The 440,768-nt window shown below is 59.5% G+C and overlaps 21 protein-coding genes and 1 long non-coding RNA gene across 61 annotated transcripts; 9 read left to right on the top strand and 13 right to left on the bottom strand.

The window, feature by feature from the left end:
• Positions 1–5,747: 5,747 nt before the first annotated feature.
• Positions 5,748–13,169, bottom strand: HOXC13 (homeobox C13). Its single transcript, XM_064401154.1, is given in 4 exon segments — positions 5,748–5,819; positions 5,821–5,983; positions 6,711–6,732; positions 12,538–13,169. Coding segments are annotated over 4 exon segments (882 nt in total). The 5' UTR covers positions 13,163–13,169.
• An 18,488-nt stretch (positions 13,170–31,657) lies between these two features.
• Positions 31,658–49,581, top strand: ATP5MC2 (ATP synthase membrane subunit c locus 2). Of its 4 annotated transcripts, none has more exons than XM_064401192.1 (5): positions 31,658–31,727; positions 47,389–47,469; positions 47,805–47,879; positions 48,391–48,536; positions 49,428–49,581. In XM_064401192.1, the coding sequence occupies exons 1-5, from the start codon at positions 31,686–31,688 to the stop codon at positions 49,540–49,542; spliced, it is 459 nt and encodes a 152-aa protein (XP_064257262.1). In that variant the 5' UTR covers positions 31,658–31,685; the 3' UTR covers positions 49,543–49,581. The 4 variants fall into 4 exon arrangements, with proteins under 4 accessions (XP_064257262.1, XP_064257261.1, XP_064257263.1 ...); XM_064401191.1 differs by having other exon boundaries at positions 47,784–47,879; XM_064401194.1 differs by lacking the exon at positions 31,658–31,727 and adding an exon at positions 46,851–46,926.
• Positions 49,582–50,644: 1,063 nt separating this feature from the next.
• Positions 50,645–98,132, top strand: LOC135287923 (cyclic AMP-dependent transcription factor ATF-7). 2 transcript variants are annotated; one of them, XM_064401164.1, is made up of 12 exons: positions 50,645–50,749; positions 62,735–62,793; positions 82,927–83,023; positions 85,453–85,571; positions 89,685–89,819; positions 90,729–90,886; positions 92,026–92,125; positions 92,740–92,853; positions 93,251–93,397; positions 94,113–94,310; positions 95,078–95,186; positions 97,770–98,132. In XM_064401164.1, exons 2-12 carry the CDS (start codon positions 62,746–62,748, stop codon positions 97,988–97,990), a joined length of 1,446 nt encoding a protein of 481 aa, XP_064257234.1. In that variant the 5' UTR covers positions 50,645–50,749; positions 62,735–62,745; the 3' UTR covers positions 97,991–98,132. The 2 variants fall into 2 exon arrangements, with proteins under 2 accessions (XP_064257234.1, XP_064257235.1); XM_064401165.1 differs by lacking the exon at positions 50,645–50,749 and adding an exon at positions 60,151–60,265.
• On the bottom strand, positions 85,972–89,176 carry LOC135287765 (collagen alpha-3(V) chain-like; the record flags this gene model as incomplete). The annotated part of the gene is given in 3 exon segments (XM_064400982.1): positions 85,972–86,043; positions 88,591–88,974; positions 88,976–89,176. Coding segments are annotated over 3 exon segments (657 nt in total), but the record flags the coding sequence as incomplete, so codon positions are not given.
• An 81-nt stretch (positions 98,133–98,213) lies between the features above and the next one.
• NPFF (neuropeptide FF-amide peptide precursor) lies at positions 98,214–102,465 on the top strand. Its single transcript, XM_064401185.1, has 2 exons — positions 98,214–102,057; positions 102,319–102,465. Exons 1-2 carry the CDS (start codon positions 101,786–101,788, stop codon positions 102,434–102,436), a joined length of 390 nt encoding a protein of 129 aa, XP_064257255.1. The 5' UTR covers positions 98,214–101,785; the 3' UTR covers positions 102,437–102,465.
• Positions 102,466–102,597: 132 nt separating this feature from the next.
• Positions 102,598–107,797, bottom strand: TARBP2 (TARBP2 subunit of RISC loading complex). 3 transcript variants are annotated; one of them, XM_064401182.1, is made up of 9 exons: positions 107,516–107,797; positions 106,341–106,510; positions 105,831–105,925; positions 105,222–105,307; positions 105,047–105,120; positions 104,064–104,181; positions 103,835–103,962; positions 103,209–103,398; positions 102,598–103,125 (listed from the first exon to the last, which is right to left on the bottom strand). In XM_064401182.1, exons 1-9 carry the CDS (start codon positions 107,566–107,568, stop codon positions 102,615–102,617), a joined length of 1,425 nt encoding a protein of 474 aa, XP_064257252.1. In that variant the 5' UTR covers positions 107,569–107,797; the 3' UTR covers positions 102,598–102,614. The 3 variants fall into 3 exon arrangements, 2 of the variants coding, with proteins under 2 accessions (XP_064257252.1, XP_064257253.1); XM_064401183.1 differs by lacking the exons at positions 105,222–105,307; positions 105,831–105,925; positions 106,341–106,510; positions 107,516–107,797 and having other exon boundaries at positions 102,851–102,910; positions 102,970–103,125; XR_010351361.1 differs by lacking the exons at positions 102,598–103,125; positions 103,209–103,398; positions 103,835–103,962 and having other exon boundaries at positions 105,831–105,930.
• A 175-nt stretch (positions 107,798–107,972) lies between these two features.
• MAP3K12 (mitogen-activated protein kinase kinase kinase 12) lies at positions 107,973–117,119 on the top strand. Of its 2 annotated transcripts, XM_064401161.1 has the most exons (14): positions 107,973–108,648; positions 109,779–110,112; positions 110,893–111,076; positions 111,664–111,855; positions 112,610–112,768; positions 113,011–113,169; positions 113,484–113,592; positions 113,919–114,028; positions 114,183–114,299; positions 114,608–114,745; positions 115,187–115,625; positions 115,826–115,896; positions 115,978–116,230; positions 116,948–117,119. In XM_064401161.1, exons 2-14 carry the CDS (start codon positions 109,785–109,787, stop codon positions 117,038–117,040), a joined length of 2,352 nt encoding a protein of 783 aa, XP_064257231.1. In that variant the 5' UTR covers positions 107,973–108,648; positions 109,779–109,784; the 3' UTR covers positions 117,041–117,119. The 2 variants fall into 2 exon arrangements, with proteins under 2 accessions (XP_064257231.1, XP_064257232.1); XM_064401162.1 differs by lacking the exon at positions 107,973–108,648 and having other exon boundaries at positions 109,110–110,112.
• A 470-nt stretch (positions 117,120–117,589) lies between these two features.
• On the bottom strand, positions 117,590–131,531 carry PCBP2 (poly(rC) binding protein 2). 16 transcript variants are annotated; one of them, XM_064401176.1, is made up of 16 exons: positions 131,373–131,530; positions 129,255–129,372; positions 128,888–128,911; positions 128,739–128,771; positions 128,378–128,494; positions 127,030–127,161; positions 126,336–126,464; positions 125,884–125,958; positions 124,459–124,545; positions 124,219–124,284; positions 123,336–123,377; positions 122,305–122,377; positions 121,818–121,856; positions 120,878–120,930; positions 120,184–120,353; positions 117,590–118,140 (listed from the first exon to the last, which is right to left on the bottom strand). In XM_064401176.1, exons 2-16 carry the CDS (start codon positions 129,321–129,323, stop codon positions 118,104–118,106), a joined length of 1,146 nt encoding a protein of 381 aa, XP_064257246.1. In that variant the 5' UTR covers positions 129,324–129,372; positions 131,373–131,530; the 3' UTR covers positions 117,590–118,103. The 16 variants fall into 16 exon arrangements, with proteins under 16 accessions (XP_064257246.1, XP_064257247.1, XP_064257248.1 ...); XM_064401166.1 differs by lacking the exon at positions 117,590–118,140 and adding an exon at positions 118,692–119,483 and having other exon boundaries at positions 131,373–131,531; XM_064401177.1 differs by lacking the exon at positions 121,818–121,856.
• Positions 131,532–131,936: 405 nt separating this feature from the next.
• LOC135287801 (anti-Muellerian hormone type-2 receptor-like) lies at positions 131,937–138,255 on the bottom strand. Of its 2 annotated transcripts, XM_064401014.1 has the most exons (14): positions 138,012–138,255; positions 137,779–137,925; positions 137,021–137,203; positions 136,840–136,929; positions 136,354–136,463; positions 135,766–135,990; positions 135,095–135,209; positions 134,854–135,014; positions 134,267–134,414; positions 134,061–134,197; positions 133,401–133,556; positions 132,717–132,753; positions 132,299–132,627; positions 131,937–132,218 (listed from the first exon to the last, which is right to left on the bottom strand). In XM_064401014.1, exons 1-14 carry the CDS (start codon positions 138,022–138,024, stop codon positions 132,177–132,179), a joined length of 1,893 nt encoding a protein of 630 aa, XP_064257084.1. In that variant the 5' UTR covers positions 138,025–138,255; the 3' UTR covers positions 131,937–132,176. The 2 variants fall into 2 exon arrangements, with proteins under 2 accessions (XP_064257084.1, XP_064257083.1); XM_064401013.1 differs by having other exon boundaries at positions 132,299–132,753; positions 136,354–136,929.
• Positions 138,256–138,370: 115 nt separating this feature from the next.
• On the bottom strand, positions 138,371–154,342 carry SP1 (Sp1 transcription factor). Of its 2 annotated transcripts, none has more exons than XM_064401015.1 (6): positions 154,221–154,342; positions 153,143–153,237; positions 151,048–152,548; positions 143,524–143,692; positions 142,367–142,566; positions 138,371–141,624 (listed from the first exon to the last, which is right to left on the bottom strand). In XM_064401015.1, the coding sequence occupies exons 1-6, from the start codon at positions 154,225–154,227 to the stop codon at positions 141,308–141,310; spliced, it is 2,289 nt and encodes a 762-aa protein (XP_064257085.1). In that variant the 5' UTR covers positions 154,228–154,342; the 3' UTR covers positions 138,371–141,307. The 2 variants fall into 2 exon arrangements, with proteins under 2 accessions (XP_064257085.1, XP_064257086.1); XM_064401016.1 differs by lacking the exon at positions 154,221–154,342 and adding an exon at positions 153,654–153,895.
• A 6,732-nt stretch (positions 154,343–161,074) lies between these two features.
• Positions 161,075–164,853, top strand: SP7 (Sp7 transcription factor). Its single transcript, XM_064401097.1, has 2 exons — positions 161,075–161,178; positions 163,397–164,853. Exon 2 carries the CDS (start codon positions 163,472–163,474, stop codon positions 164,450–164,452), a length of 981 nt encoding a protein of 326 aa, XP_064257167.1. The 5' UTR covers positions 161,075–161,178; positions 163,397–163,471; the 3' UTR covers positions 164,453–164,853.
• Positions 164,854–166,652: 1,799 nt separating this feature from the next.
• AAAS (aladin WD repeat nucleoporin) lies at positions 166,653–174,453 on the top strand. 3 transcript variants are annotated; one of them, XM_064401078.1, is made up of 17 exons: positions 166,653–166,792; positions 167,133–167,268; positions 167,572–167,699; positions 168,304–168,359; positions 168,482–168,573; positions 168,835–168,881; positions 169,272–169,370; positions 169,936–170,079; positions 170,198–170,318; positions 170,482–170,606; positions 170,798–170,858; positions 171,993–172,083; positions 172,438–172,531; positions 172,648–172,715; positions 172,817–172,898; positions 173,381–173,465; positions 174,211–174,453. In XM_064401078.1, exons 2-17 carry the CDS (start codon positions 167,146–167,148, stop codon positions 174,343–174,345), a joined length of 1,551 nt encoding a protein of 516 aa, XP_064257148.1. In that variant the 5' UTR covers positions 166,653–166,792; positions 167,133–167,145; the 3' UTR covers positions 174,346–174,453. The 3 variants fall into 3 exon arrangements, with proteins under 3 accessions (XP_064257148.1, XP_064257147.1, XP_064257146.1); XM_064401077.1 differs by lacking the exon at positions 166,653–166,792 and adding an exon at positions 166,860–166,911; XM_064401076.1 differs by lacking the exon at positions 166,653–166,792 and adding an exon at positions 166,918–166,959.
• A 1,242-nt stretch (positions 174,454–175,695) lies between these two features.
• Positions 175,696–178,597, bottom strand: MYG1 (MYG1 exonuclease). The gene is made up of 7 exons (XM_064401082.1): positions 178,403–178,597; positions 177,802–177,914; positions 177,569–177,728; positions 177,259–177,408; positions 176,621–176,743; positions 176,228–176,409; positions 175,696–176,151 (listed from the first exon to the last, which is right to left on the bottom strand). Exons 1-7 carry the CDS (start codon positions 178,580–178,582, stop codon positions 175,971–175,973), a joined length of 1,089 nt encoding a protein of 362 aa, XP_064257152.1. The 5' UTR covers positions 178,583–178,597; the 3' UTR covers positions 175,696–175,970.
• A 137-nt stretch (positions 178,598–178,734) lies between these two features.
• Positions 178,735–194,279, bottom strand: VDR (vitamin D receptor). Of its 3 annotated transcripts, none has more exons than XM_064401080.1 (10): positions 194,247–194,279; positions 193,269–193,322; positions 188,432–188,582; positions 186,173–186,303; positions 183,345–183,529; positions 183,114–183,237; positions 182,133–182,304; positions 181,381–181,532; positions 180,981–181,097; positions 178,735–180,190 (listed from the first exon to the last, which is right to left on the bottom strand). In XM_064401080.1, the coding sequence occupies exons 3-10, from the start codon at positions 188,578–188,580 to the stop codon at positions 179,931–179,933; spliced, it is 1,290 nt and encodes a 429-aa protein (XP_064257150.1). In that variant the 5' UTR covers positions 188,581–188,582; positions 193,269–193,322; positions 194,247–194,279; the 3' UTR covers positions 178,735–179,930. The 3 variants fall into 3 exon arrangements, with proteins under 3 accessions (XP_064257150.1, XP_064257149.1, XP_064257151.1); XM_064401079.1 differs by lacking the exon at positions 194,247–194,279 and adding an exon at positions 194,173–194,240; XM_064401081.1 differs by lacking the exon at positions 194,247–194,279 and adding an exon at positions 194,173–194,205 and having other exon boundaries at positions 193,227–193,322.
• Positions 194,280–197,913: 3,634 nt separating this feature from the next.
• Positions 197,914–201,488, top strand: LOC135287916 (transmembrane protein 106C-like). The gene is given in 9 exon segments (XM_064401159.1): positions 197,914–198,044; positions 198,567–198,820; positions 198,917–198,980; positions 199,330–199,399; positions 199,401–199,490; positions 199,571–199,711; positions 199,856–199,905; positions 200,152–200,205; positions 200,549–201,488. Coding segments are annotated over 8 exon segments (774 nt in total). The 5' UTR covers positions 197,914–198,044; positions 198,567–198,627; the 3' UTR covers positions 200,661–201,488.
• A 1,714-nt stretch (positions 201,489–203,202) lies between these two features.
• LOC135287891 (collagen alpha-1(II) chain-like) lies at positions 203,203–224,216 on the bottom strand. The gene is given in 54 exon segments (XM_064401125.1): positions 203,203–203,895; positions 204,769–205,011; positions 205,685–205,872; positions 206,031–206,319; positions 207,394–207,501; positions 207,621–207,674; positions 207,898–208,005; positions 208,119–208,613; positions 208,720–208,773; positions 208,951–209,058; positions 209,473–209,580; positions 209,660–209,821; positions 210,277–210,330; positions 210,410–210,463; positions 210,582–210,689; positions 210,759–210,812; positions 210,896–210,949; positions 211,069–211,122; positions 211,538–211,591; positions 211,680–211,787; positions 211,873–211,971; positions 212,517–212,561; positions 212,650–212,703; positions 212,830–212,883; positions 213,089–213,142; positions 213,292–213,345; positions 213,428–213,526; positions 214,515–214,568; positions 215,119–215,217; positions 215,328–215,381; positions 215,545–215,652; positions 216,384–216,437; positions 216,815–216,913; positions 217,271–217,315; positions 217,465–217,563; positions 217,644–217,697; positions 217,816–217,860; positions 218,423–218,476; positions 218,569–218,613; positions 218,923–218,976; positions 219,072–219,133; positions 219,217–219,262; positions 219,370–219,423; positions 219,513–219,566; positions 219,639–219,662; positions 219,664–219,684; positions 219,911–219,988; positions 220,359–220,460; positions 220,670–220,723; positions 220,852–220,884; positions 221,018–221,050; positions 221,258–221,274; positions 221,949–222,149; positions 224,059–224,216. Coding segments are annotated over 54 exon segments (4,851 nt in total). The 5' UTR covers positions 224,204–224,216; the 3' UTR covers positions 203,203–203,748.
• A 6,005-nt stretch (positions 224,217–230,221) lies between these two features.
• On the bottom strand, positions 230,222–241,857 carry SENP1 (SUMO specific peptidase 1). 4 transcript variants are annotated; one of them, XM_064400955.1, is made up of 16 exons: positions 241,512–241,855; positions 240,838–240,910; positions 240,639–240,735; positions 240,017–240,152; positions 239,343–239,446; positions 238,820–239,055; positions 238,440–238,494; positions 238,235–238,273; positions 238,042–238,126; positions 237,271–237,423; positions 234,952–235,083; positions 234,283–234,486; positions 233,482–233,561; positions 232,960–233,044; positions 232,045–232,137; positions 230,222–231,436 (listed from the first exon to the last, which is right to left on the bottom strand). In XM_064400955.1, the coding sequence occupies exons 1-16, from the start codon at positions 241,584–241,586 to the stop codon at positions 231,374–231,376; spliced, it is 1,710 nt and encodes a 569-aa protein (XP_064257025.1). In that variant the 5' UTR covers positions 241,587–241,855; the 3' UTR covers positions 230,222–231,373. The 4 variants fall into 4 exon arrangements, with proteins under 4 accessions (XP_064257025.1, XP_064257024.1, XP_064257022.1 ...); XM_064400954.1 differs by having other exon boundaries at positions 232,045–232,140; positions 241,512–241,854; XM_064400952.1 differs by lacking the exons at positions 230,222–231,436; positions 232,045–232,137 and adding an exon at positions 232,150–232,435 and having other exon boundaries at positions 241,512–241,857.
• On the top strand, positions 241,811–252,943 carry PFKM (phosphofructokinase, muscle). 4 transcript variants are annotated; one of them, XM_064400951.1, is made up of 23 exons: positions 241,811–241,859; positions 244,625–244,723; positions 245,492–245,565; positions 245,659–245,736; positions 246,390–246,579; positions 247,237–247,402; positions 247,480–247,524; positions 247,605–247,713; positions 248,045–248,140; positions 248,221–248,313; positions 248,409–248,534; positions 248,792–248,856; positions 248,939–249,002; positions 249,097–249,243; positions 249,910–249,980; positions 250,069–250,156; positions 250,345–250,497; positions 251,151–251,315; positions 251,419–251,480; positions 251,682–251,793; positions 251,917–252,016; positions 252,400–252,505; positions 252,598–252,943. In XM_064400951.1, the coding sequence occupies exons 2-23, from the start codon at positions 244,633–244,635 to the stop codon at positions 252,743–252,745; spliced, it is 2,349 nt and encodes a 782-aa protein (XP_064257021.1). In that variant the 5' UTR covers positions 241,811–241,859; positions 244,625–244,632; the 3' UTR covers positions 252,746–252,943. The 4 variants fall into 4 exon arrangements, with proteins under 4 accessions (XP_064257021.1, XP_064257018.1, XP_064257020.1 ...); XM_064400948.1 differs by lacking the exon at positions 241,811–241,859 and adding an exon at positions 243,069–243,339; XM_064400950.1 differs by lacking the exon at positions 241,811–241,859 and adding an exon at positions 243,427–243,566.
• Positions 246,708–247,803, bottom strand: LOC135287734 (uncharacterized). The gene is made up of 3 exons (XR_010351278.1): positions 247,609–247,803; positions 247,275–247,531; positions 246,708–247,106 (listed from the first exon to the last, which is right to left on the bottom strand). It is a non-coding gene; the product is annotated as an uncharacterized LOC135287734 (long non-coding RNA).
• Positions 252,944–253,537: 594 nt separating the features above from the next.
• ASB8 (ankyrin repeat and SOCS box containing 8) lies at positions 253,538–255,974 on the bottom strand. 2 transcript variants are annotated; one of them, XM_064400958.1, is made up of 3 exons: positions 255,695–255,974; positions 255,167–255,310; positions 253,538–254,486 (listed from the first exon to the last, which is right to left on the bottom strand). In XM_064400958.1, the coding sequence occupies exons 1-3, from the start codon at positions 255,836–255,838 to the stop codon at positions 253,854–253,856; spliced, it is 921 nt and encodes a 306-aa protein (XP_064257028.1). In that variant the 5' UTR covers positions 255,839–255,974; the 3' UTR covers positions 253,538–253,853. The 2 variants fall into 2 exon arrangements, with proteins under 2 accessions (XP_064257028.1, XP_064257027.1); XM_064400957.1 differs by having other exon boundaries at positions 255,167–255,271; positions 255,700–255,859.
• A 438-nt stretch (positions 255,975–256,412) lies between these two features.
• On the bottom strand, positions 256,413–261,979 carry RNF212B (ring finger protein 212B). 5 transcript variants are annotated; one of them, XM_064401140.1, is made up of 13 exons: positions 261,224–261,564; positions 260,743–260,763; positions 259,187–259,335; positions 258,751–258,803; positions 258,576–258,650; positions 258,369–258,484; positions 258,022–258,070; positions 257,793–257,856; positions 257,650–257,692; positions 257,508–257,559; positions 257,386–257,434; positions 257,076–257,107; positions 256,413–256,588 (listed from the first exon to the last, which is right to left on the bottom strand). In XM_064401140.1, exons 1-13 carry the CDS (start codon positions 261,361–261,363, stop codon positions 256,526–256,528), a joined length of 906 nt encoding a protein of 301 aa, XP_064257210.1. In that variant the 5' UTR covers positions 261,364–261,564; the 3' UTR covers positions 256,413–256,525. The 5 variants fall into 5 exon arrangements, with proteins under 5 accessions (XP_064257210.1, XP_064257208.1, XP_064257211.1 ...); XM_064401138.1 differs by lacking the exon at positions 257,076–257,107; XM_064401141.1 differs by lacking the exons at positions 257,076–257,107; positions 260,743–260,763; positions 261,224–261,564 and adding an exon at positions 261,941–261,979.
• Positions 261,980–262,016: 37 nt separating this feature from the next.
• Positions 262,017–266,268, top strand: LOC135287903 (zinc finger protein 787-like). The gene is made up of 3 exons (XM_064401145.1): positions 262,017–262,157; positions 263,948–264,040; positions 264,889–266,268. Exons 2-3 carry the CDS (start codon positions 263,965–263,967, stop codon positions 265,602–265,604), a joined length of 792 nt encoding a protein of 263 aa, XP_064257215.1. The 5' UTR covers positions 262,017–262,157; positions 263,948–263,964; the 3' UTR covers positions 265,605–266,268.
• The last annotated feature ends 174,500 nt before the right edge of the window (positions 266,269–440,768 follow it).

Below are 440,768 nucleotides of genomic sequence, written 5' to 3'. Positions count from 1 at the left end.
CCCCCAAAAACCCAACCCGAGGGGGAAAAATGAAGGAATTTCTCGGTTTGCTCATTTTTAGGTTTTTTCCGGATTTTGGAGCCTCAAGGATGAAGAATTCCGGGAGAAGGAAAAGGAGGAAAAATCAGCCGGAAAGTGACAAAAAATGAACCCGAAATGGCCAAAAATGGGCCCAGAAGTGACAAAAATCGACCCAAAACTGCCCCAAAAATTAAACCAGAATTGATAAAAAATCAACCCAAAAGTGACGGAAAATTAAATCAGAATTGACCAAAAATCAGCCCAAAACTGACCCAAAAATTAAACCAGAATTGATTAAAAAATCAACCCAAAACTGCCCCAAAAATTAAACCAGAACTGACCAAAAATCAACCCAAAACTGCCCCAAAAATTAAACCAGAACTGACCAAAAAACAGCCCAAAAGTGACCGAAAATTAAATCAGGATTGTCCAAAAATGGACCCGAAAAGGACAAAAATCGAACCCGAAAAAGCCCAAAATGCCCCAAAATCCCCAATTCCCCCAAATCCCTCCCGGGAGTCGCTTTCCCCCCATATTTTCATTGATTTTATATTAATTAATATCAAAATATTAATGAATTTAATTAATTTCTCGGGGTTTCTGCCCCAGACCGAGGAAATCCCACCCGGAATTTGGGATTTGGGCGTTCCCGGAGCTGCTGCTGGAAATTCCCTTTTATTTTTTGGGAAATTCCCTTTTTTTTTTTTTTGGGATCGGAGCCTTTTTCCAGCCCCAATCCCGAATTTTCCTGGCTGGGATGAATTTGGGAATTTCCCCAATTTTGGGGCGATTTTGGGATTTTTTTCCCCCAGGAATTCCCTCTCCCATCCCAAAAAATTCAGATTTTTCCGGTGGAACAGCTCCAGAAAGGAACCAAATCGGGAAAATTCGGGACCCAAATCACTGAAATTCCCCAAAAATCCCGGAAAACTTTTGGGATCAACACCTGCGTTGTGGTTTTGTATCAAAAAAACCCAAAATTTTCACTTTTCCCCCCAAAATCGGGGTTTGGGGATTTATTTTGGGGATTATTTCGGGTTAATTTGGATTTTTTGGGTTTTATTTGGGGATTTGGGGGTTAATTTGGGATTTATTTTGGGGATTATTTTGGGTTAATTTGAATTTTTTTTTTTTTTTTTTGGGTTTTATTCGGGGATTTTGGGTTATTTGGGGATTTATTTTGGGGATTATTTTGGTTTAATTTGGATTTTTTGGGGTGTATTTGGGGATTTTGGGGTTTTTGGGATTTATTTTGGGGATTATTTCAGGTTAATTTGGATTTTTTTGGGTTTTATTTGGGGATTTGGGATTTAATTTAGTTTATTTTGGGATTTCAGGGCTCGTTTGGGATTTTTGGGTTGATTTTGGGATTTTTGGGGTTGATTTTGGGATTTTTGGATGATTTTGGGATTTTTGGGTTGATTTTGGGATTTTTGGGGTTGATTTTGGGATTTTTGGGGTTGATTTTGGCATTTTGGCTGCGGATTCCTCCCTCCCTCATTCCAGGCACCCTAAATGGGATTTTCCTCCTTTTAAAACCCGGGAATATTGAAGATTTCTCCTCCCTGTATCGACAAATCTCAGTAAAATTAATTTTTTCATCATCTACTTCCAGAAATTAATCCATTTCTCTCCCTTCTCAATAAATTTCTCCATTTACCCCAAATATTTCCAGAAGTTTTCTACCAAACACTGATGGAAATTCCCATTTAGGACGAGATTTAAGAGAAAAAACCCCCAAACAAAAACCCCGAATTATTGAAACCCCGCCCAAATCCGAGCATCGAGAGCCCAAAATCCCCAAAAAATTGAAATATCCGCCCTGAAATCCTAAAAAAAATTGGAATATTCGGGGTGAGATCCACGCGCCTGGGAGAATACCAAATAAATATTAACTGCACATCAAATCTGCTTTAGTGGATAGAAATCCATAAGAAATGGAATATTTTTGCCACCCTCAGGAGCCCCTAAAATTCCCTTTTTTCTCCCATTTCTGTCCCGATTCTCCCCTCGAGTTTTGCCGCATTTTGGGCAAATTAAAGCCAAAAAAAAATCGGGATTTTGGAGCCATTTTTTGGCCTTTTTTTCCCCTCCCCTCGGGCGGGTTTAGGGAGGGAAAATAAATAGAGGGAGAAAAAAATCCAATAAAATTTAAATTGAGTAAGAATGCCATGAAATAAAAACATGAAATAAAAACGTGAAATAAAAACGTGAAATAAAAACATGAAATAAAAACATGAAATAAAAACATGAAATAAAAACATTTAAAGACCATGAAACCAAAAGGCACGAATTGAAAATGCGGTCAAACACAAATATATGGAATTAAAAGATCTTAATGAAATTAAATTCAGTGGAAAGATCTTGCCTAGAAAGAGACCCAATTAAAAATGCAACAAAGACAGACCCAAAAAAAGAGACTAAAGCAAAATGAATAAAATCCCTCGAATAAAAAAGGAAATAAACACAAATTAATTGCAACAAAAATCCCGTTTTAGGGCGCTCACTTCAACCCGCTCCCGTTCCTTTTCTCCCTTTCCCATTTTCCCTTTTTCCCTCCTCAATTCTCCTGATTTTTTTCCCATTTTCCTGATTTTTTCCCCATTTTTCCCAATTTTCCTGATTTTTCCTGATTTTTTCCTGATTTTTCCCATTTTCCCCCATTTTCCTGATTTTTCCTGATTTTCCCCCATTTTTCCTGATTTTTCCCCATTTTTTCCCCCATTTTCCTGATTTTTCCCCATTTTTTCCCCATTTTTTTCCTCATTTTCCCCATTTCCCCAGGAATTCCCACTGGGAGCTGAAAAATCCGCACAAAGAGAATTTTTTTTGTTGTTTTTTTTTTTTTTGTCCTCCAGGCAAAACAACGACAAAAAAGCGATTTATTTCCAAGGGACGGTACAAGGCGGACACCGCGAGCCGACAGCGGAGCACAACCCAAATCCGGAGAAAAAACCCCAAAAATCGCTCGGGGAACCCCGCGAGCAGCGCGAGAAAACCCCAAAAAACCGGGCGGAAATTCCCATTTTCCTCAGCCAAAAATCATGGGAGAGAAATCCCAAAAAATCCCAAAAAATCCCAAAAAACCACCAAAAATCCGGCCGGAAATTCTGATTTTCCTCAGCCAAAACCCACGGGAGAAAAATCCCAAAAAATCCCAAAAATTCCCCAAAAAAACCGGCCGGAAATTCCGATTTTCCTCAGCCAAAACCCCACGGGAGAAAAATCCCAAAAAATCCCAAAAATTCCCAAAAAAACGGGCGGAAATTCCGATTTTCCTCAGCCAAACTCGTGGGAGAGAAATCCCAAAAAATCCCAAAAAAACCCCAAAAACCCGGCCGGAAATTCCGATTTTCCTCAGCCAGACCCACGGGAGAGAAACCCCAAAAAACCCCAAAAATTCCCCAAAAATCCAGCTGGAAAATCCGATTTTCCCCTGCCAAACTCGTGAGAGAGAATTCCCAAAAATCCCCCAAAAAATCCCAAAAATCCCCCAAATTCCCCCAAATCCCCCAGGGATTTTTTCCCCCATTCCCGATTTTTCCATCCTTAAAAAACCCGGGAGCCGACGCCGCCCGGGGCGAATTTTTGGGATTTTTGGAGATTTTTTTGCTGCTTTTCCACGATTTTTTCCACCGGGATCACGGAAAAATCGGGAATTTCCACCTCCCAGCCCCAAATTCCAATTTTTTCCCCCAAAATCCCCAAATCCCCGCGCTGGATTTCGGAGCTCCGGGGTGGGAATTTTCCCTTTTTTGGGATTTTTCTCCCGGAAAACACAAATACCCCATTTTGGCTCTTCTGCCTCCGATTTTTTGGCTTTTTTCGGGCTTTTCTCCGCCCAAAGTCCGGCCGGCGCGAGGGGAAAAATGGAATTTTTTTCCTTTGGCTTCGGGGTTTTTTTTCCTTTTTTTCGGGGTTTTCTCCACCCCAAAGTCCCGCTGGCACGAGGAAAAATACCGAATTTTTTTACTCCTTTTTTTTCCTTTTTTCGGGGATTTTCTCCACCCCCAAAGTCCCACCGGCATGAGGATAAATACTGAATTTTTTTTACTCTTTTTTTTTCCTTTTTTTCGGGGTTGTTCTCCATCCCAAAGTCCCACTGGCACGAGGATAAATACTGAATTTTTTATACTTTTTTTTCCCTTTTTTTCGGGGTTTTCTCCACCCCAAAGTCCCGCCGGCACGAGGAAAAATACCGAATTTTTTTACTCTTTTTTTTCCCTTTTTCGGGGATTTTCTCGACCAGCACGAGGACAAATATTGAATTTTTTCCCTTCCTTCCATCTTTGATTTTTTTTCCTTTTTGGCGATCCTGGCTTGCCCCAAAGTCCAAGCAGTAAGAGGAGAAATTCCCAATTTTTACACTTCTGGGTTGGGTTTTTTTTTTTGCTTTTTTCGGGATTTTCTCCACCCCAAAGTCCCACCAGCAAAAGGATAAATATTGAAGTTTTCAGTTCCGTCCTTGATTTTTTTCTTTTATTTTTGGTGATTCTGTCCGCCCCAAAGTCCCGCCAGCACGATGATAAATATGGAATTTTTTCTTTCTTTCTTTGATTTTTTTGTTTCTTGGGGATTTTGGCACCTCAGAGTCCCACCAGCACGATGATAAATATGGAATTTTTCCTTTTTGTCTTTGATTCTTTTGGTTTTTGGTGATTCTGTCCGCCCCAAACTCCCACCAACACGATGATAAATATGGATTTTTTTTCCTTTTTGTCTCTGATTTTTGGGGATTTTGGCACCTCAAAGTCCAACCAGCACGATGATAAATATGGAATTTTTTCCTTTTTGTCTCTGATTTTTGGGGATTTTGGCCAGCTCCGAGTCCAACCAGCACGATGATAAATATGGAATTTTTTCCTTTTTGTCTTTGATTCTTTTGTTTTTTGGTGATTCTGTCCGCCCCAAAGTCCAACCAGCACGATGATAAATATGGAATTTTTTCCTTTCTGTCTTGGATTTTTTTGTTTTTCGGACGTTTTGGCCACCTCAAAGTCCAACCAGCACGATGATAAACACTGAATGTTTTTCCTTTTTGTCTCTGATTTTGGGGATTTTGGCACCTCAAAGTCCAACCAGCACAATGATAAATATGGATTTTTTTCCTTTTTTTCGTTGATTTTTTTGTTTCTTGGGATTTTGGCATCTCAAAGTCCCACCAGCACAATGATAAATATGGAATTTTTTCCTTTTTGTCTCTGATTTTGGGATTTTGGCACCTCATATCCAACCAGCACGATGATAAACACTGAATGTTTTTCCTTTTTTGTCTCTGATTTTTGGGGATTTTGGCCACCTCAGAGTTCCAACCAGCACGATGATAAATATGGAATTGTTTCCTTTTTGTCTCTGATTTTTGGGGATTTTGGCACCTCAAAGTCCAACCAGCACGATGATAAACACTGAATGTTTTTCCTTTTTGTCTCTGATTTGGGGATTTTGGCCAGCTCCGAGTCCACCAGCACGATGATAAATATGGGAATTTTTTCCTTTTTGTCTTTGATTCTTTTGTTTTTTGGTGATTCTGTCCGCCCCAAAGTCCAACCAGCACGATGATAAACATGGAATTTTTTTCCTTTTTGTCTCTGATTTGGGGATTTTGGCCAGCTCCGAGTCCCGCCATCCCGATTGCCAAACTCCGAACCCCCTCCCTTCCCCGCCTCCCGGCCCCCTGGCCGCTCCGAGTCCCTCCATCCCGCTCCCCGGCTCCGGGCTCGCGGCGCTCAGGAGTCGCGCAGGAGCGGGGCGCGGGCCTTGGCGCCCACCTTCTTCTCCTTGACGCGGCGGTTCTGGAACCCAGATGGTGACCTGGCGCTCGCTCAGGCTGGTGGCGCCCGCGATGCGCCGCCGCTTCTCCTTGGTGATGAAGCGGCTGGCGGCGAACTCGCGCTCCAGCTCCTTCAGCTGCGGCTTCGTGTAGGGCACGCGCTTCTTGCGGCCGCGCCGGAACGGGCTGGGGCTCGGCCTGCAGCGGCACCACGTCTGCAATGGGGGAAAATGGGGGAAAAACGGTAAAAATGGGGAAAAATGGGGTAAAAATGGGAGTTATGGGGTTAATAAAGGGGTTAATAAAGGGGTAAAAGGGGTTAAAGGGGTTTTGGGGTAGGGCACGCGCTTCTTGCGGCCGCGCCGGAACGGGCTGGGCTCGGCCTGCAGCGGCACCACGTCTGGGGAGTGAAAAATGGGGGAAAAACGGTAAAAATGGGGTAAATGGGAGTTATGGGGTTAATAAAGGGGTTAATGAAGGGGTTAAAGGGGTTTGGGGTAGGGCACGCGCTTCTTGCGGCCGCGCCGGAACGGGCTGGGCTCGGCCTGCAGCGGCACCACGTCTGGAATGGGGGAAAATGGGGGAAAAAACGGTAAAAATGGGGAAAAATGGGGTAAAAATGGGAGTTATGGGGTTAATAAAGGGGTTAATAAAGGGGTAAAAGGGGTTAAAGGGTTTTGGGGTAGGGCACGCGCTTCTTGCGGCCGCGCCGGAACGGGCTGGGCTCGGCCTGCAGCGGCACCACGTCTGGAATGGAGGGAAAATGGGGGGAAAAATGGTAAAAATGGGGAAAAATGGGAGTTATGGGGGTTAGAATGAGAATTATGGGGTTAATAAAGGGGTCAATAAAGGGGTAAAGGGTTAAAGGGGTTTGGGGTAGGGCACACGCTTCTTGTGGCCCCGCCGGATCGGGCTGGGCTCGGCCTGCAGCGGGACCACGTCTGCAATGGGGAAAATGGGGTTAGAAATGGGGAAATTGGGGAAAAACGGGATTGGAATGGGGGGGGAAATGGATAAAAATGGGAATTACGGGATAAAGGGTTAACAGCGAAGAGGGCTGAGGTGAAAATGAGTCAATAAATGGGGTTGGGATGAGGGGAAATGGATAAAAATGGATTGGAATGGGGGAAATGGGTGAAAATGGGGTTGGAATTGGGAGAAATTGGTAAAAACGGGGTTAGAATGGGGGGAAATGGGTAAAAATTGGGTTGGAATTCGGGGATGGGGTAAAAATGGTGATAAAGGGGTTAAAGGTGAAGCGGGTGAAGTGGAAATGGGTAAAAATGGGGTTAGAACGGGGGGGAAATGGGTAAAAAATGGGTTAGAATGAGGGGCAATGGGTAAAAAATGGGAATTACGGGATAAAGGGGTTAAAAGCGAAGCGGGGTGAATGGAAATGGGTAAAAAATGAGAATAATGTGAATAAATTGGATTTAGAGAGAAGCGGGGGGATTGGAAATGGGTAAAAAATCGGGATGTGGGGAAACGAAAGGAGGGAAAAGGGGAATTGCGGTCGGGGGCGCTGGGGGAGATTTTTGGGGAGGGAGAGGAAAAATGGGGGTGGGAAAGGGGAAAAAGGGAGAAAAAAGCAGGAAAAAGAGGGCAAAAAAGGGAAAAAACCATGGAAATGAGGGGGAAAGAGGGGAAGAAGGAGGAGGGAAAATGGGGTAAAGAGGGGGAAAAAGGGGGAAAATGGGGGGGAAATTTGGGAAAAGGGGGGAGAAGGGGGAGAAAAGGGGAAAGAAATGGAGGGAAAAGGTGGAAAAAAAGGGAGGAAAAGCCGCCAGAGGAGGGATAATGGCTGAGGATGTTGCGGATAATGGAATGAAAACACTCCGGGGATAATTCCCTGTTTGCCTTGGCCGCGGATGAAGGAGCAGCGCCCGCGCTCCGAGCCGAGCGGCGCCTCCAACGCCACTTTTTGGGGCGATTTTCGGAGGGTTTTGGGCAATATTCGGAGTTTTTGGGGCGATATTCGGAGTTTCTGGGCAATATTCGGAGGTTTTGGGGCAATATTCGGATTTTTTTTGGGCAATATTCGGAGTTTCCCCTTTTCCCTCCTTCCTCTTTCTCCTCCCACCCCCTTTTTCCTTTTCCCGCAGAGGAAAATCTGCCACGAGCAGCCCCCAAAACCCCGCCCGGAGCCCCCGAACCCCAAAAATCCCCCCTCGGAGGGGGAAAAATAACCCAATTTTCCCCTCTCAGCGGCTTCTTTGGGGGCGCTGGGGAGCTCCGGGAGGGGGGGGATTTGGGGACCCCCAGCCCGCGCCGGCGCTGCCGGAGGGGGGGCGAAGCTCCCCGAGGATTTTGGGGTCCCTCGCGGGGATTTGGGGGAGCCGAGCCCCCAAATCCGGCGCCCCAAAAAGGGGCAGGAAGATGGAGGCGAGCGCTGCTCGGAGCGCCGCCCTAATTACGGCCCAGGCGTTAATTGGGGGAGGGTCTGGGGGGCAGCGGCTCCTTTTTGGGGTCACAGAGGCGGAGCGGGGTCCCCCAAAACACAAAACCCCGCACGCGGCGAGTTCCCCTTCCCGCCGTCCCCAGAATCCCGGAAAAGCCGATTTTGGGGTTTTTTTGTGCCGATAAAAGGGGAGATGAAGGGATGCGCCCCCCCAGCCCCGGGTAACGCCCCCACCCCACACCCGGGCTCCCCCCGGTTCATTTGGGGGCTCCCAAGGAGCAGCTCCCGCGGATTTTGTGGTTTCCGAGCGTCTCCAGAAGGGGAATTTTGGGGCCTTTTCCCTTTTCGGGCTCTCCCAAACAGCTCCGTCTGTCACTTGACACCTCTGTCGTTAATTGCGCTAATTGGGAGCTGATTGAGCGCCCAGCCCCCAGCCCCCCGAGCCGCTCCGGGCTTCGCTTTTAGCGGCATTTTCGCTTTTTTTCCCTTTTTTTTGAGCTCGCCGCCCCGCGGGGGAGCGGGAAGGGCAGAATTCGGGAATAATGGGGAATTTTGGAGGTTGGATTGGCCCGGGAGAAAGGGCAGATTTGGGAATTTTGGAGGTTGGATTGGCCCGGGAGAAAGGGCAGATTTGGGAATTTTGGGGATTGGATTGGCCCGGGAAAAAGGGCGGAATTGGGAATTTTGGGGATTGGATTGGCCCGCGAGAAAGGGCCTGAATTGGGAATTTTGGGGATTGGATTGGCCCGCGAGAAAGGGCAGAATTCGGGAATTACCGCGGAATTTTGGAGATTGGATTACTCAGGAAAAAGAGCAAAATCAGGGAATTAGCGCCGGGTTTGGGGCCGGGATGGCTCCGAAGGAAGTGGCGGGGATTCGGGAATTAACTCCGGGTTTTGGGGGCCGCGAGAAAAGGCAGATTTCAGAATTAACTCCAGGTTTTGGGACCGGGATTGGCTTCGGAGGAAGGGCCAATTCAGGGAATTAGCAGCGGGTTTGGGGGCCGGGAGAAAAGGCAGATTTCAGGATTAACTCCCAGTTTGTGGAGTCGGGATTGGCTCTGAAGGGAAGGGCAGGATCAGGAATTAACTCCGGGTTTTGGGTCCGGGAGAAAAGGCAGAATTATGGAATTAACTCCGGTTTGGAGCGGGATTGGCTCTGAAGGAAGGGCAGAATTATGGAATTAACTCCGGGTTTTGGGGCCAGGAGAAGAGGCAGAATTATGGAATTAACTCCGGTTTTGGGGCCCGGATTGGCTCTGAAGGAAGGGCAGAATTATGGAATTAACTCCGGGTTTTGGGGCCGGGATCGGCTCCCGAGCAAGGGCAGAATTATGGAATTAACTCCGGGTTTGGAGCAGGGATTGGCTCCCAAGGAAGGGCAGGTTCAGGAATTAGCGCGGGTTGGAGCTGGGGAGAAAAGGCAGAATTATGGAATTAACTCCCGGGTTTTGGAGCGGGGATTGGCTCCCAAGGAAAGGCAGAATTATGGAATTAACTCCGGGTTTTGGGGCCGGGAGAAGAGGCAGATTTCAGGGATTAACTCGGGTTTTTGGGGCCGGGAGAAGAGGCAGATTTCAGGGATTAACTCCCGGTTTTGGGGCCCGGATCGGCTCTGAAGGAAGGGCAGAATTATGGAATTAACTCCGGGTTTTGGGGCCGGGAGAAGAGGCAGAATTATGGAATTAACTCCGGGTTTTGGGGCCGGGAGAAGAGGCAGATTTCAGGGATTAAGTCCCGGTTTTGGGGCCGGGATCGGCTCTGAAGGAAGGGCAGGATCAGGGAATTAACTCCGGGTTTTGGGGCCGGGAGAAGAGGCAGATTTCAGGGATTAAGTCCCGGTTTTGGGGCCGGGATCGGCTCTGAAGGAAGGGCAGGATCAGGGAATTAACTCCGCGTTTTGGGGCCGGGAGAAGAGGCAGATTTCAGGGATTAACTCCGGGTTTTGGGGCCGGGATCGGCTCTGAAGGAAGGGCAGGATCAGGGAATTAGCCGGGCTGGGGCCGCGCTGGCCTCGCCCCGCCGAGCGTGCCCGTGCACATTGCCCGCTCCGAGCATTCCTGAGCCGCATCCCTCTAATTAGCCAGCCCGAGCGCGGGCACATGGAATACACGGACGGGCGGAATTCCCGGGAAACGCGGAGCACGCCCGGATACCGGGGCACGGGCAGCGAGTGCGCCCGGATACACGGAGTACATGCAGCCGGATACGTGGGGGAAATGTGCCCTGATGTGCGGAATAAACACACCCTGATATATGGAATATATGGAATTAATACACCCGGATATATGGAATAAATGCACCATGATATATGGAATATATGGAATTAATACACCCGGATATATGGAATAAATGCACCATGATATATGGAATATATGGAATTAATACACCCGGATATATGGAATAAATGCACCATGATATATGGAATATATGGAATTAATACATCCGGATATATGGAATAAATTGAATTAATACATCCGGATATATGGAATAAACATACTCTGATATATGGAATAAATACATCCTGATATATGGAATTAACACATCCGGATATATGGAATAAATTACACCCTGATATATGGAATTAATACATCCGGATATATGGAATAAATACACCCTGATATATGGAATTAATACATCCGGATATATGGAATAAATACACCATGATATATGGAATTAATACATCCGGATATATGGAATAAATACACCATGATATATGGAATATATGGAATTAATCCATACAGATATATGGAATAAATACACCCTGATATATGGAATTAATACATCCGGATATATGGAATTAATATACATGGATACATGGAATATATGGAATTAATATATATGGAATAAATGGAATAAATACACCCTTATATATGCGATATATGGAATTAATATACCGGGATATATGGGATACATAATGAATATATCCGGATATAGGGAATAGATGGAATCATATACGGAATATATCCGGATATATGGAATAAATATACCCGGGATACAGGGAATTAATATACCGGAATATATGGAATAAATACACCCGGATACATGGAATAAATATATGGGGATATATGGAATAGATGGGATATACGGGTATGGGATAAATGGAATATCTGGGATATATCCGGATGTAGGAGCATGTGGAATAAACAGATGTGGATATAGGGGAATATATGGGATAAAGAGATCGGGATATAGGGAATATATGGGATAAATAGATGGGGATACAGGGACTGGATGGGATCTATGGAATATATCCGGAGAGATGGGACAGACCTGGATGGCTGGGGTAGATCCGGATACACGGGATGGGTGGGGAAAAATACATCCGGAGAGTGGGGGGACACGGAATATGATGGGATAGATGGGATACAAGGAATATATGGGGTAGGTGGGGGTAAATGGGATAGGTGGGATACACGGAATATGCAGAATGTGTGGGATAAATGGGATACGCAGAATATATGGGATAGGTGGGATAAGTGGGATACATGGAATACACGGAATATATGGGATAAATGGGATAGGTGGGATAAATATACCGGGATATATGAAATATGTGGGATAGATGGGATACAGGGATGAAATATGTGGGATAAGATGGGATACAGGGAACATATGGATATATGGGGATAAATGGATAAACGGAATATATGGAATATGTGGATAGATGGGATACACGGAATATAGGGGATAGATCGGGATATATGGGATAGATGGGATAAATATATTGGATAGATGGGATATAAGGGATAAATGGATAGATGGATAAATGGGATAGGGGGATAGATGGAATATATGGCATAGATGGGATAGATGGGAAATGTTGGGATACGCGGGGTACACGGAATATATGGGATAGATGAGATAAATATATCGGGATAGATGGGGTATAAGGGATAAATGGGGATAGATGGATAGATGGGATATAAAGGGATAAATGGGATAGATGGGGTATAAGGGATAAATGGGATAGATGGGGTATAAGGGATAAATGGGATAGATGGGATATATGGGATAAATGGGATAGATGGGATATAAGGGATAAATGGGATATAAGGGATAAATGGGATAGATGGGATATAAGGGATACGCGGGGTACACGGAATATATGGGATAGATGGGATAAATATATCGGGATACACGGAATAAATCCGGATAGACGGGAGAGGTGGGAGAGGTGGGATACAGGGGATAGGTGGGACAGACGGGATGGGTGGGGCTACACGGCATTTCTGGGCTCCGTGCGATCGCCGCGCTCAGCCCCTGCGGCCGGAGCCGCGCGGATCGCGGGCACCGCTCCGCTCCCGGTGCCGCTCCCGGTGCCGCTCCCGCTCCGCTCCGCTCCCTACCTGGGAACGGCGACTTCCAGAGGTGCGCGGGCAGCGGCTGCTCCTTGGAGCAGTAAACCTGCCCGTCCCAGCCGTTGGCCAGCGCCCAGGGCTGGTAGCCTTCCATGGGAAGCAAAGCCTCGTGCCGCGGCTCGGGCAGCGCCGGCACCACCGACACGTCCAAGTAGCCCGGCACGGCCTGGTAGGAGCCCGGGAAGCCGGGGTAGAACGAGAACTCCTTGGCCCGCGCCGGCAGCTCCTCGGCGGCCAGCGGCCCGCCGGCCTCGGCGAACTTGTCGGGCGGGTGGTAGCCGCAGGGCTTCTGCGGCAGGTTGACGCCGGCCAGGCGGCAGCCGTAGTAGCCCGGCGCGAAGGGGTAGCCGCCGTAGCCCAGCGAGCCCGAGGGGCACTGCCGCGCCGGCTCCGCGCCCGCCAGCTCCGCGAACGCGGCTCCGTCCGCGCCGCCGCCGCCGCCGCCCGGCGCGGGCAGCATCTCCCGGCAGTGGCCCAGGCTCTCCCGGCAGTGGCCCAGGCTCTCCCGGCAGTGGCCCAGGCTCTCCATGCGCGGCTTCTCCCGCGGGGCGTCCTCGCAGCGGCAGCCGAGCGCGTCGGGCCAGCGCGGGGGAGCCGCGAGCGGCGCCGTCATGTCATGCCGCGCTGCCGCCGCCTCCTCCGCCGCCCTTCCTCTGCCTCCTCTCCTCCTGCTGCTGCTGCTGCTGCTGCTGCCGGCCTGGCCGCCGCCGGGCTCGCCGCTCCTCCCGCTCCGGTGCTGGCGGCGGGGGCAGCTCCGCGCCGCGCCCCGGGACCCCCCCGCCATCGCCGCGCCGAGCGCGCATGCGCCGCGCGCCCGCCGCCGCCGCTCCATTAAGAAATCCGCCCGGGCCACGCCCCTTTTCCCACACCGGCCGCCACGCCCCCCGCGGATGCCGCCCGCTGATTGGCCCCCGCGCGGCGCGGACACGCCCACACCCCCCCCCCGCGTGCCCCCCCTTGGTGCCCCCCCCCCCCCATTCCCGATTTTCCGCGAGATTCCAACGGGATAAAACCCCCCCCCGCCTTTATCTTTAATTAGTTACAAGCGCCAGTAATTATTTTTAATTTTTTGAAATGAAGGAAAAATATTTTTTTCTCATTTTTTGGACCTTTCGAGGGATTTTTTGAGGGTTTTTTTTTTCCCTCTCCCAGGCGCTCCCCCCCTTCCCGAAAATCCGTAAAAAAATCACAAAAAATTCACCCCGTGCGCCCCCCCCCCCGCCCCGTTTTCCTGCCGGACTCCCCAGGAATTGGGGGTTTCCCCGAAATAACCCGATTTTCCCCAAAAAAATTCGGGTTTTCCCCCGTTCCGCCCCCAAAATTTCGGGGGGGTGCAGCTGCAGGGGTGAAGAGGGAGGGGCGAAAAATCGGGGGGAAAATGGGAAAATTGTGATTTTTTGGGGATTTTTTTTCCCAGCGTGTCCCTATTTCAGACCCCTCCCACGCTTCGTGTGTCCCTAAAATGCCAAAAATTCCCCCAAATCCCCCAAAATTCCAAAATTCCCAAAATCCCGCCGGTCTGGGGTCACCCCCTTCCCCTGCTCCACCCCCAGCGCATCCTGAGGGGGAAAAGGCTGGAAAAGGGGAAAAAAAACCCGAAAAAACCCCAAAATTGCGGGAGAAATTCGGGGAATGCCAAGTTCAAGGGGAAAGGGAAAATTCCCGGGGTTGGGAAAAAAAAGGATGGGAATGGCGTGGGGGGAGGGAGCGGGAAAATGGGGGAAAACGGGAATGAAATGGGATAAAACGGGAGGGAAAGGGAAAAAAATGGAATTAAATGGGGAAAAGCGGCGATGGACGGGGTGAAATGGGGGGAAAATGGAATTAAATGGGGAGAAAAAATGGAATTAAACGGGAAAAAATGGAATTAAATGGGGAAAATGGAATTAAATGGGGGAAAAATGGAATTAAACGGGAAAAAAATTGAATTAAATGGGGAAAATATAATTAAATGGGGGAAAAAAAATGGAATTAAATGGGGAAAATATAATTAAATGGGGAAAAATGGAATTAAATGGGGGAAAAAATGGAATTAAACGGGAAAAAATGGAATTAAATGGGGGAAAATGGAATTAAATGGGGAAAATATAATTAAATGGGGGAAAAATGGAATTAAATGGAGGAAAAAATGGAATTAAACGGGAAAAGCAGGCTTGGAATGGAAGGCAGCGGAATGAAAGGAAGGGATAAAGAAGATAAAAACCGACGGGGGATAAAATCCCTCAATAAACGAGACAAAACCCAGGGAAAATACTCAAAAAGCGCGCCAGGAAAAGCCGGGAATTCGCCCCCTTTGTGCTCGCAGCGCCCGCAGGAAGAAAATTCCCGAATTAAAGCCAAACGCGGCCTCCCCCGCCCGCCGCTTTGGGCTTTATTTTGATTTTTTTTTTTTTCGCTTTTAATTTTTATGAAGTGCTGAACATCGCGCGGCACGTCCGGGAGCGGACCCTAAAACCGCCGAGATTTATGGGACCGAGCGGGCAGGGCCCGGCCGGGCGGGGACGGCCGAAAATGCCCCAAAAATTCGGATTCAAGGCGGTTTTGGGGGGTTTGGGAACGGGGGGGGATGCGCCCGGAATTCCCGGGGAATTTCAGGGGAAAAATTGGGGGTTGGGAATTGTGGGGTCGGGGGCCGGGAAGGGGCGAAAAAGAGGAAAAAAAGGGGGGAAAATGAGGGAAAAAAGGGAAAAATGAGGGAAAAAAGGGAGAAAAAAGGGAGAAAACCGAAGGGAAATGGGGGGAAAGGAGAGGAAAAGGAGGAAAAATTCGGGGGAAGGAAAAGAAAAGGAAAAAAATCTCATTTTGTGGAGGTGAAGGAGGAAAATGGCATTTGGGGCCGGGAGTTGCCGGGGGAGCCTCGGGAGCCGAACAAAGGAACCGGGGGGAGGAAAAAACCGAGAATTCCCTACAAAAAAATCGGCATTTCCAGAATTTTTGGGCTTTTCGGGGCTCCGGGGGCTGGGAGGGATCCCAAAAACAACTCGGGAAAGTGAAACCCCAAAAATCGGGACCCGGGGACAATTCCCTTTTTTTTTGCTCAGATCCCTCCTGAAAAAATTTGGTTTTATTATTATTATTATTTTTTTTTAATGGATATTTCTCCTTCCACCACAAGCGAGCAGGAAAAATGGGAATTTCCCCCTCCCGAATCCCAGGTTCTTTCCCTTTCCCCTTTTTTTCTGAAGGCAGATCCCGCGGAAAATTCACATTTTTAAATTTCTTGTGCCGCTTTATATCCCTGCCAGCAAAAAAGGTTTCAAAAAATCAGATTTGTGTCCCAATCCCCGAGGAAAATTCCCATTTTCCCTCGTGGTTTCGGCTCCGTTCCCGTTTCTCCAATATTTTCCCTGCAGCGTTTCACCCGTGGGGATTTAAGGGATTTTCCCATTTTTTCCCTTTATTTCAGGCGTTTATTCCCGGTTTTTCCTTCAAAAAACCCCAAAAATTCAGGATTGAGCCCAATTTTCGCAGGTGGAGCGGCCGCGGGCGGGATTTGAGGTTTTCCACCAATTCCCGGTGGGAAAAGAGGAATTGGCCGGGAAACGTTCCAGGGCCAGCGGCCAAAAAAAAGGGAATTCTGCCGAAAAAAGGGGAATTCTGCCCCCAAAAAGGGAATTCTGCCCAAAAAAAGGGAATTTTGAACCCCAAAAAAGGGAATTCTGCCCCAAAAAAAGGGAATTCTGCCCGAAAAAAGGGGATTCTGCCCCAAAAAAAGGGAATTCTGCCACCAAAAAAGGGAATTCGGCCCAAAAACAGGGAATTTTGAACCCCAAAAAAGGGAATTCTGCCCGAAAAAAGGGGATTCTGCCCGAAAAAAGGGGATTCTGCCCCAAAAAAAGGGAATTCGGCCCCCAAAAAAAGGGAATTCTGCCCGAAAAAAGAGGGATTCTGCCCCAAAAAAGGGAATTCTGCCCCCAAAAAAAGGGAATTCTGCCCGAAAAAAGGGAATTCTGCACCAAAAAAGGGAATTTTGAACCCCAAAAAAGGGAATTCTGCCCCCCCAAAAAGGGGAATTCTGCCCCAAAATCGCGGCGCGGGAGCTGCGGTTTTTTCCAGGCCGGAATTCCCATCCCGAAAGGAATTCCTGGGAAAGCGGCGTTTTTGGGGAAAAAAAAGAAATAAAAACGGCGGCGAGAGAACAAAGGGGGAAAGGGATTTTCAATTTCCATGAAAACATTCCCGGCTCGTTCCCTGGATCCTTCTCCCTTTGTTTCCCTCTTTTGTTTTTGCCCTAAATTGAAGGAAATAACCCCAAACTCCTGGATTTTCCCGAGGGGAAAACCGGGAATTTCTGCCTCTCCAGGGAAAATCACCGCAATTGGAATTTTTCGGGAAGGGAAATCGGCTCCAGCGCCGCGAAATTCCCCCGAAATCGGGGGAAAAAAAGGAGAATTTTCTATTATTTTAATTTTTTTGGAAGGGGGGGAGGGAAACAAACCCGGGATTTTAATTTCCTTTTTTCTTTTTTGAGGGAAATTCAAATCCGAGCGGATTTCCCCCCGCAATCCCAATTTCCGAGGGGATTTTCCGCCCGTTCCTGGCTGGGTTTTCCCAGGCTTTGCCCCAGATGTTGGGATAAATAAAATCCCCAAACTCACCTTTCCCCCCCCCCCAGTTTTCCGCTGTAATTTGGATTTTTTGGGGATAAAAAAGCGGCTCCGAGCTGGATCCATTCCTCCGGCCGAGCCCGAGCTCGGTGTGGCCTCAGACATTGCAGGAAAAAGCAGAATAAATCCCAGTTTTCCTTCCTCATCCCCAAAAACCCCTCAAATCCCACCAAAAACCCGATTCGATTTCCCCTCAATTCCTGCTTTTCCTCACTCCCCCTCCCAGCGCGTCAGATTCCCGCAGCCCTTTTGCCCCAGATCCCCCAAATTCCTTTTTTTTTTTTTCTGTCTTTTCCCAATTTTTTAGTTTTGAATTCCCAGCCCTGTCCGGGGAGGGGTTGATCCCTAAATTTGGGGGATTTTGGGGGAGTTTTCCTTGGATTCCCCCGCATTTTTCTGCCCCTAAAGGTGGCAAATAAAGACACAAAAATAGAAATATATTCCTAAATAAATAGGAAGCGTTGCTCCATAAACGCCAGGATTTTACCCAGATAAACTCGGACCGAGCAGAAATAAATTAAAATAAATAGAAATATTATTTTAGAAATGAGAATAAATAAACCCAGAATTATTCCAAAATAAATGGAAATAAACAAACTCCGCTTTTCCAACCTTCATTCCCTTTTCCCCCGATTTAATCCCCTCCTAAAGCCGAAAATCGGGATCAAAACCCCCCCGAAAATCGGGATCAATCCCCCCCGAAGGAGATTCCCCGCAATTCCCAAACCCCGCACCTTCCTCTTCCTCTTCTCGCACCGGCTCCGCTTTTTGAGGCCAAAATTGACTTTTTATTCCCCTTTATTCCCTTTTATTCCCTTTTATTCCCTTTTATTCCCTTTTCATTCCCTTTTCCCCGCTTTTTCCTCCCTCTTTCCCCCCTTCTTATCCTCTTTTTATTCCCTTTTTTACTCTTTTTATTCCCTTTTTTACTCTTTTTATTCCCTTTTTAATCTCTTTTCCCCTCATTTTTATTCACTTCCCCCCACTTTTATTCAATTTTTCCCATTTTTATCTCCTTTTCCCCCATCTCTATTCCCTTTTTTTCCCATTTTTATTCCCTTCTCCCCCTTTTTTATTCCTTTTTTTTTCTTTTTTTTCCCCTTCCCCCAATTTTATCTCTTTTTCCCCAATTTTTATTCAATTTTTTCCCCCTTTTTTTTTCATTTTTCCCTTTTCCCCCCATTTCTATTCCCTTTTCCCCATTTTATTCCCTTTCCCCCCATTTTTTCCCTTCCCCCCATTTTTATTCCCTTTTTCTCCATTTTTATTCCCTTTTTTCATTTTTTCTCTCCCCCCCCATTTTTACTCCCATTCCCCCATTTTTATTCCTTTTTAAAATTTTTTCCCCTTTCCCCCCATTTTTATTCCCTTTTTCTCCATTTTTATTCCCTTCTCCCCCCCATTTTTACTCCTTTTTTTGCTTTTTCCCCCCTTTTCCCAATTTTTATTCCCTTTTTTCCCATTTTTATCCCTTTCCCCCATTTTTATTCCTTTTTTTCTCTTCTTTCCCTTCCCCCCCCCCATTTTTATTCTCTTTTTTTTTCCCATTTTCCTCCCTTTTCCCCATTTTAATTCCCTTTTCCCCTTTCCGCAGCTCCCACCATTCCCCGCTGGTTTTTTTTTGCCTTTCCCGGATTTTCGGGGCCGAGCTCCAGACAAAGAAATTCCGGCGGCGCCGCTCGAGTCCAAGTTCAAATCCAAGGTAACCCCGGGCGGGCTCCGGCAGCCGCGGGGGCCCTGGAGCTGCGTTTATTGCTGCTTTGAACGGATCAAAAATACATATTTACATTGAATTTCATCCTGATTTACATTGAATTTCATCCTGATTTAAATAGAATTTCATCCTGATTTAAATTGAATTTAATTCTGATTTAAATTGAATTTATTTTAATTTAAATTGAATTGATTTCTGATTTAAATTGAATTTATTTTTAATTTAAATTGAATTGATTTCTGATTTAAATTGAATTTATTTTTAATTTAAATTGAATTGATTTCTGATTTAAATTGAATTTATTTTTAATTTAAATTGGATTGATTTCTGATTTAAATTGAATGTATTTCTGCTTTAAATTGAATTTATTTTTAATTTAAGTTGAATTTATTTCTTATTTAAATTGGGTTTGTTTTTAATTTAAGTTGAATTTATTTCTTATTTAAATTGGGTTTGTTTCTGGTTTAAACTGATTCTTTTTAATTTAAATTTCATTTAATTCTCATTTAACTTGAATTTATTTATTGTTCAAATTGAATGGATTTCTGATTTTAAATTGAATTTCTCTCTTGATTTTAAATTGAATTTATTTCTAATTTTAAACCTAATTTTTATTTTATTTTTTATTTAAACCGAATTGATTTCTGATTTAAACCGAGCATAATCTCTGATTGAAAGGGAATTTATTTGTCCATTCAATTACATTCATTTGTTAATTAATTGGGATTTATTCCCCGCCCGTTTTTTGGGACGGCTCCACCCCGGCAATGTTTTCTCCTCCCAGCCCAGCGGCCAAAAATTCCATTTTTCCCCCTGGATCCCAAATATTTCAGCCCTGGGAGGGATTTTCCCAATTTATTCCCATTTTTAGAGGAAAAACGCCGAAAATTGGAATTTCCAGAGGCCCGAGATGATCCCGAATCGCCAAATTTGGGGTTTTTAAATAAAAAATAAATATAAATTCTGAACGGGCGGAACCGAGGAGGAAAAGAGCAAAAATCTGAATTTCCAGGGGAATTTTCCATGGGATTTCCCAGGGAGAAGCGGGAATTTTCAGGCATTACCAGAAAATAAAGAATGAAACAGAACCCGCAACCCAAACCTCGATGTTTATCACCAAAAAATCCCATTTTTAATCACGGAAAAAAATCCCAAATTTATTCCCAGGGCTGGAATTTTGGAGGAAGAAAAGCCGGGAATGATCCCAGCCCGGCAAAGAGGAAAAAATTGGGATTTTCCTCCCAAATCGGGGCCGTTTTGTTGGGTTTTTATGGGAATAAATTCAATTTTCAGGCGGTTTTGGGGCTCTCAGGCGGGGATGTTCACCCCTAATTAATCACCGATGATTAATTGATATTTAGATTTTATCCGAAATGCCGAAATTCCCAGGAAATTCCCTTTTCCCAGAGGTTTTTTTTGGGAAAAATTGGGATTGAGGCTCCTCCACCCCCCCGAAATCCCCCAGAGCCCCGCCGGGATTTTGGAATTCCGCGGTTGGGGAAAAAAAAGGGTGAAAAAAGCGAATTTGGCTCCATTTTTATCCCAAAAAATTGAGATTTTTTTTCCCCCCTGAGCTGCGGGGTTTGGGGTCCGGGATCCGCGCGGGCCTCGGGGCTTTTCCCGCCCCAAAAATGGGGAAAAACCCCAAATTCCGGGATTTTTGGGCTGCTTTGGGGGTTTTGGGGTTTTTTTTGGAAGGGGGTTTAGTGGTTTTATTCGGGATTGGGGGTTTTATGGGGTTTGGGTGGGTTTTTTTGGGGTTTTTTTTGGGGTATTCTTTGGGGTTTTAGGATTTTGGGAGGGATTTATGGGGATTTCTGGGGGGTTTTTGGGGGCTTTTATTGATTTTTTTTTTTGGGGGGGGGGAGGTTTATGGGGGTTTGTTGATTTTTGGGGTTTTTGGGTTTTTTTTTTGTGGGGGTTTATGTCCATCAGAACGTGTTGGGAATAAAAAAAAAGGGGGGAAAATTGGGATTTGAGTGACGATTTTTGGGGTCAGGGTGGCGATTTTGGGGTCAGGGCAGGGAATTTGGGGACGGGGATTTTGGGGAGAGGAAATTTGGGGACAGGGACAAGGACAAGGCCACCCCCCCTCCCCAAATTTCCCTGGAGAATCCTCAAATCCCGGGAATTCCCCCCAGAACCGCCGGGGAGCGGAGGGAATTCATTCATTAATCCTTGCAATTAACGATTCCCGCTAATGAATTTCCGCTCCCCGGGAAGGCGCGCGGCTTTTTGGGTCAATTCCGCGATTTTCGGTTCAGTCCCCGAGCGGCTCCCGGGCTCGGGATCATCCCCGGCACCGCAAAAACGGCTTTTTTGGGGGAAAAAAGGAACTTTTGGGCTCTCCCGGAGCCGCTCCGGGCGGGAAATTCCACCCTGTTCCCACTGGGGTCCGGGTTTGTCCCATTTTTTCAGGATTTTTTCCCCCATTTCTGGCACCAGCACCTGGAAAACTGCGGGGAAATCCGGGATTTGGGGGGAAATCCGCGATTTTGGGGGAAAATCCACCCCAAAAATCGAATTTCACCCCCTGAAAGCAGCAAAATTTGGGAATTAAAAGCACTCCCAAAAACCGGGATCGCGCTCCCGAGTGTCCGAGTAAAACCGAGCGGGAATTCCGCGGATAAAAGAGATTTTTCCATGGAAAAAGAAGGGATTTTCCATGGAAAACCCGGGATTTTCCATGGAAAACCCGGGATTTTCCCCGCGTGTCGTTTGGCGCCTTTAACCCCTCCCTAAATTAATTATTCCCGTTGTTAATTCCGCCCTCGGATCCCGCTTTTCCCTCCCTTTCCTTGGGAGAAGGCGGCCAAAAATCCCCGGAAAAATTCATTATTTCCGTGGACATTATTCATGTTAATTGCTTTAACACCTCAATTCTTATTTCTAATTAATTTTAATCCCTTCTTTATTCCTTTTATTAATTGTTTAATAATTCCCAGCACCCCATGAGCAGCGGCCTGGCTCGGTCCCTTTTCCCACTCCAAGTTTTTCCCGCTAAAATCCCTTTTTTCCCATTCAAAAATTCCATTTTTTTTAAAAATCCCTCCCCAGATCCCACCCCAAGAATTCCCGGGATTTCCCCGCCCCGCTCGGGGATCAGCGGGAATTCCCAGGCTGCTCCAAAGGGATTTTTCCTCAAGGAAAAGCGCCTGGAATGGGAAAATTTGGTTTTTTTTCCATGGAAAAATGGACCAAAAATGGAGATTTTGGACCCAAATTCCCCCCCAAAATCCCGAGCTCCCCATTCCCACCGGGAACTGTTCCCGTCCTGGGAATTCCAGGGGGATTTTTTCCTCTTTTTCTGCTTTTCTGGGTCTGGCCGGGTGATTTTGGGGATAAAAAATGGATTTTTTCCCTCCTGGAATTGGGGCTCAGTTGTCGGGTTTGGGTTTTTTCCTTTTTTTCCCCCTGTTTTTTCCTGTTTTTCCTGTTCTTTTCCTTTTTTCCCCTGGTTTTTCCTGGTTTTTCCTGAATTTTCCTTTTTTTCCCCTGGTTTTTCCTGTTTTTTCCTGGTTTTTCCTTTTTTTCCCCCTGTTTTTTCCTTTTTTCCCCTGGTTTTTCCTGGTTTTTCCTGGTTTTTCCTTTTTTTTCCCTGTTTTTTCCTTTTTTCCTCTGGTTTTTCCTGGTTTTTCCTTTTTTTCCCCCTGTTTTTTCCTTTTTTCCCCTGGTTTTTCCTGGTTTTTCCTTTTTTCCCCCTGTTTTTTCCTGGTTTTTCCAGGTTTTTCCTGCATTTGGGAATTCTGGGGAAGGTTTTGAGGGCGGAGGGCAGGGACGGGGAAAAACAAAAATCTCATTTTTTTCCCCGACAAAAATCAATGGAAAAGCATCGGGAGGAGGGTGGAAAAAACCCCAAAAATGAGAAATTCCGCCGGAAAAACCCCCGGGAAAGGCGAAAATCGCGGATTTTCCGTGAGCAGGGGCTCATTCCCAGCTCTCTGAAATCCCAATGAATTCCAGGAATTTCTTTCCTTCTCAGCTCGGAGCAGGCACCGTTTATTTGGGGATAATCCAATTTCTTTGGGGATAATCCAATTTATTTGGGAATAATCCAATTTATTTGGGGATAATCCAATTTATTTGGGGTTAATCCAATTTATTTGAGCAGAAACCAATTTATTTCGGGATTATCCAATTTATTTCGGGCTCATGGAGTTTTTTAGGGATGTTTTCTCCAGGGAAGGTTTCTTTTAGGGGTAATTTAATTGCTGTGGGGATGGTGTGCTCAGGGATGGTTCATTCAGGGACAACTTTCGGGATGATTTCTTTAGGGAAGGGAATTTTTCCCTCCAGGCTTCACTCTGATTTTCCATCCCAGCTTCTCCCTTTCACTTTCCCAGGCTTTTTTTAATCTTCCTTTTTAATTATTTTTGGGCAAAGCCGATCCCGGCTCCTCCCGGCGCTTCCCTAGGAGGGAAAACGAGGGCGAGAATCCGAAAATGAAGGAAAAATTCGGGATATGGGGGCAGGAAAGGACCAGGAACGGGAGGAGTTCTCCAGGATAATTCCAGGGCCAGCAGTCAGGGCATTCCCGAGCCCGGAATTCCTCTTTTTCCTGGGAAAAATCCTCCTTTTTCCTGGAAAATTTCCTCCTTTTTCCTGGAAAATTTCCTCCTTTTTCCTGGAAAATTTCCTCCTTTTTCCTGGGAAAATTTCCTCCTTTTTCCTGGGAAAATTCCTCCTTTTTCCTGGGAAAATTCCTCCTTTTTCCTGGAAAATTTCCTCCTTTTTCCTGGAAAATTTCCTCCTTTTTCCTGGGAAATTTCCTCCTTTTTCTTGGAAAATTTCCTCCTTTTTCCCAGGAAATCCCAGCGCTTTGGGCTCGTCCTTCGCTCCCTCCCTCCCCAATTCCCACTTTTCCCCTTCCCGGTTTTTCCCTCTCCACCTGAAACGGGAAAATTCAGCAGGAAACGAAATTTTTTTCCTTAAAAAATCAGGAAAAATCCCAAAGTCCCTCTGAGATCCCCACCCGGGGATTTTTTTGGGGTTTTTTTGGGTTTTTTGCTCTGTCTCGGTGTTCAGGGATTTTTAAACTCCACAGTTCTGTTTGATCCGGGCGCGGCTTTTCCCAAAATTCCCAAAAATTCCATCCCCGATTCCCGCGGCCCAGGAATCGTCCCAGCCCCTCCCATTCCTGCCGAAGTTTTGGGATTGGCGCATTCCCGGGGGATGTTTTGGGGATAAATATTCAATTTTCCTTTTCCTCTTCCCTTTTCCTTTTCCTTTTCCTTTTCCTTTTCCTCTTCCCTTTTCCTTTTCCTTTCCCTTTTCCTTTCCCTTTTCCTTTTCCTTTTCCTTTTCCTTTTCCTTTTCCTTTTCCTTTTCCTTTTCCTTTTCCTTTTCCTTTTCCTTTTCCTTTCCCTTTTCCTTTCCCTTTTCCTTTCCCTTTCCCTTTCCCTTTTCCCTCCCCAGTCCCCTCCAGGACCCTCCAGGAATTCCAAACTCGGGAATTCTGGGACTGGGCTGGAGGAAAAGGAGGATCCTGGAGGAGCTGGATCCATTCCCCAATCCCAAATTTCCCCCTCTGGGAAATCCCAAAGCTTCCTCTGGGAAAATTCCCCTTCCTGCTGTTCCAGGGATGGGTTCGGGATTTGGGATTTGGGATGGGTTTGGGATGGGTTTGGGATTTGGGATTTGGGATGGGGCTTGGGATGGATTTGGGATTTGGGATGGGGTTTGGGATGGGTTTGGGATGGATTTGGGATTTGGGATGGGTTTGGGATGGGTTTGGATGGATTTGGGATGGGTTGGGGATTTGGGATTTGGGATGGGGTTTGGGATGGATTTGGGATTTGGGATGGGTTTGGGATGGGTTTGGGATGGATTTGGGATTTGGGATGGGTTTGGGATGGGTTTGGGATTTGGGATTTGGGATGGGTTTGGGATGGATTTGGGATTTGGGATTTGGGATTTGGGATGGGTTTGGGATTTGGGATTTGGGATGGATTTGGGATTTGGGATTTGGGATGGGTTTGGGATGGATTTGGGATTTGGGATTTGGGATTTGGGATGGGTTTGGGATGGATTTGGGATGGGTTTGGGATTTGGGATGGGTTTGGATGGATTTGGGATGGGGTTTGGGATGGGTTTGGGATGGATTTGGGATGGGTTTGGATGGATTTGGGATGGGTTTGGGATTTGGGATGGGTTTGGATGGATTTGGGATGGGTTTCAGATGGGGTATGGGATTCCGGATGGGGCTGGGATCCGTCCCTCATTCCCAGCCTTCCCAGAACCGGTCCGGCCGCTCCCGGGATTTGGGCCACGCTTGGCTTCGGGATTCCCGGAGCCGCCCCGGAGCGTCGGGAGCGTGGAATTCCGGGGTGACGAATCCAGGGATTTCTTCTCCTCTTCCCCTTCATCCACGCTCAGCTCCGGCCTGGGGCCTGGAAAGGGAGGGAAAACGGGAATTCCGGATGGGAACTGGGATTCCTGGGTGGAAAAAATGGGATTTGTGGGCAGAAATTTGGATTCCTGGGTGGAAAAAATGGGATTTCTGGGTGGAAAAATGGGATTCCTTGGCGGGAATTGGGATTTCTGCATGGAAGAATGGGATTTGTGGGTGGGGAATTGGGATTCCCGGGCAGGAATTTGGGATTCCCGGGCAGGAATCGGGATCCCTGGGCGCTGCAGCAGCTCTGGGAAGACGAGCCCGGCTGATCCCGAATTTTCCGTGAGGGCGCGGCCCCGGCCCCGTGACTCAGCCCGGGCTGAGCCCTTCCCTGTTCCCGAATTTTCCCGCTGCCAAATCCCGGGATCGCCCCCAAGGCGTCCCACAAAGCTTCAGCTCAGTCCCAAAACCTCCCCAAATTCCCGAGGAATTCCGGAGCCCCCCGGGCGGGACAGGCCCAGCTGCTTTTCCAGGGATTTTTCCCCTTTCCCTACAAATTCCAGCCCCAGGAGCGGCCCGGAGACCTGGAGCCTTTGCCAGGGATTTCTCCAGGATTTCCCCCAAATCCGGGTTCTCCAGTCCGGGTTTTCCAGGCCCATCCCGGGATTTTTAGGGTTTTTGGTTCAGGGTGTTCCCTTTCCCCAAGAGGCCGCGTTCGATCCCAGATTTTGGGGTTTTCTCCTGATCAAAACAGAGGGAAAGGCTCTGGCTTCCCTGGAAAAACCTCGGGAAACTCCAGCGGGGTCTTTGTCCAAGGGCAGATTTGGGAATTCCAGGATTTGGGAATCCCAGGAGGATTTGGGAATTCCAGGCCTCCCCAGATGGGGAAAAGCAAATCCAGGAAATCTGGGAATGGGGAGGGGATTGCTCAGCGCCGGACTCGCTGCCACCAGGGATCCCAAAAACTATCCCGGAGTCATCCCAAAAATTACCCCAGAGAGATCCCAAAATTATCCCAGAGAGATCCCAAAGCGTTCCTAAACTGCTCCCAAAGCAATCCCCAAAGTTAGGCCCAAAACGATCCCAAAACGATCCCAAAACGATCCCAAAACGATCCCAAAAGGATCCCAGAGCGATGCCCAGCGGGATTTCCCACTCCTCAGCAGATCCCAGGAAGTTTCTCCCGGGGTGATTCGGGATTTGGGTTCCCTTGGAGCCTTGGGGTCAGGACATGGAAATCCTGGGAAAGCGGGAATTGTGGGAATTGTGGGAATTGTGGGAATCCCTGGGAATTGTGGGAATCCCTGGGAAATCCTGGGAAAGCGGGAATTGTGGGAATTGTGGGAATTGTGGGAATTGTGGGAATCCCTGGGAAATCCTGGGAAAGTGGGAATTGTGGGAATTCCTGGGAATTGTGGGAATTGTGGGAATCCCTGGGAACTGTGGGAATCCCTGGGAAATCCTGGAAATGTGGGAATTGTGGGAATCCCTGGGAATTGTGGGAATCCCTGGGAATTGTGGGGATTCCGGCCTCCTGCAGCGCCAGGAAAATCCCTCTGGTCAATCCAGCCCCATTGTGGGGTCCGTGGGAATTCTGGGGGCGAATCCCGGGAAAACGGGGATGGAGAACGAGAGCAAAACCCCGCAGGGGGGAGCAGCGGCTCCGCACCCCGAAACAGCAGCAAATTCCCAAATCCAGACGGGCTTTTCCTAATTTCCCCCATTTTCCCAAAGTCCTGGGGAAAGGGGGCGACGTGCCTGGATTTTCCCTATAAAGCAGATTTTCCCCTATAAATCAGATTTTTTCCCCCTGTAAAGCAGATTTTTCCCCCCTATAAAGCAGATTTTCCCCCTGTAAAGCAGATTTTTTTCCCCCATATAAACCAGGTTTTCCCCCCTATAAAGCAGATTTTTTCCCCCTTTAAAGCAAACTTTTCCCCCATATAAAGCAGATTTTTTCCCCCCTATAAAGCAGATTTTTTCCCCCTTTAATGCAAACTTTTCCCCCATATAAAGCAGATTTCCCCCCCCCATATAAAACAGGTTTTTTTCCCCTATAAAGCATTTTTTCCCCATAAAGCAGCTTTTCCCTGGCTCTGCAGGATTTCTGGAAGGTTCTGCTGGACGCGCACCCCGCTGATTATGGGGTGGGTAATTACAGCCGCAGCTCCGCGCTCCGGGGAGGAAAATCCCTTTTTTTGTTGTTGCTTTTATTTTGTTTTTCCCAATTTCTTTTTTTGAGCCTGTCTGGGAGCGAATCTTAAAACTTTCAACAGGCGAGGGGCGGGGGAGATTGTGGGGAATAAATCATTCCCAGGGATCGTAAATCCGTCCTTTCCAGCCCGGAGCGCCCCGGAAATCATCCCGAAAATAAAAAAGAAAAAAGAAAAAGAATCGGGAAAGGAGTTTGGAGTTCGGAGGGGGCCCGGGGGGGGCTGGGAAGGTCGGGGTGGGATTTGGGATTTGGGGGATCCGGGTGGGAGCTTTGTCCCCAAATCCAGGCCCTGAAATCCCGAGGATTTGGGATTTGGGGGATCCAGGTGGGAGCTTTGTCCCCAAATCTGGGAACTGAAATCCCGAGGATTTGGGATCTGGGGGATCCAGGTGGGAGCTTTGTCCCCAAATCCGGGAACTGAAATCCCGAGGATTTGGGATCTGGGGGATCCAGGTGGGAGCTTTGTCCCCAAATCCGGGAACTGAAATCCCGAGGATTTGGGATTTGGGGGAGCTCGGAGTGCCGGGATGGAGGGGGATTGTGAGGTTTGGAATTCTGCGTGGAAACCCCAATTCCCAACGGGATTTGGGATTCGCCCGCCTGGGACCAGCAGCAGCTCCGGGAGGCTTTTAGGGGAAAATGGGAATTCTCCAGGAGGGTTTTAGGGGAAAACCGGGAATTTTCTGGGGGGATTTTAATAGAAAATGATGAATTCTCCAGGAGGCCTTTAGGGGAAAACTGGGAATTTTTTCTGGAAGGCTTTTAGGGGAAAACTGGGAATTTTTCAGAGAGGATTTTGAGGGAAAACTGGGAATTCTCTGGGAGGCTTTTAGGGGGAAACTGGGAATTGTCTGGGAGGATTTTAAGGGAAAACTGAATTCGGGGGGAAGCTTTTAGGGGAAAACTGGGAATTCTCCAGGAGGCTTTTAGGGGAAAACTGGGAATTTTTCAGAGAGGATTTTAGGGGAAAACTGGGATTTCTCCAGGAGGATTTTAAGGGAAAACTGTGAATTTTTCAGAGAGGTTTTTAAGAGAAAACCAGGAGCTCTCCGGGGGAATCGCGGCCGCTCCCGGGCAGGCCGGGCCGTAAATCCGCTCCGCTGGAGCCGGGAAGCTCCGGCCTCATTCCCGGCGGGAATTGCGGGCTCCAGGTGAGGCCACCCCCCCGCAGGTGCCACCTGTCCCCTGTCCCCGAGGCCGCCACCCCGTGAGCTCACGGCCCTGGGGAGCCGTGACTCAGCCCGGCCCCAAAAGGAGCAAAAACGCGGCTGGGAAATGGAAAAAAAGGGAAAAAAACGGGATCGGGAGGTGCCGGAGCCGCTGACGCCATCGGGGTCTGGTGCTCCACATTCCCGTGGGAATGATCCCCCTTTCCTGCCGTGCCTCAGTTTCCCTGGGCTTCAACTGGCACAACCCCGGCTCGGGGGGATTTTCTGGGAATTCTGGGATCAAACCTGGCTGGGCTCGGCCAGCTGCTCCAGGGACATTCCAGCCGGGATCAGATTCCCAAATAAAGGCTGGGATTCCCACATAAATAAAATTCTGAGATTCCCAAGGAAAAGGCTGGCATTTTCACAATACACTGCGAGATTCCCAGATAAATTCCCGCATTCCCACAGTGAAATCTGAGATTCCCACAGTGAATTCTGAGAGTCCTGCAGTGAATTCCGAGATTCCCCGATAAATTCCCGCAGTGAATTCCAGGATTCCCAGATAAATTCCCGCATTCCCACAGTGCATTCCGAGATTCCCCGATAAATCCCCGCATTCCCGAGGCCCGTTAGGCCCCGGGGGGGTGGGAAGGCTCCACCTGCTCCCGCCGGGAATGATTCACGATGGCCGAGATAAGGCCGGGATCCTCCCCGCTCGCTCCGGTTCCTGCGGAGCCGCTGGAAGTGTCCGGAATTCCGGGGCTCGGTGTCCCTTTCCCGTGGGGTCCCTGTGTCCCCTCGTTTGTCCCACTGCAGGAATTCCTGTGGGAATTCTGGATCCGGCTCCTCCTGCACACTTTGGATTCTGTTCCTGATTTCTCTTTGCTCTCCCCTTTCCCTTTTTTCCCTTTTTCTTTCCATTTCTTTCCCTTATTTTCCCCTTTATTTCCCTTTTTTCAATTTCTTCCCCTTCCTTCCCCTTTTTCTGCCCATTTCCCCTTTTCCTAATTTTTAATTTTATTTTTCACCATTTTTGTTGGATTCCAGGCCATTCCCAAGCTCCCTCCAGGGCCAGGGCAGGAGGAGCAGCCCCGGCTCCAATTTGGGATGGCTGGGATCGGATCCCGGGGATTTGGGGTGACTCAGGCGGGAGCTGCCCGGGCAGGCAGGGCGGGATCCGGGCTGAGAATTCCCTGCTGGGCCGGGAATGGCCTCTGGAAGCGCCTGGAATGGGGAGGATGCTCCCGAGGCCGGGATCGTCACCTCGGGTGTCACCGGGCGTCACCTCAGCCAGGGACAGGGACAGAGCTCCGGCCCCTCCCCGCTGTGCCAACCCTCGGGGAGACCCAAACATCCCGGAAAATTCCAGCTCCTGAGAGCCCCAAACATCCCGGAAATATCCCAGAAAATCCCAGATTTGGGGCTCCTCTGAGAGCCCCAAACATCCCAGAAATATCCCCACAAATATCCCAGAAAATCCCAGATTTGGGGCTCCTCTGAGAGCCCCAAACATCCCAGAAATATCCCCACAAATATCCCAGAAAATCCCAGATTTGGGGCTCCTCTGAGAGCCCCAAACATCCCAGAAATATCCCCACAAATATCCCAGAAAATCCCGGCTCTGGGATTCCAGGATTCCCGGGGCAGAGGGAGCTCGGGGCTCTCGGGGTCCCCAGGGTGCCCTTGGGGACTTTGGGGACTTTGGGTCCCTCCCAGAAGGGTTTGGGGTCAAAGCAGGCCGGGATCTGGGGATTCCTGGGAAACCTCTCCTGGTCCTTTTGGGGTTGTCCAGATTTGGGGATTCCTGGGAAACCTCTCCTGGTCCTTTTGGGTCATCTGGATTTGGGGGAAACATCCCAGACCTCCAGGCCAGGGCCAGCCTTTCCCTCAAACCCATTTTTTGGGAAGGACGGAGGGTTGGGATCATGGATTAGGATTTGGGGGATTTGGGGGAATGCTCCTGGCAAGGGGCACCACCCTGGTGCCATTCCCAGCTGGAATTCTCCTGGCAAGGGGCACCAACCCAGAGCCATTCCCGGCTGGAATTCTCTGGCAAGGGGCACCAACCCGGTGCCATTCCCAGCTGGAATTCTCCTGGCAAGGGGCACCAACCGAGAGCCATTCCCGGCTGGAATTCTCCTGGCAAGGGCACCACCCTGGTGCCATTCCCAGCTGGAATTCTCCTGGCAAGGGGCACCACCCCGGTGCCATTCCCAGCTGGAATTCTCCTGGCAAGGGGCACCACCCTGGTGCCATTCCCGGCTGGAATTCTCCTGGCAAGGGCCCGCAGCCCGGGCGCGGCCCTGCCCTCGCCGCCAGCGCCGCGCGGGCGATGCCGGGCAGGGAGCGGGGAGGGAACGGAGCCAGAATGTGCCGGCAGCGGCGGCGGCTCCGCCAAAGCCGCGCTCGGGCGGTGCCGGGCGTGGGGCGGGCACCGAGGGCGCGCCCGGGGCCGCGCTGGCACCGCTCGCACGCCAGCGGCACCCCAGAAGCGCCCACAGAGCTCCCAGAGAGCTCCTGAACAGCTCCCAGAAAGATCCCAAGGGCTCCCAATAAGATCCCAAAAAGCTCCTGAAGAGCTCCCAGAAAAATCCCAGAGAGCTCCCAAAAATATCCCAAAAAGATCCCAAAGAGCACCCGAGGGGCTCCCAAAGAGTGCCTGAAACGGCCCAAAAGCTCCCAAAGAGCTCCCAGAAAGGTCCCCAAAAGATCTCAAAGAGCTCCCAAGGAGCTCCCAAAAGGTCCCAAAGAGCTCGCAAAAGGTCCCAAAGAATTCCCCAAAACTCCCCAAAACTCCCAAAGAGCTCCCAGAAGGTCCCAAAAAATCCCAAAAACTCCCAAAAAACTCCCAAAGAGCTCCCAAAAGGTCCCAAAAAACTCCCAAGAAGCTCCCAAAACCTCCCCAAAACCTCCCCAAAAGCTCCCACGCGCCCCAGCTCAGCCCAAGCCATGAAACCAGCGGGGCCGGGGCCGGGGCCGGGGCCGGGGTGTTCCCCCCCGGGGCCATCAGGAGCAGGAGGAGGAGAGGAGGAGGAGGAGGAGGAGGAGGAGGAGGAGAGGAGGAGGAGGAGGAGGAGGAAGCCGAGCGAGAAGCGCGGCGGGCGCCGCTCCCCAAATGGCAGGGTGCAGAGCGTCAGCGGCCGCGGCGCTAATTACGGTAATTAACGTCCCGGGCTGGCGGCGCGGGGGGGCCCTGACAAAGGAGCCTTGTCTGGCTCGGGTGATGAAAGAGAAAACCCGCTCGAGCCCCGGCCTGCCGGGACGGAGCGGGACCGGGCCGAGCCGGGCCGAGCCGGGCCGAACCGGGCCGGGACACGGCCGGGACCCCAAATCCAGGGGGAGATCTGGGATTGACCCCAAAGCCAGGAGGGATTTGTGGGAATGACCCCAAAGCCAGCGGGATTCCTGGGAATGACCCCAAAGCCAGCGGGATTCCTGGGAATGACGGGGATTTGGGGATTTGGGGATTTGGGGATCCCGAGGGGAGGGGCCCGAGGGGGGTCCCCGGGCAGGGGTTGGGGTCAGCGGGGGGGACACGGGGGCTTCATCCCTGAACCCTTGAGGGGTCACTCACGGGGTCACTGATGGGGTCATTCATACACCCCCATCCCATCCCATCCCATCCCATCCCATCCCATCCCATCCCATCCCATCCCATCCCATCCCATCCCATCCCATCCCATCCCATCCCATTCCCCATTTCCATCCCATCCCCAATTCCCATCCCATCCCATCCCCGTTCCCGTTCCCATTCCCATTCCCCATCCCCAATCCCATTCCCATCCCATCCCATCCCATCCCATCCCATCCCATCCCATTCCCCATTCCCATCCCATCCACAATTCCCATCCCATCCCATCCCATCCCATCCCATCCCATTCCCCATTCCCATCCCATCCACAATTCCCATCCCATCCCATCCCCATTCCCGTTCCCGTTCCCATTCCCATTCCCCATCCCCAATCCCATTCCCATCCCATCCCATCCCATCCCATCCCATCCCATCCCGTTCCCATCCCGTTCCCAATCCCGCAGCCCCTCAGCCAATCCCGCTCTGCCAGCTCTTCTCCCGACCAATCCCGCGCTGCCACCTCACGGCTCTGCCCACCAATCCCACAAATCCCTGCATCCCATCAATCCCTGTATCCCATAAATCCCACCAATCCCAAATCCCTGCATCCCATAAATCCCACAAATCCCACAAATCGCCCCCCTTCATCCCACTAATCCTACAAATCCCTGCATCCCAGAAATCCCCCGAATCCCCCAAATCCCTGCATCCCACCAATCCCACCGATCCCAAATCCCTGCATCCCATAAATCCCCCCAATCCCAAATCCCTGCATCCCATAAATCCCCCCGATCCCACCATCCCACCCCACAATTCCCACCGGCCCCACAAACGGGGATTTTGGGTCAGAATTGGGGATTTTGCTCAGTGCCCGCTCCCTGCCCGGCTCATTAGGGCCTGGCGCTAATGAACCTCTCCGGGCACGGGGGGTGCCGCTGCCCCCCAATTAACCCCCGCAATTAGGCCGCAGCTCATTTGCATACGAGCTCTCCCCGCGCCGTTCCCATCCCGGTTTTCCCCCTTTATTTCTCCCCGTTTCGGGTTTTTGTGGGATCCGCTCGGGAGGCGCCTCCCAGCGCCATTCCCGGCCCGCATCCCGCGGGAATGCGACATCCCCGTCGCCATGGCAACGCGCCATCCCCGTCGCCATGGCAACGCGCCGGGATGCCCTCAGGTGCGCGCGGGAACAAAGAGGGCTCGGCGCAAAATCCCCGAATTCCCGAATTTTCCTCTCCAGGGCCGCGGGATCAACCCGGGGGGGGAGCGCCGGGTTTGGGGCGCCGCTGCTGCGCTGGGGGAACCCCAAAAACCCCAAAAAACCCCAAAAAACCCCCCAAAAAAACCCCCAAAAAACCCCAAAACCGCCCCAAAAAAACCCAAAAAACCCCCAAAACCGCCCCAAAAAACCCCAAAAAACCCCCCAAAACCGCCCCAAAAAAAGCCTCAAAAAACCCCAAAACCGCCCAAAAAAACCCCAAAAAAACCCCCAAAACCGCCCCCAAAAACCCCAAAAAAACCCCCAAAACCGCCCCAAAAAAGCCTCAAAAAACCCCAAAACCGCCCCAAAAAAAACCCAAAAAAACCCCAAAACCGCCCCAAAAAACGCCTCAAAAAAACCCAAAACCGCCCCAAAAAACCCCCCAAAACCGCCCCAAAAAAAGCCTCAAAAAACCCCAAAACCGCCCCAAAAAACCCCAAAACCGCCCCAAAAATACAAAAAAAACCCCAAAACTGCCGCAGGGGGGGGCCGCGGCTGCCCGAGCCCCCCCGAATTCCAGCGCGGGTTTGAGGTCGGGAAAGGGGGAAACCCCAAAAATTGGATCCCCCCTGGAAGCGGCGCGAGACCCCGGCGCTAATTAGGGGATTAATGAAATTAATGAGGAGCCGGGAGCCGCAGCTGCTCCGGGATGGGCGGCGAGGAAAACCCGGAGCTGAGCAGGGAATGGAAATAAATCTTCCTCCCCTCCCTCCTCTTCCCCCGGGCTGAACGTGGCCGGGAAAAAGAAATAAAAAAAAATTAAAAAAAAAACCCAAAAAACCCCAAAAAAACCGGGATCGGGCGCAGAGAAAGGAATTCGAAACAATTCCAAATTCAGCCTTGGCTCCGTTGGGGTTTTGGGTTTGGGGTGCTTCGGCCGGGTTTTGGCACATCCTGAGGCCGGGCTGGAAATTTTGGGGTGGTTTGGGTCCTTTCCAGCCCATTTTTGGCGTCTGGGGGAAAATTTGGGATGGAGGGGCCGGGGGAGGCAATGAAACCCCCTGGATTTTGGGGAGGGGGATTTTGGGGTGGGAATTTGGGGATGGGAATTTGGGGATGGGAATTTGGGGATTGGGGATTTGGGGATTGGGGATTTTGGGGATTGGGGATTTTGGGGATGGGATTTTGGGGAGGGGGATTTGGGGAGGGGATTTTGGGGATGGGGATTTTGGGGATGGGGATTTTGGGGATGAGAATTTGGGGAGGGGAATTTTGGGGCTGGGATTTGGGGATGGGAATGTGGGGAGGGGAATTTGGGGCTGGGAATTTGGGGATGGGATTTTGGGGAGGGGGATTTTGGGGCTGGGATTTGGGGATGGGAATGTGGGGAGGGGGATTTTGGGGAGGGGAATTTGGGGCTGGGAATTTGGGGATGGGATTTTGGGGAGGGGGATTTTGGGGGTGGGATTTGGGGATGGGAATTTGGGGAGGGGGATTTTGGGGATGAGAATTTGGGGATGGGATTTTGGTGAGGGGGATTTGGGGGATGGGGATTTGAGGATGAGAATTTGGGGAGGGGGATTTGGGGCTGGGAATTTGGGGATGGGAATTTGGGGATTGGGGATTTTGGGGAGGGGATTTTGGGGATGGGGATTTGGTGAGGGGGATTTTGGGGAGGGGAATTTGGGGAGGGGATTTTGGGGATGGGAATTTGGGGAGGGGATTTGGGGCTGGGAATTTGGGGATGGGAATTTGGGGAGGGGATTCTGGGGATTGGGATTTGGGGAGGGGATTCTGGGGATGTGCAGGCCGAGGCAGGGGAAGCTGGGGCTGACCCAGCCCCCGGCAGCCCCCGGCGCTGCATTCCCCAGGATTTTGGGCCATTTTCCCATTTTTAAGCCACAGCCCCGAGGAGGATTTTGGGGCTATTTCCGTTGATTTCCCGATTTTCACCGCGGTTCATCCCCGGCCCCCGTTTCTCCACCAATTATCATTCAGCGCCTTCGTTTACATGGAGCGACCGGGGGTCAATTTATTCCCAAATCCCCTTTTTTTTATGGCTCTATTGAACTATTTGCCACATTATTTATACGTTAATGCGCCGAGTCCCCGTGGAGATCGCTGTGCCTAATAAATAACGGGACAAATCATTAAGCAGGGTGATAAAATCAAGCCATTTAAAAATACATCAACCTGTGTTGCTTCCGTGTAAAGAGAAGCTCCAGGGGCCCATCAGGAGCGGAGAGAAACACATGGAAAAAAAAAAATAAACCAGGGAAAAACACCTGCTTTTGGTGAATTCCCGGCAAACGAGGGATGGGGGGCTGTGGGAGCGGTGAAGGAGGAAAGGGTGAAATTCGGGAGGGCTGGGGGGGCTGCGGGCAGGAAAAGGGGATTTGGCCCAAATCCCACCAGACCCCAGCCCGGGGGTGGAAAAGGCCGAGGGCTCCCCAGCCCCCGGGTTTGGGATGGGATTTGGGATGGGATTCAGGGTTTGGGATGGGATTTGGGATGGGATTCTGGGTTTGGGATGGGATTTGGGACGGGATTCCAGGTCTGGGATGAGATTTGGGATGGGATTCCAGGTTTGGGATGAGATTTGGGAGGAGATTCCATGTTTGGGATGAGATTTGGGACGGGATTCCGGGTCTGGGATGAGATTTGGGATGGGATTCTGGGTTTGGGGTGAGATTTGGGATGGGATTCTGGGTTTGGGATGAGATTTGGGATGGGATTCCGGGTTTGGGATGAGATTTGGGATGGGATTCCAGGTTTGGGATGAGATTTGGGATGAAATTCCAGGTTTGGGATGAGATTTGGGACAGGACTCTGCTGGGAAAGGTCCCGCAGCCCCAGCCCAGGCTGGGATTCCCCAGGATCCCAATCCCAAATCCCAAATCCCAAACAGGAGCACAGGTGGGTGGGATGGGATTGGGTTTTTTTGGGAATTGCACCCAAAATCCCTCCAGGGGCGAGGAGGTGACCCGGGGGGGGCTCCCCTCCCCCGCCTCCACCCCCAGCTCCACCAAATCCCAAAATCCCCAAAATTCGGGTCGCGGGCACCTCCTGCCCCTTCCCGGTGACGTCACCCCGCTTTATTTGCGTGACAGCAGAGCGCTTATTACAGTCATCAGCATAATTAGCAGCAGCCAATTACCGTAATAACACCATGCCGGTCCGGGGACTTCGGGAAAAACTGGTTTATTTGGGATTTTGGAGAGACAAGTGGGAAACGGTTTGGAGAGACAAGTGGGAAACGGCGCCAGACGCGGCCCCGGGGAACGCGGAGCTCCAAAAAAACCTCATCCCAAAAAAAAAAAAAAAATCCTAAAAAACCTCATCCCAAAAAAACCTGATCCCAAAAATCCTGCGGGATGCCCTGGAAAAGCCGTCCCAGCTCCAGCCCCCAAAAACCAATTCTGGAACATTCCCAAGACACGATCCCGAGAAATTGTTCTGGAAACGTTCCTGAAAAACAATTCCCTAAAACATTCCCGAGAAACGATTCTGGAAAGATTCCCGAAAAGCAATTCTGGAAAACATTAAAAAAAATCCCAAATTCTGGAGCACATTCCTGAAAAGAGATTCAAAGAAAATGTTCCCAAAAAACGATCCCAGAAAACATTCACAAAAAACAATTCCGAAATGTTCCCGAGAAGGAATTCTGGAAACGTTTCCGAGCAGGAATTCCAGAAAGGCTCCCGGGAAGCCGCCGGGGTTTCGGGATTTTGGGGTTTTGGGATTTCAGGATTTTGGGATTTTGGGGTTTTGGGATTTCAGGATTTCAGGATTTTGGGGTTTTAGGGTTTCCAGATTTTGGGCTTTCAGGATTTTGGGGTTTTAGGGTTTCCAGATTTTGGGCTTTCAGGATTTTGGGGTTTCGGGATTTTGGCGTTTCGGGATTTCAGGATTTCGGGATTCTGGGGTTTCAGGATTTTGGGGTTTCGGGGTTCCCGCCGGGATAACGGCAGCGCTCGAGCCTCGCCTTTGTTTCCTTTCCTTCCCTTCCCGGAGCTGCAGGGCCCGGCCCCGCCTCCCTTTAGGCCGGGTTTAAACCCGGGTTAGGCCCGGGAGCAGCTCTGGGCCCGCGCGGGGTGGCAGCGACACCGGCCCCGCGTCCCCGACCCCTCGGGAGCCGCCCCGGCCCCATCGGGCACCCCAAAACCCTCCTGGCTCTGCCCCAGGCCCAGCCCAGCCCCGGGGGCTGCGGGACACCCCTCACGTCCCTAAATCCCAAAATCTCCAACCCCAGCTCTGTGGGGTCTGTGACACCCCTGACATCCCCTAAATCCCAAAATCTCCAATCCCAGCTCTGTGGGCTCTGTGACACCCCTGACGTCCCCTAAATCCCAAAATCTCCAACCCCAGCCCCAGGGTCTGTGACACCCCTCACGTCCCCTAAATCCCAAAATCTCCAACCCCAGCTCTGTGGGGTCTGTGACACCCCTGACGTCCCCTAAATCCCAAAATCTGCAATCCCAGCCCCAGGGTCTGTGACACCCTGACGTTCCCTAAATCCCAAAATCTCCAGGCCCAGCTCTGTGGGGTCTGTGACACCCCTCACGTCCCTAAATCCCAAAATCTCCAACCCCAGCTCTGTGGGGTCTGTGACACCCCTGACGTTCCCTAAATCCCAAAATCTCCAGGCCCAGCCCCAGCCCGGAGCCTTTTCCCCTCCCAGCCGGGGATTTTGGAAAGAATCCTTGGAAAACCCCAAAATGGCAGCGTTTTGCCCCGGATTTATCATTTCCAGCTGGGGAAGGAGCTCCTGGGCGGAACCCCAGCCCCGATCCGGCCGGGAACGGCCCCAGGACGTCCCCACGGGGAATTCCTCCCCAATTCTTCCCTTCCCAAGCCCCGGGTTTGTGGCTGGAGAGGGGAAAATGAAAATAAAACGGGAGCTGGGAAGGGGAAAATGAAAATAAAACGGGAGCTGGAACGGGGAAAATGAAAATAAAATGGGAGCTGGAAAGGGGAAAATGATCCCTGCGATCCCTCTAATTTGCTGAATGGGATTTTTTTCTCCTTTTTTTCCCCTCTCCTTCTCCCTCCCAGGGGCACCCCCAGGGAAAACCCACCCCCAAAATCCACCTTTAATCCTTGTGAAGGGGAGAAAAACCCCAACCCCAACCCCGAGGCCCTTCCCAGCCCCATCCCAGTCCCATCCCAGTAACCTCCCAGTCCCATCCCAGTCCCTTCCCAGTCCCATCCCAGTCCCATCCCAGTGCCCCCAGTTCGGGTGGGCTGCCCAGGGCAGGGGGGAAGCACCAAAATTTGGATTTTTAAGGGGAAAAACCTGAATTTCTGCCACTCCGGGGCTGTTTTGTGATGTGAAGGAATTTGCAGGGGAAAAGCGTCGGGAAGGGAAAGGGGGGGGATGGGGGGCTGGAATTGGGGTGGGGGTGTGGGGGACCCCCGGGAGGCCCCGAGCTGCAGCGCCGGGAGCGTTTCCCGTTCTCCTGGCAGAACAAACACCGGGATCCAGCCCCGCTGGGCAGGGGGAGGGAAAAAGCCCCATTTTCTGTCCGGCCGTAATTCCTGCCTGTCAGCCCCGCCAGGAGCCGCATTCCAGCGCCGCACGCCTGCCCAGAATCATTCCCTTCCCAAATCATTCCTTCCCCAAATAATTCCCTTCCCAAAACCCCCTTCCCCCCAAAAAAATCCCTTCCCCAATAATTTTCTTCCCCAATAATCCGCTTCCCAAAACCCCCTTCCCCAAATAATTCCCTTTCCCAAAATCCCCTTCCCCAAATAATCCCCTTCCCAAAAAAATTCCCTTCCCAAATAATCTCCTTCCCAAAACCCCCTTCCCCAAATAATCCCCTTCCCAAAACCCCCTTCCCCAAATAATTCTCTTCCCCAAATAATTCCCTTTCCCAAAATCCCCTTCCCCAAATAATCCCCTTCCCAAAAAAATCCCCTTCCCAAAACCCCCTTCCCAAAGAAATTTCTTTCCCAAAAAATCCCCCTCCCAAAATAATTCCCTTCCCAAAAAAAAATTCCCTTCCCCAAATAATCCCCTTCCCCAAATAATCCTCTTCCTAAAATAATCCCCTTCCCAAAACGCCCTTCCCCAAATAATCACCTTCCAGAAAAAATCCGCTTCCCAAAGAAATCCCCTTCCCCAATAATCCCCTCCCCAAAAATCCCCTCCCCAAAATCCCCTCCCCAGGTCCTTCCCTGGGGCCCTGCGGGCTCCAGGCCGTCCCCTCCCGAGCAGAGGGACCCAAACCCGCCGGGTTTTGCCCCATTTTGCTGCCACGAGCGGCGAGCGCGGCCCCGCTGCGGCAGCGGCTGGGGCAGCTTTGGAAACCGGCCCCGATTCCCTTTTTTTGTGATTTTTTTTTTTCCTTTAAGGGATTCTGGAAGAGCAGCAGGAGGGGGGGGAAGAGGTTTGGAGTTTTTATTTATTTTTTTTTATATTTTTTAAAATTTATTTTTTAAAGGGGCGTTTCTGATGTCGTTCATTTTAAAGGGGGGGAAATGGGGAGACAAAGGGGCGGAAAATGGGGTTTTGAACAGGATTTTTTTAATGGTTTCACCCAAAACCATCCAAGCTGGAGGCCTGGGCCCGGAATGAGGCCCAAAGCTCCAACATTTCCCGGATTCAGGGAGAAAAAGGACGGGAAGAGCACAGAAGGAGCCTGGGCGGGGCAGGATGTGCCCCCCGAGCCCTCCGAGCCCCCCGGGCTCTCCCTGGCCCCATTCCCGCGGGATTAACCCCAAACCCGCGTCACCGTGACGGGGCCGCCAGCGCCGCCAATTAACGCTCACGCGCTGCTAATTAAACCTTGCGCAAGGCGATGAAATCCCAGCGCAGAGAGGGAATCACCCGCGCTAATTGGGCCGGGCCGGGCCGCGGGTTAATCCCGGACTCCTGGATTTGGGGTTTCCTGCTTTTGGGGTTTTTCAGCCCCGCTCCGGCTCTGCGGGCAGGGCCAGGGAGGGGAACTGTGGGAGATGAATTGTGGCTGATGGAGAACAGAATTATTTAATCACGCGGGGCTTTATCACCCCGGGCCAGCCCTTATCACGGAGCCTTATCAGGATCCCTGTCACTGATCCCTGTCACTGAGCCTTGTCATTGATCCTTATCGTTGATCCTTATCATTGATCCTTGTCATTGATCCTTGTCACTGATCCTTATCAGGATCCCTGTCATTGATCCTTATCATTGATCCTTGTCATTGATCCTTGTCACTGATCCTTATCGAGATCCCTGTCATTGATCCCTGTCATTGATCCCTGTCACTGAGCCTTGTCATTGATCCTTATCATTGATCCTTGTCATTGATCCTTGTCATTGATCCTTAACATTGATCCTTATCTCTGAGCCTTATCAGGATCCCTGTCATTGATCCTTATCTCTGAGCCTTGTCATTGATCCTTGTCATTGATCCCTGTCATTGATCCCTGTCATTGATCCTTATCTCTGAGCCTTGTCACTGATCCCTGTCACTGAGCCTTGTCATTGATCCCTGTCATTGATCCTTATCATTGATCCTTGTCATTGATCCTTGTCATTGATCCCTGTCATTGATCCTTATCATTGATTCCTGTCACTAAGCCTTGTCATTGATCCTTATCTCTGAGCCTTATCAGGATCCCTGTCACTGATCCCTGTCACTGATCCCTGTCATTGATCCCTGTCATTGATCCTTATCAGCCAGCCCAAGCTCAGTTTTATCCCCTTAGGGCTCTGGTTTATCCTTTAGAGCTCGGCTTTACCCTTCAGGGCTCGGTTTTACCCTTTCAAGGCTCAATTTTCCCCTTTAGGCCTCAGTTTTATCCCCTTAGGGTTCGGTTTTACCCTTGAGGGATCAGTTTTATCCTTTAGGGCTCAGTTTTATCCCCTTTAGGGCCTGGTTTTATCTCCTTTAGGGCTCATTTTTCCCCTTTAGGGCTCAGTTTTACCCTTTCAAGGTTCAGTTTTATCCTTTAGGGCTCAGTTTTACCATTTAGGGTTCAGTTTTCCCCTTTAGGGCTCGGTTTTAGCCCCTAAACCCCCCTGCAATGCCCAACTCCCCAAATTTTGGGCCATTGTGGGCCGTTTTGGGCCGTTTTGGGCCATTCTGGGCCATTCTGGGCCGTTTTGGGCCATTCTGGGCCGTTCTGAGCCATTTTGGGCCATTCTGGGCCGTTCTGAGCCATTTTGGGCCATTCCGGGCCATTCTGGGCCATTTTGGGCCATTTTGGGCCATTCCGGGCCATTCTGTGCTGTTTTGGGCCATTCTGAGCCATTCTGGGCCGTTCTGAGCCATTCTGGGCCATTCTGTGCTGTTTTTGGGCCATTTTGGGCCATTTTGGGCCGTTTGGGGCCATTCTGAGCCATTTTGGGCCATTCTGGGCCATTCTGAGCCATTTTGGGCCATTCTGGGCCGTTCTGAGCCATTTTGGGCCATTCCGGGCCATTCTGGGCCGTTCTGGGCCGTTCTGGGCCATTCTGAGCCATTTTGGGCCATTTTGGGCCATTTTGGGCCTTTTCGCCGCAGCCGCTCGGCGCTGCCATTGCGCCCCCTGGCGGCCGCGCCGCGCCTTGCACCCGAACCCCCCCGAACCTTCCCGAACCGTGCCGGACTCTGCCGAGCCCTGCCGAACTCTGCCGGACTCTGCCGAACCCTCCCGGGCCAGATCGGCCGGGCGGGCGGAGAAATCCCACAAAAATCCCGTAAAAATCCCACAAAAATCCCATAAAACCCCATAAAAATCCCACTAAATCCTATAAAAATCCCCTAAAAAATCCCACAAAATCTCATAAAAATCCCATAAAATCCCACAAAATCCCATAAAATCCCATAAAAATCCCCTAAAAATCCCACAAAAATCCCACAAAATCCCACAAAAATCCCCAAAAAAATCCCATAAAATCCCACAAAATCCCATAAAATCCCATAAAAATCCCCTAAAAATCCCACAAAAATCCCACAAAATCCCACAAAAATCCCCAAAAAAATCCCATAAAAATCCCACAAAAATCCCAAAAAAATCCCCTAAGAATCCCACAAAATCCCATAAAAATCCCACAAAATCTCATAAAAATCCCATAAAATCCCACAAAATCTCATAAAATCCCCTAGAAATCCCACAAAATCCCCTAAAAATCCCACAAAATTCCATGAAAATCCCCATAAAATCCCACAAAATCCCACAGAATTTGGGGGAGCAGGGAGGGGAAAGCCCCCCTGAGAGCAGGGATGGGGGAACGGGGATTTTTGTCCTTGTCCCTCGGGGATTTGGGGTTTCAGGCTGGAAAATGAGGGGTTTCCCCCAAAAATGGGCCCGAGGGTCCGGGGGGCTCCTGGGGCCACTGAGAGCGGAGATTTGGCCACCAAAATGTTCCTCCCTGCAGCGTCCCACCCCAAAAGGGCCAATTTTCACTCCAAAGGGTGAATTTTCCCCCCAAAAAATGTGAATTTCCCTCCAAAAAGGAAAATTCTGCCCAAAAAGGAGAGTTTCCCCCACAAAAAAGTGATTTTCCCCCCAAAAAATGCAAATTTCCCCCCCCAAAAAAACTGTTTCCCCCACAAAAAATGCAGATTTCCCCCCAAAAAAGCGAATTTCCCCCCAAAAAGGTGAATTTCCCCCAAAAGGACGCCTCAGTGAGTGGAGGCCGAGCCCACGCCGGGAATGACCCCAAAAAGGGGCAGAAAATGGGGCAAAACCCCCGGATTTGGGGCAAAACCCCCGGATTTGGGGCAAAAGGAGCCGGAGCAGTGCGGGGAGCCGCGGGGAATTTCAGAGCAGGGAAAAAAGGGAGGAAAATCCGATTTTTTTCCCCCATTTCTTTTGAGTTTTATTGATTTTTTCCCCTCAAAGCAGCGATTTCCAGCAGGCAGCGCCGGCTCCTCCCGGGAGGAATAAATAAAGGAAAAACCTGGGGGAAGGAACATTTCCTGACCTTTTCAAAGACAATTAAAATCGCGCTGGAAACGGGGATTTCAGGAGAAAATCCCAAGCTCTGCACGGGAAAAATGGAGAAAAAATCCGATTTTTATTAAAAATGACAATTTCCCCCTTTTTCCAGAGCCGTTTTAGGGGGAATTCAAGGGGTTTTGGGGGTATCTGCACCTGCCGGGGTAGGCAGAATCCTCCCCCGGCGATTTTGAGGCAATAAACGGGGTTTTGGGGTGGGGGAAATTGGGTTTATGGAGCCTCTCTGCGGTGCTCATTACCAGCACGGCAGCTTTTGCCTTGTTTTAACTGGGATTTTTTATTTCATTGTTGGCTTTTATGACTTTTTTTCCCCCCCTCCCTCTCTTCTCTTTCCGAGGTAGAAGAAAAAAAAAAATTAAAAAATAAAAAAGGGGAAAAAAATAAAAAGGAAAAAAAAAAAATCCCATCCGCAGCCCCCCCCCCCCTCGTGCCTGGAGGGATCCGATATAAAATACGGAACAATTTGTCAGTTACAACGGGAAATAAAAATGATGGATTGGAGGGCCAGGGCTTCACCTCCTGCGCGGGAGTGGGGAAAGGAGGGAGAGAAATCGCGGCTTTGGGGGGAAAATGGGATTTGGGGGGGGAATTTGGGATTTGGGGGCAGGAAAATGGGATTTTGGGGGTGAAAATTGGGATTTTGGAGGATGAAATTGGTATTTTGGGGGGAAAAATGGGATTTTGGGGGGGGAATTTGGGATTTGGGGGGGAAATTGGGATTTTGGGGGAGGGAAATGGGATTTTGGGGGAAAAAATGGGATTTTTTGGGGGGAAATTTGGGATTGGGGGGGTAGCTGGGATTTTGGGTGGGAAAATTTGGGATTTGGGGGGGGGAAATTGGGATTTGGGGGGGTTAATTGGGATTTTGTATGGGAAAATTGGGAGTTTTGGGGGGAAATGGGATTTTTGGGGGTAAATTGGATTTTTTGGGGGAAATATGGGATTTTGGGGGGGAATATCTGGGATTTGGGGGATTTGGGGGGGATTTTTTTGGGTTTGAGGGGTGGGAAGGTGTTTGGGATGGGGCCAAGGAAAGAAGGAAGGAAAGAAAAAGAAAGAAAAAGGAGAAAAAAAGGAGGAAAAAGGGGGGAAAAGGGGAAAGAGAGGGAGGAAAAAAAGGGAAAATGAGAGAAATAGGAGGGAAAAAAGGCAAAAAAAGGGATTTCTGCCTCTTTGGTCACGTCCTTCCTCCCGGGCCTCCCTGCCCTTCCCCTCTCCGGTGTCCCCGTCCTTGTCCCCCCCCCCCCGGAGGGTCCCCACCGCGCTCCCCTCCCCCTCCCTCCCCTCCCCCTCTCTCCGATTTTCCGCATTTCGGGTTTTCTCTCTCTCTGCATACAAATGGCCCCGAGCCGCTCGCGCCGCCCCAGACGCGCCTGGGTTTGTTGGGTTTTTATTTTTTTATTTTTTTTTCCCCCCCATATTTCTGATTTTTATTATTTTTATTTTTTTTTCCCGCCCGTTGCCATGGAAACCTCCCCCGGCTGCGCTCCCCCCTCCCCCACCCCGCGGGGACAAACGGGACACGGGGGGGACACGGGGGGATTTGGGGGCGTTTGGGGGTACAGGGAGATTTGGGAATGCAGGGGGGGATTTGGGGACACAGCGGGCTTTGGGGACATTGGGGGAATTTGGGGGCACAGCAGGGTTTGGGGGCACTGAGGGGATTTGGGGTATTGGGGGGATTTGGGGGCACAGCAGGGTTTGGGGGCACTAGGGGGATTTGGGGTATTGGGGGGGATTGGGGACACTGACGGGGTTTGGGGACACTGAGGGGATTTGGGGACATTGGGGGGATTTGGGGATACAGGGGGGATTTTGGGACATTGCGGGGATTTGGGGGCACAGCGGGGTTTGGGGGCACTGGGGGGATTTGGGGGCACTGGGGGGATTTTGGGACATTAGGGGGATTTGGGGGCATTGGGGGATGAGGGTTGGGGATTTGGGGTTGGGGATTGGGAGTCAGGAATGGTCTGGGAGTCAGCTTTGGGGCTGCAGGGTGGCGGTGGCAGCAGGGCCCCCCGTCCCCGTCCCTGTCCCCAAGGCTCCCGTGACCTTTCCCGCTGTCCCCGCGCCGTTCCCGGCTTTTATTCCCGTTTCTTTTTAATCTTTCCGTGCTCGCGCTGCGGGGATTTGATTTTCCCATCTCGGGGGGGGCACCGAGCCCCTGCTCCTGTCCCCAAACCCCCGTCCCTGTCCCTGTCCCCAAACCCTGGGAGCTGTCCCCAAACCCCTGTCCCTTGTCCCAGCTGACAGCAGGAGAGGCTGCAGGGTGACAAAAACCCCCAAAAATCTCATTTTCGACCCCAAAACCCCCGCAGAGAGCGGCGGGGACCCGCCGGGACTTTGTCCCCTCGGTGCCAGCCCTGCCGGGGGACAGAGCCGATCCAGAATTCCCAAATAAACGTCCCCGTTTCCCCGCCCTCCCCTATAAATATCCCCGTTTCCCTGTCCTGGAGGGGAGATCTGATCAGCCTTTAAATGTCAGGCGTAAAGTTTGTCATAAAAGAGCGTGTGAAAAAATAAAAACGCGGAAAATAATCCGGGAAAAGCACAGCCCACCCCAAAAGGGCTCCACAGAGCCCAGGCCTGGGGGAGGAACCCAAATCCTGGGGGAGGAACCCCAAATCCTGGGGGAAAAACCCCAAATCCTGGGGGAGGAACCCCAAATCCTGGGGGAGAAACCCCCAATTTCTGCAGTGAAACCCCTATTCCCGGATCAGAACCCCAATTCCCGGATCAGAACCCCCATTTTGGGATCAGAACCCCAATTCCCGGATCAGAACCCCCATTTTGGGATCAGAACCCCCATTTTGGGATCAGAACCCCAATTCCCGGGAGTTCTGCCTCCTTTTTGGGGCCGTTTCTGGCCATTTTCACAGCCCGCTTCTGCCGCTCCTCCCCGCACCCCCCCGAACCCAAAACCCCCGAAACCCCCCCAAAACCCCCGGAACCCCCCCAAAACCCCCGGAACCCCCCCAAAACCCCCCAGACCCCGCGGCTCCCCCCCCCCGGGGCCGGTGTCGCCTGTCGCTGTCCCGCGGGGACCCCAAGGGGCCGGGTCGGGGTTTGGGGTCGGAGTTTGGGGTCCCCCCCCTGCCGGAGCCCCCCCAGTCCCGGCTCCTCGTCATTGATTTCCCGTTAATGGCCGTTAATTATCGCCCTGCTTTAATTAATGGCCGTGACGGCAGCGGCGCCGCCAGAGAGCCGCGGGCGGGGGGGGGGGGCGGTGTCCCCAAGGGGGGGGTGGCGGTGTCCCCAAGGGGGGGGACACTGGGACCTCCGTGCGCCGCCGGGGACGCGGTGGGACACTGACAGACAGACAGACAGACAGACAGAGAGACACACGGACAGACGCACACACAGACAGACGCACGGACAGACAGACACACGGACGGACAGACACACGGACAGAAGGACAGACAGACGCAGGTGCCGCTCCGTGTCACGTGCTCGCCCCAGGTGCGCTCACCTGCGCTCCCCCGTCTTCCCGCCAGAGGGCGCGCTGGCTTTAGCCCCGCCCACCCCCGCTCAGGCCCCGCCCCCCCGAGCCGCTCTGAGTCCTCCCGCCCGGCAGGGGGCGCCGCGAGCGGCCGCGCCGCCTCCCCGGCCGCGCATGCGCACACGGAGAGCCCGCGACCTGCCCGGCGGAGCCCGGTGAGAGCGGGGACAGAGCGGGGGGACAGGGCCGGGGACACCGAGAGCCCGGGGACACCGAGAGCCCCAGGCCCTGCCCGAGAGCCACGGGGCCCGTCTCGGCCCGGGGGCCTCGGGAGCTCCTGTCCCCACCGGGGTGACACCTGCAGCAGCCCCTCCGTCCCTGTCCCCAAAGCGCCACCGCGGTGCCACTGCCGGGAGGGGCCACAGGGTGACAGCCACACGCCTGTCCCCCCCGTGTGTGCCCGTGTCCCCTGCGTGACCCCCAGAGCCGGGGCCACCCGTGGGGCCAGACCCCAGCGCCTCAGCCCCTCCCGTGTGTGCCCGTGTCCCCGGGGTGCCACCCGTGTCCCCTGGGTGCCACCCGTGTCCCCTGAGTGCCCTGTGTCCCCTGGATGCCCTCGGTGCCACTGTGTCCCCTGAGTGCCCTGAGTGCCACTGTGTCCCCCCGTGTCCCCCCAGCCGTGTCCCTCGGCCGTGTCCCCGTGTCCCTCCGTCCTCGCCATGCTCACCTGTGCCAGGTTCATCTCGGCTCCTGCTCTGGTGAGTAGTGCCAGCCCCGTCCCTGTCCCTGTCCCATCCCTGTCCCTGTCCCTGTCCCATCCCTGTCCCTGTCCCTGTCCCCGCGGGACGGGCTGGGGGTGGCGTGTGACCCTCGGGGACACGGTGGGGGGCTCTGGGGACACTCTGGGCGGGTTGGAGGGGAGCGGTGACAGGGCTCGGTGACAAAGCCACGGGTCACCGCTCACCTGGAGGGGACAGCGCTGGCAGTGCCACCGGGCTGGGGTGGCCCTGGGGGTGGCAGGGGCGGTTCTGGGCAGCGCAGGGTGGGTGTCCCCGTGTCCCCGTGTCCCCAGGTGAGCCGGCTGTGCCCGCAGGTGCGGAGGAGCCCGCGGGCGGGGCTGGGGCAGCCCCTGGCAGCGCTGAGCGGCCCCGAGGCGCGGCCGGAGCAGGTAACGGGGCAGGCCGGGGGTGACAGGGACCCTGGGGGTGACAGTGACACCCTGGGCAGTGACAGGGACCCTGGGGAGTGACTGTGACACCCTGGGCAGTGACAGGGACCCTGGGGAGTGACTGTGACCCTGGGGGTGACAGCAACCCTGGGCAGTGACAGGGACCCTGGGGGTGAGAGGGACCCTGGGGAGTGACAGTGACCGTGTCCCCTGGGGCAGTGACAGTGACCCCTCCTGGGGCCAGTGACCGTGTCCCCTGAGGTTAGTGACCCGGGGAGGGACCATGTCCCCCGGGGTCAGTGACCGAGCCCTGGGGCCAGTGTCCTGGCAGTGGCTGTGTCCCGGGGTCAGTGTCCCCGGGGGTCAGTGTCCCGGGGTCAGTGTCCCGTGCCCCCCGGTGACCCCGGCTGTCCCCTGGGCCAGTGTCCTGGCAGTGGCCGTGTCCCAGGGTCAGTGTCCCGGGTCAGTGCCCCGTGCCCCCCGGTGACCCCGGCTGTCCCCTCCTGGCCAGGTGCGGGCGCTGCGCACCAGCGCTGCCCTCGGGGACATCGACACGGCCGCCAAGTTCATCGGGGCCGGCGCCGCCACCGTGGGGGTGGCGGGGTCCGGGGCGGGGATCGGCACCGTGTTCGGGAGCCTCATCATCGGCTACGCCAGGTGCGGGCACGGGACAGCTCGGGGGGACAGGGGACAGTCTGGGGGGACAGGGGACAGTCTGGGGGGACAGGGGACAGTCTGGGGGACACAGGGACACGGGGACAGCTCGGGGGGACAGGGGACAGTCTGGGGGGGACAGGGGACAGTCTGGGGGACAGGGGACAGTCTGGGGGACAGGGGACATGGGGACAGTCTGGGGGGGACAGGGGACAGTCTGGGGGACAGGGGACATGGGGACAGTCTAGGGGGGACAGGGGACAGTCTGGGGGACATGGGGACAGTCTGGGGGACAGGGGACATGGGGACAGTCTGGGGGGGACAGGGGACAGTCTGGGGGACAGGGGACATGGGGACAGTCTGGGGGACAGGGGACAGTCTGGGGGACACAGGGACAGCTCTGGGGGACAGGGGACATGGGGACAGTCTGGGGGGGACAGGGGACAGTCTGGGGGACAGGGGACATGGGGACAGTCTGGGGGGGACAGGGGACAGTCTGGGGGACAGGGGACATGGGGACAGTCTGGGGGGGACAGGGGACAGTCTGGGGGACAGCTCTGGGGGACAGGGGACAGGGGGACAGTCTGGGGGACAGGGGACATGGGGACAGTCTGGGGGACAGGGGACAGCTCTGGGGGACAGGGGACAGGGGGACAGTCTGGGGGGGACAGGGGACAGTCTCGGGGACAGGGGACATGGGGACAGTCTGGGGGACAGCTCTGGGGGACAGGGGACAGGGGGACAGGGGGACATGGGAGATGGGGCTGGGAAGGGACAGGGGGCTTTGGGGGGAACAGGGGACTGGGGGTGGCAGGGCTCTGGGAGGGGACAGGAGGGACAGGGGGCCCTGGGAGGGGACAGGGCGCGAGTGGCCGTGCCGCCCCGCTGCCGCAGGAACCCGTCGCTGAAGCAGCAGCTCTTCTCCTACGCCATCCTGGGCTTCGCACTCTCCGAGGCCATGGGGCTCTTCTGCCTCATGGTGGCCTTCCTCATCCTCTTCGCCATGTGACCGCGGGCGGTGGCAGCCAATAAAGACGGTTGGGTGACAGCCTGAGCTGCTCGTGTCTGCTTGGTGGCCCCGGCCAGTGTCACCTGCCTGCGGCTGGCTTTGTCCCCGCGGGGTCACCCCGGGGAGGTGGCGGGGTCCCCTCTCGGGCTGAGTCCCCCAAGGGGCTGATCCCCGGGGGCTCCTGGGCTGTCACCCCGGTGTCACCGTGACTATCTGTCCCTGCGGGACACCGGGGCCGGAGCCGGGACCGCGGTGTCGCCGGTGCTGGGGGGACAGTGCCAGCCGTGCCCAGAGCCCGAGCCCGGCCATGCTGGGGTTCGGGGGGTGCCTTGAGCAGGAGGTGTCCCGGGGTGTCCCACGGCTGTTCCGGGGTTGTATCCCGCCTGTCCCGGGGGTATCCCGGGGCTGTCCCGGGCTGTCCCAGGCTGTCCTGGCCGTATCCCGGGGGTGTCCCGGGGCTGTCCCGGGCTGTCCCGGGGCTATCCCGGGGCTGTCCCGGGCTGTCCCGGGCTGTCCCGGGCTGTCCTGGCCGTATCCCGGGGGTATCCCGGGGGTATCCCGGGCTGTCCCGGGGGTGTCCCGGGCTGTCCCGGGCTGTCCCGGGGGTATCCCGGGCTATCCCGGGCTGTCCCGGGGCTGTCCCGGGGGTGTCCCGGGGCTGTCCCGGGCTGTCCCGGGCTGTCCTGGCCGTATCCCGGGGGTATCCCGGGGGTATCCCGGGCTGTCCCGGGGGTGTCCCGGGCTGTCCCGGGCTGTCCCGGGGCTGTCCCGGGCTGTCCCGGGGGTATCCCGGGCTATCCCGGGCTGTCCCGGGGCTGTCCCGGGCTGTCCCGGGGGTGTCCCGGGCTGTCCCGGGCTGTCCCGGGCTATCCCGGGCTGTCCCGGGGGTATCCCGGGCTGTCCCAGGCTGTCCTGGCCGTATCCCGGGGCTGTCCCGGGCTGTCCCGGGCTGTCCCGGGCTGTCCCCTCTCCCCACGTGTCGCGGTCCCCGCGGGGCCTCCCGGGCGGGGCCTATCGCTGGCCCCGCCCACTGTATGCGGTGACCACGCCCCTTCACCGCCCAGGCCCCGCCCCCAGGGTGTCCCATTGGCCGCCGCGCCGTTACCTCCCCGCGGGTCTCGCGAGAGCCTGGCGCGCGGGGCCGGGGGGGCGGCGGGAGCCCCAGCGCGAGCGGCGCCAGCGCGAGGAGCCGGCCCGGCTCCCTCAGGTAACGGCGGCGCCGGCACGGCGGCAGCGGCGCGGCCCCGAGCGGCCCCGCGGCGGCGGCGGCGGCGGCGGCGGCGGGGCGGCTCCGGGGGCGGCGGGAGCCCCGGCCGGCCCCTCCCCCCACAACTCTCCCCGAGTTTTCGTGCGGCGGCGGCTCCGCCCGCCCCGCCCCCGCGATGAGGGACAGCGCGCCGCGGCCAATCGCATCGCGCGCCGCCCCTGAGCGGCGGGCGCGGCGGCCAATGGCGGGCGAGGGGGCGCCGCTGTGTGGCCAAGCCCCGCCCCCGGGGCGGGGCCGAGGAGCAGCGAGGGGCCCGGGCGGTGCCGGGGGGAGCCCGGAATGGGGCTGGGGGCACGAGAGAGCCCCGGAATGGGGCTGGGGGCACGAGAGAGCCCCGGGATGGGGCTGGGGGCACGAGAGAGCCCAGGAATGGGGCTGGGGGCTGTGAGGGGCACAGGGGAGCCCGGGATGGGGCTGGGGGCACGAGAGAGCCCCGGGATGGGGCTGGGGGCTGTGAGGGGCACAGGGGAGCCCGGGATGGGGCTGGGGGCACGAGAGAGCCCCGGAATGGGGCTGGGGGCCGTGAGGGGCTGAGGAGAGCCCCGGAATGGGGCTGGGGGCCGTGAGGGGCTGAGGAGAGCCCCGGAATGGGGCTGGGGGCTGTGAGGGGCACAGGGCACCCCCGGAATGGGGCTGGGGGCATAAGAGAGCCCCGGAATGGGGTTGGGGGATGTGAGGGGCTGAGAAGAACCCCAGAATGGGGCTGGGGGCTGTGTGAGGGGCACAGGGGAGCCCCAGAATGGGGGACCCCAAAGCTGGACTCTGCTCTGGAGTGGGGAAGGATCCGCACCCCTGGATGTGCTGGGGGTCCAGGGGGTGTGGGGGGCTGTCAGGGGGTGTGGGGGGCCGGGGATCGCTGCCTGCCCTGGCGCTGGGGCGGGAGCAGCAGGAGGGGCTCACGTGAGGAACTGGAGCTGGAGTTTGTTCTCCATCAGGGGAACTGAGGCTGGGGGCTCCCTGCACCTGCACCTGCCCTGGCACGGTGGGATCCCGGCCTGGGGAGGGCACAGAGTGCCTGGCTCAGTGTGAGCACGCACACACACACACACATACACACACACACACACACACACACACTGTTAGTGTGAGCACTCACACACACTGCTGGTGTGAGCACACACACTCCTGGCTCAGTGTGAGCACACACACAGCGCTTGTGCCTAGCTCAGTGTGAGCACACAAACTCCTGGCTCAGGTGTGAGCACACACACACACACACACTGTTGGTGTGAGCACTCACACACACACACACACACACACACTGTTAGTGTGAGCACACGCTGCTGTTCCTGCTCCGCTCTCCCCTCCTGCCCCTTTCCCTGCCGCCCTTCCCTCACTGCCGCGTCCCCTCCGAGGTGTCCCCGTGTCCCCGTCCGGCTCCCTGTGAGCGTTGTCCCTGTGGGAGTGGCACGGAGTGCAGCAATTCCCGTTTATCCCCAGGGCAGAGTGCTCCCCAGGAGCTGTCCCTACAACAGCTCTGGGCAGGGTCCAGCGGGGCTGGGGGCTTTCTGTGCTGGGGGTCTCTCGGCAGAGCCCGGGAGCAGCTGCAGAGGCCAGGCTGGGCAGAGGGGCTCAGAGCAGCAGGGTCCTCGGGGCAGGGCAGGGGCACAGCCCTGCCCCTGAGGGGGGATCAGGGGGTCCCAGCCCTGCTCCCTAAAGTGAGGGCTGGGGGTCCCATCCCTGCTCCCTGAGGGGGTTCCCATCCCTGCTCCCTGCTCATTTCAGCTCCTGGGCCCATCCCTGCTCCCTGAGGGGAGATCAGGGGGTCCCATCCCTGAGGGGGATCAGGGGGTCCCATCCCTGCTCCCTGAAGTGAGGGTTAGGGGTCCCACCCCTGCTCCCTGAGGGGGATCAGGAGGTCCCATCCCTGCTCCCTGAGGGGGATCAGGGGGTCCCATCCCTAAAGGGGGATCAGGGGGTCCCATCCCTGCTCCCTGAGGGGGATCAGGGGGTCCCATCCCTAAAGGGGGATCAGGGGGTCCCATCCCTGCTCCCTGAGGGGGATCAGGGGGTCCCATCCCTAAAGGGGGATCAGGGGGTCCCATCCCTGCTCCCTGAGGGGGATCAGGGGGTCCCATCCCTAAAGGGGGATCAGGGGGTCCCATCCCTGCTCCCTGAGGGGGATCAGGGGGTCCCATCCCTGCTCCCTGCTGGTTTCAGCTCCTGGCCCAGCCCTGCTCTGTCCCCGTCCCCGGAGGGCTCAGCCCCGCTCAGGAGAGGGTTTTGCTCCTGCTGCTGTGGGTTGCTCGGGGTTGCAGTGGGCAGGCGCTCTCCCACTGCCTGCTTTGGGAACCCCAGCCCAGCCCCGTTCCTGTGGAAAAGCTCCTGGGTTTGGGTGCCCTGCTGGTCTGAGCTGCGGGACACCGGGCACTTCCCCGGTGGGTTGTGTCCCCCAGGAATTTCAGCCTTTTCCCGGGGCTCATCCGTGTTTTCCTGCATGCCTGGGCTGTGCAGCAGAGCCCTGGGATCTCGGAGCAGGCTGCACACAAACTCTGGGAATGCCAAAGCTCCCTCTGCGATTCCTCTTTCTCTCTGCGCGGGGCCGGTCTCTGACGTGCGTTTCTGTTTTATTTCTGCTTTCTGGAGGTTCCTTGTTCCCAGGGCTCCCCCCGTTTCCCAGCAGCTCCCTTCAGCTGCAGGTGCTGGGTGCTCCCAGAGGCGCTGAGCCCACCTGGGCAGGTGCAGGAGCTCCTCTCGGGGCAGGTCTGGCGCTGCCGTGGCATCCCTGGAGGGACAAAGCCAAACCCAACTCCAGCTCCTGATTGGTGTCCTTATTCCCATTTCCTCCGAAATCCCCCTGAGCCGGGCCGGAGGGTACATTCCAGGGGGATCTGGGGTGGGAACCCCCCTGGCGCTGGGAAATGGGGAACTTGGAGAGAGGAAGCACCAGCGGGGGTGGGGGACGGCCAGGGCTGCGGGGTGGGGTCCAGCTGAGCTTGGTGCCCCCCCTGAGGAGGGGAATGCCCTGGGAGAGCAGCCCTGGGAGCTGCTGGCAGCGTCCCGGGAGGGGCTGGGAGGGCTGGGGCTGCTCTGGCCTGGGGCTGGAAGGGCTGGGGCTGCTCTGGGCTAGGGCTGGAAGGGCTGGGGCTGCTCTGGGCTGGAAGGGCTGGAAGGGCTGGGGCTGCTCTGGGCTGGAAGGGCTGGAAGGGCTGGGGCTGCTCTGGGCTGGAAGGGCTGGAAGGGCTGGAGCTGCTCTGGGCTGGGGCTGGAAGGGCTGGGGCTGCTCTGGGCTGGGGCTGCTCTGGGCTGGGGCTGCTCTGGGCTGGGGCTGGAAGGGCTGGGGCTGGAAGGGCTGGGGCTGCTCTGGCCTGGGGCTGCTCTGGCCTGGGGCTGCTCTGGCCTGGGGCTGCTCTGGCCTGGGGCTGCTCTGGGCTGGGGCTGGAAGGGCTGGGGCTGGAAGGGCTGGGGCTGGAAGGGCTGGGGCTGCTCTGGCCTGGGGTTGCTCTGGGCTGCTCGGGCTGCGGCTGCTGGGGCTCCCCGGGCCAGGCCCGTGCCCACAGCCTGGTTCTGTGTGTCAGGGAAGGAGCTCTGCCTTGCCTTTGGCTTTGGACCCGTTTTCTGCTGCGTCCCACGTGATGCTGCTGCGCCTCTGTTTGGATTTATTTATCCTCGGACTTTCTTGAGGCCTTCTTTTTCTTTCCCTTTTTTTTTTTTTTTCCTATTCCCATTCCTGGCACTGCGAATCAAGGCCAGATTCCCCAAACTGCTCTTCCTCCCTCGTTCAGCACCGAGCTGTGCTGCAGCCAGGGAGGAAGGGTTGGAGGTGGTGAGGAATTCCCAAGGGATGCTCTCCCCCTCCCTGGGCTTGTGCCTCACCTTTCCTTTGTTTTCCTTTTTTTTTGGCATCTCTCTGTCCCCAAAACCCACAGGACTCCTTTAGGGTGCTGGTGCTCCATCCCATAAAGCTTCACTTGGAGTTCTGGGAGCTCCTGAGGGGGAATGGGGGCTTTGCTGCCCACCAAGCACAGCTCAAGCCATGGCTGCAGACCCTTCTCAGACCCCTTTCTGCAGTCCCTTCTGCCTGGAGCATTTCTCTCTCCCCTCGGATTTTTAGGGCTCATGCATCAAACAGTGGCACCCTAAAAGCCTCTGAAAGCTGAATAAGGGAAGTGCCCAGGTGGGATGGGATAATTACAGGTGGGACAGAGTGTTTGTATGGCAGTGTGGGGCTCCCTGTGTGCCCTGGCTCTGTTATTTGGGTTCACGTGTGGGTTTTTATCGAGGTGCTCGGTCTCACCCCCGGCTCTCCCGCTCCTCGCAGCCCCGACTTTGCTCTTCCCTTCAAACCATCCACACACGTCGGCAGGGAAAATATGTTCCAGCTCAGCTCAGGGCTCTCATGCCTCGTTTGCAGCAGCTTTCATTGAAACAAGGGCTCTGAAGTGGTGAAATAATTTCAGGAAATGGGACTCCAGTTTCTGGGTCACTCAGGCATTTCCGAGGTAAAATACGGCGCTCTGCGAGGCCGCGGCGCTCTCGTGTAATTACCCGGGCCGGGTGAGGAGCAGTGGCTCTCCGAGGCCTTCCCTTCCTCCCGTAAAGCTGAATTATTTCCCTGCGCTGCCGTAGATCTCGGCAGTGCCGAGATGGATCGCCCTGGCGCCGAGGCCACCCCGGATCCTGCCCGGGAAATCGCTGCTCGGGGAGGAAAGATTTTCCTGCTCAATTTGGGCTTCGGGCTGAGCTTTGTGCCGGGGTCAGGCACAGGTCGTGCCCTGGGGACAGGCAGAGCTCTGGCTCTAACAGGGCTGGGAGCTCTGGAGGTGGCTCAGAGCTCCTGGGGGCTGCTCAGAGCTCCTGGGGGTGCTCAGAGCTCCTGGGGGCTGCTCAGAGCTCCTGGGGGCTGCTTGGAGCTCCTGGGGGCTGCTCAGAGCTCCTGGGGGTGCTCAGAGCTCCTGGGGGTGCTCAGAGCTCCTGGGGGCTGCTTGGAGCTCCCGGAGGTGGCTCAGAGCTCCTGGGGGCTGCTCAGAGCTCCTGGGGGTGCTCAGAGCTCCCAGAGGTGGCTCAGAGCTCCCAGAGGTGGCTCAGAGCTCCCGGAGGTGGCTCAGAGCTCCTGGGGGCTGCTCAGAGCTCCTGGGGGCTGCTCAGAGCTCCCGGAGGTGGCTCAGAGCTCCTGGGGGCTGCTCGGAGCTCCTGGGGGCTGCTTGGAGCTCCTGGGGGCTGCTCGGAGCTCCTGGGGGCTGCTCGGAGCTCCCAGAGGTTGCTCGGAGCTCCCAGAGGTGGCTCAGAACTCCCAGAGGTGCCTCGGAGCTCTGGAGGCAGCTCTGGGCTCCTGGAGGCTGCTGAGAGCTCTGGAGGTGGCTCAGATCTTTAGAAGCTGCCACGAGCTCCTGGAGGTGCCTCGGAGCTCCCAGAAGCTGCTCCAGCCTCAGGGACGTCCCTGCAGCTCCGGAGGTCCCAGGGCCACCAGGTGCCATCAAGCAGGGCCCAGACACTCCCGAATCTCTGTGCAGGGCTGCGGCCGAGGCCAGGGTCAGTGCTGGCTGTGCTTTGCGGGGACAGGACGGGGACAATGCCCTGTCCCCTTCCCCACAGCCCCACTGCGAGCTCACCTGAGGGCCAGGTGAGGGGCTCTGACGGGACCGGGCCACCCCAGGGCACTTCCCAGCAAGAAGTGAGGGTTTTTCACACTCCAGCACCCTGGGGCGATGAGGTTTTGGCTTTTTTGGGATCCTCTCAGAGCCCGAACACCCAGAAAGGCCCAGCCCGAGGGAGCTGCTGGGCCTTGGCTGAGGTTTCTCGTTAAACACCCTGTGGCTGGGGGGGATTTGTTTCCAGCGAATTCCCTGCCAATATTCCAGTTTATACAGTTGGGTTTGCTTTGCTTTGTCAAGCCCACGAAGCGTGAGGCTGTTGTGCCTCCGAAGCAGGTTTTATAGCCCGGGCTCTTGGCCTCCTTTCCCACACGACAATTTTAAGCTCTCGCAGCTTTTTGGTTACAAAGCAAACACTCTCCCTCCTTCCCTCACACCCCAAAATAACTTGAAAGTCGGAGTTTGGGCCCAAGAGCCGCCCTGGGGGGGCCTCTCCCTGCAAAACTGAAAGTCTTTTGCAATTTCCATGGGTGGATCCGGGCGAGGAGGGGCAGGGAGAGCTGTGGGCACCCCGAGGGGCAGGAGCAGCCCTGGGAGCAGCCCTGGCATGGTGTGTGGAGCTGGGGATCGCTCTGAGGGGCAGGAGCAGTCCTGACCCCGATGTGTGGAGCTCGGGATTGCTCTGAGGGGCAGGAGCAGCCCTGGCATGGTGTGTGTGGATGGCTCTGAGGGGCAGGAGCAGCCCTGGCATGGTGTGTGGAGCTGGGGATCGCTCTGAGGGGCAGGAGCAGCCCTAGGGGCAGCCCTGGCCCGGTGCCCACAGCTCCAGATCACCCCGAGGTCCCACAGCAGCGGGGATGAGGATGAGGATGAGGATGAGGTTGAGGATGAGGATGAGGATGAGGATGAGGATGAGGATGAGGATGAGGTTGAGGATGAGGATGAGGATGAGGATGAGGATGAGGATGAGGATGAGGATGAGGATGAGGATGAGGATGACGTGCCAACCTGGCTCCTCAAAGCAGGTGGGACCCCACTCCAGCTTTTCCCTTGGTGTTTTGAAGGAACAGCTCGAGTCTGTTGCTCCCTCCTGTGAGGGTGGGTCACGGTGCTCACTGGCACCCGGAGGGGACAGCGAGCCCTGGCCAGGCCAGGGCTGTGTCCCTGCCCTCCCCGGGTGGCCCTGCTGACCCCAGCCCGTCCCGAGGCTCGGGAAGCTCCGGGCTGGCCACCACTGCCCTCAGGAAAACCACGGGAGCCTTTCCTGGCCAGCCTCGAGCACTCGGCTTCCTTCCTCGAGCTTTCAGGGGAAACCTCCGAGGTTCTGGAGAGCCCGGGGGACAGTGCAGGGGCACAGCTTGGGGGGACAGTGCAGGGGCACAGCTTGGGGCACAGCTTGGGGGACAGTGCAGGGGCACAGCTTGGGGGGCACAGCCTGGGGGCACAGCCTGGGGGACAGCCTGGGGGGGCACAGCTTGGGGGACAGTGCAGGGGCACAGCTTGGGGGACAGTGCAGGGGCACAGCTTGGGGCACACAGCCTGGGGAACAGCTTGGGGGACAGTGCAGGGGCACAGCTTGGGGGACAGTGCAGGGGCACAGCTTGGGGGACAGTGCAGGGGCACAGCTTGGGGCACACAGCCTGGGGAACAGCTTGGGGGACAGTGCAGGGGCACAGCTTGGGGGCACAGCCCGGGGCACAGCCCGGGGGACAGTTTGGGACACAGCCCGGGGCACAGCCCTGTGCTTCCTTCTCCCGGGCTGGAAATGGCAGTCGGGGCTGCCTCCCGTCCCTGCCGCTCCCCCGGAGCGACTCGGGGCTGGCTCTGGGGTTTGTGTGTTCTCCTGGAAGCCAGAGGCTGCTCCAGCCCCGATCTGCAGCCATCCATAATAATCTCGTTTATTGTGGCTCTCCCCCTGCCCGTGCTGGGGCTGGGCCGGTGCCTGGAGCGCCGTTTGTGTTTGAATGGGTTTGTTTGTGCTCCTGGCACGGCTCCCGGGCTGGCAGAGCCGCCCGGAGGAGCGCCGGGCTGGCCAAGAGTTAACCCCACCGAGCCGGGCCGGGCCGGGCTGGCCAAGAGTTAACCCCACCGAGCCGGGCCGGGCTGGGCTGGGCAAGAGTTAACCCCACTGAGCCGGGCTGGGCTGGGCTGGGCTGGCCAAGAGTTAACCCCACAGAGCTGGACTGGCCAAGAGTTAACCCCACAGAGCTGGACTGGCCACTGCTGGGCTCAAAATTAACCCCACCGAGCCGGGCTGGCCACTGCTGGGCTCAGAATTAACCCACGGAGCTGGCCTGGCCTGGCCTGGCACTCGCTGGGCTCTGAGAATCAGCCCCATAATGGGGTTTTATCCCCAAACTGCCCCCAAAAGCACACAGCCTTCGTGTCAGCTCGTTCTGTCCCCCTCCATCATTGCTCTCCTGCTCTCCACACCAGCTCAGGGCACGGGCTCAGCCCAGGCAGGAGTCACTGAGGATGGGCTCAGGGAGCCTTGCCTGGCCCCTGCCCAGCCCCAGGGGTCTGAGGATGGGCTGAGGGAGCCTTGCCTGGCTCCTGCCCAGCCCCAGGGGTCTGAGGATGGGCTCAGGGAGCCTCGGGAGCCTTGCCAGCCCCAGGAGCTCCTGGCCGGAGCCTCAGTGGGCCCTGCCTGCCCCCTGCCCCCTGCCTGGGCCCAGCCTGCCCCTCTCCTGCAGCTCCTCCTGGCCCAGCCCGTGCCAGCAGCCTGCTTTTGTGCCTCTTCAGGCCCAGCCTATTTTTAGGAGGCGGCTCTCGCAGCCCTGCTGGTTTTGGTTCTTGGTTGGTGCAGCCCTCAGCTGTAATTTTGTGGTCGCATTAATGTGAGGTTTATCCTCATGGTTTACGGGCATAACCCAGAATTGTGGTGTGGTGGTAGGGGAGAGAGTGCTGGAAAAGGGATCCCTGCTGGAAAAGGGATCCCTGCTGGAGAGGGATCTGTCCTGGAGAGAGATCCCAGCCAGCACAGAACAGTGTCTGCAAACCCCTCAGTGTTTTTCAGGGCCTGCAGCATTCCCAGTGCATTCCCAGTGCATTCCCAGTGCAGTTCCAGTGCAATCCCATTGCAATCCCAGTGCAATCCCAGTGCAATCCCAGTGCAATCCCAGTGCATTCCCAGTGCAATCCCAGTACAATCCCAGTGCAATCCCAGTGCATTCCCAGTGCAATCCCAGTGCAATCCCAGTGCATTCCCAGTGCATTCCCAGTGCAATCCCAGTGCATTCCCAGTGCAGTTCCAGTACAATCCCAGTGCAATCCCAGTGCAATTCTGTTGCATTCCCGGTGCATTCCCAGTGCAATCCCAGTGCAATCCCAGTGCAATCCCAATGCAATCCCAGTGCATTCCCAGTGCAATCCCGGTGCAATCCCAGTGCAATCCCAGTGCAATCCCAGTGCATTCCCAGTGCAATCCCGGTGCAATCCCAGTGCAATCCCAGTGCATTCCCGGTGCATTCCCAGTGCAATCCCAGTGCAATCCCAGTGCAATCCCAGTGCAATCCCAGTGCATTCCCAGTGCAATCCCAGTGCAATCCCAGTGCAATCCCAGTGCATTCCCAGTGCAATCCCAGTGCATTCCCGGTGCATTCCCAGTGCAATCCCAGTGCAATCCCAGTGCAATCCCAGTGCAATCCCAGTGCAATCCCAGTGCATTCCCAGTGCAATCCCAGTGCAGTCCCAGTGCATTCCCAGTGCAATCCCAGTACAATCCCAGTACAATCCCAGTGCATTCCTGCCCACCCTGCAGTGCCCAGATGCAAGCTTGGGCACCAGCATTCCTGCAGCAGAGTCACGTGCCAGGACAACAATAGAACCTTATTTTTAGAGCATTTCCAGCTCTGTGCCCAGCATTCAGCAGGGCTGAGGTCCAGGGAGTTCCTTCCGTCTTCACGCTGAGGTTTAAGGAAAGGTGATTTTTTGTTGTTTTTGGTGTTTTCACGGGGTTTGAGGTGCTGCAGAAGCCCAGGCGGTCGGCACTGAGGGAGCAGCTGGCCACAGGGACGAGGGGCCAGGTTCTCCTGACTTCGGCAGGTCACGAGAGACTCAGGTTGCCAAATCCTGGCTCCCAGCCTCAGCTCCTGCCCTGGCACAGCTGGAGCAGCCCCGTGGGAGCGTCCCCCTCCCAGGACGTGCGAGGGCAGGCCGGGTGGGATGGCTGCGGTGGCAGAGCCAAGGCCAGCCCAGCTCTGGGTGTGACCCTGTGCCACCCACACGCCCGTCCTGTGGGGAGCAGAGCCACAGGGCTCTGGGCAGCCACTGCCAGCCAGCCCACTGATCCCAGCCTGGTTCGGGTGACAATCCCCCCGAGCTCCCCGGACCAGGCTGTGTGTGCCTTCCCCCTTCCCAGAGCACTCCAAAGCCATCCCAGCAGTGACATGTCACCCGGGGCTGCCAGAGAGGGACAGAGCGAGCTCCCAGCACCCAGTCTGCTCCTGCCTCGGCCTCTTCCCGGGGACAGGATTTATGGGGGAATTTATCCCAGCTAAACGTGACATAAATCTGAGCACATGTGTGCGTGCAGCCCGGGGAGGCTGCTCCTGCTCTGGGAACGGGGGGATCAGCTGGATCCTGCTTTGGGAATGGGGAGATCCTTCAGGATCAGCTGGATCCTGCTCTGGGAACGGGGGGATCCTCCAGGATCAGTTGGATCCTGCTCTGGGAATGGGGAGATCCTTCAGGATCAGCTGGATCCTGCTCTGGGAACGGGGGAATCCTCCAGGATCAGCTGGATCCTTCCTTGAGAATGGGGGGATCAACTGGATCCTGCTTTGGGAACGGGAGGGATCACCTGGATCCTGCTATGGGAATGGGGGGATCAGCTGGATCCTGCCTTGGGAATGGGAGGATCCGCTGGATCCTGCCTTGGGAATGGGGGCATCCTCCAGGATCAGCTGGATCCTGCTCTGGGAAGGGTTGGATCCTGCTCTGGGAACAGGAGGATCCTCCTGGGGCAGCCAGGAGCAGCTGGACCCATCCCGAGTTCCAGTGTCACCTCAAGGCCTTTTGGATTTGTCCTTGAGCTGCTGCTGTCCCCTGCTCTGCCCCCCCCCGTGTCACTTTTGGGATTTCTGGGGCCGATCCTGATGTTTGGGTGCCTTTGTTCCCCCTGGGCCGGGCAGGGCTTTGGCTGCCAGCCCGTGCCACTGGTGACAGGGACATTTATCCCCATCCCCGTGGGTGACAGGGACATTTATCCCCATCCCTGTCGGTGACAGGGACATTTATCCCCATTCCTGTGTGCACAGCCCCCGGAGTCTGGCTCCATAAATCCAGCCCCACGTCCAGCCCAGCTCTGCCTCCTGCCCTGTGGGAGCACAGCTCCTCTCTCCTCAGCCTGTGGGCCTCGCTGCCTGCCTGGGGGCAGGAATTCCCCTCCTGCAGCAGAAAATCGCCCGTTTTGTTCATTTTCAGCAGCTCATTGATTCCTTCCCGGGGAGCAGAAGCTCCTGCCGCTCTCCCTGCCGCATTCTTGGAGCTCTTTCTCACACAGCTCCTAAAAATACCAGGCACAGCCCTGGGGGCTGCGAGTGCACCCCCTGCTCCCCCAGCCCACCCTCGTGGCATTCCAGCCCAGCCCAGGGGGTCTGGGAGCCCCCCGGAGCAGCCCCCCGAGGAGCCAGCGTTTGCTTTATCCCAGCTTGGTGAAATCCTGCTGGAAAAACATCAGTGCGTGGAGGAGGGAACCGCTGTTTCGCGAGTTTGAGACTGGGGGGAGGGTTTTACTTTATTTACTCTTATTTTTTATTAATGAGAACAGCTTCACTTGTAGCATAATAGGAGTGAGTGTTTTGTTATCCTTGGCTGTAATCCGTGATAAACTGCCCCTGCCATCAGCCTTGTAGTTTACCCACTGGGGAGCCCGATTATTGCCTTGTAAAACGGAGCACCACTCCTATAATCCCTTAATTAATTAAATGACAAATTTTAGTTCTCTCCCATTGAAAATATAACCGGTGCAGAGAGAGGCCGTGGATTTATTTGATGGCTGCTCGCTCGCACTCTGTTTTCTGTGGATTGCCACTGTCCCTGCTGATTTGTTTGTGTGTGGGGGGATTCCAGGGCTGGCTCTGAGGGTCCCCGGGGGTCCCGGGATGTTCCCTGACCCCATAAACACCCAGAGGGGCCGTGCTGGGGGGGCTGTGCCCTGTCCCCACCTCAGGAGGTGACAGAGCTGCAGGACACCTCTGGGTGATGCTGGAGCCCAGGGAAGCTCCCACACCTTTCCAGGTTCCCTTCCAGCTGGAAGAACCCACCCAGTGCCTCCCAAATCCCAAACCCGGGCCGGGATAATTCCATCCCGGCGGAGGGGCGGCTCGCGCGGGTGCTTGGGGGGATTTTTGGGGCTGTTTAAGGATTTCTCTCCCTGCTCTCTCGCCAGGCTGCTGCAGGATGGGTGACGACAGGCCCTTCGTGTGCGGCGCCCCGGGCTGCGGACAGGTACTGCCTGCTGGGCTGGGTGGGCTTCGGCTGCTCTGGCTTTGGGGTCAGGGTCTGGTGGGATTTTGGCTGCTCTGGCTTTGGGGTCAGGGTCTGATGGGATTTTGGCTGCTCTGGCTTTGGGGTTTGGCTGCTCTGGCTTCAGGGTCAGGGTTTGGTTTAACGGGATTTTGGCTGCTTTGGCTTTGGGGTTTAATGGGATTTTGACTGCTTGGACTTTGGGGTTTTGACTGCTTTGGGGTCAGGGTCTGATGGGGTTTTGGCTGCTCTGGCTTTGGGGTTTAATGGGATTTTGCTCTAACGGGACTGGGGCTGGTTCCCGTGCCATGGCCTCCCCTGGGCCGTGCCCCCGGTCCGGATAAACCCAAGGAGGCTCCGAGTTCCTCCTCTGGAGCAGCTGGGAATGTGACAGGTGACGGGAGATGGTCCCCAAAATGCTATTTTGGGATGGGCTTCTTCCCGTGCCCTGCGGGAATTCCTCCTCCCTGAGCTGCTGCTGGGATAGGAGAGGTGGGGGAGGCTCGTTCTTCCCAGGACCTTCCCATCCCCTTTTCCTGCCCTTTCCAGGGAAAATGGTGCTGTCCCAAAGCTGAGCTCGGGGGCTCCCTGCCCTTGGTACTGGGAGGAACTGGGGTGTGCTGGAATTGCTGCTGGGGCTGATGTAGTGGGATCTGCTGGGCACTGGGGATCATGGAATTCCTGCTGGTTTAGTGGGAACTGGGGGATCGTGGAATTCCTGCTGGTTTAGTGGGATCTGGGTGATCGTGGAATTCCTGCTGGTTTAGTGGGATCTGCTGGGCACTGGGGATCGTGGAATTCCTGCTGGTTTAGTGGGATCTGCTGGGCACTGGGGACTGTGGAATTCCTGCTGGTTTAGTGGGATCTGCTGGGCACTGGGGATCGTGGAATTCCTGCTGGTTTAGTGAGATCTGAACACTGGGGATCGTGGAATTCCTGCTGGTTTAGTGGGATCTGCTGGGCACTGGGGCATCATGGAACTCCTGCTGATTTAAAAACACATATTTAGGGTTTCCCAGCTTTCTGGTCATTGTGGCACGAGCCTCACCCAGATCCTTCCCTCACCCCTTGCAGGTGAACTTCCTCCTTTTGCCTTTTCTTTTTTTTTTCCTTTTTTTTTTCCCTTTTTTTTTTCCTTTTTTTTTTTGGGAGGCTGCTTTTTATCTGAAACTTCTTTGCCTGTGAAATTGTGCAGGCCATTTATAAAATGTATTAGCTGTGTTTGAGCACTTAATGGTGTGAGCCCTTCAATCACACAGCCCTAAAATCGGCTTCAAACAAGCAATTAAGGCAAACAACAATGTATTTAAATTTAATCTCCCACAATCTCCCACAAATGACATATAAAGGTGGCTGCTTCCTCCTCTGGCTGTTCCAGCCTGCTGCTTATGGGTAATTCCGACAATTCCTCATGTTAATATGGAAATGCTGGAATCCTGGTAATTCCGAGCGGGGTGATTCATGGGGATCCAGCCTGACCTCAGCCTGCTTTTCCCAGAACGACCTTCAGAGCAGGGCAGGGCTGGGATGGGGATCCAGGCTGGGATGGGGATCCAGGCTGGGATGGGGATCCAGGCTGGGATGGGGATCCGGGCTGGGATGGGATCCAGGCTGGGATGGGGATCCAGGCTGGGATGGAATCCAGGCTGGGATGGGGATCCAGGCTGGGATGGGATCCAGGCTGGGATGGGGATCCAGGCTGGGATGGGATCCAGGCTGGGATGGGGATCCAGGCTGGGATGGGATCCAGGCTGGGATGGGGATCCAGGCTGGGATGGGATCCAGGCTGGGATGGGGATCAGGGCTGGGATGGGGATCCAGGCTGGGATGGGATCCAGGCTGGGATGGGATCCAGGCTGGGATGGGATCCAGGCTGGGATGGGATCCAGGCTGGGATGGGATCCAGGCTGGGATGGGGATCCGGGCTGCTGTGGGATCCAGGGCTGGGATGGGGATCCGGGCTGGGATGGGGATCCGGGCTGGGATGGGGATCCGGGCTGGGATGGGGATCCAGGCTGGGATGGGATCCAGGCTGGGATGGAATCCAGGCTGGGATGGGGATCCAGGGCTGCTGTAGGATCCAGGCTGGGATGGGGATCCAGGCTGGGATGGGGATCCAGGCTGGGATGGGGATCCAGGCTGGGATGGGGATCCAGGCTGGGATGGGGATCCGGGCTGGGATGGGGATCCAGGGCAGGGATGGGGATCCAGGGCTGGGATGGGGATCCAGGGCTGGGATGGGATGGATGGGATGGGGATCCAGGGCAGGGATGGGGGAATGTCCTGGGATGACTTTACGATTTGCCCCAGCAGCTGCTTCCTTCCCTCTGGTTTATGCCCTAAACCCCTTTTCTCCTACTTTTTCCTCCTTTTTTCTTCCATTTTCCCCTCCTTTTTTCCCTCCTTTGTTCTTCCCTTTTCCCTCCCTTTTCCCCCTCCTTTTTTCCTACTTTTTTCCTCCTTTCCCCTCCTTTCCCCTCCTTTCCCCTCCTTTCCCCTCCTTTTCCCCCTCCTTTTCCCCCTCCTTTTCCCCCTCCTTTTTCCCTGCTTTTTCCCCTCCCTTTTTTCCTTCTCCCCTCCCTTTTCCCTCCTTTTTCCCCTCCTTTTTCCCCCTTTCCCCCCTTTCCCCTCCTTTCCCCTCATTTTCCCTCCTTTTTCCCTGCCTTGTTCCCCTCCTTTCCCCCTCCTTTTCCCCCCTTTCCCCCCTTTCCCCCCTTTCCTGTTTCCAGGCAGGAAGAGCTGCAGGGGCAGCGAGGAGGGCAGGGGGTGCAGGGCTGTAAACATGTTTGGGGTTGCCAGGGCTGCAGGGCTTATTTTGGGACTCTGGGAGCCCAGCTGCCCCGCGGCGTGCCGCAGATCAGATCTGCCCAGCTCGGGTGTCTGCGCCTCCCCGGGACAGCTGGAGCTTCCCCGTCCCCCTGTCCCTCTGTCCCCCTGTCCCTCTGTCCCTCTGTCCCTCTCCCTGCCCGGGAGGGCCGGGGAGCTGCAGCAGCCCCTGCCCCCAGCGTGGCACGGGGGAGCTGGTGACATCGAGCTGGGTGCTGACCACCCCAGAGCTCTCAAATCCTGGTGCTGGGTGCTGCTGATCACCCCAGAGCTCTGAATTCTGGTGCTGGGTGCTGCTGATCACCCCAGAGCTCTGAATTCTGGGTGCTGCTGACCACCCCAGAGATCTGAATTCTGGTGCTGGGTGCTGCTGATCACCCTAAACTTCTCAATTCTGGGTGCTGCTGATCACCCCAAACCTCTCCATTCTGGGTGCTGGGTGCTGCTGAACACCCCCAAACCTCTCAATTCCAGCCACTCCGGGGGCTGAGAGCTGGGACTGGGGGTGTTCCACCAGCTCCTCATTAATTAGGGAATTAAACCTTCAGGTTCGGGGGGATTTGGGAATTAAACCTTCAGGTTTGGGGGAATTGGGGAATGAAACCCTCAGGTTTGTGGGAATTTGGGAATTAAGTCTTCAGGTTTGTGGGGATTGGGGAATTAGACCTTCAGGTTTGGGGGATTTGAGAATTAAGTCTTCATGTTTGGGGGGGATTGGGGAATTAGACCTTCAGGTTTGGGGGGAATTGGGCACTGCTGTTGGAACTGGGAGCTGTTCCCAAGCTCTGTGCAGTGGGACAGCTCCACCTCATTAATTAGGAAATTAAACCTTCATCTGGCTCATTAAGGCACCCAGAGCACAGCTCTGGGGCTGGGGGGTTCAGCTGCTGCCTCGGGAGGTTCCCCCACATCTGGCTCCATCGCCCCCCTCAGAAAAGGGCCCCAAAGCCCCTCAGGGACCCCACAGGTGCCACCCTGGGGTGCTCCAGGCTCTCCTGAGCACCCTCAGGAGGAATCTTCCCGTTAATGAACCTGTTTGGCCACTCCTGCCCAGGGCAGAATGTACTGAATATACTGAATATACTGAACATATTGAATGCATTGAATGTATTGAATGCATTGAATGCATTGAATATCCTGCACATATTGAATATATTGAATGCATTGAATGTATTGAATATCCTGAACATACTGAATATCCCGAATATCCTGAGCAGGGAGCACGGCTTCCCCAGCCCTGCCCTCCGCAGCATTTCCCCTTACAGGGCACACAAATCATCCCTCCAGCCCTAATTCCAGAGCTCCAGTTATCCAGGCCATTTCCTCAGACAATCGTTTGCTTTATAAACCCCCCCTTAATTTACCAATTTATTCCCCCTAAACCCTTGCTCGGGGGTGCTGCTTTGTGCAGCCTCCAGGAAACGCCGAGCCCAGAACTTTTCATGAGGCCAGAAAATGATTTTTTTTTTTTTTTCCCCTCTCTCTTCTTGCTGGTTTATTGTATCCTCTTATCTTGTCATATAATAGAAATAATGTTTATGGCGTCGAGCCTCAGCATCACTTGGCATTTAACCAAGCTCAAAAGCAGTTTATTGCTGTGTACACTCCGCTGCCATGGCCATTATCCCTTAAATCTCTATTGCCCGGTAATGGCCGAGGCCAGGCTGCTCCTGCACGGCCCAGCCGGGGTTGGGGCCTGCCCAGCCCGGCCTGAGGGGTCCTGCCTTGGTGGGGAGGGGGACAACGGCCTTTGCCCTCGCCAGGCACGGGGGCTGGCCTGGCACGGCTGGGGGTGGCACCGTGCCCCGTGCCCGTGGCTGCTGCGGGGCGTCCAGTGTGGGTGTCCAGTGTGGGGCGTCCAGTGTGGGGTGTCCAGTGTGGGGTGTCCAGTGTGGGTGTCCAGTGCGGGGTGTCCAGTGCGGGGTGTCCAGTGCGGGGCGTCCAGTGTGGGTGTCCAGTGTGGGGCGTCCAGTGTGGGGTGTCCAGTGTGGGGTGTCCAGTGTGGGGTGTCCGGTGTGGGGTGTCCAGTGTGGGGTGTCCGGTGTGGGGTGTCCAGTGTGGGGTGTCCAGTGTGGGTGTCCGGTGTGGGGTGTCCAGTGTGGGGTGTCCATTTCGGGGTGTCCAGTGTGGGGTGTCCAGTGTGGGGTGTCCGGTGTGGGGTGTCCAGTGCGGGGTGTCCAGTGTGGGGTGTCCATTTCGGGGTGTCCATTTCAGAGTGTCCAGTGTGGGGTGTCCAGTGCGGGTGTCCAGTGTGGGTGTCCGGTGTGGGGTGTCCAGTGTGGGGTGTCCAGTGTGGGTGTCCAGTGCGGGGTGTCCAGTGTGGGGTTCCCATTTCAGGGTGTCCAGTGTGGGGTGTCCAGTTTGGGATTTCCAGTTTGGGATTCGCAGTTTGGGGTTTCCAGTTTGGTGTTTGGGGTTTCCAGTTTGGGACTTCCAGTTTGGGATTTCCAGTGTGGGGTTCCCATTTTGGGTTCCCAGTTTGGGTTCCCAGTTTGGGGTTCCCATTTTGGGTTCCCAGTTTGGGTTCCCAGTGTGGGTTCCCAGTTTGAGTTCCCAGCTGTGGCCCTGAGCTGTGCCTGCTCCTGTCCAGTTTCATCCAGCAAGGGACCAGTTCCCCCAGTGCCAGCCTGATCCAGGGAGCAGCTCCTGTGGTGGCAGCTGCAGGCCCTGCAGGGCTGGGAGCTGCAGGAACTGCAGGGCTGGGAGCTGCAGGGTGGGAGCTGCAGGGTGGGAGCTGCAGGGTGGGAGCTGCAGGGTGGGAGCTGCAGGGTGGGAGCTGCAAGAACTGCATTGGTGGGAGGGCTGCGGGGGCAGCGGGCTGGCTCAGGAGCTCCAGGGCTCTTGGCAGCAGAAGGAGGGAATTGGATTAATTTGGGCCGTAACTCCTGGGCTGTCAGCAGAGCCCAGCCATCTCCCCCACCTCCCGCCAAAGGTATTTTTGGAGGTGGGGAGGGGGAAGGCTAATTTTGAATAATAATAAGCTTGAGAAGGCATCTGAAACCAGTAAACGTTTATTTTTTACACTCCTATAACTTAAAAACGGCCAAACCAATTTAAACCAAATTGGATAATAAAAAATATTGCTCCTAGGCTGAGCCCCTGTTTGCCAAGTTCCAGCCTAGAATGAATTTTTATGGCCAAATTATAAACCCCCTAGAAATGAAGGTTTAAAATGGAAATGTTGACAGACCTTTAACTACAAAAGCACCGTAATAGAACTTCTTTTTTTCTAAAATGGCCGGTTTAAAATATAATTAAGACTTAAATATTATTTAATAGCAGCATTTCCTGTAAGTTCAAATCTTTATCATTCCTCTGGCCGGGATTCCTTGGCAGTTCTTGGAAGGGTTCTGTGGCGGGAGCGCGCGCGGGCCACGGCCTCGTCTGTCACACGGGGCTGGGGCCAGCAGGGTCCTGAGTGCTGGCTGGACACTGGGGCTGGACACTGGGGCTGGGCAGGGTCCTGAATGTTCAATGGGCAGGTCCTGAATTCTGGATGGACACTGGGGCCGAGCAGGGTCCTGAATGTTCAATGGGCAGTGTCCTGAATGCTGGGTGGACACTGGGGCTGGACACTGGGGCTGGGCAGGGTCCTGAATGTTCAATGGGCAGGTCCTGAGTGCTGGGTGGACACTGGGGCTGGGCAGGGTCCTGAATGTTCAATGGGCAGTGTCCTGAATGCTGGGTGGACACTGGGGCTGGACACTGGGGCTGGACAGTGTCCTGAATGCTGGCTGGGCAGCAGGGCTGGGCAGTGGGGCCGAGCAGGGTCCTGAATTCTGGAATGGACCCTGGGGCCGGGCAGTGTCCCGAATTCCAGCCGGGAGCCGAGGCCAGCCTGGGTTTCCCGAGGCTCTGCGGGGCACCGGCCCCGGATCGTGCCCCGGGGAGAGCGAGCGGCTCCGAGCCCCGGGCTGGTCCCTCGGGTGTTCCCAGCGCTGCCCCAGCCCTGCCGGCCTCCGGGGGACGCCGGGCTGAGCCGGGAAGGAGCCGGGAGTGAGCCGGGCTGAGGCTGGAGGAGCTGGGAATGAGCTGGGAAGGAGCCGGGAGTGAGCCGGGCTGAGGCTGGAGGAGCTGGGAATGAGCCGGGAAGGAGCCGGGAGTGAGCCGGGCTGAGGCTGGGGGAGCTGGGAATGAGCTGGGAAGGAGCCGGGAGTGAGCCGGGCTGAGGCTGGAAGCTCGGTGCCGCAGTGTCCTTGCAGGGAAGGATCTCTGCTGCAGAGCCCTGCTCAGGCTTCTCCTGCTCCCTTCCCGAGGGGTGCACGGCTCATCCTGGCCCCGTGCTGCCTCCAGCCACGGCAGCGTGGCACTGGCCCCGGGTGGCACTGGGTCCAGGGTGGCACAGGTCCAGGCTGGCACTGGCCCCGGGTGGCAGTGGGTTCAGGGTGGCACTGGCCCCGGGTGGCACTGGCCCCAGGGTGGCACTGGCCCAGGGTGGCAGTGGGTTCAGGGTGGCACTGGCCCCGGGTGGCACTGGGTCCAGGGTGGCACAGGTCTGGGGTGGCACTGGCCCCGGGTGGCACTGGCCCCGGGTGGCACTGGGTTCAGGGTGGCTCTGGGTTCAGGGTGTCACAGGTCCGGGGTGGCTCTGGGTTCAGGGTGGCACTGGCCCCGGGTGGCACTGGGTTCAGGGTGGCTCTGGGTTCAGGGTGGCACAGGTCTGGGGTGGCAGTGGGTTCAGGGTGTCACAGGTCTGGGGTGGCACAGGTCCGGGGTGCACTCCGCAGAGCATCCCAGCCCCTGGATTCATGGGCGTTCCTCAGGGCTTTACTCAGGGTTTACTACTCGTCCTCATGCCCCTCGAGCAGGTTTGGAGCTCCTCAGGTTTCTCATGAGTTGAATTTCTGATTTATTTGGGTTTGTGTTTTTGTGCTGAGCCCCGGCGCTGCCTCCACTCGCAGCAGCAGCAGCAGCAGGGAATGAGGGTTCCTCTCTCTTGGGAGCAGGATCAGGGAGGGTTCCTCTCTTTTGGGAACACCATCAGGGAGGGTTCCTCTTTTGGGAACACCATCAGGGAGGGTTCCTCTCTTCAGGGCTGCCGAAATCCCCTACAGGAGCTGGGCCGTGCCCTCACAGGGGTGGCTCCTTGTCGCTTGGATTTGGAGCCTTTCACACCCACGGAGCTGCTGCTTTAGGCAGAGGGAGCTGAGCCAGGTCCTCACCTGGAGCTCTGCTGTGTCCCAGAAATGCAAATTGTGCTGCCAGGGGCTGAGCCAGGCTCGGGCTGAGCCAGGTTTGGGCTGAGCCAGGTTTGGGCTGAGCCAGGCTCGGGCAGGCTCGGGCTGAGCCAGGTTTGGGCTGAGCCAGGTTTGGGCTGAGCCAGGCTCGGGCAGGCTCAGGCTGAGCCCAGTTTAGGCTGAGCCAGGTTTGGGCTGAGCCAGGCTTGGGCTGAGCCAGGCTCGGGCTGAGCCAGGTTTGGGCTGAGCCAGGCTCGGGTGTTTCTGTGCTCGTGGGCTCAGGGGCAGCAGAAAGCGGCTCTGAACCAAAGCTGGAGCCTGAGCCCGGCTCAGAGCTGGGCCTGGCCTGGGTTTCTCTCGGGAACTGCAAATCCTGCGTGTCGTTTGTCCCTAAATCCCACAGAAATGGGGCTGTGGCTGTGGGGGCTGCTTGGCCGGGGAGGGAGGGGTCTCAAAGTGCAGCCAAAGCTGCCAAAGCCTCCGGGTCTGAGTTTTCCTCCCTCCCCGAGCTCTGGGTGTTTTCTTGGCAAGTGCAATATTTCCCGGTGTTAAACCCAGCATTTTAAAGTCAAGGCTGTTTGGTTTTGAAGCCTCGCTCGCTCCCTGCCTGCTGCTCTGAGACAACTGTAAATCCTTTTTATTTTACTGTGAGAACAAATCACTTATTCCTCGGAGCAGCAGCTCTGACAAAGACCTCGTTATCAGCAGCGTGGATATCCCAGCATCAGCACCGCAGCGGGGACGGGGCTGCGAGGGAAAAGGATTTATCCAGCCCTCAAAAAGGTGCCTGAGTTCGCAGGATTTTCTGTAAACTTGTTGTCTAAAACCCAGCCAAGCTGTCACTCCACGATTTAAAAACCGCAGGCAGGAGGAGGAGGAGGGGGAGCGTGCCGGGGTCGGTCCCTTCCCCGCCGGTGCCGGGGCTCCGGGGGCTGGGGAGGACTGGCAGCGTTCCCTGTGCCCTGCTTTTATTTCAACACCCAAGCCAGCGGGGTTTGCCTCCCGAGCCGCTCCCCCGCTCGCTCCCAGCCCCAAATCCGCCCTTTTTCTCCCAAGGATGCTTTGTTGGCTGCGGAGGCCGCTCCGCCCCTCTGCGGCAGCCGCGGGATCCATGCGGCTGTGGCAGCGGAGCGCTGGGAACACCGGGAACACCGGGAATACCGGGAACACCGGGATACTGGGGACACTGGAGCACGGGCAAACAGGACACAGCGTGTCCTGAGCTCCAGGGCTCCAGAGCTGCCGGCAGCAGCGTGAAAAACCCCTTGAATTCCTGTATTTCTAGAGAAATATGTGCGATTTTCAGTAGGGTGTTTTGTACTTTCAGGGGTTTTTTTTGCTGACGTTTTCGCCCTCAGTTTCTCGCTGCTGTGTGTGAGAGCCTTTCTTGGGGTCGGGTTTAGGGTCAATAAAGGGGGTTCGGGGTCCATAAAGGGGGTTTGGGGTTGGTAAAGGGGGTTTAGGGTCCATAAAGGGGGTTTGGGGTCGGTAAAGGGGGTTCGGATCCATAATGGGGTTCAGGTCCATAAAGGGGGTCGGGTCCATAAGGGGGTTCGGGTCCATAAAGGGGGTTTGGGGTCCATAAAGGGGGTTCGGGTCCATAAAAGGGGTTTGGGGTCCATAAAGAAGGTTTGGGGTCCGTAAGGGGGTTCGGGTCCATAAGGGGGTTCGGGGTCGGTAAAGGGGGTTCAGGTCCATAAGGGGGCTCGGGTCCATAAAGAAGGTTTGGGGTCCATAAGGGGTCAGGTCCATAAAGAAGGTTTGGGGTCCATAAGGGGTCGGGTCCCCACTGCCGGGGGCCGGCAGTGCCGGCAGGGGCGGGCTGCGCGCTCCGGGCTGGCTCCGCGTCCTCCTGCACAAAGGGCTGGGGATGGAGGGGCTCAGCAGAGGTAAAAAACCCACATTTGGGGTTTTTCCTAAGGACCAGAGCCCGGGCCAGGCTGCAGCCTGCCCGCGGGTGCCGGGCCGGCGCTGCCCGGGCTGCGGGCGGTTTCGGCCGGAGCGCGCTCGCGGTGCGCGGCGCGACAGCGAAAGTCGGGCCGGGAGAGGCCGAGCGCGGCCCGGGCTCCTCCCGCCCCTCGGTCCTCCCCAAACCTCGGAGCCCCAGCGCCTCTCGAGCACCTGCTTAAGCACCGCGGCTCCTGCGCTCGGCCCAGCTGCCGCGCTCAAGTGGTTTTTTTTTTTTAATTTTTATATGCCGGATTAAAACAGTAAAAACATTAAAGTCCTAAAATCCCCGCAGGGAATAGAGATGCAGACAATAAAGATTTGTGCGAGGGGGGCTGGGCCGGGCTGGGGGGGCTTTGCGGCAGCGCACAAGGAGCTGCGAGCCGGGGGCGCCCCGGGGAGGGTTTGGGGTGTTTGTCTGGGGATGTTTGTGGTGTCTGGGGAGGCTTGGTGGTCACCGGGACCATGGCCGGGGGCTCAGAGCATCGCCCTGCCTGCAGACCAGGCGGCAGAGTGGTGTCTGGAATAAAGCCCCGCCGGCAGGAGCGGATGGAGGGCAGCGCGGCTGCGGTGGTTCGTGCGGGCTCTTCCCTCCCCTTCCCTTTTGTTGTGGGGCTCCGGCACCTGCGGGGTCACCCGAGGCGATCCCGGTGCCCCGCGGTGCCGGGAATTCGGGAATGAGCCTTTCCCGGTGCCCCGCGGTGCCGGGAATTCGGGAATGAGCCCTTCCCGGTGCCCCGCAGTGCTGGGAATTCGGGAATGAGCCCTTCCCGGTGCCCTGCAGTGCCCAGGGCTCAGCTCTGAGCCCTTCCCGGTGCCCCGCAGTGCTGGGAATTCGGGAATGAGCCTTTCCCGGTGCCCCGCGGTGCCGGGAATTCGGGAATGAGGTTTTCCTGGTGCCCTGCAGTGCCAGGAATTCGGGAATGAGGTTTTCCTGGTGCCCTGCAGTGCCAGGAATTCAGGAACCAGCCCTTCCCGGTGCCCTGCAGTGCCAGGAATTCAGGAACCAGCCCTTCCCGGTGCCCTGCAGTGCCCAGGGCTCAGCTCTGAGCCCTTCCCGGTGCCCTGCAGTGCCAGGAATTCAGGAACCAGCCCTTCCCGGTGCCCTGCAGTGCCCAGGGCTCAGCTCTGAGCCCTTCCCGGTGCCCTGCAGTGCCAGGAATTCAGGAACCAGCCCTTCCCGGTGCCCTGCAATGCCCAGGGCTCGGCCGTGAGCTCTCCCTGCCCCGCAGCAGCCCTGCAGTTCCCTCCTGCCCTGCTCCCTGCCCGCTCTGGAGCAGGGCTCAGCCCCAGCTGGTGCCTCCGGGGCCGGGCAGGCGATTGCCAGCCCTGGTTTGCTGCTGAACCCCCGTGCCAGCGCCGGGCTGGCGCTGCCGCAGAGCCCCGGCCTCTGCAGAGCTCCGGAGCAGAATTCCAACGCCTTCTGCTCCCCGCGAGCTTTTACTGCCTGCAGCTGGGCAGGAGGAGCGGCTCAGGCTCCTCAAGGATGGGTTTTGGTGACCTTGGCTTTGTGTTTCCACATCACTGCGCCAGCACCTCGCCGTGGACGTGGGGGGAGCTGCTGGAAGGTTCTCGGGGCTGTGTCTGCTCAGGGGCTGCAGGTGGGAGGCTTTGGGGCTCTCAGGACGTGATTTGGGAGCCAAGTGCAGCCGGGAGGCTCCGGCTTTTGCTGGGAATTGTGTCGGGATCGTGTCGGTGTTTGCTCCCCGAGCCTGAGCCCGTCTGGGCTCAAACCTCCCCGTGTGAGCCCTGCTGGGAAAACGGGAGAAAGGCACAAACCCTGACCCCTGGCTGGGAAAACCAGCACCCTTGGAAAACCGACCGCAGACGATTTTGGGGGAAGAAAGAGGGATCTGGGAGCTGCAGGATGGAGTCAGGATGGGAGTGTGCTGGGAGAAACCATAAATCTCCGGGGAGAAGAGGGTCACTGAGAACCTCATCAGGGTGGGAGCAGCAGCTCCACGTTAATGTGCCCATAAATCCCCGTTCCGATAAAACAGGTGGCTCTTCCGAGAGGCAAAAAGAGGCAAACGCCGATTTTTTTCTGCTGCTGCTGCTGCTCTCCTTTTTTAAAAGCTTTAATTACCGCAGTGCTGACGGCTCGGCGCAGGCAGGAGCCGGGAATGCGGCTGGATGTGGGAAGCAGGGGCAGGGAAGGAGGGAAGGGAGCTGCAGGTCGGCCAAAATCTCCAGGGCAAGGCGCAAAAAATGAGTTTTTATGCAGGAATTGAAGCACAAAAATGAGTTTTCATGCAGGGATCGAGGGTGGCACGGATGGAGGATTTCTGGTGCTTTGGTTCTGGGGATGGGGAAGATGAGGGGACCTGCAGGGTGGGAAGGGGAGCTCTGGGGAGGTCTGGGAGCTCCATGGACAGGGAGGGGTGCAGGGACAGGATTGCACTGCCCCAGCCTGGCCTGGGACCCCTCAGGGGTGAAACACCCACGGCTGCCCTGGGGGCACGGCCAGACCCCGGGATTCCTGCAGCTCCTTCCCAGATCTCCCCAGATCTGTTTGCCCCCGTTTTGTGCCTCTCCCACCCCTCAGTAATTCCCTCTCCCCGGTTTTGGGTTGTTTTTAACCCCAGGCACCTCTGGATCCCTGTGTCCCTGCAGCTTTTCCCTCCATGCCACCCTTACAGGGGACAATCCCCAAACCTCGGAGTGCCTCGAGTTCTCTTTGTGTGTGACCTGCTGCCCTTCCCAGGCAGCTGCTGCTGCTGCTGCAGCTTCCCCAGGAGATAAATCCACACAAAAACCCCTTTTCCAGGCGATAAAGCCATCAGCAGAGGCTCCACTCCGTGAATGGGTGGGCACATTCCCAATATTGCGCTGAATTGAAGGAAATCACCATTCCAGGGCCTTAAAAAGCTGAATGGGGCCGGGGCATCCTCCGAGTGATTGTGGTGAGTCCCAAGGTCAAGGCTGAGTCAGGCGGCGCTTCCAGCCCGGCCGGGCACAGGCGGCTCCCTGGAGCCTGGCTGCTCAGGGCTGCTTTTGGGGTCCTGGAGTTTGGGCTAGGGCTGGTTTGGGCTAGGGCTGCTTTTGGGGTCCTGGAGTTTGGGCTAGGGCTGGTTTGGGCTAGGGCTGCTTTTGGGGTCCTGGAGTTTGGGCTAGGGTTGGTTTTGGGGTCCTGGAGTTTGAGTTAGGGCTTGTTTGGGCTAGGGCTTGTTTTGGGGTCCTGGACTTGACATTTGGGTTAGGGCTTGTTTGGGTTAGGGTTTGTTTGGGTTAGGATTTGTTTTGGGGTCGTGGCGTTTGGGTTAAGGTTTGTTTTGGGGTCATGGAACTGACATTTTGGTTAGGATTAGGGTTAGGGTTTGATTTTGGGGTCGTGGAGCCGACATTTGGGGCCATAGCTGCATTTGGGAAGGGGCTGTGAGTGCATTGGGGAAGGGGCTGTGACTGTTCTGGGGAAGGGGCTGTGACTGTTCTGGGGAGGGGGCTGTGGCTGTTTTGGGAAGGGGCTGTGAGTGCATTGGGGAAGGGGCTGTGGCTGTTTAGGGAAGGGGCTGTGGCTGTTCTGGGGAAGGGGCTGTGAGTGCATTGGGGAAGGGGCTGTGGCTGTGTTGGGGAAGGGGCTGTGACTGTTCTGGGAAGGGGCTGTGGCTGTGTTGGGAAGGGGCTGTGGCTGTTCTGGGGAAGGGGCTGTGGCTGTTCTGGGGAAGGGGCTGTGACTGTTTTGGGAAGGGGCTGTGACTGTTCTGGGGAAGGGGCTGTGGCTGCATTGGGAAGGGGCTGTGACTGTTCTGGGGAAGGGGCTGTGGCTGTGTTGGGGAAGGGGCTGTGACTGTTTCGGGGAAGGGGCTGTGGCTGTTTTGGGAAGGGGCTGTGGCTGTTTTGGGGAAGGGGCTGTGGCTGTTTCGGGGAAGGGGCTGTGGCTGTTTTGGGGAAGGGGCTGTGGCTGTTCTGGGGAAGGGGCTGTGGCTGTTTTGGGGAAGGGGCTGTGGCTGTTTCGGGGAAGGGGCTGTGGCTGTTTTGGGAAGGGGCTGTGGCTGTTCTGGGGAAGGGGCTGTGGCTGCATTGGGGAAGGGGCTGTGGCTGCATTGGGGAAGGGGCTGTGGCTGTTTTGGGGAAGGGGCTGTGGCTGTTTCGGGGAAGGGGCTGTGACTGTTGGGGAAGGGGCTGTGGCTGTTCTGGGGAAGGGGCTGTGACTGTTTTGGGGAAGGGGCTGTGGCTGTTCTGGGGAAGGGGCTGTGGCTGCTCTGGGGAAGGCCCCGTGCCTGCCTTTGTTGCCGGCCTGGCTCGGCGCGGCCCCGGAGCCTGGCCGCCCCCGGCGCTGTCTCCCGGCCGGGATTGATGGCTGGCCCAAGGTCACCCAGCCAAGGAGGGGCTGTGGCGCTGCCGGGGCCGGGGCTGGCAGCGTGATTCACGCCCGAGCGGCATCCCGGGGGATGCGGGCCCGGCTCCGCTGACGCTCCCGCGGCGGCTCCACCCCGGCTCGCCCCGGCGATCCCCTCGCCTCCCGCGGCAGCGGCAATTAACACCCGGCTGTTAATCACCCGCGCTCGGATGGAGAGGAAAGCGGCATTTCGGAGCGCTCCGCCGTGCTCGGGCATCGCGGCGTGCCCGCGGCGTTTTGGGGGTCCAAAAAAACCCCATCAGCGGGGTTTTGGGGATCCAAAAAACCCATCCCGTGAGGTTTTGGGGATCCAAAAACCCCATCAGCGGGGTTTTGGGCATTTAAAAAACCCATCCCGTGAGGTTTTGGGGATCCAAAAAACCTATCCCGTGAGGTTTTGGGCATTTAAAAAACCCATCAGGGGGGTTTTGGGCATTTAAAAAACCCATCCCGCGGGATTTTGGGGATTTAAAAAACCCATCAGGGGGGTTTTGGGGATCCGCTCCGTGGGGCCAGCTGTGCCCAGCTGTGCAAACCACGGCGCTGCTCCGGCCCAGGTGCTCCGTAACCCAACTCGTCCATCTGCTCCTTCCCGAAGCCCAGAGCTCGGGAGGGTCCCGGCTTTGGTGGCGAGGAATCCCACGGGATCGCCCCGTGCCCGGCGCTCCTGTCCCAGCTCCGCCGCCGGCTCTTCCGGGGAGATTCCCCCGAAATTCACGGGAAATGAGAAAGGGCCGCGGAGCGCGGGAGGATTCTGCCCCGGACGTCCTTGGCTCCTCACGTACCGAGCCAGATGCTTCCTCCCCCTGCCCAACACCTGCATTCCAGGAGGGGCTGTGCCTCAAAGCCCTTTGGGATAAGCGAAGCCATAGAAATGTAAATTGGATTATTTACCTACTCCCAGTTAAACGCTCTGCCCTTCTGGCCAAGGAGGATCGCGGTGGGATGGGGCGGGCTCCAGAGCCCGCTCAGCTCTTTGTGTAAAATGGCAGGGAGCTGTGGGGAGCATCCTACAAAACAAAATTATCTCGGCAAACAAGGGAGAAGGGGGAAAAAAATTCTCACTTTTGGTGCTTTGCACAATGTTCCGTGGGGCTGCTGGGCCGGGGATTCCTCACCCTGGCGCTGCCCAGTTTGATTATTATTCTTATTCCTCCTTTTTTTTTTCACACAAGGAAGGGCCCGGAATCAATCACGGGGCAGGAGGGAGCAGCATTTTAAAGGGAAAGGCAGAGACACAGCGTCCTTGCAGTCGCCAGAGCCGAAAATACCATTTCAGGGTTTAAATCTCGCTGCAGTTTTACCTTCGGGGGGTCGGGATTCGGTGCCGCTGTGGAGCGGCTCCGGCGGGGCCGGGCCGGGCCGGGCCGGGCCGGGCCGGGCAGGGCAGGGCAGGGCAGGGGGTCACCTCTCCCGGCTCTTCCTCCCCTCCAGCTTTCCCCTGGACTGTGGGACGCGGCCCCGCCGTGGAGCCCGAGCTCTCCCAGCTCCTTTCCCGGTCTGGTTTTCCTTCCTGATCTGCTCCTTCCAAACCTTCCCCGCTCCTCCTCTTCCTCCTCCACCCGGGACAGCCACCGGGGTCCCCCTGCCCCCGGGGTCACCCCGACCCCGCCCGGGCCACCCTGCACCGCCGAGCAGGGAGTGGAGACGAGCTGGGAGTGTCTCTGCAGCCTGGAAACCCAAAGCCGAAGGGTTTGGCAGCTTTTAAAGGCGGTGACTTTGAGCTCAGCTCCTGCTCGCCCTGCATCGTTTCCCTCCCGCACCGCAGTGCAGCCTCCCGCTGCTCCTTTGTGTCCCCTCCGTGTTCAGGTGTGTCGGGGCAGTGTCCCCGCGGGCACGGAGGCTCCAGCGCTGTCCCCAGGGTCACTCCAGCGCTGTCCCCAGGGTCACTCCAGCGCTGTCCCCAGGGTCACTCCAGCCCTGTGACCACCGTGGCTCCAGCCCTGTCACCAAGGTGTTTCCAGCCCTGTCACCAGGGTGGCTCCAGCCCTGTCCCCAGGGTCGCTCCAGTGCCAAGTCACGGTCGGAGCAGGGCTCAGCCTCCCCGCGATGCTGACAGCTCGTTAATTAATTCCGTTAATTGCGCCGTGAGCGGCTCCGCAGCCCCCCGGCCCTCCTGTCGGTGCTGCCGCCGGCACAGCCCGGAGTTCCCCCGGGAATTCCGGCCGGGGCCGCTCGGTGCTGGGCTGTGGGTGAGGTTAAACCCTCCCTAAATACCCCAGGTCCCCATCCGGGGGGCTCCCGCCTGACCCCCCTGCAGCAAACCCAGGCTCTCCAAACAGCAGGAAAAGCCCCGAGCAGCCAAGCAAGCGCTTGTTCCTCGTGTCGTGCTCGTTAAACTGCCGCAGAAATCCCCCAGCGAGGCTGCCGCGGCAGCTGGCAGCGCCGTGTGCCATTGCCGTGTGCCATTGCCGTGTGCCATTGCCGGCAGCACCGTGTGCCATTGCCATGTGCCATTGCCGTGTGCCATTGCCGTGTGCCATTGCCGTGTGCCATTGCCGGCAGCACCGTGTGCCATTGCCGTGTGCCATTGCCGTGTGCCATTGCCGTGTGCCATTGCCGTGTGCCATTGCCGTGTGCCATTGCCGTGTGCCATGCCGGCAGCACCGTGTGCCATTGCCGTGTGCCATTGCCGTGTGCCATTGCCGGCAGCGCCGTGTGCCGTTACCACCAGCACCGTGTGCCGTTACTGGCAGCACCGTGTGCCATTTCTGGCCATTACAGCCCACTCCGAACGAGTGCATCCACCGCGGAGCTGTCACAGCCGCGGCACCGAGCGAGCGCCGGGGCCGTGCTCCGTCCCACCCGGCTCGGCCCGGCCCGGCTCCGCAAAACGCCAAATCTGGGGCTGCAGGCGGCAGCTCCAGCCCGGGAAACCCCCGGGGCCGGCTGGCAGCGCTCACCCTGCTCCTGTCCCTCGCCCCAAAGACTTTACAGCCAACATCTTCTTTTTAATTCCGACACCCGCAAAATAGCAGCTGAAATAACCCTGCTGTATGTCAGCTGCTGATGGAAGGAGATTAAATATTAAAGCCAGCGCTGTGGCTTTAACTCATTCCATTTTTTTCCCTACTCTTCCCCCCTCCTCTCCCCCTCTGCTTCCCCTCTCTGTGTAAAATGACATGATTTAGAACCCAAGTGCCAGACTCAGCCTCTGGGTTTCGGCGTTTGGAAATGTGTGCAGAAAGATATATTGTGTCTGTGAGCATTTCTGCGCAGGGAAGGAGAGAGCTCCCGAGCTGTGAGCCCACATAAAGATGTTAAATAGAGCTGTAACGCGCGCCCGGCGCACGGAAAGTGCCGGGGAAAAAAAAAAAATTAGGGAAAAAAAAATCCGGCAATGAAGGAAAATGAAAGATTAAAATAAACCTGGCGTTGGCGAGGCCGGGCTGGGGCTGGTGGGAGAGACACGACCCTGCTCTGCACCTCCCGCTCTTCCCTCCCTGACCTAAAAATCACATTTGTTTAGCACAAAGCGGAGCGGCAGAATTGGGAATTTTCTTCTTGTTCATTTTCCCCCACCCCCGTCTCTCAGGTGCTCAGATTTCCGACGCCGCCCGCCTGCTAAATATTCATCCCAACCCCGCACAAAAACCGCGTTTATTCCCCCGGTTCACCCCATCCCAGCGGGGTCCCACCGCGGGCAGCCGAATTCCGTAAAACCCGGGAATTTTGGGGCCAAAACCATGGAAAACTGTGGGTGTCCCTTCCCCTGCAGGGCCCCTCGGCCGGCGCGTTCCGGGGCGCTGCAGAACTGCCGAATTCCCGAATTCCCGAATTCCCGAATTCCCGAATTGCCTCGCTCCTGCTCCTTTGTTCTGAGGGTTCGGGGTCGCGGGGCCCGGGAAAGCTCCGCGCACAAAAAAGGTTCAAAAAGGAGCAGAGCAGCAGGGAGGGAAAAAAGCCCAGCTCAGGCAGATTTTGGCCGAGCTGTCGAGAAGTTTTATTTCGGGTTTATTTAGGGTTTGGTTACGGAGCGGGGCCGGGGGAGACGGGGTTCAGGCTGCTCCTGGAGTTCCACAGGCACAAAGCTCTTGGCTCTTCTCCCGCCAGCTCCGATTTCCCTGAATTTGAGCCCAAATCACGAGCCACCAGCACAGCACCTTGTGAGCCCCCAAGGACGCTCTGTGTGACCCCCTGTCCTTGAGCCCAGGGAGCCGGGGCTGCGTGGGCCCAGGTCGTGGTGTCCCCTGCCACCAAGGGGGGGATTGTCCCCTGCAACTGTGGGATTGTCCCCTGAAACTGTGGGATTGTCCCCTGCCATCGTGGGATTGTCCCTGCCATTGTGGGATTGTGTCCTGCAACTGTGGGATTGTCCCCTGCCACCGAGGAGGGGATTGTCCCCTGCAACTGTGGGATTGTCCCCTGCCATTGTGGGATTGTCCCCTGCCACTGTGGGATTGTCCCTGCCACCACGGGATTGTCCCCTGCCATTGTGGGATTGTCCCTGCCACTGCGGGATTGTGTCCTGCAACTGTGGGATTGTCCCCTGCCACCGAGGAGGGGATTGTCCCCTGCAACTGTGGGATTGTCCCTGCCATCGTGGGATTGTCCCCTGCCACCGCGGGATTGTCCCCTGCCATCGTGGGATTGTCCCTGCCACTGTGGGATTGTCCCCTGAAACTGTGGGATTGTCCCCTGCCATTGTGGGATTATCCCTGCCACTGTGGGATTGTCCCTGCCACCGCGGGATTGTGTCCTGCAACTGTGGGATTGTCCCCTGATACCGAGGGGGGGATTGTCCCTGCCACTGTGGGATTGTCCCCTGCCATCGTGGGATTGTCCCTGCCACTGTGGGATTGTCCCCTGCCATCGTGGGATTGTCCCTGCCACTGTGGGATTGTCCCCTGCCATCGTGGGATTGTCCCTGCCACTGTGGGATTGTCCCTGCCACCGCGGGCCTGTCCCCGCTGCGCTCAGCTGGGGAAGGCAGATTTATTTGCTGCAGCAGCCGAGCCGTAAATAACGGCGTGGGAAGGGCCCGGGGGGTGTCCCGCTGCAGCAGCCCCACAGGAACAGGTGGCTCCGGGTGGCTTTGGGCTGCCATGCCCCAGAGAGGGAGGGCAGGAAGGGGAAGGGGCAGGAATGCACCGCTGCTGCTCTGCTGCTGCTCTGCTGCTGCAGCGCGTTCCTGCCCCGAGCGAGCGCTGCGGAGCCCGGCCCGTTTGTCGCAGTCTATTAGGAGAGACGCAATCCATCCTGAGCTTTATGGGGCTGTGCTTTAACCCCGTCCCTGCCTCGCTCCCCCTCTCCTCAGCCCTCCCTGCTGCCTTTGTCTGCCTTTCCCGGCCCCAAAGCCCTCCCGTGGGATTTCCACCCTGCCCAAGCCCTGCCTCAGGGATGGGGTCGATCCTGCAGCTCTCCCTGCAGGTGGGATTTTGGTGGGGGGAGATGCTCCCCCTCCCTCGCTCCATAAAAGCTCAGGAGCTGAATCTCCAGGCAGGGGCTGCCTCTGCCTCACCCCACGCAGGAAAAGTTGCCCCAGTTGAACCAAATTCCCCTGTTCCTCAGCCAGCGATAGAGTGGGAATTTTGGGATTCAGAATTTCCGTGCATTTCCATCAGCTGCAGCCGCCGCCTCGCTCCATCACCTAAAAATCAGATTCTTAAAAATCCTTGCCCCCCACCCTGCAGAGCCCCTGACAGAGGCTTTTCCCTCTGTCCCCCGTGATCCCACAGCCCTGCCCCACATCCCTGTCCCTGTCCCACAGCCCCGGATCCCCCCAGCCGTGGGCTCCCTCCTCCTCCTCCCCCCACACCCAGCGCAGGACGGCCCGTAAAACACAGAACGCATTTATTCCCCATTTTGCAAATTGTTTCATTTCAGAGGTTCACAAACGAGGACCACCTGGCGGTTCATAAACACAAGCACGAGATGACATTGAAATTCGGCCCCGCTCGCACCGACTCCGTCATCATCGCAGGTACGAGCCCGGCCAGCGCCCGCCAAGATTGATGCCAGGGACCAGATGCACTGCAAAACCCATAAAACCTCCTGTGATCTGCATTTAATCAGGGGGAAAGGAAAGCCAGAGGCTTCCAAGTTTTTTCTTTTTTTTATGGTAGTATCAGGTTTTGTGGGGTTTCGGGTTTTTTTTTTTTTTTTTTTTTTTTTTTTTTTTTTAAGCTCTCGCCCTTTTTTATTAAAGGCTGGAGGATTTATGGCCAGAAGGGCTTTCACGTCTCTGCGTGTGCTTTGAGGACGATGAAGCAAACCTGACAGAGCAGCTTCCCCTCTCAGCCCAGGTGTCAGCTTTCCCGAGCTTTTGGGAAGCTGCAGTTCATAAATTAGAGCCCCGTGAGCTCTGCAGAGCCCAGCGAGGAGCTCCCACAGCACCTGGGCAGTGCAGCCTCTGCAGCGTGGGGGGAACCCCAACCCCACAGGTCTCAGAGCAGAGAGACCCCCGAGTCCCTCCTGTCCCTGCTGGGTGAGCAGGCTGCCCTGGCAGCGAGGAGAGGGGACACCCCTCCTGCTTCCTGCAGGGATCTTAGGGAAAACAAAGCTGCTGCAGGAGCCTGGCACCTCCTTCCCCGTTCATCTCCAGCCCCAGCCCGGGGCTGAGGCAGGGACTGGGAATTCAGCTGGGCTCTGAAGGATTTGGGGTTTGGAAGCTGCTCCCAGGGGCAGAATTCATTCCCAGTGGGAATTTCAGAATTTCTCTCCCTGGCAAGGATGAAACACTTCAGGAACGCAAGGAGCAAGGGCAGCCCTGACACTCAGGGGGCTGCTCTGGGGTAAAACACAAAAAAAACCCCAAACAAACCAAATTTATCCATGGCCAGTCCAGAACCAGCTGAACCCCCCCAAACCAGAGCGTGTCTGGCACAGACAGGGGGTGTGAGGGCTGGAAAACGCTGCTGGCTGTGAGCAGTGAGATCTGGGCCCTTTTTGCCAGAAATTCCATTTATCCCAGGTTTTTCTGAGCCACCATTTTGTCTCTGGGATTTTTGGGACCATTTTGTCTCTGGGTTTTTTTTTGGGCCCATTTTTTCGCTGGGATTTTTGGGACCATTTTGTCTCTGGGATTTTTGGGACCATTTTTTCTCTGGGATTTTTGGGACCATTTTGTCTCTGGGAATTTTGGGACCATTTTTTTCTCTGGGATTTTTGGGACCATTTTGTCTCTGGGGTTTTTTTTTTGGGACCATATTTTCTCTGGGATTTTTGGGACCATTTCCTCTCTGGGATTTGTTGCTCCCTCCCGAGGCCATGTGGCAGGAGCAGGACCTGGCCCAGGTGGATCATAAAGATCCCTTCTCCTGGGAGGGAGAGGGATTTTTATGGGAACAGGCACCTGTGGGGCGAGGCAGGAGCTGCTCAGAGGGGCAGGAGGTTCCAGGCTGTGTTTTACACGCTGGAGATGTCTGCAGCAGCTCGGGAGGGCAGTGCTGAGCAGGAAGGATCCCAGGAGCCCTGGGAGCTGTTAAACCCAGCACAAGCAGCCCCTGCCGAGGGGTTGCGATGGTGGAGCTCTGGATTTTACGGGCTGGGAGCTGGGGCCAGCTAAGCCTGCCCAGAGGGGCTTCTGCTGCAGTGGCAAACCGGGCACAGGGAGGGTTTGGGGCCGGGCTGGACCATCCCGGGATGCTCTTTGTGCTGGAAAATCCCGGTGTTCTCTGCGGGATGGAGCCCTGGGGGTGATTCCCCGAGCTGGGGCTGGCTGCAGCAGGGAGGGGTGATGGCCAGAGGGGCCCGGAGCTGTCCGTGGGGTGGGGACGGTCCCACAGGCAGGGCTGGGGACAGCGGGGCTGGAGCCAGCCCAGGAATCGCTGTGGGACTGGGGGCTGGAACAGGGAGGGGAGAATTCCCAGGGAATCACTCTGGGGTTCAGAGCTGGCACAAGGAAAGGAGAATTCCCAGGGAATCGCTCTGGGATTGGGGGCTGGCACAAGGAAAGGAGAATTCCCAGGGAATCACTTTGGGGTTCAGAGCTGCCACAAGGAGGATTCCCAGGGAATCCCTCTGGGGTTCAGAGCTGGCACAGGGAGGGGAGAGGCTCTGCCCGGCCCTGGGGCTGCTCTCCCCTCCCATCACTCCCTGTGTTGACAATTTCAGGGAGATCCCACTCCCGATTTTCCCTCCTTGTCCAGCTGAGGACGGGGCAGACCCGGGGTGGGAGGGACGGGAATCCCACAGCCAGGAATTCACAGAAATCCTCTCCCTCCAGCGATTGTTCCTGTAAACACCAGAGAAACAAAACCAGCACGAAATGATTGTCCCGTTCCAAAGTGTCACTGGCTGGCCCCGGGGTGACACCCACATTCCCCCGGGCTCCCCGGTGAAGGACTGGGCTGGTAAAATGGGTTTTTTTTACTCCCCCTGACCAATTCTCGGTGTTCCAACCCGAACCAGATCAGACCCCGACCCCGACGCGGTTCCTGAAGAACTGTGAGGAGGTGGGACTCTTCAACGAGCTGGCCAGCTCCTTCGAGCACGAGTTCAAGAAAGCTGCTGAGGATGATGAGAAAAAGGCAAGAGCTGTGGCTGCACTGGGAGGGCTGGGAGGGACTGGGGACCGCTCCTGTGAGAGGCCCTGGGGTAGAATTTGCTGCCGTGTGGGGTCTTGTTTTTGTAACTCGGGTGACTTTGGCTGCTTTTCCCACTGATCCTGGCCTGCAGAGAGCAGGTTTCATGGTTTATTATTCCTTCAGCTTTGCACTTGGAAAAAGGGGGAGAAAGTAGAGAGGGGGAGTACCCAAAACACCCGACAGCTCAGGAGGGATCTGCAGTACCTGGGAGCGCCCGGGGTGGGAGCAGAACCCCCTCGGGGCCGAGGTCCGGTGGGATCGTGCCTTGGGGGGCAGGCACGGGGTGGGGGGCACCGGAGCGTTCATCCCAGCGCGTCTGCTCGGTGGAAAAGAGCAGCTTCTGCTAACAAAGAGCTCCTCGCTCCGCCAGCGCCATCGATCCAGGCTGCCCCCGCAGCCCGGCGAGCGCCAGGGGCTGAAGGACAAGGGGATCTCATCAGAAAGCAGCTAATTAAGGACATTTGCAGCCCCCGCCCCTCCCGCTCGCCGGGCGGGAGCAGCAGCAGATGCGTGCCGGGCGCGCAGCCTGGCACATACATTTACTAAATTGATCTATGGCCGTGCATACGCTCGCAGTCAGCGGCGCTGCTCGGAAATAAACTGCGGGAGCCGAGCCGCGTAAATCTTCCCGAGATGGGGAACGGAGGAATTCAGAATTAAAACTGAAACCTGCCTTCCCAGCCGCTCCCCCCCTCGCCAATAACAGGCTCTTTAAACCGAAATTGATCTCTCTCATTGGTATGCGGCTGCGGCAAAGGCTCCTGCCCTTTGTTCTGGAGCGGGGAAGGGAGGCAGGAGCAGCCGGGGATGGGGGCAGGAATAACCGGGGATGGGGGCAGGAATAGCCGGGGATGGGGGCAGGAATAGCTGGGAATGGGGGCAGGAATAGCCGGGAATGGGGAGCAGGAATAGCCGGGAATGGGGAGCAGGAATAGCCAGGAATGGGGAGCAGGAATAGCCGGGGATGGGGAGCAGGAATAGCCGGGGATGGGGGCAGGAATAGCCGGGGATGGGGGCAGGAATAACCAGGAATGGGAGCAGGAATAGCCGGGAATGGGGGCAGGAATAACCAGGAATGGGAGCAGGAATAGCCGGGGATGGGGGCAGGAATAGCCGGGGATGGGGGTAGGAATAGCCGGGAATGGGGGTAGGAATAGCCGGGAATGGGGAGCAGGAATAGCCAGGAATGGGGGCAGGAATAGCTGGGAATGGGGAGCAGGAATAGCCGGGAATGGGGGTAGGAATAGCCGGGAATGGGGGTAGGAATAGCCGGGAATGGGGAGCAGGAATAGCCAGGAATGGGGAGCAGGAATAGCCGGGGATGGGGGCAGGAATAGCCGGGGATGGGGAGCAGGAATAGCCGGGGATGGGGAGCAGGAATAGCCGGGAATGGGAGCAGGAATAGCCAGGGGTGTTCACCCACAGAACCACCGAGCAGCCCCGGGCAGCCCACCCAGCCCCGCGGCCCCGGGCTGTGCTGCCAGGACCGGCTTTAGCGCGGCTCGGCCTAATTAGTGCCAAGAAATGAGATTCTGAACCATTCCTGGCGCGGGGAGCTCTGGTTTTAGGGAAGGGATTGTCCTGCTCAGCCCCGCTGTCCGGGCGAGGCCAGCCGGTCACTCCGTGGCCGGGCTGAGCTCCCAGCCTCCAGTTCAGTGTTTGTCCTCCCTTTTGCGGGGGTGGTCTCGCTCCAGCGCCGTTAATTAAAACCGCGGGCGCAGCGGGAGCTTCCCCGGAGGCGCTTTAAGCGTTCCGAGCGCTGCTGCATGTTAATCCCGGCTCCTTTGTGATCCCGCGGCAGCGGCTGAGCTCTGAAAGGGCAGGTAAATGGTTATTGCTGCACCTACCGCGGGCACAGCCGCCCGCAGAGCTGCCGAGGGGGGCTGGAGCCGTGTGCCTTCTGAAACACCCCAAAGCGAGGGGCTGGAGCTGTGAAATACCCCAAACCGAGGAGATGGAGGTGTAAAATACCCCAAACCGAGGGGCTGGAGCTGTAAAATACCCCAAACCAAGGGGCTGGAGCTGTAAAATACCCCAAACCGAGGAGATGGAGGTGTAAAATACCCCAAACCGAGGGGCTGGAGCTCTAAAATACCCCAAAATGAGGGGATGGAGCTCTAAAATACCCCAAACCAAGGGGCTGGAGCTGTGTCCTTTCTAAAATACCCCAAACCAAGGAGCTGGAGCCATGTGCTTTCTGAAATACCCAAAAGCGAGGGGATGGATGGATGGATAGAGGATGGATGGATGGATGGATGGATGGATGGATGGATGGATGATGGATGGATGGATGGATGGATGGATGGATGGATGGATGGATGGATGGACGGACAGGGAGCAGGGAGGGATGGAGAGCAGGCTGGACAAGCAGCTCTCAGGGCTGGTTTGGGGGCAGTTCCCCTGCCTGGACAGGGTCTGGAGCAGCAGCCTTGCCTCAGCTGTCCCCTGGCCCGCTGTCCCCTGCCCTTGCCCGTCCCCTGCACGTCACTAGCTGGTGCCACTGGGCCACGTGGCTCTGCTGGATCCCAGGGTGGTGGCAAGTGGCCAAGTCCAGGCATATGGTTGGGTTTTATTTTAATGGGGCGCTCATAGATATTTAATAACTTGCATGGCTCTTTGTTTGCTTTTGATAATCGGGTAATAAAATAATTCAGGCTGATTTATACAATGTTTTACAGCTCTTCTGTGAATGAAAGTGCCTCCTGTAACTCGCAGGCATTTGGCTTGGGTACCTGTTCTCCTTAGCAGGGCCCTTTTTATACCAAAAATCCCAATAACAACCCGTGGAGAAGTCATGTGTGTTACTGAGATCCCACAAACTGCTGCCATCTGGGGCTGCCTGTTGTTGCTGGGCCTCCACCTCCGTTTGGCCAGGGCTGGAGCAGCCTCGGGCTCCCAGATGCTGCTTCAGTGCAAACAAATAAGAATAATTCGGCAAGAGCTGGGAGCCCGAGCCTCTGACTCGGGGAGCAGGGAATGTTTCGCAGACAGTGCGAGATGGGGGTCCCTCCTGAGCTGTCTGTCCCTCCTGACCTGTCTGTCCTCCCTGAGCTGTCTGTCCCTCCTGAGCTGTCTGTCCCTCCTGAGCTGTCTGTCCTTCCAGACCTGTCTGTCCCTCCCAGAGCTGTCTGTCCCTCCCAGAGCTGTCTGTCCTCCCTGAGCTGTCAGTCCTCCCAGAGCTGTCTGTCCCTCCTGAGCTGTCTGTCCCTCCTGAGCTGTCTGTCCTTCCAGACCTGTCTGTCCCTCCCAGAGCTGTCTGTCCTCCCTGAGCTGTCTGTCCTCCCTGAGCTGTCAGTCCTCCCAGAGCTGTCTGTCCTCCCAGAGCTGTCTGTCCCTCCCAGAGCTGTCTGTCCCTCCTGAGCTGTCTGTCCTTCCAGAGCCATCTGTCCCTCCTGAGCTGTCTGTCCTTCCAGAGCTGTCTGTCCCTCCCAGAGCTGTCTGTCCTCCCTGAGCTGTCTGTCCTTCCAGAGCTGTCTGTCCCTCCCAGAGCTGTCTGTCCTCCCTGAGCTGTCTGTCCCTCCTGAGCTGTCTGTCCCTCCCAGAGCTGTCTGTCCTCCCTGAGCTGTCTGTCCCTCCCAGAGCTGTCTGTCCTCCCTGAGCTGTCTGTCCTCCCTGAGCTGTCTGTCCCTCCCTGAGCTGTCTGTCCCTCCCTGAGCTGTCTGTCCTTCCAGAGCTGTCTGTCCTCCCTGAGCTGTCTGTCCCTCCCGAGCTGTCTGTCCTCCCAGAGCTGTCTGTCCCTCCCAGAGCTGTCTGTCCCTCCCAGAGCCGTCTGTCCCTCCTGAGCTGTCTGTCCTTCCAGACCTGTCTGTCCTCCAGAGCTGTCTGTCCTTCCTGAGCTGTCTGTCCTTCCTGAGCTGTCTGTCCTCCCAGAGCTGTCTGTCCTCCCTGAGCTGTCTGTCCTTCCAGACCTGTCTGTCCCTCCTGAGCTGTCTGTCCTTCCAGACCTGTCTGTCCTCCCTGAGCTGTCTGTCCCTCCTGAGCTGTCTGTCCTCCCAGAGCTGTCTGTCCTCCCAGAGCCGTCTGTCCCTCCCGGGCTGACTGTCCCCTCCCCTGCAGGGCGCGGGGGCCCTGGACATGTCCCTGCCCTCCACGCCGGAGATGAAGATCAAGGAGGAGGAGCCGCTGGAGGTGGACTCGTCCCCCCCGGACAGCCCCGCGTCCCGGCCCCGCTCGCCCCCGCGCCACGACAAGGTGGGGCTGTGCCCAGGCTGCGGGGTGCCTCTGCCCGCTGGGGCCCAGCTGGGCTCCTCAGGGCCGAGCTGGGCTCTTCTGAGCCTGCTTTGGGCTGAAGGGACAGGCAGAGGGGCTGGAGATTCACCCCTTTCTAAAGCGCCCTGAATGGAGGGGCTGGAGCTCCTAAAACATCCTAAATGGAGGAGCTGGAGCTTCTAAAACATCCTAAATGGAGGGGCTGGAGCTTCAGCTCCCTCTCAAACACCCCAAGTGGAGGGGCTGGAGCTTCAGCTCCTCTCAAACACCCCAGGCTGAGGGGCTGGAGCTTCTAAAACACCCCAAATGGAAGGGCTGGAGCTTCAGCTCCAACTCAAACACCCTGAATGGAGGGGCTGGAGCAACTAAAATACCCCAAATGGAGGGGCTGGAGCTTCTAAAACACCCTGAATGGAAGGGCTGGAGCTTCAGCTCCCTCTCAAACACCCCAGGCTGAGGGGCTGGAGCTTCAGCTCCCTCTCAAACACCCCAAATGGAAGGGCTGGAGCTTCAGCTCCCTCTCAAACACCCCAAATGGAAGGGCTGGAGCTTCAGCTCCCTCTCAAACACCCCAAATGGAGGGGCTGGAGCTTCAGCTCCCTCTCAAACACCCCAAATGGAAGGGCTGGAGCTTCAGCTCCCTCTCAAACACCCCAAATGGAAGGGCTGGAGCTTCAGCTCCCTCTCAAACACCCCAAATGGAGGGGCTGGAGCTTCAGCTCCCTCTCAAACACCCCAGGCTGAGGGGCTGGAGCCAGTCCCCCCTGCCCGTGAGCCATGGCTGATGTGCTCCCCTCAGTTTCTGAACTTCTGGAGGCTGCAGGAGGGAGAGCCGTGGCGGTGGTGAGGAGCTGGCAGTCAGCAGCCCCTGTTGTGTGCTCTGCCCCGCAGGAGGGCCCCTCCAAGCCCGTGATCCTCTCCACGCCCACGCCCACCATCGTGCGGCCGGGCTCGCTGCCGCTGCACCTGGGCTACGACCCCCTGCACCCCACGCTGCCGTCCCCCACCTCCGTCATCACCCAGGCGCCCCCCTCCAACAGACAGCTGGGGTGAGTACAGCACGGAGCAGGAATTCCATCCCAGGAATTGCCTGGAGGGGCTGCCACGCCGGGGCTGTCACGGCTGTCACGCTCCGGCTGCGGCAGCACGGCGCGGTGGCGTGCAGGGAGCAGGAACTGATTGTCCTGGAGCTGGGGAGCGAGGCAAAACTCGGTGAAACGAGGCAAAACTCACCGTGGGGAGAGATGAAAGAGCTCCCTGGGCTCGGCACGGCGCCGGCTGGTGGGGAATGTGTCTGGAGCTGGGATGGCTTGGGGTTGTGTCAGGTATTGTGTCAGGGAATGTGTCTGGAGCTGGGATGGCTCAGGGATTGTGTCTGGGATTGTGTCAGGTATTGTGCCAGGGATTGTCTCAGGGGTTGTCTCAGGGATTGTGTCTGGAGCTGGGATGGCTCAGGATTGTGTCAGGGAATGTGTCTGGGATTGTCTCAGGGATTGTGCCAGGGATTGTCTCAGGGGTTGTCTCAGGGATTGTGTCTGGAGCTGGGGTGGCTCAGGGATTGTGTCAGGGATTGTGCCAGGGATTGTCTCAGGGATTGTCTCTGGGGTTGTCTCAGGGATTGTCTCGGGAGCTGGGATGGCTCAGGGATTGTGTCAGGGAATGTGTCTGGGATTGTCTCAGGGGTTGTCTCAGGGATTGTGTCTGGAGCTGGGATGGCTCAGGATTGTGTCAGGGATTGTGTCAGGGAATGTGTCAGGGAATGTGTCTGGGATAGTCTCTGGGGTTGTCTCAGGGATTGTCTCGGGAGCTGGGATGGCTCAGGGATTGTGTCAGGGATTGTGCCAGGGATTGTCTCAGGGATTGTCTCTGGGGTTGTCTCAGGGATTGTCTCGGGAGCTGGGATGGCTCAGGGATTGTCTCAGGGGTTGTCTCAGGCCGTGTTTGGTGCCTCTGCAGTGTGACCTCCGAGCTGCTGGCCCTGCCTCGGGGGCTGTTTGCCCTGGCACGGCTCAGGACCTGCTCCTGGTTGCCCGTGGAGCTCCTGGGGGCTGCGGCCCAGAGCGTGGCAGGCCCTGCACGGGAAGGAAGGGGGCTGCCTTCAGGGGCCACGCCGAGCCCTCGGGAGGTGCAGGCGTGGCCCTGTGGCCCTGGCATGCCCGGGCAGTGGTGCAGAGCCGTTGCCTTGCAGGTCTCCCAGCGGCTCCCTCCCGCTCGTCGTGCAGCTCGCCAACGGCCAGACCATGCCCGTGCTGCCCGGGCCCCCCGTGCAGATGCCTTCTGTCATCTCGGTGAGAGAAGCTTCCAGACTGCCTGCCCTGCCCTGCCCTGCCCTGCCCTGCCCTGCCCTGCCCTGCCCACACTCTCCATGTCTCCATCTCCCCTCGGAGCCAGGGGGGCTGCAGGAGGGGCAGGGGCAGCAGTAACAGCACCGCACCAGAGGGCAATCAGCCCCTTTGGAAAGATCCAAACCCGTGCCCCGACAGATGGCTGGCACTGCCAGGCCGGGGCTGGCAGCCACAGCGTCCCCAGGAGCTGCTTCCATTTGGAACAGCCTGCTCCCAGGGCAGCTGGGCTGGCAGGGAGCACGGCCGGCCATGCTGGACACTGCGGCCACTGCGGCCACTGCGGCCACTGGGGCAGGGAACGGCCCCGGGAAGGGAAGGGAAGGGAAGGGAAGGGAAGGGAAGGGAAGGGAAGGGAAGGGAAGGGAAGGGAAGGGAAGGAGCTGCCTGTTCCCTGTGCTCCATGCTGGGCGATTCTGACGCGGGCACCGTGGCCACGGCCGTGGGTGACAGCACGTCACGGGTGGCAGGAGTTTGTCAGGGTTGGCAGAGCTGCTGTGTCAGGGGGCTCCTGCAGAGCTGCTCCACGTGCCAACGCTGCTGTCCTGCTCCCCTGGCAGCTGGCCCGGCCCGTGGCCATGGTGCCCAACATCCCTGGCATTCCCGGGCCCCCCATCAACAGCAGCGGGTCCCTCTCGCCCTCAGGCCTCCCGGTGCACTCCGAAGCCAAAATGGTGAGTGGCAGGGAGGGGGTCACGGGGGTCCCTCAGCCTCCAGCAGCTCCTGCCTGGGGGCTTTTCTCCTTCCCAAAGAGCCAGGGAAGGGATTTATTACCAGGGTCCCTCTCCACCCCCCAGATCCCGCTGTGGGCACTTGGGGACACTTGGGCTCTGCAGCCTGCTCAGTGCCTGGGGCTGCCAGCTGGGCAGGGAATTGCTGCCAGTGCCAGCAGCAGGTGTGGGCTGGGCACTGCCCACTGGTGTAGGCTGGACACTGCCCACTGGGCTGGGCTGGGCACTGCCCACTGACCTGGGCACTGCTGGTGCCCGTTGCCAGCGGGGTGGCTCAGGGTGGCAGGGGCTGCTGGGGGCGCTGGCAGCTCCTCTGATGTCCCTTTTGCTCCCCTGGCAGAGGCTGAAGGCCAGCCTGGCGGCGTCGTCCTCGCTGAACGGCAGCAGCCTGGTGGTGGGCTCGGCCAGCACCATGGTGACCGCGCGGCCGGAGCAGAGCCAGGTGCTGGGCCAGCACCCCGACGCCCCCTCCCCAGCCCAGCCACAGGTCTGTGCTGCTGCTGCTGCTGCTGCTGCTGCTGCTGCTGCTCCCCGGGGGCTGGGCCGGGCACGCGGGGGCTGCCAGGGCTTGGCAAGGAGCAGGAAACCTCCCAGCGTGCTCCCTGCGCTGCAGAATGGGTTAAAACCTGTTCTTTCAGTGCTGCTCCAGCGCTGGGGCGCTCCCAGCCCACCAGGCAGGAGCTGCAGCCCGCGTTCCTCTGCCTGGAGCTGGGAAGGAACATCTCCCCTCTCTCCTCCCCGCCCAATTCGGGGTTAAACGCTTCCCTCTCAGGCAGTCAGCTGGGCTGGCTGCTGCAGCCAGCCAAATGCCAGCCTTCCATCAGCGTGGCCACCTGCTCCGGGCTCGGGTGGCCTTGCAGTTCCATCTCCATGTGCTGCAGTGGGGCTGGGCTGGCCCGCGGTCTGCGGGGCCGGGGCTGCTCCGCCGCCAGCCCTGGCTGCTCTCCCTTTGTTCTCCCGGATAAAACCGGGGCTCTGCACAACCTCCCGTTCCCCACTGCCTCCAGGGGCTGGTTTGGCTGCAGGTTTTGAGGGGAAAATTCATTTTTAAAGCCAATCACCTGCTTAAAAGCCGGGATTATCTGCCGCCCCGAGAGCGGCACCGAGCTCTGCTCGGCGGTGCCAGCGCCGCGTCCTGCCTGTCCCCAGAGCTGCTGCTGAGGCTGCCCCTGTCCCCTGTCCCCTGTCCCCTGTCCCGGCAGGTGTCCCCTGCCCAGCCCACGCCCAGCACGGGCGGGCGGCGGCGGCGGGCGGCCGACGAGGACCCGGACGAGCGGCGGCAGCGCTTCCTGGAGCGGAACCGCGCGGCCGCCTCGCGCTGCCGGCAGAAGCGCAAGCTCTGGGTGTCCTCCCTGGAGAAGAAGGCCGAGGAGCTCACCAGCCAGAACATCCAGCTGAGCGTGAGTATGTAACGGGGCTGAGCACAGCCCTGGCGCGCCGCTGGCACGGTGCCGGCACGGCCCTGGTACAGCCCTGGTGCAGCCTTGGCATGGCCCTGGTACAGCCTTAGTGCGGCCCTGGCATAGCCCTGGTATGGCCGTGGTGCAGCCTTGGCATGGCCCTGGTACAGCCTTAGTACGGCCCTGGCATGGCCCTGGTATGGCCGTGGTGCAGCCCTGGTATAGCCCTGGCACAGGGCTGGCACAGCACTGGTACAGCCTTGGCACAGCCCTGGCACAGCGCTGGTATGGCCTTGGCAGACACAGCCCTGGCACAGCCCTGGCACAGCGCTGGTATGGCCCTGGCACAGCCCTGGCTTTGTTCCCTCCCAGGACATCTAGAGCAGCTCTTCCCCTGGGCACTTTTGGGGTTTCAGCTGCTCCCCCCCACGTCTCAGGGGGACGCTCTGAGGAGGGTTTGGAGGCAGAGCTGTCACTGCCCGTGTCCCACAGCAGCACTCCAGGTGTGCCTGGCACGGGTGGCACTGGCAGGAGGGCTCAGGAGGAGCTCAGTGACCCCAGCCAGGGACAGGAAACCCCCTTGGCCACTGTCCCCAGAGTGCTGCTGGCCCTTGGCCACTGTCCCCAGAGTGCTGCTGCCCCTTGGCCACTGTCCCCAGCAGGAACTCCCCTCCCGAGCCAGGGCACCTCGGATCAGAGCAGGGGAGGCTGGCAGGGCCTGGGCTGCTGAGGGTGACACAGGGGTGTGTGTGTGTGTGTCCCCTCAGAACGAGGTGACGCTGCTCAGGAACGAGGTGGCTCAGCTGAAGCAGCTGCTGCTGGCCCACAAGGACTGTCCCGTCACCGCCCTGCAGAAGAAGACCCAGGGCTACCTGGGTGAGTGATGGCTGGGCTGGGCTGGCTCTGCTGCCAGGGAGGGGGGGACTGTCCCCAGGCTGTGCCTGCCACCCCCTGCCACCCCCTGTCACTCAGGGTCACTGCACAGGACACAGCAGGGAGTGCAGAACACCTGGGCTGGGCACAGGACACCCCAAAGACCCCTCAGAGCCCCCCCAGGACATTTCTGCCCACCTCCTGCTGAGGAGGGTCCCCAGGCTGTCCCTTTGACCTTGGGGTGGCACTTGCTGCCAGGGCAGTGCCCCGGGCAGGGTTTGTGTCCCTGTCCCTCCCCGGGGGGTGCCTGGTGTGGCTGCAGCCCCCCCTGCTCTGGCGGCCAGCCAAGCCTTGATCATCCCCCTGAAGTGCCAAATTTGCTGCTCCACAGCAAAGGCCGAGTCAGGAGAGGCCAGACTCTCTCCATGACATCATGGAGCTCCATTGCTCATTCTCTGCCATTCCCACCGAGCTGGCTCGGCTTGGGAGTTAAAAAAAAAAAGAAAAAGGCTCTTTTTTATCTCCTTTTCTTCCCATAATTTTTTTTTTAATGCTGCCTGTTTCATTATAACCAACCCGGGAGCTAAACACGATCTGGGTCCTGCTGCCCTCCCTGCAATACCAATTCCAGCTGCTGAGAGGCTTTGGGAGGACGCTGGAGTCCTCTAGTGTTCCTTGGAAAAATGGGAGGATGAGCTGAGAGAATGGAAACTGCAGAAAACCAGGGAGAAAAACAAAAAAAAAAAAAATCTAAAAATTTCAAATTCAGTGTCCTTGGGGGCTGTGCCTTGCCCCCGCCTGGGTCTGTGGGATTCTGCCCTGCCTGGTGAGGCACAGGGATGTGCTGGAGGGGTCTGGCACAGCCACTGCCACCCCTGGGTGGCTCAGATGTCCCCACGTCCCAGCCCTGCAGAGCCTGGGGGCTCCCTGCTTCTCCCTGCTCATCCCCAGGCTCCCAATTCCCCTCCCTGTTCCCCACAGCAGCAGGAATTCATCACACATCTGAAGGCTAAAAAGGAGACTGCCCCCTCCCCTCTGCCCTTTTTTATGGCCGAGATTTGTGGCCAGGCAGGTCCTGGACAAAGCCCCGGGTCCCTGATGGAACTGGGAGCTTTATTGTGGATCTCCAGGGTGGGGTGCCAGGGGGGGAGATGGAGGAGATTGCTCTGCTCGACCTCCCCCAGCCCAGGGCAAGGTTAAACCCCACACCTGATCTTCCCCAGCCCCGGGTTTCACATCCCAGCTCCTGCCTTTGTTTGCTCTCGCAAAGGGAGGTGGAATTCCCTGCTGGCAGCTCTGGGGCATCCCAGAGCTCCCAGGTGATCCCCTGGCCCCGGAGCTCTGCCCCCCAAAATTCTGGAAGGCCCTGAACAAAGGGAAGGAGGGCTCTGCCTTTGTCTGGGGTGCTGCAAATTCCCAGACAAAGGGAGCAGGCAGAGCCCTGTGATGGGCTCTGATTGATTTTAACGTCTTGGGGAGCAATAAAGAGCAAAGCAGGTGATTTAGGTAAAAACCAGCCCCGAAAGCCCAGCTCCTGGCCCTGCTGAGGGATCCTGCTCCCCCTGGCAGGTGGGGAAGGGGCTGCTCAGCCTCGGCTCCAAAACCTGAGGGGAAATTAACTCCTGTTAACGAGGAGTGGATGGTGGGATGAAGGCTGTGCCAGTGCTGCCCTCCTCGGGAAGCTGTGCTGCTTCCTGCCTGGAATTCGGGAGGATCAGCCTGCTTCTCCTTGGGATGGGGAGGGCGGGGAGCATCCTTGTGTCCAGCTCCTGCTCCTGTCCCAGCCCTGCCCAAAAGGAGGGGGTTCCACATTCCGTGGGGCTGGATTCTCTCTGCTCCAGGCTGGAGTGTCCAGCCCGTTCCTGCTGGTCCCTGATCCCCCTCTGGGCCAGCGCCATTCCCAAATCCAAACCAGCACCATTCCCAAATCCAAACCAGCACCATTCCCAAATCCAGACCAGCACCATTCCCAAATCCAGACCAGCACCATTCCCAAATCCAGACCAGCACCATTCCCAAATCCAGGCCAGCACCATTCCCAAATCCAATCCAGCACCATTCCCAAATCCAGACCAGCACCATTCCCAAATCCAGGCCAGCACCATTCCCAAATCCAATCCAGCACCATTCCCAAATCCAGGCCAGCACCATTCCCAAATCCAGGCCAGCACCATTCCCAAATCCAGACCAGCACCATTCCCAAATCCAGACCAGCACCATTCCCAAATCCAGACCAGCACCATTCCCAAATCCAGACCAGCACCATTCCCAAATCCAGGCCAGCACCATTCCCAAATCCAATCCAGCGCCATTCCCAAATCCAGACCAGCACCATTCCCACCCCAATCCCTCACCATTCCCACCCCAATCCCTCACCATTCCCACCCCAATCCCTCACCATTCCCACCCCAATCCCTCACCATTCCCACCCCCATCCCTCACCATTCCCACCCCAATCCCTCACCATTCCCACCCCCATCCCTCACCGTCCCCCCCATCCCTCACCGTCCCCCCCAGTCCCTCCCTGTCCCCTCCTGCTGTCCCCCGTCGCTGACCCCTCTCTCTGGGTTGCCGTTCTCCCTGCAGAGAGCCCCAAGGAGAGCTCGGAGCCCACGGGCTCGCCCGCGCCCGTCATCCAGCACAGCTCGGCCTCGGCCGCGCCCAACGGGCTCAGCGCCGCGCGCTCGGCCGCCGAGGCCGTGGCCACCTCGGTGCTGGCGCAGATGGCCGGGCAAAGGACAGAGCTGGCCGTGCCCGTGGCCTCGCACGTCATCATGGCCCCACAGTCGCAGTCTGCCGGCAGATGATGGCCCCGGGCCACGGACTGAGCGCGGCCCCGGGCCGCGGGACCTTCCCTTTCCTTTCGGGGTTTTATCCCTTCTGTTCTGTTCTGTTCTGTTCTGAGGTAAGGGCAGCTCTGGCGCTTTCCCCCGGCGCAGCCCCCGCGAAGGGCGGGCTCCGGGGCTCCGTGGCCAACACTAAACTGCGGGCGAGCCCCCGGCGCTGGCCCCGTGCCCCGGGCAGGGGGCTGTGACACTCCGTGCTGGCCCCGTGCCCCGGGCAGGGGGCTGTGACACTCCGTGCTGGCCCCGTGCTGCTCCCAGGCTTGTCCCCACACCCCACATCGTTGCACCTTCACCAGGAGCCTCCCGGAGCTCTGAGCTGACGGGCATGCAGGGCTCCTCCCTGCCCCAGCCGAGCCGTGGATTTTGGGAAGCAGGACTGCTCTGGGTTGAGCCCCAGCAGCTGGGACAAGGGGACAGGGACGGGCTGGCAGGGCTGCTCCCGCGTTCCCAGGAAACGGGGCTCGGGTGCCACCGGGACTGGGACGCGGGGAGGGCCCAGCTGGCAGTGACAGAGCAGCCCCAGCCCCCACCCGCATCAGCTCCCGCTCACGGACCTCGGTGACCTCGGCAATGGTGGCCTTAAATCATGGATTGTCGGGAGGGAACGGGAGCGGGGCGAGGTGGTGACGGAGCCGCCGGAGCGGCTTCCAGCCGGAGCAGACAAAGGATCCCCGAGCCTGGGCAGGGTCAGATCCCACCCTGCGCGCTGAGGAACGGGAGGGGTCCCCTGTCCTGCTGGGTGCACACCGGGCTCTGTCCCCTGTGTCCCTGCCTGGCTCCAGAGCTTCCCCAGGCACTGCAGCCAGAGCTGGGAATGGGAATGGGAACGGGAATGGGGAGTGGGGAATGGGAATGGGAGTGGGAATGGGGAATGGGAATGGGAATGGGGAATGGGAACGGGAATGGGGAGTGGGGAATGGGAATGGGGGAATGGGAATGGGAGTGGGAATGGGAATGGGAATGGGAACGGGAATGGGAACGGGAATGGGAATGGGAATGGGAAGGGCTGCTGTGTGTTTTTGGGATGGGGAAGGAATCTTGTCCCGGTCTGTGGAACTGCTGCAGCCCCTGGAATTCCTGCCCCTCCCAGGTCCATCCTCAGCCAAGCCCCCCTCAGGTCGCACTCGCCACTTTGGAGCCAGGTTGGTTTGTCCAGGTGATTTTGGTTGGTTCCTCCACACTTGGAAGGTTCCCAGGGACACCAAAACCCAAAGCCAAGGCTGAGCAGAGACTGGGATCTCAGCACTGATGGGAAAGTCCTGAGCTTTGGGCTTTTCCCAGGGACGGAATCCAGCTTCTCCCCCTCCCTGTTGTGCAGCTTTTCCTCAGCTGGGATCGGGATCAGGATTGGGATCAGGGTCGGGGTCAGGGTGGGTTTGTGCTGCTGCTCCACACTCCCCTTTGTCCTCGTGCTCCTCCCAGCTCCTCTCCGTGCTCCAGCCTCGGGAATCCCTTGTTGGGGTCTCCTACATCCCCCAGACCCCCTTTTCCCCTTGGGGCTGTTCCAGAGCCCAACCCGGGGCTCCCAGCTGCTCCCAGCCCTCCCTGTCCCCTCGGGATGTTTCTGTGCAGGGCCAGGAGGGCCCAGGTGGGGCGCAGGGAGGGCTCAGAGCTGTTTTGGGGGATCCCCTGTTTTGGGGGGTGTGCAGGACCCAGCAGCTCCTCCCGAGGTGTCCGTGGGGGAGGAGGAGCTGAGCTCTGGGTCCCCGTTTGCCGTGGGGGCCTCGCTGGCAGAACCAGGGTGAGCAAAGGCTGGAAATTCCAGGTGGTGTTTGGCTGGAAGGCAGCAGCTTGCCAGCCCCTCGTTTTGCCCTCGGGGCACTGAGAGAGGCTGGGTTTTCTGACGGGGTTGTCCTGCCTCGCTGCTCTTCCCGGGAATCCTCGTGGCCCCCTCGGGATGGGGGTGCAGGAGCAGCTTCCTCCCCATCCCCGCATCCCCCATCGCCAGTGCCTTGAAAATTGTGCAAATCCCGGCACAGGAAAGCTCCAGAGGCGGTCAGGGACGAGCAGGCACCGAGCTGACTCCGGGCTCTGCTATCGCTTCACTCCCAGGGCTGGAGCTCCCCGTGCCCATTCCACGCGTGTTCCACCCCAAAAGCAGCCACTCCTCGCTTTGTGACCAGTTCGGGGCAAAGCCCTCCCCTGATTGTGCTCCGTGCTGATTCCTCTCGCTTTGCCGGGGGTGGCAGCCCCCAGCCCCGCTCGGCAGCGCCGGGCACCTGCACTTTGCTCTGCCAGCCCCGGCTCCGGGAACCCCGGGCATCCCGGGGCCGAGCCTTCCTCCTGTCCCCGCTCCTGTCCCCTCCTGCCCCCCGGGGGACACCGGGGGCTCCTCGCGGCGCCGCTGGGGCCGGGCTGGGGGAGCCCGGGCTGCGGGGATTTGGGGTTGGTGGATTTTATGGGAATCATTGAATAGGAACGAATGGCTGCAGAGCAGGCCCCGGAACCCCCCGGGGGGAGCTGCTCCCTCCTCCTCTTCCTCCCTTTTCAGCCTCCAAATCCCGCGGATCGGGCGGGGTGGGGAGAGTCGGTGCCCATTTCCCCCCCCACTGGAGTTTTGTCCGGGATTCTTGGCTCAGGTGGGAGTTGTGTCATTTCGGGGCTCCTGGACCCGTTCCTGCTCTGTTCACCCCGGTCCCGCCCCAAAACGAGCCCGGGAGGTGCCGAAGGGACGCGGGAGGAGGGTCCCGGGCGCGCCCCCCGCCCCCCAGCCGCTTTGTGCCACGAGCTTTGACGATCAATAATGGAAGAAGCCAAAAAGGACCCCCGAGTACCTGTGTAGTATCTATCAGTCCATATCGACGCCTATACGCACCCATGTATCGTAGATCGGCCGCGCGGGTCTGACCCCCCCCGCAGCCCCCCAGGGACCCCCGCCCGCCCGGGCTCCTGTGAGCGGGTCCTCACAGCCCCCGCGGGGCCCGGGGCCGGGGGGGACCCGGGGGACCCGTCCCAGCCCCCCCAGCCCTCGGCCGTGTCATACCAAACATGTAACGTGCCTTTTATTTATGCTGCAAATATAACATTAAAATATTACCCAGGAGCCGCCGGCTGCTGCCCTTTGTGGGGGTGCGGGCCGGGGACGCCCCCGGTGTCACTGTGTGCCACCGACACCCCCGGCTGTCCCCGGCGCTTCCCAAGGGTGGCACCGGGACTGTCACCCGTCAGCGGGGCAGCTGCTTGTGGGGACACCGCAGCGTCCCAGCCCTCGCTGCGTGTTTTGGGGCCGTTTCGGCTGCTTTGGGGTCGGGGGAGCCGCGGCCGCGCCGTCGGGGCTGCAGGAGCGCGCAGCGGCCACCGGGGGGCGGCAGCGACACCGGGGAGGGGGCGCGGGGGGACCGGGGGGGTCCCGGTGTGGGGGGGATGGGCTGGGGGCGATGGGCTGGTCGGGGGACAGGGGAGGGGGGTGACGGGCTGGTTGGGGTCCCCGTCTGGGGCTCCTGAGCTGGTTGGGGGACAGGGGAGGGGTCCCCGTCTCAGGGGGCCGTGGCCTCGTGAAGTCCCGGGGCAGGACGGGGGTCCCGGGGGTCTCGCTCCGCGGTGCCGGTTCGGGGCCCGGGCGGTGCGGGGCTTCCCCGTCCGCCCATCCGTCCGCCCATCCGTCCGTCCGTCCGTCTGTCCCCGGGGGCGGCTGTCGCGGCTGCTAAATGTGTTTCATTAACGGCGGCGGGGCCGGGGCCGCTCCCGCCGCTCCCCCGGGACCCCCGGCCCGGCCCGGCTATAAGAGGCGGCGGCGGCGGGGCGGGGGCGCTGGCGATGGCGGGGCGCCCGGTGCTGCTGCTGCTGCTGCTGCTGGCGGGGACCCCGCGCTCCGCCCGCGCCTGTCCCGGGACCCCCGGCCCGGGGGCTCCGCGTGGTGGGGGGATGCTCGGGGTTGGGGGGTCTCTCTCCGGTTCCAGGACCGCTGTGAGCCCCGGTTCTCCCCCGCCTCAGGCCGCCGCCCCCCCGGGGCCGCCCCCCGGGGCCGCCGCGCTGGCAGCGCTGCTCCGCTCCCTGCAGCGCCCCGGGGTCCCCCCGCCGCCGCGCAGGTGAGCGGGGATGGGGGCCCGGGGGGCTCGGGGGGTCTGGGGACAGCGCGGGGACGCAGGAGGTGGGGAGGGACCGGGGGGTTTGGGGGTGCCTGAGAAGGGTCGGTGGTCGGGGCTGGGGGTCCCCATTAAGTGTCCGTGTTCAGCCCATTCCCATCCGTCCGTCCGTCCATCTGTCCGTCACTCCCATCCACCCCTGTCCCTCTGTCTGTCCCCATCGCGTCCCCGGTGCGGATCGACGGTGCCGTGTTCCCCCGGCAGGTCGGGCTGGGGGCCGCAGGGGGGGCCCCGGGCCCGGCTCAGCCCCCGCAGCTGGGACCCCCCTGCGGCCCCGTTCTGGACCATGGCGACCCCGCAGCGCTTCGGCCGCCGCCGCTGAGCCCGGCCGAGCCCGGCCGAGCCCCGGGGGCTCCAACACCCCCAATAAAGCGATCCCACCCCCACCCCGAGCCCTCGCTCTGCTTCCCCCCGGGGCGGGTGGGGGGACGCGGCTCCCGCCCCTTTCCCCCCCCGGCCCCAAGCAGACACGGACACGGGGAGTACAAACCCCCCCAGCTTTATTCTGGGGGGCCGATGGCACCGGGGACCCTCCTGATGGGGGGCCAGGCCGGAGGGGGGTCCCGGGCCCTGAGGTCCGTCTGTCTGTCTGTCCACCCGCAGCGGGGGCGGCGCGGGGGCCGCGGGTGGGGGCCGTGCCCGGAGGTCCGAGCGCTGCCCGGGGGGCGAGGGGCAGTGCCCGTGCCCGGCGGGGCTGGCTTGTCCTGGGCAGGGCTGGCTTGTCCTGGGCAGGGCTCCCTTGCCCCGGCAGGGCTCCCTTGCCCCGGCACGGCTCCCTTGCCCCCCGGCAGGGCTCCCTTGCCCCCGGCAGGGCTGGCTTGCCCCGGGCACGGCTCCCTTGCCCCCGCAGGGCTCACTTGCCCCCGGCCATGATGCGCAGGTACTGCAGCGCGTTGCGGGCGGCCTGGGCGCGGGCGCCGTCGCGGGACGGGGCGGTGCCGTGGCACACCGTGGTCGGCTGCGTGGACAGCTCCACCAGGCACTGGTGCAGCCCGCTGAGGCTCAGCGCGTCTGGGGGCACAGCGGGGTCACCCCACGGCCCCGGGGCGGGCCGGGGCTGCCGCGGGGTGCCGGCTGGGGCGGAGGGGGCTCACCGATGTCGAGGTAGCTGATGGCGAAGCTCTGCTCCTCCGAGAGCTCCTGCAGGAGGGCGCAGGCCCCCCCCGGCGCGGGGTTGCCCCCCCGGCTCCGCAGCTGGCCCAGCTTCTCGCCCGCCGAGTTGCGCAGCGAGTCCCACGTGCAGCCGGGGGCGCGGCCCCGCAGCCCCTCCAGCCGGGGGCACGTCTGGGGAGGGGGCACGGGGCGCTCGGGGGCCTGCCCAGCCCCCGGGGTCTGCCCCGAGCCCCCCCGAGGTGTGGGAACCCCCCCGGGAACAGTGGGACACCCCCAGGGTCACCCACCACCCCAAACGCAGAGGGTGCCCTCCCCACGGCCTGGAGCAGGGGCAGAGGGGACGCTGGGTGACACTGGGTGGCTCTGGGGGATTTTGGGTGACTCCAGGGTGGCTCTGGAGGACTCTGGGGTGGCTCTGTGTGACTCTGGGGGGGTTCTGGGGGTCTCTGGGATGGTTCTGGGGGTCTCTAGGTGACTCCGGGGTGGCTCTGTGTGACTCCAAGGTGACTCTGGGGGACTCTGTGTGACTCCAGGGGGACTCTGGGGTGGCTCTGTGTGACTCGGGGGTGGCTCTGGGCGCCCGTGTCCCTCCCAGTGGCCCCAGTACCATGTTGAACTGGTCCTCCTCGCCCTCGGCCTCGCTGCCGTCGCGCGGCTCCATGGGCACGTTGTGGATCCTCACCAGCATCTTGGCGGCCGCGTTGCGCTTGGCCAGCTTCTTGGAGGTGCCGCTGCCTGGGGAGGGGCTGGGGTGAGCCGGGACCCCCAGCCCTGCCCGGGACCCCCAGCCCTGCCCGGGACCCCTGGCCCTGCCCGGGACCCCCGGCTGCCCTCACCGATCTCCACGAATCTCTCCACGCGGCACGTCATGGTGAACTCCTTGCGGTGCGCCGGCCCCGACTCCTGCGTCACCGTGTACTCGGGCAGGCGCCAGCCCTTCTGCACCACCAGCTCCTGCCAGGGGACACGGCCACCCCGTGGGGACACTGCCACCCCGTGGGGACACGGCCACCCCGTGGGGACAGCCCCGAGCCGCCATCAGCGGCCCCACAGCGGGGTAACAGGACCCAAAAGGGAGATAACCGGCACCAAAATGGGGATAACCAGCCCAAAATGGAGATACCCAGCCCAAAAATGGGGATAACCAGCCCAAAATGGGGATAACCGGCCCAAAAATGGAGATAAGGGGCCCCAAAAGAGGGATAACCAGCCCAAAATGGGGATAACCAGCCCAAAAATAGGAATAATTCCCTAAAAGTGGATAAGCAACCCCAAAATGGGAATAACTCTCCCTAAATGGGGATAAGCAGCCCAAAAATGGGAATAATTCCCTAAATGAGGATAAGCAGCCCCAAAAGAGGAATGACTGTTCCCAAATGGGGATAAAGAGCCCCAAAATGGGAATAATTCCCTAAATGGGGATAAACAGCCCGAAAATGGGAATAGCTCTCCCTAAATGGGGATAAACAGCCCCAAAAGAGGAATAATTCCCTAAATGAGGATAAGCAGCCCCAAAAGAGGAATGACTGTCCCTAAATGGGGATAAGCAGCCCCAAAATGGGAATGACTGTCCCTAAATGGGAATAAGCAGCCCCAAAATGGAGGTAATGGTCCCCAGGAGGAGGAGACTGTCCCCAAAACAAGAACAACTGTCCCAAAAAGGAGGAAGAGCCCCCACCCCCCAGATGGGCAAGGTCACCCCCGGGGCCACGTCCCCCCCAGCCCGGCCGGGCCATCGCCCCCAGAGCGGGCCCAGGAACGGCTCCCAAAGCGGGGGAGGGGCTGGTGTCCCCGCTGTCCCCTCCCCGGTGCCACCCACCTGCAGAGCCCCCACGGGGTTGCACTCGGCCTGGGGGGGGGGACACCGGCGTCTTCATCTCCAGGGGGGGGCCCCTGTGGGGCACAGGGGTCAGGGGGCACCCACGGCCCCTCGGGGGGCCCAGAGGGGCCGGGGGGGGCTGGGGGGGGGGGGTGGGACACGGTGCCCCCCTTACCTGGGCGAGGGGGGGGGGCGCGGCGGGGGCCGGGGGGGGGCGCGGCGGGGCCGGGCTCTGCGGGGGGCTCCGGGGGGAAAGGAGAGCTGGGGGGAGGGGAGGGGTCACAGCCAGCCCCCTCGGGCCTCATGGGGACCCCCAGACCCCCCAGGAGCCCCCAGACCCCTCAGGAACCCCCAGACTTCCCTGGGACCCCCAGACCCCACAGGAACCCCCAGACTCTCCTGGAACCCCCAGGAACCCCCAGACCCCCCAGGAGCCCCCAGACCCCACAGGAACCCCCAGAGGCCCCAGGAGCCCCCAGACCCCCCAGGAGCCCCCAGACACCCCAGGAACCCCCAGACTTCTCTGGGACCCCCAGACCCCACAGGAACTCTCAGGAACCCCCAGACCCCCCAGGAGCCCCCAGGAACCCCCAGACCCCCCCAGACCTCCCAAACCCCCAGGAACCCCCAAACTCCCCCAGACCCCCCCAGGAGCCCCCAGACCCAGCCGAGCTCAGCAGAGCCCTCGAATCCCACAGGATCCCAAACCCCTCTGGATGCCCCCTCCCCCTAGAGCCCCCCCAAACGTGGGGTGCCCCCCCCCCAGGTACCCCCCCAGCCCCACCTGTGCTCCAGGGGCTCCAGCATGGCCCCCCCCCCTCTGAGCAGCCTCAGGGCCACCTCGGCCGCCTTGTGCTTCGCCGCCTTCTTGCTGGGCCCCTGCCCTGGGGGACAGCGGGGCTCAGGGACACCGGGGACAGCCAGGGGACACCGGGACCCCCCAGCAGCACCCAGGGCTGGGACCCCCGAGCTTCCCCCTCGGTGTCCCCATCCCAAAGCCCCTGGGAGCAAAGAGGGGTTTCGGGACAGGGCTTGGGGTCCCACGGTGCAGGGGACGTCCCTGAGGGGGCAGGAGGGACAGGGAGGGGACACGAGGGACAGCGTGGCTCTGGAGACTCCCTGGGGTCCCGGGGGTCAGTGATGCCCCCGAGGGGACAGCAGGGACAGGGAGGGGACAGGAGGGGCGGGATGTGCCAGGGCAGTTGTGGGGGCTCCCCAGAGGGGTCAGGGGTCGGTGATGTCCCCACGGGGACAGCAAGGACAGGGTGGCCCAGGGTGGCTCTGGGGGTCCCACCGGTGCAGCTGATGTCCCCGAGGGTGACGCGGAAGGTGAAGTTGGGCTGGTGGGCCTGGCCCTCGGCCTTGAGCAGGTCGTAGCCCGGGGTGCGGCCTAGGCGCGTGCCATACTCCTGCAGCAGGCTGATGGGCGTCTTCCCGGGGCTGGCGGCCACCATCTGCTCCAGGCTGCGACAGGGACACGCTGCAGCCACCGGGACCGGGACGGGGACAGGGACACGGGGACAGGGACAGGGACAGGGACAGGGACAGGGCAGGGACAGGGACACGGGGACAGGGACACGCTGCAGCCACCGGGACCGGGACAGGGACAGGGACACGGGGACAGGGACACGGGGACAGGGACACGGGGACAGGGACACGGGGACAGGGCAGGGACACGGGGACAGGGACACGGGGACAGGGACACGGGGACAGGGCAGGGACACGGGGACAGGGACATGGGGACAGGGACACGGGACACGGGGACAGGGACAGGGACAGGGACAGGGACAGGGAGACAGGGCAGGGACAGGGACATGGGGACAGGGCAGGGACAGGGACGGGGACAGAGACACGGGGACAGGGACAGAGCAGGAACACGGGGACAGGGACACGCTGCAGCCACCGGGACCGGGACACGGGGACAGGGTGGCAGTGCCACACGGGTGGGGACAGGGTGGCAGTGCCACACGGGTGGGGACACGGGGACAGGGTGGCAGTGCCACACGGGTGGGGACAGGGTGGCAGTGCCGGGTGGGGACATGGGGACAGGGTGGCAGTGCCACACGGGTGGGGGACAGGGTGGCAGTGCCACACGGGTGGGGACACGGGGACAGGGTGGCAGTGCCACACGGGTGGGGACAGGATGGCAGTGCCAGCTGGGGACACGGGGACAGGGTGGCAGTGCCACACGGGTGGGGGAGAGGGTGGCAGTGCCAGCTGGGGACACGAGCGGCACGGCCGGGGCCACGGGCAGAGGATGCCACCGGCTCAGGCGCGGGGACAGCGCTGTCCCCGTCCCTGTCCCCGTCCCCCTCCCCTCCCCCCCCGCCCCTCCCCCCCGGCCCAGGCCGCCCCTCCCCCGCCCGCCGCCAGCGCGGGGAGGCCGCGGCGGCGCCGCGCAGCCCGGCGGGCCGCGGGGGGCCCCGGGCGCTGCCGGGCGGTGCCGGGGGCCGCCGGGGGTCGCGGTACCTGGGGAAGGCGCCGCCGCTCCGCCGGGCCCCGCCCGCCCCCTCCTCGCTCATCCCCGCCGCTCCGGCCGCCGCCCGCGCCGCCAGGGGGCGCGCGGCATCACGGGAGCGCCGCGCCGCGCGGGGGGCTCTGGGAAGTGTAGTCCGCGCGGGGCGGCCCGCAGCGCGCGCAGCCGCATTCGGCCCTCCCGCGGACTACGGCTCCCATGACCCCCCGCGCCAAGGGGAGGGCGGGAGCGCGGAGGAGGCGGGAAGCGGGGTCACGTGGTGCTGGAGGGGCGGGGCAGGGGCCGTGCCTCAGTTTCCCCCGAGAGGGGTCGGGGGACGGGGGGGGACAGGGGGGGCAATGAGGACAGGAGGGACATGGGGGACAATGGGGACAGTGAGGGGCAGTGGGGACAGGGCGGCCAGGGGGGGACAATGGGGGCAACGGGGATAATGGGGGCAATGGGGACGGGGGGGACACTGGGGACATGTAGGGCAATGGGGACAGCGGGGACAGGGGGCACAGGTGGCACTGGTCAGACTGGGAGCGCTGGGGACGGAGGGACACGGGCACTGGGAATGCTGGAATAAAACTGGGAGCGCTGGGACCCCGCACCGGGAGCCCGCACCGGGAGCTCTGGGCCGGCCCCGGTTCCCCGGGGCCGCCGGGCCGGGCGGTGCCGGTGCCGGTACCGGCGGGGGCGCGGGGCAGCGCTCCCGGTGCGGGGCCGGCCCCTCCGGTACCGGGGCCGCCCCCGGGGCAGTGTCGGGTCCCGGTGCGGAACCGCAGCGCTCCCGGTGCCGGGCCGGTCCCGGCCGGTGCCGTATCGGGGTCCCGGTGCCGGTGTCTCCGGTGCGGCGGTTCCGGTGCGGTGCCGGCATCCCGGTGCGGTATCGGGGGTTCCCGGAGGGTCCCGGGGGTGCCGGGGCGCCGGCGGGGGGGTGCCGGTGCCCGTGCCGGTCTCTCCGGTGCGCGGGGCGGGGCCGGGGCGGGGCCGTTCCCGTCGGGCGGGGCCGTTCTCGCCGCTCGCCCCGACCGCGGCCCCGGCCCCGGTACCGGCCCCGCCCGCCGGGCCCAGCCCCGCCAGCACCGGCACCGCCGGGCCCCCCCGGCTGCGGGACCCCCCCGGGACCCCCGGAGCCCCCCAGGTACCGGCACCGCGCCGGGGATGCGCGGGAGGGGGAGGGGGCAGCGCCGGGGATGCGCCGGGGTGGGGGAGGGGCGGCGGGCCCGGGGGGGCTCAGGGTCCCCCCCCATCCCCGGGACCCCCCCCAGCCCCGGGGGGGCCGCGCCCTCCCCTCCCCCATCGGCCTGGGGGGGGCTGTGGCGGGGGGAGGGGAGGGGATGCGCGCGGCCTCCTGCACGCGCCTGACCCCCCCCGTGCACGCGCCCGACCCCCCCACCCCCGTGCACACGCGCGTGCACGCGCGCCACCGACCCCCGCCCCCCCCCCGCCGTGCCCGCGCCCCCCGCGCGCTCTCGTGACCTCGCGCGCGTCCCCCCTCCCCCCCCCCGCGTGTGCGGCACCCCCCCCGCGCCCCCGCCCCCCCCCCCATGTCGCGACACGCCGCCATGTCGCGACACGGCGCGCCGGCGGGGGCGCTCTGTCGCCCCCGCGCCCTCCTCGCGCGCTGCGCTGTCGCGACACGGGCCCGGCGCTGTCGCCTGTCGCGAGTGACGCCCCCCCACACACACCCCCACCCCCGCTTTGTCCCGACCCCCCCCCGGGTCGCGCCCCCGCTCCTGCCTCAGTTTCCCCGGGGGTGGGGAGGGGGGGGAGGCTCCATCCCTTACCGGGATGACGTCACCGTGTGACGTGATGTCACCGCGGGGGGACACACGCGACACCTGGCGGGGCGGGTCGCGTCCCCCTCCCCCGCGGGTCCCCCGGGGTGACGCGCAGCCCCTCCCCCGCCCCCCCAATTCCACTGATGACATCACCGCCGGCCGCGCTGTTGCCATGGCAACCGTCCCCCGCCCCGGCGACCCCTCGTGCCTCAGTTTACCCCGCGCCGCTCGCGCGTGGCCGGGGGTGACCCGGGGCGCGCACTCGGGGGCACTTTGGGGGTGTGTGCGGGGGGGGGGGCACGCACGCGTGTAAAGGGGTCACACGCGTGTCGGGGGTCCCGTGGGCGCGGGGGGTCACACACGGGTGTGGGGCTGAACCCCGCGTTCCGGGTGCCCGGCCCCGCTGGCCGCCCCCCCATCCCGGGGGTCCCCGTTCCCATCGCGGGGGTCCCCGCTGACCGCTCCCCATCGCGGGGGTCGCCGCCCCCAGCCCGCCATGGCCTGCCTGCACGAGACCCGCACGCCGTCGCCGTCGCTGGCGCTGCCGTCGGACGGGACCCCCGAGCAGGAGCTGACCCCCACCCAGTGCGTCCTGCGCGATGTGCTGCCCGCGCCCAGCGCGCCCCCCGAGGCCTGGCCCCGCCGGGGGGGCGCGCGGCCCCCCGAGCTGGGCCCCGAGGCCGCGGGGCCGCTGGCGGCCGATGCCGCCCACCTGCGCTGCCAGGCCGGGGGCGGCTTCCTGGAGGGGCTCTTCGGGTGCCTCAAGCCCGTGTGGACCATGATCGGCAAAGCCTACGCGGCCGAGCACAAGCACCCGCCCGAGGGTGAGCGCCGGGGCACCGGGGGGCACGGGGGGCACGGGGGGCACGGGGGCACCGGGGGCACGGGGGGCACGGGGGCACCGGGGGCACGGGGGGCACGGGGGCACGGGGGGCACGGGGGCACCGGGGGCACGGGGGGCACGGGGGCACCGGGGGCGTGGAGGGCACCAGGGACATGGGGGGCACAGGGGGCACCGGGGGCATGGGAGGCACCAGGGGCACGGGGGGCACGGGGGCACCGGGGGCGTGGAGGGCACCAGGGACATGGGGGGCATGGGGGCACAGGGGGGCACCGGGGGCATGGGGGGCACCGGGGACACTGGGGGCACGGGGGGCACTGGGGCACCAGGAGCATGGGGGGCACAGGGGAAGGGGTATAGGATGGGGGGAAGGGGTAAAGGGGCATGAGGGGGTAAAGGAGCTTCAAAGCAGGGTCCAGGGGGGTAAAAGGGGTGAGAGGGACAAAGGAGGGCGTGAGGAGAAAAGAAGGGGTGAAGGGCAAAAGAAGGGGTGGGGGGGGAAAGGAGGGGTGTGGGGATCGGGGGGCTCTGGGGGTCCCTGGGTGCTCTCAGGTTGTGGGTGCCATGGTGGGGTCCTGGGGGCCGTGGTGCCATCCTGGGGTCCTGGGGGCCGTGGTGCCATGCTGGGGTCCCGGGGGGCCGTGGTGCCATCCTGGGGGGCCGTGCTGTCATGCTGGGGTCCCGGGGGGCCGTGGTGCCATCCTGGGGGCCGTGGTGCCGTGGCCACGGCGGGGGCTGTGCTGCCATCCCGCGGTGCCCGCAGACCCCTGGGAGGTGCCGTTCGAGGAGATCCTGGACCTGCAGTGGGTGGGCAGCGGGGCGCAGGGCGCCGTGTTCCTGGGCCGCTTCCACGGCGAGGAGGTGGCCGTGAAGAAGGTGCGGGACCTCAAGGAGACCGACATCAAACACCTGCGCAAGCTCAAGCACCCCAACATCATCACCTTCAAGTGAGCGGGGCTGCTGGCACCGGGGCACGGGGACGGCATGGGCACTGGGGACCTTGCAGGAATGGGGCACGCACATGGCATGGGGCATGGAGCATGCTGGAACATGGGCATGGCATGCGCATGGAATGGGCATGGAATGGACACAGCATGGACATGGCATGGGCATGGAATGGGCATGGAATGGACACGGCATGGACATGGCACGGACACAGAATGGACACAGCATGGGCATGGCATGGGCATGGAATGGGCATGGAATGGACACAGAATGGACATAGCATGGGCACAGCATGGACACAGCATGGACATAGCATGGACACAGAATGGACACAGCATGGACATAGCATGGGCATGGAATGGACACGGCATGGACATGGCATGGACACGGCATGGACACGGCATGGACACGGCATGGACACAGTGCCCAGCACGGACACAGCCACAGAGGCCACGGACACGCTGCGGGCACGGGCACCCCCGGCACGGCACGGACCAAGGCGGGCACAGCCAGCGAGGGCGGGCACCGTGCCGGTGTCCTGGCAGCCCTGGCGGCCCCGGCGGGCGCTGAGGTGCCGCTGTGCCCGCAGGGGCGTGTGCACCCAGGCCCCCTGCTACTGCATCATCATGGAGTTCTGCGCCCAGGGGCAGCTCTACGAGGTGCTGCGCGCCGGCCGCAAGGTCACCCCCTCCCTGCTGGTCGACTGGTCCATGGGCATCGCCGGCGGCATGAACTACCTGCACCTGCACAAGATCATCCACCGCGACCTCAAGTCGCCCAAGTGAGCCGGGGACGGGGCTCGGAGCAGCCCGGGTGCCCCCGGGCACGGGGCCGTGCATGGGGTGGGGCACGGTGCGGCGGTGCCGGGGGGCCGGTGCCGTGTCCTGGGTGGTGCCCTGTCCCTCCTGGTGCCCTCCTGGTGGTGTGTGTCCATGAGCTGTGTGACCCTGGCAGTGCCACTCCTGGTGGCTTCATGCCCGTGGCAGTGCCGTGCTGATGGTGGTGTCCCCTCAGCAGGACCACGCTCATGGCATTGCGTGTCCATGGTGGGGCATTGCGTGTCCATGGTGGGACATTGCGTGTCCATGGTGGGGCATTGCGTGTCCATGGTGGGGCCACGTCCTTGGTGGTGTCCCACGGCGGGGCCATGCCATGGCAGCGTTGTGCCCATGGCAGTGCCACGTCCATTTTGGAATCACGTCCATGCTGCTGCCATGTCCCTGCTGGCGTCCCATGGCAGGACAACGCCCATGTTGGTGTTGTCCCATCATACTGGTGTCCCACGCCGGTGCCATGTCCCTGTTGTCCCATTCTGTGTCCATGTCACTGCTGTCCCCTGTCCTGTCCATCATGAATGTCCCCTGTCCGTGCTGGCTGTCCCCTGCCCGTGTCACCGCTGTCCCCTGCCCGTGCCGGCCATCCCCGCCGGTGCCGTGCCGTGACCCCGTGGTGCCCGCAGCAGTTGCATGCCCGCGGCGGTGCCGTGCCCGTGCCGTTGGCGTGTCATTGGCGTGGCGCTGAGCGCGTGTCCCCAGCATGCTCATCACCTATGACGACGTGGTGAAGATCTCGGACTTCGGCACCTCCAAGGAGCTCATCGACAAGAGCACCAAGATGTCCTTTGCTGGCACCGTGGCCTGGATGGCCCCCGAGGTCATCCGCAACGAGCCCGTCTCCGAGAAGGTGGACATCTGGTGAGGCTGCGGGGACACCGGGGACACCGCCGGCTGTGCTGGCACTGGGGACACAGCAGGGACAGGCAGGGGACAGGAGACCTTGTGGGACACCAAGGACATCGGGACACTGGGAGTGACAGGGCAGGGCCAGGGGACATCAGGGACCACCGGAGCGGGGGACGCTGGGGACACCACAGCAGGCGGTGCTGAGGGGACAGCAGGAGGCCACCGCGGGTGACGGGGGCCGCGGGTGCCCGCAGGTCCTTCGGGGTGGTGCTGTGGGAGCTGCTGACGGGCGAGATCCCCTACAAGGACGTGGACTCGTCGGCCATAATCTGGGGCGTGGGCAGCAACAGCCTGCACCTGCCCGTGCCCTCCAGCTGCCCCGACGGCTTCAAGGTGCTGCTGCGCCAGTGCTGGTGAGTGCCCAGGGGACACCCGAGGGGCGCCCTGGGGACGCTCTGTGGGCACCCGTGGCACGGGGGACCCCACCACAGACGGGGCTGTGGGGCCAGCCCGAGGGACCTGCCCCGTGGCCAGGCTAGGGCAGGGGGGACCCCTGGTTGTAGTGGTGCCCCCCCGTGTGTCCTGTGCACCCTTCTCTGCCCCTGGCCCCCAAAACCTTCAGGACCCCCCCCGGCACCCCCAGCGCTCCTGCCTCCCCCAGAACCCCCTGAGACCTCCCAGCCCCCCAGGACCCCCCAGCCCCCCTCAGTGCCGTGTCCTCCCCCAGGAACAGCAAACCCCGGAACCGGCCGTCCTTCCGCCAGATCCTGCTGCACCTCGACATCGCCTCGGCCGACGTCCTCTCCACCCCCCAGGAGACCTACTTCAAATCCCAGGTACCCCCCTGCAGCCCAGGACCCCCTTCCTCCGCTACCGCAGGGCCCAGCCGGGCAGTGCCCGGCACCGCCGGAGCCCGGGACGTGCGGGGTGACCGGAGCCCGGGGTGGCCAGAGCCCAGGGATGACCAAAGCCCAGGGGTGACCAGAGTCTGGGGTGGCCGGAGCCTGGGGATGGCCTGAGCCCTGGATGTGTGGGGTGGCCGGAGCCCACAGTGGCCAGAGCCCAGGGATGACCAGAGCCCGGGATGACTGCAGCCCAGGGTGGCCGGAGCCCCGCGTGGCCGGAGCCCGGTGGCAGCGGTGGCACTGTCCCTGTGCCGCAGGCCGAGTGGCGGGAGGAGGTGAAGCTGCACTTCGAGAAGATCAAGTCGGAGGGGACGTGTCTGCACCGGCTGGAGGAGGAGCTGATCAACCGGCGGCGCGAGGAGCTGCGGTGGGGCCGTGCTGGGGGCACTGGGAGCACTGGGAAGGGACGGGGGGCAGCCAGGGGGGCTGTGGGTCGCTGTCCCTGCTGCGGGGCCGTGAGGTCGCTGTCCCCGTCCCTGTCCCCGTCGCCGGGCCGGTTGTGACGGCACGCGTGTCCCCAGGCACGCGCTGGACATCCGGGAGCACTACGAGCGGAAACTGGAGCGCGCCAACAACCTCTACATGGAGCTGAGCGCCCTCATGCTGCAGCTGGAGCTCAAGGAGAAGGAGCTGCTCAGGTGGGTGGGCAGCACCCAGACAGCGCCCCCGGACAGCTGCACCCCAAAGTAACACCCCCAAACAGCTGCACCCCCCCAAAATAACATCCCCCAAACAGCTACACCCCAAAAAAATAACAGCTACACCCCCCAAAATAACACCCGCAAACAGCCCCCCTCCCAAAGAACACCCAAAACAGCCCCCCCAGCCCCTCTGCGCCCCTCCCGTGGTCACCCCCTGCCCGTGGCCAGCCCTTTGTCCCCCCGTGGCTGTCCCGGCCCCGCTGGCCGCGGGCAGGGCGCGGGTGCCCACGCGTGGCCCGTGGCAGGCGGGAGCAGGCGCTGGAGAAGCGCTACCCCGGGCTCTTCAAGCCGCGGGTGCCGCGGGGGCTCCTGCACGGCAACGCCGTCGAGACCCTCATCAAGAAGCGCAACGTGCCCCAGAAGCTCTCGCCCCACGGCAAGCGGTGAGTGGGGCTGGGGTCCCTCGGGGGGAAAATGGGGGTGCCGGGGATTTGGGCTGGGGGGCACGGACATGCAGGTCCAGCAGGGCGGGGCGTCTGGGGGCCTGGATGTGGGGTCGTTGAGGGGGCTGGGAGGACGGCGTTGTTTGGGGTGGGGATGTCCGGGCTCTTTGGGGAGGGGGGAGATGCTCTGGGTGTGCAGATGTTGGGGGATCCGGATTTGGGGTCCTTTAGGGGGCTGGGGGTGTCTGGGTGCTTGAGGGGAGAAGCGCTCCGGGTGTGCAGACGCTCGGGGAGCTCGGCGTGGGGGTCCGGGGTCCTTTGGGGGAGTTCGGGAGCACGCCGGTGTCCCGGGAGGAGGGGGCTCTTCGGGGCTGTGCGTACCCCGGGGGTCGCGGTGCCTGGATCCCCTCCGAGCCCCTCCCGTGTCCCTCCCGTGCCCAGCCCCGACATCCTGAAGCCGGAGGTGCTGCTGCCCAAGCTGGACGCGGCCATGGCGCAGGTGGCGCTGCCGGGGTGTCCCAAGGGTCCCCCGTCCCCCGGGCGCAGCCGCCGGGCCAAGGGCCGCCACCGCAAAGCGGGGCCCCGGGGGGGCTGCGGGGAGCCGGGACCCGAGGCCGGGACCCCCCGGGGTCCCCCCGCCACCGCCGCCAGCCCCGACATCCTCGGGGGCACCCTGGAGGCCGCGGGTGCCCCCCCGGCCACGGTACCTGACGCGGGACCCGAGGGGGCGACGGGCACCCAAGGGTCCCCCCCGCCGCAGCCCCCCACTCCCGGGGAGCCCGAGCGGGAGAGCGGGGCCGGCCGGGGGGGGAAAGGGGGGGCCGGGCAGCACCTCACCCCCGCGGCTCTGCTGTACCGGGCGGCCGTCACCCGCGGGCAGGTGAGACCCCCGACCCCCGCGTCCCTTTGTGTGTCGGGGGGGACCCCAGGGCCGTCCCAGAAGTGGGAGGGGGATGGATTCCATCCGGGGAGGGGGCGTCAGGACTGCCGGGTCCCTCGCGGGGTGGGGGGCGGGCCGGGACCGAGGGTCCTTTCCGAGGGTCTCAGGAGGACCCCGACACCCCCTCCGTGTGCCCCCAGAAACGGGGGGTCTCGTCCGAGGAGGAGGAGGGCGAGGTGGACAGCGAGGTGGAGCTGCCGCTGCGGCAGAGGTGGGTGCGACCCCCGCTCGGGGACACCGGGGGCTGCTCCGGGGGGCTCGCAGCCCTCACGCCCCCCTCGGCCCTCCCCAGGTGGCCCCCGGGGATGAGCAAGCGCCAGTCGCTGTCCACCTTCAGCTCGGAGAACTTCTCGGACGGGGACGGCGACGAGGGCCACACGAGCGAGCCGTCGCACAGCGCCACGCCCGACGTGGGCAGCACCAACACGGACGAGCGCCCCGATGACCGCTCCGAGGACCTGCTGTCCCAGGGCTCCGAGATCCCGCTGGACGCCGCCCCGCCCGACGGGCCCGCCCGCCGCAACGGGGGGCTCAGCCCCACCAAGGTGATGCCCCCACCCAGGGGCACCCCCGGGCGCCGTCACCGTGGGGCGGGGGTGGCAAAGGGGAGTCCCTTTCCCCCAGGAATGGTCCCCATGGGGTGGGGGGCCCCCGAGACCCCCAGATGGGGTTAGCAAGTGGAAGGGAGATCTACAGGGCTCCCTGGGAATGGCCCCCAGGGGGTGGGGGTCCCTGAGCCCCCCAGAGGGGGTTGGCAAAGGGAGGGGGTCCCTCAGGAACGGTCCCCATGGGGTGGGGGGCCCCCGAGACCCCCAGATGGGGTTAGCAAGTGGAAGGGGGTCCGCAGGGCTCCCTGGGAATGGTCCCCATGGGGTGCGGGTGGCAAAGGGAAGGGTTCCCTCTCCCCCAGGAATGGTCCCCATGGGGTGGGTGGGGGTCCCCTGAGCCCCCAGAGGGGGCTGGCAAAGGGAAGAGGGTCCACAGGGCCCCCCAGGAATGGTCCCCAAGCCCCCCAGAGGGGGTGGCAAAGGGAGGGGGTCCCTCTCCTCAGGGATGGTCCCCATGGGGTGGGGGGGTTCCCTGAGCCCCCAGAGGGGGTTGGCAAAGGGAGGGGGTCCCTCAGGGATGGTCCCCATGGGGTGGGGGTCCCTCAGGGATGGTCCCCATGGGGTGGGGGTGGCAGAGGGAGGGAGGGAGGGAGGGAGGGGGTCCCTCTCCCCAGGAGCGGGGCCGGCCTGTCCCAGCCCCACCGCTGTCCCCAGGTCTCCGAGGACTCGGACTGTGACAGTGCAGAGCTGGACCACTCGGGCAGCGGCGAGGGGCCCCCCCGGCCCACAGCCCCCCCGGGCCTGTGACCTGCGAGCCCCCGCGCCCCCCGCCCTGCACTCCTCACTTGTACAGCCCCAAATATTTATATAAATATCTATCGCTCTCTCCTGCGCCTCTGCCTTGGGGGGACGGGAGGGAAGGGGCAGGGGGGTCGTGGCCCCCCTCTGTTGGTGTGGGTCCCACTGGGAGCTGCCCCCCAGCTCAGACTGGGGGAAATGGGGGCACAGGGACGGGGTTTGTCACTTGTCACTCCTGTAGGTGCCTGGGGATTTAGGGGGAGAGCAGAGAGGGAACAGAACCCACAGCGCGTTCCCATTTGAGGCCAGTTGGGAGGGAAATGGGAAAGATCCCCCAAAAATTCATCTGGAGGGACAAAGTTCCCTCCCCAGGACTGGTTCATCCCATTCCAGTGGGACTCCAAGACCCAACTGGGCCAGACTGGGAGCACTGGCTTGGTCCTCCATCCTCCCAAACACCAGCTGGGGTGGTTTATCCCTCTCCAGAACCAAACTGGACCATACTGGGAGCACTGGGAAGAGCCAGGGGGGTTTCAAATAAAGACTGAGACAGGCAGATCCATTAACCAAAATATCCTGCAGGTTCTATTCACAAGGAAAAGCTCCAGTCCATCTTTTTATTCAGTTTTTTTTTTGAAAAATTTCCTGACGTTACAGAACTAAACTGAAATGTTTTTTTTTCTTTTTTTTTTTTTTTGTTTGTCTTCCACTCTTACATTTCATGACAAAAACAGAAACTTCATGAGCCGAAAAAACGGGGAAAGGAGGGGAGAAGGTGCTGGGGGGGGGGGGTGGGGAGAGGAGAGAGAAGCTTTATAAAACTAAGATTTGGGGTTCAGCAATTTTAAGAGCTGAACGAAGGAATTAAAATGCTTTTAATTTGAGAGAGGGAAAAAAAAAATATAACCCCGAAAAACAGAACAAAAACGAAAAAACAAAAAAAATTGAAACAAACTGAACCTGGTGAGTGGCGCGAGGCTGGAGGAACCGAAAATGTACAAACTAGTTTAAAACCTGGGTCGGTGCTAAGGGGCCGCAGATGGATGGCGAGGCGGGGGGGTCCGGGGCCCCCCTAACTGCTGCCCATGCCCCCGGTCTCCGAGGAGAGCCTGCAACGAGAAAAGGGCGTCAGAGGGACCCCCCAGCACCGAGACGGGGTGGGAGGGACGCCCTCGGTGGGGGGGACAGGGGAGCCCCGCGGGGGGGGCAGGAAGGGGCCCCCCGGGGGACCCCCCCCCTCAGGAGGGGTTTGCACAAGCAGCCAGGGAAGGGAGGTGCCCCCCGGCCCTGGAACGGCGCTGGGGGGGTCTGGGGGGGTCCTGGGGGTCTGGGCTGAGCGTGGTGGGCTCTGCTCTGAGGGTTTGGGGAGGGGGAGATCCACGGGACCCCCCCCAGGTGGGGCAGGGAGGAGGCAGCGGGGAGGGGGAGTGCAGGGAAAGGGGGGGCACCTCCAGCAGGGACCCCCGGGGCAGCAGGGCACACACAGACACTGCACAGGGTCCCTGGGCCAGCAGGGACCCCCCAAGGGCAGCCCACCCCCCAGGCCCGCCGTGGCGGCTCCGGGCTCGGCCCTCGCTGAGGTTTGGGGGTGTGGGTGGAGGGGTGGAGACCCCCCCAGGCAGAGGGGACCCCCGCTGCGGCACAGATCTACCAGAGCAGATTCTCACCGTGGCAACTTTATTACAGGTACAGACAGTTAAGAGAGGACAGGTGAGGCCCCCAGGGCACCGGGGATGCAGTTCCCCCTCCCACAAAAAAATCACAGAGTCCCTTCCCTCCCTCCACCCCCCTATCCCACCCCAAACCCCACAGCTGCACCCAAACTACTCAAAAAAAAAAAAAAAGGGGGAAAGGAGGAGAAATGGAAAAAAATTAAAAATAACAAGCAACAACTACAGGCAGGCAGAGGAGGAGTTGTGACCGCTCACAGGACAAGGGGACACAGTCTCTCGGCCGGCAAGAACAGCTCTGCTGCTGCCACGGCAGCGCGAGCTCGGTACAAAGGAAAATTAAAAAAACCCCAAAAAAGAATTAAAAAAGAGGGAAAAAAAAAAGGAAAAAAAAAAATCTGCTGTTCCAAGTCTCCTCTCCGGGGTCCTGGTGCTGCCACCCCCTGGAGCAGCCTCAGTACGGGGAAAACCTTTGCTTCTCCGCTTTGAGTTTGTTAGTGACACAGGGCACGGCGGGCGCCGCGGCGCCTTTGGCCGCAGACACGACATTTAGCGCCAGGAGAGGGACAGGTTTCATGCCAAGCAGACTGGAGACACAAGGGGCGGTCGGAAGAGGGTTGGGGAGGCTGGAGGGTGCGTCGGAGGCCCCCGCGGTGGCGAGCGAGGGGGTGGTGGTGGAGGAGGAAGAAGAAGAAGGGGTGGAGGGTTGAGAGAGGTTGATGCTGAGGTGGTCAGGGATCGTGACGGAGGCTGCCTGGGAGGAGGGTTTAGCGCTTTCTAAACTGTAACAGAGGAGAAAAGGAAAACAACAACAAAAAAAAAAGAAAAAAAAGAAAAATAAAAAAGAAAAAAAAAACACGGGTGTGGGTGGGAGGGAAGGAACAGCACAAAATGCGAAAAAAAAGCACAGGACAAACAGCGAAACGGCGCAGGAGCCGAGCTGGGGGAGGAGGACGAGGGAGGGAGGGAAGGAGGGAGGGAGGGAAGGGATGGTGCTGCCAGGCCTGGCCCAGCTGCACAGGAACCCCCACACCCCCCTGAGGATCCCCCGTGTGCCAGGAAGGAGCCGAAGTCCAGAGAAAACCACCAGCAGCTGCTGCTCTGCGGGAGAGGGACACAGCCCAGGGACCCCCCAGCCCCTCTCAGCCAGGAGATGGCACTCCCAGAACAGGGGACACGGGGACACAACGGGGCAGCCCGAGCCAGGGCCCAGAGCAGAGGCAGGTGCTGCCAGCAGCACCAGCAGCTCTGGGATGGCAGCATCCCACACTCGGGACTGGGCTGGGCAGCCCCTCCTGGCACCCCTGAGGGTGGCACAGCAGAGCCAGGCTCCCCCCAGCCCCATCCTCACCCTGCAGCATTCCTGGAGGGGACGGCAGCGGGAAAAGGGACAGCAGGCACGGGGAGGGGACAGGGAGAGAGGACAGCCCTTCCCTCATGCGGGGCACGGGGAGGGAGCAGGGCCAGGCCAGCGGGACTCACCTGACATTAATTAGATACTGGGCCAGGCTGATGCTCGCTGCAGATCCAGTTATGGTCACCTGCCTGTCAGTAGAGCCTTCCACGGGGTTGGCAATCTTGATCTGAGCCCCGGACATCTGACGGATCTCGTTGATCTTGGCGCCCTGACGCCCGATGATGCAGCCAATCAGCTGGGAAGGGAGGGACAGCAAACGGGGTTAGCTCGGGGTTAGCTCGGCCTCATCCTGCTCTGGCACCTCCCAGGGGGACACAGGGGAAACTCCTGCAGGGCAAGGGCCTGCCCAGGGCAGGAGGGGAGGACACTGGCCTTGCAGGTGTCCAAAACAAAGGTGAGGATGTGGCCCTTGGGGACACAGCTCAGTGGTGGGGGGACAGTTGGATGTGGTGGCCTTAAAGACCTCCTCCAACCTCAACAGCTCCACGATGATGGGATTCCTGGGAGTGGGGTGTTAGTTGGAAAAGAGGGGGTTCAGGGATTGAAAAACGGCCTTTTTGCCTTGAAGGTCACTGGAATGGGGACAAAGGACATGGTGGCAGCCAGAGTGGCCTGAGGAGGTGGTTTGGGATGCAGCCAGAGCCCACCTCAGTCTCAAAGGCATGGACAGTGACCCCAGAGCCCCTGAGAGAGGGGCAGACCCTGGGGAGCCAAGGGGCAGCCACCCCCCACCCACCCCAACCCCCCCGGGATACTCACATCATTTGGAATGGTGAGTTCATGGGAGGTGGTTTGGGCAGAGGCATCCAAACCTGCTCGGAGACAGAGAGAGGGGGCCCAGGTGAGGGTGGGGGCAGCTGGGGGGTGCAGCACCCCAAGTGCTGCAGGGTTCAGGCTGCCTGGGAGGGCTCTGAGCAGGCGGGGAGGGCACAGCAGGCTGGCAGGTTACTCCAGACCCCGCTGCTCCCCACCCCTGCCTCCCTCTCCTTGCTCGTCCCTGGAGCTCTCCCCTCTGTGTCCCCTCCCCGTGTGGATTCTCCATCAAGGTGGGACAATCCCAGAGCAGGGGGCTGGCACTGGGGGGCTCCAGCCAGGCACTCGCCTCCGCTCCCACTCCGGGTCCGGCTTTCAAAGGCCACAGCTCCCCTCCTCCTCCTCCTCCTCCCTGCTGCCCTGCAGGGCCATGCTATGGCAGGAGGCTGCTCACACCCCACACGGGGCTGAGCCTGGGGCGTTTAGAACACACTTTTCCACCTCTCCCCTTTCCCAGCTCGCTCCCTGCAGGAGGGAGCGGCGGCAGGGCGGCCTCGAGCCCTCACAGCGGGGCTGTGGCACGGGGACACAGCAGGTGACACCCAGTGCTGTCCCCCGACTCCCAGGGCAGCTCCAGCTCCTGACAGCTCCAGCTCCTCCTCAGCGGGGGGCTGCTCCCCTCTGTGTGTTTTTTGGGGTGGGGAGGTTAAAGCTCAGGGCCCACAGCTCGCTGGGACAGCCGAGCCTCCACCCAGCCCTGCTGCTCTCCACTATCCAGCTGTGCTCCAGGGCCCAGGCAGCCGAGCCAGGCTGCACCTCCAGCCCTTCTGGGGCTCCCCTCAACCCCCTTTCCCCCCATCCGGGCAGCATCTATCAGGGAGAATGAGACCCCGGGCAGCATCAATACACAACAGAGTAACTACAGATGGTGTGTTTGGATCATTACCCCAATAGCCTTTCACCTCTGCAGAGCTGGAGTCAACGCCTGTTAAGATACAAGTCACAATGAGTTTGGCTGTCTCAAGTTTAGAGCCCCAAATGGGTAATTTTGATTTTTCTTGGTTGTTTTTTTTGTTTTTTTTTTTTAAGGTGGCTTGGTTTGTTTCAGCCATCTTAGCAAATCTACAGCGAATTTGGTACGACCAGCAGGCTGCTTTAGGCCTGGAGTAGCCGGAGGGGAGAGCGGGTGCTGCGGGCAGGGGTCTCCCAGTGCTGGCAGAGCTGCGAGGAGTGGGCACCGGGGGGGATGGATGGATGGAGGCCCTGTCCCTGCGGCCCCCAGACACGTCACAACAGCAGCAGTTACCTGGCCGGGCCCGGGCAGTGCTTGGGGACAGGTTTGTGTGAGCATGGCCCCCACGCAGGAGCCGGGAGCGGCCCGGGCTGGGCTCCGGCCGCGCGCGAACGCACACGGAGAGAAGGAGTTTCCATACCACTGAATCCAGTGTTGCCATGAGACATTGGAAAGTGTGACTGTTGCATTGCCAACTGGTGCAGCTTGGTCAGCTAAAGGAGGGAGAAGGGAAGAGAGGGAGAGGGAGAGAGAGAGAGAGAGAGAGAGGCTGGCGTTAGCCATTTCCCGGGGCCGGGGGCCAGGAGTCACCGCGCGCACCCGCACGGCCGCGGCCCCGCCGCCCACCCCGGCCCCTCCGCGCTGCCCCGGCCCGGCCACGGCGGGCTGGGGGCCGTGCCCACCCCCCTCGGTGCAGCAAGGGCTGGAGGAGCGCAGGAACAGAAGCAGAGAGGAGCGGGAGGAGGGAGCAGTGCCCGTGGCACGGCGGGGAGCGCGGGGACCGGGCGCGGAGCGCGCTCGGCTCTGCTGTGCCAGCCCGGCTTCCTCAGAGCCCCCGTTCCCCCGTGCCAGACCCCCCTCGCTGCCCTACAGGTGCCAGGAGCAGAGAGCAGCCCCTACGGGATGAGGATGGGTGCCAGAGGATGGAGGTGTCCGACAGCGCTGGCCGCTGCTGGGATGGTCCCTCCGGGCTGGGCCGGGTCCAACCCCCCTCCCCGACTGCCACCTGCGCCCACTCGCTGGGCCAGCTGTCCCCTGCCCCGGGAGAGCCACCGTGACAGAGCCACCGTGTGCTGGCTGGGGGGGGCGGTTCTCGTGCCAAATTGAGGGGGGGGCGGGGGGGCAAAGGAAAAGCCAGAGCTGGTGTGAAATGCCAAGCCAGGGAGAGGTGGGTTTGGAAAAAAAATATAATAAGGAGGAGGGAAGTGTCAGAGAGGAGGTGGGGGAGGAGCCAAGGAGAGATCTGAGGCCGGCTGAAGCTGGCTGCAGGAGGGCCGGCTGGGGGGGGGTGAGTGTTTCTTTGGGGGGGGAGGTTCTGGGAAGCTCAGATCAGATCGAGTATTCAGCCCCAAGCTGAGCCAGCTCGAGTGGAGAAAGCACGGAGAAAATTTTTGGAAGGTGAGGGAGGAAAAGGGTGGATTTCAAGACAAGAAGTTGTAAATAAAAACTTACATCTGGCTGTGGAATGGCATACTGTCCTTGAATGGTATAGGCCTACAAAAGGAGGAAAACAGTCCTATTAACAACCATCGGACAGCCACCCAGGGACAGACAGATTTCAACTAGCCAGGAAGTCAGAGAGCCAAGGTGGAGAGTTCTCCGGGGCGAGGGAAGTGGGGCAGGAGAGGCGGGGACGGATAAATGCTGTCACAAGCAGTTTCTAGGCTGGCGGTTACTCGAATTGGCCTGACGTGGCGGGTACGGGGAGGGGGTGGGCAGAATCGGTGCCGTCCCCCCCCCAAAAAAAAGGTGGCAGACAAAAAAATAAGGAGAAAAAAAAAGAAAAAAAGAAAAAAAGGAAAAACGAAAAAACCAACAAGAGAACGGCTGGGATCTTGATGAAGATGTTATGGTGTGGTGAGTCCGACAATGCTGCTATCCCTGCGCCCCCGCACAGGCAGGGAGGATCCAACGCCCCCGCCGGCCCTGCTGCTGCTCCTGGCCCCTCTCTGCCCCGGCCCGGCAGCTCCCCCGCCTCCCCTCCCACCCCCAAAAAAAAAGTTTGCCCCGTTCCGAGTCCTCTCGTCACTCCACACGCCTAGGACAACGTCGCCGGGCAAGCTACAGGTCAGTGCTGGCGCTGGCTACCACTGCTCACACGGCCCAGTGCTCGGAGGGGAACGAGGCGAGGGCCTGACCTGCCACAACTCCGTGTCCCCGAGGTTACAAGGGACAGCCACACACTTCAGATTCCTCCTGAAGCTACCCAGAAAGGGCGAGGCACTGGCTGGGGCCTGGCTGGCTAAGGTTTGGGGAGGTCTGGGGGGGCCGGGCAGGTGGGGGCGGGTGGGAGAGGAGGGGGAGAGGGGGGTACACAGCCTCACTTCCAGGTCACCGGAAGAACTGCAGCCCAGGCTGGAATTGGCCCAAGTTCGTTGCCATGCAGTGGCTGCCGGGTGGCCTGCGTGAGGAGAGGTTGGTGGGCTCAGAGTCCAGTTCCCAGTGGACAGGAGTCCACAGCACAAAAAGCCACCGTTGTCGGTTTTGGGGGACGGGGACAGGGATGCCACCCTTGTTGGCAGTCTCAGAGAGGCCAAGGATTGAACGGGCCGTGGAGACTGAACTCCCCTCTCACCTCCTGAGGTGGTCCCTCCAAGTCAGAGTTGAGGCACATGGATGGGGCGGTGTGGGGGTAGCTCGCACTGCCGCTGCTGTACCTGTCCTGTGGATAAATTAGAGGACTTCAGTCTCCAGGGCTGTCAATCCGAAACCTTTCGCTAACACCAAACTCAACATCCACATTAGCTCAGTGCTGATCGAGGGCTCGCCCTGCTCTACGCACGACTCTGAGCTGCGAAGACAGAGAGCGCAAGGCCCACCGGGAGCGGGGCCCGGGGGCTGCTGCGGGCCTGGGCCGGGGACGGGGGCGGAAAGAAGGAAGGGGGAGAAGAGGGGCAAGGGGAGGGAAGAGATGCGTGGCTGTGGGAAGCCTGCTCCTCACTGCTCTAACGGGGAAGGCGGCCGGCTCCCGCCCGGGGGTCCGCAGCTGCGGCCCCGCCGCCGGCCGGGGCGCGGGGGCTTCCCCCGGGGTGCAGAGCGGCGGGAGAAGCTGTCGGGGAGGCGGGAGGGGGGGCTGACCGGGTTCAGGTGGGGAGGAAGAGGCAGGGAGAGGGGTGGGGAGGAAGGGGACGGTGGCAGGTCCGTCCCCAGAACAAGCGGGGCTGGGAGGGGGGAGAGCAGAGTCAGGCCTGGCTCTCGGGGAGGCTGGCGGCAGCTACACCCCTTCCCTGACCCCCTTCCCTGCCTACTGAGGCCCCCACTGACAAAGCCAGGCCCTGCCCACCCCGAGGGGCGTCCCTGGCAGCAGGAAGGCAGCAGGAAGGCAGTGTTGTCGCCGTGGTTTCTCCGAGCGTTGGGGCAGCCCCGGGGGCGCAGGGTGGGAGCAGCTGACCCACACCTGGGCCCGTTACAGCAGACAGGATGCCAAGGGACACCTGTCCCCTGTAAGGTGGCCCAGGGCAGGGCTCGGGCCACTCCCCAGCTCAGCGCAGGAGGGACTAACACTCAGTCACCTGGCACTACTCCTGTCTGACACCCTCCCCTCCTGAGAGACTAAGCCTTTGCGCACCCCAACCCTACCCACGGCACAGGCTGAGCCTTTGCCCCCCGAGAACCGGTGGCAGAGAGCAGAGAACCCCAAACTCCAGGCCAGCCACCCACAGGAGGTCACAGCGAGTCCTTGGAGCCAGCCCGAGGCAGAGGGGCAGAGCCTGGGTTAGGCAGCTCGGCCCCATTCAAACCCCACTGCCGCCACCACACTGGCAAACGGTTTTATTTTGGCCGGTTAATTCCAGGAGTGTTTTCCAGCACCCTCTCCTCCCAAATCGGCCCTTTTCCCTGCTGCCCTCCCTCAGCAGGGGGAGGAGGCCCAGCGGAGCCGCTTGGGGCCGAGGGCACGGCGTGGGTGACGGGCACGCGGAGCGGCCGGGGCGCGCTGGCAGCTCGGTACGACCCCCGCCCCTCCCCACCCCGCACCCCGGGAGCAGAGGAGAGCCCTTACCTGGCCGCCTGCAAAGATGACAGGAGAGCTGGATGGCTTGGGTCGGTACGGGATGGTGACACCCTTCGGGGGAGACTGCGTGACAGGCAGAGAGGGCAGGTCAGACACGGAGCACAGCTGGCACCGACAGCCCCCTCCCCACAGCCCCGGGGCTCTGCTCTGCACTCCAGCTGGCCCTCTGGCAGCCCAGGGCAGCGTGAGTTCTTCCTCACCCTGGGCACAGGGCCGAGGGAGGACACCCATGAGCACAGCAGGGCCGTGGGTGACACCGTGAGCTGCTCTCGAGGCCCTGCTCGACCCCGGTTTTAAGCAGCTCCGAGCCTCACCTGGATGAGGCTGTAATCCCCAGCTATCCCTTTATCCCCGACCAGCTCTTTTCTTCTCCCTCCTCAGCATTTCCACCCTCCAAGGGCAGCGGGATCCCCGGGGACAGGCCCAAGGAGGGGCCCTACCTCAAGCATGACGACGCAGATCTGTTTGACGCACTCGATGATGGACTGTGGGATCCCAGCAATGGTGATGGCTCGCTCAGTCGAGTTGGGCAGCATGTCCCCTGCCACCTGGACCTGTGCCCCCGTGCTCTGCCAAGTCGAGGGTTAAAAATAGCCCGTCAGACCCCGGGCAGGGCTGAGACCTCAGCGACGAACCCCGTGCGTGGTTATACATAGCCAAAACTGCCCCCCAGCTCCTCCTTTCCCCCAAAATAAAGTCCTCTAATCCCAGCTGGATACAATTCGGTCACCAGGAGCCTGAGGCAGCAGAGAGGGACCTGGCCTCAGCCTGTCCCTGTAACCCAAGCCAAGCCAGTCTCCATGCCAGCAGAGTTAATCCAACAGCACCCAGTGCTAAATGGCATGGCCAAGGGCAGAACTGGCCTGGAGCCCATCTCCCTCTCCAAAATCTGGGAAAAGGCTGGGGAGAGAGCAATCAGGAGCCATGGGAAGGGGGGAGCAGGAACCCAGGCTGTGAGAGACAGTACTGGGCAGAGAAGGGTGTGCCCTGAATCTCAGTTGGCCAAGCACTAAAATACAGGCAGCACCAAAAACTCCCAGTGATGCCACATCCCTCGGGCAGAGACAACACAGGGATGTGCCCTTGGGGAGACCTGAACCCACCCGTGGGCCCCCCAGGCCGGGCACCACGCACCTCTCGGATCTCCTTGATCTTGCAGCCTCCCTTGCCAATGAGGGACCCGCACTGGCTGGCGGGCACCACAAGCCGCAGGGTGACCGGGGGCCGGCTGGCAGCTGTGCTGTTGGTCATGGAGCTGCTGATGTCCTGCGAGGAAGAGGAGGTGTTGAGGGCTCAGCCCTGCTGGAACGGCACGCGCTGGGGCCGTGCCTGGCACAGGGACAGGGAGGTGACGCTGGCACCAGTGGCCTAGGCCAAGGTGACCTCGGGGCTTTCCCAGGACTTCCTCAGCAGCCCGGAAAAAAACACAGATGTATTTTTGGGAAGCAGCATCCAAACTCTGCTGCCGCAATGGAAATGGGTTTAGGCACTGGCCCAAGCTGGGTCCCACCTCAGCCAAGCAGGAACCGGTGCTGGAGGGGGACAAGGGACTGGGCAGGGGGGGGCTTGGGGACTCCACGGCTCCAGGGTCAGCACGGAGCCTCCCGCTGCACCAGGGATCAAGGCAGCAGCTCCGGGAAAAACAATCCCGGCGCCGATTACAGCGGTCATGTGCTGGCAGGGGGAGGGGAGGCACAAGGCCAGGGCTCAACTGACCTACTAAAAGCAAAGCTTCAGCTCCAAGGCCGGTGCCCAGAGCGCTGCAGAGCCGTGCAGCCCGTGGAGGGCTCCGGCTCCTGCACTCGGCACAAACAGCTCCAAGCCCTGCAGCCTCTAACACTGCAGTGAGAGCAGGGGGGTGTGGGGCACAGCTGCCAGCACAGGGTTGTTTCTCCCTGGGTAGTGGCCCAAATCTAAAGGGAAATAGAAATTGTACCCCCACAGGCAAGGTGAGGGCCACAGAGCTCTGCCCCATACCAGGTGAGGGGCACTCCCAACTCCTGCTCCTTCCAATGTGGAAACCTCGACATCACAGCCCTGAGCAGGCTCTAACACCTGCAAGATGCAGATTATCTAGCAGCAAAATCCCCCCTGGAAGTCACTGATTTAACAGGACCAGGGAAACGAGGCAGCTCCTCCAGCCCCACACAGCTGCAGCCCCAGCTCCTCCTTGGCAGGGCTGGGGAGAGAGCTCAGCCCTGGGGTGTACTGGGAGCAAGTGGCACCAGCACGAGCAGAGCCAGGGGGATTCCAAGCCCTGCTCTGCCCCTCGCCGTGGGCAAGAGTCCCTGTGGGGCTCTGGCTCCAGCACTGCCTGGACCTTGCCCCAGCGCAGCAGCGGACAAAGATCGGGGCCAGGCAGGGGAACGCCGGCTGCCCGTGCGGAACAGCGGCCCTGGGCCCCCTGGGGCCCATCCCGGGGTCAGCTCTTGCAGAGAGAAGGGATAAACGGGGCAGCGACTGCAGGGGGCCGTGGACACACCTCTTCCAGTTTGTCAATGATCATCGCAAAAGCTTTGAAGATGGCGTTGGTGGGTCCCGCCAGGGTGATGATCCGCTCGGGGCAGTTCCCTTCCGAGATGTTGATGCGAGCTCCGCTCTGCGGGGAGGCAAACGCCACCTCAGCGCTCCGGCCGCACGGGATTCCTCCGGATCCCCCGCCGGGGACAGAGCCCTCCCTCCTCCTCCTCCCCTCCCTCGGCTCGGGCAGCCATCTTCTCCTCCTCGGCTTCCTGCCGCGCCTGCCCACAGCTCCCGGCATTCCCCGCGCCGCCGCGGCCGCGCTGCCTGCGGAGCCCGCGCCAGGCCCGCCATCCTGCCCCGCGCCCGCAGCCCGCACTCACCTCCTCTCGCATCTTCTTCACCGACTCGCCTTTCTGTGAGGGACAGAGAAGGGAGAGAGGCGTCAGCGCGGCGCTGGGCACGAGGGAGGCAGGGAGGGGGACGGGGAGAAGGGTAAAGGGAGGGCTAGGAGAGTTTGCTCCTCACTTACCTTCCCAATGATGCTTCCCACCTCCTGGGATGGAAACAAAAGCACCGTTAGTCAGCGTTTTAAAAACTCCTGGAGCCCCAAGCCTAAACTCAGCTCTTTTCGCAGTCAAAACAAGCTCCTGAGCACTTGAGTTCTGCCCCTCAGATAACGGGGGTTTATCCCAGTTGTGCTGATCTTGCCCCCACCTTAGCTCCCATCGGGTCGTTCTGCCCCCCCCAGTAATCATTTTCTTCTCCGGCTGCACCCAGGACCTGCCCAGGCAGCAGCAGCACATTCCTGGCCCCACAGCAGCTCCAGGAGATGCCCCGGAGGCTGCCAGCCCACCCCTGCCAGCCAGGGCTGCACGCAGGGCGCCGGGAACACGAACCTTTCCGTGCATGAGTAGCCGGATGGTGAGCGTGACATTGAGACCCCCTTCGATGACTCCGGTGTCCATGGTGGGCAGCGCGGGGTCGGCTCAGGCTGCGGCAGCGCTCGGGCCTCGGCTGGGGGGAGAGGGGCTGGGTGAGCGAGGGGCTCTGCCAATCCCCCCTAGCCTGTGCAGGCAGGATTCCAGCCTCCCCGTGCTGCTTCACCCCTCCAATCGCCCCCTGAAGTGTTGGGATGATCCGTGGTGGTTTGGATCCTCCTCCAATGAATTTCCAGAGCTGAACTGGCCCGATCCCACCCGGATCCAGCAACTCTTGGGGTCATGAAAGTCCTGCTCAGCCCCTGCCTCCTCCCAGCCCTGCTCCTTGCAGGGGCTTCTCTGAGGGACGACTGAATACTTCAGGGTGACCCCCGGTAGCACTGGGACACAAACGGTTCCTGGACACAACTGGGGATGCCGAGGGGGCACTGAGGACTAATCGTGGTCCCTACAGGTCCGGGGAAGCTGCTGCTCCCTGAGAGCCCCACACTTTTCCCAGGCCAAGTCTTCCTGCAGCTGCCCGATGGGAGCGGGCACCCCAGTGCTGGGGGTTTGGCCCGCTGGGCAGCCGGGATTAAGAAGAAAATAAACCCCATCCACGTTCCCGAGCCCGTGCGGGGCCCCTCGGAGCAGGTTCCGAGGCAATTCCCTCAGACCCAGATAAGGCCACATGAGCGCACGATCAGGTTTCAAACCACCTGAGTCGGCAGCGGTTGCAAAACAGCCCGGCCGGCCCCAGCCGAGCTTTTCAAGGGAATCCGGTAAATAAACTCCTATTTGTGCCACCGCTTCTGCCCCATCAAAGTTTAACCATGGCCGAGGCAGGCGCGGGGCCGCGCTGCCTCGCTGGCACCGCAGGTTTTGCCGCGGCCTCCATGAGCCCAGCCCGGCATTCCCCGCATTCATCCCGGCTCGGGGAGCGGAGCCCGGGATCGCAGCCCCGACAGCGGGGCGAGGGCAGAAGGCAGAACGGGCTCCGAGCCCGCTCGTCCCGGGGACAAAAGCGGCCGGGCGGCCCCGCCGGGGGTGCCGCGGGCCCGGGCCGGGCTCCTGGCGAGGCCGCTCCGCAGGGAAACTGACCCGAGCTGCGCCCGGCCCCGCGCCCGATCCCCCGCCCCAAAGCCGGGGACACGGCTCCGGAGCGAGCCCGGCCCTGCGGGGGATGGGGGGAACCGGGCCGGGGGGAACGGAGCGGGGCGGCTGTCCCGGAGCGACCCCGGGGCCGCGAGGGAGCCCCCGGATGGGGCCCGATCACAAGGCGGGCTCGGGGGATCCCGGGCCGGCGGCTCCGAGCGGGACCCGGAGCGCGGCGGGGGAACCGGCCCGGTGCGGGGACAGCGGGCTCGGGGGGGAATGGGCCTCTGCAGCCCGGACCGGGCCGGGCGGCACCGGGCCGGGGCTCCGGAGCCGCTCGGAGCGGGGATCAGCGTTCCGGGGCGGGCAGGCCCGGGGGGAGGATCCGGGCTCGCCCGTCCGGGCGCCCCCTTCCCGCTCCGGCGGGGGGAAAACAACAGCGCGGGATGGCGGAAAAACCGGGCCCGGGCGGGAAAAGAAAAACTCCTAAAATAAAATTTAAAAAAAACCCCAAAAAACAAAAAAAACTGAAACAAAAAAAAAAATTCCAAGATTTAAACTCCAAGAAAACGGAGTAGAAAGAAAAAAAAAAAAAAAAACCACCCCTGGGGCCCCCCCGCGGGCGGCCCGGGCGGGGGGCGGCGGCGCCATGTGACGCACGCGGCGCCCCGAGCCCCCCCGGGCCGGTTCCGGCGGGCGGGGGAGCGGGGGGGCGGCGGGAGGGGGCAGCGGCCGCCCCCGAGGCCCCCGGGGCCGTTTGCGGCCCGGCCGGCGGCGCGGGGCGCGCGGGCCGCACAGGCCGCGCAGGCCGCGCAGGCCGCGGGCGCCGTGAGGGCGCGGCCGGCGGGGGGGCGGCGGGGGTGCCGCGCCAGGGCCCGGCCCGGGGGGGATCGGACCCGGATGGCGGCCGGGGGGGCGCGGGGGGCGCGCGGGGAGGGCCGGGGGGCGGCGGTGGGGGGGCGATGGGGGGTGCGGGGGGGGGGGGCGGGGGGTCGGGCCTACCTGTGTCGGCGCCGGTAACGGCGTTGGGCGAAGGGCGCTCCGGGCGGAGCGGGAGGAGGGAGGGCGGGAGGGAGGGGGGGGGAGGCGGGGAGGGAGCGCGGCGGGCGGGCGCGCGGGATGGCGGCGGCGGCGGCGCGGGCGCGGCTGCTCCGGCTGCGGCGGCCGCGGGTCTGGGAGGGGGCGGCGGGCGCGGCCCGATTTACACCCGCCCCGACCCGGAAACGCACCGCGCGCGCGGGGCGGGACAGAGCGGCCGCCGCCCCGCGCAGCGCCCCCTGGCGGCGGGGAGGTCCGGAGGGGACTGGGGGCATTGGGGGGCAATGGGGGGGCACTGAGGGAACTGGGGGTAACGGGGAGCGATTAAAAGTGAGGTAGAATTGTGTGTGAGGAGCTGTGGGGCACTGCAGGGCAATAGGAAGGGCTGAGGCGCAATAGGAGGGCTTGGGGGGCAATAGGAAGATTTGGGGGGCACGGGGGCAGCCCCCACCCCACCCCGGGCAGCATTGGGGTTTGGGTCCCCCCCACGCCCAGCCCCCACCGGCGCCAAGGAGACGCAGACACACCTTGGGGTGTCCCAGAGCTTTATTGGGGGACAGCCCGGGACCCCCCGGGAGCAGGGCATGGGCGGCACGGGGACAGGACGGGGGTCCCGGGGGGTCCCAGGTGATTCTGGGGGTCCTGGGGGGTCCCGGCTGGTCACAGCGGTCCCGAGAGGTCCCAGGTGGCTCCTGCTGGTCCCAGGGGTTCCAGGAGGTCCTGGGGGGTCCCGGGTGATGCTGGGGGTCCTGGGGGGTCCCAGGAGCCTCAGTCGGAGCTGCTGGAGGAGGAGGAGGAGGACGAAGAGCGCTGGGGGGGGGACAGCAGAGCCATGAGCCCCAGGGGGGACTGGGGGTGACCCCCTGTGTGCCCCCCCAGGTCCCCCCCACCTTGTGCCTCTTGTGAGCCTTCTTCATCCTCTTCTTCATCTTCTTCGCCGCCTTCTTGTCCAGCGCGGGGGGGAACGAGGGGAGCACCCCCGGGTGGGGCAGCACCCCCGGGTGGGGGAGCACCCCCGGGTGGGGGGGCTGCGGCAGGGGGGGGCCCAAGGGGGGCACCGAGGGGGCCGGGGGCGGCCCCGCGGGGTACGGGGGCTGCCCCGGCCCCCCCAGCGGGTTGGGGGGCGCCGCGGGCGGGGGGTACACGGGGTTGGGGGGTGGGACCTGGGGGGGGTACGTGGGGTTCGGGGGGTACACGGGGTTGGGGGGGGGCGGCTGTCCTGGGGGGGGAGAAAAGAGGAGATTGAGGGGGGGTCTGACCCCGGGGGGGGTCAAGGCAGCCCCCCCATTTTGGGGTGTCCCCCTGTACCTGCACCCGGGTTCCACATGCTGGGAGAGTCCAGGACCTGGGGAGGGGGCACGGGGGGTGAGCGGGGACCCCCCAAAGCCCCCAGCGCTGTGGGGACCCCGCCGGCACCCAGAGGAAACTGAGTCACGGGGTTTGGGGGGCCCCCGGGACTGGAGCGAGCCGGGCGGGGGGGGGCTCGGGGGAGCCGGAGGGGTTGGGGGCGATTTGGGGTGCACGGGGGGATTTGGGGGTGCGGGGGGGGGTCCCTGGGACTTCGCTCCCACCTTCGCTCCGGCCGCGGCCCCTCCCGGCAGGAAGCGGGGGCGGGGCTGGGCCGGGCTCCTCCCAGGGGCGGGGCCTGCTCCTGACCCCACCCACCCCCTTCCCGATCCCTCCCCGGGCCGCCCCGTGCCTCAGTTTCCCCGCATGTCCCCAGTGGGTTCCCGGTGTCCCGTGCTTCAGTTTCCCCGCATGTCCCCGATAGGTTCCTTGTATCCTCCAGCCCGCCCCGTGCCTCAGTTTCCCCGCATGTCCCCGATAGGTTCCTTGTATCCTCCAGCCCGCCCCGTGCCTCAGTTTCCCCGCATGTCCCCGATAGGTTCCTTGTATCCGCCAGCCCGCCGCGTGCCTCAGTTTCCCCGCATGCATCCGGTGGGTTCCCGGTGTGCCCTAGCCCGCCCCGTGCCTCAGTTTCCCCGCACGCACCTGGCGGGGGGCGGTCCCCGGGCCGGGGTCCCCCGGGGCCGGTGCGGGCCCCGCGGCCAAGCGCTGGAGCCGCTGCAGCGCCCGCTCGGCCGAGAGCCGCGCCTCGGGGTCCGGGTCCCAGCAATCCTCCAGCAGCTCCGGCAGAGCCCCCCCGGGCTGCGGGACCCCCGCAGGTGACACCCCGGGGTGCCACCCCCGAGCGGGGACAGCCCCCGCTGCCCTCAGCGCCATGGCTGGGCATCGGGGGGGACCCTGGGCAGCGACCCCCCCAAACACCCCCGCCACCCTGGGACCCCCCCGGGTTTCCCGAGTCACCCTGCCACCCTGGGACCCCCCGGGCACCCCCGGGTGACACCCAAAGCAGGGGCAGGGGCACCCTCAGCACCCCTGGGACCCCCTGGGACACCCAAAGCAGGGGCAGGGGCACCCGCAGCACCCCTGGGACCCCCCGGGCACCCCCGGGTGACACCCAAAGCAGGGGCAGGGGCACCCTCAGCACCCCTGGGACCCCCTGGGCACCCCCGGGTGACACCCAAAGCAGGGGCGGGGGCACCCGCAGCACCCCTGGGCACCCCAAACCCTCCCGGGCACCCAGGCAGGGACCCCCCCCGGACCCCCGGGACCCCCCAGACTGCCGGGGGCGCCTGGGGGGGCTCTGACCTGGGGGGCGCGGTGCCAGGCCGGGGGGATCAGCGGCCGCCGCCTCTCGTCGGCGGCCAGGCGCCGCAGCTGCGCCCCGCTGGGGCTGGCGCCCAGCTCGGCCTCGTAGGCCAGCCGGAACGGCGGCACCGGGGCTCCTGCGGGGCGGCCGGGGGTCAGCGGGGCCGGGGGCGGCGCGGGGGGCGCGGGGGCTCGCCGGGGCTCACCGGGGCTCAGCGCCTGGCAGCGGGACAGGATCTCCCAGAGCAGCAGGCCCAGCGCGTAGACGTCGGCCTGGCGCAGCGCCCGGCCCCAGGCCCGCAGGTCCAGGCTCTCGTCCAGGATCTCGGGTGCCAGGTACCGCTGGGTGCCCGCCTGCACCCGAGCGGGCCCTGAGCTCGGGGCACGGGGCCACCGGGGCCACCGGGGCCACCAGGGCCACAGGGACCACCAGGGCCACCAGGACCACTGAGGCCAGCAGGGCCACCGGGACCACTGGGGCTACCAGAGCCACTGCGGCCACCAGGGCCATCAGGGCTACCAGGGCCACTGGAGCCACCAGGACCACCGGGGCCATCAGGGCCACCAGGCCAGGGACAGGCTCGTGTGGGCGCATGGGCTCAGCTGGCAGCCACAGCCCACAGTGCCAGTGACATCTGGGGTGCCATCCCCAACCCAGGGCTGTCACCTTGTCACATTCCCTTCCCTTCCCTTCCCTTCCCTTCCCTTCCCTTCCCACCCATGGATCCCATGCCATGCCATGCCACCCACGGGTCCCCTGCCACCCCAGCCCAGGCCATGTCACCGCTGTCACCTTGCGGATGGCCACGGCGTGCCGGGAGCCGGCGCTGTCCTGGGCGCGCGGCGGCAGCGCCAGCGCCAGCCCGAAGTCGCCGATGGCGCAGGTGCCGTCCTCCCGCACCAGCACGTTCTGGCTGCTCAGGTCCCGGTGCACCACGCTGGGCTTGTACAGCCCTGGGGACAGAGCGGGGTCACGGGGGGACAGGGCGGGGGACGCCAGGGGTGCCACCCTCACCCCGGGGTGCCACCCTCACCGTCGCGCCACAGCTCCTGGTGCAGGAAGGCCAGGCCGCGGGCCAGGGACAGCGCCAGGCGCACGCTGCCCGCCCACGTCCCCACGTGCTGGCCCAGGAAGTGGCGCAGGGAGCCCTGGGGACACGCGGGGGACACGGCTGGGGACGTGGGGCACCCCCCGGGCTCTCCCACGCATCTCCCCCCACCAGGCCCCCGTCCCCACCCCTGTGCTCCCCGACTGTCCCACGCACCCCCTGAGCCCCCTCAACCCCTTGCACACCCCCGAGCCCCCCAAACCTGTTACCCCCGAGCCCCCCAAACTCCTGTTATGCCCACCGCTGTTGCCCCCCATACCCCCAAACTCCTTTTACACCCCCCTGGTCCACCCTGAGCCCTCCAAACTCTTGCTGCCCCCACCCCTGGTACCCCCCCGAGCCCCCCCCAAGCTCCTGTTCCCCCCCCGGGCCCCCCAGACTCCTGTCCCCCCCGGTCCCCCGCAGCCCCCCCCAAGCTCCTGTTCCCCCCACCCCTGTTGCCGTCCCATACCCCGAAACTCCTGTTTCCTCCACTCCCAGTCCCCCAAGCTCCTGTTCCCCCCCCAATCCCCCCAGTCCCCCCAAGCTCCTGTTCCCCCCCCGGGCCCCCCAGACTGCTGTCCCCCCGGTCCCCCGCAGCCCCCGGGGGGACCCACGGCCGGGTAGAGCTGCAGCACCAGGAGCCCCCCGCGGCCGCGGGGCCCGGCCGCGCGGGTGTGCAGCAGCCTGGCCACGTTCTCGTGCTCCATCAGCGGCAGCGAGTGCACGGCGCGCTCGGCCGCGAACCGGCTGCCGGCCCCGGCCGCGAACGCCTTGATGGCCACGGGCCGCTGGCGCAGCGTGCCCCGCCACACGGCCGAGAAGCGCCCCGACTGCAGCACCTGCCCGGGGGACACGCGGGGACAGGGACACAGCGCGTCATACGGGGACACTCGTATCCGGGCACCTCTGGGGCTCCCCGGGCACCCCCAGCGCTGCTGTGCCCCCCCTGGGCTGATGCCCCCTCTGCCGTGGGTGTCCCCACATCCCCTCCCCGTTTGGGTGCCCCCTCCCAGCGTCACCTGCTGCCCTGCCCTCCCACCTGGATGGAGCCGTGGGTGTCCCTTCCCCGTGGGTGTCCCTCTCCCGTGGGTGCCCCTCTCCCGTGGGTATCCCTCCCCTCGTGGGTGCCCCTCTCCCGTGGGTGTCCTTGCCCCATGGGGTCCCTCTCCCGTGGGTGTCCCCGGCCCGCGGGTGCCCCGCACCTGCAGGAAGTGCAGCGCAGGCAGGTCCGGGCTGGGGGGCTCCGGGGGGACCCCGATTCTCCGCCCCCCCCGCGGTGACTGCCCCGTGCGGGCCCTTGTCCAGCGCAGTCCTGGATGGGGACACCGGGGACACCCCCATCGGGGGACCGCCCCCACAGGAACCCCCCAAATCAGGGACACGGGACCTGGGGGCTCCAGGGACCGACAGCCCCCCCTCGCCAGGCGGGGGACACGGGGAATGTGGCATCCCGGGGTGCTCGGGACACGGGGGACACCCCACCCGGGACACCCCACCCCGAGGGGTCACAGGGACACCAGGGACACCCCGCCCCAGCGACACAACACTTGGGGACACCCCGCCTCCACCCCGGGGACCCGCACTCCGGGAACACCAGAGATGTGGCATTTGGGGACACCCAGGGGACATCGGGTAGGGGGTGGCTGCGCCCGGGGGTCCCCCCGTCCCCGCCGTGTCCCTGTCCCTACCGAGGACGCCCAGACAGGTGAGGAGGATGAGGAGGAGGGGGCTGGCACCCAGCAGCCACAGGGTCCCCGCGGAGCCCCCCCGGCCGGGCACTGGGGACAGAGACTGAGGTGACACGGAGCCCCAGCGTGGTGGGGACACTTTAGGGGATCCGACGGCTTCCCCAGTGCCCGGGCCCCGTACCTGGGCCCTGGCGGGGCCCCCCGAGCCCCCCGGCCGTGCCGGTGCCCGCCGCGGTGCCGGTGGCGTTGCCGTTGCAGAGGTGGCCGTGGCACAGGCACAGCAGCACGGAGCTGCCGGGGTGTCCCGCGGGGCTGGGCGCGCACGTGGCCGAGGGACACGCGTCCCCCCGGCCTCCCCAGCAGCCTGGGGACACGGCACGGTCACCCCGGCAGGGGACAGGGGACAGGTGGGACCCCCTGTGCAGGTCCCCCCCGCAGCTGCTCCTCCCCAGCGCCGCTGCAGCCGCTGCTCAAGGCCAAGGCCGAGCGCAGCCGCTGGGAGGGACCAGAACCTCCCGACCCCCCTGCTGGGACCAGAACCTCCCCAATCCCCCCCAGCCGGGATCAGCCCCTGCTCCCCAATCCCCCCGGCCGGGATCAGACCCCTTTTTCCTTCCCGAGACCCCCCAGGGCAGGACCAAAGTCCTCAATCCTGCCCCAGCTCCTTCTGTTCCTCTAAAATCCCCCGGGGGCAGGACCAACACTTTCATCTCACCCCAAAATCCCCCCGGGGCAGGATCAACCTCTCCATTTTACCCCAAAATCCCCCCGGGGCAGGACCAACCCTTCCATCCTACCCCAAAATCCCCCCGGGGCAGGACCAACCTCTCCATCCTGCCCCAAAATCCCCCCGGGGCAGGACCAATCCCCCGCAGCACCGGCCGGGGCAGGCTGGCAGCGCAGCCCCCCTTTCCCCGTGCCCGCTCCCGGGGGTCTCACCCTGCACCAGAGCGTGGCTGCGGTTCCAGATGCCGACGCAGCACTGCCCGGGGGGGCAGCGCACGGCGCCCGCCGCGCCCCCCGCGCCCCCCAGCGCGCCCCGCACGCTCGGGTGCTTGTAGGACACGCAGGTCAGGTTGAGGGGACCTGCCGGGACACGCTCGCACAGGGGGGGGCTTTGAACCCCCCCAGAAATGCCCCCCCAGCCCCGGCTGTGCCCCCCCAGCACCCACCTGGGCGCCCCATGGGAGCCTCTGCGGGGCCGATGGGGAGAGGAGCCGAGCAGGAGTAGCAGCAGCAGCAGCAGGAGGAGGAGGAAGAAAAGGAGGAGGAGGAGGAAGGTGCTGCCCCCGCATCAGGGAGGAGAGAGCCGGGGTGTCTGGGGGGGCAGCCAGGCCTGGCCCCTGCCCTGCGTCACCCAAACACAGCTCAGTGTCCCCTGTCCTCATTGCTGCCACTCTGGGACCGACTGCACCCCCAAAACCGGCCTGTGACCCCCCAAACACAGCTCAGTGTCCCCTGTCCTCACTGATGCCACTGCACCCCTGCCACCCCCCAAAACCGCCGTGCCCCCCAAGGGACCCCCGCAGACTTCCAGACAACGCCAGCGACTCATGTTTATTACAAAAAGAACTCGTCGTTCCCCATTTACAAAGGAGCCCCCCAAAACTAACAGTTTCATCTAAGTCTTTTTTTGTACAAAAAAATAGCACTTTGGGACCCAAAAAAAAAAAATCATCCACCACCCCCTCCCCCCCAAAAATCGCTTTTGGGGGGGGAGGTTTATGACATCAGCCACCGGATTTGTAAAAACCAACCCCCCTCCCCTCCCCTTCCCCAAATTAAAACAACAGAGACGGGACGAGATCAAACAGGGTGAGAATTATTGCCAGTTTGGGGGGGCTGGACCCCCCAGGACCCCCCCGCTGCATAGAGAACCAGCCCCGGCCCCCCGGAATGAAGGGGTGAGAGTGGATTAAAGCTGGGAGAGGGGGGCAGCCCCCCGAGCCCCCCAGACCCTCAGTGGGGGCGGGAGCGGAGCAGGAGGGGCTCATCCCCAGCCTGTCACCCCCTTGTCAAGGCACGTTTGTGTTTTGTGTCCCGGGAACGGCTGGGGGGGGATCTGGGGGCTGCTGGGGGGGCTCGGGGTGGGTGGGGGGTGCCAGGAGCAGGGTGGGGACCCCCGGTGCCAACAGAGCCAAAATGGGGGCGGTGGGATCCAGCTGCTCCCCCTCCCTCGGCACTGGGAGCAGCGCTGGTGGTGTGGACCCCCCCCCAAAATGCTCTGATCCCCCCCCAAAAATCCATAGGGGAGAAGCCCAGGCTCTGAGCAGAGCCCCCCGGGGGTCCCTGGGGTCCCCCTCCCTCGCGGCTGCGTTTCCATAGGAAAGCCAAGCTCCTTCGGGGACAATCCGTGGGGAAGGGACAGCGGGGACATCGGCAGGGGACAGCCGGGGACATCCCACACCCGGGATGGGCTTTGGCACTTGATCCCCTCCGGGGACACAGCTGGGCTCGGGGGGCTTCGGGGAGGGGGTAAAATCACCAAATTGACCATTAAATTAAGAAACCTCCTGTTTTTTTTTGTCCCGATCCTTTGTGGATTTTGGGCTGGGGGGGTCGGGGGCAGCTCATAGTGCTTCACAGGGTTATTAAAATACAAATGCTTAAAGTTTCCTATATAAAAATATACAAATGCAAAAATAGATATCGAGAGAGAGAGCCGGGGGGGGCTGGGGGGCCGGGCCCTGCGCCCCCTCCCCGGGGAGCTTCTGCTGCCTTTCCTTTTTTTTTTTTTTGCGTGTTTTTTACAAAAAAAAAAAAACCGAAAAACAACGAACCCAAATCAAACCAAGATTCCTGCCGGCTGCCGGAGCTCGGGATGAGGACGGGGCAGCCGGGGCCACTCCTCTCCCGGGGCTGTCCCGGGAGAACGGGGAGCAGGGCCAGGACCAGGAGCGGGGCTGACCCAGGTGGGGAGCACTGGGTGTGGGGGGCCACGAGCCCGGGAGGGGACACGGCCCCGTGTCCCGGGGGAATGGCCTGGGACAGGCCTGGGACAGGGGGGGGATAGACCGGGACAGGGGGGAATGACCCAGGACAGGGGGGAATGACCCAGGACAGGTGGGAATAGCCCGGGACAGACCTGGGACAGGTGGGATCGGCCCAGGGCAGGTGGGATTCATGCATCAGCTGTGATCCCGGGGGGGGATCCCCTCTGCACCCCCCAGAGAGAGAGGGGGTCCTGCCCCGACCCCGGAATGGGAGCAGGGAAGTTCGGGGTCAGCTCCAGCCCCTCCTGGGCTCCCCAGCCCGGGGCACTGCAGGGCCCTGCTGGGCTCTCCCCAGAGCTGCTCCCTGGGAACAATCCCAGTTTCCTATTGGGGATCCACTCCCTGCACCCCCAGCCCCGTCTGGAGCCCAGGCAGGGCCGGGATGTGGCTGGGGCAGGAAGAGGAGGGTGTGGGAGGAAGAACGGAAAGGACCGAGCCCTCCCACGGCGGGAAGAGCAGGATCCTGAAAAACCCTTTGGGTTTTTTTTTTTTTTTTCCCCCAAGCTGTCCCTATTTCCAGCACCCTTTTTTTTTTGTCAGGAGCCACCTCCAGAGGTGCCACAGCAAAACCCTCGAGTGTCCCTCGTGTCCCTGCGGTGCTGCCCCCTCGCTCCACACCGGCTGAGCTCCGCAGATTCTCCTTTTTCCCCATTATTACTATTATTATTAATTTTAACGCTGGCTGCAATGAAAAAAAAAAAATCATCTTTTCCCCCCTGAGGAGGCTCCAGTTGTCCCCCCAGGGCTGCCTCCCAGCCCCTCTGTCCACGACCTTCCCATGGAGCAACTCCACTCCCACGGGACAGGGAGCCTTGCCAAGAAAACGGCTGGAAAAAAACCAAGATCCAAGAAAAAGAAATAAAAACAACACCTGCCAAGGCAGGGGAGGGCAGTGGGAGTCCAAGGGTGAAAAATCCAGCGGGATCTCCCCCCAGAATGCCAAAGGAATTACAGAGTCACCTCAAAGCAAAGCGCCGACAGCCCGGGGAGGGTTTAGGGATTTGATGGGAATGGGATTGGGGAGGGAGGGAGAGCTCAGGCATTGTCCGACGCGCCCCAGAGGGGCCGACCTGCTCCAGGATAAGGCATCAAAGGGACCACGCCATGGTCACAGCAACATCTCTCCTCTCTCAAACGAACACATTTTATATTTTTATATATATATAATAATATAGAATCTTTTATCTTCTTTTTTTTTTTTCTTTTTAGTTTTTTTGTGTTGTTTTTTTTTTTTTTTGCGTTGTTTTGTCGATATTTCATGTCGTTGCTTTTTTTTTTTCATTGTTGTTTTTTTTGGTTTTTTTTTGCTAAAAGGACCAAGGCATGACGACGCCAAAGGACCTCGGGTGGGGAGGCAGGAAAGGCGGGGAGGGAAAACGGACAAAAAAAAGGGGGGAAAAAAATAAAACAAGCCGAAATTAAAAAATATATATATATATAGCTCTGGCCTTCGGGTGGTGCGGGCGGGGCCGCGCTCAGAAGCCGTTGCCGCTGATGTTGATGGACTGCAGGTCAGCCACCTGCATGACGTTGATGCCGCTGCTGGCCAGGCGGGCGATGCCCTCGGGGCAGATGGCCTCCATGGCCACCATGTTGGTGGCGATGAGCGCCGAGGGCGTGGCGCCGCCGTTGCCCTCGGCCGCGGCCGCCGTGTCCATGGGGACGGCCGAGACGTTCATGGCCACGCTGCCGGCGCCTCCCTTCTTGTTCTGGTGGGTCTTGATGTGCTTGGAGAGGTGGTCGCTGCGCATGAAGCGTTTGGGGCACTCCGGGCAGGCGAACTTCTTCTCTCCTGGGGGAGGGAGAGGGCGTCAGGGAGGGCAGGAGGGTGGGATTTGGGAAGAGGCTCCTGCCCGCGAGAGGGGTCAGGGCCAGCAGTGAAGGCCTGAAGGCCAATGTTCCAGGACGCTGGAATTTTTGGAAAAGGGTGGGACCTTGGGAAAAGGTTCCTCCCCAGGAGAATGCTCAGGCTCTGGAGGGGCTCTCACCCCAAGAGTTCAAGGCCAATGCTCAAGGATGTTGGAATTTTGAGAAAAGGTTCCTCCCTATGAGCATGCTCAGGCTCTGGAGGGGCTCTCAGCCCAGGAGCTCAAGGCCAATGCTCAAGGACATTGGAATTTTGAGAAAAGGTTGGAATTTTGAGAAAAGGTTCCTCCCCAGGAGAATGCTCAGGCTCTGGAGGGGCTCTCAGCCTCAAGAGCTCAATGCCAATGCTCAAGGACATTGGAATTTTGAGAAAAGGTTGGAATTTTGGGAAAAGGTTCCTCCCCACAAGCATGCTCAGGCTCTGGAGGGGCTCTCAGCCCAGGAGCTCAAGGCCAATGCTCAAGGACGCTGGAATTTTGGGAAAAGGTTGGAATTTTGGGAAAAGGTTGGAATTTTGGGAAAAGGTTCCTCCCCACAAGCATGCTCAGGCCCTGGAGGGACTCTCACCCCAAGAGCTCAAAGCCAACCCTCCAGGCCGTTGGAATTTCACCTCGGGGACCCCCGAGGCCGCCCCCCGAGGCGCGCAGCCCCCAGCAGCGCAGCCCCACCTGTGTGCGTGCGCTTGTGCCGCTGCAGCTCGTCGGAGCGGGTGAAGCGCTTCCCGCACAGCACCCAGGTGCAGATGAAGGGCCTCTCCCCCGTGTGCCACCGCAGGTGCGCCCGCAGGTGCGAGGTCTTCCCGTACACCTTCCCGCAGCCCGGCACGTGGCAGATGTGCTGCTTCTTTTTCCCTGGATCCCCAGAGCTCCTGCAAGAAGGGAAGGGTTAAAGGCGAGGGAATTTCAGGCGATACAGCCTTGGGGGGGATCTGCTGGATTAGGACCTGTGGGATTGATGAGTTTGGGGTGACATTCAGCCAGGTGTGGGGTGACATTCATCCAGGTTTGGGGTGACATTCAGCCAGGTGTGGGGTGACATTCATCCAGGTTTGGGGTGACATTCAGCCAGGTTTGGGGTGATATTCAGCCAGGTGTGGGGTGATATTCAGCCAGGTGTGGGGTGCGGTTCAGCCAGGTGTGGGGTGACATTCAGCCAGGTGTGGGGTGACATTCAGCCAGGTGTGGGGTGACATTCAGCCAGGTTTGGGGTGATATTCAGCCAGGTGTGGGGTGATATTCATCCAGGTTTGGGGTGACGTTCAGCCAGGTTTGGGGCGACATTCAGCCAGGTGTGGGGTGACATTCAGCCAGGTTTGGGGTGATATTCAGCCAGGTGTGGGGTGATATTCATCCAGGTTTGGGGTGACGTTCAGCCAGGTGTGGGGTGACATTCAGCCAGGTGTGGGGTGACAGTCAGCCAGGTTCGGGGTGACGTTCAGCCAGGTGTGGGGTGACATTCAGCCAGGTTTGGGGTGATATTCAGCCAGGTTTGGGGCGACATTCATCCAGGTTTGGGGTGACATTCATCCAGGTGTGGGGTGACGTTCAGCCAGGTGTGGGGTACGGTTCAGCCAGGTCGAGAGCCAGGTCCTGCCCTTGGCTCACAACATGGGACACGGGGAATTGGGGTTGGAAAGCTGGGACAGGACCTGGGGGTGCCCAGGTGGCCACGTGGATGTGGCACTTGGGGACACGGGTGGCCTTGCCAGGGCTGGGGGAACAGCTGGAGCTGATGGTCTGAGGGACCCTTCCCAACCCAAAGAATTCCATAAAACGAGGCACTCTGGGGGTGCTCCTGGTGCCAGTCCCGGGGACAGCAGCCTCACCTGCCCTCTCCTTCCTTGCAGTAGGGACAGGTGCAGGCTTCCCTCCGTGTTTTCCGGCCCTGCTGGGGCTGGGGGTCGGGGCTGGTCTCCCCCTCCTCCACGGCCGCGCTCTCGTCGCCCAGCCCGTCCCCGCTGCCGCCGTGCAGCCCCAGCTGGGCCCCGTGCTCACCTGCAAGGCAACGTGGCAGGTCACAGCAGGCTCCCCTCCTGCCGAGGAGTGTGAATCCCACCCTCTTCCCTCGGCTTTCCTGACATTCCCCAGCCTGGGGCTCTCCCTGGCCTCCCCAGCCCCTGGGCCTCCACATTTCCCCCATTTTGGTCCAGGTCTTTAATTTATTTCCAGGGGCTGTGATTCCAGCCCCAAATCTGCCTTTTTCACACCAGTTTCCTCACAGGAAGGACATGCTGTCACCTCAATGTGGCAGGTTTGAGACAGATTCACCTTTTTCCCAGCAATTTCCTCACAAGGAATCCGATTTCTGTGACCCGAGTGTGGCAAGTTTGAGACAAGCATGCCTGGGGTTTTATCTCATTCCAGGGTTGCTCTCCCAAGGCTGGGAAATGAAGCTCCAGGTGGGAAATATTCCCAAAAAACCCATCTGGGGCTTTTCCTGGTGCTGTTTCCAGCAGCTCCAGTGAGGATGAGGTGACAGGAAGGTCAGTGGGGGTGTCCTGGGGCTGCTGGTCACTCACTGCATCCCCTCTGCCCTTTCCAAGCTGCCATTCCCAAAGCCCAGCCCACGATCCTTCTGGGAAGCCCTGCTGAGACCAGCACCTCGGCCAAGCACGGAAATTTCCTTTACAATCCTGGTTTTCCACACAGGAGCTCCGAGGCAGGAGCCAGGGGGGTTGGAGAAGGATAAATTTCAAATCCCCCGTGAGGCGCAGGCTGGAGGTGCCAGGAGGGAGTTTCACAACCCGGAGACGGCGCTGGGAATGAGGAAGAATTCCTGGCAGGAACAACCTCCCCAGTCCCTGGCGGTGCCAGTGCCAGCAGGCGTCAGTGGCGCCCGGGCAAAGCTCCACGGAGGGACAGGAGCCACCAGAACGGGCCCCTGGGGCTCACGAGGGACAGGAGCCAGCGCAAAGTGAAGAAATCATCCCTAAAATCCAAGCTGAAGCCTCCCAGCACAGCCTGAGGCCGTGCCCACGTCCTGTGAGCTGGGAGAAGAGGCAGGAGCAGATGGGGGGGTCTGCTGCCCCCAGCCCACGGGGATGCAGATTCCCTGGGAAAGGCAGAGCTGGCCTGGGGGGGACACCCACAGCTCCGAGCACCCCCCAGGAGCAGAGCCTGGCCCTGTCACACCGGGGACAGGGCAGGAGCAGCCAGGATGTCACTGGGGGCTGTCACCTGGCACGTAAACCCCGAGGACTGCCCCTTCATCCCCTGGGACCAACCCTGGGCTCTGCCCTCACCCCTGGCAGCACGGGAATGCTGTCCCAGCCAGGCCTGGAGGAGGAAATTGTCCCCTCCAAAGGTGACACGATTTGAAGGCTGGCCCTCGGTGCCACATTCCCGAGCTCCCTGCCAAGCTGAGGATTTCAGGAGCTTCCCAGTCCCTCCCTGCAGCTCCAGTGACGTGTGTGCAGTCACAGCCCCGCACGCAGCCAGCCTGGGAGGGGTTTTTAAGCTTCCTAAGCCAGAGCTGACAGCTTTGTGCTCCAGCCATGGATTAGAGATTTCCCCGGATGGGAAGAGCTGCTGGGGGAAAAAAAAAAAATCAAGGAAAAAAAAGCTGAAAAAAGCAAAAAAACCAAACAAACAAAGAAAAAAAAAAGCCAAGAGAAAACACAACTGTCCCCAAAAAAATCCCAAACCAGGAGAAAACACAAGTTCTTTCCCCAAAAATACAGCAGGGAGGGGGAGAATCCAGCCAGGATGCCTTGGAATGGCTTCAATCCTCCAAGAGGCAAAAGCCTGTGTGGCGTTTTCTGGCCTTTTGGCGCTGGGGGAACAAACCCAAATCCTGCTGCTGGAGATCTGTGGCCACCCCTGAGCGAGGTATAAACCCAGGGCAGCAGATCCTGGACCTGCAGGGATCATCCACCCCAAGCAGGAGCTCTGAAATCTCTGGGATACGACAGGTTCAGGGGAAAGCGGGCAGAGAGATAATTCACATTTATTATCCCTGCTAATACACGTGCCTGCTGAGACCAAAGCTTCCCTGCAGGCTCCACACTCGGGTCAGCAAAGCCCTCAAAAATATAATAGTAATAGAGCAAGAGGAGGTTTAATCCTTGGAAAAAGAAGAAAGAGGGATTTTGGGAAGGCAGGAGAGGGGAGCTGCCCCTGGCCCGGCTCCACCAATGAACTCTGAGCCCCCCCAGGAACGGGGCAGTTTCTGGTGTCCCACCAAAAAACCCAAACCCCAGAATCTTGGCTTGAGGATTCTCTGCAGACAAGGTGTTCCTTGTGCAGGAAGAAGCTGGGGCTTGTTTGCTTTATTTAGCAAACTACCAGGAGGTGAGAAATGCCCGGCGGGGAGGAGAGAGCAGCTCTCACACCCACCCTGGCCAGCCTCAGGCAGGGGAACAGACCCCGTGTTCATTTTTAGGGGAAGAGCTGGAAATGAAACCCAAAACCAACAAACTGGGGCTGATTGTGCAAACTCTGCACCTCTGGCAGCTGTGCCTGGGCAGAGGGTGAGGGGGGAGAGCTGGCACCGGGCACCACGTGGCAAGAGGAAGTTTTCAGGTGAAAAGAAAGAAAAGCAAAACCTGGGGACACGCAGCCCCAACCTTTCAGGGTGTGTTCCAGAAAATACCTCCAAAATCCACATTTTGTACCTCACAACTCGAGTTCTCCCCATTTCCTGCCCAGTTTTTGGGGTCACTGCCCTGCCCAGAACAAACCCCAGCTGCTCCAGACGCACCAAAGAGCTGCACAAAGGGACAAAGTGGCTTTGGAACTATGTCCCCGTGGTTTTTTCCCATCTGATTCCCTCCCTGGTTTGCAAAACGAGTTAATCTGCACCAGGAGCTCATCCATGTAAATGAGCCAAGCTCTGGCTCAGCAATTCCTTGGAGATCGGGGCCATGGAGAGGGAACCAGAGGATGGGGCAGGCTGGAGGCCTGCAGCCCAGTGAGTAATTGGGCTTTAATTTGGACTCTGATGACTCCAGAAGCCACTCCTTGGGCAGCTCCTGTAATTGCTGGAGCTTTCTGTGCATCAGGATGAGCGACACTTCCTTTGGGAGGGGGATACATTGGGATGGACCCGATGGAATGAGCGAGGTGGGCTGTGAAAGGGGACAGAGCTGAGGCAGGGAATCACCTCATCATCCACTTTGCCAGATCCCTGAGTCCCCCAGGATTTTCCAAATGCCTCTGTCACGCTGCAGACTGACAGACAGAGCCCCTTTGCCCCTGAAATTCCCCCCTGAACTGTCGCAGAACCGGGATGAAGCCTCTGGTCCTGCCTTGCCTTGGCTGGGTGAAAGCACCCAGAGCAGCTCACCCTGCAGCACAGGCAGGTCCCACCAAAGCAGCCCTGCCATCCAGGCAGAAATCCCTGTGTGAGGGCTGTGGAAGGAGGAAGATGCCTGGCTGAGACAGGGAAGGGCAATTCCCAAGGCGGGGAACCCCAGCAGGAGCCTCCCACCTCACCCGAACCTCTGTGTGCCTCTCCCTCACAGCAATCAGGAGTGGAAGCCTTCCTGAGCCACAAACCCCAAGTTTTTGATCCCAAGGAGGAAGCGATGCCTGTATCACCCCCAGGATCTAACCCAGGCATCCTGGGATGGGGAGGGAGGGGATGAGGAGCCGTCCAGCCGTGCTAAGGTGGGAGCTGACGCTCTGGAAAGGAGCCAGGCGGAAACTCCCCCAAAGCCGGGAGCCAGGACGTGTCTCCTGTGTGGGGTGATAAGGACGGGGCTCCAGCAGGGCTGGGGCTGGCCCAGATAAAAGGGAGAGGCAGATCAGGGCCCGGCAGACGCGTCTGGAGCCGGGACCTCTCCCGGGAGGAGTCATGGGGTGGGTGCCGCGCACCCGACCCGTCCGACCGGCACGGCTGCCAGCCCTTCCCTGCCCCGCTGAGCCTGCCCAGAGCAGCAGCAGGGAGAGCAAAAGGAGGAGGAGCAGGGCTGCCCCACGGGGCCCAGCACCCACGGGGTGTCCCCTCCACGGGGACTTTGCGTGGGGCACAAGCTCGCCCGGGCAAAGCTGCGACAAGGCAGGCTCTGCCGGGATCGCTCCCCTCCTTCCCAGGCCAGCCCGGGGTCTCTGGGGGCTCGTGCCAGTCCCCGGGGAAGCACAGGGAGGGAGGTCAGGCCAGGAGCGCAGAGGGGATGTAAAGTCCAGCCCGGCTGGGATCCAGAGCAGGAAGTTTCACAATGTGCTGGTTTGTGCCGTGATGTCACGGCTGCGGTGAGACAAACAAGGGCCGCGCGCTCCTCAGGGCCGGCTCCTTCTCCCCTCCCCGCCACGCTCCATGCCATGGGGATGCCTCATCCAGGCCCCGCTACAAAGCTGCCCTCAAAACCCAGCAAACAGGACACAATCGGGGCTTTGTGCCACGGGCCCCACTCTGGGAAGGGCCCTGGAAGGGCCGAGTGGGAGCAGGAGGGGTTTGCACACACTGCCCAGGGCTCCTGTGCCCACCAGGGACTGCTCCACTCCCCCTCATCCTCCACCCGAGGAGCTGCAGGGGAGCTCGTGCTGCCCAGGAAATGCCAATCCCACCCAACAGCTCCATCCAGCCCTGGAATCAAACACCCCAAAACGAGGGATATCCCTTGAGTGCCCCCAAAACAAGGGGAGTTAATTCTAGTGCTGACTTCTCTGAGCTGCACATTCCTCAGCCAGGTAGGGCTGGGACAGGGACATGGGGACAGCGGGGCTCTGACAGGGACAAGCACATGGGGACAGAGCCACTATAAGGACACCGAGCTCAGAACAGTCCCTCCCTATGGCAAAAGAGGAAGAGAAACCCCGATGTCACAAAATCCCCACCATCATCCCCCTCACACAGGATGTCCCCTCCCTGGGCGGGCTGGGGTGACACTGAGGTGGCTCTCAGACCCCACTGAGGTATTGCAGACCCCACCTGAGCCCCAGACCCCATCCCTCTCATGCGGGCAGCGCTGGCAGCAGCCCGGGGAGGGTTTTGGGGCACTGCCAGCTGAGGAAATCCCCCCTCCCTGGCTCTGGGGGTGCCCTCCCCAGGGGCAGAGCCAGTGGAAGGGCCTGTTTGCCCACATGCCACCCCTGGTGGCCACAGAGCTGTCCCTGCCTCTGCTCCTTCCCAGCCTGGCCAGGGAGGAGGAAGAAACAGCCTCTGAGCCACCCTGTCAACACAGACTCCAAGTCAGACCTGCACAGAGCTGGGCTCTGCATCCTACCCAGGAGCAAAAAAATCCCAGTTCTGAAGACCTTTTCAGGTGTTGTTTTCTCCCTGAGGGATTTTTCCCCTGTCAAAAACCAGGAGAAAACCTCATTGGCAACAGACCCGAGGGGCTGGGAGCCACAGGGGTTCAGGAGGGGACACAGAAGCCCCCAGGAGGCCGGGCTGAGCTCTGCAAGGGGCAGGACACGCAGTGCTGCCAGCCCAGGTGGCAGCTGGGGCCACCACACCCCGGGCTGGGCACCTCCTCCTTCCCCAGGAACAGCATCCAATGAAAACCAGCCACAGTCCCCTCCCCGGCCAGGGCTCATTTTCCATCTGCCTCCCCCCGGAAGCACAGGAGCTTTTCCTGCTCCAAAAATCCTTCCCAGCTCCTTGCCTGGAGCAGAAAGTTCCAGCACACATGGAGGCTTGGAAAACTCTCAGGGGTTTGGGGAGCGTTGGGAACAAACCCCTCCCTCAAATTCCCATGGGAGAGCTCGGATCCGGAGGGACGCAGGCCTGGGGGGCTCAGCACCCCTGGGAGAGCGGCTGGTGGTGGCTGGGGGGACAAAGGGACCCTTTGCCACGTCTGAGGGACACGGCCTGAGCAAAACTCCTCCGGCCTGGAGTCAAAGCCTGCCCCTGGGCCGGCGCCAGGAAGCTCTGTGCTGGCCACAGCTTTCCCCATTTCACCACAGGAGCCTCCGGGACCATCCCACAGGGCTGGGGCTCCCCAAAAAACCGCTCTGAACCCTGCTCTGGCTTTGCTGTTAAAATGTCCCCGTGCCACAGTGACAGCGCCAGCGTCACGTCCTCGGGGCTGGGGACAGAGCCAGGAGGCCCCGCTGCTGCTGCAGCCGCTTGCGGGGAATTCTCCACGCTGATCGAGGGCTGAGAGCTGCTGAGCTAAAAAAAAGGAGAGGAGGAGGAGGAGAGAGAGGAGGAGGAGAGAGAGGAGGAGGCGGTTGCATGGGTGGTCTCTAGAACGTTCCTCCCTGTTCCACCTCCGAGGGCAGAGCCAGGCACGAATACAGGAACTGGGCTCGCCCATGCCTTTCTCCAGCGCCTTCAAAACAAGGAAGGAGCCCGGGAGCACCAAGGAACGAGCCCGGGAGCAGCAAAGAATGAGCCCTGGCCCCGGCAGGAGCCACCCCTGGTTTGGGATTGGGGGTGAGGGGAGCCTGCACACCCCGCGGGTCACACAGGCTAACGCTGTACCCCCCCGGTGCCAGCCCCGCCTGTGGGAGCCCCCCGCGGGTCCCTGGCTCGGGGAAATCCAAGGATCAGGCTAATCCCGAGGCTAGAGTGACTCGTGGCTTGCCTGCGAGCCAAGCTGCTGTAGCAACAGCCCAAAATAATGCTGCAAAACAAGCCCGGGGGAGCAGCCGCTGCCTCTCGCGAGAGGGAAGCTCGGGCTGCATTGAGCAACATTTTCTGCTGCCTCTCAACTGTGACTAAATCCAGCAACAGCCCCTTTCAGCCGGAGCCAGAACACAAAAAAAAACCCGGAAAAAAACCCAAGGAAAACAGTGGAAAAGCAAGTGGAGAGCGTTGCCAGGGCCAATCCCTTCCGCGGCAGCAGCTGAGCAGGCTCCAGCTCAGTTCCCACGTTCACGTATCCCGCTTTTCCCAGGCCCTGGGAGACGGTGGGGTGGATCCCCGGGGATGTGAGCAGGGTGCCCCGTGCCCACGGGACCGGCTGGGCCACGCTGAGGTCACGCTGTCCCGCGCCAGCACCCAGACACTTAATGAGCCCTTTCTTCCGCCCCTGGGAGGAAATTCCCCGCGGCTCCGTGACTGGGTTTGTTTTCATGGGCTTTTCAGTTAATCCCTGTGTTTTATGGCCATGACGCCTTACAGGCTCAGCCAAGGAGCTGAGCTGGACTCGGGTCCTCAGCCCAGCCCTGACCCCAGACTCCTGGGTGGCCTCCAGAGCAGGACAGTGGCACAAAACCAGGTGTCCCCTTTCTTCTCCACTTTCCCTCCACAGCCACCTCCTCCCTTTCATTCCAAGACTTAAACTCCCCAAAAAGACCTTTAGTGTCGTCTTGTGATCAACACACTCCGTCCCCAGGGCCAGCACAAGCCCCACCCCACCACCACCACCATTTGACACCGACCACGCCCAGCCCAGCCGGGCCCAGCGCTTCTCCTTCCCGTGCCTGGCTGCCAAAGGGGACCCGGGGAGCCGAGCACTCACCGGGGGCGTTGGCGATGGCCAGGGGCAGCCCCTGCAGCTGGTGCACCTGGATCCCGGACGCTCCCAAGGCACTGAGGTTAATAGTCTGGAGGCCCGGCACGGAGGAGAGCTGGGCGGCGTTGACGGTGACGGTGCCGCTGGGCAGGGAGGCGATGGGGGTCAGCGTGGTGCTGGTGCTGCCCGTCTGGCCCAGCGACACGCCCTGCATGGGGGCCAGTGTGATTGTCTGCGCCTGGGGGTTCTGCACCTGCAGGTTCTGCAGCTGGATGGTCTGCCAGCTCACCTGCCCGTTGGGACCCACCGTGGGCGTGCGGATGATGATGGGGCCGGAGTTGGGCACGGCTTGGAGCTGCAGGTTCTGCAAGGTGTCCTGGGAGATGGCTTGAGTGGCAAAGGTCTGGCCAGACAGCGGGGTGGTCTGGAGGGCTTGGATTGTCTGCCCTCCTTGGACCAGCTGTGGCTGGATCAGGATCTGCTGCTGCTGCTGCTGCTGTGACTGCTGGCTCTGATCCCCCTCCTTCTGCTGGCCCGGCTGCAGGGCCACCCCGGACACCGGGGTCTGCAGAGAGTCCGAGCTGGGGACACTGCTGGCCCTCTGGGGGGTCTGCGCCTGCACGTTGGTGCCCACCGTGGCGCTGGTGGAGAAATTCATGACGCCCACGTTACTGGTGGTGGTGGTGGTGGAGTAGCTGTTGGCGTTGGTGAAGAAGGCGCCTGAGCTGGCCTGGGACGTGGCCGTGCTGCCCGAGCTGCTGGCAGCCCCCGAGGTGGCCGGCTGGGAGCTGCTGTCCGGCGAGCCCGAGCTGCTCAGGGTGCCCGTCTGCGAGGTGGGGGCCAGGCTGGCGGCCACGCTGTTGACCGGCAGCAGGGTGATGTTGCCGTTCAGGGCCACGGGCACGTTGGCCACGTACTGGGTCTGCCCGGAGAGGCTGTTGTTGGCCAGCCCCACGCCCTGGATGGGCACGGCCTGCTGCAGCAGGTTGGGCATGGCGATGAGGTTGCTGCCGCCCGCGCGGCTGGTGATGATCTGCTGGTTGGAGCCGGGGATGATCTGCAGCTGCCCCGAGGCATCCTGCTGCACGTTCACCTGCGCCGGGGTGGTGGCAAACTGCAGCTGCTGCCCGTCGATGGTCTGGAACTGGGGGATCACCTGGTACTGGATGTTGGGGATGACGCCGGGCAGGCCCGTGAGCACCTGCTGGTTCTGCAGGCCGGACGCCGAGGTGACCACGTAGGGCCCGGTGCTGACCGGGCGGCTCTTGGAGGCGTCGCCGCCGTTGCTGCCGTTGCTGCCCGGCTCCTTGGAGCCCGTGGGGGTGCTGGAGCCCGCCGAGATGATCTGCCAGCCGTTGGCCGACTGGGTGAGCTGGGCGGCGGCCGCGTTCAGGTCCAGCTCGCCGCTCCCGCCCTGCTGGCCCTGGGAGCTGTTGGAATTCTCATTGGGAGACTCGATGCGGCTGCAGGTGGCTGCCAGCAGGGCCAGCGGGGACGGCTGTGACTCCTGGGGATGAGAGGAGGAGTTACGGGCATGGGAGGCGGCCCGAGGGGCAGGCCCGGAGTGAAAAAAAAACCAACAACCAAACGGGGAAACAAAAAAAAAAAAGAAAACTTAATAAGAGAAAACAGGGAGGAGCATACTCGGAAAAGATAAACACTCCTTCCTGAACAAACCCACCCACAGCCGGAAAAACACAACTGCCAGGCACAAGGCTGTCAGGCCGGGACAGCCTGAACCCACACGGAAAAGCCTTTTGGGAGGGAGCCTGCCTGGGAAAGCCAAGACAGGAGAGAGCTCCTCTACCCCCAGGCCGGGGAATCCCCCTGAGGCACAAACCCCCAGGCAGGAGGGTCATTCCTGGGCTCCCCGAGCTGGAGAAGGGCCAGCGGGGGCCGTGGTGTCACTGGCACAGGGGAACTGCGTGTTTCCGAGGAGAGCCGGGGACCAGGGGAAGCCACGGGCGCTGCTTGGCAGCGCTCACCCTCCTCTTCCTGCCCGTGCTGGGACGCTTGCCTGGGCCCAGCAAACAGCTCGGCCGGGCCTGGACTTTGCCACGGGTTCCCCGGGGCCAGCAGGGCCGATCCTGCCCCCACTCACCTGGGCCTCCCCACCGCCGGCGCTGCTCGTGCTGCTGGCGTCGCCTTCGCCCTTGTCGGGCTTCACAGCCGACATCTCCTCGGTGCTCTCCTGGTCTGCGCAGGAGGGAAGCGACAGCCGCGGTTAGGGACATTTTGGGGCAGGGCAGCGGCACGAGGCCCGGCAGGGCCGGGCAGGGCCGGGAGGGGACGCGGCGGGCTGGCTCTGGGGGCACCATGTGCTGCGGGCGCAGCCGGCGAGGGGCTGCGAGGAGCGGGGAGCTGCCAAGGAGGAGCTGGCAGCGGGACAGGGGGGGAGGACCCGGCCCGGCTCCAGGCGCGGCTCCTCCCCGGCCGCCCGGGACACTCCCTGGCCCCCGCCGAGCGGCTCCCCGGGCCTGCCCCCGGCCTCGCCCGCGGGCCGGGGCACACACCTCCCGCCCCGGGATTCCCCCCGAGGGTCCGGCCCGCGGGATGCCCTGCCCGGGGCTGCCCCGCCCGCCGCCCCCCGGCTCGGGGGTCCCCGCTCCCACCGAGTCCTTCCTCTCCCAGCGCTCAGGAGCCTCCTCATCCTCCGCCGCCACCGGGGCTGCGCCCCCCGCTCCTGCGCTCGCCCCCAGCGCCGGGGTCAGCCCCGGGGAGGGGGCGCCGAGCGCCCCCCGCCCGCTCGCTCCTTCCCCCGGCCCCGCATCCGCCCCCGCGGGGCGCCGTGCCCGGCGAGGGGGGAAAGCCCCCGGAGCCTGCGCTCGCAGCCGCCCACCCCCCGGCCTCCCCCGCCATCTCCGCGCCCGATCCCCCGGGATCTCGCCCCCCCCCCCGCCCCCAGCCCCGATTCCCGGGGCCTCCCCATCACTCCCCGCCGCCCCCTCCTCCGCTCCAGCCCTGCCCGGCGCGGCCGCCGGTCCCTCCCCCGAGGCCTTCCCCCCTCCCCCGGGTCCCTCCCCCGGCAGGTCCCCCCGGCGCGGCGCGGCGAGGCCCGGCCCGGCGGGGCCCGGCCCGGCGGGGCGGGGCCGCCTCTGGCCCCTCCGAGCGGGCGGGCGCCGCCGCCTCTGCGTGTGCCCGGGGCCCCGCGCGGCGCTCGGCCCCGGCCCCGTCCTTACCGCTCATGGTGCCGGGGCCGGGCCGGGCGCGCGGGGCGGGGCGGGGGCGCGGGCGGGCGAGCGGCCGAACCCGCCGGTGCCGCCGAGGGGCTGCCGAGGGAGGGGCCGCGCGCCGCGGCCGCAGCCCCGCGCCCCGCCCCCGCCGCCCCCGCAGCCAATGGGCGCCGCGCGGGCCGCCGAGCGACGGGCGGCGCGGCCAATGGGAAGGGAGGGCGGTGCGGCGCGGGGGGGGAGGAGGGCGGGCGGGCCCCGCCCCCGGCGCCCCGCCCCGTGGGGGAGGGGGAGCGCGGCGGGGCGGTGGCCAATGGGGGCGCGGGGGGGAGGGGGCGGGCGGCGGCTCAGCCAATCGGCGCCCGCGCGGGCTCGCAGGGAGACCCCGTATGGGCGCGGCCGCGGCGGCGCGGGCCGCGGCGTGATGAACGTGCGCCGCCGCCAATGGGGCGCGGGAGGCGGGGCCTGGCGGTAACTGACAGCGCCCAGCACCAACCGGCTGCGCGGGCCGCGCCGCGGGGCGGGACAGGAGCGGATATCGATGGTAGCGCCGACTAATCCCAGCGCGGAGGCGGCAGCCGCGGCGCGGCTCAGAGCCAATCAGCGCGCCGGTCGGTCTCAAACGGGCCAATGGGCGCCGCGGGGAGGCGGGGCCAGCGGCCGGGCTGCGCCCTTGGGGGGACGGCGCGGCGAATGGCGGAGCCGGCGCCATGTTGGGTCGGCTCCCTCAGACGCGGCCGGGCTGCCGCGGGCGCTGCCGGGGCTGCCCTCGCCCTCGGTGCCGCGCGTTACGTGCGGCTCTTCCCTCCCCGAGCCCCCGTTCCGTGCCGCAAGCCGGCTCGGCCATGTCGCGGCAGCCGCCGCGGCGGTGCGACACGTCCTCAGGGCCCGCGGCGCTGTGTGAAGCGCGGAGCCCGCTCAGACATCGCCCAGCCCTGCCCCGACACCGCGGGGAGCGCGGGCCGCCCCCGCCCCGGCCACGCCAGCTGCGGGGTCTGGCGGCGTCGCGGGGTTTGGGGCCAAAATCCTTCATTTCACAGCAAAGCGAGCGGTTTGGGGCGAGCGGGGGCCGCGGACAGCACGGACAGCAATGGCGCTGCTTTCGCTTTCCGGCACCAACACCGCCCGCCCCGCCCGTGGCCTTCCCATTTCCCGGCGTTTTCGGCCCAATTCCCGCCCCGCAGCCCGGGAAGGCCCCGCGGCCTCGCCCCCGCACCCGATGGGGCTCGGGACGAGCTGTTCCTGTCCATGTCCGTGTCCCTGTCCTGTCCCATCCCTGTCCCTGTCCCTGTCCCTGTCCTGTCCTTGTCCCGCTCCCCCCAGACCATTGGGGTCGCTCGGTGTCCCCTCGTGACCTGCAGTGGTGGCACCTGGGGACAAAAGGGGCCCAACAGGCCCTGCCCCAGGGCTGGGGGACACCGGGGCTGTCCCCATCCTGTCACTGTGACTGTCCTGTCACTGTGACTGTCCCTGTCCTGTCACTGTGACTGTCCTGTCACTGTGACTGTCCCCATCCTGTCACTGTGACTGTCCTGTCACTGTGACTGTCCCTGTCCTGTCACTGTGACTGTCCTGTCACTGTGACTGTCCTGTCACTGTGACTGTCCCTGTCCTGTCACTGTGACTGTCCTGTCACTGTGACTGTCCCTGTCCTGTCACTGTGACTGTCCTGTCACTGTGACTGTCCTGTCACTGTGACTGTCCCTGTCCTGTCACTGTGACTGTCCTGTCACTGTGACTGTCCCCATCCTGTCACTGTGACTGTCCTGTCACTGTGACTGTCCCTGTCCTGTCACTGTGACTGTCCTGTCACTGTGACTGTCCCCATCCTGTCACTGTGACTGTCCCCGTTCTGTCACTGTGACTGTCCTGTCACTGTGACTGTCCCCGTCCTGTCACTGTGACTGTCCTGTCACTGTGACTGTCCCCATCCTGTCACTGTGACTGTCCTGTCACTGTGACTGTCCTGTCACTGTGACTGTCCCCGTCCTGTCACTGTGACTGTCCTGTCACTGTGACTGTCCCCATCCTGTCACCCGGGGCCATGCTGGGCCGGGCGGGTCAAGGGAGGCACGGCAGGACCTGTCCCTGTGAGACCCCCCCCCCGTTTAAGCCCCCTCACCCCGTTAGTCCCAGCAGGGTCCGTGTCCCCTCCAGCAGCTCCCACCATCAGCACCCAGAGCCCCATCGGGGCTCCCCCAATTAACACCCCAATTAACCTCTCATTTCCCCCATCGAGACCTGCCCCAATTAACCCCCAGTGTCCCCGGGACCCCTCCCCAGTGTCCCCAGTACCACCATTAACCCCCAGTGTCCCCCGGGACCCCTCCCCGGTGTCCCCAGTACCACCATTAACCCCCAGTGTCCCCGAGACCCCTCCCCAGTGTCCCCAGTACCAGCACTAACCCCCAGTGTCCCCCGGGACCCCTCCCCGGTGTCCCCAGTACCACCATTAACCCCCAGTGTCCCCGAGACCCCTCCCCAGTGTCCCCAGTACCAGCACTAACCCCCAGTGTCCCCCGGGACCCCTCCCCGGTGTCCCCAGTACCACCATTAACCCCCAGTGTCCCCGAGACCCCTCCCCAGTGTCCCCAGTACCAGCACTAACCCCCAGTGTCCCCGGGACCCCTCCCCGGTGTCCCCGCGCGCCCCCCGGTGGTCGCGGCCGGGCGCTGCCACCCCCGGGCCCGAGGCTCTGCTGCCGCCTGGCGGGGGCGCCACGGCGGGACCCGGGCACCGGGAGTGGCACCGACAGTGGCACTGACTGTCACTGACAGTGTCACCGGCCCAGGCACCAGCTGGCACCGACAGTGTCACTGACAGTGTCACTGACCCGGGCACCGACTGGCACCGGGAGTGTCACCGACAGTGGCACTGACTGTCACTGACAGTGTCACCGACAGTGTCACTGACTGACAGTGTCACCGACCCGGGCACCGACTGGCACCGACAGTGTCACCGACAGTGTCACCGACCCGGGCACCGGCTGGCACCGGGAGTGTCACCGACAGTGGCACTGACTGTCACTGACAGTGTCACCGGCCCGGGCACCGGCTGGCACCGGGAGTGTCACCGACAGTGGCACTGACTGTCACTGACAGTGTCACCGGCCCGGGCACCGACTGGCACCGACAGTGTCACCAACCGTGTCCTGTCACCCGCCACGTGGGACCTGGGCACTGACTGTCACCAGTCCTGCCCTGTCACCAGCACTGTCACCGATCCTGTCCTGCCCCCAAGAGTGTCCCCAGCAGTGTCCCCAGTCCTGTGTTGTCCGCAGCAGTGTCCCCAGAGCTGCCCTGTCCTGTCCCAAACAGTGCCCCCACCCCTGCCCTGTTGTGTCCCCAGCCCTGTTCTCAACCGTGTCCCTGGTTCTCACATCAGGGTGCTGTCCTGTCCCGTGTCCCCAAAAGTGTCCCCAGCCCTGCCACTGTCCCTGCGCTCACCCTGCTGCTGTCCCCAAGCCTGTCCTGTCCCCATCCGTGTCCCTGTCCCCGCTCAGGGGACAGAGGAACCCCCAGCCTTGGACTGGGGCAAACTGGGAGCACTGGGGCGAGCCGGGGGGGGGCAGCAGGGCCAGCCTGGGGTGCCCCACCCCCGCTGCCACCCCCGATTGTCCCTCTGGGTCTCCCCCCCCCCCGGGCAGGTCGCGGCCGCGGAGGAATCAGGGCGACGCCGGGCGACTCCCAGCAATTTTGGGTTGGGAACCGCAGAAATGCAGCGCGGCGCGAGCCAGGGCGGACCGGCCCGGGGACAGCGACGGGCGGGGGGCCCGGGGGGGGGGTCACAGGGCTGGGGACACCGGGGGGGGGACACCCGGGGGGCTCAGGGCTGGGGAGGGGTCGCTGGCAGCAGCCTGGGGGGGGTCCCAGGATATCGGGGGAGGGGGTGTCCCAGGGGCGGGGGGAGTCCCTGGCAGCTTGGGGGGGACACGGGGCGCGGTGGCAGCTTGGGGGGGTCCCCTCGGCAGCCTGGGGGGGTCCTTCAGCAGCCGGAGGGGGGGTCCGGCCCCGCTGCCGCCCCCGCTGCCGCCGCTCTGATGTGGCTGCGGCACCGCAGCGCAATGGGAGCCACATGGCGGGGGGGGCACGGGGGGAGCCGGGGCCGCGGGCAGGCTCGGGGGGCCACCCCCGTCCCCCCACGGCCACCCGTGTCCCCCAGGGGCACCGCTGTCCCCCGGGGTGTGCCAGCTGTCCCAGGCTCCGGCTGTCCCCGCCGGGGGTCCCTCCGGCTCGGTGCCCCCCCGCGGCCCCCGCGGTTATTTCCAGGGATAATTCCGGGATAATTAAAGGGTGGGAGGAAACACCGGGGCCGTGGGCGCAGCTCAGCCCTGGGGCCACCCTGCTCTGGCTTCCCCGTGGGTGGGAAGCCCCCAGCCCCATTCCGGTGCCTCTGTCCCTGCAGGTCCCTGCTTCCATCCCCCCCATGTCCCCACACGTCCCCCCCGTTCCCCCTCCTCTCCTCCTGCCCCGCGGACCCCACCTTGGTGGGGGGGATCTCTGGGACGCCGGGGGGGCTCCGAACACCGGGGTGCCCCCCGTGGGTGGTGCCGGGGGGGAGCTCAGCCCTGTTCCGGGCCCTCGGGGCCCCCCCGGTCCCGCGGGGCCCGTGGGCGGCCGTGGCCGGCGCACCCAGCGCGGGGGCCGCGCTATTTCGGGGCCTCCGACCGCAAGGGAAACATCCGGGGGCCGGAGAGGGCGGGCGGGGCAGGGCCGGGCCGGGGGACACGGGGGGACACGGGGGACACCGCGCCAGGTGAGGGCTGCGGGACGCGGGGGTCACCCGGGCTGGTGCCTCTGGGGCTGCGGTGCCCCCGGGGGGACAACCCTGCCGGGACCCCCGCGCTGGGCAGCGGCCGTTCCCTGGCTCTGGGGACCGCGATGGGGACAGGGACACCTCCGGCCCTGCAGCCTCTGAGGGCTGAGACTCCCGGGCTCATCTCAGGGGGCTGAGACCCCCCAAACTCGTGTCGTGGTGGGGCTGAGATCCCCCAAATTTGGGACAGAGGGGCTGAGCCCCCTCAAATTCGCGTCAGCTCCTGAGCCCGGCTGATAAACGGGTGAATGAGGCAGAGATGGGAAGGAGGGATGGAGAGGAGGACGGATGGACACACGGACGGTGGCTGGCCGGCTGCCCGGGGACGGAGCCCCCCCGCCCCGTGTCCCCCCCGCGCTGGCGAGGTCCCGGCGTCCGGCCGGGTATAAATACCGGGTAATTGCGGGGGCCCGGCGCGGCCGCGGGGCCGTGGGCGGCCGAGCCCGGCGCCGCCCTGTAATCAGCCCCCGCCGCCGCCCCCCCCGCGCCGCCGCCGCGCTTTGAAGGGTCCCGGGGGTCCCCACCGCCCCCGAGCCGCGGAGAGACCCCCGCCCCGAGTGACACCCCCGGCCCAGCCCGGCCGCTCGGGCACGCCGGGGCCGCGGGGAGCCGGACCCTGGTGGGAGTGAAACCCCCCAGAAAACCCATGGGCTGGCTGAGGAGGAGGAGGGCTGGGGTGTCCGTCCCAGTTTGCTCCCAGTCTGTGGGCAGTGGAAGCCCCAGCGAGGGGGGGCCGGTGCTTGTGGCCTTCGGCGGCGCCGGCGGCTGCGGAGCGGAAAGCCCTGACTCAGGGCTGGGAAAGGGCCCCGCTGGCTCCGGCGGCGGAAACGGGCAGCGGGGAAAGCGCGAAGAAACCGGGGAGGACGGGGAGTAATAAAATAAAAATGGGAGGGGGCGTAAAAGAGCGGTTGGAACAGTTCCTTCATGGGGGAAACTGAGGCGCAGGGGGTCCCCATCCCCAGAGCCGTGCGTGTCCCTGTCCCCCTGCACATGTCCCTGTCCCCAGCCCTGTTCCTTCAGAGCCCAGCCCTGTTCTCACTCCTGACCCCCATCCCTGGTCCCTGCAGCCCCATCCCGGCTGCATTCCCAACTCCTGTCCCCATCCCCACGCCTCTGACCCCATTCCTGGTACCTGGAGCTCCAGCCCACGTCCCTCTCACCCCCCTCGGCTGTCCCCTGCTGTCCCCATCCTGCACCATCCTGGCACCTTCCGGGGTCACGAGCCCTGGGTGTCCCAGCTGTCCTGTCCTCCTTTGTCCCTTTGTCCCCCTTCCCCTCCCCATCCATCTATTCCTTAATTCCTTCTCTCCTCTCCAGCACTTTTCATCTTCATCCACTTCCCTTCCCAGCCCCTTCCTCCTCCTTTTCCTCTGTCCATCCCTTTCTCCCCCTCTCCCTCCTTTCCCTTCCCCTTTTCCTCTTCTTATTTCCCTCTTATTTCTTCTCCTTTCCTTTTCCCTTCTTTCCCTTCCTTCCCTCTCCCCACTCTTCTCTTTCCTATTCCCCCCACTGGTCCCTGTCCCCTGTCTCCCCTTCTTCCTCCAGCTCTCAGCCTCATCTTCCTCCACTCACAACTTTTTCTTTAATTTTTCTTCCATTTCCTTATAGAATATTTCTTTTCTCTTCCCTCCCTTTTTAATTTCCTTTTTAACTTTTCCCTTCCTTTTTCCTTCCCCCTTTCCTCCTTATCTCTTTTCTTTCTCTCCTTTTCTCTCTAACTTATTTCCCTCTTCCAATTCCTTGTTCTTTCCTCGCCTTTCTCTTCTCTCCCCCTTTTCTCTTTCTTCCCCCCTCTCTCATCTTTTCCTTCCTCCTTTCCTTTTCCTCTTCCCCTTCCCCTGTCCCCTTCCCGCGGTCCCCCGGCCCCCCCGGGCTGGGGGCGGTTCGGGGCCGGGCTCCCGCTGCCGGCCCCGGTCCCGGCCCGGCCCAGCCCCGCCGCAGCGGCACAGCGGGGCGGGCGGCGGCCGCGGTGCTCCGTCCCTCCCTCCCTCCCCTCCCTCCCTCTCCCTCCGTCCCTCCCTCCGCAGCGAGCCCCGGCATCCCGGGACACCGGCATCCCGGGACAGCGGCACACCGCGACAGCGCGACAGCGCGACAGCGGGACAGGGCGACAGGGCACCCCCGCGGGCAGGACCCACCCCCGGCATCCCCGGTAAGGACCCCCGGGACCGGGACCCTTCGGGATGGGGGACACTGCCCCGGGACCGGGACCCCGGCTGGAGGAACACGGGGTGGGGGATCCCCCGCGAGGGACAGGGACCCTTTGGGATGGGGGATCCCTGCTCTGGGACAGGGACAGTTTGGGATGGGGGATCCCCCTGGAGGGACAGGGACAGTTTGGGATGGGGGATCCCTGCTCTGGGACAGGGACAGTTTGGGATGGGGGATCCCCCTGGAGGGACAGGGACAGTTTGGGATGGGGGATCCCTGCTCTGGGACAGGGACAGTTTGGGATGGGGGATCCCCCGCGAGGGACAGGGACCCTTTGGGATGGGGGATCCCTGCTCTGGGACAGGGACAGTTTGGGATGGGGGATCCCCCTGGAGGGACAGGGACAGTTTGGGATGGGGGATCCCCCTCGAGGGACAGGGACCCTTTGGGATGGGGGATCCCCCTCGAGGGACAGGGACAGTTTGGGATGGGGGATCCCCCTCGAGGGACAGGGACAGTTTGGGATGGGGGATCCCTGCTCTGGGACAGGGACAGTTTGGGATGGGGGATCCCTCTCGAGGATCAGGGACCCTTTGGGATGGGGGATCCCCCTGGAGGGACAGGGACCCTTTGGGATGAGGGATCCCTGCTCTGGGGCAGGGACCCCGGGATTTGGGACCCACGAAGTGGTAGACTCGCTCGAGGATGGGGGAGCCCCCTGGGATATGGGACCCCCCCAAGGACAGGGACCCCCCCTGCGGTCCCTGTGCTGGGGACACGTGTGTGTGTCCCCTGCCCCAGCAGGGACTGCCCTGCCATGCCCAGAGGGGGAACAGGGACAGGGGCATGGTGCCATTGTCACCCCGAGCTGTCCCTCTGGCTGGGCACAGCACCACTGCACAGGAGCCAGGCCCACGTGTCCTCGGGTTCAGGGGACAGGGGGTGGCACTGACAGGGTGGGGGAAACTGAGGCAAGGGCTGTGGGGACACTTGGGGCCAGGGACCGGGGGCTGGGGACCAGGGATGGGGTTTGGGGATTGGGACTGGGGACAAGGACTGGGTTTGGGGACCAAGGAGCTGCGGACTTAGGGGACCAGGGACTGGGGGACAAGGGGATGGGGAGTGGGGAACTGGAACTGAGGATCAAGAACTGGACGCTGACAGGTAGCGACAAGAGACCGAGAATTTGGGACCCAGAATTTGGGACCGGAGACCCCCAGAGCAGGGGCTGGACCCCTCCCCATGCCAGGAGGGGACATGGGAGGGGTCAGGATCCCTGAGGCAGCACAAAGGGACTGTCACCCCCAGCAGCAGCGAGCTCACGCCGTCCCCAGCCCGCAGCTCCCGGGGCTCCTTCCCTGCTCCTTAATTTCCCTGCGCAAGCGGAGCTGATTTATGGGAGTTTGACACTATTTTAAGCGTGCGCCTCCGTTTGCCGCTCGCCCTGGTTTTAATTACCTCGGCTCTCGCGGCAGGGCAGCGTTCCCGGGGCACAGGCCTGGCCCTTGTTATCCTTGGAAAACCGGGAGCGCGCTTGCGGCCACGGCCGGGCCGGCGTAAAAATAGGCGCAAAAACCACGGAAAAAAAAAAAAAAAAAAAAAAAAAAAAAAAAAAAAAAAAAAAAAAAAAAAAAGGGGGGCGGGGGGGGAACACCCTAAAAAAACCCCCCAAACAAACAAAAAAAGGCAAAGTGAAAATGCCCCAAGGTGGGTGAAAAGATGAATTAAAAAAAAAAAATCAAATAAAGGGAAGGCCGGGGGTGATGGGGGTGAGGGACAGCCCGCGACACCCCGGCCCAGCCCGCGCAGCTGAAAGCCATGACGGGTATAAAAGCAGAGGAAGTCACCCGGGGAGGGGGAGGCCACAGCATAATTCGATTAAAAGGCCATAAAGGCAGAAGGAGCCGAGATTGGGGGTGGGGGGAGGCCCTGCCACAGCACAACCCCACAGCAGCCCCCGGAGAAGCCCCTTTTAGGGGTGATGCTGGGCTGAGGGGTGGTGGGGTGCCCTCAACCCTGTGGGGGGAAACTGAGGCACAGGGGATGGGGAGTGTTTGGGCTGGGGGGAACCCTGGGGCTGGGGGGTGCAGCAGGGCTGACACCCCAATACAGCTGACACCCCACTTGGGCTGACACCCCAGCGCTGACCCCCAGGACGGGTCACCCCGTGGCACACGGTGCCCCTCGGAACCTCCAAGCCCCGTTCCCCTTTTCCACAGGCTGCCAAGTGCCATGGCCGCGAGCCCCCGCTGACATCGCCCCCCACGCCTCGGGGTGCCCCCGCCGCCGCAGCCATGGGTGACTCCTACGCCGCCGCCTTCCCCAGCGCCCCGGGGCTGCTGTCGCCGTCCGCCAGCCCCCAGGCGTCCCCCGGCCCCTACGGCCCCGACTACGGCCCCTTCGGGCACCCCTTCCCAGCGCCCTCGGGCGCCCAGGAGGTGCTGGGGGCCCCCGTGGTGGTGGCCAAGGGGCACCCCGCGGGCGAGTGCCTGCCGGGGGTGTACCCCTCGCTGGAGATGCCGCACCCCTACGGCTCCTGGTACAAGGGCGGCATCGGCGGGGGGCTGCCGGGGGGCTCCGGGCCCGCGGCCCCGTCCTGGTGGGATGTGCACCCCAACGGGGGCTGGCTGGGGGGGCCGGCGGGCGCCGAGGGGCTGCAGGGCTCGCTGCAGGGCCAGCCCACCCTCAGCCCCCCCCTGCCCACCTACGGCTCCGATTTCGGCGCTCTGAACCCCCCTCCTTACACCAACGCCCCCGCCGCGCCCCCCACCCCTAAACCCACGCCGGGCGAGACCCCCAAGGGTCCCCGCGGCGGCTCCCTGGGGGGACGCCCGGCGTGCGATTGTCCCAACTGCCAGGAGCTGGAGCGGCTCGGGGGCCCGGCGGGGGCGCGGCGGAAGCCGGTGCACAGCTGCCACATCCCGGGCTGCGGCAAGGTGTACGGCAAGGCGTCGCACCTGAAGGCGCACCTGCGCTGGCACACGGGCGAGCGGCCCTTCGTGTGCAACTGGCTCTTCTGCGGCAAGCGCTTCACCCGCTCCGACGAGCTGGAGCGCCACGTCCGGACCCACACGCGAGAGAAGAAGTTCACCTGCCTGCTGTGCAGCAAGCGCTTCACCCGCTCCGACCACCTCAGCAAGCACCAGAAGACCCACGCCGACCCCCCCAAGCCGCCCCCCGGCGCCGAGCAGCCCCCCGCGTCCCCCCGGCCGCCGCCCGCCTCGCCCGGCAAGGACGGCGGCAGCCCCGAGGCCGGGAGTTTGTTGGAGATTTGAGCCTTTCCGCCTTCATCTTCCTCCTCCTCCTCCTCCTCGCCGCTGGGGATATTTATTACGGGGTGCTGCTCCCCCCGCCAAGCCCCCTCCCCCTCAGTTCCCCAGCTCCTCGTTAGCCATTCTAATTTATGTCTTAAATTATGGGGGGGCTCTCCGAGCGCTCTGGGGCTCACGGGGGGGGGTGTCAAGGTGAGACCCCCCCCCCCTTTCTGTTTTCCCTTCCAACCCCCCAACCCTTCTTACCCCCAGCCCTCGCCTCGCCCCCCGCACTCAGGGACAGGGTTTGCCCCCCTCCCCCGGCCTGGTTCATCAGTGCTAATGTAACGTGTCCCCCCCCCCACACTTTTTTTAGCTGCCTGCCCCTCCTGCCCCCCCGGAAAAAAAAAGCAATAAAAGGATTGAGAGTGGAGCCAGGCGGCTTCATCACAGGGATGTGCTCTGCAGGGCTCCGAGGGAAACTGAGGCACAGCGGGCACTGCTGTGTCCCCCCTCTCTGGGGGTGGCAGGAGCTCAGCGGGGTGGGGGACAAGCTGGGCTGTCCCTTGTCCCCAGCCCCTGGGGTGCCATATCCTGTGCCTCTCCCCCTTCCCAGGATCTTGTCCCCGTGTCCCCAGGGCTCTGTCCCCTGTGCTCCCCACGGTCTCCTTGTCCCCAAGTCCCTCTGTCCCCATGTCCCTCCTCGTGTCCCCAGCCTCAGGGACAGCCAAAGCCTGGCAGGCTGTGGGGCCTGGCAGGATTGTCCCCTGCCAGCCTCACCCTGCCCCCGCGTGTCCCCACTCCCGGGACATCGCGTGCACGGGAACACGCCTGCGCACAGCCCCGTGCCTCAGTTTCCCCCCGGCCACATCCCAGGGCCCACGTGGCAGCGCCGGGCACGCGGCGGGGCCACGTGTCCCCGAGGACACCCCAATTTTGGGCGCTGTGGGCTGGCGGGGACCCCACTGCGCTCCCCCTCCCCCTGCCCGGGGCTCCCGCCAGCGCTTTGATGCGCTCAGCCCTGGTTTGGGGCTTTTCCTGAAAAAAAAACCCAAAAAGCCACGGAAAAAGGCAACAGGAGGCGGAAAGGAGCTCCAGTGCCAGCACGGGGCGGGGGGGGGCAGAGCTGGCACCCGTGGGCCCGCGGGGGGACAGGGACAGGGCTGGCAGCAGGTCCCGTGCCAGCCCCGGGCGAGTCACGGTGGCCACGAGCCGGCCAGGGCCCAGCTGTCCCCAGGGGGACACGGCGTGGGGAAACTGAGGCACGGAGGCGGCAGTGGAGCGGCCGGAGCTCGGTGCCACCGCGCAGAGCTGTCCCCGGGGTGGCTCCCCGCTTGGAGTGGCAGTGCCACCTCTCCGCGTCGCCCCCCGCGCCCTGCCCGACACAAACTCGCCCTTTTCGGGGCTTTTCCCCCAGAACCCCGGCCCCGCTCGCCGTGGGTGGGCCGGTGCCAAGCGGGGCGAGGAGCCCCGAGCCAAACCCCGGCCCGGCGGCCACCGAGGGCTCGACCGCCCGGAGCCTCCCAAACCACAGAGCCCAGCCCCATCCAGCGACCCCCCCGGGGACGCCCCCGCCACCTCCGCCCCTTTCCCCGTCTCGCTGCCTTTGGGGGGGTCCGGGGGACGCCGCGGGGCCACGCCAGCCCTGCGGTGGCTCTGATGTCGGCGCCATCCCAAATCGCCGTCTCCTATCGAACCCCGCTCGCTCCGTAACGGGCGAGGAATGTGGGGCCCCCCGCCGCAGCTCCCCCCGCCGCCTTTATTTAATATCCTGAGAAAATTAAAATAACTCTTGCGGCCGCTAAGGAAAACACGGGCACAAACACGAGGGAAGCGGGAGCCCCGGGAGAGGGGCTGGGAGCGAGCCAAGGCGGGGCACGGTCGGGAGCGGCACCCAGGGGGCACGGGGAGCACGGACACGGGCACCCGCGGAGGGGACACCGGGGGCGGCGGCACCGGGGACACGGGAGCGCGGGATGCTGTGCGAGCACTAGGCAGGACCGGGACCGGGGGTGCCCGCGGGACGCGGGGGTGCCCCGGAGGTGCCCCAGGGGGGTCCCAGGGTGGTCCCGGGGGTCTCGCTCCCGTTCCCGTTCCCGTCCCTATTCCCGGTCCCGGTCCCGGGACGGCCCTGCTCGGACACCACGTGACCCGTTTGCAGCACACGCCCCTCGCCCCGCCCCTCAAAGGAGGCTCCGCCTTTCTTAAAGGGGCAACGACTGTAAAAAAAGCGGTCATCATTTAAATCAATCCTCGTTACAACGGGAGGGCCACTAAGGCACCGGTGGAGCGCGGCTGTGCATGGGTCGCTGATATTATCTCTCCTCCGCGGAGGAAAGTCGGGGAGCGTGGCGTTGTCCCTCGGTGAGGACTCCGCGTATTTCTCACGCGAGCCGCGGCCCTTTTAATTCCCCTCCCACGCGCGCCCGGAGCCACGAGGGCGGCGCGCGGCGGCGATTGGCGCGAACGGGGAGCGGGAAGGGGTGAGGGGAGCCAAGATGGCGGCGCCGGGGGCTGAGGGCGGGGAGCGGGTGAGGGGGAGCCAGGGGGAAACCGGGGGGCACCGGGGGTTGTGAGGGGTGAGGGAAAAACCGGGGGGCACCGCGGGTTGTGAGGGGCGGGGGGAGCGGCGGGAGGGTAGGCGGCCTGGGGCCGGCGCAGCCCGAGGGCAGCCGCGGTTTCAGCCGTCGCCCCCGGCCCCCAGGCTCGGCGCCGCCATGTGCTCGCTGGGGCTGTTCCCGCCGCCGCCTCCGCCTGGGGATGTCACCCTGTACGAGCTCAACAACGCGCTGGTCTGCGGCCGCCTCAGCGAGCAGCTGCCGCTGGCCTTCCAGAGCCAGGTGAGGCCCGAGCCGGGGCAGCTCGGGCTGCCAGCCCCCCGCCGCCCGGGGCTGCCGCCTTTGTCCCCCTCAGCTGTGGCTGCAGCTCTGTTCCCTCTGCTGGGTCTCTCCGGGCACCCTCAGGCTGCTCCTTCGCCCCTCCTTGTGTCCCTGCTTTCCTCCCCTCGCCGTTTGCCCGCTGCCCTGGGGGGGTCCCTGTGTGCCCCGGGGCTCGGGGGAGCTCGGGGGGGTTCGGGGAGCTCGGGGGAGCTCGGGGAAGCTGAGGGGGTTCAGGGAGCTCAGGGGGGGCTGTGTGTGCCGCAGGTTCCTGACCTGCCCGTGCTGAGCCTGCCCAAGGAGCCTCTCAAGGCCCACGGCCGCCTGGAGCCCAGCGCCCGCCCGCCCTTCATCCACCACCGCGAGTCGCTCTGGAAGCGCTGCCTCAGCGCCTGGTGAGTGCCCCGCTGTCCCCAGAGAGCCCCGCTGTCCCCAGAGAGCCCCGCTGTCCCCATAGAGCCCCAGTGTCCCCAGAGAGCCCCGCTGTCCCCATAGAGCCCTGGCTGTCCCCAGAGAGCCCCGCTGTCCCCAGAGAGCCCCGCTGTCCCCAGCGTGCCCCGCTGTCCCCATAGAGCCCTGGCTGTCCCCATAGAGCCCTAGCTGTCCCCATAGAGCCCCGCTGTCCCCATAGAGCCCTGGCTGTCCCCATAGAGCCCCGCTGTCCCCAGAGAGCCCCGCTGTCCCCAGAGAGCCCTGGCTGTCCCCAGCATGCCCCGCTGTCCCCATAGAGCCCCGGCTGTCCCCAGAGAGCCCCGGCTGTCCCCACGGAACCCAGACTGTCCCCATAGAGCCCTGGCTGTCCCCACAGAGCCCCGCTGTCCCCACAGAGCCCCGCTGTCCCCATAGAGCCCCGGCTGTCCCCAGAGAGCCCCGGCTGTCCCCATAGAGCCCCAGTGTCCCCAGAGAGCCCCGCTGTCCCCATAGAGCCCTGGCTGTCCCCAGAGAGCCCCGCTGTCCCCAGAGCGGGCCGGCCGGGCGGTGACCGCGCTCTCGCCGCAGGCGCGACGCCGGGCTCTGCGGGCTGCTCCGGGAGCTGGCCGGCGCCGAGGAGGAGGGTGAGTTCGGGCTGCCTGGAGACGCCAGGTCCCGCTGCGGGGCTTTGGCTGGGCCCTGCTGTCCCTGCCCGCGTCCCCCGGGGGGCTGGCAGGGATGCTGAGGCTCCCTTTGCCCATGCCAGGGCTGCGCTGGCTGCGGACGGGCTCGAGCCACGCGCTGGCCGTGTGCCGCTGGCTGTCCTCGCTGCACGGGTCGCTGTTCCCTCACCTGTCCGTGAGTCATTCCGGCCTCGTCCATGCTGGGGGCAAGGGGATTTGGGGTGGGGGGTGGTCCCTTCCCCACTAAAACCCCCCTGAAATGCTCCTCCTGGTGATGCCCAGCTCCAGACACTGCTCCTTCCTCCTCTGGCGGAAAATGGACACTGGGAAGGAGTTTGGTGCTCCAAGAGGGGCCCAAATCCTGGTGGGGGACGGGGAGAAAGGGCTGGAAGCTGGGGGTCACTGCTGCCAGCTCAGTGTTCTCCTCTCCCTGCAGCTGACCAGTGAGGACATGATCGCAGCCTTCTCCCAGGCCGTGGACTGGTGAGTGTCCCAAAATCACCGTGCCGGGGTCTGGGACCCCCCAGATGGGAGTACAAGGGCAGCATGGCCCCGTTTGGGTGGGCTCAGCCATGAAAGGCAAATATTGCCCCACTGGCTCTGGCTGCCCTGGTTTGTGTGTCCTGGTCAGGGAGAGACCAGGGTTAAAGGAGATCAGAGCCTGAAAAATTCCTTCCAATTCCAACCCCAGGCTGTGGTCACCAGCCCCTCAGCAGAGCCCTGTGAATAATCCCCAGAAACAGGAAATTTCTCAAAGAAAGTGGTTCTGTTGAGCAGCAAAAAGGAAGCTTTATTTCTCTGGGGACTCTGAGAGGGGTCTTTGCCAGCCCAGGGGGTGCTGGGGGGTCTCACCCTGCCCTGTGCCCCCTCCAGGGCTGGCTGCACCATCCGGGCCTTCGCCTGGCACCCCCACACCAACAAATTCGCTGTGGCTCTTCTGGACGATTCCATCCGTGTCTACAACTCCAGCAGGTGGGGCTTTGTCCCGGGGTGGGCACTGCCCTGGGCCTGCTGCCCGTGGCCTCCTCGCCCCCCTGGGCATGCCTGGGCTCCCGTTCAGCCCTCCCTTCTCCTTCCCTGCTCTCCCCTGAGCCTCAAGAGCTTTGCCTGTCCTTCCCCTGCCTGCCCCGTGCCTCTGGGGACATCCTGGGGGTCACGCAGCCCTGGCGGTGGTGACAGAGCCGGGGGGACACGGGCTGAGTGTCCTCTGTCCCCCAGGTGTCCCTGCTCCCCCAGGGAATGCCAGGCCCTGCTCAGGAGAAGACTCTGTCCCCCCCCAGGTGTCCCCAAGCTGGGACATCCAGCCAGCCTGGGCCCTGTCCAGACTGGGGACACCTCAGCTCGGTCACACCAGGTGTGCCCTGCCTCGCTGTGGTGTCACTGCCTGGGAATTTCTGTCCCCTCCCCGGGAAGCACAGGGCAGGGCACCCCCCTCCCCACCCTGCTGTCCCCTCACTGCACTCAGGGCTGGCCGGGGGCACTGTGGCTGCACCAGGGCTCCCTCAGCTCCTCCTGTCACCTGTCCCCTCTCTGGCAGTGCCACCGTGCCCTCGCTGAAGCACCGCCTGCAGAGGAACGTGGCTGCCATGGCCTGGAAGCCTCTCTGTGCCTCCATCCTGGCCGTGGCCTGCCAGAGCTGTGTCCTCGTGTGGCACCTGGACCCCACCTCGCTCTCCACCAGGTGACAGCTCCCACCTTCCCTTCCCGGCCGCTGTCACCCCGCTGGGGTTGGCTTTGGGGCAGCACCAGCGTCCTGCCAGCAAATCCCAAACGCTGGTGGCCTCTCCCTCTCCCTGCAGGCCCTCGTCAGGCTGTGCCCAGGTGCTGTCCTGCCCCGGGCACAGCCCTGTCACCAGCCTGGCCTGGGCGCCCAGCGGGGAGCGGCTGCTCTCGGCGTCACCGGTGGACACGGCCATGCTGGTGAGGGCCCTCCTGGGGACACCCCTGGGGACACCCGGGGACACCCGGGGACACCCGGGCTGGGCACAGGCAGTGCTGCTACAGGGGCAGCTCTGGGATTTCACCTGGACCTGAAATCTTCACTCTGTTCCCGAATCACCATTGTCCTCCTTGTGCCCTCCAGGTGTGGGACGTGTCCACCGAGACCTGTGTCCAGCTGCAGTGGTTTGGGGGTGGCGGTGTCACCTACTTGGCCTGGTCCCCCGATGGCAGCAAGGTGCTGGCAGCCACCCCCTCGGCCGTGTTCCGGTGAGCTCCTCATCCCCATCCTCATCCTCATGCCAGAAAATCCCAGATCTCCCCCCTGCTCCTGTTCCTGTTGTGGGGACAGAGTGGGGTGTGGCTGGGGGACGGGCTTGGATGTCGTGGATCCCCAGAGCAGCAGGACTGGGGCAAATTCCCAGGAATTCTGCTCCCTGAAGCCCATCTCACCCCTGCAGGGTGTGGGAGGCCCAGATGTGGACCTGTGAGCGCTGGCCCACCATCCGGGGACGCTGCCAGGTAGGATGGGATATTCCCCTCCCAGGGAATCATTTAGGCTGGAAAAGTCTTCTGGGACCACCCAGGCCAACCCCTGGCACTGCCAAGGCCACCACTGAGCTGTGTCCCCACATCCACAGGGCTTTTAAATCCCTCCAGGAATGAGGACTCCACCCCTGCCTTGGGCAGCCAGCCCAACAAATCGTGGAAATTTTCCCTGATTGTGTGGAAATCTTCCCAATATCCAACCTGAACCTCTCCTGGCACAGCCTGAGGCTGTGTCCCTCTCGTCCCCATCAGGGACTTGTGGAGTGAAAAGTCCCTCCTCAGCCTCCTTTTCTCCAGTCTGAGACACCAGACAGGGGTGGCACTGTCCCACAGCAGGGTGGCACTGTCCCACAGCAGGGTGACAGGGTGGCACTGTCCCACAGACAGGCTGGCACTGTCCCACAGCAGGGTGACAGGGTGGCACTGTCCCACAGACAGGCTGGCACTGTCCCACAGCAGGGTGACAGGGTGGCACTGTCCCACAGACAGGCTGGCACTGTCCCACAGCAGGGTGACAGGGTGGCACTGTCCCACAGCAGGGTGACAGGGTGGCACTGTCCCACAGACAGGCTGGCACTGTCCCACAGCAGGGTGACAGGGTGGCACTGTCCCACAGGCAGGGTGACAGGGTGGCACTGTCCCACAGGCAGGGTGGCACTGTCCCACAGCAGGGTGACAGGGTGGCACTGTCCCACAGCAGGGTGACAGGGTGGCACTGTCCCACAGCAGGGTGACAGGGTGGCACTGTCCCACAGCAGGGTGACAGGGTGGCACTGTCCCACAGGCAGGGTGACACTGTCCCACAGCAGGGTGACAGGGTGGCACTGTCCCACAGGCAGGGTGACAGGGTGGCACTGTCCCACAGCAGGGTGACAGGGTGGCACTGTCTCACAGACAGGGTGACACTGTCCCACAGCAGGGTGACAGGGTGGCACTGTCCCACAGACAGGGTGACACTGTCCCACAGCAGGGTGACAGGGTGGCACTGTCCCACAGACACGGTGGCACTGTCCCACAGACAGGGTGACAGGGTGGCACTGTCCCACAGCAGGGTGGCAGGGTGGCACTGTCCCACAGGCAGGGTGACAGGGTGGCACTGTCCCACAGACAGGCTGCTGGAGCCCCGATGGCAGCCGGCTGCTCTTCACCGTGCTGGGCGAGTCTGTCATCTACTCCTTGTCCTTCTCCGAGTACCGGGGTGAGTTTGTCCCACCTGGAGCTTCCCAAGGGCTGGGAGAGGGTTCCCAAATGTCCCCACAGCTTTGGGGTGAGGAGCTGGGACACACAGGGGGTGTTTTGGGGTCCCCAAGCATGGAAATCCCTGGAATTTAGGTTTTTCCAGCCCTCACGTTGCTCCTTTGTCACAGCTGTGGGGTCTTGAAGGGATTTCAGGGAGACTCCAGTGGGTCCAGAGCCAGCTTGGGGGTCCTGGTGTTTGCTGTCCCTTGTCCTCCATCTGGGACACCAGCACGGCTGCTCTGAGAGAGAAATAAATGAATGATCACCGGGGCAGTGCAGTGGGATTGCTGGAGTGTGGATTCTGCCCTTCCAGGGGAGATGCAGGGCCAGGTGGGAGGCTCCAAGACGGCCTCGATCGTGGCAGACCTGTCCGAGACCACCTTTGAGACCCTCTACGGGGAGGAGAGGTGGGTCTGCCTGGGGGCACAGGGGGGGTCCCTGCTCCTCCTGGCAGCCACCCCTCGCTGCTGGGGACACCCAGGGGGTCTCTGCCCCTCAATTTTGAGGGCTTGTGCTGTTCCAGGATCGGAGGAGAGGTTCATTCCATGGTGTGGGACCCCACCGGGGAGAGGCTGGCGGTGATCATCAGAGGTCAGTCCTGCCCCCTTCCTGCTTTGGCCTGGGACTCCTGCTGCCCTGGGAGAAGGGACATGGGGGACAAGGGTGAGCCTTGGTGCTGCTGTCCCCTGCAGGCCACCCCGAGTGTGCAGACAGCCAGCCGGCCGTCGCCGTGTTCCGCACCCGCAACAGCCCCGTCTTCGAGCTCCTGCCCTGGTGCGTGGGGCTGGGGGGGTTTGGGTTCATTGGGATGGTTTGGGTTCATGGCAGGGGGTTTTGGGTGGTTTGGGTTCATTGGGGTGGGTTTGGGTTCATGGCAGGGGGTTTTGGGTTCATTGGGATGGTTTGGGTTCATGGCAGGGGGTTTTGGGTGGTTTGGGTTCATTGGGCTGGGTTTGGGTTCATGGCAGGGGGTTTTGGGTTCATTGGGATGGTTTGGGTTCATGGCAGGGGGTTTTGGGTGGTTTGGGTTCATTGGGGTGGGTTTGGGTTCACTCAGTCCCATTGACTCCCAGGATGTGATGGGGGAGTGCTGCCCCTCCAATCCCTGACGCTGCTTCACCCTGAAATCTGCTCTGGCCACATTGTCCCCTGCCCACCTCACCCCCTTGGCTTTGGGTTGTCCTTTCCCAGTGCATCCCAAGCACCCCCAGCTCCCTGTTTCCAGGACATAACCCTGGCTGTTCCCCACCCCACAGCGGCTTCGTGCGGGGCGAGCGCGGTGCCCGGCCCCAGCTCATCTCCTTCCACCCCTGCTTCCCTCAGGGCGCCCTCCTGACCGTGGTGAGTCCGTCCCCAGGGCATTCCCAGTCCCAGGGGACACTGGTGGCACTGGGAGGGGGCTGGCATCAGGGTGAGCCAGGGAGAGGAGGTTTAACCAGCCAAGGGTTGGGTCCTGTGTTTTGGGGACAGAGGGGCCGGACAGTGGCCGGGCAGGAAGGGACCTGGAGCGACTGGACATGAGCCAGGTGTGCCCAGGTGGCCAAAGTCTGGTGGGATCCTGGTCTGGCTCGGGGCTGGAGTGGCCAGCAGGAGCAGAGGGTTCACCTTGTGTGCTGTGTCCAGGTCTGGATCCCCCAATTCAGGAAAGATTTTGGGATCTGGAGCATGTCCAGAGAAGGGAACGGAGCTGGGGAAGGGCCTGGAGCTCTGGGGGGCTGAGGGGGCTGGGGAAGGGGCTCAGCCTGGAGAGGAGGAGGCTCAGGGGGAGCCTCATCCTCCCTGACAGGAGGGGCAGCCAGGTGAGGTCTCTGCTCCCAGTGACAGGACCAGGGGCCACAGCTGGGGGAGCTTTGGGTGGACTTCAGGAGTTTCTTCCCAGAAAGGGTGACAGGACCTTGGAGTGGGCTGGGGAGCTGAGCATCCCGGGGGTGTTGAGGCAGAGCCTGGACAGGGGGCTTGGTGACAAAGCCTGGGTGACAAAGCCTGGGTGACACGGTGCTGTCGGGGGCTGTGCTCCACCCCAGCGGGTGTTTCCCATTTCTGAGCCGTTTGGACGCTCAGCCCTGCCCCACCCTGTCCCCTGCAGTGCTGGTCCTCGGGGAGGATCTCCCACATCCCCTTCTTCTTCGTCAGCGCCCTGGAGCCCCGCGGCAGCCCCCGCCGCAGCCCCGCGCCCGTGCTGGGCAGCGTCCGCGAGCAGCCGCTCTTCTCCGAGCTCTGAGAGCCCCCCGGGGCCCCTCAGGGCCTCCTCTCCCTCCAGGAGCCCCCCACACCTGCTCAGGGTCCGGCAGTGCTGATCCTGCCCCGATTAAAGGTGGATTTTCCTTCCCCCTCGTCTTCTTTCCTCACCCCGATGCGACTGGAACGTTTTGGGGGTGAATTTGGGAAGTCCCGTGGGTCTGCAGGGGTTCTGGGGGTGCCAGAGTTGGTTTCTGGGGTCAGAAAGAGCTTGGGATGAACTCACAGAACCTGTTGATGTGATCCCAGTGCAGCCCATGGGCCAGGGCTGCTCTTTTGGGATCAAAGAGCCCCGTTTTGGGGACGGGTGCTGGCTGAAGGGGAACCCCACACCAACCCCCAGGCTTTGTCTTGAGGGTGAGCAAAAGTGAACCAAACCCTCCGAGGGTCCCCAAACCCCAGCCCTGGGGGCCCCAGGGTGCTCGTGGTGCCCCAGGCGAGCCCCCCCCAGCCCCGCAGGGTGGGGGCAGCAGCTGGGCCCCCCCTAAAGGGGATGAGCACTGCTGCTGGGGGTAGCACAGTGAAATCCCAGGATTACACCCCTTAATCCCAGGATTACACCCCCCCTTAATCCCAGGATTATGCTGTGCTGGCAGGGAGGACAGGCAGAGCACAGGGTCCCTGCTCCCCCCACCCAACAGCCCCAGGACCCCCAAAATCCACCCCAGAGCAACGGGGAGACCCGCTTCCCCCCACAGCATCCAGCCCCTTCCTGCGGCTGGGCAAGAGGATCCAGGGGAGGATCCAGGGGTGGCCCGGGCTCCAAACCCACCGCAGCTGCTGGGGCCAGCCCGGGGGGGCTTCACCCCTCGGGCCTGCCCGGTTGGCTCCCGGGCTCCTCCTCCTGCTCCCGGTGCCGGTGGGGCCGTGCCGGCAGGGCCCGCAGGTACCGCAGGTGCAGCCGCGTCTCCTCCCGGCTGCGGCGCACGGAGCGGCGCACGCAGAGCAGCACCAAGCCCAGCCAGCCCCCCACGGCCACCAGCGCGGCCACGTCGGGGACCCGCGCTGGCCCCGCGCCCCTCCCCAGCGTCTCGTTGTGGCCGCTGGGGGGGACCGGCGCCGGTGGAGCCCCCCCGGGGCACCGGGAGCCCCCCCGGGGGTGCTGGGGCAGCGCCAGCAGCAGCAGGAGCAGCGCGGCCGCCCGCATGGCCCCGGAGGGAGGGAGGGGACACCGTGACCCCCCCGCGTGCTGGTGACACGCAGTGCCATCGGGGGGGGGGCACCGGGTGCTGTCGCCGTGCTGGAGGGGGTCACGGCTGTCCCTGAGTCACAGCAACCCCCCCAGTGTTACACGCAGCACCCCCCGGGACCCCCAAGACCCATCAAGAGCGAATCCACTGGGCACAAACTGGTTTTTACTGGTGCAGGGACATGACAGGAACGGGCTCAAACTCCCAGGAAATGGAGCCAAAAAGTCACTGCCTGGACTGGCACCCGTCCAGCACGGGGGGTGGGTGCTCTGAGACCCCCGCGAGGGGCTGCAGCCCCCCCAGCACAGCAGATCCCTCGGAGAATCCAGGATCCAAGCAGGAACAGTCCCTGCACATCTCTGGCATCCCACACCGGGCCAGGGGCTCCCTTCTGGGGTGACCCCGCTGGGGAGGGGGCTCACGAGCTCTCTGTGCCCCCCCCGAGCTCCAGCGTCCTCCGGGCCATCTCCAGGGCCCCCTCCCGGGTCCGGTTGCCGCCGATGAAGCCGCTGGCGTGGACGAAGACGCAGCCGGGGATCCCGGCCAGCTCGGACAGCGCCTCGTCCCGCAGCCCCCGCCAGGCCTCGGGCAGGGGGAGCCTGGGGGGGACACGGGGCTTGAGAGTGACCCCGGCCCCGCGGGGGGGCGCGGGCAGGGCCAGGGGAGGGGTCTCACCGGCTCTGGAAGCTGTGGGGGGCTGTGGGGACGCTCTGCACCCGCCACTGCCCGCCCCGGTCTGGGAACAGCACGAGCAGCAGCGGCCGCGGCAGGGCCAGCTCCTGCTCCAGCTGGAACAGGTGCTCCTTCCAGGGACAGCCGCCCTGCGACAGCTCCAGGACCTGCCCGCTGGCGTCCACCTGCGGGGGGGACACGCTGGGGACACGCTGGGGACACGGGGGTGGCTCCAAAACCACCCTGGGCTCCGTGTCCCAAAACCTCTGTGTCCTTCCTGCAGGGCTGCCGGGGCCGTGCAGGATGTGGGGGGCAGAGCCCCCCCGGGAGGTTTCTGCCCAAGGGATGTGACCTCCCCAGGCCCCAGAACGTCACCTCCCCAGAATCCCAGGTCACCTCGAGGCGGCGCCGCACGGCCTCCTCCACCAGCGCCCGCGCGGGCAGCCAGGCGTGCTGGTAGAAATCCAGGCGCTGCAGGAACTCGCTGCCCACCAGCTCCATGGCCCTCCTGAACCCCGCCTGGGGACACGGGGCACCACGGTCAGCAGCGTCCCCAGGGGCTGTCCCCAAGCAGGGTGTACCCAGGCAGGATGTCCCCCAGGGCTGTCCCCAAGCAGGGTGTCCCCAAGCAGGGTGTCCCCAAGCAGGGTGTACCCAGGGCTGTCCCCAAGCAGGGTGTACCCAGGGGCTGTCCCCAAGCAGGGCGTCCCCAGGGCTGTCCCCAAGCAGGGCGTCCCCAGGCAGGATGTCCCCCGGGGCTGTCCCCAAGCAGGGTGTCCCCAGGCAGGATGTCCCCCGGGGCTGTCCCCAAGCAGGGTGTCCCCAAGCAGGGTGTCCCCAAGCAGGGTGTACCCAGGGCTGTCCCTAAGCAGGGTGTCCCCAAGCAGGGTGTCCCCAGGGCTGTCCCCAAGCAGGGTGTCCCCCCGGGCTGTCCCCAAGCAGGATGTCCCCCAGGGCTGTCCCCAAGCAGGGTGTCCCCAGGGGCTGTCCCCAAGCAGGGTGTCCCCCGGGGCTGTCTCCAGGGCTGTCCCCACCTCGGTGTCCTGCTCGGGGTCGTTCCAGCGGGGGTTCAGGTGCCCCACGCGGGCGCTCAGGGTGGTGCTCAGGGCGTAGCGCGGCTCCCCCGCCGCCGGCGCAATCCCGTTGTCCATGGCATCGACCTCCTCCACGAAGTTCTCGTACAGCTGGGGACAGCGAGGGGACAGTGGGGACACAGGGGACAGCAGAGCAGAGCCTGGCTGGAAGCACAGCCGCCACAAACCGGCCTCCCCCATCCCCACCGAGGACAAGCCAGGGCAGAACCGTCACCCCGGCAGGGTGCCGACCCCCTGTCACCCCTGTCACCTTGTCATAGAGCGCAGTGACCACGGGCCCGCCCTCGGGCTGCCCCAGCAGCCCCGCCAGGATCTGCTCCCCGAAGTGGCAGTAGACGAGCCCGGCGCTGCTCAGCTTCGTGCCCCAGGGCTTGTCCGGCCGCAGGCTCCGCATGGACTCCGTGAAGGACCTGCGGGGCCACGCGGTCACCGCGGGGTCACCCCGGGCACGCGGGGCCGCCGCTGGCCCCGGCGGGGGCTCACCTCTGGTGGTGGTCGTAGCGGTGCCGCCCCGGGTCGTACTCGCCCCCCACGTCCACCACAACGTCACAGGCGGCCAGGAGCTGCGGGTCCCGCGTGCGCACGATCTCCGCGTCCTGCCGGGGACACCGGGTCACGGACACCGGGGACACCGGGAGCGGCTCCGGGGGACGAGGGACACCGGGGAGGGACCCTGAGGAGGGGGGGGTGACACAAGGGTGGCCCCCAGGTGGGTCCGGGGACAGAACAGGGACCCCCAGGTGGCACCGGGGACAGAACAGGGACCCCCAGGTGGGACCGGGGACAGAACAGGGACCCCCAGGTGGGACCGGGGACAGAACAGGGACCCCCAGGTGGCACCGGGGACAGAACAGGGACCCCCAGGTGGCACCGGGGACCCCCAGGAAGGACTGGGGACACAAGGGTGGCCCCCAGGTGGCACCGGGGACAGAGAGCGGCCGCTGGGTGGGCTGAAGTGTCCCCACATGGGGCCGAGAGAGGAGCGACCCGGAGGAAGACCCCGGGGGAGCCGGCACCGCACGGTGCCCCCGCCCCGTTCGTGCCCGGTTCCTGCCCCGAGCCGGGCGCGCTGCCGGTGCCGTACCCGGTAGCGGGGCAGGAGGCGCAGCAGGAAACACGCCAGCGCCTCGTCGCAGTGGAAGGTGCCGTCGTGGGTGCCGATGCGGGCGGCGGGCTCGGGGTGCGGCCGCTTGTGCCCGGGGCCGGGGCCGGGGCCGGCGGCGGCCATGACCACGAGCCGGGCGGCGCGCGCGGCACTGCGCATGCCAGCGAGGAGACCACGCCCCCATGGGGCCACGCCCCCTCAGCGTAAGCGCTTCCCGCCAATTTTGTCCCGCGCTTGCCCAGGATCAGCCCCGCCCCCAGCCCCGCCCCCGAGAGTGCGCACGCGCAGGGGGCGGGGCCAAGGCGCCGGGTTGGTGTGGCGAGCGCCCTCTGGCGGCCCGGAATGGGGACACGCGGGGCGGGATCGGGACAGAGGGACAGGGACACACGGACACCGCCGGACAGACAGACACGGCCGTGGACAGCCCCCGGGGACACAGGGATGGACACACAGGGAGGCATGGATGGATGGATGGATGGATGGATGGATGGATGGATGGATGGATGGATGGATGGATGGATGGATGGATGGATGGACGGACATACGGACACCGCCGGGACAGACAGACACGGTCCCGCCCAGCCCCGGGACCCAGGGATGGACACACGAGCCTGGCGCCGAGTTGGTTTGCCCAAGCAGGAGTTTATTGGCCGGAGCCGGGCACCCTCCGGACGCTGGGGACCCTCTGACCATTGCTCATGGCCCGGGGGGGCTGTGATGGCTCTTCCCGGGGGTCTGGAGCCCCCCAGCTCCCAAATCCCCCTTCCCAGGGTTTCTCAGGCCTGGAGCCGCCTCCAGGACATGGCAGGGGGAGGAAGCCAAGCTGGGACTGGGGTCCCTGTCCCATCCCAGGAGTCATCACCCCATCCCGCAGAAGGGTGCAGCTCCAAAGTGGGGGTGTCCCCTGGAGCTGCCCCTGCTCCCCCATTCCCAGGGAGTGCAAACAAAGCTCGTCCTGCTCTTCCCGTTGAGGGTCCAGGCCACCACGTCCCCTCCCGGGGCTTTCTCGGCTCGGCCGGTGCGGCGGCAGCAGCACAGGGGCTGCGCTGGAGCTGCGGGCACACCGCCCGTGGCCCCTCCTGGCCGGGATTTGGGGTGTCAGAGCCCACGGGCGCTGCGGGACTTCGGGGGGAGCAGAGCACAGCACCCGCAGCAGCACCCGGGGCTCACCTCCGGGCACTTCCCCTTCCACGCCATCAGGAAAAGAAGGGATTCGAGGCAAAACATCGGCGGAGGGCTGCGCCAGCTGCCTGCCAGACCCCCACCCCTGCCCGGGCTCATCCCGGTACAGCCGGCCCGGCTCCCCCCGGTACAGCCGGCCCGGCTCCTCCCGGTACAGCCAGCCCGGCTCCTCCCGGTACAAGCAGCCCGGCCCATCCCGGTACAGCCGGCCCGGCCCATCCCGGTACAGCCGGCCCGGCTCCTCCCGGTACAGCCAGCCCGGCTCCTCCCGGTACAAGCAGCCCGGCCCATCCCGGTACAGCCGGCCCGGCCCCGGGGCAGGCTCTCAGGAGATCTCGTTGCCGAACACCTCGAGCAGCAGCGGCGTGAGCTGCATGCTGTGCTGGGGCTGGAAGGACAGGCAGCGGTACTGCCGCGAGTGCTCCTCGTTCAGGCTGCGAAGATCCGCCAGCTTCTGGATCATCTTGGCGTAGAGCAGGCGGCCGCCGGGCGCGGCGTGCCGGGCGCGGATGTAGCTCTGCAGCACCTCCGAGAGCCGCTCCTGCAGCGCCTCCACCCGCAGCGGCTCCCGCACGCCCGGCCGGTCTGCGGCAGGGCAGGGCTCAGGGGGCACGCCCTGCCCTTTGGGGGTTTGTAGGGTTGGGGGGGATTCCCTTCCCTTTTGTCCCTTTTTAGGGTTTGGGGGGGGATTCCTTCCCTTCTGTGGGTTTTTAGGGTCTGGGGTCATTCCCTGCCCTTTTGTCCCTTTTTATGGTCTGGGGGGGATTCCCTCCCTTTCATCCCTTTATAGGGTTTGGGGGGATTCCCTTCCCTTTCGTCCCTTTTTAGGGTTTGCGGAGATTCCTTCCCTTTTGTGGGCTTTTGGGGTCTGGGGTCATTCCCTTCCCTTCTGTCCCTTCTTATGGTCTGGGGGGGATTCTCTCCATTTCGTCCTGTTTTAGGGTCTGGCCTGATTCTCTCCCTTTCATCCCTTTATAAGGTTTGGGGGGATTCCCTTCCCTTTCATCCCTTTATAGGTTTTGGGGGGATATCCTCCCTTTTGTGGCTTTTTAGGGATTGGGATGATTCCCTCCATTTTGTCCCTTGTTGTGGTCTGGGGTGATTCCCTCCCTTTTTAGGGTTTGGGAGGATTCCTTTCCCTTTTGTCCCGTTTCAGGGTCTGGGCTGATTCCCTCCCTTTCAACCCTTTATAGGATTTGGGGGAATTCTCTCCCCTTTGTGGGTTTTTAGGGTTTGGGCTGATTCCCTCCCTTTTGTCCCTTTTTAGGGCCAGCTATACTTAGGGTTTTTCCCTCCCTTTTGTGGGTTTTTGGGATTTGGGGTTTTTCCCCTCCCTTCTGTGGGATTTTAGGGTTTGGGGTGGGTTTGTCCCTACCTGGGGACAGGATGCAGATGGCCATGAGCAGCACATGCTCCTCCTCGTGCAGGTTCAGCTTCTTCAGCCCCACCTGGAATTTCACCAGCGGCTCCAGCAGGTCCATGCTGTGCCCGGCTGCAAAGAGAACGGAGCCTCAGGGGTCTCTGGAAGGGGATCTTTCCCTTTGGAAGGGGATTATTTTTCCTCTGGAAGGGGATTTTTTCAGACACGTTGGGGTGGCACTGGGGCCATTGTGGAGGTGGCACTGCAGACCTTGAAGCAGCACTTGTCACCCCCTAAACCCCCAGAATTTGGGGCAGGACCCAGCCCCATTCTCAGCACAAAGCCAGGCGCAGAGAGAAGGCCCAACAGGGGCAAAGTCAGGGAATTTCGGGGTTTGGGGCTGGCACTCCCTTACCCTGGGTGACATCGCTGACCCTGTACTTGAAGTCGCTGCTGCCGCAGGTCCAGGACATGTCCTCGAGGGTGAAGGACTCGTTGGAGCGCAGCATGATCACCTCCATGGCGCTGCACTTGAGCAGCACGATCTGGTCCTCCACAGACAGCTCCCTGCAGGAGGATTTGCCCTCTGGATGGGGAGCTCGGGGGACACAGGGGACAGGAGCTGCCACCCCCAGGCTGCTCTCACCAGGCCCTCATCTGGGGCTCCCTCCCCAGGAATTCCCATTCCAGGTTTTTTTTTCAGGTGCATTTTTGCCCCAGATCTTGGATGAACAGAACCTGAGGCTCCTCCTCAAGAATTCCCATTCTGTTTTTTTTTTTTTAGGTGTGTTTTTTGCCCCAGGTCTTGGAATGAACAGAACCTGAGGCTCCTCCTCAAGAATTCCCATTCTGGGTTCTTTTTTCAGGTGTGTTTTTGGCCCAAATCTTGGAATTAACTTAGGCTGAGGCCCCACACCAGGAATTTCCATTCCAGGGCTTTTTTCAGGTGTGCTTTTACCCCAAATCTTGGAATGAACTTAGGCTGAGGCCCCTCAGGTGCTCTGGGTGTCTCCCTGGTGGAATCTGCCTGCGTTTTCCAGGGTATTGGGAAAAGGGGAGAACCCCAGGGAGGGGGAGAGCCAGAGAGCAGAGCTGAGGAATGGCTGGGAAGGGCAGCACGGGATTCCCGGCAGCGGGAAACAGCGAATTTGGGATCCGCGGCCTCACCTGAACCCCGGGATCATCTTGGCGAAGCCGATCACCTTCTGGATGCTGTAGCTGACCAAGTCAGCCAGGTGTGGGAGCATGGAGAGCTGCGAGAACTCCAGGTTGACCGAGGAGCTCTCGTCCTGCTCCTCCGGCAGCGCCAGGCCCGGGAACGGCGGCGGCTCCGCGGGGTCTGCGCCAGGGAAACGCTCTGAGGAGGGATCCCCGCGGGGTCTGCGCCCCAGAGAGCCCCCAAAGGCTCTGAGGAGGGATCCCCGCGGGGTCTGCGCCCCAGAGAGCCCCCAAAGGCTCTGAGGAGGGATCCCCGCGGGGTCTGCGCCCCAGAGAGCCCCCAAAGGCTCTGAGGAGGGAACCCCGCGGGGTCTGCACCCCAGAGAGCCCCCAAAGGCTCTGAGGAGGGATCCCCGCGGGGTCTGCGCCCCAGAGAGCCCCCAAAGGCTCTGAGGAGGGATCCCCGCGGGGTCTGTGCCCCAGAGAGCCCCCAAAGGCTCTGAGGAGGGAACCCCGCGGGGTCTGTGCCCCAGAGAGCCCCCAAAGGCTCTGAGGAGGGATCCCTGCGGGGTCTGTGCCCCAGAGAGCCCCCAAAGGCTCTGGAAGGCTCTGAGGAGGGCACCATGGTGGGGTCTGTGCCCCAGAGCCCCCCAGGAGCTGAACAAAGGCTCTGCAATGCCAGATCTGGGTGGAGGGGCTGCAGTTCCGCCCCTGTGAGCCCTGCAGGGGTGAGGGGAGGAAATCTGGGTTGTTTTGAGGCCACGTTCTCCACAGGGTGTTAGGGTTCAGGACTGGTTTGGGATCCCAGTCTGGGAATGCAGGATGAGGAGGGCAGACCCTCATGCCAGGGTTAATTTGGTCTCTGGCACTACCGTTCCCCACCCCTGGAATTTGGGGTGGTTTGAGGCGTCACCTCCAGCCCAAGCCAAATCCTGGGATCCCTCCCTGGCTCCCAATCCCAGTTTGGGGCCTGGAGGAGCTGGGGCACACCTGGGAATGTGCTGAAGGCCTCAGAGCTGAAGAGATCCGAGGAATCCTCCGAGGACAGGTCCTGGGTGAGGAGGGACGAGGATTTTGTGGCCCCTCTGCTGCTGGGGTGGCTCCTCACGGGGGGCTGGGGGAGAAAACAGAGAAAACTCCTTGAGGAACGGGGCTGGCAGAGGGGTCTGTGGATTTTGCAGAGGGAATTTGAGGGATAAAAGACATTTTTGGGGTCAGTACCCGAAATTTGGTGAAGTCAGCGTAGGTGGGGTCGTAGGTTTTGCGGTGGGCCTCGAGCAGGATGTCGATGACTTTCTGCTGCTCCTCTGAGAGTTTGGGCTTGAGGCTTTCCCTCAGCGCTTCCTCCTCCTTCCTCTTCAGGATCATCTCCCGCTTCCTCTGCACCTCCTCGTCCGTAAGGATGACTGCGAGAGAAAAAGGGGCGGAATTAGGGATTGGAACCCTGGAAAATCGCTTTTGCCACCTGCAAAACCCCTTTGTCCCTGGTTTCCTGCTGTGCCCAGGAGGTTTCTGGTGCTTTTTTTTTTTTTTTCCTGAGGCTCTGGGGGCACCGAGGCCATGCCAGCCCTGTGCCCGCTCTGCTCCCTCCCTGTTTGCTCGGCACTCTCAAATCCTGAAACCCTCGGCTCCCAGCTGCCACCAGGGGTGTCCAGCACTGCTTCAGGGCAGTTTTAATCTGATTTTTAAGGTCAAGGCACAGCCAAGGCTCCCCCGCCCTCAGGGTTGGGGATTTATGGCTTTTATTGGGGTGGCGGCGCTCAGCAGCGGCCAAAGGTTGGGCTCCACGCAAGGCTGGGCCTGTTTGTTCAGGGAAAAGGAGCAGCTGGGGACAATTTGGGCTGAAATCTTCACTTTTTTATCAAGCACTCCAAGCCCTGAGCAGCCTCAGAGGGGCTGGAAGGGACAAAGGCACCGGGGAGCTGCAGAAATCACAACAGAGGCCCCTCAAAGCAGGGCTGAGCAAAGGGAACTCCTTTCCCCAGGGACTGGACACCCCCAGGGGCTGTTTTTGAATTCCCTGGTGCAGGGACCCCGTGCTGGGAGAGTCAAGGTGGAATTTGGGGCGAGAGGTCAGCAGGAGGAGCTCGAGCCAAGGAGGCCTCGGCCTCGCCTGCTCCTTTGGCCCAGGGCGATTTTCCGTTCTCCATTTTCCATTCCCCAGCCTTGCACAATCTCAGAGGGGCCTGGGACACCTCATGAGGAGCCAAAAGGTCGCTCCCACCTCCACCATCGGGGAGGAAAATCGGGATTTTGCCATTTCCCCTTCCCAGTTTTTATCACAAAAAGCATCAGAGGGGCTCGGCCTGCACCGGGTCCCTGGCGCTGCACAAAGAGCAGGAGCTGTTAAAATCCGTGGAGAAGGATTTTTGGGGATTATTAGGGAAGGATCCAAGGGAGCCCCAACATCCCTGAGAGACAGACACCCCTTCCTCAGCTCCAGGCAGCTGGAAGAAGGCAGGGAAGGGGTAATTCCACATTTTCTGGCCGCCCAGCAGGTGGAAAAAAGGATTTCCCAGGCCCTTGTGCAAGGGGAGAAAGCAGCAAGGAGGGGACATGGGAGAAATCCCAAATCCCAAGGCCTGGAGGGGTTTTCTCTGCCCCGTTTGTCCCCAGACAGGCAGAAACCCACAAATATTCTCTGGAAATGCCATGTGGTGACCTGGGCTGCCAGGGCCTGGCATGGGGCTGGGAGAGTTGGGGTCACCAAACCCCTCGGCTGGCCAAACCCGGCTCCTCCTGCCCCAAACTGGGACTGGCAGCCAGGGAGGGACCCCAACCCCCAAATTCCAGAGGTGAGAAGAGCCCAAATCAACCCCGGCACAAGGATCTGCCCTGCTCCTCTTCCTCCCTACCCCACATTCCCAGCCCTGAATCCCAATACCCTGTGGAAAACAAGGCCTCAAAGCCTTCCTGATTCCCTTCTTCCACCTAAAAATAACCCAAACCCTCCGTCCTCCCTCATTTTTCCAGCGGCAAAGTCCATTTTTAGCTATTTTTAGCCTGTCTGGGTCAGTTTTGGTTAATGCAGGCAGGATTTGCTAACGGGGCTGTTTACACGTTAACTCCTGTGGGGAAAGCATGGAGAAAACCTGGAGAAAACCCCCTGGAATTGCTGCCCAGCAACTTGCCAGCCCTTCCTGGGTAATTAATTGGCTGCTGGTACTAATTAAAGCACTTCTCTCATTAGGGGCTCCTCAAAAACCAGGGACAGCTCCCCAAAATTTGGGGACAGCCAGGGTGGGATGTGGCCTTTTCCTCCCTCATCAACCTGCCCATCCCAAAGAATAAAATCCAGAGATTCCCATCAGGATCATTGGAAATGTAAGCTTTTTTTCCCCCCGCAAACACTCCAGATTCTGATTTTTCTGGAGGCCCTGGGGTGACATCAGGCTCTGTTTGTGCCCTGATTAGCACATCAGGGAAAGGGCCCTGCCTCCATATCCCAAATTCCCAGCTCCATGGACAGCCTGGCCACAATCTCCCAGCAGAAAATGTTTGGTTGGAGCTCTCCAGGAGCACCCAGCTCCTCCCCAGCACCTCAAATATGTTTTATTTTTAAAAGCCACTTATCTCTAAATACACCCGGAGAAAACAAACATTTGGGCCACATTTGTGTGTTTGGACTGGGCTTAAAAACCGCTTTAATTCCTTCTGCTGTTGACTTAAGTCCCTGCTTTATCCCACATGGAAAAAAGGGTCAGGAAAAAAAAATCCCAGAGGGAGAAGAGGAAAACCCAACCTGGCTCCATGGGGACGGGGAAGCTTATCCAGCTCTCCCCGTGGAGCATGGAAAATGCTGGAAAAGAGGATTTTCAGAGCCAGTGGGAGTCATGGAGCTCAAAAACCAGGAGAATCCATGAGAACACAACTCCAGGATGGGAAGGAATCATTAAACCAGCTCCTCTCAATCATTACCCGCTGCTTCCCCTGCCCTTTGCATCCCCCGGGGAGGTTCCTGGTGGCAGCCCTGGCAGCAGGGAGGTGGCAGAGGCACAGCCAGGGCCCCGGGAGCAGTGCCAGGTCACTCCCAGGACGGGCACACTCACACTCCTTCATCATGCCGATGTCCAGGCAGCGCTTGAGCCGGCAGGCCTGGCAGTGCCGCCGGTTGTCCTTGGTGATGTGGCAGTCCCCGCTGAAGGGACAGGTGAACATGGCCTTCCTCTTCATGCTCCTCCTGGAAAAGGGCAGGGAAAAGGGCAAAACCCGTTCTGGGCTCGATTCCTGCTGTTTTGGCTGATGCTGCAAGCATCAGTTGGGTTGGGAGCTTCAGGCACTGCTGGAAAAGGAAAATTTCCCCCAGGGGAATTTGGGTTTATCCCAAAATGGTCTGGGGGAAATGACCTTAAACCCAGCTTGAGCCCCTTCCACTAAACAGGGCTGCTCTAAGCCCAGCCCAGCCCGCTGGGTTTAAGATTTTTGGGTCTAAACATGGGTTTTTAAGGCCAGGAGGGTGGAAGGATTGCAGGATTGCAGAGAAACCCCTCCCGGGCAGCAAAATAAACCCGAGCTGGGGCCATGTGGTTTAAACCGAGCCGCCCTAAGCCCGGCTTTGCTGGCAGAACTGGCCCGAGCACATTTTGGGTGTGCAGGGAGAGGAATTCTCGCTGCAGGACACAGAGAAAGGAGCCTGAAAATGACAACCCTGAGCTGCAGCGAAACCACAGCGCGGAACGGGAAGGTGGAGCCACCGGGACAAAGGGTCAGAGCCAAAATAACCCAGGGAAAAGGGTCAGAGCCTGCCAGCACAACGGGGCAGGGCCAAAACCTTCCGAGGAATAACGGCCAGAGCCAGAATTTCCAAGGAAAAATGGTCAGAGCCTTCCAGGACAAAAGGTCAGAGCCAAAATCTTCCTGGGATAAAGAGTCGGAGCCAAAATATCCCAAGGATAAAGGCCAGAAACTTCCAGGGAAAAACGATCAGAATCTTCCCAGGACAAAGGGTCAGAGGCAGAATTTCCCAGGAAAAAGGTGGTAGATGGGATATTGGGAAGAAATTCCTCCCTGAGAGGCCCTGGAATGGAATTCCCAGAAAAGCTGTGGCTGCCCCATCCCTGGAAGAGCCCAAGGGCAATTATCAGATAAAAAAATGGGTAAAAAAAATCAAAATTGGGTAAAAAAATATTAAATAGGGGTAAAATATGTCAAATATGGATTAAAATTACAAATATGTGTAATAAAATAAAATATTTAGTAAAATATAAAATAAAATTTAAAAAAATGGGTAAAAGAATAAAATCTGGGTAAAAATCTTCCAGATTTCGTCTGGCTGCAGCCCCAGGAATTAAAAGCTGCTTTTAGAAAGGGAGATGTAAATAAAGAGGCTGCACTCTGCCTTTTCCTGACAGGAATTTGGGATTTTTGGGAATTCATCCCAGAAAAATGGATGGCAGGGCCCTGTTTTACCCCCATTCCTCCAAAACCTTTGGAATTTTGCTGCTCCCAATGGGGAAACACAAACCCAGCACTTGGAATTCAGCCCTGAACACCCCCAAATCCCCAATTTTGCTGCACAAAAAGCTTCTTTTTCTCTCAAAAACTCAAGGAAAGGCCGGGAATGCACAAACAACGAGGCCTTGGAGCAGGGAAAAACATTCCCGGGGCTCGGGACAGGCCAAAATTCCAGGTTTGGAATGAAAATTGCAGCTTGGGTGGCTCCGGAGGCTCCCAGGGTGACACCGGAGCCGGGCTGGGCTGGAATTCCGTGGAAACCTTCCCGAGCCACCCATTCCCAGGCGGATTTGGGATCCCAGGGGCTAAAAATAGAGGATTCCAAGCCTCATTCCCAGCCTGGAATGAGGGATTCGTGCTGGGAGGAGGGAAGGGCTCCAGGGGGATGGGGGTAGAATTCCCAGGGTGACCCAGAATTCCCAGGGGGGACAGCAGAATTCCCTGGAAATACTGGATTTTGGGAAGAGCTGCTCCAGGGCTTCCCCTGCCTTTCCTCATCCCCCAATCCCAGAGGTTTTTTTGAGGTTTTAGGGCTTTTTGGCTGGGGAAAAAATCCCAATTTGTGACCTCAGGGGAGTTTTCCCACACTCCCCCCTTTTCCTGGAGCACTGCAAGGCTCCCAGATCCATGAAAAACCCTGGAAAAAGAGGGAAAAACCCATCCCACAAAAGAAATCAGCAATTTCCCCCCCCTTAAACCTTGTGGATGCAGCACCACCCGGAATTCTGGGCTTGTTTCGGGACCCCATTGGGACTCCTGTTTTTTTTTTTTGGGATGGGGCATTCCCAGCGGATTCCCCTTGGGATTCCCGGGGTTTTTTTTGGGATGGGGCACTCCCAGAGGCCCGGGCCCACCTGAAGAAGCCCTTGCAGCCCTCGCAGGTCATGGCGTTGAAGTGGAAGCCGGTGGCTCTGTCCCCGCAGACCCCGCAGACCCTGGGCACGTTCCGCTCGCAGTCCCCGGCAGGATCGGCCACGGAGGTGCTGGAAGCGCCCGGATCCATGGCTGGGAGGGGGGAAAATCGGGATTTGTCAAGGCTTTTCTTTCAATTCCACCTGATCTGGGGCAAAATCGGGGGTTTGGTGCTAAAGTTACCCCTAAAATTCAGGATTTTTCCTTGGATTCCCCCTGATTTGGGCAAAGGATTTTTATTCTCATTGGTTCTGGCCACTAAAACCACCAAAAAAAAAAAAAAAAAAAAAAAAAAAAAAAAAAAAAGGTGATTTTTGGGGTTCTGGAATGCTGGGAAAGCTCTGGGATTGGGAGAGGCTCAATTAATGCCTCGCTAATGAGGTAACACAACCCCAAGGCTCCTTAAAAATTCCCAGTGTCTCTGAAATTTTTTCCTCTAAAAAAGGAGAAAAAGAAGTGCTTTTTTCCCATTCCAAACCCGCCCATTCCCAGATTCCGGCTGCACCTTTAAATCCATTACATCCCATTAAACTCCCAATGAAGTAATTGCCTCTGCTTTGGGGCTGTTTTCCAGGGATCCCTGAAGGGGGTTTTGGGGCTTTCCCTGGGACAGCATTCCCAGCTCTCCTCTGCCACCATTCCCAAGCCTGGATTTTCACCTTCATTCCTTTAATTCCTTTGGAATTTTGTTTTCATTTGGATTTTCCCAGCCGGGCCTCGGGGTTGGGGCTGGGCTGGGGGATCCCTGGGGATCCCTTCCCACGTTTGGTGAAGATCCCACGGAATCCCCAAACAAAGAATTCCCAAAACCCCACGGGAGCTGCTGCACTGGGGCATTCCAGACGAATAAAAATCCATGGAAAACCGGGAGAGGGAAGGGGTGAAAGTTTCCCAACGGAATCAGAGCAAAGAGCAGGGACAGATCCAACACCCTGGGAATTCCAGCTGGGAAAAACGAGCCCGGCAACTCCGGAGCTCCTGGCACGAGAGGGAACTCTGGGATGAGGAATTGGGGATCCACAGATCCTGGTTTTCTCTCCAGCCCATTAAAAATTGGGACTATTCCAGGTTAAACCCTTGGATTGCCATTCCCTGGACTCCAAACACATCCCACTGCTCCTTCTAAACGGGAAAATCCAACTGAGCTGAGCTTTTCCTAGGATTTTCCCCCCCAAAAAGATCCCTCCAGCACCAGTGTGGTCATTCCATGGAGAAGCTTTCCCCCCTTTTCCAAGGAAAAACTCAAAAAAAAATCCAGGAATGGGAATTTTTCCCCCAGAATCTTCCCTGGTGTCCCCCAAACCTTTCCTCCTCCTGCCCCAAATCCTTCCCTTTGCTCCTTTATTTCCTAATCCCTAATTCCAGGCTGTCCAAGGAATCCTTCCTCTCCTATCCCAAACAAAATCCAGGGGAGGCCGGCAGGCAGAAGCTGCCCCTGCTTGTAGGAAATTCCAGAACTCCTCCGGAGCTTCTCCCTGGATTTCGAAATATTCCCAAACAGGTTCTTGCTCCGTCACCCTCGGGAGAGAGAAAACCACCCCGGGAAAACGCAATTCCCAAGAATTTTCAACACGGATTTTTTGTTCTTTACCACCTCCAGCTTCTCCTGGGGCTTTTTTTTTTTTTTTGTGCTCCAGAGGGAGGAGAATTCCAGCAAAATTCCAGAAAAATCCTAGCACAACACTCTTGAAATCTGCCCCAAAAAAAAGGACTGGGGAGAGGACCTGGAATTTGGGGAATTCCAACCTTAATTCCCTGGATTGGAGCAAGGATTATCTGAAGTTGCTGGGACAGGACCCCTGGGAAGGTTTAGGGTGGATTTTAGGGAAAATTCCTCATCCAGAGGGTGGAAAAGCTTCCCAGGGAAGGGCAGGGCCCGGAGGCTGCCCAGCCCAAGGAATTTTTGCAAAATGCTCATGGATATTTGGGAGTTTTGTGTCCAGTGCAGGGCCAGGAGATGGAGGAGATGATCTCAATTTGGGATTTTCCAGGATTCCAAGGAGGAATCTGGAATCTGTGGCCTTGGGATCCCATGTGAGACTGGGGCCTTTCCAGGAATGAAACAGCCCCAAAATCCCAACGTTTGTGCCCTGTCCCAGGCAGGGGGTCAGGGCAGGCAGGGGCCACCCTGGGCAGCAGCAGGACACAAATCCAGGTTTTTCCCATGGAATTCTTGCAGTGTCCCAGCCCCTCAGGAAGGGATGGCAGAGCCCAGGATTCCTTCAGGCACTGGAATTGCACCATGATGCCAGGAGGAAATGGGAGAAGACCCCAGAATTCCTGAAAAACTGCACTGGGGAGGGCTCCCCCTATGGAAAAATTCCCAAAGCAGAGGCGGGAGGGCAGCACCATCCCCAGACTGTGGAATAAAATCCTCTTTTTGTGCTGGAAACAGCCCTGGGAAGGTGTGGAGCCACACAGGCGATTCCCAGCTGTGCCAATTCCCAGGGAATCTGGGATTTGCTGTCCCCTCCCAGGTGAGCCCAAGGCCAGGGGACACATCCCGCTCTAAAAATAAAGCTGGGCCTTGTCAGGCTCTGGAGCAGGGGATTTGTGGAGACGGGAGGGATATTTGGGAGCAGGAATGGATTTTAGGGAACAGGGGAGCCCAAATCCCTGTCCCTTCCCTGGGATGTGCCTGGAAAAAAAGGGAATTTTCACAGAAGGTCCCCCCTTGGAGCTGGAAAAGGAGCCTTTAGAGGCCCCACACCCCTGTGCATTCCCTTCCCTGGGATGTGCCCAGGAAAAGGGAATTCTCACTCCCCAAAACCTCGACTTGCCCAAGGAGGGAGGAGGAGGAGGAGGAGGGGGAATGATGCAGCAGCCGGAGATGTTGCAGCTGGAATTGGGAAACTGGAGCAGCAGCCACGCCTGGGGCATGCAGAAGGTGGGAAAACCCTCCGGAAACGGCTCAGACTTTTCCAGAGAAAAACGAGGAAGGCTTCGTGTGCCAAAAATCCCCTTTTCCACCCAGCCTGCCCCTGGGAAGCAGGAGCAGCTCCAGGCAAGGAGATCCTGGGATTCCAGGGAAGGAGGAAACGCCTCTGGATGCCAGGATAAAAACCCCAGGTGTTGTTTTCCACCCTTTTCCGTTTATTAGCAAGGAAAAAGGGCGAGGGTTGAGCTGATAAGGGCCGAGATAAGAGAAAAGGGCCCGAGGAGGAGCTGAGTCAGCAGAGGCTGCAGATGAAGTGGCAGCGCTGGGGACACCCTGGCACTGCCACCCCTGGCACGTTTTTGTGCCATACACACCTCAGTTTAATCCTAATTTCCCTGGATTTTTGCTCCCCTTGCTTTCCCCATGTTTTCTCAGGATTTTTGCTCCTCTCACCCCTCGCTTTCCCCATCATCTCCCTGAATTTATTTATTTTATTTTTAATTCCCAGAACCATTTCCATTCCTATTGCTCTCCTTTTTAGGCTCCTATTTCCACCCCAGCCCACCTCCTACCGGGATTTTCCCTCTCCAAATCCCTGACAATTCCAGAATTTCCCCTCAGGGAGCTGGGGCCAGGCTGGCACTGCTTTGGCTCAGCCACAAGAAGTTAAAAATTATTCTCTGGAGCAGGATTAGCCATTAAATGGGGAAAAAAACCAACTGGATTTTCCATTTATTCCTCCCTAAACACAGCAGGATTCAGGGAAACAAACCCCAGCCACGACCCCAGGCGTGTTTTTACCTGGGAAAATCTGATTTTTGTGATTTTGGATATTGCCAGGACATCTCAGTCGTGATCTGGTCACACCCTGGAGATCTGGGGCAGACATCTCCTATCATCCTCATCATCATCTGCATCATCATATCCCAGATTTTCCTTGCTCCAGGACTCCAGAGGGAACCCAATCTCACCCTGGCATTTTTTCCTCTTTATTTCTACCAGGTCCAGCCCAACACGGGAGCTTTTTAAACTTTATTTAACTTTATTTACACCATTTTTGCTCCCCTTGGTTTCCCCATATTTCCCTGGATTTCTCTCCATTCACCCTTGGATTTAATTTTAATTTCCCTGGATTTTTCTCCCCTTACTGCCCGATTTCCCTGGATTTGATCTTAACGTCCTGGCATTCTTCCTCCCCTTGATTTCCGCATAATTCCTCTGGATCTTCCCTCCCTTTTCCCTGGGTTTAAACCCCAATTTCCCAGGATTTTTGCCCCGCTCACACCTTGCTTTCCCCATCACCTCCCTGGATTTTTGCTCCCCTCGCTTTCCCAGGTTTTTTTCCCTCTCTTGCCTGGGTTTAACCGCAATTTCCCGGGATTTTCGTGTCCCGCCGCGGCCGCGGCTCCTTCCCCAGGCGGAGGAAGATGAGTCACGGGCGGCTCCGGGGGAGGAGGAGACGCCGCAAAAACGTCGCTTCTCCCGAAAATCTCTTTCCGAGAAAAAACACCCAACTTTTCTCAGAGCTGCAGCCTCGAAAAGGAGAGGAAGGAGCGGCTCAGCCGACCCCAAACCGCCCCAAAAACTCTTCTGGGATGCTCAGAGGAGGATCCCTCAATTCTTGGTGCATAAAAATCCCCCCGTATCTTGATTTTCCTCAATTCTTGGTGCATAAAATCCCCCCGTACCTTGATTTTCCTCAATTCCTGGTGCATAAAATCCCCCCGTACCTTGATTTTCCTCAATTCTTGGTGCATAAAAATCCCCCCGTACCTTGATTTTCCTCAATTCCTGGTGCATAAAAATCCCCCCGTACCTTGATTTTTCTCAATTCTTGGTGCATAAAAATCCCCCCGTACCTTGATTTTCCTCAATTCCTGGTGCATAAAATCCCCCCGTACCTTGATTTTCCTGCGGCTGGCACGGCTCGGGATCCTCCACAATATGGGAAGGCACTGGGGAATTAAGAAGTAAGGTGATTAATGCCGTGCCGGGGGGCTCAGCCCCCCAAAACCCCGAGCTGGGACCTTGAACGTGGGCTTAAATGGGCGCTTAATCATGAGAGCAGCCAGAAACCCCAAAGCCGACCTTACAGGAAACGCTAAAATCACCTTACAGGAAACCCCAAATTCACACGAACACCCCCACGGCGCCCAGGAATTTCCCGATTTCGAAGCCCCCCCAAAAAGGGGGAGCCCCAGAGGGGGGGAGGGCGCAGCGGAGCCTTTCCGGGATGTGGGGACGCCCCGGAACACCCCAAAACTCCCGCATTGCTGGGGCTGGACAGTCCCTGAGCCCCCTAAAACCAGGAGCCACCCCCAGAACGGGACGGGGACACCGCGAGGGCAAACCAGGAAGCACCGGAGACTCAACGGCCGGGCCGGGGGGCGGCTGCCGGCGGGGACAGCCCGGGAGCAGGGGAGCACCCCGGGCACCGCCGGGACCCCCGGGAGCCGGGGAGCACCCCGGGCACCGCCGGGACCCCCGGGAGCCGGGGAGCACCCCGGGCACCGCCGGGACCCCCGGGAGCCGGGGAGCACCCCACCGCCGCCGGGGCCCCCACCGCCCCCGCACCCCCAGAAGCCGCCCCCGGTTCGCCCGCAGCGGCCACCTCCGAGTCGCGGAGAGCGCCGGAGTCACGGCAGGGGCGGCGGGAAGGGCTGCGCTTGGCCGGGCCCCGCTGCCCCATGCCCGGTCCCGGTGTCCCCTTCCCGGTACCTGAACCCCGGTGTCCCCGGTCCCGGTGTCCCCTTCCCGGTACCTGAACCCCGGTGTCTCCGGTCCCGGTGTCCCCCTGCCCGGTACCTGGGCCCCGGTGTCCCCGGTCCCGGTGTCCCCGGTCCCGGTGTCCCCGGTCCCGGTGTCCCCCTGCCCGGTACCTGGGCCCCGGTGTCCCCGGTCCCGGTGTCCCCTTCCCGGTACCTGGGTGCCAGCCCCGCCCGCTGCCGCCTTTTGACGGGAACCGGCGCCCCTGGCCCCGCCCCCTCCTCTCCCCGCCCCGCCCCTGCCCGCGCGGCACCGCCTTGTCCCCGCCCACTCACGCCATATAAGGCCAGACATGGGCGCGGTCACGGCGAAGGGGGTGTGGCGGAGTTGCACGTGGTCCCCGGTAGCGCGGGGGCTTCCCCGGAGGGTCCCGGACCCCGCTGCTCACCCTGTCCTTGCTGCCCCCCGGACCCCGCTGCCCACCCTGTCCCCGCTGCCCACCCTGTCCTTGCTGTCCCCGGACCCCGCTGCTCACCCTGTCCCTGCTGCCCCCCGGACCCCGCTGCCCACCCTGTCCCCGCTGCCCACCCTGTCCTTGCTGTCCCCGGACCCCGCTGCTCACCCTGTCCCTGCTGCCCACCCTGTCCCCGCTGCCCACCCTGTCCCTGCTGCCTTCCGACCCCGCTGTCTCCCAACCCCGCTGCCCACCCTGTCCCCGCTGCTCACCCTGTCCTTGCTGTCCCCGGACCCCGCTGCCACCCTGTCCCTGCTGCCCCCCGGACCCCCCTGCCCACCCTGTCCCCGCTGCCCACCCTGTCCCCGCTGCCCACCCTGTCCCTGCTGCCCCCGGTCCCCGCTGCCCACCCGACCCCTCTCCCCCTCCGGGAGCGCCCAGCTGGGCACGGGACCCCTGGGGACTGCCACCCCTCCCGGTGGTCTCGGGCAGCCGATCCCGCTCCCGGTGAGTGCCCGGTGCTGTACCGGGACAGAACAAACGGCCCCGGTAGCAGAGTGCCACCCCCAGCTGCTCCCGCTGTCCCCACAGACCCCGAGGGTGACCCGAGCCTGGGGACCCGCCTGGGTTTGGCTGCTCCTGAGGGATCTGAGAGCATTTGGCACAGAGCAAGAACCGACCTTGACCATCCAAAACCCTCTTATCGGTGACTTGGAATGTGGGATTTTGGGCAGAGCCAGCTCAACCCAACCCAACCCAAAGGTGTTCGTTCCCTGCGCACGCTGCACCCCCAGTCTAAAAAATCGGGATATTCCGCAATTTTCCCCTTTCCACCCTCCAATCCCCAGCCGGGATGCAGCCACCCGCAGCACCGAATAAAGCAGCGAGAGGAGCTCCCGGAGAAGCCCCGCTGCTGCTCCCAGGTTTATCGGGGGTCCCCTAAACCCAAAATCCGGGAGCAAAAGAGCCCCCGGCGCAGCTGAGCCCCCGCAGCCGCGGGCACCGGGTTCAGCCGCCGCGGTTTGCGTGGGGAAAACGCTTCGAAATCGCCTTTAAATTGATTTAATGAGGCTGAGGAGGGGAAAACAACGTCTGGGAAGAAATGGGAGCTCATCAGAGGCAATTTCGTGTCGCGGGAGGATTTCGGGAGGGTGGGAGTGGGGGAAGCTGCTCATCCCCATCCCGGTGCTTTTGGGATCGCAGCTCTTTTTCCATGCCAAAAAAATGTCCCAAAATCTCCCAAGGTTTTCCCCCACTGACACGGCCACGCACCCGACCAGTGGGACGCATTTTCCATACAAATTTTTACCTTTTTCCCCCCGGGAATTTGTGCCTCCCGAGCTCTGGAGAAAGTTTGTGGCCGAGGAGGGTTTGAATTCTCCTCGTCTCTCCTGATTCCCTGCTGCTCTCCTGCCCTCAATCCCCCGGCACGAGGGGTGTGGGGCCAAATCCCGGCTCTGCTCCGCACCCCCGGGACGGCCCGCACGGGCAGGACTCGGCAGGATTTCGTTCCTGCCCGGAGTTTCATTCCTGCCTGCAAACTGCAAGAGCCGTGAGCGGTTTTTGTGCCGCTCCAGCCTGGGAAAAGGGGTCGGCGGGGCTGGGAGAGGAGGAGGAGGAGGAGGAGGAGGATGGCCCGGGGATGCGGAGCGGCAGGAGCTGTGATCCCAGATCTTCATGGAATGCTTTGGGCTTGGAAGGGACCTTAAGGATCCTCATTGCCACCCCGGAATTGTCCCTGCACGGGGCTTGGAGCCACCTGGGAGGGACAAACGGGGCTGGGTGGGCTCCAAGGTCCCTCCCAAAAAATCCTGCGACTCCACGATCCCGTTGCAGGGCTCAGAAATCCCTGCGGGACGCACGGACAAGCGGGGAAAGCCCCAGTCCGGTATTTCCCTGTCCTTGGAGCAGCGCTCCCTCATCCCGGAGGATGGGTCCGGACTCGGCCCGTCCCGGGAGAGCGGAGATTTCCCGGGAAGCGCTTCCACAATCCCGCCTGCGGGGGGAATTTTGGGTTCTTTCCCTGCTCCGGGAATTCTCTGCGGGGTCGAGCTCATCCCAAGGGGCTGGCAGGGATTTCTCCTTTCCCGATCCCTCTCCCTTCTCCTTTTCCAGCCCTTCATGCCACAGCCCCCGGGACGCGCAGGAAGGAAGGAGAGCCGGGAATTCTCTCCCCGCCTGAATTTTCGCTCCTGGGAAGGAGAGGAGAAATGATCCAGAAAATTTCCATGGGATACGGCTGCCGCGGCCGGGCAGGCGCTGCCTCTGGAGCTCGCAAAATATTTTAAATTCGCCGTGAATTTTATGTCGATGGTTTTGGGTGGTTGGCAGAGGGAGGGATTTCGTTTTCCATCGGTTTTCTCTCGGGCGTGGTGGGAAAAAGTCCCACGGGAGGGAATTTATTGAAGGAAAACGGACCCGGGAGCAGGGAGGGAACGGCCTGGGGGCATCACCCCCAGAAGCTGAGGGGGGCTGGAGGTGTTGCTGGGCTGGACCGGGACAGGGGGCCCGGACCGGGGGACTCAGACCGCTCCGTACCGGGACAGGCGGGCCCGCACCGCTCGGTACCGGGACAGGGGGACTCGGACCGTTCCGTACCGGGACAGGGGGACTCGGACCGCTCCGTACCGGGACAGGGGGCCCGGACCGGGGGACTCGGACCGCTCCGTACCGGGACAGGGGGACTCGGACCGCTCCGTACCGGGACAGGGGGACTCGGACCGCTCCGTACCGGGACAGGGGGCCCGGACCGGGGGACTCGGACCGCTCCGTACCGGGACAGGCGAGCCCGCACCGCTCGGGACCGCTCGGTACCGGGACAGGGGGGCCCGCATCGCTCGGTACCGGGACAGGGGGACTCGGATCGCTCGGTACCGGGACAGGCGGGCCCGCACCGCTCGGGACCGCTCGGTACCGGGGTGGGGCCGCTCCGTGCTGGGAGCAGGGCTGTCCCACTGGTGTGGCTCCAGTCTGTACTGGTGTGACGGGGCTCGTACTGGGACAGGGATCCCCAAATTGGGGCTCGTCAGCTCCGTACTGGTTCCAGCCTCCCCCCGCCTCCATCCCCGCGCATGCGCGCTACGGGCAGGACGCTTCTGCTGCGCGCATGCGCGCGATTTACGTCACGGCCCCGCCCTGCCACGCCCTGCCACGCCCAACCGGACCCACGCATTGCTTTTGCGCGTGCGCGATTCTGACCACACCTCTCGCATGCAAATTAAGGGTGTGGCCACTACCCCCCCCTCGATAAATTGGCGCGTGCGCTTTGGGTGAAACGACGGGGCGTGGCTCGGTAAACCCCGCCCTCCATTGTGACGTACACCCACAGCGGATGGGCGTGGTTTGAGCAACCCCGCCCATCCCGCATGATGAGGAATGGGCGGGGTCACGGTGCGCCCCCGCCCGCCCCCGGGCGGCGCAGTTGCCATAGCGACGGCGGCTGCGCGCGGGAACGGGGGTGGGGCTGCGGCGGCGGCGGGAGAGGGGCGCCCCCTGGCGGAGAGCGCTGAGAGAAGGGGTCTGTGAGGGGGCGCGTCCGGACAGGGGGGTCTGTGAGGGGGGGGCTCCTCTCTCAGGGTGGGGGGCTGTGAAGGGCAAGTTCCTGAGGGAGGGGGTCTCTGAGAGAGGGGGGGTCTTCAAAGGGCGGCTCTTGAGGGAGGGGGACCTTGAGCATGAGGGGGTCTCTGAGGGGGGGGGGCTCCGTCTCTCAGAAGTTCCTGAGGGAGGGGGTCTCAGAGAGGGGGTCTTCAAAGGGCGGTCCTTGAGGGAGGGGGCCCTTGAGTCTCTGAGGTGGGGTCCGTAGCAGGGCCTGTTCCTCTCGTGGGGTCTCGGGGGCTCTGGGCTGTTCCTGAGGGGACGCGGGGCTGTGTCTTGGGGAGGGGGCTGCCTGAGGGGAGGCTGGGTTTTGGGCGGCTGGCCATGGAGCCCATCGAGGCGTCCCTTTCTCCAAGGATGCCCTTTGTAGACAGGGACACTGTGGTGGCTTTGGGACCCCTGAGCAGGGCACTGCAGCTTAGAAAGGGCTTAAACCCCCTTTAAGAGCCCAGAGCTGCTGCTGCCGCCTCTCCCCGGTGACACAGCCGTCCCCATCAGCCGCCACCATGGGCTCCGTGCGCTCCCTGTCTGCCGTCAGCACCGCCCCGAGCCGCAGGAGCGCCGAGGATGAGGAGGATGAGGATGTACCGGCCAGCCGGGAGCCCGTGCAGGACGTGGCCAAGATTCCCTACATGGAGTTCACGGGCCAGGACAGCGTCACCTGTCCCACCTGCCAAGGCACCGGCTGCATCCCCACAGGTGGCTGTTCCCCTGGCGCGTAAACACCCCAAAAGCCAGCTCTAAACAGCAAGAAAAGGTCACTTTTTCATGTGTCATTCCCATTTTGCTTCCCAGAGCAGGTGAACGAGTTGGTGGCTCTGATCCCCTACAGCGACCAACGGCTTCGTCCTCAGAGAACGTAAGGAAGGAGTTCTTTTATTGCTTTAGGGGTTGTTTTCACCCCAAAAAAAAAAAGATTTAAAGTGTGATTTTAAATATTTCTACCATGGGCACCACAGTCCCACCCCCACCTTCCATCCCCTCACTGAAGTTTGGGAGCAATTGCAAAAAGACCCCAAAATGCTGCTTTGGTTGCTCATTACCCAGCCCCAAATGTGCAAAGGGAGGATTTTGAGCCATTTTGACATTAAAAATGTGACAGCGGCTCTTGGGTGTCTCTTCCAGGGAAACCAAACAGGGCGTGGGGTTTTTTACGATCTGAATCTTGCAGAAGAGGTGAAGAATTTAATTTTTTTTTGTTTCCCCAGGAAACTCTATGTGCTGCTCTCAGTGCTGCTCTGCCTGCTGCTGTCTGGCCTGGGGATTTTCTTCCTGTTCCCCCCACTCTGTGCTGGTGAACGACGACGGCATCAAAGTGGTCCAGGTGTGGTTTGACAGGAAAAACTCCGCCGTCCTCCTGGCCATCACGGTAAAGTTTCCATGGATTTGGGAAAACAAATCCCCAGGGGAACCAGCCAGCAAGGTCAGGGTTGTTTTTGTCCCCTCCAGGCCACGCTGAGGATCAGGAATTCCAACTTCTACTCGGTGTCAGTGAGCAGCCTGAGCAGCCAGGTGCAGTACATGAACACCGTGGTGGGCAGCCAGCAGCTCACCAACGTCTCCAGCATCCAGCCCCTGAGGGACAAACTGGTACAGACTGGGAGTCCTGCGAGTTCACCTCGTGGTTGCAGTGCCCGGGGGACACAGCTGCTTTTGCTCTGCCCACTCCCTCAGAAATGGGGTTGAAGGGTGATGGAGCTGCACTGAAATCTGATTTTTTCCGCTCTGTTGCAGGTGAATTTCACCGTGAAGGCAGAGCTGGGTGGATCCCTGTCCTATGTGTAGTAAGGATTTACTGCTCCTTGGAGATAACCTGGGAGGGAGAGGGGTGGAGCTGCTTTGATTAAAATTTGGGAAATCAATCTGGAAAACACTCACTTTTCCTGCTCAATTCCTTTGCCAGGAATTTTCTCAAGGTGCTGCGAGATGGTTTTGTTAGCACCAAAGTGAAAATACCAGCAGGAGCTGCCAAAAAACCCCAAATTCCTCAAGTTTCTCACTTGCTGACCATTTTCCTTGATCTTTTCCAGTTTTTTCTGCACTTTGCCCAAGGTGAAGGTCCACAACATCGTGATCCTCATGAGGTGGGTGCCGCTCCTGCTTTGGGTTCTTGGAGCTCTTTTCCCCACCTTAAAGATTCTGTTCTGTGGTTCCTGAATCCCAAGGGAATTCCAGCCAGGGATTTCAGCTCCAGGAAGAAAATCCTGCTTGGATTTTTCCCCAGATTCCCCCCAAATCCACCTCAGGCTCAGGTTTTAACCCAGCCCAAGGGGGTAAATACGGAGTGTAGCCCAGCTCCCTGCAGAGGCTGCAGTCCCCACCTTTTCACCAAAACCACAGGAATCTGGGAGGTTTTTTTGTTTTTTGAGGAAAAGAAGAGTGGTGTGATGAGCACCAACCTGCCGGGGTGTCCCTTTGCCCTGCCAGGACCTCGGTGAAGCTCTCCTACATCGGCCACAGCGCCCAGAGCGCCCTGGAGACCTTCCACTACCTGGACTGCAGCTCCAACTCCTCGGCCCCGGCGCGGGGAGCACCCTGAGGGCAGCGAGGCAGCCGCAGCCACCTCCGAGCGACGGCAGGGGGACCGTGAGTGGCTCTGCGGGGACAAACCCGCCGGGGTTTGCTTTCTGCCACGGAATCTGGAACTTTCCCTGCTCAGTTGAGGGCTGAAATGCCAGAGATTTCCAGTGGTTTGCACCTGTGCTGGAAGCTTGGTGCAGTCAGGGTGTTTTGGGGCAAATGGATTTGATTTTTGAGAGTAAATGAGTTTATTTTTTCTCGGTGGAAATGAGTTTGTTTTCCTGCTCAATATGCAGCACCTCAGGACCCCAAAAAAGGGACAGTTCCCACCTGGAATGAGCCTCTGTTTCACCTGGAAGGAGGCAAAGGAACCCAAACCTTTGGAATAAACTTCTCCCTCATTTTTCCCTGCGGCTCCGACCCCGTTGGCATCCAGAGGCTCTTCCCTGGGGTTTGAAATCCGGGAATTTGCTGCTTTTTGTGCTCCACTTCCCAAAGCAGCAGGGATTGGAGGGGGTTCTGTGGGAGGCTGGGATTCCAAGGCCTCCCTGCCGGGAGCTGGACATTCCTGCCAGCAAAATCCAGCTGCCAGCTCGGCCCCCGCAGCCCTTTGGCATTTTGCCCCTTTTTGGGAGTTTTTTTCTGGAATTTCAGCCCTCCTTTCCCGTGGGATTCGGGAGCCAGACACAGCTACATGTGAGGGGATTCTTCCTCAGTGGAAAAATTACTGGATTTTTGGGTGACAGTGGCACAAAATCCACACTTTGCTCCCTTTTCCAGCAGGAGATTCCTGCCCCTGCAGCATTTGTAGGGCTGAATTCTTCATTAAACCTGATTTGGATCTTTCTGTGTGCTGTCCTTTTTTTTTTTTTTTTAAGAAAAGCTCTGGTTTTGTCCTAAATCCATTGTTCTTGTGGTGTTTTTTGCAAAAAAAAATCCCTGTTTTGCTGATGGATTTCCACAGAATCCAGAATGGGTTGGGAAGGGTGCTAAAACTCATCCCCAGGGATGGGGAATCTTCTGGGAATTCCATCCCAAGGCCTCCCTGCCCTCACAGGGAGGAATTCCTTCCCAAAATCCCACCCAAACCTCCAGATCCCAGTGGGAAGCCACTCCCCAAGTCCTTCCCTCTGTCCTTTATCCCAAATCTGTCCCCAGCTCTCCTGAAAGGTCACCCTGGAGCCTTTCCTCCTCCAGGCTGAAAAATCCCATTTTCCCCAGCCCTTCCCAGGATTTTTTAGGGGAAAATGAGGGGGAAAAAACCAGGTGCCCATTCCCACCTGGGCCCAGTGCCCAGAATTCCAATCCCAACCTCCTTCCCTGGTGACCAATTCCCACCAAGTTTTTTTGGGTTTTTTTGTTGTTGTTGTTGTTTTTGTTTTTTTTTTTTTTTAAGGGAGAAATCTCAAACTTTGATTTTTCTCAATTTTCTTCCCCTCCTGGCTGGGTTTAATCCTGATTTTCTGGGGGTCTCCCCACATTCCCTTTCCCCCTCTTTACCCCCAGCCCCACCCTACTTTTCCAAGGATCATGGAGGGTTTTTTTGTGGGGGCTGCCCCCCAGGAGGGACCCCCAAATTTGCTGCTTGGCTGCACCAGGAGGGGAAAGATTTGACCCCAAACCCTTGGTGCAGAGCCCCCATCATTAGGAGAGCGTCTCAAAGGGCACTTTTGGGTGGAAAATCCTCTTTAATCCCCCAATCCTCCTTAATGAATTTCCCCTGCCAATGTTTTGCTGCTTGGCCACAACTGGCAGCTGCTGTACTTGAAGCTGGGAGGGTTTGAAACTCAAATTCTGCCCCAAAATTGCTTTTTTAAATGCTGTTTTTAAAAATCTTTTCCAGTTATAATTTCTCCAAGCAAAGGAGAGATGCCTCTGCCATCCACAGAGGCAAAAAAGAGGAGTTTTGACCCAAAGAATTGGGGTGAAACTCAGGAATTCCTCACCCAGGAGCTGCCTGGGGCCTCTTGCAGGAGAGATCTGAGCAGGTTTGGGGCTCTTCGGGGTCACTGGGCTGATTTTTGTCAAGATCATTAAAAAAAATCCCATTTCTGAGCTTTTTGCCTGTAATGAACAGCCTGGTGAGGAGAGGAATTTCCATGTGGGATTTTTTGTGGCACAGCAAGAGGGGAGTCTCCTACTTCCAGTGCTGCAAAACAGCCCCAAAAAGAGGTTTTTTTTGTGGGTAAAAAACAGGATAAAATTCATGGGGAGGAGGGGACAGCCTCCCCTCGCCCAGGTGACAGGATTGTCCCAATCCTCATTATGGGAAAAGAATTCCACAATTAAACTTCCTGCTTTTCCAAGTGTTTCTACTTCAAAATTTTTCACTTTCAAATTTTTCCCTTTTTAAATTTTTTTTTGCTTTTTGGGGGGGATTTTGCCCCTACTCTTCCCCCTTAGTTTGAAGTATCCCAAGCCAAAAAATGTGCAGGTTTTACCCAAAATGAGGATTTCAATGGGATTTTTTCCCCAACTTGAAGAACTTTATAGTGGTTGAAATGGGGAGGAAATATTTGAATTACTGCAAACACACCCAAAAAAAAGAGACTCAACTCAACTTTTACTTTTGACCAAAAGTTTTTTTTTTTAGATTTTTTTTCATTTTATACCAACAGATGTTAAAAAATACAGACTTGTTTTACAAGAATAGCACCATTTTTTGATTTTTTTGTGTGTTTTTTTTTAACTCATATTATACATGAACACTCCTGCTGGGGGGAAAGGGGAAAATATGGGGTGAGGAGGGGGATTTTTGATACCTGGATTGGTGAAATCCCATTTTTTTTCAGGGAAAAAGGGATCACTGGCATTTCCACCTCCACCTGACCTCAAAAACAGGTCTTCCAGGAAGAGAATAAATAAATATTAACGGGTTTTTCCTTTGATTCTGGTGTTGGGATGAGGTGGTTGCTCCCTGATTCGGGGTGAGCCCTTTCAGTGCAGCTCCTTTTTGGGGTGGATCCCGTTTTTTGTGGTTTTTTTTTTCTTTTTTTAAGGAATCGGGCTGGGCTTTTTTAAAAAAAAAAACAAAAACCAAACCAACAAACAAAAACCACGACAACCAAAAACAAACAACCACGCCAAAAAAAATTCCTTTTTTTTTTTTACAAGAAGCAGACGGGGCCGAGGTCGACCCCAAACTCCTGCTCGGGCCCCCCAATGTCCATAGGTGCAATGTCCACGATGGGCAGGCGCGAGGTCTTCTGCGAGCGGTACTCGATGACAGTCCTGCCCCACTTCCCGGTGTGTTTCTGAGGGAAAAACGGGCAAAAACGGGGTTATTTTATCTGTTACATCCCCGCCAAGCCCTTCAAATCCCAGTTTGATCCCCAATTTGGCATCAGGCATAGAGGGGGCACCACTCATTGGTGTGTTTCTAGGGGAAAAAGGGGTAAAAATGAGTTTATTTAATCCTTCAGAACTTCCAACTCTCAGTTTGAGCCCAAATTTATCATTAACATGGAGAAAATGGGGTTATTTAATTCTCCAGAACCTTCCCAACCTCAGTTTGAGCCCAAATTTATCATTAACATGGAGAAAATGGGGTTATTTAATTCTCCAGAACCTTCCCAACCTCAGTTTGAGCCCAAATTTATCATTAACATGGAGAAAATGGGGTTATTTAATTCTCCAGAACCTTCCAGCTCTCAGTTTGAGCCCAAATTTATCATTAACATGGAGAAAATGGGGTTATTTAATTCTCCAGAACCTTCCCAACCTCAGTTTGAGCCCAAAATTTATCATTAGCATCAAGAAAATGGGGTTATTAAATCTGCTAGAACCTTCCCAACCTCAGTTTGAGCCCCATTTCATTGCTAAACCCAGAAGGGCCACGTTTCTCAGAGTGTTTCTGGGGGAAAAACGTTGGGAAATGGGGTTTGGAGTCCCCATCCCTGGAGCACCACGGGCAGCTGGAGGCGTTACCCAAATCCTGGCCGCGGTGACACGCTGCTGTCACCTCACAGGCTGGTGGCTCTTGGTGACACGCTGCAGTCACCTCACAGGCTGGTGGCTCTTGGTGACACACTGACACCTCACAGCTCGCTCCAGCTTCCTCCCAACCCGGTGAACCCCAGGATTTAGGGATCCTGCCCCGATTTCCTCCCTCCCAGCCCGGCACGCACCGTGCAGCCGTCCTCCAGCACGCTGTAGGTGAACCTGCTGTTGCCCTCGGCGCGGATCTCCACGTCGTTGGAGCCCTGGATGAGCAGAGCCTTCCTCAGGCTGCCCGACTCCTCGTCCAGGTAGGCCACGCTGTTGCGGCAGTGGTAGGTGACGTTCTGGGAGCCCTCGGTGGACAGCAGCCTCAGGAAGGTCATCTGGATGTTGGCCGTGTTGGGCGCCAGCTCCTCAGAGCCGTAGCTGAACTGCGGGGAGGAGGGAGGCTTTCAGATGGCTTTTTTTTGGGTTTTTTTGGGGGGATTTCCGGCTTTTTTTGGGGGGGATTTCAAGGAATTTCCAGAGTCTGCTTTCCCAGAGGGGTGTAGCTGTCATGGCCTGATGTAAAGATTTCCATGAAAGTCTCTAAATCAACTGGTTCTGGTACAAAACCCATCAATTTCACCTCAAGGAAGGACACCGCTCCAAGTTGTCCATGAAATCCCTAAACCCACCAATATCTGATCCAAACCCCATGAATTTTACCCTAAAGAAGGACACCGCTGCAGGATTTCCATAAAGTCCTCTGGATCAACCAGTTCTGTTCCAAACATTACCTATTTCACGCCGAGGAGGGACATTAAACTTTCAGTAAAATCCCCTAAGTCAACCATTTCTGATCCAACAACCACCAATTCCCACCCCAGGATGGACATCAGTTCCAGGAGCTCTATATAATCCCCAAATCACCCAGTATCTGATAGATCCACCAACAATTTCACCCCCAGGAAGGACATCAGCTCCAGGATCTCCATTTAATCCTCAAATCACCCAATATCTGATAGAACCACCAACAATTTCACCCCCAGGAAGGACATCAGCCCCAGCTTTCCTGTGGAACTCCATGCCCAGCCCTCCTCCACGCCCATCCCGGACACCCACGTGGAAGCCGCCGTTGATGGTCTCGGCGAACCAGACGTGCTTCTTCTCCTTGGCCTTGCTGCTCCACCAGTTCTTCCTGGGGATGCTGCCGGGGCTGGGGTACACGCACGTCTCCCCCGTGGCCATGTTGCAGAAGACCTTGATGGCGTCCAGGGTGCAGCCCTGGTTGGGGTCGATCCAGTAATCGCCTGTGGACGGAGGGCACAGCGTGAGTGACCCGTGGTGGGGTCAGCGAGGTGGCAGCACGGTCCTTGGTGTCCGGGCGGGGGGTTCAGGGGACAAGGAGGAAGAGGAGGACACAGGGATGGAGGCAGATATGGACACAAGGATGGAAACTCTCTCTCACCGCTCTTCCAGTCGGGGTGGCAGAGTTTGATGTCTCGGCAGGTCCTGGCCGGGTTCTTGCGGGAGCCCTCGGGGCTGCGGATGCTCTCGATCTGGTTGTTGAGGGCCTTGAGGGTGGCGTCCACCTCGGCGTCGTGCGGCCGCAGCCCCGGCGCCGCCTCGTCTGCCCGCATGTAGCGCCCGGGGTCGGGGCCCTTCTCGGGCTGCCCCAGCCCCGCGAACGCCGACATGTCAATGCCAGTGCCGGGGGGCCCGGGGGGGCCGGGCGGGCCGGGGTTCCCGGGGGGACCCTGCGGGAGGGAGGAGAGGTCATGGGGTGACCGGCTGGGGCTTGGATCCCACTGCCCACTGAATCCTCTGTGCCCCACAGGATCCCACTGCCTGCTGAATCCTCTGTGCTCCACAGGATCCCTCTGTCCTGCTGAATCCTCTGTGCCCCACAGGATCCCTCTGTCCTGCTGAATCCTCTGTGCCCCACAGGATCCCACTGCCCGCTGAATCCTCTGTGCCCCACAGGATCCCTCTGTCCTGCTGAATCCTCTGTGCCCCACAGGATCCCTCTGTCCTGCTGAATCCTCTGTGCCCCACAGGATCCCTCTCTCCAGCTGAATCCTCTGTGCCCCACAGGATCCCACTGCCCGCTGAATCCTCTGTGCCCCACAGGATCCCTCTGTCCTGCTGAATCCTCTGTGCCCCACAGGATCCCTCTGTCCTGCTGAATCCCTCTGTGCCCCACAGGATCCCTCTGTCCTGCTGAATCCTCTGTGCCCCACAGGATCCCTCTCTCCAGCTGAATCCTCTGTGCCCCACAGGATCCCTCTGTCCTGCTGAATCCTCTGTGCCCCACAGGATCCCTCTGTCCTGCTGAATCCCTCTGTGCCCCACAGGATCCCTCTGTCCTGCTGAATCCCTCTGTGCCCCACAGGATCCCTCTGTCCTGCTGAATCCTCTGTGCCCCACAGGATCCCTCTGTCCTGCTGAATCCTCTGTGCCCCACAGGATCCCTCTGTCCTGCTGAATCCTCTGTGCCCCACAGGATCCCACTGCCCGCTGAATCCTCTGTGCCCCACAGGATCCCTCCCTCGCAGGATCCCTTCCCCAGCTGGATCTCTCCCCTCCTGGATTCTCTCTTCCCCTCCTGGATCCCCTCTCCCCTCCTGGATCCCACCCCTCCTGCATCCTCTCTCCCCCGTAGGATCTCTCCACCCCCGCATCCCCTCTCCCCAGCTGGATCTCTCCCCTCCCGGATCCCCTCTCCCCTCCTGGATCCCTCCCCTCCCGGATCCCCTCTCCCCTCCTGGATCCCTCCCCTCCCGGGTCCCCTCTCCCCCGCAGGATCTCTCCCCTCCCAGATCCCCTCTCACCGCCGGGCCGGGCTCGCCGCTCCTCCCGCGGGGTCCGGGGGGGCCGATGGGTCCGGGCATCCCATTGGAGCCGTCCTTGCCTGAAGGGCCCACAGGGCCGGGGGGACCCTGAAAAACCCCAAAAAAGGGCTCAGGGCACAGCAGGGATGGGGCTGCCACCCCCAGGCGTGACACCTGTCCAGGGGTGCCTCCTTTCCCCCTTTTTCGCCCAAAATTCCAGGACTTACCCTGGGCCCGGAGGGACCCGCGGGCCCGGCAGCGCCCTGGTCTCCAGAAGGACCCTGGGAAGGATGGGAGGATGGAGGATTTGGGATCCCATGGGGGATGTGGGATTTGGGACATAGGATGTGGGATTTGGGATGTGGGGTTTGAGGTGTGGGGTGTGGGATATGGGATTTGGGGTGTGGGATTTGAGGTGTGGGATGTGGGATTTGGAGTGTAGGATTTGGGGTGTGGGGTGTAGGATTTGGGACCTATGGGGGGTCCCCCAGTCCCAGCACTTACGGGGGGCCCGGGCAGCCCCTGGAGGCCGGTGAAGCCCCGGTGCCCCTTCAGGCCGCGCTCTCCAGCCTCGCCCGCCTCGCCTTTGTCACCGCGCGGCCCCTGGGGACCCTGCAAGGGGGACACCGCGCGTCAGGAGGGGAGTGACCCCAAACCAGGCTGCCAAACTGCCATCCCAAGCTGAGATCCCAGGAATTCCACAATTCCGGGTGGGACTCACTCACCGGCATCCCCCGGGCGCCAGCGGGGCCGGAGGGACCCATGGGACCCTGAGCACCCTGCGGGAGGGAGAAAGGAAGGGAGTCAAAAACAGCAGGAATGGCATTTGGGATTTGAGGTGTGGGAATGTGGGGTGTGGGATTTGTGTTCCCAGCTGCCCAGCGCACTGCAGATATTCCCAGTTTTATCTCCTGGCGTCCCCAGCTCATTCCCAGTTCCAGCTCCTGGAGCTCCCAGGCAGATTCCAAACCAGGCTCCCAGGAATCCTCAGGAAGTCGCTCAGAGCTGCTCCTGGTGCTGTTCCCAGATGATCCCAGACAGCTCCATGCCTCGGATTTGGGGTGATTCCCGGTAATTCCCGTCTCCCCACATCCCGGCGTGTCCCACTCACCGTCTCTCCCCCTGTCTCCCTGTTTTCCAGTGGGTCCCACGGGGCCCGGAGCGCCGGGAGCGCCGGGAGCACCGGGAGCACCCACGGGGCCGGTCTCGCCACGATCACCCTGGGAACAGGGAATGGGGTCAGGAATTCCAGCTCTGGGATGCAAGCACAGGCATAACGGGAATTCCCAGGGATTCCACTGCTTGAGAAATCCGGGATGAGCTCACCTTCACTCCTGCTGCCCCATCCCTGCCCGGGGGTCCATCAGAGCCGGGATTTCCCTGGGAAAGAGAAGGAATTCAGCTTTTGCCTTTGGGATGGGGGGAAAACTCCTTTTTCCAGGCAAAATCCTGCAGCGAAAACGTGCCGGGATTTTCCAAAATCAACCTTAAGGCTGTCTCTGGCAGGATCAGCCAAGGATCCATCCTGGATATTCCAGACTTTCCTAAGTTTCCTACCTCCCTGCCGGGCTCTCCAGCTGGCCCTGTCAGCCCGGGGGGTCCCACGGGCCCGGGGGGTCCCCGGTCACCGGCAGATCCAGGTGCTCCCTGTTTTCCAGGCTCTCCCTAAAAAAACCAGAAAACCCCCCCCATGAGTGAGTCTGGGTGGATTGAGGGCAGGAGAGCAGCAGGGAATCAGGGAGAGGAAGAATTCAAACCCTCCTCGGCCACAAACTTTCTCCAGAGCTCGGGAGGCACAAATTCCCGGTGGGAAAAGGTAAAAATTTGTATGGAAAATGCGTCCCGCTGGTCGGGTGCGTGGCCGTGTCAGTGGGGGAAAACCTTGGGAGATTTTGGGACATTTTTTTGGCATGGAAAGAGCTGCGATCCCAAAAGCACCGGGATGGGGATGAGCAGCTTCCCCCACTCCCACCCTCCACGCCACAAAATTGCCTCTGATGAGCTCCCACTTCTTCCCAGATTTTTGGATTTTTTGGGGTTTTTTTGGGTTTTTTGGGTGTTTTTTAGGGCTTTGCTCACCGAGGGTCCGGGCAGCCCCGGGAATCCGCGCTCGCCGCGCTGCCCCGGCAGCCCCACGATGCCGCGCTGTCCTGCCAGCCCCTGGGGGCCGGGGGGTCCGTCCGGGCCCTGCGGGGACACAGAGGGGCTCAGCGCCGCTCGGGGGCGGGCGGGGGGTCCGGGGGTGGTGTCCCCAAATCCCAAATACCGCGGGGCCGTCCTCGCCGGGCTCGCCCTTCTCGCCGGGGGGGCCGGCGGGGCCCTGCAGCCCCGGGTCCCCCGCTCGGCCCGGGGGTCCCGCGTCGCCCCGAGAGCCCTTGGGGCCGTCCTTGCCCGCGGAGCCGGGGGGTCCGGGCGGGCCGGGGTTACCCTGCAGGAGACAGAGATCGGGGTTACAGGGGGGCTTTTCCATATTCCTGATCCGTCCCTGAGCAGTGCCTGATCCCGTTCCCGGCCGTTCCTGATCCCAGTCCTGGCTACTCGGGCACTGGGGAGCACTGGGGATGTCCCGTGGGAAGGGGTGGGTGGTGGCACCCGGGTGTGGCTTAGGTTTGGGGACATCGTGGGGAGCTGCCCGGCCCCCGAAGCTGGGGGTCACCGATCCTGGCTGATCTGACTGGCCCGACTGATCCCAGAGCTGTCCCAAAATGAGCTGTTCCCACACGATCCTGGTTTTTCCCCAGTGATCGCAACTGTCCTGAGCGATCCCAGATCTTTCCAAGTGATCCTGCTGCTCCCAGTGACCTCAGCTCCCCTGCAATGACCCCAGTTCCGCCCCCAGTGACCCCAGTCTCCCCCCAGTGACCCCAGTTGCCCCCAACTCACATTGGGACCGGGGGGTCCAACACGTCCGGCGGCTCCGGGGAATCCGGTGGCTCCCTGGGGACAAAGACGAGAGGGGGTCAGACCCGGGCCCTCCCCCACTCCTCCCCCCCCCCATCCCCTCCCCCCCACTCACCGGGGGTCCCTGGGCGCCCCGGGCTCCTTTGGGACCGGTGACACCTGTGGGACCCTGTGAAGAGGCAGAAAACCGATCAGGACAGTCAGGACCTGCGGATCCCCGGAATTCCAGGGATGGGGGACCCCCACAAGGGCTCAGCCCCAGTTTTGGGCGTCTCGGCTGCACCCACCTGCGGTCCAGGAGCCCCAGAGGGACCCTGAGGCCCGGGGGCTCCGGCGTCACCCTTCTGGCCGGGCTCCCCCTGCTCGCCCTTGGCTCCAGGCTGGCCATCGGCGCCCTGGGAAAGAGCCGTGGTCAGCGGTCAGCGGCACTGGGGACACTGGGAGGGACTGGGGACAGAACTCACCGGGGGGCCGGCGAATCCGGCAGGGCCGGGGGCTCCGGGCTCTCCGCGCTCTCCCTGTGGGGGAAACGGGGTGAAAATCAAGGGAATGGGGCAGATGTGGCACTGCCAGCACCAGAGGGGGGACAGGTGGCACTTACGGGGGCACCGCGGGCACCGGCAGCTCCGGATGGGCCGGGGGGGCCGGACTCGCCCTGGAAAGGAGGGGAAAGATGTGGGGAATGGATGGGTCGGGTGGGGCAGCGCGGGGCCGCCCCGGGGGTCGGGCGGGATCTGCCCCGTGGGAGCACTGGCGGGGTCACCCCGGTCTCACCTTCTCGCCGTTGGGGCCAGCGGGGCCGGGGGGGCCGATGGGACCGGTCAGACCCTGTGGGGACAGAGGGGACAGTGAGGCCACGGGGGAGGCCCTGGGTAGCCACCGTGGACATCCCTCACCAACCACTGTGAGGAGGCCACCAGGAGTGTCCCTGGCTGGCCACCAAGGGCATCCCTGGCTGGCCACCATGAGTGCTCCTGGCTGGCCACCAAGGGCATCCCCAGCTGGCCACCAGGACTGTCCCTGGCTGGCCACCAAGGGCATCCCCAGCTGGCCACCAGGACTGTCCCTGGCTGGCCACCAAGGGCATCCCCAGCTGGCCACCAGGACTGTCCCTGGCTGGCCACCATGAGTGCTCCTGGCTGGCCACCATGAGTGTCCCTGGCTGGCTGCCAAGGGGATCCTTGGTTGGCCACCAGGAGTGTCCTTGAGTGGCCCCCTCCCGCCCCGTCCCCGTTCCACTCACACGAGCTCCGTCCTTTCCAGGCGCTCCCTCGGGTCCCTTCTCTCCAACGTCTCCCTGTGGGGTGGCACAGGGCCAGCGTGAGCCCAGCTGAGCCCTGGTGGCACGGGCGGCACCCCGTGACCCCCACGTCACCGTCACTCACCCTGTCCCCCTTGGGACCGGCGATGCCAGCGGCTCCTCTCTCCCCGGGCATCCCCTGCAGCCCCGGGGGCCCCTGGGCGCCGTTGGGGCCGGCGGGGCCGGTGGCACCCTAAAGCAGCAGGGGGACGTTATGGATTGGGGTGTCACCCCCCGCGGTGGCACCGCCGCCGGCGCTGTCCCCCCGTGTCACCCACCTTGGGTCCGTCGGTGCCGGGCGTGCCGGGGAGGCCGCGGGGACCCTGCAGGCCCTGGGCGCCAGGAGAGCCGCGCTCGCCGGGGAAACCGCGCTCGCCCTGCGGACAGGGGACAGCTCAGAGGGACAGGGGACAGCTCAGAGGGACAGGGGACAGCTCAGAGGGACAAGGGACAGCTCAGCAGGGACGTGGGGACAGCTCAGCAGGGACGTGGGGACAGATCAGCAGGGACTCAGGGACAGCTCAGAGGGACAGGGGACAGCTCAGAGGGACAGGGGACAGATCAGAGGGACATGGGGACAGCTCAGAGGGACATGGGGACAGCTCAGAGGGACATGGGGACAGCTCAGAGGGACACAGGGACAGCTCAGAGGGACACAGGGACAGCCCAGCAGGGACACGGGGACAGCCCAGCAGGGACACGGGGACACCCAAAAGGGTGGCACCAGGCGTGGGCAGGGCACTGTCCCATGGAAGGACTGGGATGGGGACAGAACCAGCACGGATCTGGTGGCCCTGGGACCCCCAAAGTCCCCATGGGAGGAACACGTCCCCGAGCTGCGAGGACAGGTGACACTGGGACCCCTCAAAGCCCCCCGCTGGGGACACTCTGTGACCCCCCCCACGTGACAAGTGACACTTACCCTGGGACCCACAAGCCCGGGGGCTCCAGCTTCTCCAGGAACGCCCTGTGGGAAGGGGACAAACGGGTTTGGGGTCAGAACTGATGGATTTGGGGGGATCCCGAACCCACCGGGGGGGACTGGGGTGTCTCACCTGATCTCCGGGTTTGCCGCTCTCGCCGGGGGGACCTGGTGGCCCTGGCAGTCCCTGGGGGGGGCAGGAGCCGTGTGAGAGCAGTGACAGTGAGACCCTGGGGGTTGGGGTGGCACCACCCCACACCCCACACCCCAAAGCCCAAAGCCCAAAGCCCAAAGCCCAAAGCCATGTGCTCACCTGGAAGCCGGAGGGGCCGGGGGCTCCTTGCTCTCCCCTCTCCCCTGCCGGGCCCTGTGGGATGGACGCTGCTCAAGGACCCCAAAAACCTTTGGGATTTCACACTTCCCCCACCCCAAGATTTTGGGGATCCCACAAACGCCAGCACCACAAGGGCTGGGAATTTGTGGGGTTTGGGATGCTCCAGCACATCCAGAGGGGCTTTAGCCCAAATCTGGGGGTTTTAGCCCCAGTCCTGAGCTCGCCCCGTTGCACTCACAGCAGGTCCTGGGGGTCCGGCGGCTCCGGTCTCTCCGTCCTTGCCAGGAAGTCCCTGAGGAGATGGAAAACCCTACTGAGCCCCAAATCTCATAAATCCAATTTCCCCCCCTTCCTGAGCCTCAGTTTCCCCTTGTGGGGGCTTTCAGGGTGGAGTGGCACCAAAAGGTGAATTTTTGGGGTTTGTGTGACAGAAAACCTCACCCTCAGCCCTGGTGCTCCGGGAAGTCCTTTTTCACCAGCTTTTCCAGGCTCACCCTGAAAAAGGAGGGGGGATTTGGAGTCCCGGCCCCAGGGAGAATTCCCAGGTATTTTTAGAGGAAAAATGGTCCCTACTCACATTGGCACCTTTGGGACCAGGGAACCCCATCACGCCAGGCTGGCCCCGAGCCCCCTGCGGGCCGGGGGGTCCGGGACGTCCGTCCTCGCCAGGGGCACCCTGTGGGGACAGCGGGGTCAGGGGGGACAGGAGCCCACCCCAAACCCCAACTCCAAAACATCCCCGACCCCAAACCACCCGCAGACCCAAACTCCAAACCATGTCAAACCACCTCCAACCCCAAACCCCAAACCAACCCCAAACTACCCCCAACCCCAAACCCAAACCCCAAACCAACCCCAACCTCAAACCCCAAACCACCCCCAACCCCAAACTACCCCCAACCCTAAACTACCCCCAAACCCAAACCCCCAACCTCAAACCCCAAACCACCCCCAACCCCAAACTACCCCCAACCCCAAACTACCCCCAACCCTAAACTACCCCCAAACCCAAACCCCCAACCTCAAACCCCAAACCACCCCCAAAGCCCAAACCAACCCCAACCCCAAACTACCCCCAACCCCAAACTACCCCCAACCCCAAACCCCAAACCAACCCCAACCTCAAACCCCAAACCAACCCCAAACTCAAGTCCCAAACCACCCCCAAACCCCAAACCACCCCCAACCCCAAACCACCCCCAAACCCAAACCCCCAACCTCAAACCCCAAACCACCCCCAAACCCCAAACCACCCCCAACCCCAAACTACCCCCAACCCTAAACTACCCCCAAACCCAAACCCCCAACCTCAAACCCCAAACCACCCCCAACCCCAAACTACCCCCAACCCCAAACTACCCCCAACCCTAAACTACCCCCAAACCCAAACCCCCAACCTCAAACCCCAAACCACCCCCAAAGCCCAAACCAACCCCAACCCCAAACTACCCCCAACCCCAAACTACCCCCAACCCCAAACCCCAAACCAACCCCAACCTCAAACCCCAAACCAACCCCAAACTCAAGTCCCAAACCACCCCCAAACCCCAAACCACCCCCAACCCCAAACCACCCCCAAACCCAAACCCCCAACCTCAAACCCCAAACCACCCCCAAAGCCCAAACCAACCCCAACCCCAAGCCCCTCGTGGGGTGTCACTCACTGTGGGGCCGACTTTGCCTTGGGGCCCAGCGTCCCCAGGGCGACCTGTGAGACCCTGTGGGGACAAAAAGGGTTTGTGGTGTGGGGGGCACGACCTCATGGCCATGGGGTGACCCCAAGAGCAAGGAACCCCAAGGAACCTCAAATGCACCTTGGGAATCCCCAAGAGCATCTGAATTAGCAGAGAGCGTCTTAATTAACCTCAAAGTTTCTCAATTAGCACCAAAGAGAGCCGAGACACCAGAAAAGGTCTTAATGCCAAAGGGCATCTTGGCTAACCCCAAAAGGACCTTAGTGACCCCAAAAGCTCTTAAACAACCCTAAAAGTACCTTGAACAACCCTAAGAGCACCTCATCAACCCCCAAAATCTCCTTAAACCACCCCCAAAATCTCCTCATTGACCCCAAAAGCACCTTGACCACCCTCGAAACCACCCTTACCAACCCTAAAAGCATGTTAGTGACCCCAGAACCACCTTAACCGCCCCCAAAATTGGCTGACTGACCCTAAGAGTGCTTTAACCAACCCAACCGCCCCTCATCCCTCCCCCAGGCCCCGGAGGTGCCCCCCTGTCCCCGTTTTTGGGGTCCCTGCTGTCCCTCACCCTGGCTCCAGGCAGGCCGGGCTCTCCGGGGCGTCCGGGGTCACCGGTGGCTCCTTTGGGGCCGGCCAGGCCAGCAGGGCCGCGCTCGCCCGGGGCACCCTGCGGGGGATTTGGGGTCAGTTTGGGCGATTTGGGCTCGGTCTGGGGGGATTTGGGGTCACTTGGGGGTTGTCACCCCCAGGACACCCCCGGTGTCCCCAGAGTCCCACCTTGGGGCCGGCCAGCCCGTCCTGCCCGGGGAAGCCGCGGTTGCCGGGAGCTCCCTGTGGGGGAAGACGAGCATTTGTGGGGTCAGGGGAGGGTTTTAGGGTCGAGGGAAGGATTTTTGCGACTGGGGTTGGTTCTTTGGGATCAGGGTGATTTTTTTGGGGTCAGGGTCAGTTTTTTGGGATCAGGGTCAGTTTTTGGGGTCAGGGCAGCACAGACCCTCTCTCCAGGTGGCCCCAAAGGTCCGGCAGCTCCGGGTTCTCCGCGGGCTCCTCTCTTCCCTTCCTCCCCGGCCGGTCCGGGGGCACCCTGGGGTCCTGCGGGGCCCTGAGGGCCAGGAGGAAAAGGGGTCACAAGGAGCCTTCATCCCCTCCCCGAGCCCCCGGGGACAAATCCATAACCATGAGTCCCCCCTGTCCCCCCCTGTCCCCCCTGTCCCCCCCGTCCCCGCTGGCGCCGCGCTCGGCGGGGCCCCATTGATGGTGGTTAATGAGGCGAGGGGGGAATGTCCCCAAGAGGGGGACACAGAACACTGCGGCCATTGTCCCGCTGTCCCCCGGCCACTGTCCCCCTGTGCAGGGGGGGGACGCTGCCCCAAGGGGCCTCGTTAGGGGAACGGCTCGTCAGGGCCCGGGAGGCGCCCGAGGGGATGGACACGGGGGTGGGCACGCAGGTGGACACCGGGGTGGACACTGGGGTGGACACTGGGGTGGACACTGGGGTGGGATGGACACTGGGGTGGACACAGGGATGGACATTCGGATGGGGTGGACATTGGGATGGACACTGGGTGGGATGGACACTGGGGTGGACATTGGGATGGACACTGGGTGGGATGGGCATGGGGATGGACATTGGGATGGACACTGGGGTGGACATTGGGATGGACACTGGGTGGGATGGGCATGGGGATGGACATTGGGATGGACACTGGGGTGGACACTGGGTGGGATGGACACTGGGCTGAGCAATGAGGGCTGGGCCTGGGCACTCCATGGCCAGCGAGGGCCAGGCTGGACCCCTGGCCAGGGGCTCCGCTGTCCCCCAGCCCCACTCACCATCTCTCCCTTGGGTCCCTGCTCGCCTTTGAATCCTGCGATGCCGGGCTCGCCCTGGGGAGGGGGGACAGTGTCACAGCGTCCCCACAGCTGTCCCCCCCATTCCCTGGCCTGGGCTCCAGGTCCTTGTCCCCATCCCACCCCATTATCCCATCCCATCAATCCCATCCCATTATCCCATCCCATTATCCCATTATCCCATCCCATTATCCCATCCTAATTTCCACCCCCAGTGTTCCCTGAGGGCTCAGGGCCGGGTAACCAGGGAGTGACCCGGGAGTGACCCGGGAGTGACCCAGGGGTGACACCCAAAGGGGGAAGGCGTGAGAGGGCGTGGCCAGAGTACGAAGGGGCGTGGCCAGTCGCTCCTAGGTGGGCGTGGTCCGGGCGCGGTCCCCGGGCGTGGCCGGGGGACACCGGGGGTCTCTCACCGTCTGTCCCTTGGGGCCCAGCGGGCCGGTGGCTCCCTGGGGTCCGGGTGGGCCGCGGGGGCCGGGGAATCCTGGAGCGCCGGCGATGCCTGGAGCGCCCTGCGGACACGGGGGGACGTCAGGGACCCCGCAGCGGCCCCCAGTGTCACCAGTGTCCCCACTGTCCCCCCTCTGCCGGCAGTTTCTGTCCCCCAGCAGCTCAAATCCCACCCTGCCCCTGCAGCCCCAGTGTCCCCCAATACCCCCCAGCATCCCCCCAGTGTCCCCACAACCCTCTCTGTCCCCAGTGTCCCCCACCCCTGAGTGCCCCACGACCCCCAGGGGACCCAAATGTCCCAAAATCCCAGCGCAGCCCCCGGCACCTGCTCCTCACCCCGGGCCCGTCCCTGTCCCCACGGCCAGGGGCTCACTGGGACAAGCCATCCCCGTCCCCGTCCCCGTCCCGTCCCCACTCACCGCCGATCCCTTCGCTCCGGGGATGCCGTCGGTCCCTGGGTTCCCCTACAAGCAGACCTCGCTGAGCTCCGTGCCTCAGTTTCCCCGGATCCGGCCCTGTCCTCGCCGCTCCCAGCTCAGGGGACAACGCGGGGGGACAAAGCCACCAGGGCCAGGGGACAAAGCCACCAGGGCCAGGGGACACGGGGACTTACGGGGGCGCCGGCGGGGCCGGGCGAGCCGGGGGTCCCGGACTCCCCGCGGGGTCCCTGGGCACCCTCGGGTCCTCGCGCTCCAGTGGGACCCGCTTCACCCTGGCGGGGAGGTGACCAAGAGAGTCAGGGGTGACATCGGGACCCTGCTGTCCCCACCGCCACCGTCCCTGTCCCCTCACCTTGGAGCCGGGGGCGCCGGGGAAGCCGGGGGCTCCTGCGGGGCCGACGGGACCCTGGGGGCGAGAGGAGCGTGAGGGTCTCCCCGGGCTCTGGGGGGCCTCGAGGGACCCCGCTGTCCCCTCGGGGGGGTGACACGAGGGTGGGGGACGCGCCATCCCCCCCTGGACTTACGGGGGGTCCGGCCGGGCCCGGGAGGCCGTCGTTGCCACGAGCGCCCTGGGGGGAGACGGTGCCGGGGGTGACGGGGGGTCCCCGGGGCGGGGGACGGGTCCCCCCTGCCACCCTCGGGTGCCACCGGCGCCGCAGGTGACACGGCAGGTGACACCGCAGGTGACACGGCAGGTGACAGGGCAGGTGACAGGGCAGGTGACAGGGCAGGTGACAGGGCAGGTGACACGGCAGGTGACACCACAGGTGACACGGCAGGTGACAGGGGAGGTGACAGGGGAGGTGACACCGCAAGTGACACGGCAGGTGACAGGGCAGGTGACACCGCGGGTGACACCGCGGGTGACACGGCAGGTGACACCGCGGGTGACACGGCAGGTGACAGGGCAGGTGACACCGCGGGTGACACCGCAGGTGACACGGCAGGTGACACCGCGGGTGACACGGCAGGTGACAGGGCAGGTGACACCGCGGGTGACACCGCGGGTGACACGGCAGGTGACAGGGCAGGTGACACCGCGGGTGACACGGCAGGTGACACGGCAGGTGACACCGCGGGTGACACCGCGGGTGACAGGGCAGGTGACACCGCGGGTGACACCGCACTCACCGCAGCGCCCGAGGGGCCGGGGCGTCCTCGCTCTCCGGGCAGCCCGCGGGGACCCTGCGGGGACAGAGGGGGACAGGTGAGGCCCGGCGGGTGCTGGCCCTCGCCGAGCCCGCCCGGCCGTGCCTCAGTTTCCCTCTCGCACTCACCATGGGGCCGGGGGAGCCGTTCTCGCCCGGGGAGCCGGACTCGCCCTGCGGGGAAGGACACGGGTGACAGCGGGGCGGGGACGTCCTGTGGTGTCACAGGGACGGCCACCAGGGCCAGGGGACAGCCAGCCCGGCACGGGGACAGCCACTGCACCGCCCCAGGGACTGCCACCCCTCTCCCCCCGGGAATTGTCCCCAGCCCCAGGGACTGCCACCCACTCACTGTCCCCAGCCCCAGGGACTGCCACCCCTGCCATTGTCCCCAACCCCAGGGACTGCCACCCCTCTCATTGTCCCCAGCCCCAGGGACTGTCACCCACTGTCCCCAGCCCCAGGGACTGTCACCCCTCTCACCTTGGCTCCGGGCGCTCCCGCCTCTCCCTTGGCGCCGTCCAGGCCGGGGTAGCCCTGGGGACAGCGACACGGGGTGGGGTGTGACAATGACCGAGCCACCCCGGGGGACACGGGGGACACGCGGGGACAGGGAGGGGACACGCACTCACCCGGTGGCCTTTGACTCCAGGCAGGCCGGGGGTCCCGGGGAAGCCACGAGCGCCCTGCGGGCAGCGAAGCGACAGTTGGGGACAGGGAGGGGACAGGGAGGGGACAGCGGTGGCTTGGTGGCGGTGCCACCCTCACCTGGGGGCCGGGGGGGGCCGCGCTCGCCGGATTTCCCGGGTTTGCCGGTCTCGCCCTGCGGGGAAAACGGGATTTTTGTGGGGATGGGGACACAGAAATGTCACTTTTTGTCCCTTCTCAGCCCGGCTGCCGCTGCGGCTGAATGTCACCAGTGTCACTCACGTCGTCGCCGGGTTTGCCAGGAGGTCCCGGAGGTCCCCGGGGACCCATTGGACCCTGGAGAGGACAAAGAGGTGGCGGTGAGCGGCGCTGGGGGCTGGCAGTGCCCGGCCTGGGGGGCTCCGGGGACATGCGGGGACACTCACAGCAGCGCCGGGCTCGCCGGGCTCACCGGGGTTGCCTTGGAATCCTTGGGGACCCTGCGGGGACAAGGGACATCAGCGGGGGTGGCAGCGGCCGGCCCGAAATTTGGGGAGGGGGGCGATACTTACGGGGGAGCCGGAGGGGCCGGGGGGGGCCGCGGGGTCCCATGGGGCCCTGGGGGGACACAGAGATGTCACTTGGGGGGGGGGGGACACGGCTGGGGACATCCCCGAAGCCACCAAAGACCCCCCGAGACTTGGGGTCCTGCAGTGGGGTCGGGTGGGGAGGGGTTTGGGGGTGGGGAGGGGGGTTTAGGCAGATTTGGGGGGAATTGAGGGGATCCGGGGGGGGTTTCATGGAAATCTGGGGGGAAGTGAGGGGGATTTTGGGGTGACACTACCATGGGTCCCTGCATGACGCCCATCTGAGCCCCTCCAGCCTTCTCGTCGAAGCCCCCCGCCATCTGAGCCGCAAAGTTCTGCCAGGGAAAGGGCGCTCAGCACCCCGCAGACCCCCCAAAAAACCCAAACTCCCCTCTGAAAAACCCAGCTCCCATCAAACCCCCCCAGTTCCCATCAAAACCCCCCAATTCCCATCAAAATCCCTGATGCTGCACTCAAAGCCCACCCAAATTCCCTCAAAGCCCACCCAAATTCCCTCAACTCCCCCAAATCCCCCTCAACCCCCCCCAAAATCTCCTCAACCCCCCCAAAATCCCCTCCAAATCCCCCTCGATTCCCACCAGAGTTCCATGAAACCCACCCAAATTCCCCTCAACCCCCCCCAAATCTCCTCAATTTCCCCCCAAACCCCCCAAAATGCCATCTCCCCTCCCGCCAGATACTCACCCCCCCCAGGCCGGGGGGTCCCGGGGGTCCGGGGGGTCCGGGGGGGCCGGGATTTCCTGGGGTTCCGGGCTCCCCATCCCTGCCCCGGGGGCCGGGGGCACCCTGGGATGGGGGGACAAAAAAAAAAAGAAAAAAAAAAAAAAGAAAAAAAGGGATTTTTGGGGGTTCTCAGTTGATTTTTGGGGTTTTTTTGTGTTTGTTAACGAGGATTTCAGGTTTTCACAGAGGATTTTGGGAGGCTCGCAGTGGATTTTGGGGTATTTGGGGGGGGGGTCCCGGAGGGGTTTTAGGGGTCTGGGGGTCGCTCTCACCTTCTCGCCCTTCTCGCCGCGGTCCCCTCGCTGTCCCTGCTCACCTGCGGGGCCCTGGGGGGAGGAACAGCGTGGGGGAGGGGGGGTCAGGAGTCCCCTCCCCCCTCCCGCCCCTCCCCCGCTCTCCCAAAGCCCCCTCCCCCAAAAATTCCAGAGATTTCCCGGCCTGGAGCTGCTCCCACCTGCGGGCCCGGGGGTCCTCGGGGTCCTACGACCTGCGGGGACACAAAAGGGGGGGGGGGGGACATCAGGGCTGGGGGGGTTCCAGCCCCTTTTTGGGGTCTCCCAAGCCCGCCCCTCCCACCTCAGCCCCTTTTTGGGGTCTCCTCCCCCCCCCCCCCCACTCACATCTTTGATGTCACCGGGTTCACCTTTCTGTCCCTGCAAGAGAAGCAAAGGGTGAGGCCTCAAAACTGCCCCAAAATTCCTCTCTCTGAACCCCGGGGATGAGCACAAAACCGCCCAAAAAGCCCCCCGAGGCAAAGCAAAGGATGAACCCAGAGACCCCGAAACTGCCCCAAAATTCCCACTGAAGGCCCCCCCAAACCACCCCAAAATTCAGAACAATTGCCCCCCAGATTCACTCACCTTGGGGCCAGGCTTCCCTGTAGGAGACCCAAAAACAAAAAACAAAACAAAGAAAGATAAATTAGTGGGGGGACACATGAATTCGGGGTGGGGGGCAACACGAGGTGGCTCCGTCCTGGTCGGGCTGTTGGGCCAAACTGGGGGGCACTGGGGGCTCCCCCAAAGCGGGGCCAGCAGCGAGGGGGTCGAGGGGGTTTTTCCTGGGGGGTTTGGAGGCTTTTTGGGGGTGCTCAACCCTTTAACCCCCCCAGCTGGGGCAGGAAAGGGTTAAAAAAAGGCAACTTTGGGGGTTTTGGAGGTTTGGGGGAAGCGCGTTTAGGGTTTTCCTTCATTTTGGGGTGAAATTCCACGACTGGGAACCCCGGTTGGGGCTTTCTGGAGGGTTTCCATTCATTTTGGGGTGCATCCCCACAATTTCGGGGGATTTCCACCGAAGCCCTTTTGCCGGGGGTGCACAATCCCCTCCCACCATTTTTTCCTGTCTAAAACCCCCCCAAAACCTCCAAATTTTCAACCAGGGCTAAAAACCTCGATGATTTTTCCCCCTGGGGCCGATTTTCCCCCGTTTTTGTTTTTTTTTTTGGGGGGGGTGAAGTTGCCTTTTCCCCGCGCTGCCGCATGGATGGCGCCATCCATGGCCGGGTAATTTATTTATTAACTCGCTAATGAAGGGAAATAAATAAATTACAACCGCTGGGCTGCTCGGTGGGGCAAATGGGGCAGCACTCTCCGAAGGGGATCTCGGGGCTGGGGCAGTCCCGCAGCTCCTCGCACATGATCTCGTCGCACAGCACGGTCCCCGTGTCGCACACGCAGATCCGGCACGGCTCCGGCTTCCACACGTCCTTGTCACTGTAGCGGTGCCCGTCCTGCAGGCAGCTGCCAGCCTCGGCTGCGGGGACAGCGCGGGGACAGCGTGGGGACAGCGCGGGGACAGCGGTGGCACTGCCAGCCTCGGCTGCGGGGACAGCGCGGGGACACTCGCGGGGGAAGGTGGTGGCACTGCCAGGCTGGCTGTGAGCACGGGAGGAGGAGGAGGAGGAGGAGGAGGAGGAGGAGGAGGAGGAGGAGGAGGAGGAGGCCAAAGGGGCCCCGCAGCCCCCAGTGAGGGGGGGGACCGCTCGGGGACAGCGCGGGGACAGCCAGGAGGGAGGGGGTGGCACTGCCAGCCCCGTCCTGCACGAGGAGGAGGAGGAGGAGGAGGAGGGGAGGAAGGGGAGGCCGAAGGGGCCCGGCACCCCGCAGGGAGGGGGGAGCGATGGGACAGCGTGGGGACAGCCAGCGGGCAGTGGTTGCACTGCCAGCCCCGCTCTGAGCCCCCGAAGGGGACAGGGCTCTGTAGCGACACCCCCGCCCCGCCCCCGGCCCCCCCCGCCCCGCCCCCGGCCCCCCCCCCCCCCCCCCGAGTGTCCCCGCAGCTCTGGTGGCACCGGTGTCCCCACGGGCTCGGGAACAAGGGGCGTTGGTGTCCCCAGGCTGAACCCACGGGTGACCCAGAGGTACCCAGCTGCTCCTGGAGGGTCCCGGGGGTCCCCCAGGGTCCTCAGGAGGTGCCTCGGGGTCCACAGGCTGCACACCGGGGCTCCCAGGTGTCCCCAGGGTCCCTGGAATGTCCCCAGGGATGTTCCCAGGGCTGGCCCCAGCCGGACCCTGTGACCCCAGCCGGACCTCGCTGTCCCCAGGTGTCCCCTGCCTGCCCCTGCTCCAGCTCGCCGCCTACGCCCCCGGCTGTCCCTCTGCCCCCTCACTGTCACCTGCTGTCCCCACGTCCCACCTGTGCCCCCTCCGGCCATCCCAAGCTGTCCCCTTCCTGTCCCGGGCTGTTCCTGTCCGTCCCTACTGTCCCGCAACTCTGTCCACGCCACACACCTGGATCCCAAACTGTCCCCCAGCGTCCTCACCGTGTCCCCCAGGCGCCTTGTGCCATCCTCCAGTGTCCCACGCTGTCGCTCCCGCCCCACCTTGTTCCCCCGGTGTCCCCCGGGTGTCCCCATGCTGTCCCTTCCTGTCCCGCTCCATTGCCCGCTGTCCCCAACTCCCCTGGTGCTCTCCCTCCCTGTCCCCCACTGCCCCTCCGCGCCACCCACATTCCCTGACACTTTCCCCGCTGTCCCCCGGTGTCCCCTGCTGTCCCCCCTCTCCTCGCGCTGCTGTCCCCAGGACTACCTCGAAACTTTCCCCCTTTGTCCCGCTGTCCCCTGCTGTCCCCACGCAGTCTCCCGTGTCCCCACACTCCGCTCTGCCCCTCCCCGCCACACTGAAACTGTCCCCGTCCGTCTCACGCTGTCCCCCGATGTCCCCGTGCTGTCCCCAGCCCCCGAGCCATCCCCCCCCCGCCACTCTGAAACTTTCCCCGTCCATCCCAAAACGTCCCCTCGTGTCCCCCGCTGTCCCCCGCTGCTCCCCATCCTCTTTCCGCTCCGCGTCCCCTCTGTCCCCATTGTTCCCCGCTGTCCCCTCGCTGTCCCCTCTCTGTCCCCTCTCCAACTTTCCCTCAACGTGTCCCACTCACTCCCCGCGGCGATGCCCCAGAACCTTCCCATCCCTCGCCCGTGTCCCCTCGCTGTCCCCACTCTGTGTCCCCCTGTGTCCCCGCTGTGTCCCCCCTGTGTCCCCACTCTGTGACCCCCCTGTGTCCCCGCTGTGTCCCCCCTGTGTCCCCCCCGTGTCCCCACTCTGTGTCCCCTCTGTGTCCCCGCTCTGTGTCCCCCCTGTGTCCCCGCTCTGTGTCCCCCCTGTGTCCCCCCTGTGCCCCCCCTGTGTCCCCGCTCTGCCCCCTCGGTCCCATCCCCGCCACTCACGGAGGTCTCGGTCCTGCGCGGCGGCGGCGGCGGCGAGGCAGAGCAGGAGGAGGAGCAGGAGCCCGGGCCGGGGGGCGGCTCGGGGGGCGGCGGGCTCGGCGCGGGGCGAGCGGCGGCCGCCGGGGGCCGGGCGGTGTCCGGGCATGGCGAGGCGGCTGCGCCCGATCCGCGCCCGGGGCCGGCAGTGCCCGCTCGGCCCCGCGGCCCCGTTTAAGTCCCGGCCCCGCCGCCCCCCGGAGCTGTAACCCGAGCCGGGCCGGCCCCGCCGGGCCCCCCGGACCTTCCCCCGGTGGCCGCGGACCCTCCCCCGGCGCCCGAGCAGGGCCGGCCCTCCCGAGCCCTCCTCCCCCGGCCACCCCCGGGCCGGAGCGGGCGGAGGGAGCCGGGCTCAGGGGGGGTGCGGGTTTTGGGGGTGCGGGTTTTGGGGGTGCGGGTTTTGGGGTGCGGGTTTTGGGGTGCGGGTTTTGGGGGATGCGGGGGGTGAGGCGGCGCAGCCCATCCATCCCATCCCATCCCATCCCATCCCATCCCATCCCATCCCATCCCATCCCATCCCATCCCATCCCATCCCATCCCATCCCATCCCATCCCATCCCATCCCATCCCATCCCATCCCATCCCATCCATTTTTCCCCCATCCCATTTTTCCTCCATCCCATCCCATTCCCGGGTCCTGGGAAAATCGGGATCCCCCCGACCCCGCCCCGGGATGGGACCCCCCCCTCCCCTCCCTCGGTGTTCCCCAATCCCCGCCCCCCTCCGGGGCCCCCTCGGGCCCAGCGCGACCCCTCCCCCTGTCGCTGTCCCCATTCCCGGCGGAATTCCCGGCAGCAATTGTGGGACCAGCGCGGGGGACACGGGGAAACCCCTCCGACCCCGAACCCAGCGCAGCCCCCCCAAATTCCCCATAAAACTCCCCCAAAGTCTGGGAGTTAGGGCGGGATTTGGGGGGGATTTGAGGGGTTTTGAGGGGAATTTAAGGGGGGTTTGAGGGAGTTTTGGGGGAGGTTGGGGGGATTTTCTGGGCGGAATCTGGAGGGGTTCAGGAGGAGGTTTGGGGGGGTTTGGGGCGATTTGGGGGTTTGGCGTTGCCAGCCCCAGCAGGTGGAAGCGCGTGGCCGGATCCGGCCGGGAGCGGGGCCAGGCCTTGGCGGCCGCCGCCGCTTTCCGATGGAACAGAAAATTTGGGAATAAATCAAAGGGCCGGGGAGGCGCTGCCCGACCCCTCCCCAGTTTGGGGGGCGGCTCCGCTCTGTCCCCAAGGCGACAGCACCGGGACAAGGGACGGGGAGGGCTCAAATCCCCCCGTACGCCCCCCACATGCCCCCAAAAACTGCCCCAAAAGCGGGGTGGGGACAGCCCCGCCGTGGGGTGGGGACATCACGTCCCGCTGCCCTCGGAGCGCGGGCACGCAGGTGGCACTGGTGGCACTGGTGGCACTGGTGGCACAGGTGGCACTGGTGGCACTGGGGACAGAGCTGACCGGCGCTGGTGGCACCGGTGAAAGTGGCGGGGACAGAGGTAAGGTCGGGCCCCCCCGGTTTTGTCCCTTGGCCCCGGTCCCTGATGGCCTCCCCCGAGCCTGGGGACAGGAGGGGACAGGAGGGGACAGGAGGGGACATCGGGACGGGGGGGGCAGGGCGGGGGCGTGGTCCGGGGTGGAACCGGCCCAGGGGGTGGCACCGCCCCGTTGTCCCCACGGGCTCTCGCTCGTCCCCAGCCCGGTGCCACCGCCCGCCAGCGTCACCCGGGCCCGTCCCGATGGGTTCGGAACTAAATTTTCCCATCCCAAATTCCCCAAATCCCCCAGTTTAGGATCAAAATTGCTCTGGGAGCGGAGGGGGAATTCAGTTTTTACCATTTTCCCCCATTTCCCCCTCATTTTCAGCCCACTTTACCCCATTTTTACCCCTAATTTCCCCCATTTTTACTCCAATTTTGACCTATTTTTATCTCATTTTGGCTCAATTTTTCCTCCATTTTGGCCCACTTTTAGCCCCATTTTACTCCATTTTGGTCCCATTTTAACCCAAATTTCCCCCATCTTCACCTCCTATAAACCTCATTTCTGCCCCATTTTTACCCCCTTTTGCCCTATTTTAATCCCATTTCCCCCCATTTCCCTTCATTTCTGCTCCTTTTCCACCCCATTTTCACCCTCATTTCCCCCCATTTCTGCCTCATTTCCCCCCATTTTCACCCCATTTCCCCCCAAATTTCCCCCCACTTTCCCCGCCATTTCCCTCCCGATTTTTCCCACTTTCCCAAACCACCCAATCCCATGAAAGCCCCAAACTCAGAGAGGGAATTCCTCCAAGGGGTGGGGGTGGGGGGTGAGCCAGGAATTTATTTTTCCCTTCTAAAAAAGGCTTTTTTTCAGCACAAAACCTCCCCAGTTCCATTTTTCCCCTCTGCCACCTTGCAATAACCTCAGATCTGGCTCCAGATATTTCCTAAGATCCTTTTCTAATCAGAAAAATGATCTTTGTCCCCCCTAAAGCCCCCAGTTTTTACTTTTTCCTCCTAATTTTGCGGCAATTTCACTCCATATTTTTAATTATCCCATAACATTTCCTATTAAAAATTAATATTTAATAATATAAAAATAATATCATGTTTTGAGACTCTAATTGATTTTTTTAGGGCATGCAAAACCCCCAAAATCCCCAATTTTGCAGCGGATTAATGCGAAAAAAAAAAGCAATTTTGGAGACCCCAAGCCTTGCAGAAAACCTGATTTTGGTGCGAATTTACCCCCTAAAAAATTAATTGTAGGGACACAAAATTTGCTTTTAAACCCTAAAAAAACAAAAAATCCCAAATTCCATTTTTCCATTTAGGGTCTTCCCTTCCCCTCCTTTTCCCGGTGGGAAAATCCCCAAAATTTCCATTTTCATCCCATTTTTGGGGGTTTTGTCACACAGAGCCCCTTTGTCCCTTTTCCCCCTGGAAAGGTGGGAAGGGGCCCGAAATGGGGGAAAAATCCGGGAATTTTTGTGGGATGAGGTCAAAGCCTTCCCCCCCTTACGCGGCCTCTTCCTCCTCCTCCTCCTTTCCCTCCTCCCCCTTTTTTGGGATGAAAAGGCGATTTTTTGGGAAAGGTACAAAGGGATCCTTTCAGGGAGTGGGGGGGGGGGTGCTCAGGGCCCCACCGGGGTTTTTTTGGGGGATATTTGGATTTATTTTGGTTTATTTTGATTTATTTTTTATTTTTTAATGGTTTTTTTCCTCCGGTTTTTCGTATTTTTTAGATTTTTTTTTTAAATTTTCTGTACATTTTTTGGGTATTTTGTGTATTATTTTTATTTTTTCTCGGGGGATTTTGCATTTATTGAATATTTTTTATATTGTTTGTTTTTATATTATTTTTCAAATATTGTTTGGATTTTTAAAATATTTTTGTATATATCTGTATATTTTTGGGGTATTTTTGGTGGTTTTTTTATATTTTTGGGGTTTTAAAATTTTTAAAATTTTTTGGTACATTTTGAAATATTTTTGTGTATTTTTAAAGATATTTTTAAAATATTTGGAGGTTATTTTTTATGTGGCTTTTATTTTTGGGGCAAAATACTGGGAATTTGGGGTGAAATGTCGGGAATTGAATGAATGAGTTTGAGGGATACTTTGGGATTTTTTGGCATCTCTTCAGGGATTTTTCCCATTCCCAAAGCTGATTTTTCCCCTGGAATTCTCAGATTTTTCCCCTCTGTTACAGGGGAGTCACTTCACCCTTTAATTTTTTAAGATCCCCACCAAAACTTTGGATTTTTTGCCCCCTAAATACCTGAAATTCAGGATTTTCATCCCACTCCAAACCCTGAAAGTTTCCTTTTTTTCCCCTGTCTGGAGCGAGGAAGAGGCAAAAAAAAAATCCCGGGATTTTGGATCCTTTGATGGCGAATTCTCCCATCCCCCCATCCCAAAAAAACCCTATTTGGGGTGGCACCGAGCCAGGGCCCCAAAAGCCACGGGGACAAAGCTGCCCCTGTGTCCCAGAACCGGAAAAATCCCAAAAAATAAATAAATCCAGGGGAAAAAAAATAAAAAAATAAAAAAACCACCAAAACCACCCAAAATCCCAAAAAAACCCCGACCCTAAAAGAGATTTTTTGTGGGGGCTGGGCCAAGAGTCCCAAGGTTTGAAGGGAGATCAGGTTCAGGGATTTTTTTTGGGGATTTTTTTTGCTTTTGGGCAAAACCAGAAAAAAAGCCCAGCGGGGCTGTGGGTTAATTAATTAATTAATGAGGCCTGTGGGGGATTAATGGGGCCGGGGTCGTTAGGAGGAATTAGGATCAAGAGGTTCCTGGAGTGTGAAGACCCTGCCCCTGCTTGGGGTTAATAATGGCCCGAAATTACCCCAAATCACCCCAAAATTGGGGTTTTGGGGGAGCAGCCCTGGCCTGGAGGGTTTGGGGTGAAAAGTTACCCCAAATTACCCCGAAGCTGCCTCCTAAGTTACTCCAAAATGACCCCAAAATTGGGGTTTGCAGGGTTAAAATGCCCTGCTTGGGGTTTAAAATTCCCTAAAATTCCCCCAAAATGACCCAAACTGGGGTTTGGGGGGATGGGGGGGTAGCTCAGACCTGCTGGACCTGGGGTTAAAAATGCCCCAAAATGCCCCAAAATGCCCCAAAATGCCCCTAAAGTGGGGGCTTGGAGGGGCAGCTCTGAACTCTGGGGTCTCCCAGCTCAGATTTGGGGTCCCAACCCTGAATTATGGGGAAACTTTCCCAGACTTTGGGCCATCTTTCCTGCATTTGGGGCATTTGTGCTTCATTTTGGGACGGGCATCGCTGGTTTGGGGCATTTCCCGGGGTTTTTGGGGCATTTCCCGGGGTTTTTGGGGCATTTCCCAGGGGTTTTTGGGGCATTTCCCAGGGGTTTTTGGGGCATTTCCCGGGGTTTTGGGGGCATTTCCCGGGGGTTTTTGGGGCATTTCCCAGGGGTTTTTGGGGCATTTCCCGGGGGTTTTTGGGGCTTTTCCCAGGTTTTTGGGGCATTTCCCGGGGGTTTTTGGGGCATTTCCCAGGTTTTTGGGGCATTTCCCGGGGTTTTGGGGGCATTTCCCAGGTTTTTGGGGCATTTCCCGGGTTTTTGGGGCATTTCCCGGGGTTTTGGGGGCATTTCCCAGGTTTTTGGGGCATTTCCCAGGGGTTTTTGGGGCATTTCCCAGGTTTTTGGGGCATTTCCCAGGGGTTTTTGGGGCATTTCCCAGGGGTTTTTGGGGCATTTCCCAGGTTTTTGGGGCATTTCCCGGGGGTTTTTGGGGCATTTCCCGGGGTTTTTGGGGCATTTCCCGGGGGTTTTTGGGGCATTTCCCGGGGGTTTTTGGGGCATTTCCAGGGGTTTTTGGGGCATTTCCCGGGGTTTTTGGGGCATTTCCCAGGGGTTTTTGGGGCATTTCCCGGGGTTTTTGGGGCATTTCCCAGGGGTTTTTGGGGCATTTCCCGGGGTTTTTGGGGCATTTCCCAGGGGATTTTGGGGCATTTCCCAGGTTTTTGGAGCATTTCCCTGTTTTTCAGGGCGCCGCTGCCTGCCCCGGGCAGCACGGGGGCTCCGTGTCCCAGAGTTTTTTGGGTTTTTGGAATCCCGGGGTTCCCAGGAGAGCTGAGCTCTGCCGCTGCCAACCCCAACCACGGCCCTACAAAGGGAGCTTTTATCCCAAATCCCGTCTTTTTCTGGGAATTTTTGTAAAAATAGCGGCGGATCCAGCGCGGGGGGAGGGGTGTGAAGGGACCTTTGTCACCTGGAGGGGGGGAGGGAATTCCAGGTGGGATTTGAGGGGGTTCCCAGGGAATTTGGGGTCATTTTCTGATGGATTTCGGGCCATTCCCCCACATTTTGGGTCATTTTCCCTGGGTTTTGAGTAATTCTCCCTGGATTATGGGGCATTTTTCCCCAGGTTTTGGGGAACTTTCCCTGATTTCTTCGGGATGAACAACCCCAAACCCTTTTCCAGGGATTCCCACCATGGGCAGGAACAGAGAGATAAATAAATAAATGTACAAAGATAAATAAATCAATGCATCTCAACAACGTCGTGTAGCACATTAGGAGTTGGCAAAAAAAAAAAAATTAAATCTATTTCATATTTATAACCCCATAATTAAAATGCATTCTTATCTAGCACAGAAAGCAGGAAAATTCTACAATTGCAGGTTTGGTTTGTTTTTTTCAGATCTTTTAATTTCAATAAAAGATAAAAAAAAGTAGGAAATGAATCTGGTATAAAACAGGGGAGGGATTTTGGGATGCAAAGGGACACAAAGGGCTGGGAAAAACCAGGAAAGAGGGCTCCAAAAATTTGGGAATTCAGTACAAAACTTCAGCTCCCAGCTTGGGAAAAATAGAAAAAATTCCCAGCTCCTGCAGGAGAGGGAAAATACAAAAACTTGGGATTTTCCCCCACTTTTCTTCTTAAAAATCTTCTTTTCCACCAGGAAGAGGAAATCCAGAGGCTTGGGAAGCTCCAAAAAATTTGGGAATAAATTAATCCAGGGAAAGTGGTGGGCAAAGTTCCCCAAATAAATCCTGGCTTTTTTTTTGGGAAAACTTGAAGGAATTCCAGGATTTTGGGGTTTTCCCCATGGTTCTGCAGTTCTTGGGATTTGGGAGGATTTATTTCCAGGAAAAAGTGGGAAAAGCAACTGGAAAAAGCAACAGGAGCTGCTGGGATGAAGCAGCCTGAAAGGGAGGGGAAAATACCCCAAAATTCTCCAAAAATACCAGATTTTGCTCAGGTTTTGGGATTTATCCCTTGGGAAAGCAAAGTTTGGGTGTAAATCCAGAGGAATTCTGGCATTCCAAAGCTTAATCCTGGAAGAAACACCCAAAAGCAGGAATTGGGGAAGAAAAATGGGATTTAAGAAGTAATTATTCCCAGGGATCCCAATCCAGGTTCTTCCATGGATAAAATCCCCAAGCTTTGGGAATGAGGTGGAAAAAATGGGAATGATCCCCAGAAATTCCCTCCAGAACCAAACCCTTCCCCCTCCATTCCCAAATCGGAATTTTCCCAACCCAAATCCACAGAGGCGCCGCCCTTTTCCCAGAAATCCACCTCCAAAAAGCCCAAAATTCCCAAATTTCCCCATCCCAGCAGACCGAAAAGTGGGAAAAATCCATCCTGGAATCTCAAAAAAGAGGGAAAAACTCCAAAAAATCCCAACTGTGCTTCCAAACTTTTCTATTCCCCCCCAAATCGGGGGGGGTTTTGGGAAGAGCAGGACCCGGAGTTCCTTGGCTGCATCCCCAGGAGAATCCTGGGATTCTTCTGATCCAAATCCGTGGAATTTCAGGATTTTTCTGGCATCAGAGGAGCTTCCTGTGCAGGATTTCCCAGGCCATCCTCTTCCGGAAGTAGGGCATGTGTTGCTTTGGGAATTTTACGGGGGAAAATGGGAACAATGGGAATTTTGGTCAGGTTTTGCTCAGCCAGGGCACAGATTCAGGCTTTTTTCCCCATGGAAATTAATGGAAAAGTGGGAAATTTGGGGCTTTGGGGTTGTGGGACTAGGGGAAAAAATTGGGAATTTCTTGGGGTTTAGGCAAAAAATGGTGGAAATTTATCCCGGATTTTGTTGGGATTTTGGGGAATTTGGGTTTTTCCCGGCCCTGGGGGTCTGGGACCAGAGGGAATTTGGGAGTGTTGGGATCTCAAAATGCTGGAGGAGGGAAGTGGGGTTGGGAATGGGGAATTACTCAGGAATTCCATGGGATTTTTGGGGTGGAATGGAGGATTTGGCCTAGATTTTTGGGGGAATATTTGGGATTTTCCCTGGCACTGGGGCTTGGGAGCTTTTCCCAGGGATTTGGGGACAATTCCCTTAAGCGGGGGGCCAGGAATGGGAAATCAAGCGGGAATTCCTTGGGATTGGGTGAGAAACGCTGGAATTTCCCCCAGATTCTGCTGGAATTCTGGGGTTTTCCTGCCTGGGGGTGTGCAGGGTGGGAATGGGGAGCTGCAGCCCCCCCAGGGGTACCTGGGTGAAGTTGATGGGTTTGTCCTTGGAGATGCACTCGGCGTAGCGGCACGCGAACATCCCGCAGTCGCTGCCGTTCATCTGCTGCGGGATCTCCTGGGGAAAGGGGGAATCAGCACCCCAAAACCCCAAATTGCCACATCCCCAGGGCCAGGCAAACCCCAAAATCCCATTCATCTGCTGTGGGATCTCCTGGGGAAATGGGAATTAACACCCCAAATTCCCAAAATCCCAAATTGCCACATCCCCAGGGCCAGGAAAAAACCAAAATCCCGTTCATCTGCTGCGGGATCTCCTGGGGAAAGGGGGAATCAGCACCCCAAATTCCCAAATTCCCTAATGCCCAGGGCCAGGAAAACCCCAAAATCCCGTTCATCTGCTGCGGGATCTCCTGGGAAACATGGGAATCAGCACCCCAAAACCCCAAAATCCCTAATCCCCAGGGCCAGGAAAACCCCAAATCCCGTTCATCTGCTGAGGGATCTCCTGGGGAAAATGGGAATTAACACCTCAAAACCCCAAATTCCCAAATTCCCACACCCCCAGGGCCAGGAAAACCCCAAAATCCTGTTCATCTTCTGTGGGATGTCCTGGGGAAATGGGAATTAACACCCCAAATTCCCAAAATCCCAAATTCCCTAATGCCCAGGGCCAGGCAAACCCCAAAATCCCAGTGGACTCTCGGGAAAGCTCCTGCTGGAAGAACCGGGAAGGTCCCGGAATTCCAGAATTTCTTGCATTCCCACCTTGCCCAAACCCCACCCAAACCCTTTCCCTGTGGAGAATTTCCCCTCCCAAGGTTTGGGATTTGTTCCCTCCTTTTCTTCCCAGGAATCCCTGAGGGAAAAGGGGCCCAAAAAGGGCTGGGAATCCAAGGAAATGCTGAATTCTTTGGGAATTCTGGGCTGTCCAAACCTGGCTCTTCTTGCTCAGCAGGGCCCATCCATTGGTGTCGAATTCCTTCCTTTTCTTATCCAAACTTTCCTGTTTCAGGTACTGCCTGTGGGAAAAGGAGCAGGAAAAGATGGAATTCATGGAAAAATGGCAATTCGGAGGTTTTTCTCTGTCTGGCTGTTCCCAAAGGGATTCAGGGTTGGGATTCACAAATCAACCCTCCCCCCAAAAAAATCTAAAACTGGATCAGGAGAGGCTGAATTTCATGGGGAAAAAAAACAGGGAGAGAATTCCTGGGATTTGTGGGAGGGAATTCCAGGGAAAGAGAAGGAATTTTTCGTGTCCTGGAAGGGGAGAATGAGACTGAAAAAGGGAGCAAAAATGACCCTGAAGGAGCCCAAAAAATGACACTAAAGGGATGTAAGAATGACCCTAAAAGGGCCCAAAAATGACCCCAAAAGAGCCTAAAAAAAGGGCAAAGTTGGTGTTTCCAAGGCTGGGGAAGCAGGAGTGGGATTTTCCCAGGGAAGGGATTTTACTCACAGCAGGATCCTGCAGGCCTCACTGTTGATCCCCCCCATGGAATCGTAGTAGGTGATGGTTTTTTTCCTGAAATCCACGACCTGCACAGAGAAAAATTCCTTAAAATGGGAAAAAAATCAGGAATGCTTCTCTTGCAAAAAAAAACCCCAAAAAACCCGCAGGGTATTTCACACCACAGAAGGATTTCCCCCCAAAAAATCCCTATTTCCTGCTGTGTTTTTAATACCTAAATGTGTAAATTAGCCATTATTATTATCATTATCATCATTATTATTATTCCTCCTATTCGTCCCATGTGTTACAACAATTTTGCCTCACCTCTCAAGGCCCCAATCTGGGTGGTTTTCAGTGTTTTCCCTCCCCATTCCCATCCCATTTGTGCTGGAAATTACCTCTTTTCCATGGAATTAATTAACAATTCAAGCAGGAATTAATAAATTGAGGAGGTTTTTGCTAAAGGAGCTGAAAATCCCTGCAGGATCCCAGGAGCCAGGGGACAAAGGAAGGGGAAAAGTGAAATATCTGTGGCCTAAATCTCTTTAAAAAGATCCTGTTTTACCAGGAGCTGGTGGGAATGGGGAAATCAGATCTTCCCAAGGGAATAAATTCCCTAAAATGACCTCCAGGCTGAATTTAAGGACTTAAAACCCCACAAAAAGCTGCTCCTACCTTTGTATTTCCCTTTCAACTCGGATCTGAGTCACAAACACAAATTTTTCCCGTCAGCATCACCCCAAACCAAGGAAATTTGGGCTCTAAATCCCAAACTGAAGATTTTTTTGGGATAATTCAGGCACTCACAGCCAGGCACCAGTGCACTCCCAGGTGGATGGGCACCAGGAGCAGATCCACAGAGAAAATATCCACTTTTTTTGTCCATCTTTTCACAGCTTGGTACCCTGCAGTCTTTAATTTGGTGAAGAAAAAGGTGTTGAAGGCATGAACTGCAGGCAAATCCTTGTCCTTGCTCCTCTCCATCAGCAGATTCATGTAGAAATTGATGATCTGGGAAAAGAAAGGGAAAACAGACATGATTTTTGATTTTTTTAATAGACTTTAATTTATTTTATGATGGTGTTTGGATTTGTGGTCCTGTGTAAAGTTAAGGAACAAACCCCTCAAAAAGAGGATTTGCATTAAAACCTTCAAAAAACCCAGGGGGGTTTGCAATAGCTCCATAGTAATAAAACATGTCAGAAAAAAAACCCCAAGGATATTCAGGAATTTGCCTTCAAGACCATATTTAAAGTTCACTTCTTGTTTCCCCTGTTCACACCAATCCCATCTTTCCACTATCATTAATTCCCCACATAAATGAAATTATTTTTATTTTACGGAGCTTCCTCCAGGGATTTATCACTCCAAGGTGGAATCCCAACCCACAGATCCCCTCCCAGCACCCAATCCCTCCATTTTTCCCTTCCAAGCTGCTGGGGATGGGAGGGAAATGGGGAATTTTTGGGTGTTCACCTCGTCGTTGAGCCAGTTGAGGTTGTTGAGGGTCTGGATGTCCTTCCTGGTGATGGTCAGGCGGAAAGCCTCGCTCAGCACCTCGTCCTGGTTCCCTCCTCGGAACAGGCTCTTGATTTCCTTCTCCATTTCCTGTGGCAAGGCAGGGCACGTGGAATTCCTGCTTTTCCTGGCCCCAAACCCCCAGGGGTTTAACACCAAACTGATTCTTGTTTGTCCCTTGAGCCATACACTCACCAGTATCAGGGCTCCATCCCTGTGCCCAAATCCCAGAAATTCCCTGAGCTGAACCCCCTGAACTGACCCCAAATCCCTAAATCCCAGGAATCCCCTGAACCGAATTCTACCTGAAGTGGAATTCCTGCTTTTCCTGGCCCCAAACCCCCAAGGGTTTAACACCAAACTGATTCTTGTCCCTTGAGCCATACACTCACCAGTGTCAGGGCTCCATCCCTGTGCCCAAATCCCAGAAATTCCCTGAACTGGCTCTAAATTCCTAAATCCCAGAAATTCCCTGAACTGAACCCCCTGAACTGAATTCTACCCAAGGTGGAATTCCTGCTTTTCCTGGCCCCAAACCCGCAGGGGTTTAACACCAAACTGATTCTTGTCCCTTGAGCCATAAATTCATGAGGTGGAGGGTGCGGGGCCCCGTCTCCATGCCCAAACCCCAGGAATTCCCTGAACTGAATCCCCTGAGCTGACCCCAAATCCCTAAATCCCAGGAATTCTGAGCTGACTCTCCTGAACTGACCCCAAACCCCTAAACCCCAGGAATTCTGAGCTGACTCTCCTGAACTGACCCGAAATCCCTAACCCCAGGAATTCTGAGCTGACTCTCCTGAGCTCACCCCAAACCCCTAAATGCCAGGAATTCTGAGCTGACTCTCCTGAGCTGACCCCAAATCCCTAAATCCCAGGAATTCCCTGAACTGAACCCCCTGAACTGACCCGAAACCCCTAAATCCCAGGAATTCTGAGCTGACTCTCCTGAGCTGACCCCAAATCCCTAAATCCCAGGAATTCTGAGCTGACTCTCCTGAGCTGACCCCAAATCCCTAAATCCCAGGAATTCTGAGCTGACTCTCCTGAACTGACCCGAAACCCCTAAATCCCAGGAATTCTGAGCTGACTTTCCTGAACTGACCCCAAATCCCTAAATCCCAGGAATTCCCTGAACTGAACCCCCTGAGCTGACCCCAAATCCCTAAACCCCAGGAATTCTGAGCTGACTCTCCTGAACTGACCCGAAATCCCTAACCCCAGGAATTCTGAGCTGACTCTCCTGAGCTCACCCCAAACCCCTAAATGCCAGGAATTCTGAGCTGACTCTCCTGAGCTGACCCCAAATCCCTAAATCCCAGGAATTCCCTGAACTGAACCCCCTGAACTGACCCGAAACCCCTAAATCCCAGGAATTCTGAGCTGACTCTCCTGAGCTGACCCCAAATCCCTAAATCCCAGGAATTCTGAGCTGACTCTCCTGAACTGACCCCAAATCCCTAAATCCCAGGAATTCTGAGCTGACTCTCCTGAGCTGACCCCAAATCCCTAAATCCCAGGAATTCTGAGCTGACTCTCCTGAACTGACCCGAAACCCCTAAATCCCAGGAATTCTGAGCTGACTTTCCTGAACTGACCCCAAATCCCTAAATCCCAGGAATTCCCTGAACTGAACCCCCTGAGCTGACCCCAAATCCCTAAACCCCAGGAATTCTGAGCTGACTCTCCTGAACTGACCCCAAATCCCTAAACCCCCAGGAATTCTGAGCTGACTCTCCTGAACTGACCCCAAATCCCTAAACCCCCAGGAATTCTGAGCTGACTCTCCTGAGCTGACCCCAAACCCCTAAACCCCAGGAATTCTGAGCTGACTCTCCTGAACTGACCCCAAATCCCTAAATCCCAGGAATTCTGAGCTGACTCTCCTGAACTGACCCCAAACCCCTAAATCCCAGGAATTCTGAGCTGACTCTCCTGAACTGACCCCAAACCCCTAAATCCCAGGAATTCTGAGCTGACTCTCCTGAGCTGACCCCAAATCCCTAAATCCCAGGAATTCTGAGCTGACTCTCCTGAGCTGACCCCAAATCCCTAAATCCCAGGAATTCTGAGCTGACTTTCCTGAACTGACCCCAAACCCCTAAATCCCAGGAATTCTGAGCTGACTCTCCTGAACTGACCCCAAACCCCTAAATCCCAGGAATTCTGAGCTGACTCTCCTGAACTGACCCCAAACCCCTAAATCCCAGGAATTCTGAGCTGACTCTCCTGAGCTGAACGGCACCTGGCCCTGGCCCTGCAGGCTGGCAGCCCCACCTCGGTGATCTCGGGGAAGTCGTCGTCGGCCTGGCCGGGGCGGGCGCGCTCGGGCCCCTCGGGCCCCACGGCCACCGGGATCTCCTTCTCCAGGGGCACGCGCAGGTGCAGATCCACCAAGTCCTGCACGGAGCGCTCCCGCTCCTGGAGGCGCTGCGGGAGCGGGGTCGGGGAAAAGGAGGGATCAGCAACCATGGAACTGGGGAAAACCTCCGGGATTACGGAATTAAACCCTTCCAGAGCCACCCAAGCCTGTCCCCAAGTGCCACATCTGCATTTCTTCCACCGTTTCCAGGATTTAGGATCAATGAAACTGGGAAAAACCTCCGGCACCATGGAATTAAACCCTTCCAGAGCCACCCAAGCCTGTCCCCAAGTGCCACATCTGCATTTCTTCCCGCTCCTGGAGATGCTGTGGGAAGGGCAGATGGGGGATCAGGGAAAAGGAGGGTTTAGGAGCAATGAAATTGGGAAAAACCTCCAGGATCATGGAACTAAAACCTTCCAGAGTCACCCAACTGTGTCCCCAAGTGCTACACCTGCATTTTTTCCCCATTTCCATGGACTCTGACTCCTTTTCCAAGCCCTGACCACCCTCCCAGTGCAAAAATTTTCCATAATTTCCAATCTGGGACGACATTCATCCTTTCCTTGCTGTTTATCCCAGGATTGGGAAGAATGAAGGCCTAAAAAAAGGTTGATTTTTCCTGCTTTTCAACTTTTTTTCCCCCAGTTGTCCCAGTCCAGAGTGTTTTTTCATGTAATTCTTACCTGGCTCTGGAGCTGCAGGGCCAGAGCTTTCTGCTCCTCTATTTGCCTCCACCTCTCTCTGGCTCGGGAATCATAGACACTGGTCCTAGAGAAAGCAGAATTTCAATGGACAAATTAATTTTAAAAAATCAGGATTTTGGTTTTTCCACCCAAAAAAAATCCCAGGAAAAGCCAGCAGGGAATATTAACTCACAGCTCTTTGATCCACAGCTCGGCCTGGAAAAAGGGGAGGCTGGAAAGAAGGAGAAAGGAGGGTTGGAAGTGACCAAAAATCCTGGAATTTCCCCAGAATTCCCTCATTTCCCAAATTCTCACCCTGTCCCTCTTCACTGTCACCTCCCTGTGTCCCTAAAAATCCCCAAAATCCCCGCAAAATTCCCTCATTTCCCACCCCTCACCTTGGAGCTGGAGTCCTGGAATCCTTGACCTTGAGCAAAATGACGGAATCTGACCCTAAAAATGGGAAAAATTCCTGGGTTTCTGCTCCCCTTGATTCCCACCCCAAATACTTCCCAATCCTGAATAAAACCTCCATATTGGCCACGGAATTTAAATCCTGTTCCCAGGGTTTGGGGTTATTTGGGATTTGGTTTTCATTTTGTTTGGGATTTTAGGGATTTGGGATTTTTGGAAGTATTTCCTTTGGGGAATTTATTATTTTTTTTTAAACCCATTTCAGATACTTTTGGGTTTTATTTGTGGTTTTGTTTTATTTGAGATTTTGGTATTTTTGGGGGGTTTTTGGGGTTATTTTCCTGGAATTCTCAGGAATCTTTACCTTCACTCTGCGCCTCGGCTCCCGGCTCCTCCTCCCGCTGCTGTGGGGCCGTGGAATTCCGGGGCTGGAACCCCCCAGGAAAGCCTGGAGAGGGGCCTAGGGGGGGATTTTGGGAATTCTGGGGCGGCTCTGGGGAATGTGGAACAGGACCTGGAATTTTGTGAATTTCCAGTGCCTCGGGATCATCCCTGGGAGCCTCCTGGGGCAGGGAGGGGCCGGAACGGGGACAGCGGGAGCTGCAAAAAAAAACCAAAACACCAAAGCCAGTTAGGGAAACTCCTGGGAAAAGATTGGAGATATGGGATTTGGGGAGAGGTTTTGGAATTTTTTGGGATTAGGGAAGAGTTTCTGGAGAGGTTTGAGATCTGGGAAGGGTTCTTTGGGATTTGGGCAGGGTTCTTTGGTGATTTTCAGTGATTTGGAGAGGGTTTTTTGGGATTCTTTGGGATTCAAGCTGGGATTTTGAGGTTCTTCGGGATGTGGGGCAGGTTTTTAGGGATTTTTTGGGATGCTCCTGACTCACAGGTGGAAGGGGAGCACTGGGGAGGGTTTGCAGCTGGAGAATCTCTTCCCAGTCACCATCTGCAGCAGCTGCCGGTAAATCTCCCGCTCCTCCTCCCGCACTGTCTGTGGGGAAAGAGCACGGAAAAAACTCCTCTCAAAACCCTGGAACTCACTCATGCCCAGGGATTCCCCCAAATTCAGGGGCCTGGTGCAATCCCAAAAACGCAATGCTGGGAAAACCCCCCAAGAAATTGGGATTTAGGGCTGGAAAACCCCAGGAATTTGGTGTTTAACCCCGGACGCGCCCCCAGCTCTGCAGGAACACCCCAAGCCCAAAAAATCCCTGGGATTTCTCAGGATTTCCCCATTCCCAGCCCCCAGCTCTGCCTGGACACCCCAAGCCCACAAACCCCCAGGATTTCCGTGGATTCCCCCAATCCCATTCCCAGCCCTCCCTGGACACCCCAACCCCACAAACCCCCGGGATTTCTCAGATTTCCCCATTCCCAGCTCTTCCTGAACACTCCAATCCCACAAACCCCTGGGATTTCCCTGGATTCCCTGGGCATTCCCAGCTCTGCCTGGACACCCCACACCCCGGGATTCCCGGGGTTCCCTGGGCATTCCCAGCCCTCCCTGGACACCCCACACCCCGGGATTCCCGGGGTTCCCGGGGCATTCCCAGCCCCTGACCTCCTCGGCCGCGCTCAGGAAGCGCCGCGGGGCCTTCTTGGGGCTGCGGCGGCTCCAGGAGGGGCTCGGGGCCGGCTTCAGGGGGAAGGAGGCTCCGTGGAGGGCGGATTTTCCCCCAAAAGTGCTGGAATTGCTGCTGGAAGGAGGGAAACACACAGCAGGGTTGATGTAAATCCCGGGAATTGGTTTAAAACCGCGAGTAAAATCACAAGAGGTGAAATGAAATGTCCCACAAATTCCAAAAGCTCAAAAATCCCCCAAATAAAAAAAAAAAAAAAGCCCAAACCCCCCCAATGAAAGCCCCCAAATCTCCTCCCACCAAAACCCCAAATAAAACAGAAAAAACACCAAGAATCCCAAACCCACCAAAAAATTCTCGAAAATCTTTCCCCAAATAACCAAAACTCCAAATTAAACCCACCAAAAAAATCACCCAAAAAAAACCCCCAAACTAATTAAATCCCCAAAAAAATTCCCAAGACTCTCCAACCCCCGCCCCCCAAAAAAATCAAATCACAAATCTCCAAAATCCCAAATAAACCCCAAATATTAACTAAAATATCAACGAAATAGCTGCAAAATATCAGCTCAAGCCTGGAAATCCACGACCTGCTGCACCCACCTGGAATTTTTCCGGGTCTCCAGGAAGGAGCCTCGGCTGCCCCGGGGCTTGGAGCTCCTCCACTGCCCGTTGGCTCCCAGGAATCTTTCAGGAATTTCTGAGGGGAAAAGCACCGGGAGTTGCCAGAAAACCCCAAATTTCCCCTTCTCCAAGGGTTGTTTTAGGGAAAACAGCCCCAAATCCCAAAGGGAAAACTCACCTGGGGCGTAGCTGAGGGAGCAGGAGGAGTTCCCAGCAGGGCAGGAGAAGCTGCTGAGTTTGGGGAGGAAAAACTGGAAAAAAAAAAAAAAAAGATTAGGAAAAACTCCAATGTTTTGCTTAGAAGTGGGAAAATGCCAGGGAAGGATCCAGGAAAATTACAGAGAAAAGGGAAGGGTGTGTCCCAGGGCTGGCTGGGAACGGTGGCAGGACTTCACAATTCCCAAAATCCACAATTGCTAAAATTAATAACTCTCCAAATTCACGATTCCTAAGGTTCGCAATTCCTAATGATCACAGCTCCCAAAATTCCCCAAATTCCCCGCTTCTAAAGGCCACAACTTCCAGACTTCACGGGCAGAATTTATGGAGCAGCAAGAACCCAAAAACTGCTGGAAAAATTCGCGGCTCCGGGCCCGGGCTGGGTGCCACACTCGGGCTCCCCATTCCCGGCGGAATTTCCACGCGGGGAACCGGGAGAACCCAAAAACCCGGTTTGGGATTTGACTTGCGGGGTTCCCAGGCTGAGTTTCCCCAGAGGAAGCGCGGCTGCAGGAGCAGCCCGGGATGGGGGAACTGTCCCGGCTATTCCCAGCTCCGCTTCCCGCCCCATCCCGCGGTGCTTCCGTGAGGGAAGGCCCCGGGAGCGGCCGGCCCCGCGCCCCCGCTCCGCACCTTGCTCTCGCCGCCGAAGCCCTTGAAGGCCGGGCCGGGCCGGGCCCGCGCCGCCTCCCGGGCCTCCATCCTCATGGGGGGCAGCGCCGCCGCCTCGGCCCAGGGCAGCGGCAGGACCGGGCACGGGGAAAGGCCCGGCGGAGTCCGCCGTGAGGGCAGCGGGGAGCAGCGCGGCGCGGGAGCGGAGCAGGGCCCGGAACCGCCGCCGCCGCTGCGCTGCCCTCAGCCGGCACGGCGGCCGCGCCGGAAGCGGAAGTGCAACCGGAAGCGTCCCAAGCGCGCGCGGTTCTCCCGGGCTCCGCGGCGGCAGCGAGGAGTAGGTGGCGGCGGCGGAAGTGAGCGGAGGAGGTGAGGCGCCGCCGGAAGTGGCACCAGGGCAGGGGAGCGAGCGGCGCGCTGCTGGCAGAAGAGCGCGCCCCCTGGCGGCCTGGAGGTCCAGGGGGGCAGCCAGAGGGGGCGGGTCGCCCCGGACGGGGGGTGCGACCCTCCAGGGGTCACTCTGTGGGAATGCGACCCTCCAGGGGTCACTCTGTGGGAATGCGACCCTCCAGAGGTCACTCTGTGTTGGGGGGTCACTCTTCGGGGGGTCACTCTGTGCTGGGGGTCACTCTCTGGGGGCTGTGGCCCTATATGGGGGTGGTACCCCACAGAGCATCTCCCTGTGAGGATGTCATCCTACAGGGGGTCGCTCTGTGTGTGAGTATCCCACCACAGCCCATCCCCTCGCAGCCCAGCCCATCACAGCCGATCCCATTCCAGTTTCTCCCTGTGGTCAGTCCTGTTACAGCCGATCCCATTAGAATCGATCCCATTGCAGTCAATCCACGATAGCTGGACCCTACAGCCAATCCCATTACAGCTGATGTCATTACAGTCAATCCCGTAACAGCCAGTCTCTGCAGCCGATCCCATTACAGCTGATCCAGTCACAGCCGATCCCATTACTCCCATCCCATTACCCCGATCCCATTACAGCCGATCCTGTCGGATCCCATTACTCCCATCCCATTACCCCGATCCCATTACTCCCATCCCATTACCCCGATCCCATTACAACCGATCCCATTCCAGCCGATCCCATTACTCCCATCCCATTCCAGCCGATCCAGTCCGATCCCATTCCAGCCGATCCTGTCGGATCCCATTACTCCCATCCCATTACCCCGATCCCATTACAGCCGATCCAGTCCGATCCCATTACCCCGATCCCATTACAGCCGATCCAGTCCGATCCCATTCCAGCCGATCCTGTCGGATCCCATTACCCCGATCCCATTACCCCGATCCCATTACTCCCATCCCATTACCCCGATCCCATTACAGCCGATCCTGTCAGATCCCATTACCCCGATCCCATTACAGCCGATCCCATTCCAGCCGATCCCATTACCCCGATCCCATTCCAGCCGATCCTGTCGGATCCCATTACTCCCATCCCATTACCCCGATCCCATTCCAGCCGATCCCATTACCCCGATCCCATTACAACCGATCCAGTCCGATCCCATTCCAGCCGATCCTGTCGGATCCCATTACTCCCATCCCATTACCCCGATCCCATTACTCCCATCCCATTACCCCGATCCCATTACAGCCGATCCCGTTACAGCCGATCCCGTCCGATCCCATTACAGCTCCCCGCCCCAATCCCGGCTCCCAGCCCGTGTCCCCGGGCCATGGTGGCGCTGTCCCCGGGCCATGGCGGCGGTCCCGGCGGCCCCGGCGCTGTCCCGGTTCGTGGCCCCGGCCGCGCTCTCCTTGGCCGCGCTCCTCCTCCTCCTCCTCCTGGCCTTCCTCCCGCCCGGGCCGGGCCGGCGGCGCTCCGCAGGTCAGTGCTCCGGGGGCAGAGGGGACCGGCGCCGGTAACGGCCCCGGGGGGCACCGCTAACGCCCGCGGACCGGCACCGGCACTGAACGGGACCGGGAGAGGCAGCGGCGGGGAACGGGGGCTGGGAGCAGTAAGGAGAGCAGAGCAGATCCCACCGGGAACAGCGACCCGGACCGGTAACGCCCCCGGACCGGGACCGGCCATGAACTGGAACCGGTCAGGGAGAGGTACTGGAATCAGCCGGGAACAGGGACTGGCACCAGTAACGCCCCCGGACCGGGACCGGCAGAGGCACCGGCAGGGAACGGGGACTGGCACCAATAACATCCCTGGACTGGCACCAGTAACATCCCTGGACTGGCACCAGTAACGCCCCCGCACTGGGGCCGGCAGTCAGCTGGAACTGGGAGAGGCAGGGAATGCGCACTGGGACCAGTAAGGAAAGCAGTCTGGAACCAGTGAGGAGTGCAGAGCAAGTCCCACAGGGAACACAGACAGGGGCTGGTAAGGATGGACTGGGACCAGTAAGGAGGATAAACTGGCACCAGTAAGATGGGCAGATCAGCAACCACAGGGAACAGAGACTGGGATGAACAGGGAATCCAGACTGGAACCAGTAAGGACAGAGCGGCACCAGTAAGGACAAACTGGCACCAGTAGGGAGTGCAGAGCAGCTCCCACTGGGACTAGAGATTGGAACCAGTAAGAACAAGCTGGCACCAGTAGGGAGGGCTGCTCAGTAACCACAGGGAATGCAGACTGGGACCAGTAAAGACAAACTGGAACCAGTAAGGAGGCCACAGCAGCTCGCACTGGGAGCAGGGACTGGGACCAGTGAGGACAGACTGGGGACTGGGATCATTAAGGAGAGCAGGGCAGCTCCCACAGGGAAAACAAACTGGGACCAGTAAGGACAGACGGAGACCACTAAGGACAGCCTGGCACAAGTAAGGACCAGAGACTGGGACCAGTAAGAAGGACAGAGCAGCTTCCAGAGAGAGCATGTACTGGGTCCAATAAAGACAAACTGGGACCAGTAAGGAGAGACTGGGACCGCTAAGGCCAGCCTGGCCCCAGTAGGAAATAGAGAGTGGGACCAGTAAGGAGGACTCCCAGTAAGGAGTCCCCCCGCGCCCCCCCGGGCGGGAGTGTCCCGGCGGTGGCAGCGGGGTTGTCCCAGTGTCTCCGTCCCCGGTGGTGCCACTCTGCGCTGGCAGCGCCACCCGGAGGGACAGAGCCGCCCGTCCCGCCTTGGGATTTGCCCGAATTTCCCGATTTTTTCCAGGCAGGAAAATGCCCCCGAGCCCCGCGGGACCCCAGCACGCCGAGACCCTGGGGGTCGGCAAAGCCATCGCCGTCCTCACCTCCGGGGGGGACGCGCAGGGTAAGAGCACCCCAAAACCCCCGAGATCCAAACCCCACCCAAAATCCCTAGAAATCCTCCCCAAAACCCCCGAATTTCTCCCTCCTCCCGCCAAAACTCCCCAGATCCCCTGGTTTCCCGAAATCCCTGGGATCCCAAAAACCCCTGCCCCAAATCCCCCCCTAAAATTCCCCCCAAATCCCTAAAAATCCTCCCCAAGTCCCTAAAACCGCTCATTTGGAGGTAAAAACCAGGACTTTGATCCCACAACCTTCAGGCTTTTCCCTGGATTGAGGTTCTGGGAATGACCTTGGGGGGGTTATGGGGTCGGGTGGAGCTTGGGGGGAGTTTTGCGATGGCAGGGGGGAACAACGGTGACAAAATTCGGGCAGGGGACTCCAAGCTGACACCGGCGACACTTTGGCACCAAGCCAAAATAATCGGGGTTGCTCAAAATTCCAAGGATTCCTCCCCAAATTTGGGATTTTTCCGGGGGTCCCAAGGATGGGGGGGGTGGATGGACATGGGGGGGGGTGCCAGGCCACGGGGGCCCCCCCATAACGTCCCCTCCCCCCCCCCCCGTGTTTGTCACCCGTGTCAGGCGCTGCCACCAAAGGTCACCAGGGCAAAAATAACCCAGGCGGTGGCAGCTGCGAGGGGGGACACGGGGGGGCACGGGGGGGACGGATTGGGGGTGTCCGCCGGGGGGTGGCAGCCGCAGGGAGGTGACAGGGACTTGGCGCTGGGGGTGTCACCGGGGGGTGACGGAACGAGCGCGGTGCCCCGCAGGGATGAACGCGGCCGTGCGCGCCGTGGTGCGCGTGGGGATGTACACCGGCGCCAAGGTGTTCTTCGTGTGCGAGGTCAGTGTCGGCCCCAGTCCCGACATTCCACAGCCCCACTGGAAAATTTGGGAAAAGGTGTCACTGAACCACTGTCCGCTCTGTCCCCCCCAGGGCTACCAGGGGCTGGTGGACGGTGGTGACCACATCAAGGAGGCCACGTGGGAAAGCGTGTCCATGATGTTGCAGCTGGTGAGGGACATGGACAGGGGGACACATGGACAGGGGGACACTGGGGGATCCCCTCCTGGGCTGGGGGAGCACTGGGTGTGCTCCTCACTGGTCCCAGTTTGTCCCTCACTGGTTCCAGTCTGAGCCTGCGCTCAGCAGAAAATAACCCAAAAGCAGAGCTGGGATGGGGGGAGGGAGGGGTGGACACAAGGACAACACATGGGGACGGACACAGGGACGGACATGGAGATGATGGGATGGGATGGATGGGATGGGATGGGATGGGATGGGGTGGGATGGGGTGGGATGGGATGGGGTGGGATGGGGTGGGATGGGGTGGGATGGGATGGGATGGATGGATAGACACAGGGATGGACACGGGGATGGGACGGATGGGTTGGGTGGACAGAGGGGTGGCGGGACACAGGGATGGACATGGGGATGAGATGGAATGGGATGGGATGGGATGGATGGATAGACACAGGGACGAACATGGGGATGGGACGGATGGGTTGGGTGGACAGAGGGGTGGACATGTGGATGGGACGGATGGGTGGGGTGATGGACACAGGGACGGACATGGGGATGGGACGGATGGGTGGATGGACAGCGGGGTGGCCGGACACAGGGATGGACAGCCAGCCCCCAGGCCAGCCACGCCCCGCTGTCCCCAGGGCGGCACGGTGATCGGCAGCGCGCGCTGCCAGGATTTCCGCACGCGCGAGGGGCGGCTCCGCGCCGCGCGGAACTTGGTCAAGCGCGGCATCACCAACCTGTGCGTGATTGGCGGCGACGGCAGCCTCACCGGCGCCGACACCTTCCGCGCCGAGTGGGGCGGGCTCCTGGCAGAGCTGCTCAAAACTGGTATGGGGGGGGGGACACTGGGGGAGCCCTGAAACCACCCTGGGGTGAGGGAGAGGGAGGGGGGCAGAGGGAAAGGGTTGAGGTCAAAAGAGAAAGGTTTGGATTCAAAAAGCACAGAAAAATTTGGGTTTTCGCACACAAAATGTGGGGTTCTTCCCTAATGATGGAGGCTTAGGACACCTTTGCTCCCCAAGGGGACATTTTGGAGGGGGGACACAGAGAGAACAAGGGGTGTGGAAAGGTTTAGTTTTAAATCAGGATGTGAAACTCAAAAATTGGATTTTTCCTCTAATTATGGAGGTTTAGAGCACTGTTGAAGATGTTTTAAGGGGGGGACACAGAGGGAAAAGAGGTTGTGGTTAAAAAAATCAGGATGTGGCACTCAAAATTTTGGGGTTTTCCCCCAAAACAGAGATTTGTGGCACTGCTTCCCTCTAAGGGGACATTTTGGGGGTCCCACATCAGGAAAGGAGAGTGTGGGAAGGTTTGTGATTCCAAAAGAGCTTTGGTTCCAAAATCAAGGCGTCCTACAAAAAAATAAAAAAGGGGTTTTCTCACCCAAAGCTGTGTTTTCCCCCAAACAAACCCTTTGACACCTCCTACCCCCTGAGTGACCACCTGGGGACGGCGTCCCCCTCCTGCCCACCCCCTCCCCAGGTGGCATCACGGCAGAGGAGGCGCAACGCTCAAGCCACCTGAACATCGTGGGCATGGTGGGCTCTATCGACAACGACTTCTGTGGCACCGACATGACCATCGGCACCGACTCGGCGCTGCACCGCATCATAGAGATTGTGGACGCCATCACCACCACGGCGCAGAGGTGACAAGGACATCCTCGTTGTCCCCAACCCCCTGGTGTTCCCATTCCGGGTGGGTGACGCTTTCTTGTCCCCGCAGCCACCAGAGGACTTTTGTGCTGGAGGTGATGGGGCGGCACTGCGGGTACGTCCTGGTGGCACAGGTTCTTGTCACCCCAAAAACTGAGGGAAGTGGCTCAAAAGCAGGTTTTGGCCCCATTTCAGGTACCTGGCACTGATCACAGCCCTGGCCTGCGGCGCCGATTGGGTTTTCATCCCCGAGTCACCCCCCGAGGACGACTGGGAAGAGCACCTGTGCAGGAGGCTGGCAGAGGTGGGAGGGATGGACACAAGGGTGGATAGAGGCAGGGAGGGAGGGAGAGATGGACACAGGGATGGAAGGATGGATGGATGGATGGATGGATGGATGATGGATGGATGGATGGATGGATGGATGATGGATGGATGGATGATGGATGGATGATGGATGGATGGATGGGTGGATGGATGATGGATGGATGGATGGATGGATGGATGATGGATGGATGATGGATGGATGATGGATGGATGGATGATGGATGGATGATGCATGGATGGATGGATGGGTGGATGGATGGGTGATCTCCCCCTGTCCCCATCCCTGTTGCCACCCCGTGATCCCCCAGACCCGTGACGGCGGCTCCAGGCTCAACATCATCATTGTGGCCGAGGGTGCCATCGACAAGCACGGCAAGGCCATCACCTCAGACGACATCAAAACCGTGAGTAGGGACTGGGGGACAACCCCCTTTGTCCTCTCCCTTTTTGGGGCCAGTCACAGAGCTCTCCTGTGTCCCCGCAGCTGGTGGTGAAACGTCTGGGGTACGACACCAGGGTGACCATCCTGGGCCACGTCCAGCGTGGGGGGACTCCCTCAGCCTTCGACCGCATCCTGGTGGGCACCTCCTTCCTCACCCTGGTCCCAAATGAGGGGACCTGGAGGTGACTGACACCCCCCCTTGGGAGGTGACACCCCCCCTGTCCCCTCAGGCCAGCAGGATGGGTGTGGAGGCCGTGATGGCTCTGCTGGAGGGGACACCGGACACCCCAGCCTGCGTGGTCAGTCTGTCCGGCAACCAGGCCGTGCGCCTGCCCCTCATGGAGTGTGTCCAGGTGGTGAGTGGGGATGGGGGGACGCTGGCAGTGGCCCCAGACCCAGTCCAGAGATGGTTCCCACAGCTGAGATGTCCCCAAACCCTCCAGGGAGTGTCCCCAAGCCTGCCCCAGGGAGGACCCCACCCCAGGACACCCCATTCCACCCCAATCCCATCCAAAACACTCCAATCCTACCCAGGACACCCTGATCCCACCCCAGGACACGCCAATCCCACCCCAGGGACAGATCCCACCCCAATTCCCCTCTGTGCCCCCAGACCAAGGACGTCACCACAGCCATGAACGAGGGACGCTTCGAGGACGCGGTGAAGCTGCGGGGCCGGTGGGTGGCACCTCCATGTCCCTATCCCTGCAACCCCAATGTCCTCCAAACGTCTCAAAACCCCAACTTCCCCGATTTTTAGGAGCTTTCAGAACAACTGGAACGTCTACAAGCTGCTGGCTCACATCCGCCCGCCTGCCACCAAGGTAGGGGGCACTGGGGAGGGCACGGGGAGGGGCCCGATGCGGGACACCCCAATTCCATCCCAGGTTACCCCAAGCCCCATGTCCCCGTCCCCAGAGCGGGTACACGGTGGCCGTGCTGAACGTGGGCGCTCCGGCGGCGGGGATGAACGCGGCCGTGCGCGCGACCGTGAGGATCGGCCTCATCCACGGCCACCGGATGCTCGCGGTGCACGACGGCTTTGAGGGGCTGGCCTTTGGCATGGTGAGGGTCCAGAGGGGAATGGGGTGGGAAAAGGGGCACGAAAGGGGCAGGGATGGGGAGATTCCTACAGGGGAATGGGTTTGAGGGGCTGGCATTCGGGATGGTGAGGGTCCTGTGGGGGAAAGGAGTTGGGATGGGGAGATCCCTATGGAATAAAGGGGTGGCCAGGGCATGACGGATTTGAAGGGCTGCATTTTGAGATGGTGAGACTCCTATAGGGAAAAGGGGTTGGGAACTGTAGGATGGGTTTGAGGGACTGGAGACAGATTTGAAGGGTTGGGTTTTGGAATGGGGAGGTCCCAGTGGAAAAATAGGCTAGGAAAAGTTTGGGAAGTGCAGTATAGATTTGAGGGGTTGGATTTTGGGATGGGGAGATCCCTGTGGGAAAAGGGTGCAAGAAAAGGGCCTGGGAAGGAGCAGTTGTAGCCCTGCAGAGATGGAGATTCCTCAGGAATTCCTCAGGATGGGGGTGTTTAATCCCTGTCCAAACCCCAGCCCTGCTGTGGGTGTGATCTGCTGCTGTCCCCAAGCCAGGGCACATTGTGTGACCTCCTGAGAGGGCTGTGGGGACATCGTGTGACCCCAATGTCACTGATAGGGCTGAGGGGAGCCAGTGTGACCCCAGATCCTTCTCCCACCCCATTAAACCCCTGTTTCACCCCCCAGGTGGAGGAGATCGGCTGGAATACTGTGGGCAGCTGGACAGGGCTGGGAGGATCCAAACTGGGCACCAAGAGGTGACTCCCTGCTCCATGTGGGGTCATTTGGGGTCCCTCTGGGGTCTCCCTCTGGTCAGGCTCATCCAGAGGAGCTTCCCCTTCCCAGGACTTTGCCCAAGAAATATTTTGAGGAGATCAGTGCCAACATCAGCAAATTTGGGATTCATGGTCTTGTCATCATCGGTGGCTTTGAGGTCAGTGGGGTGTGGTCAGAGCATGGCTGGGGCGTGGTCAGGGTGGGGTCAGTGTCCCCCTGCTAACCCCCACGCATTCACAGGCGGCCTGGAGCTGCTGGAGGGCCAGGTCTGGTCAGGGTGTGGTCAGTATCCCTACTGTTCCTCTCCTCTCTGCATTGTCCCCTGATGTCCCCACTGTCCCTCAGGCATTCACAGGTGGCCTGGAGCTGGTGGAGGGCCGGGCACGCTTCGAGGAGCTCTGCATCCCCCTGTGCATTGTGCCCGCCACCGTCTCCAACAACGTCCCTGGCTCCGACTTCAGCATCGGCGCCGACACCGCCCTCAACACCATCACCACCGTGAGAGCCCAGATACCTCCCCAAAGTCCCCCTCACCCCAACCACCATCACCACCGTGAGAGCCCAGATACCTCCCCAAAGTCCCCCTCACCCCAAACACCATCACCACCGTGAGAGCCCAGATACCTCCCCAAAGTCCCCCTCACCCCAAACACCATCACCAGTGAGACCCCAGATACCTCCCCAAAGTCCCCCTCACCCCAAACACCATCACCACTGTGAGACCCCAGATACCTCCCCAAAGTCCCCCTCACCCCAAACACCATCACCACCGTGAGAGCCCAGATACCTCCCCAAAGTCCCCCTCACCCCAAACACCATCACCACTGTGAGACCCCAGATACCTCCCCAAAGTCCCCCTCGTCCCAAACACCACCACAGTGAGAACCCAAATCCTGTATCCCTCCTGATGCCAAACACCATCACCACAGTGATATCCCAGTGCAAGTCCCAAATTCCCCTGATCCCAAAGCACTATCTCCCACCACTCTGAGACCCCGATGGAAATCCCCCAACTCCCCTGACCTTAAACCCCTTTTCCTGACCCCAAATCCCCTATTGCAGACACATGACCTGATCAAGCAGTCTGCAGTGGGCATCACAAATCCCCTGACCCTAAACCCCTTTTCCTGACCCCAAATCCCCCACTGCAGACGTGTGACCTGATCAAGCAGTCAGCTGCAGGCACCAAGCGCCGTGTGTTCATCATCGAGACCATGGGTGGCTTCTGTGGCTACCTGGCCACCATGGCTGGGCTGGCGGCCGGCGCCGATGCCGCCTACATCTTCGAGGAGCCCTTCAGCAGCCGTGACCTGCAGGTGGGGACAGTCCTGTCCCCTGTTCCCCGTGTCAACAGGGTGGTGTGGAATGAGTAGGTTTCCATTCCTGACCCCACTCCCACCCCCATTCCTGACCCTGCAGGCCAACGTGGACCACCTGATAGAGAAGATGAAGACCACGGTGAAGAGAGGGCTTGTGCTCAGGTGGGCCCTGGCTTTGGGGGGGACCTCGTGTCACCCTCGTGGGGATTGGCTTTGGGATCAGGGCAACTGGGCTCTCACTGTGGTCATAGGTTAGGGATGGAAGATTTGGGGTCTCATCGTGGTGCTGCTGTTTGGGATCAGTGGAATTGTTCGGGATGGGGTAAATTGTGGGATTTGGGCCTGATCCTGTCCCTGCTGTAGGAATGAGCGCTGCAATGAGAACTACACCACAGATTTCATCTACAACCTCTACTCCGAGGAGGGCAAAGGAATTTTTGACTGCCGGAAAAACATCCTGGGGCACATGCAGCAGGTGGGAATGGGGTGAGGGTTTGGGAATTCCCCCAGGAACAGGATCGGTGTTCAGGGGATTTCCCGGGAACGGGATCAGGATTTGAGGGATTTCACTGGCTCATCCTGGATTCTCCTGGGGCAGGGAGGCAGCCCCACCCCCTTTGACCGTAATTTCGGCACCAAGATGGGCGCCAAGGCCGTGGCCTGGATCACCGGGAAGATCAAGGAGTGCTCCCGGCATGGTGGGTGTTGCTGGATGGAGGATCTCAAAGGGACCCCAGAGTGACCCTACATTCCCAAACCATTCCCAAAAGGCCCCTCCTGCAGATTCTGGTGGATGTTCCCCACTCCTGGATGATCCTAAACATTCATAACCCATTCATCCCATGTTTCTGGAAGGTCCCAAACTTTCCCAACCTACCCTCCCATGGGTTTTCCCCTCCTGGAGCATCCCAAACATTCCCAACCCCTGCTCCAGGAGGATCCCAAACATCCCCAACTTCCCGTCCCGGGTGTTCTCCCATCCCTGAAGATTCCCAAACGTTCCCTCCCATGTCCCTGGAGGATCCCAGGTGTTCCCAACTCACCTTCAGGAGGTTCCCAAACGTTCCTGTGTTCCTCCCAGGCCGGATCTTTGCCAACACGGCGGACTCGGCGTGCCTGCTGGGGATGCGCAAGCGCAGCCTGGTGTTCCAGCCCATCGCCGAGCTGCGCCAGCAGACGGATTTTGAGTGCGTGTCCCTCCCCGTCCCACCCCAGGAAAGCGGGACAAAGCCTGGGATCTCTCCCCGGGGATGTCCCCAGCCTGTTCCTGTCCCCTCAGGCACCGCATCCCCAAGGAGCAGTGGTGGCTGAAGCTGCGGCCCATCCTCAAAATCCTGGCTAAGTACAACATCGAGCTGGACACGTCAGAGACGGCGCACCTGGAGCACCTGACCCGCAAGGTCCTGGTCCCTGAGGCCACCCTGTGACAGGGACAGCAGCCACTGCCAGCCTGAGGAACCCCAAAATCCCCTTTTCCCATTGTCCTGGGGATTTTATGGGGTTTTGAGAAGTGGCTCCCCAAGTGATGTCATGATAAATTGAGGAGGGATGGTGGAGGTTGAGGTTTTTAGGGTTAAAAGTCACAAAACAGAGATGTTTCAATAAATTCAGTGCTTGTGAAAGTGCTCCAGGTCTCTGTGAATCCATGGAAAGGCGTACCTGGATCCCACTGACACCAAATCCCTCCTGATCCTCAGGATTTCCCTGTCCAGCATAACAGAGAGGGATAAAAGAGGTAGAATTTGAGCTTTCATCCCCAAGTTCATCCCAGAAAACAACAATGACAGTTTTTAGCTGCTTGGTTTCACCTTGGAGAGCTGCTCTTCTATTGGATCCTGGAATAAATCCCAAAAAAAGCCCCCCAAACTAACACCAAAGGATGAATTCCTGGTGGGAAACCTCAGAAAGAGCTTGAAGAGATGGGAGGAGAGTTCCACATGGAACTCTCTAGAGAAACTTCTTTCATCCACAAGAATTCTAGCCCTGCAAAATTTTGGTTTTTGAGGTGGTTTTACCCTTGATGGATAAACAGGGAGAACTTCACTCTCCATGCTGGAGAAACACCTGGATCTTTTGATTTTCAGCTAACACATCCCACAAGATTACTCTGCATCTCAACCCACAATTTCTTGCCTTGGGTCCTTCCTCAAAGGAGACTTTTCCTTTAAAACCTTCCTTTCACAAGGCAAAAAAAAAACAAAAAAAAAGGGAAAAACAGATTAATCCAACAGCTGGAATATAATTTGCCATCAGAAGGATATTGTTCATTGCAGGGGAGTGAAAGGGGGGGACAGGGAGAGAAGCAGAGGGAACAGAGAGGAGGAAGTGGAGGGAGCGTGAGAGAACGGGGAGAAATGGAGGGGACAAAATGAAAGGGACGAGGGGAGGAAAGGGAGGCAGCGTGAGGGGTCAGCAGGGTCCTGGGCGGCCGAGGGGAACAAAAACCGCAGAGAGGAACCTGGGAAGCCGCAAAGTGAGCGGGGCTGCTCTCCCCGGAGCGAGGGGCGATCCGAGGGAAGGGCAGCGGTGCCTCCCTCAGGTGAGCAGCAGCAGGTACTCCTTGAGGCAGGCGGGCAGCGGCAGCTGCTGCACGGCCTGGGGCAGGAAGCGCAGGCCGAGCGAGCGGCGCACGGCGTAGCGCGACAGCGCCTGCAGCGTGCCCGGCGCCGAGCACAGCCGCGTCAGCCGCTGGCACAGCTGCGGGTCCCGCGCCACCTCCCAGGGCAGGCTCCCGTTCTTGCGCAGCTCAAAGTGTCCCGTGGCTCTGTGCAGCAAATCCAGGCAGGAATCCTCGCGCTCCGTGCCTAAGCCCCGCACCAGCAGCGCCACCAGGCGCGAGATGGGGCTCTGGCCCTTCAGGTTGACCACGCGCACCTCGGCGCCGAAGTCCAGCAGGATGCTGACGCTCTCCAGGTTGCCCTTCATGGCCGCCCAGCTCAGGGGGGTGTCGTTGTTGTAGTCCAGGGCGTTGACCAGGGCGCCGTTGGCCAGCAGGGCCCGCACGCACTCGGCGTTGTTCTTGAAGGCCGCCCAGTGCAGCGGCGTGTCCTTGTTGCCGTCCAGGGCGTTGGGGTTGGCTCCGTACTCCAATAAAATCTCCACGCAGGTTTCATCTTTTTCTGCTGCATAGTGAAGGGCTGTCCGGTTGTAGCCGTCCAGGGCGTTCACCTGGGGGAGGGAAAAAAAGGTTTGGGGGTCAGGGAGTGGCCCCAGCTGGATCCTGCAGTCAAAGGTCCCAAATCCCAAATGTAGGGAAAAATCAGAAAGGGTTTTAGCCCAGTAGCCAGGGGAAAGTGGGGGAAAAAATCCAGCAAATTTAGGGTTTAATTTTTCCCTCCCAGTCTCCTGAAATCTCAGTGCAAAAATTTAGGTTCCAATCCTACCCCCTTGCCTTCCCAAAATCTCAGTGCAAACATTTAGGTTTTAATTCTCCCTCCTCACCTCCCCAACAGCTCAGCATGAAAATTTAGGTTCCAATCATTCCTCCGCTCCCAAAATTTCAGCCCAAGAATTCCCTCCCTGTTGAGACAATGAACCTTCCCCTGGTGCCGCTTTGTGAGGGGACACAAGCCCATGGAATATCCTGAGCTGGAAAAGATCTACAAAGATCATAAAATCCAAGCCCTGGCCCTGCATAGGACACTCAAAAATCCCCCCCTATGCTGGGAGCGTTGTCCAAACCCTCGTCCCCAGAGCTTGTGCCCCATGACACTCTGGGGAAAGAACTTTTCCCCAAAATCCAACTTAAACACATCAGATGTAACCTCAGCTGTTTATCAGCTCCTCCCGACTTCCCTGCCCCTTATCTCGGAATTTTCCACCTGTTCTGGGCTTTTCCAAAGCTTTACCTCGGCTCCTTTTTGCAGCAGCAGCTCCACGCAGTCGGCGTCAGCCACCATGCAGGCACAGTGCAGGGGTTTGAGGGTGCCATGCAGGCAGTTCACATCGGCACCCTGGGGAGCACAGCAACGCCCCCTGGTCAGGAACTCCCCCTTTTCCACCCCTTCAGAAAAGGTTCATTCACAGAAATCCCGGGGATTTGCAGGAACCGCCTCGGGGCCAGCAAATCCCACCCTTTCCCTGCCCTTCCCAAGCCTTCAATAAAGGCTTAATTAAGAGAAATCCCAAAAACGCTCCCCCCATCTTAATCCCGGCTCCCGCTTGTGTTTCACCAATTCACTGTCACCAAACAGTGCCCGGAGACCCCCCAGGCTCCAGAGGGGGAAGGAAAAGCCTGGCGTCTCTAAACCAACCGGAGATGCCCTGACCTTCCCCCCTTGGGACCCGAAAACCGCTCCAGGGAGAGCTCGGCAGTGCCCGTCAGAGGCACCCGGAGCCCCGAGCAGGCCGGCCCGGCAGCGGAAGGGGTGGGATGCCTCACCCGGCCGATGAGATCCTCCACGTTGTCGCGAGGGAAGGAGCGGATGGCGGCGATGGTGCGGATGAGGCGCTCGGACAGCGAGTACTTGCTCTGAATGCTCTGCATGATGTACCACATGGCGCGGGCCGCGCCGCGGCATCCCCGGCCGGCCCCGCCGAGCCCCGCGCCGGCCCCGGGGCGGGGAGGGAGCCGCAGGAGAGTGCGGAGGTGGAGCCGCGGCTGTTCCGGGGCGGTTCCGGGGGGCCCGAGCCGGTCCCGGGGCGCTCCCGGAGCAGCGGCCGCAGCCGGCCGAGCAGGACGCGGAAATGCCGCTGACCAGAAGTGACGTCACACCAAGTGCCCCGCCCCGACGCCCTCGCCACCAATCCGGCTCCGGCTCCCCCGCTGGTCCCGCCCCCTCCGTTTATTTCCTCCAATCACCAGCACCGAGCGCCCTTAAGCCGCGCCCCCCATCGGATTTCCACCAATCCGCGCTCTCCTAAGATCACGAAGGCCCTCCCCCTCCCCCCCAATTTTCCCCAATTTTTCCCATTTTCCCCAATTTCCCTCCACATCCCGCTTTCCCTTAGGCCACGCCCACACCAAGCCACCAACCAATAGGAACGCAGCACCGACAACACACCCTCGATCCGCCCGGGGGGCGGGGCCGCGCGGTAGAGGCCACGCCTCTCCCTCCCCCCGGCTCCACAAACGGACACAAAATGGCCCCAAAATTGGCATATTTTTATTCCTTTTTAACTTCTTCTGCCCCCAGCCACCTCCAGAGAAGCCCCGGAGCTCCTGTCCAGGAGCCTCGGAGCCCGCCACAGAGGTCCCTGTTTGTCCTTTATGGCCGCGGGTTGAGATCCCACTGGGAGCGCCCGCCCCGCGCCAGCCGCAGAGCAGAGCCCTGAAGAAAGGAGAATGGTCCTGGCTAGCGAATCTGGGGGTGGCCACCGCATTTTGGGGAGTGGCTACTGAATTCTGGGGGGGGGTGGGTTACCGAATTTGGGGAGGGTGGCCTCTGAATTTGGGGAATAGGTATTGCATTTGGAAGTTTTGTCTTGATTGAGGAGGAAAAGGGGTGGGATGAGGGAGGGGCAAGAAGGAGGGGGTGGAGCTGGGGTCCTCCCAGTGCTCCCAGTACCACCAAGCCCCCCCTCCCAGTAACCCAAACACCCCCTCCCAGTGCTCCCAGGAACCCAATTTCTCTCCCAGTAACCAATTCCCGCTTCCAGTCCCTCCCAGTAACCCCCTCCCCAGTCCCTCCTGGAGCTCCCTACATCCCTCCCAGTCCCTCCCAGTTTATCCCAGTCCCCCCAGATTCCCGTCTCTGCTTCTCCCAGTTTATCCCAAGGCCGCCAGTCCCTCCCAGTTCCTCCCAGTGCCCCCTGTACCTGTCCCTCGCTTGTCCCAGCCAGGGGGGGCACTGAGGGGGGAAAGGGGCGTTAGGGGTTTTTGAGGTCACCCCACAGATTGGGTCAGCGCTGAGGGGCTTCTCTGGGAGGGCTTGGGGTCCTGCAGGGGCTTTGGGGAGCTCTGGGCTCCCTCCGTGGGGGTCTGGGGTCACACCACGGGGGTTTGAGGCCCTTTTGAGCTTTTAGGGTCCCTTTTCAAAGAAGAGGAAAGATGGTGGGGATTGGAGTTGAAGGGCAGGGCTTGGGGCATTATTTTGGGGTAAATCCTGTAGGATTTGAGGTCGCTCACCCACACTGGAGGCCAGAGAGGTCCCTGAATTTCTGTAGGCTACGCCAGCCTGTGGGGGGAGAGCAAACCATTTTGGGAACCCCCCTATTTTGGGGTGGCCCCCATTTGGGGGGAGGTCTCACCTGCCATCCTGGTGTGCTGCGGGACTGGGGGGGGTCCAGTGGGGCCAAGCGGCTGCAGAAGAGAGGCAGGAGGTTTGGGGGACCCCCTGTGCAATTGTGGGACCCCCATCCCAATTTATGATTAGTGCCCCCCACTTCTTACCTGACCACTTGACTGCTGAGCTGCCGGCGGGGCTGGGGGGTGACTGGAAACAGAAAATTTGGGAAGACCCCTATGAGCAAGGAGGGGATGGGGAGGCGTTTTAGGGTGTGGAGGACGCCCCTAAAAATCTGTGGGGCACTTACCTGAATGTGTGGGGGAGGGACGCAGGGTGCTGCTGCGGCTGCTCCAGCGCCAGCCTGGGGAGAGCTGTGGGGAGATTTGGGGGGAAGTTGTGTGGGGTGAAGTTTGGGGAGACAGTTTTGGGGGTGAGGGAAGGGGTAGGGGGGCTTTGGGGGAGTTTGGGGCCCAGGGAAGCGGCAGGGGGGCTTTGGGGGGCAGTTTGGGTCCAGGGAAGGGGGCTTTGGGGGCCACCTGCATGCGGCGCAGCTCCTCATTCTCCCGGCGAAGTGACTCCAGCTCCCTGGGAAGGAGGAGGATTTAATGGAGGGTGGGAATTCCCCCCATTTGGGGTGGGGGTCCCTCCACAGGGCAGCTGAGGGGGGCAGAGCAAAGGGGTGGAAGCTCACCAAGACGGCAGCAAATGGCAGAAGATGCTGTCACCAAACGTGGCAGCCAAGGGGGGGTAAGACCCTCCCAAGAAAGGGGCCAGAAGGACGAGGACTCTCATCAAGGTGTTGACCAGGGAGTGCTGCCTCACCCACATGCCCAGAGGAGCCCAAGATGGAGGTGTGACACCCCTACCATGGTGTCCCCCTCACCTCCTCCTCTCCCCCAGCTCCTCTCTGGCCTTCTCCAGCTCTGCCTGCATCCGCCGAGTTCTGTCCCGGTGCAAGTCCACCAGAAGCTGCGTCTGTGCTCTCTGGAACCGCCACACCTGGGGGACACGGATCACCTCCTAGTACCCCACAGCGTTGGGTTGGGGACAGTGGTGGAACCTCATCCCCCATCACCTGTGTCCTCCTCACCTGCGTGATGTGGGCAAGGTGCTTGAGGGCGAGGGCCACCGGGTTCTTGAAGAAAACCTTCTCCTGTGGACGCATCTGTTGGGCACGGGGGCATCAAAAGGATGGGAAGAAGGTTGGAAACAGGAAGGGAAAAGGGTGGGAAGGGGATGTGGGGCACAACATGGGGGACACTGGCCTGATCGGACAGGGGCAGGTAGCGGCAGGTGGTGCCACAGACTGAGCAGGGACCTGTGGAAGGGGGAGAAAAAAGTGAGAAAAGTGAAAGAAAAAGATGTCCAAAAGTCCCAAAATTGTGTTCCTTGAGGGAAATGGACCATTTCCGCTCATTTTAGGGTTTTAAATTGAGGCAGGATCCTCCATTTCCACAATGCTAAGGGTGTAAATTGAGGGAAAATCCTCCTTTTCCTTTCATTTTAAAGACAGAAATTGAGGGGAAGCCCTCTATTCCCAATATTTTAGTGGTCTAAATTGAGGCCAGAGCCCTCACTTATTTATTTGCTTGAATTGAGGTGACCCCTCCTTTCCCTCTCATTTTAAGGGGCTAAATTGAAGGAAACTCCCCCTTTCTCAGCATTTTAAGGGCTTAAATTGGGGCTTTTCCTCAGTTTTACCTGTGCCCCCGCAGCCCTCGCACAGGATGTGGCCGCAGCTGGTGATGGCGAACCGGGCGCCGTCCTGGCGGAAACAGCGACTGCAGTGGAACCAGTCCATGGCGGCACCGGGGCAAGGAGCTGCCTGTGGTGCCTCCACACGCGAGAGCCTGGGAGGGAATGAGGGGGAAGGTGAAGGGAAAAGGGTGGGGAAAAGTGAGAGAAAAAAGGGATGGAAATGCGAGGGGGAAAGGGTCGGAAATGTGAGGGGAGAAGGGCTGGAAGCGTGAGGCGAAAAAGGGCGGGAAATGTGAGGGGGAAAGGGTTGGAGATATGAGGGAAGCGTGAGGCGAAAAAGGGCGGGAAATGTGAGGGGGAAAGGGTTGGAGATATGAGGGAAGCGTGAGGCGAAAAAGGGCGGGAAATGTGAGGGGGAAAGGGTTGGAGATATGAGGGAAGCGTGAGGCGAAAAAGGGCGGGAAATGCGAGGCAGGTGAAAGGGCAGCAAAAGAGAGAAAAAGGGCAGGAAATGTGAGGGGGAAAGGGATGGAGCTATGAGGGAAGCGTGAGGTGAAAAAGAGCGGGAAAGTTGAGGGGGAAAGGGTTGGAAATGTGAGGGAAGTGTGAGGCGAAAAAGGGTGGGAAAGTTGAGGGGAAAAGGGTTGGAAACGTGAGGGAAATGTGAGGCGAAAAAGGGCGGGAAAGTTGAGGCAGGAGAAAGGGCAGCAAGAGAGAAAAAGGGATGGCAATGTGAGGGGGAAAGGGTGGGAAATGTGAGGCAAGCGTGAGGCGAAAAAGGGCAGGAAAATTGAGGGGGAAAGGGTCAGAAGCGTGAGGTGAAAAAGGGTGGGAAATGTGAAGGGTAAAAGGGTGGGAAAGTTGAGGCAGGGGAAAGGGCAGCAAAAGAGAGAAAAAGGGCAGGAAATGTGAGGGGAAAAGGGTGGGAAACCTGAGGGGAAAAAACAGCAGGAAAGGTGAGAGGAAGAAGGGTGGGAAAAGAGAGGGGGAAAAAAGGTGGGAAACTGGGAAACATGAGAGAAAAAAAGGTGGGAAATGTGAGGGGAAAAAGGGCCACCTGAATGGGGACAGGGAAACCAGAACTGGGACATCAGGATGGGGACAGCAACATCTGGACCTATGGGGGCAGATGGGGATGGGGATAAGGACACCAAGATGGAGATGCCATGAGGGGCCAGGATGGGGATGGAGACACCAGGATGGAAACAGAGACACCAGGACGAGCCTGTGGAGACACTGGGAGTGGCATGGGGACACATGAATGGGGGTGTTGGGATGGGGACACTGTGATGGGGATTGGGATGAAGATGCTGGGATGGGGACTCCAGGGTGGCGACAGGGATTCCAGGACCCTGGGGATGGGGTTGCCAGGATGGGAATCCTGGGACTTGGGCACATGGATCTGCTGGTGCCATCAATAAAAGGTCTCTGAGCAGCCTTCTGAGCAGCCTTGTCCCACCATATGGATTTGGGGACACCAGCCAGGGGGTGATGACATTGTCCGACTGTGAGATTTTGGGGTCACACAGTGGTCCCAGTATGACCATGCAGACCTTTACCCATCCTCCAGGAACCAGTGCCTGGGGAGAGGGAAGGAGATGGAGACCCCATACTCTCACCCCAACACCCCTAAACCCTCTGGGGGGCTCTGGAGGCATGGGGTGCAGGAAAAAACACCCCAAAACCCCAATTCCACAATCCCGGAATCTCAAGATTCTTATTGTGGAATACCAACCATTTCTATTGTTCAGTGGGGGGGGGCAGCAGGAAAAGCACCTCCAGAACATTGGTGGGATCAGAGATTTGATATGGTGCAGGGGGAGCACCCGAAAACCCTGATCCTACTATTCCCTGCTCCCAGAATCATGAAATCGTGCTAAATCTTTGGCTGTGTTGAATAAATCTAACAATTTTTAACTGGGGGGGGGGGGGGGGGGGGGTGGTGTTTGAGGGCAGGAAAAGCACCCCCAGAATATCGGGGGAAGGGCTCAGGGTTTGGAGGGTGCAGGAGGCACCCCAGAACTGCAATCCTACCATTACCTGATCCCAAAATCCCTCCATGCCACTGTTGAACCGCCCAGCCTCGCTGTGCAATTCCAACCATTTTTAATTATAGGGATGGCGGGGGGGTGGGCAGAAATGCATCCCCAGGCCCTCGTGAGGGAGAATCTGGGGGGCATATGGGCCACCCCAGAACCCCGATCCCGCTACCCCCCAATCCCTCTATCTCTATCCCATCATCTGTCATTGTGTAATTCAAATAATTTTTGATTCCGGGGGGGGGGGGGGGGGGGGGCAGGAAACGCCCCAATAAAACCCTCAGGGGGATTATTCAGGGATTTGGGGGGGCCGCAGGGGACGCCCCAAAGCCCCGATCCCGCTGTTCCCGGAATCCCTGGATGCCGCTACCGAGCCCTCCGCCCTCGTTGCGTAATTCCAACCATTTTTAATTCCCGGGGGGGCAGGAAACGCGTCGCTGCCGTTACACAAAGCAGGAAGGGGGGAGGGAGAAGTCTGGGGGGGCGTCCTGTCCTTAGTCCCACCAAACCCACCCAATCCGCCCCCCCCCAAATCCATCTCCCGCTTGGAAAACACCCCTCCTTCCCAAAATAAGAAAAAGCCAACAATTCGGGCAATTCGCACAATTCCCCCCTACACAAAACCGGGCGGTTCGGGGGTGTCTCTGCTGGGGCCCGCCCTTTTCTCCCCGGGGTTCCCCCCGCTCAAATTCCCGTTTTTCCAAGGCTTCCCCCCCACTTTTCCCAGCGTTTTCCCCCCGCTCTTTTCCCAGCGGCGCATCCGGCGGGGAATGGGATGACGGGACCTTCCTGTTCCCGGCCCCGCGCCCGCCTCGCGCCCGGCGGACGCCCCCGCCACGACCCCCCCGCACCCCCGAGCCCGACGGGACCCCCGGAGCCACCCCCTTAGCCCCCCGGAACGCCCCCGGCCCCTCCCGAGCCGCGGAGCCGCCGAGGTGAGTCGGGGAGCGCGGAGGGAGGGAAACGCCGTTTTTTGGGGGGAAGGGGAGGGGAAAGAGCGGAGACACCCCCCCCCCAAAAAAAAATAAATTTGGGAGACCCCCTCCCTCCAATTTAGGGTACCCCGATGTTGGGTTTGGGATGGGGGAGGCGATGGCGGAGGGGCGCCGTTGGGGGGTTGGAAATGAGGGAAAAAGGAGAGTGGGAATCCTCCCTAAAAAAACGTGGGAGGACCCCCTCCCCAAATTTGAGATACCCCCCGGCTTGGATTTGGGATGGGGAGGCGATGGCGAAGGGATGGCAGAAGATTTGGGGCGGGTGGGATGTGGATGAGCGGCGGATTTTGGGGATGGAAAGGGAAGGGAAGAGAGCAGGGACACCCGCCCCTCCCAAAAAATTTGGGAGATTCCCCCCGTCCAGCTGGGGATACCCAGGGGATAGAGGGGAACGATGGATTGGATCCGGGGGGGGCGGTGGAAATGAGGTGCCGTTTGTAGGGTTAGAAAAGAAGGAAAAAGGAGAGCGGGAAACACTCCCCCCCCCAAATTTAGGAGATCCTTCGTGGATACCCCCGGTCTTGGATTTGGGAAGGGAGAGGCAATGGCAGGGGGGCGACAATGGAAGGGGAGGGGGGAGGTGCCTTTTTTTTAGGTTTGGAAAAGAGGGAAAAAGGAGAGTAGAGACCCCCCCCGAAAAATTTGGGAGACCCCTCCCGCAGTTGTGGATAACCACCGTCTTGGATTTGGGATGGGAGGGGAGATGGATTTGGGGCTGGGAGGAGGGATCAGGCTCTGGTTTGGGGGGCAGAAAGAGGGGGAATGAGAGTGGGGACCCCCTCCAAAAAATTTGGGAGACTTCCCCAAAGAATCTGGGTTATCCCATGTTAGATTTGAAGGGGGGAACTGTGGATGAACTGTTTTGGAAGGGGGGGCAAGAGAGGGGGGACCCCTAGAAAAGAACCTGGGAGTCACCCCCAGTATTCGAACTGGGGTGGGGGGTGAATTCTGGGGAAGGTTCCTGGGGCTCTGTTGTTCTTTTGTGCCCCGTTCCCAAAATTAAAGGAGAGGGGGAGGGAAACTTGGGGGTACTGGGAGTCATTTGGGGGCACCCTGGGTGATTTGGTGGCTCCCGGGTGATTTTGGGGGGCAGTGGGTGACCCCCCACCTTGTGACTCCTCCTCATCTGCATCCCTCCATTCCCACCCCCCCAGCCCCCTAGCCCCTCAAAGAGCAGGTGCGGGGCGGGGGGGAATTGGAGAGTACAGGGTGATTTGGGAGACACAGAGGGATTTGGGGGTCACACAGAAGGATTTGGGGGGACACAAAAGGATTTTTGGGGGAACAGGGATATTTGAGGGGGCACAGAGGGATTTGGGATCACATGGAGGAGTTTGAGATTACGCTGAGGGATTTGGGGGGGCATGAAGAGATTTGGGGGGACACAGAGATTTTGGGGGGAACAGATGGGTTGGGGGGCAGAGGGGTTTTTGGGGAGATGAGGCTTAGGGGAGCACATGGGAATTTGGGATCATCCTGAAGGGTTTGGAGGGGTAACACAGAAGGGTTTGCGTGGGGTACATGGAAACTGAGGGGGGCAGAAAAGGATTTGGGGTCACAGGGAGGATTTTAGACTCACACTGAGAAATTTGGGGGGCACAGCAGGAACCAAGATGCAAACAATCCTTTGGAATTGTTTTGGAATTGGGGGGGAGGTGGTTGTGGGTTTCTGCTTCTCAGGGGGGTCCTGGAGCACTTTGGGGTGCTCAGGGCCCTCCTTGACACCACAGTCCCTGCGGGAGCCCCCATGGAGCAGGACGAGCCAGACGTGGTGGAGCTGCAGGATTCGGACGAGGGGGACGTGGTCCGGAGGGTCTTCATTGGTGAGAGGGGGGACCCCAGAAGTGGATGGGGGAGCTGGGGGGCTCCAGGTAACCTTGAATGGTGGTACAGGAGATTTTGGGGGGGATCCAGACACTTTTGGAGGGGCTGTAGGCAAATTTGGGGGGCTCCAGGCACCCCAAGAAGGGAGTGCAGGCAATTTGGGGGGCATCCAGATCCCTCTTGAGGCGGATATGGGCACTTCTGGGGGCTGCAGACAGATTTTGGGGGGCTCCAGATGCACCTAGAAGGGGGGTAGAGGCATTTGGGCTGGGGTTCAAGGCACTTCTGGGGGTCTCCAGGCACCACTGGAGGGGGGGGAGGCATTAGAGGGGGGCTTAAAACACTCTTGAGGGTGTGCCAGACCCCCCAAGAAGGGGTTTTGGGGAATTTTGGGGGCCTTCAGGTACTTTTGGGGGGCTCCAGACACTTCAGGAGGGGGCACAACCCCTTTTTGGTGCACAGAGAGCATTTGGGAAGGGGGCGCAGCCCCTTTCTGGGGTGCACAGGACACCAGGAGGGGGCCACAGCCCTTTTTGTGCCCCCATCTCGGGTCACAACAAATACTTGGGTCCGGGGTCCAGCCAATTTTTGCGATCCAGTGAACATTTGGGATGGCTGTCTGGCCAATTTTTGGAGCACAACAAATATTTGTTCAGGGGTGCAGCCCTTTTTGGGTCACAATGAACATTTGGGTCAGGGGTCCAACCCCTTTCTGGGGCCCAGCCCGTTTTAGGAATACCATAAACGTTTGTGTCGGGGTCCCAGGCCCTCTTAGCGTCACAGCAAACATTTGGTTGGGAGGTGCAGCCCCTTTTGTGCTCTCACCCCCCTCCCCGTGTCCCCCCAGCCGACGATGGCATCGTGAGCGACGGCGAGGCCGAGGTGCTGCCGCACGAGATCATCCGCACGGTGATCCCACACAGCCCCCTGCGCCCCCCGCCGCCCCGCGGGACCCCCGGCCCGGCCCCGGGGGGCTCCGAGGAGGGCGGGGGGCGGCGGGGCGGGGGCCGCCAGCGCCCCTTCATCTGCAACGAGTGTGGCAAGAGCTTCAGCCACTGGTCCAAGCTGCTGCGGCACCAACGCACGCACACGGGCGAGCGGCCCAGCACCTGCGGCGAGTGTGGCAAGAGCTTCTCGCAGAACTCGCACCTGGTGCAGCACCGCCGCACTCACACCGGGGAGAAGCCGTACAGGTGCGGCCACTGCGGCAAGAGCTTCTCCTGGAGCTCCAACCTTATCCAGCACCAGCGCATTCACACCGGGGAGCGCCCGTATGGTTGCGCTGAATGCGGCAAGAGCTTCACGCAGAGCAAGAACCTCATCAAGCACCAGCGCACCCACGCCGGGCCGGGGGCAGCGCGGCCGCGGCGCTGCGCCCACCCCGTGGGTGCCCCGAGGGCGCTGAAGGGGTCTCGGGCGGGGGGCGAGGGCGAGGGGTCTGCGGGGGCTGAGGGCGGCTGCGGGCAGGAGCCGCTGATCTGTGTGGAGTGCGGGGAGAGCTTCGCCCGGAGCGCCGCGCTCAGGAGGCACCGCCGGGGGCACCGCCCGCTCTTCGTGCCCTGAGGGGACAGTGTGGGGACAGTGCCCACTCTTCATGCCCTGAGGGAACGTGAGGACACTGTGGAGAGGGCACAGGGACAGTGGGGCGCTGTCCTTTCACCGCTGTGGGCACTGCCCGCTCTTTGTGCCCTGAGGGGCAGGGGAACAGTGGCACCGGGCCATGGGGACACACGAATCGTTGGGGCACTGCCTGCTCTTCATGCCCTGAGGGGACACCGCCGTGGGGACGCAAGGACAGTTGGGCAGTGCTCTGGCAGCGTCCGCTGTTGGTGACCTACGGGGACACAGAGACAATGGGACATCCAGGTGGGGGACACCGGGACTGTGCCACCGTGCGAGGAGACACAGGCAGTGGTTCTTGGGCAGGACGTGGTGACAGAGCTGGGGTCACACAAGTTACGCCACAGGTGAGGGAATGTGGTGACAACAAGCTGAGACACAGTGGGGGGCCACCTGGACTGGGACAAGGGCAGGACACTGTGACTCCAAGGGGGAGAACACATGGACAGGACAGAGTGACACAGAGCTGATGTCCCCAAGCCCACCCCCTGCCCTGTATCACCCTCAGTGCCCCTCGCTGTTCCCTGTCGGTACCACATCCCAGAGCTGTAAATAGGGGAAGGGGGGAGGGACAAAGAGGTGGGACCCCCGGGGATGGGAGGGGACCCTCGGGGCGGGGTGGGGGGGGAAGTGACACCAGGACCCCCAGTGGGGTGGGGAGGGGGCATGGATGGGACTGGGCTGTGAATAAAGTTGTGTTTTAAGGAACCTGGGCACTGGTTTTAGAGAGTGACAAAAACGGAGGGGGGGGGAAACAAAAGTTCCCCAAGAGGGGTGGGCAGAACCCTGGGAGAGAGTAAAAACCCCGGGAGAAGGGAAGGCAAAAAGGCCCCGTGGGGGGAGTTAGTGGTGCACAATGATACGAAGGGAGCAGAGGCAGATCCTAAAAAGCCTGAAAGGCTGGCAAGAGTGACAGAAGGAGTCTGGGGGTCAAGAAACAGGTCTCAAACATTGCACGGCACGGTGGGGAGGCGCCAAATTGGAAGGGGGTTGGGGGACCCCAAAACCGAGACGGGCATTAGAGGGGCTGTTTAAGCACAGGAGCAACAACTCAAGACCACAGGCACCTCAACACGAACACCGCACCTTTTCCCTGATAAAGAAAACTCACCTGGCCAGGTTCCTGATGTCAGTTTGCAGGAGGCACTTGGCACTGTCAAACCAGACACAGTTGCCTGTGGGGGCACCTTGCATCTGGGAGATATCCTGAAGCATGCGGAATTTCAGCAGGCAGCCGGCCACTCCGGGCCACCGGGCCCTGGACACGAACGATGCCCTTTCCCCTGAGAAACAAAACTCACCAGGCCAGGTTCCTGATGTCAGTTTGCAGGAGGCACTTGGCACTGTCAAACCAGACACAGTTGCCTGTGGGGGCACCTTGCATCTGGGAGATATCCTGAAGCATGCGGAATTTCAGCAGGCAGCCGGCCACTCCGGGCCACCGGGCCCTGGACACGAACGATGCCCTTTCCCCTGAGAAACAAAACTCACCAGGCCAGGTTCCTGATGTCAGTTTGCAGGAGGCACTTGGCACTGTCAAACCAGACACAGTTGCCTGTGGGGGCACCTTGCATCTGGGAGATATCCTGAAGCATGCGGAATTTCAGCAGGCAGCCGGCCACTCCGGGCCACCGGGCCCTGGACACAAACAATGCCCTTTCCCCTGAGAAACAAAACTCACCAGGCCAGGTTCCTGATGTCAGTTTGCAGGAGGCACTTGGCACTGTCAAGCCAGACACAGTTGTCTGTGGGGGCACCTTGCATCTGGGAGATATCCTGAAGCATGCGGAATTTCAGCAGGCAGCCGGCCACTCCGGGCCACCGGGCCCTGGACACGAACAATGCCCTTTCCCCTGAGAAACAAAACTCACCAGGCCAGGTTCCTGATGTCAGTTTGCAGGAGGCACTTGGCACTGTCAAACCAGACACAGTTGCCTGTGGGGGCACCTTGCATCTGGGAGATATCCTGAAGCATGCGGAATTTCAGCAGGCAGCCGGCCACTCCGGGCCACCGGGCCCTGGACACGAACGATGGCCTTTCCCCTGAGAAACAAAACTCACCAGGCCAGGTTCCTGATGTCAGTTTGCAGGAGGCACTTGGCACTGTCAAACCAGACACAGTTGCCTGTGGGGGCACCTTGCATCTGGGAGATATCCTGAAGCATGCGGAATTTCAGCAGGCAGCCGGCCACTCCGGGCCACCGGGCCCTGGACACGAACGATGCCCTTTCCCCTGAGAAACAAAACTCACCAGGCCAGGTTCCTGATGTCAGTTTGCAGGAGGCACTTGGCACTCTCAAACCAGACACAGTTGCCTGTGGGTGCTCCTTGCATCTGGGAGATATCCTGAAGCATGCGGAATTTCAGCAGGCAGCCGGCCACTCCGGGCCACCGGGCCCTGGACACGAACAATGCCCTTTCCCCTGAGAAACAAAACTCACCAGGCCAGGTTCCTGATGTCAGTTTGCAGGAGGCACTTGGCACTGTCAAACCAGACACAGTTGCCTGTGGGGGCACCTTGCATCTGGGAGATATCCTGAAGCATGCGGAATTTCAGCAGGCAGCCGGCCACTCCGGGCCACCGGGCCGTGGACACAAATGATGGCCTTTCCCCTGAGAAACAAAACTCACCAGGCCAGGTTCCTGATGTCAGTTTGCAGGAGGCACTTGGCACTGTCAAACCAGACACAGTTGCCTCTGGGGGCACCTTGCATCTGGGAGATATCCTGAAGCATGCGGAATTTCAGCAGGCAGCCGGCCACTCCGGGCCACCGGGCCCTGGACACGAACGATGCCATTTCCCCTGAGAAACAAAACTCACCAGGCCAGGTTCCTGATGTCAGTTTGCAGGAGGCACTTGGCACTGTCAAACCAGACACAGTTGCCTGTGGGGGCACCTTGCATCTGGGAGATATCCTGAAGCATGCGGAATTTCAGCAGGCAGCCGGCCACTCCGGGCCACCGGGCCCTGGACACGAACGATGCCCTTTCCCCTGAGAAACAAAACTCACCAGGCCAGGTTCCTGATCTCAGTTTGCAGGAGGCACTTGGCACTCTCAAACCAGACACAGTTGCCTGTGGGGGCACCTTGCATCTGGGAGATATCCTGAAGCATGCGGAATTTCAGCAGGCAGCCGGCCACTCCGGGCCACCGGGCCCTGGACACGAACGATGCCCTTTCCCCTGAGAAACAAAACTCACCAGGGCAGGTTCCTGATGTCAGTTTGCAGGAGGCACTTTGCACTGTCAAACCAGACACAGTTGTCTGTGGGGGCACCTTGCATCTGGGAGATATCCTGAAGCATGCGGAATTTCAGCAGGCAGCCGGCCACTCCGGGCCACCGGGCCCTGGACACGAACAATGCCCTTTCCCCTGAGAAACAAAACTCACCAGGCCAGGTTCCTGATGTCAGTTTGCAGGAGGCACTTGGCACTGTCAAACCAGACACAGTTGCCTGTGGGGGCACCTTGCATCTGGGAGATATCCTGAAGCATGCGGAATTTCAGCAGGCAGCCGGCCACTCCGGGCCACCGGGCCGTGGACACAAACGATGGCCTTTCCCCTGAGAAACAAAACTCACCAGGCCAGGTTCCTGATGTCAGTTTGCAGGAGGCACTTGGCACTGTCAAACCAGACACAGTTGCCTCTGGGGGCACCTTGAATCTGGGAGATATCCTGAAGCATGCGGAATTTCAGCAGGCAGCCGGCCACTCCGGGCCACCGGGCCCTGGACACGAACGATGCCCTTTCCCCTGAGAAACAAAACTCACCAGGGCAGGTTCCTGATGTCAGTTTGCAGGAGGCACTTGGCACTGTCAAACCAGACACAGTTGTCTGTGGGGGCACCTTGCATCTGGGAGATATCCTGAAGCATGCGGAATTTCAGCAGGCAGCCGGCCACTCCGGGCCACCGGGCCCTGGACACGAACAATGCCCTTTCCCCTGAGAAACAAAACTCACCAGGCCAGGTTCCTGATGTCAGTTTGCAGGAGGCACTTGGCACTGTCAAACCAGACACAGTTGCCTGTGGGGGCACCTTGCATCTGGGAGATATCCTGAAGCATGCGGAATTTCAGCAGGCAGCCGGCCACTCCGGGCCACCGGGCCCTGGACACGAACGATGCCCTTTCCCCTGAGAAACAAAACTCACCAGGCCAGGTTCCTGATGTCAGTTTGCAGGAGGCACTTGGCACTGTCAAACCAGACACAGTTGCCTGTGGGGGCACCTTGCATCTGGGAGATATCCTGAAGCATGCGGAATTTCAGCAGGCAGCCGGCCACTCCGGGCCACCGGGCCCTGGACACGAACGATGCCCTTTCCCCTGAGAAACAAAACTCACCAGGCCAGGTTCCTGATGTCAGTTTGCAGGAGGCACTTGGCACTGTCAAACCAGACACAGTTGCCTGTGGGGGCACCTTGCATCTGGGAGATATCCTGAAGCATGCGGAATTTCAGCAGGCAGCCGGCCACTCCGGGCCACCGGGCCCTGGACACAAACGATGCCCTTTCCCCTGAGAAACAAAACTCACCAGGCCAGGTTCCTGATGTCAGTTTGCAGGAGGCACTTGGCACTGTCAAACCAGACACAGTTGCCTGTGGGGGCACCTTGCATCTGGGAGATATCCTGAAGCATGCGGAATTTCAGCAGGCAGCCGGCCACTCCGGGCCACCGGGCCCTGGACACGAACGATGCCCTTTCCCCTGAGAAACAAAACTCACCAGGCCAGGTTCCTGATGTCAGTTTGCAGGAGGCACTTGGCACTGTCAAACCAGACACAGTTGCCTGTGGGGGCACCTTGCATCTGGGAGATATCCTGAAGCATGCGGAATTTCAGCAGGCAGCCGGCCACTCCGGGCCACCGGGCCCTGGACACGAACGATGCCCTTTCCCCTGAGAAACAAAACTCACCAGGCCAGGTTCCTGATGTCAGTTTGCAGGAGGCACTTGGCACTGTCAAACCAGACACAGTTGCCTGTGGGGGCACCTTGCATCTGGGAGATATCCTGAAGCATGCGGAATTTCAGCAGGCAGCCGGCCACTCCGGGCCACCGGGCCCTGGATACGAACCATGGCCTTTCCCCTGAGAAACAAAACTCACCTGGCCAGGTTCCTGATGTCAGTTTGCAGGAGGCACTTGGCACTGTCAAACCAGACACAGTTGCCTGTGGGGGCACCTTGCATCTGGGAGATATCCTGAAGCATGCGGAATTTCAGCAGGCAGCCGGCCACTCCGGGCCACCGGGCCCTGGACACGAACGATGCCCTTTCCCCTGAGAAACAAAACTCACCAGGCCAGGTTCCTGATGTCAGTTTGCAGGAGGCACTTGGCACTGTCAAACCAGACACAGTTGCCTGTGGGGGCACCTTGCATCTGGGAGATATCCTGAAGCATGCGGAATTTCAGCAGGCAGCCGGCCACTCCGGGCCACCGGGCCCTGGACACGAACGATGCCCTTTCCCCTGAGAAACAAAACTCACCAGGCCAGGTTCCTGATGTCAGTTTGCAGGAGGCACTTGGCACTGTCAAACCAGACACAGTTGCCTGTGGGGGCACCTTGCATCTGGGAGATATCCTGAAGCATGCGGAATTTCAGCAGGCAGCCGGCCACTCCGGGCCACCGGGCCCTGGACACAAACGATGCCCTTTCCCCTGAGAAACAAAACTCACCAGGCCAGGTTCCTGATGTCAGTTTGCAGGAGGCACTTGGCACTGTCAAACCAGACACAGTTGCCTGTGGGGGCACCTTGCATCTGGGAGATATCCTGAAGCATGCGGAATTTCAGCAGGCAGCCGGCCACTCCGGGCCACCGGGCCCTGGACACGAACGATGCCCTTTCCCCTGAGAAACAAAACTCACCAGGCCAGGTTCCTGATGTCAGTTTGCAGGAGGCACTTGGCACTGTCAAACCAGACACAGTTGCCTGTGGGGGCACCTTGCATCTGGGAGATATCCTGAAGCATGCGGAATTTCAGCAGGCAGCCGGCCACTCCGGGCCACCGGGCCCTGGACACGAACGATGCCCTTTCCCCTGAGAAACAAAACTCACCAGGCCAGGTTCCTGATGTCAGTTTGCAGGAGGCACTTGGCACTGTCAAACCAGACACAGTTGCCTGTGGGGGCACCTTGCATCTGGGAGATATCCTGAAGCATGCGGAATTTCAGCAGGCAGCCGGCCACTCCGGGCCACCGGGCCCTGGACACGAACGATGCCCTTTCCCCTGAGAAACAAAACTCACCAGGCCAGGTTCCTGATGTCAGTTTGCAGGAGGCACTTGGCACTGTCAAACCAGACACAGTTGCCTCTGGGGGCACCTTGCATCTGGGAGATATCCTGAAGCATGCGGAATTTCAGCAGGCAGCCGGCCACTCCGGGCCACCCGGCCGTGGACACAAACGATGCCCTTTCCCCTGAGAAACAAAACTCACCAGGCCAGGTTCCTGATGTCAGTTTGCAGGAGGCACTTGGCACTCTCAAACCAGACACAGTTGCCTGTGGGGGCACCTTGCATCTGGGAGATATCCTGAAGCATGCGGAATTTCAGCAGGCAGCCGGCCACTCCGGGCCACCGGGCCCTGGACACGAACGATGCCCTTTCCCCTGAGAAACAAAACTCACCAGGCCAGGTTCCTGATGTCAGTTTGCAGGAGGCACTTGGCACTGTCAAACCAGACACAGTTGCCTGTGGGGGCACCTTGCATCTGGGAGATATCCTGAAGCATGCGGAATTTCAGCAGGCAGCCGGCCACTCCGGGCCACCGGGCCCTGGATACGAACCATGGCCTTTCCCCTGAGAAACAAAACTCACCTGGCCAGGTTCCTGATGTCAGTTTGCAGGAGGCACTTGGCACTGTCAAACCAGACACAGTTGCCTGTGGGGGCACCTTGCATCTGGGAGATATCCTGAAGCATGCGGAATTTCAGCAGGCAGCCGGCCACTCCGGGCCACCGGGCCCTGGACACGAACGATGCCCTTTCCCCTGAGAAACAAAACTCACCAGGCCAGGTTCCTGATGTCAGTTTGCAGGAGGCACTTGGCACTGTCAAACCAGACACAGTTGCCTGTGGGGGCACCTTGCATCTGGGAGATATCCTGAAGCATGCGGAATTTCAGCAGGCAGCCGGCCACTCCGGGCCACCGGGCCCTGGACACGAACGATGCCCTTTCCCCTGAGAAACAAAACTCACCAGGCCAGGTTCCTGATGTCAGTTTGCAGGAGGCACTTGGCACTGTCAAACCAGACACAGTTGCCTGTGGGGGCACCTTGCATCTGGGAGATATCCTGAAGCATGCGGAATTTCAGCAGGCAGCCGGCCACTCCGGGCCACCGGGCCCTGGACACAAACGATGCCCTTTCCCCTGAGAAACAAAACTCACCAGGCCAGGTTCCTGATGTCAGTTTGCAGGAGGCACTTGGCACTGTCAAACCAGACACAGTTGCCTGTGGGGGCACCTTGCATCTGGGAGATATCCTGAAGCATGCGGAATTTCAGCAGGCAGCCGGCCACTCCGGGCCACCGGGCCCTGGACACAAACGATGCCCTTTCCCCTGAGAAACAAAACTCACCAGGCCAGGTTCCTGATGTCAGTTTGCAGGAGGCACTTGGCACTGTCAAACCAGACACAGTTGCCTGTGGGGGCACCTTGCATCTGGGAGATATCCTGAAGCATGCGGAATTTCAGCAGGCAGCCGGCCACTCCGGGCCACCGGGCCCTGGACACGAACGATGCCCTTTCCCCTGAGAAACAAAACTCACCAGGCCAGGTTCCTGATGTCAGTTTGCAGGAGGCACTTGGCACTGTCAAACCAGACACAGTTGCCTCTGGGGGCACCTTGCATCTGGGAGATATCCTGAAGCATGCGGAATTTCAGCAGGCAGCCGGCCACTCCGGGCCACCCGGCCGTGGACACAAACGATGCCCTTTCCCCTGAGAAACAAAACTCACCAGGCCAGGTTCCTGATGTCAGTTTGCAGGAGGCACTTGGCACTCTCAAACCAGACACAGTTGCCTGTGGGGGCACCTTGCATCTGGGAGATATCCTGAAGCATGCGGAATTTCAGCAGGCAGCCGGCCACTCCGGGCCACCGCGCCCTGGACACGAACGATGCCCTTTCCCCTGAGAAACAAAACTCACCAGGCCAGGTTCCTGATGTCAGTTTGCAGGAGGCACTTGGCACTGTCAAACCAGACACAGTTGCCTGTGGGGGCACCTTGCATCTGGGAGATATCCTGAAGCATGCGGAATTTCAGCAGGCAGCCGGCCACTCCGGGCCACCGGGCCCTGGATACGAACCATGGCCTTTCCCCTGAGAAACAAAACTCACCTGGCCAGGTTCCTGATGTCAGTTTGCAGGAGGCACTTGGCACTGTCAAACCAGACACAGTTGCCTGTGGGGGCACCTTGCATCTGGGAGATATCCTGAAGCATGCGGAATTTCAGCAGGCAGCCGGCCACTCCGGGCCACCGGGCCCTGGACACGAACGATGCCCTTTCCCCTGAGAAACAAAACTCACCAGGCCAGGTTCCTGATGTCAGTTTGCAGGAGGCACTTGGCACTGTCAAACCAGACACAGTTGCCTGTGGGGGCACCTTGCATCTGGGAGATATCCTGAAGCATGCGGAATTTCAGCAGGCAGCCGGCCACTCCGGGCCACCGGGCCCTGGACACGAACGATGCCCTTTCCCCTGAGAAACAAAACTCACCAGGCCAGGTTCCTGATGTCAGTTTGCAGGAGGCACTTGGCACTCTCAAACCAGACACAGTTGCCTCTGGGGGCACCTTGCATCTGGGAGATATCCTGAAGCATGCGGAATTTCAGCAGGCAGCCGGCCACTCCGGGCCACCGGGCCCTGGACACAAACGATGCCCTTTCCCCTGAGAAACAAAACTCACCAGGCCAGGTTCCTGATGTCAGTTTGCAGGAGGTACTTGGCACTGTCAAACCAGACACAGTTGCCTGTGGGGGCACCTTGCATCTGGGAGATATCCTGAAGCATGCGGAATTTCAGCAGGCAGCCGGCCACTCCGGGCCACCGGGCCCTGGACACGAACGATGCCCTTTCCCCTGAGAAACAAAACTCACCAGGCCAGGTTCCTGATGTCAGTTTGCAGGAGGCACTTGGCACTGTCAAACCAGACACAGTTGCCTCTGGGGGCACCTTGCATCTGGGAGATATCCTGAAGCATGCGGAATTTCAGCAGGCAGCCGGCCACTCCGGGCCACCGGGCCGTGGACACAAACGATGCCCTTTCCCCTGAGAAACAAAACTCACCAGGCCAGGTTCCTGATGTCAGTTTGCAGGAGGCACTTGGCACTGTCAAACCAGACACAGTTGCCTGTGGGGGCACCTTGCCTCTGGGAGATATCCTGAAGCATGCGGAATTTCAGCAGGCAGCCGGCCACTCCGGGCCACCGGGCCCTGGACACGAACGATGCCCTTTCCCCTGAGAAACAAAACTCACCAGGCCAGGTTCCTGATGTCAGTTTGCAGGAGGCACTTGGCACTGTCAAACCAGACACAGTTGCCTGTGGGGGCACCTTGCATCTGGGAGATATCCTGAAGCATGCGGAATTTCAGCAGGCAGCCGGCCACTCCGGGCCACCGGGCCCTGGACACGAACGATGGCCTTTCCCCTGAGAAACAAAACTCACCAGGCCAGGTTCCTGATGTCAGTTTGCAGGAGGCACTTGGCACTGTCAAACCAGACACAGTTGCCTGTGGGGGCACCTTGCATCTGGGAGATATCCTGAAGCATGCGGAATTTCAGCAGGCAGCCGGCCACTCCGGGCCACCGGGCCCTGGACACGAACGATGCCCTTTCCCCTGAGAAACAAAACTCACCAGGCCAGGTTCCTGATGTCAGTTTGCAGGAGGCACTTGGCACTGTCAAACCAGACACAGTTGCCTGTGGGGGCACCTTGCATCTGGGAGATATCCTGAAGCATGCGGAATTTCAGCAGGCAGCCGGCCACTCCGGGCCACCGGGCCCTGGACACGAACGATGCCCTTTCCCCTGAGAAACAAAACTCACCAGGCCAGGTTCCTGATGTCAGTTTGCAGGAGGCACTTGGCACTCTCAAACCAGACACAGTTGCCTCTGGGGGCACCTTGCATCTGGGAGATATCCTGAAGCATGCGGAATTTCAGCAGGCAGCCGGCCACTCCGGGCCACCGGGCCCTGGACACGAATGATGCCCTTTCCCCTGAGAAACAAAACTCACCAGGCCAGGTTCCTGATGTCAGTTTGCAGGAGGCACTTGGCACTGTCAAACCAGACACAGTTGCCTGTGGGGGCACCTTGCATCTGGGAGATATCCTGAAGCATGCGGAATTTCAGCAGGCAGCCGGCCACTCCGGGCCACCGGGCCCTGGACACAAACGATGCCCTTTCCCCTGAGAAACAAAACTCACCAGGCCAGGTTCCTGATGTCAGTTTGCAGGAGGCACTTGGCACTCTCAAACCAGACACAGTTGCCTGTGGGGGCACCTTGCATCTGGGAGATATCCTGAAGCATGCGGAATTTCAGCAGGCAGCCGGCCACTCCGGGCCACCGGGCCCTGGACACGAACAATGCCCTTTCCCCTGAGAAACAAAACTCACCAGGCCAGGTTCCTGATGTCAGTTTGCAGGAGGCACTTGGCACTGTCAAACCAGACACAGTTGCCTGTGGGGGCACCTTGCATCTGGGAGATATCCTGAAGCACGCGGAATTTCAGCAGGCAGCCGGCCACTCCGGGCCACCGGGCCCTGGATACGAACCATGGCCTTTCCCCTGAGAAACAAAACTCACCTGGCCAGGTTCCTGATGTCAGTTTGCAGGAGGCACTTGGCACTGTCAAACCAGACACAGTTGCCTGTGGGGGCACCTTGCATCTGGGAGATATCCTGAAGCATGCGGAATTTCAGCAGGCAGCCGGCCACTCCGGGCCACCGGGCCCTGGACACGAACGATGCCCTTTCCCCTGAGAAACAAAACTCACCAGGCCAGGTTCCTGATGTCAGTTTGCAGGAGGCACTTGGCACTCTCAAACCAGACACAGTTGCCTCTGGGGGCACCTTGCATCTGGGAGATATCCTGAAGCATGCGGAATTTCAGCAGGCAGCCGGCCACTCCGGGCCACCGGGCCCTGGACACGAACGATGCCCTTTCCCCTGAGAAACAAAACTCACCAGGCCAGGTTCCTGATGTCAGTTTGCAGGAGGCACTTGGCACTGTCAAACCAGACACAGTTGCCTGTGGGGGCACCTTGCATCTGGGAGATATCCTGAAGCATGCGGAATTTCAGCAGGCAGCCGGCCACTCCGGGCCACCGGGCCCTGGACACGAACGATGGCCTTTCCCCTGAGAAACAAAACTCACCAGGCCAGGTTCCTGATGTCAGTTTGCAGGAGGCACTTGGCACTGTCAAACCAGACACAGTTGCCTGTGGGGGCACCTTGCATCTGGGAGATATCCTGAAGCATGCGGAATTTCAGCAGGCAGCCGGCCACTCCGGGCCACCGGGCCCTGGACACGAACGATGCCCTTTCCCCTGAGAAACAAAACTCACCAGGCCAGGTTCCTGATGTCAGTTTGCAGGAGGCACTTGGCACTGTCAAACCAGACACAGTTGCCTGTGGGGGCACCTTGCATCTGGGAGATATCCTGAAGCATGCGGAATTTCAGCAGGCAGCCGGCCACTCCGGGCCACCGGGCCCTGGACACGAACGATGCCCTTTCCCCTGAGAAACAAAACTCACCAGGCCAGGTTCCTGATGTCAGTTTGCAGGAGGCACTTGGCACTGTCAAACCAGACACAGTTGCCTGTGGGGGCACCTTGCATCTGGGAGATATCCTGAAGCACGCGGAATTTCAGCAGGCAGCCGGCCACTCCGGGCCACCGGGCCCTGGACACGAACGATGCCCTTTCCCCTGAGAAACAAAACTCACCAGGCCAGGTTCCTGATGTCAGTTTGCAGGAGGCACTTGGCACTGTCAAACCAGACACAGTTGCCTCTGGGGGCACCTTGCATCTGGGAGATATCCTGAAGCATGCGGAATTTCAGCAGGCAGCCGGCCACTCCGGGCCACCGGGCCGTGGACACAAACGATGCCCTTTCCCCTGAGAAACAAAACTCACCAGGCCAGGTTCCTGATGTCAGTTTGCAGGAGGCACTTGGCACTGTCAAACCAGACACAGTTGCCTGTGGGGGCACCTTGCCTCTGGGAGATATCCTGAAGCATGCGGAATTTCAGCAGGCAGCCGGCCACTCCGGGCCACCGGGCCCTGGACACGAACGATGCCCTTTCCCCTGAGAAACAAAACTCACCAGGCCAGGTTCCTGATGTCAGTTTGCAGGAGGCACTTGGCACTGTCAAACCAGACACAGTTGCCTGTGGGGGCACCTTGCATCTGGGAGATATCCTGAAGCATGCGGAATTTCAGCAGGCAGCCGGCCACTCCGGGCCACCGGGCCCTGGACACGAACGATGGCCTTTCCCCTGAGAAACAAAACTCACCAGGCCAGGTTCCTGATGTCAGTTTGCAGGAGGCACTTGGCACTGTCAAACCAGACACAGTTGCCTGTGGGGGCACCTTGCATCTGGGAGATATCCTGAAGCATGCGGAATTTCAGCAGGCAGCCGGCCACTCCGGGCCACCGGGCCCTGGACACGAACGATGCCCTTTCCCCTGAGAAACAAAACTCACCAGGCCAGGTTCCTGATGTCAGTTTGCAGGAGGCACTTGGCACTGTCAAACCAGACACAGTTGCCTGTGGGGGCACCTTGCATCTGGGAGATATCCTGAAGCATGCGGAATTTCAGCAGGCAGCCGGCCACTCCGGGCCACCGGGCCCTGGACACGAACGATGCCCTTTCCCCTGAGAAACAAAACTCACCAGGCCAGGTTCCTGATGTCAGTTTGCAGGAGGCACTTGGCACTCTCAAACCAGACACAGTTGCCTCTGGGGGCACCTTGCATCTGGGAGATATCCTGAAGCATGCGGAATTTCAGCAGGCAGCCGGCCACTCCGGGCCACCGGGCCCTGGACACGAACGATGCCCTTTCCCCTGAGAAACAAAACTCACCAGGCCAGGTTCCTGAAGTCAGTTTGCAGGAGGCACTTGGCACTGTCAAACCAGACACAGTTGCCTGTGGGGGCACCTTGCATCTGGGAGATATCCTGAAGCATGCGGAATTTCAGCAGGCAGCCGGCCACTCCGGGCCACCGGGCCCTGGACACAAACGATGCCCTTTCCCCTGAGAAACAAAACTCACCAGGCCAGGTTCCTGATGTCAGTTTGCAGGAGGCACTTGGCACTCTCAAACCAGACACAGTTGCCTGTGGGGGCACCTTGCATCTGGGAGATATCCTGAAGCATGCGGAATTTCAGCAGGCAGCCGGCCACTCCGGGCCACCGGGCCCTGGACACGAACAATGCCCTTTCCCCTGAGAAACAAAACTCACCAGGCCAGGTTCCTGATGTCAGTTTGCAGGAGGCACTTGGCACTGTCAAACCAGACACAGTTGCCTGTGGGGGCACCTTGCATCTGGGAGATATCCTGAAGCACGCGGAATTTCAGCAGGCAGCCGGCCACTCCGGGCCACCGGGCCCTGGATACGAACCATGGCCTTTCCCCTGAGAAACAAAACTCACCTGGCCAGGTTCCTGATGTCAGTTTGCAGGAGGCACTTGGCACTGTCAAACCAGACACAGTTGCCTGTGGGGGCACCTTGCATCTGGGAGATATCCTGAAGCATGCGGAATTTCAGCAGGCAGCCGGCCACTCCGGGCCACCGGGCCCTGGACACGAACGATGCCCTTTCCCCTGAGAAACAAAACTCACCAGGCCAGGTTCCTGATGTCAGTTTGCAGGAGGCACTTGGCACTCTCAAACCAGACACAGTTGCCTCTGGGGGCACCTTGCATCTGGGAGATATCCTGAAGCATGCGGAATTTCAGCAGGCAGCCGGCCACTCCGGGCCACCGGGCCCTGGACACGAACGATGCCCTTTCCCCTGAGAAACAAAACTCACCAGGCCAGGTTCCTGATGTCAGTTTGCAGGAGGCACTTGGCACTGTCATACCAGACACAGTTGCCTGTGGGGGCACCTTGCATCTGGGAGATATCCTGAAGCATGCGGAATTTCAGCAGGCAGCCGGCCACTCCGGGCCACCGGGCCCTGGACACGAACGATGGCCTTTCCCCTGAGAAACAAAACTCACCAGGCCAGGTTCCTGATGTCAGTTTGCAGGAGACACTTGGCACTGTCAAACCAGACACAGTTGCCTGTGGGGGCACCTTGCATCTGGGAGATATCCTGAAGCATGCGGAATTTCAGCAGGCAGCCGGCCACTCCGGGCCACCGGGCCCTGGACACGAACGATGCCCTTTCCCCTGAGAAACAAAACTCACCAGGCCAGGTTCCTGATGTCAGTTTGCAGGAGGCACTTGGCACTGTCAAACCAGACACAGTTGCCTGTGGGGGCACCTTGCATCTGGGAGATATCCTGAAGCATGCGGAATTTCAGCAGGCAGCCGGCCACTCCGGGCCACCGGGCCCTGGACACGAACGATGCCCTTTCCCCTGAGAAACAAAACTCACCAGGCCAGGTTCCTGATGTCAGTTTGCAGGAGGCACTTGGCACTGTCAAACCAGACACAGTTGCCTGTGGGGGCACCTTGCATCTGGGAGATATCCTGAAGCATGCGGAATTTCAGCAGGCAGCCGGCCACTCCGGGCCACCGGGCCCTGGACACGAACGATGCCCTTTCCCCTGAGAAACAAAACTCACCAGGCCAGGTTCCTGATGTCAGTTTGCAGGAGGCACTTGGCACTGTCAAACCAGACACAGTTGCCTGTGGGGGCACCTTGCATCTGGGAGATATCCTGAACCATGCGGAATTTCAGCAGGCAGCCGGCCACTCCGGGCCACCGGGCCCTGGACACGAACGATGCCCTTTCCCCTGAGAAACAAAACTCACCAGGCCAGGTTCCTGATGTCAGTTTGCAGGAGGCACTTGGCACTCTCAAACCAGACACAGTTGCCTCTGGGGGCACCTTGCATCTGGGAGATATCCTGAAGCATGCGGAATTTCAGCAGGCAGCCGGCCACTCCGGGCCACCGGGCCCTGGACACAAACGATGCCCTTTCCCCTGAGAAACAAAACTCACCAGGCCAGGTTCCTGATGTCAGTTTGCAGGAGGCACTTGGCACTGTCAAACCAGACACAGTTGCCTGTGGGGGCACCTTGCATCTGGGAGATATCCTGAAGCATGCGGAATTTCAGCAGGCAGCCGGCCACTCCGGGCCACCGGGCCCTGGACACGAACGATGCCCTTTCCCCTGAGAAACAAAACTCACCAGGCCAGGTTCCTGATCTCAGTTTGCAGGAGGCACTTGGCACTCTCAAACCAGACACAGTTGCCTGTGGGGGCACCTTGCATCTGGGAGATATCCTGAAGCATGCGGAATTTCAGCAGGCAGCCGGCCACTCCGGGCCACCGGGCCCTGGACACAAACGATGCCCTTTCCCCTGAGAAACAAAACTCACCAGGCCAGGTTCCTGATCTCAGTTTGCATGAGGCACTTGGCACTGTCAAACCAGACACAGTTGCCTGTGGGGGCACCTTGCATCTGGGAGATATCCTGAAGCATGCGGAATTTCAGCAGGCAGCCGGCCACTCCGGGCCACCGGGCCCTGGACACGAACGATGCCCTTTCCCCTGAGAAACAAAACTCACCAGGCCAGGTTCCTGATGTCAGTTTGCAGGATGCACTTGGCACTGTCAAACCAGACACAGTTGCCTGTGGGGGCACCTTGCATCTGGGAGATATCCTGAAGCATGCGGAATTTCAGCAGGCAGCCGGCCACTCCGGGCCACCGGGCCCTGGACACGAACGATGCCCTTTCCCCTGAGAAACAAAACTCACCAGGCCAGGTTCCTGATGTCAGTTTGCAGGAGGCACTTGGCACTGTCAAACCAGACACAGTTGCCTGTGGGGGCACCTTGCATCTGGGAGATATCCTGAAGCATGCGGAATTTCAGCAGGCAGCCGGCCACTCCGGGCCACCGGGCCCTGGACACGAACAATGCCCTTTCCCCTGAGAAACAAAACTCACCAGGCCAGGTTCCTGATGTCAGTTTGCAGGAGGCACTTGGCACTGTCAAACCAGACACAGTTGCCTGTGGGGGCACCTTGCATCTGGGAGATATCCTGAACCATGCGGAATTTCAGCAGGCAGCCGGCCACTCCGGGCCACCGGGCCGTGGACACAAACGATGGCCTTTCCCCTGAGAAACAAAACTCACCAGGCCAGGTTCCTGATGTCAGTTTGCAGGAGGCACTTGGCACTGTCAAACCAGACACAGTTGCCTGTGGGGGCACCTTGCATCTGGGAGATATCCTGAAGCATGCGGAATTTCAGCAGGCAGCCGGCCACTCCGGGCCACCGGGCCCTGGACACGAACAATGCCCTTTCCCCTGAGAAACAAAACTCACCAGGCCAGGTTCCTGATGTCAGTTTGCAGGAGGCACTTGGCACTGTCAAACCAGACACAGTTGCCTGTGGGGGCACCTTGCATCTGGGAGATATCCTGAAGCATGCGGAATTTCAGCAGGCAGCCGGCCACTCCGGGCCACCGGGCCCTGGACACGAACAATGCCCTTTCCCCTGAGAAACAAAACTCACCAGGCCAGGTTCCTGATGTCAGTTTGCAGGAGGCACTTGGCACTGTCAAACCAGACACAGTTGCCTGTGGGGGCACCTTGCATCTGGGAGATATCCTGAAGCATGCGGAATTTCAGCAGGCAGCCGGCCACTCCGGGCCACCGGGCCCTGGACACGAACGATGCCCTTTCCCCTGAGAAACAAAACTCACCAGGCCAGGTTCCTGATGTCAGTTTGCAGGAGGCACTTGGCACTGTCAAACCAGACACAGTTGCCTGTGGGGGCACCTTGCATCTGGGAGATATCCTGAAGCATGCGGAATTTCAGCAGGCAGCCGGCCACTCCGGGCCACCGGGCCGTGGACACAAACGATGCCCTTTCCCCTGAGAAACAAAACTCACCAGGCCAGGTTCCTGATGTCAGTTTGCAGGAGGCACTTGGCACTGTCAAACCAGACACAGTTGCCTGTGGGGGCACCTTGCATCTGGGAGATATCCTGAAGCATGCGGAATTTCAGCAGGCAGCCGGCCACTCCGGGCCACCGAGCCCTGGACACGAACAATGCCCTTTCCCCTGAGAAACAAAACTCACCAGGCCAGGTTCCTGATGTCAGTTTGCAGGAGGCACTTGGCACTGTCAAACCAGACACAGTTGCCTGTGGGGGCACCTTGCATCTGGGAGATATCCTGAAGCATGCGGAATTTCAGCAGGCAGCCGGCCACTCCGGGCCACCGGGCCCTGGACACGAACGATGCCCTTTCCCCTGAGAAACAAAACTCACCAGGCCAGGTTCCTGATGTCAGTTTGCAGGAGGCACTTGGCACTGTCAAACCAGACACAGTTGCCTGTGGGGGCACCTTGCATCTGGGAGATATCCTGAAGCATGCGGAATTTCAGCAGGCAGCCGGCCACTCCGGGCCACCGGGCCATGGACACGAACAATGCCCTTTCCCCTGAGAAACAAAACTCACCAGGCCAGGTTCCTGATGTCAGTTTGCAGGAGGCACTTGGCACTGTCAAACCAGACACAGTTGCCTGTGGGGGCACCTTGCATCTGGGAGATATCCTGAAGCATGCGGAATTTCAGCAGGCAGCCGGCCACTCCGGGCCACCGGGCCCTGGACACGAACGATGCCCTTTCCCCTGAGAAACAAAACTCACCAGGCCAGGTTCCTGATGTCAGTTTGCAGGAGGCACTTGGCACTCTCAAACCAGACACAGTTGCCTGTGGGTGCTCCTTGCATCTGGGAGATATCCTGAAGCATGCGGAATTTCAGCAGGCAGCCGGCCACTCCGGGCCACCGGGCCCTGGACACGAACAATGCCCTTTCCCCTGAGAAACAAAACTCTCCAGGCCAGGTTCCTGATGTCAGTTTGCAGGAGGCACTTGGCACTCTCAAACCAGACACAGTTGCCTGTGGGGGCACCTTGCATCTGGGAGATATCCTGAAGCATGCGGAATTTCAGCAGGCAGCCGGCCACTCCGGGCCACCGGGCCCTGGACACAAACGATGCCCTTTCCCCTGAGAAACAAAACTCACCAGGCCAGGTTCCTGATGTCAGTTTGCAGGAGGTACTTGGCACTCTCAAACCAGACACAGTTGCCTGTGGGGGCACCTTGCATCTGGGAGATATCCTGAAGCATGCGGAATTTCAGCAGGCAGCCGGCCACTCCGGGCCACCGGGCCCTGGATACGAACGATGCCCTTTCCCCTGAGAAACAAAACTCACCAGGCCAGGTTCCTGATGTCAGTTTGCAGGAGGCACTTGGCACTGTCAAACCAGACACAGTTGCCTGTGGGGGCACCTTGCATCTGGGAGATATCCTGAAGCATGCGGAATTTCAGCAGGCAGCCGGCCACTCCGGGCCACCGGGCCGTGGACACAAACGATGCCCTTTCCCCTGAGAAACAAAACTCACCAGGCCAGGTTCCTGATGTCAGTTTGCAGGAGGCACTTGGCACTGTCAAACCAGACACAGTTGCCTCTGGGGGCACCTTGCATCTGGGAGATATCCTGAAGCATGCGGAATTTCAGCAGGCAGCCGGCCACTCCGGGCCACCGAGCCCTGGACACGAACAATGCCCTTTCCCCTGAGAAACAAAACTCACCAGGCCAGGTTCCTGATGTCAGTTTGCAGGAGGCACTTGGCACTGTCAAACCAGACACAGTTGCCTGTGGGGGCACCTTGCATCTGGGAGATATCCTGAAGCATGCGGAATTTCAGCAGGCAGCCGGCCACTCCGGGCCACCGGGCCCTGGACACGAACGATGGCCTTTCCCCTGAGAAACAAAACTCACCAGGCCAGGTTCCTGATGTCAGTTTGCAGGAGGCACTTGGCACTGTCAAACCAGACACAGTTGCCTGTGGGGGCACCTTGCATCTGGGAGATATCCTGAAGCATGCGGAATTTCAGCAGGCAGCCGGCCACTCCGGGCCACCGGGCCATGGACACGAACAATGCCCTTTCCCCTGAGAAACAAAACTCACCAGGCCAGGTTCCTGATGTCAGTTTGCAGGAGGCACTTGGCACTGTCAAACCAGACACAGTTGCCTGTGGGGGCACCTTGCATCTGGGAGATATCCTGAAGCATGCGGAATTTCAGCAGGCAGCCGGCCACTCCGGGCCACCGGGCCCTGGATACAAACGATGCCCTTTCCCCTGAGAAACAAAACTCACCAGGCCAGGTTCCTCATGTCAGTTTGCAGGAGGCACTTGGCACTGTCAAACCAGACACAGTTGCCTGTGGGGGCACCTTGCATCTGGGAGATATCCTGAAGCATGCGGAATTTCAGCAGGCAGCCGGCCACTCCGGGCCACCGGGCCCTGGACACGAACAATGCCCTTTCCCCTGAGAAACAAAACTCACCAGGCCAGGTTCCTGATGTCAGTTTGCAGGAGGCACTTGGCACTCTCAAACCAGACACAGTTGCCTCTGGGGGCACCTTGCATCTGGGAGATATCCTGAAGCATGCGGAATTTCAGCAGGCAGCCGGCCACTCCGGGCCACCGGGCCCTGGACACAAACGATGCCCTTTCCCCTGAGAAACAAAACTCACCAGGCCAGGTTCCTGATGTCAGTTTGCAGGAGGTACTTGGCACTGTCAAACCAGACACAGTTGCCTGTGGGGGCACCTTGCATCTGGGAGATATCCTGAAGCATGCGGAATTTCAGCAGGCAGCCGGCCACTCCGGGCCACCGGGCCCTGGACACGAACGATGCCCTTTCCCCTGAGAAACAAAACTCACCAGGCCAGGTTCCTGATGTCAGTTTGCAGGAGGCACTTGGCACTGTCAAACCAGACACAGTTGCCTGTGGGGGCACCTTGCATCTGGGAGATATCCTGAAGCATGCGGAATTTCAGCAGGCAGCCGGCCACTCCGGGCCACCGGGCCCTGGACACGAACGATGCCCTTTCCCTGAGAAACAAAACTCACCAGGCCAGGTTCCTGATGTCAGTTTGCAGGAGGCACTTGGCACTGTCAAACCAGACACAGTTGCCTGTGGGGGCACCTTGCATCTGGGAGATATCCTGAAGCATGCGGAATTTCAGCAGGCAGCCGGCCACTCCGGGCCACCGGGCCCTGGACACGAACGATGCCCTTTCCCCTGAGAAACAAAACTCACCAGGCCAGGTTCCTGATGTCAGTTTGCAGGAGGCACTTGGCACTGTCAAACCAGACACAGTTGCCTGTGGGGGCACCTTGCATCTGGGAGATATCCTGAAGCATGCGGAATTTCAGCAGGCAGACGGCCACTCCGGGCCACCGGGCCCTGGACACGAACGATGCCCTTTCCCCTGAGAAACAAAACTCACCAGGCCAGGTTCCTGATGTCAGTTTGCAGGAGGCACTTGGCACTGTCAAACCAGACACAGTTGCCTGTGGGGGCACCTTGCATCTGGGAGATATCCTGAACCATGCGGAATTTCAGCAGGCAGCCGGCCACTCCGGGCCACCCGGCCGTGGACACAAACGATGCCCTTTCCCCTGAGAAACAAAACTCACCAGGCCAGGTTCCTGATGTCAGTTTGCAGGAGGCACTTGGCACTCTCAAACCAGACACAGTTGCCTCTGGGGGCACCTTGCATCTGGGAGATATCCTGAAGCATGCGGAATTTCAGCAGGCAGCCGGCCACTCCGGGCCACCGGGCCCTGGATACGAACCATGGCCTTTCCCCTGAGAAACAAAACTCACCAGGCCAGGTTCCTGATGTCAGTTTGCAGGAGGCACTTGGCACTCTCAAACCAGACACAGTTGCCTCTGGGGGCACCTTGCATCTGGGAGATATCCTGAACCATGCGGAATTTCAGCAGGCAGCCGGCCACTCCGGGCCACCGGGCCCTGGACACAAACGATGCCCTTTCCCCTGAGAAACAAAACTCACCAGGCCAGGTTCCTGATGTCAGTTTGCAGGAGGCACTTGGCACTGTCAAACCAGACACAGTTGCCTGTGGGGGCACCTTGCATCTGGGAGATATCCTGAAGCATGCGGAATTTCAGCAGGCAACCGGCCACTCCGGGCCACCGGGCCCTGGACACGAACGATGCCCTTTCCCCTGAGAAACAAAACTCACCAGGCCAGGTTCCTGATGTCAGTTTGCAGGAGGCACTTGGCACTCTCAAACCAGACACAGTTGCCTCTGGGGGCACCTTGCATCTGGGAGATATCCTGAAGCATGCGGAATTTCAGCAGGCAGCCGGCCACTCCGGGCCACCGGGCCCTGGACACAAACGATGCCCTTTCCCCTGAGAAACAAAACTCACCAGGCCAGGTTCCTGATGTCAGTTTGCAGGAGGCACTTGGCACTGTCAAACCAGACACAGTTGCCTGTGGGGGCACCTTGCATCTGGGAGATATCCTGAAGCATGCGGAATTTCAGCAGGCAGCCGGCCACTCCGGGCCACCGGGCCCTGGACACGAACGATGCCCTTTCCCCTGAGAAACAAAACTCACCAGGCCAGGTTCCTGAAGTCAGTTTGCAGGAGGCACTTGGCACTGTCAAACCAGACACAGTTGCCTGTGGGGGCACCTTGCATCTGGGAGATATCCTGAAGCATGCGGAATTTCAGCAGGCAGCCGGCCACTCCGGGCCACCGGGCCCTGGACACGAACAATGCCCTTTCCCCTGAGAAACAAAACTCACCAGGCCAGGTTCCTGATGTCAGTTTGCAGGAGGCACTTGGCACTGTCAAACCAGACACAGTTGCCTGTGGGGGCACCTTGCATCTGGGAGATATCCTGAAGCATGCGGAATTTCAGCAGGCATCCGGCCACTCCGGGCCACCGGGCCCTGGACACGAACGATGCCCTTTCCCCTGAGAAACAAAACTCACCAGGCCAGGTTCCTGATGTCAGTTTGCAGGAGGCACTTGGCACTGTCAAACCAGACACAGTTGCCTGTGGGGGCACCTTGCATCTGGGAGATATCCTGAACCATGCGGAATTTCAGCAGGCAGCCGGCCACTCCGGGCCACCGGGCCCTGGACACGAACGATGCCCTTTCCCCTGAGAAACAAAACTCACCAGGCCAGGTTCCTGATGTCAGTTTGCAGGAGGCACTTGGCACTGTCAAACCAGACACAGTTGCCTGTGGGGGCACCTTGCATCTGGGAGATATCCTGAAGCACGCGGAATTTCAGCAGGCAGCCGGCCACTCCGGGCCACCGGGCCCTGGATACAAACCATGGCCTTTCCCCTGAGAAACAAAACTCACCTGGCCAGGTTCCTGATGTCAGTTTGCAGGAGGCACTTGGCACTGTCAAACCAGACACAGTTGCCTGTGGGGGCACCTTGCATCTGGGAGATATCCTGAAGCATGCGGAATTTCAGCAGGCAGCCGGCCACTCCGGGCCACCGGGCCCTGGACACGAACGATGCCCTTTCCCCTGAGAAACAAAACTCACCAGGCCAGGTTCCTGATGTCAGTTTGCAGGAGGCACTTGGCACTGTCAAACCAGACACAGTTGCCTGTGGGGGCACCTTGCATCTGGGAGATATCCTGAAGCATGCGGAATTTCAGCAGGCAGCCGGCCACTCCGGGCCACCGGGCCCTGGACACGAACGATGCCCTTTCCCCTGAGAAACAAAACTCACCAGGCCAGGTTCCTGATGTCAGTTTGCAGGAGGCACTTGGCACTGTCAAACCAGACACAGTTGCCTGTGGGGGCACCTTGCATCTGGGAGATATCCTGAAGCATGCGGAATTTCAGCAGGCAGCCGGCCACTCCGGGCCACCGGGCCCTGGACACGAACGATGCCCTTTCCCCTGAGAAACAGAACTCACCAGGCCAGGTTCCTGATGTCAGTTTGCAGGAGGCACTTGGCACTGTCAAACCAGACACAGTTGCCTGTGGGGGCACCTTGCATCTGGGAGATATCCTGAAGCATGCGGAATTTCAGCAGGCAGCCGGCCACTCCGGGCCACCGGGCCGTGGACACAAACGATGCCCTTTCCCCTGAGAAACAAAACTCACCAGGCCAGGTTCCTGATGTCAGTTTGCAGGAGGCACTTGGCACTGTCAAACCTGACACAGTTGCCTGTGGGGGCACCTTGCATCTGGGAGATATCCTGAAGCATGCGGAATTTCAGCAGGCAGCCGGCCACTCCGGGCCACCGGGCCCTGGACACGAACGATGCCCTTTCCCCTGAGAAACAAAACTCACCAGGCCAGGTTCCTGATGTCAGTTTGCAGGAGGCACTTGGCGCTCTCAAACCAGACACAGTTGCCTGTGGGGGCACCTTGCATCTGGGAGATATCCTGAAGCATGCGGAATTTCAGCAGGCAGCCGGCCACTCCGGGCCACCGGGCCCTGGACACGAACAATGCCCTTTCCCCTGAGAAACAAAACTCACCAGGCCAGGTTCCTGATGTCAGTTTGCAGGAGGCACTTGGCACTCTCAAACCAGACACAGTTGCCTGTGGGGGCACCTTGCATCTGGGAGATATCCTGAACCATGCGGAATTTCAGCAGGCAGCCGGCCACTCCGGGCCACCGGGCCCTGGACACAAACGATGCCCTTTCCCCTGAGAAACAAAACTCACCAGGCCAGGTTCCTGATGTCAGTTTGCAGGAGGCACTTGGCACTGTCAAACCAGACACAGTTGCCTGTGGGGGCACCTTGCATCTGGGAGATATCCTGAAGCATGCGGAATTTCAGCAGGCAGCTGGCCACTCCGGGCCACCGGGCCCTGGACACGAACGATGCCCTTTCCCCTGAGAAACAAAACTCACCAGGCCAGGTTCCTGATGTCAGTTTGCAGGAGGCACTTGGCACTGTCAAACCAGACACAGTTGCCTGTGGGGGCACCTTGCATCTGGGAGATATCCTGAAGCATGCGGAATTTCAGCAGGCAGCCGGCCACTCCGGGCCACCGGGCCCTGGACACAAACGATGCCCTTTCCCCTGAGAAACAAAACTCACCAGGCCAGGTTCCTGATGTCAGTTTGCAGGAGGCACTTGGCACTCTCAAACCAGACACAGTTGCCTGTGGGGGCACCTTGCATCTGGGAGATATCCTGAAGCACGCGGAATTTCAGCAGGCAGCCGGCCACTCCGGGCCACCGGGCCCTGGATACGAACTATGGCCTTTCCCCTGAGAAACAAAACTCACCTGGCCAGGTTCCTGATGTCAGTTTGCAGGAGGCACTTGGCACTGTCAAACCAGACACAGTTGCCTGTGGGGGCACCTTGCATCTGGGAGATATCCTGAAGCATGCGGAATTTCAGCAGGCAGCCGGCCACTCCGGGCCACCGGGCCGTGGACACAAACGATGCCCTTTCCCCTGAGAAACAAAACTCACCAGGCCAGGTTCCTGATGTCAGTTTGCAGGAGGCACTTGGCACTGTCAAACCAGACACAGTTGCCTGTGGGGGCACCTTGCATCTGGGAGATATCCTGAAGCATGCGGAATTTCAGCAGGCAGCCGGCCACTCCGGGCCACCGGGCCCTGGACACGAACGATGCCCTTTCCCCTGAGAAACAAAACTCACCAGGCCAGGTTCCTGATGTCAGTTTGCAGGAGGCACTTGGCACTGTCAAACCAGACACAGTTGCCTGTGGGGGCACCTTGCATCTGGGAGATATCCTGAAGCATGCGGAATTTCAGCAGGCAGCCGGCCACTCCGGGCCACCGGGCCCTGGACACGAACGATGCCCTTTCCCCTGAGAAACAAAACTCACCAGGCCAGGTTCCTGATGTCAGTTTGCAGGAGGCACTTGGCACTCTCAAACCAGACACAGTTGCCTGTGGGGGCACCTTGCATCTGGGAGATATCCTGAAGCATGCGGAATTTCAGCAGGCAGCCGGCCACTCCGGGCCACCGGGCCCTGGACACGAACCATGGCCTTTCCCCTGAGAAACAAAACTCACCAGGCCAGGTTCCTGATGTCAGTTTGCAGGAGGCACTTGGCACTGTCAAACCAGACACAGTTGCCTGTGGGGGCACCTTGCATCTGGGAGATATCCTGAAGCATGCGGAATTTCAGCAGGCAGCCGGCCACTCTGGGCCACCGGGCCCTGGACACGAACGATGCCCTTTCCCCTGAGAAACAAAACTCACCAGGCCAGGTTCCTGATCTCAGTTTGCAGGAGGCACTTGGCACTGTCAAACCAGACACAGTTGCCTGTGGGGGCACCTTGCATCTGGGAGATATCCTGAAGCATGCGGAATTTCAGCAGGCAGCCGGCCACTCCGGGCCACCGGGCCCTGGACACAAACGATGCCCTTTCCCCTGAGAAACAAAACTCACCAGGCCAGGTTCCTGATGTCAGTTTGCAGGAGGCACTTGGCACTGTCAAACCAGACACAGTTGCCTGTGGGGGCACCTTGCATCTGGGAGATATCCTGAAGCATGCGGAATTTCAGCAGGCAGCCGGCCACTCCGGGCCACCGGGCCCTGGACACGAACGATGGCCTTTCCCCTGAGAAACAAAACTCACCAGGCCAGGTTCCTGATGTCAGTTTGCAGGAGGCACTTGGCACTCTCAAACCAGACACAGTTGCCTGTGGGGGCACCTTGCATCTGGGAGATATCCTGAAGCATGCGGAATTTCAGCAGGCAGCCGGCCACTCCGGGCCACCGGGCCCTGGACACAAACGATGCCCTTTCCCCTGAGAAACAAAACTCACCAGGCCAGGTTCCTGATGTCAGTTTGCAGGAGGCACTTGGCACTGTCAAACCAGACACAGTTGCCTGTGGGGGCACCTTGCATCTGGGAGATATCCTGAAGCATGCGGAATTTCAGCAGGCAGCCGGCCACTCCGGGCCACCGGGCCCTGGACACGAACGATGCCCTTTCCCCTGAGAAACAAAACTCACCAGGCCAGGTTCCTGATGTCAGTTTGCAGGAGGCACTTGGCACTCTCAAACCAGACACAGTTGCCTCTGGGGGCACCTTGCATCTGGGAGATATCCTGAAGCATGCGGAATTTCAGCAGGCAGCCGGCCACTCCGGGCCACCGGGCCCTGGACACGAACGATGCCCTTTCCCCTGAGAAACAAAACTCACCAGGCCAGGTTCCTGATGTCAGTTTGCAGGAGGCACTTGGCACTGTCAAACCAGACACAGTTGCCTGTGGGGGCACCTTGCATCTGGGAGATATCCTGAAGCATGCGGAATTTCAGCAGGCAGCTGGCCACTCCGGGCCACCGGGCCCTGGACACGAACGATGCCCTTTCCCCTGAGAAACAAAACTCACCAGGCCAGGTTCCTGATGTCAGTTTGCAGGAGGCACTTGGCACTGTCAAACCAGACACAGTTGCCTGTGGGGGCACCTTGCATCTGGGAGATATCCTGAAGCATGCGGAATTTCAGCAGGCAGCCGGCCACTCCGGGCCACCGGGCCCTGGACACAAACGATGCCCTTTCCCCTGAGAAACAAAACTCACCAGGCCAGGTTCCTGATGTCAGTTTGAAGGAGGCACTTGGCACTCTCAAACCAGACACAGTTGCCTGTGGGGGCACCTTGCATCTGGGAGATATCCTGAAGCACGCGGAATTTCAGCAGGCAGCCGGCCACTCCGGGCCACCGGGCCCTGGATACGAACCATGCCCTTTCCCCTGAGAAACAAAACTCACCTGGCCAGGTTCCTGATGTCAGTTTGCAGGAGGCACTTGGCACTGTCAAACCAGACACAGTTGCCTGTGGGGGCACCTTGCATCTGGGAGATATCCTGAAGCATGCGGAATTTCAGCAGGCAGCCGGCCACTCCGGGCCACCGGGCCGTGGACACAAACGATGCCCTTTCCCCTGAGAAACAAAACTCACCAGGCCAGGTTCCTGATGTCAGTTTGCAGGAGGCACTTGGCACTGTCAAACCAGACACAGTTGCCTGTGGGGGCACCTTGCATCTGGGAGATATCCTGAAGCATGCGGAATTTCAGCAGGCAGCCGGCCACTCCGGGCCACCGGGCCCTGGACACGAACGATGCCCTTTCCCCTGAGAAACAAAACTCACCAGGCCAGGTTCCTGATGTCAGTTTGCAGGAGGCACTTGGCACTGTCAAACCAGACACAGTTGCCTGTGGGGGCACCTTGCATCTGGGAGATATCCTGAAGCATGCGGAATTTCAGCAGGCAGCCGGCCACTCCGGGCCACCGGGCCCTGGACACGAACGATGCCCTTTCCCCTGAGAAACAAAACTCACCAGGCCAGGTTCCTGATGTCAGTTTGCAGGAGGCACTTGGCACTCTCAAACCAGACACAGTTGCCTGTGGGGGCACCTTGCATCTGGGAGATATCCTGAAGCATGCGGAATTTCAGCAGGCAGCCGGCCACTCCGGGCCACCGGGCCCTGGACACGAACCATGGCCTTTCCCCTGAGAAACAAAACTCACCAGGCCAGGTTCCTGATGTCAGTTTGCAGGAGGCACTTGGCACTGTCAAACCAGACACAGTTGCCTCTGGGGGCACCTTGCATCTGGGAGATATCCTGAAGCATGCGGAATTTCAGCAGGCAGCCGGCCACTCCGGGCCACCGGGCCCTGGACACAAACGATGCCCTTTCCCCTGAGAAACAAAACTCACCAGGCCAGGTTCCTGATGTCAGTTTGCAGGAGGCACTTGGCACTCTCAAACCAGACACAGTTGCCTGTGGGGGCACCTTGCATCTGGGAGATATCCTGAAGCATGCGGAATTTCAGCAGGCAGCCGGCCACTCCGGGCCACCGGGCCCTGGACACGAACGATGCCCTTTCCCCTGAGAAACAAAACTCACCAGGCCAGGTTCCTGATGTCAGTTTGCAGGAGGCACTTGGCACTCTCAAACCAGACACAGTTGCCTGTGGGGGCACCTTGCATCTGGGAGATATCCTGAAGCATGCGGAATTTCAGCAGGCAGCCGGCCACTCCGGGCCACCGGGCCCTGGACACGAACGATGCCCTTTCCCCTGAGAAACAAAACTCACCAGGCCAGGTTCCTGATGTCAGTTTGCAGGAGGCACTTGGCACTGTCAAACCAGACACAGTTGCCTGTGGGGGCACCTTGCATCTGGGAGATATCCTGAAGCATGTGGAATTTCAGCAGGCAGCCGGCCACTCCGGGCCACCGGGCCCTGGACACAAACGATGCCCTTTCCCCTGAGAAACAAAACTCACCAGGCCAGGTTCCTGATGTCAGTTTGCAGGAGGCACTTGGCACTGTCAAACCAGACACAGTTGCCTGTGGGGGCACCTTGCATCTGGGAGATATCCTGAAGCATGCGGAATTTCAGCAGGCAGCCGGCCACTCCGGGCCACCGGGCCCTGGACACGAACGATGCCCTTTCCCCTGAGAAACAAAACTCACCAGGCCAGGTTCCTGAAGTCAGTTTGCAGGAGGCACTTGGCACTGTCAAACCAGACACAGTTGCCTGTGGGGGCACCTTGCATCTGGGAGATATCCTGAAGCATGCGGAATTTCAGCAGGCAGCCGGCCACTCCGGGCCACCGGGCCCTGGACACGAACAATGCCCTTTCCCCTGAGAAACAAAACTCACCAGGCCAGGTTCCTGATGTCAGTTTGCAGGAGGCACTTGGCACTGTCAAACCAGACACAGTTGCCTGTGGGGGCACCTTGCATCTGGGAGATATCCTGAACCATGCGGAATTTCAGCAGGCATCCGGCCACTCCGGGCCACCGGGCCCTGGACACGAACGATGCCCTTTCCCCTGAGAAACAAAACTCACCAGGCCAGGTTCCTGATGTCAGTTTGCAGGAGGCACTTGGCACTGTCAAACCAGACACAGTTGCCTTTGGGGCACCTTGCATCTGGGAGATATCCTGAAGCATGCGGAATTTCAGCAGGCAGCCGGCCACTCCGGGCCACCGGGCCGTGGACACAAACGATGCCCTTTCCCCTGAGAAACAAAACTCACCAGGCCAGGTTCCTGATGTCAGTTTGCAGGAGGCACTTGGCACTGTCAAACCAGACACAGTTGCCTGTGGGGGCACCTTGCATCTGGGAGATATCCTGAAGCATGCGGAATTTCAGCAGGCAGCCGGCCACTCCGGGCCACCGGGCCCTGGACACGAACGATGCCCTTTCCCCTGAGAAACAAAACTCACCAGGCCAGGTTCCTGATGTCAGTTTGCAGGAGGCACTTGGCACTGTCAAACCAGACACAGTTGCCTGTGGGGGCACCTTGCATCTGGGAGATATCCTGAAGCATGCGGAATTTCAGCAGGCAGCCGGCCACTCCGGGCCACCGGGCCCTGGACACGAACGATGCCCTTTCCCCTGAGAAACAAAACTCACCAGGCCAGGTTCCTGATGTCAGTTTGCAGGAGGCACTTGGCACTGTCAAACCAGACACAGTTGCCTGTGGGGGCACCTTGCATCTGGGAGAGAAGCATGCGGAATTTCAGCAGGCAGCCGGCCACTCCGGGCCACCGGGCCCTGGACACGAACGATGGCCTTTCCCCTGAGAAACAAAACTCACCAGGCCAGGTTCCTGATGTCAGTTTGCAGGAGGCACTTGGCACTCTCAAACCAGACACAGTTGCCTGTGGGGGCACCTTGCATCTGGGAGATATCCTGAAGCATGCGGAATTTCAGCAGGCAGCCGGCCACTCCGGGCCACCGGGCCCTGGACACAAACGATGCCCTTTCCCCTGAGAAACAAAACTCACCAGGCCAGGTTCCTGATGTCAGTTTGCAGGAGGCACTTGGCACTGTCAAACCAGACACAGTTGCCTGTGGGGGCACCTTGCATCTGGGAGATATCCTGAAGCATGCGGAATTTCAGCAGGCAGCCGGCCACTCCGGGCCACCGGGCCCTGGACACGAACGATGCCCTTTCCCCTGAGAAACAAAACTCACCAGGCCAGGTTCCTGATGTCAGTTTGCAGGAGGCACTTGGCACTGTCAAACCAGACACAGTTGCCTGTGGGGGCACCTTGCATCTGGGAGATATCCTGAAGCATGCGGAATTTCAGCAGGCAGCCGGCCACTCCGGGCCACCGGGCCCTGGACACGAACAATGCCCTTTCCCCTGAGAAACAAAACTCACCAGGCCAGGTTCCTGATGTCAGTTTGCAGGAGGCACTTGGCACTGTCAAACCAGACACAGTTGCCTGTGGGGGCACCTTGCATCTGGGAGATATCCTGAAGCATGCGGAATTTCAGCAGGCATCCGGCCACTCCGGGCCACCGGGCCCTGGACACGAACGATGCCCTTTCCCCTGAGAAACAAAACTCACCAGGCCAGGTTCCTGATGTCAGTTTGCAGGAGGCACTTGGCACTGTCAAACCAGACACAGTTGCCTTTGGGGCACCTTGCATCTGGGAGATATCCTGAAGCATGCGGAATTTCAGCAGGCAGCCGGCCACTCCGGGCCACCGGGCCGTGGACACAAACGATGCCCTTTCCCCTGAGAAACAAAACTCACCAGGCCAGGTTCCTGATGTCTGTTTGCAGGAGGCACTTGGCACTGTCAAACCAGACACAGTTGCCTGTGGGGGCACCTTGCATCTGGGAGATATCCTGAACCATGCGGAATTTCAGCAGGCAGCCGGCCACTCCGGGCCACCGGGCCCTGGACACGAACGATGCCCTTTCCCCTGAGAAACAAAACTCACCAGGCCAGGTTCCTGATGTCAGTTTGCAGGAGGCACTTGGCACTGTCAAACCAGACACAGTTGCCTGTGGGGGCACCTTGCATCTGGGAGATATCCTGAAGCATGCGGAATTTCAGCAGGCAGCCGGCCACTCCGGGCCACCGGGCCGTGGACACAAACGATGCCCTTTCCCCTGAGAAACAAAACTCACCAGGCCAGGTTCCTGATGTCTGTTTGCAGGAGGCACTTGGCACTGTCAAACCAGACACAGTTGCCTGTGGGGGCACCTTGCATCTGGGAGATATCCTGAAGCATGCGGAATTTCAGCAGGCAGCCGGCCACTCCGGGCCACCGGGCCCTGGACACGAACGATGCCCTTTCCCCTGAGAAACAAAACTCACCAGGCCAGGTTCCTGATGTCAGTTTGCAGGAGGCACTTGGCACTGTCAAACCAGACACAGTTGCCTGTGGGGGCACCTTGCATCTGGGAGATATCCTGAAGCATGCGGAATTTCAGCAGGCAGCCGGCCACTCCGGGCCACCGGGCCCTGGACACGAACGATGCCCTTTCCCCTGAGAAACAAAACTCACCAGGCCAGGTTCCTGATGTCAGTTTGCAGGAGGCACTTGGCACTCTCAAACCAGACACAGTTGCCTGTGGGGGCACCTTGCATCTGGGAGATATCCTGAAGCATGCGGAATTTCAGCAGGCAGCCGGCCACTCCGGGCCACCGGGCCCTGGACACGAACGATGCCCTTTCCCCTGAGAAACAGAACTCACCAGGCCAGGTTCCTGATGTCAGTTTGCAGGAGGCACTTGGCACTGTCAAACCAGACACAGTTGCCTGTGGGGGCACCTTGCATCTGGGAGATATCCTGAAGCATGCGGAATTTCAGCAGGCAGCCGGCCACTCCGGGCCACCGGGCCCTGGACACAAACGATGCCCTTTCCCCTGAGAAACAAAACTCACCAGGCCAGGTTCCTGATGTCAGTTTGCAGGAGGCACTTGGCACTGTCAAACCAGACACAGTTGCCTGTGGGGGCACCTTGCATCTGGGAGATATCCTGAAGCATGCGGAATTTCAGCAGGCAGCCGGCCACTCCGGGCCACCGGGCCCTGGACACGAACCATGGCCTTTCCCCTGAGAAACAAAACTCACCTGGCCAGGTTCCTGATGTCAGTTTGCAGGAGGCACTTGGCACTGTCAAACCAGACACAGTTGCCTGTGGGGGCACCTTGCATCTGGGAGATATCCTGAAGCATGCGGAATTTCAGCAGGCAGCCGGCCACTCCGGGCCACCGGGCCCTGGACACGAACGATGCCCTTTCCCCTGAGAAACAAAACTCACCAGGCCAGGTTCCTGATGTCAGTTTGCAGGAGGCACTTGGCACTGTCAAACCAGACACAGTTGCCTGTGGGGGCACCTTGCATCTGGGAGATATCCTGAAGCATGCGGAATTTCAGCAGGCAGCCGGCCACTCCGGGCCACCGGGCCCTGGACACGAACGATGCCCTTTCCCCTGAGAAACAAAACTCACCAGGCCAGGTTCCTGATGTCAGTTTGCAGGAGGCACTTGGCACTGTCAAACCAGACACAGTTGCCTGTGGGGGCACCTTGCATCTGGGAGATATCCTGAAGCATGCGGAATTTCAGCAGGCAGCTGGCCACTCCGGGCCACCGGGCCCTGGACACGAACGATGCCCTTTCCCCTGAGAAACAAAACTCACCAGGCCAGGTTCCTGATGTCAGTTTGCAGGAGGCACTTGGCACTCTCAAACCAGACACAGTTGCCTGTGGGGGCACCTTGCATCTGGGAGATATCCTGAAGCACGCGGAATTTCAGCAGGCAGCCGGCCACTCTGGGCCACCGGGCCCTGGATACGAACCATGGCCTTTCCCCTGAGAAACAAAACTCACCAGGCCAGGTTCCTGATGTCAGTTTGCAGGAGGCACTTGGCACTGTCAAACCAGACACAGTTGCCTGTGGGGGCACCTTGCATCTGGGAGATATCCTGAAGCATGCGAATTTCAGCAGGCAGCCGGCCACTCCGGGCCACCGGGCCGTGGACACAAACGATGCCCTTTCCCCTGAGAAACAAAACTCACCAGGCCAGGTTCCTGATGTCAGTTTGCAGGAGGCACTTGGCACTGTCAAACCAGACACAGTTGCCTGTGGGGGCACCTTGCATCTGGGAGATATCCTGAAGCATGCGGAATTTCAGCAGGCAGCCGGCCACTCCGGGCCACCGGGCCCTGGACACGAACGATGCCCTTTCCCCTGAGAAACAAAACTCACCAGGCCAGGTTCCTGATGTCAGTTTGCAGGAGGCACTTGGCACTGTCAAACCAGACACAGTTGCCTGTGGGGGCACCTTGCATCTGGGAGATATCCTGAAGCATGCGGAATTTCAGCAGGCAGCCGGCCACTCCGGGCCACCGGGCCCTGGACACGAACGATGCCCTTTCCCCTGAGAAACAAAACTCACCAGGCCAGGTTCCTGATGTCAGTTTGCAGGAGGCACTTGGCACTGTCAAACCAGACACAGTTGCCTGTGGGGGCACCTTGCATCTGGGAGATATCCTGAAGCATGCGGAATTTCAGCAGGCAGCCGGCCACTCCGGGCCACCGGGCCCTGGACACGAACGATGCCCTTTCCCCTGAGAAACAAAACTCACCAGGCCAGGTTCCTGATCTCAGTTTGCATGAGGCACTTGGCACTGTCAAACCAGACACAGTTGCCTGTGGGGGCACCTTGCATCTGGGAGATATCCTGAAGCATGCGGAATTTCAGCAGGCAGCCGGCCACTCCGGGCCACCGGGCCCTGGACACGAACGATGCCCTTTCCCCTGAGAAACAAAACTCACCAGGCCAGGTTCCTGATGTCAGTTTGCAGGAGGCACTTGGCACTGTCAAACCAGACACAGTTGCCTGTGGGGGCACCTTGCATCTGGGAGATATCCTGAAGCATGCGGAATTTCAGCAGGCAGCCGGCCACTCCGGGCCACCGGGCCCTGGACACGAACAATGCCCTTTCCCCTGAGAAACAAAACTCACCAGGCCAGGTTCCTGATGTCAGTTTGCAGGAGGCACTTGGCACTGTCAAACCAGACACAGTTGCCTGTGGGGGCACCTTGCATCTGGGAGATATCCTGAAGCATGCGGAATTTCAGCAGGCAGCCGGCCACTCCGGGCCACCGGGCCCTGGACACGAACGATGCCCTTTCCCCTGAGAAACAAAACTCACCAGGCCAGGTTCCTGATGTCAGTTTGCAGGAGGCACTTGGCACTGTCAAACCAGACACAGTTGCCTGTGGGGGCACCTTGCATCTGGGAGATATCCTGAAGCATGCGGAATTTCAGCAGGCAGCCGGCCACTCCGGGCCACCGGGCCGTGGACACAAACGATGCCCTTTCCCCTGAGAAACAAAACTCACCAGGCCAGGTTCCTGATGTCAGTTTGCAGGAGGCACTTGGCACTGTCAAACCAGACACAGTTGCCTGTGGGGGCACCTTGCATCTGGGAGATATCCTGAAGCATGCGGAATTTCAGCAGGCAGCCGGCCACTCCGGGCCACCGGGCCCTGGACACAAACGATGCCCTTTCCCCTGAGAAACAAAACTCACCAGGCCAGGTTCCTGATGTCAGTTTGAAGGAGGCACTTGGCACTCTCAAACCAGACACAGTTGCCTGTGGGGGCACCTTGCATCTGGGAGATATCCTGAAGCACGCGGAATTTCAGCAGGCAGCCGGCCACTCCGGGCCACCGGGCCCTGGACACGAACCATGGCCTTTCCCCTGAGAAACAAAACTCACCTGGCCAGGTTCCTGATGTCAGTTTGCAGGAGGCACTTGGCACTGTCAAACCAGACACAGTTGCCTGTGGGGGCACCTTGCATCTGGGAGATATCCTGAAGCATGCGGAATTTCAGCAGGCAGCCGGCCACTCCGGGCCACCGGGCCCTGGACACGAACGATGCCCTTTCCCCTGAGAAACAAAACTCACCAGGCCAGGTTCCTGATGTCAGTTTGCAGGAGGCACTTGGCACTGTCAAACCAGACACAGTTGCCTGTGGGGGCACCTTGCATCTGGGAGATATCCTGAAGCATGCGGAATTTCAGCAGGCAGCCGGCCACTCCGGGCCACCGGGCCCTGGACACGAACGATGCCCTTTCCCCTGAGAAACAAAACTCACCAGGCCAGGTTCCTGATGTCAGTTTGCAGGAGGCACTTGGCACTGTCAAACCAGACACAGTTGCCTGTGGGGGCACCTTGCATCTGGGAGATATCCTGAAGCATGCGGAATTTCAGCAGGCAGCCGGCCACTCCGGGCCACCGGGCCCTGGACACGAACGATGCCCTTTCCCCTGAGAAACAAAACTCACCAGGCCAGGTTCCTGATGTCAGTTTGCAGGAGGCACTTGGCACTGTCAAACCAGACACAGTTGCCTGTGGGGGCACCTTGCATCTGGGAGATATCCTGAAGCATGCGGAATTTCAGCAGGCAGCCGGCCACTCCGGGCCACCGGGCCCTGGACACGAACGATGCCCTTTCCCCTGAGAAACAAAACTCACCAGGCCAGGTTCCTGATCTCAGTTTGCATGAGGCACTTGGCACTGTCAAACCAGACACAGTTGCCTGTGGGGGCACCTTGCATCTGGGAGATATCCTGAAGCATGCGGAATTTCAGCAGGCAGCCGGCCACTCCGGGCCACCGGGCCCTGGACACGAACGATGCCCTTTCCCCTGAGAAACAAAACTCACCAGGCCAGGTTCCTGATGTCAGTTTGCAGGAGGCACTTGGCACTGTCAAACCAGACACAGTTGCCTGTGGGGGCACCTTGCATCTGGGAGATATCCTGAAGCATGCGGAATTTCAGCAGGCAGCCGGCCACTCCGGGCCACCGGGCCCTGGACACGAACGATGCCCTTTCCCCTGAGAAACAAAACTCACCAGGCCAGGTTCCTGATGTCAGTTTGCAGGAGGCACTTGGCACTGTCAAACCAGACACAGTTGCCTGTGGGGGCACCTTGCATCTGGGAGATATCCTGAAGCATGCGGAATTTCAGCAGGCAGCCGGCCACTCCGGGCCACCGGGCCCTGGACACGAACAATGCCCTTTCCCCTGAGAAACAAAACTCACCAGGCCAGGTTCCTGATCTCAGTTTGCAGGAGGCACTTGGCACTGTCAAACCAGACACAGTTGCCTGTGGGGGCACCTTGCATCTGGGAGATATCCTGAAGCATGCGGAATTTCAGCAGGCATCCGGCCACTCCGGGCCACCGGGCCCTGGACACGAACGATGCCCTTTCCCCTGAGAAACAAAACTCACCAGGCCAGGTTCCTGATGTCAGTTTGCAGGAGGCACTTGGCACTGTCAAACCAGACACAGTTGCCTGTGGGGGCACCTTGCATCTGGGAGATATCCTGAAGCATGCGGAATTTCAGCAGGCAGCCGGCCACTCCGGGCCACCGGGCCCTGGACACGAACGATGCCCTTTCCCCTGAGAAACAAAACTCACCAGGCCAGGTTCCTGATGTCAGTTTGCAGGAGGCACTTGGCACTGTCAAACCAGACACAGTTGCCTGTGGGGGCACCTTGCATCTGGGAGATATCCTGAAGCATGCGGAATTTCAGCAGGCAGCCGGCCACTCCGGGCCACCGGGCCGTGGACACAAACGATGCCCTTTCCCCTGAGAAACAAAACTCACCAGGCCAGGTTCCTGATGTCAGTTTGCAGGAGGCACTTGGCACTGTCAAACCAGACACAGTTGCCTGTGGGGGCACCTTGCATCTGGGAGATATCCTGAAGCATGCGGAATTTCAGCAGGCAGCCGGCCACTCCGGGCCACCGGGCCCTGGACACAAACGATGCCCTTTCCCCTGAGAAACAAAACTCACCAGGCCAGGTTCCTGATGTCAGTTTGAAGGAGGCACTTGGCACTCTCAAACCAGACACAGTTGCCTGTGGGGGCACCTTGCATCTGGGAGATATCCTGAAGCACGCGGAATTTCAGCAGGCAGCCGGCCACTCCGGGCCACCGGGCCCTGGACACGAACCATGGCCTTTCCCCTGAGAAACAAAACTCACCTGGCCAGGTTCCTGATGTCAGTTTGCAGGAGGCACTTGGCACTGTCAAACCAGACACAGTTGCCTGTGGGGGCACCTTGCATCTGGGAGATATCCTGAAGCATGCGGAATTTCAGCAGGCAGCCGGCCACTCCGGGCCACCGGGCCCTGGACACGAACGATGCCCTTTCCCCTGAGAAACAAAACTCACCAGGCCAGGTTCCTGATGTCAGTTTGCAGGAGGCACTTGGCACTGTCAAACCAGACACAGTTGCCTGTGGGGGCACCTTGCATCTGGGAGATATCCTGAAGCATGCGGAATTTCAGCAGGCAGCCGGCCACTCCGGGCCACCGGGCCCTGGACACGAACGATGCCCTTTCCCCTGAGAAACAAAACTCACCAGGCCAGGTTCCTGATGTCAGTTTGCAGGAGGCACTTGGCACTGTCAAACCAGACACAGTTGCCTGTGGGGGCACCTTGCATCTGGGAGATATCCTGAAGCATGCGGAATTTCAGCAGGCAGCCGGCCACTCCGGGCCACCGGGCCCTGGACACGAACGATGCCCTTTCCCCTGAGAAACAAAACTCACCAGGCCAGGTTCCTGATGTCAGTTTGCAGGAGGCACTTGGCACTCTCAAACCAGACACAGTTGCCTGTGGGGGCACCTTGCATCTGGGAGATATCCTGAAGCATGCGGAATTTCAGCAGGCAGCCGGCCACTCCGGGCCACCGGGCCCTGGACACGAACGATGCCCTTTCCCCTGAGAAACAAAACTCACCAGGCCAGGTTCCTGATGTCAGTTTGCAGGAGGCACTTGGCACTGTCAAACCAGACACAGTTGCCTGTGGGGGCACCTTGCATCTGGGAGATATCCTGAAGCATGCGGAATTTCAGCAGGCAGCCGGCCACTCCGGGCCACCGGGCCCTGGACACGAACGATGCCCTTTCCCCTGAGAAACAAAACTCACCAGGCCAGGTTCCTGATGTCAGTTTACAGGAGGCACTTGGCACTCTCAAACCAGACACAGTTGCCTGTGGGGGCACCTTGCATCTGGGAGATATCCTGAAGCATGCGGAATTTCAGCAGGCAGCCGGCCACTCCGGGCCACCGGGCCCTGGACACGAACGATGCCCTTTCCCCTGAGAAACAAAACTCACCAGGCCAGGTTCCTGATGTCAGTTTGCAGGAGGCACTTGGCACTGTCAAACCAGACACAGTTGCCTGTGGGGGCACCTTGCATCTGGGAGATATCCTGAAGCATGCGGAATTTCAGCAGGCAGCCGGCCACTCCGGGCCACCGGGCCCTGGACACGAACGATGCCCTTTCCCCTGAGAAACAAAACTCACCAGGCCAGGTTCCTGATGTCAGTTTGCAGGAGGCACTTGGCACTCTCAAACCAGACACAGTTGCCTGTGGGGGCACCTTGCATCTGGGAGATATCCTGAAGCATGCGGAATTTCAGCAGGCAGCCGGCCACTCCGGGCCACCGGGCCCTGGACACGAACGATGCCCTTTCCCCTGAGAAACAAAACTCACCAGGCCAGGTTCCTGATCTCAGTTTGCATGAGGCACTTGGCACTGTCAAACCAGACACAGTTGCCTGTGGGGGCACCTTGCATCTGGGAGATATCCTGAAGCATGCGGAATTTCAGCAGGCAGCCGGCCACTCCGGGCCACCGGGCCCTGGACACGAACGATGCCCTTTCCCCTGAGAAACAAAACTCACCAGGCCAGGTTCCTGATGTCAGTTTGCAGGAGGCACTTGGCACTGTCAAACCAGACACAGTTGCCTGTGGGGGCACCTTGCATCTGGGAGATATCCTGAAGCATGCGGAATTTCAGCAGGCATCCGGCCACTCCGGTCCACCGGGCCCTGGACACGAACGATGCCCTTTCCCCTGAGAAACAAAACTCACCAGGCCAGGTTCCTGATGTCAGTTTGCAGGAGGCACTTGGCACTCTCAAACCAGACACAGTTGCCTGTGGGGGCACCTTGCATCTGGGAGATATCCTGAAGCATGCGGAATTTCAGCAGGCAGCCGGCCACTCCGGGCCACCGGGCCCTGGACACGAACGATGCCCTTTCCCCTGAGAAACAAAACTCACCAGGCCAGGTTCCTGATGTCAGTTTGCAGGAGGCACGTGGCACTCTCAAACCAGACACAGTTGCCTGTGGGGGCACCTTGCATCTGGGAGATATCCTGAACCATGCGGAATTTCAGCAGGCAGCCGGCCACTCCGGGCCACCGGGCCCTGGACACGAACGATGGCCTTTCCCCTGAGAAACAAAACTCACCAGGCCAGGTTCCTGATGTCAGTTTGCAGGAGGCACTTGGCACTGTCAAACCAGACACAGTTGCCTGTGGGGGCACCTTGCATCTGGGAGATATCCTGAAGCATGCGGAATTTCAGCAGGCAGCCGGCCACTCCGGGCCACCGGGCCCTGGACACAAACGATGCCCTTTCCCCTGAGAAACAAAACTCACCAGGCCAGGTTCCTGATGTCAGTTTGCAGGAGGCACTTGGCACTGTCAAACCAGACACAGTTGCCTGTGGGGGCACCTTGCATCTGGGAGATATCCTGAAGCATGCGGAATTTCAGCAGGCAGCCGGCCACTCCGGGCCACCGGGCCCTGGACACGAACGATGCCCTTTCCCCTGAGAAACAAAACTCACCAGGCCAGGTTCCTGAAGTCAGTTTGCAGGAGGCACTTGGCACTGTCAAACCAGACACAGTTGCCTGTGGGGGCACCTTGCATCTGGGAGATATCCTGAAGCATGCGGAATTTCAGCAGGCAGCCGGCCACTCCGGGCCACCGGGCCCTGGACACGAACAATGCCCTTTCCCCTGAGAAACAAAACTCACCAGGCCAGGTTCCTGATCTCAGTTTGCAGGAGGCACTTGGCACTGTCAAACCAGACACAGTTGCCTGTGGGGGCACCTTGCATCTGGGAGATATCCTGAAGCATGCGGAATTTCAGCAGGCATCCGGCCACTCCGGGCCACCGGGCCCTGGACACGAACGATGCCCTTTCCCCTGAGAAACAAAACTCACCAGGCCAGGTTCCTGATGTCAGTTTGCAGGAGGCACTTGGCACTGTCAAACCAGACACAGTTGCCTTTGGGGCACCTTGCATCTGGGAGATATCCTGAAGCATGCGGAATTTCAGCAGGCAGCCGGCCACTCCGGGCCACCGGGCCGTGGACACAAACGATGCCCTTTCCCCTGAGAAACAAAACTCACCAGGCCAGGTTCCTGATGTCAGTTTGCAGGAGGCACTTGGCACTGTCAAACCAGACACAGTTGCCTGTGGGGGCACCTTGCATCTGGGAGATATCCTGAAGCATGCGGAATTTCAGCAGGCAGCCGGCCACTCCGGGCCACCGGGCCCTGGACACGAACGATGCCCTTTCCCCTGAGAAACAAAACTCACCAGGCCAGGTTCCTGATGTCAGTTTGCAGGAGGCACTTGGCACTCTCAAACCAGACACAGTTGCCTGTGGGGGCACCTTGCATCTGGGAGATATCCTGAAGCATGCGGAATTTCAGCAGGCAGCCGGCCACTCCGGGCCACCGGGCCCTGGACACGAACGATGGCCTTTCCCCTGAGAAACAAAACTCACCAGGCCAGGTTCCTGATGTCAGTTTGCAGGAGGCACTTGGCACTCTCAAACCAGACACAGTTGCCTGTGGGGGCACCTTGCATCTGGGAGATATCCTGAAGCATGCGGAATTTCAGCAGGCAGCTGGCCACTCCGGGCCACCGGGCCCTGGACACAAACGATGCCCTTTCCCCTGAGAAACAAAACTCAACAGGCCAGGTTCCTGATGTCAGTTTGCAGGAGGCACTTGGCACTGTCAAACCAGACACAGTTGCCTGTGGGGGCACCTTGCATCTGGGAGATATCCTGAAGCATGCGGAATTTCAGCAGGCAGCCGGCCACTCCGGGCCACCGGGCCCTGGACACGAACGATGCCCTTTCCCCTGAGAAACAAAACTCACCAGGCCAGGTTCCTGATGTCAGTTTGCAGGAGGCACTTGGCACTGTCAAACCAGACACAGTTGCCTGTGGGGGCACCTTGCATCTGGGAGATATCCTGAAGCATGCGGAATTTCAGCAGGCAGCCGGCCACTCCGGGCCACCGGGCCGTGGACACAAACGATGCCCTTTCCCCTGAGAAACAAAACTCACCAGGCCAGGTTCCTGATGTCTGTTTGCAGGAGGCACTTGGCACTGTCAAACCAGACACAGTTGCCTGTGGGGGCACCTTGCATCTGGGAGATATCCTGAACCATGCGGAATTTCAGCAGGCAGCCGGCCACTCCGGGCCACCGGGCCCTGGACACGAACGATGCCCTTTCCCCTGAGAAACAAAACTCACCAGGCCAGGTTCCTGATGTCAGTTTGCAGGAGGCACTTGGCACTGTCAAACCAGACACAGTTGCCTGTGGGGGCACCTTGCATCTGGGAGATATCCTGAAGCATGCGGAATTTCAGCAGGCAGCCGGCCACTCCGGGCCACCGGGCCCTGGACACGAACGATGCCCTTTCCCCTGAGAAACAAAACTCACCAGGCCAGGTTCCTGATGTCAGTTTGCAGGAGGCACTTGGCACTCTCAAACCAGACACAGTTGCCTGTGGGGGCACCTTGCATCTGGGAGATATCCTGAAGCATGCGGAATTTCAGCAGGCAGCCGGCCACTCCGGGCCACCGGGCCCTGGACACGAACGATGCCCTTTCCCCTGAGAAACAAAACTCACCAGGCCAGGTTCCTGATGTCAGTTTGCAGGAGGCACTTGGCACTGTCAAACCAGACACAGTTGCCTGTGGGGGCACCTTGCATCTGGGAGATATCCTGAAGCACGCGGAATTTCAGCAGGCAGCCGGCCACTCCGGGCCACCGGGCCCTGGATACGAACCATGGCCTTTCCCCTGAGAAACAAAACTCACCTGGCCAGGTTCCTGATGTCAGTTTGCAGGAGGCACTTGGCACTGTCAAACCAGACACAGTTGCCTGTGGGGGCACCTTGCATCTGGGAGATATCCTGAAGCATGCGGAATTTCAGCAGGCAGCCGGCCACTCCGGGCCACCGGGCCCTGGACACGAACGATGCCCTTTCCCCTGAGAAACAAAACTCACCAGGCCAGGTTCCTGATGTCAGTTTGCAGGAGGCACTTGGCACTGTCAAACCAGACACAGTTGCCTGTGGGGGCACCTTGCATCTGGGAGATATCCTGAAGCATGCGGAATTTCAGCAGGCAGCCGGCCACTCCGGGCCACCGGGCCCTGGACACAAACGATGCCCTTTCCCCTGAGAAACAAAACTCACCAGGCCAGGTTCCTGATGTCAGTTTGCAGGAGGCACTTGGCACTGTCAAACCAGACACAGTTGCCTGTGGGGGCACCTTGCATCTGGGAGATATCCTGAAGCATGCGGAATTTCAGCAGGCAGCCGGCCACTCCGGGCCACCGGGCCCTGGACACGAACGATGCCCTTTCCCCTGAGAAACAAAACTCACCAGGCCAGGTTCCTGATCTCAGTTTGCAGGAGGCACTTGGCACTGTCAAACCAGACACAGTTGCCTGTGGGGGCACCTTGCATCTGGGAGATATCCTGAAGCATGCGGAATTTCAGCAGGCAGCCGGCCACTCCGGGCCACCGGGCCCTGGACACGAACGATGCCCTTTCCCCTGAGAAACAGAACTCACCAGGCCAGGTTCCTGATGTCAGTTTGCAGGAGGCACTTGGCACTGTCAAACCAGACACAGTTGCCTGTGGGGGCACCTTGCATCTGGGAGATATCCTGAAGCATGCGGAATTTCAGCAGGCAGCCGGCCACTCCGGGCCACCGGGCCCTGGACACAAACGATGCCCTTTCCCCTGAGAAACAAAACTCACCAGGCCAGGTTCCTGATGTCAGTTTGCAGGAGGCACTTGGCACTGTCAAACCAGACACAGTTGCCTGTGGGGGCACCTTGCATCTGGGAGATATCCTGAACCATGCGGAATTTCAGCAGGCAGCCGGCCACTCCGGGCCACCCGGCCGTGGACACAAACGATGCCCTTTCCCCTGAGAAACAAAACTCACCAGGCCAGGTTCCTGATGTCAGTTTGCAGGAGGCACTTGGCACTGTCAAACCAGACACAGTTGCCTGTGGGGGCACCTTGCATCTGGGAGATATCCTGAAGCATGCGGAATTTCAGCAGGCAGCCGGCCACTCCGGGCCACCGGGCCCTGGACACGAACGATGCCCTTTCCCCTGAGAAACAAAACTCACCAGGCCAGGTTCCTGATGTCAGTTTGCAGGAGGCACTTGGCACTCTCAAACCAGACACAGTTGCCTGTGGGGGCACCTTGCATCTGGGAGATATCCTGAAGCATGCGGAATTTCAGCAGGCAGCCGGCCACTCCGGGCCACCGGGCCCTGGACACGAACAATGCCCTTTCCCCTGAGAAACAAAACTCACCAGGCCAGGTTCCTGATGTCAGTTTGCAGGAGGCACTTGGCACTGTCAAACCAGACACAGTTGCCTGTGGGGGCACCTTGCATCTGGGAGATATCCTGAAGCATGCGGAATTTCAGCAGGCAGCTGGCCACTCCGGGCCACCGGGCCCTGGACACGAACGATGCCCTTTCCCCTGAGAAACAAAACTCACCAGGCCAGGTTCCTGATGTCAGTTTGCAGGAGGCACTTGGCACTCTCAAACCAGACACAGTTGCCTGTGGGGGCACCTTGCATCTGGGAGATATCCTGAAGCATGCGGAATTTCAGCAGGCAGCCGGCCACTCCGGGCCACCGGGCCCTGGACACGAACGATGCCCTTTCCCCTGAGAAACAAAACTCACCAGGCCAGGTTCCTGATGTCAGTTTGAAGGAGGCACTTGGCACTCTCAAACCAGACACAGTTGCCTGTGGGGGCACCTTGCATCTGGGAGATATCCTGAAGCATGCGGAATTTCAGCAGGCAGCCGGCCACTCCGGGCCACCGGGCCCTGGACACGAACGATGGCCTTTCCCCTGAGAAACAAAACTCACCAGGCCAGGTTCCTGATGTCAGTTTGCAGGAGGCACTTGGCACTCTCAAACCAGACACAGTTGCCTGTGGGGGCACCTTGCATCTGGGAGATATCCTGAAGCATGCGGAATTTCAGCAGGCAGCCGGCCACTCCGGGCCACCGGGCCCTGGACACAAACGATGCCCTTTCCCCTGAGAAACAAAACTCAACAGGCCAGGTTCCTGATGTCAGTTTGCAGGAGGCACTTGGCACTGTCAAACCAGACACAGTTGCCTGTGGGGGCACCTTGCATCTGGGAGATATCCTGAAGCATGCGGAATTTCAGCAGGCAGCCGGCCACTCCGGGCCACCGGGCCCTGGACACGAACGATGCCCTTTCCCCTGAGAAACAAAACTCACCAGGCCAGGTTCCTGATGTCAGTTTGCAGGAGGCACTTGGCACTGTCAAACCAGACACAGTTGCCTGTGGGGGCACCTTGCATCTGGGAGATATCCTGAAGCATGCGGAATTTCAGCAGGCAGCCGGCCACTCCGGGCCACCGGGCCCTGGACACGAACAATGCCCTTTCCCCTGAGAAACAAAACTCACCAGGCCAGGTTCCTGATGTCAGTTTGCAGGAGGCACTTGGCACTGTCAAACCAGACACAGTTGCCTGTGGGGGCACCTTGCATCTGGGAGATATCCTGAAGCATGCGGAATTTCAGCAGGCAGCCGGCCACTCCGGGCCACCGGGCCCTGGACACGAACGATGCCCTTTCCCCTGAGAAACAAAACTCACCAGGCCAGGTTCCTGATGTCAGTTTGCAGGAGGCACTTGGCACTGTCAAACCAGACACAGTTGCCTGTGGGGGCACCTTGCATCTGGGAGATATCCTGAAGCATGCGGAATTTCAGCAGGCAGCCGGCCACTCCGGGCCACCGGGCCCTGGACACGAACGATGCCCTTTCCCCTGAGAAACAAAACTCACCAGGCCAGGTTCCTGATGTCAGTTTGCAGGAGGCACTTGGCACTCTCAAACCAGACACAGTTGCCTGTGGGGGCACCTTGCATCTGGGAGATATCCTGAAGCATGCGGAATTTCAGCAGGCAGCCGGCCACTCCGGGCCACCGGGCCCTGGACACGAACGATGCCCTTTCCCCTGAGAAACAAAACTCACCAGGCCAGGTTCCTGATGTCAGTTTGCAGGAGGCACTTGGCACTGTCAAACCAGACACAGTTGCCTGTGGGGGCACCTTGCATCTGGGAGATATCCTGAAGCACGCGGAATTTCAGCAGGCAGCCGGCCACTCCGGGCCACCGGGCCCTGGATACGAACCATGGCCTTTCCCCTGAGAAACAAAACTCACCTGGCCAGGTTCCTGATGTCAGTTTGCAGGAGGCACTTGGCACTGTCAAACCAGACACAGTTGCCTGTGGGGGCACCTTGCATCTGGGAGATATCCTGAAGCATGCGGAATTTCAGCAGGCAGCCGGCCACTCCGGGCCACCGGGCCCTGGACACAAACGATGCCCTTTCCCCTGAGAAACAAAACTCACCAGGCCAGGTTCCTGATGTCAGTTTGCAGGAGGCACTTGGCACTGTCAAACCAGACACAGTTGCCTGTGGGGGCACCTTGCATCTGGGAGATATCCTGAAGCATGCGGAATTTCAGCAGGCAGCCGGCCACTCCGGGCCACCGGGCCCTGGACACGAACGATGCCCTTTCCCCTGAGAAACAAAACTCACCAGGCCAGGTTCCTGATCTCAGTTTGCAGGAGGCACTTGGCACTGTCAAACCAGACACAGTTGCCTGTGGGGGCACCTTGCATCTGGGAGATATCCTGAAGCATGCGGAATTTCAGCAGGCAGCCGGCCACTCCGGGCCACCGGGCCCTGGACACGAACGATGCCCTTTCCCCTGAGAAACAAAACTCACCAGGCCAGGTTCCTGATGTCAGTTTGCAGGAGGCACTTGGCACTGTCAAACCAGACACAGTTGCCTGTGGGGGCACCTTGCATCTGGGAGATATCCTGAAGCATGCGGAATTTCAGCAGGCAGCCGGCCACTCCGGGCCACCGGGCCCTGGACACAAACGATGCCCTTTCCCCTGAGAAACAAAACTCACCAGGCCAGGTTCCTGATGTCAGTTTGCAGGAGGCACTTGGCACTGTCAAACCAGACACAGTTGCCTGTGGGGGCACCTTGCATCTGGGAGATATCCTGAACCATGCGGAATTTCAGCAGGCAGCCGGCCACTCCGGGCCACCCGGCCGTGGACACAAACGATGCCCTTTCCCCTGAGAAACAAAACTCACCAGGCCAGGTTCCTGATGTCAGTTTGCAGGAGGCACTTGGCACTGTCAAACCAGACACAGTTGCCTGTGGGGGCACCTTGCATCTGGGAGATATCCTGAAGCATGCGGAATTTCAGCAGGCAGCCGGCCACTCCGGGCCACCGGGCCCTGGACACGAACGATGCCCTTTCCCCTGAGAAACAAAACTCACCAGGCCAGGTTCCTGATGTCAGTTTGCAGGAGGCACTTGGCACTCTCAAACCAGACACAGTTGCCTGTGGGGGCACCTTGCATCTGGGAGATATCCTGAAGCATGCGGAATTTCAGCAGGCAGCCGGCCACTCCGGGCCACCGGGCCCTGGACACGAACAATGCCCTTTCCCCTGAGAAACAAAACTCACCAGGCCAGGTTCCTGATGTCAGTTTGCAGGAGGCACTTGGCACTGTCAAACCAGACACAGTTGCCTGTGGGGGCACCTTGCATCTGGGAGATATCCTGAAGCATGCGGAATTTCAGCAGGCAGCTGGCCACTCCGGGCCACCGGGCCCTGGACACGAACGATGCCCTTTCCCCTGAGAAACAAAACTCACCAGGCCAGGTTCCTGATGTCAGTTTGCAGGAGGCACTTGGCACTCTCAAACCAGACACAGTTGCCTGTGGGGGCACCTTGCATCTGGGAGATATCCTGAAGCATGCGGAATTTCAGCAGGCAGCCGGCCACTCCGGGCCACCGGGCCCTGGACACGAACGATGCCCTTTCCCCTGAGAAACAAAACTCACCAGGCCAGGTTCCTGATGTCAGTTTGAAGGAGGCACTTGGCACTCTCAAACCAGACACAGTTGCCTGTGGGGGCACCTTGCATCTGGGAGATATCCTGAAGCACGCGGAATTTCAGCAGGCAGCCGGCCACTCTGGGCCACCGGGCCCTGGATACGAACCATGGCCTTTCCCCTGAGAAACAAAACTCACCAGGCCAGGTTCCTGATGTCAGTTTGCAGGAGGCACTTGGCACTGTCAAACCAGACACAGTTGCCTGTGGGGGCACCTTGCATCTGGGAGATATCCTGAAGCATGCGGAATTTCAGCAGGCAGCCGGCCACTCCGGGCCACCGGGCCCTGGACACGAACGATGCCCTTTCCCCTGAGAAACAAAACTCACCAGGCCAGGTTCCTGATGTCAGTTTGCAGGAGGCACTTGGCACTGTCAAACCAGACACAGTTGCCTGTGGGGGCACCTTGCATCTGGGAGATATCCTGAAGCATGCGGAATTTCAGCAGGCAGCCGGCCACTCCGGGCCACCGGGCCCTGGACACGAACGATGCCCTTTCCCCTGAGAAACAAAACTCACCAGGCCAGGTTCCTGATGTCAGTTTGCAGGAGGCACTTGGCACTGTCAAACCAGACACAGTTGCCTGTGGGGGCACCTTGCATCTGGGAGATATCCTGAAGCATGCGGAATTTCAGCAGGCAGCCGGCCACTCCGGGCCACCGGGCCCTGGACACGAACGATGCCCTTTCCCCTGAGAAACAAAACTCACCAGGCCAGGTTCCTGATGTCAGTTTGCAGGAGGCACTTGGCACTGTCAAACCAGACACAGTTGCCTGTGGGGGCACCTTGCATCTGGGAGATATCCTGAAGCATGCGGAATTTCAGCAGGCAGCCGGCCACTCCGGGCCACCGGGCCCTGGACACGAACGATGCCCTTTCCCCTGAGAAACAAAACTCACCAGGCCAGGTTCCTGATCTCAGTTTGCATGAGGCACTTGGCACTGTCAAACCAGACACAGTTGCCTGTGGGGGCACCTTGCATCTGGGAGATATCCTGAAGCATGCGGAATTTCAGCAGGCAGCCGGCCACTCCGGGCCACCGGGCCCTGGACACGAACGATGCCCTTTCCCCTGAGAAACAAAACTCACCAGGCCAGGTTCCTGATGTCAGTTTGCAGGAGGCACTTGGCACTGTCAAACCAGACACAGTTGCCTGTGGGGGCACCTTGCATCTGGGAGATATCCTGAAGCATGCGGAATTTCAGCAGGCAGCCGGCCACTCCGGGCCACCGGGCCCTGGACACGAACAATGCCCTTTCCCCTGAGAAACAAAACTCACCAGGCCAGGTTCCTGATCTCAGTTTGCAGGAGGCACTTGGCACTGTCAAACCAGACACAGTTGCCTGTGGGGGCACCTTGCATCTGGGAGATATCCTGAAGCATGCGGAATTTCAGCAGGCATCCGGCCACTCCGGGCCACCGGGCCCTGGACACGAACGATGCCCTTTCCCCTGAGAAACAAAACTCACCAGGCCAGGTTCCTGATGTCAGTTTGCAGGAGGCACTTGGCACTGTCAAACCAGACACAGTTGCCTGTGGGGGCACCTTGCATCTGGGAGATATCCTGAAGCATGCGGAATTTCAGCAGGCAGCCGGCCACTCCGGGCCACCGGGCCCTGGACACGAACGATGCCCTTTCCCCTGAGAAACAAAACTCACCAGGCCAGGTTCCTGATGTCAGTTTGCAGGAGGCACTTGGCACTGTCAAACCAGACACAGTTGCCTGTGGGGGCACCTTGCATCTGGGAGATATCCTGAAGCATGCGGAATTTCAGCAGGCAGCCGGCCACTCCGGGCCACCGGGCCGTGGACACAAACGATGCCCTTTCCCCTGAGAAACAAAACTCACCAGGCCAGGTTCCTGATGTCAGTTTGCAGGAGGCACTTGGCACTGTCAAACCAGACACAGTTGCCTGTGGGGGCACCTTGCATCTGGGAGATATCCTGAAGCATGCGGAATTTCAGCAGGCAGCCGGCCACTCCGGGCCACCGGGCCCTGGACACGAACGATGCCCTTTCCCCTGAGAAACAAAACTCACCAGGCCAGGTTCCTGATGTCAGTTTGCAGGAGGCACTTGGCACTCTCAAACCAGACACAGTTGCCTGTGGGGGCACCTTGCATCTGGGAGATATCCTGAAGCATGCGGAATTTCAGCAGGCAGCCGGCCACTCCGGGCCACCGGGCCCTGGACACGAACGATGCCCTTTCCCCTGAGAAACAAAACTCACCAGGCCAGGTTCCTGATGTCAGTTTGCAGGAGGCACTTGGCACTGTCAAACCAGACACAGTTGCCTGTGGGGGCACCTTGCATCTGGGAGATATCCTGAAGCACGCGGAATTTCAGCAGGCAGCCGGCCACTCCGGGCCACCGGGCCCTGGATACGAACCATGGCCTTTCCCCTGAGAAACAAAACTCACCTGGCCAGGTTCCTGATGTCAGTTTGCAGGAGGCACTTGGCACTGTCAAACCAGACACAGTTGCCTGTGGGGGCACCTTGCATCTGGGAGATATCCTGAAGCATGCGGAATTTCAGCAGGCAGCCGGCCACTCCGGGCCACCGGGCCCTGGACACGAACGATGCCCTTTCCCCTGAGAAACAGAACTCACCAGGCCAGGTTCCTGATGTCAGTTTGCAGGAGGCACTTGGCACTGTCAAACCAGACACAGTTGCCTGTGGGGGCACCTTGCATCTGGGAGATATCCTGAAGCATGCGGAATTTCAGCAGGCAGCCGGCCACTCCGGGCCACCGGGCCCTGGACACAAACGATGCCCTTTCCCCTGAGAAACAAAACTCACCAGGCCAGGTTCCTGATGTCAGTTTGCAGGAGGCACTTGGCACTGTCAAACCAGACACAGTTGCCTGTGGGGGCACCTTGCATCTGGGAGATATCCTGAAGCACGCGGAATTTCAGCAGGCAGCCGGCCACTCCGGGCCACCGGGCCCTGGACACGAACCATGGCCTTTCCCCTGAGAAACAAAACTCACCTGGCCAGGTTCCTGATGTCAGTTTGCAGGAGGCACTTGGCACTGTCAAACCAGACACAGTTGCCTGTGGGGGCACCTTGCATCTGGGAGATATCCTGAAGCATGCGGAATTTCAGCAGGCAGCCGGCCACTCCGGGCCACCGGGCCCTGGACACGAACGATGCCCTTTCCCCTGAGAAACAAAACTCACCAGGCCAGGTTCCTGATGTCAGTTTGCAGGAGGCACTTGGCACTGTCAAACCAGACACAGTTGCCTGTGGGGGCACCTTGCATCTGGGAGATATCCTGAAGCATGCGGAATTTCAGCAGGCAGCCGGCCACTCCGGGCCACCGGGCCCTGGACACGAACCATGCCCTTTCCCCTGAGAAACAAAACTCACCAGGCCAGGTTCCTGATGTCAGTTTGCAGGAGGCACTTGGCACTGTCAAACCAGACACAGTTGCCTGTGGGGGCACCTTGCATCTGGGAGATATCCTGAAGCATGCGGAATTTCAGCAGGCAGCCGGCCACTCCGGGCCACCGGGCCGTGGACACAAACGATGCCCTTTCCCCTGAGAAACAAAACTCACCAGGCCAGGTTCCTGATGTCAGTTTGCAGGAGGCACTTGGCACTGTCAAACCAGACACAGTTGCCTGTGGGGGCACCTTGCATCTGGGAGATATCCTGAAGCATGCGGAATTTCAGCAGGCAGCCGGCCACTCCGGGCCACCGGGCCCTGGACACGAACGATGCCCTTTCCCCTGAGAAACAAAACTCACCAGGCCAGGTTCCTGATGTCAGTTTGCAGGAGGCACTTGGCACTCTCAAACCAGACACAGTTGCCTGTGGGGGCACCTTGCATCTGGGAGATATCCTGAAGCATGCGGAATTTCAGCAGGCAGCCGGCCACTCCGGGCCACCGGGCCCTGGACACGAACGATGCCCTTTCCCCTGAGAAACAAAACTCACCAGGCCAGGTTCCTGATGTCAGTTTGCAGGAGGCACTTGGCACTGTCAAACCAGACACAGTTGCCTGTGGGGGCACCTTGCATCTGGGAGATATCCTGAAGCACGCGGAATTTCAGCAGGCAGCCGGCCACTCCGGGCCACCGGGCCCTGGATACGAACCATGGCCTTTCCCCTGAGAAACAAAACTCACCTGGCCAGGTTCCTGATGTCAGTTTGCAGGAGGCACTTGGCACTGTCAAACCAGACACAGTTGCCTGTGGGGGCACCTTGCATCTGGGAGATATCCTGAAGCATGCGGAATTTCAGCAGGCAGCCGGCCACTCCGGGCCACCGGGCCCTGGACACGAACGATGCCCTTTCCCCTGAGAAACAGAACTCACCAGGCCAGGTTCCTGATGTCAGTTTGCAGGAGGCACTTGGCACTGTCAAACCAGACACAGTTGCCTGTGGGGGCACCTTGCATCTGGGAGATATCCTGAAGCATGCGGAATTTCAGCAGGCAGCCGGCCACTCCGGGCCACCGGGCCCTGGACACAAACGATGCCCTTTCCCCTGAGAAACAAAACTCACCAGGCCAGGTTCCTGATGTCAGTTTGCAGGAGGCACTTGGCACTGTCAAACCAGACACAGTTGCCTGTGGGGGCACCTTGCATCTGGGAGATATCCTGAAGCACGCGGAATTTCAGCAGGCAGCCGGCCACTCCGGGCCACCGGGCCCTGGACACGAACCATGGCCTTTCCCCTGAGAAACAAAACTCACCTGGCCAGGTTCCTGATGTCAGTTTGCAGGAGGCACTTGGCACTGTCAAACCAGACACAGTTGCCTGTGGGGGCACCTTGCATCTGGGAGATATCCTGAAGCATGCGGAATTTCAGCAGGCAGCCGGCCACTCCGGGCCACCGGGCCCTGGACACGAACGATGCCCTTTCCCCTGAGAAACAAAACTCACCAGGCCAGGTTCCTGATGTCAGTTTGCAGGAGGCACTTGGCACTGTCAAACCAGACACAGTTGCCTGTGGGGGCACCTTGCATCTGGGAGATATCCTGAAGCATGCGGAATTTCAGCAGGCAGCCGGCCACTCCGGGCCACCGGGCCCTGGACACGAACGATGCCCTTTCCCCTGAGAAACAAAACTCACCAGGCCAGGTTCCTGATGTCAGTTTGCAGGAGGCACTTGGCACTGTCAAACCAGACACAGTTGCCTGTGGGGGCACCTTGCATCTGGGAGATATCCTGAAGCATGCGGAATTTCAGCAGGCAGCTGGCCACTCCGGGCCACCGGGCCCTGGACACGAACGATGCCCTTTCCCCTGAGAAACAAAACTCACCAGGCCAGGTTCCTGATGTCAGTTTGCAGGAGGCACTTGGCACTCTCAAACCAGACACAGTTGCCTGTGGGGGCACCTTGCATCTGGGAGATATCCTGAAGCACGCGGAATTTCAGCAGGCAGCCGGCCACTCTGGGCCACCGGGCCCTGGATACGAACCATGGCCTTTCCCCTGAGAAACAAAACTCACCAGGCCAGGTTCCTGATGTCAGTTTGCAGGAGGCACTTGGCACTGTCAAACCAGACACAGTTGCCTGTGGGGGCACCTTGCATCTGGGAGATATCCTGAAGCATGCGAATTTCAGCAGGCAGCCGGCCACTCCGGGCCACCGGGCCGTGGACACAAACGATGCCCTTTCCCCTGAGAAACAAAACTCACCAGGCCAGGTTCCTGATGTCAGTTTGCAGGAGGCACTTGGCACTGTCAAACCAGACACAGTTGCCTGTGGGGGCACCTTGCATCTGGGAGATATCCTGAAGCATGCGGAATTTCAGCAGGCAGCCGGCCACTCCGGGCCACCGGGCCCTGGACACGAACGATGCCCTTTCCCCTGAGAAACAAAACTCACCAGGCCAGGTTCCTGATGTCAGTTTGCAGGAGGCACTTGGCACTGTCAAACCAGACACAGTTGCCTGTGGGGGCACCTTGCATCTGGGAGATATCCTGAAGCATGCGGAATTTCAGCAGGCAGCCGGCCACTCCGGGCCACCGGGCCCTGGACACGAACGATGCCCTTTCCCCTGAGAAACAAAACTCACCAGGCCAGGTTCCTGATGTCAGTTTGCAGGAGGCACTTGGCACTGTCAAACCAGACACAGTTGCCTGTGGGGGCACCTTGCATCTGGGAGATATCCTGAAGCATGCGGAATTTCAGCAGGCAGCCGGCCACTCCGGGCCACCGGGCCCTGGACACGAACGATGCCCTTTCCCCTGAGAAACAAAACTCACCAGGCCAGGTTCCTGATCTCAGTTTGCATGAGGCACTTGGCACTGTCAAACCAGACACAGTTGCCTGTGGGGGCACCTTGCATCTGGGAGATATCCTGAAGCATGCGGAATTTCAGCAGGCAGCCGGCCACTCCGGGCCACCGGGCCCTGGACACGAACGATGCCCTTTCCCCTGAGAAACAAAACTCACCAGGCCAGGTTCCTGATGTCAGTTTGCAGGAGGCACTTGGCACTGTCAAACCAGACACAGTTGCCTGTGGGGGCACCTTGCATCTGGGAGATATCCTGAAGCATGCGGAATTTCAGCAGGCAGCCGGCCACTCCGGGCCACCGGGCCCTGGACACGAACGATGCCCTTTCCCCTGAGAAACAAAACTCACCAGGCCAGGTTCCTGATGTCAGTTTGCAGGAGGCACTTGGCACTGTCAAACCAGACACAGTTGCCTGTGGGGGCACCTTGCATCTGGGAGATATCCTGAAGCATGCGGAATTTCAGCAGGCAGCCGGCCACTCCGGGCCACCGGGCCCTGGACACGAACAATGCCCTTTCCCCTGAGAAACAAAACTCACCAGGCCAGGTTCCTGATCTCAGTTTGCAGGAGGCACTTGGCACTGTCAAACCAGACACAGTTGCCTGTGGGGGCACCTTGCATCTGGGAGATATCCTGAAGCATGCGGAATTTCAGCAGGCATCCGGCCACTCCGGGCCACCGGGCCCTGGACACGAACGATGCCCTTTCCCCTGAGAAACAAAACTCACCAGGCCAGGTTCCTGATGTCAGTTTGCAGGAGGCACTTGGCACTGTCAAACCAGACACAGTTGCCTGTGGGGGCACCTTGCATCTGGGAGATATCCTGAAGCATGCGGAATTTCAGCAGGCAGCCGGCCACTCCGGGCCACCGGGCCCTGGACACGAACGATGCCCTTTCCCCTGAGAAACAAAACTCAGCAGGCCAGGTTCCTGATGTCAGTTTGCAGGAGGCACTTGGCACTGTAAAAATAAACACAGTTGCCTGTGGGGGCACCTTGCATCTGGGAGATATCCTGAAGCATGCGGAATTTCAGCAGGCAGCCGGCCACTCCGGGCCACCGGGCCGTGGACACAAACGATGCCCTTTCCCCTGAGAAACAAAACTCACCAGGCCAGGTTCCTGATGTCAGTTTGCAGGAGGCACTTGGCACTGTCAAACCAGACACAGTTGCCTGTGGGGGCACCTTGCATCTGGGAGATATCCTGAAGCATGCGGAATTTCAGCAGGCAGCCGGCCACTCCGGGCCACCGGGCCCTGGACACGAACGATGGCCTTTCCCCTGAGAAACAAAACTCACCAGGCCAGGTTCCTGATGTCAGTTTGAAGGAGGCACTTGGCACTGTCAAACCAGACAGTTGCCTGTGGGGGCACCTTGCATCTGGGAGATATCCTGAAGCATGCGGAATTTCAGCAGGCAGCCGGCCACTCCGGGCCACCGGGCCCTGGACACGAACCATGGCCTTTCCCCTGAGAAACAAAACTCACCTGGCCAGGTTCCTGATGTCAGTTTGCAGGAGGCACTTGGCACTGTCAAACCAGACACAGTTGCCTGTGGGGGCACCTTGCATCTGGGAGATATCCTGAAGCATGCGGAATTTCAGCAGGCAGCCGGCCACTCCGGGCCACCGGGCCCTGGACACGAACGATGCCCTTTCCCCTGAGAAACAAAACTCACCAGGCCAGGTTCCTGATGTCAGTTTGCAGGAGGCACTTGGCACTGTCAAACCAGACACAGTTGCCTGTGGGGGCACCTTGCATCTGGGAGATATCCTGAAGCATGCGGAATTTCAGCAGGCAGCTGGCCACTCCGGGCCACCGGGCCCTGGACACGAACGATGCCCTTTCCCCTGAGAAACAAAACTCACCAGGCCAGGTTCCTGATGTCAGTTTGCAGGAGGCACTTGGCACTGTCAAACCAGACACAGTTGCCTGTGGGGGCACCTTGCATCTGGGAGATATCCTGAAGCATGCGGAATTTCAGCAGGCAGCCGGCCACTCCGGGCCACCGGGCCCTGGACACGAACGATGCCCTTTCCCCTGAGAAACAAAACTCACCAGGCCAGGTTCCTGATGTCAGTTTGCAGGAGGCACTTGGCACTGTCAAACCAGACACAGTTGCCTGTGGGGGCACCTTGCATCTGGGAGATATCCTGAAGCATGCGGAATTTCAGCAGGCAGCCGGCCACTCCGGGCCACCGGGCCCTGGACACGAACGATGCCCTTTCCCCTGAGAAACAAAACTCACCAGGCCAGGTTCCTGATCTCAGTTTGCATGAGGCACTTGGCACTGTCAAACCAGACACAGTTGCCTGTGGGGGCACCTTGCATCTGGGAGATATCCTGAAGCATGCGGAATTTCAGCAGGCAGCCGGCCACTCCGGGCCACCGGGCCCTGGACACGAACGATGCCCTTTCCCCTGAGAAACAAAACTCACCAGGCCAGGTTCCTGATGTCAGTTTGCAGGAGGCACTTGGCACTGTCAAACCAGACACAGTTGCCTGTGGGGGCACCTTGCATCTGGGAGATATCCTGAAGCATGCGGAATTTCAGCAGGCAGCCGGCCACTCCGGGCCACCGGGCCCTGGACACGAACGATGCCCTTTCCCCTGAGAAACAAAACTCACCAGGCCAGGTTCCTGATGTCAGTTTGCAGGAGGCACTTGGCACTGTCAAACCAGACACAGTTGCCTGTGGGGGCACCTTGCATCTGGGAGATATCCTGAAGCATGCGGAATTTCAGCAGGCAGCCGGCCACTCCGGGCCACCGGGCCCTGGACACGAACAATGCCCTTTCCCCTGAGAAACAAAACTCACCAGGCCAGGTTCCTGATCTCAGTTTGCAGGAGGCACTTGGCACTGTCAAACCAGACACAGTTGCCTGTGGGGGCACCTTGCATCTGGGAGATATCCTGAAGCATGCGGAATTTCAGCAGGCATCCGGCCACTCCGGGCCACCGGGCCCTGGACACGAACGATGCCCTTTCCCCTGAGAAACAAAACTCACCAGGCCAGGTTCCTGATGTCAGTTTGCAGGAGGCACTTGGCACTGTCAAACCAGACACAGTTGCCTGTGGGGGCACCTTGCATCTGGGAGATATCCTGAAGCATGCGGAATTTCAGCAGGCAGCCGGCCACTCCGGGCCACCGGGCCCTGGACACGAACGATGCCCTTTCCCCTGAGAAACAAAACTCACCAGGCCAGGTTCCTGATGTCAGTTTGCAGGAGGCACTTGGCACTGTCAAACCAGACACAGTTGCCTGTGGGGGCACCTTGCATCTGGGAGATATCCTGAAGCATGCGGAATTTCAGCAGGCAGCCGGCCACTCCGGGCCACCGGGCCGTGGACACAAACGATGCCCTTTCCCCTGAGAAACAAAACTCACCAGGCCAGGTTCCTGATGTCAGTTTGCAGGAGGCACTTGGCACTGTCAAACCAGACACAGTTGCCTGTGGGGGCACCTTGCATCTGGGAGATATCCTGAAGCATGCGGAATTTCAGCAGGCAGCCGGCCACTCCGGGCCACCGGGCCCTGGACACAAACGATGCCCTTTCCCCTGAGAAACAAAACTCACCAGGCCAGGTTCCTGATGTCAGTTTGCAGGAGGCACTTGGCACTCTCAAACCAGACACAGTTGCCTGTGGGGGCACCTTGCATCTGGGAGATATCCTGAAGCACGCGGAATTTCAGCAGGCAGCCGGCCACTCCGGGCCACCGGGCCCTGGACACGAACCATGGCCTTTCCCCTGAGAAACAAAACTCACCTGGCCAGGTTCCTGATGTCAGTTTGCAGGAGGCACTTGGCACTGTCAAACCAGACACAGTTGCCTGTGGGGGCACCTTGCATCTGGGAGATATCCTGAAGCATGCGGAATTTCAGCAGGCAGCCGGCCACTCCGGGCCACCGGGCCCTGGACACGAACGATGCCCTTTCCCCTGAGAAACAAAACTCACCAGGCCAGGTTCCTGATGTCAGTTTGCAGGAGGCACTTGGCACTGTCAAACCAGACACAGTTGCCTGTGGGGGCACCTTGCATCTGGGAGATATCCTGAAGCATGCGGAATTTCAGCAGGCAGCCGGCCACTCCGGGCCACCGGGCCCTGGACACGAACGATGCCCTTTCCCCTGAGAAACAAAACTCACCAGGCCAGGTTCCTGATGTCAGTTTGCAGGAGGCACTTGGCACTGTCAAACCAGACACAGTTGCCTGTGGGGGCACCTTGCATCTGGGAGATATCCTGAAGCATGCGGAATTTCAGCAGGCAGCCGGCCACTCCGGGCCACCGGGCCCTGGACACGAACGATGCCCTTTCCCCTGAGAAACAAAACTCACCAGGCCAGGTTCCTGATCTCAGTTTGCATGAGGCACTTGGCACTGTCAAACCAGACACAGTTGCCTGTGGGGGCACCTTGCATCTGGGAGATATCCTGAAGCATGCGGAATTTCAGCAGGCAGCCGGCCACTCCGGGCCACCGGGCCCTGGACACGAACGATGCCCTTTCCCCTGAGAAACAAAACTCACCAGGCCAGGTTCCTGATGTCAGTTTGCAGGAGGCACTTGGCACTGTCAAACCAGACACAGTTGCCTGTGGGGGCACCTTGCATCTGGGAGATATCCTGAAGCATGCGGAATTTCAGCAGGCAGCCGGCCACTCCGGGCCACCGGGCCCTGGACACGAACAATGCCCTTTCCCCTGAGAAACAAAACTCACCAGGCCAGGTTCCTGATCTCAGTTTGCAGGAGGCACTTGGCACTGTCAAACCAGACACAGTTGCCTGTGGGGGCACCTTGCATCTGGGAGATATCCTGAAGCATGCGGAATTTCAGCAGGCATCCGGCCACTCCGGGCCACCGGGCCCTGGACACGAACGATGCCCTTTCCCCTGAGAAACAAAACTCACCAGGCCAGGTTCCTGATGTCAGTTTGCAGGAGGCACTTGGCACTGTCAAACCAGACACAGTTGCCTGTGGGGGCACCTTGCATCTGGGAGATATCCTGAAGCATGCGGAATTTCAGCAGGCAGCCGGCCACTCCGGGCCACCGGGCCCTGGACACGAACGATGCCCTTTCCCCTGAGAAACAAAACTCACCAGGCCAGGTTCCTGATGTCAGTTTGCAGGAGGCACTTGGCACTGTCAAACCAGACACAGTTGCCTGTGGGGGCACCTTGCATCTGGGAGATATCCTGAAGCATGCGGAATTTCAGCAGGCAGCCGGCCACTCCGGGCCACCGGGCCGTGGACACAAACGATGCCCTTTCCCCTGAGAAACAAAACTCACCAGGCCAGGTTCCTGATGTCAGTTTGCAGGAGGCACTTGGCACTGTCAAACCAGACACAGTTGCCTGTGGGGGCACCTTGCATCTGGGAGATATCCTGAAGCATGCGGAATTTCAGCAGGCAGCCGGCCACTCCGGGCCACCGGGCCCTGGACACGAACGATGCCCTTTCCCCTGAGAAACAAAACTCACCAGGCCAGGTTCCTGATGTCAGTTTGCAGGAGGCACTTGGCACTCTCAAACCAGACACAGTTGCCTGTGGGGGCACCTTGCATCTGGGAGATATCCTGAAGCATGCGGAATTTCAGCAGGCAGCCGGCCACTCCGGGCCACCGGGCCCTGGACACGAACGATGCCCTTTCCCCTGAGAAACAAAACTCACCAGGCCAGGTTCCTGATGTCAGTTTGCAGGAGGCACTTGGCACTGTCAAACCAGACACAGTTGCCTGTGGGGGCACCTTGCATCTGGGAGATATCCTGAAGCACGCGGAATTTCAGCAGGCAGCCGGCCACTCCGGGCCACCGGGCCCTGGATACGAACCATGGCCTTTCCCCTGAGAAACAAAACTCACCTGGCCAGGTTCCTGATGTCAGTTTGCAGGAGGCACTTGGCACTGTCAAACCAGACACAGTTGCCTGTGGGGGCACCTTGCATCTGGGAGATATCCTGAAGCATGCGGAATTTCAGCAGGCAGCCGGCCACTCCGGGCCACCGGGCCCTGGACACGAACGATGCCCTTTCCCCTGAGAAACAGAACTCACCAGGCCAGGTTCCTGATGTCAGTTTGCAGGAGGCACTTGGCACTGTCAAACCAGACACAGTTGCCTGTGGGGGCACCTTGCATCTGGGAGATATCCTGAAGCATGCGGAATTTCAGCAGGCAGCCGGCCACTCCGGGCCACCGGGCCCTGGACACAAACGATGCCCTTTCCCCTGAGAAACAAAACTCACCAGGCCAGGTTCCTGATGTCAGTTTGCAGGAGGCACTTGGCACTGTCAAACCAGACACAGTTGCCTGTGGGGGCACCTTGCATCTGGGAGATATCCTGAAGCACGCGGAATTTCAGCAGGCAGCCGGCCACTCCGGGCCACCGGGCCCTGGACACGAACCATGGCCTTTCCCCTGAGAAACAAAACTCACCTGGCCAGGTTCCTGATGTCAGTTTGCAGGAGGCACTTGGCACTGTCAAACCAGACACAGTTGCCTGTGGGGGCACCTTGCATCTGGGAGATATCCTGAAGCATGCGGAATTTCAGCAGGCAGCCGGCCACTCCGGGCCACCGGGCCCTGGACACGAACGATGCCCTTTCCCCTGAGAAACAAAACTCACCAGGCCAGGTTCCTGATGTCAGTTTGCAGGAGGCACTTGGCACTGTCAAACCAGACACAGTTGCCTGTGGGGGCACCTTGCATCTGGGAGATATCCTGAAGCATGCGGAATTTCAGCAGGCAGCCGGCCACTCCGGGCCACCGGGCCCTGGACACGAACCATGCCCTTTCCCCTGAGAAACAAAACTCACCAGGCCAGGTTCCTGATGTCAGTTTGCAGGAGGCACTTGGCACTGTCAAACCAGACACAGTTGCCTGTGGGGGCACCTTGCATCTGGGAGATATCCTGAAGCATGCGGAATTTCAGCAGGCAGCCGGCCACTCCGGGCCACCGGGCCGTGGACACAAACGATGCCCTTTCCCCTGAGAAACAAAACTCACCAGGCCAGGTTCCTGATGTCAGTTTGCAGGAGGCACTTGGCACTGTCAAACCAGACACAGTTGCCTGTGGGGGCACCTTGCATCTGGGAGATATCCTGAAGCATGCGGAATTTCAGCAGGCAGCCGGCCACTCCGGGCCACCGGGCCCTGGACACGAACGATGCCCTTTCCCCTGAGAAACAAAACTCACCAGGCCAGGTTCCTGATGTCAGTTTGCAGGAGGCACTTGGCACTGTCAAACCAGACACAGTTGCCTGTGGGGGCACCTTGCATCTGGGAGATATCCTGAAGCATGCGGAATTTCAGCAGGCAGCCGGCCACTCCGGGCCACCGGGCCCTGGACACGAACGATGCCCTTTCCCCTGAGAAACAAAACTCACCAGGCCAGGTTCCTGATGTCAGTTTGCAGGAGGCACTTGGCACTGTCAAACCAGACACAGTTGCCTGTGGGGGCACCTTGCATCTGGGAGATATCCTGAAGCACGCGGAATTTCAGCAGGCAGCCGGCCACTCCGGGCCACCGGGCCCTGGATACGAACCATGGCCTTTCCCCTGAGAAACAAAACTCACCTGGCCAGGTTCCTGATGTCAGTTTGCAGGAGGCACTTGGCACTGTCAAACCAGACACAGTTGCCTGTGGGGGCACCTTGCATCTGGGAGATATCCTGAAGCATGCGGAATTTCAGCAGGCAGCCGGCCACTCCGGGCCACCGGGCCCTGGACACGAACGATGCCCTTTCCCCTGAGAAACAGAACTCACCAGGCCAGGTTCCTGATGTCAGTTTGCAGGAGGCACTTGGCACTGTCAAACCAGACACAGTTGCCTGTGGGGGCACCTTGCATCTGGGAGATATCCTGAAGCATGCGGAATTTCAGCAGGCAGCCGGCCACTCCGGGCCACCGGGCCCTGGACACAAACGATGCCCTTTCCCCTGAGAAACAAAACTCACCAGGCCAGGTTCCTGATGTCAGTTTGCAGGAGGCACTTGGCACTGTCAAACCAGACACAGTTGCCTGTGGGGGCACCTTGCATCTGGGAGATATCCTGAAGCACGCGGAATTTCAGCAGGCAGCCGGCCACTCCGGGCCACCGGGCCCTGGACACGAACCATGGCCTTTCCCCTGAGAAACAAAACTCACCTGGCCAGGTTCCTGATGTCAGTTTGCAGGAGGCACTTGGCACTGTCAAACCAGACACAGTTGCCTGTGGGGGCACCTTGCATCTGGGAGATATCCTGAAGCATGCGGAATTTCAGCAGGCAGCCGGCCACTCCGGGCCACCGGGCCCTGGACACGAACGATGCCCTTTCCCCTGAGAAACAAAACTCACCAGGCCAGGTTCCTGATGTCAGTTTGCAGGAGGCACTTGGCACTGTCAAACCAGACACAGTTGCCTGTGGGGGCACCTTGCATCTGGGAGATATCCTGAAGCATGCGGAATTTCAGCAGGCAGCCGGCCACTCCGGGCCACCGGGCCCTGGACACGAACGATGCCCTTTCCCCTGAGAAACAAAACTCACCAGGCCAGGTTCCTGATGTCAGTTTGCAGGAGGCACTTGGCACTCTCAAACCAGACACAGTTGCCTGTGGGGGCACCTTGCATCTGGGAGATATCCTGAAGCATGCGGAATTTCAGCAGGCAGCTGGCCACTCCGGGCCACCGGGCCCTGGACACGAACGATGCCCTTTCCCCTGAGAAACAAAACTCACCAGGCCAGGTTCCTGATGTCAGTTTGCAGGAGGCACTTGGCACTCTCAAACCAGACACAGTTGCCTGTGGGGGCACCTTGCATCTGGGAGATATCCTGAAGCACGCGGAATTTCAGCAGGCAGCCGGCCACTCTGGGCCACCGGGCCCTGGATACGAACCATGGCCTTTCCCCTGAGAAACAAAACTCACCAGGCCAGGTTCCTGATGTCAGTTTGCAGGAGGCACTTGGCACTGTCAAACCAGACACAGTTGCCTGTGGGGGCACCTTGCATCTGGGAGATATCCTGAAGCATGCGAATTTCAGCAGGCAGCCGGCCACTCCGGGCCACCGGGCCGTGGACACAAACGATGCCCTTTCCCCTGAGAAACAAAACTCACCAGGCCAGGTTCCTGATGTCAGTTTGCAGGAGGCACTTGGCACTGTCAAACCAGACACAGTTGCCTGTGGGGGCACCTTGCATCTGGGAGATATCCTGAAGCATGCGGAATTTCAGCAGGCAGCCGGCCACTCCGGGCCACCGGGCCCTGGACACGAACGATGCCCTTTCCCCTGAGAAACAAAACTCACCAGGCCAGGTTCCTGATGTCAGTTTGCAGGAGGCACTTGGCACTGTCAAACCAGACACAGTTGCCTGTGGGGGCACCTTGCATCTGGGAGATATCCTGAAGCATGCGGAATTTCAGCAGGCAGCCGGCCACTCCGGGCCACCGGGCCCTGGACACGAACGATGCCCTTTCCCCTGAGAAACAAAACTCACCAGGCCAGGTTCCTGATGTCAGTTTGCAGGAGGCACTTGGCACTGTCAAACCAGACACAGTTGCCTGTGGGGGCACCTTGCATCTGGGAGATATCCTGAAGCATGCGGAATTTCAGCAGGCAGCCGGCCACTCCGGGCCACCGGGCCCTGGACACGAACGATGCCCTTTCCCCTGAGAAACAAAACTCACCAGGCCAGGTTCCTGATCTCAGTTTGCATGAGGCACTTGGCACTGTCAAACCAGACACAGTTGCCTGTGGGGGCACCTTGCATCTGGGAGATATCCTGAAGCATGCGGAATTTCAGCAGGCAGCCGGCCACTCCGGGCCACCGGGCCCTGGACACGAACGATGCCCTTTCCCCTGAGAAACAAAACTCACCAGGCCAGGTTCCTGATGTCAGTTTGCAGGAGGCACTTGGCACTGTCAAACCAGACACAGTTGCCTGTGGGGGCACCTTGCATCTGGGAGATATCCTGAAGCATGCGGAATTTCAGCAGGCAGCCGGCCACTCCGGGCCACCGGGCCCTGGACACGAACGATGCCCTTTCCCCTGAGAAACAAAACTCACCAGGCCAGGTTCCTGATGTCAGTTTGCAGGAGGCACTTGGCACTGTCAAACCAGACACAGTTGCCTGTGGGGGCACCTTGCATCTGGGAGATATCCTGAAGCATGCGGAATTTCAGCAGGCAGCCGGCCACTCCGGGCCACCGGGCCCTGGACACGAACAATGCCCTTTCCCCTGAGAAACAAAACTCACCAGGCCAGGTTCCTGATCTCAGTTTGCAGGAGGCACTTGGCACTGTCAAACCAGACACAGTTGCCTGTGGGGGCACCTTGCATCTGGGAGATATCCTGAAGCATGCGGAATTTCAGCAGGCATCCGGCCACTCCGGGCCACCGGGCCCTGGACACGAACGATGCCCTTTCCCCTGAGAAACAAAACTCACCAGGCCAGGTTCCTGATGTCAGTTTGCAGGAGGCACTTGGCACTGTCAAACCAGACACAGTTGCCTGTGGGGGCACCTTGCATCTGGGAGATATCCTGAAGCATGCGGAATTTCAGCAGGCAGCCGGCCACTCCGGGCCACCGGGCCCTGGACACGAACGATGCCCTTTCCCCTGAGAAACAAAACTCACCAGGCCAGGTTCCTGATGTCAGTTTGCAGGAGGCACTTGGCACTGTCAAACCAGACACAGTTGCCTGTGGGGGCACCTTGCATCTGGGAGATATCCTGAAGCATGCGGAATTTCAGCAGGCAGCCGGCCACTCCGGGCCACCGGGCCGTGGACACAAACGATGCCCTTTCCCCTGAGAAACAAAACTCACCAGGCCAGGTTCCTGATGTCAGTTTGCAGGAGGCACTTGGCACTGTCAAACCAGACACAGTTGCCTGTGGGGGCACCTTGCATCTGGGAGATATCCTGAAGCATGCGGAATTTCAGCAGGCAGCCGGCCACTCCGGGCCACCGGGCCCTGGACACGAACGATGGCCTTTCCCCTGAGAAACAAAACTCACCAGGCCAGGTTCCTGATGTCAGTTTGAAGGAGGCACTTGGCACTCTCAAACCAGACACAGTTGCCTGTGGGGGCACCTTGCATCTGGGAGATATCCTGAAGCACGCGGAATTTCAGCAGGCAGCCGGCCACTCCGGGCCACCGGGCCCTGGACACGAACCATGGCCTTTCCCCTGAGAAACAAAACTCACCTGGCCAGGTTCCTGATGTCAGTTTGCAGGAGGCACTTGGCACTGTCAAACCAGACACAGTTGCCTGTGGGGGCACCTTGCATCTGGGAGATATCCTGAAGCATGCGGAATTTCAGCAGGCAGCCGGCCACTCCGGGCCACCGGGCCCTGGACACGAACGATGCCCTTTCCCCTGAGAAACAAAACTCACCAGGCCAGGTTCCTGATGTCAGTTTGCAGGAGGCACTTGGCACTGTCAAACCAGACACAGTTGCCTGTGGGGGCACCTTGCATCTGGGAGATATCCTGAAGCATGCGGAATTTCAGCAGGCAGCTGGCCACTCCGGGCCACCGGGCCCTGGACACGAACGATGCCCTTTCCCCTGAGAAACAAAACTCACCAGGCCAGGTTCCTGATGTCAGTTTGCAGGAGGCACTTGGCACTGTCAAACCAGACACAGTTGCCTGTGGGGGCACCTTGCATCTGGGAGATATCCTGAAGCATGCGGAATTTCAGCAGGCAGCCGGCCACTCCGGGCCACCGGGCCCTGGACACGAACGATGCCCTTTCCCCTGAGAAACAAAACTCACCAGGCCAGGTTCCTGATGTCAGTTTGCAGGAGGCACTTGGCACTGTCAAACCAGACACAGTTGCCTGTGGGGGCACCTTGCATCTGGGAGATATCCTGAAGCATGCGGAATTTCAGCAGGCAGCCGGCCACTCCGGGCCACCGGGCCCTGGACACGAACGATGCCCTTTCCCCTGAGAAACAAAACTCACCAGGCCAGGTTCCTGATCTCAGTTTGCATGAGGCACTTGGCACTGTCAAACCAGACACAGTTGCCTGTGGGGGCACCTTGCATCTGGGAGATATCCTGAAGCATGCGGAATTTCAGCAGGCAGCCGGCCACTCCGGGCCACCGGGCCCTGGACACGAACGATGCCCTTTCCCCTGAGAAACAAAACTCACCAGGCCAGGTTCCTGATGTCAGTTTGCAGGAGGCACTTGGCACTGTCAAACCAGACACAGTTGCCTGTGGGGGCACCTTGCATCTGGGAGATATCCTGAAGCATGCGGAATTTCAGCAGGCAGCCGGCCACTCCGGGCCACCGGGCCCTGGACACGAACGATGCCCTTTCCCCTGAGAAACAAAACTCACCAGGCCAGGTTCCTGATGTCAGTTTGCAGGAGGCACTTGGCACTGTCAAACCAGACACAGTTGCCTGTGGGGGCACCTTGCATCTGGGAGATATCCTGAAGCATGCGGAATTTCAGCAGGCAGCCGGCCACTCCGGGCCACCGGGCCCTGGACACGAACAATGCCCTTTCCCCTGAGAAACAAAACTCACCAGGCCAGGTTCCTGATCTCAGTTTGCAGGAGGCACTTGGCACTGTCAAACCAGACACAGTTGCCTGTGGGGGCACCTTGCATCTGGGAGATATCCTGAAGCATGCGGAATTTCAGCAGGCATCCGGCCACTCCGGGCCACCGGGCCCTGGACACGAACGATGCCCTTTCCCCTGAGAAACAAAACTCACCAGGCCAGGTTCCTGATGTCAGTTTGCAGGAGGCACTTGGCACTGTCAAACCAGACACAGTTGCCTGTGGGGGCACCTTGCATCTGGGAGATATCCTGAAGCATGCGGAATTTCAGCAGGCAGCCGGCCACTCCGGGCCACCGGGCCCTGGACACGAACGATGCCCTTTCCCCTGAGAAACAAAACTCACCAGGCCAGGTTCCTGATGTCAGTTTGCAGGAGGCACTTGGCACTGTCAAACCAGACACAGTTGCCTGTGGGGGCACCTTGCATCTGGGAGATATCCTGAAGCATGCGGAATTTCAGCAGGCAGCCGGCCACTCCGGGCCACCGGGCCGTGGACACAAACGATGCCCTTTCCCCTGAGAAACAAAACTCACCAGGCCAGGTTCCTGATGTCAGTTTGCAGGAGGCACTTGGCACTGTCAAACCAGACACAGTTGCCTGTGGGGGCACCTTGCATCTGGGAGATATCCTGAAGCATGCGGAATTTCAGCAGGCAGCCGGCCACTCCGGGCCACCGGGCCCTGGACACAAACGATGCCCTTTCCCCTGAGAAACAAAACTCACCAGGCCAGGTTCCTGATGTCAGTTTGCAGGAGGCACTTGGCACTCTCAAACCAGACACAGTTGCCTGTGGGGGCACCTTGCATCTGGGAGATATCCTGAAGCACGCGGAATTTCAGCAGGCAGCCGGCCACTCCGGGCCACCGGGCCCTGGACACGAACCATGGCCTTTCCCCTGAGAAACAAAACTCACCTGGCCAGGTTCCTGATGTCAGTTTGCAGGAGGCACTTGGCACTGTCAAACCAGACACAGTTGCCTGTGGGGGCACCTTGCATCTGGGAGATATCCTGAAGCATGCGGAATTTCAGCAGGCAGCCGGCCACTCCGGGCCACCGGGCCCTGGACACGAACGATGCCCTTTCCCCTGAGAAACAAAACTCACCAGGCCAGGTTCCTGATGTCAGTTTGCAGGAGGCACTTGGCACTGTCAAACCAGACACAGTTGCCTGTGGGGGCACCTTGCATCTGGGAGATATCCTGAAGCATGCGGAATTTCAGCAGGCAGCCGGCCACTCCGGGCCACCGGGCCCTGGACACGAACGATGCCCTTTCCCCTGAGAAACAAAACTCACCAGGCCAGGTTCCTGATGTCAGTTTGCAGGAGGCACTTGGCACTCTCAAACCAGACACAGTTGCCTGTGGGGGCACCTTGCATCTGGGAGATATCCTGAAGCATGCGGAATTTCAGCAGGCAGCCGGCCACTCCGGGCCACCGGGCCCTGGACACGAACGATGCCCTTTCCCCTGAGAAACAAAACTCACCAGGCCAGGTTCCTGATGTCAGTTTGCAGGAGGCACTTGGCACTCTCAAACCAGACACAGTTGCCTGTGGGGGCACCTTGCATCTGGGAGATATCCTGAAGCATGCGGAATTTCAGCAGGCAGCCGGCCACTCCGGGCCACCGGGCCCTGGACACGAACGATGCCCTTTCCCCTGAGAAACAAAACTCACCAGGCCAGGTTCCTGATGTCAGTTTGCAGGAGGCACTTGGCACTGTCAAACCAGACACAGTTGCCTGTGGGGGCACCTTGCATCTGGGAGATATCCTGAAGCATGCGGAATTTCAGCAGGCAGCCGGCCACTCCGGGCCACCGGGCCCTGGACACGAACGATGCCCTTTCCCCTGAGAAACAAAACTCACCAGGCCAGGTTCCTGATGTCAGTTTACAGGAGGCACTTGGCACTCTCAAACCAGACACAGTTGCCTGTGGGGGCACCTTGCATCTGGGAGATATCCTGAAGCATGCGGAATTTCAGCAGGCAGCCGGCCACTCCGGGCCACCGGGCCCTGGACACGAACGATGCCCTTTCCCCTGAGAAACAAAACTCACCAGGCCAGGTTCCTGATGTCAGTTTGCAGGAGGCACTTGGCACTGTCAAACCAGACACAGTTGCCTGTGGGGGCACCTTGCATCTGGGAGATATCCTGAAGCATGCGGAATTTCAGCAGGCAGCCGGCCACTCCGGGCCACCGGGCCCTGGACACGAACGATGCCCTTTCCCCTGAGAAACAAAACTCACCAGGCCAGGTTCCTGATGTCAGTTTGCAGGAGGCACTTGGCACTCTCAAACCAGACACAGTTGCCTGTGGGGGCACCTTGCATCTGGGAGATATCCTGAAGCATGCGGAATTTCAGCAGGCAGCCGGCCACTCCGGGCCACCGGGCCCTGGACACGAACGATGCCCTTTCCCCTGAGAAACAAAACTCACCAGGCCAGGTTCCTGATCTCAGTTTGCATGAGGCACTTGGCACTGTCAAACCAGACACAGTTGCCTGTGGGGGCACCTTGCATCTGGGAGATATCCTGAAGCATGCGGAATTTCAGCAGGCAGCCGGCCACTCCGGGCCACCGGGCCCTGGACACGAACGATGGCCTTTCCCCTGAGAAACAAAACTCACCAGGCCAGGTTCCTGATGTCAGTTTGCAGGAGGCACTTGGCACTGTCAAACCAGACACAGTTGCCTGTGAAGGCACCTTGCATCTGGGAGATATCCTGAAGCATGCGGAATTTCAGCAGGCAGCCGGCCACTCCGGGCCACCGGGCCCTGGACACGAACGATGGCCTTTCCCCTGAGAAACAAAACTCACCAGGCCAGGTTCCTGATGTCAGTTTGCAGGAGGCACTTGGCACTGTCAAACCAGACACAGTTGCCTGTGGGGGCACCTTGCATCTGGGAGATATCCTGAAGCATGCGGAATTTCAGCAGGCATCCGGCCACTCCGGTCCACCGGGCCCTGGACACGAACGATGCCCTTTCCCCTGAGAAACAAAACTCACCAGGCCAGGTTCCTGATGTCAGTTTGCAGGAGGCACTTGGCACTCTCAAACCAGACACAGTTGCCTGTGGGGGCACCTTGCATCTGGGAGATATCCTGAAGCATGCGGAATTTCAGCAGGCAGCCGGCCACTCCGGGCCACCGGGCCCTGGACACGAACGATGCCCTTTCCCCTGAGAAACAAAACTCACCAGGCCAGGTTCCTGATGTCAGTTTGCAGGAGGCACTTGGCACTCTCAAACCAGACACAGTTGCCTGTGGGGGCACCTTGCATCTGGGAGATATCCTGAACCATGCGGAATTTCAGCAGGCAGCCGGCCACTCCGGGCCACCGGGCCCTGGACACGAACGATGGCCTTTCCCCTGAGAAACAAAACTCACCAGGCCAGGTTCCTGATGTCAGTTTGCAGGAGGCACTTGGCACTGTCAAACCAGACACAGTTGCCTGTGGGGGCACCTTGCATCTGGGAGATATCCTGAAGCATGCGGAATTTCAGCAGGCAGCCGGCCACTCCGGGCCACCGGGCCCTGGACACAAACGATGCCCTTTCCCCTGAGAAACAAAACTCACCAGGCCAGGTTCCTGATGTCAGTTTGCAGGAGGCACTTGGCACTGTCAAACCAGACACAGTTGCCTGTGGGGGCACCTTGCATCTGGGAGATATCCTGAAGCATGCGGAATTTCAGCAGGCAGCCGGCCACTCCGGGCCACCGGGCCCTGGACACGAACGATGCCCTTTCCCCTGAGAAACAAAACTCACCAGGCCAGGTTCCTGAAGTCAGTTTGCAGGAGGCACTTGGCACTGTCAAACCAGACACAGTTGCCTGTGGGGGCACCTTGCATCTGGGAGATATCCTGAAGCATGCGGAATTTCAGCAGGCAGCCGGCCACTCCGGGCCACCGGGCCCTGGACACGAACAATGCCCTTTCCCCTGAGAAACAAAACTCACCAGGCCAGGTTCCTGATCTCAGTTTGCAGGAGGCACTTGGCACTCTCAAACCAGACACAGTTGCCTGTGGGGGCACCTTGCATCTGGGAGATATCCTGAACCATGCGGAATTTCAGCAGGCATCCGGCCACTCCGGGCCACCGGGCCCTGGACACGAACGATGCCCTTTCCCCTGAGAAACAAAACTCACCAGGCCAGGTTCCTGATGTCAGTTTGCAGGAGGCACTTGGCACTGTCAAACCAGACACAGTTGCCTTTGGGGCACCTTGCATCTGGGAGATATCCTGAAGCATGCGGAATTTCAGCAGGCAGCCGGCCACTCCGGGCCACCGGGCCGTGGACACAAACGATGCCCTTTCCCCTGAGAAACAAAACTCACCAGGCCAGGTTCCTGATGTCAGTTTGCAGGAGGCACTTGGCACTGTCAAACCAGACACAGTTGCCTGTGGGGGCACCTTGCATCTGGGAGATATCCTGAAGCATGCGGAATTTCAGCAGGCAGCCGGCCACTCCGGGCCACCGGGCCCTGGACACGAACGATGCCCTTTCCCCTGAGAAACAAAACTCACCAGGCCAGGTTCCTGATGTCAGTTTGCAGGAGGCACTTGGCACTGTCAAACCAGACACAGTTGCCTGTGGGGGCACCTTGCATCTGGGAGATATCCTGAAGCATGCGGAATTTCAGCAGGCAGCCGGCCACTCCGGGCCACCGGGCCCTGGACACGAACGATGCCCTTTCCCCTGAGAAACAAAACTCACCAGGCCAGGTTCCTGATGTCAGTTTGCAGGAGGCACTTGGCACTGTCAAACCAGACACAGTTGCCTGTGGGGGCACCTTGCATCTGGGAGATATCCTGAAGCATGCGGAATTTCAGCAGGCAGCCGGCCACTCCGGGCCACCGGGCCCTGGACACGAACGATGGCCTTTCCCCTGAGAAACAAAACTCACCAGGCCAGGTTCCTGATGTCAGTTTGCAGGAGGCACTTGGCACTCTCAAACCAGACACAGTTGCCTGTGGGGGCACCTTGCATCTGGGAGATATCCTGAAGCATGCGGAATTTCAGCAGGCAGCTGGCCACTCCGGGCCACCGGGCCCTGGACACAAACGATGCCCTTTCCCCTGAGAAACAAAACTCAACAGGCCAGGTTCCTGATGTCAGTTTGCAGGAGGCACTTGGCACTGTCAAACCAGACACAGTTGCCTGTGGGGGCACCTTGCATCTGGGAGATATCCTGAAGCATGCGGAATTTCAGCAGGCAGCCGGCCACTCCGGGCCACCGGGCCCTGGACACGAACGATGCCCTTTCCCCTGAGAAACAAAACTCACCAGGCCAGGTTCCTGATGTCAGTTTGCAGGAGGCACTTGGCACTGTCAAACCAGACACAGTTGCCTGTGGGGGCACCTTGCATCTGGGAGATATCCTGAAGCATGCGGAATTTCAGCAGGCAGCCGGCCACTCCGGGCCACCGGGCCGTGGACACAAACGATGCCCTTTCCCCTGAGAAACAAAACTCACCAGGCCAGGTTCCTGATGTCTGTTTGCAGGAGGCACTTGGCACTGTCAAACCAGACACAGTTGCCTGTGGGGGCACCTTGCATCTGGGAGATATCCTGAACCATGCGGAATTTCAGCAGGCAGCCGGCCACTCCGGGCCACCGGGCCCTGGACACGAACGATGCCCTTTCCCCTGAGAAACAAAACTCACCAGGCCAGGTTCCTGATGTCAGTTTGCAGGAGGCACTTGGCACTGTCAAACCAGACACAGTTGCCTGTGGGGGCACCTTGCATCTGGGAGATATCCTGAAGCATGCGGAATTTCAGCAGGCAGCCGGCCACTCCGGGCCACCGGGCCCTGGACACGAACGATGCCCTTTCCCCTGAGAAACAAAACTCACCAGGCCAGGTTCCTGATGTCAGTTTGCAGGAGGCACTTGGCACTCTCAAACCAGACACAGTTGCCTGTGGGGGCACCTTGCATCTGGGAGATATCCTGAAGCATGCGGAATTTCAGCAGGCAGCCGGCCACTCCGGGCCACCGGGCCCTGGACACGAACGATGCCCTTTCCCCTGAGAAACAAAACTCACCAGGCCAGGTTCCTGATGTCAGTTTGCAGGAGGCACTTGGCACTGTCAAACCAGACACAGTTGCCTGTGGGGGCACCTTGCATCTGGGAGATATCCTGAAGCACGCGGAATTTCAGCAGGCAGCCGGCCACTCCGGGCCACCGGGCCCTGGATACGAACCATGGCCTTTCCCCTGAGAAACAAAACTCACCTGGCCAGGTTCCTGATGTCAGTTTGCAGGAGGCACTTGGCACTGTCAAACCAGACACAGTTGCCTGTGGGGGCACCTTGCATCTGGGAGATATCCTGAAGCATGCGGAATTTCAGCAGGCAGCCGGCCACTCCGGGCCACCGGGCCCTGGACACGAACGATGCCCTTTCCCCTGAGAAACAAAACTCACCAGGCCAGGTTCCTGATGTCAGTTTGCAGGAGGCACTTGGCACTGTCAAACCAGACACAGTTGCCTGTGGGGGCACCTTGCATCTGGGAGATATCCTGAAGCATGCGGAATTTCAGCAGGCAGCCGGCCACTCCGGGCCACCGGGCCCTGGACACAAACGATGCCCTTTCCCCTGAGAAACAAAACTCACCAGGCCAGGTTCCTGATGTCAGTTTGCAGGAGGCACTTGGCACTGTCAAACCAGACACAGTTGCCTGTGGGGGCACCTTGCATCTGGGAGATATCCTGAAGCATGCGGAATTTCAGCAGGCAGCCGGCCACTCCGGGCCACCGGGCCCTGGACACGAACGATGCCCTTTCCCCTGAGAAACAAAACTCACCAGGCCAGGTTCCTGATCTCAGTTTGCAGGAGGCACTTGGCACTGTCAAACCAGACACAGTTGCCTGTGGGGGCACCTTGCATCTGGGAGATATCCTGAAGCATGCGGAATTTCAGCAGGCAGCCGGCCACTCCGGGCCACCGGGCCCTGGACACGAACGATGCCCTTTCCCCTGAGAAACAGAACTCACCAGGCCAGGTTCCTGATGTCAGTTTGCAGGAGGCACTTGGCACTGTCAAACCAGACACAGTTGCCTGTGGGGGCACCTTGCATCTGGGAGATATCCTGAAGCATGCGGAATTTCAGCAGGCAGCCGGCCACTCCGGGCCACCGGGCCCTGGACACAAACGATGCCCTTTCCCCTGAGAAACAAAACTCACCAGGCCAGGTTCCTGATGTCAGTTTGCAGGAGGCACTTGGCACTGTCAAACCAGACACAGTTGCCTGTGGGGGCACCTTGCATCTGGGAGATATCCTGAACCATGCGGAATTTCAGCAGGCAGCCGGCCACTCCGGGCCACCCGGCCGTGGACACAAACGATGCCCTTTCCCCTGAGAAACAAAACTCACCAGGCCAGGTTCCTGATGTCAGTTTGCAGGAGGCACTTGGCACTGTCAAACCAGACACAGTTGCCTGTGGGGGCACCTTGCATCTGGGAGATATCCTGAAGCATGCGGAATTTCAGCAGGCAGCCGGCCACTCCGGGCCACCGGGCCCTGGACACGAACGATGCCCTTTCCCCTGAGAAACAAAACTCACCAGGCCAGGTTCCTGATGTCAGTTTGCAGGAGGCACTTGGCACTCTCAAACCAGACACAGTTGCCTGTGGGGGCACCTTGCATCTGGGAGATATCCTGAAGCATGCGGAATTTCAGCAGGCAGCCGGCCACTCCGGGCCACCGGGCCCTGGACACGAACAATGCCCTTTCCCCTGAGAAACAAAACTCACCAGGCCAGGTTCCTGATGTCAGTTTGCAGGAGGCACTTGGCACTGTCAAACCAGACACAGTTGCCTGTGGGGGCACCTTGCATCTGGGAGATATCCTGAAGCATGCGGAATTTCAGCAGGCAGCTGGCCACTCCGGGCCACCGGGCCCTGGACACGAACGATGCCCTTTCCCCTGAGAAACAAAACTCACCAGGCCAGGTTCCTGATGTCAGTTTGCAGGAGGCACTTGGCACTCTCAAACCAGACACAGTTGCCTGTGGGGGCACCTTGCATCTGGGAGATATCCTGAAGCATGCGGAATTTCAGCAGGCAGCCGGCCACTCCGGGCCACCGGGCCCTGGACACGAACGATGCCCTTTCCCCTGAGAAACAAAACTCACCAGGCCAGGTTCCTGATGTCAGTTTGAAGGAGGCACTTGGCACTCTCAAACCAGACACAGTTGCCTGTGGGGGCACCTTGCATCTGGGAGATATCCTGAAGCATGCGGAATTTCAGCAGGCAGCCGGCCACTCCGGGCCACCGGGCCCTGGACACGAACGATGGCCTTTCCCCTGAGAAACAAAACTCACCAGGCCAGGTTCCTGATGTCAGTTTGCAGGAGGCACTTGGCACTCTCAAACCAGACACAGTTGCCTGTGGGGGCACCTTGCATCTGGGAGATATCCTGAAGCATGCGGAATTTCAGCAGGCAGCCGGCCACTCCGGGCCACCGGGCCCTGGACATAAACGATGCCCTTTCCCCTGAGAAACAAAACTCAACAGGCCAGGTTCCTGATGTCAGTTTGCAGGAGGCACTTGGCACTGTCAAACCAGACACAGTTGCCTGTGGGGGCACCTTGCATCTGGGAGATATCCTGAAGCATGCGGAATTTCAGCAGGCAGCCGGCCACTCCGGGCCACCGGGCCCTGGACACGAACGATGCCCTTTCCCCTGAGAAACAAAACTCACCAGGCCAGGTTCCTGATGTCAGTTTGCAGGAGGCACTTGGCACTGTCAAACCAGACACAGTTGCCTGTGGGGGCACCTTGCATCTGGGAGATATCCTGAAGCATGCGGAATTTCAGCAGGCAGCCGGCCACTCCGGGCCACCGGGCCCTGGACACGAACAATGCCCTTTCCCCTGAGAAACAAAACTCACCAGGCCAGGTTCCTGATGTCAGTTTGCAGGAGGCACTTGGCACTGTCAAACCAGACACAGTTGCCTGTGGGGGCACCTTGCATCTGGGAGATATCCTGAACCATGCGGAATTTCAGCAGGCAGCCGGCCACTCCGGGCCACCGGGCCCTGGACACGAACGATGCCCTTTCCCCTGAGAAACAAAACTCACCAGGCCAGGTTCCTGATGTCAGTTTGCAGGAGGCACTTGGCACTGTCAAACCAGACACAGTTGCCTGTGGGGGCACCTTGCATCTGGGAGATATCCTGAAGCATGCGGAATTTCAGCAGGCAGCCGGCCACTCCGGGCCACCGGGCCCTGGACACGAACGATGCCCTTTCCCCTGAGAAACAAAACTCACCAGGCCAGGTTCCTGATGTCAGTTTGCAGGAGGCACTTGGCACTCTCAAACCAGACACAGTTGCCTGTGGGGGCACCTTGCATCTGGGAGATATCCTGAAGCATGCGGAATTTCAGCAGGCAGCCGGCCACTCCGGGCCACCGGGCCCTGGACACGAACGATGCCCTTTCCCCTGAGAAACAAAACTCACCAGGCCAGGTTCCTGATGTCAGTTTGCAGGAGGCACTTGGCACTGTCAAACCAGACACAGTTGCCTGTGGGGGCACCTTGCATCTGGGAGATATCCTGAAGCACGCGGAATTTCAGCAGGCAGCCGGCCACTCCGGGCCACCGGGCCCTGGATACGAACCATGGCCTTTCCCCTGAGAAACAAAACTCACCTGGCCAGGTTCCTGATGTCAGTTTGCAGGAGGCACTTGGCACTGTCAAACCAGACACAGTTGCCTGTGGGGGCACCTTGCATCTGGGAGATATCCTGAAGCATGCGGAATTTCAGCAGGCAGCCGGCCACTCCGGGCCACCGGGCCCTGGACACGAACGATGCCCTTTCCCCTGAGAAACAAAACTCACCAGGCCAGGTTCCTGATGTCAGTTTGCAGGAGGCACTTGGCACTGTCAAACCAGACACAGTTGCCTGTGGGGGCACCTTGCATCTGGGAGATATCCTGAAGCATGCGGAATTTCAGCAGGCAGCCGGCCACTCCGGGCCACCGGGCCCTGGACACGAACGATGCCCTTTCCCCTGAGAAACAAAACTCACCAGGCCAGGTTCCTGATCTCAGTTTGCAGGAGGCACTTGGCACTGTCAAACCAGACACAGTTGCCTGTGGGGGCACCTTGCATCTGGGAGATATCCTGAAGCATGCGGAATTTCAGCAGGCAGCCGGCCACTCCGGGCCACCGGGCCCTGGACACGAACGATGCCCTTTCCCCTGAGAAACAGAACTCACCAGGCCAGGTTCCTGATGTCAGTTTGCAGGAGGCACTTGGCACTGTCAAACCAGACACAGTTGCCTGTGGGGGCACCTTGCATCTGGGAGATATCCTGAAGCATGCGGAATTTCAGCAGGCAGCCGGCCACTCCGGGCCACCGGGCCCTGGACACAAACGATGCCCTTTCCCCTGAGAAACAAAACTCACCAGGCCAGGTTCCTGATGTCAGTTTGCAGGAGGCACTTGGCACTGTCAAACCAGACACAGTTGCCTGTGGGGGCACCTTGCATCTGGGAGATATCCTGAACCATGCGGAATTTCAGCAGGCAGCCGGCCACTCCGGGCCACCCGGCCGTGGACACAAACGATGCCCTTTCCCCTGAGAAACAAAACTCACCAGGCCAGGTTCCTGATGTCAGTTTGCAGGAGGCACTTGGCACTGTCAAACCAGACACAGTTGCCTGTGGGGGCACCTTGCATCTGGGAGATATCCTGAAGCATGCGGAATTTCAGCAGGCAGCCGGCCACTCCGGGCCACCGGGGCGCCCTGGACACGAACGATGCCCTTTCCCCTGAGAAACAAAACTCACCAGGCCAGGTTCCTGATGTCAGTTTGCAGGAGGCACTTGGCACTCTCAAACCAGACACAGTTGCCTGTGGGGGCACCTTGCATCTGGGAGATATCCTGAAGCATGCGGAATTTCAGCAGGCAGCCGGCCACTCCGGGCCACCGGGCCCTGGACACGAACAATGCCCTTTCCCCTGAGAAACAAAACTCACCAGGCCAGGTTCCTGATGTCAGTTTGCAGGAGGCACTTGGCACTGTCAAACCAGACACAGTTGCCTGTGGGGGCACCTTGCATCTGGGAGATATCCTGAAGCATGCGGAATTTCAGCAGGCAGCTGGCCACTCCGGGCCACCGGGCCCTGGACACGAACGATGCCCTTTCCCCTGAGAAACAAAACTCACCAGGCCAGGTTCCTGATGTCAGTTTGCAGGAGGCACTTGGCACTCTCAAACCAGACACAGTTGCCTGTGGGGGCACCTTGCATCTGGGAGATATCCTGAAGCATGCGGAATTTCAGCAGGCAGCCGGCCACTCCGGGCCACCGGGCCCTGGACACGAACGATGCCCTTTCCCCTGAGAAACAAAACTCACCAGGCCAGGTTCCTGATGTCAGTTTGAAGGAGGCACTTGGCACTCTCAAACCAGACACAGTTGCCTGTGGGGGCACCTTGCATCTGGGAGATATCCTGAAGCACGCGGAATTTCAGCAGGCAGCCGGCCACTCTGGGCCACCGGGCCCTGGATACGAACCATGGCCTTTCCCCTGAGAAACAAAACTCACCAGGCCAGGTTCCTGATGTCAGTTTGCAGGAGGCACTTGGCACTGTCAAACCAGACACAGTTGCCTGTGGGGGCACCTTGCATCTGGGAGATATCCTGAAGCATGCGGAATTTCAGCAGGCAGCCGGCCACTCCGGGCCACCGGGCCCTGGACACGAACGATGCCCTTTCCCCTGAGAAACAAAACTCACCAGGCCAGGTTCCTGATGTCAGTTTGCAAGGAGGCACTTGGCACTGTCAAACCAGACACAGTTGCCTGTGGGGGCACCTTGCATCTGGGAGATATCCTGAAGCATGCGGAATTTCAGCAGGCAGCCGGCCACTCCGGGCCACCGGGCCCTGGACACGAACGATGCCCTTTCCCCTGAGAAACAAAACTCACCAGGCCAGGTTCCTGATGTCAGTTTGCAGGAGGCACTTGGCACTGTCAAACCAGACACAGTTGCCTGTGGGGGCACCTTGCATCTGGGAGATATCCTGAAGCATGCGGAATTTCAGCAGGCAGCCGGCCACTCCGGGCCACCGGGCCCTGGACACGAACGATGCCCTTTCCCCTGAGAAACAAAACTCACCAGGCCAGGTTCCTGATCTCAGTTTGCATGAGGCACTTGGCACTGTCAAACCAGACACAGTTGCCTGTGGGGGCACCTTGCATCTGGGAGATATCCTGAAGCATGCGGAATTTCAGCAGGCAGCCGGCCACTCCGGGCCACCGGGCCCTGGACACGAACGATGCCCTTTCCCCTGAGAAACAAAACTCACCAGGCCAGGTTCCTGATGTCAGTTTGCAGGAGGCACTTGGCACTGTCAAACCAGACACAGTTGCCTGTGGGGGCACCTTGCATCTGGGAGATATCCTGAAGCATGCGGAATTTCAGCAGGCAGCCGGCCACTCCGGGCCACCGGGCCCTGGACACGAACGATGCCCTTTCCCCTGAGAAACAAAACTCACCAGGCCAGGTTCCTGATGTCAGTTTGCAGGAGGCACTTGGCACTGTCAAACCAGACACAGTTGCCTGTGGGGGCACCTTGCATCTGGGAGATATCCTGAAGCATGCGGAATTTCAGCAGGCAGCCGGCCACTCCGGGCCACCGGGCCCTGGACACGAACAATGCCCTTTCCCCTGAGAAACAAAACTCACCAGGCCAGGTTCCTGATCTCAGTTTGCAGGAGGCACTTGGCACTGTCAAACCAGACACAGTTGCCTGTGGGGGCACCTTGCATCTGGGAGATATCCTGAAGCATGCGGAATTTCAGCAGGCAGCCGGCCACTCCGGGCCACCGGGCCCTGGACACGAACGATGCCCTTTCCCCTGAGAAACAAAACTCACCAGGCCAGGTTCCTGATGTCAGTTTGCAGGAGGCACTTGGCACTCTCAAACCAGACACAGTTGCCTGTGGGGGCACCTTGCATCTGGGAGATATCCTGAAGCATGCGGAATTTCAGCAGGCAGCCGGCCACTCCGGGCCACCGGGCCCTGGACACGAACGATGCCCTTTCCCCTGAGAAACAAAACTCACCAGGCCAGGTTCCTGATGTCAGTTTGCAGGAGGCACTTGGCACTGTCAAACCAGACACAGTTGCCTGTGGGGGCACCTTGCATCTGGGAGATATCCTGAAGCATGCGGAATTTCAGCAGGCAGCCGGCCACTCCGGGCCACCGGGCCGTGGACACAAACGATGCCCTTTCCCCTGAGAAACAAAACTCACCAGGCCAGGTTCCTGATGTCAGTTTGCAGGAGGCACTTGGCACTGTCAAACCAGACACAGTTGCCTGTGGGGGCACCTTGCATCTGGGAGATATCCTGAAGCATGCGGAATTTCAGCAGGCAGCCGGCCACTCCGGGCCACCGGGCCCTGGACACAAACGATGCCCTTTCCCCTGAGAAACAAAACTCACCAGGCCAGGTTCCTGATGTCAGTTTGAAGGAGGCACTTGGCACTCTCAAACCAGACACAGTTGCCTGTGGGGGCACCTTGCATCTGGGAGATATCCTGAAGCACGCGGAATTTCAGCAGGCAGCCGGCCACTCCGGGCCACCGGGCCCTGGACACGAACCATGGCCTTTCCCCTGAGAAACAAAACTCACCTGGCCAGGTTCCTGATGTCAGTTTGCAGGAGGCACTTGGCACTGTCAAACCAGACACAGTTGCCTGTGGGGGCACCTTGCATCTGGGAGATATCCTGAAGCATGCGGAATTTCAGCAGGCAGCCGGCCACTCCGGGCCACCGGGCCCTGGACACGAACGATGCCCTTTCCCCTGAGAAACAAAACTCACCAGGCCAGGTTCCTGATGTCAGTTTGCAGGAGGCACTTGGCACTGTCAAACCAGACACAGTTGCCTGTGGGGGCACCTTGCATCTGGGAGATATCCTGAAGCATGCGGAATTTCAGCAGGCAGCCGGCCACTCCGGGCCACCGGGCCCTGGACACAAACGATGCCCTTTCCCCTGAGAAACAAAACTCACCAGGCCAGGTTCCTGATGTCAGTTTGCAGGAGGCACTTGGCACTCTCAAACCAGACACAGTTGCCTGTGGGGGCACCTTGCATCTGGGAGATATCCTGAAGCATGCGGAATTTCAGCAGGCAGCCGGCCACTCCGGGCCACCGGGCCCTGGACACGAACGATGCCCTTTCCCCTGAGAAACAAAACTCACCAGGCCAGGTTCCTGATGTCAGTTTGCAGGAGGCACTTGGCACTCTCAAACCAGACACAGTTGCCTGTGGGGGCACCTTGCATCTGGGAGATATCCTGAAGCATGCGGAATTTCAGCAGGCAGCCGGCCACTCCGGGCCACCGGGCCCTGGACACAAACGATGCCCTTTCCCCTGAGAAACAAAACTCACCAGGCCAGGTTCCTGATCTCAGTTTGCAGGAGGCACTTGGCACTGTCAAACCAGACACAGTTGCCTGTGGGGGCACCTTGCATCTGGGAGATATCCTGAACCATGCGGAATTTCAGCAGGCAGCCGGCCACTCCGGGCCACCGGGCCCTGGACACGAACCATGCCCTTTCCCCTGAGAAACAAAACTCACCAGGCCAGGTTCCTGATGTCAGTTTGCAGGAGGCACTTGGCACTGTCAAACCAGACACAGTTGCCTGTGGGGGCACCTTGCATCTGGGAGATATCCTGAAGCATGCGGAATTTCAGCAGGCAGCCGGCCACTCCGGGCCACCGGGCCCTGGACACGAACGATGCCCTTTCCCCTGAGAAACAAAACTCACCAGGCCAGGTTCCTGATGTCAGTTTGCAGGAGGCACTTGGCACTCTCAAACCAGACACAGTTGCCTGTGGGGGCACCTTGCATCTGGGAGATATCCTGAAGCATGCGGAATTTCAGCAGGCAGCCGGCCACTCCGGGCCACCGGGCCCTGGACACGAACGATGCCCTTTCCCCTGAGAAACAAAACTCACCAGGCCAGGTTCCTGATGTCAGTTTGCAGGAGGCACTTGGCACTGTCAAACCAGACACAGTTGCCTGTGGGGGCACCTTGCATCTGGGAGATATCCTGAAGCATGCGGAATTTCAGCAGGCAGCCGGCCACTCCGGGCCACCGGGACCTGGACACGAACGATGCCCTTTCCCCTGAGAAACAAAACTCACCAGGCCAGGTTCCTGATCTCAGTTTGCAGGAGGCACTTGGCACTCTCAAACCAGACACAGTTGCCTGTGGGGGCACCTTGCATCTGGGAGATATCCTGAAGCATGCGGAATTTCAGCAGGCAGCCGGCCACTCCGGGCCACCGGGCCCTGGACACGAACAATGCCCTTTCCCCTGAGAAACAAAACTCACCAGGCCAGGTTCCTGATCTCAGTTTGCAGGAGGCACTTGGCACTCTCAAACCAGACACAGTTGCCTGTGGGGGCACCTTGCATCTGGGAGATATCCTGAAGCATGCGGAATTTCAGCAGGCAGCCGGCCACTCCGGGCCACCGGGCCGTGGACACAAACGATGCCCTTTCCCCTGAGAAACAAAACTCACCAGGCCAGGTTCCTGATGTCAGTTTGCAGGAGGCACTTGGCACTGTCAAACCAGACACAGTTGCCTGTGGGGGCACCTTGCATCTGGGAGATATCCTGAAGCATGCGGAATTTCAGCAGGCATCCGGCCACTCCGGGCCACCGGGCCCTGGACACGAACGATGCCCTTTCCCCTGAGAAACAAAACTCACCAGGCCAGGTTCCTGATGTCAGTTTGCAGGAGGCACTTGGCACTCTCAAACCAGACACAGTTGCCTGTGGGGGCACCTTGCATCTGGGAGATATCCTGAAGCATGCGGAATTTCAGCAGGCAGCCGGCCACTCCGGGCCACCGGGCCCTGGACACGAACGATGCCCTTTCCCCTGAGAAACAAAACTCACCAGGCCAGGTTCCTGATGTCAGTTTGCAGGAGGCACTTGGCACTCTCAAACCAGACACAGTTGCCTGTGGGGGCACCTTGCATCTGGGAGATATCCTGAAGCATGCGGAATTTCAGCAGGCAGCCGGCCACTCCGGGCCACCGGGACCTGGACACGAACGATGCCCTTTCCCCTGAGAAACAAAACTCACCAGGCCAGGTTCCTGATCTCAGTTTGCAGGAGGCACTTGGCACTCTCAAACCAGACACAGTTGCCTGTGGGGGCACCTTGCATCTGGGAGATATCCTGAAGCATGCGGAATTTCAGCAGGCAGCCGGCCACTCCGGGCCACCGGGCCCTGGACACGAACAATGCCCTTTCCCCTGAGAAACAAAACTCACCAGGCCAGGTTCCTGATGTCAGTTTGCAGGAGGCACTTGGCACTGTCAAACCAGACACAGTTGCCTGTGGGGGCACCTTGCATCTGGGAGATATCCTGAACCATGCGGAATTTCAGCAGGCAGCCGGCCACTCCGGGCCACCGGGCCCTGGACACGAACGATGCCCTTTCCCCTGAGAAACAAAACTCACCAGGCCAGGTTCCTGATGTCAGTTTGCAGGAGGCACTTGGCACTGTCAAACCAGACACAGTTGCCTGTGGGGGCACCTTGCATCTGGGAGATATCCTGAAGCACGCGGAATTTCAGCAGGCAGCCGGCCACTCCGGGCCACCGGGCCCTGGATACGAACCATGGCCTTTCCCCTGAGAAACAAAACTCACCTGGCCAGGTTCCTGATGTCAGTTTGCAGGAGGCACTTGGCACTGTCAAACCAGACACAGTTGCCTGTGGGGGCACCTTGCATCTGGGAGATATCCTGAACCATGCGGAATTTCAGCAGGCAGCCGGCCACTCCGGGCCACCGGGCCGTGGACACAAACGATGCCCTTTCCCCTGAGAAACAAAACTCACCAGGCCAGGTTCCTGATGTCAGTTTGCAGGAGGCACTTGGCACTGTCAAACCAGACACAGTTGCCTGTGGGGGCACCTTGCATCTGGGAGATATCCTGAAGCATGCGGAATTTCAGCAGGCAGCCGGCCACTCCGGGCCACCGGGCCCTGGACACGAACGATGCCCTTTCCCCTGAGAAACAAAACTCACCAGGCCAGGTTCCTGATGTCAGTTTGCAGGAGGCACTTGGCACTCTCAAACCAGACACAGTTGCCTGTGGGGGCACCTTGCATCTGGGAGATATCCTGAAGCATGCGGAATTTCAGCAGGCAGCCGGCCACTCCGGGCCACCGGGCCCTGGACACGAACGATGCCCTTTCCCCTGAGAAACAAAACTCACCAGGCCAGGTTCCTGATGTCAGTTTGCAGGAGGCACTTGGCACTGTCAAACCAGACACAGTTGCCTGTGGGGGCACCTTGCATCTGGGAGATATCCTGAAGCACGCGGAATTTCAGCAGGCAGCCGGCCACTCCGGGCCACCGGGCCCTGGATACGAACCATGGCCTTTCCCCTGAGAAACAAAACTCACCTGGCCAGGTTCCTGATGTCAGTTTGCAGGAGGCACTTGGCACTGTCAAACCAGACACAGTTGCCTGTGGGGGCACCTTGCATCTGGGAGATATCCTGAACCATGCGGAATTTCAGCAGGCAGCCGGCCACTCCGGGCCACCGGGCCGTGGACACAAACGATGCCCTTTCCCCTGAGAAACAAAACTCACCAGGCCAGGTTCCTGATGTCAGTTTGCAGGAGGCACTTGGCACTGTCAAACCAGACACAGTTGCCTGTGGGGGCACCTTGCATCTGGGAGATATCCTGAAGCATGCGGAATTTCAGCAGGCAGCCGGCCACTCCGGGCCACCGGGCCCTGGACACGAACGATGCCCTTTCCCCTGAGAAACAAAACTCACCAGGCCAGGTTCCTGATGTCAGTTTGCAGGAGGCACTTGGCACTCTCAAACCAGACACAGTTGCCTGTGGGGGCACCTTGCATCTGGGAGATATCCTGAAGCATGCGGAATTTCAGCAGGCAGCCGGCCACTCCGGGCCACCGGGCCCTGGACACGAACGATGCCCTTTCCCCTGAGAAACAAAACTCACCAGGCCAGGTTCCTGATGTCAGTTTGCAGGAGGCACTTGGCACTGTCAAACCAGACACAGTTGCCTGTGGGGGCACCTTGCATCTGGGAGATATCCTGAAGCACGCGGAATTTCAGCAGGCAGCCGGCCACTCCGGGCCACCGGGCCCTGGATACGAACCATGGCCTTTCCCCTGAGAAACAAAACTCACCTGGCCAGGTTCCTGATGTCAGTTTGCAGGAGGCACTTGGCACTGTCAAACCAGACACAGTTGCCTGTGGGGGCACCTTGCATCTGGGAGATATCCTGAACCATGCGGAATTTCAGCAGGCAGCCGGCCACTCCGGGCCACCGGGCCCTGGACACAAACGATGCCCTTTCCCCTGAGAAACAAAACTCACCAGGCCAGGTTCCTGATGTCAGTTTGCAGGAGGCACTTGGCACTGTCAAACCAGACACAGTTGCCTGTGGGGGCACCTTGCATCTGGGAGATATCCTGAAGCATGCGGAATTTCAGCAGGCAGCCGGCCACTCCGGGCCACCGGGCCCTGGACACGAACGATGCCCTTTCCCCTGAGAAACAAAACTCACCAGGCCAGGTTCCTGATGTCAGTTTGCAGGAGGCACTTGGCACTGTCAAACCAGACACAGTTGCCTGTGGGGGCACCTTGCATCTGGGAGATATCCTGAAGCATGCGGAATTTCAGCAGGCAGCCGGCCACTCCGGGCCACCGGGCCCTGGACACGAACGATGCCCTTTCCCCTGAGAAACAAAACTCACCAGGCCAGGTTCCTGATGTCAGTTTGCAGGAGGCACTTGGCACTCTCAAACCAGACACAGTTGCCTGTGGGGGCACCTTGCATCTGGGAGATATCCTGAAGCATGCGGAATTTCAGCAGGCAGCCGGCCACTCCGGGCCACCGGGCCCTGGACACGAACGATGCCCTTTCCCCTGAGAAACAAAACTCACCAGGCCAGGTTCCTGATGTCAGTTTGCAGGAGGCACTTGGCACTCTCAAACCAGACACAGTTGCCTGTGGGGGCACCTTGCATCTGGGAGATATCCTGAAGCATGCGGAATTTCAGCAGGCAGCCGGCCACTCCGGGCCACCGGGCCCTGGACACGAACGATGCCCTTTCCCCTGAGAAACAAAACTCACCAGGCCAGGTTCCTGATGTCAGTTTGCATGAGGCACTTGGCACTGTCAAACCAGACACAGTTGCCTGTGGGGGCACCTTGCATCTGGGAGATATCCTGAAGCATGCGGAATTTCAGCAGGCAGCCGGCCACTCCGGGCCACCGGGCCCTGGACACGAACGATGCCCTTTCCCCTGAGAAACAAAACTCACCAGGCCAGGTTCCTGATGTCAGTTTGCAGGAGGCACTTGGCACTGTCAAACCAGACACAGTTGCCTGTGGGGGCACCTTGCATCTGGGAGATATCCTGAAGCATGCGGAATTTCAGCAGGCAGCCGGCCACTCCGGGCCACCGGGCCCTGGACAAGAACAATGCCCTTTCCCCTGAGAAACAAAACTCACCAGGCCAGGTTCCTGATGTCAGTTTGCAGGAGGCACTTGGCACTGTCAAACCAGACACAGTTGCCTGTGGGGGCACCTTGCATCTGGGAGATATCCTGAAGCATGCGGAATTTCAGCAGGCAGCCGGCCACTCCGGGCCACCGGGCCCTGGACACGAACGATGCCCTTTCCCCTGAGAAACAAAACTCACCAGGCCAGGTTCCTGATGTCAGTTTGCAGGAGGCACTTGGCACTCTCAAACCAGACACAGTTGCCTGTGGGGGCACCTTGCATCTGGGAGATATCCTGAAGCATGCGGAATTTCAGCAGGCAGCCGGCCACTCCGGGCCACCGGGCCCTGGACACGAACGATGCCCTTTCCCCTGAGAAACAAAACTCACCAGGCCAGGTTCCTGATGTCAGTTTGCAGGAGGCACTTGGCACTGTCAAACCAGACACAGTTGCCTGTGGGGGCACCTTGCATCTGGGAGATATCCTGAAGCATGCGGAATTTCAGCAGGCAGCCGGCCACTCCGGGCCACCGGGCCCTGGACACGAACGATGCCCTTTCCCCTGAGAAACAAAACTCACCAGGCCAGGTTCCTGATGTCAGTTTGCAGGAGGCACTTGGCACTGTCAAACCAGACACAGTTGCCTGTGGGGGCACCTTGCATCTGGGAGATATCCTGAAGCATGCGGAATTTCAGCAGGCAGCCGGCCACTCCGGGCCACCGGGCCCTGGACACGAACGATGCCCTTTCCCCTGAGAAACAAAACTCACCAGGCCAGGTTCCTGATGTCAGTTTGCAGGAGGCACTTGGCACTGTCAAACCAGACACAGTTGCCTGTGGGGGCACCTTGCATCTGGGAGATATCCTGAAGCATGCGGAATTTCAGCAGGCAGCCGGCCACTCCGGGCCACCGGGCCGTGGACACAAACGATGCCCTTTCCCCTGAGAAACAAAACTCACCAGGCCAGGTTCCTGATGTCAGTTTGCAGGAGGCACTTGGCACTGTCAAACCAGACACAGTTGCCTGTGGGGGCACCTTGCATCTGGGAGATATCCTGAAGCATGCGGAATTTCAGCAGGCAGCCGGCCACTCCGGGCCACCGGGCCCTGGACACGAACGATGCCCTTTCCCCTGAGAAACAAAACTCACCAGGCCAGGTTCCTGATGTCAGTTTGCAGGAGGCACTTGGCACTCTCAAACCAGACACAGTTGCCTGTGGGGGCACCTTGCATCTGGGAGATATCCTGAAGCATGCGGAATTTCAGCAGGCAGCCGGCCACTCCGGGCCACCGGGCCCTGGACACGAACGATGCCCTTTCCCCTGAGAAACAAAACTCACCAGGCCAGGTTCCTGATGTCAGTTTGCATGAGGCACTTGGCACTCTCAAACCAGACACAGTTGCCTGTGGGGGCACCTTGCATCTGGGAGATATCCTGAAGCATGCGGAATTTCAGCAGGCAGCCGGCCACTCCGGGCCACCGGGCCCTGGACACGAACGATGGCCTTTCCCCTGAGAAACAAAACTCACCAGGCCAGGTTCCTGATGTCAGTTTGCAGGAGGCACTTGGCACTCTCAAACCAGACACAGTTGCCTGTGGGGGCACCTTGCATCTGGGAGATATCCTGAAGCATGCGGAATTTCAGCAGGCAGCCGGCCACTCCGGGCCACCGGGCCCTGGACACGAACAATGCCCTTTCCCCTGAGAAACAAAACTCACCAGGCCAGGTTCCTGATGTCAGTTTGAAGGAGGCACTTGGCACTCTCAAACCAGACACAGTTGCCTGTGGGGGCACCTTGCATCTGGGAGATATCCTGAAGCATGCGGAATTTCAGCAGGCAGCCGGCCACTCCGGGCCACCGGGCCCTGGACACGAACGATGCCCTTTCCCCTGAGAAACAAAACTCACCAGGCCAGGTTCCTGATGTCAGTTTGCAGGAGGCACTTGGCACTGTCAAACCAGACACAGTTGCCTGTGGGGGCACCTTGCATCTGGGAGATATCCTGAAGCATGCGGAATTTCAGCAGGCAGCCGGCCACTCCGGGCCACCGGGCCCTGGACACGAACGATGCCCTTTCCCCTGAGAAACAAAACTCACCAGGCCAGGTTCCTGATGTCAGTTTGCAGGAGGCACTTGGCACTGTCAAACCTGACACAGTTGCCTGTGGGGGCACCTTGCATCTGGGAGATATCCTGAAGCATGCGGAATTTCAGCAGGCAGCCGGCCACTCCGGGCCACCGGGCCCTGGACACGAACGATGCCCTTTCCCCTGAGAAACAAAACTCACCAGGCCAGGTTCCTGATGTCAGTTTGCAGGAGGCACTTGGCACTCTCAAACCAGACACAGTTGCCTGTGGGGGCACCTTGCATCTGGGAGATATCCTGAAGCATGCGGAATTTCAGCAGGCAGCCGGCCACTCCGGGCCACCGGGCCCTGGACACGAACGATGCCCTTTCCCCTGAGAAACAAAACTCACCAGGCCAGGTTCCTGATGTCAGTTTGCAGGAGGCACTTGGCACTCTCAAACCAGACACAGTTGCCTGTGGGGGCACCTTGCATCTGGGAGATATCCTGAAGCATGCGGAATTTCAGCAGGCAGCCGGCCACTCCGGGCCACCGGGCCCTGGACACGAACAATGCCCTTTCCCCTGAGAAACAAAACTCACCAGGCCAGGTTCCTGATGTCAGTTTGCAGGAGGCACTTGGCACTGTCAAACCAGACACAGTTGCCTGTGGGGGCACCTTGCATCTGGGAGATATCCTGAAGCATGCGGAATTTCAGCAGGCAGCCGGCCACTCCGGGCCACCGGGCCCTGGACAAGAACGATGCCCTTTCCCCTGAGAAACAAAACTCACCAGGCCAGGTTCCTGATGTCAGTTTGCAGGAGGCACTTGGCACTGTCAAACCAGACACAGTTGCCTGTGGGGGCACCTTGCATCTGGGAGATATCCTGAAGCATGCGGAATTTCAGCAGGCAGCCGGCCACTCCGGGCCACCGGGCCCTGGACACGAACGATGCCCTTTCCCCTGAGAAACAAAACTCACCAGGCCAGGTTCCTGATGTCAGTTTGCAGGAGGCACTTGGCACTCTCAAACCAGACACAGTTGCCTGTGGGGGCACCTTGCATCTGGGAGATATCCTGAAGCATGCGGAATTTCAGCAGGCAGCCGGCCACTCCGGGCCACCGGGCCCTGGACACGAACGATGCCCTTTCCCCTGAGAAACAAAACTCACCAGGCCAGGTTCCTGATCTCAGTTTGCAGGAGGCACTTGGCACTGTCAAACCAGACACAGTTGCCTGTGGGGGCACCTTGCATCTGGGAGATATCCTGAAGCATGCGGAATTTCAGCAGGCAGCCGGCCACTCCGGGCCACCGGGCCCTGGACACGAACGATGCCCTTTCCCCTGAGAAACAAAACTCACCAGGCCAGGTTCCTGATGTCAGTTTGCAGGAGGCACTTGGCACTCTCAAACCAGACACAGTTGCCTGTGGGGGCACCTTGCATCTGGGAGATATCCTGAAGCATGCGGAATTTCAGCAGGCAGCCGGCCACTCCGGGCCACCGGGCCCTGGACACGAACGATGCCCTTTCCCCTGAGAAACAAAACTCACCAGGCCAGGTTCCTGATGTCAGTTTGCAGGAGGCACTTGGCACTGTCAAACCAGACACAGTTGCCTGTGGGGGCACCTTGCATCTGGGAGATATCCTGAAGCATGCGGAATTTCAGCAGGCAGCCGGCCACTCCGGGCCACCGGGCCCTGGACACGAACGATGCCCTTTCCCCTGAGAAACAAAACTCACCAGGCCAGGTTCCTGATGTCAGTTTGCAGGAGGCACTTGGCACTGTCAAACCAGACACAGTTGCCTGTGGGGGCACCTTGCATCTGGGAGATATCCTGAAGCATGCGGAATTTCAGCAGGCAGCCGGCCACTCCGGGCCACCGGGCCCTGGACACGAACGATGCCCTTTCCCCTGAGAAACAAAACTCACCAGGCCAGGTTCCTGATGTCAGTTTGCAGGAGGCACTTGGCACTGTCAAACCAGACACAGTTGCCTGTGGGGGCACCTTGCATCTGGGAGATATCCTGAAGCATGCGGAATTTCAGCAGGCAGCCGGCCACTCCGGGCCACCGGGCCCTGGACACGAACGATGCCCTTTCCCCTGAGAAACAAAACTCACCAGGCCAGGTTCCTGATGTCAGTTTGCAGGAGGCACTTGGCACTGTCAAACCAGACACAGTTGCCTGTGGGGGCACCTTGCATCTGGGAGATATCCTGAAGCATGCGGAATTTCAGCAGGCAGCCGGCCACTCCGGGCCACCGGGCCCTGGACACGAACGATGCCCTTTCCCCTGAGAAACAAAACTCACCAGGCCAGGTTCCTGATGTCAGTTTGCAGGAGGCACTTGGCACTGTCAAACCAGACACAGTTGCCTGTGGGGGCACCTTGCATCTGGGAGATATCCTGAAGCATGCGGAATTTCAGCAGGCAGCCGGCCACTCCGGGCCACCGGGCCCTGGACACGAACGATGCCCTTTCCCCTGAGAAACAAAACTCACCAGGCCAGGTTCCTGATGTCAGTTTGCAGGAGGCACTTGGCACTCTCAAACCAGACACAGTTGCCTCTGGGGGCACCTTGCATCTGGGAGATATCCTGAAGCATGCGGAATTTCAGCAGGCAGCCGGCCACTCCGGGCCACCGGGCCCTGGACACGAACGATGCCCTTTCCCCTGAGAAACAAAACTCACCAGGCCAGGTTCCTGATGTCAGTTTGCAGGAGGCACTTGGCACTGTCAAACCAGACACAGTTGCCTGTGGGGGCACCTTGCATCTGGGAGATATCCTGAAGCATGCGGAATTTCAGCAGGCAGCCGGCCACTCCGGGCCACCGGGCCCTGGACACGAACAATGCCCTTTCCCCTGAGAAACAAAACTCACCAGGCCAGGTTCCTGATGTCAGTTTGCAGGAGGCACTTGGCACTGTCAAACCAGACACAGTTGCCTGTGGGGGCATCTTGCATCTGGGAGATATCCTGAAGCATGCGGAATTTCAGCAGGCAGCCGGCCACTCCGGGCCACCGGGCCCTGGACACGAACGACGCCCTTTCCCCTGAGAAACAAAACTCACCAGGCCAGGTTCCTGATGTCAGTTTGCAGGAGGCACTTGGCACTGTCAAACCAGACACAGTTGCCTGTGGGGGCACCTTGCATCTGGGAGATATCCTGAAGCATGCGGAATTTCAGCAGGCAGCCGGCCACTCCGGGCCACCGGGCCCTGGACACGAACCATGCCCTTTCCCCTGAGAAACAAAACTCACCAGGCCAGGTTCCTGATCTCAGTTTGCAGGAGGCACTTGGCACTGTCAAACCAGACACAGTTGCCTGTGGGGGCACCTTGCATCTGGGAGATATCCTGAAGCATGCGGAATTTCAGCAGGCAGCCGGCCACTCCGGGCCACCGGGCCCTGGACACGAACCATGCCCTTTCCCCTGAGAAACAAAACTCACCAGGCCAGGTTCCTGATGTCAGTTTGCAGGAGGCACTTGGCACTGTCAAACCAGACACAGTTGCCTGTGGGGGCACCTTGCATCTGGGAGATATCCTGAAGCATGCGGAATTTCAGCAGGCAGCCGGCCACTCCGGGCCACCGGGCCCTGGACAAAAACGATGCCCTTTCCCCTGAGAAACAAAACTCACCAGGCCAGGTTCCTGATCTCAGTTTGCAGGAGGCACTTGGCACTGTCAAACCAGACACAGTTGCCTGTGGGGGCACCTTGCATCTGGGAGATATCCTGAAGCATGCGGAATTTCAGCAGGCAGCCGGCCACTCCGGGCCACCGGGCCCTGGACACAAACGATGCCCTTTCCCCTGAGAAACAAAACTCACCAGGCCAGGTTCCTGATGTCAGTTTGCAGGAGGCACTTGGCACTGTCAAACCAGACACAGTTGCCTGTGGGGGCACCTTGCATCTGGGAGATATCCTGAAGCATGCGGAATTTCAGCAGGCAGCCGGCCACTCCGGGCCACCGGGCCCTGGACACGAACGATGCCCTTTCCCCTGAGAAACAAAACTCACCAGGCCAGGTTCCTGATCTCAGTTTGCAGGAGGCACTTGGCACTCTCAAACCAGACACAGTTGCCTGTGGGGGCACCTTGCATCTGGGAGATATCCTGAAGCATGCGGAATTTCAGCAGGCAGCCGGCCACTCCGGGCCACCGGGCCCTGGACACGAACGATGCCCTTTCCCCTGAGAAACAAAACTCACCAGGCCAGGTTCCTGATGTCAGTTTGCAGGAGGCACTTGGCACTGTCAAACCAGACACAGTTGCCTGTGGGGGCACCTTGCATCTGGGAGATATCCTGAAGCATGCGGAATTTCAGCAGGCAGCCGGCCACTCCGGGCCACCGGGCCCTGGACACGAACGATGCCCTTTCCCCTGAGAAACAAAACTCACCAGGCCAGGTTCCTGATGTCAGTTTGCAGGAGGCACTTGGCACTGTCAAACCAGACACAGTTGCCTGTGGGGGCACCTTGCATCTGGGAGATATCCTGAAGCATGCGGAATTTCAGCAGGCAGCCGGCCACTCCGGGCCACCGGGCCCTGGACACGAACAATGCCCTTTCCCCTGAGAAACAAAACTCACCAGGCCAGGTTCCTGATGTCAGTTTGCAGGAGGCACTTGGCACTGTCAAACCAGACACAGTTGCCTGTGGGGGCACCTTGCATCTGGGAGATATCCTGAAGCATGCGGAATTTCAGCAGGCAGCCGGCCACTCCGGGCCACCGGGCCCTGGACACGAACGATGCCCTTTCCCCTGAGAAACAAAACTCACCAGGCCAGGTTCCTGATCTCAGTTTGCAGGAGGCACTTGGCACTGTCAAACCAGACACAGTTGCCTGTGGGGGCACCTTGCATCTGGGAGATATCCTGAAGCATGCGGAATTTCAGCAGGCAGCCGGCCACTCCGGGCCACCAGGCCCTGGACACAAACGATGCCCTTTCCCCTGAGAAACAAAACTCACCAGGCCAGGTTCCTGATGTCAGTTTGCAGGAGGCACTTGGCACTGTCAAACCAGACACAGTTGCCTGTGGGGGCACCTTGCATCTGGGAGATATCCTGAAGCATGCGGAATTTCAGCAGGCAGCCGGCCACTCCGGGCCACCGGGCCCTGGACACAAACGATGCCCTTTCCCCTGAGAAACAAAACTCACCAGGCCAGGTTCCTGATGTCAGTTTGCAGGAGGCACTTGGCACTGTCAAACCAGACACAGTTGCCTGTGGGGGCACCTTGCATCTGGGAGATATCCTGAAGCATGCGGAATTTCAGCAGGCAGCCGGCCACTCCGGGCCACCGGGCCCTGGACACGAACGATGCCCTTTGCCCTGAGAAACAAAACTCACCAGGCCAGGTTCCTGATGTCAGTTTGCAGGAGGCACTTGGCACTGTCAAACCAGACACAGTTGCCTGTGGGGGCACCTTGCATCTGGGAGATATCCTGAAGCATGCGGAATTTCAGCAGGCAGCCGGCCACTCCGGGCCACCGGGCCCTGGACACGAACGATGCCCTTTCCCCTGAGAAACAAAACTCACCAGGCCAGGTTCCTGATGTCAGTTTGCAGGAGGCACTTGGCACTGTCAAACCAGACACAGTTGCCTGTGGGGGCACCTTGCATCTGGGAGATATCCTGAAGCATGCGGAATTTCAGCAGGCAGCCGGCCACTCCGGGCCACCGGGCCCTGGACACAAACGATGCCCTTTCCCCTGAGAAACAAAACTCACCAGGACAGGTTCCTGATGTCAGTTTGCAGGAGGCACTTGGCACTGTCAAACCAGACACAGTTGCCTGTGGGGGCACCTTGCATCTGGGAGATATCCTGAAGCATGCGGAATTTCAGCAGGCAGCCGGCCACTCCGGGCCACCGGGCCCTGGACACGAACGATGCCCTTTCCCCTGAGAAACAAAACTCACCAGGCCAGGTTCCTGATGTCAGTTTGCAGGAGGCACTTGGCACTCTCAAACCAGACACAGTTGCCTGTGGGGGCACCTTGCATCTGGGAGATATCCTGAAGCATGCGGAATTTCAGCAGGCAGCCGGCCACTCCGGGCCACCGGGCCCTGGACACAAACGATGCCCTTTCCCCTGAGAAACAAAACTCACCAGGCCAGGTTCCTGATGTCAGTTTGCAGGAGGCACTTGGCACTGTCAAACCAGACACAGTTGCCTGTGGGGGCACCTTGCATCTGGGAGATATCCTGAAGCATGCGGAATTTCAGCAGGCAGCCGGCCACTCCGGGCCACCGGGCCCTGGACACGAACGATGCCCTTTCCCCTGAGAAACAAAACTCACCAGGCCAGGTTCCTGATGTCAGTTTGCAGGAGGCACTTGGCACTGTCAAACCAGACACAGTTGCCTGTGGGGGCACCTTGCATCTGGGAGATATCCTGAAGCATGCGGAATTTCAGCAGGCAGCCGGCCACTCCGGGCCACCGGGCCCTGGACACGAACGATGCCCTTTCCCCTGAGAAACAAAACTCACCAGGCCAGGTTCCTGATGTCAGTTTGCAGGAGGCACTTGGCACTGTCAAACCAGACACAGTTGCCTGTGGGGGCACCTTGCATCTGGGAGATATCCTGAAGCATGCGGAATTTCAGCAGGCAGCCGGCCACTCCGGGCCACCGGGCCCTGGACACGAACGATGCCCTTTCCCCTGAGAAACAAAACTCACCAGGCCAGGTTCCTGATGTCAGTTTGCAGGAGGCACTTGGCACTCTCAAACCAGACACAGTTGCCTGTGGGGGCACCTTGCATCTGGGAGATATCCTGAAGCATGCGGAATTTCAGCAGGCAGCCGGCCACTCCGGGCCACCGGGCCCTGGACACGAACGACGCCCTTTCCCCTGAGAAACAAAACTCACCAGGCCAGGTTCCTGATGTCAGTTTGCAGGAGGCACTTGGCACTGTCAAACCAGACACAGTTGCCTGTGGGGGCACCTTGCATCTGGGAGATATCCTGAAAGGCAGCCGGCCACTCCGGGCCACCGGGCCCTGGACACGAACCATGCCCTTTCCCCTGAGAAACAAAACTCACCAGGCCAGGTTCCTGATGTCAGTTTGCAGGAGGCACTTGGCACTGTCAAACCAGACACAGTTGCCTGTGGGGGCACCTTGCATCTGGGAGATATCCTGAAGCATGCGGAATTTCAGCAGGCAGCCGGCAACTCCGGGCCACCGGGCCCTGGACAAAAACGATGCCCTTTTCCCCTGAGAAACAAAACTCACCAGGCCAGGTTCCTGATGTCAGTTTGCAGGAGGCACTTGGCACTCTCAAACCAGACACAGTTGGCCTGTTGGGGGCACCTTGCATCTGGGAGATATCCTGAAGCATGCGGAATTTCAGCAGGCAGCCGGCCACTCCGGGCCACCGGGCCCTGGACACGAACGATGCCCTTTCCCCTGAGAAACAAAACTCACCAGGCCAGGTTCCTGATCTCAGTTTGCAGGAGGCACTTGGCACTCTCAAACCAGACACAGTTGCCTGTGGGGGCACCTTGCATCTGGGAGATATCCTGAAGCATGCGGAATTTCAGCAGGCAGCCGGCCACTCCGGGGCCACCGGGCCCTGGACACGAACGATGCCCTTTCCCCTGAGAAACAAAACTCACCAGGCCAGGTTCCTGATGTCAGTTTGCAGGAGGCACTTGGCACTCTCAAACCAGACACAGTTGCCTCTGGGGGCACCTTGCATCTGGGAGATATCCTGAAGCATGCGGAATTTCAGCAGGCAGCCGGCCACTCCGGGCCACCGGGCCCTGGACACGAACAATGCCCTTTCCCCTGAGAAACAAAACTCACCAGGCCAGGTTCCTGATGTCAGTTTGCAGGAGGCACTTGGCACTGTCAAACCAGACACAGTTGCCTGTGGGGGCACCTTGCATCTGGGAGATATCCTGAAGCATGCGGAATTTCAGCAGGCAGCCGGCCACTCCGGGCCACCGGGCCCTGGACACGAACGATGCCCTTTCCCCTGAGAAACAAAACTCACCAGGCCAGGTTCCTGATCTCAGTTTGCAGGAGGCACTTGGCACTGTCAAACCAGACACAGTTGCCTGTGGGGGCACCTTGCATCTGGGAGATATCCTGAAGCATGCGGAATTTCAGCAGGCAGCCGGCCACTCCGGGCCACCAGGCCCTGGACACAAACGATGCCCTTTCCCCTGAGAAACAAAACTCACCAGGCCAGGTTCCTGATGTCAGTTTGCAGGAGGCACTTGGCACTGTCAAACCAGACACAGTTGCCTGTGGGGGCACCTTGCATCTGGGAGATATCCTGAAGCATGCGGAATTTCAGCAGGCAGGCCGGCCACTCCGGGCCACCGGGCCCCTGGACACAAACGATGCCCTTTCCCCTGAGAAACAAAACTCACCAGGCCAGGTTCCTGATGTCAGTTTGCAGGAGGCACTTGGCACTGTCAAACCAGACACAGTTGCCTGTGGGGGCACCTTGCATCTGGGAGATATCCTGAAGCATGCGGAATTTCAGCAGGCAGCCGGCCACTCCGGGCCACCGGGCCCTGGACACGAACGATGCCCTTTGCCCTGAGAAACAAAACTCACCAGGCCAGGTTCCTGATGTCAGTTTGCAGGAGGCACTTGGCACTGTCAAACCAGACACAGTTGCCTGTGGGGGCACCTTGCATCTGGGAGATATCCTGAAGCATGCGGAATTTCAGCAGGCAGCCGGCCACTCCGGGCCACCGGGCCCTGGACACGAACGATGCCCTTTCCCCTGAGAAACAAAACTCACCAGGCCAGGTTCCTGATGTCAGTTTGCAGGAGGCACTTGGCACTGTCAAACCAGACACAGTTGCCTGTGGGGGCACCTTGCATCTGGGAGATATCCTGAAGCATGCGGAATTTCAGCAGGCAGCCGGCCACTCCGGGCCACCGGGCCCTGGACACGAACGATGCCCTTTCCCCTGAGAAACAAAACTCACCAGGCCAGGTTCCTGATGTCAGTTTGCAGGAGGCACTTGGCACTGTCAAACCAGACACAGTTGCCTGTGGGGGCACCTTGCATCTGGGAGATATCCTGAAGCATGCGGAATTTCAGCAGGCAGCCGGCCACTCCGGGCCACCGGGGCCCTGGACACGAACGATGCCCTTTCCCCTGAGAAACAAAACTCACCAGGACAGGTTCCTGATGTCAGTTTGCAGGAGGCACTTGGCACTGTCAAACCAGACACAGTTGCCTGTGGGGGCACCTTGCATCTGGGAGATATCCTGAAGCATGCGGAATTTCAGCAGGCAGCCGGCCACTCCGGGCCACCGGGCCCTGGACACGAACGATGCCCTTTCCCCTGAGAAACAAAACTCACCAGGCCAGGTTCCTGATGTCAGTTTGCAGGAGGCACTTGGCACTGTCAAACCAGACACAGTTGCCTGTGGGGGGCACCTTGCATCTGGGAGATATCCTGAAGCATGCGGAATTTCAGCAGGCAGCCGGCCACTCCGGGCCACCGGGCCCTGGACACGAACGATGCCCTTTCCCCTGAGAAACAAAACTCACCAGGCCAGGTTCCTGATGTCAGTTTGCAGGAGGCACTTGGCACTCTCAAACCAGACACAGTTGCCTGTGGGGGCACCTTGCATCTGGGAGATATCCTGAAGCATGCGGAATTTCAGCAGGCAGCCGGCCACTCCGGGGCCACCGGGCCCTGGACACGAACGATGCCCTTTCCCCTGAGAAACAAAACTCACCAGGCCAGGTTCCTGATGTCAGTTTGCAGGAGGCACTTGGCACTCTCAAACCAGACACAGTTGCCTGTGGGGGCACCTTGCATCTGGGAGATATCCTGAAGCATGCGGAATTTCAGCAGGCAGCCGGCCACTCCGGGCCACCGGGCCCTGGACACGAACGATGCCCTTTCCCCTGAGAAACAAAACTCACCAGGCCAGGTTCCTGATGTCAGTTTGCAGGAGGCACTTGGCACTGTCAAACCAGACACAGTTGCCTGTGGGGGCACCTTGCATCTGGGAGATATCCTGAAGCATGCGGAATTTCAGCAGGCAGCCGGCCACTCCGGGCCACCGGGCCCTGGACACGAACCATGCCCTTTCCCCTGAGAAACAAAACTCACCAGGCCAGGTTCCTGATGTCAGTTTGCAGGAGGCACTTGGCACTTGTCAAACCAGACACAGTTGCCTGTGGGGGCACCTTGCATCTGGGAGATATCCTGAAGCATGCGGAATTTCAGCAGGCAGCCGGCCACTCCGGGCCACCGGGCCCTGGACACGAACGATGCCCTTTCCCCTGAGAAACAAAACTCACCAGGCCAGGTTCCTGATGTCAGTTTGCAGGAGGCACTTGGCACTCTCAAACCAGACACAGTTGCCTGTGGGGGCACCTTGCATCTGGAGATATCCTGAAGCATGCGGAATTTCAGCAGGCAGCCGGCCACTCCGGGCCACCGGGCCCTGGACACGAACGATGGCCTTTCCCCTGAGAAACAAAACTCACCAGGCCAGGTTCCTGATGTCAGTTTTGCAGGAGGCACTTGGCACTGTCAAACCAGACACAGTTGCCTGTGGGGGCACCTTGCATCTGGGAGATATCCTGAAGCATGCGGAATTTCAGCAGGCAGCCGGCCACTCCGGGCCACCGGGCCCTGGACACGAACGATGCCCTTTCCCCTGAGAAACAAAACTCACCAGGCCAGGTTCCTGATGTCAGTTTGCAGGAGGCACTTGGCACTGTCAAACCAGACACAGTTGCCTGTGGGGGCACCTTGCATCTGGGAGATATCCTGAAGCATGCGGGAATTTCAGCAGGCAGCCGGCCACTCCCGGGCCACCGGGCCCTGGACACGAACGATGCCCTTTCCCCTGAGAAACAAAACTCACCAGGCCAGGTTCCTGATGTCAGTTTGCAGGAGGCACTTGGCACTGTCAAACCAGACACAGTTGCCTGTGGGGGCACCTTGCATCTGGGAGATATCCTGAAGCATGCGGAATTTCAGCAGGCAGCCGGCCACTCCGGGCCACCGGGCCCTGGACACGAACGATGCCCTTTCCCCTGAGAAACAAAACTCACCAGGCCAGGTTCCTGATGTGATGTCAGTTTGCAGGAGGCACTGGCACTCTCAAACCAGACACAGTTGCCTGTGGGGGCACCTTGCATCTGGGAGATATCCTAAAGCATGCGGAATTTCAGCAGGCAGCCGGCCACATCCGGGCCACCGGGCCCTGGACACGAACCATGCCCTTTCCCCTGAGAAACAAAACTCACCAGGCCAGGTTCCTGATCTCAGTTTGCAGGAGGCACTTGGCACTGTCAAACCAGACACAGTTGCCTGTGGGGGCACCTTGCATCTGGGAGATATCCTGAAGCATGCGGAATTTCAGCAGGCAGCCGGCCACTCCGGGCCACCGGGCCCTGGACACGAACGATGCCCTTTCCCCTGAGAAACAAAACTCACCAGGCCAGGTTCCTGATGTCAGTTTGCAGGAGGCACTTGGCACTGTCAAACCAGACACAGTTGCCTGTGGGGGCACCTTGCATCTGGGAGATATCCTGAAGCATGCGGAATTTCAGCAGGCAGCCGGCCACTCCGGGCCACCGGGCCCTGGACACGAACGATGCCCTTTCCCCTGAGAAACAAAACTCACCAGGCCAGGTTCCTGATGTCAGTTTGCAGGAGGCACTTGGCACTGTCAAACCAGACACAGTTGCCTGTGGGGGCACCTTGCATCTGGGAGATATCCTGAAGCATGCGGAATTTCAGCAGGCAGCCGGCCACTCCGGGCCACCGGGCCCTGGACACGAACGATGCCCTTTCCCCTGAGAAACAAAACTCACCAGGCCAGGTTCCTGATGTCAGTTTGCAGGAGGCACTTGGCACTCTCAAACCAGACACAGTTGCCTGTGGGGGCACCTTGCATCTGGGAGATATCCTGAAGCATGCGGAATTTCAGCAGGCAGCCGGCCACTCCGGGCCACCGGGCCCTGGACACGAACGATGCCCTTTCCCCTGAGAAACAAAACTCACCAGGCCAGGTTCCTGATGTCAGTTTGCAGGAGGCACTTGGCACTCTCAAACCAGACACAGTTGCCTGTGGGGGCACCTTGCATCTGGGAGATATCCTGAAGCATGCGGAATTTCAGCAGGCAGCCGGCCACTCCGGGCCACCGGGCCCTGGACACGAACGATGCCCTTTCCCCTGAGAAACAAAACTCACCAGGCCAGGTTCCTGATGTCAGTTTGCAGGAGGCACTTGGCACTCTCAAACCAGACACAGTTGCCTGTGGGGGCACCTTGCATCTGGGAGATATCCTGAAGCATGCGGAATTTCAGCAGGCAGCCGGCCACTCCGGGCCACCGGGCCCTGGACACGAACGATGCCCTTTCCCCTGAGAAACAAAACTCACCAGGCCAGGTTCCTGATGTCAGTTTGCAGGAGGCACTTGGCACTGTCAAACCAGACACAGTTGCCTGTGGGGGCACCTTGCATCTGGGAGATATCCTGAAGCATGCGGAATTTCAGCAGGCAGCCGGCCACTCCGGGCCACCGGGCCCTGGACACGAACGATGCCCTTTCCCCTGAGAAACAAAACTCACCAGGCCAGGTTCCTGATGTCAGTTTGCAGGAGGCACTTGGCACTGTCAAACCAGACACAGTTGCCTGTGGGGGCACCTTGCATCTGGGAGATATCCTGAACCATGCGGAATTTCAGCAGGCAGCCGGCCACTCCGGGCCACCGGGCCCTGGACACGAACGACGCCCTTTCCCCTGAGAAACAAAACTCACCAGGCCAGGTTCCTGATGTCAGTTTGCAGGAGGCACTTGGCACTGTCAAACCAGACACAGTTGCCTGTGGGGGCACCTTGCATCTGGGAGATATCCTGAAGCATGCGGAATTTCAGCAGGCAGCCGGCCACTCCGGGCCACCGGGCCCTGGACACGAACCATGCCCTTTCCCCTGAGAAACAAAACTCACCAGGCCAGGTTCCTGATCTCAGTTTGCAGGAGGCACTTGGCACTGTCAAACCAGACACAGTTGCCTGTGGGGGCACCTTGCATCTGGGAGATATCCTGAAGCATGCGGAATTTCAGCAGGCAGCCGGCCACTCCGGGCCACCGGGCCCTGGACACGAACCATGCCCTTTCCCCTGAGAAACAAAACTCACCAGGCCAGGTTCCTGATGTCAGTTTGCAGGAGGCACTTGGCACTGTCAAACCAGACACAGTTGCCTGTGGGGGCACCTTGCATCTGGGAGATATCCTGAAGCATGCGGAATTTCAGCAGGCAGCCGGCCACTCCGGGCCACCGGGCCCTGGACAAAAACGATGCCCTTTCCCCTGAGAAACAAAACTCACCAGGCCAGGTTCCTGATGTCAGTTTGCAGGAGGCACTTGGCACTGTCAAACCAGACACAGTTGCCTGTGGGGGCACCTTGCATCTGGGAGATATCCTGAAGCATGCGGAATTTCAGCAGGCAGCCGGCCACTCCGGGCCACCGGGCCCTGGACACAAACGATGCCCTTTCCCCTGAGAAACAAAACTCACCAGGCCAGGTTCCTGATGTCAGTTTGCAGGAGGCACTTGGCACTGTCAAACCAGACACAGTTGCCTGTGGGGGCACCTTGCATCTGGGAGATATCCTGAAGCATGCGGAATTTCAGCAGGCAGCCGGCCACTCCGGGCCACCGGGCCCTGGACACGAACGATGCCCTTTCCCCTGAGAAACAAAACTCACCAGGCCAGGTTCCTGATCTCAGTTTGCAGGAGGCACTTGGCACTCTCAAACCAGACACAGTTGCCTGTGGGGGCACCTTGCATCTGGGAGATATCCTGAAGCATGCGGAATTTCAGCAGGCAGCCGGCCACTCCGGGCCACCGGGCCCTGGACACGAACGATGCCCTTTCCCCTGAGAAACAAAACTCACCAGGCCAGGTTCCTGATGTCAGTTTGCAGGAGGCACTTGGCACTGTCAAACCAGACACAGTTGCCTGTGGGGGCACCTTGCATCTGGGAGATATCCTGAAGCATGCGGAATTTCAGCAGGCAGCCGGCCACTCCGGGCCACCGGGCCCTGGACACGAACGATGCCCTTTCCCCTGAGAAACAAAACTCACCAGGCCAGGTTCCTGATGTCAGTTTGCAGGAGGCACTTGGCACTGTCAAACCAGACACAGTTGCCTGTGGGGGCACCTTGCATCTGGGAGATATCCTGAAGCATGCGGAATTTCAGCAGGCAGCCGGCCACTCCGGGCCACCGGGCCCTGGACACGAACAATGCCCTTTCCCCTGAGAAACAAAACTCACCAGGCCAGGTTCCTGATGTCAGTTTGCAGGAGGCACTTGGCACTGTCAAACCAGACACAGTTGCCTGTGGGGGCACCTTGCATCTGGGAGATATCCTGAAGCATGCGGAATTTCAGCAGGCAGCCGGCCACTCCGGGCCACCGGGCCCTGGACACGAACGATGCCCTTTCCCCTGAGAAACAAAACTCACCAGGCCAGGTTCCTGATCTCAGTTTGCAGGAGGCACTTGGCACTGTCAAACCAGACACAGTTGCCTGTGGGGGCACCTTGCATCTGGGAGATATCCTGAAGCATGCGGAATTTCAGCAGGCAGCCGGCCACTCCGGGCCACCAGGCCCTGGACACAAACGATGCCCTTTCCCCTGAGAAACAAAACTCACCAGGCCAGGTTCCTGATGTCAGTTTGCAGGAGGCACTTGGCACTGTCAAACCAGACACAGTTGCCTGTGGGGGCACCTTGCATCTGGGAGATATCCTGAAGCATGCGGAATTTCAGCAGGCAGCCGGCCACTCCGGGCCACCGGGCCCTGGACACAAACGATGCCCTTTCCCCTGAGAAACAAAACTCACCAGGCCAGGTTCCTGATGTCAGTTTGCAGGAGGCACTTGGCACTGTCAAACCAGACACAGTTGCCTGTGGGGGCACCTTGCATCTGGGAGATATCCTGAAGCATGCGGAATTTCAGCAGGCAGCCGGCCACTCCGGGCCACCGGGCCCTGGACACGAACGATGCCCTTTGCCCTGAGAAACAAAACTCACCAGGCCAGGTTCCTGATGTCAGTTTGCAGGAGGCACTTGGCACTGTCAAACCAGACACAGTTGCCTGTGGGGGCACCTTGCATCTGGGAGATATCCTGAAGCATGCGGAATTTCAGCAGGCAGCCGGCCACTCCGGGCCACCGGGCCCTGGACACGAACGATGCCCTTTCCCCTGAGAAACAAAACTCACCAGGCCAGGTTCCTGATGTCAGTTTGCAGGAGGCACTTGGCACTGTCAAACCAGACACAGTTGCCTGTGGGGGCACCTTGCATCTGGGAGATATCCTGAAGCATGCGGAATTTCAGCAGGCAGCCGGCCACTCCGGGCCACCGGGCCCTGGACACAAACGATGCCCTTTCCCCTGAGAAACAAAACTCACCAGGACAGGTTCCTGATGTCAGTTTGCAGGAGGCACTTGGCACTGTCAAACCAGACACAGTTGCCTGTGGGGGCACCTTGCATCTGGGAGATATCCTGAAGCATGCGGAATTTCAGCAGGCAGCCGGCCACTCCGGGCCACCGGGCCCTGGACACGAACGATGCCCTTTCCCCTGAGAAACAAAACTCACCAGGCCAGGTTCCTGATGTCAGTTTGCAGGAGGCACTTGGCACTCTCAAACCAGACACAGTTGCCTGTGGGGGCACCTTGCATCTGGGAGATATCCTGAAGCATGCGGAATTTCAGCAGGCAGCCGGCCACTCCGGGCCACCGGGCCCTGGACACAAACGATGCCCTTTCCCCTGAGAAACAAAACTCACCAGGCCAGGTTCCTGATGTCAGTTTGCAGGAGGCACTTGGCACTGTCAAACCAGACACAGTTGCCTGTGGGGGCACCTTGCATCTGGGAGATATCCTGAAGCATGCGGAATTTCAGCAGGCAGCCGGCCACTCCGGGCCACCGGGCCCTGGACACGAACGATGCCCTTTCCCCTGAGAAACAAAACTCACCAGGCCAGGTTCCTGATGTCAGTTTGCAGGAGGCACTTGGCACTGTCAAACCAGACACAGTTGCCTGTGGGGGCACCTTGCATCTGGGAGATATCCTGAAGCATGCGGAATTTCAGCAGGCAGCCGGCCACTCCGGGCCACCGGGCCCTGGACACGAACGATGCCCTTTCCCCTGAGAAACAAAACTCACCAGGCCAGGTTCCTGATGTCAGTTTGCAGGAGGCACTTGGCACTGTCAAACCAGACACAGTTGCCTGTGGGGGCACCTTGCATCTGGGAGATATCCTGAAGCATGCGGAATTTCAGCAGGCAGCCGGCCACTCCGGGCCACCGGGCCCTGGACACGAACGATGCCCTTTCCCCTGAGAAACAAAACTCACCAGGCCAGGTTCCTGATCTCAGTTTGCAGGAGGCACTTGGCACTCTCAAACCAGACACAGTTGCCTGTGGGGGCACCTTGCATCTGGGAGATATCCTGAAGCATGCGGAATTTCAGCAGGCAGCCGGCCACTCCGGGCCACCGGGCCCTGGACACGAACGACGCCCTTTCCCCTGAGAAACAAAACTCACCAGGCCAGGTTCCTGATGTCAGTTTGCAGGAGGCACTTGGCACTGTCAAACCAGACACAGTTGCCTGTGGGGGCACCTTGCATCTGGGAGATATCCTGAAGCATGCGGAATTTCAGCAGGCAGCCGGCCACTCCGGGCCACCGGGCCCTGGACACGAACCATGCCCTTTCCCCTGAGAAACAAAACTCACCAGGCCAGGTTCCTGATGTCAGTTTGCAGGAGGCACTTGGCACTGTCAAACCAGACACAGTTGCCTGTGGGGGCACCTTGCATCTGGGAGATATCCTGAAGCATGCGGAATTTCAGCAGGCAGCCGGCAACTCCGGGCCACCGGGCCCTGGACAAAAACGATGCCCTTTCCCCTGAGAAACAAAACTCACCAGGCCAGGTTCCTGATGTCAGTTTGCAGGAGGCACTTGGCACTGTCAAACCAGACACAGTTGCCTGTGGGGGCACCTTGCATCTGGGAGATATCCTGAAGCATGCGGAATTTCAGCAGGCAGCCGGCCACTCCGGGCCACCGGGCCCTGGACAAGAACGATGCCCTTTCCCCTGAGAAACAAAACTCACCAGGCCAGGTTCCTGATGTCAGTTTGCAGGAGGCACTTGGCACTCTCAAACCAGACACAGTTGCCTGTGGGGGCACCTTGCATCTGGGAGATATCCTGAAGCATGCGGAATTTCAGCAGGCAGCCGGCCACTCCGGGCCACCGGGCCCTGGACACGAACGATGCCCTTTCCCCTGAGAAACAAAACTCACCAGGCCAGGTTCCTGATCTCAGTTTGCAGGAGGCACTTGGCACTCTCAAACCAGACACAGTTGCCTGTGGGGGCACCTTGCATCTGGGAGATATCCTGAAGCATGCGGAATTTCAGCAGGCAGCCGGCCACTCCGGGCCACCGGGCCCTGGACACGAACGATGCCCTTTCCCCTGAGAAACAAAACTCACCAGGCCAGGTTCCTGATGTCAGTTTGCAGGAGGCACTTGGCACTCTCAAACCAGACACAGTTGCCTCTGGGGGCACCTTGCATCTGGGAGATATCCTGAAGCATGCGGAATTTCAGCAGGCAGCCGGCCACTCCGGGCCACCGGGCCCTGGACACGAACAATGCCCTTTCCCCTGAGAAACAAAACTCACCAGGCCAGGTTCCTGATGTCAGTTTGCAGGAGGCACTTGGCACTGTCAAACCAGACACAGTTGCCTGTGGGGGCACCTTGCATCTGGGAGATATCCTGAAGCATGCGGAATTTCAGCAGGCAGCCGGCCACTCCGGGCCACCGGGCCCTGGACACGAACGATGCCCTTTCCCCTGAGAAACAAAACTCACCAGGCCAGGTTCCTGATCTCAGTTTGCAGGAGGCACTTGGCACTGTCAAACCAGACACAGTTGCCTGTGGGGGCACCTTGCATCTGGGAGATATCCTGAAGCATGCGGAATTTCAGCAGGCAGCCGGCCACTCCGGGCCACCAGGCCCTGGACACAAACGATGCCCTTTCCCCTGAGAAACAAAACTCACCAGGCCAGGTTCCTGATGTCAGTTTGCAGGAGGCACTTGGCACTGTCAAACCAGACACAGTTGCCTGTGGGGGCACCTTGCATCTGGGAGATATCCTGAAGCATGCGGAATTTCAGCAGGCAGCCGGCCACTCCGGGCCACCGGGCCCTGGACACAAACGATGCCCTTTCCCCTGAGAAACAAAACTCACCAGGCCAGGTTCCTGATGTCAGTTTGCAGGAGGCACTTGGCACTGTCAAACCAGACACAGTTGCCTGTGGGGGCACCTTGCATCTGGGAGATATCCTGAAGCATGCGGAATTTCAGCAGGCAGCCGGCCACTCCGGGCCACCGGGCCCTGGACACGAACGATGCCCTTTGCCCTGAGAAACAAAACTCACCAGGCCAGGTTCCTGATGTCAGTTTGCAGGAGGCACTTGGCACTGTCAAACCAGACACAGTTGCCTGTGGGGGCACCTTGCATCTGGGAGATATCCTGAAGCATGCGGAATTTCAGCAGGCAGCCGGCCACTCCGGGCCACCGGGCCCTGGACACGAACGATGCCCTTTCCCCTGAGAAACAAAACTCACCAGGCCAGGTTCCTGATGTCAGTTTGCAGGAGGCACTTGGCACTGTCAAACCAGACACAGTTGCCTGTGGGGGCACCTTGCATCTGGGAGATATCCTGAAGCATGCGGAATTTCAGCAGGCAGCCGGCCACTCCGGGCCACCGGGCCCTGGACACGAACGATGCCCTTTCCCCTGAGAAACAAAACTCACCAGGCCAGGTTCCTGATGTCAGTTTGCAGGAGGCACTTGGCACTGTCAAACCAGACACAGTTGCCTGTGGGGGCACCTTGCATCTGGGAGATATCCTGAAGCATGCGGAATTTCAGCAGGCAGCCGGCCACTCCGGGCCACCGGGCCCTGGACACGAACGATGCCCTTTCCCCTGAGAAACAAAACTCACCAGGACAGGTTCCTGATGTCAGTTTGCAGGAGGCACTTGGCACTGTCAAACCAGACACAGTTGCCTGTGGGGGCACCTTGCATCTGGGAGATATCCTGAAGCATGCGGAATTTCAGCAGGCAGCCGGCCACTCCGGGCCACCGGGCCCTGGACACGAACGATGCCCTTTCCCCTGAGAAACAAAACTCACCAGGCCAGGTTCCTGATGTCAGTTTGCAGGAGGCACTTGGCACTGTCAAACCAGACACAGTTGCCTGTGGGGGCACCTTGCATCTGGGAGATATCCTGAAGCATGCGGAATTTCAGCAGGCAGCCGGCCACTCCGGGCCACCGGGCCCTGGACACGAACGATGCCCTTTCCCCTGAGAAACAAAACTCACCAGGCCAGGTTCCTGATGTCAGTTTGCAGGAGGCACTTGGCACTCTCAAACCAGACACAGTTGCCTGTGGGGGCACCTTGCATCTGGGAGATATCCTGAAGCATGCGGAATTTCAGCAGGCAGCCGGCCACTCCGGGCCACCGGGCCCTGGACACGAACGATGCCCTTTCCCCTGAGAAACAAAACTCACCAGGCCAGGTTCCTGATGTCAGTTTGCAGGAGGCACTTGGCACTCTCAAACCAGACACAGTTGCCTGTGGGGGCACCTTGCATCTGGGAGATATCCTGAAGCATGCGGAATTTCAGCAGGCAGCCGGCCACTCCGGGCCACCGGGCCCTGGACACGAACGATGGCCTTTCCCCTGAGAAACAAAACTCACCAGGCCAGGTTCCTGATGTCAGTTTGCAGGAGGCACTTGGCACTGTCAAACCAGACACAGTTGCCTGTGGGGGCACCTTGCATCTGGGAGATATCCTGAAGCATGCGGAATTTCAGCAGGCAGCCGGCCACTCCGGGCCACCGGGCCCTGGACACGAACGATGCCCTTTCCCCTGAGAAACAAAACTCACCAGGCCAGGTTCCTGATGTCAGTTTGCAGGAGGCACTTGGCACTCTCAAACCAGACACAGTTGCCTCTGGGGGCACCTTGCATCTGGGAGATATCCTGAAGCATGCGGAATTTCAGCAGGCAGCCGGCCACTCCGGGCCACCGGGCCCTGGACACGAACGATGCCCTTTCCCCTGAGAAACAAAACTCACCAGGCCAGGTTCCTGATGTCAGTTTGCAGGAGGCACTTGGCACTCTCAAACCAGACACAGTTGCCTCTGGGGGCACCTTGCATCTGGGAGATATCCTGAAGCATGCGGAATTTCAGCAGGCAGCCGGCCACTCCGGGCCACCGGGCCCTGGACACGAACGATGCCCTTTCCCCTGAGAAACAAAACTCACCAGGCCAGGTTCCTGATGTCAGTTTGCAGGAGGCACTTGGCACTCTCAAACCAGACACAGTTGCCTGTGGGGGCACCTTGCATCTGGGAGATATCCTAAAGCATGCGGAATTTCAGCAGGCAGCCGGCCACTCCGGGCCACCGGGCCCTGGACACGAACCATGCCCTTTCCCCTGAGAAACAAAACTCACCAGGCCAGGTTCCTGATCTCAGTTTGCAGGAGGCACTTGGCACTGTCAAACCAGACACAGTTGCCTGTGGGGGCACCTTGCATCTGGGAGATATCCTGAAGCATGCGGAATTTCAGCAGGCAGCCGGCCACTCCGGGCCACCGGGCCCTGGACACGAACGATGCCCTTTCCCCTGAGAAACAAAACTCACCAGGCCAGGTTCCTGATGTCAGTTTGCAGGAGGCACTTGGCACTGTCAAACCAGACACAGTTGCCTGTGGGGGCACCTTGCATCTGGGAGATATCCTGAAGCATGCGGAATTTCAGCAGGCAGCCGGCCACTCCGGGCCACCGGGCCCTGGACACGAACGATGCCCTTTCCCCTGAGAAACAAAACTCACCAGGCCAGGTTCCTGATGTCAGTTTGCAGGAGGCACTTGGCACTGTCAAACCAGACACAGTTGCCTGTGGGGGCACCTTGCATCTGGGAGATATCCTGAACCATGCGGAATTTCAGCAGGCAGCCGGCCACTCCGGGCCACCGGGCCCTGGACACGAACGATGCCCTTTCCCCTGAGAAACAAAACTCACCAGGCCAGGTTCCTGATGTCAGTTTGCAGGAGGCACTTGGCACTCTCAAACCAGACACAGTTGCCTGTGGGGGCACCTTGCATCTGGGAGATATCCTGAAGCATGCGGAATTTCAGCAGGCAGCCGGCCACTCTGGGCCACCGGGCCCTGGACACGAACGATGCCCTTTCCCCTGAGAAACAAAACTCACCAGGCCAGGTTCCTGATGTCAGTTTGCAGGAGGCACTTGGCACTCTCAAACCAGACACAGTTGCCTGTGGGGGCACCTTGCATCTGGGAGATATCCTGAAGCATGCGGAATTTCAGCAGGCAGCCGGCCACTCCGGGCCACCGGGCCCTGGACACGAACGATGCCCTTTCCCCTGAGAAACAAAACTCACCAGGCCAGGTTCCTGATGTCAGTTTGCAGGAGGCACTTGGCACTCTCAAACCAGACACAGTTGCCTGTGGGGGCACCTTGCATCTGGGAGATATCCTGAAGCATGCGGAATTTCAGCAGGCAGCCGGCCACTCCGGGCCACCGGGCCCTGGACACGAACGATGCCCTTTCCCCTGAGAAACAAAACTCACCAGGCCAGGTTCCTGATGTCAGTTTGCAGGAGGCACTTGGCACTGTCAAACCAGACACAGTTGCCTGTGGGGGCACCTTGCATCTGGGAGATATCCTGAAGCATGCGGAATTTCAGCAGGCAGCCGGCCACTCCGGGCCACCGGGCCCTGGACACGAACGATGCCCTTTCCCCTGAGAAACAAAACTCACCAGGCCAGGTTCCTGATGTCAGTTTGCAGGAGGCACTTGGCACTGTCAAACCAGACACAGTTGCCTGTGGGGGCACCTTGCATCTGGGAGATATCCTGAACCATGCGGAATTTCAGCAGGCAGCCGGCCACTCCGGGCCACCGGGCCCTGGACACGAACCATGCCCTTTCCCCTGAGAAACAAAACTCACCAGGCCAGGTTCCTGATGTCAGTTTGCAGGAGGCACTTGGCACTCTCAAACCAGACACAGTTGCCTGTGGGGGCACCTTGCATCTGGGAGATATCCTGAAGCATGCGGAATTTCAGCAGGCAGCCGGCCACTCCGGGCCACCGGGCCCTGGACACGAACGATGGCCTTTCCCCTGAGAAACAAAACTCACCAGGCCAGGTTCCTGATGTCAGTTTGCAGGAGGCACTTGGCACTCTCAAACCAGACACAGTTGCCTCTGGGGGCACCTTGCATCTGGGAGATATCCTGAAGCATGCGGAATTTCAGCAGGCAGCCGGCCACTCCGGGCCACCGGGCCCTGGACACGAACGATGCCCTTTCCCCTGAGAAACAAAACTCACCAGGCCAGGTTCCTGATGTCAGTTTGCAGGAGGCACTTGGCACTCTCAAACCAGACACAGTTGCCTGTGGGGGGCACCTTGCATCTGGGAGATATCCTAAAGCATGCGGAATTTCAGCAGGCAGCCGGCCACTCCGGGCCACCGGGCCCTGGACACGAACGATGCCCTTTCCCCTGAGAAACAAAACTCACCAGGCCAGGTTCCTGATGTCAGTTTGCAGGAGGCACTTGGCACTCTCAAACCAGACACAGTTGCCTGTGGGGGCACCTTGCATCTGGGAGATATCCTGAAGCATGCGGAATTTCAGCAGGCAGCCGGCCACTCCGGGCCACCGGGCCCTGGACACGAACGATGCCCTTTCCCCTGAGAAACAAAACTCACCAGGCCAGGTTCCTGATGTCAGTTTGCAGGAGGCACTTGGCACTCTCAAACCAGACACAGTTGCCTGTGGGGGCACCTTGCATCTGGGAGATATCCTGAAGCATGCGGAATTTCAGCAGGCAGCCGGCCACTCCGGGCCACCGGGCCCTGGACACGAACGATGCCCTTTCCCCTGAGAAACAAAACTCACCAGGCCAGGTTCCTGATGTCAGTTTGCAGGAGGCACTTGGCACTGTCAAACCAGACACAGTTGCCTGTGGGGGCACCTTGCATCTGGGAGATATCCTGAACCATGCGGAATTTCAGCAGGCAGCCGGCCACTCCGGGCCACCGGGCCCTGGACACGAACGATGGCCTTTCCCCTGAGAAACAAAACTCACCAGGCCAGGTTCCTGATGTCAGTTTGCAGGAGGCACTTGGCACTGTCAAACCAGACACAGTTGCCTGTGGGGGCACCTTGCATCTGGGAGATATCCTGAAGCATGCGGAATTTCAGCAGGCAGCCGGCCACTCCGGGCCACCGGGCCCTGGACACGAACGATGCCCTTTCCCCTGAGAAACAAAACTCACCAGGCCAGGTTCCTGATGTCAGTTTGCAGGAGGCACTTGGCACTCTCAAACCAGACACAGTTGCCTCTGGGGGCACCTTGCATCTGGGAGATATCCTGAAGCATGCGGAATTTCAGCAGGCAGCCGGCCACTCCGGGCCACCGGGCCCTGGACACGAACGATGCCCTTTCCCCTGAGAAACAAAACTCACCAGGCCAGGTTCCTGATGTCAGTTTGCAGGAGGCACTTGGCACTCTCAAACCAGACACAGTTGCCTGTGGGGGCACCTTGCATCTGGGAGATATCCTAAAGCATGCGGAATTTCAGCAGGCAGCCGGCCACTCCGGGCCACCGGGCCCTGGACACGAACGATGGCCTTTCCCCTGAGAAACAAAACTCACCAGGCCAGGTTCCTGATGTCAGTTTGCAGGAGGCACTTGGCACTGTCAAACCAGACACAGTTGCCTGTGGGGGCACCTTGCATCTGGGAGATATCCTGAAGCATGCGGAATTTCAGCAGGCAGCCGGCCACTCCGGGCCACCGGGCCCTGGACACGAACGATGCCCTTTCCCCTGAGAAACAAAACTCACCAGGCCAGGTTCCTGATGTCAGTTTGCAGGAGGCACTTGGCACTGTCAAACCAGACACAGTTGCCTCTGGGGGCACCTTGCATCTGGGAGATATCCTGAAGCATGCGGAATTTCAGCAGGCAGCCGGCCACTCCGGGCCACCGGGCCCTGGACACGAACAATGCCCTTTCCCCTGAGAAACAAAACTCACCAGGCCAGGTTCCTGATGTCAGTTTGCAGGAGGCACTTGGCACTGTCAAACCAGACACAGTTGCCTGTGGGGGCACCTTGCATCTGGGAGATATCCTGAAGCATGCGGAATTTCAGCAGGCAGCCGGCCACTCCGGGCCACCAGGCCCTGGACACGAACGATGCCCTTTCCCCTGAGAAACAAAACTCACCAGGCCAGGTTCCTGATGTCAGTTTGCAGGAGGCACTTGGCACTCTCAAACCAGACACAGTTGCCTGTGGGGGCACCTTGCATCTGGGAGATATCCTGAAGCATGCGGAATTTCAGCAGGCAGCCGGCCACTCCGGGCCACCGGGCCCTGGACACGAACGATGCCCTTTCCCCTGAGAAACAAAACTCACCAGGCCAGGTTCCTGATGTCAGTTTGCAGGAGGCACTTGGCACTGTCAAACCAGACACAGTTGCCTGTGGGGGCACCTTGCATCTGGGAGATATCCTGAAGCATGCGGAATTTCAGCAGGCAGCCGGCCACTCCGGGCCACCGGGCCCTGGACACGAACGATGCCCTTTCCCCTGAGAAACAAAACTCACCAGGCCAGGTTCCTGATGTCAGTTTGCAGGAGGCACTTGGCACTCTCAAACCAGACACAGTTGCCTCTGGGGGCACCTTGCATCTGGGAGATATCCTGAAGCATGCGGAATTTCAGCAGGCAGCCGGCCACTCCGGGCCACCGGGCCCTGGACACGAACGATGCCCTTTCCCCTGAGAAACAAAACTCACCAGGCCAGGTTCCTGATGTCAGTTTGCAGGAGGCACTTGGCACTGTCAAACCAGACACAGTTGCCTCTGGGGGCACCTTGCATCTGGGAGATATCCTGAAGCATGCGGAATTTCAGCAGGCAGCCGGCCACTCCGGGCCACCGGGCCCTGGACACGAACGATGCCCTTTCCCCTGAGAAACAAAACTCACCAGGCCAGGTTCCTGATGTCAGTTTGCAGGAGGCACTTGGCACTGTCAAACCAGACACAGTTGCCTGTGGGGGCACCTTGCATCTGGGAGATATCCTGAACCATGCGGAATTTCAGCAGGCAGCCGGCCACTCCGGGCCACCGGGCCCTGGACACGAACGATGCCCTTTCCCCTGAGAAACAAAACTCACCAGGCCAGGTTCCTGATGTCAGTTTGCAGGAGGCACTTGGCACTCTCAAACCAGACACAGTTGCCTGTGGGGGCACCTTGCATCTGGGAGATATCCTGAAGCATGCGGAATTTCAGCAGGCAGCCGGCCACTCTGGGCCACCGGGCCCTGGACACGAACGATGCCCTTTCCCCTGAGAAACAAAACTCACCAGGCCAGGTTCCTGATGTCAGTTTGCAGGAGGCACTTGGCACTCTCAAACCAGACACAGTTGCCTGTGGGGGCACCTTGCATCTGGGAGATATCCTGAAGCATGCGGAATTTCAGCAGGCAGCCGGCCACTCCGGGCCACCGGGCCCTGGACACGAACGATGCCCTTTCCCCTGAGAAACAAAACTCACCAGGCCAGGTTCCTGATGTCAGTTTGCAGGAGGCACTTGGCACTCTCAAACCAGACACAGTTGCCTGTGGGGGCACCTTGCATCTGGGAGATATCCTGAAGCATGCGGAATTTCAGCAGGCAGCCGGCCACTCCGGGCCACCGGGCCCTGGACACGAACGATGCCCTTTCCCCTGAGAAACAAAACTCACCAGGCCAGGTTCCTGATGTCAGTTTGCAGGAGGCACTTGGCACTGTCAAACCAGACACAGTTGCCTGTGGGGGCACCTTGCATCTGGGAGATATCCTGAAGCATGCGGAATTTCAGCAGGCAGCCGGCCACTCCGGGCCACCGGGCCCTGGACACGAACGATGCCCTTTCCCCTGAGAAACAAAACTCACCAGGCCAGGTTCCTGATGTCAGTTTGCAGGAGGCACTTGGCACTGTCAAACCAGACACAGTTGCCTGTGGGGGCACCTTGCATCTGGGAGATATCCTGAACCATGCGGAATTTCAGCAGGCAGCCGGCCACTCCGGGCCACCGGGCCCTGGACACGAACCATGCCCTTTCCCCTGAGAAACAAAACTCACCAGGCCAGGTTCCTGATGTCAGTTTGCAGGAGGCACTTGGCACTCTCAAACCAGACACAGTTGCCTGTGGGGGCACCTTGCATCTGGGAGATATCCTGAAGCATGCGGAATTTCAGCAGGCAGCCGGCCACTCCGGGCCACCGGGCCCTGGACACGAACGATGGCCTTTCCCCTGAGAAACAAAACTCACCAGGCCAGGTTCCTGATGTCAGTTTGCAGGAGGCACTTGGCACTCTCAAACCAGACACAGTTGCCTCTGGGGGCACCTTGCATCTGGGAGATATCCTGAAGCATGCGGAATTTCAGCAGGCAGCCGGCCACTCCGGGCCACCGGGCCCTGGACACGAACGATGCCCTTTCCCCTGAGAAACAAAACTCACCAGGCCAGGTTCCTGATGTCAGTTTGCAGGAGGCACTTGGCACTCTCAAACCAGACACAGTTGCCTGTGGGGGCACCTTGCATCTGGGAGATATCCTAAAGCATGCGGAATTTCAGCAGGCAGCCGGCCACTCCGGGCCACCGGGCCCTGGACACGAACGATGCCCTTTCCCCTGAGAAACAAAACTCACCAGGCCAGGTTCCTGATGTCAGTTTGCAGGAGGCACTTGGCACTCTCAAACCAGACACAGTTGCCTGTGGGGGCACCTTGCATCTGGGAGATATCCTGAAGCATGCGGAATTTCAGCAGGCAGCCGGCCACTCCGGGCCACCGGGCCCTGGACACGAACGATGCCCTTTCCCCTGAGAAACAAAACTCACCAGGCCAGGTTCCTGATGTCAGTTTGCAGGAGGCACTTGGCACTCTCAAACCAGACACAGTTGCCTGTGGGGGCACCTTGCATCTGGGAGATATCCTGAAGCATGCGGAATTTCAGCAGGCAGCCGGCCACTCCGGGCCACCGGGCCCTGGACACGAACGATGCCCTTTCCCCTGAGAAACAAAACTCACCAGGCCAGGTTCCTGATGTCAGTTTGCAGGAGGCACTTGGCACTGTCAAACCAGACACAGTTGCCTGTGGGGGCACCTTGCATCTGGGAGATATCCTGAACCATGCGGAATTTCAGCAGGCAGCCGGCCACTCCGGGCCACCGGGCCCTGGACACGAACGATGGCCTTTCCCCTGAGAAACAAAACTCACCAGGCCAGGTTCCTGATGTCAGTTTGCAGGAGGCACTTGGCACTGTCAAACCAGACACAGTTGCCTGTGGGGGCACCTTGCATCTGGGAGATATCCTGAAGCATGCGGAATTTCAGCAGGCAGCCGGCCACTCCGGGCCACCGGGCCCTAGACACGAACGATGCCCTTTCCCCTGAGAAACAAAACTCACCAGGCCAGGTTCCTGATGTCAGTTTGCAGGAGGCACTTGGCACTCTCAAACCAGACACAGTTGCCTCTGGGGGCACCTTGCATCTGGGAGATATCCTGAAGCATGCGGAATTTCAGCAGGCAGCCGGCCACTCCGGGCCACCGGGCCCTGGACACGAACGATGCCCTTTCCCCTGAGAAACAAAACTCACCAGGCCAGGTTCCTGATGTCAGTTTGCAGGAGGCACTTGGCACTCTCAAACCAGACACAGTTGCCTGTGGGGGCACCTTGCATCTGGGAGATATCCTAAAGCATGCGGAATTTCAGCAGGCAGCCGGCCACTCCGGGCCACCGGGCCCTGGACACGAACGATGGCCTTTCCCCTGAGAAACAAAACTCACCAGGCCAGGTTCCTGATCTCAGTTTGCAGGAGGCACTTGGCACTGTCAAACCAGACACAGTTGCCTGTGGGGGCACCTTGCATCTGGGAGATATCCTGAAGCATGCGGAATTTCAGCAGGCAGCCGGCCACTCCGGGCCACCGGGCCCTGGACACGAACGATGCCCTTTCCCCTGAGAAACAAAACTCACCAGGCCAGGTTCCTGATGTCAGTTTGCAGGAGGCACTTGGCACTGTCAAACCAGACACAGTTGCCTCTGGGGGCACCTTGCATCTGGGAGATATCCTGAAGCATGCGGAATTTCAGCAGGCAGCCGGCCACTCCGGGCCACCGGGCCCTGGACACGAACAATGCCCTTTCCCCTGAGAAACAAAACTCACCAGGCCAGGTTCCTGATGTCAGTTTGCAGGAGGCACTTGGCACTGTCAAACCAGACACAGTTGCCTGTGGGGGCACCTTGCATCTGGGAGATATCCTGAAGCATGCGGAATTTCAGCAGGCAGCCGGCCACTCCGGGCCACCAGGCCCTGGACACGAACGATGCCCTTTCCCCTGAGAAACAAAACTCACCAGGCCAGGTTCCTGATGTCAGTTTGCAGGAGGCACTTGGCACTCTCAAACCAGACACAGTTGCCTGTGGGGGCACCTTGCATCTGGGAGATATCCTGAAGCATGCGGAATTTCAGCAGGCAGCCGGCCACTCCGGGCCACCGGGCCCTGGACACGAACGATGCCCTTTCCCCTGAGAAACAAAACTCACCAGGCCAGGTTCCTGATGTCAGTTTGCAGGAGGCACTTGGCACTCTCAAACCAGACACAGTTGCCTGTGGGGGCACCTTGCATCTGGGAGATATCCTGAAGCATGCGGAATTTCAGCAGGCAGCCGGCCACTCCGGGCCACCGGGCCCTGGACACGAACGATGCCCTTTCCCCTGAGAAACAAAACTCACCAGGCCAGGTTCCTGATGTCAGTTTGCAGGAGGCACTTGGCACTCTCAAACCAGACACAGTTGCCTCTGGGGGCACCTTGCATCTGGGAGATATCCTGAAGCATGCGGAATTTCAGCAGGCAGCCGGCCACTCCGGGCCACCGGGCCCTGGACACGAACGATGCCCTTTCCCCTGAGAAACAAAACTCACCAGGCCAGGTTCCTGATGTCAGTTTGCAGGAGGCACTTGGCACTCTCAAACCAGACACAGTTGCCTCTGGGGGCACCTTGCATCTGGGAGATATCCTGAAGCATGCGGAATTTCAGCAGGCAGCCGGCCACTCCGGGCCACCGGGCCCTGGACACGAACCATGCCCTTTCCCCTGAGAAACAAAACTCACCAGGCCAGGTTCCTGATGTCAGTTTGCAGGAGGCACTTGGCACTGTCAAACCAGACACAGTTGCCTGTGGGGGCACCTTGCATCTGGGAGATATCCTGAAGCATGCGGAATTTCAGCAGGCAGCCGGCCACTCCGGGCCACCGGGCCCTGGACACGAACGATGCCCTTTCCCCTGAGAAACAAAACTCACCAGGCCAGGTTCCTGATCTCAGTTTGCAGGAGGCACTTGGCACTGTCAAACCAGACACAGTTGCCTGTGGGGGCACCTTGCATCTGGGAGATATCCTGAAGCATGCGGAATTTCAGCAGGCAGCCGGCCACTCCGGGCCACCGGGCCCTGGACACGAACGATGCCCTTTCCCCTGAGAAACAAAACTCACCAGGCCAGGTTCCTGATGTCAGTTTGCAGGAGGCACTTGGCACTGTCAAACCAGACACAGTTGCCTGTGGGGGCACCTTGCATCTGGGAGATATCCTGAAGCATGCGGAATTTCAGCAGGCAGCCGGCCACTCCGGGCCACCGGGCCCTGGACACGAACGATGCCCTTTCCCCTGAGAAACAAAACTCACCAGGCCAGGTTCCTGATCTCAGTTTGCAGGAGGCACTTGGCACTGTCAAACCAGACACAGTTGCCTGTGGGGGCACCTTGCATCTGGGAGATATCCTGAAGCATGCGGAATTTCAGCAGGCAGCCGGCCACTCCGGGCCACCGGGCCCTGGACACGAACAATGCCCTTTCCCCTGAGAAACAAAACTCACCAGGCCAGGTTCCTGATGTCAGTTTGCAGGAGGCACTTGGCACTCTCAAACCAGACACAGTTGCCTCTGGGGGCACCTTGCATCTGGGAGATATCCTGAAGCATGCGGAATTTCAGCAGGCAGCCGGCCACTCCGGGCCACCGGGCCCTGGACACGAACGATGCCCTTTCCCCTGAGAAACAAAACTCACCAGGCCAGGTTCCTGATCTCAGTTTGCAGGAGGCACTTGGCACTGTCAAACCAGACACAGTTGCCTGTGGGGGCGCCTTGCATCTGGGAGATATCCTGAAGCATGCGGAATTTCAGCAGGCAGCCGGCCACTCCGGGCCACCGGGCCCTGGACACGAACCATGCCCTTTCCCCTGAGAAACAAAACTCACCAGGCCAGGTTCCTGATGTCAGTTTGCAGGAGGCACTTGGCACTGTCAAACCAGACACAGTTGCCTGTGGGGGCACCTTGCATCTGGGAGATATCCTGAAGCATGCGGAATTTCAGCAGGCAGCCGGCCACTCCGGGCCACCGGGCCCTGGACACGAACCATGCCCTTTCCCCTGAGAAACAAAACTCACCAGGCCAGGTTCCTGATGTCAGTTTGCAGGAGGCACTTGGCACTGTCAAACCAGACACAGTTGCCTGTGGGGGCACCTTGCATCTGGGAGATATCCTGAAGCATGCGGAATTTCAGCAGGCAGCCGGCCACTCCGGGCCACCGGGCCCTGGACACGAACGATGCCCTTTCCCCTGAGAAACAAAACTCACCAGGCCAGGTTCCTGATGTCAGTTTGCAGGAGGCACTTGGCACTGTCAAACCAGACACAGTTGCCTGTGGGGGCACCTTGCATCTGGGAGATATCCTGAAGCATGCGGAATTTCAGCAGGCAGCCGGCCACTCCGGGCCACCGGGCCCTGGACACGAACGATGCCCTTTCCCCTGAGAAACAAAACTCACCAGGCCAGGTTCCTGATGTCAGTTTGCAGGAGGCACTTGGCACTCTCAAACCAGACACAGTTGCCTGTGGGGGCACCTTGCATCTGGGAGATATCCTGAAGCATGCGGAATTTCAGCAGGCAGCCGGCCACTCCGGGCCACCGGGCCCTGGACACGAACCATGCCCTTTCCCCTGAGAAACAAAACTCACCAGGCCAGGTTCCTGATGTCAGTTTGCAGGAGGCACTTGGCACTGTCAAACCAGACACAGTTGCCTGTGGGGGCACCTTGCATCTGGGAGATATCCTGAAGCATGCGGAATTTCAGCAGGCAGCCGGCCACTCCGGGCCACCGGGCCCTGGACACGAACAATGCCCTTTCCCCTGAGAAACAAAACTCACCAGGCCAGGTTCCTGATGTCAGTTTGCAGGAGGCACTTGGCACTCTCAAACCAGACACAGTTGCCTGTGGGGGCACCTTGCATCTGGGAGATATCCTGAAGCATGCGGAATTTCAGCAGGCAGCCGGCCACTCCGGGCCACCGGGCCCTGGACACGAACGATGCCCTTTCCCCTGAGAAACAAAACTCACCAGGCCAGGTTCCTGATGTCAGTTTGCAGGAGGCACTTGGCACTGTCAAACCAGACACAGTTGCCTGTGGGGGCACCTTGCATCTGGGAGATATCCTGAAGCATGCGGAATTTCAGCAGGCAGCCGGCCACTCCGGGCCACCGGGCCCTGGACACGAACGATGCCCTTTCCCCTGAGAAACAAAACTCACCAGGCCAGGTTCCTGATGTCAGTTTGCAGGAGGCACTTGGCACTGTCAAACCAGACACAGTTGCCTGTGGGGGCACCTTGCATCTGGGAGATATCCTGAAGCATGCGGAATTTCAGCAGGCAGCCGGCCACTCCGGGCCACCGGGCCCTGGACACGAACGATGCCCTTTCCCCTGAGAAACAAAACTCACCAGGCCAGGTTCCTGATGTCAGTTTGCAGGAGGCACTTGGCACTCTCAAACCAGACACAGTTGCCTCTGGGGGCACCTTGCATCTGGGAGATATCCTGAAGCATGCGGAATTTCAGCAGGCAGCCGGCCACTCCGGGCCACCGGGCCCTGGACACGAACAATGCCCTTTCCCCTGAGAAACAAAACTCACCAGGCCAGGTTCCTGATCTCAGTTTGCAGGAGGCACTTGGCACTGTCAAACCAGACACAGTTGCCTGTGGGGGCACCTTGCATCTGGGAGATATCCTGAAGCATGCGGAATTTCAGCAGGCAGCCGGCCACTCCGGGCCACCGGGCCCTGGACACGAACCATGCCCTTTCCCCTGAGAAACAAAACTCACCAGGCCAGGTTCCTGATGTCAGTTTGCAGGAGGCACTTGGCACTGTCAAACCAGACACAGTTGCCTGTGGGGGCACCTTGCATCTGGGAGATATCCTGAAGCATGCGGAATTTCAGCAGGCAGCCGGCCACTCCGGGCCACCGGGCCCTGGACACGAACGATGCCCTTTCCCCTGAGAAACAAAACTCACCAGGCCAGGTTCCTGATGTCAGTTTGCAGGAGGCACTTGGTACTGTCAAACCAGACACAGTTGCCTGTGGGGGCACCTTGCATCTGGGAGATATCCTGAAGCATGCGGAATTTCAGCAGGCAGCCGGCCACTCCGGGCCACCGGGCCCTGGACACGAACAATGCCCTTTCCCCTGAGAAACAAAACTCACCAGGCCAGGTTCCTGATGTCAGTTTGCAGGAGGCACTTGGCACTGTCAAACCAGACACAGTTGCCTGTGGGGGCACCTTGCATCTGGGAGATATCCTGAAGCATGCGGAATTTCAGCAGGCAGCCGGCCACTCCGGGCCACCGGGCCCTGGACACGAACCATGCCCTTTCCCCTGAGAAACAAAACTCACCAGGCCAGGTTCCTGATCTCAGTTTGCAGGAGGCACTTGGCACTCTCAAACCAGACACAGTTGCCTCTGGGGGCACCTTGCATCTGGGAGATATCCTGAAGCATGCGGAATTTCAGCAGGCAGCCGGCCACTCCGGGCCACCGGGCCCTGGACACGAACGATGCCCTTTCCCCTGAGAAACAAAACTCACCAGGCCAGGTTCCTGATGTCAGTTTGCAGGAGGCACTTGGCACTCTCAAACCAGACACAGTTGCCTGTGGGGGCACCTTGCATCTGGGAGATATCCTGAAGCATGCGGAATTTCAGCAGGCAGCCGGCCACTCCGGGCCACCGGGCCCTGGACACGAACGATGCCCTTTCCCCTGAGAAACAAAACTCACCAGGCCAGGTTCCTGATGTCAGTTTGCAGGAGGCACTTGGCACTCTCAAACCAGACACAGTTGCCTCTGGGGGCACCTTGCATCTGGGAGATATCCTGAAGCATGCGGAATTTCAGCAGGCAGCCGGCCACTCCGGGCCACCGGGCCCTGGACACGAACCATGCCCTTTCCCCTGAGAAACAAAACTCACCAGGCCAGGTTCCTGATGTCAGTTTGCAGGAGGCACTTGGCACTGTCAAACCAGACACAGTTGCCTGTGGGGGCACCTTGCATCTGGGAGATATCCTGAAGCATGCGGAATTTCAGCAGGCAGCCGGCCACTCCGGGCCACCGGGCCCTGGACACGAACAATGCCCTTTCCCCTGAGAAACAAAACTCACCAGGCCAGGTTCCTGATGTCAGTTTGCAGGAGGCACTTGGCACTCTCAAACCAGACACAGTTGCCTGTGGGGGCACCTTGCATCTGGGAGATATCCTGAAGCATGCGGAATTTCAGCAGGCAGCCGGCCACTCCGGGCCACCGGGCCCTGGACACGAACGATGCCCTTTCCCCTGAGAAACAAAACTCACCAGGCCAGGTTCCTGATGTCAGTTTGCAGGAGGCACTTGGCACTGTCAAACCAGACACAGTTGCCTGTGGGGGCACCTTGCATCTGGGAGATATCCTGAAGCATGCGGAATTTCAGCAGGCAGCCGGCCACTCCGGGCCACCGGGCCCTGGACACGAACGATGCCATTTCCCCTGAGAAACAAAACTCACCAGGCCAGGTTCCTGATGTCAGTTTGCAGGAGGCACTTGGCACTGTCAAACCAGACACAGTTGCCTGTGGGGGCACCTTGCATCTGGGAGATATCCTGAAGCATGCGGAATTTCAGCAGGCAGCCGGCCACTCCGGGCCACCGGGCCCTGGACACGAATGATGCCCTTTCCCCTGAGAAACAAAACTCACCAGGCCAGGTTCCTGATGTCAGTTTGCAGGAGGCACTTGGCACTCTCAAACCAGACACAGTTGCCTGTGGGGGCACCTTGCATCTGGGAGATATCCTGAAGCATGCGGAATTTCAGCAGGCAGACGGCCACTCCGGGCCACCGGGCCCTGGACACGAACGATGCCCTTTCCCCTGAGAAACAAAACTCACCAGGCCAGGTTCCTGATGTCAGTTTGCAGGAGGCACTTGGCACTCTCAAACCAGACACAGTTGCCTCTGGGGGCACCTTGCATCTGGGAGATATCCTGAAGCATGCGGAATTTCAGCAGGCAGCCGGCCACTCCGGGCCACCGGGCCCTGGAAACGAACGATGGCCTTTCCCCTGAGAAACAAAACTCACCAGGCCAGGTTCCTGATGTCAGTTTGCAGGAGGCACTTGGCACTGTCAAACCAGACACAGTTGCCTGTGGGGGCACCTTGCATCTGGGAGATATCCTGAAGCATGCGGAATTTCAGCAGGCAGCCGGCCACTCTTGGCCACCGGGCCCTGGACACGAACAATGCCCTTTCCCCTGAGAAACAAAACTCACCAGGCCAGGTTCCTGATCTCAGTTTGCAGGAGGCACTTGGCACTGTCAAACCAGACACAGTTGCCTGTGGGGGCACCTTGCATCTGGGAGATATCCTGAACCATGCGGAATTTCAGCAGGTAGCCGGCCACTCCGGGCCACCGGGCCCTGGACACAAACGATGCCCTTTCCCCTGAGAAACAAAACTCACCAGGCCAGGTTCCTGATATCAGTTTGCAGGAGGCACTTGGCACTGTCAAACCAGACACAGTTGCCTGTGGGGGCACCTTGCATCTGGGAGATATCCTGAAGCATGCGGAATTTCAGCAGGCAGCCGGCCACTCCGGGCCACCGGGCCCTGGACACGAACGATGCCCTTTCCCCTGAGAAACAAAACTCACCAGGCCAGGTTCCTGATGTCAGTTTGCAGGAGGCACTTGGCACTGTCAAACCAGACACAGTTGCCTCTGGGGGCACCTTGCATCTGGGAGATATCCTGAAGCATGCGGAATTTCAGCAGGCAGCCGGCCACTCCGGGCCACCGGGCCCTGGACACGAACCATGCCCTTTCCCCTGAGAAACAAAACTCACCAGGCCAGGTTCCTGATGTCAGTTTGCAGGAGGCACTTGGCACTCTCAAACCAGACACAGTTGCCTGTGGGGGCACCTTGCATCTGGGAGATATCCTGAAGCATGCGGAATTTCAGCAGGCAGCCGGCCACTCCGGGCCACCGGGCCCTGGACACGAACGATGCCCTTTCCCCTGAGAAACAAAACTCACCAGGCCAGGTTCCTGATGTCAGTTTGCAGGAGGCACTTGGCACTGTCAAACCAGACACAGTTGCCTGTGGGGGCACCTTGCATCTGGGAGATATCCTGAAGCATGCGGAATTTCAGCAGGCAGCCGGCCACTCCGGGCCACCGGGCCCTGGACACGAACCATGCCCTTTCCCCTGAGAAACAAAACTCACCAGGCCAGGTTCCTGATGTCAGTTTGCAGGAGGCACTTGGCACTCTCAAACCAGACACAGTTGCCTGTGGGGGCACCTTGCATCTGGGAGATATCCTGAAGCATGCGGAATTTCAGCAGGCAGCCGGCCACTCCGGGCCACCGGGCCCTGGACACGAACGATGCCCTTTCCCCTGAGAAACAAAACTCACCAGGCCAGGTTCCTGATGTCAGTTTGCAGGAGGCACTTGGCACTCTCAAACCAGACACAGTTGCCTGTGGGGGCACCTTGCATCTGGGAGATATCCTGAAGCATGCGGAATTTCAGCAGGCATCCGGCCACTCCGGGCCACCGGGCCCTGGACACGAACGATGCCCTTTCCCCTGAGAAACAAAACTCACCAGGCCAGGTTCCTGATGTCAGTTTGCAGGAGGCACTTGGCACTGTCAAACCAGACACAGTTGCCTGTGGGGGCACCTTGCATCTGGGAGATATCCTGAAGCATGCGGAATTTCAGCAGGCAGCCGGCCACTCCGGGCCACCGGGCCCTGGACACGAACGATGCCCTTTCCCCTGAGAAACAAAACTCACCAGGCCAGGTTCCTGATGTCAGTTTGCAGGAGGCACTTGGCACTCTCAAACCAGACACAGTTGCCTGTGGGGGCACCTTGCATCTGGGAGATATCCTGAAGCATGCGGAATTTCAGCAGGCAGCCGGCCACTCCGGGCCACCGGGCCCTGGACACGAACCATGCCCTTTCCCCTGAGAAACAAAACTCACCAGGCCAGGTTCCTGATGTCAGTTTGCAGGAGGCACTTGGCACTGTCAAACCAGACACAGTTGCCTGTGGGGGCACCTTGCATCTGGGAGATATCCTGAAGCATGCGGAATTTCAGCAGGCAGCCGGCCACTCCGGGCCACCGGGCCCTGGACACGAACGATGCCCTTTCCCCTGAGAAACAAAACTCACCAGGCCAGGTTCCTGATGTCAGTTTGCAGGAGGCACTTGGCACTGTCAAACCAGACACAGTTGCCTGTGGGGGCACCTTGCATCTGGGAGATATCCTGAAGCATGCGGAATTTCAGCAGGCAGCCGGCCACTCCGGGCCACCGGGCCCTGGACACGAACGATGCCCTTTCCCCTGAGAAACAAAACTCACCAGGCCAGGTTCCTGATGTCAGTTTGCAGGAGGCACTTGGCACTGTCAAACCAGACACAGTTGCCTGTGGGGGCACCTTGCATCTGGGAGATATCCTGAACCATGCGGAATTTCAGCAGGCAGCCGGCCACTCCGGGCCACCGGGCCCTGGACACGAACGATGCCATTTCCCCTGAGAAACAAAACTCACCAGGCCAGGTTCCTGATGTCAGTTTGCAGGAGGCACTTGGCACTGTCAAACCAGACACAGTTGCCTGTGGGGGCACCTTGCATCTGGGAGATATCCTGAAGCATGCGGAATTTCAGCAGGCAGCCGGCCACTCCGGGCCACCGGGCCCTGGACACGAATGATGCCCTTTCCCCTGAGAAACAAAACTCACCAGGCCAGGTTCCTGATGTCAGTTTGCAGGAGGCACTTGGCACTCTCAAACCAGACACAGTTGCCTGTGGGGGCACCTTGCATCTGGGAGATATCCTGAAGCATGCGGAATTTCAGCAGGCAGACGGCCACTCCGGGCCACCGGGCCCTGGACACGAACGATGCCCTTTCCCCTGAGAAACAAAACTCACCAGGCCAGGTTCCTGATGTCAGTTTGCAGGAGGCACTTGGCACTCTCAAACCAGACACAGTTGCCTGTGGGGGCACCTTGCATCTGGGAGATATCCTGAAGCATGCGGAATTTCAGCAGGCAGCCGGCCACTCCGGGCCACCGGGCCCTGGAAACGAACGATGGCCTTTCCCCTGAGAAACAAAACTCACCAGGCCAGGTTCCTGATGTCAGTTTGCAGGAGGCACTTGGCACTGTCAAACCAGACACAGTTGCCTGTGGGGGCACCTTGCATCTGGGAGATATCCTGAAGCATGCGGAATTTCAGCAGGCAGCCGGCCACTCCGGGCCACCGGGCCCTGGACACGAACGATGCCCTTTCCCCTGAGAAACAAAACTCACCAGGCCAGGTTCCTGATGTCAGTTTGCAGGAGGCACTTGGCACTCTCAAACCAGACACAGTTGCCTCTGGGGGCACCTTGCATCTGGGAGATATCCTGAAGCATGCGGAATTTCAGCAGGCAGCCGGCCACTCCGGGCCACCGGGCCCTGGACACGAACCATGCCCTTTCCCCTGAGAAACAAAACTCACCAGGCCAGGTTCCTGATGTCAGTTTGCAGGAGGCACTTGGCACTCTCAAACCAGACACAGTTGCCTGTGGGGGCACCTTGCATCTGGGAGATATCCTGAAGCATGCGGAATTTCAGCAGGCAGCCGGCCACTCCGGGCCACCGGGCCCTGGACACGAACGATGCCCTTTCCCCTGAGAAACAAAACTCACCAGGCCAGGTTCCTGATGTCAGTTTGCAGGAGGCACTTGGCACTCTCAAACCAGACACAGTTGCCTCTGGGGGCACCTTGCATCTGGGAGATATCCTGAAGCATGCGGAATTTCAGCAGGCAGCCGGCCACTCCGGGCCACCGGGCCCTGGACACGAACCATGCCCTTTCCCCTGAGAAACAAAACTCACCAGGCCAGGTTCCTGATGTCAGTTTGCAGGAGGCACTTGGCACTGTCAAACCAGACACAGTTGCCTGTGGGGGCACCTTGCATCTGGGAGATATCCTGAAGCATGCGGAATTTCAGCAGGCAGCCGGCCACTCCGGGCCACCGGGCCCTGGACACGAACAATGCCCTTTCCCCTGAGAAACAAAACTCACCAGGCCAGGTTCCTGATGTCAGTTTGCAGGAGGCACTTGGCACTCTCAAACCAGACACAGTTGCCTGTGGGGGCACCTTGCATCTGGGAGATATCCTGAAGCATGCGGAATTTCAGCAGGCAGCCGGCCACTCCGGGCCACCGGGCCCTGGACACGAACGATGCCCTTTCCCCTGAGAAACAAAACTCACCAGGCCAGGTTCCTGATGTCAGTTTGCAGGAGGCACTTGGCACTGTCAAACCAGACACAGTTGCCTGTGGGGGCACCTTGCATCTGGGAGATATCCTGAAGCATGCGGAATTTCAGCAGGCAGCCGGCCACTCCGGGCCACCGGGCCCTGGACACGAACGATGCCATTTCCCCTGAGAAACAAAACTCACCAGGCCAGGTTCCTGATGTCAGTTTGCAGGAGGCACTTGGCACTGTCAAACCAGACACAGTTGCCTGTGGGGGCACCTTGCATCTGGGAGATATCCTGAAGCATGCGGAATTTCAGCAGGCAGCCGGCCACTCCGGGCCACCGGGCCCTGGACACGAATGATGCCCTTTCCCCTGAGAAACAAAACTCACCAGGCCAGGTTCCTGATGTCAGTTTGCAGGAGGCACTTGGCACTCTCAAACCAGACACAGTTGCCTGTGGGGGCACCTTGCATCTGGGAGATATCCTGAAGCATGCGGAATTTCAGCAGGCAGACGGCCACTCCGGGCCACCGGGCCCTGGACACGAACGATGCCCTTTCCCCTGAGAAACAAAACTCACCAGGCCAGGTTCCTGATGTCAGTTTGCAGGAGGCACTTGGCACTCTCAAACCAGACACAGTTGCCTCTGGGGGCACCTTGCATCTGGGAGATATCCTGAAGCATGCGGAATTTCAGCAGGCAGCCGGCCACTCCGGGCCACCGGGCCCTGGAAACGAACGATGGCCTTTCCCCTGAGAAACAAAACTCACCAGGCCAGGTTCCTGATGTCAGTTTGCAGGAGGCACTTGGCACTGTCAAACCAGACACAGTTGCCTGTGGGGGCACCTTGCATCTGGGAGATATCCTGAAGCATGCGGAATTTCAGCAGGCAGCCGGCCACTCTTGGCCACCGGGCCCTGGACACGAACAATGCCCTTTCCCCTGAGAAACAAAACTCACCAGGCCAGGTTCCTGATCTCAGTTTGCAGGAGGCACTTGGCACTGTCAAACCAGACACAGTTGCCTGTGGGGGCACCTTGCATCTGGGAGATATCCTGAACCATGCGGAATTTCAGCAGGTAGCCGGCCACTCCGGGCCACCGGGCCCTGGACACAAACGATGCCCTTTCCCCTGAGAAACAAAACTCACCAGGCCAGGTTCCTGATATCAGTTTGCAGGAGGCACTTGGCACTGTCAAACCAGACACAGTTGCCTGTGGGGGCACCTTGCATCTGGGAGATATCCTGAAGCATGCGGAATTTCAGCAGGCAGCCGGCCACTCCGGGCCACCGGGCCCTGGACACGAACGATGCCCTTTCCCCTGAGAAACAAAACTCACCAGGCCAGGTTCCTGATGTCAGTTTGCAGGAGGCACTTGGCACTGTCAAACCAGACACAGTTGCCTCTGGGGGCACCTTGCATCTGGGAGATATCCTGAAGCATGCGGAATTTCAGCAGGCAGCCGGCCACTCCGGGCCACCGGGCCCTGGACACGAACCATGCCCTTTCCCCTGAGAAACAAAACTCACCAGGCCAGGTTCCTGATGTCAGTTTGCAGGAGGCACTTGGCACTCTCAAACCAGACACAGTTGCCTGTGGGGGCACCTTGCATCTGGGAGATATCCTGAAGCATGCGGAATTTCAGCAGGCAGCCGGCCACTCCGGGCCACCGGGCCCTGGACACGAACGATGCCCTTTCCCCTGAGAAACAAAACTCACCAGGCCAGGTTCCTGATGTCAGTTTGCAGGAGGCACTTGGCACTGTCAAACCAGACACAGTTGCCTGTGGGGGCACCTTGCATCTGGGAGATATCCTGAAGCATGCGGAATTTCAGCAGGCAGCCGGCCACTCCGGGCCACCGGGCCCTGGACACGAACCATGCCCTTTCCCCTGAGAAACAAAACTCACCAGGCCAGGTTCCTGATGTCAGTTTGCAGGAGGCACTTGGCACTCTCAAACCAGACACAGTTGCCTGTGGGGGCACCTTGCATCTGGGAGATATCCTGAAGCATGCGGAATTTCAGCAGGCAGCCGGCCACTCCGGGCCACCGGGCCCTGGACACGAACGATGCCCTTTCCCCTGAGAAACAAAACTCACCAGGCCAGGTTCCTGATGTCAGTTTGCAGGAGGCACTTGGCACTCTCAAACCAGACACAGTTGCCTGTGGGGGCACCTTGCATCTGGGAGATATCCTGAAGCATGCGGAATTTCAGCAGGCAGCCGGCCACTCCGGGCCACCGGGCCCTGGACACGAACCATGCCCTTTCCCCTGAGAAACAAAACTCACCAGGCCAGGTTCCTGATGTCAGTTTGCAGGAGGCACTTGGCACTGTCAAACCAGACACAGTTGCCTGTGGGGGCACCTTGCATCTGGGAGATATCCTGAAGCATGCGGAATTTCAGCAGGCAGCCGGCCACTCCGGGCCACCGGGCCCTGGACACGAACGATGGCCTTTCCCCTGAGAAACAAAACTCACCAGGCCAGGTTCCTGATGTCAGTTTGCAGGAGGCACTTGGCACTGTCAAACCAGACACAGTTGCCTGTGGGGGCACCTTGCATCTGGGAGATATCCTGAAGCATGCGGAATTTCAGCAGGCAGCCGGCCACTCCGGGCCACCGGGCCCTGGACACGAATGATGCCCTTTCCCCTGAGAAACAAAACTCACCAGGCCAGGTTCCTGATGTCAGTTTGCAGGAGGCACTTGGCACTCTCAAACCAGACACAGTTGCCTGTGGGGGCACCTTGCATCTGGGAGATATCCTGAAGCATGCGGAATTTCAGCAGGCAGACGGCCACTCCGGGCCACCGGGCCCTGGACACGAACGATGCCCTTTCCCCTGAGAAACAAAACTCACCAGGCCAGGTTCCTGATGTCAGTTTGCAGGAGGCACTTGGCACTCTCAAACCAGACACAGTTGCCTGTGGGGGCACCTTGCATCTGGGAGATATCCTGAAGCATGCGGAATTTCAGCAGGCAGCCGGCCACTCCGGGCCACCGGGCCCTGGAAACGAACGATGGCCTTTCCCCTGAGAAACAAAACTCACCAGGCCAGGTTCCTGATGTCAGTTTGCAGGAGGCACTTGGCACTGTCAAACCAGACACAGTTGCCTGTGGGGGCACCTTGCATCTGGGAGATATCCTGAAGCATGCGGAATTTCAGCAGGCAGCCGGCCACTCCGGGCCACCGGGCCCTGGACACGAACGATGCCCTTTCCCCTGAGAAACAAAACTCACCAGGCCAGGTTCCTGATGTCAGTTTGCAGGAGGCACTTGGCACTGTCAAACCAGACACAGTTGCCTCTGGGGGCACCTTGCATCTGGGAGATATCCTGAAGCATGCGGAATTTCAGCAGGCAGCCGGCCACTCCGGGCCACCGGGCCCTGGACACGAACCATGCCCTTTCCCCTGAGAAACAAAACTCACCAGGCCAGGTTCCTGATGTCAGTTTGCAGGAGGCACTTGGCACTGTCAAACCAGACACAGTTGCCTGTGGGGGCACCTTGCATCTGGGAGATATCCTGAAGCATGCGGAATTTCAGCAGGCAGCCGGCCACTCCGGGCCACCGGGCCCTGGACACGAACCATGCCCTTTCCCCTGAGAAACAAAACTCACCAGGCCAGGTTCCTGATGTCAGTTTGCAGGAGGCACTTGGCACTGTCAAACCAGACACAGTTGCCTGTGGGGGCACCTTGCATCTGGGAGATATCCTGAAGCATGCGGAATTTCAGCAGGCAGCCGGCCACTCCGGGCCACCGGGCCCTGGACACGAACGATGCCCTTTCCCCTGAGAAACAAAACTCACCAGGCCAGGTTCCTGATGTCAGTTTGCAGGAGGCACTTGGCACTGTCAAGCCAGACACAGTTGTCTGTGGGGGCACCTTGCATCTGGGAGATATCCTGAAGCATGCGGAATTTCAGCAGGCAGCCGGCCACTCCGGGCCACCGGGCCCTGGACACGAACCATGCCCTTTCCCCTGAGAAACAAAACTCACCAGGCCAGGTTCCTGATGTCAGTTTGCAGGAGGCACTTGGCACTGTCAAACCAGACACAGTTGCCTGTGGGGGCACCTTGCATCTGGGAGATATCCTGAAGCATGCGGAATTTCAGCAGGCAGCCGGCCACTCCGGGCCACCGGGCCCTGGACACGAACGATGCCCTTTCCCCTGAGAAACAAAACTCACCAGGCCAGGTTCCTGATGTCAGTTTGCAGGAGGCACTTGGCACTGTCAAACCAGACACAGTTGCCTGTGGGGGCACCTTGCATCTGGGAGATATCCTGAAGCATGCGGAATTTCAGCAGGCAGCCGGCCACTCCGGGCCACCGGGCCCTGGACACGAACGATGCCCTTTCCCCTGAGAAACAAAACTCACCAGGCCAGGTTCCTGATGTCAGTTTGCAGGAGGCACTTGGCACTCTCAAACCAGACACAGTTGCCTCTGGGGGCACCTTGCATCTGGGAGATATCCTGAAGCATGCGGAATTTCAGCAGGCAGCCGGCCACTCCGGGCCACCGGGCCCTGGACACGAACGATGCCCTTTCCCCTGAGAAACAAAACTCACCAGGCCAGGTTCCTGATGTCAGTTTGCAGGAGGCACTTGGCACTGTCAAACCAGACACAGTTGCCTCTGGGGGCACCTTGCATCTGGGAGATATCCTGAAGCATGCGGAATTTCAGCAGGCAGCCGGCCACTCCGGGCCACCGGGCCCTGGACACGAACAATGCCCTTTCCCCTGAGAAACAAAACTCACCAGGCCAGATTCCTGATCTCAGTTTGCAGGAGGCACTTGGCACTCTCAAACCAGACACAGTTGCCTGTGGGGGCACCTTGCATCTGGGAGATATCCTGAAGCATGCGGAATTTCAGCAGGCAGCCGGCCACTCCGGGCCACCGGGCCCTGGACACGAACGATGGCCTTTCCCCTGAGAAACAAAACTCACCAGGCCAGGTTCCTGATGTCAGTTTGCAGGAGGCACTTGGCACTCTCAAACCAGACACAGTTGCCTCTGGGGGCACCTTGCATCTGGGAGATATCCTGAAGCATGCGGAATTTCAGCAGGCAGCCGGCCACTCCGGGCCACCGGGCCCTGGACACGAACGATGCCCTTTCCCCTGAGAAACAAAACTCACCAGGCCAGGTTCCTGATGTCAGTTTGCAGGAGGCACTTGGCACTGTCAAACCAGACACAGTTGCCTGTGGGGGCACCTTGCATCTGGGAGATATCCTGAAGCATGCGGAATTTCAGCAGGCAGCCGGCCACTCCGGGCCACCGGGCCCTGGACACGAACGATGCCCTTTCCCCTGAGAAACAAAACTCACCAGGCCAGGTTCCTGATGTCAGTTTGCAGGAGGCACTTGGCACTGTCAAACCAGACACAGTTGCCTGTGGGGGCACCTTGCATCTGGGAGATATCCTGAAGCATGCGGAATTTCAGCAGGCAGCCGGCCACTCCGGGCCACCGGGCCCTGGACACGAACGATGCCCTTTCCCCTGAGAAACAAAACTCACCAGGCCAGGTTCCTGATGTCAGTTTGCAGGAGGCACTTGGCACTGTCAAACCAGACACAGTTGCCTGTGGGGGCACCTTGCATCTGGGAGATATCCTGAAGCATGCGGAATTTCAGCAGGCAGCCGGCCACTCCGGGCCACCGGGCCCTGGACACGAACCATGCCCTTTCCCCTGAGAAACAAAACTCACCAGGCCAGGTTCCTGATGTCAGTTTGCAGGAGGCACTTGGCACTCTCAAACCAGACACAGTTGCCTCTGGGGGCACCTTGCATCTGGGAGATATCCTGAAGCATGCGGAATTTCAGCAGGCAGCCGGCCACTCCGGGCCACCGGGCCCTGGACACGAACAATGCCCTTTCCCCTGAGAAACAAAACTCACCAGGCCAGGTTCCTGATGTCAGTTTGCAGGAGGCACTTGGCACTCTCAAACCAGACACAGTTGCCTGTGGGGGCACCTTGCATCTGGGAGATATCCTGAAGCATGCGGAATTTCAGCAGGCAGCCGGCCACTCCGGGCCACCGGGCCCTGGACACGAACGATGCCCTTTCCCCTGAGAAACAAAACTCACCAGGCCAGGTTCCTGATCTCAGTTTGCAGGAGGCACTTGGCACTCTCAAACCAGACACAGTTGCCTGTGGGGGCACCTTGCATCTGGGAGATATCCTGAAGCATGCGGAATTTCAGCAGGCAGCCGGCCACTCCGGGCCACCGGGCCCTGGACACGAACAATGCCCTTTCCCCTGAGAAACAAAACTCACCAGGCCAGGTTCCTGATGTCAGTTTGCAGGAGGCACTTGGCACTGTCAAACCAGACACAGTTGCCTGTGGGGGCACCTTGCATCTGGGAGATATCCTGAAGCATGCGGAATTTCAGCAGGCAGCCGGCCACTCCGGGCCACCGGGCCCTGGACACGAACGATGCCCTTTCCCCTGAGAAACAAAACTCACCAGGCCAGGTTCCTGATGTCAGTTTGCAGGAGGCACTTGGCACTCTCAAACCAGACACAGTTGCCTCTGGGGGCACCTTGCATCTGGGAGATATCCTGAAGCATGCGGAATTTCAGCAGGCAGCCGGCCACTCCGGGCCACCGGGCCCTGGACACGAACCATGCCCTTTCCCCTGAGAAACAAAACTCACCAGGCCAGGTTCCTGATGTCAGTTTGCAGGAGGCACTTGGCACTCTCAAACCAGACACAGTTGCCTGTGGGGGCACCTTGCATCTGGGAGATATCCTGAAGCATGCGGAATTTCAGCAGGCAGCCGGCCACTCCGGGCCACCGGGCCCTGGACACGAACGATGCCCTTTCCCCTGAGAAACAAAACTCACCAGGCCAGGTTCCTGATGTCAGTTTGCAGGAGGCACTTGGCACTCTCAAACCAGACACAGTTGCCTCTGGGGGCACCTTGCATCTGGGAGATATCCTGAAGCATGCGGAATTTCAGCAGGCAGCCGGCCACTCCGGGCCACCGGGCCCTGGACACGAACGATGCCCTTTCCCCTGAGAAACAAAACTCACCAGGCCAGGTTCCTGATGTCAGTTTGCAGGAGGCACTTGGCACTCTCAAACCAGACACAGTTGCCTCTGGGGGCACCTTGCATCTGGGAGATATCCTGAAGCATGCGGAATTTCAGCAGGCAGCCGGCCACTCCGGGCCACCGGGCCCTGGACACGAACGATGGCCTTTCCCCTGAGAAACAAAACTCACCAGGCCAGGTTCCTGATGTCAGTTTGCAGGAGGCACTTGGCACTGTCAAACCAGACACAGTTGCCTCTGGGGGCACCTTGCATCTGGGAGATATCCTGAACCATGCGGAATTTCAGCAGGCAGCCGGCCACTCCGGGCCACCGGGCCCTGGACACGAACCATGCCCTTTCCCCTGAGAAACAAAACTCACCAGGCCAGGTTCCTGATCTCAGTTTGCAGGAGGCACTTGGCACTCTCAAACCAGACACAGTTGCCTGTGGGGGCACCTTGCATCTGGGAGATATCCTGAAGCATGCGGAATTTCAGCAGGCAGCCGGCCACTCCGGGCCACCGGGCCCTGGACACGAACGATGCCCTTTCCCCTGAGAAACAAAACTCACCAGGCCAGGTTCCTGATGTCAGTTTGCAGGAGGCACTTGGCACTCTCAAACCAGACACAGTTGCCTGTGGGGGCACCTTGCATCTGGGAGATATCCTGAAGCATGCGGAATTTCAGCAGGCAGCCGGCCACTCCGGGCCACCGGGCCCTGGACACGAACCATGCCCTTTCCCCTGAGAAACAAAACTCACCAGGCCAGGTTCCTGATGTCAGTTTGCAGGAGGCACTTGGCACAGTCAAACCAGACACAGTTGCCTGTGGGGGCACCTTGCATCTGGGAGATATCCTGAAGCATGCGGAATTTCAGCAGGCAGCCGGCCACTCCGGGCCACCGGGCCCTGGACACGAACGATGCCCTTTCCCCTGAGAAACAAAACTCACCAGGCCAGGTTCCTGATGTCAGTTTGCAGGAGGCACTTGGCACTGTCAAACCAGACACAGTTGCCTGTGGGGGCACCTTGCATCTGGGAGATATCCTGAAGCATGCGGAATTTCAGCAGGCAGCCGGCCACTCCGGGCCACCGGGCCCTGGACACGAACGATGCCCTTTCCCCTGAGAAACAAAACTCACCAGGCCAGGTTCCTGATGTCAGTTTGCAGGAGGCACTTGGCACTGTCAAACCAGACACAGTTGCCTGTGGGGGCACCTTGCATCTGGGAGATATCCTGAAGCATGCGGAATTTCAGCAGGCAGCCGGCCACTCCGGGCCACCGGGCCCTGGACACGAACGATGCCCTTTCCCCTGAGAAACAAAACTCACCAGGCCAGGTTCCTGATGTCAGTTTGCAGGAGGCACTTGGCACTGTCAAACCAGACACAGTTGCCGGTGGGGGCACCTTGCATCTGGGAGATATCCTGAACCATGCGGAATTTCAGCAGGCAGCCGGCCACTCCGGGCCACCGGGCCCTGGACACGAACGATGCCCTTTCCCCTGAGAAACAAAACTCACCAGGCCAGGTTCCTGATGTCAGTTTGCAGGAGGCACTTGGCACTGTCAAACCAGACACAGTTGCCTGTGGGGGCACCTTGCATCTGGGAGATATCCTGAAGCATGCGGAATTTCAGCAGGCAGCCGGCCACTCCGGGCCACCGGGCCCTGGACACGAACGATGCCCTTTCCCCTGAGAAACAAAACTCACCAGGCCAGGTTCCTGATCTCAGTTTGCAGGAGGCACTTGGCACTCTCAAACCAGACACAGTTGCCTGTGGGGGCACCTTGCATCTGGGAGATATCCTGAAGCATGCGGAATTTCAGCAGGCAGCCGGCCACTCCGGGCCACCGGGCCCTGGACACGAACGATGCCCTTTCCCCTGAGAAACAAAACTCACCAGGCCAGGTTCCTGATGTCAGTTTGCAGGAGGCACTTGGCACTCTCAAACCAGACACAGTTGCCTGTGGGGGCACCTTGCATCTGGGAGATATCCTGAAGCATGCGGAATTTCAGCAGGCAGCCGGCCACTCCGGGCCACCGGGCCCTGGACACGAACAATGCCCTTTCCCCTGAGAAACAAAACTCACCAGGCCAGGTTCCTGATGTCAGTTTGCAGGAGGCACTTGGCACTGTCAAACCAGACACAGTTGCCTGTGGGGGCACCTTGCATCTGGGAGATATCCTGAAGCATGCGGAATTTCAGCAGGCAGCCGGCCACTCCGGGCCACCGGGCCCTGGACACGAACGATGCCCTTTCCCCTGAGAAACAAAACTCACCAGGCCAGGTTCCTGATGTCAGTTTGCAGGAGGCACTTGGCACTGTCAAACCAGACACAGTTGCCTGTGGGGGCACCTTGCATCTGGGAGATATCCTGAAGCATGCGGAATTTCAGCAGGCAGCCGGCCACTCCGGGCCACCGGGCCCTGGACACAAACGATGCCCTTTCCCCTGAGAAACAAAACTCACCAGGCCAGGTTCCTGATATCAGTTTGCAGGAGGCACTTGGCACTCTCAAACCAGACACAGTTGCCTGTGGGGGCACCTTGCATCTGGGAGATATCCTGAAGCATGCGGAATTTCAGCAGGCAGCCGGCCACTCCGGGCCACCGGGCCCTGGACACGAACGATGCCCTTTCCCCTGAGAAACAAAACTCACCAGGCCAGGTTCCTGATGTCAGTTTGCAGGAGGCACTTGGCACTCTCAAACCAGACACAGTTGCCTGTGGGGGCACCTTGCATCTGGGAGATATCCTGAAGCATGCGGAATTTCAGCAGGCAGCCGGCCACTCCGGGCCACCGGGCCCTGGACACGAACCATGCCCTTTCCCCTGAGAAACAAAACTCACCAGGCCAGGTTCCTGATCTCAGTTTGCAGGAGGCACTTGGCACTCTCAAACCAGACACAGTTGCCTCTGGGGGCACCTTGCATCTGGGAGATATCCTGAAGCATGCGGAATTTCAGCAGGCAGCCGGCCACTCCGGGCCACCGGGCCCTGGACACGAACCATGCCCTTTCCCCTGAGAAACAAAACTCACCAGGCCAGGTTCCTGATGTCAGTTTGCAGGAGGCACTTGGTACTGTCAAACCAGACACAGTTGCCTGTGGGGGCACCTTGCATCTGGGAGATATCCTGAAGCATGCGGAATTTCAGCAGGCAGCCGGCCACTCCGGGCCACCGGGCCCTGGACACGAACAATGCCCTTTCCCCTGAGAAACAAAACTCACCAGGCCAGGTTCCTGATGTCAGTTTGCAGGAGGCACTTGGCACTGTCAAACCAGACACAGTTGCCTGTGGGGGCACCTTGCATCTGGGAGATATCCTGAAGCATGCGGAATTTCAGCAGGCAGCCGGCCACTCCGGGCCACCGGGCCCTGGACACGAACGATGCCCTTTCCCCTGAGAAACAAAACTCACCAGGCCAGGTTCCTGATGTCAGTTTGCAGGAGGCACTTGGCACAGTCAAACCAGACACAGTTGCCTGTGGGGGCACCTTGCATCTGGGAGATATCCTGAAGCATGCGGAATTTCAGCAGGCAGCCGGCCACTCCGGGCCACCGGGCCCTGGACACGAACGATGCCCTTTCCCCTGAGAAACAAAACTCACCAGGCCAGGTTCCTGATGTCAGTTTGCAGGAGGCACTTGGCACTGTCAAACCAGACACAGTTGCCTGTGGGGGCACCTTGCATCTGGGAGATATCCTGAAGCATGCGGAATTTCAGCAGGCAGCCGGCCACTCCGGGCCACCGGGCCCTGGACACGAACGATGCCCTTTCCCCTGAGAAACAAAACTCACCAGGCCAGGTTCCTGATGTCAGTTTGCAGGAGGCACTTGGCACTCTCAAACCAGACACAGTTGCCTGTGGGGGCACCTTGCATCTGGGAGATATCCTGAAGCATGCGGAATTTCAGCAGGCAGCCGGCCACTCCGGGCCACCGGGCCCTGGACACGAACGATGGCCTTTCCCCTGAGAAACAAAACTCACCAGGCCAGGTTCCTGATGTCAGTTTGCAGGAGGCACTTGGCACTGTCAAACCAGACACAGTTGCCTGTGGGGGCACCTTGCATCTGGGAGATATCCTGAAGCATGCGGAATTTCAGCAGGCAGCCGGCCACTCCGGGCCACCGGGCCCTGGACACGAACGATGCCCTTTCCCCTGAGAAACAAAACTCACCAGGCCAGGTTCCTGATGTCAGTTTGCAGGAGGCACTTGGCACTGTCAAACCAGACACAGTTGCCTGTGGGGGCACCTTGCATCTGGGAGATATCCTGAAGCATGCGGAATTTCAGCAGGCAGCCGGCCACTCCGGGCCACCGGGCCCTGGACACGAACGATGCCCTTTCCCCTGAGAAACAAAACTCACCAGGCCAGGTTCCTGATGTCAGTTTGCAGGAGGCACTTGGTACTGTCAAACCAGACACAGTTGCCTGTGGGGGCACCTTGCATCTGGGAGATATCCTGAAGCATGCGGAATTTCAGCAGGCAGCCGGCCACTCCGGGCCACCGGGCCCTGGACACGAACGATGCCATTTCCCCTGAGAAACAAAACTCACCAGGCCAGGTTCCTGATGTCAGTTTGCAGGAGGCACTTGGCACTGTCAAACCAGACACAGTTGCCTGTGGGGGCACCTTGCATCTGGGAGATATCCTGAAGCATGCGGAATTTCAGCAGGCAGCCGGCCACTCCGGGCCACCGGGCCCTGGACACGAACGATGCCCTTTCCCCTGAGAAACAAAACTCACCAGGCCAGGTTCCTGATGTCAGTTTGCAGGAGGCACTTGGCACTGTCAAACCAGACACAGTTGCCTGTGGGGGCACCTTGCATCTGGGAGATATCCTGAAGCATGCGGAATTTCAGCAGGCAGCCGGCCACTCCGGGCCACCGGGCCCTGGACACGAACGATGCCCTTTCCCCTGAGAAACAAAACTCACCAGGCCAGGTTCCTGATGTCAGTTTGCAGGAGGCACTTGGCACTCTCAAACCAGACACAGTTGCCTGTGGGGGCACCTTGCATCTGGGAGATATCCTGAAGCATGCGGAATTTCAGCAGGCAGCCGGCCACTCCGGGCCACCGGGCCCTGGACACGAACGATGCCCTTTCCCCTGAGAAACAAAACTCACCAGGCCAGGTTCCTGATGTCAGTTTGCAGGAGGCACTTGGCACTCTCAAACCAGACACAGTTGCCTGTGGGGGCACCTTGCATCTGGGAGATATCCTGAAGCATGCGGAATTTCAGCAGGCAGCCGGCCACTCCGGGCCACCGGGCCCTGGACACGAACGATGCCCTTTCCCCTGAGAAACAAAACTCACCAGGCCAGGTTCCTGATGTCAGTTTGCAGGAGGCACTTGGCACTGTCAAACCAGACACAGTTGCCTGTGGGGGCACCTTGCATCTGGGAGATATCCTGAAGCATGCGGAATTTCAGCAGGCAGCCGGCCACTCCGGGCCACCGGGCCCTGGACACGAACAATGCCCTTTCCCCTGAGAAACAAAACTCACCAGGCCAGGTTCCTGATGTCAGTTTGCAGGAGGCACTTGGCACTGTCAAACCAGACACAGTTGCCTGTGGGGGCACCTTGCATCTGGGAGATATCCTGAAGCATGCGGAATTTCAGCAGGCAGCCGGCCACTCCGGGCCACCGGGCCCTGGACACGAACGATGCCCTTTCCCCTGAGAAACAAAACTCACCAGGCCAGGTTCCTGATGTCAGTTTGCAGGAGGCACTTGGCACTGTCAAACCAGACACAGTTGCCTGTGGGGGCACCTTGCATCTGGGAGATATCCTGAACCATGCGGAATTTCAGCAGGCAGCCGGCCACTCCGGGCCACCGGGCCCTGGACACGAACGATGCCATTTCCCCTGAGAAACAAAACTCACCAGGCCAGGTTCCTGATGTCAGTTTGCAGGAGGCACTTGGCACTGTCAAACCAGACACAGTTGCCTGTGGGGGCACCTTGCATCTGGGAGATATCCTGAAGCATGCGGAATTTCAGCAGGCAGCCGGCCACTCCGGGCCACCGGGCCCTGGACACGAACGATGCCCTTTCCCCTGAGAAACAAAACTCACCAGGCCAGGTTCCTGATGTCAGTTTGCAGGAGGCACTTGGCACTCTCAAACCAGACACAGTTGCCTCTGGGGGCACCTTGCATCTGGGAGATATCCTGAAGCATGCGGAATTTCAGCAGGCAGCCGGCCTCTCCGGGCCACCGGGCCCTGGACACGAACGATGCCCTTTCCCCTGAGAAACAAAACTCACCAGGCCAGGTTCCTGATGTCAGTTTGCAGGAGGCACTTGGCACTCTCAAACCAGACACAGTTGCCTGTGGGGGCACCTTGCATCTGGGAGATATCCTGAAGCATGCGGAATTTCAGCAGGCAGCCGGCCACTCCGGGCCACCGGGCCCTGGACACGAACGATGCCCTTTCCCCTGAGAAACAAAACTCACCAGGCCAGGTTCCTGATGTCAGTTTGCAGGAGGCACTGGGCACTGTCAAACCAGACACAGTTGCCTGTGGGGGCACCTTGCATCTGGGAGATATCCTGAAGCATGCGGAATTTCAGCAGGCAGCCGGCCACTCCGGGCCACCGGGCCCTGGACACGAACGATGCCCTTTCCCCTGAGAAACAAAACTCACCAGGCCAGGTTCCTGATGTCAGTTTGCAGGAGGCACTTGGCACTGTCAAACCAGACACAGTTGCCTGTGGGGGCACCTTGCATCTGGGAGATATCCTGAAGCATGCGGAATTTCAGCAGGCAGCCGGCCACTCCGGGCCACCGGGCCCTGGACACGAACGATGCCCTTTCCCCTGAGAAACAAAACTCACCAGGCCAGGTTCCTGATGTCAGTTTGCAGGAGGCACTTGGCACTGCCAAACCAGACACAGTTGCCTGTGGGGGCACCTTGCATCTGGGAGATATCCTGAAGCATGTGGAATTTCAGCAGGCAGCCGGCCACTCCGGGCCACCGGGCCCTGGACACGAACGATGCCATTTCCCCTGAGAAACAAAACTCACCAGGCCAGGTTCCTGATGTCAGTTTGCAGGAGGCACTTGGCACTGTCAAACCAGACACAGTTGCCTGTGGGGGCACCTTGCATCTGGGAGATATCCTGAAGCATGCGGAATTTCAGCAGGCAGCCGGCCACTCCGGGCCACCGGGCCCTGGACACGAACGATGCCCTTTCCCCTGAGAAACAAAACTCACCAGGCCAGGTTCCTGATGTCAGTTTGCAGGAGGCACTTGGCACTCTCAAACCAGACACAGTTGCCTGTGGGGGCACCTTGCATCTGGGAGATATCCTGAAGCATGCGGAATTTCAGCAGGCAGACGGCCACTCCGGGCCACCGGGCCCTGGACACGAACGATGCCCTTTCCCCTGAGAAACAAAACTCACCAGGCCAGGTTCCTGATGTCAGTTTGCAGGAGGCACTTGGCACTGTCAAACCAGACACAGTTGCCTGTGGGGGCACCTTGCATCTGGGAGATATCCTGAAGCATGCGGAATTTCAGCAGGCAGCCGGCCACTCCGGGCCACCGGGCCCTGGACACGAACCATGCCCTTTCCCCTGAGAAACAAAACTCACCAGGCCAGGTTCCTGATCTCAGTTTGCAGGAGGCACTTGGCACTGTCAAACCAGACACAGTTGCCTGTGGGGGCACCTTGCATCTGGGAGATATCCTGAAGCATGCGGAATTTCAGCAGGCAGCCGGCCACTCCGGGCCACCGGGCCCTGGACACGAACGATGCCCTTTCCCCTGAGAAACAAAACTCACCAGGCCAGGTTCCTGATGTCAGTTTGCAGGAGGCACTTGGCACTGTCAAACCAGACACAGTTGCCTGTGGGGGCACCTTGCATCTGGGAGATATCCTGAAGCATGCGGAATTTCAGCAGGCAGCCGGCCACTCTGGGCCACCGGGCCCTGGACACGAACGATGCCCTTTCCCCTGAGAAACAAAACTCACCAGGCCAGGTTCCTGATGTCAGTTTGCAGGAGGCACTTGGCACTCTCAAACCAGACACAGTTGCCTCTGGGGGCACCTTGCATCTGGGAGATATCCTGAAGCATGCGGAATTTCAGCAGGCAGCCGGCCACTCCGGGCCACCGGGCCCTGGACACGAACCATGCCCTTTCCCCTGAGAAACAAAACTCACCAGGCCAGGTTCCTGATCTCAGTTTGCAGGAGGCACTCGGCACAGTCAAACCAGACACAGTTGCCTGTGGGGGCACCTTGCATCTGGGAGATATCCTGAAGCATGCGGAATTTCAGCAGGCAGCCGGCCACTCCGGGCCACCGGGCCCTGGACACGAACGATGCCCTTTCCCCTGAGAAACAAAACTCACCAGGCCAGGTTCCTGATGTCAGTTTGCAGGAGGCACTTGGCACTGTCAAACCAGACACAGTTGCCTGTGGGGGCACCTTGCATCTGGGAGATATCCTGAACCTTGCGGAATTTCAGCAGGCAGCCGGCCACTCCGGGCCACCGGGCCCTGGACACGAACGATGCCCTTTCCCCTGAGAAACAAAACTCACCAGGCCAGGTTCCTGATGTCAGTTTGCAGGAGGCACTTGGCACTCTCAAACCAGACACAGTTGCCTGTGGGGGCACCTTGCATCTGGGAGATATCCTGAAGCATGCGGAATTTCAGCAGGCAGCCGGCCACTCCGGGCCACCGGGCCCTGGACACGAACGATGCCCTTTCCCCTGAGAAACAAAACTCACCAGGCCAGGTTCCTGATGTCAGTTTGCAGGAGGCACTTGGCACTCTCAAACCAGACACAGTTGCCTGTGGGTGCTCCTTGCATCTGGGAGATATCCTGAAGCATGCGGAATTTCAGCAGGCAGCCGGCCACTCCGGGCCACCGGGCCCTGGACACAAACGATGGCCTTTCCCCTGAGAAACAAAACTCACCAGGCCAGGTTCCTGATGTCAGTTTGCAGGAGGCACTTGGCACTGTCAAACCAGACACAGTTGCCTGTGGGGGCACCTTGCATCTGGGAGATATCCTGAACCATGCGGAATTTCAGCAGGCAGCCGGCCACTCCGGGCCACCGGGCCCTGGACACGAACCATGCCCTTTCCCCTGAGAAACAAAACTCACCAGGCCAGGTTCCTGATCTCAGTTTGCAGGAGGCACTTGGCACAGTCAAACCAGACACAGTTGCCTGTGGGGGCACCTTGCATCTGGGAGATATCCTGAAGCATGCGGAATTTCAGCAGGCAGCCGGCCACTCCGGGCCACCGGGCCCTGGACACGAACGATGGCCTTTCCCCTGAGAAACAAAACTCACCAGGCCAGGTTCCTGATGTCAGTTTGCAGGAGGCACTTGGCACTCTCAAACCAGACACAGTTGCCTCTGGGGGCACCTTGCATCTGGGAGATATCCTGAAGCATGCGGAATTTCAGCAGGCAGCCGGCCACTCCGGGCCACCGGGCCCTGGACACGAACCATGCCCTTTCCCCTGAGAAACAAAACTCACCAGGCCAGGTTCCTGATGTCAGTTTGCAGGAGGCACTCGGCACTCTCAAACCAGACACAGTTGCCTGTGGGGGCACCTTGCATCTGGGAGATATCCTGAAGCATGCGGAATTTCAGCAGGCAGCCGGCCACTCCGGGCCACCGGGCCCTGGACACGAACGATGCCCTTTCCCCTGAGAAACAAAACTCACCAGGCCAGGTTCCTGATCTCAGTTTGCAGGAGGCACTTGGCACTGTCAAACCAGACACAGTTGCCTGTGGGGGCACCTTGCATCTGGGAGATATCCTGAAGCATGCGGAATTTCAGCAGGCAGCCGGCCACTCCGGGCCACCGGGCCCTGGACACGAACGATGCCCTTTCCCCTGAGAAACAAAACTCACCAGGCCAGGTTCCTGATCTCAGTTTGCAGGAGGCACTTGGCACTGTCAAACCAGACACAGTTGCCTGTGAGGGCACCTTGCATCTGGGAGATATCCTGAAGCATGCGGAATTTCAGCAGGCAGCCGGCCACTCCGGGCCACCGGGCCCTGGACACGAACAATGCCCTTTCCCCTGAGAAACAAAACTCACCAGGCCAGGTTCCTGATGTCAGTTTGCAGGAGGCACTTGGCACTGTCAAACCAGACACAGTTGCCTGTGGGGGCACCTTGCATCTGGGAGATATCCTGAAGCATGCGGAATTTCAGCAGGCAGCCGGCCACTCCGGGCCACCGGGCCCTGGACACGAACCATGCCCTTTCCCCTGAGAAACAAAACTCACCAGGCCAGGTTCCTGATGTCAGTTTGCAGGAGGCACTTGGCACTCTCAAACCAGACACAGTTGCCTGTGGGGGCACCTTGCATCTGGGAGATATACTGAAGCATGCAGAATTTCAGCAGGCAGCCGGCCACTCCGGGCCACCGGGCCCTGGACACAAACGATGGCCTTTCCCCTGAGAAACAAAACTCACCAGGCCAGGTTCCTGATGTCAGTTTGCAGGAGGCACTTGGCACTGTCAAACCAGACACAGTTGCCTGTGGGGGCACCTTGCATCTGGGAGATATCCTGAAGCATGCGGAATTTCAGCAGGCAGCCGGCCACTCCGGGCCACCGGGCCCTGGACACGAACGATGCCCTTTCCCCTGAGAAACAAAACTCACCAGGCCAGGTTCCTGATCTCAGTTTGCAGGAGGCACTTGGCACAGTCAAACCAGACACAGTTGCCTGTGGGGGCACCTTGCATCTGGGAGATATCCTGAAGCATGCGGAATTTCAGCAGGCAGCCGGCCACTCCGGGCCACCGGGCCGTGGACACAAACGATGCCCTTTCCCCTGAGAAACAAAACTCACCAGGCCAGGTTCCTGATGTCAGTTTGCAGGAGGCACTTGGCACTGTCAAAACAGACACAGTTGCCTGTGGGGGCACCTTGCATCTGGGAGATATCCTGAAGCATGCGGAATTTCAGCAGGCAGCTGGCCACTCCGGGCCACCGGGCCCTGGACACAAACGATGGCCTTTCCCCTGAGAAACAAAACTCACCAGGCCAGGTTCCTGATGTCAGTTTGCAGGAGGCACTTGGCACTGTCAAACCAGACACAGTTGCCTGTGGGGGCACCTTGCATCTGGGAGATATCCTGAAGCATGCGGAATTTCAGCAGGCAGCCGGCCACTCCGGGCCACCGGGCCCTGGACAAAAACGATGCCCTTTCCCCTGAGAAACAAAACTCACCAGGCCAGGTTCCTGATCTCAGTTTGCAGGAGGCACTTGGCACTGTCAAACCAGACACAGTTGCCTGTGGGTGCTCCTTGCATCTGGGAGATATCCTGAAGCATGCGGAATTTCAGCAGGCAGCCGGCCACTCCGGGCCACCGGGCCCTGGACACGAACGATGCCCTTTCCCCTGAGAAACAAAACTCACCAGGCCAGGTTCCTGATGTCAGTTTGCAGGAGGCACTTGGCACTGTCAAACCAGACACAGTTGCCTGTGGGGGCACCTTGCATCTGGGAGATATCCTGAAGCATGCGGAATTTCAGCAGGCAGCCGGCCACTCTGGGCCACCGGGCCCTGGACACGAACGATGCCCTTTCCCCTGAGAAACAAAACTCACCAGGCCAGGTTCCTGATGTCAGTTTGCAGGAGGCACTTGGCACTCTCAAACCAGACACAGTTGCCTCTGGGGGCACCTTGCATCTGGGAGATATCCTGAAGCATGCGGAATTTCAGCAGGCAGCCGGCCACTCCGGGCCACCGGGCCCTGGACACGAACCATGCCCTTTCCCCTGAGAAACAAAACTCACCAGGCCAGGTTCCTGATCTCAGTTTGCAGGAGGCACTCGGCACAGTCAAACCAGACACAGTTGCCTGTGGGGGCACCTTGCATCTGGGAGATATCCTGAAGCATGCGGAATTTCAGCAGGCAGCCGGCCACTCCGGGCCACCGGGCCCTGGACACGAACGATGCCCTTTCCCCTGAGAAACAAAACTCACCAGGCCAGGTTCCTGATGTCAGTTTGCAGGAGGCACTTGGCACTGTCAAACCAGACACAGTTGCCTGTGGGGGCACCTTGCATCTGGGAGATATCCTGAAGCATGCGGAATTTCAGCAGGCAGCCGGCCACTCCTGGCCACCGGGCCCTGGACACGAACCATGCCCTTTCCCCTGAGAAACAAAACTCACCAGGCCAGGTTCCTGATCTCAGTTTGCAGGAGGCACTTGGCACAGTCAAACCAGACACAGTTGCCTGTGGGGGCACCTTGCATCTGGGAGATATCCTGAACCTTGCGGAATTTCAGCAGGCAGCCGGCCACTCCGGGCCACCGGGCCCTGGACACGAACGATGCCCTTTCCCCTGAGAAACAAAACTCACCAGGCCAGGTTCCTGATGTCAGTTTGCAGGAGGCACTTGGCACTCTCAAACCAGACACAGTTGCCTGTGGGGGCACCTTGCATCTGGGAGATATCCTGAAGCATGCGGAATTTCAGCAGGCAGCCGGCCACTCCGGGCCACCGGGCCCTGGACACGAACGATGCCCTTTCCCCTGAGAAACAAAACTCACCAGGCCAGGTTCCTGATGTCAGTTTGCAGGAGGCACTTGGCACTCTCAAACCAGACACAGTTGCCTGTGGGTGCTCCTTGCATCTGGGAGATATCCTGAACCATGCGGAATTTCAGCAGGCAGCCGGCCACTCCGGGCCACCGGGCCCTGGACACGAACCATGCCCTTTCCCCTGAGAAACAAAACTCACCAGGCCAGGTTCCTGATCTCAGTTTGCAGGAGGCACTTGGCACAGTCAAACCAGACACAGTTGCCTGTGGGGGCACCTTGCATCTGGGAGATATCCTGAAGCATGCGGAATTTCAGCAGGCAGCCGGCCACTCCGGGCCACCGGGCCCTGGACACGAACGATGGCCTTTCCCCTGAGAAACAAAACTCACCAGGCCAGGTTCCTGATGTCAGTTTGCAGGAGGCACTTGGCACTCTCAAACCAGACACAGTTGCCTCTGGGGGCACCTTGCATCTGGGAGATATCCTGAAGCATGCGGAATTTCAGCAGGCAGCCGGCCACTCCGGGCCACCGGGCCCTGGACACGAACCATGCCCTTTCCCCTGAGAAACAAAACTCACCAGGCCAGGTTCCTGATGTCAGTTTGCAGGAGGCACTCGGCACTCTCAAACCAGACACAGTTGCCTGTGGGGGCACCTTGCATCTGGGAGATATCCTGAAGCATGCGGAATTTCAGCAGGCAGCCGGCCACTCCGGGCCACCGGGCCCTGGACACGAACGATGCCCTTTCCCCTGAGAAACAAAACTCACCAGGCCAGGTTCCTGATGTCAGTTTGCAGGAGGCACTTGGCACTGTCAAACCAGACACAGTTGCCTGTGGGGGCACCTTGCATCTGGGAGATATCCTGAAGCATGCGGAATTTCAGCAGGCAGCCGGCCACTCCGGGCCACCGGGCCCTGGACACGAACGATGCCCTTTCCCCTGAGAAACAAAACTCACCAGGCCAGGTTCCTGATCTCAGTTTGCAGGAGGCACTTGGCACTGTCAAACCAGACACAGTTGCCTGTGAGGGCACCTTGCATCTGGGAGATATCCTGAAGCATGCGGAATTTCAGCAGGCAGCCGGCCACTCCGGGCCACCGGGCCCTGGACACGAACAATGCCCTTTCCCCTGAGAAACAAAACTCACCAGGCCAGGTTCCTGATGTCAGTTTGCAGGAGGCACTTGGCACTGTCAAACCAGACACAGTTGCCTGTGGGGGCACCTTGCATCTGGGAGATATCCTGAAGCATGCGGAATTTCAGCAGGCAGCCGGCCACTCCGGGCCACCGGGCCCTGGACACGAACCATGCCCTTTCCCCTGAGAAACAAAACTCACCAGGCCAGGTTCCTGATGTCAGTTTGCAGGAGGCACTTGGCACTCTCAAACCAGACACAGTTGCCTGTGGGGGCACCTTGCATCTGGGAGATATACTGAAGCATGCAGAATTTCAGCAGGCAGCCGGCCACTCCGGGCCACCGGGCCCTGGACACAAACGATGGCCTTTCCCCTGAGAAACAAAACTCACCAGGCCAGGTTCCTGATGTCAGTTTGCAGGAGGCACTTGGCACTGTCAAACCAGACACAGTTGCCTGTGGGGGCACCTTGCATCTGGGAGATATCCTGAAGCATGCGGAATTTCAGCAGGCAGCCGGCCACTCCGGGCCACCGGGCCCTGGACACGAACGATGCCCTTTCCCCTGAGAAACAAAACTCACCAGGCCAGGTTCCTGATCTCAGTTTGCAGGAGGCACTTGGCACAGTCAAACCAGACACAGTTGCCTGTGGGGGCACCTTGCATCTGGGAGATATCCTGAAGCATGCGGAATTTCAGCAGGCAGCCGGCCACTCCGGGCCACCGGGCCGTGGACACAAACGATGCCCTTTCCCCTGAGAAACAAAACTCACCAGGCCAGGTTCCTGATGTCAGTTTGCAGGAGGCACTTGGCACTGTCAAAACAGACACAGTTGCCTGTGGGGGCACCTTGCATCTGGGAGATATCCTGAAGCATGCGGAATTTCAGCAGGCAGCTGGCCACTCCGGGCCACCGGGCCCTGGACACAAACGATGGCCTTTCCCCTGAGAAACAAAACTCACCAGGCCAGGTTCCTGATGTCAGTTTGCAGGAGGCACTTGGCACTGTCAAACCAGACACAGTTGCCTGTGGGGGCACCTTGCATCTGGGAGATATCCTGAAGCATGCGGAATTTCAGCAGGCAGCCGGCCACTCCGGGCCACCGGGCCCTGGACAAAAACGATGCCCTTTCCCCTGAGAAACAAAACTCACCAGGCCAGGTTCCTGATCTCAGTTTGCAGGAGGCACTTGGCACTGTCAAACCAGACACAGTTGCCTGTGGGTGCTCCTTGCATCTGGGAGATATCCTGAAGCATGCGGAATTTCAGCAGGCAGCCGGCCACTCCGGGCCCTGGACACGAACGATGCCCTTTCCCCTGAGAAACAAAACTCACCAGGCCAGGTTCCTGATGTCAGTTTGCAGGAGGCACTTGGCACTGTCAAACCAGACACAGTTGCCTGTGGGGGCACCTTGCATCTGGGAGATATCCTGAAGCATGCGGAATTTCAGCAGGCAGCCGGCCACTCCGGGCCACCGGGCCCTGGACACAAACGATGGCCTTTCCCCTGAGAAACAAAACTCACCAGGCCAGGTTCCTGATGTCAGTTTGCAGGAGGCACTTGGCAATCTCAAACCAGACACAGTTGCCTGTGGGGGCACCTTGCATCTGGGAGATATCCTGAACCATGCGGAATTTCAGCAGGCAGCCGGCCACTCCGGGCCACCGGGCCCTGGACACGAACCATGCCCTTTCCCCTGAGAAACAAAACTCACCAGGCCAGGTTCCTGATGTCAGTTTGCAGGAGGCACTTGGCACTGTCAAACCAGACACAGTTGCCTGTGGGGGCACCTTGCATCTGGGAGATATCCTGAAGCATGCGGAATTTCAGCAGGCAGCCGGCCACTCCGGGCCACCGGGCCCTGGACACGAACGATGGCCTTTCCCCTGAGAAACAAAACTCACCAGGCCAGGTTCCTGATGTCAGTGTGCAGGAGGCACTTGGCACTGTCAAACCAGACACAGTTGCCTCTGGGGGCACCTTGCATCTGGGAGATATCCTGAACCATGCGGAATTTCAGCAGGCAGCCGGCCACTCCGGGCCACCGGGCCCTGGACACGAACGATGCCCTTTCCCCTGAGAAACAAAACTCACCAGGCCAGGTTCCTGATGTCAGTTTGCAGGAGGCACTCGGCACTCTCAAACCAGACACAGTTGCCTGTGGGGGCACCTTGCATCTGGGAGATATCCTGAAGCATGCGGAATTTCAGCAGGCAGCCGGCCACTCCGGGCCACCGGGCCCTGGACACGAACGATGCCCTTTCCCCTGAGAAACAAAACTCACCAGGCCAGGTTCCTGATGTCAGTTTGCAGGAGGCACTTGGCACTGTCAAACCAGACACAGTTGCCTGTGGGGGCACCTTGCATCTGGGAGATATCCTGAAGCATGCGGAATTTCAGCAGGCAGCCGGCCACTCCGGGCCACCGGGCCCTGGACACGAACGATGGCCTTTCCCCTGAGAAACAAAACTCACCAGGCCAGGTTCCTGATCTCAGTTTGCAGGAGGCACTTGGCACTGTCAAACCAGACACAGTTGCCTGTGAGGGCACCTTGCATCTGGGAGATATCCTGAAGCATGCGGAATTTCAGCAGGCAGCCGGCCACTCCGGGCCACCGGGCCCTGGACACGAACAATGCCCTTTCCCCTGAGAAACAAAACTCACCAGGCCAGGTTCCTGATGTCAGTTTGCAGGAGGCACTTGGCACTGTCAAACCAGACACAGTTGCCTCTGGGGGCACCTTGCATCTGGGAGATATCCTGAAGCATGCGGAATTTCAGCAGGCAGCCGGCCACTCCGGGCCACCGGGCCCTGGACACGAACGATGCCCTTTCCCCTGAGAAACAAAACTCACCAGGCCAGGTTCCTGATCTCAGTTTGCAGGAGGCACTTGGCACTCTCAAACCAGACACAGTTGCCTGTGGGGGCACCTTGCATCTGGGAGATATCCTGAAGCATGCAGAATTTCAGCAGGCAGCCGGCCACTCCGGGCCACCGGGCCGTGGACACAAACGATGCCCTTTCCCCTGAGAAACAAAACTCACCAGGCCAGGTTCCTGATGTCAGTTTGCAGGAGGCACTTGGCACTGTCAAACCAGACACAGTTGCCTGTGGGGGCACCTTGCATCTGGGAGATATCCTGAAGCATGCGGAATTTCAGCAGGCAGCCGGCCACTCCGGGCCACCGGGCCCTGGACACAAACGATGCCCTTTCCCCTGAGAAACAAAACTCACCAGGCCAGGTTCCTGATGTCAGTTTGCAGGAGGCACTTGGCACTCTCAAACCAGACACAGTTGCCTGTGGGGGCACCTTGCATCTGGGAGATATCCTGAAGCATGCGGAATTTCAGCAGGCAGCCGGCCACTCCGGGCCACCGGGCCCTGGACACAAACGATGGCCTTTCCCCTGAGAAACAAAACTCACCAGGCCAGGTTCCTGATCTCAGTTTGCAGGAGGCACTTGGCACTCTCAAACCAGACACAGTTGCCTGTGGGGGCACCTTGCATCTGGGAGATATCCTGAAGCATGCGGAATTTCAGCAGGCAGCCGGCCACTCCGGGCCACCGGGCCTGGACACAAACGATGCCCTTTCCCCTGAGAAACAAAACTCACCAGGCCAGGTTCCTGATGTCAGTTTGCAGGAGGCACTTGGCACTGTCAAACCAGACACAGTTGCCTGTGGGTGCTCCTTGCATCTGGGAGATATCCTGAAGCATGCGGAATTTCAGCAGGCAGCCGGCCACTCCGGGCCCTGGACACGAACAATGGCCTTTCCCCTGAGAAACAAAACTCACCAGGCCAGGTTCCTGATGTCAGTTTGCAGGAGGCACTTGGCACTGTCAAACCAGACACAGTTGCCTGTGGGAGCACCTTGCATCTGGGAGATATCCTGAAGCATGCGGAATTTCAGCAGGCAGCCGGCCACTCCGGGCCACCGGGCCCTGGACACAAACGATGCCCTTTCCCCTGAGAAACAAAACTCACCAGGCCAGGTTCCTGATGTCAGTTTGCAGGAGGCACTTGGCAGTGTTAAACCAGACACAGTTGCCTGTGGGGGCACCTTGCATCTGGGAGATATCCTGAAGCATGCGGAATTTCAGCAGGCAGCCGGCCACTCCGGGCCACCGGGCCCTGGACACGAACGACGGCCTTTCCCCTGAGAAACAAAACTCACCAGGCCAGGTTCCTGATCTCAGTTTGCAGGAGGCACTTGGCACTGTCAAACCAGACACAGTTGTCTGTGGGGGCACCTTGCATCTGGGAGATATCCTGAAGCATGCGGAATTTCAGCAGGCAGCCGGCCACTCCGGGCCACCGGGCCCTGGACACGAACGATGCCCTTTCCCCTGAGAAACAAAACTCACCAGGCCAGGTTCCTGATGTCAGTTTGCAGGAGGCACTTGGCAGTGTCAAACCAGACACAGTTGCCTGTGGGGGCACCTTGCATCTGGGAGATATCCTGAAGCATGCGGAATTTCAGCAGGCAGCCGGCCACTCCGGGCCACCGGGCCCTGGACACGAACGACGGCCTTTCCCCTGAGAAACAAAACTCACCAGGCCAGGTTCCTGATCTCAGTTTGCAGGAGGCACTTGGCACTGTCAAACCAGACACAGTTGCCTGTGGGAGCACCTTGCATCTGGGAGATATCCTGAAGCATGCGGAATTTCAGCAGGCAGCCGGCCACTCCGGGCCACCGGGCCCTGGACACAAACGATGCCCTTTCCCCTGAGAAACAAAACTCACCAGGCCAGGTTCCTGATGTCAGTTTGCAGGAGGCACTTGGCACTGTCAAACCAGACACAGTTGCCTGTGGGGGCACCTTGCATCTGGGAGATATCCTGAAGCATGCGGAATTTCAGCAGGCAGCCGGCCACTCCGGGCCACCGGGCCCTGGACACGAACGACGGCCTTTCCCCTGAGAAACAAAACTCACCAGGCCAGGTTCCTGATCTCAGTTTGCAGGAGGCACTTGGCACTGTCAAACCAGACACAGTTGTCTGTGGGGGCACCTTGCATCTGGGAGATATCCTGAAGCATGCGGAATTTCAGCAGGCAGCCGGCCACTCCGGGCCACCGGGCCCTGGACACGAACGATGCCCTTTCCCCTGAGAAACAAAACTCACCAGGCCAGGTTCCTGATGTCAGTTTGCAGGAGGCACTTGGCAGTGTCAAACCAGACACAGTTGCCTGTGGGGGCACCTTGCATCTGGGAGATATCCTGAAGCATGCGGAATTTCAGCAGGCAGCCGGCCACTCCGGGCCACCGGGCCCTGGACACGAACGACGGCCTTTCCCCTGAGAAACAAAACTCACCAGGCCAGGTTCCTGATCTCAGTTTGCAGGAGGCACTTGGCACTGTCAAACCAGACACAGTTGCCTGTGGGGGCACCTTGCATCTGGGAGATATCCTGAAGCATGCGGAATTTCAGCAGGCAGCCGGCCACTCCGGGCCACCGGGCCCTGGACACAAACGATGCCCTTTCCCCTGAGAAACAAAACTCACCAGGCCAGGTTCCTGATGTCAGTTTGCAGGAGGCACTTGGCACTGTCAAACCAGACACAGTTGCCTGTGGGGGCACCTTGCATCTGGGAGATATCCTGAAGCATGCGGAATTTCAGCAAGCAGCCGGCCACTCCGGGCCACCGGGCCCTGGACACGAACGATGCCCTTTCCCCTGAGAAACAAAACTCACCAGGCCAGGTTCCTGATCTCAGTTTGCAGGAGGCACTTGGCACTGTCAAACCAGACACAGTTGCCTGTGGGGGCACCTTGCATCTGGGAGATATCCTGAAGCATGCGGAATTTCAGCAGGCAGCCGGCCACTCCGGGCCACCGGGCCCTGGACACGAACGATGCCCTTTCCCCTGAGAAACAAAACTCACCAGGCCAGGTTCCTGATGTCAGTTTGCAGGAGGCACTTGGCACTGTCAAACCAGACACAGTTGCCTGTGGGTGCTCCTTGCATCTGGGAGATATCCTGAAGCATGCGGAATTTCAGCAGGCAGCCGGCCACTCCGGGCCACCGGGCCCTGGACACGAACGATGCCCTTTTCCCTGAGAAACAAAACTCACCAGGCCAGGTTCCTGATGTCAGTTTGCAGGAGGCACTTGGCACTGTCAAACCAGACACAGTTGCCTGTGGGGGCACCTTGCATCTGGGAGATATCCTGAACCATGCGGAATTTCAGCAGGCAGCCGGCCACTCCGGGCCACCGGGCCCTGGACACGAACGATGCCCTTTCCCCTGAGAAACAAAACTCACCAGGCCAGGTTCCTGATGTCAGTTTGCAGGAGGCACTTGGCACTGTCAAACCAGACACAGTTGCCTGTGGGGGCACCTTGCATCTGGGAGATATCCTGAAGCATGCGGAATTTCAGCAGGCAGCCGGCCACTCCGGGCCACCGGGCCCTGGACACGAACGATGCCCTTTCCCCTGAGAAACAAAACTCACCAGGCCAGGTTCCTGATCTCAGTTTGCAGGAGGCACTTGGCACTCTCAAACCAGACACAGTTGCCTCTGGGGGCACCTTGCATCTGGGAGATATCCTGAAGCATGCGGAATTTCAGCAGGCAGCCGGCCACTCCGGGCCACCGGGCCCTGGACACGAACGATGCCCTTTCCCCTGAGAAACAAAACTCACCAGGCCAGGTTCCTGATGTCAGTTTGCAGGAGGCACTTGGCACTGTCAAACCAGACACAGTTGCCTGTGGGTGCTCCTTGCATCTGGGAGATATCCTGAAGCATGCGGAATTTCAGCAGGCAGCCGGCCACTCCGGGCCACCGGGCCCTGGACACGAACGATGCCCTTTCCCCTGAGAAACAAAACTCACCAGGCCAGGCTCCTGATGTCAGTTTGCAGGAGGCACTTGGCACTCTCAAACCAGACACAGTTGCCTCTGGGGGCACCTTGCATCTGGGAGATATCCTGAAGCATGCGGAATTTCAGCAGGCAGCCGGCCACTCCGGGCCACCGGGCCCTGGACACAAACGATGCCCTTTCCCCTGAGAAACAAAACTCACCAGGCCAGGTTCCTGATGTCAGTTTGCAGGAGGCACTTGGCACTGTCAAACCAGACACAGTTGCCTGTGGGGGCACCTTGCATCTGGGAGATATCCTGAAGCATGCGGAATTTCAGCAGGCAGCCGGCCACTCCGGGCCACCGGGCCCTGGACACGAACGATGCCCTTTCCCCTGAGAAACAAAACTCACCAGGCCAGGTTCCTGATGTCAGTTTGCAGGAGGCACTTGGCACTGTCAAACCAGACACAGTTGCCTGTGGGGGCACCTTGCATCTGGGAGATATCCTGAAGCATGCGGAATTTCAGCAGGCAGCCGGCCACTCCGGGCCACCGGGCCCTGGACACGAACGATGCCCTTTCCCCTGAGAAACAAAACTCACCAGGCCAGGTTCCTGATGTCAGTTTGCAGGAGGCACTTGGCACTGTCAAACCAGACACAGTTGCCTGTGGGTGCTCCTTGCATCTGGGAGATATCCTGAAGCATGCGGAATTTCAGCAGGCAGCCGGCCACTCCGGGCCACCGGGCCCTGGACACGAATGATGCCCTTTCCCCTGAGAAACAAAACTCACCAGGCCAGGTTCCTGATGTCAGTTTGCAGGAGGCACTTGGCACTGCCAAACCAGACACAGTTGCCTGTGGGGGCACCTTGCATCTGGGAGATATCCTGAAGCATGCGGAATTTCAGCAGGCAGCCGGCCACTCCGGGCCACCGGGCCCTGGACACGAACGATGGCCTTTCCCCTGAGAAACAAAACTCACCAGGCCAGGTTCCTGATGTCAGTTTGCAGGAGGCACTTGGCACTCTCAAACCAGACACAGTTGCCTGTGGGGGCACCTTGCATCTGGGAGATATCCTGAAGCATGCGGAATTTCAGCAGGCAGCCGGCCACTCCGGGCCACCGGGCCCTGGACACGAACGATGCCCTTTCCCCTGAGAAACAAAACTCACCAGGCCAGGTTCCTGATGTCAGTTTGCAGGAGGCACTTGGCACTGTCAAACCAGACACAGTTGCCTGTGGGGGCACCTTGCATCTGGGAGATATCCTGAAGCATGCGGAATTTCAGCAGGCAGCCGGCCACTCCGGGCCACCGGGCCTGGACACAAACGATGCCCTTTCCCCTGAGAAACAAAACTCACCAGGCCAGGTTCCTGATGTCAGTTTGCAGGAGGCACTTGGCACTGTCAAACCAGACACAGTTGCCTCTGGGGGCACCTTGCATCTGGGAGATATCCTGAACCATGCGGAATTTCAGCAGGCAGCCGGCCACTCCGGGCCACCGGGCCCTGGACACGAACGATGGCCTTTCCCCTGAGAAACAAAACTCACCAGGCCAGGTTCCTGATGTCAGTTTGCAGGAGGCACTTGGCACTCTCAAACCAGACACAGTTGCCTCTGGGGGCACCTTGCATCTGGGAGATATCCTGAAGCATGCGGAATTTCAGCAGGCAGCCGGCCACTCCGGGCCACCGGGCCCTGGACACGAACGATGCCCTTTCCCCTGAGAAACAAAACTCACCAGGCCAGGTTCCTGATGTCAGTTTGCAGGAGGCACTTGGCACTCTCAAACCAGACACAGTTGCCTGTGGGGGCACCTTGCATCTGGGAGATATCCTGAAGCATGCGGAATTTCAGCAGGCAGCCGGCCACTCCGGGCCACCGGGCCCTGGACACGAACGATGCCCTTTCCCCTGAGAAACAAAACTCACCAGGCCAGGTTCCTGATGTCAGTTTGCAGGAGGCACTTGGCACTGTCAAACCAGACACAGTTGCCTGTGGGGGCACCTTGCATCTGGGAGATATCCTGAAGCATGCGGAATTTCAGCAGGCAGCCGGCCACTCCGGGCCACCGGGCCCTGGACACGAACGATGCCCTTTCCCCTGAGAAACAAAACTCACCAGGCCAGGTTCCTGATGTCAGTTTGCAGGAGGCACTTGGCACTCTCAAACCAGACACAGTTGCCTGTGGGGGCACCTTGCATCTGGGAGATATCCTGAAGCATGCGGAATTTCAGCAGGCAGCCGGCCACTCCGGGCCACCGGGCCCTGGACACGAACGATGCCCTTTCCCCTGAGAAACAAAACTCACCAGGCCAGGTTCCTGATGTCAGTTTGCAGGAGGCACTTGGCACTCTCAAACCAGACACAGTTGCCTGTGGGGGCACCTTGCATCTGGGAGATATCCTGAAGCATGCGGAATTTCAGCAGGCAGCCGGCCACTCCGGGCCACCGGGCCTGGACACGAACGATGCCCTTTCCCCTGAGAAACAAAACTCACCAGGCCAGGTTCCTGATGTCAGTTTGCAGGAGGCACTTGGCACTGTCAAACCAGACACAGTTGCCTCTGGGGGCACCTTGCATCTGGGAGATATCCTGAACCATGCGGAATTTCAGCAGGCAGCCGGCCACTCCGGGCCACCGGGCCCTGGACACGAACGATGCCCTTTCCCCTGAGAAACAAAACTCACCAGGCCAGGTTCCTGATGTCAGTTTGCAGGAGGCACTTGGCACTGTCAAACCAGACACAGTTGCCTCTGGGGGCACCTTGCATCTGGGAGATATCCTGAACCATGCGGAATTTCAGCAGGCAGCCGGCCACTCCGGGCCACCGGGCCCTGGACACGAACGATGCCCTTTCCCCTGAGAAACAAAACTCACCAGGCCAGGTTCCTGATGTCAGTTTGCAGGAGGCACTTGGCACTCTCAAACCAGACACAGTTGCCTGTGGGGGCACCTTGCATCTGGGAGATATCCTGAAGCATGCGGAATTTCAGCAGGCAGCCGGCCACTCCGGGCCACCGGGCCCTGGACACGAACGATGCCCTTTCCCCTGAGAAACAAAACTCACCAGGCCAGGTTCCTGATGTCAGTTTGCAGGAGGCACTTGGCACTCTCAAACCAGACACAGTTGCCTGTGGGGGCACCTTGCATCTGGGAGATATCCTGAAGCATGCGGAATTTCAGCAGGCAGCCGGCCACTCCGGGCCACCGGGCCTGGACACAAACGATGCCCTTTCCCCTGAGAAACAAAACTCACCAGGCCAGGTTCCTGATGTCAGTTTGCAGGAGGCACTTGGCACTGTCAAACCAGACACAGTTGCCTCTGGGGGCACCTTGCATCTGGGAGATATCCTGAACCATGCGGAATTTCAGCAGGCAGCCGGCCACTCCGGGCCACCGGGCCCTGGACACGAACGATGCCCTTTCCCCTGAGAAACAAAACTCACCAGGCCAGGTTCCTGATGTCAGTTTGCAGGAGGCACTTGGCACTGTCAAACCAGACACAGTTGCCTCTGGGGGCACCTTGCATCTGGGAGATATCCTGAACCATGCGGAATTTCAGCAGGCAGCCGGCCACTCCGGGCCACCGGGCCCTGGACACGAACGATGCCCTTTCCCCTGAGAAACAAAACTCACCAGGCCAGGTTCCTGATGTCAGTTTGCAGGAGGCACTTGGCACTCTCAAACCAGACACAGTTGCCTGTGGGGGCACCTTGCATCTGGGAGATATCCTGAAGCATGCGGAATTTCAGCAGGCAGCCGGCCACTCCGGGCCACCGGGCCCTGGACACGAACGATGCCCTTTCCCCTGAGAAACAAAACTCACCAGGCCAGGTTCCTGATGTCAGTTTGCAGGAGGCACTTGGCACTCTCAAACCAGACACAGTTGCCTGTGGGGGCACCTTGCATCTGGGAGATATCCTGAAGCATGCGGAATTTCAGCAGGCAGCCGGCCACTCCGGGCCACCGGGCCTGGACACAAACGATGCCCTTTCCCCTGAGAAACAAAACTCACCAGGCCAGGTTCCTGATGTCAGTTTGCAGGAGGCACTTGGCACTGTCAAACCAGACACAGTTGCCTCTGGGGGCACCTTGCATCTGGGAGATATCCTGAACCATGCGGAATTTCAGCAGGCAGCCGGCCACTCCGGGCCACCGGGCCCTGGACACGAACGATGGCCTTTCCCCTGAGAAACAAAACTCACCAGGCCAGGTTCCTGATGTCAGTTTGCAGGAGGCACTTGGCACTCTCAAACCAGACACAGTTGCCTCTGGGGGCACCTTGCATCTGGGAGATATCCTGAAGCATGCGGAATTTCAGCAGGCAGCCGGCCACTCCGGGCCACCGGGCCCTGGACACGAACGATGCCCTTTCCCCTGAGAAACAAAACTCACCAGGCCAGGTTCCTGATGTCAGTTTGCAGGAGGCACTTGGCACTGTCAAACCAGACACAGTTGCCTGTGGGGGCACCTTGCATCTGGGAGATATCCTGAAGCATGCGGAATTTCAGCAGGCAGCCGGCCACTCCGGGCCACCGGGCCCTGGACACGAACGATGCCCTTTCCCCTGAGAAACAAAACTCACCAGGCCAGGTTCCTGATGTCAGTTTGCAGGAGGCACTTGGCACTCTCAAACCAGACACAGTTGCCTGTGGGGGCACCTTGCATCTGGGAGATATCCTGAAGCATGCGGAATTTCAGCAGGCAGCCGGCCACTCCGGGCCACCGGGCCCTGGACACGAACGATGCCCTTTCCCCTGAGAAACAAAACTCACCAGGCCAGGTTCCTGATGTCAGTTTGCAGGAGGCACTTGGCACTCTCAAACCAGACACAGTTGCCTGTGGGGGCACCTTGCATCTGGGAGATATCCTGAAGCATGCGGAATTTCAGCAGGCAGCCGGCCACTCCGGGCCACCGGGCCTGGACACGAACGATGCCCTTTCCCCTGAGAAACAAAACTCACCAGGCCAGGTTCCTGATGTCAGTTTGCAGGAGGCACTTGGCACTGTCAAACCAGACACAGTTGCCTCTGGGGGCACCTTGCATCTGGGAGATATCCTGAACCATGCGGAATTTCAGCAGGCAGCCGGCCACTCCGGGCCACCGGGCCCTGGACACGAACGATGCCCTTTCCCCTGAGAAACAAAACTCACCAGGCCAGGTTCCTGATGTCAGTTTGCAGGAGGCACTTGGCACTGTCAAACCAGACACAGTTGCCTCTGGGGGCACCTTGCATCTGGGAGATATCCTGAACCATGCGGAATTTCAGCAGGCAGCCGGCCACTCCGGGCCACCGGGCCCTGGACACGAACGATGCCCTTTCCCCTGAGAAACAAAACTCACCAGGCCAGGTTCCTGATGTCAGTTTGCAGGAGGCACTTGGCACTGTCAAACCAGACACAGTTGCCTGTGGGGGCACCTTGCATCTGGGAGATATCCTGAAGCATGCGGAATTTCAGCAGGCAGCCGGCCACTCCGGGCCACCGGGCCCTGGACACGAACGATGCCCTTTCCCCTGAGAAACAAAACTCACCAGGCCAGGTTCCTGATGTCAGTTTGCAGGAGGCACTTGGCACTGTCAAACCAGACACAGTTGCCTGTGGGGGCACCTTGCATCTGGGAGATATCCTGAAGCATGCGGAATTTCAGCAGGCAGCCGGCCACTCCGGGCCACCGGGCCCTGGACACAAACGATGCCATTTCCCCTGAGAAACAAAACTCACCAGGCCAGGTTCCTGATGTCAGTTTGCAGGAGGCACTTGGCACTGTCAAACCAGACACAGTTGCCTGTGAGGGCACCTTGCATCTGGGAGATATCCTGAAGCATGCGGAATTTCAGCAGGCAGCCGGCCACTCCGGGCCACCGGGCCCTGGACACAAACGATGCCCTTTCCCCTGAGAAACAAAACTCACCAGGCCAGGTTCCTGATGTCAGTTTGCAGGAGGCACTTGGCACTGCCAAACCAGACACAGTTGCCTGTGGGGGCACCTTGCATCTGGGAGATATCCTGAAGCATGCGGAATTTCAGCAGGCAGCCGGCCACTCCGGGCCACCGGGCCCTGGACACAAACGATGCCCTTTCCCCTGAGAAACAAAACTCACCAGGCCAGGTTCCTGATGTCAGTTTGCAGGAGGCACTTGGCACTGTCAAACCAGACACAGTTGCCTGTGGGGGCACCTTGCATCTGGGAGATATCCTGAAGCATGCGGAATTTCAGCAGGCAGCCGGCCACTCCGGGCCACCGGGCCCTGGACACGAACGATGCCCTTTCCCCTGAGAAACAAAACTCACCAGGCCAGGTTCCTGATGTCAGTTTGCAGGAGGCACTTGGCACTGTCAAACCAGACACAGTTGCCTGTGGGGGCACCTTGCATCTGGGAGATATCCTGAAGCATGCGGAATTTCAGCAGGCAGCCGGCCACTCCGGGCCACCGGGCCCTGGACACGAACGATGGCCTTTCCCCTGAGAAACAAAACTCACCAGGCCAGGTTCCTGATGTCAGTTTGCAGGAGGCACTTGGCACTGTCAAACCAGACACAGTTGCCTGTGGGGGCACCTTGCATCTGGGAGATATCCTGAAGCATGCGGAATTTCAGCAGGCAGCCGGCCACTCCGGGCCACCGGGCCCTGGACACGAACGATGGCCTTTCCCCTGAGAAACAAAACTCACCAGGCCAGGTTCCTGATGTCAGTTTGCAGGAGGCACTTGGCACTCTCAAACCAGACACAGTTGCCTGTGGGGGCACCTTGCATCTGGGAGATATCCTGAAGCATGCGGAATTTCAGCAGGCAGCCGGCCACTCCGGGCCACCGGGCCCTGGACACGAACGATGCCCTTTCCCCTGAGAAACAAAACTCACCAGGCCAGGTTCCTGATGTCAGTTTGCAGGAGGCACTTGGCACTCTCAAACCAGACACAGTTGCCTGTGGGGGCACCTTGCATCTGGGAGATATCCTGAAGCATGCGGAATTTCAGCAGGCAGCCGGCCACTCCGGGCCACCGGGCCCTGGACACGAACGATGCCCTTTCCCCTGAGAAACAAAACTCACCAGGCCAGGTTCCTGATGTCAGTTTGCAGGAGGCACTTGGCACTCTCAAACCAGACACAGTTGCCTGTGGGGGCACCTTGCATCTGGGAGATATCCTGAAGCATGCGGAATTTCAGCAGGCAGCCGGCCACTCCGGGCCACCGGGCCCTGGACACGAACGATGCCCTTTCCCCTGAGAAACAAAACTCACCAGGCCAGGTTCCTGATGTCAGTTTGCAGGAGGCACTTGGCACTCTCAAACCAGACACAGTTGCCTGTGGGGGCACCTTGCATCTGGGAGATATCCTGAAGCATGCGGAATTTCAGCAGGCAGCCGGCCACTCCGGGCCACCGGGCCCTGGACACGAACGATGCCCTTTCCCCTGAGAAACAAAACTCACCAGGCCAGGTTCCTGATGTCAGTTTGCAGGAGGCACTTGGCACTGTCAAACCAGACACAGTTGCCTGTGGGGGCACCTTGCATCTGGGAGATATCCTGAAGCATGCGGAATTTCAGCAGGCAGCTGGCCACTCCGGGCCACCGGGCCCTGGACACGAACGATGGCCTTTCCCCTGAGAAACAAAACTCACCAGGCCAGGTTCCTGATGTCAGTTTGCAGGAGGCACTTGGCACTCTCAAACCAGACACAGTTGCCTGTGGGGGCACCTTGCATCTGGGAGATATCCTGAAGCATGCGGAATTTCAGCAGGCAGCCGGCCACTCCGGGCCACCGGGCCTGGACACAAACGATGCCCTTTCCCCTGAGAAACAAAACTCACCAGGCCAGGTTCCTGATGTCAGTTTGCAGGAGGCACTTGGCACTGTCAGACCAGACACAGTTGCCTGTGGGTGCTCCTTGCATCTGGGAGATATCCTGAAGCATGCGGAATTTCAGCAGGCAGCCGGCCACTCCGGGCCACCGGGCCCTGGACACGAACGATGGCCTTTCCCCTGAGAAACAAAACTCACCAGGCCAGGTTCCTGATCTCAGTTTGCAGGAGGCACTTGGCACTGTCAAACCAGACACAGTTGCCTGTGGGGGCACCTTGCATCTGGGAGATATCCTGAAGCATGCGGAATTTCAGCAGGCAGCCGGCCACTCCGGGCCACCGGGCCCTGGACACGAACGATGCCCTTTCCCCTGAGAAACAAAACTCACCAGGCCAGGTTCCTGATGTCAGTTTGCAGGAGGCACTTGGCACTGTCAAACCAGACACAGTTGCCTCTGGGGGCACCTTGCATCTGGGAGATATCCTGAACCATGCGGAATTTCAGCAGGCAGCCGGCCACTCCGGGCCACCGGGCCCTGGACACGAACGATGCCATTTCCCCTGAGAAACAAAACTCACCAGGCCAGGTTCCTGATGTCAGTTTGCAGGAGGCACTTGGCACAGTTAAACCAGACACAGTTGCCTGTGGGGGCACCTTGCATCTGGGAGATATCCTGAAGCATGCGGAATTTCAGCAGGCAGCCGGCCACTCCGGGCCACCGGGCCCTGGACACGAACGATGCCATTTCCCCTGAGAAACAAAACTCACCAGGCCAGGTTCCTGATGTCAGTTTGCAGGAGGCACTTGGCACTGTCAAACGAGACACAGTTGCCTGTGAGGGCACCTTGCATCTGGGAGATATACTGAAGCATGCGGAATTTCAGCAGGCAGCCGGCCACTCCGGGCCACCGGGCCCTGGACACGAACGATGCCCTTTCCCCTGAGAAACAAAACTCACCAGGCCAGGTTCCTGATGTCAGTTTGCAGGAGGCACTTGGCACTGTCAAACCAGACACAGTTGCCTGTGGGGGCACCTTGCATCTGGGAGATATCCTGAAGCATGCGGAATTTCAGCAGGCAGCCGGCCACTCCGGGCCACCGGGCCTGGACACAAACGATGCCCTTTCCCCTGAGAAACAAAACTCACCAGGCCAGGTTCCTGATGTCAGTTTGCAGGAGGCACTTGGCACTCTCAAACCAGACACAGTTGCCTGTGGGTGCTCCTTGCATCTGGGAGATATCCTGAAGCATGCGGAATTTCAGCAGGCAGCCGGCCACTCCGGGCCACCGGGCCCTGGACACGAACGATGCCCTTTCCCCTGAGAAACAAAACTCACCAGGCCAGGTTCCTGATGTCAGTTTGCAGGAGGCACTTGGCACAGTCAAACCAGACACAGTTGCCTGTGGGGGCACCTTGCACCTGGGAGATATCCTGAAGCATGCGGAATTTCAGCAGGCAGCCGGCCACTCCGGGCCACCGGGCCCTGGACACGAACGATGCCCTTTCCCCTGAGAAACAAAACTCACCAGGCCAGGTTCCTGATGTCAGTTTGCAGGAGGCACTTGGCACTGTCAAACCAGACACAGTTGCCTGTGGGGGCACCTTGCATCTGGGAGATATCCTGAAGCATGCGGAATTTCAGCAGGCAGCCGGCCACTCCGGGCCACCGGGCCCTGGACACGAACGATGCCCTTTCCCCTGAGAAACAAAACTCACCAGGCCAGGTTCCGGATCTCAGTTTGCAGGAGGCACTTGGCACTGTCAAACCAGACACAGTTGCCTGTGGGTGCTCCTTGCATCTGGGAGATATCCTGAAGCATGCGGAATTTCAGCAGGCAGCCGGCCACTCCGGGCCACCGGGCCCTGGACACGAATGATGCCCTTTCCCCTGAGAAACAAAACTCACCAGGCCAGGTTCCTGATGTCAGTTTGCAGGAGGCACTTGGCACTGTCAAACCAGACACAGTTGCCTGTGGGGGCACCTTGCATCTGGGAGATATCCTGAAGCATGCGGAATTTCAGCAGGCAGCCGGCCACTCCGGGCCACCGGGCCCTGGACACGAACGATGCCCTTTCCCCTGAGAAACAAAACTCACCAGGCCAGGTTCCTGATGTCAGTTTGCAGGAGGCACTTGGCACTGTCAAACCAGACACAGTTGCCTGTGGGGGCACCTTGCATCTGGGAGATATCCTGAAGCATGCGGAATTTCAGCAGGCAGCTGGCCACTCCGGGCCACCGGGCCCTGGACACGAACGATGGCCTTTCCCCTGAGAAACAAAACTCACCAGGCCAGGTTCCTGATGTCAGTTTGCAGGAGGCACTTGGCACTCTCAAACCAGACACAGTTGCCTCTGGGGGCACCTTGCATCTGGGAGATATCCTGAAGCATGCGGAATTTCAGCAGGCAGCCGGCCACTCCGGGCCACCGGGCCTGGACACAAACGATGACCTTTCCCCTGAGAAACAAAACTCACCAGGCCAGGTTCCTGATGTCAGTTTGCAGGAGGCACTTGGCACTGTCAAACCAGACACAGTTGCCTGTGGGGGCACCTTGCATCTGGGAGATATCCTGAAGCATGCGGAATTTCAGCAGGCAGCCGGCCACTCCGGGCCACCGGGCCCTGGACACGAACGATGCCCTTTCCCCTGAGAAACAAAACTCACCAGGCCAGGTTACTGATGTCAGTTTGCAGGAGGCACTTGGCACTCTCAAACCAGACACAGTTGCCTGTGGGGGCACCTTGCATCTGGGAGATATCCTGAAGCATGCGGAATTTCAGCAGGCAGCAGGCCACTCCGGGCCACCGGGCCCTGGACACAAACGATGCCCTTTCCCCTGAGAAACAAAACTCACCAGGCCAGGTTCCTGATGTCAGTTTGCAGGAGGCACTTGGCACTGTCAAACCAGACACAGTTGCCTGTGGGGGCACCTTGCATCTGGGAGATATCCTGAAGCATGCAGAATTTCAGCAGGCAGCCGGCCACTCCGGGCCACCGGGCCCTGGACACGAACGATGCCCTTTCCCCTGAGAAACAAAACTCACCAGGCCAGGTTCCTGATGTCAGTTTGCAGGAGGCACTTGGCACTGTCAAACCAGACACAGTTGCCTGTGGGGGCACCTTGCATCTGGGAGATATCCTGAAGCATGCGGAATTTCAGCAGGCAGCCGGCCACTCCGGGCCACCGGGCCCTGGACACGAACGATGCCCTTTCCCCTGAGAAACAAAACTCACCAGGCCAGGTTCCTGATGTCAGTTTGCAGGAGGCACTTGGCACTCTCAAACCAGACACAGTTGCCTGTGGGGGCACATTGCATCTGGGAGATATCCTGAAGCATGCGGAATTTCAGCAGGCAGCCGGCCACTCCGGGCCACCGGGCCCTGGACTAGAACGATGCCCTTTCCCCTGAGAAACAAAACTCACCAGGCCAGGTTCCTGATGTCAGTTTGCAGGAGGCACTTGGCACTGTCAAACCAGACACAGTTGCCTGTGGGGGCACCTTGCATCTGGGAGATATCCTGAAGCATGCGGAATTTCAGCAGGCAGCCGGCCACTCCGGGCCACCGGGCCCTGGACACGAACGATGCCCTTTCCCCTGAGAAACAAAACTCACCAGGCCAGGTTCCTGATGTCAGTTTGCAGGAGGCACTTGGCACTCTCAAACCAGACACAGTTGCCTCTGGGGGCACCTTGCATCTGGGAGATATCCTGAAGCATGCGGAATTTCAGCAGGCAGCCGGCCACTCCGGGCCACCGGGCCCTGGACACGAACGATGCCATTTCCCCTGAGAAACAAAACTCACCAGGCCAGGTTCCTGATGTCAGTTTGCAGGAGGCACTTGGCACTGTCAAACCAGACACAGTTGCCTGTGGGGGCACCTTGCATCTGGGAGATATCCTGAAGCATGCGGAATTTCAGCAGGCAGCCGGCCACTCCGGGCCACCGGGCCCTGGACACGAACGATGCCCTTTCCCCTGAGAAACAAAACTCACCAGGCCAGGTTCCTGATGTCAGTTTGCAGGAGGCACTTGGCACTGTCAAACCAGACACAGTTGCCTGTGGGGGCACCTTGCATCTGGGAGATATCCTGAAGCATGCGGAATTTCAGCAGGCAGCCGGCCACTCCGGGCCACCGGGCCCTGGACACGAACGATGCCCTTTCCCCTGAGAAACAAAACTCACCAGGCCAGGTTCCTGATGTCAGTTTGCAGGAGGCACTTGGCAGTGTCAAACCAGACACAGTTGCCTGTGGGGGCACCTTGCATCTGGGAGATATCCTGAAGCATGCGGAATTTCAGCAGGCAGCCGGCCACTCCGGGCCACCGGGCCCTGGACACGAACGATGCCCTTTCCCCTGAGAAACAAAACTCACCAGGCCAGGTTCCTGATGTCAGTTTGCAGGAGGCACTTGGCACTGTCAAACCAGACACAGTTGCCTGTGGGGGCACCTTGCATCTGGGAGATATCCTGAAGCATGCGGAATTTCAGCAGGCAGCCGGCCACTCCGGGCCACCGGGCCCTGGACATGAACGATGGCCTTTCCCCTGAGAAACAAAACTCACCAGGCCAGGTTCCTGATGTCAGTTTGCAGGAGGCACTTGGCAATGTCAAACCAGACACAGTTGCCTGTGAGGGAACCTTGCATCTGGGAGATATCCTGAAGCATGCGGAATTTCAGCAGGCAGCCGGCCACTCCGGGCCACCGGGCCCTGGACACGAACGATGCCCTTTCCCCTGAGAAACAAAACTCACCAGGCCAGGTTCCTGATGTCAGTTTGCAGAAGGCACTTGGCACTGTCAAACCAGACACAGTTGCCTGTGGGGGCACCTTGCATCTGGGAGATATCCTGAAGCATGCGGAATTTCAGCAGGCAGCCGGCCACTCCGGGCCACCGGGCCCTGGACACGAACGATGCCCTTTCCCCTGAGAAACAAAACTCACCAGGCCAGGTTCCTGATGTCAGTTTGCAGGAGGCACTTGGCACTGTCAAACCAGACACAGTTGCCTCTGGGGGCACCTTGCATCTGGGAGATATCCTGAACCATGCGGAATTTCAGCAGGCAGCCGGCCACTCCGGGCCACCGGGCCCTGGACACGAACGATGCCATTTCCCCTGAGAAACAAAACTCACCAGGCCAGGTTCCTGATGTCAGTTTGCAGGAGGCACTTGGCACTCTCAAACCAGACACAGTTGCCTCTGGGGGCACCTTGCATCTGGGAGATATCCTGAAGCATGCGGAATTTCAGCAGGCAGCCGGCCACTCCGGGCCACCGGGCCCTGGACACGAACGATGCCATTTCCCCTGAGAAACAAAACTCACCAGGCCAGGTTTCTGATGTCAGTTTGCAGGAGGCACTTGGCACTGTCAAACCAGACACAGTTGCCTGTGGGGGCACCTTGCATCTGGGAGATATCCTGAAGCATGCGGAATTTCAGCAGGCAGCCAGCCACTCCGGGCCACCGGGCCCTGGACACGAACGATGCCCTTTCCCCTGAGAAACAAAACTCACCAGGCCAGGTTCCTGATGTCAGTTTGCAGGAGGCACTTGGCACTGTCAAACCAGACACAGTTGCCTGTGGGGGCACCTTGCATCTGGGAGATATCCTGAAGCATGCGGAATTTCAGCAGGCAGCCGGCCACTCCGGGCCACCGGGCCCTGGACACGAACGATGCCCTTTCCCCTGAGAAACAAAACTCACCAGGCTAGGTTCCTGATGTCAGTTTGCAGGAGGCACTTTGCACTGTCAAACCAGACACAGTTGCCTGTGGGGGCACCTTGCATCTGGGAGATATCCTGAAGCATGCGGAATTTCAGCAGGCAGCCGGCCACTCCGGGCCACCGGGCCCTGGACACGAACGATGCCCTTTCCCCTGAGAAACAAAACTCACCAGGCCAGGTTCCTGATGTCAGTTTGCAGGAGGCACTTGGCACTGTCAAACCAGACACAGTTGCCTCTGGGGGCACCTTGCATCTGGGAGATATCCTGAACCATGCGGAATTTCAGCAGGCAGCCGGCCACTCCGGGCCACCGAGCCCTGGACACGAACGATGCCATTTCCCCTGAGAAACAAAACTCACCAGGCCAGGTTCCTGATGTCAGTTTGCAGGAGGCACTTGGCACAGTCAAACCAGACACAGTTGCCTGTGGGGGCACCTTGCATCTGGGAGATATCCTGAAGCATGCGGAATTTCAGCAGGCAGCCGGCCACTCCGGGCCACCGGGCCCTGGACACGAACGATGGCCTTTCCCCTGAGAAACAAAACTCACCAGGCCAGGTTCCTGATGTCAGTTTGCAGGAGGCACTTGGCACAGTCAAACCAGACACAGTTGCCTCTGGGGGCACCTTGCATCTGGGAGATATCCTGAAGCATGCGGAATTTCAGCAGGCAGCCGGCCACTCCGGGCCACCGGGCCCTGGACACGAACAATGCCATTTCCCCTGAGAAACAAAACTCACCAGGCCAGGTTCCTGATGTCAGTTTGCAGGAGGCACTTGGCACTGTCAAACGAGACACAGTTGCCTGTGAGGGCACCTTGCATCTGGGAGATATCCTGAAGCATGCGGAATTTCAGCAGGCAGCCGGCCACTCCGGGCCACCGGGCCCTGGACACGAACGATGCCCTTTCCCCTGAGAAACAAAACTCACCAGGCCAGGTTCCTGATGTCAGTTTGCAGGAGGCACTTGGCACTCTCAAACCAGACACAGTTGCCTCTGGGGGCACCTTGCATCTGGGAGATATCCTGAAGCATGCGGAATTTCAGCAGGCAGCCGGCCACTCCGGGCCACCGGGCCCTGGACACAAACGATGCCCTTTCCCCTGAGAAACAAAACTCACCAGGCCAGGTTCCTGATGTCAGTTTGCAGGAGGCACTTGGCACTGTCAAACCAGACACAGTTGCCTGTGGGGGCACCTTGCATCTGGGAGATATCCTGAAGCATGCGGAATTTCAGCAGGCAGCCGGCCACTCCGGGCCACCGGGCCCTGGACACGAACGATGGCCTTTCCCCTGAGAAACAAAACTCACCAGGCCAGGTTCCTGATGTCAGTTTGCAGGAGGCACTTGGCACTCTCAAACCAGACACAGTTGCCTCTGGGGGCACCTTGCATCTGGGAGATATCCTGAACCATGCGGAATTTCAGCAGGCAGCCGGCCACTCCGGGCCACCGGGCCCTGGACACGAACGATGCCCTTTCCCCTGAGAAACAAAACTCACCAGGCCAGGTTCCTGATGTCAGTTTGCAGGAGGCACTTGGCACTCTCAAACCAGACACAGTTGCCTCTGGGGGCACCTTGCATCTGGGAGATATCCTGAAGCATGCGGAATTTCAGCAGGCAGCCGGCCACTCCGGGCCACCGGGCCCTGGACACGAACGATGCCCTTTCCCCTGAGAAACAAAACTCACCAGGCTAGGTTCCTGATGTCAGTTTGCAGGAGGCACTTTGCACTGTCAAACCAGACACAGTTGCCTGTGGGGGCACCTTGCATCTGGGAGATATCCTGAAGCATGCGGAATTTCAGCAGGCAGCCGGCCACTCCGGGCCACCGGGCCCTGGACACGAACGATGCCCTTTCCCCTGAGAAACAAAACTCACCAGGCCAGGTTCCTGATGTCAGTTTGCAGGAGGCACTTGGCACTGTCAAACCAGACACAGTTGCCTCTGGGGGCACCTTGCATCTGGGAGATATCCTGAACCATGCGGAATTTCAGCAGGCAGCCGGCCACTCCGGGCCACCGGGCCCTGGACACGAACGATGCCATTTCCCCTGAGAAACAAAACTCACCAGGCCAGGTTCCTGATGTCAGTTTGCAGGAGGCACTTGGCACTGTCAAACCAGACACAGTTGCCTGTGGGGGCACCTTGCATCTGGGAGATATCCTGAAGCATGCGGAATTTCAGCAGGCAGCCGGCCACTCCGGGCCACCGGGCCCTGGACATGAACGATGCCCTTTCCCCTGAGAAACAAAACTCACCAGGCCAGGTTCCTGATGTCAGTTTGCAGGAGGCACTTGGCACTGTCAAACCAGACACAGTTGCCTGTGGGGGCACCTTGCATCTGGGAGATATCCTGAAGCATGCGGAATTTCAGCAGGCAGCCAGCCACTCCGGGCCACCGGGCCCTGGACACGAACGATGCCCTTTCCCCTGAGAAACAAAACTCACCAGGCCAGGTTCCTGATGTCAGTTTGCAGGAGGCACTTGGCACTGTCAAACCAGACACAGTTGCCTGTGGGGGCACCTTGCATCTGGGAGATATCCTGAAGCATGCGGAATTTCAGCAGGCAGCCGGCCACTCCGGGCCACCGGGCCCTGGACACGAACGATGCCATTTCCCCTGAGAAACAAAACTCACCAGGCCAGGTTCCTGATGTCAGTTTGCAGGAGGCACTTGGCACTCTCAAACCAGACACAGTTGCCTCTGGGGGCACCTTGCATCTGGGAGATATCCTGAACCATGCGGAATTTCAGCAGGCAGCCGGCCACTCCGGGCCACCGGGCCCTGGACACGAACGATGGCCTTTCCCCTGAGAAACAAAACTCACCAGGCCAGGTTCCTGATGTCAGTTTGCAGGAGGCACTTGGCACTGTCAAACCAGACAGTTGCCTGTGGGGGCACCTTGCATCTGGGAGATATCCTGAAGCATGCGGAATTTCAGCAGGCAGCCGGCCACTCCGGGCCACCGGGCCCTGGACACGAACGATGCCCTTTCCCCTGAGAAACAAAACTCACCAGGCCAGGTTCCTGATGTCAGTTTGCAGGAGGCACTTGGCACAGTCAAACCAGACACAGTTGCCTGTGGGGGCACCTTGCATCTGGGAGATATCCTGAAGCATGCGGAATTTCAGCAGGCAGCCGGCCACTCCGGGCCACCGGGCCCTGGACACGAACGATGGCCTTTCCCCTGAGAAACAAAACTCACCAGGCCAGGTTCCTGATGTCAGTTTGCAGGAGGCACTTGGCACAGTCAAACCAGACACAGTTGCCTCTGGGGGCACCTTGCATCTGGGAGATATCCTGAAGCATGCGGAATTTCAGCAGGCAGCCGGCCACTCCGGGCCACCGGGCCCTGGACACGAACGATGCCCTTTCCCCTGAGAAACAAAACTCACCAGGCCAGGCTCCTGATGTCAGTTTGCAGGAGGCACTTGGCATTGTCAAACCAGACACAGTTGCCTGTGGGGGCACCTTGCATCTGGGAGATATCCTGAAGCATGCGGAATTTCAGCAGGCAGCCGGCCACTCCGGGCCACCGGGCCCTGGACACGAACGATGCCCTTTCCCCTGAGAAACAAAACTCACCAGGCTAGGTTCCTGATGTCAGTTTGCAGGAGGCACTTTGCACTGTCAAACCAGACACAGTTGCCTGTGGGGGCACCTTGCATCTGGGAGATATCCTGAAGCATGCGGAATTTCAGCAGGCAGCCGGCCACTCCGGGCCACCGGGCCCTGGACACGAACGATGCCCTTTCCCCTGAGAAACAAAACTCACCAGGCCAGGTTCCTGATGTCAGTTTGCAGGAGGCACTTGGCACTGTCAAACCAGACACAGTTGCCTGTGGGGGCACCTTGCATCTGGGAGATATCCTGAAGCATGCGGAATTTCAGCAGGCAGCCGGCCACTCCGGGCCACCGGGCCCTGGACACGAACGATGGCCTTTCCCCTGAGAAACAAAACTCACCAGGCCAGGTTCCTGATGTCAGTTTGCAGGAGGCACTTGGCACAGTCAAACCAGACACAGTTGCCTCTGGGGGCACCTTGCATCTGGGAGATATCCTGAAGCATGCGGAATTTCAGCAGGCAGCCGGCCACTCCGGGCCACCGGGCCCTGGACACGAACGATGGCCTTTCCCCTGAGAAACAAAACTCACCAGGCCAGGTTCCTGATGTCAGTTTGGAGGAGGCACTTGGCACTGTCAAACCAGACAGTTGCCTGTGGGGGCACCTTGCATCTGGGAGATATCCTGAAGCATGCGGAATTTCAGCAGGCAGCCGGCCACTCCGGGCCACCGGGCCCTGGACACAAACGATGCCCTTTCCCCTGAGAAACAAAACTCACCAGGCCAGGTTCCTGATGTCAGTTTGCAGGAGGCACTTGGCACTGTCAAACCAGACACAGTTGCCTGTGGGGGCACCTTGCATCTGGGAGATATCCTGAAGCATGCGGAATTTCAGCAGGCAGCCGGCCACTCCGGGCCACCGGGCCCTGGTCACGAACGATGCCCTTTCCCCTGAGAAACAAAACTCACCAGGCCAGGTTCCTGATGTCAGTTTGCAGGAGGCACTTGGCACTGTCAAACCAGACACAGTTGCCTCTGGGGGCACCTTGCATCTGGGAGATATCCTGAAGCATGCGGAATTTCAGCAGGCAGCCGGCCACTCCGGGCCACCGGGCCCTGGACACGAACGATGCCCTTTCCCCTGAGAAACAAAACTCACCAGGCCAGGTTCCTGATGTCAGTTTGCAGGAGGCACTTGGCACTCTCAAACCAGACACAGTTGCCTGTGGGGGCACCTTGCATCTGGGAGATATCCTGAACCATGCGGAATTTCAGCAGGCAGCCGGCCACTCCGGGCCACCGGGCCCTGGACACGAACGATGCCCTTTCCCCTGAGAAACAAAACTCAGCAGGCCAGGTTCCTGATGTCAGTTTGCAGGAGGCACTTGGCACTGTAAAAATAAACACAGTTGCCTGTGGGGGCACCTTGCATCTGGGAGATATCCTGAAGCATGCGGAATTTCAGCAGGCAGCCGGCCACTCCGGGCCACCGGGCCCTGGACACGAACGATGCCCTTTCCCCTGAGAAACAAAACTCACCAGGCCAGGTTCCTGATGTCAGTTTGCAGGAGGCACTTGGCACTCTCAAACCAGACACAGTTGCCTGTGGGGGCACCTTGCATCTGGGAGATATCCTGAAGCATGCGGAATTTCAGCAGGCAGCCGGCCACTCCGGGCCACCGGGCCCTGGACACAAACGATGGCCTTTCCCCTGAGAAACAAAACTCACCAGGCCAGGTTCCTGATGTCAGTTTGCAGGAGGCACTTGGCACTGTCAAACCAGACACAGTTGCCTGTGGGGGCACCTTGCATCTGGGAGATATCCTGAAGCATGCGGAATTTCAGCAGGCAGCCGGCCACTCCGGGCCACCGGGCCCTGGACACGAACGATGCCCTTTCCCCTGAGAAACAAAACTCACCAGGCCAGGTTCCTGATGTCAGTTTGCAGGAGGCACTTGGCACTGTCAAACCAGACACAGTTGCCTGTGAGGGCACCTTGCATCTGGGAGATATCCTGAAGCATGCGGAATTTCAGCAGGCAGCCGGCCACTCCGGGCCACCGGGCCCTGGACACGAACGATGCCCTTTCCCCTGAGAAACAAAACTCACCAGGCCAGGTTCCTGATGTCAGTTTGCAGGAGGCACTTGGCACTGTCAAACCAGACACAGTTGCCTGTGGGGGCACCTTGCATCTGGGAGATATCCTGAGGCATGCGGAATTTCAGCAGGCAGCCGGCCACTCCGGGCCACCGGGCCCTGGACACGAACGATGGCCTTTCCCCTGAGAAACAAAACTCACCAGGCCAGGTTCCTGATGTCAGTTTGCAGGAGGCACTTGGCACTGTCAAACCAGACACAGTTGCCTGTGGGGGCACCTTGCATCTGGGAGATATCCTGAAGCATGCGGAATTTCAGCAGGCAGCCGGCCACTCCGGGCCACCGGGCCCTGGACACGAACGATGCCATTTCCCCTGAGAAACAAAACTCACCAGGCCAGGTTCCTGATGTCAGTTTGCAGGAGGCACTTGGCACTCTCAAACCAGACACAGTTGCCTGTGGGGGCACCTTGCATCTGGGAGATATCCTGAAGCATGCGGAATTTCAGCAGGCAGCCGGCCACTCCGGGCCACCGGGCCCTGGACACGAACGATGCCCTTTCCCCTGAGAAACAAAACTCACCAGGCCAGGTTCCTGATGTCAGTTTGCAGGAGGCACTTGGCACTGTAAAAATAAACACAGTTGCCTGTGGGGGCACCTTGCATCTGGGAGATATCCTGAAGCATGCGGAATTTCAGCAGGCAGCCGGCCACTCCGGGCCACCGGGCCCTGGACACGAACGATGGCCTTTCCCCAGAGAAACAAAACTCACCAGGCCAGGTTCCTGATGTCAGTTTGCAGGAGGCACTTGGCACTCCCAAACCAGACACAGTTGCCTGTGGGGGCACCTTGCATCTGGGAGATATCCTGAAGCATGCGGAATTTCAGCAGGCAGCCGGCCACTCCGGGCCACCGGGCCCTGGACACGAACGATGCCCTTTCCCCAGAGAAACAAAACTCACCAGGCCAGGTTCCTGATGTCAGTTTGCAGGAGGCACTTGGCACTCTCAAACCAGACACAGTTGCCTGTGGGGGCACCTTGCATCTGGGAGATATCCCTGAAGCATGCGGAATTTCAGCAGGCAGCCGGCCACTCCGGGCCACCGGGCCCTGGACACGAACGATGGCCTTTCCCCTGAGAAACAAAACTCACCAGGCCAGGTTCCTGATGTCAGTTTGCAGGAGGCACTTGGCACTGTCAAACCAGACACAGTTGCCTGTGGGGGCACCTTGCATCTGGGAGATATCCTGAACCATGCGGAATTTCAGCAGGCAGCCGGCCACTCCGGGCCACCGGGCCCTGGACACGAACGATGCCCTTTCCCCTGAGAAACAAAACTCACCAGGCCAGGTTCCTGATGTCAGTTTGCAGGAGGCACTTGGCACTCTCAAACCAGACACAGTTGCCTGTGGGGGCACCTTGCATCTGGGAGATATCCTGAAGCATGCGGAATTTCGGCAGGCAGCCGGCCACTCCGGGCCACCGGGCCCTGGACACGAACGATGGCCTTTCCCCTGAGAAACAAAACTCACCAGGCCAGGTTCCTGATGTCAGTTTGCAGGAGGCACTTGGCACTCTCAAACCAGACACAGTTGCCTCTGGGGGCACCTTGCATCTGGGAGATATCCTAAAGCATGCGGAATTTCAGCAGGCAGCCGGCCACTCCGGGCCACCGGGCCCTGGACACGAACGATGCCCTTTCCCCTGAGAAACAAAACTCACCAGGCCAGGTTCCTGATGTCAGTTTGCAGGAGGCACTTGGCACTCTCAAACCAGACACAGTTGCCTGTGGGGGCACCTTGCATCTGGGAGATATCCTGAAGCATGCGGAATTTCAGCAGGCAGCCGGCCACTCCGGGCCACCGGGCCCTGGACACGAACGATGCCCTTTCCCCTGAGAAACAAAACTCACCAGGCCAGGTTCCTGATGTCAGTTTGCAGGAGGCACTTGGCACTGTCAAACCAGACACAGTTGCCTCTGGGGGCACCTTGCATCTGGGAGATATCCTGAACCATGCGGAATTTCGGCAGGCAGCCGGCCACTCCGGGCCACCGGGCCCTGGACACGAACGATGGCCTTTCCCCTGAGAAACAAAACTCACCAGGCCAGGTTCCTGATGTCAGTTTGCAGGAGGCACTTGGCACTCTCAAACCAGACACAGTTGCCTCTGGGGGCACCTTGCATCTGGGAGATATCCTGAAGCATGCGGAATTTCAGCAGGCAGCCGGCCACTCCGGGCCACCGGGCCCTGGACACGAACGATGCCCTTTCCCCTGAGAAACAAAA

This window comes from Passer domesticus, chromosome 31 (assembly GCF_036417665.1).
Source record: "Passer domesticus isolate bPasDom1 chromosome 31, bPasDom1.hap1, whole genome shotgun sequence".
NCBI classification, from domain to species: Eukaryota; Metazoa; Chordata; class Aves; order Passeriformes; family Passeridae; genus Passer; species Passer domesticus.
Note: the sequence above shows the minus strand (reverse complement) of the source record. Positions and strands in the feature narration are given on the sequence as shown.

Excerpts from the sequence above, each read along its gene's own strand:
- RNF212B (XM_064401138.1), bottom strand. The coding sequence starts at position 261,363 with ATGCCCCCCAGATTCTCCCTCACGAGGGCCTGGGGATGCATTTCTGCC. Across the intron at positions 258,804-259,186 it reads CGAGGGCTGCGGGGGCACAG|GTCCCTGCTCAGTCTGTGGC; the intron begins GTAAAACTGAGG and ends CCCCTTCCACAG. Across the intron at positions 257,857-258,021 it reads AGGAGCTGCGCCGCATGCAG|CTCTCCCCAGGCTGGCGCTG; the intron begins GTGGCCCCCAAA and ends ATCTCCCCACAG.
- PCBP2 (XM_064401166.1), bottom strand. The coding sequence starts at position 129,323 with ATGGACACCGGAGTCATCGAAGGGGGTCTCAATGTCACGCTCACCATC. Across the intron at positions 124,285-124,458 it reads TGGAGGGACCACCTCAGGAG|GCCACCCGGCAGCCACTGCA; the intron begins GTGAGAGGGGAG and ends CTCCTCACGCAG. Across the intron at positions 122,378-123,335 it reads ATGCCATTCCACAGCCAGAT|CTGACCAAGCTGCACCAGTT; the intron begins GTAAGTTTTTAT and ends TCCCTCCTTTAG.
- AAAS (XM_064401078.1), top strand. The coding sequence starts at position 167,146 with ATGTGCTCGCTGGGGCTGTTCCCGCCGCCGCCTCCGCCTGGGGATGTC. Across the intron at positions 168,574-168,834 it reads CGCTGTTCCCTCACCTGTCC|CTGACCAGTGAGGACATGAT; the intron begins GTGAGTCATTCC and ends CTCTCCCTGCAG. Across the intron at positions 172,899-173,380 it reads GTCTTCGAGCTCCTGCCCTG|CGGCTTCGTGCGGGGCGAGC; the intron begins GTGCGTGGGGCT and ends CCCACCCCACAG.
- SENP1 (XM_064400952.1), bottom strand. The coding sequence starts at position 241,586 with ATGAGGATGGAGGCCCGGGAGGCGGCGCGGGCCCGGCCCGGCCCGGCC. Across the intron at positions 240,736-240,837 it reads CTCCCTCAGCTACGCCCCAG|AAATTCCTGAAAGATTCCTG; the intron begins GTGAGTTTTCCC and ends TTTTCCCCTCAG. Across the intron at positions 232,436-232,959 it reads TGCTGAGCAAGAAGAGCCAG|GAGATCCCGCAGCAGATGAA; the intron begins GTTTGGACAGCC and ends CATGTTTCCCAG.
- LOC135287903 (XM_064401145.1), top strand. The coding sequence starts at position 263,965 with ATGGAGCAGGACGAGCCAGACGTGGTGGAGCTGCAGGATTCGGACGAG. Across the intron at positions 264,041-264,888 it reads GGTCCGGAGGGTCTTCATTG|CCGACGATGGCATCGTGAGC; the intron begins GTGAGAGGGGGG and ends GTGTCCCCCCAG.
- LOC135287801 (XM_064401013.1), bottom strand. Across the intron at positions 134,198-134,266 it reads CTGCCAGGCGCTGAGCCCCG|GAGCCCCGGTGCCGCCGTTC; the intron begins GTGAGCCCCGGC and ends GCCGCCCCGCAG. Across the intron at positions 132,219-132,298 it reads AGGCTCACAAGAGGCACAAG|CGCTCTTCGTCCTCCTCCTC; the intron begins GTGGGGGGGACC and ends TCCCCCCCCCAG.
- PFKM (XM_064400948.1), top strand. The coding sequence starts at position 243,210 with ATGGCGGCGGTCCCGGCGGCCCCGGCGCTGTCCCGGTTCGTGGCCCCG. Across the intron at positions 245,566-245,658 it reads AGGTGTTCTTCGTGTGCGAG|GGCTACCAGGGGCTGGTGGA; the intron begins GTCAGTGTCGGC and ends TGTCCCCCCCAG. Across the intron at positions 252,017-252,399 it reads CAAGGAGTGCTCCCGGCATG|GCCGGATCTTTGCCAACACG; the intron begins GTGGGTGTTGCT and ends TGTTCCTCCCAG.
- LOC135287923 (XM_064401164.1), top strand. The coding sequence starts at position 62,746 with ATGGGTGACGACAGGCCCTTCGTGTGCGGCGCCCCGGGCTGCGGACAG. Across the intron at positions 62,794-82,926 it reads GCGCCCCGGGCTGCGGACAG|AGGTTCACAAACGAGGACCA; the intron begins GTACTGCCTGCT and ends GTTTCATTTCAG. Across the intron at positions 92,854-93,250 it reads TGCACTCCGAAGCCAAAATG|AGGCTGAAGGCCAGCCTGGC; the intron begins GTGAGTGGCAGG and ends CTCCCCTGGCAG.
- ASB8 (XM_064400958.1), bottom strand. The coding sequence starts at position 255,838 with ATGCCGCGGCGCGGCCCGCGCCATGTGGTACATCATGCAGAGCATTCA. Across the intron at positions 255,311-255,694 it reads GATCTCATCGGCCGGGTGAG|GGGGAGTTCCTGACCAGGGG; the intron begins GCATCCCACCCC and ends GGGGTGGAAAAG. Across the intron at positions 254,487-255,166 it reads TGCTGCAAAAAGGAGCCGAG|GTGAACGCCCTGGACGGCTA; the intron begins GTAAAGCTTTGG and ends TCCCTCCCCCAG.
- MYG1 (XM_064401082.1), bottom strand. The coding sequence starts at position 178,582 with ATGCGCAGTGCCGCGCGCGCCGCCCGGCTCGTGGTCATGGCCGCCGCC. Across the intron at positions 176,744-177,258 it reads ACCCCGAGCAGGACACCGAG|GCGGGGTTCAGGAGGGCCAT; the intron begins GTGGGGACAGCC and ends CCGTGTCCCCAG. Across the intron at positions 176,152-176,227 it reads CCCCACAGCTTCCAGAGCCG|GCTCCCCCTGCCCGAGGCCT; the intron begins GTGAGACCCCTC and ends TGTCCCCCCCAG.
- VDR (XM_064401080.1), bottom strand. The coding sequence starts at position 188,580 with ATGGATCCGGGCGCTTCCAGCACCTCCGTGGCCGATCCTGCCGGGGAC. Across the intron at positions 183,238-183,344 it reads CTGACTTCACCAAATTTCGG|CCCCCCGTGAGGAGCCACCC; the intron begins GTACTGACCCCA and ends TTTCTCCCCCAG. Across the intron at positions 181,098-181,380 it reads GGTCAGCGATGTCACCCAGG|CCGGGCACAGCATGGACCTG; the intron begins GTAAGGGAGTGC and ends TTCTCTTTGCAG.
- SP7 (XM_064401097.1), top strand. The coding sequence starts at position 163,472 with ATGGGTGACTCCTACGCCGCCGCCTTCCCCAGCGCCCCGGGGCTGCTG.
- MAP3K12 (XM_064401161.1), top strand. The coding sequence starts at position 109,785 with ATGGCCTGCCTGCACGAGACCCGCACGCCGTCGCCGTCGCTGGCGCTG. Across the intron at positions 112,769-113,010 it reads TCCGAGAAGGTGGACATCTG|GTCCTTCGGGGTGGTGCTGT; the intron begins GTGAGGCTGCGG and ends GGGTGCCCGCAG. Across the intron at positions 115,897-115,977 it reads GAGCTGCCGCTGCGGCAGAG|GTGGCCCCCGGGGATGAGCA; the intron begins GTGGGTGCGACC and ends GGCCCTCCCCAG.
- NPFF (XM_064401185.1), top strand. The coding sequence starts at position 101,786 with ATGGCGGGGCGCCCGGTGCTGCTGCTGCTGCTGCTGCTGGCGGGGACC. Across the intron at positions 102,058-102,318 it reads GTCCCCCCGCCGCCGCGCAG|GTCGGGCTGGGGGCCGCAGG; the intron begins GTGAGCGGGGAT and ends TTCCCCCGGCAG.
- SP1 (XM_064401015.1), bottom strand. Across the intron at positions 143,693-151,047 it reads GGCCATCGCCAACGCCCCCG|GTGAGCACGGGGCCCAGCTG; the intron begins GTGAGTGCTCGG and ends GTTGCCTTGCAG. Across the intron at positions 142,567-143,523 it reads TGCAAGGAAGGAGAGGGCAG|GAGCTCTGGGGATCCAGGGA; the intron begins GTGAGGCTGCTG and ends CCCTTCTTGCAG.
- ATP5MC2 (XM_064401191.1), top strand. The coding sequence starts at position 31,686 with ATGGCAGGGTGCAGAGCGTCAGCGGCCGCGGCGCTAATTACG. Across the intron at positions 47,470-47,783 it reads TCATCTCGGCTCCTGCTCTG|GTGAGCCGGCTGTGCCCGCA; the intron begins GTGAGTAGTGCC and ends CCGTGTCCCCAG. Across the intron at positions 47,880-48,390 it reads CCGAGGCGCGGCCGGAGCAG|GTGCGGGCGCTGCGCACCAG; the intron begins GTAACGGGGCAG and ends CCTCCTGGCCAG.
- TARBP2 (XM_064401182.1), bottom strand. The coding sequence starts at position 107,568 with ATGAGCGAGGAGGGGGCGGGCGGGGCCCGGCGGAGCGGCGGCGCCTTC. Across the intron at positions 106,511-107,515 it reads AGCGGCGGCGCCTTCCCCAG|CCTGGAGCAGATGGTGGCCG; the intron begins GTACCGCGACCC and ends TCCCTGTCGCAG. Across the intron at positions 105,926-106,340 it reads CGGGGACATCAGCTGCACCG|GGGCCCAGCAAGAAGGCGGC; the intron begins GTGGGACCCCCA and ends CCCCCAGGGCAG.